The 562,500-nt window shown below is 43.6% G+C and overlaps 3 protein-coding genes, 1 long non-coding RNA gene and 5 pseudogenes across 22 annotated transcripts; 4 read left to right on the top strand and 5 right to left on the bottom strand.

The window, feature by feature from the left end:
* Positions 1–16,288: 16,288 nt before the first annotated feature.
* Positions 16,289–33,055, top strand: FAM98A (family with sequence similarity 98 member A). Its single transcript, XM_079791536.1, has 8 exons — positions 16,289–16,438; positions 19,288–19,436; positions 22,053–22,187; positions 26,074–26,258; positions 27,233–27,313; positions 27,915–28,031; positions 30,691–30,858; positions 30,947–33,055. Exons 1-8 carry the CDS (start codon positions 16,386–16,388, stop codon positions 31,619–31,621), a joined length of 1,563 nt encoding a protein of 520 aa, XP_079647662.1. The 5' UTR covers positions 16,289–16,385; the 3' UTR covers positions 31,622–33,055.
* Positions 33,056–42,713: 9,658 nt separating this feature from the next.
* On the bottom strand, positions 42,714–150,905 carry RASGRP3 (RAS guanyl releasing protein 3). 4 transcript variants are annotated; one of them, XM_079791918.1, is made up of 18 exons: positions 150,680–150,905; positions 86,955–87,081; positions 83,550–83,745; positions 82,455–82,557; positions 80,664–80,726; positions 80,014–80,145; positions 78,660–78,807; positions 77,028–77,201; positions 76,309–76,425; positions 73,994–74,269; positions 67,870–67,947; positions 64,381–64,497; positions 62,376–62,491; positions 59,974–60,121; positions 55,075–55,111; positions 52,302–52,427; positions 51,603–51,967; positions 42,714–46,715 (listed from the first exon to the last, which is right to left on the bottom strand). In XM_079791918.1, exons 3-18 carry the CDS (start codon positions 83,617–83,619, stop codon positions 46,707–46,709), a joined length of 2,079 nt encoding a protein of 692 aa, XP_079648044.1. In that variant the 5' UTR covers positions 83,620–83,745; positions 86,955–87,081; positions 150,680–150,905; the 3' UTR covers positions 42,714–46,706. The 4 variants fall into 4 exon arrangements, with proteins under 4 accessions (XP_079648044.1, XP_079648047.1, XP_079648046.1 ...); XM_079791921.1 differs by having other exon boundaries at positions 64,381–64,494; XM_079791920.1 differs by lacking the exon at positions 150,680–150,905 and adding an exon at positions 149,673–149,792.
* Positions 63,019–63,530, top strand: LOC307112064 (nascent polypeptide-associated complex subunit alpha-like; annotated as a pseudogene). The gene has a single exon. The product of its transcript is annotated as a nascent polypeptide-associated complex subunit alpha-like (transcript).
* Positions 123,289–124,341, top strand: LOC307111813. Its single transcript, XR_013814623.1, has 3 exons — positions 123,289–123,433; positions 123,663–123,734; positions 124,107–124,341. It is a non-coding gene; the product is annotated as an uncharacterized lncRNA (long non-coding RNA).
* Positions 150,906–165,818: 14,913 nt separating the features above from the next.
* On the bottom strand, positions 165,819–166,247 carry LOC307111596 (large ribosomal subunit protein eL20-like; annotated as a pseudogene). The gene has a single exon. The product of its transcript is annotated as a large ribosomal subunit protein eL20-like (transcript).
* Positions 166,248–169,699: 3,452 nt separating this feature from the next.
* On the bottom strand, positions 169,700–510,084 carry LTBP1 (latent transforming growth factor beta binding protein 1). Of its 11 annotated transcripts, none has more exons than XM_079791755.1 (34): positions 509,164–510,084; positions 508,109–508,179; positions 469,635–469,932; positions 394,233–394,402; positions 368,284–368,451; positions 331,115–331,339; positions 329,337–329,611; positions 307,629–307,731; positions 303,040–303,111; positions 288,811–288,933; positions 284,233–284,400; positions 281,143–281,370; positions 278,736–278,758; positions 274,824–274,923; positions 274,283–274,381; positions 264,533–264,658; positions 263,299–263,424; positions 262,317–262,439; positions 258,046–258,165; positions 247,701–247,823; positions 244,243–244,365; positions 242,513–242,635; positions 238,326–238,448; positions 232,800–232,925; positions 215,048–215,173; positions 211,446–211,589; positions 198,137–198,313; positions 197,264–197,350; positions 194,744–194,872; positions 193,949–194,089; positions 192,525–192,695; positions 176,675–176,797; positions 172,380–172,529; positions 169,700–170,733 (listed from the first exon to the last, which is right to left on the bottom strand). In XM_079791755.1, exons 1-34 carry the CDS (start codon positions 509,658–509,660, stop codon positions 170,552–170,554), a joined length of 5,163 nt encoding a protein of 1,720 aa, XP_079647881.1. In that variant the 5' UTR covers positions 509,661–510,084; the 3' UTR covers positions 169,700–170,551. The 11 variants fall into 11 exon arrangements, with proteins under 11 accessions (XP_079647881.1, XP_079647884.1, XP_079647886.1 ...); XM_079791758.1 differs by having other exon boundaries at positions 274,283–274,378; XM_079791760.1 differs by having other exon boundaries at positions 281,143–281,211.
* Positions 272,309–273,326, bottom strand: LOC307111562 (replication factor C subunit 3-like; annotated as a pseudogene). Its single transcript has one exon. The product of its transcript is annotated as a replication factor C subunit 3-like (transcript).
* Positions 510,085–525,349: 15,265 nt separating the features above from the next.
* On the bottom strand, positions 525,350–544,979 carry LOC307111595 (non-histone chromosomal protein HMG-14-like; annotated as a pseudogene). The gene is made up of 2 exons: positions 544,681–544,979; positions 525,350–525,579 (listed from the first exon to the last, which is right to left on the bottom strand). The product of its transcript is annotated as a non-histone chromosomal protein HMG-14-like (transcript).
* A 3,210-nt stretch (positions 544,980–548,189) lies between these two features.
* On the top strand, positions 548,190–554,017 carry LOC307111594 (serine/threonine-protein phosphatase 4 regulatory subunit 3B-like; annotated as a pseudogene). The gene is made up of 5 exons: positions 548,190–548,230; positions 548,304–548,831; positions 549,354–550,737; positions 553,021–553,167; positions 553,965–554,017. The product of its transcript is annotated as a serine/threonine-protein phosphatase 4 regulatory subunit 3B-like (transcript).
* The last annotated feature ends 8,483 nt before the right edge of the window (positions 554,018–562,500 follow it).

Raw genomic sequence — 562,500 nt, 5'->3', positions numbered from 1 at the left:
TTAAATATTAACATTTTATATCTGCTAATGAGGTTGTGAAAATACAAATTACTTAATTAAAAAATTATGTGTTCTTATAAAAATCACATAGGAAAGTATTACCTACAAGGAACTACACACCTTGACCCTATTATCCTCACAGTCAGGTCTCTGATTTCTTCTCCTTCTTTCCCTTCACATTTCACTCAGGAGCACAGAATAAACTAGCCCTGGGTAATAATAAAAGGAGACTAGTAGACAAAAGTAAAATTGCTTCATGATTTAACTCCAAATCAGTGCTTGTTCCATGTAAGCGATAGAGCTAAAGTCCAAGAAAGAGAAGGAGGGAGGAAAGGAAGGAAAAAAAAGAAGGGAAGAAGGAACAATAGAAGAAAAGAGAGAAAGAGGAAGAAAATTAGAAGGAGAGAAGAGTTGAAAACCACAGTAAAGGACGACTTCCAAAAAGTAGCATAAAAAGGAAAGTCAAATAGAAGGAGAAAAAAAGGATAAGAAAATTAGAAAATCAATCTAAAAATTCCAACATCCAACCAAATAGGACTTCAAAATTAAAAACAAGTGAGAGCCACATGTTTCAGCAACTCCACCGAAAGCAGGAACCGGGAGAGATATTTGTATATCCAGGTTCACAGCAGCGTTATTCACAATGGCCATAAGATGGAAGCAACCCAAGTGTCCACTGATGGATGGGGAAAAAACTTGAGATATATACATGCAATGAAATATTATTAAGCCTTAAAATAGAATATTATTAAGCCACTTTTGCCTAAGAATTATTTTGAGCTAAAAGTAGTTAAAAAGAAGTAGATACAATAAAAGTTCTCTGCCCTCCCTAAAAAAAGGACATAAATTTGTAAAAACAGGACAGAAATTTCTACCAAGGACAAAAGTTAATCATCAGAGACTATTGTAGACTACACTAGAGAAGTCTACATAACAAATCTTGCTAACATTTGCCTTTACCTTCCATTAATTTCCCCATAGAGTTGCCTTCCCACAATAATCTGCCAATCTAGAAACTCAAATTCCTTTTCCTTTGTCTTGTCACTTCCCTAAAAATCTATTATTCTTTTAAGATGTTGTATAAGACCAAGTTCTGCCCACCCCTTGGAGTTACTCCATCTCAGTGTTCCCATAGGAATGCACAATACATATGTGATGGGATTGGGTTATGGATTTGATCCCCCGTAGGAGAGTGTGTGAGAGGCAGCCGATCAATGTTTCTCTCTCACACATTGATGTCTCTCTCTCCCCCTTCCTCTCTCTAAAACAAATCAATTAAAAATAAAAATAAAGTTTATTTTTTAAAATTTATATTGCAGCCCCTGGCCGGGTAGCTCAGTTGCTGAGATCATCATCCTGATACACCAAAGTTGTAGGTTTGATCCCTGGTGAGGGCACATATAAGAATCAACCAATAAATGCATAAGTAAGTGGAACAACTATTGCAAAAAGTATGTCATGCAAAAAAGTATAGAGGAGCTACTCTAACAGTGGTCATCACGTAGGAAAGCATAACTGAGTGGAGCCAGTGTGGAACTATGGAAAGAACACAGACATGGGGAATTTGGTTTCAGCCTTGAGTCAGCACTTCACCATCTGAGTGATCTCAGGAATGTCACTTCCCTCTTCTGGGTTAATTTTCTTCCACTGAAGCAGAAAGGAGCTACACTAGACCAGCATTTGCCCATATGTTTGACTAAACATGAGCCTCAAAAAATGATAGGTTGGAAAAAAATTAATTCATGGTTCAATATCCTTAGGAAGCACAAAATAATTTATTTATCTCTTGGAGACTCCAATCCACATTAACATTTTCAAAGGAATGTGAAATCTTACAATAAAGAAAACTTTCTATTTTTTTTTTTTTTTTAGCCTGCTTCATAAATCTCTTGAACCATGTGTTCTCACTATGTTTTTTCTTTGAACCTATTGACAAGTTCTCTGAACTACTGTTCTATGGAAAACTTAGGAAAATGCCACCTGGCTTAGGTCAAGCTTCTGTAACCAAGTACCACAGACTGAGTGGCTTATAAACAAGAAAAATTTATTTCTCACTAGTGCACATTGAAAGGAAATTAATTAGAAGGTGGCTGGCGGGACAGGATTGGGTGAGACAGGCCGGACACGTCCAGGAGCCAACCTCCCATGGTCCCTCCCCAGCCGGCCGCACCTGGGGCAGCGCTGCAGCTCAAAGGGTGTCTGTGGAGTGAGAGGGGTCCCTCTGGCAAGTGGGCTCCCTCAGCTGGCCTGTGGGGATAGGGCCAAAACCAGCTCTCCGACATCCCCTGAGGGGTCCTGGATTGTGAGAGAGTGGTTCTCAGGTGACATACCCTGGAATTGGGCTCCCTCCTCTCTGGTTCCGGAGTGTGTCACCCAAGAACCGCCATTGCCAAGTCACCACAGCTCAGCAGCTTCTGCGTTGAGCATCTGCCCCCTGGTGGTCGGTGCACATCATATCGGCCAGTTGGACGGTCTGACAGCTTAGCCTTTTATATATATAGATGGTTTTGGAGCCGGAAGTCTGAAATCAGGGTGGCAGCATGGTCATGTTCTGGGGAGCTCCTTCAACTGGGTTGCAAACTGCTGTCCTCTTGCTAAGTCTTCATGTGGAAGGAAGAGGGCAAGAGACCTACCTCTCTGAGGTTTCCTTTCTAAGAGCACTAATCCCATTCATGAGAGTGCTACCCTCATGACCTAATTACCTACCAAAGGCTCCACCTCCCAATACCATCACATTGGGAATTGGGATTTCAACCCATAAATTTGGAGGGGGGAGGGGGAAGGGAACACAAATACTAAGTCTATAAAGCTATCCTAAGATAATTTCTAAGATGAATACTCTAAGAGTCCAGTAAGACTACACAGAAATCATACAGTGGCCCTTGGATCAGTGTTAGACTTAAAAAAATGCACAGACTCACATCATTGCTTTCTCTGATTTCTTTCTTCAGTGCTGTGAAATAACTTCATAAGAAGCCATTTAATATGAGGTTATGAATGTCATTTCTGAAATAAAATTCCCATAAAACTAATGATAGGTTCAAAGCACAGCTTGGATCTACGGAATTGTTTTATCTAGAACTTTTTTATAGAGCATAAGCCACAGAACAGATAATTGTTTTATACAAAAAATGAATGAATACACACGGAAGCACTGCTAAAGTGTCATTCAGTGTTCTAAAAAGAGACCAGAGCCAGTTCAGACTTTCTAGGCCAATTGCAAATCTCCCTCTTTTTGTAGAAACAAATCTGAGTAAGGAAAATGTTATAACTGTAAACTAATTTTCTAACGAATTTATGGACAAGCCGATGAGAGTTTCTACCTGTCAATGCCACAATGCAGAAAATACGTCTACTGAGAGGCAAAGGAGAGAGAACCTGATTAAAATGCAGTCGATAAGAAGCATCCATCATACATCACAGAGTGTCGAGAGGAGCTCCTGCTTTATGCCCTGCACACTGTGGGAGCAGATGCTGATACTGGCTCGGGAGAGTCATCAAGTAAACATAAATATAAAATCGCTGTTATACAAGAATGGTTAGAGGCCTCGTGGTAGCAAAGAGGGAAGGGTCTTCAAAGCATGTCTACCAAGATAAGGCACAAGAGAAAAGCCTGAACTATAATGGTCATCAGCTATAGGAGAAGCTGGAGACCTTGATATCGTTAGCAATAACTTCGAGTAGATCTTTCCCCTGTGGGACATATTTACTGGTCAACTTACAGTCATTATTCCCGATTCTTCCAGTTAGGATTACATGAAAAATCTAACCTGACAGTTAACATTCTATAGAGGCTTGTCTTCCAGAAATCATCACCATACCCGCCCCCATCCCCTAAAAAAAAAAAAAAAAAAAAGAATACCTGTTCTGTTCAGGACAACTTAAAAATAAATTACCATCTGCCACCAGCAGGAAAATCTCATTGGCCACAGAACCAAGAGACTATTTCAAAGCCATTGTTGAGTACCTACTGCAGCAAAACATAAAAACCAACTATCCCGACAGGCTCGGGGGCTCATAGTCATTAAAACAAAATAAAAATGTTTTCCACTTCATTAGCATTTAGTCAACTCATCTTTTGTCTTTTCTAGGTCCACAGGCATGCAATGAACTGGAAAATTATACTTTATCTCAATTTTATCTTTTAGATTAAAAAAAATATTGTACATCCAGTCCTCAGTAGAGACTAGGATAAAACAATCTGGTGAGCTATCAAGTGGATAAAAACTTATCAAGCAGAAAAGAATATTGTTACTTGTTAGTGACTACAAACTTAAAAACAAAGAATAGAAAAATTAAATGCAAGAAACTAGACTTTTATCATGTAAGTTAATTGCATTTTAATATCCTATACCAAAGTGCCACCTGGACCACCATCTCCCTTGTCCCCCCCTCCTATGCCACAAGGCACCATGGAATTGTCCAATGAGAAACACCAGTCAAGGTCCACTGAGGTAAGAATTTATTCCACTACTGCCTGAGGTTTCACACTAAAGCGAATTCTGATATCACAAAGCTCCTTTATTCAAGATCCATTGGGACCCTGGCTAGGTAGCTCAGTTGGTTAAAGTATCTTCCTGATACACCAAGGTTGCAGGTTTGATCTCCAGTCAAGACACATACAAGAAGCAACCAATAAAGGTATAAATAAGTGGAACAACAAATCTCTCTATCTCTTTCGCTCTCATCAATAAATACATTCTTTTTTTTAAGGAGCTGTCTCTTTTTAAAAAAGACCCATTGGAATGAACATATACTTGAGGTTAAAAACAATAGGGTGGGGAAGGCCTGGGGAGGGGATAGGAGTGGGGCAGTGGGAGTCAATGGGGGGGGGGGGGGAAGAGGACATCTGTAATACTTTTAGCAATAAAGATACATTTAAAAAAATCAATTAAGATTGACTTTCTAGGGAGATTAGGAGATATCTGGGTTAATTGAACTTTCTTGAAATCAACTATATTTTTCTTCAAAAGGAACAGGAAACTACCCTCTGTATATTTTTTAAGTTTATTATCTATATACACTGAGTGGCCAGATTATTATGATCTCTGAACACACATATATATATTTTTTAGAGGCCCAGTGCATGAATTCGTGCATGGGTGGAGTCCGGTCAGCCTGGCCAGAGGGAGGGGACAGGGTTGGCTGGCCTACCTGCTGGTCGAGGGGACAATTTGCATTATTAGCCTTTTATTATATAGGATATACACTGAGTGGCCAGATTATTATGCGTTCAGAGATCATAATAATCTGGCCACTCAGTGTATATAAAAGGCTAATACACAAAGTGTCCCCTTGGGAGTTCGACCAGGAGACCGAGAGTTTGATCGCTTGGTATGATATGTGCTGACCACCAGGGGGTGATGCGGAATGAAGGAAGACCCCAGCCGGCAGCCAGAAGGCCCTGATCGGCCCCAATCGCCGGCCAGGCCTAGGGACCCTACCCATGCACGAATTTCATGCACCAGGCCTCTAGAGGTATATAAGCCCCCAATTCTAACCACCCCTTTGAGTTTTTTATCACTAAGAACTCCCATGTGTATTCATGTTGCATTTGTGAGTAAACTGTTTTTTTTGTTTTGTTTTTCTCTTGCTAATGCATCTTTTGTCAGTTTAATTTGCAGGCCCTAAGACATTGAGCTTGAGAGGACAGAGGAAACATTTTTTTCCTCCCTACATTTTTCAGACAGAAGTCTAATTCATTTTGGGGTACACACAGGGATTTCTACCCAACACTATGAACATATGCAGATTTAAAAACTCACCTCCTTTTGGTATGCCCTGAAATCCTTATATTTGGCAGCACATGGCCTTGAATAAGTGTTTGGAGTTTAAAATGAGGAAAAGTTTTAAATTATGGCAGCTCCTTGAGGCACAACTCATCTAGGGAAAGATTGTCTTTTTTTTTTTTTTTAATAATTTACTTATTTATTTATTTAATCCTCAACTAAGGATATGCTTTACTGATTTGAGAGAAAGAGAGAGAGAGACAGAGACAGAGAGAGAAACATTATGTGAGAGAGGAACACCAATTGCTTGCCTCCATACTTGCAACCAGGAATCGACCCCGAAACCTAGGTCTATGCCCTGAAGAGGAATCGAACTTGCAATATTTTGGTGTAAGGATGACGCTCCAACCAACTGAGTCAGCTTGCCAGGGGTAGGGGCAGCCTGTCTAAACTGAGCTATCATTCGAATGGTCTATTTTTTAGTGTTGCAAGTAAAAGGCAGGCAAGCGGCCATGTCCTTGGGAAGAATGTAACTGAATCCTATAGGGCATGATAAAGGTCCCCACCTAAGACACCTTTGGATGCAATACTCGGGACAAGAGATTGAACACATTGCTTAAGGAGCCCAAGCCCCCTGGGAAGAAAGACATGTGAAGCCCCACGTGACCTGGGTAGATCAGTGTAGCTTAGACAATAGTCCACTAGCAGGAAAAGATGTCAAGATCCCTACAGTGGAATCACTATGGGGGAACATACACCAACACCAGGATACCAACAACAGCCTTTGGGAGGATCTATGCCAGGAAGGGCATCAGTGAAGGAAGGAATGGACAAGTGTTAATCTGCTGTCCAACAGAGCCAAATTACATCTTTCTCTTTGAAGGTTATTTTCGCAGGACATGGCACTATTTTCTGAGGTCTTTGGAATCTTATAATTTCCCTTTGTTTCAATTTTGCTTCCACGAGCAGATTTATATTAGCAGGAAACAAGTTAGCAACAATGATAAATAGTCACAAAAATCTCTTTATTGCACAGAAAAGCAAGCCTGAGAGTCTAAGGAAGGTTTCCAATGGTTTATCAAACTAAATTATTTGACCCTGTTGATGGCACAGAACGTTCTCTCTTCCCCAGAAGCTCCAGAGCAGAGAGGTCCTCTCCTTCTCCTCTTTTTCAGCCTCTTCATTAAAGAGAAAGACTTGCACCCACTAGAATTCTAAGCAAAAAGCAGGCTATAGATACCAATTTACTGGTAGAAATGGAGAGAGTCCTATTAACAGTGAAATAATGAGATTACAACATTACTTTTTTGTTGTTGTTGTTTTTGTTTTTACTAGGTTGGAAATTTTAAGATTACTTTGGGTGAAATACAAATCAGAAAACCCCTAATATGTATACATCACTTCTAAGCATTTTGAGACAGAGAGAGATCATAGGCAAAGTGAGATGGAGACCTCTCCTAGAATTTTATTTCATTGATACTACCCAAGTTTTTGTTTTGTTTTGTTTTGTTTTTGTGTTTGTTTGTTTCTTTTGTTTTTTACTTTCATATGAAGGGAGAAAGTATAAGAAGAGCAAGTTGCAAATACAATTTACCTTTATTAGCTCTACATGTTTGGATAGTGCTCTGAGCCGCTGCTTCATTCATAAAGATGAGAAAATGCCTGCACTCTTCAGGTTTTCTGAGTGGCTTTCTCACTTCTCTCTCCTACCTCGAGGAGCCCTGGCCATGTTATATCACAGCTTCCCTCCATGCATCCTTTTCACCACTGTCTCTGTGGCCACTGGCTCAGGCTTAGTGATGAAAAACTCAGCCGGCAGCCTTTGTGAATTCCAAATTCACAAAGGAGGAAATGCTTAGTCCAGCTCATCTGTTCCTGTGAGGCCATAGATGTGGGGGACATTATTCTAAAGTCACGTATTCTCATCTCACACAGTCAACTACAACTGATGAGGGAGGACACAAGGCCTTTTTCTTTTGTTGTCCGTTTGGCATCAGCAGAGAAATTTTCAATAGATGGGAAGGTGAGGAGGGCAGGCAATGATCAATAGTTGAGAGCTAACAATATTTTAAAAATTTGATCAAAATACCTTAGCACTTAGACATTTAGAAAAATGTTTCTAAGTTTTCTTTATCATTTTCCATACTAAATAAACTCTAAGGTATCTTTTTTTTTTTTGTAACAGTGAAATAAAAGAAATTAAACCCCATAAAATCAAATGCAAAAGGAAAAGTCAAGGAAATTCAAACAATTTTGAGAATTTTAGTCACTTCAGAATACTACCGTTTGAGGTCTCAAGGACAATATGATCATGGAACAAATAAACCACCAAGAGATTTGTTGGGATAAATTTTTAAAAATATGTTTATCTCAAGCCCCAAACACTACCCCGTAATTTATAAATAATAATTTGTCTCCTCCAGTAAACAGCTAGGGAGAGGGGCCTGGAGTAGCTCAGGCCCTGAATCTTCATTAAATATGACAACACAGAGTGTGTACTCAGTAAATATTTGTCAAACACATTAATGAATCAATGCCTTGGTTCTCTTTACTTTGGCAGAGTGAAGCAATCGGGCAGTTTTAACACTAAGATGGACCCTAATGTAGCGCTGTAAGAGAAAAACACACACACAACTATTAAAATGCAAACAGCAGAGGGGGCTTTAACTAGGAAAGGACTGGCCACGGTGGGAGAGGTAGCAGGCACATGGTGATCAAAGATGGGAGCTGTGCCTTTGTTTGGGTTCTTCCTGGTGTGAACGAAATTACTAAAGAATGTTACTTCTGAGGAGAAAGTAGATGCCCTGGTTCCTTAGTAAGGTGACTTCTAGAAACCTGGAGTCCAATCTCAAGGCATCTATACAGAGACACCGTAGGCTTTCTGGGGAGCTGGCATGAATCGGGCAGTAAGTACCCCATCTAACAAATAGCAGGGAGCTCCAAAACGTTGTGTCAAATAGAATGTTCCAAAATGTCTCCACATGTCCAAAACTCATCTCATGATCTTATTCTACAAATCTGGCCTTTCCCCCTGGTTCCCTGAAGCAAGTGGAAGGCATCACCCTCCATTCAATCACACAAAAGTCATCCCCCAATATTGCTCAATCATCCTATCCAAGCCATGTCAATGTTACCATGATGCTGTGCAATCTGTCAAGGGGAAAAAAAGTGACCCAAAAGAATACTTAGGTTCTAAAAGTAAAAAGAGATTAAACTCAAACTTTGTGATCTGCTAGTGTGTATATTTCATATGAAAGGAAAATTCATGTGTATGGCACTTAGCATTTTGCTTTCCCAAAGTTCTACTATACTGATAAGAGTGTCTTAAAATAAATTGCACCTCACAACCAAAGAAGTATTTTCACACACCATAATAGCCTTGGATTAAAAACAACAATGATTACCGCATAGGACCCTAGACCCCTAAGAACAGCAGGGCCATATGGGGTCTGATGGTATCCATCAGTCAAACCTCCTGATCATAACAGCCCAGGGAGGACCCGTGGTGGGGGCCAGGTCCTGTCCAGCAGGCCTTGGGGACCTTGTGCAGAGGGCAGATGCACAGCAGGGAATTGCACATTGCAGGCCACGTTACTTGGCATCCAGACACCCTGGGACATGTCCCGGGTCCGAGATTTATAGAGATAGACCTGGCTACCAGCAGCAATTTCTGGGGGACACACCACCATGCCAAAGTTCACTCATTCCAAACAAAATTACCTGTTTCCCTGAAGCCAGATCTCATGGGAACGCCTTAACCTTGCCATCAGGGCCACAGCTGGGAAGTCCCCCGAGGAGAGACACCTGGGATGCATATGTATTCCCTTCCCGGCACAGGGCCACAAGGGATCTGACTCCTAAAACCTCCCCTGCTTCGCCTCCGGAGTGCAGCGAGGGGTAACTGGTAGCTCCAAGAAGACGCTGAGCTGGGGCTGCCCCAGGTCACAGGCCTAGAGGTCCTGAGGTAGGTGCCCAGAAGGCTCACTGAGCATGCGCAGGCCCGCTGGCCTCAGCATCAGGCCCCTAGGTTGCTTCCAGGCTTGGCTCTGGAGGGGACAGTCACAGTCATAGGTGGGACTGCTAGGGGGGATAGGGGGTTGCCATGGCATAAAACAAACAAACAAACAAGTGAACAAACAAACAATTACAAACAACAACAAAAATCCATGTGCCCTAAGTTGAGAATCACAGGATATGGGTTCAGGTTTTACATCACCAGGATGCATCCCCTGGGGCAGGACGATTCACACAAACCAGGGCTCTCTTTCCTAAGGAAACAGATTGCCCAGGACACATCAGACTGGTGAACAATCACCGATTGCGAACCTCCCCCAAAATATCCTGTCTTCAGACAGTCCTCAGTGAAATTCAGGCAGTAATCTGCTCCATGTCAGCAAAGCTCCTGAGATCACTTCTAGTGTAGATGTTTTCATACAACTGACATTGTCATCCATAGTTGTCCCATTTCCAAGGTCACAATAATAAAGTAGGCAAATAAGGAAAGCCTCTCCTCTCCCCCATTTCGCGCCCCACCCCCCACGTCTTTAAGCCATTAAACAAGGCTTCTTGAGGTATAAATGTCTGTCATACCCTATCATGGTTTTTAAAAAATGCTTAGAGTTCACCTTATCTCTCTTTTCCTGTTCTAAGAATTAGGCCCAGTTTTCCTTTGAGCTAAGTCAGAAGTCCACTTAAATGTAATTGCCTTAGAATATACTCAGAACTATTCCTCCTGGACGAGCCCTCGTCAGTATCTCTGAAAGTTTGTACAGTCATGATCTCTGCTTATGGTGAATTCTTTATCCAGTCTAGTTGAGTGCCTGGAAGTTGATTTTTCACTGCTGAAGGATGCTGAAGGCAAGTCTTCAGCTTCAGGTATTTGCTCATTGGGTCACATATATGCCTCCCCATTAGCCTCCCCAGATATGTTTGAGTCCTTAATGGGTGGCCATCACCTAGGTTCTTGTGTTTGAAGCTTCCTGTACTTATCTGTAAAATGAGGATGGTTAAGCCGTAAGACGAAATGCTCAAGCTGAAACATACGAAAACTTTCTCGTTCACTGTTTTTCAGAATGCTGCTCACAATCTTAGTGACCCAGATCAACATAGTGGCTGCCAACCAGCATTAAAAAATAATAATCTATATACATAAAAGCCTAAGTGACCATTCAAGTGGTAGCTATGATGCGTACTGACCACTGGGGGGCAGACGGTAGGTTATTGATCAGGATTGGGCAAGACAGGCTGGACATGCCTTGGAGCCCTCCCGCCGTCTCTCCCCGGCCCTGATTGTGCACCCATGGGGTCCCTCGGTCTGGCCTGCACCCTCTCCCAATCTGGAACCCCTGGGCCAGGCTGAGGGACCCCACCAGTGCACGAATCTGTGCACCGGGCCTCTAGTAATAAAATTAATATATATATATTTATTAAATAAATACATACATACATATATATGTATATGTTTTTATTGATTGCAGAGAGAGGAAGGGCGAGGGAGCGAGAGATAGAAACATCAATGATGAGAGAGAATCATTGATCAGCTGGCTCCCCCACACCCCTTATTGGGGATCTAGCCCGAAAACCAGGCATGTGCCCTGACAGGAATTAAACCATGACACCAACTGGCGACAAACCAGCATTTTAAAAAAATAAATGATCTAGAGTTTAAAAACAAATGAACAGCCCAGCTGACATAGCTCAGTGGTTGAGCATCTACCTATGAACCAGGAGGTCACAGTTGGATTCCTGGTCAAGGCACATGCCTGGGTTGTGGGCTAGATCCCCAGTAGGGGGTGTTAACGTAAAAAAATGTTCAAATCTGTAAAGAATTTTTGTGAGTTTATTTGAGCCAAACTGTCGACAATTGCCGGGAAGCAACATCTCAACAGAATGGGATAGTGTTCGGGAGGATGGCGGGTTTTCCTCTATTTTTATACATTGCAATCAAAGGAGGGACATAGGTGGGTTACATGAAATCCATTGGTGATAGACTAGAGAGGAAGGAGAAAGCAAAACGGGGAAACCTCTGGGATTGGATACAAGTAAAATGATAGACACATACTTAGGTGGGTGCAGGAACAATTAACATAATAATGAAGGAATTTGTGGTATCTGTCCTGGCGCCCAGCACATTACATTGTGCCCCAAGGGGTTCAGAAAAAGGGAAGTTACAAGTTACCCAGACATTTCAAGGATATGTTATTATAGATGCAAAAAGACAGATAGGCTCAGTTAAGGTAAAGGTTGACCTTGTCAGTGAAGATAATGGCCTAGGACGTAACTGCCCACCATAACTGCTTTCAGTTAAAGTTTAATTTCAGACCATCCTTTGTGGTTACTTTAGGTCTCCAAGTTTGCGAGACCGCCATGCAGGCCTACCCTGAGCTTGTCAGGTTAGCATTGGCCCCTTTCGTCCACAGGGGCATGCGGAAGCAGCCGATCAATGATTCTCTCTCATCACTGCTGCTTCTATCTCTCCCTCTCCCTTCCTCTCTCTGAAATCAATAAAAAGATATATTTATTTTAAAACCAGCCTAATCATAATGGTCATATTGACAAGTTCTCCCTAGAAGAGTGATTTACAGCCTTTATTCTGCTCCAGCCCTGTTTTTCCCACAGCACACTCCCAATCAGTAGCATCTCTCATCACACAATGCTGTGATTCTCATGGGGACCTTTGGGAGGTGGAGAGCTTGAAAAGTCTCCCTGAGGGTTCTAACTCCCCACCATAAAGGATCACTGCACTAGAATAAAATACAAAGTTGCTAATAACAATCTAAGTCAGCAGAGAACATATCATCCTACCAAAATAGCCTTGTTTTAAATAGGCATTGACTAAGTTCCAGGATGATCCAAGAGCTCAGAGCATAGCTCATTGTTGTATAGTTATTCGTTCCCTGTAAAGAATCGCTTTATTCTTTCAGAACAAAGCAGGGTCTGGTTAGGAGAAAGGGAAAACTTTGTTGATCAACTAATCAACATTTTTTATGCCTATGGTGTATGCATCAATGTACTAAGCAACATGTAGAAAATGCATCGTTTTATAGCAACTGGATAGAAAAGATCGGAACATATTTTAAAAACAACATAAAATTATAACATTAATGATAAATTATGAAAGATTAATTATAAAACCATCGGAGGTGGTTTTAAGAAAATTGAACCGGCAGCCTTCTCAGCCCAAGGCAATCATTGCCTTGATGGGCAATAAGAGTTCAGTGCTACCAAGTCCACTGATTTATTTTTTTTAAGAAAACCCAATAATATCTACAAACTTTTAAATGAGGACTCAAAATTCTTTAAATTTATCACTTAGGCCAAATAAAACACAACTCTTGGCCTGACATGGATACCAGTTTATCACCTTTGGGATAGAGTCTAATAAACTCTTACTGCATCCAAATTAGACCAGTGTCTGCTTGGTTCACTATGTTAATTAAAACCAACTGCACCCAAGAAGTGAAAGCACTAAGAGGGAGCCAGGCTCCACCCAAAATACTTGTCACATGTGTTCATAGAAGGTCATGTGAAGAGTCCTTTAATGCAGATTGGTGCAGCCACTGTGCAAAGCAGTATGCAGTTACCTAAAAAAATTAAAAATGGAACTGCCTTATGACCCAGTGATTCCACTTCTGGGGATATATCCAAAGAAACCCGAAACACTAATTCGAAAGAATATATGTACTCCTATGTTCATTGCACTGTTATTTACAATAGCCAAGATTTGAAAGCAGCCCAAGTGTCCATCAGTAGCTGAATGGATAAAAAGGTGTGGTGCATTTACACAATGAAATACTACTTTGGCTGTTAAAAATAAGGAAATCTTACCCTTTGAGACAGCGTGGATTGACCTGGGAAGCATTTTGCTAATTGAAATAAGCCAGTCAGAGAAAGGTAAATACCGTATGATTTCACTCATATGTAGAATCTAATGAACAAAATAAATTAACAAACAAAATAGAAACAGACTCATAGGTAAATAACAGACTAACAGGTGTTGCGGGCAGGGTGACAAAGGAGAAGGGATTAAGGAAAAAAACCTCATAGACACAGAAAACAACAGTATGGTAATTATCAGAGGGAAAGGGAAGTCAGGGGAGGTAGAAGAAAGTCACCCCAATAAATTCAATTAAAAAATAAAATTAAAAAATTACCCTTCTATAGATTTTAGAAGTAACTTTTTTTTCTTTTATTAATTGAGAGAGAGAGAGAGAGAGAGAGAAACATATATAAAGAGAAAGATGTGAGAGACACATGTAGTGGTTGCCTCCCACATGCACCCCCACCAGGCCGGGGGATTGAACCTGCAACTCAGGTACATGTCCTTGACTGGGAATGGAAACCATGACCCTTCAGTGCACAGGCCAATGCTCTAACCACTGAACCATGCCAGCCAGGGCAGAAGTAACTTTCTTAAGAATCTCAGCTGCATAAATTTTTAACTACTACATAATTAAAAATTTCCCTTATAATATTTAAGGTTATACATAAAAAGATGTTCCTCTGAAAATTGATATCAGTTTTCATTTCAATTTTCCCCCGTATATTTTTCTCAGAAGTATAAAATATGATTTCTCTTTACTCTTTTCAAGAAGATCTGGAAAGGCTGGTCTTTAAACTAAGGTCATTCATAATTTCAAGTTGAACACCCTCTACACAGAAAATTCATCTCTTAAAGATACCTGATGGACTTGAGACAACTGTGATAGAAAATCCTTTCTTATAATGATCTGAATCAAAAACCAGGGCTCAATAATTCCCAAATCAGTGTTCTTTTCATTCTGTTAAATTTCAGTTTGAATGAGGTCTTTAGATATCCTGGTTACAATATAAATACAAACAAATGCAAAATAAAATGCAGAAGATTTCTAGTAGATCCTATAAAAATGATAGAAATATTTATTTTTTCCCTTTTTTATTGAGACAATATTTACTTTTAGAAGCATTGTTTTTATTGCAGCAAAATGTATTATAGAATTATTTTTAAATAATATATTTTAAAAATCCCTTTGTGTTGGTTACCTTCCATTTAATCTAACAATTTGTATTAGAAAAACAAATTTAGGGGACTCATCACTTGCTCAGTAATAGTATGTGTTACAATTTACGTGGAAAATTGAGTCAAGAATGAAACTTTTTTTCCCAAACTGATTTTGCATTAAGCATTACTTTTTATTTGGCACCTTCTACAACCCTGAGAATAAATTATTATTCCATTTGCATTATAAGGCAATCATGTACAACATATACAAGCTTACACAAATTCAAATAGCTCGATATTCCTATCTTTTCACATCTAGCCTATAAATCCTTATTTGAATAGTCAAATAGGAAGGAATATGAATTCAGATATGCCTCAAAGTCCATTTCTTATTGGTCTTACCATTTTAACTGATCATGAAGCTACTGAGCGAGCCTTAGTGCCATCTTATGATGACTGGGTAAATAACATGGATCAAGGAAGTAATACTATGTCAAGCACACACTAGCTGCATAATAAATGTTAATTCCTCACCCCCTCCTCCAGATGATGCAAATTTCAGGAACTTAAGGAACAGGGGATATTTATCCACTAGACACAAAAATGCTTGAAGATTACAAAAACACACACACCCTGGTGCCAACTAGAAAACTCTTTAATTAAATGCCTACACAATGCAATATTATACCAACTTATGCTTAAATATAATTTTCTAACTATGCCATCATCTTGAAAACTTTTACATTTCATTTTTCAGTCATTTCTAAGCATATACCTAACCAATAACTATCAAGAAATCATAACCCACTGCGAATTGAATGTTACACCCAGGCAAATAATATCAACGGCAATTGCATGACAGAAAAAGAAAAAAAAGTGTATTCGCTGTCTAAAGTGCATGGATTTAAACATATTCTTTTTGTGATGAAGTGAAGCCTTTCTCTGCCCCACCCTTTAAAATCAGACTCTTAGTGTCTGAAGTCAGAGCACGCAAAGCGGGGAGTGCAACAACTTCTGAATAGGACCACGACCAAGGGAAGTTTACTGCTCCCTAATCCTGAAAACACAGGAAATCAAAACGCATTTATTTGCCATTCTCGGCCCTTGTCCCGTGGATGCCTCCGAAGCTTAAGAACGTTCCCCTTCTCCGTGGCCCGCAGCTAAGGCTAGAACACGCTGGCAGGGTGCGGACAGCCACTCCCTGAGCTCCAAGACTGTTCCACTGACAACACCCACCCAAAGCTCGAGACCCCCCGACACCTCCCCCGCCCGCTTCGCCCCGAGATTCGCATTTGCGTAAAGGAAGTTAAGAGAGGCTGGAACGACGCCCTCTCCCCCTAATCCCCGGCTCCTCTCCTAATCCCCCCTCTCGCCCAGTTGCCTGGTCCCCACGCCCGGCTGCCACGCAGCCAGTCCTCCTGCCCTTCTTTGGGCTGCCGGCTTCACTACGCGGCAGTACGCATGTGCAAAACGCTGCCTCCTGGCCATCCCTCAGCCGGCAGGGGCGGGGCGATGGGCGGGACCACGTGTCTTGCGCACGCTCGGGACATGCGCAGTGCGGGGGCTGAGGCGCCAGACGTCGACTTGGAAGTTCCGGGGAGGCAGCGCATGCGCCAGTGTACGCGTTGCCGGCGAAGAGGGGAGCCTCCGGACTCGGAAATTTGAATACCACTAGCATGGAGTGCGACCTCATGGAGACTGACATCTTGGAGTCGCTGGAAGACCTAGGGTAAGAGTACCCGATAGCACGGGGTCTGCCGGTCCCCACACGGCCGGTCCCCCGGGCACACCTCTGGAGTCCCGGGCGGAGACACCTGGCTCTCCACGCCGCACCCCGCGGCGCCTGGCTGTCGCCTCCCCTCAGGCTCCGGGACCCCAATGCCACGTCTACGGTCTGCCCAACTCGGTCAGGGCCCTCCACATGCGACGCCCCTGGGCCTGCCCTGGGCCCCTTGCAGCCGAGTTACCCGCGGTGTTTGTCCGTCCAGCGTGTCATTGTCTGGGCACCGGTTCTCGCCTGCCCCCTCTCTGAGCGTCTCTCCCTGCTCCCCATCCTTCGGCTGGACCCCCCTCACTTTAGAGGTTGCCAAAGTTGGCTCCCGGGTTTCCTGCTTGTCCTCCAAACGCCCTGTAGTGAGCCCCTACGCCTACCCCACCCCGTTTGTCTCGGAAAATCTTTGCCCAGTCATCTCTGCAGGCGCCCAGGCTTCCCCGAAGCCACATGTCTTTGCGCCGCATCCGTCCCGCTGGCTCGCCCGCTCGCTGGGCACCTCACCTGCCACCGCCTCCGTGGGAACCACGGGCAGTGTCTCCGGCCTCGGACACTCCTTTGAGCCCTTACTAGCCCTTACTGACCCCTAGGGTCGTCTTCACTCGCCACCTCCCTGCCTGTTGGTGGTGTCTATTGTCTCCCCTCCTGACAGCTAACTCACCCTAAGTCGTCTTACCTAGAAGTTGGAAATAAGGCTGCTTATCTCACTGGGTTACCCAGATCAGAAGACTCTATATGAAAACTTGAAAACGCAGAACCTCTTGGGATAAATGTGGTTTCAGAAAAAAAAATCGTATGATTAAATATTTGGCTCTAGGTACAGTGTCAATTTTTTTTTTTTTTAAACAGATTTAGGTAGCTGTATTAATAAAGAAACAGTCCTTTATCCAAACCTTCCCCCTAGGCTTTTGGATCACGTGGAAACCATTTGAGGGAAACTGTGTTCTTCTTTAAGAAAGGACACTGTGAGGGTTCCCCAAGGCTGTCCCCTGAAGGAACTTGCTGACCTGGTAGAAATTTTTAGGAAAGGAAGTGGCAGTGCTTATCACCTTCCTTTGTCAAAGTGAATTACCATTGTTCTTTTTTTTTTTTTTAATGAATATTCCAAACTTTAGGGGGCTTATAGAGTATAAGTAAAAGCGGTTCAGCAAAATGGACTGTTTTGGTAGACATCTCAAAGGAAATTGCATGCTCACACATGAAGCCATTCATTCAGTGAACATTTGTTGAGAAACACTTGTTCTGTGGCAGTGCTGGGCTGAGCACGGATGGGTACAGAGAAGTTCACACTATCGGAATATGCTGTGAGGAAGGTCCCTTTACTGCCAAAGGAAATCAAGTTCTAGAAGCTTCTAAGAAGTGGCCCTTAAGAGTAGTGTTGAAAGCTGTCGGATGAGAGGACAAGGTAGACCTTACTTAAATGCAGTCATTCTGCATGGGAAGAGGTCACCTAACAATTGGTGATGGATGTTTCTTCCCATTATTGTTCTTTTACCTTCTTTTAACTGTTCTCATGGGGACTATAAAAGTAGTAATTGTAACCCAATATTTAGTTAGGATGGGTTGTAATGTAAACCGTGGGATTTTCTGAAAACTTTGCTATAAATTTTAACCATAACTATTTAGTTGGGTGGCATTCAATCATTAAAATTTAGTCTTAATTGATGGATGTGTACTTTTAAAGGATTCACTGAGAAATACGAGAATTAAATGACTATCTTTTATCTCTAATTTGGCACACAGTAGGAATTCAGTAACTACTTGTAAAATAAAAGAGCAAAATCTAAAAGTGAAACACAAGGAGAAGTTTCTAGGCCTAGTCTCTTGACTCCAGTGTCTAATATGTGCTTTTAAATCTAGATGCCAGAGATCTATAACCTCATTTTGTGTAACACTTTTTCCATTCCACTCAATGTATACACATATAATTGTATTTTAAAAGGACCAAGTACTGTAATTCCTCTAACATTTCTATACCACTAAACATCAAATGATCTCAAGCGTACTTAATATATTACCTTTAATAGCAAGGATTTTATTAATATTTTCTTTATAAGAAGATAAAATAATCTTCTGAAGAATATATATTTTAAAATTCCTTTGAGAATGACAAAATCTTTCATTATAGCTATGTCCTAGATTGGGGTTCGTTATTACTATTGCCTTTTATGAATGTTCGAACATTAAGTAATTTTTTAAAATTACATTTGAACCAGTTGCAAAGGATTAGGTTTCACTTGTACCAATTCACCCAAACATCAACTTGCCAGCAATTATTAAATTAAACTTGACATTTCTCTGGTACTAGCAGGTCTTACTGGTCTTAACCGTCATTAAATATAGAAAAAGGAAATAAATGATTAATTGGAAAGTTTTTGCTTTTAAAGAAAGTCATTAAAACCCTAACCTAATTGATTTCTGGAAAAATCTCAAGAAAAAATAACCTAAGTTATATTTCTAAACTAGTAAAATATAGTATAATTAGCTATCACTTATTAATCTGGTTTTAATACTCAGTTCAGTTAGAGTAAGAAAATAAATCTTTATACAGTAACAGCTTTCAGTAAGTGTGTAGAAGTAGACATAAATATTCACCTATATTTTGAAGGGATGAAAGGCAGTTACCATTTAGCTTATTTTTCTAATGATTTCGTATAGTTCAAGTTTTTATATTTGTAAGTTTAGAAACTGGTCATAACATCTTTTTTAAACTATCAATTATAGAAATAATACATAAATATATTGCATCTGTAATATATTAGGTGTGATTCTGTATTCTTCTGAAGTGTGATTTCTTGACTCGCCAGTTACAAGGGTCCATTGTTAGAAGATGGCGCTCTGTCTCAGGCGGTCTCTGCTGGAGCCAGTTCCCCTGAGTTTACCAAACTCTGTGCTTGGCTGGTGTCTGAATTAAGAGTGCTCTGTAAACTGGAAGAAAATGTGCAAGCAACTAACAGTAAGTAAAGATCAGTTCTAGGTGCAAAATGTAACAAATAAAATTTGGGTATTGTCAATTGAACATTATCAGTACTAAAGCTAAAATTTCAAGTTCTTTGTAAATATTAAAAAAAAATTGTAAAGCAACAGAATACTCTGCCTCCATTGTTTTTAGAGAAAAGTGATTCAGAAGTTGAAAAAACCAAAATATAGTCATGCAACTGTTATGGAAGGTGAAAAGACCCTATTACTAAGATACAAAAAAATGGAGAGAAATATAGCATATATGAACTTTCCATTCTTTGTAAAACTTGGCTTGTGAGATCTTAAATTGGTGGTAGCACTAGAAATTAGGATATTTTTCTTTTTGTACTACCAGATTCTAGAAGTACATATAGCATGTAAAGTAAATACTCTGTAATTAGTATATGTAGGGAGAAAGAGAACACTTTAAGTTGTCTGTATATCACTAGCTATACCAAAATCAAATCCAACACCATCAGATTTATGGCATTGAGAGCTGTTTTATATTTGCAAATTTTGTTACGGTTTTAGCAATAACAACTACTGTTTTGTTGATTCTGCAAAAGAGCTGTACAAAGGCTTAGAACCTGACACTCCACCATCTGGTTTCCCTCCTACCATAGGTAAACCTATAATATAATAGACAAAAGAAAAATGCCCACCTGTTAATCCACTCTTATAGAGAACTATATACAAAAGCCCATTTTCTTTTTCACAGAATTCCATTGTGAAGAGCTCACTCTTTTATGTTTAATATATTTAATGTGTACATATTAATTGCACTTAATTCTAATTAAAAATTTTTTTTCCCCTTCATTGATTTTGAGAGAAAAAGGGAGAAGGATAGAGATAGAAAGAGCGATGAGAGAGAAACATCATCAGTCCGCTGCCTCCTGCATGCCTCCCTTACTGGGAATCTAGCCCACAACCTGGGCATGTGCCCTGACTCGGAATCAAACCAGTGACCTCCTGGTTCATGGGTCAGCGTTCAACTGCTGAGCATACTGAGTGGGCCCAATTCTAATTTTTAAGGAGAGTGTAATACAATAGTAATGATAGCAGCAGCTTACATTTATTGAGTACTTATTATGTTCTGAGTACTTTACTTATATTAACTCATTTAAACCTCAGGGCAGTCCTAGGTTTTATTACTCTCTTATATATTAAACAAGGAAACACAATGAGGTTAAAGACATCACCTGAGGTCACACAACCAGTAAGGGATAAAGCCAGGATTCAATCCCAGCAGTCAAATTTGGGAGCCATTACTCTTAACATTGCCTCTTAACCTAACATTTCAGAGACTAAGAACTTCTGAACAAACACCTGTGCTATATGGAAACTATTTATAACCCGGATCCCCTTTGTTCATATGAAAACACTTTATAGAAGCCAACACATAAAACAGGTAAAGTGTAGCTGTTGTAGTTGAAGTTGAGAAGGGAGTACTTTTAGCACAACTCTCTTCTCATCGTCCCAGCTGCCTCTAAAGGAGGGCTGTACAACTCTGGACCTCACAGAACACAGTTTGCAAAACATTGATAATACAGTCTTCCCATTTTATAGATGAGAAAAAGGTCTCAGGTCAAGTGACTGTCAAAGTTTGTTAATTTTTGCCCCTCTCTGATACTGAATAGAGAGCCATCAAAATAGTAAAGAATAAAAGAGCATTGTTTTTCCTGGGTTCACCCAGTATACTCTATACTTTGCATGTTATAGGAATACAGAACTACAAGTCATGTTCACTACCTTCATACTTAGTCTAGAAACTAGAAATATCTGGCGCAATTGAAACAATTGTATATTAGTAGTAATTACATGCTTCACTTTGTGGTTCACAGTGGGAGGAAATCAGTGCCATAGTACTTGGGTAAGGTTTCATCAAGGGAAAGACCACTGGACTTTGATGGATAGGTGGGATTTGATAGAGGAGAGGAGGGTAGAAGGCATATCCATCATGGGGAATAACTGAAATGAAGGCACAGATGTGGAAATTAGACGGACCTATGGCATTGAGGAGACTAGCCTGGCACAAATAGAGGAAATATTTATGGAAGTAGCAGATAACTATTACAAGCATAATCGGGAAGGGTAAAGCAGAGGCTGTGAAAAATCTTTAAAGACAGAAAATTTTGCCCTAGTCGGTTTGGCTCAGTGGATAGAGCGTCAGCCAGTGGACAGAAGGGTCCCGGGTTCAATTCCTGCGAAGGGCACGTTACCTTGGTTGCAGGCTCCTCCCCACCCCGTGCCCTGGTTGGGCTCATGCAGGAGGCAATCATTCGATGTGTTTCTCTCACATAGATGTTTCTCTGTCTTTCCCGCTCTCTTCCACTCTGTCTAAAAAATCAGTGGAAAATATCCTCGGGTAAGGATTAAAAAGAAAGAAAAATTGATTAGATGAGGTAGAGATTAGCCATTAAAGATTCTCAAATAAGGGAATAACCTAATGAAAGTATTTAAGGAAGAAAATTGTCAGTGGTGTGAGAAAGGATGAATTAGAAGAAAAAGGAACTTTTGTTAGGAAAATGTTATTAAAATTTCAATTTATATATGTGTGTATGCTAATGGGAAAAACATTTTTATTAAATAAGACGATTTTAATTCTTAAAAGGCCCGAATGAAGCTGAAGAATTCCAACTTGAGGTGAGTGGGCTACTAGGGGAGATGAACTGTCCGTATCCTTCACTGACATCTGGGGATGTGACCAAGCGCCTTCTCGTTCAGAAGAACTGCCTCCTTTTGCTCAGTAAGTTCATGGCTACTAGAATGTAGCTTTTATTTTCTATTTATGTTTTCCAAGACAATAAACTAGTTGTTACTGTTTTGTCTTATTATGGATTTAATTCAGAATACTTATTTTAAAGAAAACTTGATTAAATTTCCAGCTTAGAAGCTCTTGGGTCTGAGCGCAGGCAGCAGAGTTGTTTTGTAATTGCTACTCATTTATCGTTGTGCTTCACCTACTGTGACCAAAGGTAGTGCTGGAGTGTTGTTCAATGTGTGATCATTAAACCTGAGCGTTCTAGACTGGGAGCACTTTTTAAAATAGACTGGGAAAACAGTGTGGGAATAATAAGTTTTTTGTTTTTTAAATTAAAATATTTTGTCTTGTTGATGTTTCGTTGTGGTTGGGTAATTGGTTAAGGGTGTTGGTTTTGTTTGCAAATGTAAAATTTTCTGCAATAATATTTGCTTTGTTCCTGTATTTACTCATCATTGTGGGAAATAAATTATTATAAAAAGTTATTTCCTTCCATGTTTTGTCTATACTAATTACTCTTTCTCTCTTCACCCTGAAAAACAGTAAGTAGACTCACAAATTTTGCTGTCTTAAATTCTCCAATAAATTCAGTGAATAGTCTTAACTCAGAATTGTTGTAGCATTCTGAAACACATTAGATTAAGCTTTGGTTAGCTGAGTAGTACAGTCCTTACTATGACAAACACAAATAAGAGTATTTTTTAAATATTTGTCTTTACAACCGTATTATGTTTTCTAGAAAATGCTACAACTCTAATTTTGAAGGTACAATTAAAAAAAAAAAGTATTCATAGCCATTATACTTAACACTAATTATTCCAGAATCATTTTTTTTAAATATGGAATGTTTCATGAATTTGCATGTCATCCTTGCACAGGAGCCATGCTAATCCCCATATTGTTCCAATTTTAGTATATGTGCTGCCGAAGTGAGCACCAGAATCACTTTCTTAACTTCCCCTTTGCCAAATGATTGTCACTGGGGGGATATGCCCTTAAGATTAGATACTGCTTTAGGTACTGATATTGCTGGAGTAGTTCTTGTGCATGCATGCAGTAACCTTCAGATCGTATAATTTCTGTAACTGGCTCAGCCACAGTGTGCTCAGTGATTCTTCTTTGGCAGCACTGCTTATCTACCAACACCTAGTATTTGGCACTTAGACTATGTTATCTTACATAGCAGGACAACAGCTGTGTGGAAAGGTTAGTAATAACCCTGAATAGCTAATTCTTCCAAAGAGCTCAGAGTTTGGCCTTTTTAGTGCTGATATTTATGAAAACCACTTTGAATATAAATCTTTATAAAATACCTTTAACTCTTTCCTCTTTCTTAAGCAGACTGCACAGAACATGATCATTTTGGGTCAATATTAATAGGCTGTTTTAATGTGCTATCACCTCAAAAGCTTTTCAAGAATATGCAGCTATTTGTTCAACTGAATGACTGAGTCAGCTAAAATTTACTCTGCTCTTTGTGTTCTTCACACATACACACTACTCACCTCCCTCCTTATCTTTGCTTTTGCTGTTTCCCCTTTTCTAAAATATTCCCCCAGTTTGTTTTCTCTTTCATGCTAATGTTTATGTACATGTACTCATTCTCTACTTGCTCCATATGAACATTTTGTGTCTTTCCCAAGTATCAGTTGTCACATCCTGATGCTATAATTTGACTTACTTCTTCCAGCACCCTTACCTTACTGATTTGAATCTTTTAATACATTGTGTTTTGAGGGGTAAAAAATAAACTAACCTCATTGGAATTGTTAGTAAAATAAAATAGTCTTCGAATGAGTGGCTGAAAAACTCTCCTGTGTCAGATTAAGAACTATTTTAGCCGTTCATTGGCCTTTCTGGTTGTCAGAACATTTCCCTTAGGTAAAATAAGTCATTTCTAAGTTTCTAATAGATGAAAAACTATTCATCTTTTTATGCATTTATTATTTATTCCGCACTAGATTGTCAGTAGAGGTAATCTTTTTTTGTTTGTTTTGCATTAAATATCCAGTCAGTGCCTTTCCTAGTACTTTGAACACACCAGCTACAGTTAATGCTTTTTGATGGTGATTGTATTGGGGAACTAATTTTGTTAATACCTGTGCTACGTTGTCCTAAATTTAGAGAACAAATTGATTAAATCATATAATATATGATTTTCTAGAACAAGGGTTGGCAAACTCTTTCTTAAAGGTCCAGGTAATATTTTCAGCTTTGAGGACCACAAGATCTCTGTCACAACTCTGAACTGTGCTGCTATATAGCGTGTAAGCAGCTGCAGGCGATACAGAAACAGATGAACGTGGCAGTGTTCCAGTAACACCTTATTTATAAAAATTGATTATTTTCATGACAGTGGGGAGTTTTACTGGTTTGATCTTTTAACTCATACAGTTTGCTGTATGGAACATGTTAAGATTTGATCAAACCCATTTAGAATTGCCTTTCCAGAAACTCAGGTGTATATATTGTTCTAGAATAGGAGTTGGCAGCTTTTCAGAAATGATCTGCCAAAATTATGACCCCTCTACTTCTAGCATTACACCTTGGGTATAGGACATAAGATATTCAGGCTGATCATTCTTCTGTCCTTCTAAACTTAAGAGCCCAGAAAATGGCCTTTTTCAAAACCAACTTTCTCATATTATCAAGAGGTTCTCATTTGGTCACATTCCTGAAATCCTGAAATCCACATGATTACTAATTGTTTTATAAAAATGTAAACGTCCTTAGGAAGGTTAAAGGAATAAGATTGAATATTTGTATCTTCACCTTAATTACCTGAAGCAGATTGCAGCCCTCATTATCCATGACTGAAATCAACACACACGGGTGATACTGATACAAAAGGACTCTGCCAAGAAAGGATTTGAAAGTTTTGTTGTTTTCATGGGAGGGGATGAGAATGAGGAAAGTAGGGGGAAGGGAATACTGAGAAGAATATAGATGGAAGAGAGGGGTTTATTTTGAACAGCCAGAGCGTGACATTAGCCTACTGGACACCATAAGAAAGGAACTTTTGGGAGTTTAGTGCCTTCCCCCTTCTCCTGTACCTTAAACTTGGACTACTTAAAAATGTTGTTTTATGCCAATTCCAAACAGACTTCCTAAGTATTGGATGGTTAGAGGAACATATAATTATACCCAGTGCATGACATTCGTACACTGGAGGAGAGGGGGGGCATCCCTCAGCCCGGCCTGCACCCTCTTGCAGTCCGGGACCCCTCGGCGGACATCCCCCAAGGGGTCCTTAGGGCTGCCACTGCTCTGCTTGCCAGGTGGCAGTGGCGGGAGCCTCTCTGGCCTCCGAGGCAGCACTAAGGAGCAGCAAGCCCAGCTTCTGGCTGAGAAGCGCTCCCCCTGTGGGAGCGCACTGACCACCAGAGGGCAGCTCCTGCATTGAACGTCTGCCCCGGTGGTCTGTGCATGTCATTAGTGACCAGTCATTCCACCATTCAGTCGATTTGCATATTAGCCTTTTATTATATAGGATCACTGGTGCATGTCAGTGGTGAGAAGTCCACCTTTTGCAAATTTGTCAACAGATGCCAACCCCTGTTCTGTAGGTTTCTTAATAGTAGAATGCAAGAATCCAGATTTTTAGATGTCAGCTACCTTGATCTTTTGGTTTCAAAGAAGAATCACTTATTTTTAAATTAGCCTTTAAATATATATTGATTAAATAACTGTGTTACAGAATCAGTTTATATGCTATGTCACTTGAGGTAAAAATGGTTTTCCTTTCTTGTTTTTCTCCATTCTTGCAGCTTTAAAAGTTACATATCATTAGGTCTATAGAGTTGTGACTCCAGACTTATGACTATTAACTGTAGCTGTATCTCATTTTGAAATCTTATTTTGTTTACTTCAGCATACCTCATCTCAGAACTAGAAGCTGCCAGAATGCTCTGTGTGAATACTCCTCCAAAAAAAGCTCAAGAAGGAGGCGGTAGTGAGGTCTTTCAAGAGTTGAAAGGCATATGTATTGCTCTAGGAATGTCCAAACCTCCAGCCAATATAACTATGTTCCAATTCTTCAGCGGGATTGAAAAAAAAGTAAGACCTTTAGTACCAGATTGTAGTGTATTAAAGGCATAGTCCTACATTTGTTTGAAATGAAGCAAGTTAATTTCTCTTAATGGGAACCTAATGTGCATATTATTAAGTAATTGTTACTAAATGAGTTTTGGGTTTTAAATCCTAGAAGCCTTAAAGAGAAATCAGTATTTTAGTGTGTTTTTTTTTAACATGTTAGCATGTTTCTTTTTCAAAAGGAAACTTGACACTTGGATTTATAAGCTGAAATAAGCTAGATATAATGTAAAAAGAATTAAGTCCTTTAAAAATTATTTTATAATTGAACTTTAATGCAATTAAGTTTTAAAGTCTTTATTATTCAATGTTACCACCCTCCCCATTGACTGGATAGAAAAGGATGTTAACGTTCTTGGTTTTTAATCCACTCACTTCGAGTTTTACAAAGTTTCAATTGGCAATTTAGATTTGACTGCTAACATAATCTAGTATGTGAAAATAATTTATGCCACACATTATCAACCATGAAGAGGTTTTAAAAAATTAATGAGTAAAAGAGAATGATATTTGTTATAGCAGAGTTACTCTCTGTATGCATATCTGTTGGACTCTAAGAATTGGTACATTAGCATTATGGGGCAGATGTACACCATGATGCACAAATCTGGCTGAACTCTACAGGGGAGCAGCAGTGTATCCATAGTCCCTATTTTTCTGTGTGTTCATTCATTCCTTCAGGAAATACCCATTCAGTGCCTCCTGTTGTCAGGCACTGGCGTAGGTGCAGTGAAGGAATCATGCTTCCATAGGCACATGAGGAGTGGGCCAGTGAGTGTCTTTATTGTGTGGGTCTTGTACATTTCAAAACATCCTCCACCTTTCCCTCTGTCAGGAATCTTCTTTTGATGGCAAGATATGATGGGACTTAGGAAGATGAGGAGGATATGTGTTACTTTTACATTTGTTTATTCATTCATTTATGTTTTTTGTGTCAGTTAAAGGAAACATTAGCAAAAGTTCCACCTAATCATGTGGGAAAGCCTTTATTGAAGAAGTCATTGGGACCGGCCCACTGGGTGAGTAGTGATCATCTATGGAGTGAATTTGCAAGGAATCATCCAGCTATCTTATGATATTTATGTTGACACCCACAGTGGGTGCTTTTTAAGTTATTTTTTCTAATATGTAGTTTCCTAGATGGACATCCTTAGAATCATTTATGAATCATAAAGATTTGTGCAGCAAGTAATTTTATTTGTTTAAGATTAGAAACACATCATAATTTGTAAATATTTCATGCAGCCAATTAAAATGAATAGAAGTTCAGTATGATGCATGTTTCTAATCGCCAAATGGGTTGCCTTCAAGTCAAAAACTTCATTGGGTTGAGCTTCACACAATGGATTATAGGAAAGCTAAATCATAATTTTGTACTGTACATATCTGTTATGTTTTGAGACATTATTTTGCATATCATTTCCTTAATTTATTATAACTTTTATTATATTTATTGAATAACTATTTTGTGCTAATTGCTGGGATTTAGGTATGAATGAAACAGACACAGTTTCTGCCCTTTTGGAACAAGGGTCAAGCAAATTAAAATTCTAACTTCTTTTTTTTTTTTGTAAGGAAAATTCTAACTTCTTAAAAATGTTTTGTGTTTTTTTTTTCCAGGAAAAGATAGAAGCAATTAACCAAGCCATAGCCAATGAATATGAAGTTCGGAGGAAGCTGCTAATAAAACGTTTGGATGTCACTGTCCAGTCTTTTGGTTGGTCTGACCGAGCTAAGGTACACATTAAATAATTTAAAAGAGCAGCGTATTTATAGACTTGATCCTTAAGCATTCCTAGTACAGTTTAGATACAGTGGAGACTACAAGAGAAATACATAGGAAACACACAGAGGAACCTTTTCAATATTATTCAGCAAACCCTGTATGTTATAGACCCTACTTGAAGTACTCATGTGAGAGAAATGGAGTGTCTGAAAATTACTAAAATAATAACTTTTAAAATTATTTTACTATACTTTGACAATTTAATTTCATTGGATTTAGAAAGACCAAATATTATGATCTATAGAATTGGAGAATAAGACTTATTTTAGCTTAAATGAGATAATCCAGTTAAAGGTCTTGGGCATTCAACAGTAGATATTTATTAAATACCTGTTATATGATCAGTAAGTGAGAATTAATGGACACGATTAATTTAACCTTAAAACCCTGAAATGGAACTAAATTGTGAATTTTTGTGGAGGTTGGTCCAAATGTTAGAATGAGATGTTCTCTTAATAGTACATTCAATTTTTTAAAATATATTTTTATTGATTTTAGAGAGGGAGAGCGAGAGAGAGAAAAAAAATCAATGATGAGAGAGAATCATTGATCGGCTGCCTCATGCACGCCCCCCACTGGGGATCAAACCCTCAACCCAGGCATGTGCCCTGACCAAGAATCAAACCATGACCTCCTAGTTCATAGATCAACGCTCAACCACTGAGCCATGCTAGCTGGGCAATGCATTCATTTTTAAAAATAGATTTTTCTCTGAATTTTAGTGAATTGACTCAGTGTTTTTATTTAGTTCTCCAATAATCTTGCTAATATGTTAGTTTCACAAAAATTTGAAAACTTAGCAAAATCCTTTTTGACTGAATTGTAGGGGTAGATATCTATTTGGTTATGGCATTTTAGTATTGGAAGGGGGTCTTAGAGATCAGTCTTAATTCCCTTCATTTTGCAACTAAAAAAGATGGCAACCTAGATAAACGGAAGACTTTGCCTAGTATTTCATAGCAAGTCAATAGTACCAGGAGTAAATTGTTCTCTTCTGTGATTGCTGTTTAAGAAATGCAAGTCCTTCCTTAAATTATCTTTGATAAAAATAATCATTTCACCCTCAGATAGTAGATATAATTTAAATAAATAAATAAATAATCTACAACTTTCAGCTAGAGAAACATATGATGATTGATGAAAGTACACTGACCGAGACATTGATACCGTGGTTCTAGTCTTGGCTAGCCATCAGTGGACTTGACAGTGGGCACCCTGATACTCTGAGCTTCCGTGTACTCTCCTCATTTTTTACATTTTTAAAGTGCTGGGTTTAATCTAGGTGATATTTAAGATTCTGTTGAACTATAATACAAAATATAGTGAGGATAAGGAAGGCCTATACAAATTATTTAACTTCCACAAATCTATTTTTTCATTTAATGGAATTTATGTACTGACACCTCATTTCGAAACTTCGTTTTAAATTACTTTGTAGAAATTATTTTAATATGCACAAAGTGAACTTTTATTTCATATGAGATAAAATTTATGCACTTACATCTCACTTTGAAATTGCATTTTAAATCAGTTTTATTTGAAACATAAAACCATTTTCTCAAAGGTATTTGTTTTCATACAGCAAACATTGATTGAGTACTTATTTAGGTACAATAGTGACTCTAAGAAAAATAAATATAAGATATTCAGGAAACATTCCCCAAACTATGGAATGACAATTTTTTAATCCTTTTCATTATTAAATCTTTAAAAATAAAAGTCACAGATCATCTTTGTCTTAACTACAATAGCTGTTTGCATTTTTAGTGTATTTCTTTGCTCATTACCTTTTTACATTCTATTTTGTTGCGTAATGTAATCCAAACATTTACCATCAATATTTGAGTACCTGCATATAACCAAAAGGCATACCAAATATTTTTGTTCTTGTGCTGACTTGCTGTGTATTGTAGTTGTAGCTATTGCTTCTATAATTTAATAGATAGGAATTGTTGCTGTCGCCCAAAATTTAGGTTACTCTAATTTGCATATATTGAAAAATGTTTTATATTTGTTTGAACTTAAATTCTCTTGTGTGAATTTTGTCTTTATATATTTTATTTATCTTTTGTGGTCTTGTGTTTGAAATAGATTGATTTGTCTCTCTCCTTAGATCTAACAACCTTAATCATTACTTACACTTCTACTAATGGTTAATATAGACCCTTTGTCCTTATTTGTTATTTATACCAGGGGAAAGTATTAAATAGGGGGGGTCACTTTTGTAAGAAATGTATCATGTTTTTGTGTTAGCATAATTAGTACAAATTAGTCACAGCTAACATTTTTTATCTCAAAATAAGCAAAGATGGGAATATTAAAAAGCAAATATCTGAGACCAATGGCAGGGGTGACCTTCACAGTCCAAAATTGCCCCTCTACCCCATGGGTACCTCTTCTTCTTTACCCCCAAAATATACACAATCATTTCTTGCTGTACTGTAATAGAGTTCTTGACTATGTAGAAGCAATGGTGAGCATATAACTTTTCCCCTTCCATCTAGAGCCTCAGAAATATTTACCATTTTGGAAATCTTTTAACTTATTGAATATGAGTGTTTATATTCATTTTGAAAACTGACATTTTCTTTGAACATTTTCTTTCAACAGAGTCACACAGAGAAATTAGCAAAGGTTTACCAGCCGAAACGTTCGATCTTATCTTCTAAAAGTACTATTTCTGTTGCTCACCTTTTGGCTGCAAGACAAGACTTGTCAAAGATTCTAAGGACAAGCAGTGGTTCTATAAGAGAAAAGTCTGCCTGTGCCATCAATAAGGTGATTAGAGAACCTTTATCTTTCTTTCCAATACAGGTATTTCTGTTTACAAAGTAAAATGGTTTAAAATGCCCTTCTTCTCCCGCAGGTGTTGATGGGCAGGGTGCCTGACAGAGGCGGTAGACCCAATGAAATTGAGCCTCCGCCCCCAGAGATGCCACCGTGGCAGAAAAGGCAGGATGGCCCCCAGCAGCAAGCAGGAGGCCGAGGCGGAGGGAGAGGTGGTTATGAACATTCCTCATACGGAGGACGAGGAGGTCATGAACAAGGAGGGAGAGGTGGACGTGGTGGCTACGACCGCGGTGGCTACGACCACGGTGGCCGAGGGGGAGGAAGAGGAAATAAACACCAAGGAGGCTGGACAGATGGAGGGAGTGGAGGAGGAGGTGGCTACCAAGATGGTGGTTATCGAGATTCGGGCTTCCAGCCAGGTGGCTACCATGGTGGCCACGGCGGTGGCTATCAAGGTGGTGGTTACAGTGGCTTCCAAACAACTACTTACACAGCAAGTGGATACCAGGGTGGTGGATACCAGCAGGACAATAGATACCAAGATGGTGGGCACCATGGTGATCGAGGCAGTGGGCGTGGAGGGAGAGGTGGGCGTGGAGGCCGAGGCGGACGCGGAGGCCAGGGAGGAGGTTGGGGAGGAAGGGGAAGCCAGAATTATCACCAAGGGGGGCAGTTTGAACAGCACTTCCAGCACGGAGGTTATCAGTATAATCACTCTGGATTTGGACAAGGAAGACATTACACTAGTTGAGGCTACAGAACCTACATTTTGCTAGAGCTCAAGTAATAGAAACTTAGTTTAAGAATCCTGAGTCCAGTGTGGATTTTGAATGGGAGACCACAGATGGCAGGCAGATTCCTGCCTGGCACAAGCATCTGTAGGTCTTCATTCAATTCTGTTGGTGTTTTTTTTTTTTTTTTTTTTTAATGGACTTACATAATGCTGTTTATTTGAGAAACACGTACAACATCGCTCCTTTGTATGAAGAATTTTTTTAAAGGTAATTCAAATTGCCTTTAATTGACCAGTAGACTAATTCCACAGTCAGAACATGCATACTTTTTTGAAGAAATTACTTGAATAAGTAGTTTTCAATATACAGTTTTGAAAATGAGGATTCTCCTGGATTTTTTTAGATTTACAACTAGGAAGCCTTCCTCATATTAACAACCCATTTATATGCGTTTTCCTTATACTATCCTAATGTCTATTTTTCAAGCACAGTTTCCACCCTGGTTGGCTTTTTATTTGGAGAGGTTATGCCACATTTGCTTCCTGATAGAACTTTTAGGTCAGTTCCTATTAACTGAGCTCTTCTGCAGATAGCACATTCGGTAGCCTTATCCTCTTGATGGAATATTATACCACAAGCGGAACTCAGAAAACCTTGAACGCGGCCAAAATCCGTCAAGATTATTAAAGCAAACTAAGTTGTGAGTCTATGGTACAGGTAGGCATTTAGTGAAGTATAGCAATTCAAACTGACCTGCATTCATTCAAAACAAGTTCCTCCTTCAACCCTATTTTTACTTGAAATCTGCTAGAAGAAACAGCAAACTGAAATTTGTTTTATGCACGAGTTAATACCACTGGCTCAGCAAATACAATTTAGTTTGCTTTGGGCAGGAGACTTTTTTTTGTAACGTAAGAAATGCACTACAGAGAAAGAGGACAGATTTTTGCTTAGTGCAGGAGGCCCTTTATTATTGCTGCAGAAAACAAAAGCCTGGCTGAGCTGATGTTTTACATTCTCCTTTACTGAAATCTACACGACGCTTCTTGCTGGGTTTTTGTATACTTAAACATTGTCAAGCTGTGAAAGAAAATGGCTGGAGGTGTGCTTTGTGTGAAAGGTGAGCAATAAAGTATCTACGTTCTCTGTGGTGTTTGAGTTTTGTTTTAGCTACTTTTTAAAAGGAATTATTCTGCATAATTGCTTAAAGCTTATGAACCTATGTCAGCCGCCCTTCTCCACTCCCCACCTCCCACCGCCACCCCCGGAGATTCCTGAGTGTTCTCTTAAAACATAATTTGTAGTGAAAGATAATTTATTTAAGGTTTATCCTAGAACCTTAAATAAATCGAAAAATTGCTGTTTCCAAACCGACCTTTTACTATGTTATAGCTAGAAAATGTCATTACTCATATGTGGCCACTGGGTGTAGCTGTTGCTACACAGTGTATTAGGAATAGGTAAATTATAGACACATCTTTTAGGGATTTTGTTTTATATTCTCCATTCTTCCTAAGAACGAGGGACATTTTTCTTAAAAGGAATGGATTAAAAATATAAATATATGTTTGTAAAAAAGAGAAATAGTATTTCCTGTTTCTACTAAATTGGTTTTTTTAGAGTAAGGAATCAACTTGTCTTGCCATTAAAATTATTCTATTTGCTGTTGAGATAAGCACATTACTTTGATAGCTAAAACCATTTTTGAAAGTCTCCCTTGATCTTTTGTTAACTTTACCTGTTCATTAGATTTTTTGGCTAGCTAAGTTCTGTCTTTAAAAGTTGTAAGTTTTGGTCTCTGTGCTGTTATAATACTTAGTATAATTAGGAGTTTCTTCTTTAAAAAGTATATTTACATTGATTTCAGAGAAGGGGAGAGAGAATCATTGATCAGCTGCCTCCTGCACGCCCCCTACTGGGGATCAAACCTGCAACCTGGGCATGTGCCCTTGACCGGAAATGAACCCAAGACCATTTAGTCTGCAGGCCAGTGCTCTGTCCACTAAGCCAGTGGTCGGCAAACTGCGGCTCACGAGCCACATGCGGCTCGAGCCGCGGTTTGCCGCTCTGTTGACTAGAATGAGTTTGCCGACCACGCGTAAGGCATTATCCTTACCCAGAAGTTTTGACTTAAGGTTAAAGACATTAGTACATTATTAAAATGTTTTGTGTTTTTCCCTAAGGCAATGGTCGGCAAACTCATTAGTCAACAGAGCGGCAAACTGCGGCTCATGAGCCCCAGTTTGCTGACCACTGCACTAAGCCAAACCGGCTAGGGCAGGAGTTTCTTATTAAAAATAAGATTGTCAAGGTTTCATATCTTAAAATATTACATTTAATATTTTCCTTAATCTGTTTTACCAAGCCTCAGAATATACCTAATGACTATGTTGCATTCTTTTGAAATATAATTTCATTTTTATGGTTAATAGATTGCTCTTCAAATATGAGCATATTAGAAAATAAATGATACATTTCTCCATGATGATTCTAAAATTTTCATTTTCTGCTTCAAACTAGAATTTTTTCACATGAAACCATAAAGAAATTGTCCTTTAGTTTCTCTGTAGATTTCATTCTCTAGAAATAGGATATTTCAAACCACCAGTTTTGTTATATTAAAATAATAAAGTTACTAGATTTCTTAATAGAGCAAGTATGTTGATCTTACATTCTTAACCTTAACTTGTAGTAAATAATGAATAGGGTATGTGGGAATTCTTTGGAGAAACAAAAATTAGGAGGAAATTTTTTACCTGAAATTTCAAAATATTGTCTCTCAGATTGAGACAAACAGTACCTTTTGTTAGTGCTTTGTTTCCTCCCTATACTAGGAACTAGAATGGGATGTCAACACTATGAAAATTGTCAAAGATATGGCACTGTCATGTTCATTTCTTGCTCTAGATCCAAAAATCGAGCTAGTGTCCATCTGTGGGCACAAAATAAATTCCTGCTGAGGGAAAGAAAGCATTTGAAGTAATTTCTCTATATATACTTAACTATTTTCCCACTGCCTAATTCACTTATACATAACTAGAGGCCCAGTGCATGAAATTTGTGCACTGGGGGACTAGGTGGGTGGGCGGCGGGGGGGGAGGGGGGGATGCCTCAGCCCGGCCTGCACCCTCTCGCAGTCCGGGAGCCCTCAGAGGATGTCTGACAGCAGTCCTTAGCACTGCCGCAGAGGGGGGAGAGGCTCCTGCCACCACCACTGCCTGCGCTGGCCAGCCGTTAGTCCGGCTTCTGGCTGAGCGGCACTCACCCTGTGGGAGCGCACTGACCACGAGGGGGCAGCTCCTGTGTTAAGCGTTCCACCGTTGGGTCGATTTGCATATTAGCCTTTTATTATATAGGATCTTATACTTAGATGTTTTTATTTTTTTAGGTTTTGCACATTCTACCTTTCTGGATACTTTGCCTTTTGAAAATTTAGGTTTAGCTAAATAGGAAAATAGCATTCATCACTAAATAAAGTTATATAAAACTTTCTGCTGCTTGTCTTTTTCTCTTGTTCTTCACTAATGTGATTCTAATCACTAGAAATGTTCACTTTGTTGTTCAGCACTGCATTTCCACATTTCAAGAATCACTGACTGAAGCATTGTTCAGCACTGCATTTCCACATTTCAAGAATCACTGACTGAGGTATGCACACCAGTGTTTGGACTCATTCACCGTTTAGTTGCCTGCAAAGTCATGTTGCTAAAAAGTGTTGCATACTGTTGGCATGAGAACTTCCACAGTACACCATTCACTGCCCACGACGTATCAATGAAAAAGTTAGGAATTGGAGGGAAATTTTCAAAGAAAATAAAGTATTACAATGACCAGTATGTGTTACATTATGTTACACTTTCTTCAAGAAGAAAAAGGCCTGCAGTTCAGTTCAATAAACACTTGGGTGCCTGCCATAGTCTGGCATTGTGGTGGGCATTTGAAGCACAAAGATAAGTTAGGCAGTCCCTGCCTTGGGAAATGTCCAGTGGCAGATGCAGAAACGGAAGCTTGTACTATACTATGGTTTTAAGAATGAAAGATCCCAGAGTATTAGAATGGCACAGTTTTCAGTATTGCTGACATGAGGTGAGGTGGAAATTGGCAGGAAAAGTTGGAAAGGGTGCAGGTGCCAGGTAATAGAGGGTTCTACATACCTTTCTAAATTTAGTGTTACTTGGACCTAGTTTATGGACCTTAGTATGCCAAGGCATGGACAGATCATGGATTCTGTATAAATCATTGGCTAAAGAGTAGAGAATGGACTTAAGGCAGGGGGCAAAGATTGGAATGAGAAACACAGCTTAAACTGTAGAATAGGGATGGGGAAGGGACAATTCAGGAAATAACATAAGAGTTAACCCTTTGTACTCGCTTTTTTCTCGATTCCTTTATTCTACTCGGGATTTAATTTTTTAAATACCCCAGATTTTACAAAGCGTGGCAGTAGAATAAAAAACGAGTTTCTTTTCATACAAACTTATTTATTTGGATTTTTTTATATTTCAAGTTATTGATACATTGAAAGAGTAATTTTAATCTCTATAATTTTTCATGGTGTGGTATTTTTTGAAACATTCACCCACATGAAGACCTGGTTTACATTCACATGTTTTGCAAATATAAATCATCTCTCTTCTTCCTCCTTTGATTTTTCTGTTAGAACAAGCAACACAATCTGTTTTTTGTTAGGGTGAGGTGTGATTATATGGAGCTTTCCATCTAAACATTGCTCTAAGTTAGTGGATAATAATCTACCCCTGGAAGTTAGTGTACCATCTCTGAATTCTCCAACACGATCATGTACTAGTTTCCTAATAAATTTCACATGCGTTATCAGTTTTTCATTTTTTCTTTTTTGGCATCAGTTGAGACGGCATTTACATTTTACTTGTCCTTTCATGCTAATGAAAACAAGAAAAGATACTGGAAAAATAGACAAAAATCCCCCTTCCCCTCCCCCCCGCCCCCCCCCCCCCCCCCCCCGCGGTGAAACTACGTGTCGAGTGTGGCTCGACATATGAGCTGCTACCGATGCTAACCGTGTCGAGTCACACTCGACATCCGAGTGCAAAAGGTTAAGACCACCACACTTATTCATTGGCATAAGAATAAGAAATTTAGTATGACTCTGAGTTTCTTCATTTTGTAATTGGGTGGCAATAACATTAATTGTAACAAAATTTAGGAGAAGGGGGAGAGGTGTGGAGGGACTGAATGATTACAACCTATCAAAAATTTATTTTTATCTAGCAATCAGTATCAATGCTATTTTTGAATGAGGCATTTACAAGATGATTGAGATCAGATTTTCTTGGGGAAAGGTATGAAAAGTACTATCAAGTCTTCTGAGCAGATACATTTACTCCCAGTTGTACATAGCTCCCAGCACTTAATCAAGGCCTTCGCTAACACCATCTCTGTCTTTGCTCCTAAGCCCTTAGGCGCTTCAGAATCCTTTATCTCAATAGAGACCAGTTCACATGGGATAGAAGACCAGTCATAAGTCAGCTACACTAAGGTGGAACTAAGAGAAATCTGTTTCATTCTAACTTATTCTCAATTATCAGAAACTAATGATAAGCAGAAAGTCAATCCCAACCTAAAAGATGAGTGAGGGCTATTTTAGTACATATACATTTTTTATATACTAGAGGCCCAGTGCATGAAATTCATGCTCAGGTGGGGTCCCTAGGCCTGGCCAGCAATCAGGGCCAATCAGGTTCCCCCCTCACCCTTTTCCCTTGCCGCCCACGTCCACCGCCACCGACCCCCAGTTCCCCATCCCAGCCTGGGGGCCCGGCCCTGATTGGGCGATCTGGGCCTGCTGGCCGGGGGGGAGGGACAGGGAGGTTGGCTGGCAGGCCCCATTGGCAATCGAGCCTGCGGGTTGGGGGCAGCTCCTGTGTTGAGCGTCTGCCCCCTGGTGGTCAGTGTGTGTCACAGTGACCGGTCGTTCCGGTCATTCTGTCATAATGGTCACTTAGGCTTTTATATAGAGAGATATTTTATTGATTTCAGAGATGAAGGGAGAGAGGGAGATAGAAATATCAATAATGAGAATCACCAAACATCATGCCCCACCCTTTAAGCCTGCAACCCAGGCATATGCTCTGACCAGGAATCAAATCGTGACCTCCTGGTTCAAAGGTCAACGCTCAACCACTGAGCCCATGCCAGCTGGGCTTAGTATCTGATTTACAATATGATGAAATATAACGGCTTTAAGTCTTGTGATACTGTTCTCTATCAATTAACTTTTTACCCAGATATTTTAGTGCTTACTACAGAAAACAAAGGAATAGTGTGTTTTCCTTAGAGGAACGTACTCTGTAACAAATACTAAGGATTCATTTATAATACCAGGACTCAGAACTTGGGTGCATGAGCTACGTGACCTTGAGCAAGTTATTTAGCCTAGCTCTGTGGTCGGCAAACTGCGGCTCGCGAGCCATGTGCGGCTCTTTGGCCCCTTGAGTGTGTCTCTTCCACAAAATACCACGGCCTGGGCGAGTCTATTTTGAAGAAGTGGCGTTAGAAGTTTAAGTTTAAAAAATGTGGCTCTCAAAAGAAATTTCAATCGTTGTACTGTTGATATTTGGCTCTGTTGACTAATGAGTTTGCCGACCACTGGCCTAGCTAAACCATAATCTTCCAATCTGTAAAATGAGGGTAGTAATTCCCACCTTCGAGAGTAGCTGTACAGAATAAGTGTGATGATCTATAAAATGCCTACTACAATGTATGATACATAATATGCACTCACTGATTAGTCACTGTCAATACAGAGGTAATTACTACTCAGGAATACCTTAAACAGAATCTTAGGGAGAGTATCTCTCTTCCCTTCCTGATTCAAGTTTGGAACAAATGTTGCAAAGTGCATAGCATTCAGTCCGTACAACTTCAAAACAGCCTAAAATATCCTGGTTGCCCACACAATACAGAAGCGACAATGGACAATGTTATGCACCCTTTTGCTTTTAAATTACAGGGTTTTTTTTCAAATATGAGAATCTTTTTCATTGCATTTAGTATGTATCTGATAATACCAGCTTTAAAACTAGGCCACCAACTTACACCAGACACCAGAATAAACTCAAAATGGATAAAAGACTTAAATGTAAGTCGTGAAAACGTAAACATCCTAAAAGAAAACATAGGCAGCAAAATTTCAGACATTTCTCATAGCAATATGTTTGCTAATACATCTCCGAGGGCAAGGGAAACAAAGGAGAAAATAAACAAATGGGACTATATCAAAATAAAAACTTCTGCACAGCAACAGAAACCATCAACAAAATGAAAAGGGAGCCCACTAAAAGGGAGAATACATTTGCCAATGATACATCTGGTAAAGGGTTACTACCCAAAATATAGAATGAACTCACACAACAACAAAAGGAAAACAATCCAATTTTAGAAAATGGGCAAAGGATCTAAATAGCCACTTCTCCAAAGTAGACACACAGATGGCCAAGAGACATGAAAAAAAATGCTCAAAGTCACTGATCATCTGAGAGGAGCAAATTAAAACGACAACGAGGTATCATCTTACACCTGTCAGAATGGCTACCATCAACAAATCAACAAATGACAAGTGCTGGCGAGAATGTGGAGAAAAGGGAACCCTAGTACACTGCTGGTGGGAACTGCCATTTGACCCAGTGATCTCACTTCTAGGAATATATCCTAAGAAACCAGAAACACCAATCAGAAAGAATGTATGCACCCCTATGTTTATAGAAGTGCAATTTACAATAGCTAAGATCTGGAAACAGCCTAGATGCCCATCAGCAGATGAGCAGATAAAAGAGCTGTGGTACATGGAATACTATGCCGCTATAAAAAAGCAGGATCTCTTACCCTTTGAGACAGCATGGAGGGACCTAGAGGAATAAGTCAGTCAGAGAAAGACAAGAATCACATGATCTCACTCATATGTGGAATCTAAAGAACAAAATAAACTGATGAACAAAATAGATCCAGAGACACAGAAACATGGAACAGACTAATGAATCTCAGAGGGAAGGAGGGGGTGGGTGAGTGGGTGGGAAGAGATTAACCAAAGAACTTATATACATACTAGTACATGCATAACCCATGGACACAAACAACAGTGTGGTGAAGGTCTGGGGTAGGAAGTGGGGCAGGCTAGAAGGGGTCAATGGGGGAAGAAAGGGGACATCTGTAATACTTTCAACAATAAACTTAAAAAATAGAAAACAAACAAAACAAAAAACACACACAAAGGAAAAAACACCGAAACAAAAACACCCACAAACAAATCTCAGATCTTCCTCATGTGAATTGCCCCAGAGTGTAACATCCTCAAGGTGCCAAACAGACAATACCAAATATTGCTTCAAGGAAGCCTCCTTTAACATTTAGTCAAAGCATTCTAGCCCTTTAAATCTCCTGAAGCTTATTTCCCTTAATGATCAAATTGGCCTTAGGATAGTCTGAGTTCAGAGCAACCAAAAACAGTATGTCTTAGCTATACGGTGTCTTTTATTTTTTATATTTTAAAAATATATTTAAAAAATTAATTTCCAAGAGGAAGGTAGAGGGAGAGAGAGAGAGAAACATCCATGATGAGAGAGAAGCATTAATCAGCCGCCTCCTGCACACACCCCACTGGGGATAGAGCCCGCAAAACCAAGCATGTGCCCTGACCAGGAATCCAACGGTGACCCCCTGGTTCATAGGTCAATGCTCAACCGCTAGCCATGCCGGCCAGGCTATACGACGTCTTTTAAATACAACTATTTTACAAAAAATTAAATCTCTTAAAGCACTTGCATTAAACTCACAGATCAAATGTTAAATGACTTCTTTCAGATTCAGGGGTCTTTATGCAATATACTCCAATCACAGTGGCTGCTCATTTCATTTTATGACAAATAATAAACTTTCTTACATTTATGATAAAATAGTTTGAATACAGTATAACCTCAATATAACGAACTAATTCAGTGGGGGGGGGGGGGGGGGGTTTCCGTTAAAGCTGAAAGTCTGTCATATAATGAAGTAGCTTTTTCCAATGCATATGTTAAAAAATTGACAAATTAGTTGACCTCTTTTTACTGCACGTTTGTGTAATGAAAATTAAGTATGTATGAAAAGTTCCATTTCACAGAAGTTTTCTATGTACATGACTATAATTTTAAATTTATGCAGGAAAGTCTAGTAAACGCGTGCACTCACCAGTCACCGCAGTCACCGCGAGTGAACAGAGGCCCAGGCCTGGGCGTGGCTTGCTGCACGTGGGGGCACCAGCTGGCACCTGTTAAAGCTGCCGCAGAAGGTAACGCCACGTGGCACAGAACCAGTGACCGCTGGGGATGTGGTGTGATCACGTGCTAATCATTAGCTGAACATTGTTTACAAGCGGCAACTCTTGGCTTTCAATATATAGGCTATAGGTGTAGATATGGAATATTTATTTACGTCGGCAAAATTATTACAGTGTTTTTTTTCAACATAGGTCCTATTCCCTAAAGTTTGTTAAAAAAAACAACAACAAAACCACACACAGTGAATTAATAACAACAACAACAACAAAATAACCTGTTAATTATAAGCAAATCTTCGTTAAAAGCATTTTAAAATGAACAGGGTGTTAATTTGCACATATGAATACACACCAGAAATTTTGTCTGTTAAATCCGAAGTCTGTTAAATCGAGGTCTGCAAAATTGAGGGTTTACTGTATAAATTTAAAAGTGTGTAGTGAACAGAAAGGCTTATAGACCACTACCTGGTAAATGTCTCATGTGTATCTGAGGGACCCACATTATGTACCCACTGTCGTAGACCAGAGCGATCTCTGCATACTGTACACCAGCCAACCCCTTCTTACCTCTGCTACCTTGTGAGTGTACAGAGCATCACCTTTGAAATCATCGTAGCTATAGGAAAAAATGAGAGCAATGGGGAAATTCCTGGAAAGAGGACTGTATTAGGAGTTTTTAAAAAATTGGTTATTGTCTCTGTTCTGCTAACAAATAGTTCTGTGATTTTTTTCTGTTTCATAGGTAATTATTATTTTAAAAAAAAAAAAAAAATATATATATATATATATATATATTATTGATTTCAGAGAGGAAGAGGGAAAGAGAGATAGAAACATCAATGATGAGAGAGAATCATTGATTGGCTGCCTACTGGGGATCGAGCCCACAGCACCAGGCATGTGCTCTTGACTGGACTCAAACCCGGAATCCTTCAGTCCACAGGCCAACGCTCTATCCACTGAGCCAAACCAGCTAGGCCATAGGTAATTATTAAAAGTGTGACTATGCATTTTTCTGCAGTCATTCCTTGGGAATTTGCTACAAGAAAGCATTTGTCACCCTTGTTCACCTTTCCTCAATTTGTTCCTCTGTGACACAGACCCTAAGAGGGTCCATACCATTTAGCCCAACTTTTAACTACAAACCTTCAGAAAAGTTTAAAAAATAGTACAGTACATATCCATGTGCCTCGATTCAACAACTGTTACCATCTTGCCACATTTGCTTTATCTCTTTATGCAAAACTTTTTTTTTTTGACTGAACAATTTGAAAGTAAACTTCAGATATTGATTCTTCATCCCTAACTACATCAACAGGCATCTTCTAAAAATAAAGACATTCTCCTGAAAACCCTAAATTCACTTATCAACTGAAGTGAATGAGCATTCAATACATCATTTAATATAAGGTCCATATTCCCCGGTTGCTCCCTGAAAACATCTGCTTTATTTATTTTTTGGATCCAGAGTCCAAACAAGGCTTACAACATTGCATTTGGTGGGTTGCGTTTCATTTGGTTCGTGTGTTTTATCGGATCCAAAACTGTTCCTCCCCCTCCTTTTTCAGGTTTTTATGACAATTTATTTTTGAAGGGCTTAGGCCAGCTGCTGTGGTCATGCTTCCCTTATGCTATTATATATAAACTGCAAGTCACTGAATGTGAATGCCAACGTGCTCGCCATTAACATTTTAAAGAGAAAATTAAGTAAATATTTTGGTTTGAGGTCCAAGTAGTCTCTAGACTTCAGCAGGCAGGATTTGGATGCAGCTGGAGAAAGCTATTTCCTGATGAGCCTTAAATTCCAAGTAGCTTCCTATCATCACCACTTTGAATGAATGGTTGTAAAATAAATGACGTACTTTTTATTTTATTTTTAAAATACATTTTTATTGATTTCAGAGAGGAAGGGAGCGGGAGAGAGAGAAACATCAACGATGAGACAATCATTAATTGGCTGCCTGTACACCCCACACTGGGGATCAAGCCCACAACCTCAGCATGTGCCCTGACTGGGAATCAAACTGTGACCTCCTGGTTCATAGGTCCATGGTCAACCACTGAACCACACCGGCCAGGCATACTTTTTAGTTTAAAAATTAGTTTTTGTTTCCTTCTTGTCTCCCTGTAGTTCTTTCGAGAGATAGCCTCTTAATCAGGTTTATATTTTGCCCTATTTTTCTCTAAACTCATTTACATTTTACCCATTTGGTTTCTTTATCTTGCCTACTTATTTTCAAACAGAGCAAGAATAACTGATCTTAGAAAACGGACAAAAACTAACTACACACAGTGCCAGGAATAAGAAAAACTTTGAATATTTTTCACTTATGCTTCTTTGCTTGGATAAGACTTATTTGACACAAAAGTTAGTTGTTGTTTTTTTAATATATATTTTATTGATTTCAGAGAGGGAGAGGAAGAAATATAGAAGCATCAATGATGAGAGAGAATCATCTATTGGCTGCCTTCTGCCCCCCACCGTGCCCGGCAAGTCCCCTGACCATGGAATCAAATCGTGACCTTCTGGCTCATAGGTTGAAGTTCAACCACTTAGCCATGCTGGTCTGGTGACACAAAATTTAGTTAAATTGTGTATTTAGAGCCTCCAAAGTACACAGCCCTGTATCACATAGAGTCTGAGATCTTGAAGACAATTTTAGAGTAGAACCTCCTTAGTTGAAAAATAGCATTCGCTAATTTAAAAGGTCTTTACAGTGTATTTTTACAAATATTATTTGACTTGATCTTTATAACAACTCTATGAGGTAGTTGAGGAAGGTGGTGAAAACTCTTTTTCAAATAATGAAATTGAGGCTCAAATAGGATCTCATGACTCTAAGGGAGAAAGATGGGATTTAAATCTGGTTGTGGATTGCATACCAAAGGTATATTGTAATCTCATTTGACTGAAATTACCTCCTCAGCCGTTTAGAGCAGTGGTCACCAACCTTTCAGACCTCACGGATCACTAGTGGTCCACAGACCACCGGTTGGCGAAAGCTGGTTTAGAGTCTTGTATATTTTGGCAAAATCAATGTGTTTATCTTAGGAATATTATGCTCTTACTATTAATAACAGTTCTCTTCTGTAGGAGCCCTGCATTATTAAATACCAAACCCCTCTGACTTTTGGAGAGTCTCTGTTACCAGAGAAATCTGGGGACATTATGGCTCTAAAAAGCAACCACTCAACCTAAATTGTTCTAATACCATTAGGGCCGCCCTCTGGTTTAGGCAGATATAAACATGCCTCAACCCAATTTGTATGTCCTTCCATGAAGACCCAGTTGCATCGTATAGCATATCCTCTCCTGGTACCTAATAATATTCACTGTTAAGAGTTTTGTTTTTGCTTTCCACCTAAAAGGTGACCACGATCATCAAAACCACAAAAGGAAGGTCTGGCGGAATATCCTTCTGCTCCACCATGGGTTCGCCTATTTTGTTTATTTTGCTGATTATGAGAAATGGGTAGATTGGAATCATCACAATCGCCATTGGTTGTGAGTAAATGAGTATAATCTTAATTATCAAGTTGCTCAGTATGGACTCAAATTTCTACAAATAGTATAGTGTATGTACATATTTATATACATATACACACATATAGTTTATACATATGTACACACATATGTTTGTTTTATTTTATTTTGTTTGTGTTTGCTTTTTACTCAAAAGTAGCCCATACTGAGTGGCAAGAATATAATTGCTCTGAAAAGAAAAAGAACAGTCTAACATTTATTAACAAGTTTCTTCCTGAATTTTCTTAAATTAAAACAACAACAACAACAACACAAGAAAGATTGCTTGTACTTAAACTGCCATTTTCTGTTTTTAATTTTGTTAGCATGTATTTCATTGCATTTAGGAATAAGAATAGATAGCATAGCCGAAACTGGTTTGGCTCAGTGGATAGAGCGTCGGCCTGCGGACTGAAAGGTCCTGGGTTTGATTCCGGTCGGGGGCATGTACCTTGGTTGCGGGCACATCCCCAGTGGGGGTTGTGCAGGAGGCAGCTGATTGATGTTTCTAACTCTCTATCCCTCTCTCTTTCTCTCTGTAAAAAATCAATAAAATATATTTAAAAAAAAAGAATAGATAGCATATATACATAAAACCAACACTTGGGGGTGGCTGTTTACCTTCTGAGGTGTTTCCATATGGTGAATTCTCATATTACTTGGCTTAGTCACGGCTCCTTCAACTAATAACTTGGTTTAATTTTCAGTATCTCTGCAAATCCATCTCCGAATCGCACAATTATGCCAGTTCTAGCAAATTTGGGACTGTATTTTAAGCAACCACCTTGCCTTAATGCCCACAGGCTCTCAGCTTCTGAGAGTAGAGACCAAGCATTGCTTGTCTTTGTGCATCTAGCATAGGAAATGCCTAGAGCAGGTAGGTGCTCAACAAATGTTTGCTGAGCAGAACTGTCCTCAATGACCTAATGGGAAAAGAGAAAAAAAGGCTATTTTTTACTGACGTGACTGCCCCAAATAGAAATGAATTCAGCCTTACATGGACTATTTATACACTTAAATTTCCAAATGTAGACCAGTGCACCTCTGTGGGTACAGTTCTAACTGGTCACTTGGTAGCAGGTCATTGCCCTCATCCCCAGGCTCAATCCCATCTCCACTTTTGAACATCTTAAACCAAGTGCTCTCTCCTCTCATCATGTAACAAACAGGCCCACGTAGAGTTATTTTGGGTCAAAAATATATATAAAAAGATATATAAAATATTGACACTAAAATTTTAAACGAAATCTTGTTCACCAAAGCTGGTTTGTGATTTGCTTCCTATGACGCTCTTTAATTACGGATGGCAATTTCTTAGGGCTCTTTTACAGCCCCAAATTCTCTCTTTTAACAAATAAAATACTTAGAACTATTTTGAGTTTTTAAAAATAGATGGTTGTTTTGTATTTCACTAAGTGGTGTGTGTTTCTTCTAAATTTTATCCCCAAAGATTTGAACTGATTTTTTGTGGTTCACATTTCTTAATAGCAGTTTTAATAGAAGTCTTGATAAAGATGACTAACCCTAGTCAGGTGGGACAAGAAGAGTTAATTTTCAAATGACAAAATTCATAATTTATGGCAATTGTAAATATTAGGAATTTTTTTTATTAGGAGAGTTTTCATGGCTGTGTCGGAGCTTCTTAGTGATGCAGAATTGGTAAGACTTATGTGATATATAAATGTGTGACTTATTACACATCCTAATAGCAACCATATGATAAAAAAAAAAAAACAATGTAAACAGCTTCTCCTTGCATCAGATGGTCATTTAGAAGAATCACTGCCTTCCAGGATCTGAATAGCATCCTTGTCCCTCAAGAAAATGTTAAGTCCTGGTCCCATCCAAAAAGCACACAAAAAACCCTCAAGATCAACTTCTCATTAACCCCTGCCCCCCAAAAAAAAAGTTTATAAAAATACTGAAATAATATTCTCACAAAAAAAAGCAAAGTCTGATAGAGAGTAAGTATCAAGTACATGCACAAAAGCTTCCATTTCACCCGTATATGAATGGCTCTAGAGAAAGATACATGAGAAAACCACCAACTACATAACACAGTCTTTGCGGCACCTAACCAGGGGCGGGGGCGGGGAGGAAATAAATAGTTCATAGGGCAAGTCCTCTGTCCCATAGTGCAATCAGGGAGATCCCCCGGTGTCACTAGGCAGTAAACGTCCACATATCTTTTCAGGTAACTTCCTGAGAGTTGGACTGTTCTTCCGAGTTTCTCATCTTGCTCCTTCCAAATGCCAACGAGATTGCGTTCGGTGTCTTCAGCCTGAAGTCAGCCATCCTGCAATACAAATCAGAACCTGTTGCATGGCTGCGTCTCATTGAACAAAATAAGAGTGCTCCTAGAGTGCTGTCTATTTGAAGGGCCATCTCAAGTGATCAGAATCTGTACTCTCAAGATTTAGAGAGAATTAAAAGATCATGTATCCACCCAGCACATGAAATCCTAAAGGCGTCCATACAGAGGCTCCCATCCAATAAGGATGCTTGCCAATAAGGACACTTCTCCCTACAGGGTACTCTACAAAGCATTGGTCCCTGAAATATCCCTTGTGGAGGTTTCCCTGTTATTTTATCTATCTATCTATCATCTATCTATCTATCTATCTATCTATCTATCTATCTATCTATCTATCGTTCTCACCCAGGGATATTTTTTCCATTGATTTTTTTTTTTTTTTTTTTTTTTAGAGAGTGGAAGGAAAGGAGGAAGGGGAGAGAGAAACATTGATATGAGAGAGACACATCAATTGGTCGTCGCATGTACACATCCCGACTGGGGCCGGGGATCGAGCCTGAAACCAAGGTATGTGGCCTTGACAGAATCAAACCCGTGACTCTTCAGTCTAGGGCTGACGCTCTAACCACTGAGAAAAACTGGCCAGGGCAAGGTTTCCCTTTTAGAAATTCATAATATATATTAGTATAAGGATACTGAGAAAATTTATAAGGGAAAAAGATCTATATCTATACTGATATTTATAGGTATACATAGATAAACATTTGTCTAGTCCACCATTTCCTAGCCTTTCTATGTTTAATTATTTTAAGTTAGCAGAAAATAAAAAACAAAGAAGCATTATAAAGAAAATATGCATATTCTTACTGCCAAGAGAGTAATCTTGACCTTTTCTTGCCATCCAAGGGCCCAATGATCATTGGTGGAATGGTATCCACCACCACAGAAAATGTCCACACCCTTATATTTCAAAATGAATGCAAGTCCTGGAACTCCACGGAAGGAAAAGCACAGATCATAAATCCAACTACTTTCTTTGTCTGTTTAACATTTTTACTTATCGGACTCATAAATATCATCTGAACCTAAATAATAAATGTGTAGATCATTCCTTCTAAAGCCATTCATTGGTCTTGCTCGATAGAAAAACTCTTAAATTTGAAAACTCCTACATATTTAACTCTTGGTGTAATTTTGTTACATTTTTTTCCTGCTTGCCTTTTCCCTAAACAAGGGTAAATATCTTATTTGTTGCTGATTTGGGTGAGGGTTAAGACTGTACACCAATACATTTTACATAAGAACATACTATCTTCTTCAATTAGCACAAATAAAATTAAGTTCTAGTGATCAGTGAACCATCTCTGTGATTTATGAGATCAGAAAATTGAAAGGGTAAGGGAACACATGAACATAAAGGTCCAATATTTAAAGAATCAAATGAAGATCTTTGTTTCTATTTCCTTATAGAGATTGAAGATCAGGAAATCTTACCCATGTATGATAAGTGGATGTTCTACACCTAACCCAGAGCAAGGTTTAAGCAACTAGAATGGTGCTAGCCAACGGAAGTGACCTCATGGCTAGTTAAACAAACACAGGTACGCATCTGAATTCAAAGATGGTCCATGGGCACCCTATTACTCTACCACAGAAGCTCTTTTCCTGAGATTTCAATAACAGCCACATTGCTCATGGCAATAGCCTCTGCGGGCTGAAGTGATACTTGGAGTAACTAGTACAATTTTAGGCACCATCCAAAAATTCTAACACTGACTCCTCGCTACTTTTTGGATTGCAGACCTTCTTAAGAAACTCTGCCCCGAAATGAGCATAGGTGCACGTATAATTTTACATAAAATATAATGCACTTTCATGAATTTCCTGAAGCCTTTTTTTAGACCCTAAGATCCCTTGCCCTACGATATCTTCTTCTATCACCAAATCATGAATTTTTTCCTACCCATCTTTATATTCCAAGCTTGAACTATGTTAGACCATTAAAAGAAATACTGGATAGGACTGAAATATTTGCCAAGATGATTAGTAGGGGGAACATTAAAAATAAAGTTGGGCTCTGGCTGGTGCGGCTCAGTTGCTTTTAGCATCGTCCCATACACTGAGAGGTTGCTGGTTCCATACCTGGTCACAGCAAATGCCCGGGTTTGGGGCTCTATCCCCAGCAGGGGGTGTGTAGGAGGCAGCCAATCAATGTTTCTCTCCCTCTCTCTCTCTCTTTCCCTTTTCCTTCCTCTCTCTCTAAAATCAATAAAAATGTATTAAAAAATAAAAATAAATAAAGTTGGTATTGCAAATATACAAAGACAGAAAGTAAATTAGTTGGTTACCTAAGGCTGGGCTAGGTAGGAAGATGAGAAATGAATAATGGGCACAGGGTTGTTTTTTTTGTTGTTTTTTTTTTAATGATATAAATGTTCTAAAATTAGAATGTAGTGATGGTTGTGCATCATTGTGAATATACTTAAAACCATTGAATTATACACTTTAAATAGGTAAATTTTATAGTATGTAAATTATATGTCAGTGAAGCTGTTTTTTAAAGTTGGTGTTATAAGAGCCCTGGCCAGTGTGGCTCAGTTGGTTGGGCATCATCCCATGCACTGAAAGGTTGCCTGTTCGATTCCTGGTCAGGACACATGCCTGGGTTTTAGGCTTGATCCCTGGTGGGGCGTGTGCAGGAGGCAGCTGACCAATCTCACATCAATGTTTCTCTCTCTTGCGTTTTCTCTCTCTAAAAACCAATAAAAGATATATATATTTTAAATTTCTTTATTGATTAAGGTGTCACATATTTGTCCTCATTCCCCATTCCCATCCCACACCCCTCCCCACGGATGCCCCCACCCCCCTGTTGTCCTTAACCATTGGTTAGGCTCTTATGCATGCACACAAGTCCTTTAGTTGATCTCTCCCCCCTACCCCCACCCTCCCTCTAAGGCCCGACAGTCCGATCGATGCCTCCTTGTTTCTGGGTCTGTTCTTGTTCATCAGTCTATGTTGTTCATCATTTCCCCTAGATGAGTGAGATCATGTGTTACTAGAAATATACTTATAAGAACCAAATGTGAGACGAGCAATAATAGTTATGCTGACAGGCAAATGAATCAGTCTGTAGTGAGTTTCTTTCTGGACCAACAGTTCTTTTGAGACCCAATTTCAATGTCCACCAGTTCCTTATGTGTACATGTCAGCACTGACTTTTCAGCTCTGGATGGTGGACAAATGGTGGTAATGCAGGTCCGACTCCCTCTGGTTTGGTCTCGCCCGGACCCAGGGGCGTGGCCTCACCCGGACCCAGGGGCGCGTGGCCTCACCCGGACCCGGGATCCAGCCTCACCAGGACCCAGGGGCACGCACCCTCACCTGGACCTGGGGGCATGCAGCCTCACCCAGGCCCGGGACCCAGCCTCATCCGGACCCAGGGGCGCGTGGCCTCTCCCAGACCCAGGGGTGCAGCCTCACCCAGACCCGGGACCCAGCCTCACCCGGACCCAGGGGCGCGTGGCCTCACCCGGACCTGGGATCCAGCTTCACCTGGACCCGGGGGCGCGCGGCCTCACCTGGTCCTAGGGGCTCGTGGCCTCACCCGGACCCAGGGGCGCGCGGCCTCACCCGGATCAGGGGGCGTGCGGCCTCACCCGGGCCCGGGACCAATAAAAGATATTAAAACAAAGTTGGTGTTATAAGAAAGGAAAAAAAATGGCTCAGCAGGAACTTACAATAAACTTCATCTGACTGAAGCTATGTGTGGCCTCCTTATTGTCTTCAGTGACGAAGGAACTAGAGGAATTTTAATTAAAGGTCATTGGAGTTTGTCTCATCCTGGGAAACTATGGAGACTATGTGTTTAGGTCTCCTGAGGAGTGTGGAATGTGGAGGACCACCCATAAGAATAAAGAGCACTGGCTTGATCCAATAGGATCTCTGCCTAACCCAATATTCGGTTTATGAGACGGATTCAATAGGCAGACAATGGCTGCCCTCCATGATATTGCTTTGAAGGTTAGGAATATGACACCAATTTCCCCAAATCCTTTTTCTTAATACACTATGAATTGTTGACTAATAAATTTATCTAAGTCCATCTTGAATCAATTTATATTTTCAGCTTGTTCTAACAAGTTCCATATGCTTCCCAATTTGCTTTGGATGATTTGAGTGTAATTTTTGTGTGGAGGCAGAGTCTAGCTTAGAGAACTGTGAGGTCCCCATGTCTCATTCTCACTACCCCCTTCTCCATGAGGCTGTCAAAGCCTCCTTTTATTTATTTTTTAAAAATATATTTATTGATTTCAGAGAGGAAGGGAGACGGAGAGAGAGATCAATGATGAGAGAGAATCATTGATCGGCTGTCTCCTCCATGCCCCCCACTTTGGAATCAAGCCCACAGCCCAAGCATCTATCCTTGACCGGAATCGAACCAGGGACCCTTCAGTCCACAGGCTGACACTCTATCCACTGAGCCAAATCAGCCAGGTCAAAGCCTCCTTTTAAAATAGGGGTAAGAGTTTCCAACTCTCCTTTATCTACCAGTCTTTCACTTCCACTACCTCCTGATTCTAACTGGGAAAACTAAGCTGATTAGTATAGCACACTGGTAAAATGAATACACACACCAGTCACAGGTCCCTGGGACATAATCTCAGTACACAGACATGGCCACCTTCACTAAGTTTTAGGACACAACCAGTTCAATTTTATATGTGACAAAACTGAGGTCCAAAGAGAAGAAACTATTTTGCCCAGGGTCACATAACCAGCCAGTGGGAAAATCAAAAAGTGACATGTCTTGATTCCCAACCATTCCGCTTTCAAAACTACCAGACTGCCTCCTGAACTCACTGTAACACTCATCTGAGCCCTGCCAGCTTCTCTTCTGATTTATTTGTGGTTTGACCCAGCACTGACCTCACCATCCTGTCTGGTTTCACCCATGTCTGCTTCATCCTGGTCAGGTTCAAACTCGGTGCCCCGGTCAACAACATCCACGCCAGCCTGTACCCTGGGCTTCTCATTTTCCCACTTGGCAAAGCCTTTGTCCTTTGCTGCTTTGTCATGGAACTTGGATTTCATCTTGGGGAAGGTGTGGGACCCTGAGTCTCCCCAGCCAGCCTCTGACCATACAGGCTCAGTCTGGGTGGCCTGGCTGGTGGTGGCCCGCTGCAGCCTCACGGAGATCTTGCGAGAAGAGCCTGTAACCAGCGTGATGGCTCTGCTGTCCAGGTCTTGGTGTCCAGCAGCGACGTCAGGGAACTCGAACACCTCATCCTGCACTGGAAGGGGGAAAATTATTGTGATTATTTGGCATCTGATTGCTTCATAGCAAACCATCGAGGTTGGTACAAACAATAGGAGTCTGACAGGTCAGGTCCCAGAGCAACAGGCAAGAGGCAGAATGAAATTGGCTTCAGGTGAATTGCATGTTAGACCTGAAAGCAGAGAGGAGTGAGGGGAATTCAAGGCTGTAGCCGCTGCTGCTCACCCTGAAGAATGCCTTGGTGTTTATAACGACTCTGACCAGGTTTAGATCCAGAACCCAACCGAGGTCCAGGTGTGGGAAGGGGAACAGAGAGAAATCGGGGTAGTAAAGAAAGTAGAGGACATTACCTGGGGGCAATGAGGGGCTTCCAGGCAGCGACCCATGACCACTGCCCAAGGAGGGGGCCCGGGCAAATCTCCTGCAGGCCAGAACCAGGAGGTCTTTGCACTGCTTGTGACAATTGGCTCCGCAGTCTGAAAAATCCCAAAGCATCACAGGTGGTTAGTGAGAACCAAGTGCCTCTGGTGCTGACTGGGCTTCCAGGGTTGCACTTGAGCAGTTCACCCTCCCTCCTCCATCCTGGATTCTGTGTTGAGGCTCAGAGCCCGACTCAGGCCCACGGGGCATGTCTAGGGGCTGGAAAAGGGCCAGTGGGACTCTTGCCAGCCTGGAATTCCTATAGTTCTCTTATATTTGTGCAGCTTCTTTTTCTACACAGATCATTGAGGTCCTGGGAGCCAACAAGCAGGGACTAGGTTGGGTGAGGAGTTTGCCTTTGCCCCAAACTAAATGCAAGTCACGTGAGTCTGAGGTTCTTTCCCAGGCCATGGATTCCCCACAGAGAGGAAGAATGGGGGCCAGAAGGAGAGTCTGTGAAATTTCCCATTAGAATGCTTTACTTAAGAAAATTAGAATATTAATTGCTACTTGGTGTAGAAATTTTTCATCTGATGCCATTCCTACATTTCCCTTAGATTCACTGAGCAGATAGGATAATTTTAAAGAGTATATTTCTCTCTTACCATCAGAGGACCTAATGATTTCCAATACCTATTTTCCCCCAAATGCTCTTATTTCAAATGGTCTTGTAATGAATGACATCACAGAAAGATCAAGTCATAATGACGTGTTCAGTCTATTTTAGTTTTTTCACTCTCTGTGCCTTTAAGAGAAAATGCCATATGTACAAAGATGATCCAAGAGTTTAACTGATATTCATCTTCATAAAATTGTGTGTGTGTGTGTGTGTGTGTGTGTGTGTGTGTGTGTTAGTGTGTCTGTCTTTTAGGGTACAAGGGACAGAAGCAGGATAAAACTAATGGGCAGTAAGATAATGGAGTTTCTTTGATGCTTAACAGTAAAAATCCAAGTTAGAAAAGTAAAAATCCAAATTAGACTAAGACACTGATACAAAGATCTAAAGGGAAGAATTTTGAGCACTAAAATGTGGCTCCCATTGAGATTCAGGAAAGCGTTCTGTTCATGCAAAATGAGGGCCAAGCACTGAAAGATGACTAGAGAAAAAAGGCATCACAAGGGATCAAGAGTAGTTTGAAGGCATCCTGTGATCAAGATGTCTCTTTCTGTTGTTTTGTGGTAGGCAGTTAGACAGACACGAGCAGAGCAAGGACAATGGGCCAGGTACAGAAGTCACCAGGGTGGAAAGCCCTGGGTGCCTAGCAAAGGGCAATTATAGGATGGGACCTCGTGCCCAAGGTGACCTTTCCTCCCCTAGCACATTGGTGGTCATGTGATTTGGATCCCCTGACCTTTCCTCCCTAGAGGTAACATCCTGGCCTCAGTTGTATTTCAGCTCAGTCCAGAAAAGCAGCAAAACCAGACCAGTGACCCCCAAGGCTGACCTCAGGACCAGCTGCATTGAAAAATGAACCCTTTGCCCTGGTGATAACCAATCCATCAAAGGAGAACCCGGTCCTGAAAGGACACACCTGGAAAGCTGCTGAATATTCTATGAGATCTTCCCCTGGGACCGCCCCTAAAATCTCCACCCTTAAAACCCTTAAGATGGAGGACCCAGCCCACTCTACCTTCTGGGGGCCCTGCGGAGCCTTTCCCTCCCTCCTCTTCTCCCTCCCCCTCCTCCCAGGAAAGTCAGTCACCTTTATCTTCCTCACTTCTAAGCTCCCACGGCCCTTCCTTGGTCTCTATAATTTGTTTCCTAAGCCCATTTTTTCTATGAATTACTTCTCCCACCTCTGTGATTTTCCAAATCAATGTTCTCTTATAGTTGAGGTCTTGGCTCTGAATTCTTTCCTAGCCTGAACTCAAGTACCGAGGTTGCTGAACCCAGGTCCGGTCCAACCCCACCAGTCTAGCACCTGGTGCCGTTCAGTTTTATTACATTTTTTATATTTTATTATATTTTTCAAGAGCCAACAGTTTTATTATATTTTTCAAGAGCATGATCAGATTCTTAAAAGAACCAGAACCAAGAGTCTGCATAAAAGATTCAGCAACTTCTTAAATCAAATATCAATCATGTAGAATACTCACAGGTTACGAGCAGCAAACACAGTCCTAAATGCCTAGTAATCTGCATGTGTATTACAGTCATCACATATGTATTTATTCAGTTTCTACATTTTAATTAAATGGGGGAGCTATATGAATTAATTCATTGAAAGGGACAAAAGTACATTTCAAGGTTTCTCTTCTCATCAACATCTGTGATTTAGTAGGGAAAGGAATAGCCGTGTGAGAGTGGAAAGCAATGCATATGTATTGGTTATGTGTGTGTTTTCCCCCTGAAGGATAAAGTTTTATAACACAGCATTTCGAGGCCTGTCCCACTTCAGAATTCCCACCTTATTTGATGCGTGCTGATAATTATGAGCATGATATTTTAGACATGGGGGCTAGATGTATGTGGGCTGATAGAAGTATGTGCTTCCTCTTCTAACAAGCTATGAAAACCCAGTCTGGGCTCCCCCAAACTCCAGGGAGTCCTTTCCTAGACACGTTAACTCCTCAGCTGCCAGTGGCCCCCAAGACCCAAGTTCTCCTTCATGCCAAGAGCTTTTGTGGTTTCATCAGACAAATTTGATTCTTGTCCCAAATGTCACCTGTAAAAAAGGTTAACACAGTAACATGTATATTTACCTTTGCATTTGTATCCTTGCTTGATAATGCCCCAGAGCTGTAACAAAAGACAAAGGGATGTCAGCGAATCTGAAGAAAAATCTGGAAAGAAAACAAGGCCCCCAAAGAAGGAAGTCCTGGGAAGCGTGATGACTAGTGGAGCACAAACAGGATGTAGCTGCCCCTGACACCCTTCCTGTCAGATAGAAGAACCCTCCCCCAGCCCGCTCCAGCTGGGGTGATAACAGGAATCCGGCTTCCCTTTTCTGTCTGGGAGCCAAATGGGAGCTGGGATGGGAAACTGACGTTGGTGCATTTATTGGACTTTAGCACCTGCGCTCTCAGCAAAATTCACGGGGGAGACCTTTTCTGTCTCCGGCTTTCATTTTCTTCATGCTGCTCTAGGCGCCCATTGGAGGGAATGACACGTTAAGCGCCCATCTTGTTTTGTCTTCCGAACAGAAAGTATAATGTCAGTCACTGGTGACTGACTGGGTGCTTAGCGTGTTAAGTGACCTGAGCAGTGCACATCCCACTGAAGCATTTATATTTTGCCAGGTTATCTTCTGAGTAACATTAGTACTTTGAGAGAACGCAGAAGAGGAAAGGATCTAGTATTTATTCGTGCATTCATTCTCTGCGTTTGCTCAGTGTTTGGCCTGAGCCAGAGCTGAGGGTGGGGGTGAGGGATGAAGGATGCAGAAAAGGCTCAGATTCTGCCAACCACGTAGGAAGTGAGATGTAGGAAGCGACGGAGCATTTTGTCCAGGCATTTCCGGGGCATCATCCTGGTGGTGTCACACTGGAAACTATGAAGAAGGGGCTTCCCCATGTTCTTTCCTGTGCCTGTCACAGCATTTGCATGTGGGTACCAGGGACACCAGGAACATACAGTGCGGATGGATGAAATGGGCTGAGCTTACGTGAAGAAGCTCACTCCGAACCTTTTCATGGTTAGGTTAGGTGACTGATACCTACTTAATAGAATAATTTTGAAAGCAGCCGGGCTGGTGGCCTACTGGGGCTGATGGAGATGTCACTCATAAGGCACTGCAGGGGAACAGTGCCCTGAGTGTAGGCACTATGGCCCTCTGCAGAGAATAAGTAGCCGCCAATGTGAAGTGATGCAGGGCATTATAAAGGCTGCTCCTTACCCTCCTCCTGACAAGAAAATCCCTCCAGTGGAGAGTGATTCCTTTGAGCCTTAAAAGTTATTTGGTTCTTCAGATTACATTATTAAGATGCAAATGACTCCTGGGGCAGGGCAACTTGTTACCTTGGGGACAAGAAGGATTATTAAGTCAACTGACTGGGCCCAGCTGGTGTGGCTCAGTGGTTGAACATGACCTATGAACCAGGAGGTCACAGCTCGATGTTCGATTCCCAGTCAGGGCACATGCTAGCGGTGCGGGCTCAATCCCCAGTGGGGAGGTGTGCAGGAGGCAGCTGATCAGAGATTCTCTCTCATCATTGATGTTTCTACCTCTCTCTTGCTCTCCCTTCCTCTCTGAAATCAATTAAAATATACATATACATATACATATACATATACATATACATATACATATGACAACTGACTGGAAGCAAGGCCTCAGGTGCCTAGAGTAACTGGACTAGGGTGGGAGGAGACAATACAGCAAAAGCAAGTGGGTGGTCAGGGCAGAGACATCATGTCAGAACCTTAAGGACCATCAAGATAATCTCATTTATTCCTTTTTTATAATAGATAAGTGTGACGATCCAGGAAATTAAATAAGTTGCAAGGTCCCATGTCTGGAAAACTTTGTAGTGATAAGAAATTGTTACCTCATTGAGTCCTTGGTAACAGCAATAACAATAATAATAATAATAGCTAAGGTGTATTGGAGAATAACAATAATAATCATAGCTAAGGTGTATTGGAGTCTTGCTATGGGAGAAGCACGGTTTTAAGCTCTTTATGTGCATTAACTCATTTGATGCTCACTCTCCCTGTGGTGTAGGAAATAATAATTTCCTCATTTTTACAGATGAGACTGAGCTGCAGAGCGGAGCATTCAGGTGGGAAGGCCTCATAGCTAGTAAGCAGGGAAAGAACAATGTGTCACTTGGAAGAAAGACAGGAAGCCACTGCTCCTGGGTGCCCTGTGTGGGGAGCAAAAGCCACTGATTTAGGACAAGAAAGGATACGTGTTAGGAAGCATCCTCCTATCCGGATATGACACATGATTAGCATAGCCGCAGGAACTGCTGAAAGAGAGACAGTCAAGCCCGAGTCCTCTCAGGAGGGGAAGTCAGGGTATTGCTTGTTGCCTCCTTACTTAGCAACTAGGAGACAACACTGGGCAGGAAGAGGCACTGGGTAGTGAGCCAGCCAAGGACAAGGAGAGGGTGGCCTCATGCAGATGAGTGTGTAGGAGTACTTCCCACGGTCCTTTGATTGAAGACCTCAGGCTGCTGTAACATTTGGGGGATTGATTGTGATGTAAGGAGCACTGGACCGGGAGTCAGGAGACCTGGAGATGAGTCACAGACCTGCTGCTAAGGTTCCATGTGACCTTAGGGAAGTCACTTAACTTCTCCAGACCCTGTAATAAGGGAATTAGCAAAACTCTTTCAGTTCTGGAATTCTAATTTTAAAATAAGTGTATTTTAAGCATTGTCTGTTTATATTTTTTACCCTTAAAATAGAATTTATTTCAAAAGCAGGTGGTCTAGTCACTGATAAATGGTTCTTTACATTCCTCTACAAAGCCTTTTAATTATATATCTAGAGAGTTTTATTTATTTTAAATATGTTTATATTGATTTGAGAGAGAGAGGAAGGGAGAGGGAGAAGCATCGATATGAAAGAGAAACATCAACTGGCTGCCTCCTGTACACTTCCTACTGGGAATCGAGCCCCAAACTCTGGCCTGTACCCTGACTGGGAATCAAACCAGCGACCTTTTGGAACACAGGCCAACGCTCATCCAACTGAGTCACACCAGCCAGGGCGAGAGTTATAGTTATAAATCCCTTTGGAACCAATGGGCTTTTAAAAATGTTTGTGAGTAAAGATCAAGTCAAATTGTAGCAACGATTAAATATATTTGGAAAAATAAAATAGGGATATTAAAATTTTAATGAGTTCATTTCATTAAGTTCCAAAAGTATCAAGGAACACTAAAATATATAAAATATATATTTACTCTGAGCTATGTGACAGGTAAGTATTAACCCCCTTTACAGACAGGAAAACAAAGAGATGGTCAATAACTTGGTCAAAAACAAAGAGTTAATATAAGGGACAGAGGTGAGATTCAAAGCCAGGATTCCTGACTCCATGTCTAGAGCTTTCTACCTCACCACAGCCGCATCAAGAACCTAGCGCCAGCAAATCTGCTCTGAGTTGGGGAGAGGAGAGTGGATGCACCCCGGAAACACTGCCGTGTTGTTTCTGTAGAACTGGTGACAGTCCTTTTCATGGAGAGACATCTGGAAGGACTGGAGAGCAGAGATAAGCTCCTGAGATTTGATAAGGGCCTCCAACTCTCACAACACACCAAAAGACAGACATCTCAACCTGACTTTCGGCTGAGCTGTGCCATGGCCTAACAGGTTTGCTGAGCTCCACTCTGCAATTGAGAGCTACACATGGCCTCATCCCACGTCAGTACCTTTCAGGTCTAGATACGTGCAAAAATTCCCACCAGAAGAGAGAAACACAAAAAGGAGACAGATTTCTTTTATGATCAAGTGGTCAGGTAATGCAATTCCAGTGGTGAAGCTCTCTTTCCCTGGGGGTGGGCCAAGAGAGCTTGTTAGGCTGGCCTTGCCCTTGACCACATCAGCCGCTGCGACCAGTTGGGGCCATCTTTGAGGTAACACTGCCTCTTATTTATCCATTGTCAGAGTGGTAGGTGCCTACACACAAAATCCTGTCTTTGGGGCCTCTCAAAGCTAGTTCTTCAAGAATGGGATGGGATGGGGGAAAATGTAATTTAGTAGTAGCATATACTATCAGCTGTGAATTCAATATGGGTCAACAGTGGGACTTGACGGCTGAATGAAGCTAACATAACTGAGCCAGGAGCAATAATCCTATTCTCTTGGCTGCTGGGCCACTCTTACGTAGAGAGCCACATTTTCCATCTTATTATAACTTGGGTATCAACTAGAAGATGAAGTCTTTGTTTAATACCAGGACCAAAGCTGACCTTAGTTGCCAAAGACTTATCAAATGTGGGGAAATGAAGTGTTTAATCTTCATTTGTTGCAGTGGTGTAGCTAGAGCACAGGATTCAGGTCAGAACACCTGCATTTGAGTCCCGGCTCTGGTCACCATTGGCTGTGCAATCCTGGGAAACTTGGGTTATCCTCTCTGGACCTCCTACCCTCACAAGCAAATAGGGAGAGTCAAATGCTCATGTCACAGCTAATAATGAGGATTAATTACACTAATGTCTACGGAAGTATTTCAAGTGCTGGGTAAATGTTATATCCATCCTCTCTCCAAAAACGTCTTTTTCCTTTTTGAGTTATAAATTACTGAGCCATGCCATGATGGATTTCTAGTGACTGACACCATATGAAATAAGAACTGGGAGGAACTGGCTAAGATGAATATCCTCCTTAATTGCACCACTTATGAGTATTAGTGATGAATGCCAGGGCTCATTGGGTGGAACGTTTGCCTGGCAGGGATTCAGTAGGAGAAATTGCTCACTAGAGTTAACAGGCTCACCAGTCTTCCCTATCTTGGCTAGCCCTGTATCCCTAGAAAGAACATAACTAAACCTGCAGATCTTGCTTTTGTTTTTTTAATTTAATTTTTAATTTCAGGGAGCCACCATGTTTAACTTCTGATCCAAGGCAGTCAACGGGTTCTGTTTAGTGAACCTTCTCACAATGCGGCACAAATAACCACAGACAAGAGGAACCAATGGGAGACAGACTTACAAATCCTGCACAGTGTTCACAGAAGGTTGGCTTGAGATAGGTCATCTCCTGAAAATTATGGATAAATCCTGGTCCCATTTTACAGTGTAGTTGGGACTTCGCTCTCAGGAAGTAAGCCATCATTTCATCTTTACTAATTAGGCCATCCCTGTGAAGAGAATCAAAGAAGGGAGGGATCTTTGAATACCATATTGCAAAGTGGTTGTCACACTTTAATCATTTACTCCCCCAAACCTTTTGTGGATGAAAGCAGGTGAGGAAGGTTCACTTCTCTGTTACATCTGAAGGAGGAGACGGCCTCTCATAGGCCAAAGGTTTGAAGTGCCAAAGGCTTTCTTAGTAAGCAGAAGATGTGTGTGTGTGTGTGTGTGTGTGTGTCCTGTGCACCATAGCACAGAAAGTCTCCTTTATTACTAAATAGGAACTTCCAGAAGGACATCTCCTTTCTACCCCTCGCCTTGCAACAGAGTTTGCAAGAATCAGACTGCAAGAGGAAGGCAGAAAACTGATCATTGGACCCACCATTCTCATATTTACTCAGTATGATGCCATCCAGGCCACTGCCATTGGTAACCCTCTCTTGGAGTCATCCTCTCTCAGCGGAAGTCTTGCTCCCATCCCCGCCTCTCCAGCCTCCTCGGGTTCTGCTCCCTCTCTCCACCCACTCCTCCTCTGTTTACAGATATGCTCAGGACTTCCTTCCTAAAAATGCCTTTCCTCAGTCCTGATGCCATCGCCTATACTTGTCTTTCCTCTCTTCTCTAATTCCAAAAGTTTTCAAAAAGAGTATTCATTAGATATTTTTTTCCATTCCTCCCATTACTCTTTATTCCACATGACCAGGTTTCTAACCTTACCATTCTGTTGAAACTGTCACAATGACATCCTCAAGTAGCTTTCTCTCATTCACTGAGCTTGTTCTCCTGCTGGCGGCATGTGAACAGGGATGCCTGTGTTTCCCTCCCTTTTCATGGCTCCTCTGCAGGACCCACTTCTTCCTTTTAGCTTCTACATGTGGGGAGAGGAGTCTCCGAAATCACATTCCTCAGGCCCCATCTTGGCTCTTACGCCTGGGAGTAAGACATCACACTGGGCAGAAGACATCACACTCTCCATCTCCAGCCCTGACTGTTCCCCTGAATCTTGGTGCTACATCTTCAGCAACCTGCTAGATAGAATCTCTTCCTGGATGGTCCATTTTCCTCTCAAAATCAACATATTTGACTGTCTGACCAAAGAAATCATGTAAGCTATCAATACTTCAAACCTTCATTTATTGGGGAACAAAAGTTGTATATCTGCTGGAAAGTCTCAGTTCCATCTAAAGTATCAGCAGAGAAAAAGAAATAAAGACTGGGAAATGATTTTAAGTGTATGTCCTATGTATGTGCTACTCATAGAAACAAACAAAGGAAAGAAGTGGGCAGCTTGTGGGTAACTTAACTTTTATTTTATAAAGGAAATTTTTGTTTTTAATAATTTAATTCATTTAAAATATTATTTGTTCTAGATATACAATAAAGATGAATTAAGTTTTTAAGACATTTATGATAAAGTACCAAGGCTTTCCTTGGTATGTTGAATTACATACAGCTTTAATTTTTAAAAATTTCTTACACCAACAAAAATATCAGAGGAATTTAACATGATATAATGTGGCCATATCACCAATATAAAATCCAGCATTTCATTATGGATGGTTTTTAAACTATGAATTAATCTCAGACAATTAAAAATTAACCAAATTATTAATGCCAGGCTTTCTTGGCAATTATTTTTTAATCATTTTTCCAATGAGCTGGGTTTGAGCCTCTATACTCATTTAATTTTTCAAGAATTATTTGAAGATAAAGAAAATTTTTGTTGTTGTTTATCAAGACAACCTTTGAGCTGGAAAGGAAAAAAAAATGGATGGGTGTATTCTTGGCTATCTGCAGCCATAACCTTCTCTCATGAAAACCACAAGTAATCAAAAAGTTAAAAAAAATAAAAAAAATAAAAAAATCTTACTTTCTTGGTGAGTTTGAAGATTGCCTGCAGGTTCACTGATGCTGAGAACTGTACCAGGCCAGCCCTAACACTAATTCTCCTCTACTTTTTTTTGATGGAGGTTTCGGGGTTGATGAACTAGCTAAACAGTAGAAATAATGTGGGAAATGGAGAGCTGGGCTAACTTGCAAGTGGGCGCTTGTACTCAGCACTGAAAATGTGAACTGTCCTGCGATTCCATCCAACCAGTCATGTTCATGGTCACCAGGAGAAAATTCAGTGAAAAGTTAGACTCAGCAACGCACTAGGATGGAAGCTGTCAAGATGTAAACGAACCATTTCCTTGTTCTCTTTTGATAATAATTTTCTGCTTCAGGAAAGTTGCATTAAAATATAACAAAATTAAGACTTACTGATCTTTGTCCAGCACACAGAAGGAATCCAAGAAGGGAAAATTGGCAGCTATACTTTCAAAGTCCTCTTGGGAGATGTACCCATCATGGTCATGGTCATAGTTTCTAAACACAGACTACAAAGGAAAGACAAATATTTATTGAATGACCACTTACAAGTCAGGCTCTGAACTTCTTATTGGGAAAGCAATGATAACTAGCATATTATTCTTTCCATCAAGGAGCTTAGAATCTCATGGGAGATATAAAAAACAACAACTCGAGAGCCTTTATGGTATAACAAGATAAGTACAATGCTATTGATAAAAACAGTGCGATGGGGTGGGAGAGGTGGCCTTAAAAAGGTTTCCCAGAGAAAACAGGTCTACACTGAGACCTCAGGGTTGCATAGGAGTTAAGCTTGGTGAATTCACAAATACCAATACCAAGACAATAGAAAATAAAGCTGTAAAATGTGAAACTTTTCAAAACTTAAAGTATGCTTTGAATGCAACTCCAATCAAAGTCCCAGTGGGAATCATTTTAAGTGAACAAACTAATTCTGAAGTTCAAACAGAAGTGAAGGCATTGAGAACAGCCTGAAATTGTTTAAGATGAGAAGTAATGAGGCTGCTGCTATCTTGGTTCTGTGGTCCCCACAAAGATGTTCAGTGAAGCCACAGAAACCTCCCTGTTACAGAGCAGGAGTTGCTACAGCCCAGGCTGAGACGGGGTCCGGAACAGAGGCTGGCAGTGATGAATCAGTACCAGAGCTGGGCGAACAAGATCCCACACAACAAGCCCAGCTGGCAGCAGCAGCTGAAATCCATGAAGAACCAGCCAGCAAAGCAAAACAGAGGCAAAGCGAAAAGAAGGCATGGAAGGCTATGTCCAAAGGGGGTCTTTGGCAGGTTACAGGGGCTCCTAGGGTCACTATCTGGAAATCTAAGAATATCCTCTTTGTCATCACATAACCAGATGTCTATAAGAGCCCAGCTTCAGAGACCTACACAGTTTTGGAGAAGCCAAGATCCAGGGTTTATCTCGGCAAACACAGATAGAAGCTGCTGAGAAATTCAGAGTTCCAGGTGAAGCTGTCTCAAACATTCAATGAAACAGACTCTAACTGTACAAGAGGAGAGCGAAGAGGAAGAGGTTGATGAAACAGGTGTGTAACTTGAGGGCATTGAATTGGTCATGTCACAAGCAAATGTTTCCATTTTCTCTACTCTGGCGCCGCTACTCCTCTTTCTTTCTTTTTTCTTTTTAAAAGATTGTTATTGATTTCAGAGAGGAAGGGAGAGGAGAGAGAGATAGAAACATCAATGATGAGAGAGAATCATTGATTTGCTGCCTCCTGCATGCCCCCTATTGGGGATCGAGCCCGCAACTCAGGCATGTGCCCTTGACCAGAATCAAACCCAGGACCCTTCAGTCCACAGGCTGACACTCTATCCACTGAGCCAAACCGGTTAGGGCTGCTACTCCTCTTTCTGTATGGATCCAGCTCTGACAGAGCCTTGCCCTTCATTAAGTGATGTTTCTTACCTAGATGGCATTGTGCTGCTGTGTCCCAGATGCCTACAGCAAGAGCAGCTATCCAACTCACACGATCTTTCCCTACTCTCAGGTAGCCAGTGTATGGGGCATGTTATTGTGACCCATGTGGGTTCTGAATGAGTAGATGATCCCAAACAGCCTCTCAAGTTGCAGGGACGATGAGAGAAGTGTCAAGTGCTGGAGAAAGAAAGGAACTGAAAGTAGCTGTGAGTATCTGGGCACGTGAGAACAGACTGACAAGGAGGAGAAAGGGGGCCTTTCTTGGAGACTCTGCCCCAAGAGGCTGATGTCAGGTTGAGCTAAGTGTCTGCTAAATTGATCCTACCTGCACCTGCCCGGGGTGGGGGTTGGGGTGTGTGTGTGCTGTTTTCATGGCCTTCAGTTGATTCCTGGGCAATCAAAGAATATGCTGAAAAGAGAAAGGGGCCTTCGAGTGCTCACTCTTAACACTCCTTCATCCACTTACCTCAACTAATTTCCTTATGTGCTTGTTGATGACTGTGGGGTCTGGCTTTGGCACCACTCCTGAGGCCCACTCCAGGGGCACCACGGGCTTGGTAGGCGTTGTAGGGGAGGTAGGCTGCTGACAGAAAACACACACATTTTTCAACTTTATCGGAGGCCTTGAACAATTAGGACCAGGGACACTGAGAAAGACATATACATTTTGTATATTAGTAATCCCAGTAAAAATTTACATGTGTGCAACACTTAAATATTTTGAAAACAAACATCTTTTATCAATGGAATCTAACCTGTAACGAAATACATGTTGGAATAGTGCATTCTGCTTAGCAGGAACCTAGATTCTATTATTTTAAATGGGAAAAAATAATTGCTCTCCCAGCCCATCCAAAAATCCTATCCAAGTTCCCCAAATATTACAAAAACATCCTTAACGCCCCCATATAACAATCCATACAGATTTCTATATGATACAAACTATATGAAACGCCAGTATCCTAATTCTTTAATACTTGGTGCTAGTGATAAATTAGAAGGTGTGTGCAGTAAGTGCCAGAGGTTGGCTACGTTTATGTCCTTATACTGGCATCTCTCTTAATACACTTAGATTGTTTGTCTAATTATTAGGTCCCTATAGCCCTCTTTTGTGAACTTTCTACACAGGTTTTTCCATATTCTTGCAAGACAGTTTCACTTAGTAATGTGGTGAAGATGTTGATGATAACGCGTAACATGTTTACACAACACAAGTGAAAAACACAATCCTATCGGGAGACAAGCTGTTCTGTTTACATCCTCTCCCTGGGACCCCACATAATGTAAATATTTTGGCTGCTGCACACATGCAAACTTGTACTAACAGGTGTTGTTGTTTTTTTATTTGATACTAAATTGGGGATAAACATTTTTGCAAGAGGAATTTAGGAGTAACTGTACTGATTTAAGGCCCTAAGAATGTTGTGAGGTGGGGGTTGGTGGCATCCTGCGGGCTACCAACAGGACCAAAAATTACCCGCCCTCTGGATACGGCCACTCCCACAGACAGTCACTCATCTGCCCACATTATGGCTCTTTCTAGCAAGCTTTTCATTTCATTGATCTGATGAAGGATGAGCTCACAGTTCCCAAACTGTACAGCAAGGTACCCTGCCCGCAGTACTGCAGAGAACTCAGAGGGGTACTAAAAGATATTTCAAACTTCCAAGGGAAATACAGTGACACCCAGTATTTGTCAGACACCACACAAACTACCGGCTTGAAGTAGTGCACCGGCCACCCATTAGACAATGCCACCTTGCTTTCCGGTCTCGAAGCAAAACGTCAACGTGGAACAAGAAATAAGGGTGGCAGTTTCCAATCTGATTCCAACACTTAAGAAATTGTGCAGAGCCCAAGAGGCACACACATAACCATTGTGGTTATTTAAGAATGAAGTAAAAAACATTTTTATTTCAATATATATGTATTACTTTTTTTTCAATTGGGTACTATGCTGTTAGAACATAGATATTTATTAAGTTGTTTGGACTTACTCTCTAAGTGGGACTGTTAAGTATTTTGTTTGATCTAGAGGTCGTATGAAAAACCAGAGAAACATAGTAAAACACAAAGACCTAGTGAGGCACGAAGGGTCCCACTAAGAACAACAGAAAAAGGTCCTTAGTGGGGCTGGCCGGTGAGTAGGTGAGGTTGGCCAGCACGGGCGGCGAGCACATCAAAGCTACAGGCTCTCAGGAACGCAGTCCTGCCTGCACCTCGCTCTCCTGTGATCAGCACATGTCACACACTAAGCACCCAAGAGGGCAGCATCCCATTAAGAGAGACAGAAAGGGACTGGGACATGTGGTTTATAGGCTCACAGGATTTTTAGCGCGTGGAAGGGGCTTTGAAAGTTTCTCCTTTTGCAAGAAGACCTTCCAATGTTTGAGGGACATGTCTCCCCAAATCGGCAACAACTTGAAATCCTGAAAATAAACTAAAGTGGATCTAAAGAGCACAAAGCAGGCAAGCGTGCTAAAATGGTTGACCCGCCCCTGTTCCCACAAAGGGTGGCGGGGAAATGACGGGCAGCATCCGCGGTAGAAAAAGCACAGACCAGCAGACAGACGGGCATGAGGCCAAATCCCAGATCTCTTTTTTACTAGAGACCTACGCTCACCAGACTTAGTTTCCTCTTGGAGCTAATGAGATAACATGCATATGATGCCCTGCCAGGCATCCAACAACCAACAGGTAGCAGTGCAGGTACCTGGTCATAGGTAAAGGAAGGTGTCGGAGGTGGAGATGCCGTGCGCACAGGTCAGTACAGCCGACCACACCACGGCCAGCTTCACCCCATGAGAGCGATGGAATGAGGAAGGGGCGAACCCTTTCCTCCTCCCTCCACATTAACTTTGCCTTTCTCTCTAGCTGTCTCTTAGTCGTGATAACTTGGGAGAGTCTGGGTCCTCACTCCTCCCCTTGTCTCTGCTGTATCTTCCCACATGACTCGGTTCAGCAGTGTCCCTAGGAGGTGGGCCTCTGGGACTGGCAGGGTGAAGAGCTGATGGCACCATCACCCTCACTAGTTTAAGAACAGATGCTACCAGGTCAGCTGACTCGGACTCATGTGCATGCCCTCCCAGAGCCAGGGAGCGGCGCTCACAGTCATTCTGCCTCTTCCAGCCTCCGGGTGCAGAATCACTGCAGGTATTAGTGGATGGGCAGACTTAGGGCTGGAGTTGCTGCCACAGAGTTCAACCAGGGAGAAGAGGCGCATGAAACCTTTATTAAAAAACTGATCTCAGGATATGGGTATAAGAAGCAAACAGAGTCGCTTTTTCCTTTAACATGCAAACCTCATCCTCATTGTGAATTTCAAATTCACCCAGTTTTTTTTTTGTTGTTTTTTTTTTACCAGTGTAAAACACACTTAAGAGATAGTCCACTTGCCAAAACTGATGAGAAGTGCTCATTCAGTAATGCATTTTCCTCAATCTCATTATGTAATGTTTCTTTACTAAGAGTCAGCCATCAATTAAGTAAGACATCATCAAATGTAATATTAAAATTCTGAGCTGAGTCAATCATTATTAGACTCAGCAAAAGTCGTGGATGATGATCAGGGTATTTAAAATGTATTAAATCTAATTTTATGTTGAATGGGATTTTTTATTAAAAGCCTGGAAGGATCTTAATGATCATTAACGTTAAGATGAGTTATGGTTCACTTTTTTTGGTCCTAAATGTAGGCGAGTTCTTAGATGGGACACAACCCATAGAAGATCAATAGTAACACAGTAATTGCAGATGATGTTCTTCTCTATTAGCCTATGTAAAGAAATACTTCTCAAACTGTCAGGGCTAAGCTGTGTGATTGCTGAAAAGGGAATAATATCGATGTTTAAATTCTTCAATCTTTAGATCACAGAGCACCACTGCAACAGCCAATTACTGTAAATGACAAGCCGCGGTGCTAGGCACTGATTCTCAGAGAGAAGGCAATACCTACCGATTTAGAATTTCTAGGTTCCAGCACCAGTGACAATTTATAAATATCATCTTCTGTGTGATAGAGGTCCAGTGAAAGCTACAAGAAATTAGAATGGATAAATAAATATGTTGGCTCATATTTATTTATTTACCTGAATTGCCCATATACTTTTCAAACGGAATGGTTAAGCCAATGTCTAATAATCTGAGTGAATGCAGAACAGTATGAAGATGGCACGCAGAGGTGGAAAAGGAAATTAAAAAGGAAAAATAAACCTTGTATGGTCATCAGCATCAATATTGCTTTATCTAGACTTGGTCACCTAAAGGTTTTTCCTAAACATAATAAAATGGACTTTACTATGAAATTGCCCCGGCATTATTTCAGATCATGAACAGCCTGCTCACAAAGAATGTGCACTTCATCCACCTTCCCCCGAACAACAGTCACTCTCATCCCCAGGGGCTCTGCCACTTCGCCCGCGAGGACCATCCCCACATCACAAACTAATGCCTTCGGGAACCAGCCACCACATAGAAGAGTGAAGTGGGATGTCTGAAAGGGATTTTTTTTCCAAGAGGATATAAAACTATTTATTGATTACACATGATAATGGATAATACACAAGCTTCATTCCCATCTGTAATTTTATCTGGTTTATATTATTTACCATAATTCAATTTATATTGCATAGGGTGTGCCAACAACCATTAATAACCAAATAAGCTCCATGATCCTACTTGGTGAGCCTGAAAGGAATATTTTGACAGCAATACTGGCATACCAACACCTTATTGGGAAAACAGGTCTTTGCCAGGGTAATTGACTTGGGTGTCTTTCTTGTTAGGTAGACAACAAGGAAAATTTGTGTTAATGAGTGGAATCTGACATTGGATCTCTGGGGCAGGGAAGCCATGGGGAATGGTGTGGTCTCTGACGAATGGGAGGCAGCCACTACTGAGCTAGGACAAACTGTTGTCAGCCTGACAATTGCCATGTCTTCTGGTTTATCAAAAGGAGCCAGAAATCTGGAGTTTTATATGGAATATCCCAATTTTTAAACCCTGGCAACTAATAACAAAAAAAAAATGTTATGATTCCATGTGTGAGCCAAATAAAACGTATCTGCCGTGGGCAGGTGCTTACCAGTTTGTAAAATCCACAATAGAAGACTCAGCTAGTCCCCAAGCCTCATGAAAGTGGCCATGCATCTAGCTTTTCCACCTCTGTAATACCTGTCCCAGCGTGTTGCCTTGCACTGTGAATGCTCCATACAAAGAAGGAAAGCAAATTGATGTCTTCCTTCTGAACTCCTTGTTATTAAGAGTTATATAGTCCACAATATTGCAATAACATGCATGGTGCCAGTTGGGTACTAGAAATATCAAGGGGAATGCTTTGTAAAGATATGATTGTCTAACCACTATGCTGTACACCTGAAACTAATACAAACTAATATCAAATGTAAACTGTAATTGAAAAAAAAAATAAACTAAGTTAACCATGAAATAAATAAAAAAAAAGAGTTGCCCTAGCTGGTTTGGCTCAGTGGATAGAGCGTCAGCCTGTGGACTGAAGCATCCTGGGTTTGATTCTGGTCAAAGGCACATGCCAGGGTTGCGGGCTCGATCCCCAATAGAGGGTGTGCAGAAGGCAGCCAATCAATGATTCTCTCTCATCATTGATGTTTCTCTCTCTCCCTCTCCCTTCCTCTCTGAAATCAATAAAACTATATTTAGAAAAAAAGAGTTAATGAGGACTTTGATGGGCATGCTCCTGTCCTCCTGTCTCTGCCTCTAAAGATTGGTGCTGGAAAGGAGATGACAGCAGGACCAGACATCCAACCAGAAATTCAAATAAGCCACACACCGCGTAGGGGAGATGCTCTCTTGAAAGACACAGAACATCCTTGGGTATTGTCATATATAAAATGGACAGGTATCTGCCCCTATGACGGAAGTGCTTTGTTCTTCTCCCAGTGTTTGCTCCCCACTTATTCATGGCAGTGTGAACCTAGGCAAATCACTAATCTTCTGGAATCTCAGTCTCCTGATCTATAAAATGGAATCATAAATCATAGCTTCCCCCCCACCCCCTGCCACCAGGGCTGTGGCGAAGGTTAAACGAGCTAATATGTGTCCAACAGGGCTTGTTTGGAGGGCCTCACAGATGGGGACGGCAGGGTTCAGTTTCCAGTCAGTGCAGCAGCCAAACGCCACTGTGCTCATCAGTGGCCATACGCTGCCCTCTGGGGACCCTGCCGACTCTCTGCGTTCCCAGCCGTGATCCTGTTCATCTTTTTGGATCTCCTAGGGCCGTGGTTGGCAAACTGCGGCTCGTGAGCCACATGCAGCTCTTTGGCCCCTTGAGTATGGCTCTTCCACAAAATATCACGGCCTGGGCGAGTCTATTTTGAAGAAGTGGCGTTAGAAGAAGTTTAAGTTTAAAAAATTTGTCTCTCAAAAGAAATTTCAATCGTACTGTTGATATTTGGCTCTGTTGACTAATGAGTTTGCCGACCACTGTCCTAGGGGCTTCACAAAGGCCCTGCACAAAAAGACCTGTTCTACTCCCTACCCCATGTTTATAATACAGGCAGCTTGTCAATGGGATTTCAAGAATATGTGCTTGTGTCGAGCTCTTTTAAGTTGGGTTGTTTCTGAAAAATGTTGAGTCACCGTTTCAGGTGGCTGCATTTACGCCAAGCCAATGGGCAAAGGTGGTTGTGGATTCAGTCTGGACGGGAGGACCTGCATGGCTGGGACTGGAGAGCTCTAACATAAGACACACTTGATCATCAAACTATCTCCACTCACCATTTTTGCAACTCTTCTTCTTTTTTTCTTATGAGACTGTAAAACTACAGGGGCTTTCCAGTCATTTGCATAGACTCTGGTAAAAGTATCTGACAGATCTAAAAATATTATGAAAAGCATCCGACTATTTTATGTGCCATGAAACGAGAAGCGTCAGCTTTTAAAGCTTCTCGCGTGTGAATTGGGACAACAATAAAAAATGTCTTCTCCAGACCTCCCCTGCGGAGAACAGTCCACACCCCAACAGTGGAGCAGTCCTCCTTCCTTCATGCGCCCAGGGCCATTTGGGGGCTAAAGTGACAGTGATAAAAAGTCCCCGCCCTCACAGATTCTGTTCTGCAATCTACTTTTTATAGGTCCGTGAAGAAAGAGAGAGATTACTTAATTTTGACAGATGCAAAATAAAATAAATGCCAACACATTACAGAGTAAATGCCTAGCAGGGTGGGGGGTGGAGAGAGAGAGAGAGAGAGAGAGAGAGAGAGAGAGAGAGAGAGAGAGAGAACGAACCCTGGGATTTAGAAGCTTGCCATTTGCCAGCCTTTTGTCCTTTATAAATCTGAGTTTCTTCATTTGTTACACTTGGGCGCTACATCACAGGGGGCTTGTGCTAAGAAAATGTATGTGCGAAGTGCTGTGAAAACTGTAATCGCTTATTAGAGGAAGTCCATGCATCGCCATGCAGCCTATTGCCCAGAGCAGGCAGTTAGTGATTATGGACTAACTTAAGACTTTTCACTTTCTATTTTCCAGGGCTCTCAGTCACAACTCGCTGCGAGCCAAGTTCAGAAGCAGTCACTTCAGGTAGAAATGTAATCTAGAGTCTTGGGGCAAAATGAATTGCCCTTTCAAGGATGCACTTTCAGACACCTCACATGCACTAGGGTAGCTGCGGTCAGTCCTACGGTTCTAGTCCCACCAGGGAGGCGCTTCATGACATGCTCACTGGGCTCTGGGGGACACACGCGGGAGTCTCCTCGATCCTCATTCTGAGATTAATCCTCCTGTGGCAGAAAGAATGCATGTGTATCCCAGTTCATTGAGCTTTCTCCTTGGTTGTGAAGAGAGACAAAGGATCTTGGCTTTAAATAGAAACTGGCTTGATGATGTGTGTTCACATGAGGGACTGTGCCATCTATCCCAATGAGTCTCTGGGCTGGAATCACTCAATCACATTGACACTTGGCTCCTTATTCTCAAGGCCCCACCATTCCTCACATCTAGAATTCTAGAAGTTTAGAGCTGGGAGACCTCACAAATGAACACAAAATCCTTTTGGAAAAATCCAACGTCAAGGCTCGTTAGCAAGGAGGCAGGGCTCAAAGGTAGATTTTCCTTCTAGGATCTTGCCGCTACACTCTACTGTGTAACACTGCCATTACTAAGTGTTATACGGTGCATGTTGGCATCCAAGTTTTCCTTCTATGAGAGAGAGAGAGAGAGAGAGAGAGAGAGAGAGAGAGAAGGGGGGCGGGGCATCTTTTTCTTTTTTCTTTTCTTCCTAGCAAAAGGAGTTATTTCTTAGCTTTTCTTTCTACAGGTCAGATTTTTGATTTGCATCCCAAAAGTTTTAAGTCACCAATCCTTCTATATTTCTCTAAAGGTGTGTCGTGTTGTTGTGATGTTGCTTGCTGCATTTATAACTCAAACGTAATGTCCCTACTCCATCATTGACTTTTGCCTGCATGAGAAACTGGCTTAAGTGTAGGCATCTGCTCTGTGACATTCTCCTCCACCCCATGGAGACAACCCAGGCTGGGACAGGTGAAACGTAGGCCAGTCTGCAGACATCACCTGTGTCTGTGGGTTTGTAGTCTGTTGGAAGGTGCCAGTCTGGGCACTTATTCATGGAAACAGATTTACAAGGCAAATGATGAATACTAGTAAACGCAGGTGCCTAGATTATTGTGAGGTTTCCCCCCTTCCTCCAATAGAGAACGTCTGTGTGTTTACTATTTGTCACACAAACTCAACCCCAAGAGATTTGTGTTTCTGTGTGTTGGCTACTTCTGCTTTATACTAAGGGTGCAGCTGGCATCATTTTGTACACTTAGGGTTTCTCCTCTTTGGTAAATAATTATGTGCTCTAGGAACAGTTGTGGAGAAGGTCTGGGTACCACACTCTATTCCAGTGTTGCAGTCGTAGGGGATTTAGGCTCTCAGAACTTCAGACAGGGTATTGTTTTTATTTTCCACGGCCAATTAAAGGAAAAGAGTCAATTCAATATTGCAGCCAAGTTTCAGATGCTACAGTGTTAAAAGCTTTTACAGAGAAGTTGCTTAGCAAGGGTGAGATCATTTAGATCAGCTTTGTCCCCCTGACCAAGAGGCAGCCAATGGGAAAAGTTCTCTTCTATACACCCGTTGTGTCTAAAGGTGCTAGGATCCAGACACCAGCTAAAGGTGTGTGTCACAAATGCCCTAAAATATGAATGGTAGGTGAACTTCTGTCTGACCTCCATCATTACTAAGTACAGCACTTTATTCACCTATTGAGCTCCTAAATATGCCAGGTTTTGTGAAAGGTGCTGGGGACATGTGATGTATAAGTCAGGTAAACAGGGGGGAAAAGTCTAATGCTGAGGGATACCTCCTATAGGTAAGAAGGCATAGAGTACAAGGGCAACACATGCGATGGATGCATTAGTGCTTTGGAGGGGAACAGAGAATGCACCAGAAAAATAGACACTTTTGGATTGGGGCTAATCACAGGGGTGGGTAGGGAAGGGGTTTTCCAAGAAAGTGCAAGGCCAGGAAGCAGAGGCAGCAGCTCATGGTGGAAAGTATAAGAAGTCCACTATCCCTCAAAGGCTGCTGTGATGCGGGGCTGCATGATAACAAACAAGGCTAGCCTGAGAGTTAGAACATGAGTCCTGAAGGGCTTCCGGTGTCAGGCTGGGAACTGCATCTAGGGTTTGGGGGAGACTGGTGGTGAGGGCAGATCACAAAGGAGGTCCTTGCATTGCTCCAGGCCTCGCCAACAGCCATGAGGATAAAGAAAAGCAGTGAGTGTAGGGCACAGAGAAGGAGGTGATTTATTACAGGAGTGTGATGAAGGAGAGGGAGGGGCTGAAGGCCGCCCAGGAGGGCCTCTCTAAGAATGCTAGAAACTGGAGCTGCAGGTGCAGAAACTGGGCCTTAAGTCATGTGGTTATGGCTATGGGATCCCCTCCCCTCATCTTTTGAGAGTTCTCCCTGTCTACTGACCGGGAGTTCAACCCTACCCTCTGCACCCCCAGTGAATTGCAGGCACAGTTTTTTCTGCATCCCCTGGGACGTAAGGGGCAGAAGAGTTATTAGCACACACCCCAGTCCCTTGGACTCACCGTGAGCAGGTTGATCAAATCCATGTTGGGCTCTAAGTGGTGGGAGGCATTCTGCAGGGAGACCAGTTCACTCAGGGTGACGGAGAGCTGGTGCATTTTCACAATGTTCACTTTGTTCTCCTCCGTCCAGTCTGGGAAAATGACATGGACTGCTATCAAGTCTTTCAAGTGCACACCAAGGATGGGGATTTTGAAGCCCTCGCAGTCGGCAAAGGCCTTGCGGTAATTGCAGTAATTGCCGTTGGAGGAGACCAGCTCTGTCATTTCATTCCAGTTCTGGGAACAGATGGAAAAGAAGAATTTTCAGACAGCCTTCCCATCTGCCCATCCCCAGGCCCGCAGTGTGTGGCTAGGAAATTCCTCGGCTACTGAGAGAAGTATCCATTGCACCAATGTTGATACAAGGAAATGTTAAACAGGAACAAGAAAAATGTCCTAGGAGTTGGACAGCCTGTTCCATTCTGCTACAACATGCAAATAGCCCACACCTCCGCCTACCTATTAGGGAAGCTGGGATGTTAAATATCATGTCTATATATGTATTTTATAATGAATGAAAATATTACGGTCTATAAATACATGCATGTATTATGTTATATTTAAGTATGTAAATATTAAAATTTCCTAGTTATTCCAAGAAAGTTGCATTTGAGATATATTACGTGAAGATTAATCTGGGACAGTATGGGGTAGGAAATGTCACACTGAGGTGTGAGACAGCTGTGGTTTTGAACTCTGCCACTCACAGGGTGACCCTGACCAAGTCACTTCACTTTTTAGGGCCTCAGTTCCCTTTTCTATAAGAAAGAGGAGTTCAAATAAGTAATTTTTAAGACACACTGGTGGTACCTAGCCTCTTTGAGCCTCTGTTGGATTCATATTCTTCACCAGGGGAATGTCTGCAATCATGCCAACATTAAAAACTTTTAATAAAAAAATATGTTTTGCTCTTTATTTGAAATTCAGTACAAAGCTAAAGGAAAATGAAACACATAATGAGCCCTATCATACTTGGAGTGAGTGCAGTGCCTGAGGTCAGACACCAGTGCTCTGTGGTCTACATCCTCCTGTTTATATGGACAAGTTATTGTTGGTTGCCTAACAGCAACCAGACTTTCCTAACAGACCCTAATTTTCATCAGTCTACTCTTTCCCAAAGCAGCCATGTGACTCAGAGGGAGCTGTTTCCATCCCTAGGTCCAAGGATGGGTTCTGATTTACCATTATCATGACTCCACCCCTCTGGTTTGTGATTGGTTCAGAAACACAGAGTGAAGCCAATCCGTACACTGTATTCCTCTGGCAACTGTTATTGGTCCAGAAGTAGACATATGACTTGAGATGGTCCAATCTGTCTAAAAAGAAGGTCTTTAATTCCACAGGGGCAGAGCTAACTAAAGAAATGTTCTCTGTCTCCACCTTTCATGAACAAGAGAGTTTAATTTTCTGCATTGATGAGTCAACAAAACAAAACAAAATAAAAACTGATACTCAGAGGAAGGCAGTACATCAGCCAAAGCTCTGATCAGACCATGCCTGAAGTCCAGTCAGCTTTGCCTCTGGACTTCCAGGTATGCGAGAAGATGATCTATTTCCTTATTGTTTAAGCCATTTCAAGAGTTTTAAAAAACTTAACAACTGAAAGTGTCCTTACTGATACAGCAAAGTATACTCTTACGAGGAAATCTCTTCAGAAGAAGGAAATGTTTCTTTTTGTTCAGTAAGGAAAAATATTATTATAGATACCTGGAAATAAATATGGCAGAAAGCTTGATTTGGGAAGTAATCATTTAAAAAAAATACACTTTTACTCCTGAAAAATCAGCAATAAATCTGAGGAGTTTCTAGACAAGGCCTATGTCTCTCGCTTCCATTGCATCTTCTGCTGAGTTGACACAGTGCCATGAGTAGAGCAGGTGTTCAATGACTTCCTTTGAGGAGGGGAGGATAGGGATGATTTCTGTCTTATTCGCCTTGTAGTCCCTGATTGTATCACAGTGCCTATCACATGGGAAGCACCAAATACATATTTGTTGAATATTTACAACTACAATATGTAATGGTAATCAAGGTACTCTTACCCCGACACTTGCCACCACCTCCAACCTGTTTTCTAGGTGGCATGTCTATTCCCTTCCTATTTCACCCCCCCCCTATTCCACCCCCCTATTTCACCCCCCATGGGTTACATGTGTAACCCACCATTGTCTAAGAAGAAAACACTCCCCTCCCAGTGACATTTGTTGAGAGTATCCTACCCCTAAACAGTTTACGAATGACTTTTTTACTTGGGATTAGCATCCAAGCCACTGTACCTTGGTAACTTCTGAAGAAAGATGAGAATGGGTCTCTTTGAGGCGTGAAATGGAGCTATGACTAAGGCCTCCCACCACTGCCATCAGGGTGTTAAAGTTTTTGAGCTGAAGGAGCTTCTGCAACATAAAATGTCAACATCAATACTTTCTAACAATTTTTGAATTCTTCTGTGCTTTCTGAATTACAGGTGAATGCATACACAATTTGATAACAAGGACATAGGACAAATAATTTATAATGAAGTGCAAATAAAATCCATTAGGAAAATATATCAATCATTGCACAGAAAAATAGTGCTTTCAGGTATTGGCAATTAAAAGCAATCTTCTTGCATGAGAGAAGTATGATTTGTTCATTAAACATGTATGAGTTGCCCTGACTGGTTTGGCTCAGTGGATAGAGCGTCGGCCTGCAGACTCAAGGGTTCCAGGTTTGATTCTGGTTAAGGGCATGTGCCTTGGTTGCGGGCACATCCCAGTAGGGGGTGTGCAGGAGGCAGCTGATCAATATTTCTCTCTCATCGATGTTTCTAACTCTCTATCCCTCTCCCTTCCTCTCTGTAAAAAATCAATAAAATATATTTTAAAGAAACATGTATGAGTAGTTTAATTGCCCTTTATATTATGAACCCCAAGTTTTCCCAACAACTTTTCTCAATAGAGTGCATGGACATCTAGAATGCTGTAAGAACTCCAGTCTCATAACCATATGTACATACCTTGGCAACATTGATAAACTTTGTGATGACTTCTGCTCTTTGCTGGGGGGTTGGTTTGCTCAGAACCATCAACTGGACCCACTTAGAGATTCCATTAAATAAAGCAATAGATCTCTCCAAGGTCGGGTTATTCTCCAGGCAGCCATGGATGACATAGCTTTGGTAATCAGTAAACTAGTAAAAGAGACTTTGAATTATAATGTAGTCTTTGCAAAATGGGAAATTAGAATGTTGCATGAAAGAGGTGATATATTGTTTTATTATAGCACAATGATTTCTTCCATTTCACATTTTAGTGGCATCTTATACGTTTAAACACACATGTAGCTTTAACATGTTATTTGGCTGTATTTCAATCCCCAACACAGACATACACGCATTACTAGTACACATGATGGTGTTGGTGGGGTGAGGAAGGGGTAAGACTCCAAGTCACATTCCAGTGAAACCTAAAATTGCTGGGTCATAATATTCACCTGGAGCATTTGCTAAAATAGGGGTTTCTGGGAACGCTCCAGACCTAAAGGGTCATTATCTTCGGAGAAAGAACCTCAGAATCTCCATTTTTCACCCACAACTGGTGATTCCAATGGTTAGGTAAGTTTGAGATAAAAAGGCATACATTAAAAAGGAGGAAATGCATATAAATATAATGATTTCAAACGTTATCAATGTTTTATTTTTCCAGGAAAAAAAATAGTAATTGAAGTAAGACAGCTCTTTAGTAAAACAGACACATTTTCAGAAAATCAGCATGGATGTTGTCAAATACATATGAGCCTTCTGTCATATAAACAGTGTAGGGGTTTCCTCTTATAGCCTGCCTGCCGGGGGTCAGTAAAAGGGCCTCTCCAAGTAGGATTGCTTAGTGAAAAGAATCGGTCTTTCAGAAATCCATATTTCTAACCTCATGTTCTTCTTTGCAAGGAATAATGTAATTCATTCCCTGGCATCTTGGGAAAGAAGGAGGAGGAGTGACCGCCGCCCCAGAGCTTGGTGAGAGAGACAAAGGCTGCTTGTAACCAACCAACCGTTGTGGAAATATTATCATAACAAGTGGGCAGTGAGTAGGTAGCTAGTAAGAGACCACAGTCCAAAGCGAGAAAAGGGTAGAGAAGGAAAGCTATCAAGACAGAGTAGGAAAGACATGCTTAATTCAGGATCTCCATCCCTGGAAAACAAATACTCCGATGCTGAGATTCTCCTCAAAGCCTACAATTCCTATTTTCAACCTACACCCATAATTAGGCATTTATACAAATCCCAACCTAAATAAATATTTCTCCCCCCAAACAGAGGGCCTAGCGAAATACGTTCACTGGGGAGAAGCCAACAGACCTAAATAAACCTTGAATGGTTATATCGGCACTGGGTATTCAGAAAGTCGTGCTTTCATCCCATGAAAGGGGACATTGAAAATACAGCAGCAGAAATATAGCTCCCGCACCATAAAATAAAGACAGGATAATATTTACTTTTGGTGGAAAGGGATTGTTCCTGTGAATTAAGGGCACTTTTCCAATAGAACACAGTGACAGAGGCTGCCAACACGTCAGAGTATGAAAACGCGGCTCTTAGGAAAGTTGGCATGGAGGTTGTTATCCTTGGAAGAATAAATGTCAAATTTCTTACTGAGATCCTTCGAAAAGATTTATGCTCCAGAAAAGTGAGGTGCTCAGCCAACTCAATGGGCTCCAGATGGTCAAACAGCAGACAGGCTTTTCCCTTCTTGGATACTTTTTTCCTCTGTGTGACTCTTCTCATCCAATCATAGGACGGTCTAGAAAAGAGGAGTGAGTCTGGTCAGCGTGCCGCAAGCCTGTTTCCTTCAATGGAGGTTATTAACCTATTGACTCTGTAACTCTTGGTCTGCCTCCAGGGGCTTGTGCAAAATACACGCCCGGTCCTGGGTATTGGAAGAGAAAACCACTGACCCATCGCCAGTAGAACATAAACTTTGAGTTGTTTTCCCAGACAGGGTGGATTTGCACTGATCCATCCAGAATCTCTCACTTGGTCTTTCTGGTGGCCAGTAAGGTTTGGATCATAAGGGAGAGGTCAGGACTAGGTCTATAAATTTGGGAGTTAATCAATATATAGGTAGTGACTTAAGGCACATGGGGATCACTAGAAACTGGTTCTCACACTTTGGCAAGATAGGGATCATCAGAAAAGTTTGTTATAAAGAGAGAGGTCTGACTTCATTGCCAGAGATTCTGATTTACTGGGAATGAACCTGAATAATTGTCTGGATTTTTAACAATATCCCGAATGATTCTCGGATCACTCTTGAAGAAGTATTGTAGGAAAATAGAGAACACATATTTGCAAGATGGAAACCCATACTTAGGGTCATAAAATAGTTTTATCTGTGCAAAGTGAACTGGTTGATATAAAACACCATCCTAATTAACACCACGTTCCTAATAACTGAGCTAACTAGTTCATGGTACAACTATGGTCAACATTTGTACAGCCTCAGGCTGACCTCAGAAGCACCATGGTACAGGGCTTCTCAAACTTGAATGAGCATATTAATCACTTGGGGATCTTAATCAAGTAGAGTTTCTAATTCGGCAGGTTTAGGGTGAGGCCTGAGAGTCGGCATTTCTATTGAGCTCCCACACGATGCCAATGCTGCCTATCCAGAGACCACACTATGAGTGGCAAGGGCGTAGGGGACATTCACTACGTTTAGAAAATACTGAGCATTTATATGTGCCAAATGCTTTTACCTACTACCTTATGTACTGACTGGATGCTCATAATAACTCTATGAGAAAGGTACGACTCCCATTTTACAAATAAAGAAATGGAAGCTGGGAGAGATGAATTAGGTGCAATGGTGCTCACTGCAGCAAAACTTTCTTGAAGAAGCACACCTTGATTCTGAAATGGCATGGACTGAGGTCTAGTGAGGTCGTCACCAGTCCCTCCCCCGAACAGAGGACTCATCATGTTTGAAAGAAGCTTGAGCCACTCTTACATGCTGGATATGTCAATGAGGCTGACATGTTTTTCATATCCTAGTTGACTAGCTACTTCTCGGAATTCTTCGGTCATGCGGATCAAACCAAGGTCCAAATTAAACTCTGCAGGAAATTTCAGAATCCAGTACCTGAAAGGCATCAAATATGTTTGACAACTAGAGGATTTAAAGCTGGACCTTTGTGTAAACTATAGTATCATTTTACAGATTACATTCAACAGAGAATTTAGGACCACACCCCAATTAGCAATCTCCTATCCCCCCCCATCACATTGAGTCTCACCCTTTCCCTTCAATCAAGGACCCAAATCCAGTCCCACACTGAGCCCCTCTTTCTGACTCTCTCCAGAAGGAAACCCTTCTAGACTCATGGCAAGTAGGTGGGAATGTGCATGGTGAAGGAGTAGAAAAAAAGAATTCACTCTCAGGGCTGTTTTCATCCCCTAATCACATTTGCCACTGCTTGAGCTCTAGTTCCAAAGAAAGATAAATTCGACCCCCAAGAACAGAGGAGAGCCAATTTTAGCAAAATCAACAAAGGGGAATCTGAGTCAGTTTCATTGTCAAACCAGGTCTGCCTCTTGGGGGAAAGGAGTGTCAACCAGAAGCAGACACTACAAGACAATTAAATTTGTAAGTATATTTACCTCATGAAGTAGCAGATCTTTAATCGAAATTCATCACAGCTTTCTCCACTGGCATTTCGATACGTACACCCGTTAAAGAAAAGCTCCTTGCAATATGTTTCCTTTGCAGACACCTGCAGCTTTGATCAATGTAGATGAATTCCTGATAAGAGGGCCACACTGGGGACCTTTGGCTTATGTGGGTGTTCAAATGGGGAGAGGAGTGTGTTCTGATGATGTCAGCACTGAATAGTTTATTGCTCTGGGATGTCCTTTTTTGGTCGGGAAGAGAAGTCACTTACAAAATTTTATCTTCCTGAGCCCTTACCAAGTGATGACTGTCAACTATAATTACACCTATGCTACCAACTAGATAGCATTTAAAATTGGTAGTACATAGAAGCACCATTTTGGCAAAAAAAAAAAGTCTTATAATTAGAATTAATGCCTTATATATGTACTTTAATTTCTTTAATATTTAAAAATGTCACTGGCAGTTATACTAATACACTGTCTTAACAAATATATACTGAACTCCTGCTATAGGCCAGGCACTGTGGGTATGTAGTAGCTAGTGATCTAAAGGGAGGACAATCTAAAGAAATGTCAGCTCATAGGCAGTTTCAACTGTTATGCAATCGGTACTTTCAGACATTAGGCTGTACTGTGTCTAAATATCCATTTTAATGTGTGTTTCATATTATCAGCGGGCATAATAATGATGAGAATGCTGTTTGGGGCACATTCTTTGGACAGTGTTTGGATCCTGAGGAGAGATGGGACCAGACTGAGACAATTCCATCCATCCTTCCCTGTGGGCTACCCTCAGTAGTGGGACTCTTAGAAATCTTGGGGCACCGGGAACCAGGATCCTGTTCACTTTCAGGGACCTCTGTTCAGGGTGAATGTCCCCTTGTCCTCTCTATCATCCCCTTCTGCCTGAAGGCTGTGGGAGGATGGAGGGGAGAAGTGGAAAGTGGAGGAAGCTGGAAGTAAGCAGGTAGAAGCCCCTCTTGGCCCGGATGACACTCCATGGGCCCGCTCCCTCTCGGGCTCCCCTGCCGTAGGGCTTCTCTCTTACCTGCAGAGCCCCTGGGCTTGAAGCAGGCAGAGACTATAGGAACCAATATTAGCAATTATATGATAACATTAGATATTGGGGGATGAAACGTCCTTATAAATGTGAGACCATTTTCAGTCATTTGGCTTTCAACCATCTTTTAAGTCTGCATTATGTACAACTGATGAACTGCTATAAACCCTTCTAGAATGGTATTTTCCTCTTAAGTCAGAAGGAAACCTGAAATTAACATCAGACAACAAATTACAATAAACCTGCTAGAATGTTCTTTGTATCTTGACAGTAAGGAAAGATGTAAAATCTTAGCTGGTGTTTGTGCCTGAGCCACATCATATTACTTTGGCTGGCATTTCTAAATGTCTAAATCATATTCTCTAGGTCCAACATTTTGCCATTCTAAAAGGGATGAATTAGATCCTGAATTAGTGCCAAATATTCTTTCATTGTACTTACAGCAGAAATGTTAAAGTAGGTTAGAGACATTCAGCCTAGAGCTCCTGTTTCATTTTATATCTAGCGCTTATGTTCAAGTAGAGCCAAAACATCCAGATGGATAGGCAACTATTTGCTCCACCATCCAGATGTTTTGTCTAGATGTCTAAATATATTCACAAAACAGCTGGATAACTGACTAAAGATTATTTATTCATCTTAATTTACTGGCTTTGGTTAGACACTATCTACATAAGTACATAACTTGATTTATGATTATACAGTAGTTGAAAAGATATATGCAGAGAAGTTTTTCTGCCAATTCAGTGGAAGATAAATACCATCGGTGCATCAGTAGAACTATTCTTGGCAAATAACTATTATCCAGCTCTCCATTGTCATCTGTTAAAAAATAAAATGAGATGAGGGGTGAGGAGGTAACAGTACTTCTCTTCTCTTTTCCTAATATCAGTAGAGAAACATTAGTGTCAAAAATTTCTCATAGACTCAATTATCATTTTCCTCCTACTTCTGCTGGTATTTTCTTGCAAGTTAAGTGGGTAGGTTTCACCCTTACTCTGGTTTAGGGCTGCCAGAATTTAGCAAATGAAAATCCAGGACCCTTAGTTAAATCTGAAATAAGGTAAAGCACAAATAATTTCCTAATATAAGTATATCCCATGCATCATTTAGGACATACTTATACTAAAACTGTGGTTTACCTGAAATTCAAATTTAACTGATCATCCTGTATTTTATCTGGCAATCCTACTCTGGTTTAGCTTTTTCGTATAAAATCAATTCAACAAATAACTCGAGTGTGACTCTATTGTGGTAAAGAGAAATCCAAAATGCTGAGGTAGATACATAAACATAAGCATATAGCTGTAAAGTCTATAACCTAGTAGGAGATATAAGACACATATGCAAATAGGGAATGCAGCAGATTGTGCTACCCTCACTTGTCTAAGCCAAAGACCAAGAAGTGATCACAGCAGCATATGCCATGCGTCGTATGAAAGTTACAAAGGACTGTGGGAGGGAACAATCCTGACAGGGGAGATTAGGAATGGTATTATGAACATTGGAGATGGTATCTGCGATGAACCCTGAAGCAGAATTTCAGTGAAAGGGGTATAATAAAGGCATTTAGGTAGAAAGATGCAGAGAATGTTCCAGAATCATTATCTAGACAGTATGGCTAGTGTATTAGCTGTGGGCAGTAAAGGGAAGGAAATGCAGAGAGCAGTGATACTGGGGAGACAGACTGGGTCAAATCAAAAGGCCTTAAGCACCAAGATATGAAGACTGAATTCTGCTCTACAGCAACACTTGCCTCTGACTAGGAGGAAGTGATAGTATCAAGATATACAAAGGGGAGAAAAGACTCATACCAAACATCTCAATGCAAGTGCTCAGCAGTTCGTCTAATGTTGCTGCTTTCCCAAGTCCACTGGACCCCATGGTTATTTAGCCGTTGTCAAAAAACTAGAGACATTTTCAGCATCACACAGACCATCTCCATAATCATGCAAGTTGGTGATGTTTGTGCCTCGTGGTGGTCTCTGTCCTTAGTTATACTTCAAGGCTCTAAAGAAAAAGAAAGTTATCAGACCAGAGTTCAGACCCCATTAAAGCATCACTTTCCTACCCAAAAAGCTAATTGCTTTCATCAACTGTATCTTTCTACAGGAGAAATATCAACGTCAATGATGGCAAAATGTTTGCTAAGCTATCCCTTATCATGTATGATGCTCTGAGACTACAGAGATGTTCTCTATTAAATACCATCCCATTTTGCAGCTGAAATTTCTGGGGAAACATTTTCTTCATGTTCTCAAGTGACAAAACATCCAAGTATTTTATAAACATTACTTAGTTTAATATTATGAGTATATAGAGGAAGATAAATTTTAAATTGCAAACATATTTATGAGCATTATCCTCAGTGATCATATAAAGGTTAAAAAATCTTATTTGCCTAATTTCTCCAATAGTAACACTATTATATTTTTCTTTTCTTAAAATTAAAAAATTTCAATTACAGTTGACATACAATATAATATTAGTTTCAGGTGTACAACATAGTGATTAGACATGTATATACCTTGTGAAGTGATCAACCAGGTAAGTCTGGTACCCATCTGACACCACACATAGTTACTACAATTGTATTGACTATATTCCCTTTGCTGTATTGACTACACTGTGATTGTTTTTACTGGCAACTTTTACATCTTAATCCCTTCCCCTTTTTCACTCATTTCCCCAATCTCCTTCACACCTGGCAACCATCAAAAATGTTCTCTGTATCTATGAGTTTGGTTATGTTTTGTTTGTTCATTTTATTTGTTTTTTAGACTCTACCTATAAGTGAAATCATATGGTATTTGTCTTTTTCTGTGTAACTTATTTCACTTAGCATAATAGTCTCTGGGTCCATCCATGCTGTCACAAAAGGCAAAATTTCATTAGGGCGGAGCAATATTCCATCAACACTACTATTAATAGTAGTAAAAATACAAACAATTTATTAAACACCCACATTATATACCAGGCATTATACCAAATTCTTTACATTTATTATACAACTTGAACTTCATAATATTATTGTGAGGCAGTAATTATTATTCTCAGTTTACAGATGAGGCCATGTGATTCACAGAGATTCAGCTACTTGTCCAAAACCATACAATTATTATTAAGGTCTAGAATCAGGACTCTTTGGGGTTCCTTTTTCTCTTTTTACTATTCACCCCAGTATAGTTATCATAAACTCTCATAATTTTGCCCCTAATATTATGTGAAAATATCACTCTTCCACGCCATCTCAGAAAAAGGCTATAAACTGATTCTCTGTTGCATAGATAAGAAGAAAAATATGGTGATGACAGCTGTCTCATTTTACAGCACTGTCATGGGGAACATGGGATTGGAAATAACCTTTCAGGACTGCTTATACGGAAAGGATCCCTGTTGGGGGCACTCCATCATTTTCTTTTACAGGGTGACTTCTTGATGCCAGGTCCACATAGGGCTTGGAAAAGTCCAGATGTCATCATGATACAAGATAGTTACCCACGTTGGACAGTTTAGTAGGTAAATGTGGCCCCTGGGGAGTCATCTTATGAGCTGCTTGAAGTCAATGTCTAATTTACTCCTGAAATTTATTTATGCAACTGGTAATCATTGAGTATTCGGCATGTTCAAGGCCTGGGCAAGGCACTGAGGCTGATAAGAGGGACAAATCATTGTCCTTTCCCTGCTTTCAGTGGGCTCATAGTCAATTTCAGTAAGCAAACACGTGAGTAAATAGGGAAAAAAAAACACCTCATGTCCATACGAACGGTTGTACTAAGTCAATGGGACCACCGAAGAGGGACATTTGAGAGAGTCTGTTCACTGTGTATTGTTTCTGTATAAGAACCATATTCTTGTGTGTTGAAGGTACCACTCGTAGAGCATAAAAAGTAGGGTTATTTCACATGTGCAATGAAATATAACAGGCACGCTGAATCAATATTCTCCCACTTCGGCCGCGTAAATGATTTGAGAAAGGGGAATATTAAAGTTGCCTGGAACCCACCCTCTTACATTTATTAGCCAAGTTACCTTACCGGGAGGCCTTCCTGACCACCCAGTTAAAACAACACCTCTTTCTCCATGCCCAGCTCCCACCTGGCATGCTCGACCTTACTTCCTGGATTTATTTTTCTTCTTAGCATGTATCTGCATATGGCCTATGATATGTTTTACTTGTTTATTTGGGTTTTTAAATTTTTTTCTCAAACACTATAAACATATTCCAGGAACTTGGGGATTTTTGTGTGTGTTTTTTTCCCCTAGTGTATTTCCCAACTCCTATGCTTTTGCCTCTGAGAAAAAGCATGTGCTAAATTAATGAATGAGTGAATGAATAGACGAAGAAATTAATAAAAATTATAAAAAGTTTGATTTTGAATATGTGTCTATTTGCTTGAATGTGTACTATAAATTTTAAGAGGTCATTTTTTTAGTTTGTTTTACTAACTTAAATAAGGTTTTAGCAAAGATCAGTAGGACTCAATAGGATCTGCCTATGTTTATAATATGCGCTTGGTAACCTCTCCCAGGACATTTGGGGGCAGCACTTCTCTGATTTCCCTAATCTCTGTCAGCCCCATTAAAAGTAAAGATCGGATAATTGACAAGTTTGGTTACCTTTGTGTATATACAGACATTTTTTAAATCTTATGAACTCCTGTTGCTGAATATTAGATTTATTACTTAGAACCAAACAGCCTAGATTAACTAAACTAGTTTCTCAGGTCAAATCCAAAATTATTCAGCCAAGCTGTATGGAGAAGTTGTTGACCTTCCACAAGGGGTTAGACATAACCTGGTACCAAAATCCTGTCACCATGTTTGGGGTTATATTTGTGATCTGCAAAGAAGCCAGCCCAGGAGAGCCAGGTGGGCTGGGCTATCCCGTTACAATCTGTTTCTATACTCAGCAGATGTGTCTGTGTCCCTGCTTAGATTCTGTAGCCTGCACATAGACCTGAGATATTCTGTCACATATGTGGATACTATTATCTACAACTGCCTTTTCAAAAGTACAGCTCCTTTATTGTAAAAACAATATACATGCATCATTTAAAATAGACAATAAGAAAGAAAAGGGAAAAAAGTTATCCATTATCTCACCATCCAAAGATAACTCCTGTTTAATATCATGACATGTTTCTGTTAGTTTTTCCAGGGATATTTGTTTTGAAGAGTTTCTTGCTTAATTTACAATAGTTTAAAGAAATACCTACCCATTGGCTTCACACAGATTTCCAGGTCTGAACAAATTTTAAGGGCAGTTATCATCATTGGAAATTGCATTGGGAACGTAGTCTGTAGTAGTGGCTTATCCAATAAGTAGTAAGTACTTTGGAGAACCTGATAAAAAAACAGAAAAAAAAAATCCTTAGACAGAGTTAAATAATAGAAACCCAAAGGAATTCACCTTGTGTTAAAAGCATTTCCCCAAACCTTAAAATATAGGTGTTTTTTGAGATTTCTTTTGTCTAAAATTCACCCATAAATTTAATTAAAAAAGAGAAAACATTCAAAATAGTTACTTTGTGACTTGATATTTTAAAAGTCAAGCAGTTTTTTTTAAAAAAATCCAGTCTATTAAAAACCTTAAAATGTTGCAAACCCAAAATTTATACACATAGTGTAAAATATTACTTTAGTCCAAGTGACTTCTATCAGTGGATTACTCATTAAGAATTCCCAAACACAGACTTTGGGATGTTAGTAAACCTCTAAAACAATTTGTTGTGCTTATCCTCAGACTCTGGCTCTAAATCACTCCTGGCTGTCTCAACGTGAATGTCAGTGTTATTTCAGTCCAGGTTGTTTAGTCTCCCAGTGGTTTAGGGGTTGCTTTAATGTTGATCGTGCTCTCCGGCTGCAATGGAAATGATTGCTCCCCAGCATAGACATTTTCTCACAGGTTTAGAAAGGACACAATAAGCCAGAATTTCCCCAAGGATTGCATCATCTATATATATAAAAGCCTAAGCAACCGTTAGGACCGAACGACCAGAACAACTGGTCGACCGGTCCCTATGATGCACACTGACCACCAGGGGGCAGATGCTCAATGCAGGAGCTGTCCCCTGCTGGTCAGTGTGCTCTCACAGCGGGAGTGCCGCTCAGCCAGAAACCAGGCTCACGGCTGGCGAGTGCAGCTGTGGCAACGGGAGACTCTCCTGCCTCCACAGCAACACTACAGAGCAGCCACAGTGGTGGCAGGTGCAGCAGGGCTGGGATGAGCAGAGCTGCGCCCTGCCCCAGCTGGGGCTCCTCCTTGGCTGCCTGCTTCTTTGGCACTGCTACATCCCCCGAGGGGTTCCAGATTGTGAGAGGGCACAGGCCAGGCTGAGGGACCCCACCCGTGCACAAATCCGTGCAATGGGCCTCTAGTTTCTAATTAAGAAGTTCTCACTTCAAAAGGGCAACAGAGTTCTGTTGGGTGTGATTTCCAAAAGCCATGACGTGTTTGTGCGGCAAAAAGAATTTCATTAACATGACTGGCGAAGCCTCTTTCTTCAAAAAATCCCTTGTGAGGTTGCCTAGGACAACAAGAAGTGTGCTCCTAATTTTAGAAATAGTGTAGAGGAGCCAATTCCATGCAACTATCTATCAACAGATATAAATTAGCACCTAGGTTCTTTTTAAATTTATTTTTTGTTAACCCTCACCCAAGGATATTTTCCCATTGATTTTTTAGAGAGCATGGCAGGGGTTAGCGGGGAGAGGACACAGAGAGAAACATGGATGTGAGAGAGCTGCATTGATTGGTTGCCTCCTGCATGTGCCCCATCTGGGGCTGGTGATGCAACAGAGGTACATGCCTTTGACTGGGAATCAAACCTGAGACCATTTGGTGTGTGGGCCAACGCTCTATCCACTGAGCACGCTGGCCAGGGTGAATTAGCACCTCAGGCTCTTTCCTCAGAATGTTTAGAGGTCTAAAAAATTGGATTTCAACATAAAGTTAACTAAATGGTGAAAGTTTTAATTACCTCTGAGTAAAATGTTATTAATGCTGCTTAGTGTATCAGATTGCTTACAGAGTTACTGAGGTACCATAAAATGTACCTACCATGTGGCCTGCAAAACACTGTGTGCTCAGGGAAGGTGTCTCCCTTTGCCTGCGCTACCTCTTCCTTTCCAATATTCAAAGGCTTTTAAGTTGAGGATTTAGTTACAGTAGAGGATTTATGTGTAGAAGTGACAGGAAGAGAGATGGTAGGATAGAGAAGGGAAAGGGAAATAGAATAAATATCGTGACACTAGAGAATCCAGTAGTGGGGCAGGTGGGCTCATCAGCAATGGCATCCCATTCCTGAAAGTTCTCCAGCCAAAGTAAGGTAATGATTGTCAGAGATGCTGTAGACTAAATTCCCAGACAGTGTCTAGGAAGCATGCCAAAATGACAGCAAAGGTTCCTCCTGGCTCTGTGCTTGCAGAATTTATAAGGTGAAATATTATATCTAATAAGCATTCAACAAATGGTTTTGAAGTGATGTCGGCCATATTAGAACTTCCAAAGATTGTTTTGTCTAAAGCATTATCTCTATTCCAAGAAAACAAACCCTTGAAAACTCTTTCCCCCCAATGGCAGATATACATAAATATATAACCAAATGGAATAGTATGAACTTGGGAAGTGAGCCAAATGGTTACAGTAAAATTAAAATGCTGTAAACAGGTTGAAATGATGACTCAGAGAATAAGCTATTATTTATGGATAGTGGAGCAATATCCCCAAAATTTAGTTAACAATTACAATATGTGGTAGCCCTGGATAATAATGTATTTCTTAACTCTAAAAGTAATTCTTTTTCATTTTGGTCCTTGGATGGGTTTATTAAATGAGGTTTTCCTGGGTTTTTACATTTTTTCCCCCTGCAAAAAGCTTTTACTAAATCAATGAGGCATTATAATCAATGTTTTTCTAGATTTTAGAAAATGAAGAAATAATAGTCTCTACATAGACATAATGTTAGAAAAATTACCTTTATTATGTTTAAATCTTATAACACCCAGAAAACTAATTATTACTCTGTTCATTTCATGGATGAGCAAACTGAGGTCTATAGAAGTTAAATTACTTGTTCATATCGTGTTACTCATTTGCAAAGCCAGGTCCTTCTGATTCTAAAATTTAACTTTTTCCACCATCCACACACATTTTATCATTAGTAAGGCTTATTAGATCAATTTCTAGGCATTGTCCAGAACAAATGTTTACTATTGCCTGTGCTTGGCTTTTAAGCATTCTATCACAGGCCCTATTGTCTGCAAATGAATAACCAGCATTATTACAGCAATCTTGGCAATTCAGGGACTCACTGGTACCAAAATGGAACAGAAGTCAATAACCAGCTCAGAGCTCATCTCACCACAGGCCTTCCTTGCATTTTTTGGTTAACCAATTAAGTAACAAAGTTAGGCTGCATTTTATTTATTTTTTCTTGGTTACTGGGATTTAACCTTGGCAACCAAACTAACATATTTACAGCGATTTGACATTAGTTTGAGAAGAGAAAGTCTTGAAGAGCTCTAGTAATAAAAACTATGGAATTCCAAAGTCCCACCAAGGAAGTATTTTCCTAGCATCTGGCTGGAGCTGGACATGGAAGAGATCCAAAGTATATACTTACTAGACATTTGCAATCAGGTGGTTTCCAGATGGACAAACTCAACCACATGGAAGAGTTATGGCATACTATGGCAACTTCAATGTTCAAATTGTAAATAACACCCCAAAATAAGGCCCCAAATTAAGATATGTTCAGCTCAGAAGTAGATAATGATGATAATGATGGAGGAGGAGGAGGAGGAGGCGAAGGAAGAGGAGGCACTCATATTTATGAATGCTCCTGTGCCAGTCACTGTACTGAGCACTTTACCCAAAGAACTCTGGGAGTCCAGGCTCTACCCCATAAATCCAGCAATAAATAAAATGCAGTTAAACCATGTTACTTAACTGTTACAAAAAAAAAAAATGCAAGGAAGCCTTATGAGATGAATTCTGAATTGGTTACTGACATCCGTTCAGTTCTTGGTACCAGCACAAACATGCTCATGCCTTATGTGCCCACCATGAACAAGAGATCATTTTCAGTAACTGTCATCCTATATAATAAAAGGCTAATATGCAAATAGACCAAATGGTGGAAAGACTGGTCGTTATGATGTGCACTGACTACGAGGGGGCAGATGCTCAACACAGAAGCTGTACCATGGTAGTCAGTGCACTCTGCTCCCTGGTAGTCAGTGCACTCCCATAGGGGGAGCACTGGTCAGACAGAAACGGGGTTCAAGGCTGGCGAGTGCAGCGGTGGTGGCGGGAGCCCAGACTGCAAGAGGGCACAGGCCGCGCTGAGGAACGCCCCCCTCCAAGTGCATGAATTTCGTGCACAGGGCCTCTAGTAAGTAAATAAAACTCTTAGGCATCCTCCCTCTGGGGCCAGATGACAATCTCAGAGGATAGAATCTACACCAAGAGGCTCCAAGGGAATGAGGACTGTACAGCGAAAGCCTCTAAGAAGCAAGAGAATGTGAACAGAAGGCACAGGCTGGAGTACAAAACTCTCTCTAATCTACCATCGCTGCATGCTGGGGGTGGAAGCTGCCTGTCTCCAAAAATACCAGGAAAGGATTTAAAATCCTGAGCTCTAAGTTGCTACATAGGAATGCTGCAAGCAGCAGTGACAATGAAAGATTGCTTTCAAAAGTATCTCCAAGCTCTCAGGGAAAAGCACTATTTGGTGAAAGGCCAGTGATTACTGGATATCTGTTAAATGTTAAGCACCGTGTACGGGCTGAGATGTAAAGAGCCCACATCGCCATATGGGCGACAGATTTCAAACTGGTTATTACAAAACAGTGAGTCTACTAAGTCCAGTGTCAGAGACACATGCCTGGGTGTCATGAGAGCACAGAAATGGGATGGAATTCAACCAAAGAGATTTCAGGAGGCTTCCTGAAAGAGAAGACACTTGAGAGTATTAAGTTTTATGGATCACAAACAAACGGAAATACCAGCTAAATTCGGTGATGTCAGCCAGAACAGTGGCCGGAAGCATTTGAGCATGACTCCAGAATTGAGCATGAAATAGATATTACCAATCTGCTATCAAGAAACTTATCATCACAAGAAAAAAAGAATAAGATCACACATAAGGTAATATTTAGGAGAAGTGATGATGAAATGAGCACTTCACTATTGATAGTGATAAGCTTTAAAAGCTGAATTTCTCTCTTTTTAAAAAAATATATTTTTATTGATTTCAGAGAGGAAGGGAAAGGGAGAGAAAGAAACATCAATTGGCTGTCTCCTGCATGCCCCCTACTGGGGATCAAGCCCACAACCCAGGCATGTGCCCTGACCCGGGAATCGAACCGTGACCTCCTGAGTTAATAGTTCAACACTCAACCACTGAGCAATACTGACCGGACAAAAGCTAAATATCTTAAAGTATTTTAAGCTATTTTTTGTACACAAAGCTACTTGAACATATAATATTAATTTCCCTTTTATGGTACCATCTAAGTGAAAACATTTTAAATGTTTTCAGGACTCTTATGGTGTGGTAAAGTTTCAGTTATAAATTACTTCTGAAGTGGGAATTTGAAGCTAGACTTTTTATTGGAACCTATCAAAACTAAAGTACAGGGCCCGGGCAGGTTTGGCTCAGTGGATAGAGTGTTGGCCTGTGGACTGAAAGGTCCCAGGTTCTATTCCGGTCAAGGGCAAGGACCTCAGTTGCAGGTTGCAGGCTCTTCACTGCCAGGCCGGGCCCTGGTCAGGTCACGTGCAGGAGGCAACCAATTGGTGTGTTTCTCTCACATAGATATTTCTCTCTGTCTTTCCTTATCTCTTCCACTCTCTAAAAAAATCAATGGAAAAATATCCTCCGGTGATGATTAAAAAAAAAAAAAGTAAAGTTTAGGAACAAAATAAATGTTTTAAAGATTATTTCTGTACTCTCACGTAGTATATTTACACAACTTGAAGCCCACGATTCGAAGGCTTCCCTTAGTGACCTGGTCATTCTCTTTTATTTCAGACTAGAAGCCCGGTGCACAAAATTCGTGCACGGCGGGAGGTTGTCCCTCAGCCCAGCCTGTACCCTCTCCAATCTGGGACTCCTGGAGGGATGTCCGACTGCCCGTTTAGGCCCGATCCCACAGGATCGGGCCTAAACGGGCAGTCGGACATCCCTCTCACAATCCAGGACTGCTGGCTCCCAACTGCTTGCCTGCCTGCCTTCCTGATTGCCCCTAACCGCTTCTGCCTGCCAGCCTGATCACCCCCTAACCACTCCGCTGCCAGCCTGGTTGATGCTTAACTGTTCCCCTGCCAGCCTGTTTGCCCCCAACTTCCCTCCTCTGCCAGCCTGGTCACCCCTAACTGCCCTCTCCTGCAGGCTTGATCACCTCCAACTGCCCTCCTCTGCCGGCCTGGTCACCCCTAACTGCCCTCTCCTGCAGGGTTGATCACCTCCAACTGCCCTCCCTTGCAAGGCCGGGTGCCTCCCTTGGTCCCTCTCAACTGCCCTCCCTTGCAGGCCGGGTGCCTCCCAACTGCCCTCTCCTGCTGGCCATCTTGTAGTGGCCATCTTGTGTCCACATGGGGGCAGGATCTTTGACCACATGGGGGCAGCTATATTGTGTGTTGCAGTGATGATCAATCTGTCTATTACTCTTTTATTAGATAAGATAGAGGCCTGGTGCACAGGTGGGGGCCAGCTGGTTTGCCCTGAAGGGTATCCCGGATCAGGGTGGGGTTCCCTTGGGGTGTGGGGCGGCCTGAGCGAGGGGCCTGTGGTGGTTTGCAGGCCGGCCATGCCCCCTGGCAACCCAAGCAGAGGCCCTGGTATCTGGAATTTATTTTCCTTCTACAATTGAAACTTTGTAGCCTGGAGTGGAGCCAAGCCTGCTGCTCCCTCCAGGGTGGCAGCCATTTCTGTGGCAGTTAATTCACCTTCTACAATTGAAACTTTGTAGCCTTAAGCGGGTGAGCCCGGCCAGGGTGTGCGGAAAGCTTTGCTTCCCCTGTTGCCGCCGGCAACCCTGGCCTGCTCTCTCAAGCTCCATTCTGCCGCCATTTGTTTGAATTTGTTTACCTTCTATAATTGAAACTTTGTAGCTTGAGTGGAGGCTTAGGCCTGCAACGGCTATGGAAAGCTTGGCTTCCTCTGTTACCTGGGAAACCTTGCTCTCTGTGGCTGTAGCCATCTTGGTGTGGGTTAATTTGCATACTCGCCCTGATTGGCTGATGGGCGTGGCTTGGATGATGGGCATGGCTTATGTAGCGGAGTGATGGTTAATTTGCATATTACCATTTTATTAGAGAGGATGTTTCCCCTACAGCAAATGCTTCTTTCTTTCTCAAAAAGGAAAACAAATCTCAAAAGGTGGTGGCATTTCTCTTCCTCCCATCTAAGACATTAATTTCACCTTAATCCTAAAAAGAATACGTCATACATACCAACAAAAGAGAAAACATAAGAGAGTAGAAAATCGCAGTAGTATCTTAGGCCCCATTTAACTTTTCTAAGGTTCACTTTCATCATTTCTAACTTGAGAGAAATAATATCACTCTGCCTTCCTCATTAGAACAAAAGAAAATCATTTGTAAAAGGATTTACAAGCATAAAGCACAATGAATAAAAGGAAGTCCTAAAATTAGGAAATGTTGCAAACTCTATTTGTAGAGTGGTTATTCAGAATTTAGAATACAGGGTAGGGCAAAAGTAGTTTTACAGTTGTTTGTATGGAAAATAATACAATAATTAATAAATAATAATAGAAGAACAAACTGTGTTTCACGTACTCACAACTGTAAGCCAACTTTTGCCACCCCCTGTATATTTCCCAATTAGAACAACATACTGTAAACAGATTAACAGTAGATTTGCATATAAAGGACAAGGAGCTCTGTGGGGCTCTCAAAAACGCTGAAAAGAACTTTGGGAATTCTCAAGAAGTTTAGATGTTGACAGTACTCATTCTTTACATGACAAATTAGCCTTCAGAAATTGTGTAACTGCTAGAAACATGAATCCAATGGGCATTTTTTACTCATTAGTAGATTGAGAGAGACAAAGGAGGAGAAAGGAAGATAGAGGGAGAAGAAGATAGCTTTTACAAAGAGTTAGAGGAAGAAAAGGACTGGGAATATGGCTTGTGTTGATAGTTATAAAAGAAGGGAGGAATTCACTAATTGGAACTAGATTGTTAGCAATTTAAGTAAACATGAGGTGTCTTTTCTGGCCAAACACAAAACACCAGCTCTCTGTTGGCCATCTCTCCTATCTCTCCATCCTTCACAGCCAATGAAGTTTGCTGGCTCATTCCATCCCTCTTCAGATCACCAGAATCAAGGTCTGTCCAATTCTCCCTTCACTCCCCACCCCACCCCACACTTCACCAAAACCACTCTGGCGGAAATCACGCCAATGCTCAGCAGCTACGTGTCGCTCTTGACCACACTCTTGGTAAAATGTTATCCTTGGATGGTTTTCCTGGCAACCTTTCTTCCCTGGCTTTCCTCCAATGCCTCTGGTTGCAGACTGTTTGCTGGGGGGTTCGCAGGTTCCCGTGCCTGGCTTTTCCCCTCTCACCTCAAACTCTCTATGGCACACTCATCCACAGCCACCACTTCAACTACCACCTCTATGTGGGTGATTCCAAACCAAACCGAGGCCCGCTGCATGGGGTACTATTGAGGACAGAGTGGAGTCTGGAGATAGGCAGACTTGGGATTATGTCCTGGCTCTGCTACTACTAATGTGTGACTTTGGGCAACTTTTGCTTAACTTCTGGGTAAGTTTTCATATCACACCATCATGATGCTAAAGGCAATGCAAAATGATACAACCACTTTGAAAAATGGCTTGGCAGTTCCTCAAAAACTTAAACGCAGCATTACCATAAAATCCAGCAAATTCACTCGTAGGTATATATCCAAGAAAATTGAAAACTTAAGTTCACACTAAAGCGTGTACACAAATATTCATAGCAGTATTATTCACAATAGCCCCAAAGCGGAGACAACCCAAATGTCCATGAAGTGATGAATGCATAAACAAGATGAGGTATCTATCTATCTACCTAAATCTATCTATCTATCTATCTATCTATCTATCTATCTATCTATCTAAAGAGGTAATATGCAAATTAGCTGGGACACTGTAACAGTCACGACCGGCTCAGGAGGAGGCTGCACGCGCAGATGGGCGGGAGGGTACTGCATGTGCGGTGAGGCAAGCCACAGATGGCGCAGGCCCGGAGCGAACACACACACAGGGATCCTGCCCCAGCTGCCATGGTGTGGCTGGAGCAGGCCCAGAGCGGACACACCACGGTGCGCCAGCAGTCCCGCCTCTGTGCGTGAGCTACAGAGGAAACCTTTTCTGACCGCCCATTGGCTAAGCTCCCAGTACACCACTCGCAGTGTTCTTGGTAACATGGGTAATAAGAATCCAAGAAGGTGATCTAGGGTTTTATCACCTCACTCCTGGGGGAAAAAATGAAGGTCCACTGCTGGAGGGGCTAAGAATTGTCATATCCTGCCCTAGCCGGTTTGGTTCAGTGGATAGAGCCTTGGCCTATGGACCGCAGGGTCCAGGTTCAATTCTGATCAAGGGCATGTACCTAGGTTGCACACTCCTCCCTGGCTGGGGCCCAGGTCAGGGCTCATACAGGAGGCAACCAATTGAAGTGTCCCTCTCACATTGATGTTTCTCTCTGTCTTTCCCTCTCTCTTCCATGCTCTCTAAAAATCAATGAAAAAATATACTTAGGTGAGGATAAAAAAGAAAGAAAGAAAGGAATGTCATATCCTATGAAAGAGACATCTTGAAAATGCCTGAAGAAAGTTGTCATTTTTTCGTGTTGAAGGGACTGGAGTCTGTGTTGATGAAAACACCTTGGCAGCTGTGGTGACCAGCAGTGGCAGCAGCAGCGGGGTGATGCAGGTGGCACCTTCCCCTGATCAGCCTGGTTGCCTCCTGCATCCCCTGAGGGCTCCCGGACTGTGAGAGGAGGCAGGTGGGGCTGTGGGACCCCCCACCCCAGTGAATGAATTTCGTGCACCGGGCTGCTAGTATATATATATATATATATAAAAGCCTAAGCGACCGACTGACTGGCCGACTGGCTGACTGGCTGATAGCTATGATGCACACTGACCACCAGGGGGCAGACACTCAACACAGGAGCGGAAACCACAGGAGCATGGAAACATGGAACAGGCTGATGAATCTCAGAGGGAAGGTGGGGGGAGGGCGAGAAGAGATTAATCAAAGATCTTATATGCATACTAGAGGCCCAGTGTATGAATTCATGCACCAGTGGGGTCCCTCGGCCTGGCCTGCAGGGATCAGGCCAAAACTGGCTCTCCAACATCCCCTGAGGGGTCCCGGATTGCGAGAGGGCGAATCTATGCACCGGGCCTCCGGTATCTATATAATGGAATATTGTTCAACCATAAAAAGAAAATCAAATATTGACACAGACTACAACATGGATAAACTCTGAAGCTATTATGCTCAGTGAAAGAAGCCAGACACAAAAGGCTATATCATATATTGCATGATTCTATTTATATAAAATGTTCATAGTAGGTAAATCTATAGAAACAGAAAGTAAATTAGTGGTTGCCAGGGGCCAAGGGAATTGGGGTATACGAGTGGCTGCAGAGTTCAGGGTTTCTTTTGGGGGTGATAAAAATGTTCTGGAATTTGAAGGTGATTGTACAACCTTGTGAATATACTAAAAATCCTGAACTGTACATTTTAAAAATGTATGGTATATGAATCATATCTGCTTAAAATTTTTTATGTTTAAAAATATGTCCATTTCACTTATCTGAACTGCCATACCTCCTATACTTGCTTCCTTAATTCCTCAACCTGCCCCCCAATATTCTATGCCAGAAACTTGGGACTCACCCTAGATTTCCTAGCACTTTCTTTCACCATCTTTCCATATCCAAGTCTGATCATCTATTTCCCAAATGCTCCTCCTATGCCTCTACTCCTCTTCCTCTCCACTGCCACTCTTGGGTTCACAACAGCTGTCATTACCTTTCCCTGGGTCCTCTGCAATGATCACGTATAAGGCTTCAGATGAACTCTTACCTCCTGTTAATCTCTACTCTCTATTGGTGCCAAATCAATCTTTCCAAATTACCAGATCAATCACATGATTCCCATTTTCAACCCTATTGACTCTTATCTAACTCTAAAGTCCTCAGATGGCAAACAAAGTCTTTCATGAATGGCCTTCACTGTCAGCGCCATTCATACCCTAACGCTTCTTTATTCACCTTTGCTTCACTCCACCACATGTTATTGTAAAATGAACTTTCTCATAGTGCCCATGTGGTACAGAGTGAATGTTTGTGTCCCCGCAAAACTCCTCTATTAAAATCCTAATCCCTACTGCTATGGTATTGAAGAAGGAGCCTTTGGGAGATAATTAAGGCATGATGGTGGTTTGTGGTTGAAAACTCCCAGTCTATGGTATGTTTGGTATAGCAGCCTGAACCAAGACATCATGCTTTGCACTTACTGCTTTTTTGCACAAGTTTTCCCCCTCCCCCCAGTATGTCTGCTTGGCAATCCCATACTCACATCCTCAGATACCCACTTGAATTCTCTTCCGCCCTCCCACCTCTTCCAGGCAGGACATACTGACACTCGACATACTGACTTCCTTTTGTATTTGTATGGTTTGTATTACAAAGTGGTTCTGCCTCCCCAGTGGTTTCTTGAGAACCAGACCATGCCTTTTGTCTTTCTAGCCCCCAATACAGATGTGTGTCTGATATCTTTACATGGGTATCTTTCCCTGCCACCTCATTCTTCCAACATGGTCTTCAAACTTCAAATTTGTTTCTTCTCCAATTTTCTTCTCTGATCTTATTCTTGAATTTTTTTTCATATGGTTGGTGAATAAATTTTTCTCTGTTTATATGAACATGCCCATAATGGAATTTCAAGACATGCTTCCAAAGTTTCAGTATTACAGATTTATGGTAAAGAAAATAAAAATGCACGGAATACTTTCCTCAGTCATTTTATCTTCTATTGAGTAAACGCCTTTTTCTTCTATGCCAGACACTGTGCTTACCACCATGGCCAGAAGTGCAGGTATATGCCAGACACAGAATTATGATCTCGGATGCCTTAGGACCGACAGAGGGGGCACGCATGAGCAGAATTAGGGTAAAGGGCATTATGAAAGAGTCGTGAGAGAAATAAAATCAACTTCCTACTCACAGAACTGAGATGCGTCTTGAAGCATGAGGGGGGCCGCACTGAGCCAAGAAAAGAAGAAGCACCCAGCATGCAGAGAAAATGACTCAGAAAAGGGCAGCGCGGTGTGGGAAAGCAGCAATGCTAGCAGAAGGATGAAATCTTAAAGGAATACAAGTACATATATGTCCTCCTTTTACTCACCGAACATTGAGAGAGGGAAGGAGGAGGAACTGCCATGTTCTAAGTATGACAACTAAAAGCTTCTGTGAAGGTCCAAGCGGCACAGTCCAATGTAGCCCTTTCTGTGGCTCGGTGGAGGCTTCACACGTGCCACTCATTTAATGGGTTCTCTTCTGAGTGCAGCTTAATGGTAAGCACTTGGACTCTAGAGGCAGACCACTAGGATCCAAGTAGACTCTTGCACTTTATAGCTGCGTGGCAAGTTATTTAATCTGTGTCTTGATATCTTTATCTCGATAGTAGCATAAAAGAATCTATGCTGTAGGGTTGTTATGAGAAGTAAATGAGTTAACGCAGGTAAAGTGCTCATTAGCTGGCACATAGTATATTCTCAAGAACTATTAGCTACTATTATTATATTTCTGGTAAGCGACCCAGCAGTGCCCTCTACCTAAGGGATGAAGTAATTTATGTTTATGTCATCTCTCTCAAACTCACAAGCCACATATATTTTATCTACATATATCCATGGTGCAAAAGAAAGGAAAGAAGGAAGGGAGGGAGGGATAGAGAGGGAGAGAGAGGGGGAGGGAGAGACAGAAAGGAAAAGGGGGGGAAACGAAGGCAAGCACAAGCTGAAAATTTGAGCTATAAAATGAGAACTAGCTTAAATCCCATTTCTACTAACTATGTGTTAGTTCCATGATTTCTTAAGTAAAAATTCTGTAGTCAGCTTCATACTTCATATTATTTTAGGAGCATAAAACTAGTTCTCTACACATACAACTCAACCTATTCCATTCTATTTTTATTGATCAGTGTCCATCTATTTATTTATTTATTTATTTTTATCACAAGTACTTAAGGGGATACAAAGACACATACTAGTACATGCCCCCAAAGAGAAGTCAGGAGATTTCAGTAGATACACATAGAAATGTAAGTGGTATCTCATGTGTACCAATGAGTCATGAGTGGTATCTCAGTCTTGACAATGGCATTCATTCTTCTGCAGAATGGAAATAAATGCATGTCAGGTGATTAACATCCCTGAAGACAATTCTTGAGAGTGGATAATACCGAAAAACATTACCAAGAAAAGTTTTGCTGCTGGATCTACCAGTCACAATAAGGATGTTGAAAGGTTGAAATAGTAAGTGAAACCAAGCTGGGCACTAAAATTAGAACAAGAGCCTCCTCGGCTTCTGTGGTAATTTGTGGGGATTTCACAAATCTGCATGTTCACACAGTTTTAAACCCTTGCCAATCTTTCTCTCACCACAACAGCTCATCTTCAGTGACTCCTTTCCAACACACTTCTAATTTCTAGTCAGGAAACAGAGCATGCCTTTATTTACTTCATTACCTTAGCATGCTTGAACTATTAATCGCAAAAAGCCTGAATGTATTCACCCCACATTTAGGTAAAAAGATACTTCCTCACTACTAAATGCAACACAGATTATTTATTGCATTTTTAAAACAAAAATGCAAATGAAAATGTTTAAACCTCTCACTAAGTGCTCCAAAGTAATAGAGTAGTAATTAATACTTGGTTTGAGAGATACAGGCAAAAAGACACCATAAAAACAGCAGTGACTGCAGAAAAGTACTCAACTATCCGAAGCAGTATCTAGACTAAAAATTAAGGAATGCTCAAGACCCAAAATGCATTGCTTTCATGCATCTAAAACAACGTGAAGGAATTCCAGGTTATGTCAGAGTGTTTTTGTTTTCCAGGTATTATAGTTTATTTTCCAAAATTTAATTTTGCTTTTATTTTTTGGAGAGGGAGAAGAAGGGAGAGGGAGAGAGAGAGAGAACGACAAACATCCATCTGTTGTTCCACTTATTTATGCATTCATTGGTTGATTCTTGCACATGCCCTGACCTGGGGATCGAACCCGCAACCTTGGTTGTATGGGGATGATGCTCTAACTAACTGAGCTACCTGGTCAGGCCTCTAACTTTGCTGTTAAATATGGGAGTTTTTACTTTGATAATGTGTTGTCTACAAAGTGCCAAACATCTATTTTATAAAAACTAGAAAACACCTTATGTCATCTAGATGTATCCAAAGCTCCCTATCTTTGCTATAATATGGAGCAATCTGAATCATTCCAGTACGTTTTTTTTTCACATTTTAAATTCTTTATTGTTTAAAGTATTACATGAATCTCCTTTTCCCCCTCCACTCACCTCTCCCCCATCTCCCCCTCCCCCAAGCACAAGCCCTCACCCTCCTATTGTCTGTGTCCATTGGTTTTGCTCATATGCATGCATATAAATCCTTTAGTTGATCTCTTACCGCCTTACCCCCAACTTCCCTCATAGGTTTTACAGTCTGTTCAATGCTTCTATGTCACTGGTTCTATTTTTGTTTATTAGTTTATGTTGTTCATTATATTACAAAAATGAGTGAGATCATGTGCATAATGCTCTCCAGTTCCGTCCATGCTGTTGCAAATGGTAAGAATTCCTTCTTTTTTACAGCAGCGTAGAATTCCATTGTGTAGATGTACCACAGTTTTCTAATCCACTCATCTGCTGATGGGCACTTAGGCTGTTTCCAAATCTTAGCTATGGTGAATTGTGCTGCGATGAAGATAGGGGTGCATATATCTTTTCTGATTGGTGTTTCTGTTTTCTTGGGATACATTCCTAGAAGTGGGATTACTGGGTCAAATGGAAGTTCCATTTTTAATTTTTTGAGGAAACTTCATACTGTTCTCCACAGTGGCTGCACCAGTCTGCATTCCCACCAGCAGTGCACCAGGATTCCTTTTCCTCCGCTTCCTCATTTGTTGATTTATTTTTGTGTATGCTGTAAGTTGGTGTTCTAGTTTCTTTCTTTCTTTCTTTCTTTTTTTTTTTTGCAAGTATCCATCCAATTTTCCCAACACCCTTTATTGAAGAGACTGTCTTGACTCCATTGTATGCTCTTGCCTCCTTTGTCAAATATTAATTGAGCATAATGGCTTGGGTTGATCTCTGGGTTCTCTGTTCTATTCCATTGGTCTATATGTCTGTTCTTGTTCCAGTGAGTTTTTTATTGAGGATCATGTTCACAGCAAGATGACTGTACAGTCAGCATATGCCTGACATCAGCAATATCTCACATAGATATGGATGTGAGTCCTAACACAAAATCATGCTTTCCACAATAACCCGAGAACTCTGGCTCTGATGCTACAGAATTTAAGTATAACAGGACAGTCAGTGGTTATTTAATCATTATAAGTATTGTTCTCAAGTGCCCTTTGCTTTTTACATTTTTCTCTCTGAGAAAGCCTATTTAAAGACGTACAAATAATAAACCACAAGTCTTCATTTTTTTTCTCCGAACTGAACATGGAGCAAGTTGACAAGTTCTTTCTTACTCAACATCCACAGGTTATAAAATGGTGACCTCTTGGACAAGGAACAAGCCTATGGGTGTAATTTTTTGTTAGGCTTGCACAGAATTGGCTCTCACAAAGTTTCAAAAATTTTAAAGTAGTTGCAAAAATACTTTGAATAAAGTATTCAAATCTAGTCTTTCACATGAAAAATCCAGTTTTCTAGATTCTTGCTGAAAAATCAGATCTGCATGTTCTAGAGCTGCATCCCAGCGAGGCAGCTGAAGTGTAGGAGCAACTACTTCCCCGTTCCCCAAAGTCCCCACTACCCGCTATCGTCCCCCAAACTGAGACCAAGTGTCATTGCCATTTATCAGCCCACTATGTGCCTTTTCTTTTTTAGTAGATTTCAGAGGAAAGTGAAATATTACTTGTCCCAGATAGAGAACTCTTTTTGTCCCTAATCCACTTCACTTGTTACGGTGTCTTGTTGGCCCTGCAGACATCTGCACCTGTGAACCCTGACCTCAGACTTATCAGGCTGCTTGCTCACATCACAGACGCTAAGCAAAAGCTAAGGAGGACTCTTCAATGTGCCAATCTTCAGAATGTTACTGTTGGCGGATTGGATAAGGAAGAATCCCAAGACAGCTACTATGCCTTCTGGCATATATTCACTGAAACAGTAGGTTTGAATTGCAACACAAACTTCAACTCTTGCCCAAACAAGAAAGTAAATTTGGGGATTTCTGTAGCATTTGTCAATCATTTGTTAGGCTAACACATTATTACTTATTTCCATTTATAATATGATTAAAATGTCTAGGTTACCTCCAAGTTTTTCAATTTCCCCTGATTTTTGTGTTTTTCTTTCTTTCTTTCTTTCTTTCTTTCTTTCTTTCTTTCTTTCTTTCTTTCTTTCTTTCTTTCTTTCTCTCTCTCTCTCTCTCTCTCTCTCTCTCTCTCTCTCTCTCTCTCTCTCTCTCTCTCTCTCTCCTTCTTTCCTTCTTTCCTTCTTTCTTTGTTAATCTTCACCCGAGGATATTTTTAAATTGATTTTTAGGGAGAGTGGAAGAGAGAGGGAAAGACAGAGAGAAATATCGATGTGAGAGAAACACATCGATTGGTTGCCTCCTGCATGTGCCCTGACTGGAGCCCAGGCTGGGGAGACACCTGCAATCAAGGTATATGCCCTTGACTGGAATTGAACCCAGGACCCTTTGATCCTCAGGCCAACGCTCTATCCACTGAGCCAAACCAACTAGGGCTGTGTTTTTCTTTTACATAAAAATTCTTGTAAAATAGGTGTTCACTAATGATTCCCAAAGAGCATAGGACATGGTGCCAATACCCTCACAAGACTTTACTTTGTACATTCTGGAAAGATTAAGGGAAAATAGAGTGTACACTGGGCAATCTATTAAAAAAAACATGTACCTACTCATGCTTGTAGGCAAATGCATTTTCAGTTTCTACACTACCGTATCTAGTTTCACTCTCTCCCACTTCCTCTCTCTGCTGCTTTGGATTTGTTGACTACAATCAGTAACAGCTTACTCCTCCACGTCACACTCAAGTAAATCACAGGTAGTCATCACTATGGACTTTCCAGGATAGTTTCCAGCATTTAGATAATGGACCACTGAGATAATTGGTGACTCTACAAGTTGAGCTGGTATTCTTCCTTTATTGTTGTTTATTATGCCAAAAGGAAAAACCAGACACCAGGGGAGGGTTTCTTACTGGGCAGGACATTTGCAAGGATTAGTCTCTAAACACCTGGCTTCATCAGCTCACTTATTCAAGTCTTCTGATAGTGTGTTGATTTTTGTCTCTGCAGAGAAACTCTGTAGTTCCACCAGATAAAGAGACTGTGGTACAGGGGAGAAGCCCCCTTTCCAAGGGCACATTTCATTTACCAGCTTACCTCATTTTATAAAGAGTACCATGGCCAAAAACACAACATAATTTGCCCAAGTTTAAATAGTGAGCTAATGGAAGAAAGGGAAGTATTCCATCACCGTGGGCTTCCAGACTCACACGGAGGTCCCTGGGCCATAAAGAGCCCATGTGTCAGAAGGCCGATTTCGAACTAAAGCATCTGCTTTAAAAAGTGTGAGTTTTCAGGATGGAACCAAGATGGCGGCATAGCTAAAGGCCTGTACTCGCCGCCTCCCACAACCACATCAACATTACAACTAAAATACAGAACAACCATCATCCAGAACCGCGGGAAAGCTGGCTGAATGGAAGTACTACAACTAGAAAGGTAAAGAAGAAAGCACACTGAGACTGGTAGGAGGTGCAGAGGCGTGGAATAGGCTGGTCTGGCACCCACGTGTGCCGCTTTTTCAAGCTTTTTTAACCGGGAGGGAGATCGCTTCTGCGGAGGCCGCCCGGAGGAGCAAGGGGTCCCAGCCCCACACCAGACACCCAGCCCAGGGTTCCAGAGCTGGGGAAAGAAGTCCCTAAAGGCAGTATGAACTACGGATCGTAAGAACTATGAGCTGTAAAAACCAGGGCAGACTGGGGCTGAGTGACACATAGGCTGCTGGAGACCCTGCTGTTCCTCTTAAAAGGCCAGCACCACAAACTGAACTTACAGGCTCACAACTGCTCTGAGCTCCAGGGCCAGGTGAGGCTAGGGGGAACCCAGACACATACGGGGAGAAAATGGACCGTCTGGCATCGGGACAGGAACTTGGGGGCAGCTTTCTCCTGAAGGAGGTGCTTGCAATGATCATTGTTCCTGTGCTGGGACCTCCCCGGTGCAGGGCTGAATGGCAGCCATTCCTGTTCGCTCAGCCCTGGTGATTCCCTGAGACCCTGCCCCACCCAATTTACAACCCCACCCAAGCTGTGAGCAGTGGCTTTTGCATATGAATGGACTGTCCTTACTCAGGCGAAAACTCTGTTAAGCAAGCTGCAGCTGGGTCAGGGAGCTGCAAACCTATCAATAAAAGGTCCAAAAAACCCGGCACCAGCACCAGCCTGCCTTGCTTCACAGCTGGGCCTTACATGGACACTTCCAAACCCCATACAAAGAGGAGGAATCTGCAGATCTTTGTAGCTCCTGCTGGGTGGCCCCAGGCAATGGCTGACTTTGCACCGCCCTGGAGACCCAAGAGCCAGTGTACCCAGTGGTCAGTGTGAGACCATACCAAATTACAACTCTATACATCCATAAGCGACACACTCAAGGGGCAGACTCAGTGAACACCAAAGCCCCACTGAGGCAAGTCCTGCTCCATAAGGGTGTCTCCTGCATAGCAGCTCTCCCATTGTAGTCGTAGCAGGTCCTCACAGCCAATTGGCCTGCAGGTCAATTCCTCACAGTGACACCAACAGTGATCAAGGCTCAACTACAAGACTCTGCACACAGCCCACAAAAGGGTGCACCAAGAGTGTCCACCTCAGGTGACTGGGGAGGCTGAGCCACTGATCCTATAGGACACCTACTACACAAGGCCACTCTATCAACTCAAGGAGATTTAGCAGCTACCCAATACATAGAAACAAACACAGGGAAGCAGCCAAAATGTGGAGACAAAGAAACAAGTTACAAATGAAAGAAATGGAAGAAAGCAAATTATTGGATATAGAGTTCAAAACCATAGTTATAAGGTTACTCAAGAATCTTCTAGAAACCTCCAAGGAACTTAGTGAGACCTTTAAGGATCTTAGTGAGAATGTGAAAAAAATGGAAAAGGACCAGTCATAAATTAAGCATACACTGACTGAAATAAAGAATAATATACAGGGATTCAACAGTAGACTAGAGGATCCCAAGAATCAAGTCAATGATTTGAAATATAAAGAAGCAAAAAATACCCAACCGGAAAACTAAAAAGAAAAAAGAATTCAAAAATATGAAAATAGTGTAAGGAGCCTCTGGGACAACTTCAAGGGTACCAACATCCGAATTATGGGGGAACCAGAAGAAGAGAGACAGCAAGATATTGAAAACCTATTTGAAGAAATAATGACAGAAAACTTCCCCTACCTGGTATAAGAAATAGACTTATAAGTCCCAGAAAAAGAGAGATCCCCAAACAAGAGGAATCCAAAGAGGACCACACCAAGACACATCATAATTAAAATGCCAAGGGCAAAAGACAAAGAGAGAATCTTAAAAGCATCAAGAGAAAAACAGTTACCTACAAGGGAGTGCCCATACAACTGTCAGCTGATTTCTCAACAAAAACTATGAAGGCCAGAAGGGAGTGGCAAGAAATATCCAAAGTGATGAATAGCAAGAACCTACAACCAAGATTACTCTACCCAGCAAAGCTATCATTTAGAATTAAAGGTCAGATAAAGAGCTTCACAAACAAGAAAAAGCTAAAGGAGTTCATCACCACCAAACAAGTATTATATGAAATGCTGAAGGGTATTTTTTAAGAAGAGGAAAAAGGTAAAGAAAAAATTATGAACAACAAAGTGACAACAAATACATATCTATCAACAAGTGAATCTAAAAATCAAATGAATAAAAAATCTGATGAACAGAATAAACTGGTGAATGGAATAGAATCAGGGGCATGGAAATGGAACAGACTGATGATTCTCAGAGGGAAGGGGGTGAGGGAATGTACGGGATTAGACAAAGATCTTATATGCATGTATGCCTTACCTATGGCCACAGCCAATAGGTTGGCGAGGTGGTGGGGTGGGAACCTGGTGGAGGGGAGCTATGGGGGGAAAAAGAGGGACATCTGTAATAATCTCAACAGTAAAGATTTTTTTAAAAAGTGTGAGTTTTCGTACAGGAAGCAGCTCTTCTGCCATTTAGATCTCCAGCGAGATTGCTGTCAGTCATGGAATTTCTGCTCTCTAGTCTGATTTCAAGAGAATTTGCTGCTTTGACTTTGCAAAAATGATTCCAACCTAATCATCTCCCTTTGTTAAAATAGCTCTTGTTTTTGACGGTCTAAAATGACATTGGAGGTTTCAGTAAGCAGCTAAAATTCCTGGTTGCTGGGCATCTGAAGCAGTTATGGTTACCTTGAGATGGGCAAAGGTGTGTGGTGAAGGTGAGCTCGAACAGGTGGAGCCTTGGAACTCACAATGGCTCTGGGCCCAAACAGCGGGCTCTCTGCCTCTGACATTTGAGGCCTGAACCCTGTCTGTTCATCTACGCCTGTCACACAGAACCCTACATATTTTGTTAGTTACCTCCAGTCACTCAAACTTTGGCTTTTCTTTTTAAATCTTCCAGAAAAGACTTCACATGCTCCCTTTCCCCAATCTAAACCCACTTTTTCAGCACTTGTAGGCTCTGAGCCTCTGCCCTGGTCTCCCAGGTTTGGGACTGAACAGGTTACGAATTAGAGCTCCCATTGTCTTTGTCTTCAAATTCCACCTACAACTGATAGCAAGCAACAGCTTTTTAAAAGAGGGATAAGGAGGGGGTAAGTAGGATTTTAAAGAGCAAATACTTCCCACATTCCCAGCGGTTTGCTTAGGGCTTGGTTAGCTCCAATCTGAACATCAGGGAGAGATTTCTCTACTTTACAAAATGGGATTATTGTCTTCAGGAGGATACCTCTTATTAAGCACTTGAGAGAAACTCAAGGAGCCCCCTGGGAGCAGATGGGCCATCTTCCCAGGGTCTCAAAAGGTCTGAAAACCACTACTCAAATGCACAAAGACTGGTTGCCCCAGAAAATTTCAAAAGAAGACAAAGGCAAATCAGTATTTCCTGAGATTCTACCATCATTTTTTTATACCTTAAAAAGTATGGACTTGCCCAGTGCAAAAGGTCAGAAAAAAACACCATCCCCTGTTTTCCACCATCAGCTTTTTTGAGTCACAAAAATTTGAGATACTAAAATATTTACTCCCTCCCAAGAGCCCATGAGCACCCCCAAACTGAACATTCAATTAAAAAACCTAAGAATTTCCCTTTTGCAGAGGCATCTATGACCTTGTCAAGACCTAAAGGTGCTACCCTTTACTCCTCCCCTTGAAGTTGCTTCCTTTGCCATTTCGTTCACCTATTATCCTTCAGTACCTTGGCCAGACACCATCATCCGGGACTATTTTTCTGTGTGGCACTTCCCATGAGGCGGGGTAGCAGAGAAGAGGGCTCTGGGGCTGCATAAACTATTATATAATTCTATCCACTTCACAAAAACACTGTCATATGGTGTTCTTCAAATAGGGCTTATAACATTGAAGATGACTGACATTTTGCTGGCTCACAAACCACAAGAGTTCAGACACTGGTGCAGTGCACTCCTCAGACTAAGGAACTTGATTGTACATGTAAGCTCTGCACCATCTTGAACAGGGCTTTGTATGTCTTGAATGTTTTTCTTCAAAGAAGATTAGAGGGCAACTGCCTAACTTCATCCTATTAAATGATTCTATAAAAGAGAGTTAATAGTATTATTTCTATGTTACCAATGAACAACTTGGAATGCTAAGAAATTTAGTATATTTTTCAATTGGTTAATCAACCAATAAGCATTTATTAAATATGATCTTTTTTTTTCTTGTGTTTTTCCAGGTGGTGTTTAAATGTTAACTTTTAAACTAATTAAAGTTATGATTCTAACAAAAGGACCCAATTCTGATCTTGGCTGGGGGGAAAAAGTGTCTTTTTTAGGCTCGGTATCAAAATAGTCCTTTATTGACTCAACAAATATTGACTGAGCACACACTTCTACTTTCCAAACATTTTGCCAGGGCCCGGGTATCCAGTGGTGAATGAAACAGACCTGGTCCCTGTCCAGGGGAGTATACAGCTTAGTGAAGAAAACCAGCATCAAATACGTAGACAGACAAATCAATGTGTAATTACAAATTATTACAAGAGCTATGAATGAAAACCCACACAGGATTCTAGGACAGAGAATGACAAGAGAGATTATTTTAGTTTAGTGGTAGGAAAGGTCTCTTTGAAGAGGTGATATTTAAGTCAAGAATTGAAACTTGGAGATTAATTTAGTGAAATAAGTAAGGGAATTAAAAGCTTGAAAAACTGGCTGGATCATAATGCCATATACTGAGTTAGAGAATATTAGCAGGATGGTGGGTTGGTTATACAAAAGAAATCTAGAATTGTGCTTAAGATCTGTGAAGGTTGAGATTCCTGTGAAACTCCTGTGTACAGGTCTCAAGATGTGGTTATTTATTCAAATATGGAGCTCCAAGAAAAGATCTGAGATATAATTTAAAATCGGGAGTTATCTCCATGTGAATAGCATTGAAAGCCATAGGAATGGTTCAGATAGCTTGAGAAAAAAGTAAAAAGCTAAAGGACAAGGGGACCCACCTTAAGCCTTGGAAATTCCAACATCTAGAGGTCAGAGAGAGGAGATGAAGCAGCAAAGCATCTTGAGTAGTTGTCAGAGATGCAGAAGGAAAACTTAAAGAATGTTGTGCCATGAGGCCAACAGCACATACTCATGGGAGATGAAACCATCAACTGCATTGAATGCTACAAAGAGGTCAAATAAGAGAAGGATGGAAACCTATCTGCTTTTAAACTTTTTGGTACAAGGAGATCACAGGTAATCTTGACAAGAGCAGTTCAATGGAGCAGCAGGCAGAAGCCAGGCTGGGGTGAGTTGAAGAGTAAATAGAACAAAATGGAGGCAAAGAAACAAAGACATCGTGAGTAGAATATAAGTTTAATGTGTTTGTGTAGGATTGAAGTAAAGAGCAGTTGGAAGAGGATGTGGGCATCAAGGGATATTTTTATAAGACGTGAGTTGCTGGAACATACCTGGACACTAATGGGAATTATCTCATAGAGAGGAAGAAGTTAAAGACTCAGGAGGAGGAGGACATAATAAAAATGAAAGGATGGGAACCAGATGTAACAAAAAATAAAGAAAGAAGATGAGAATGGTTGCAAATGCAGATAGAGACTATATAATTACAGTAGTAAGGGGAAGATGAAAGAGAATAACGTAAATAAGAGACACATAATCACCAGGTTGGCAGAGGAGTTTATCTAATCCATCTACTTCTGATACCTGCAGTTCTCCTTCTTCAGTTTTTGAAGAGAAAAGAAGGAAGAGAGAAATGAGCTCTCCAAGTCCCAGAGGGAGATGTCCCAGGATGAACCATTCCCTGACTAAGGAACTAATGATCCTTTTCCCAGCTCAGATAAACAATGTGGCCCTAATTCCTTTGAGTACTTTTCTGCTGGTTAAATATCTGTCTCCTGCCTGCCAACATTTGATGCTCTTGGGCACCCAAGAGTGCTGTCAATTTGTGTTGTGAATCACTCAGCTTAGCTTTTTGTGAACCTTATTCTGAACCTTATTCTAAAGGACTAGTCATTTTACATCTCTTTTGCCCTGGTGCTGATGCAGCAGTATTTCATTAAGTGTACTAGGTTATCACTACTTACTGTGCAACAGTGGTTTCAAGAAGAAATGGCACACGTAAATCATCTAAAGTGTTTTGAAAGCATATTAGAGTGAGATTTGTAATTGATTCACATGGGTCAGGGTTTCTCGACCTCAGTACTATTGATATTTCAGATGGATAATTCTTTGTTGTGGGGGAGTTCATCCATGCTATGCATTGTAGATGTTTAGCAGCATCCTTGGCCTCTACCCACTAGATGCCAGTAGCACTCCACCCCCACCCCCAGTAGTACAGCCAAAAATGTCTCCAGACATCGTCCTCTGGAGGGTGAAAGTGCCTTCAGTGGAGAACCACTGATAGAGACTGGCGTCATAACATCATACTGGAACTGAAAATGTCAATCAAACACCTAATTTTTTTTTTTTTAGCATCAGAATGTCTACTTTTTGTGTAGGCAAATGCCTGACAGATTGACTGAATATTTCAGTTTTCAAATGAATACAAGATATCTTCACCAACAACAAACATTTGAACAAATGCATCTTCCCAGACATCTTCTCAGCTTGATTTTAAATGCTTGAGCCAATTGGCAGTATTAACCATGGCAGAATATGATTTAATTTAAACATTTCAAAGCTTTCAAAGTCTACACTTATACCACGCTCTATTAACTGATATATTTTGACCTTGTTTTATTCCTTTGTCAATCACTTCCAGTTTTATTTTATTTTTGCTGTTTATCATAAACTGCTTGAATGGTTTTTGGAGGAAACCAGAGGATAAATATTTATGAATGCAGACCCCCCCCCTTTTTTTTTGCAATCTGTGAATAAAGAGTTCTCTTTTGTGAAAACATTTTACCTCCTTTCCTATTGACCAATTATTGGTTTCTCTTAATCTTGGGATGATTCTGTATGGAATGCATTGCCTCTATTACACTTTTTACTTTTAAATCATCGGCTACATTGCATTCTCACTCTGTGGAGTAGGTAGGTGGAGGCAAGGAGTGATGCTCAATGCAAAACTATTGGAAGTGCTTTGTTCTCATACCCGCTCTATCACTTACTGTCAGAAAGCTTACACTTTGGGGTGCCAATTTCTTCATACTGAAATTTTTAAAAAAATCTTTATTGAAAGTATTACTTAGGTCTCCTCCCGTCCCGCCCATTAACCCACTCCTGTCTTCACACTGAAATTTAATTAACGTTTACTGAGAGGTAAATACTGTCAAAGGCTGCTTTGTCAGTGGTATGGCTGCTCCATAGCAAAAACCTTTGAGAATCAAGGGACTCTCAAACAGCTTCTCATTTTTATAAATAACCCAATAAGAATCAGCCATGAATTATGTTAATCCTTCTTGAATTACAGACTTTCCTTTTGATAAAATAAATGTATAAGCTTAATTTCTCTTACATAAGATACAAATCCTGTGTAAATATTGAACTCTGATTAATGCTATGTCTGATGAAGTGTTTGGGAATGAAATGTACTGCTGAACTTATTTTGAAGAAAAGGAAAGATGAACCAATGAATGGATAGAGAAATGGATAAATGGATAGGTGTGTGAAAAAGCAAATAGAATAAACTGTTAATGGTAAAACTGAATATGGATATTCACTATACATTTAGAACATTTTCAACATATATTGTGAAAAAAATACTCCATTATTTTAAAATTACCTCTTTCAAATCTTCAGTGTTTGGGGATTTGGTGAACAAATAATATTCATTAGCCTTTATGATTTTATAACTATTGATTATATGTAATCTGAAGAGGTCTCAGTTATCAGTCTGTTCAAGCGGCTACTCTGTCTCCTTTAGCATTTTAGATGCTATTCTCTCCAACATGTCCTCCTCATTGCCTCCAGAGTTTTCTTCCCAGAATTCAAGTATATTCATATCACCCTTTTACTTGACAAGCTTTGATCACAGTTAGGAATTATTGTTAATTATGTTAAATGTATTAATGATATTGTGGATTTCTTTCAGTATTTTTTAAAATTGATTTTTAGAGAGAGAGAAAGGGAGAGGGAGAGAGAGGGAGAGAGGGAGAGGGAGAAAGGGAGAGGGAGAGAAGGAGAGAGAGAGCGAGAGAGCGAGAGAGAAACATCGATGTGAGAACATAATATCAATAGGCTGCCTCCTGCACATCCCCTGACAGGAATCCAGCCAACAACCTTCTGGTACATGGGACATGCCCAACCAACTAAGCCACACTGGCTAGGGCTGATATTGTAGATTTTTAAAAAGAAAACTTACGGTTTAGAAAACATAGTAAAATATTTATAGATGGAATGATGAAATGACAGATTTGCTTCAAAACTGTTATGGTAAGGAAAGAACATGGGTGGGGACATAAAGGAAACAAGATTGGCCATTGAAAATTGTTCAAGTTGGGTATTGAATACATGGGGGTTCATTATATTGTCAACTTCTGTATATATTGAAAATAGTCTATAATAAAAGGTGTGTTTTCTTAAACTTTAAATGGTTCTAAAAGATCTGAATGCTTTAGAAGGGCAAACACTATCCTTAACCCTGGAACCACCTAGTCTTTTGGGACTTTTCCCTGGTTTCCCCTCTAACATATCCCTGTGATTCACATCTACCAAGTTACATGCTATTCCTGGAATGGATTCTTTCAAAAGATAGTGTGGTTTTTTTCTTCTTGAACAATGACTACCAATCCTTTTATACCTAGCTCAAATGTCACCAACCCTAGCAAACTTTTCCTGACTCACCCTGATATAGTCATCTGCATAGATGACTTCCACAGAACTCTGTACAAACCTCTTTAATAGAAAAAATATATGTGTTGTACAATAATTGTAATAATTCTTAAAATAGTGATCTGCTTAACTAGGTGGCAATATCCTGTAGGACAAAGTCTGTGCCATTATTCATGTTTGCATAATGTGCAGTGCAAAGCATTTGTTTAAAAATACTTGACAAATGAATCAAATAAAAATATTTTGGATTATTTTTACCTTGTCACCTAAATATAAATTCTGGGTTGCACACAAGGGGAGGGGGGTTCCAAAAACTAGGTTGCATTTACTGAGGTTTTATTAATTTTGGGTGTAGAATTTCCAAATCTGAGGATTAAAACTCAAAACGATTTCTCAAACATATTAGCCTCTCTTCCACAAACTTGTGAAACAATATTCCAAATGGTTGCAGAATTTGATGTATGACACATTTTTCACTCATTCTTGTAGCTGAAAAAAGATAAAACCTCAATTCTTACATCACTGGCTTAAGTCAAACAAAGTTCCTGCAGCTTCCAAAGAGAGGATGAAAGCAGTAGTTCTTCTAAAACACAGAGAATTAAAATAGCAGGAGATATGTCCCCCTGGCCCTGCTTCAAGGTCTGCTCAGCCCTTTTATCTATTAGTAATCGGGGCCCCAAGAAAAAACTTATGAAGTAAGGATGACTGCTCCACTCGATGCCACTATTAAGTCACTTCTCATAAAAACTGAATATAACTTAAAGCAAACTGTCACTGCTGGTTAATCAGCCAGGTCCTACAGCCATGCTCTTTTTTTATGTGTCATCATGTGAGATAGAATGATGACCTTTGAGTGTGGCCAGAGGCTTCGCTTTGCAAGAACACCCTGCCCAAGGTGCAGAGCATCACCACTGACAGAACACCTTGGCAATGGGAACGGGTGAGTGTTTTCTGGGCCGGGGGCTGAAAGGCGACTGTAGGATGCAGTCATGACCCCCACGGAGTCCTGGGATGCTTCTTTGTCCTACAGCATCCTCCTGATGGAAATCGCCATGTACTGGGAATGCCATAATGTCCATGGCTTGACAGGGACAGCAGAATCCGGACTCCACAGAATGGCTGCCCTTTGCATAGTGAGCATCGGTTTGTAGCATAAACAGAGCGAGAGACAGTATGGTTGGAATAGAAAAGACGCGCACTCTATTTCCAGGCAAACGAGGACCAGAACCCTGGCTTCCCTACTCACTGGCTTGTGAATCAACCAGCTCAGAAATGTAGTTATCACTTCTGCAGCAGCGTCAACAATGTCCACCTCTGGGAGCTGGGAAAGTAAACATCAGTTTCTCTCCTCTCCCAGTAGCAGGCTCAGTTGAGATGCCTACCACGGAAGGAAAATAGAGACAGACTCGTCTTAGAATCAGAGTGGCTGGGAACAGAAAGGGATGAGAAATCTCGAGCACCACCCTTTAGCCTGAGCGCTGTCCTTGCCATAAAAAAGAAGGATCTCTAAAGCATCCTGTCAACTCATGTGATTTTGAATGGCAGGCATTCCATACATGGATGAAACACTTTCTACTTTTAAAAAGCAGAACTGAAGTAAGAGCTGAATCCAAAGTCAGTCAAATTGAACTTATGATATGAGTTTTCCAGAACCAAATATGGAAATTAGACTCAGTTCTTCTATTTTAAAACTGTTTTAAATTCTTAAGTGGTTTCTGAGCTCCAGAAATCTCCATTAACCTGAGATTTGAGAACACTCATCCTTGACAGTCACAGGGCATGCTGTTAGAACGGCTGGAAAAGGACATGTGTTCTTTCCAGCTCCCTGATTCCAGGTGTAAGGAGTTTGGAAAACCAGGTCGGTCGGTTTTACAGTGTGTAAATTCCAAAAAAAAAAAATCCCTACTGCTATCTCCTCAAAGTGAACTTATATAAAAGACCCAAAACAAAACAAAACAAAAAAAAAACCCCAACACCTCAGCTCTGCCATTTTGAATTGTTGAACGAAAGGAAAATTATTACTTTATCAAAACTTAATAGAGGCAAAACTCAATTCTTTATTTCTTTCCTTCTTTCTTTCTTTTTAATATGAAGTCTGATTCCATGGCAGCTTCATGGGCTCACTGCCTTCCTTTTGGCCAGTTCATCAATTGCTAAGGTTTCTACCTCAGTACAGATGCCTCAGAGGGGGAAAAAAGAAGCAATCACAATCACTTACACATTCAAATGCAGTTACTAGTTTGCAAATTTTTCTTCATGAATTTGCGTGCCATCCTTGCGTAGGGACCATGATAATCTCTATATGGTTCCAGTTTTAGTATATGTGCTGCCGAAGCAAGCACTTGTCTGCAATTTCTGAATTAAGCAGCAGCTAAGTAGTTACTAACATAAATTTCTGGAATACACTATGTGGATTAAACTGTTTCCATGTTATTTCCCCCTTTACTAGTTCTCTCTCAAAGTTTGTACGTAAAGTATAGTCAAAGATGACATGCTGAATACACTTATAATACTAAAGCAAATCAATGGCATAATGATCCATTTTGTGGGCTGGGGATAGGTCCATCTAAACAATAGTAAGTTAAGGATAAGGATAGGGCAACAGTTGACAAATAGGGAAGCCTTTCAAAAACAATCTGATCACTGAGAAACTTAAAAAGATGTTGTGACATCTGGTACATCAGTCATTCATATACTTAGCTCAATTCTCCACTTACAATAGAGGCATCAAAGCCTATATGACTTCAAATTCTACAGACTTTTATCTGGGAACCTTTAAGCCACCATTTCATTTTCTTTCTTTTTTGGAAATTTTCTTTTCCCTTTTGTTCTCTTGAAAGGTGCAGATTATTACAGCAGTCCCCAATGGAAAAGGCTCTTTGCGTCGGTTCATGGAAAAGGCTCTTTGAGTCGGTTCATGAAGTAAATGTCTTTCAGGATTTTTTACATTCAAAGAAGACTAGCTTTCACATTCATACTCCAAAAAAAGCTACTTTAGAAAGACATACTGTAATAGCCGCTATTATCATAAAGCTGTTCACTTGCTTCCACTTCCCCCTCCCCCACCCCGCCCCGCCTCTAAGCCCTGGCCATGACACCGTGCACTGTAAAATCACCTGCATCACACAGTCATTTTTACGACCTTGTCAACATACTGATAATGCTTTCCACAATGAACCGACTGCCACAACAGAAAGTTGACTAGTAGTGCAGATTCTCAAATATGTTAGCAAGCTAAGACCTCACAGTTGTGGGCAGATAACTTTGCAGAGGGAAGTGGTCACAGTGGCCATGGTTCCCGTGGGCATAAGGGCACTGTAACCAGGCAGAACTTCCAAGAATGCGGATGGTTTTGTTGGGTAAGAGGAGTGCTGGATGTCGGATTTCTTTCTTCTTCTTCTTCCTCTTTTTTTGTATTTAAGAAAACAACCAGATTTCTTCCAAAGCTGAATATTACATAATGCCATAGTTGGTATGATTCCAACTTAACCACATTGGGTCTGCAGGGGAAGAAAATGACCACTAAGTTCCTTTAAAAAATTACCCTAAGCAAATACTATTGCATCTGTAACTAAGTTGACCCTGTTTCTGAAGCCAAGTATCCATAGGCTTGGAAATACGATCATTGACATGTGTGAAATGGCATATCATGAAATCAGCCATTCACTTAGCTTTTGTCCAGTGTAAGATAATACAAATTATAGCACTTTTGATCACAAGGGACAATTTCATGGGTATCATTCAAAGTCGGGAGATGGGGGACTTAGCAGAGCTGTGCCAGTTATTGGTTCCATGACCATGGACAAGTCACTCACTTTCTCTCATTCTCAGGTTTCTCACTGTAAACAATAGTGATGTTGGCCTGTCTTTTTCATAGGATTGTAGCAATTGCAAAAATAATGCCTCACACCAGAAAATTCCCATATAAATGTAGGAGTTTGTCTGCCCAATACCATGGATGGGCTCAAGGAAGATCAGAGCACAGCGAACCTACACACCCAGATTCCAGAGATACTACTGTGATTGTCTAAAACAGCAAATAAAACCAGGCTTCCAAATCCATCCTATAAAATAAAGAGGTAAATGTGCAAATTGACCCTTACTCGGTCACGCCATCACAAGATGGCTGCGCCCACAGCGGAGGCAGGGTTCCCGTAACACAAGATGGTTGCGCCCACAGTGGAGGCGGGGTTCCTGTACCAAGCGATCATCAGGGACCTGAGGCTGTGTGGTGCTGGGCTGGGGCAGGAGATCTGAGGCTGCGCCCCCGGCCTGGTGGGGCTTGACAGGGGACCTCAGGCCGCACCCCCACCCTGGCACCAGGCCAGGGGACTTGAGGCTGCGTCCCCCACCCAGTGGGGCTTGACAGGGGACCTAAGGCCACACCCCCTGGGGCCAGGCCAGGGGACCTGAGGCTGCACCCCTTGCCCCTGCACCAGCCTGGGGAACCTTAGGCCGCACCCCCCACCCCGGCGCTGGGCCAAGAGACCTGAGGGTGCACCCCCCCACCCGGTGGGGCTTGATGGGGGATCTGAAGCTGCACCCCCCCGCCCAGAGGGGCTTGACGGGGGTGGGGCCAGCTAGGTCTGGATCTCGCCCAATGGGGGTGTGGCCGGCTGGATCTGGGTCTCGTGTGATTTCGAGGTACATATGGGTGGGCAGGGCCTTGACTCTGGATCCCTCGGCATGCCCCAGACTCTGACAGGAGGAAGATTTTCATATACATTTTACCAATTTTCTTTCATCTCTGACACTTCTATTATAGAGAAAGGACAAATAGCAATATTAAAATATTTTCTCTAATTAATTCCCTTTTAATGTGCACCAATTTTGTGCACCGGGCCACTAGTCTATATATATAAAAGCCTAATATGCAAAGTGTCCCCTCGGGAGTTCCTCCAACCAAGAGTTCAATCGCTCACTATGACGTGCGCTGACCACCAGGGGGCAGCGCGGAACAAAGGGAGGCCCCGGCCAGCAGCCGGCAGCTACTAGGGACCCTACCTGTGCATGAATTTCATGCACTGGGCCTCTAGTAGAACAATAGAAATGTGAAATGCAGCACCTAAACACCTCCAAGAACTGGATATGAGCAATTCATATAAAAGGAAAGAGGGACCCCAGGGAGTTAACTCTGGGAGCAGGTTCTTTGGAACGCACAATCTGGCCAAAACAAAGAAACAAAGCAAGCCCCACATCACGAGGCTTGTTTCCTTCTCCTAAAAGCTCCGAAGAAAATAATCACAATTTTGATTCAAACAAGCTCTGAAGTATGACTTGTGAACTCTTCTCTGGTTTTGAGTCCATCTTATGTGTCTCCATATAACACCCATTGGACTGTGCCAATTGCTACAGAAATAAGCAATACCCAGCAAGGATTGGAGGTAATTTCCAGTGGTTTTGGTTTAGCAGACTGTATTGCTGATCAGACGCTTGGGTTCTTAGTTTTAGAAACACCAGGCAGGTGCGAAGCGGGTTAAAAATTCCCCTTTCTTGCTATTAATACCCTGATCTTCAAAATGTGTCATCTTGTCATAACAGCCTTGAGAAAACCTTAGTAACTTTTTCACCGACATCCATGAATGGTCTGCTTACTTCATTCTTCTCCCGATTAACCAAAGGACCCTCTGCTACTTATGAATTACTAGGGCTCTTCTTCAGCGCCAGCCCTAATCTGGACATCTCACCACATGGAGGACTGTGGAGAGCCCGTTGTGAAGGGTTCAAGAAGTAGGTTTCTTTAAGGATTCTGGCTGACGACCCAGAAAAGCCTCAGGTTCGTGACTCACAAGTGAGAGGGCCTCTTTAGATATGCAGCAGGCAGAGGGGTGAAGCTTGCAATTGGCAAAGGCAGGTGCAGGCAGCATCCCAGGCGGCAGAGAGACACACACCTGTCCTCCCTCCCCTGCCACAGCCAGTCCCCTGGCCCGCGACCTCCCTCACAGCTCAGAACAAAGCCAAGGAGCAGACAGGGGGAAGGGTTGCATTACCTCTGGTCATAAACAACAACCCCCTCTGTGGACAACCAGCCTTCCAGGTTGAGTCACTAGAAACAGGTCTGATCATCGTTTTATCAGCACTAAGCAGGCTATTTGGGGTGGGGCCGGGGTGGAGTGGCAGCCCTCCAGAGGAAGGAGTGACAGGAAAAAAACGGAGGAAAGGGCCAGAGGGGCCGTGAGAGCAGTGTGCTCAGGGCAGTAACGCAGCTCTGCTGCTGCTCTTACCAACGGGAGGCTCTTTGCTGAACTGCTGTCAAAGAGAAAACACCGCCAGCCATTGACTACAGAGCTCCGGCGTGGACTGTCAGGAGGGGAAACCTCACCCTTCCTGCCATGGAGAGTTCAAAAGGGCCCTCGCACATGTGTGTGCCTAACTGTATTGCACTGAGCTAGTCGCATTTGCATTTCGTCGTGGGATTTTACATTTAAATATGTGCGATTAGCATATTCGTCCCACTTGTAGTTTTTAATGTGTACAGGTTCAAATACAGCCTCGTGGCTAAGGGGGTCTCGGAGCTTCCGTTTCTCCAACTCTAAAACTGGAATGATAATAGAGACCACACAGGCTTATTGGGAGGGTCATGTAAAAATGAACATGACTGCTTTAGCATATCATCTGGTATGGGAAGTGCACAATAAATGTAAGTTAAAGTTATTAGTGTTCATGTTCTGATGGAGAAGTAGCAGAAGCTGTGAGCTCTCTTCTCTGGCTCTGCTGCTAACTGGCACTGTGACCCAGATACATTTGCTACAATTTCCTCATCTTCATAAGAAGGCAGGGGAGGGTGGGTGAGTGGGTGGGAGTTAATCAACCAAGGACTTTGAATGTATATATGCATAACCTATGGACACAGACAATTAGGTGGTGAAAGCCTGTGTTGGGGGGGGGGGGGGGAGACAAGGGCAGGGGCCAAGGGTTAATGGGGGGAAAAAGGAGACATATGTAATACTTTCAATAATAAAGATTTTAAAAAAAAAGATAATAAATAAATAAATAAATAAAGGCATTAGATTGTACCTTCTAAGATTCCTATCCAGACCTAACTAAACATCTTGGACTCGATAGACTATCTCCATGTAAAATAATTATTTTTATTATTTTGTTACTAGAGGCCTGGTGCACGAATTCGTGCATGGGTGGGGTCCCTCGGGGTGGCCTGCGGGGATTGGGCCCCAGTTTGTGCCCCCAGGCTCAGAGCCCCAGCTTGCATCCCCAGCCTCGCAGCCCCGCAGCCCCACCTGGCACCCCACCGTGGCCTGGTGCTGGCCCCTCACCTGTGGGACAATCCATCAGGGCCGGGCCCCCTGCCCGGCTCCCTCAGTGCCTGGGAGCCGGGTGGCAGCCCCACCCCCCGCTGCTGCCATCTGCGGGGCAATCAGAGGGGCGATCTGGCCCCCGCTCACACCAACCTTGGCCTGGCACCGCCCGCTCACCTCCTTCACCATCCCGCCGCAGTCCGGCTCTCGTCGGGGCCCATCGGGGCTGGCAGCACCTCCACTGCCACCCGCCGCCAGCACCACATTGCCGATGCCCGTCATGTTCTATACCACCCCGTGGTGGTCAGCGCACATCATAGCGAGTGGTTGAACTCCCAAGGGGACAATTTGCATATTAGGCTTTTATTATATAGGAGGATTATTTTGAAAGTCAAGGGATCACTGCTTTATTTAAAAAAAAAATCTGCAGGCTTTCAAACATTGAGCACTTGAATAATTCAAAGGATACCACCCCATTTCATCTGTGGGTGGCTGTAATACTCCAGAGACACAATTTCACTGGACAGTTCTTTTCCGCTGTCTGCCTGTGGAAAAAGTGAAACTATCCCAGGACCCACTGAGCAGCCACGCCTGCAGTCAGACAGGGAAGCCACGGGCCACATGGGCACCGGCTGACCCAGCGACCTCACACACATGGCACAAAGAGGAACAAAGAAGTTGGGAACATTTGTTCTCATCAAACACACTAAGCTTTGTGGATTCTTCCACACGAGAAGGAAAAGAAGGGAGAGACTAGACAGAGGAGCCACTTTTTCAGACGGGGTACCTGAAACTGCTTCCTTCCCAGATCTCTGGCCGGTGTGGGATGCAAGACCAACTGTGTAGGGGTAAACGGTGTAGAAGCTGCACGCTGTGGGTCATTTGCAATTCATTCTCTACATACAACATGGGGTGGGGGACAGAAATTGCAAGAAAATCATCCAACCTGAGCATCCATGACAGGCCATCCGTCACCTGGGGAAACACAGCAGGGTGCCCCGGGCTTGCCACAAGTCAAATAACTGTTCGGTAACAATTCACTTGAAAACAACCACACTCTGGCCCCCTCCTCAACATCCAGTCATTCCAGAAAAAGGAACTTGCTGGGTTATCTCCCCACAACACTCTGATTCAGAGGCGGGTCACTTCCAGAAGTTCACGTCGATTCCAGGTTCTGCCCTCTCCCTTTTCCCTTTTCCTTTCTTCTTGAGGATTCTTTTGTAAAATTGATTTCGGAGAGAGGAAGGGAGAAGGCGAGAGAGATAGAAACATCAATGATGAGAGAGAATCATCCATCGGCTGCCTCCTGTACACCCCCTACTGTGGATCGAGCCTGCAACCCAAGCATGTGCTCTGACTGGGAATCGAACCGTGACCTCCTGGTTCATGGGTCGACACTCAGCCACTTAGCCACACTGGCTGGGCTTAAGCATTCTTTGGGTGTCCACTAGGAAAGGATAAAAGTCCCCAAACAGCAGCTCTGTTCCAGGAAGGGACTGCTTGGCGGCTCTCCCCAAAGTGAGCTCCAGTGTTGCCCAGGGAACCAGCGAAAGAGCCGGTCCCCCCAGAGTTGATCATCAGCTTCAGGCAACAGGGTTATAATCTGGGGCATAAACAAGGAAGCAAGACTCTGAGCATCATAAACACACGGATGCTCCCTTGTCTAAAATAAGGAAGATCAGAGGCAGCTACACATTTCAGCATTAAAGTCAGGAAGGTGAATTAGCTGGTGGAAGTAGAAAGCACGCCTGCAACCTAAATCTGACTTCTAATCTAACCCTACATGCCATGTCGTTCGTTTTCTGCGTTGCAGATTGCTATGCATAGCTAAATGAGACAGTCTTCAAAACTGACATACAACTGATCGTCTTCCAGTCCGACATACGATAAACAAACAAGCCATTTCTCAAAACACACTCTCTCTCAAGTTCCAAAGGTAACACTGATTAAGATCAAATCTCAACACACTTCAAAAGCTTCTCTCGTTCGTGACCTGACTCTTGGCTTTGAACCTAAACACCACAGACCATAAAAAATCCCGGACCCCAGAAAACACACGTTCTATTTTCTAGACAGGAGCTGAGCAAGGTGCCCCATTCATCCTTAGAATTAGAAAACAACGGGGCGGAAAATAACAGGCTCTTAAAAAATGTTTTAAAAATGAACATCCCTCTTCGTCACAGGTACAAATAAAATGCCTCCTTCCGTGCCAGAGGGAAACAAAAATCAAAATGAAGAACTGCATGTGGCTTCACACACACACACACACACACACACACACACGCACACACACACACAAGTTCTCCAGTTACTTACTGGGGCAGTTTGCGCGGTGTGCACCCTGCCTGTCCAGCTGCCAAGTGCCGGAGCGCGCCCCGCGAGCAGCTGTTTCCTTCAGGCTGGGGCTCTGTGTCTTACTCGGTCACATGAGCCTCCTGATAAACACTGCCGCGGTGCCAGGAGGTCAGAAACTGAACATCATTCTTCTCCTAATTCGCACACCCGCCCTGAAGCCCGCGCTGGCTCGGCCCGGCCCTTTCATTAGCATGCAGAGCAGCCCATTCCACGGTGTGTTTTCTTTCAGCCACAACCCCGCACCGCTGATCAGTCACGCTGGAGGGCAGGTCACGGCAAGTGGAAAGTTGATGTGTTTGTGTGTGTGTGAAGGGAAGGAGGGAGGGGGGGGGGGTGAGGGGCTGGCAGTCCCGATGCTATGGCATCTCACTCAAGTTTTCACCGGGGCTCTGAACCAGCAAGAAGGCAGCACAGCCTGGCACCGCAGGTGGGAGCTGCTCGCCCCTTCCAGGGGCCCCCGGGGGAACCTCAATCTGTCGCTCCATCTCCGTTTCCTTCACTCAGCATCCCGGGCTCCGGTCTGGTGGGGGAGGCCCAAGGCGGAGTGGACTGTTCTGAGGAAGGCAGACGAACAGGGTGAGATGGCTGAGGTTTGATTTCAACACGGCCGGGGCTGCTGTGCCTAGTGGGCCAATGTGTGAGGGGTTGATGCCAGTGCATCCACAGAGCTAATGGAAGTGGCTTCAGGTCCCTCAAAACAAACTTCCACCTAGATCTGTTGGGTTGCGTCAACATTTGGGGATACAGCAGAGCCGATGAGATGATTCCCCCCCCCCCCCCCCCCCCTCCGAGGAATGAGAGTGAAAAGAGAAGTTATCATGAAATTTACAAAGCACGGGACAGGTGTGCTAGGAAGCTGGGCCCACCACCCATCCATGGGAGGGGGGGGGGCTTTGTTGAATTCCTACTTCCCGCCTCCGCTCATTTTCCCACCCGCCCCCTCTCCAGGGAAAGCCCTTGGACTCTGACTTTGGATGGTACCTGACCTTGGACTTCTTGGTACAGTAAGAGTGACACTTCCCAAAATCAGCACCCGAGCAGGGTAGCGTGCAGATATGACGGTCAGCGCACTTGGCAACGTGAACATCTGAAAAGTTTGCAAAAGGCTAAAACGCCCCAGGGGATTTCTGAGCCCTAATGAGCCTGTTAAACTGTCACCCTTGATTTTTAATAAATGAGATCTTAATAAAGGCGCCTGTGTGGGCAATTTTTCATAGAATTATTTACAGCGTGAATCAAACCAGAAGTTTCCCTCCACACAAAGGATAGAGTGTTTTTTCCCAAAATAACAGAAAAAGACCCAAAGACCTCCAGTCTAGCCATTCTTTCAGGGGACTAATTTGTTGTCAACATGTGAGAGCCCAATGTGCAAATGGGAAATTTTTTTTTGCAAGTTTCATAACAGATCCCTTTTTAAGGCTTCAAAGTTAGTAATAGCAATAAACAATGAATATTAAAATACAGTGTGCTAAAATAAATATCGCCATCGTAAACATTTCTCCTTGTGCGCTGATGTGAGCAATCATTATTCAGAAACAGAAAACGAGGCCTATTGAAGATCTGAAATATTATTTTGATTTATACATACTTTGTATTTACACAACAGAAGCCTTTCCGACCGTATGGCATCCATCCATCACCTTATTTTCAACTGACTGTGTTAATTATTCTCACAATCCATTCCACACCACATGGCCAGAGACTTCTTGAAACCCTGGGATAACCAGACAAAACAATAGCCCAGGGAAACAGCAGCCTGGAGACTCTCTCGTTCTATTAGCAAGGAGGGAGGGAGGGATCCTGACCTCCCCCCCTTTGAGGCAAACTGTAACGCAGACTGGGACCCTGCCCCCTTCCATGGGTTCGACAATGACACCCTCTTCCAGCCTTGCACAATAACGGGGAGACCCCACTTCGCTGCCCAGTCTGCCTACAGGGACCAACCATTTGCTTCAACTCAAAAAGAGGGGCTCTCCTCCTGTCAGAGGCCATCCACCCCTGGGCTTGTCTCCCCACCCCCCTCCGTGGCTTGTCTCCCCCTGTGACTCCCACCTGCTCAGGACCCTTCCTCCAACAATGCCTTCTCCCCGTCCGCTCCCCCTCCTCATGATCTAAACATGCTCTGGTTGTTTTTATGTCCTAAAAGCTATTTTTTTTCTCCTTTGCCCCTATAATTACTGCCCTAACCCACTCATTCCCTTCACACCTGCGTTTCTAGAGAAACTTCTTGTCTCCACTGTCTCTCATCCCAGGTAAGATTCAACCCGCATACGCTCTAGCATCTTCTTCACACTTCACTGGAAATGCTTTCTCAAGGCCAACAAAGACCAAGGTTAACGGACTCTTTTTTTGGCCTTTATCTTCCTCGTCCTCTCGGCTGCATTTGGCCCACCTGACCAAGCACTCCTTAAAATGTTCTCTGTGGCTTCTTAAAATTTACTCCTACCTCCTTCGCTTCCTATGTGGACTTTTCTTCTTCCTGCCCTTTAAGTGTGAAAATCCCCTCTCTTCTTTCTGTTCTCTGACATCTCTCATATGTCTTATTACCGAATGACTAGGGTGGTTTCCTAATGGGTCTCCTTGCCTCCAAAAATCTACCTCTGCCTTCAACTTATCTGTTATTGTTTTTTAATGCACTTTCATACTGAAAGTCTCTGGGGGCCATGGTGGTATCTTAGCCAGCTTTGTATGCCCAGAACCTGTGACAGGCTCATGGAATGCCTCTTCTGTACATTCCATGGCTGTTGCATTTCTTACTCTATGTTATAATTAGGTCTTCATGTGTCTATGTTCCATCTAGACTTTGACAGTCTTAGAGAAAGCTTATGACTTTACTCATTTTGAAAGTGTACTCATTTTATAGCCTGCAAAGCCTAATACAGTGCCTGCCATGTAGGGAACAGACAGCTGAAACAATGCTGAATGAAAAAAGGAATAATTGAAGAGAAGGTTCTTTTGTCTATTCCTTTAAGAAAAGATACAATTTGCAAATACTGATTTCATATTAGGCCACTGAAAAATCTCCCCATAAAAGAAATTATGGCCTCATTCTATGACCACACTGTAACAAAACTAGAAAATAGCCCTGACCGGTTTGGTTCAGTGGATAGAGTGTCAGCCTACGGACTGAAGGGTCCCAGGTTCGATTCCGGTCAAGGGCATGTACCTTGGTTACGGGCACATCCCCGGTAGGGGATGTGCAGGAGGCAGCTGATCGATGTTTCTAACTCTCTATCCCTCTCCCTTCCTCTTTGTAAAAAATCAATAAAATATATATTTTTTAAAAAACTATAAAATAATTACAAAAGTATAAGTTGAAAAAGAGCCAAGCTCTTGGAAAATTTTTGTAAGTCTTCTTTTAAAAAATTCATTGATTGGAGAAGGAATAAAAAAGGAAATTACAGGATGCTTAGAAGTTTTTAATAATGAGAACACCACATACCAAATATTGTGGGCAGAGCCAAAGGAGTTAATTAGAGGCATACTGCCCCCAAGAAGATGCTGAAAAACAACAGATCAATAATCATGGAAAAATGTAAAAGTTATTGAGAAATTGTTTCCAAGAAATGTTCTTAGTCCAAATTACTTGCACAATCAAGTTCTCTCTGATTTTCAAGCCACAGATAATTTCCAAACTATATAAAATGTTCAAGTGGACCAAAGTAACAAAAGCTAACATAATACCTGTGACTTAAAAAAAACTGATAAAGCATAATAAAGGAAACCACAGACTAACCTCATGTATAAACATGGTTTACCTTACAGATGTAAAAAGAAAGTAGGCTTTTCTGTTTGTGTGTTAATAGACAATTCAGTCAAACAGACAGAACCCATGATGACCCTCAAAATGCACTACCAACATAAAATAAGCATTAAATTGCTTATTCCCATATTAATTTTTACAAGGGGCCAGGAGTGGGGAGGAAAGTACGAGTAAGGCTTTCCGTATTCTGGAAAGCTTGGCTTTAAGTCCATGAAAAACTGGGCATATAGACAAAAAGCTTTTTGTGAGCCTCAAATCCAAGCCACCATGTTTGAGTTGAATAATTAGGACACATTCATAAGAGCTAGCACTTTGCAATCATTATAAAATAATGTTTGAACTATACTAACATGGAAAAATATTCAGCATAGATTAAGTGAAAAACACAAAATACAAAACAGTTAATCAGTATGATCTCATTTGTCTAAGAAAATATGTCGACATTTGTAAAAGTCTAAAACATTATATATCAAATTTTAATAGTGGTTATCTTTGGGAATTGGGGATCACATACACGTTTTCCCTTGTTTATGCAGATCAGCTTTTTTCCTGTTTCTATGATAAATGTTTATCAATTGTCCCTTTTTAACTGAGATCTTTTTTATGTAAGAAAAGAGATACTAGACCTACAATCACACTTCAATACTTTAATCATCAACACAAAGAGGAATAAGACATTGGTAAGAAATGTAGTAAAGAAAAAAGGACTCAAAGCAGAAAGGCCTGGCCATCCATTAACTAGGCCAGACACTTCCTCTAGACTGTCTCAGTTTTCTAATTTATTGGTCCTGGAACCAATATTTGATAGCAAGTCACTGGAAGTGGTGGAAGCACCAGGTTCAAAGGATGCAGGAAGAGGGGGGAAGCATGGTCTTGATTGAGCACCTGGATTCAGTTTCTCAGAGACGTCCTGATGGACCTTTGTGCCTATTTGAGGTATTCCCTTCAGTAGAAATTCCCAAATAATATATATCCATCCCATGCACACATGGTCAGGCAGCATGAACCTCCCTTGCCGGCTGAGGCCTCCTGAAGCTGCCCATCCATGCATCCACCTGGTTCCAAACGCCAACCATGCTGCTCCAAGTTGGCGACACGCCACCTGCTGGTCAATTTCAGGTACTAACTGCCATATCACATTGCCACCCCACCTTCCTTTTCTAGGGGGACCTTTCACACAACATTACTCTCTTAAATAAATACCAGTCACAACCAGTTATCATAAGAGCTGTGCTAGCGACAAGCCTGTAACAAATAGAAAGAAAAAATGGTGAAATAACCAGAGAATAGAGTTTTTAATCCCTAAAGACCTTGAACAAAGCAAATCATTGTCAACACATGAAAAAGTAGTGTCTATGCTTGATGTACTTTGCATTTGGGGATTTGCCAAAGTAGGTGACAAAAATCTCTGCTCTCAAAGTTTATAATCTCTCCGGGAGAAAAGCCATATGTAAGGAATAATTATTACCTATCATAACAATTAGTACTTATCAATATTATAATGTACTATATTAATGTTATTAATATTATATAGCAAGCTAACATCTGTGCACAATGCTCATTTAATTCTCACAGCAATGCTCTAAGGAAATACTATTATTACCCCCAGATGACCTTCGTGAGATGAACTAGCCTGCTCAAAACCAGTAAGCAGCAGAGAAAGAGAGGAATATGAATGTAAACCTAGGTCCGCCTGACCCCAAATCTTGCACATTTGTCCCCCAAGTGATTTAGTAGCCACAGAAGCTTTCATAGACTGGCTCACTCTTTTTTAATTGAACCTGCTTACCCTCAAGCACAACAGCCAAGTCAATGGGTTGCACTTTAGGGTCTAAACCACTGGTAGGACAATAGTTGTTTCCTGTCACTACCCATTGCAAACATGTGGTATTTCAGCCAGTGACACCTGTGAAGTGGAGGTGTCACAGTCTGGTAAACTGAGGGGCATTTACAACATTGTTTCTGTGGATAATGCCTTCTATGGGTTAAACACATGTTGAGTTCCAAATAACTGATATACAAACAAGCGAACCTTTGCAACATAAGCCATTTATTACCTGGAGATGGGCTGTCCTATCTCATAAAAGAGTAATATGCAAATTGACCATGCCTCTGCTACACCCACAAGCCACAGCCAATAGGGAGCGAGTAAGCAAATTAACCCAACCAAGATGGCTGCGGCCACGGAGCTGCAGCAAGCAGGAGGCTTGGGTTTTCCCGGCAATGGAGGAAGCCAAGCTTCCCTGCCGCCCTGGCCAGCCCAGGCCTACACTCAAGGCTACAAAGTTTCAATTATAGAAGATAAATAAACCCCAGATACCAGGGCCTCCACTTGGGTCGCCGGGGGGTGTGGCTGGCCTGCAAACCACCACAGGCCCCTCGCCCAGGCCATCCCACACCCCAGGGGAACCCCCACCCTGATCTGGGACACCCTTCAGGGCAAACCAGCTGGTCCCCACCCGTGCACCAGGCCTCTATCCTATGTAATAAAAGAGTAATATGCAAATTGACCATCACTCCAACACACAAGATGGCTGCCCCCATGTGGTCAAAGATGGCTGCCCCCATGTGGACACAAGATGGCTACAACAAGATGGCCAGCAGGGGAGGGCAGTTAGGGGTGACCAGGCCGGTAGAGGAGGGAAGTTGGGGGCGACTGGGCCTGCAGGGAAGGGCAGTTGGGGGGGGACCCAGGCCTGCAGGGGAAAGCAGTTAAGGGTGATCACGCCTGCAGGGGAGGGCAGTTAGGGGCAATCAGGCTGGCAGGGGAGCAGTTAGGCATCAATCAGAATGGCAGGGGAGTGGTTAGGGGGTGATCAGGCTGGCAGGCAGAAGCGGTTAGGGGCAATCAGGAAGGCAAGCAGGCAAGCAGTTGGGAGCCAGCAGTCCTGGATTGTGAGAGGTATGTCCGACTGCCCATTTAGGCCTGATCCTACCTGGATTGGGCCTACATGGGCAGTCAGACATCCCTCGAGGGGTCCCAGATTGGAGAGGGTGCAGGCTGGGCTGAGGGATACCGCCCCCCATGCACGAATTTCATGCACCGAGCCTCTAGTATAAAAATAAAAAGGAGAATGAATAAGAAAGACGGCCTCTACCAGAGGCGGCCTTCACAGTTGCCTCCTCACCCCAGGACCCTGCTCCTTTTCTCAGTGTCCCTGGAGAAACTCCCAAATTTCTGGACAAACCTGTCCTGATTAAAGACAGACTTCCACTTTAAGTCTCTTTTTCCTGTTTTCTATCTCTTTTCTTTCTTCCTTTTTGTAAAATTTCATTTACTTTTTAAAAACACATTACAGCCCTAGCCGGTTTTGGCTCAGTGGATAGAGCGTCAGCCTGTGGACTGATGGGTCCTGGGTTCCATTCTGGGCAAGGGCATGTACCTCGCTCAGTTGCAGGCTCTATCCCCAGTAGGGGCCATGCGGGAGACAGCCAATCAATGATATTCCTCTCTCATCGATGTTTCTATCTCTCTATCCCTCTCCCTTCCTTTCTCTCTAAAAATAAATACAAACATTAAAAAAATAATAATAAAAATAAAAACACATTACATATTAGTATAGTTGCATTTACTTAATCTAATTCATTTCAAGTCACCTTTATGGCTGCATTTTTCCTGTTCCGATCACCTTCTTAGATTAGGCTAGATTTCTAGCGAAAGCTTCACTCGGTAAAACATGAGAAGGAACATTTAGTATTCATGGTACAAAGCACCTTTAACATAATTACTTACATAATAACTTTTTCCCCTAATAGTTTTATTTCAAAACCTTGATTTGACAGCAATTTTTATGACTCTGGGAGGATCTCACCCCTACGAACCACAGGCGAGTGGTAAAGTTAATCTGAATCTAAATCTTCTAAAATGCTACCGCTGTCCCAGAAGTCTTAGTTCTTGAAAAGACTTGCTTGGGGGAAAAAAGTCCCCAAGGCTGCCCCTGTGCCTTTTACTGAGAATCATTTAGTTAATCAGAAGATAACAGAAGAGCAGTTTTCAGGTTAAGATTTCCTTTCTACTCAAGTTTCAGCATCATCACCCTTTCAAAGCTGAAAAGGCAAAGCTGATTCAGGGATAAGTGAGGCAAAGAAAATATTTAAATTTATTTTTTTCTCGAAAAGTGTGATCGCTAAATGTATGAGGCGGGGTACAGTTGGGTCTTCATAGGAATCACAGGAAAAGAAAGTTAGACACTCTAAATCCTCTTTTTCTCCTAGGCAAACTATAGGCCTCGCCCTTCTCCCACCCTACCCTCCGCCCCCCTGCTGCTTCAAGCTCACTCAGCACTGGCCTTGGAGTCTCCTAAGCTGTCCGGGTTCACACACAGCCCCCGGGCCTTGGCTGGGAGGTGATGCTCCTTGTATACTTTTTGAATAAATGAATGAATGAATGAATGCATTTTTACACTGTATTAGAAAATATTCATATTACTTTGAGACCAAATCCATCTGCTCAAAATTGTGCATAATTCTCTATGAGAACCTAACCATCCTGCTCTTCACTTTACCATATTATCCCAACCCAGCAAGCTGACTACCAGTCCTATTTTCCACTCTTTACTGCCAACTGCTTCCTCCAGTTTTAATCCAACCACTACCGTCTCTAGGTCATGAATCTGGGAGGCCTGAGTTTCTGAGCTCATTGCATTTCCTTTCCTGAGGCATCACTGCCTTTATCACAGATATCATTAAATATCGCCAGGATTCACTGACACTGTATTTGCTCAGCCTTTTGGCCAGTCTTGGGATTACGTATTCCCTTCATGTATACAAAGCCTTTAGATAAGGTTTCCTTTTGATGACTTCCTGAGAACACAGAGGCAACCACCAGCAGAGTGGGACTTTGCCTGAGGAAGGAGGGTCTCGCATTCTTGCGGCAGGATTTATCTGATTTGCACAGCAGAGGGAGGGAGGTTAAACAAACAATGACAACAACAAAACACTTCTGGAAGCACATTTTAAAAAATGGTAGGGGAATTTCCAATATTTTTTCCATGTTTTAATTAAACAAGGAGTGTTTATTCTCAGGGCTCGTCTTTGTGATTGCCATTCTTATGAGTAAAAGGCTGTAGAGATCCAGTTAAGCTCCAACTCTCAAATGGAAGGCCCAGTGGAGGGGAGGGGTCAGAACTGAGAGCTGGGTGCTGTTCCCTTAATATAAACATAGGAGGTCAGAAGCTCAACTAGGCTTCTTAGCAGGTGGAGCTAAAAACATGCAGTAAGAAATCAATCCGGGGAACATGGGCTCCAACAGCTGAAAAATGCCAACCTAAATGGTGAGGCTTCGATAGGTATTTATATGCCGATACATTATTTTTAAACATAGACCCTACTGGTCAGAATAACTACATTATTTCATTGAAGAATGGTTTTGTTTCCTAGTCCAAAATAAGAAAAGCAGGACACCTGTGTGTTTTCTTTTTACTTTATAAGATATTTACACTTAAAAAGCAATAATGCACATTCTAGCAAGTCAAACAATACAGAGAGATACATAAAGAAAAAAAATATAAGCCCTCTTTCCCATGCATTCCCATCTTGCTGAGATAATACACACCTATGAGAAATGTATCTCATTATATTTTCCCATTTTAAAAAGTAATCTCTAATTAGATTTCCCCCCCTTAACAATGTATCATGGCGACACATACTGGTTCCAAGGTCAGTGATATAGATGTAATTTATTCTTTGTAATAGTTGTAGTAATTACATTCAAGATGCTCCCAGGGTTTTGCCTCTATAAATAGAGTTGCACTAAACATCCTTACACTTGTACCTTTAGTTTCTAGCGCTCTCATATCCATAGTATAGACCTCCAAACCTGGGATTATTAGAACTGCAAAGTGATTCATTTTACTACACATTCTCAGTTATTTTCCCCAAACGAGACTGAGGGCAATACAGGGGTGGTGGCCTTAAAAAGACTGATAAATGTCCATTTAGAGGATCAAGGTTATGAGAGGCACTAAAAATTCATTTCAGAATCATATCCCACGAGGTATATTAACTAAATTGTGTTAAATCTTGCTTGCTTTTTATATGAAATAATATTTTTTTCAAAATCAAGGCATCTTAAGTCAAACTGATTAAAATTTGTCCAAGTTAAAAGTGGAACTATCTCCCCCCAGCTAATCCTTATGATCTGCATACACCAAAAATTCCACACACTCTAACGGCCGTTCCAGTTGTAGATTCCATTGTTAATTCATTAAAAAACAACAACGCATGAGCCCATGTGAACCGTTCTGTTATGAGAACAAAATGGTAATGTTGCACTAAAAATATTTTATTGCACCTTCAAAGCCCGTAATGGTGCTAGTGCAAAGAAGAGTCGGTCCCAGCCTCGCTTGTTTTTAACCTGTTTCTGGACTTCGTAACCAAAGAGCCCTCTCTTCCACATGCCATCTCAGTGAAGCAAGAATGGGGGCCACAGTCCAAGCCCAGGGAGAAAGAGCACCCCGTGTCTACAGCCACACTCCTCCTGGCGTGGAGTGTTTCTCTAAAATCACCTCTTCTAAATTATGTTCTCACCATGTCCTTTGGTTTGAAACTTTAGAGTGAGAGACTGGACTATATGTGTCCATACTTTTCACATATATATTCCACATTAGCTAATAGGGCTGAACCGGCCAACACACTCCAAGACACAAATGACAGAGCGCAGGGTTCCCTGCCTGAAGAAAAAAAAAATAATAAAGTTATGCCCACCAGACATTCAAGGAAATGTGTTCACATTATCAAAGCCTTCTTTGTTTTATAAAGCCACCCACTGGCGGATTGCGAGAAATGTGTGCACCCCCGAGTGCATTAGAAGTGGCAGTCAACCAACCAAAATTCCACTCGGATTATTCAAGGACACATTTGTTAAGTAAAATAAACAGTCCAATGTTGGACCCAACTTACGGGCCCAGGTGGTCTGTGTCTTTTCCTTCGGAACAAGAAAGCGGGCAAGCAATTCCTAGCTGCCTGGGATAGTGACCGTGGGTTTCACAACCTCCCAGGGCGCTTAGACGCAACTGCTAAAAATAGCCCCAGCTCTCATGTCAACGTCCTCAGCGTCCTCAGCGTAAGGGGCAGGTGAAAACATAAACTGCCTGAAGTAGGACCCCTGCATTCTAATTCCATAGGACTACTCTTAGCTGAAAATCCCCACTCATGCTCCTGACAGTTCCAACATGGATCACCTTTTTCTTTTCTAACCGTTTCCCAAACTAGTAGGAGAGGCAGTGTGGTGAGCGGTATGGATGCTGGCACGTTGGAGAACCGGGAAATCAGGATTCTCATTCCATAATCAGTCACTCACGAGTTAAGTCCCTGAAGCCTGCAAGTATAAATCCCCTCATTGCAAAAGGGAGAGATAATACCAACTCAAAGGGTGGCTGTGTGGGTTGGAAATAATTGCACTGCATTTCAGGGTTTTATCCTATGAAAATATTCAATGAGTGCAAAAAGATGTATGCAGGACAGGTTCAATGTGTCACTCGTAGCAACAACAAAAAGGGAAACACCCTAAAAATAAGGGGAGATTGATAAAAATAATTGCAATGCATTAATTCAATGCTACATGCATCACACAGTCATGAAAAAGAGGAAACGGGAAGATGACTTGGATGGAATTAGAAAGCAAGCTGCAAAAACCCTGCATAAATAATTATTGTTTTAAGCAAAACAAACAATCAAAAAAACAACAAAAACCCTACTATGCATTTATCTCCATTTTTATTACAATCATGTATGTTTTCAAATGCATAGAAAATATCTGCCATCTGTTCAGGGCAGTAACCAACACGCTATAGACATATACCCACTCTGAAGAAAAAGGGTGGCAAGGGTTCCAAGCCTTCTCTTTTTTACCTACCCATTACGGTACTGAGTACATTCACTCACAATAAGCCTGTCTTGTGTGTTTTTTTTTTTAATATATTTTATTGATTTTTTTTACAGAGAGGAAGAGAGAGGGATAGAGAGTTAGAAACACGGATGAGAGAGAAACATCCATCAGCTGCCTCCTGCACGCCCCCTACTGGGGATGTGCCCGCAACCAAGGTACATGCCCTTGACCGGGAATCGAACCCGGGACCCTTGAGTCCGCAGGCCGACGCTCTATCCACTGAGCCACACCGGCCAGGGCAGCCTGTCTTGTTTTTATAGTTAAAAATTAAGGACAATAAAGAAAGCAATGAGAAATAATTAGCACTGATCAGTGGGCTTCGATGAAGGGTTATCATAGTTACTTCTGTCCAGAAGCTAGAGAACTTAAGTAAAACAAGTTTGCAGAAAACTAGCCAACGTTTGTAACATGCAACCATTTATGTGCCTCTGTGAACTGGATCGGTCTTTTTTTAAGTGATTATTTTATTATCTTGATTGTGGTGATGGCTTCATAGGTGCATACGTATGTCAAGACATCAAACTGTATGTATACATTTTTAAAATATATTTTATTGATTTCAGAGAGGAAGGGAGAGGGAGAGAGAGATAGAAACATCAATGATAAGAGAGCATCATTGATCGGCTACCTCCTGCACGCCCCCCACTGGGGATCAAGTCTGAAAACCTGGCATGTGTCCTGACCGGGAATTGAACCGTGACCTCCTGGTTCATAGGTCAACGCTCAACCACTGAGCCACGCTGGCTGGACCAAATTGTATACTTTTAATATGTGCCATTTACTATGTGTCAATTGTATCTCAAGAAAACTGTTAAAAAAAAAAAGTGGAGCTAAATATTTCAACAGTAATAGCATGAAAGATGGGAGAATGAGATCAGAATTAAAGGTTTCTAAGGTGGTTATATTATTCAGATGTCAATACAAAGATATTAATAATAGCCGAAACCGGTTTGGCTCAGTGGATAGAGCATCGGCCTGCGGATTGAAGGGTCCCAGGTTCGATTCCGGTCAAGGGCATGTACCTTGGTTGCGGGCGTGTCCCCAGTGGGGGGTGTGCAGGAGGCAGCTGATCGATGTTTCTCTCTCATCGATGTTTCTAACTCTCTATCCCTCTCTCTTCCTCTTTGTAAAAAATCAATAAAATATATTTTTTAAAAAAAGATATTAATAATAGGTGTTGTTAAATCAAATACATATTTGAAGTGTAGCTGCTAAGAGAAAAAAATAGATTACATAACTTCCAAAACACTAGAGGGGAGAAAGTGGAATAAGGAAAACTTGAAAAACTGAACAGAAGGCAGGAGAGAAGAGAAAAAGAATGACAACAGGAAATAGAATTGACATTGTTAATACCTCAATAACAATAACCCGTGTAGACTGAACTCACCATGAAAATGCAAAGACTATCATTAAATTGTGGGAGTAAAAGGGGCCACATACTAACCCTGACGAGTTCAGGGGAGACCTGCATGGTGGCCTCACAAACGCAGAGACCAAAAGTAACCACACAGAGTGATCTGCCACGGGAGTCCCTAACTACCAGCGGGTCGTGGTGGGAGTCAGTCCTAGCCCCTTGACAAGGTCAATCTTTGCCATGTGCGAGCCTGTCTGTTGTCTGTTTGCATCTAAGGTAACATACCTTTGACATGTCAGAGGGATCTTTTTATCCAGACCCCTCGGGGTCAACCTCCTGGCACCAGCGTGTGGCCACGGAGCCCCTCCGTGTTATCCTGGCGCCCCATTCCTCTCCCCTTCTCACCCGCTAAAAGAAGTTTGTCTCTCCATTTCGCTTAGTATCCAATCTCAGAGATCCCCCTGCTCTGCTTCTCCCCACCCCCTTCATCGGCCACCAATGGATGTCAGGTGACCTCCTTACCTCTCTTCCTTTTGCTCTAATGTATAAAATAGGCTGCGAAACTGCCCTTCTCCATTCTCCGGAGCATTTTCTCGCTCCATTGAGATTTTGCTTCCTGACAATTGTCATCAGTTCGGCTCAAATGTCCACAGGTTTGGACATTTCTTATTTTGACAAAATAACAAGTACATGGATCCATGTTCACTCAGTTCAGCTCCACGGGTGTAGGGTGTGTGTGTGTGTGTGTGTGTACACGCACGCACGCGCGGGTGCACAGATAAAAAAATCAGACACCTTTCCCCAAATCAACCTCTTTTAACTGCTTTTCTGAAGCCTTGAAGTTAACTGAAAGTTCTTTATACCAAAAATAACAAAGGAAACAGACTTGGTGGGGAGGGGGGAGAGGGAGGGAAGTGGAAGGGAGACGAAGAGAACAGGCAAAGAGAAATAATTCTTCCCCATCATCACCTCAGCAACGTGGCAAATGGAACGCGTGTGGAGTTGTCCAACAGATGCCCCGTTGGCCCACAGAAGAGATGAAGCCCTTCCTACCCACAGGGAGGCCCTCAGGGCAGGTGGGCTCCGGTCTGTCCGGACAGCCCAGCTCCTCCCCCCAGGAGAGGTCTGAGGGTGGAGAGGCCTGCCCTGCAGGTGGGGCTGGAGCCTCTGACAAATGGGAGCGCACCCTGCCCGGGCCACACTGGACAACTCACCCAACGGGATCTGCAGATCTGCATGGATGGTTCTCATCAAGCTTACCTGGAAAACAGATGGAAACTTCTTCCCAGAAGTTCATTCTTCAGTCATTTTCCGAAAGGAGGCCACGTGGCTCATCCGGGCCGCGTGCGTCTGGCAGCGCTCTCCCGGCCTCTGCTGACTGTGCACGGATCGGGGTCCGTGTGCAGGGAATTTGTACGCAAGACCCGGGAAGACTGAACCGTCACGCTGTGCACTGCCTGTAAACAGCGTCTCCACAGGCCCCGCCCAGCCCGTTATCTCGGAGCCTGTGATCCCGGCCAGATCACTGGGGTGCTAAAGTAGAAACTGCCTCAGAGGAAGGATGAAAAGGCCAGCTCTGCCTCCATCTAGCCAAGGAATAGTGAGCCCATCACATTACCCCTCTGAGTCCCCCTTAATAACCAACAATAACGTGGGAATGGCAATATTTGTCTCCTGCGGAAAAGTACTTTAGAAACCCATAACGTATTGTAGAAATGTAAAGGATGCTCACTTCTTATATTTATCTGTGGATGGACAATTGGGAACACTGAAGCACTCCAAAGGGTTTTTTGTTTTTTTTTTAATCCTCACCCAAGAATATATTTTGTCCAATGATTTTTAGAGACAATGGAAGAGAAGGAGGGAGGGAGGGAGAGAGAAACATCGATGTGAGAGAGATACATAGATTGGTTGCTTTCCACTTGCACCATAATCAGAACCAGGGATCGAACCTGTGACCTTTGGTGCCCAGGCAAACACTCCATCTACTGAGCTACACTGGCCAGGGCCAAAGAGATTTTTTTTAAAGCACAAAATATGGCTCAAGGAATTAAGTTGCTGAGAGAAGAAACTCCTGGAAAATTAACTATAGAGGCAATAATAGCTGAATGGATGAAAGAAATTTCACCAAACATCATGTGATTAAATATATTAGAGGGGGCAGCTGTATAGATAGGTAGATGGGGTTGTAATTTTTCATGGCAAAGAAGAAACAGGGATGTTTGGAAAAAAAAAAAAAAAAGCCCTAAAAGCTAAAGACATCGAAAGAGAATACTGAAGAAGGGAGGGTTAACTGGAGGGATGGGAGTGGTTTCAGATACAGGTCCCAGCCAGGAGAAATTCCAGGAAGATGATTCGGAGGAGAAAAGTCAGAGGAATACATTATTCTCTTGGCCTAGACTCTTGTTCCTCGAGCTACATTCATTATCTCAACTCACCTGTCTCTGAATTCCCTTGCTGATTAGTGAAACTAACCATTGCCCTACTCAACCCGAATTTCTTAACCTTGCCCAAAGGCCAGTTAGTGCCTGACCTCACCGCCCCCTCCTCCTTTACTAGTGATTAGAAAAAGCAATGGCAGCAAATGCAGGGTCCAATAGGGAATGGCACTCATGAAGCTGTAAATACTGGCTTGGAAAGCACACTCTATGCAAAGGCCAGCTGCACACACCTCCCTCCCCTTCCCCCCACCCCCTCCAACCTCCCCAGGCTCCAGGGGAAAATCTGAGCCGGGGTTTCCAACCCTTTTCATCCTTATGGCACCCATAAACCAATTACTAAAATTCTGTGGCACACCAAAAAATATATTTTTTGCCAATCTGACAAAAAAAAAAAAAAATAGGGATGATTTTGATTCATTCACACCAGACAGCTATTGTTGTGCTGTTATCGTTTTTCTATTTGACAATCTAAAGGAAAAGAAGCGTCAGGTACTGCATGTTTTACACATCCTTGTGGCTCACAGGTTGAAAATCGCTGATGTGGAGCATGACCCAGAGCTGGGTGCCCCAGAGCCCTGCCCTTCTTTTTCCCTCAGGAGAGCCGAGCAGCTGTGCCCAACTTCCTGTCTCAGGAGCAGACACAGCCTCCTGCATTAGAACCTTTCTCTCCGCCTTCCCCTCTTCTGCCCATCTGCCAAGTGTCCAAATGCTACTTAGGGAAATCTCACCCTATTTGGCAACCAAAAAATCTCCTAATTATGGCTACAGACTGCGCAAGTACTGGAGGTATATCATCCTTAAGGAAAAGGCAAGTCCAAAGTTTAGAAGTAAAATGATGCAGAAATGAAAAGTTCTTCTCCTCCTAAGAATCACATAGATAAGGTAGTCGCCTTAGAAAAGAATTCATCTGCTTCCTCATTCTCTTCTAGTAACTTTGCGTTCCTACCAACATGAATGGACAAAATAAATCTAATTTATCTTGTATGCTTGTCCTGGCACCTGGTACAGCCCCTGGCACCTCCTACATCCTCCATCAGAGCTCATTGCTTTGGACACAAGGAGACTGTAGGATGATTCAATATATACTTTTTCTGTTTTGCTTAATTGTCAATATATTATTAATATAACAATTATTAACATAATATTAATGTATGGTATATTAATATAGAAACAATAGGTTAATAATATTTCACTGTAATCCTACCTAATAATAGACAAATATGCAAATTGACCACACCTTCACTACGCCCAAGCCACGCCCACCAGCCAAGCCACGCCCACCAACCAATCAGTATGAGTATGCAAATTACCCCAACAAAGATGGCGGCTAATTTGCATATCAAGACAGCTTAGAAAGAAGCCAAGAGATGCTGAAGGGAGCAAAGCTGCGGAGAAGCAAGCAAGCCGGGGGGAAGAGAAGGGAGGAGCGGAGGCGGGGCCGGGGGAGAAGGAAGGAGAGCGGGGAGGGCTGGCGGAGAAGGCAGGCCGGGGGACAAGGGAGGAGCGGAGGCGGGGCGGGGTAGAGTGCAGCAGGAAACCCTATTGCAGGATTTTTCCTGCAACAGGAATGCTAGTTTAATAATATAGATTTATAATGAACTAGAGGCCCAGTGCACAAAATTCATGCAGTGGCGGGGGGGGGGGGCAGCGCCCACAGCCCAGCCTGCACCCTTTCGCAATCCAGGACCTCGGGAGATGTACGACTGCCGGTTTAGGCCCGATCACCGGCAGTCGGACATCCCCCTCACAATCTGGTTCTGCTGGCTCCTAACAGCTCGCCTGCCTGCTTGCCTCATCACCCCTAACCATTCTGCCTGCCTGCCTAATCACCCTTAACTGCTCGCCTGCCTGCCTGATTGCCCCTAACCACCTCTGCCTCGGCCCTTGTCGCTGCGGCTTTGTCTGGAAGGACGTCCAGAAGAACGTCTAGAAGGTCATTCAGCTGTCCAGTCTAATTAGCATATTATGCTTTTATTATTATAGATTGTGATTTCATAAAGAATCATTTAACATAATACACTGTGAATACGTTATAACAATTTTATTGTTAAGCATATGGTATTTTAGGTATACATTCCAGTCACTATTTATGACTTAGTTTCTATGGAAAAAATGAAAAGTGAATTCAGAGGGCTAAGAACATTCTTAAAAACAAGTTTTTGGAGCATGACCAATTTGTAAGTCATGCAATGCATGGTCATTATTTATATTTTAAATGTCTTTAACTTTTATTTTGATTTTATAATTTTCTGACTAACTTCATAACCAAACCCTGATGGAATAAGAAATGAACCCAAATATGATCGTTTCAGTGGGCTGCGACTCACTGCCGGCACCTCAGGGGTCCTTGGTCCAGGTCTCTGCCATGGGCGGGGCCATAAGAACCTTCCACGTCCTTTAGTTGTATCCACTCCCACCAGTTCTATTTCTGTAGCTCCACATTTAGCACACAGAGCTATCTTTATCCTCCAGCTGACTGCCATGAGAGTCCCCAGGGCAGAGTAGTTACACAAGATTATTGAGGCATACTTCCGACCCTTCAAACAAGACAATGCAGAATGCAGAAAAGACATCAGCAAGCGGTCACATTGTTAGAAATGTGTGTGTGAGAGAATTGCTGAAGATTTCTTTCTTGTAATAGTTTTTGTGTATTGGTAAGAGCACAATGTCTATATTGCTTCCTGGAAGTTAATTTTAGTCTGTGTAATGTAATCTATTTCTATGCCTACGTTCACTTGAAAATGTCATAAAGTTTCTTACAATCATGTAGTCCTGATCTCAAAATTGGGAATCTTTAAAAACTTCTATTATTCTTATAAAAATCCATAGTTAAGCACCTAAATGAGCAGCTGGGTTGTTCTAACAGGCTGAGACTCAAAAACTGCCAATCCTTTGCTTGCTTTTCAATTATTCAGCTTAGCTTGGTGCCCGTGAGAGTGGCCAGCTGAAAGTATCATAACGGAGAGGACTATGAGTCCTGAACAGATAGGAGAATCTCACAGCCTGATCTTCAAATGCTGTTTATGTAACAGGCAGCACCATAGCTCTTCTGTTTAGATTTGAACCGTCCAACATAATATCCACTGAGCATCTGAAGCTACTGAGCGCATGAAATGAGGCTTGTGCGAACTGAGATATGTAGTCATCGTAAAACACACACTGGATTTCAGGGACTTGCTGCAGGAGAAATAACGCAAAATATCTCAATTCTCTTTTACATTGATTACATGTTAAAATGACAATGCTTCAGATATGTTTGGCTAAATAAACTCTATTCTTAAAATTAATGTTACCTCTTCTCTTTTATTTTTTAATGTGGCCGCTGGAAAATGTAAAATGACATAGGGTGACTCACATATGTGGCTCTCCTTATATTTCTATTGGCCAGCACTGGTCTGGAGGCTTCCACGATACAGAGCATGACCAGTGAGTGGTCCTTAGGATCAGAAGTCAAAGCTGCTGCAGAATTTTACTCCAAGTCAGGCTCATGAGGGGAGAATAGGACTTAGAATAAAGGTCGAAGTAGCCCCTGTATGGCTAGTTCTCCCACCCAGAGAGGTTTAGTGGCCCCCGACAGGACAGTCCAATGTCTTGGACACACGTCAGAGGGAAATGTTACCTAGTGTATGTTAACACTGGCCTTACTTAGTGCTTTCCTAGTTGATAACACAGCCCTCATCTCCAGCTCCGCCCTTATTAACCGTGCTCATGTCACAGCATGGACACTGAGCGGATCACGGATTCACTTCTTTTGAGTTTTTGTTGTTTGTTCCCTACTCCGTTGCTGCTAAAATGAAAACTAGGAATCATTTTGCAGGGAATAGAAATGGGAATTGCTTTTAAGTTTAAGGAAAAAAATCAAACTTTGAAGACTCTATGTATGGCCAAAATGTGGCTAGTGATTACTAGAGGAGCATTATTACTGGGCATAAGCACAGGGGGGTTTGAACCCTGAATATTAACGTACATCAAAAATTCAGTACCAAATCCCTGAGGTGGGCTTACCAGATTACTGAATTAAAAACATATTGGGGGGGGGGGGGGGTTGCTGCCAGCAAAGAATTGTGTGACTGCTGGTGAAAACACCCGTGATTGCAGGAGTAGGCCGAGAACAAACAATGCCATCTTTGTCAGGCTCTGGGACTGCAGCGGGAGGCTGGCTCCCCTGCTTTTTCCAGGCTGGTATTTGCTGACCATCCTTTCTACCCATAATTGTTTTCTGCCATTCATTTCCTCCAATTGTCAATTATTACTAAGACAATTATGAAAAAGAAAAAAGAGTGTGTGCCTTTGTTTCCTGTCGCCGATGAATACAGTGAAGTCATAGGCCAGGCGAGCGCATCATCATTTTTTCCATTACAATGAATTATGCTGTCACAAACAGGATACAGCTCTCTGCCAGGGCGAAGAGGCCGTCGTGAGGGGGGCTGACCCAGCAGAATAACGTGACTGGCAGCCATGACAGCAAGACGTTAGAGCACTGGGACTTAGCTCTCCGCTTTTAAAAAACAAACTGGTTTTTGTTCCTGACAATAAAAGTAGGACATGCTTATCCTGGAGACAAAGTGAAAAAGACATTACCCCACTGACCAGCGGTTCCTATTGTTAACATTTCATTGTGTGAATTTTTAGTTAACTCTTTTTCATATGTATATATATATATACATATAATTTTTTTAAATATATTTTATTGATTTTTTACAGAGAGGAAGGGGGAGGAATAGAAAGCTAGAAACATCGATGAGAGAGAAACATCGACCAGCTGCCTCCTGCACACCCCCTACCGGGGATGTGCCCGCAACCAAGGTACATGCCCTTGACCGGAATCGAACCTGGGACCTTTCAGTCCGCAGGCCGACGCTCTATCCACTGAGCCAAACCGGTTTTGGCAGTATATATATATAATTTTTAAGACAACGAGGTCACACCATGTATATAATGTTTTGCCTTTTCTTTTTCACTTAACATTTATCATGAATAGTTTCCAATGCCATTAACTATTTTAATATAATTTAATGGCCATATAAAATTCCATATCATGAAATATTATTTAACAATTTCCCTATTTTGTATATTTGTCTGTTACAAATAGAGAAACAGTCTTTTGCATGCATTTTTGTCTCAATCTATGAATATTTCCTTAGGATACATTCTTAAATGATATCCATTTATTACAAAAACACATGTGATGTATTTTTAAGTATTTAGAATAAAAGGTCTAGGACATTTTCCTAAGAATAAAGACGCATGTGTGCATTAAAAGTTTAAAAACAAAACTTGATATATGTACCTTCCTAACAAGATAAACAAGTGAAATACTTTTCCTAGAAAATGTTCCATGGGCACTTGAAAAGAATGTATATTCTACTGTTTTGGGGTGAAATGCTCTAAAAATATCAGTTAAATCCATCTGGTCTCATATGTCATTTGAGGCTACTGTTTCCTTGTTGATTTTCTGTATGGAAGATCTATCCATTGATGTCAATGAGGTGTTAAAATCCCCTACTGTGACCATAGTACTGGTAATCTCTCCCTTTATGTCCAGCAAGATTTGCTTTATATATGTAGGAGCTGCTAGGTTGGGTGCATAAATGCCTACAAGGGTTAGATCCTCTTGCTGGATTGCTCCCTTTATCATTATTCAGTGTCCTTCTTTGTCTCTTACTATAGGCTTTGTCCTAAAGTACATTTTGTGAGAAATAAGTATTGCTATCCCAGCTTTTTAAATTTTTCATTTGCATGAAATATCTTTTTCCATCCCTTACAGTCTGTGTGTGCCTTTTGTACTGAGGTAGGTCTCTTGTAGACAGCATATATATGGGTCTTGTTTTCTCATCCATTCAGCTACCCTGGATGTCTTTTAATTGGAGCATTTAAGCCATTTACATTGAAAGTGGTTATTGATAGGTACATATTTATTGCCATTTTATTCTTTTTATCACCCAAGCAAGGTGCTCCAGGAATGTCCCTTGCATGGGTTATGTGAGCCTTCCTGTTATAGTTGAGTCTGGATTGCTGTTGGCCCCCCTGTAAATGGGGTCAACTTTAGGAATGGCCCCAACCATCATGTACCAGCTACTGTGTGGATGCTGACCACACAAAGCAAATTTTGCCTTCGCAGGGGCAATGTGTGGCTTCTGGAGCTCAGTGGGTCCTGCTCTGATGTGGTCTGCAGCCCGCCACTGGGTATGTAGATTCTGCAGCCTCTTGGGAGGGACTCCAGTGCAGGTCAATGCCAGATGCTGCTGTGACCGGCCCTGGACAACCTATTTGGAGCTAGAAAGCAATCCACCATTTGTGGCTGCCTCGGCCAGATCCGGGTGTGCATGCGAAGGGCAAAGCTGCATACCAAGGCCTGCTTTTACCAGCACCGAGTCCAGGGCAGGTCAGCAAAAGGCCCAAGGCACCCTGAGACCTGCCTCCGCCTGTTAGGCTCAGTCACCAAAAGAGCCTCTGGCAGTACTTGAGTTGCGTGAGGTCGGTTCTCAGTGAGTCAGGAGGTAGGGGCGAGTGGTGTTCACCAGATTGATAGGGATTCACACTCAGTGCCAGTGCTGAGTCTGAGGTCACCCAGCCAAAGTCTCGGGGTACACCAAGGTAGCTTCCACCCATGGGGTGCCTGCCACCTCTGCGGTGGGATGGGGTCTCAAGGAGTTGTCCGGGTGAGGCCAGCCCTTTTCACACATCCACCCTTCCTACTAGTCTCCAGGTGGCTTTTTCGGTAAATCCTTGCTTATAAGACTTCTCTTCAGTTGGTTATTCAGGTTGATCGTTCTATACTTTAGCTGTAATTCAAGTTTGTTCCTGGGAGGAGGTGAGTGTACCTTCCACCTACTCCATGGCCATCTTGGATCTCAACAAGTAAAATACTTTTAGTGACTACAAAGTTCAAGATAAACCCAAAACTGACTCTTGCAAAATGTCCTTTGGGTGAGCCACCTGTTAAGGGTGTGTGTAATTCCACGAAGTCTTTTCCCAGAATCTCCCAGCACAACTAGGCTCCAAACCATGTAAGAGCCCACAGATGATTCTGCAGTGATTCTGTGAATTCTTGCCTTCCTAAGGGACTTGCCTCTAGTGGCTGGCTGTGCAGTCCCTGGGCTGGGGTGAGCATCGTTACCTCATACTGCCACTAGAGGGCAGCCAGGGACAGAAAGAGGAGTTGAACACTTCTTGGTCATGTTTTCTCTTCAGCATGATCTTTACTTCACCAGATAAACGAGGAGAAATTGAAAATGAGGCGCTGAAGGGGAAAACAATCTAGGTAATAAATAAATAAGAAAATCTCTGTATTTAAATTATGCCCTTTTCCCCAGAGAGAATCACCAAAAGGTGCAGAATTCTGAGGGCTGCCACAGTTAGGCACTGAAGACCAGTCATCTTGTTAACTGGGTGACAGCATGAGCAATTGGCGTGCTTAGATCTTTGCAGGAGAACGTGAATCCAGAGCTGATCCTCGACGTTCCCTGTGGGAGTTAGCAGGAGCAGGAGCTTTGACCTCATACATACCTGGGCTCCATTTTCTGTCTGTCTCTCCCTCGCTAGGTAATCTTAGACAAGTCACGGAACCTCTCTGAGCCTCTGTTTTCTCATCTATACAATGTGGCTAGCAAGGGAACCTGCTCATAGGTGGCAGTGAGCATCACATAACAGAATGGCTACCAAAGGCTTGGCACAGAGTAACCGTTCAGTCGATGTTGGCCACTGTCATTATTTCTGGTCCTCAACTCCCTCCTAAGCTGTTTCTCATTTCCATCTGTCCACTTATTATTTCTACCTAATTATCCCATCATCGCCTCAAACTTAACATGTCTGGAACCTCATCTGCCTCACTAACTCCCTGGCCTGCTGCTGTCTCTTTGATTGGCTATTTCTTCTAATGGACATAAAACATATCATCCTCTCTAGCACTTCCTCTCCTTCGATAACCATATTCAATTAGTTTACAAAACAAGTCGATGTGCTCTCTAACGTGTCTCCATCTGGTTTCTGTCTCTCTGCTGTCACCAGTACCCAGGCCTTGGAGGCCTGCTCTCTTTACCCCCAGGTTCTGCCTCAAATGGGCAGATCTTATTGATGTCATTTCCCTTTTCACAGAGGCTCCCCAGTGTCTTTGAATTAGATTCTAAACTGCTTGGTCTGGCACTACCATCCCATCACAGTCTGACCCCAACCGCCTCCAGATGCTTCTCTCTTCCTCCACATGCTCATTGCCTCTGCTCCTGTTGAGCTGGTTGACGCACCGTTCCCTGGAATGGTTGCCAGGCTCAGGAAATAAAAAACAGACACCCAATTAAATGTGAACCAGATAAACAACAAATAATATTTTGTGTAAGTATGTCCCATGCAATGGGCTTCATACACACCTGTGCAATAGGACAGACTTTTACTAAAAAATAAAAGTACTTGTTTATCTGAAAAAAAAAAATCACATCTAAATGGGAATACTGTATTTCACCTGGCAACCCAAGTACATTCCTCTCTCTGCCCATGCACACAGCTCCATTCTTGTCTTGGATGCTCTTATGTCTTGTTGTACCCATCAGATCTCCTTCTGCCCTTCCAGGCCCAACTCAACCTAGGACCTCCATGAAACCTGTCTGGATCAAGCCTTTCTTATCTGGTACTCCTTCTCTACCTCATTCATTTGGTTCCATATATAGGATGCCTTGTGTCCTCTATAATTCTCTTTCTCCAAGTAAACGTTAAGTTTATCACAGGCAGAGATTGTATTATAAGGAGGAGGATTTAATAAACATGGTATGGTTGTATGGTGCTGCTTCTGACCTGTAATATAGAATGTGAAGGGCTGAGAGCATAGGAGAAAAACCTCCAGAGGCCACTAATCTGGATTTAAGCTGCTTCTAGGCATGAAAATCAGTATGTGACTCCCTCTCCCCACACAGGTATGGCTGCCTGACCTAGGCATGTTTCTCCTTACACCCCACTCCAACATACCAGACAAATTGTGGATTCATTTGCTAACATCTAAATTTCTCACCACTTCACACTATCCTCTCACACTTATATTTAAATGTGAGGGCCAGGGTGGCTATACTGTTTAACCTGTAAACACATAGTGATCATAGCAGTAATGCTGGAAACCAGGAAATACATTTCTATTTAATTGATAGAGAAGCTAAAAAACATTGGCAGTTTTCCCCCAAATGACCAAACTCTAATAACATAAAATATTCTTAGGAGTTTCAAATTACATCAAGAAACCTGTGAAACCATTAAGTAATTCCCAAGATATCTATTTAAATAATTGGCATTTCATGAATCCTATCTAATAAAAGAGTAATATGCAAATTGACTATACCTCCGCTACACCCACAAGCCACGCCCGCCAACCACGCCCACCAGCCAATCAGGAGCGAATATGCAAATAAACACAACCAAGATGGCTACAGCCACAGAGAGAGCAGGAGGGAGGCTTGGGTTTCTCCGGCAATGGAGGAAGCCAAGCTTTCAGCCTGCCTTGACCTGCCTTGGCCTCCGCTTAAGGCTACAAAGTTATAGAAGATAAATAAATCCTAACAAAAATGGCTGCTGCCACAGAGCGAGCAGGAGGCTTGGCTCCACTCAAGGCTACCAAGTTTCAATTATAGAAGATAAATAAATCCCAGATCCCAGGGCCTCTGCTTGGGTCGCCAGGGGGCGTGGCCAGCCTGCAAACCACCACAGGCTCCTCGCCCAGGCCACCCCACACCCCAAGGGAACCCCCACCCTGATCCAGGACACCCTTCAGGGCAAACCAGCTGGCCCCCACCCATGCACCAGGCCTCTATCCTATCTAATCCTATCTAATAAAAGAATAATATGCAAATTGATCATCACTCCAACACACAAGATGGCTTCCCCAATGTGGTCAAAGATGACTGCCCCCATGTGGACACAAGATGGCCACCACAAGATGGCCAACAGGGAAGGGCAGTTAGGAGGGATCAGGCCTGCAAGGGAGGGCAGTTGTGGGTGATCAGGCCAGCAGGGGAGGGCATTTGGGAGGGACCAGGCCTGCAAGGGAGGGCAGTTGGGGGCAATCAAGCCTGGAGGGGAGGGCAGTTAGGAGTGACCAGGCCGGCAGGGGAACAGTTAGGCATCAATCAGAATGGCAGGGGAGTGGTTAGGGGGTGATCAGGCTGGCAGGCAGAAGCAGTTAGGGGCAATCAGGAAAACAGGCAGGCGAGCAGTTGAGAGCCAGCAGTCCTGGATTGTGAGAGGGATGTCCGACTGCCCGTTTAGGCCCGATTCCAGTAGGATTGGGCCTAAACAGGCAGTCGGTCATCCCTCGAGGGGTCCCAGATTAGAGAGGGTGCAGGCTGGGCTGAGGGACACCCCCTGCCCCCCGTGCACGAATTTTGTGCACCGGGCCTCTAGTATATTTATAAGTAGCTATGGACATCCAGAAAGCAATCACCAACAACATTTCTAAAAGTGAAAAAATATACTCTTAGAATAAAATGTATATCATAATTTTATCTACTTACATCTTCAATAGTGTTTAAAACATTTTTATTCTCATAATGTAAACACACAAATGTGCCCAGCGAGAAAGTTGCTGTGAAACAGTAAGTGGAGGGACTTTAATGTTAACAGGGTCACTGTAGGCAAGGACTCTATCACTAGACCCACACGGAGTGGCAATTAATTAGGTTCCCTTGGATTTCACTTTGCGGAAATAATAAAATGAATTCAGAATTGACTTTGCAGCACCAGAGTGTCCTGGAAATAAATGCCAAGACTTTGTTCTATTTGGTTCTTCAGATTCATCGTATTTGTCCAGATTAATTTTATTTCCCTCTATTTTTAACAACCTAAGTTCAACTCAGAAATATTGCCCTTTCTATTCAAGAATATTATACTTTGCCACAGTTTCCATGGGATGAATTATCATTTTCTACAGAAAAAAATAACCCTTAAGTTCTCCCAGGAAAGAGAAAGCCAATGAAATCCACACGAAGACAGACGAAACCTTGGCCTCCTGCGCCCGTTGCAATCTGGCTGGCTCAGCTTTCCTGGCTTCCAGCTTTGCTATCTCCTTGCGACAGATTCTAAACATACCAACCTCAAACTGGGAAAAGCCAAACAACAGCAACCTACTTCCTTCTGTTCTTCCTTTCCAATCGACCACCAGAACCTTATCCCGTTGTTCAACACTGAGGTAAGATTAATCCAGTTCTCCCGGGCACACACAGGGATACTATCAGCAGTGGATGCAAATACGGTGCATCATTTAAACAAACGCACTTGTTTGATGTCAAGGAATGTTGAAAGAATGTGGAATGTCCCTAGGAGCTTTTCAAGTTTTTGCAGGCGATGTCAACTGTTCTTGGATTTCATCCATTCCCTTGTGACCTTCCCACTTCCAGACCCAGTGGCGTTTCTCAGGTCCCTCAGAAAACACATGCCGAATGAATGTTTTGAAATAATAACTTAAATGGCAATAACTATTGTGAGCAAATTCTATCTCTGGACCTGTTCAGTGCTGTGTTTTGTGCTTCTAGAAGGTTCACCTTTGTCTGAACATGATGTCCAGGAGAAAGAAGCTTTGTATTTAAAAACAGACAAACTTCGTTTTCACTTAATTTTACACAAAATTAAATTTTAGGTAAAATGACTTTTCTAACATTGACCATTTATGCCTGACGGCCCAGTACATACATATATTCTAAACCAGTATTGATCAAAGAAATGATGCATGGATTATTAATCAGTACTTCAATAAAGATAGAAAAACAGGCAAATATCCAGAAATTATTTTTCAAAAGTGACCTTTAATGAAATTACTTATACTATTCATTATCACTCTGGTGATAATGAAATGAAGGAAACCTTAGTGCAGATAAAGTTGTCTTAAGGAAACAACCACTTTAAAAAACATGTATTATTATTAACAATGGCAGATTCCATAACTGAGGCTGATTTCTACCTTGTTTCAGAGATACAAGCAAAGCTCGGTGAAAAGTTGCATCCGGATCTGCCCTCAGGTCATATACACAGTCCGTAGCCACTATCCCAGTTCATGATACACATGTAGACATATCCATGGGCAGCCTTAGAAACGACACTTACCTTACCTCCCCGATGCGGGATCATTTCAAGTTCATCTCTATTGAATCGCCTCTTGCTCTTCACTTCACCAACCCTAGCAATTCTCTCCCATGTGTCTAAACTCCTAGATTCCTGCTCTCTCTTCTAAAATGCTGTCATTATCTCCACTGCCCAAATTCAGTTCAAAAATAGGGAGAGGGGAAAAAAAACCCCAATTTGCAAGCTGTTTACGCCTAACAACGACAGAAGCTGCTCAGCTTTGAGCTCAATGAATTAAAGGTTGTTTGGCTAAATGGCAGGCACACTTCCTCCTATTCTTTCCGAACTTCGATTTCCTGCCTCCAGAGGAGCTTGTTCCTTTCCTGGGCTATAAATAGACTGGTCGCAAGAGTAAAGAGGAAAGAAGAAGGCAGGAAACGCATCTGATTTCAAAAAGCAGTGCTAGGTGCATGTGTGTGTGTGTGTGTGTTTCTTTCAAGAGAATACCCATAAGCAAGCTAAGGAAAATTCAGCTTTGGCATGTGCGCCATTCTCAAAATTTTCTTTAATTGCTTCGAGCCTTGGTATCCCTATGAATTGTCATTTACCATAAGCAAAGCTTAGGTTTGGAGAGGTATGATTTTCCATGGGAAATACCATGAACAAGCCTATATCTGCTCCTTCTTCCCCACAGCAATGCCATATAAATTGAATTTCCTCGGGGGAAATTGGACAACTGGCGATACCCTATTTGTTTCTTTTCCTCCAAGAGGAGGTAAAGTACTTTTTGAAGCAAAGTCCAACAAAAGGAAGAAGTCATCAGGTGAACAAGAAAACCAGACCTTTTGCTTAAAATAAATCATGAGCTTGAATTTATAAACCGGCCATTCATCTGCACTAAACTAAAAGATTGTCCACAGTCTTGCTACTCAACGTTGTTTAACTTCTCATAATCGCAACACACGGAAATAAAAATTAGATGTCATTCCTCACCTTTCAGATTGGCAGATTAACATTTTGGATATTGCCTGATACCGTTGAAGTGAAGAGAAACAAACATTTATATAGTAGAGGATGGAAGTGTAAACTGGTATTAGCTATTTGGAGGTCAATTCTTCTCTCAAAACGTTAAGTGCACATACTCTAACAAGAGGCTTTAACGTGGTTGATTCTGCGAAGGGGCGGGGGTGTAGATCTGGGATGGAGGCGTAGTTTAGGCTGTGATACGCAGACTTTGTGCTCTTTTAATTTTTACACTGTGTGTGCTTTAAAACATTAATGTTCACGACAGAATTTTTAAAAAATGTTATTACTGCATATGGTTTTTTTAGAGATCTATTTATTACATGTCTACGGATCATCCTACACTGAGTGCTTATCAACAAGCTGCTCTTTGCCCTAACTGGTTTGGCTCAGTAGATAGAGCGTCGGCCTGCGGACTCAAGGGTCCCAGGTTCGATTCCAGTCAAGGGCATGTACCTTGGTTGCGGGCACATCCCCAGTGGGGGGTGTGCAGGAGGCAGCTCATCGATGTTTCTCTCTCATTGATGTTTCTACTCTCTATCCCTCTCCCTTCCTCTCTATAAAAAATCAATAAAATATATTTAAAAAAACACACAAACAAGCTGCTTTTTACATTGAGGTAATATTTTGGGAAGCAATAGCTAGAGATTTTCTTGGAAGGAGGGGCTACTCTAAATGGCGTTCACCCACCAGCAGCATCTCTAGCACTTTGATCAGAATCTCTGGTGAGGGGCCCAGCAATGTGGATTTTAGCTCCAGGTGATTCGGTTGCTCACTAAGTTATAAGAAGCACTGGTCTATGGAATTGTTTTGTGTTTTTTTTTATTCTGTATTTATATTCCACCTTCCAAAAAGGATTTAAGACCACTGATTTTTTTTTAAATGTAAGAATAAGGAAAAGTTTTGAGTGCTTTTTAGGCTGGTGAGTCCTACTTAGAAGGCCAGGAGAGTTTTTACACATACGGTGAAGAAGACGCACTCATTTCACAATGACTTTGGAGAAGCAACCCGAGACAAGGCAAAGCAGTGGAAAGAACAAAGGGAGGAGATTTTTACAAGCCTCACCAACGGACACAGACAGCAGGGGGGTGAAGGCATGAGAGGGGGGGGGGAAATGCGGGGATAAGGACACATATGTAATACCTTAATCAAGAAAGAAAAAAAAGTAAAAAAAAACCACACAAACAAACAAACCACAAACGGCGGAGATTTAAGGGCGAGACAAAGGAGCGCTCACTTTGGGGTAGTCGTGATATAAATGGATAAATTCAAAGCCAACGTTACCAATATATGTATATTTGAAAATTACAAGGTGCCTGAAATAAGGCTAACCCAAGGAAAACATGAAGAAATTAAATTAAAAGTCTCTAAAGGAAAACAAAATGTCCCACTCCCTATTCTTGCTTAGTAATTTGTTGTTTTCTGATCCAGCCATTTCTTGCCCATCTGCAACCGTCATGCAAAGCCCTGCGTTTTAGAAACAATAGGCTCACAATGAGCTCAGCCAGAGCTGGGGAGGGACAAGCAAGACTCTCTACATCCCAGGCACCGGTGGGGGGAAAATCATTTCTGAGAGAGAGAGACAGAGAGACACAGGGAGAGAAGTGAGTGACCTCCTTGTAACAGCAGAAAGGAAGAGGGAAGTCTGTGATCATCAGGATATAACAGCTGCAGATACTGAGTGGCTAAAAGGTACATGAGTTGACATTGGCTGGCAATGGGGTAATATTTCTCTGGGAGCAATCCATGCTCTCGTGTGAGAAGAATGAACACGTCTAAGAAACTCCAAAAGCATTGACCAGGCTTTCATTGTTCTCTGGAAACATTCCTTCTCCTTTGTGGGGAAATATTTCACTCCTCAAGAAGGACGACTGCATAAGCTCCCTCGATAGCCCATGGGTAGAACTGAAGCACTAAAACATCTATAAAAACAGAAAGGCTCTGCATTCTTAATCTAAAACTACTGACAGACTCTCCCAAAAGGCATTAAGGGAAAAGGTCAAAGGCTTTGTGAGGAAAGGTACTATGCGGCTTTCTTTAACTATTTTGGTTCTGTAACTGGAGGAAAATAGATTTTTTTAAATTGCAGTCACCTACAAAGAATTGCAATGTACATATACAATATAGAGGAAACACAAGCAAAAGTCCTCAAAACACACATGCACACAAGTCTGTATGTTAATGCTCAAACGAGCTGAATGCATTGTAGGTATCTGAACCTGTATGCCTTGTAGGTATTTTTAATGATACTTCATCTTTGTTCACAAAGTGCGGAAGGTCTAGGTCAGTGGTCGGCTCTTTGGCCCCTTGAGTGTGGCTCTTCCACAAAATACCACGGCCTGGGCGAGTCTATTTTGAAGAAGTGGCGTTAGAAGAAGTTTAAGTTTAAAAAATGTGGCTCTCAAAAGAAATTTCAATCGTTGTACTGTTGATGTTTGGCTCTGTTGATTAATGAGTTTGCCGACCACTGGTCTAGGTAATAATCTAGACCTTGGTAAAGTTTAGTGGGAAACTCTAGCCAGACTGCCTTCAATGTGTTTGACTTTGGTCTGTATTGACATTCTGTCACTTTGCCATGCACCTAAAATAAAACAGCACAAGTTTCCATGCAATGGCGGGGAAGAGAGTCTTGAGACTCTCCCATAATAAATGCCCAGAGCTTTTTCAATTTTGTCAAGGCTTAAATCTGGCGTCACAGTAATGAAAGGAAATTTTAATTGGTGCTGTGGTAAAAGTTTTGTCTACTGATTTTGAAGCATGAGCACTCTCATTTTGCTGTCCCTGCCAGTTGTGTGTTCCTTTGGGAAAGCCCTTGGACTCCACCATAAGGTGGGCTGTGAGGCTAATCACTGTTGGAGGCAGGAGGAAGTAAATCCATCACTGGGAGGAAAAACTGCAGAAGAGAAAACAGATCATTGCAGGGATGACAGTGCGTGGCACGCTTCTGAAGCAGACAGAGGTTACCAGGGGCTCCAAGAGTACGGTGCCAACATTACCTTATTTTTGCACAACATGTAGACAGGAGGAGGGAAGGCAGCATGGGAAGGAGCGTGGCACTGAAACTGATTTACCCATCACAGAGTAAAATTTATTGCTTTGGCAGCCACTCTGGTCTAATAAAGGCCAAGTGGTAGGTTGGTTGCTGATTTAATAGTCCATACAGTTTCCTTGCTTAAAAAAAAAACAAGAGATTAGTCTGAATTCACATAATCCCCTGAACCATATAATTATGCAATTAATGAAAACAGTTTAAACTGGGTTTACATTGATATTGTCAAGGTGAACACAATCACAAGCTTTAGAACTCTCACATAAATTATTGGGTGCAATTCACCTCAATTAAATGCAACAAGTTAAAATGATTGAGTCTTCTGGTCATATTCACTATGACCAGGAGACTCTTTCTTTCCCTTGCTGGCAAGCTGCCATGTTATGAGCTGCCACTGGAGAGGGCCACGTGGCAAGGAGCCGAGGGTAGCCTCCTTCCAACAGACACCAAGAAACTAAGGCCCGCAATCCCACAGCATGCAAGGATCTGGATGCTGCCAACAACCACATGAGCTTGCAAGCAGCTCCTTCCCCAGTCGAGCTTCAGATGAAATAAAAGCCCCAGCAGATACCTAGAATCTTCCCAACCCAGATGCTAGAAGCTTTCAAGATGATCCCAGCCTCAACCAACACCTGGCAACAGTCTCATCAAGGACCCCAACCCAGAATGCCCAGCCAAGCAGCTTCCTACTTCCTGATCCACTGAAACCATGAGAAACAACCAATGCTTGTGGCTAGTTTAAGCTGCTAAATTTCAAGGTGACTCATTAAGCAACATTCAGTAACCAGCTCAGAGCCTGGGAATAATTGAAACTGCTTAAGAGAAGTCCAAGAGATTCTTGTAATCACCTCCAAATTTCTCTGAAGAAAGGAGTAGTGGTGAGTAAAAGATTCTGCAGCAACAGAAGCTAGTGTCATTCTGCTCCTAAGACTGCTAGCCCATCCTCACCATGCTTAAATGAGCCTGGCGGACTCCTGCATGAAGAGTACTACAGACATTCTTCGGTATTGCAGGTTTGGCTCCGGACCACCGCAGTAAAGTGAGTCATAAGCTTTTTGGTGGTAGAAGGTCCTGTCTTCAATTTGTAAAAAATGCCACATCTGTGAAGCATCATAAAGCGAAGCACAATAAAATGAGGCCTGCCTGCCTGTTACTGTTACACGGTGGGATGGTATCTGGAAGGGTAAGTGATAATAACAATTTGCTCCCATTTGCCAGGGCAAGAGCAGAGCCGCTGAGAACTAAAGTCTGGAAGTGGCCTGCACCACTTTCACTCACAGCCAACGGTCAGGCTCATTATGTGGCCTTCACTGTTACTGGGAGCCTAGAAAGTGTAGGAAAGCACCTGGATAGCCAGTGAGCAGCAAATGTCAACACTCCAGAGGCAACCCCGGATCCTTCTGACTGTAAAATGGGTATTCTGTCCATGAGACCCCAATTTCTTTTGGGTCTAGCCAGCCTTGTTGTCTAGCCAGCTACTTTTAATTTCATTGTTTTGAAACACCAGTTGTTGCCCTAGCTGGTTTGGCTCAATGGATAGAGCGTCAGCCTGCAGACTGAAGGGTCCCAGGTTCGATTCCGGTCATGTTCAAGGGCACATGCCTGGGTTGCGGGCTCAATCCCCAGTAGGGGGCATGCAGGAGGCAGCCAATCAATGACTCATTCTCATCATTGATGTTTCTATCTCTCCCTCTCCTTTCCTCTCTAAAATCAATAAAATATATTTAAAAAATAAATAAATAAAACACCAGTTGTTAAAGATTTCCCTTCAGAAGATGAAGAAAACAACCCATTGGTGACAGTGGTTTAGTGATTCAGAGCACTGGCCTCTAAGAACACAGACTTCCTGAGTTCATATCCTGGCTCTTTTTGCTTTCTGTGTGCTCTTGGGTGAGTTATTCAGCTTCTCTGTGTCTCAGTATTGTCCATATGTTAAAGGGAATAACAATGATATTAATAATAGAATCTGCATAACAGAGTTGACAAGATTGAGTTCATGGCAATAAAGCATGAGGACAATGCTTACCATGGTAAATGCTCACTAAATCTTATAATTATTGCCCAACCACGTAGCTTTCAACTGAGAACACTCTTTCTCAGCTGCAAAGTGTAACTTCAGCCAGAAATTTTGGAAGCATGTGCATTGGGTCACAAGGCAACCACTTGACAGGGAATGACATCGTAAACCTCAAACCAACTTGGAAAAACAACTCAAAGGTCATGCTCAGTTGAAAGTGGTCGAGCAGCGTGGTCTTTATGGGCAAAAGCCTGTACGTGTGCACGTATTTGTGTGCAAAATCCAAAATGTAAAGCAGCAAGGTGTTTGATAAGCCACACGTGAAATTCAATTTTGAGAGTCCTTATTCATGTAACCTGTGCATAATCTATGTAGACACGGTCTTGTATATTCATGAATCAAGGAGTAAAACCTAGAAATAGCTCAATAAGCAGCTAGGGGCTGGCCAGTATCGCAACACCTGGGAAACAGTGGCCTGACTGTAGGTGATAACAATAAGGAGGGAAAATACAATAATCTCCAAAATGGAAAGAGCCTAATCCATTTTTAACCCAGTATTTATTGATTTATGTTACCCTTACTGTATCAGTGCACAGCAAAGCTTTGTAAGGAAACGCACCCAAGTGTCAGCGGTGGTAAATTAGAGGTGGATCAACGCTGGTGTCATCCTTCTTACCCACCCTGCAGCGGGTGACCAGCGGCCCCCACCCACCTACAGCGGGTGACCAGCGGCCCCCACCCACCTACAGCGGGTGACCAGCGGCCCCCACCCACCTACAGCGGGTGACCAGCGGCCCGCCACCCCACCTACAGCGGGTGACCAGCGGCCACCACCCACTGCCCTCTCTCTGCGGAGTGATCCCATCAGTAAAAGAGGGAATTGCCAACTACTTTTGGGAGCTGGTGCCTCAGTCCTGGGCTGCCCCCCCCCCCCCCCCCCCCCCGCCCCGGGCTGGCCGGCTCTAAGGAACCCACATTGGACATTACCTGTGGGACCATTTGTCCTTTTCCGAGGATGCAAAGGGCTGGGAGCGGCTCATTCCCTCTTGGCGTCCCCGCTGCGCCTCGCATCCCCGCAGCTGACCGCCCATACGGCACCTTCCTGTCTGCCCGATGGAGCTGGGACTGTCAGGGGTTCCAGCCCCTGGGCTCCCGCAGCCACATTTCATTTCAGGAGGCTCCCGCCCCTTCCGGGGAGAAAGGGCGATGATTGGCAGTGAAGCAGCCCCTCTGAGGGAAGAAACTGGGCACACCTGAGCGTGTGGTGGACGGCCGGGCCTTCTCCTTCTCAATCTCCATCTCCATCTCCATCTCCATCTCCATCTCCAGCCGCTGCGCAGCTCGGGCCCAGGACTTGAGGCAGGCTGGCAACTGGTGGGTAGGGCGCCCGCCTGGCTGGTGTGGGACCTGTGGCTGCCCCGGGCTTCCTAAACTGTGACAGCCTGGGACCTGGGCAGCCTTCTCCAGGCACCGCCTTCCCAGCCAGAGGACAGGGCTGGACCTGGTCCTCAGTCACCTCCCTGATGGCATGTGTGTGTGGAGGATACTCACGCACAAGCAAGCACACACACACTTGCACACGCTCACGTACATGCAAGCCCACCCCTGAGCAGACCTGCCCGGAGGTGGTCCGCCCCAGCTGCCTGGCAGTGCCCGGCCACTGCACACACTGGTGGAAACCCGCCCCCCATGTCCTGGAACTCCCCCAGGGCTGAAAGGGCCTCACAGTCACGCTGCCTTTTCTACCCTGGACATCGTCTTCCCCACGGAAAGCAGGCAGGAAGCACTAGCTTCCCTCAGCGCAGCCACTGGGCCCAGAAATCTGGTGTCACCCCAAAACCTTCTCTTCCTTCTGCTGGCTTCACCATCTGGGGCAACTCAGATGAAGTTATGTGTGTGTGTGTGTGTGTGTGTGTGTGTGTGTGGCAGGGAGGGGGAAGTGGGGGAGAAAAATCAGTAAAAGGTAACTCTGCAAAATACTTTTTAAAATTTTTATTCAAGTGTCTCTCCTAGAAGTGGGTCGGGAGCAATTGAGAAATCCGGGAGCTGGAGATTAGGAACGTGGGGAAGGAATTCTAAACACCGGTGCTGATCTGAGGGAGGAGTTTGAGAACAAAGACCCCAAGAGCTGTTGACTCATGTTGCTGGATTCCGAAACACACAAGTCCCCTGGCAGGAAAGCCTGCGGGGACTACAGACTAAACCTCCTGCCACTTCAGTCCCATGAGGGGCTGAGCAATAACTGGAGCAAAGGGAAGTTGTTTTATTGTATTGTCTTAAAGAGAAAAGTTTCTTAATATTTATACTAACATCTTAAATAAAGATGTAGGGGGATGCAAACTTGAATGAGGTAGCAACCACATTGGATGACAGAATCAGACTCTCAGAAGATCTTGACAGGCTGAAGTTAAGGGACAAATGATGGGAGGTAAAATTAATCCGAGCAAAGGCAAAATTCTGCACTGAGGCCCAAAACACCCCTTGCACCAGTTCAGACTGGGGAGGCACGGCTTAGTAGGAGCCCATACTCTTTAACCTTGTTATCCGTTTTGTATCAGTTGGAGCTTGCTAATTGCTCAGTGTTTTTATGGTATCCCACGGAGAAAGAAGTGCAGAGGGGATGACGATGCTGCCTCAGTCATTCGATTGCTTCTAGCAAGACTTCAGACATTTCTATTAATGTGTACCCAGTAAGCAGATTTAGATAACATCTCATCTTAATTAGGTTGGCACTCATACTGAAAAAAAAAAAGGCTTTAAAAGATGTCTGAACAAAAGAAGCAAGTAAAAGAAAGATAATAGCAAAATAAACCTAAAGAAAATGGCAGATAAACTTTTCTACTCTGACCACACTCTTCATCAGCCTCATTATGAGCTGATGATATCAGTATACCCACAAGCAATAGTCCCTCCAGACCGACAATTATCAAGAAGACCATTTGAAACATGGATTTACATCTGCTGCCAGTAGTGATAAAATTCACCTAGTTGGCTAGCATATTGTGTCTTGAGATATTAAGTAGTAATAAACAAAGTCCCATAGTTAGCAAGGCATTTAAAAGCTAAGTATCAGAACAGGAAGACAAACTCCAATGGTTTCTCAGAGATACTTAGAGCTATGTGGAATAAACCCAGTTCTTAACCAATCTCACAAAAACTACTGACAACTACTTAGGACCTTCTTTTGAGGTTTCTCCTTTTACCATTAAGGACAAAAGCCACAGGTCTCTGGTTCTTTCTGCAATAGTAAAAAAAATATATATATATATATAAAATGGTTGGAATAATTGTAACACAAAGACTAACAAACTAAGAGGCATTCCTTTTGAAATGTTTTTGGGAAGTCACATAGAAAACATTGCTGAAGATGTGAAGAAACAAATATTAGGAAAGATTACTCAGTATTGGTCACGCATTTGGGTGAAAGTACAAATTTTGTAATAAGTCTCAGCTTACAATACTGAGTAATACAGTAATACAGGAATAGTTACATTCCTGAAGAACTGCTGTTTTTTTTTTTTTTTTTGTGAGTCATTAAAAAATCCTACCGAAAAATCCTAAAATACTAAAGAGTATCCCAAAGATAAATGCTTTCATAAATAGAAAACAATATGTTTATGGGAACACTGTTTTTGAAGTATAACCACTGAATTCAAAAGAATAAAAGGTATTTTTGCAGAGAAATAAAAGGAAAGATTTCAGGAAACCTTGACAGGATATTCATCTCTGTGGTGTTGATCCAATATTTCATAAATGCAGCAAAGAAACGGATGCTGGAAGTGCACACTGTACTACTTGATGTCACTGATGTGGATAGTTTTTCTTAAAAAATCTTTAAACAGAACTTTATAAGATTGTAATGGGATGGAGGGTCTGTTGAACTTGCATCATAACTAATTTTCTTCTACCCAATATGGCTTCCTTCCCTTCCATAGACATTGTTCTAAAGAACTCTCCCTAATTTAATACCCGTGTGCTGACCTCCATCTCAGAATTGGCTTCCCGGGAAACCCAATTTGCAACAATGGCTAGAGTGGACCAAGAAAATAGATGCTCATATGGGGTTCTGAAGCTGCCACCCACCCACCAGCTAGCAGTGAGGACGCTGATTATCAGAACGAGGAGATCTGCTGCTTCATGGGACAGAGAAGAATGTGGTGACCTCCTGGTGATCCCCTGGGTTCCCTCTTGACATTCCCTTGCTCATCTTAATGCTACATGAACAAACACAACAGTCATGCTTAAGAAGGGCATGGAGACCAAGAGCTCAGAGACCTCAGGAATGAAGATCTGGGTCATGCCAATAGGTAAGCCATTTACTCAGTAGATCGTGAATATCAATTGTAGCTGAAGTGCTTACAGCTGTTGTTGTAATTTATCCTACTAACCTTTTCCCTTTCTGCCGGGAAAAGAGGTACCACAGGACCTTGGAAGAACTCTTCCCAGAATTTACATGGAGAAGTGGGTCTGAGTAATAGAAATGGTGGACCACAGTGGAAGCTGTGATGTGCCACTCTGACCCCTTTAAGACTGAAGGACTTATTCCTCCAGTTATTGCGGGAGTTATTGGAGGACATTCCTCAGAAATTACCGTTGGCTGGAAAGTTCTACCTTGCACAAAGTCATGACTCCTTCCCCAGGGCAGCTCAGATCTAATAACTGTTCAGTGTATAATATAACCCTCATTTTATCTCAAGATAGTATTAAAAGGCCATCGCAGCTTCAAGGACCACCAAGGGTTGGCCTAGTCTTTGTCGAGACAACACCACAGCCCCATTTCTTCCTCTGTCCAGTACTGGCTGCTTCCTTATCTTCCCTTCCACTGTGTTGATCCTGATACAGCTCCCTGTAAAAGTTCCTGCACACCAACCCCCAGCCCAGAGACTACTTCCTGAAAACCCATACTTTTACATGAACATTACTGGGACACCTGATAAAATTTGAATACAAACTCTCGATTAGATACTAGGATTATATCAGTGTTACTTTTCCTGATTTTTCACCACATATTGTGTTAATATAAGAAAGTATACTTGTTTTTAGGAAACACACACTGAAGTGAATAGGAATAAAGGCACACTTAATCTGGTATGATTTAGAAAACAATGTACATGGACAGGTGGAGGATCAGAGAGAGAAAGAAGAAAATAGGGCAAAATGTAAACAATTGGTAAATATGGGTAAAAGGTATGGGAGAATTATTTATATTTTTCTTGAAACTTGTAAGTTTGAATCAAAATAAGAAATTACAAAAATAAAACTACCAGACTTCATCCCATTTTCAGTGATTCTGATTCAATTACTAGGGTACCAGCATCAGTATTTTTCTTTTCAACTCCCCAGATTTGACAACCATTCATATTATGGGAAAGGTCAAGATTAAACAAGTAATTTCAACATAGTGTGATGAGTGTTATGAGAGAGGAAATACCAAGTACTAAGAGAAAGCACACAAAGAGGGCCCGCCCTAGTTAACTGGGTCAAAGAAGGTATCCTTGGGAAAGTGACAGTTCAGTTGACATCTGAAGGAGCACTTAGACCCAGGAGTATTGATGGGAGGAACAAGGGGAGTATTCCAAGCAAAAAGACATTGTGGGGAAGTCCCAAAGGAAGCAAGCGTGAGTTACAGTCATGGAATTAAAAGAAGTTTATTGTCACTGGGTGACTGGTGACTTGAGTGCAGATAGCAAGGGGAAACATGGCATGAGACAAGTCTGAGGAGGTAAGCAGGGAACATATTGAAATTTATCTGCAAGACAATGGAAAGCCACTGAATGCTTTTATACAGGGGAGTGACTTGACCAGGTTTATACTTTGGAAACATCACTCTGGCTACTCAGTGGAGAGTGGGTTGGAGGGAGGCAAGAATAGGAACAGGAAGACCAGTTAGAAAAGGTTGTAGCAATAGGAAGATGACTTGGACCAGAGAAGTCAAAATGAGAAAGATGAGATGTGGAGGGAATCCATAAATATTTAGGATGTAGGATCAATAATATTTGCTATTGATTGGCTGTGGGAGATGCTGAGGAGGAAGGAAGGGTGACCTTCAGATTCTGGGTTGGATAACTAGATGAGGCAGGGAACATCTAAGCTCCATGGAAGCAGGAAACTTGTCTGAACTGGATACTCTTATATTCCCAATGCTTAGCCCTAATCTGTAGGTGTTCAATAAATATTTGTTGAATAAATGAGCGAGTAACCTTGAAGTTAAGATAATGAGTTCACTTTTGAATATGGAGAATTTTGAGTGCCTTTGAGTCTTCTTTTGAGAGTCCACACTGGAAAAGTGTAACCTTTGATTCAATTAGGAAAGTAACCAATGAAAAGTGTCCTAATTTTGAGACCATTATTCTCCCTAGTATTTAAAAGTCTAAAGTCCCTCTGAGACCTTGTGTAATCAATATCTCCTCACTTTGGACCTAATTTGATTTTAAAATGACATAGTGACTGAGTATTGACCTTAACTAATGGGGAAATTGCCTAGCTTTTGTGGTCATCCAAATTTCTTTATCCTAGCAATTATATGACTATAATACACATAATTGTCTTTCTTTTTTTTTTTCTCATCATTTTTTGAACTTGAGTTTAACATGTCATATGTATGTCACATTAAGGTATTCTGGTAAAAGTTAACTCCAAAAGCATGGCATTTTAAAGTGGACAAGGACTAATAAGCAGGTGGGGGGGGGGAGGGGCGAGAAGAGGGAAATTCAAGGATTTTTACTGCCATCCAGTGGTGGTGCTCTCAGACAAACATGGTACAAAGCCCATAGTTAATCTCTGTTTTCCACAGCAAAGTCCCAAATTCAAGTTTAGGGATTAACCTGCAATGCTAGCTTGCCATGAAAATTGTATTATGTTTTCCCAATTTTAAGAGAGTAATGGGCCCTTTTGTGGTCCTGAAGAAGATCATAGACTTCCCTAACAACCAGTTTACTTTAAGAATGAATGTACTCAATGGGGTAAGAATCTGGCTCAGTAAAGCCCTGGTCTTGATGACCCAAAAAACTCCTGCCCTGGTCTCCCTACCCCACCCCATATACACACCTTCATGGAGAATGATCTCCACTGATTGACCTTTTGGTACCTACTAGACATTTCCAAGTTATGTTTTATCTGTGCTCTTATAAATGTGAGCTCCTACATTGACTATTTAGAGCCCATGGGCATAAAAAAGGGAATCGGCCAAACCCCAATTCATTTAATTTAATTAAGCAAGAGCGTTTGCCAACCCACTGGAGAAGAGAACGAGAGAGAGAGGAGAGAGAGGGAGGAAGGGGGGGGGAGAGAGAGAGAGAGAGAGAGAGAGAGAGAGAGAGAGAGAGAGAGAGATTGTTATCACAAGATTTAGAAAAAAAGAAAAAATTGGCCAAACATAGCATATAAGTTTTATATAAAGTACTTTTTGGACTTGAACACCATCCAGTTTACATGAAACTCATAAAAGTGTTAATATTTCCTACTTTAAAAACATGCATATAATGTTCTCTGTGCACTAATAATGTGGCCTGTTAACCAAGGTTTGACCTTTCTGTGCTGTAAATTCAAGCCCACCCACCAGCTTGTCCAAAGTCGTAATCTCTGGCAGTGATGTCATCCCTTGACACTAAAAATAAACACTACCCAGATCTCTGTGTCCGTTCTCCTGCAGGTTTGTAGTCCACTGCAGAGGTGCTGATGGATGGGGTTCAGGAGACCACAGGGTTTTGCTCATGCCCACTGGCTTGAGCTCCTGGCTTCCAGGGTCTGGCCCCGACCAAAAAAAACACTTCCCGAGAATGCTGTGCAAGCTCCACTTATATAATTCATAAGGGTGTGAAGGCCAAAATATGCAGTTGGCATCCAATAAAAGATATATATTGTATTTACTGGCAGATAAGACATGCCAGTTTTACAAGGAAATCTGGGAATCTGGGGGAGGAGGGAAAAGTGAAGGAAAAAATTGAAATAGTTTTCATCTTGCTTGCTTTAAAGAGATTTTTTAAAGTAGTTCTGTAGATGCAGTATACTATATACAGGAGTCCAGATGAAAAATCATTGGTTATGGCTATGAGACAATATTCTACTAACTTTTAATGATATAAAATAATATAGTTAAAAGGGAGTATATTAGTATTAGGTACTGAGTAAGTTACAGAACAAAAATTTACTGGTAAATGAAATCCCATACCCATGGAACACTATATTAATAGCTTTCAATATGATCTCCCATCAAATCCTGGAAACCAAAAGTGAATCATAACATGAAAAAATTTCAATAAATTTGTATAAAAACTAATACAAATAACTAGCAAAACAGAATAAGGAGTCAGTACAAACTTGGCACAAAACATACAGCAAGAAAATAAATATGAAAGAATACTTATTTCACACTCCTACATAGAGTAAAAGTAAATATTTCGCTGAATATTAGTGTACAGTATAAAAACCTGTATACTAATAAATGCATTCTTACATAAAGAACTTGACCTTAAGATTATAGCGATGTCTCCATGGGCTCAGAGAGAGACAACTTTCACCGTGCTTGAATGTTTGGTGTTGCTGTGCGCTGCCACTAGGGAATCTCATTACTGCTATTGCCTTCTTGTTTTCTACTCCTCCGTCCCTTACCCCCTCTCCACATCGTCAGGCCTTCCACCTTTAATATGGGTACAGTGGGGCTGGGGTAGGGAAGATGCATGCTGCCAGAGCAAATAATACAGCTCTGTGCTTCCTAGATGCTTGGGCACTGCCTTCGTCTGTCCTATGCCTCTGAACGGAATGTTTCCTAGACCAACCCCTCAGGAAATACAATATACTCATGGTTTTAATTCTGCACCAAGGTATGCCGTTGGAGTTAGAGGCTGTTTAAGAGAAGCCAAGTTACAATAACCAGTAATGGCCAACTTAGTTGCCTGCTTGAAGGGGAACATAATAAAACGTTTTAATATCTTAATCAATGGAAATTTTATATACTCTTAGATGACCTTTGGGTATTCCTCCCACACAGAGGCCAGTTTGGGCATATTTCAGACATAGAGGTTTATTCTTTTTTTCTTTTCATTTTCCAAAGGAATTTATTTGGGCAGACCAGGGGACAGGGAGTCCTGCAGCTAAAAGAAGGTTCCAGGCCTCGTGGTGGTGAAGTGTGGCTGGTGCTGGCGACAAGGTGTGGTGGGGCAGCTGGAACTTGATCTTGGAGTCGTGGAACTGCTTGACCGCCAGTGGTTGGCACTTGCTAGCCACGATCTCCGCCACCTTCAGGATCTGGATTGAGTGGGCGTGGGCGGGGTGCCGGGCCCCCACGTCTCCACAGCACCGGGTGGTCAGGTCCCGGTACTCCCGGTACATGTTGCGGGTGCCACTGTGGGAGCCGTAGCGCAGCCAGATGCCAAAGTTCTTCAGCCCAAGGGGACGTTGCTCCAACACCTGCCCACAGTAGACGATTTCCCCTGAAGATTTCTTCATCTTCTTTAGTTGTGAGACACGAAGTACCAGAAGCGGGACGTGGCAACAGCATGGTTAGGTGTCAAGGTGCGCATATGGCAGAGGGGCAGCTGAGGCCCTCGGAGGTGGGCAGGCAGCGCCCAAGGCCAGTCCTAAAAGCTAGAGGTTTACTCTTGTAAACAACGAAACCAAAACACATTTCCCTTTGGCTGCAACGTAATTAGATCAATTCAACATTTATATTCAGACTAAGCCTCCTTAGCAAATTAGTGAATAGGAAGAAGCATTCTTCACCAGGTAAAAGGCACACATAAAAACTTAAGTGTGCATCCTACCAAACAGGGCAACAATAAAAGGAATTTTCTTCAAGATCAAGATGCCTGCGATCACCGCGCTACAATTCATTATTGCACTGGAGGTCTTAATAGTTCAATAGACAAGAAAGGTAAAGCTATGAAGACTGAAAGGAAGAAACAAAACTGTCATTATCGGAAGATACAATAAAACCCCAGGGTAATCTAAGGATAAATTGTTCACATTCAGAAGACAGTTTAGCATGGCTCTGATCAATCTATAAAAGTCACATTGGAAACAAACTATTCAATGTAAACTTTTCACTGCAATGGACTCATGACAACAGAAATTGTGAATATTTTAGACATTTATCTGTTTGGCAAGGAGCAACGATTTCGATGGATCATTGCCAAACCAAACAAATTTTGGCACTAAGATATCCAAGCTCTAGAACTACCGTGATTTCACAATGGAGCAGGTCTCAGCCCTTCCATGCAAATGACCTTACGTTGAGATTACAACGTAAGTGCTGTAGAGACACGTGTACAGTACCCACTTGTTCACTTGTTCTTGAGACATTCCCTATGGATTTAATATTTCCAGGAGACAAGGCAGAGAAAGTTCCTACTTCTTCTCTCCACCCTCTGCGCTTCTGTGCTTTCCTCTTTAGGCACCCTACTTTGGCTGTTGGGTGTACTTTGCCTTGGTAGCAAGGCTGATGTGATGGATATCCAACCCTACAAAATGGCACTGTTTGTTCAACGGGAAAACCGTCTGTGGCAGGTCTATGGGACTGCTCTCAGCAACACCTATGAGGGATTGAGGGTGGCAGGATCTGTGTATGGAAAACTTTCTTTCTCTCTCTACTCGCCCCCCGCCCCCCTTCATCTTGCTAAAGTCAATTTTAAAAAATCAGGCTGGGAAAGAGAAGACAATTTGAGAAAGGGGAAATCAAATAATTAGACAATTTTTGACATAGTAGGGACCTTAGAGTTCACTTTACTGCTGACAAAACAGTGACTAGAGATAATAGACTTTTTTTGAGGTCTTACAGTAAAGCACGCCATGGAAGAGCCAGAAGCTAGGACCCAGGTGGCGGTTCTGAGATGCCAAGTCCAGTGCTCTTTATGTAGGACCAGCTGCACATTCTGTGACAAAAAGGAAGGGACAGGTGAAGTGGCTGTGTTGCTTTCTTTTTTTCCTAGCAAAATTTAAGACCCATACAATTCTAATGATTTAATCTGTTCCCTGGGGCTTCTACCCTACCCCCAACTCCCACCCCACTCCCCAGCCAGGACCGACTAGTTCCTCCTTATTTCCACAACACTGAGTTCTAACTTCCCCTGGACTACTTACCACATTGCAGTGTGATCAGTTGGGCTCACACTGGTCTTCTGAGCTAGGTGTGGGTCAAACGCCAGAAGTTCTTCATCTCCATGGTCCCAGCATCAAGCACCATGCCTGGTACAAGTAAGTTCACACTGGACAGCTCACATATAGCACCTCTCCATCATCGCAGGAAGTTCTATTGAACGAGCACTGGTCTAGAGCAGTCATGAAGAGAAGGCTGAGAAGGCTCGGGAAGCAGTGATTTCTCCCAGGAGGTGGGTTCTGCCCCACCAGTGACGGCCATCCTACTCTCTCAAAGACAGGGCGAAGCTGGTTAGAGGCATCTCACATTCCCGTGGTGACTACCAATGTTTTATCCTAAATTAGGGAGCTTTTTTCCCTGAGCAGTGTCTCCTGTTTTTTCAGACTGTGATTTACTTTTCCTTATTCCATTTTTGCTCATAGTTGTGATTGGCTATCACTTTGATATTGAGCTGTGACAGCCATCTTTATTTTCTTCTTCTTACCAAAGATTTGAGCAGTAAATCATAGGTGCTTTAGTCTATACTTAAATCATTCTCATTTGAATGTTGAAGAGAGTATTAGAATCATAGTATTTAATATATATATATATATATATATATTTTAATTGATTTCAGAGAGGAAGGGTGAGAGATAGAGAGATACAAACATCATTGATGAGAATCATTGATTGGCTGTCTCCTACATGTCCCTTACTGGGGAGGATTGAGCCCGTAACCCGGGCATATGCCCTTGGCCGGAATTGAACCTGGGACCCTTTAGTTCGCAGGCCGATGCTCTATCCACTGAGCAAAACTGGCCAGGGCATAGAATCATAGTCTTTTTATTGCTGCAAGTTACTAGAATAATTCCTAAATTCATAGTTATGGTTTGTCCTCACAAGCAGGGACATATAGGATTGGCATGCTTGGTAACTGTTTTCTTGAACTGTTGACCCAAATAAAATGTTCATAAACCTCATTTCTTAAGCATAACAGATGTGTAATTTCTGCCAATATTGGGTCATTAAGATTTACCAGGAGAATTCAAGTACATTTTAGAGTAAGTCAGTCCTTTGTGTGTGAGAATACTACAGCTAAATTATAGTATTCTTTTGAACCTATAAACATTTTTTAGAGAAATATGAATGATGGAATTGTGCAAACCTTTGATATATTTAATTAGGGTTTGGTTTGTTGGCTAGTGCTCCTCTCAGCTAACATGGCAGATATTAACCTATAACTTCAAATTGCATAGGCTTACAGCAGCTCGCCAGTGTTTTTAGAGCGCTGTTTGATGATTATGATGAAAGAATAGAATGTTATTGGTTATTGGTACTTTAAAGTACAGAGACCTGTTCTGTGGAGGGATGGAGAAAGAGACCTGACTCTCACTCAAGGAGCTGGGAAATACATGGATTAGCATAATGGGTTATGCATAATGAGTATAATGAATGACTGGAATGTGCTGTACTATGTGTCTGTCTCTTCATGCCACAGAACCCCAAACCCATGGAGGACAACAGGCTTTAAAAGTAACTCCTAAAAGCAACTAAAAGAATCCTGTGTGTGTTCTTATGATCTTTCCTCAGTGTGTGTGATCTTTACACTGTTCCTGTAAAGAGACCAGTCACACTGTGTTAGGGCCCACCCCAATGACCGCCTTTAACCATATTCACCTCTTTAAAGACCCTCTCTCCAAATACAGTCACATACAAATACTGTATGATTAGGACATCAACACATGCATTTTGAGGGGACATAATCCAGCCCTTTAAGTATCTAACACATTTAATAGTTAGCCTGCCAACAACTCTACATTAATAGGAAACCACTGTTAAAAATAAAGGTGGGGGGATACAACTTGTACACATATACTCATTGACAATTACTCTCAGGTAGAATTTTTTTCTAAAAAAATGGTGATTTATTTTGCTTTAACATACAATGGTAAATATGCTGGGATCATCATGTTTTCAAAAAATTTCGCTGGGCATACTTCACACATTACAATTCTATGTGAGTTCATTGGTTCTTCCATTTCAATGTACAAGAGGGATCCACCTGACACCTACTAGCAGCTTGGCTAAGAATGGACATTAGAATCAGACAATACATTGTAAATAGAAAGTACTTTTCTCCAAATGTGTATAAAAGTGTGGAAACAAAATCACTGCCTGCTCCACAGGACAGACAAGCTGAATTTAAAAATGCTCCCAACTAGGAATCACATGACCCTGTGTCACAATACTTACACAACAGTTTCACAATATCTCACCAACAACTTGTGCACTTGAGATTTAAAAAAAAAAAAATCTGAAGGAAAAGAAAAACAGTAGCCAAGGAACTGCACAACCAAAAAAATGAAAATTATATAAAATATTTCCACCGCTATTTAAATGCCAAATTTAATCAAGCAATAGTAAAAAAAAACAAAAACAAAAAAACACAAGACAACATAATAATACAACCTTCTGTTTAAAATAACAGCACTGCTCCGCCTCTTTTTTCCCCACTGAATTTTACATATGAACAGACTATATATACTGGGTTTTCAGAGAAATGTCCATTTGGTCTGTCGCACCGGTCAGGCTCACACCGAATCCTTTCGTTGTCTTCTGAGGGTACACGCTACCACGTTGCTCCCGTGTGTTTCCAACACTCTGGGTGAGGTGCAATGTCTCAAGTATAATACATTTCTCTCTTTTCCTTTACACAGTGCAGAGTATAGGGGCTTAGGTTATGTAGATTTCCTTTTACTCCAGGTCACTGTCCTTTTCTAAATTCAAGGCGGTGTTCAACGGGGTGCAGTAGTTGGGCTTGTCAGAAGGCACGTAGCCGGGCAGACACAAGCATTTGTAGGAGCCTTCCGTGTTGATGCACTTGGCGTTCTTGCAGAGAGACATCCGGTTGTTCAACTCGTCGCACTCGTTCACGTCTGCAATAAGCCAAACCACACAGGTGAAGCAGCTCTGATGTGCTCTGCGAGGACACGGAACCCACAGCCTACCCGAGGCATCGAGGCGACGGGCCTGCACACAGCCTGGCTGTTCTCTTTCCCTTCCCCCACCCTGAGGCGTTCCCATTCATGACTGTTTCCATCCCGTGAACGGTCAGTCAGACTTTCTAGATCTTACACAGGTAGATTATCGCGGGAATTCTAGAATTCCTTCCCCTGTTATTTAACACAACAGGACCAATTTGTTAGCCTGACATTTTATAGTCAACCCTCAAGAAAGCTGGAAATACTATCCCACGTGTGAATTCTTTTCCACAGGTAGAGAACAGATGGATGTGTCAAGAGGAACACAGTTAAGAGCAAATCAATGAGCCGACAGCCTTCTGAGCAGCCCCTCCTAAGGCTGAAGTTACCTTCTCAGGTTTCTTCCCACAGGAAAGAAAGGCTCTTATACACTTGCAGCATCTGTACTAACCCAGGCTCCCCACTTTCCAGACCCACCACAGATGGAGACCGACCAACAGGGAAAGGGACACTACAGGAGGGAGAAGAACTACAAAAAACAGAAGAAAACTTTAAGTCCAGGGCCTTTTATTTATTTATTTTTTAAATATATTTTATTGATGTTTTTACAGAGAGGGAGGGAGAGGGATAGAGAGTTAGAAACATCAATGAGAGAAAAACATCTATCAGCTGCCTCCTGCACACTCCCCACTGGGGATGTGCCCGCAACCAAGGTACATGCCCTTGACCGGAATCGAACCTGGGACCCTTTAGTCTGCAGGCCAATGGTCTATCCACTGAGCCAAACCGGTTAGGGCAAGTCCAGGGCCTTTTAGAATAGAGGTCAAAGGGCCCTGGAACACAGTCTGGGAGTTCATTCGAGGTCACACGGAACAGAACAAGTGTGAGTTTACTGCTCTTTTAAAAATAAGAGGAGAGGCAACAAGAGCATTTTAGGAGGAACTTTTCCCAAATGATTACCATGGAAGTTGTATTTTTTTTCAGACATCTACATTCCCTTATGCTTGGGTCAAGTATTCAGGGAAAACATTACTGGCTGCACAGTCAAAAGCTACATTTAAGAGTCAAAGTAAAGGAATGGCTCTATGTGAGGAATTCCACAGGAATTCTTACATGAGATATCAACTCTATTTTTAAAAATATATATTTTCATTGATTTCAGAGAGGAAGGGAGAGGGAGACAGAAACTCAATGAGAGAGAAACATCCATCGGCTGCCTCCTGCATGCCCCACGCTGGGGATCTAGCTCGCAACCCCAGGCATGTGTCCTGACCGGAAATCGAACTCTGACCTCCTGGTTCATAGGCTGACGATGATCAACCACAGAGCATACAAGCCGGGCTCACCTCTATTTTTTAAAAATTGTGGTAGAATATACAGAACAGAAATATGGCCATTTTAACCATTTTTAAGTGGCTAGTCCAGTGGCACCAAGTACATTCGCGTTGTTGTGCAACCATCACCACCTTTCATCTTGAAAACGTTTCTCATTTTCCTAAACTGAAACTCTGCAAATCTGTCTTCAATGTACCTGAGGGTATGCGATCTGACCACAGGAGATCTCAGGAAAAGAATTATTTCCCACAAGACACCATTCTTACCGACACAGGTCATCTTGGCCATGTCCAAGTGATAGCCATCAAAGCAGTCACAGGTGTACCCTTCCTGCACCCTCACACAGCGGCCGTTTTCACAGCCATTGAGGATGCCGCACTCCTCAGCCTGCAGCTCCTCAAAGCTATTTAAAAAACCTGGAAACGACAGGGCAGACGCCGAGTTAGAAATGTTCACCCTCTTAAACTGTTTCTAAAAACCAGATGGTCCTGCGTACGGTTCATCAGATAGACATATTTCAGACACTTTAAAGTTAGCATTACAATGTAAGCGAATACTGCATATAACCGCAACACAATAGGAAGCATAAAACATTAAAAATTTTGGATATTTTGTACAGATCAGCCCCACATCTTGGATTCTGATGCGCCAGCAAGTATGCTTTTTGGTTTTGCCCGTAATTATTTAAAGTTTTTACCTAAAATTCCCAATTCCCTGAGTTCTCACTAGCAAATGTCAGGGCATCTTTCAGCGTGGAGCCAATAGTGAATTTATCAGAGCTCAGGAGACATTGGCTTAGAAAACCCTGGAGATTTGGAGGGGTGCTTCTTCTGCTTAGAGTTCCCCGGAGAGGGAGGGCCAGGCCCCTGGCCCTGTCGCGTCTGTTTGTTTGCTCTGGCTTTGGAATGAGCCCCACAAAAGGGCTCTTGGGGATCAAAGGACAAAGGCAGTAAAAGGGACTCAAAACATCCTGATAAATGAGAAAAGAACATCGTGCCTGTGTCTAGTAAACCCAAAGTCCTTTTGTGCTGAAACAAAGACGCTCTTGTTGAGTTCAGATAGCTTTAAAGGGACTCGGGGCTGCAGTGTAATGATACAGAAACAATCTACCCTGGCAGGAAGAGTGCTTCGCTTTCTTTCTAGAGAAGAAAGCTGTAGATATAAAAGACTCTAGCACACTTCCCCTTTGTCACAAAACCCATCCCCTCCCCACCTTCCAGACCTCACCAAGTATTAGCTTTAAGAAACATCAAAATGAGGAGAAGGGTGTTGCGGGGCTGGGTTTTGTGACAAAGGGGAAGGGATTAAGCAGCACCAATGGGTAGTTACAGAGATGTAGATGACAGCATAGGGAATACAGGCAATAATATCGTGATAATTAGGTATGGGGCCAGAGGGGTACTTGAAGCAGCAGGGGGGACCGCTCTGTAAAGCACATGATTTTCGAACCACTTTGCTGTACATCTGAAACTAATACAGAATAGTATTGTAAACTGTAGTTGAAAAAAAATTAAGTAAGAAAAAAACATCAAAATGTGGCCAAAACTCTTAGGCCTTTGAAGTATGTAATTCTCCAGTGGAACTGCAGGGGGCAGCAAAATATCATTGCTTATACAGGGCTCTAGGTCTAACTTGGTGACTTAAAAAATTTAGTAATATATCCAGGACAGGTCCTTTTTACAAAATTTTAAAGGAAAAAAAATATTACAGGTCATCAGGAATACGTCAGCAGATTCCCCCTAGCCAGTTTGAGAAATACTGACTTTAGAAAATAAAGTCAAATTCCAGGTATTGCAGCAAAATCATTTTGACTTTAAAACTAGTAAAATCATTTTTTATTCTAGAAATTAAAACATGAAATTAAATTTGAAGCTCCTACACAGACATCAAGTGGACTCCCCAAAATACTTCCATAGGACTCTAAGACGGGGTCAGCACAGTGCTGTCCCTGCTGCCTATTTTAGAAATAAAGTTTTACTGGAACACAGCCACTCCCTCTCCTGATGTACATCGGGCTGCTTTCATGAGAACACAGCAGAGTTGAGTAGCTGCAATGGAGAGGTTGTGGCTGCAAAGCCTAAACCAGTGATGGCGAACCTATGACACGCATGACAGCACTGACACGCGTAGCCATTTCTGATGACACACGGCCGCTGAGGCGGCCGCATGCCGAGGATGAAACATTTGCTGCTCCTGAGGATGAAACATTTGCGAAATAATGTTTTTTTCCTCAAAGTGACACTCTACCCGAGTTATGCTCAGTTTTTTGGCGAAGTTTGACACACCAAGCTCAAAAGGTTGCCCATCACTGGCCTAAACATTTCACTATCCGGTCCTTATAAGAAAAAGTTGATTTCCGCTCTAGGAGATTCCAGCTTTATAGCTATTGCTCTAACTAAAGGCACCACCGCCATCAGTAATATTTAAAAATAACTAGAAAGCAGGAGATGGCGAATTGTAAAGGTGATAAGAATCCTTAGCCTCCCCTCTATGTTGCCATCTACCCAATACCATCATTTCTCCAGCAGGGCCAGTGAGCCCTTGCTCCTGGTCTGAGACGGAGGAGCTATTTCTTGTAACTGGTTTGAAATTTAAAGGCCATTTTGTAGTCAAAGCTGGAGGTCCTGGAACTACATCTCAACTACCTATGTTGCTAAATAGGAAATGGATGTGATACCAACTTGTTTCCCTTTTAAGGTTTGTACTGAATGAAAAAAGAGTTTTAAGGCAATGTGAGCATTAAAAAAGAAGGTACATTAGCCAGAACATTTCAACATTGAACTTCCTGAAATCTGAACTATGTTGTGATCGAGGCTACACACATAAGCTATGGGGCTGTGTCAGAGTTGATCTGGTATTTTGGATTTATGGGGCAGGTAAGCTGGCTTTCTTTCAACCTTAATATTTCTTCCCCCTTTCTTTTCCTTTCTGTCTCTTTTTAAGGTAAATGTTTATGGACCTATAATGTAAACACAGAGAAATGTAGAAATCGTAAGTGCACAGTCTGATAGCTGCTAGTGCATCTACGCACATTTCATGAGGTCGTGCATGCCTGTGTGTTGTTGATTACAAGAAATCTCAGGTGTTCGAAGTCAGGACAGTGGTTGCCCTTGCAGGGAGTGGGCTAGGAAAGGGCACCAGGGCCTCTGGATACTGGAATGTTCTAGACCTGGATGGGAGTTACACAGATGTGTCAATGTTGTGTTCATGTAAATTCTTTATTGAGTGATTGATTTTAAAGAGAGGGAGGGAGGGAGGGGGACAGAGAAAAAGAGAGACAGACATCAAGTTGTTGTTCCACTTATTTATGCATTCATTGGTTGATTCTTGTATGTGCCCTGACCAGGGATGGAACCTGCACCCTTGGCGTATGGGGTCGATGCTTTAATACACTCAGTACCCGGCCTGGGCTGTTCGTGTAAATTTTAAAGCACCCTAATTCTACTGGATGAACAATATACTACATCCTTCAAAAAACAAAAAGAAGGGAGGAAAGAAAGGAGAAAGGGAGGGAGAGAGAGAGAGGGGAAAGAGAAGAGAGAAGGAAAAGGGAAGGGAGAAAAAAACTCTTCAACTCAGAATTGAAGCAGATCCAAGTGCAATCACAAAGCGTGCGCTGCCCCTCAGGGACTAGGTCATGGCTAGTTTGATGCGCAGGTGTCAGGGCCCAAAGAAAGGAAAAGCTTCATTGTATTTTGTGAGTCAGCAGCCTCTCCAAGTCCCAACCTCCCCCACCCCCCATCCTGAAAATCTGGTGCAGAGTGCTTCCCTGCAAGGAGGGCCCCTCGGTGGGAAGGGGCCCAGGGAGCTGGGATCAGCGTTTCCCTACTCCCATTCTTGAAGTGACGCAACCTATTATCTACTAATATTTCATTTTGGACCGTCCGGTTTCTCAGACTTCGGATACTTAGTCTACACGTGAAAGCTCTGGTTTCCCCATGGAAACATTCAGTTCGTGCGGCTTCCTCATCCAGGCCGCTGGGCTGCCCATGGTAAAGCAGTTACTTTCTAAATGAGAAGAGTAGGGTATTCACACCCCACCGCCCACAAGAAAACCCCACTCACAAATGCAGGAAAAGACGGCACACATATCTTACTTCACACATCCCCTCACGAGTGGATTCTAAAAATTAATTTCTGACCAGGAGAGCAATGTTTTTGACCTCCCACTCTAAGATACTTCTAAGAGCAGTTCACCTTTGTCATTTCCTTGTGTGACAAAAGCTGCAATTCTAACTGGGTGTTCAAGGAAACCTTCACGCTAGACCACCACTTAATCGGTACAAAATGATTGTTATGGAAATGTAATAAGGTAATTTGCTTCACAGACAGTGAACATGGCAGCATCCCCACCAGCGAGACCAAGATCTGATCCAACAGCTCTCACATTTGGATGCAGAAGGGTTAGCCCAGGGGCCATGGCACCCCAGTTTCTGATTCAGAGGTCTAGCGCAGCCTGAGGATCTGCATTTCTAACGAGTTCCCAGGACTACATTTTGAAAACCCTTGGCTAATCTTGAACCACAATTTAGTGTCAAGGTAACCGGAAACGTCTGCTTACGGTCCTGAATGAAGTAGGGATCAGCTTCCGGAGCATACTGTTCACTGAAGTCCACCAAGGCGTCCCGGCCGTACGGCTGCCGGCGTCCTGTGACGGGGATGTTACACAGCTGGGCATAGTCATCTAAGAAAGAAACAACAAGGGATGCCTTCAATGTTTGCTCGCACCTGGATGCATCTACTGCCAGCTTAGAGGCCTGGGAATCTGCCAGGGCACTGGCCATCACAGGCCCATGTCCCATCCACACCGCTGGGCCAGGAAGTGTCTCAGTGTTCTTCATGAGAGCCCTGTCCATCCACATACACTGAGTGTCCATCCACATACACTGAGTGTCATCCACATACAATGAGTGTCCATCCTCATACATTGATTGTCATCCACATACAATGAGTACCATCCACATACAATGAGTATCATCCACATACAACAAGTATCCATCCACATACAATGAGTATCCATCCACATACAATGAGTATCCATCCACATACATTGAGTGTCCATCCACATACAATGAGTGTCCATCTACATACGAGTGTCTGTCCATATACATGGTCAGTCCACATACGTTGAGTATCCATCCACATACAATGAGTATCCATCCACATACAATGAGTATCCATCCACATACAATGAGTATCCATCCACATACATTGAGTGTCCATCCACATACAATGAGTGTCCATCTACATACGAGTGTCTGTCCATATACATTGTCAGTCCACATACGTTGAGTATCCATCCACATACAATGAGTGTCTATTCACATACAATGAGTGCCCATACACATAAAATGACTGTCCATCCACATACAATGAGTGCCGCAGAATGTAATTATGATCCTAACTTGAACTCTAAATAAAAAATAATAGCTGAGCAGTTGGTAGAATGTATCCCAAGAGACTAAGGAACTGAGAAAAAGGGCCATCTGAGAGCGATGCAGGCCTGTCGGGAGAATGGCTTGATCTGAGCCCATCAGGTAACCACTTGATAGGTATAAAGTGGTCATTCTTACAGACAGGTATTTTTTCACTCACGAGAGAGAGAACATTTATCTCTGGTGATCCAGAAATTAGACTAGCAAGGAAGGATACTATGAGGTACCATTTAAATTTAGTAGCTATTATTATAACTCTACACTCAAGACATGATCCTTACGGATAGTATTACATTAATGATGTCATCATCGTCGTCGTCACCATAGTGTAGTAAAGGTAGCAGTAGTAATAATAGCTAACAGATGGATAATGCTTGCTCTGTGCCAGGTACTGTTCTTAATACATATTAATTCACTAAACTCTAATTCATTAATTCACTCACACCACCCTATGAAGAGGTACCATCATCATCCCCATTTCACAGATGAGGAAACAGAAGCACAGAATGGTTAAGTGACAGCTAATATGTGGCGGCGCCAGACTGGAACTCAGTAATGAAGCTCCGGCTGCACACTTATTCTGCCTCTCCCACAACGACCTCAGCTCATCTGTAACTCTTGCCTTTACTCCTTCTGCACCCCAGATACACTCCTCTATGGTCAGCCCTATGGCCGTCTGACTTCTAAACTCTCCTTTAGTCCTCCTCACAGGACCCACCCAGCGCACAAGATCTGGGATACCCATTGGCTGGGGTGACTGAGCTTTCAATGCATTTCATGCTCCTGCCTGCATTTAGGAGCAGAGTCGTGCAGGAGGTGTAGCAATGAAGGCTTCAGAGGGGATGTCTTCGTGTTCTGAACGCATGTTTTACAGAAACAGGCTACCCGAGGATTCACCTAGCAGACGGTGAAAATTCTGGAGCTCCCCAGACTCCGACAGCACTGCCAGAGCTGTGAGATGCTGGCCAGCAGGCTCCAGGGCTGGATGGGCACTCTTAGGGCAGTCGCAACAAGGCAACAGCCACTTGCCTGAACCACAGGTGGGGAGAGCTGTCCTCTATTTTTTTGCCTCTGTAACAAAACTAAACAAATACACTAAGGCAATAGCGTGAACGCTCAAGACTGTCTTTCATCCCTCAACTTAAAGGAATCAAACGTGTGTGTGTGTGGTATGCGAGCATAAGTACACACACACACACACACACACACACACACACATGCACACACAATCGTCTTCTATAATTGCACCAAGGAAGCATAAGGCCAGAAAAGACCCCACACCACTGGGTAGGGAAGGATTTTGGTTGCCCCTTCCTAAAATTCTCCTCCTGCAGAGCATTTCAGGAACAACATACAGACCCCAGACCGCCCAATATTTTTGCATGAAAGCATTTCATGAGAAATATTAACTTGATTAAGGAAAGAGCTGATCCTGGAAGAAGATTCTTGACTCAACAAAACCCAACTTCAAACAAGGAGAACACAGATGGCCGTCAGTTCTGCTTTGAGTCTGAGAAAGAAGAATGAAGGATCTCCCTGCGAGAGCAAGATTGCTGAGATGTTTACAAGTTTCAAGAGCTGAGGTCATCGTCTCTCAAGACTTTCTCTATACATTTGTTGGACATCTGAAAGGGAGACTTGTTCCATATTTTATATCAAAGCAACAGTTGTGATCAAGAATAGATATTACAAGTAAATTAATCCATGTTCTTATTTTGTAAAACGAAATCCAGACACAGCTGAGCAAGCTCTTCTGACATGTGGCTCTCAGGGGAGCCCCGCTGAGACTCAAGGTCCTGGGGCTGTGGGCCGACAGAGCCAGGGCCGTCCCAGAGCTGTCTGGCCTTCTTGCCATGGCCTTGGCCAAGACCATGCCTCCTCCTCTAAGACATGAGCTGGTGGCCACCCTCCAGGCTGTCACCGTCTAGCAAAAGGAAGGGACCTAATGTGAGAGGAGTGACGAGAAGGAACAGATTTCTGTTCTGGTGAAGTGCTGATGGGCAGCTTCCTGGAAATGCTGGTACTTGACTTGAAACTAAATAAAATTTGCTTTACAGGAGAAGATATTTTGGATTGATTTTAAAAAGAGCTTACCCAAAAGCATCAAGAAAGGGAACTGTAAGCTGGGTTTGGGGACCCACAAGTGGCTCCTAGGAAGACTTCTAGCCCAACGGGGGCTGGTGAAGGGGGGCAGAGGAGAGATGGGGATGGGACCTCTGGGACTTGAGGCATCTTCTTCGCCCTCCCCTCTTCCCAGCCATGCATTTATCTTTCAAGATTCTAGAACTTACTGTCCTTTGCTGCTTTACTTTGTCTAACATATTAACATTCCAAACTTCAAGACAGTTTTGGTCAGTTATCAAAACATGATTTCTGCATTAAATGTTCTCTCTGTTGTCTCTGAAGACGTGCTTGTTTGAGGGGACTGAGCTCTCAGTGCATTTCCAGGACATGCATGTTGAGTAATTTTTTTTCTGGGAGCATGGATGAGTCCACACTAACCCACCCATGTCACCTCTCCAGGCACACACTTCTGTTCTCATCTTGGCCAGGGTCAAGGGTGAAGTGAGGACAGGGTAATGGAAAGAATGTGGGCTTTAGAGGCAGAAGCTTGAGCTCAAGTCCTGATTATACCATTTATCATTCAGCTCAGCAATTTTGGGCAAGCCTCAGTTTCCCCATCTGTCACATGGAGATAGTAATTCCTGCTTTTCTACCTCTGTGTTATTGACATATAAACATGAGGTAACATTATGGAACGGTTTATAAATTTTGGAGCACCAAGAAATTGGAGGGTGCAATTTTTTTCTCATAGGTAAAATCACTAAGTGTCTACTAAACAACAGGAAGTGAGGATTTTCAAAGACAGCATCCGAATGATTGATGAAAACTGCAGTGTCAGTAAAACTAAATGGTAGTTGTCATTGGGCAAAGGATTGTGCAGTAAATTAAGGGCAATGAAAGCACAGTTTCTGGATGTCTTTAGATATTGTTGTAAGGCTATTTGGAGTTTCCTAATAGATGGAGGAAATTTTTAATTCAGTAAATAGAGAATAAAGCCTTCATCTCAGACATAAGGCTTACTTGTCGATAGCCTAGCAAATATTATCACTTCATCGAACAGTGATAAAGTATGAACAATGGCATGCTTTCACACTAGATATACGGAACTCAAAGTACAGGGGGAAAACTGGTGTTCAACAATTCTTTGTGTATTCCTGAATCGATCAGAAATGTGTGGAGGTGAGAATAGGTTTCTCAACCATCTTCCAGGGGAACCACTATCACAGGACTTTCTAATGAGTCTCGGGCATGGCACCAGCTTCAGGATCTGGGCACATGCATATTTCAAGCACGTCTGAGCCTCCGAGCAAACCCCCAGCCACAACCAGAACCCATCCTAGCTTGGAGATGTTTGGTCTGGTTATCTCTAGGGCTGGTCAGGGCTGCAGGCCAGCTTGGGGACACAGAGAATTGTGGTTGGTTGAGGGGATGGAGCCCAGGATAGCGGATACCTGAACTATTTGCACAACTTCCCATGACAGCTCATGCAAACCTCATGGCTGTCACTTCACCCAGCTTAACGTGTGCACACAAACACATATATTCCATGCCTGGAGTCTTTTTTTTTTTCCTCCAAAAATTCTTCCCTTTACTTAACGCCATCAACAATGAAGCACCTCGTCACCCAGGGCTTGGTATAAACAAACACCTTTGCTTAGCAGGTGGGGCTTGTACTCTGTGGGAGGCAAACACTACTTATGATACACCATACAGTGTGTCCATCCGGGATCCGGCCAAATGAGAGTGTAAAACAAACAGGAAATGGAAATATTCACACCTCCAAGCCCCCACCCCACTGCCGTCCCCACCCCACCCCCTAAGCACAAATGCTAAGCTCTTGATCAAAGCTATGAAAGACACACATGGGATGGTGTGGGACACGTCACTAAGTGGTCTAAACAAGACCCAGGCCATTGATCACACTCATTTCCCCGGCCTGGCAGATTCATAGAACAGATGGTGCTTTGATTTTAATTTTTAATTGAAAAAAAAAATAAAAGTTTAAAAATTACCCCCTGGAGCCAGTGGGTCTGGGGCCCCTGCCGCCGGCGGCAATGGGAAGCACATTACTGGATCCTGGCAGGGACCCGCCACGGCTGATGACAGACACATCTGCAGGGCTGGGCTCACAGTCACATGTCACCGTGCCACTCTGGCATGTGGGGAAACTGGGAGGTGAAGCCTGAGGCTGATTGAATTCAGCTGCTCGCAGAAATAATGCAGAGGCTGCATTTCGCTCCCCACACAGCAGGGCTGGACCTCGAATGCTGGAATTGCATCATTTTCCAACACAGGAGAAACAAGGACCGGTTCTTATGCTTTGGAGAAATGGGTCTTATTTGGGTCAAATTCCTAGACCAAGCGTTTTTCTTACAGGTCCCCATATGTATTATTAATTGATGATGGTGTTTGGAAAATGCACACACACACAACCAGGAAATGGAGGAAGGAGACAGGGAGAATAAAATGAGTATTTACCCCAATGCATGCTGAGCCAGCAGTATTCACAGGCATATATATATATATATATATATATATATATATATATATATATATATATATGGACTGAAATAAGCAAAACCTACAAAATTAGAAAAATGTTGAGCATTTACAGAACATTCCATCCAGGACATCTGTTTGGGTGTCTGTCCACTTAGGCTCCTTCTCAGAGGACACATTCTTACCCACAGTCACTGGTGAACATGCAAGAATCCAGTTGCCCTGATACTAAACTTACTGAGTTGTGAGAGAAAATTGGGCACATTAGAAAGAGAAAGGACCCAGAGTAAAAGTCTTGGGTTCTAGTCCTGTTTCTCCACGTCCTAGTTCCTTGGGTTGGACACAGTTTTTGGTCTGTTGAACTGGATTATCGTCTTTTGCCTTAGTGACATTCAGTGATGGACCGACTCCCTCACTTGTGGAAACCGAGGCTGAGAATACTATGGGCAGTGTGGGGTTTGGGAGAGAGAAGGGCTGTAAGGACAGGTCACTGTGACATGGGCAATAGCTTATCGGTAAAAACTAAGTCAGCCAAGAAGAGCTGGGAAGGTTCCATCCACCGTGGGAGTGACCTTATAGCAAGCATGTCAAACTCAGGGTGTGGCCCGCCGGCCATGAGTTTGACATGCTTGGTCTACAGGAAGGAGGCCAACTAAGTGAAGAGGAGGAAGGATGGTCACTCAGAGAGTCACAGGTATAGACAGTAGCCCTCCCATATCTGGGGCCTGACTTTCCGTGGTTTCAGTTGCCCGCGGTCAACCACGGTCAGAAAATGTGAAAAGGAAAATTCTAGAAAGAAACAGTTCATAAGTTTTAAATCGCACATGGTTCTGAGTAGTGTGATGAAATCTCGTGCCATCCCGCCCTGTCCCGCCTGGGGCGTGAATCATCTCTTGGTCCAGTGTATCCACATTTCACGTGCTACCTGCCCCTTAGTTCCTTAGTAGTAGCAGCAGTCTTGGTTATCAGATTGACTATCAGGTATTGCAGTATTTGTATTCAAGTCACCCTTATTTTAATAATGGCCCCCAACACACAAGAGCAGTGATCCTGGCAATTTTGATGTGTTTAGAAGGAGCCATAAAGTGCTCCCTTTAAGTGAAAAGGTGAGTACACCACAATAAGATATTTTAAGAGAGAGACCAGAGTAACTTTCATTGCACTGTGTATTGTTAATAACTGTTCTCTTTTATTAGTTATTGTTAATTTCTTACTGTGCCTAACTGACAAATTAAACCTCATTATAGGTTTGTATGTAGAGGAAAAAACATTAGGGTTCGGTACTATCTGTGGTTTCAGGCATCCACTGGGAGTCCAGGAATGTATCTCCCATGAATAAGGGGGGACTACTGAACAACAAATAAGAAAGCATTAGGGGAACAAAGGTACCACGCAGACGCTGGCTAAAGAACAGTCGAAACAAGGGAGGTTAGCTAACCTGTCCTCTGAAGCTTCTTTGTGAGAGGTGCTGTGCACTTTTACACACACCTTGTCATTTAAATCTCAGAACAGCCCCGTGAGATAACTGTAATTAGCTCCTTTGTTTCCAATAAGAAAATTAGGTTTTTAGTGTAAAGTCCTAGTTTAGGTGAGGGATTTTAAAAAATATATATTTTTACTGATTTCAGAGAGGAAGGGAGAGGAAGGAAGAGATAGAAACATCAATGATGAGAGAGAATCAATGACCAGCTGCCTCCTGCACGCCCCCCACTGGGGATGGAGCCCGAAACCTGAGCAGGTGCCCTGACCAGGAATCGAACCTGTGACCTCCTGGTTCATAGATTGATGCTCAACCATTGAGCCATGCTGACAGGGCTAGGTGAGGAATTTGAACCTAAATTGGTCTATGTGCAAAACTATGTTCTTTCTACTCCCCAGCTGCCCTTCTGAAACCCTAAGAAAATTATTAAATACACTCCCCAGACCTTAAGCATCAGGTAAGTAGTTTGTTCAGCAATAAGCATCTGTGACTACAATTCCAGGGAGAGGAATAACCATGAATGCGGATGAGCTCAGCCCCACCAGGGGCAGCTCTATCATTAGGATTTATGTTTATTGAATTTGCTGGATTTATTAGGTGAAAGAGATCAAATTGCTTAATGTTCAATTAAATTGTACTTGTTGAGAACAGGGAAGTAATGAAGTCTACAGTCTTGGCAAGGTTTACCTTCTGCGGGGCTCCTGTAAATGTGGAGGTTCTAAGGAAATTCATGGGTCTCACACCAACCAAGTCCCCCCACCCAACCTTCTTCACCCAACGCTGACCCCTCCAAGTTCAGTCACTCCCAGAGTTTCCCACCAGGTTGCTATGTATTTAGCCAGACTCTAACCGAAGAGACAGATCGTTGGGTCTGAATGCCACAACGTGAAGGCTCACTTTGCTTTCTAAAATCTGCGTTCAAAATCTGCACACTTGTACTAGTATTAAGTTATGCCACACATGAAAACCTTAAAAATGATTGATAACTTATAAATTTTCTCATTAAAATTACATAAAAGGGTTTCTCCATTTCTAAATATCTCGGTCTTTGGAAATACTCAGTAAGTCTTATATTCAAGCAATCTCAGAGGAAACCAGGAATGAGGTAACCTCTAATAATTGATAAGAGACAAGACGGAACAATATTAAGCAGAGTGGTAAATGATAAAAATAAATAAGCATGTATTATATGTAAGAAATACATTTTGTCTTCTCTCTTAATATATATACATACATACATATATTTGCATTAACCAGGTAAGCATTTTTTAAAAATAGGAGCTAAATATGTGCTTAAGAATATAGGGGAACTTGTACAATATAGGGGGTGTATTATATGCCACTGAACTGTTCACTTAAAAATGCTTCATTTTATGTTATAAATTTCACCTCAATAAAAAAAAGTCAAGAGAAACAAAACATACATGGGAAAACCTTTAAAATATATATATATATATATATATATATATATATATATATATATATATATATTTTAAAATCTGGAGTTCATCTAACTTTTCTATTTTTAATTGGTAAGATGAGGAAGCTAGACTAGTTGATCTCTAAGGTCCTTTCTAATTTGCGTATTTTATGATTCTAAACAGAAAATTTTTACTATTAGGCTGCAAAATCTTGGGAAGATAATTTGTCATGGAAACTTAAGGCTGTAATATGAGGTAATCACCACTCCGGGGGTGCTTACCTGAATGCTTCAGGTTGACTTGACAATCATGAACTTCATACACTGTAAGCATGGGCAGTCTACCTTGTAAGGGCAGTCTAACTATCATTCACTTTTCTGCTGAGGAAACTGAAAAATGTAATGATATTCCAAAGGTCCAGTTAGGATAAATTCTCAAAATATAACACTTCCTTTTACTAAAAACAGTAAATTATTTTCAAACCTCAGAGGGAAGGTCGGGGAGGGTGGGGGTAAGTGAGAGAGATCAACCAAAGGACTTGTATGCATGCATATAAGCCTAACCAATGGACTCAGACACCAGGGGGTGAGGGCATGAGTGGGGGAGGAAAGGAGGGTAGGGACACATATATAATACCTTAATCAATGAAAAAAATGAGGGTAAAGATGTGTTGTAAGTATATTATTCTTTTTAAGTCTGGAAGAGAGAAAGCTATATTAATATTTGTTCAAAACTTCTCATTAATATTCAGAGGTATAGCTCTCAATGTCCTGAGATAAAGATATACTGCTGAATCCATTGCCATTATTTGAGGAGTAAGTTCTAGATAACGAATATAATATTAAAGTAAACATAGTTGATATGATTATTCATAAATATGCCTTCCACTCGATTGTAAGAAGTAAGACAACACCGTGAAGCAAAACTGAACTACTTTAAGATCCCTAGCTCTGTTTTATGATTTTTCTCCTATATTGCTCTTGACCTTAATCTAAAATGACTTTCTTGTGACCTTCCCCTCTGGATCTACTCAGAATCAGGGACAGTCCCCTATGCGCTCCTCCTTCTGGCAGTGACTTCTTTGGCTATCTGCATAGGTAGGTGCTTATGCATGAACGTGTGAATGGCATCTCCTAGGGCTGAGCAGCGCACGACCAACACAACTGCTCACAGTCGCCCCGCTTGCACTGGAAAGGAAGCATGAGTGAGCTCATCTTTTGTTATTTGCTTCTTTTTTAAAAAAAAAAAAAAAATATATATATATATATATATATATATATATATATATATATATACATATATATTTTATTGATTTTTTTTATAGAGAGGAAGGGAGAGGGATGGAGAGTTAGAAACATCGATGAGAGAGAAACACCCATCAGCTGTCTCCTGCACACCTCCTACTGGGGATGTGCCCGCAACCAAGGAACATGCCCTTGACCGGAATCGAACCTGGGACCTTTTAGGCCACAGGCCAATGCTCTGTCCACTGAGCCAAACCAGTTAGGGCTGCTTCTTTCTTAAGATACTAGTTACTGATGCTGAACAAAACAATGACATCCCCCTCTACCCCCCCACCCCCTCCCCCGCCCCAGCTTCTGCTTCTTGCAGATTGTGTCAACACAAAGGTAGCTTTGTGAAAATCGATGATTTTCAACCGGTGTGTGGCAAGAATTTTTAAAACTTGCAGTACCTGACTATTTAGTCAGGGGCACTGACCTCTTTTCCCTTAGATTGTCAAATTAAAAAACAACAACAGCCAACACAATAGCCATCCGATGTGAATGAATCAAAATTATACCTATTTTTTTTGTCAGATTGCCAAAAAATATTTTTTTTTTGTTGTGCTGCAAAATTGTAGTAATTAGTTTATGTGTGCCATGAGATGGAAAGGATTGAAAATCGCTGTTCTAGATGCTTTTCTCCCAATGACAAGAGGCACAATCTGCCTGCTGCATGAAGGGGAAGTAGATAAACTTTCCCTCACCCCTCTGCAGACTTGCCTGGTCTGGCCTGAGGTCTGCGTTTAAAAGGCAAGGGCAGCCAGCGGCTTTGTTCTAGCCGTTGTTGTCTTATAAGATTAATTAAGAGAAGGTCCAAACAAATACAACAGTCTTTGAATTCAAAACCGCAGACAGAATAGGGCTGTGAAACAATTACGTACAGTGATTTTCTCATAGTCCCACTAATCATAGAACATTCAACTATTCCTATCATTGAAGAGATAAAAAAATTGTAACAACAAAATTTGAAATATGTGAAAGCAAATTCCCACTAACGAGCAATTCACCTTCTGAAAGATCACACCGAAAAGGCATTTCTAGGAAACTAAGTGCCTATTCACAGTCTCTGATTTCAAGGGAGAAAAAGTAAATGGCTAAAAACTTTATATTGGAGAATAATTTGATCACTTGTTAATTAAAAATAATAGTGTTGCTTTTGGGATCAGATTATTCATTTTACATGCATGTCTCAATTTCTCTATATTTGGCTCTTAATTAGAAGATTCTAATAGGACATCAATGTGATTATAATCATAATAACATTTATTCTCTTTTCAGAATATTTTATACAAAAGAGAGTGCCCACCAAATACCTCCTAAGCATGTCAACGTGGTATAGCTTTTAGGAAAATAAGCCCTGAATGAAACTGACACCCCGAAGTCCAAGCTGTACACGGTCTACAACTTCAGAAATGCTTGCTCATAGATGCCCCACATTTAACTGTTCTCTAATCATTGCTGAGACCACTGAGACAGTAGCTTCAACAAGTTCTCAAAGCAGAGAGTTCATGCTCCGGTTCGCGGTCAGCGAGGTCCGCTGGTCCGCCCAGCCAGGGTGGGGTTCCCCATGCTTATTGGCTCCAGCCTACTCCAGGGGTTGGGGTGAGGAACTGCAACTTTTCCAGCAGCTTAGCAGCAAATGGCGTAAGTGTTTCCCCCATCAGTGTTTGTTTTCTTCCTTTTTGACGTTATTTACTCGTAGGCAAACCATGTTTCCTTGTCTTCTATGTTTTGAATCATTGACCATCATAGGGTCCTACCCTAAACGTGACTTCCTTGCCCATTGCTTTCTCCTCCTCTAACACACCTGCCGAAGGTAAGGTGGTTGTAAAAACCCCCTTGGGTGCTCCATTTCTAGTATTTTTCCTCTGATGCCCTGTCCTCCTCTGTCGTTCATTCCTGCTCACTCATCGGCTTTCACAAGTCCGTATTTCCTTCCCACTTTTGGTCTAGAGGTCCCGACCTGCCACTCAGCCCTGCCCAATGCTGAGTATCTCCCCTCGTCCCTGTCCTTCTTCCTCCGGCCAGTTTACAAATGAAGGAACGAAGGTAATGCTGACCTAAAATGACAAAGCTCTATGTGCAAAATTCCTTATGAATTTCAGTTTTCAATAACCCTTTTCTAGTAAGAAAAGTATTTTCACCCCTTTTGGAGGGGGGAGTACGGGGAAGCTTTCTAAATAAATAGACATCTTTTCAATAAGGAACGATATAAATTGCTTAGTTGCCATCCCATACGGTATCCAATTTGATCGAGTGCCACGGATACCAAGAACCCAGTCCCTAAGGAAATGGACCACTAACCACTGAGATAGACTGTGTACAGAGTACACATTCTGTGTGCAGGCAGGGTCGCCACTCAACGCAGGAGGCCTTTCATATCTGTCCAGTTTGATTTTTTTTTATTCTCCACTATAGTTTATGAACAGCTACACTTTCTTTAATCATATTATTCAGGATCCAGGATCCAAAGGACAAATGCTTTCATGCTCAGAGAGTATTCACTGCCATAACCTCACAGGAGAGTTCCCAGCTTTGGCTGCGGACAACCGAAGTGACTTGTCCAGGGCAATCGACAGAAGCAGAGCCAAGGCAGACGAGAGCCCGGGACGGCCTAGACCGAAGGCGGCCACCACGCACTGTGCCTCGCGTGCACGCTGTTCCAAAGTTATTATTAACATTTTTTGGAAACATATTTCTTGGAAAAGCCTTTAAACCGTGACTGCTGAAAGGCCTGTTGCAGCCACTGCCCAGTTACAATATTTGTTCAAGTTTAGTCCAAGAGTCAAATCCCTGTCTTCCTTCACACCTCCTCACACCTCCGAGGGTTCTTACGCTGAGATCTTTGGGACATGGAAGCGCCATGGGGCCACGCATGGACGTGGAAGAAATCACAAGCTCAATCGCTCAGACTCCAAGTTCTGTCACTTTTATGGGACCTCATGAAAACATTGGGGGGAGATTAGCTGTTAGGAAGTGCCCCAACATTTTGTGTCATTGCTAATGATACATAACTAAAGGCATCACTTCCATATTTCAATGTGACAATAGTCAGGAATAAACTATTCTAATTTAGAAATACAACATGATTGAATGGCATGTGATTTCACAGAATTAAATTGTAAATTTCATGTAAGTAAATTTGTTTCAAAATGTGTTGCCTAGTACATATCAGTAAATAATGAAATGAAGGAAGAAATATGTAATTAATTTAAAACTGAAAACAGGTAAATTATAAATAATTTAGATTGCATTTCAGTCATGGTTCTTACTCTTAGCTGCACCTTGCATATAATGGTTTAATAAACATGTTATTCTTTGCCTTGTTTAAAAACTAGAATTAGACATAATTCTGTATTATAGTCTATAGATTTGTCTCATTTAAAAAATGGCTATATTTCCACTATATGGATACACCAAAAATTATCAACAATTCCCTATATAATTTCAAATTTTTCTTATGCTGTAATGGTTATTTTTTTATCCCTAGCAGTCAAGTACAAGACCAATCTGTATTCCCAGAACTAGAAGTTCTTTTTAGTCAAATGTACCTATACTAGTAGATCTTCAAACTGCTCTGTTGGCAAAAGAAAGGACCCACACCTCTGCATCCTGATTAATACTGAATACTGGTGTTTTACAAGTTTTCAAACATGTGCAATTTCTTTTGTGGCACTTCAGTTTCCTTGGAGATTTTTTTTTAAACCATTCTCACCTTTCTATGCCTGACTTGCATCAAGAATACTTAAGGTGCCAAAACCGGTTTGGCTCAGTGGATAGAGCGTCAGCCTGCGGACTGAAGGGTCCCGGGTTCGATTCGGGTCAAGGGCATGTACCTTGGTTGCGGGCACATCCCCTGTAGGGGTGTGTAAGAGGCAGCTGATCGATGTTTCTCTCTCATCGATGTTTCTAACTCTCTATCCCTCTCCCTTCCTCTCTGTAAAAATCAATAAAATATATTAAAAAAAAAAAGAATACTTAAGGTTAAAACACCTGTGATGCAGTACATTAAACTACCAATAGGTGGCACTCTGCCAGCTTCCTAAGTGTCCCATAAAGAAAATTCAAAGTTTTAGATCAAGACTTTCTCAGGTGATTATGTTCCATTTACTTACACTAAATCTAATTATTTTAATAATTTACTTAAAAGACGTGTAATTATTTTAATAAGAACCACAGACACTGGGATCCCTGGGTACTTTAGATTCCAGTGTTTAAATGTGTCAAATTCTCTTTCACTTACAGGTCAATAGGGTTTTATTTCCATGAGATAATGGCATCCTACATATCTTGTAGGAAATTTTAATTTTATACTTTCAAGAGTATCAATAAAAACTTTTAAAAACTCATTTTACATAATTATTGACTTGCCCTGGTCGGGTGGCTTGGTTGGAGCGTTGCCCAATACACCAAAAGGTTGCAGGTTCAATTCCCAGTCAGAGCACATACCCAAGCTGCAGGTTCGATCCCTGGTTGGGGCGTGTATGAGGGGCAACTGATCAATGTTTCTCTCACATCGATGTTTCTCTCAATCTCTCTCTCACTTCCTCTCTCTTTAAAAATCAATAAAAACATTTCTTTGGGTGAGGATTAAAAAAATAATTATTGACTTGCTTTAATCTATTAATCCATCAAGTATATATTATCTATTAAGCCCACGAGTGTGCTAAACTCTAATGCAGAGTTGATGAGGTACCACCTCTAATTTTGCCTAGCTCCAGAGATGTAGTTTTTCTCTTCTCTAAGCATACAATGCATGAGAAAAAACTTAAATCTCAGCTTTAATTTTCCACTTGGCTACTTCTAGATTCTAAGGGTTACCATTTATCTAAGAGGTGCTTTGAGACTCCGGGGTGAAAGGCCGGAGCAGCACCGAAGTGGAGAAGATGCGTGGATGTTGGGCCCGGCTGCCTGGATTGGAATCTGCCATTTGCTGGTGTGGACCATGTGCCTCAGTTCCTCTTCTAGAGAAGGGAGGCAATCATGCCCCTGCCTCAGAGGACGGCTTGGAAAATTAAACATCTTACTACATGGAAAGCATCTTGAACAGCACCTGGCACTGTGCTACATACATGCCAGCCATCATCATTTTTTATTACGGTGGAGACCCAGAAAAACCACCCGACAGAAAACCCAATAAACTCCACCAAAGACTTCCAAGTTCTGACATTCCTATGATTTTCTTCTAGCACGTCACTGAAAATTCCCAGAAGGACCAAGCAATAACCAGCCCCTCTCGTGTTTGATATGGATGCAAGGGTTTGTTCTTCCTCACTTATTTTCCCACCAAACAGCGCTTTCTCCCAGAGGCTGTGGGTATGAGATCATGATAAAGGGCTCAAATGTGAGGGGCCTCCCACAGCAGTTCAGCCCCTCCCCCCAGACGTCACAGATGCCCTGCCGTCAGTTCACGACCACTTCAACCAACTGTCCACTGTTGCACCTGCAATGCTACCCACCCTCAGTGGTCTGGAACCTCCTCCTAATGCCAGGTCTGGCCTCCAAGACGTTAGCTGAGGACTGAAATAAAATCCTAAGCAGCCCAGAAATGTACTGACTGATACATGCAATTCTCACGTCAAGCTATCCTGACACAATCCATCCCCCTGCACTCACTTCCCCTGCGGGTGGTCCCAATCCGCAAGAGGCCATCTACCTTCAGAGGACACTAAGTATTTTGGGAGGCACTCCATCGCCTCCAACTCCCAGCATTCTCAGATGTAGCTGCTGCCTTAGCAAGAATTAGTGCCCGTGACCTATTGGACCAGAAGTGTGCAAGCCTGCTCCAGAGCCAAAGCGTCACTTTACGCTGCACTTGATGCTCAAAGCCGATGACAAGGGCTGCGATTTACCCCTCCATTCCTCCAGCACCGTCCCCATCAGTAACAGATTGTTCTGGCTCCTAAGGAAAGTGGAAGGTCCGGTGCCCGACAGGCTGGGATTCAGCCAGGGCTCACAGTAACACACAGACCCTATAGCCCTTTCTCAACAATCAGGACATGCGGGAGCAGCATATGTAAGAGGCTCAGTGATAGAAATTATGAGCAAAGCAGTTTTAAAGCACACGTTCTTTGCTCCCTCTTTCTGAAAAAGTAGTAACGGCACTCTCACTGCTTTTAATAAAATCAAGTTGGATGCTGTTAGATGTCTCTAGAACCTTGCGAGTGTGGGCTGAGGCCCAGCAGCAGCCGCCTCCCCTGGCAGAAGGAACACTGAGGTAAGGGCTCACCTGAGTCCTTCATGGGGCACAGGGCGCACTGCATGCCCCAGGCCTCGCCATACAAGCAGCAGCACTCCGTGTAAGTCGTCTGCTTGCCAACAAGGGGCCGGCTGCACACATAGTCGTCGCTCAGATGCTCCCAGCACAGGTCTTGGTAGACATCGGTTTCTTCAATTTGTTCTGAAAGGGAAGGCGTGGATCTGTGACAATCGCACCACGGCTCCTGTTTCACAAACACGGTGGTGGAAGCCGGCGCGGCTCAAAGTTCCCATGCCCATTGCTAAGAGTGACTTCCAAATAAAACTCGGAAGCCAGCCTGGTCTCTCCATGAATCAAACCTGTCATCTCCACCTGGGTGTCATCCCATCAGCTGAATTCAACCTGCCCCCTCCTGTTCCAATGACGTCCTTCCCAGTATAGCGTCCATCGTTACATAAAACTCTCCACTATCTTGCCCTAGCTGGTTTGGCTTGGTGGATAGAGCGTCGGCCTGTAGACTGAAGGGTCCCAGGTTCGATTCTGGTCAAGGGCATGTACCTTGGCTGCGGCACATCCCCAGTAGGGGGTGTGCAGGAGGCAGCTGATAGATGTTTCTCTCTCATCGATGTTTCTAACTCTCTCTCTCTCTCCCTTCCTCTCTGTAAAAAATCAATAAAATATATTTAAATAAAAAAAACAACTCTCCACTATCTTGCCTGTACTTCCTATTCCCGATGGTCTTCTCCTTCCTTCAATCTTTGCTTTGTCATGTTTACTTCTCTGTCCAATCCTACCATTTCCCTCTACATAATATTTTTTAGATTCAGGCTTTCTCACCCATTTCATCTGCCAAAGCCTTGGACGAGTGACACTTCATCCCAGTGTCCTCCATCCTAACCTTTTGACCTTTCAATTGATTTCATCCAGAGTAGTCCCCTGTTGTGATGATGGACTGACACATCACACCTGATGTGGGGATGGACGGGTCAATCACACCAGTAGTCAGTGGCACATGAGCTCCTCAGGGAGGAACAGGGATCCTATCCATGGACATCTGGGCTCTCCGCCTCCTTTTTGAACTCACCCTCTGTTCTGCCCAGCTTCCCCTATGTCCTCCAGTGCAACCTGGGAAACAAACGTATCTCCCCCTGAACTTACCAATACATCTTCCTCAGCCCCCTTTGAAGGTTCAGTGTGATCAACCCCCAGGCATGAACAGCTCTGCGTCTGTTCCGCCACTCCAATACCATTGTCTGTTGTATGAGTATGTTCAGGGTATTAAGTCTCCTACGTACTGATGATATGCATTTTACGATTTCTCTTAGCATTTCATTTGAATTATTTCAAAAATACCCACGGAATCAATTTTTCTCTTTTCCAATAGCTTACATTTTAGTCAGAAAACCATATGACATTTGTTCGGACACAGACCTGCATCCCCCATCCAAACTTACCATGTGATTCAGATGGTCGGACACATCTCTTTTCTGAAGCATCCAGGACCATTGGATGGGTACAGAAGCAGTTGTAAGAGCCTTCTGTGTTAATGCACTGGCCATCAATGCAGCTGTTGGGGTCTTGACATTCATCCATATCTGAAAGGGAAAAAAGTGTGAAAGAAAACCAGTCATCAGTTGTGTCTCATACACTTACCCACTCTGCATCCAGATTCCAGGGGCTGCCACAATTTCACTCACTACGCATCGTTATCCAAAACAGTCTGACTATAAAACCGTGACGTTGTGTTGACCGGGGAAATAATGTTGCCCTGCTGATGATGACATTCCATAAGGAAAGAAAACATTTAGGAACAGAAAATGCGTAGACATTTAAGATAAAATGCCTCTTTAGGACAGTGTACAGTTATTTCCGTTTGCTGTGTTTTCTGGCCCAGTGTACATGGTTTTCTGCTTAAGCATTAAAGTCAGGGGTCAGCATCTTAAAACGGGATGAGTGATGAAGCAGGAGGTTCCCCGGACCAAAAAGAACACTCCACTCAAACCAGTGACCTGAATTATAATTCCACATCGAATATTAACTCTTCGTTTGAAATCTAGTCCGACAGTAGTATATAGGAGCTTTTTATTTTCTTAAACCTTGCTCACGAAAAAGATCCATAAAACATTTACACATCTTCGCAACACATGGTTTAGATGCAAAGAAATTGGTTTTGTACTCCCCAGCATGACTGACTTATTTTTTTTCCATCTGTGTATTTTCACAGCACCCTCTACTCTCTTAAAACTCACCAAAGCACTGCAATTTGACAGGATCGTAGTATGTCCCTTGCTTACAGTAGCATTCATACCCAGGCTGAGTGTTCAAGCAGAAGCCATTTTTGCAGATTTCTTGTCCAAAGAGCAGGCATTCATCCGCATCTATGGGGGTGGGGGTGTGCAGGGGTGAAAAATGGAGCAACAAAGAGAGGAGTTAGCGCTGGTCATTCAGTCAAGAAGAAGCGTCTAACCAGTCCTGAGCTTCACACTAGATCGTTTTACATTTATGTGCCAAAGATTCCTAAAGACAAAGCAACACAAAATTCTTGAAGTTGGGACTAATTCACGGAGGTGGAAACATAATCAGGGTTGTCTGTGCTGTTTAAGGAACAAAGTCTGAAACATCAATAGGGAAGGTATATCTGTAAGATGGTTTCTGGGCTGCTCCCTTGTATTTGATGGAACAGTCTATGAAATTCTACAGTGGCACCAACAATATTCTCTACAGGACATGCCTTTGAAGAAATGTGCCTTCCTATAAATACATATTTCGGCCCCTTAAGTAGCTGAGACGATGAAAACTCCTGAAAAGAGTTTGATGGAATTGTATAAAAGTCTTCTTTCTTGGGGATGATAAGCTAAAAAAGGCACAAGTTGTTAAGGGTGTTGGCAGACCCATATTCCCCCAGAATTTAGAGTGCTCAGGATACTCAGTGGTAAACTGGAGATAATAGGAACATCTATTTGATAGGATTGGAAGGATTTAGTGATAAGAGAATCCATGTGAAGAATTCAGTATACTCTCAAAAAGTGTTACTTATTACTTTTATTGCTATTATTATTACCATCAGTTCTCACATTTTAGAGCTCATATCATCTAGTCCTCATTTTAAAAACTGGAGATTCCAACCCTGGCTAGTGTGGCTGAGTGGTAGAGCCTTGGCCCATACATCAAGCGGTCTCAGGTTCGATTCTCGGTCAAGGGCATGCACCTGGGTTGCAGGTTCTATCCCCGGCCTGGCCCGGTCCGGTCAGCGCAAGTGTTGGAGGCAACCAGTGGCTGTGCCTCTCTCACATCCATGTTTCTCTCTCTCTTTTTGTTCTTTCCCTCTCCATCCCTCCCTTTCCTCCACTCTCTCTGGAAAAAACACAAACAACCCCTCCCCCCCCAAAAAAAAAACAACATTCAAAAACTGGAGATTCCATAGATGAATTGCTCCAAGTTATACAGCTGGAAAATGGCAAGACCAAGTCCAAAATATATGGCTGTTTAGATCTGAACCTAATATTCTTTCAACCATTTCCAGTGCTGCTAAAGATAGGGAGAGGAGGAATTTATTTTTCTATAAAAGAGGGGATGACTTTGTGGTGAAATCAGGGCTTCATCTCACAATATAAAGTGAGATTTAACTACATCCGGGCAAAAACATATGTAATATTTGTGAACTTGAAAAACCATTGAACACATATCACCAACCAAGTCTTGTTATTTAATGGGACTAAATCATAGATGTATTTAAAAAACACAGATGGAATTTCTTACCCAGCTACTGAATTATACCAAATTATTAAAACACGATTTTTCCAAAAAGATGAACAATAAAAAATGTTTTCCATTCACTTAGCAGTTTTCAATATTAAATTTTACAGAAAAAAAGTCACTTTGTCTATAAAAGGACTTAATATCTCTATCATGGAAATGTCAAAAGAGAATGGTTAGTGAGGAAATACTCATACATGTGGTTTAAATTTCACCCAAATAAAAAGGCTGCATATTTATTTTAGAATTATAGGCTAATAGCACTGAATATATAAAACACATCTACTTTTGCTTTCTTCTTTTCCATTCCTTATTACGAATCTGTGGCCATAAGTAAAAGGTCCTAACAATAGTAGGATGAGTTCTAAAAAAGCAAGAATGCTAGCTTTATTGATGATCATTAAAGACCAACATGATGACAAATTTATAGTCTTAACATAAGGTTTCTAATATGCTTCTGGAATAAAAGAATACATTTATTAAGTACAGAATTCCATGTTAGGTACTTTGACATATATTATCTCATTTAGTCCTCCTGATACTTTTTTTAAAATATATTTTTTTAATTGATTTCAGAGAGGAAGCGAGAGGGAGAAAGATATAGAAGCATCAATGATGAGAGAGAATCACTGATTGGCTGCCTCCTGCATGCCCCCAACCGGAGACCGAGCCTGAAACCCAGGCATGTGCTCTGACCAGGAATCAATCCATGACCTCCTGGTTCAGAGGTTGACACTCAACCACTGAGACACATCAGTCGGGCAACAACTTTTGAGACATCATTCCTGTCCCAGAGCTGGAAACTCAGAACGTTAAGTGCCTTAAGTTCTAACTCCCAGGCCACGCACGGCCCTGCCCAGCGTCCACAGGGGTTCCTTCCTGGGGCCGAATAAAGGCTTTGTAATCAGTTTCCCTGGCTCAAACGAACTCTAATGCTGTCTACCTCAGCCATGCTTTTATTTGAGTGTCTGATATGCACACACGTTGTAAGTTCATTTCTGCTCAATTCTGACCTTTATAGTCCTTGTCACCAGCTTCATACGAGGATTCTCCAGCGGGGACAAAACCTTTCCCTCTAGGACACATTTCAGTGAATTCGGCTGATTTCAGGAGAGACAGAGAAAAAAAGTTGAAAGAGAAAAACATCAACAACTTCCATTAATGTGTGCTTTATCTTATTAGGATTTTTTTTTTATTGTTGACAGTATTACAGCTGTCCCCCATTTCCCCCCTTTAGCCTCCTCCCCTCAACCCCCATCCCACCCCAGGACTCAGTAACTTTAAGACAAATTTTGGCATCCTCTTCAGGCAAATAAATTCAGTACAATCTCAAAAATTATGCATTAGGTGCAAATAAAACCAATGACTTCAGAGGTGTACCTATAATTATTTTTATAAAACCTTCCTAGTTCGCCCATATTTTACCTACCCATGTTGTACTGGGGGTTATGACTTACTTCTCCATTACTGTGGTCTCTAGTATTTTAAAGTTTTAACAGGAATCCATCAAGCGAAATCTTAGCTTAAACATGCAATCGCTCGTTATGGGTCATGCTGTGTCGTTGTTATATATATATTAAAAAAAAGATTCGTTTCCATTTTAAAAAATGGGGTAACATGGAATTCCCTTTCTGCCAAATATAATACTGAACCTCCCTGTAACCGTAAACTCGGTGACGGAAAGAACTTTAGGAATGCATACTGAGGTGATTTTTCCAGCTCTGAATGAAACGCACTCTAAGGTAGCCTCCCTTGAATTCCAGTCGGGCAGCTACCAGTGAATGCCAGCGTTTCAGAGCTCCAGTTCTCATTCAACCCAGAATGGGAACATTCGGCCACCACATGACCACACGCCAGTGCGACACCGCCTCCCAGTGGATGCTTACCCGTCCCCACGACCGGGCAGGGGAAGATCTCACAGTTGTCGCCCCACCCAGCCCCGGAGGTGCAGCAGCACTCTTGCTTGGTGACATTGGCGGCCAGCACGTTGTCGCAGAGGCTGGCGTCGTTGAGATTGTAGTAGCATTCTTTCTTCTCTTCTCTGCTTGGCTCCACTTCCACGTCTACACAGAGGGCGCAAGGGAAAAGGAGACTTGACTGGACACATCGGATCCATCGCTCTCTCAACAGAGCAGAAGCCACGGTGACAACCAAGACCAGGTGGGATGATAATGGTGTTTCATGGGCAGAAAGCCGCTTCCCACTTTTGGGTCGGATTCTCCCACGGCAAGATACACATGCACTTGAATCCCAAATTTCGGTGGATTTCTAACCCTCCCCAAGAGTGCAAATCTGTCAAAACCATTTCCTTTTACGTTAACCAATGACTTTATTCTTGTGCATTTGGCTGCGAGTGAAGTTTCCATACTTGCTTTCTTGCCAAACATAAGCCCATTCTTTACTGAGCTATAACACCTACTGAAATCCGTGAAAATTTTCCCCAACACTTGACGGGAGATGTAGGGCCACACATAATATTTAACCCTCAGATGGTTGTTTGAATCAACCACGCCCCCGATCTTTTCTGAATAGAACAAAGCAGAAGATGGTAACTAGAAAAAACAACAACAACAAAAAACAAACTACTGCAGAAACTCAGAATCTATAAAATAACCTTTCATGACTGAAAATCTACTGAAATTGCTGCAAATACAAGGCTTTGAATGAAATAGTGAGTGTCCGATAAGCCTCAAGGTAAATTTCAGGGCTGGGTCTAGTCCCTCCCTGCTCTAGTGTGTCCTAGAGGAAAATGCGTTCTAACAGACTCAGCTTAACCCTCTGTGATAAAGACAAAGTGATGTGATAGGACACACGTGATGAGAACGTAACCCGCCTGTTTTTAGATAATACCAGACCTGATTTCATCCCATCGGATTTGAAGTCTATGAACAAGTGTGTGCTCTTAAGAAATGATCAATATTTTGTGACTGGACTTGGCAAGTAATCTAATCTCTTCCCTGCCATATGCCATGAAGTTCAAATTGCTGTCTATGGTCCAATTAAAATTTGTTCCAATTTTATTTTATAATATATCAGATAAGAAACTGACTACCACCATCACAACTACTTAGATTAATTCCAATGATTTTTTTTTTTTCACAAGAATGCTGCCGTTTTCATATTCTTGGACCCAAACAAACTGTAGGGACAAAGGGAAAACATTTGCCAGTGAGGATAAGACTTTTTTAAATATAAATGTATTTTTTTATTGATTTCAGAGAGGAAGGGAGAGGGAGAGAGAGATAGAAACATCAATGATGAGAGAGAATCACTGATCGGCTGCCTCCTGCACTTCCCCTAATGGAGGTCGAGCCTGCAACCCAGGCATGTGCCCTGACCAGGAATTGAACCATGACCTCCTGGTTCATAGGCAGATGCTCAACCACTGATCCACACCAGCTGGGCAAGGAGGATAAGATTTTAATGTCAACATTTACCCTTTTTTTTTGAAGTTATTAGATAATTATATTAGAAAAATGTAAGAAATTATTTTCACAATAGCTTCCTGTATATTTCTTTTGGCAGCATCAGATAGACCTGGAACTTGATTAATATACCAAATAGCAAAGGTGTTTTTAAAACGTAAGTTAATAAAATTCTCAGAAAAGATACTGCCCTTTTCTTTCCTCTTCTGGCATTAAAAACAAGCAAGGCAGCAAACAAGCCTTGACCATACCCATTGCTCTCCCACACAACACAGAGCATCCACGGGGATGGAAAAGATCCCTCGCACGCTTGAGTCTGGCTCGTTCTCTGATTGTTCTGTCTTTGACAGATTTCAGCTTGGACTCTAAGTTAGTGTTAATAGCTGATGACAAATTCAAACGTAGACTAAGAGTCCAGGAAAAAAACTGAAATGCTGATTCCTCAGAAGCAGCTTGTGAAGTGGTTTTGAATCATTTCCTCCTGTGTGAAGTTGGAATAAACCTGCCACATCCCTCATCTCATCTAGCTTTCCACGTGCGCAGAGGGCAGCAATGAGCTTGGCCCATGCCAATGCACGGGCCACCGCCAGTTCATTCTCCTCGGGAGGGGCCCCGAGCTCTCACACACGGAGTCACTGGGGAAAACTAAGGGTAGGTATGTTAAATGATTATTAAATCAATCCTGAACTCTGTGGAACATTTCATAAGCTTTCCCCCAACCCCTGTGAATAAACTGACACCCTATTACTATTAACGACTCAGCTCAATCATTTTATACAGTTGGCCTAAAAATGCAGCTAACTATTAATGAATGTATTTAGAAATATCAATCAAGTCAGCAACACAAGTAGTTTTGCCAGTCAAGTTTACAGTTTGTACTAAAAGAGGGCTCAAGGACTGTTTTTTCCCACTTGTGTACAAAGTTGTAGGTATGTCATGTGTTTATTACAAAACTAGAGGCCCGGTGCATGAATTTGTGCGTGGGTGGGGTCCCTTGGCATGGCCGGTGATCGGGCCGATCGGGGCCGTCTCGCCCAGTCCATGGGGAGGGACTGTGGGAGGTTGGCCGGCCACAGGAGGTTGGCTGTGGGAGCGCACTGACCACCAGGGGGAAGTTCCTGTGTTGAGTGTCTGCCCCCTGGTGGTCAGTGTGCATCACAGCAACTGGTGGACTGGTCGTTCGGTCGACCGGTCATAAAAGTTGCTTAGGCTTTTATATATATAGAAGGAATACTAAGCAGTTGTCAATGGAGACTTCTAGATTCAGAGGTGATCAGAAACCATAGGCTTCTGAGTCAAAGCATGTCAAAAATTACATCTATAGTAAACACTGCTTTCTACAATGTTCACTAGACCCACAGCATAGGAATGAAGAAATCAAATTATCTTTGCTCTTCTTCCTTGCTCGATGAAAGGAAATTCACAGGTTAGTGAATGGGGAAACAATCAATAAAATCACTGTATTATTCTGGCTTTACACTGGTTGTTTCAAGTTTTGCTCTGATTTTTCTTTCCAAGCAGTCTGGAAGCTCGATGTTTATACAGCTGAACTCGAGGGCTGGTCAGGCCCTCATCTGTGTTTGGGAAGCGAAGCAAATTCTTTTTCAGACACTGGTCCACAAAGGTCGTTCTGTGAAAAACTACAATTCCCCTATCTTCCTAACCTTTATGGTACATAATGACTTTCCTAGAGCATTTTTCCACTGGGGGAACACTGATCAGTAAATAAATAGAGTTTAGAAATGCTTCTACTGGAAAATGATTTTAAAAGATCAATGGTTATAGGAAGTGCCAAGCATTAAAAAGAATTTTTTTCTTAAATACACTATGAATAAAATTAGCCATATTACATATCTTATGCCATGAACTTCTACAAAATATATTACTTCTCCAGTCTTTTCAGACTTGATTTCTCAATCTGTATCTAGAAGTTGGCTTCACATCTGTGTATAAACAATCATTTGTGTATTTTAATCCTGGGGGTATGACTGGTGATAAGAAACTGAGCTTTTGGACCTTTTCCATGCGTGTTTTTTGGGAAGAAGCTTTTATAGAGTAACTCCATGGGACAGATGGTGCAGGGTGGAGCATCCTCAACTTTCGGAAGAAAAACTGAGCGTGGGTCCAATGTCCTAAGGCTTCATGCTTCCCTAGACTTCTGAGAAGCCCAGCTTCTTAGCTTCTCAACTGGTATGAGTTCGTTTTTCTTTTTCTTTTTTCTTTTTTTCTCTCTGAGACAAAGTGGGTGGGGGCAGCAGACAATTCGTGCAGGTGTGGAGTTCAGCAGCAATGCCACAGGGCATGGGTGGGTACCCTTGCTCTGAGTGGGAAGGGGTGGATTGCAGCTGTAGGTGCTGCTTCTGGAGTTCCTGGAAGCTTCTGGAAGCTCCTCTCAGTTCATCAGACAGAAGAGGGTGTGGTCATTCACTTACAGGATTGTTTCCTTCTTCAGTCTTCCCCCCAGTGTATCTAATTTTAGCTTTGCTGTTGGGGTGAGGAAATTGGGAACATTTTTTTTTGGTGAAAGTGGATTCGAGCATCTAAATGGACCCATCTTTGCTTTCACGTTCCATTTGTAATGTGCTCAGAAGGCCTCCCTGAGCTGGTCCTCTCAGAGCCGCTGGGGCAGCAGGATCACAACAGTGACCAAAGAGCAATGTCACAAATGTGTGAGCACACAGTGTCCCCAGATGAGAGCACCTGCCTGCAGTCCTGAAAAAGACATCAGTTCACACAGCTCTGCGATGGGGTAATCGTGTTCTGTAAGCTACTTTCAACGGACTTAGGAAGCTTTATTCTTTTTTATTTTTTAAATCACCACAGGCATTGATGTTTTCTACCAACTCGTGTTTTTACAAGGAAAGGAATTCTAGTGTAATATTCCAAGGAGGAGTAACAGAGAACTTGGCAATGCATGCCTTTCTTTATTCCCCCCTAGTTTTCTTATTCAAGGACTTGGAAAATGAAAGTGTGTGCGCGCGTGTGTGCGCACACACGCGCGCACAGAGAAGCCATGGGTGCGTTTCAGACAACAAGCACAGCCAATGGAATGGACTGGATATGAAGGGATGCAAATAAAAGGAAGTCTGTAGAAAGGTGCTAAGAGATATGAAAGAAGTCAAAATAAAGGTTAGAGAGCAAAACACAAGAGAAAAAATACTTTGAGAAAATATTTCTCTACACAGTTCCCATATTTAAAGAGGTCAATCGGGTAGGGGGTCAGCCCATGACAGCGTTGGAAGAATAAGACCTGGGCACCTAAGCTAGATGGAGTGGAGGATGTTTTGTTTTTGTTTTTCTGGTGAAGGGGTCAGAAGAGGAAGGGAGAAGTAAGCCTAAAATAGGAATGCACTGGGGAGAAGAGAAAGTCTGTGATTTATGGAGATGCTACTAAAAACTGGAAATGTGAGGGTAAGACAAGTTGGCAGATGTGGGTGAAAGAGACTCCTGAAAGCTGACTAAAGCACCGTGGAGAAAGAAAATGGGGGAGACCCACCGTCCTGGGTGGGAACAGGAAGCACCTGTGGAGATGGAGAAATGAGCAGACGTCACAGCAACACAAGTCCTGTGCGCATCACAAGGGCCGGGACAGAGGATCGCGAGCATAAAGCCACGCTGGAAGAGACATGTGAAATGCTTGGAAACATTTAGAAATGTACAAACCAGCCCGGCTAGTATGGCTCAGTGGTTGAGTGTCGACCTATGAACCAGGAGATCACAGTTGAATTCCCGGTCAGGGCACATGCCAGGGTTGTAAGGCTCAATCCCCTTGTGGGGTGTGCAGGAGGCAGCCGGGCGATGACACTCTCTCATCATGAATGTTTCTATCTCTCTCTCCCTCTCCCTTCCTCTCTGAAATCAATAAAAAAACAGACATATTTTTATTTTTTATTATTGTTTTTAAAGTATATTTTTATTGATTTTCTCACTATCCTCTTTGAATGTGAGAAGAAACCTGACCCAACTTAAAAAAAAACACAACACAAAAAAACAAATGATCACATTTTCTTCAGCCTTACCTACATTTATGGTATAGATCCACTACAAATACACATTAAGACCTCTGGAGTTTCATGGCATTTTACAGTGTTTGCATTCCAAACAATGTGGTCTCACTGTCTTTAATTTTTTTTCCTACCAAAGGTTTTTTTTTCCAATCAGACATTATTTTGAAAAAACTCTCTTAACGTTAATTGATTTCACAGGTTAACTAAACGCATTAGAAAAATAATCCTACTCTGCCAAATATAACAGTTGCATGATATTATGTGGTTTCCTGCCTTAAAAAGATATGTACATACACAGAACCTGCAGTGGACCTCGATAGGAAGAGAGAAACCAGAATGCTGTTTGGGTTCAGCTGTCAGAACCACGAGGACTGACTTGCTCGCGTCCCCTGACAGCAGGGAAATAAATGCTCCTTTTTCTTTTGTGCCACCTGCAATGTAACCAAAGCACCTGGAGGAATGTCCGCCCTATTAAAGAAGTGTGAATAGATAATTCCTCATTGAAATGTGGCCCCTTTATAACTTTGATAAAAGGAAGAGTTATTTTATGCAACTAGCAGGGAATGAGATGGTGGGGTACACAAGGATCACATTCTCCAATGTGAAGAGGCAATTTTATTCAAGAGTTGCTGAGTGTCGCCACAGGTCAGGCACTGAGCTAAGCAGTGAGCTGGGTTACAGGGGATGCAAAGAGAAATAAGACAGAGGGAAAATGGCCATGTTGCCTGCTAACAGATTTGGACCTCACGCTGTAAGCATCAGGAAGCAGTTGAAAGTGTAAAGAAGGGTTGAAAACCAGGTGTATGTTCCGAAAATGTAAAGTGTTAGCGGTGTGGGGGTTGGGAGAGGCAAGATGGAGACTTCAGCAGGCACCTGCTGTGGTCCAGGGAAGAGAGACTGAAGGACTGGCTGGGAACAGAGGAGCAGGGAGAGATCTGAAGGATACTACAGAGGTAGAAGCGGCAGCATGTTAGGATGGCTTGGATGGAAGGGGAGAAAAATCAAATCTGACTTCAGGATTTCCAGTATTTTTGTTGTTTGTTTTTATGTTAATCCATTGATATTTTCAAAGCGAGTGGAAGAGTGAAAGGGAGGGGGAGAGACAGAGAGAAACTTTGATGTGAAAGAGACACATCAATTGGTTGCCTCCCACACATGCCCCAACTGGGGGGGGGGGGGGGGGCCAGGGATCGAGCCTACAAGCGAGGTGCGTGCCTTTGACCAGAATTGAACCTGTGACCCTTCAGTTCGAGGACCTACACTCTAACCACTGAACCAAACAGGCTAGGGCAGGATTTCCAGTTTTGATGTTTAGCAATTAATGAGTGAACAGAGAGAGAGAAACAGGCAAGAGAAGAACAGTAATGAATTTGGTTTTGGATAATTTCAGGCAGAGATGCTTACAAGACACACCCAGGAGAAAGGTCCCATGACTGGCAGCTGGAAATAGAGGTGGAGGCAGAAGCTGTTTGCTTGGCAGTCCACATCGGAGAGGAGGATAAAATCTCCCAGAAGAAGAACTAGAGTAAAAGAGAGGGCTGAACATGCAACTCCCCGGGCCACTACTATTTAAGGAATGGGCAACAGAAAAGGAATCTGAGAATGAGACAGAAAAAGAACAGTCCAAGGGGTGGGAGAATACAGGGAGGAGTAATGTCCTGAAATCAGTCAAGGGGAAAAGCAGGGGAGGGAAATGGGAATCCATTGTCATCATTTCCGAAGATGGAGCCTGCGATGAGATGGATGGCTCACTGATGACCGAGAGAAAGGAGTATCAATCAGGCAGGTGGAGCATCTGAGGTTCTGATCTCAGCATGTGGGGGATCGAGTGGAGGAGAGTTCTGCTGAGGTAGGTGGAACATGGATGTCGCTTCAAAAACTGGAGGTAGGCATGGGGACAGGTTATCCCTGGATGATGGCTCTGGGTGGGGGTGGGGGGATTTCCTTTTTTGGTATATTTTTTGCATTTGCCAGTTTTCTAGGAAGAATGTGCATTGTTTTAATAATCAGAACAAAGCAAAGAAATGAAGTGAAAAGGAAGCCAGTTTTTAGGAGAATGTGGTGGCAGGTGTGTCCTCGATCTTGAGAAATAGATGGAGGAGGAAAGAGGCCCGAGGCGGGGTCCTCTGCCGATTCTGCCCACACTGGCTAGGTGACCCTGAGAGTGACTTTCAGAACTCCCCTCTGGGCCTTGGCTCCTGACCTGTAAATAAAGGAGCTGGGCTGGAGACCACGAAGGTGGGCCTAGAGGTAGAAATCTGGGGTCTGGCTTGCGATGTGAGAATAAGCTCTCAAGTGAGTAGAGAAAACGGATATTTAAGGAAACCCTGCAATGCATGTTGTGAAGAACAATTATTTCAATAATGCAAATATTCATTCCAGTTTCTGTTTTATAATTTCTGATCTTGTTTGTTTGCATTTCTGTTTTTAAAATATGTTTTTACTGATTTCTAGAGAGAGGAAGGGAAAGGGGGAAGAGAGAAATATCCATGGGCTGCCTCCTGCACATCACCTACTAGGGATTGAGCCCACAACCCTGCATGTGGCCCAACCAGGAATCGAACCTGTGACCCCTCCTTGCATGGGATGATGCTCAACCAATTGAACCACACCGGCCAAGGCTATTCGCATTTCTTAACAGTGAGGAAGAATAATTGTTTTATAAATGCAAAGAATCACTCCAATTTATATGTTTTATACTTTCTGATCTTGCTTATGTGCTTTTTTAAAAGTAAACACCTACATCGATTATAATACGTATCTTTTTTGCATTCTTCTCATTATACCTTCTGTTTTAAAAATAAAATCCAGTCCCTACCACAGCATCTCCCCTATGCACTAATCAAGGCAGAGAACAGCATTTTGTGGGTGAGGCTTGAAGGCCGCAGTTGCCAAGACTAAATGTTTACTGCTTCCTTGAGAGTGCCCGAGGACGTGAAGTTTTTATGGAGCAATTATCGCAGGCACCGAGGAAATAAAAGCACCGGGCTATATTTCATACCCATACCCTCTTCCATGTGATGAGAGGTCTGGTCTGGACATTTCTTCGTTGTTTCTGTTTCAGGTGCTTTTAGGCAACGCACGGCCATGCAAATTAGTGGCCAAAGGCCCAGGCAGTGAAAAACATTAGACCAGACCTAACAAAAAGGGTAGGTAAAAGCCAAGAAGTAGTTTAGGAATAAAAATCCTAGGACATTCAAGTTCAAAAGCACCTTGAAGGTCCACCTGGGACAAAGCCCTGCTGGAAGTGGGTGCCTTTCTGCCAGTGGGTGTCCCACCTGTCCTAGGGCAACGATTTCCAACCTCTTCCATCTCATGGCACATCTAATTAATTACTAAAATTCTGAGGCACATGGAAAAATAAATTATATGTTTTGCTGATCTTACAAAAAAAACAAAGGTATAATTTTGCTTCATTTATACTAGACGGCTATTGTTGCGTGGGCTGTTGTCATTTTTTTATTTGACAATCTAAGGGAAAAGAGGCCAGTGCCCCTAAGTCAGGTACTGCGTGTTTTAACAATTCTTATGGCACACCAGTTGAAAAATCACTGCTCTAGGGCAACACCCACAATTTCATGAGACAGGTATTTGACAGCTATCTAATTACTGGAAAGTTCTTCTGCATCCTGTCCTGAAATCTGCCTTCCTGACACTCATCCGTTAGGCCCCAGTTCTGCCCTCGGTGTGAAACCACTTGAGATTATTATGCTACTGCTCATCCTTGAAATGTTATAGCCTAAATGGCAACTTTATCTTCCTTTTCTTAAACACTTTCACGAAGGATGAGGTCTGTTACCCTATCATGTATATAATAAAGTTCATCTGAATCCTTGTTTAAAAACTTAGACCTGGCACAAGATGTTTTGTTTTATGTAACAGCAGACTCTCTGGCTGCAATGGAATACAGCTCTTAAGTGGCCTCCATTTAACCCACTTGTTGGATTAGCCGATGTTCCCTGGTGCTCTGGGAAACATCCTGGCTAATGCTCACAGCGGGTAGAATGCTCACGGCCAGTCGGCTGTTCTTGGGCAGGTCTACATACCTTCTGATCTTACATGTTGACCAGTATGTCGACCAAGTCTCAGCTACATTTATTCTCAAACATTTTGTGCCAGTGTGTTGATTACTGTAGTTCCATAATCAAATACTATATAAACCAATAAAATACAAATGTGAGTAGAAGAGTTGTTTCTAGAACACGTTCAAATTTTAGAAAGACTACAGTTTGTTCAGTTAAAAGAATGCTATGAAATGGGTATGGAAAAAACAACTGCAAAAAAAAATTTGAGAAAAACCGCAACAATTTAGAGGAATGTTCCACTCATTTACTTCTGCAAAGGCCTTTACGTTCTCACTCCCTTTAATGTTGGCAGTGGAGATAATGCATCATAGGTATGGCTCATGCAAGACAAGCCAGGCAGAACTCTTTTAACGGTGAACTTCTACTCAAAGCAAGACCTTGGCCCTTCCTCAAAGATTATGAATGAATGTACATTTACATGCTTTATGTTGAATTTTAAATATTTAAAATATGTCTTAATCATTTTTATGATTTCCAGCTTTAATCCCCCTTTTCAAACAACTGACCAACTATTGGCTCTGAAGCCAGGAAGAAGGTTCCCGCTAGAGTTTATAGCTGACCTGTCTCTCGGGACACTTAAAAAGTCCATATAATCAAGTTTTCCAAGACCTATACAAATTGAGGTCTGGTAGAAGTCAGAGATGCCAGGAACTATAGGAATTAATAAGACTCACCAGTTACTGTTTAGTTAGATTATCTATAACTAGAGGCCTGATGCAAAAAGATTTGTGCAAGAATGGGCCTTCCTTTCCCTGGCTGCCGGCACTGCCTTCGCTCTGGCTCGGCACTGCCTTCGCTCTGGCTGGAGCCGCCTTTCTGCCTTCCCACGCTGCCCAGAGGCCCGGTGCGGAGGTGTGGAACGCCTGTGTCATCACCATGGCGACGATGCAAGCATCCAGCCCCATCCCTGGCTGCTCAGTGCTTGCGTATGCAAACTAACCAACATCTTTGTTGGGTTAATTTGCATACTCACTCCTGATTGGCTGGTGGGCATCACGAAGGTACGGTCAATTTGCATCTTACTCTTTTTATTAGTGTAGATAATAATAAGGTAATATGCTAATTAGACCGACGTCTGGAAGGATGTCATTCCAGATGTCCTTACTGATGAAGCCGGGCTGGAGGGAAGTGGGCCGGAGGGAAGCAGCCCGGGTCCCGGGTGCCTGCTGGTGGCTGGAGGAGGGAAGCCCGGGTCCCGGGTTCAGAGGGAAGCCGGTGCTGGCAGCCAGGGGGAAGGAAGGCCTACTCTTGCATGAATTATCGTGCATCGGGCCTCTAGTACTGATATAAACCAATGAAACAACTGGGTATGTAGAGGATTTAGCAGAAACTAGAGAACTATGCAGAAAATATACAAGAAACCCATAAATAAAAGGGTTAGATATAATGTTAAGGTAAAAGTATGTATTCATTGGCAGACAAGCTTTATGAAGCTGCGTATTCAAAATAATGTTCTTTGAAAAAGCAGGAGAAGAACTTTCCAGAAAGGGAGTTAGTCAACGAGAAAGAAAGGAGACTCAGGAGGGAAAACGCAAAGGGACTTGGTAACAGAAAAACAAAAAACAGCAGGTGAGGAACAAGGCTTACAAAAAGAGTCATGTAAAGTTTTAAGAAGTAGTTGTCAGTGAACTAGTCCGGTTCACCAAAAATGGTCTGATGAACAATGACCTCATTGTTACAACTCTAAAAAAACACGAGCAAGCTTTAGGATCCCAGACATATCTAACTGAAGCTATGTGAACTGAATGAACCATTTCTTGACATTACTAAAACATTCTAGCAAGAAAAAATATTTGGAGTTAAAAGGTGCACCATTTCAGAAGAACTCATCAAAGGATGAGAAATAGACATCCCTTAAGGGTTTGCATTATAGCTTACTATTTGACTACTTTACTTCATATAGTACTTTGCCATTGATGAAGGGCTTCTACATATATACTTAAAAAAATTACCAAATCCCTATGAGGTAAATATAACCTTCCTATTTCATAGGTGAGAAATCAGAACTCACAGACGTTGTATGACAAACCTGAGCTCACACAGCTGGAAAGTTGGTAGCAGACCAGAGCCCTGGTCATTCCAATTTACAGTCTTACAAAGAGTTTGGAAAATAAATGGAAAAAGTAATCGTTTCATTAATTCCAACAATCATTTCATGTATTCTCCCCTTCCCTCCCTCCGTAGACTGTGATCACTGGAATGTCTTATTTTTTCACTTCGCATTGTATCACATGCATTTATCATGACTACCTGATCTTCATATAATTCATTTAACGACTACACAAATATTATGACACGCGAATCACTTCAGTCAAAAATACAATGGGTGGCCCTGACCGGTTTGGCTCAGTGGATAGAGCGTCGGCCTGCGGACTCAAGGGTCCCAGGTTCGATTCCAGTCAAGGGGCATGTACCTTGGTTGCGGGCACATCCCCAGTAGGGGGTGTGCAGGAGGCAGCTGATCGATGTTTCTCTCTTCTCTCTCATCGATGTTTCTAACTCTCTATCCCTCTCCCTTCCTCTCTGTAAAAAAATCAATAAAATATATTTTTTTTAAAATACAATGGGTGAGGTGTTACTCCATAAAACCAAAGATCAATAAGAAGAAGACAGTTACTGAATACATCCCGTTATTGGCCAACCAGGTTTTCGATGCTTAGTTTGTGTTTGTCTTTGCTGTGAGGATGAAAAGTTCTTTCTCTACAGCTCATGTGTTGCAGTCCCTGAATGGAGAGCAGACCCTCCCTCCAGAAACACTCTGTTCCCCTTCACAACGCCCGTGTATCACTGTCTGCTCATTTACACCTGCACTCCCCACTTCCTATAGTTAATCCCTGAGAAGTAACATGTGTGTGGATGAAAACCTGTACTTTGATATTTCCCTCTTCATTACTTGCAAAGACAATTATTTTACCCAGTACACGTGCACCCTATGACGGAACAGGGAAAGCTTTCTTAGAAACGTGGATAAAATCAACTGAGATTGAGCAAGAAAGCAAAAGGGTCTGTGTGTCATTTTAGCTGGCTCTCAAGAGACCACTCAGTCTTTTGCTTTTCTTAAAACACAACCACGCTATGGCGACATGGCACAAACTACAAGGGCGATCTGGAAGTTGATGAATTTATCTGGAAAAGCATCATTTCTCCTTTGCAATGCGTGCCATCGACGACAGCCCAGATGAAATTCTAAATGAATGCAAACACAGCCGCTCTGCAGGCTAAATTCTGGGAAAGCACCTCAAGAATTCCAAGTGGGAATCTTTGTAGATCCTGATAGGCTTAGATGTTGCTCCTAATTTAGAGAAATGTCAAGATACACGTCTCCGAGGACCAGGAGAGAAGGGTTATGCAACACAATGAGATGATGGATGTGAGACCCCAAGCGATGGCTCTCTGAGTTTTAAGCAATTCCCAGTAAATGCTCTCATCACTTGGGATCCGCGCCCTAACTCATGGCACCTCTGGCTTGGGAAGCACAGGAGGGACCACCTAGTCCTCACCCCCCTCCTAAACCCACTGATAAGGCGGCTGGGAAAGAGCACAGAAGCTTCCAGGGACAGCGTGTGCCAGAACATGTGGTTACTACTTACCTCACTGCAGAGTGTTTGGCCCAAACCTATGCACGTACCGATCCCGGAGATGAGCCCTGCACCCCTCCGCAGGGGCCCTGTGACTTACCGCCGGGGGCCCGGGAGCGGCACTGCCCAGTCATGGGGCTGTACTCCTGGTTTTCGTCCGCGCACACACACAGGAAGGAGCCTTCCACGTTTTCACAGAAGGCTTCGCCACACACGCCACTGAGCAGCTCACATTCGTTCACATCTGGAAAAGGGAGCACAGACCAAGTCAGATGGGGGCCTCACCCCTTTGCCTGACCAGCTGTGCAAGGCGGGTGGCACTGGCTGAAAACCAGGACCCCCAGCGAGCAGCCGAGCCCTGCCGCCCCTCAAGGTAGGGCTGTGCCATTTGGTTTGTATGAACGAGCCATGAAAATGCACAGCGAAGTTTCCAAATTCCAACTCTGGCTTTCAGGAACATCCCAGAACTGTACTGCAAGCATCCGATGCACCTTGGATGCTGGAGTTTTCTCCTCCCTAACTTATTGACTTAAGGAGGTCTTATATAACTCACACTCTTCCTCTCAGTCCCTAATTCAAGGAAAATCACCATCCCTGGCACTTTGAAAACCATACACTCCTTTAAATTCATTTTTTAGCCGAAACCGGTTTGGCTCAGTGGATAGAGCGTCGGCCTGCGGACTGAAGGGTCCCGGGTTCGATTCCAGTCAAGGGCATGTACCTTGGTTGCGGGCACATCCCCAGTAGGGGGTGTGCAGGAGGCAGCTGATTGATGTTTATCTCTCATCAATGTTTCTAGCTCTCTATCCTTCTCCCTTCCTCTCTGTAAAAAATCAATAAAATATATTTTTAAAAAATAAATAAATAAATTCATTTTTTAAAAATGGTTTTAAATCCACTCACATGTCTGAAAATCATTTCCTAGCAGCCAAGACATCCTTCATTTAACAACCAGCAGTCAGGCTGTGTGAAGACCCCGTAAGTATTCACTGGGTCCCATGAATCACTCACATACAACACACTGGTTTGATCACTCCTCACTGGTTTCACCCTGCCTTGGAAAAACCTGTTGGTGTCCATCGCCAAGGAATCTACCGGTGAGTATGTTTGATTCAACATTATGCAAGTGCACAGGCCAAAAGAAAGCCTGATGAGGTGTTGGACCTGGCCCAGTCCTACCTCTCACCTTTACTCCTCCTAAGAAATGTGGTGAATGAAGGCCCCACTCGGCAGAGCCCCTGGCTGACCCCGGAAATGCTCATGCGCTGTGCGCCTCCCACCTGTGCAACGTCGGCTTTCAGGAGGCCGTGCACACAAAGTTACACATTTGAGCAATTAGCCAAATCCCTCAGAAAACAGATCCTGTTTTCACCTTCTACGCTCAGTTGATTGAACACAAAGTTTATGTATCTTGACTTATTTGAATAATTACTCAGTTTTCCATTTCACTGCGTCTATAAACAGGTAAAAACCCAACGAGCTGGGTTTCGCTTGTTAAAAGATATTGCAACATAAAGTAAAGCAACGAGTTGGCATATTTAATCAACCTAGACAGTCATAATTTAGACCAGAAAAACTGACTTTAGAAATCTGCCAGCTCACATCGATCCGTTTTAGGTAAATGTCCAGTGGAACTTCGGACTTTCCAACTGGTGTTGTTTACAGGGCTACTGAAATCTCCCCCATTAGGTTGCATTCATTCAACCCCAAAATATTTCCTCGTTGACTTCTAGGGGCCCAGGCACTGGGGGGAAAAACATCATGAGTCAGGCGACCCAACTCCTGACTTCATGAAGCTTATGGTCAAGTCAGGGAGGTTAATCAGATAAGCATGGAGGCCGTGGTAAGTGCCAAGCACAAACAGTACAGAGCGCTATGAAAGCACAAGACAGCGGGCCTTCGGTGCAGGGGTGGGTCAGGGAAATGGTTGGAAGGGAGTCTATCTGAAGGATGAGAGGTGATGATAAGAAGGGGTGGAGGTGGGGGGAGGCAGCCAGGGTCCTCGTGGAAGAAACAGCATGGCCAAAGGTTGGTATCAAGGCTGATTCATCCCTTAAGTCCTACAGAACACCAGCGTGGTGAGCTGCACAGAATAGGTGCTCCGTTAATATTTCTGAAGGAGTGCATAAACAGACAAAAGGACACCTGTTGAGTTCCCGAAAATGACAAAAACGATTTCTTTACGAAGAGTGGCATTCTGTGTGCCACAATGAACCATCGGCACGGGCTCAGTGAATTCATCTGGCTGCCTGGAAATGGACACTCACCTGGGGTTTGAGAGCTGGGTGAAATCAGTGGCTTGAGATCCCACTAAGGGACAGTCAAACAACATTGACTGAGCACCCATGACAGGCCAAACCTTAGGTCCAGTCGGGGGAGAGAGAAAGTTCTCAATCACTCGCTCACTGCCTTGGAGAAGGCGGCTGCAGGCAGCACACATGTGATTAAATTATTCCCCCCAAAAGGGTGTCAGTTCTGCAACTGGATTTGCTCAAGGTATTCTGGAAGCAGGAGGAGGGTCACAGCTCAGTTTGAGAGTGAGAGGTGGGACAGGGGTGGGGTCTGGGAGAAGAAGGCATCTCACCTCCAGCTCCTGCAAGGAGTGGAGTGAGTGCAGGCTCTCGGAAGGGGAGGTTGGGAAGACATTCTCAACAGAGTGAGCAAATAGCAGCCAAGGAACGGCGCAAGCGCAGCAGTTTTACGTGGCTGGAGCGTAAAAGGTGAGGGGAGACGAGGTGAGGCTGGGAAGGTAAGTGCGGGTCAGGTCACATGACCTGTTTAGTCACAATATTTAGTGAGTGTCAGATGACTTTCATCGCTTGTATTTCAGTGCAATGGAGACTACAGCAGCAACTGGAAGCAGCGATGATGACAGTGTTACCTCAAAAGTGGTCATTAGTCAAGTGATTTTTTCATTAAATTTCCAGATGCCTAAGTTTTGTCTTCCCAGTTAGATCTGGATGGGACCTGAATGAATGCTTTCATTGCAAATTTGCCACAGAATGAACAGAGCTCTTTTTCTTCATTAAGAAGAATCAAGAAAAAGCCTGGCTATCTGGGAAGTTTTTAATGGAAGAACCTTTCTTCTCTTTCCCATTGAATTGCTCTGTTATAAATGTGCTTCATAATGAATTTGGTTTAAAGAAATCACAGCTGGTCAGAAAATGAAATGCAACACCCCCTCTTCTCATGGGCATGTGCTGGCCATATCCTAGGACATCTGATGACATTCAAGATCCCTTCACCACGTTCATCAGAGGAGCGAAGAAATGTAGTTGCACCATCCAATGCATCGCTCCTGGGTGTCCTTCCCGGAAACTGAAACTCCTGTCAACACCTCTCCTTACAGGCACAGCCTGAGGAGGTGCCCAGGGAAGACAGACAAGCGCTGCCCCACACCAGACTCTGTTTCCCATGCAGGGGGGGCTTGAGAGCTCTGCATGCTCAACTAAGAGCTTAAACAGAGGTTCTCCCTGCTGTACGTCTAAACTCGAAGGTATGCGTCTATACTTCTTCATGTCCCTAACCATTTCAGAAGCCAGAGGGCCTTCTCGTACATCCCCGCATTGTGTGACAACATCAAATCGCGATGAAACTGTCTGATTACCTTGCTGATAGTCTCTCCTGTTGTTGATGGCTTTGGTTTCTTTTCCGTGCAGAGGTAGGAAACGTGTTGGGGGGGAAAATAATCTAAAAACTCACCCACACACCCTTGCCCATCCTGCGGGGCCTGAAAGCCCTGATAACAGAGGCAGCGGAAGGAGCCGGCCGTATTGTCACAAAACCCGTGCCTGTCACAGACAGTGTTGTTTACACACTCATCAATATCTGCAAAAAAGACACAAAACACAGACTGACAGACACCAGGTAGGAATGGGGACACAGGTGCTTCCACACGCCCCGGTTAGTATGAGATGATCGTGGTTACACAGAATGAACTTTAAAAACATTTTACACAGCAATAAAATGTTTTGATGGAAATGTCTTACTAGACAAAACACTGGGTTCTGGGAGAAAACATTTGCTTTTTCTCAGGAAATGTTTTCCAACGGAAACAATGGCCGCGATGGTCTCGCTCAGTTATTTTCTCAATGCCTTTTTAATTCTTTATTTTGAAGAACACACTCTCTCCCTACAGGGGACATATGGGAAGGTACTGCCACCTGTTTTGATTGTGGTAAACACTAAACCATTCTATTTGCAGAGCTGGGGGCTGAAAGAAGCAGTGGCCTGCCTGGGCAATGGTTACTCAACTCCATGGATGACCTTGATCAAGTCTAACCAGTATTCCCAAGAAGGGGGAGAGAAGAAGGAGGGGGAGGGGAGGAGAGGGAGAAAGCAGAGGAGGAGAGGAGAGAGAGGGGAAGTGAGGAGGAAGAGGGAAGAAGAGCAGGGAAGAGGGAGTGGGAAGGGACAGAGAATCTGATGAGTTCTGGGGTGTAGCCAGCCAGACCCAGTTATTCACAAGGAGAGCTTTCCTGTCACCAAGTCATAGCCACTCAAGGTCCTCAATGTCAATGCTGCTCCACCTGGCCAGCCAGAGGCCAGACCTGTAAATCCATTTTGTTCTGTATAAACTTTATGACGGACAGTGGTCCTGGGCCTCTCCCCGCCCCCCCATTAATAAAAATGTTCTCATAATAGCATGTCTCGATGACAAAGCCACAAAAGGACTTTCAGATATAGTTCTTTATCTTCTTCTTAAGTTTCCCTGCCATTTTTTCATTTCTGTCCTCCTGTTTACTGTGCACTTCCTTCTGTCCTGTCCACCTCTGGACCTCACAGTCCCAAAATAAAGCTTTTGGGAGAAATAATTAAGAAAGTGCAATGGCTGCATCCAAATCTGGTAGAAAGTGCTTTTATGTTCAAATAATGAAACAAGGAAACAAATGACAAAGAAAATGATGTTTGGTTAAATTGCACTTGACAGAATTTGGTTTTCGAGAGTTAATGTTAATAAAATTGAGCTTTTCTTGTTTTAATTTTTTTAAGCCGAGTCCAAGAAATTTTCTAAGGAAAAATTCCGCGCTTTTCGGCAGCTGTCTCACTTCCCTTCCTGATGGTCCGACACTGACACCATCAAGTTCAGAGACTCTCACTTTTTGAATTGCAAAATATGAGTGACTGCATCAGAGTTTTCTTAATTTTCCCAACTCAAAGAAGACATCCAAGGCTAGGGCCTTCCTCCCAGCCCCACCCTTTTCCCAGGAGCCCAACCTGCTCAGCATCTTCCACTATACACCCTCTGCCCCCATCCCCTTCCCTCACTGCCTTGGAAAAGCTTGACCATGATGTCACCCACTGTGCTTTTCCATTCTTTCCACCACTGTACTATGCCTACAAAAATAAACCCCAAAAAACTGTCTACAATCATTGCCTTTATTTCCTAATATAGCTTATCAGTAAATAAAATAATAGCAATGATACTAATACTAATAACAATAATATGAGTGTGTTTCTAGAATCGCTGTGATGATTAAACACAGTAACACACATAAAATGTTACTTTCAGAACATTGCCTGGCATGTAGCATAGGAAGCATCCAATACGTGTCAGCTATTATTATTATTATTACTATTCCTCCTAGTCCTTAATGACCCAACTTCCTGACTCTCTCTCTCTCAAAACCATGAGAAAAACCACTGACAGACCCATCATTAAATCCCACGATCATGTGCCAATCAGTCACCATCACCCTTGACCTCCATGTCTGGTCAACACCCCCTCCTTCACTCTCTCTTTTCATAACCGGACAGACCATTTTTCTCATTCTACCTATAACCATTATGGCTGGCCCTCACTTGGCACAGCCTGAATGAAGGTGGCGCCTGCCAGGGCTCAGGGCTCAGTCCTCCCCTCTCTGCCTTTTCCACACCCTCCCAACTGCACAGACCAAGGTCCTCAGAATGAATCCCAACTCCTTTTCTCCAGCCAGGATCCTTCATATTCAAAGTCATCCATTTGCCCATTTGATCTTCTGTTGTAACGTCAAACATATCAAGTCTGAAACCTACTAAACTACACTGTCTTCCTCCTAAACTGTACTTCCTGACCTTAGTGAGAAATCTTTTATCTCTTAGCCTCCCCCCCACACACACTTTTTTGCCTCTATCAAACACCAAGAAGACACTCCATAAATTTGTTCTGATAGATTTTCAATGTCAGCATGGGGCTGGGATTACAACTATTTACTGATCACAAACATGAGAGAAGTAACTGCAGGTGTCATCAAATCACTTAACACAGGCCACTGCTAATTTTAGACTTCCTGAGATGGACATCTGTCAGGAGATCACACTACTCGTCGAACTATAGGACATAAGGGCTGGAAAGAATCTCAGAAATGCTTCCATTGCCACTTTTATACTGATTTCCCAGCCTTCCTCCAGGGACAACCTCCATCCGTTAGAGACATTTATCTAATAACTATTGGACATGTCCATAATAAATGAACTTATTGCCACTCCCACCTCACACCTCCTCCATTTCTCCTATATTCCCTTCAACAGAGAATCCAACCAGTCACCCAAGCCAGAAACCTTAGTCACCCTTCTCTTGCTCCTCCTCCTCCATCCTTCCCGTCACACCCTTTCATCTAACTTTCCTGATGCTCATACTAATTGTTTTTTTTTAATCTCCAGTCTTGCCTCCCTCCCTCTAATCCGTTCTCTACCAAACTGCAACCCTGTCAGTGACATTCTCTCGCTCAGAATGTTCAGTATCTCCTCTTGGCCGGGGGATACCAAGCATGCTCCTTCGCAGAGCACAGAGCGCCCTTCATCACCCGGCTCCTGGCTGCCAGCCCGGCCACCGTTCTCAGCCAGCCTCCTTCCCAATAAACGCCCCATCCCCACCAGCACACTAGAGTTCTTTGAAGACCCCATGGTCTTCAATTTCTCGCTGACTTGGTGGGTGCACACTCCTTCCTCCACTAGAAACTCTCCCCGCTACCTGCTTTGCTCAAAGCTCCTCCTGGCTTTTCAGGAGTCGATCCAAAGGCCACTTCTTATGTGACACCTTCCATAGCTCCTCCGATTGCAGATCTCAGGGTCCCTCCTCTCTGCTCCCAGAGCATGTCGTGCCATCGCTGTGCTTATCAGGGCTACTTTTCGGGGTGGGGAACCTCACCAGCACCTTATTCCCCTCCAAAAACGAGGTGGTGGATGGCAAAGAAGAAGCAGTGCTAGAAACCTGGTGGCTTTTTAGACAGATTCTTGAAGTCAAACCTCTTGCTTTCCTTTTTATTAATTCCATGCCGTTATAGCAGACGGTGCTTTCTTGTTGCTGATCGCCAGCTCAGGAACTGAATGACCGACCTTAAGGTGAAGAAGTCCTGAGACAGTTATGAATTACTGGGCGTCTTGCAGTCTCAGACTTACTGTAACAGTGATTAACGAAGTTTAGATGAGCAATATTTTGGATTTGAGTGAATAGGAAAAAATAACGTGGAATGCCTGCTGGAGACTCACTCTTCAACAACTAATATTTTATAAAAATGATAGACTGTCACTCTCAGCAGTTTCATGTTTTCAACAATGAGGTGAGGTAATAGCTTTAATAAGACGACATTTGTTTCACTTCTCTGACTAATGATCTGTATTAAAAACACACACGATTTCATTAAATTTTTCTTTGATGTGAGCTCTCTCAGATATTTTTCCATTGTTAGTTCTGTCTATAAAGAGACTTAGAAGAACAGCTACAGTTAAGATGAACTCTATAAACATAAAGCTAAATGTTAAGATTTATGATTATATAAAAATTAAAGCCCTATCAAGATGCAGGTTTCAGAAATGGACCAGTGAAAGCCATCTGTTTTGGCTGAAGTTGAATTCTGAATATGAAACTCAATTTTGAAAGATCCAGCTATCACAGCTTGTCTTTTCACTTAATGAAGAGTGAGTCTATGACATTACCAATTTTGCTGAGGCATCTGTAAGAACCCTGCGTGGTATTATCACCAGTCATACTGCCCACATGAGTGATGAAGAAGTGATTATCCAGCTATCTCTCGGCTGGCAACCCAAATGAATTAGGTAAGAATTGCTGATTCCTCATGCAAGATTTTGCTATTAATACCTGACTGAACAAAGCAGATATAAATATTACTGCGTCAATGGAAATGAATTCAATAAAGAATTCCACAGACCAAGGATAGTGGATCATTGATGTGAACTCTCCAATAACTACATTACATAAATGCCAGAAAGGAAAATAAAGCAGAGTCCTTCCTGGGCATCTGGCACTAGCAGGAGCTCATTTTTAAAGTAGCAGTGTTGTCAGTGACCTACAGGCCCACCCTTTGAGGCACTGACCTAAATGGTAGATCCATTTTTCCTCATCCATATGCTCTTTATTTAGTATTTTTTCTCAGTGGATGAAAAGTTTTTCAAAACCTATTATATTATTTTTAAATATATATTTTTAATTAATTTTGAAAAGAAAGGAGAGGGATAGAGAGATAAAAACACCTCCTGCACACCCCCTACTGGGGATAGAGCCTGCAACTTGGGCACGTGCCCTCATCAATAACTGAAACATGACCTCCAGGTCCATGGGTTGATGCTCAACCACTGAGCCACACCGACCAGGCCAAAACCTGCTGACTGTTATCAGGGATTCTCCACAGAAAGCAGAACTCTAACCATTTTCCCTCAATTCTCAAATAAAGACTTAGGGCTAGACACTTGGTATCACCCTCTTGCTTAAGTAAGGTGAACTATGAAAAAGGGTAAAAGTACGCAAAGGAGGCATGGTTTTCTAAAAGGGACTGGGGTCAGGTAAAGCTTACTCATCAAAAAATTACAACTATATTCAAAGGCTGCAACAATGAAATCCACAACAAAACCTCAATAATTCCATTAGATTCTCGGAATTATGTACTGAGAAGAATGTATATGGGGAGAAAGGAGTATTTGTGTATCCTTTTTTTTTTTTTTCAGTTAAATGATTTGGTTTTCCTTCTCTCAGTTGCATTCCTCAGTTTGTTGTTTTGTGGGTGTTTTTTTTTTGTGTGTGTTTTTTTTTTTAAGAAAAAGGTGCTTCTCTTTTGTACTTTCCTAGCATGTCCATCTTTCTTTTTCTTACTCTGAGCAAGACATATCTACCTGTTGGAGGAAGCAGCTCCCTGCTGAGTCTCCTGTCTGCTTCCAGGGAACTCTAGAGAGGAGGATGATGGAACAGAGCCCCATTGTTAGTAAGTGGATCATTCACAGAAAAATCGCCACAGTTCTTGCCCGGCTCGGAAGAAAAAGCCTTCCTGTCATCCAAACATTTTCAGATGAATGATAGGGTTCATCTCAACTGGAGGGGACTTGCAGATTACTGGGTTTGAAACCCTTCATTTTCAGAACCAGCACACTGAGGCCTAGAGAGGGGAAGTGACTTCCCTCAAGATCATGCAACCAGTTCATGGCAGAGCTGGCAACGCCACAGCGCCCAGTGTAGGAAGAATCTCCGGCATCCGAGTTTGTAGCTCCATCCATCACGTCTTGCCTCCCACCGTGGCGATGGCTATACAAGGTCAGTCCGAGAGGGTAAACGGAACTAGCCAAACAGTGAGCCCAACAAGTGCACTGGAGTTTGTTCACGACAGAGATGGGAGTCAGAGAGCACACTCCTTGATTTATCGCTTATTGACTTGTAGTTTAAATCAAGTACCCCCATCTCATCTTGAAACAAGGCCTCGTCATCAAGTATCATCATACCTGAAATTGAAATATCCGAGGTATGGTTGTGCTGAGGATGAGATTTTCCTAGGAGACCCATGGAAGAAAGGCCCATAGGGCAATAAGGGTGTAGAAGCCGCAGGAGGTCCCGGGACCAAGTTAGCACTGATGTTCTCTGGATCTCTTCACGAAAAGGAAATGATCCATCACTTTAGCCCAGGGCCCTCTTGACCAACTGGAACTGGTTACACATTTAGTGCCAGAACCTTAGGGATATAGAGCCAAAGAAAAGGGGCTTACATTGGAAGGGAGTAGGGTTCTTGCTTCAGGAAAAATGCCGCCCTCATGCTCCTTACTGAAAGGAACGGAAGCAGACGGGAGACAGTAAGTCCCAGCCAAGAAGCGGGACTGAACAATGTTAGACCAGCTGAATCGCTGCCCAGAGGAATTTTTAAATGGCATGGCTGCTGGCCCAAGAGAGATTAAGGCCTCTCTCTCAGCAGAGGAGGAGAAGCCAGGATTAAATGGAAGATGAGCGCGAGGCCTAAAGAAGAAAATAAAATTTAGCCAATAGGAAATTAAAAACTGGATTTGGAGATGGTCCAGACAATACAATAGGATATGGAAAGAGCCTTTAAAAAACAGTCCACTGAGGTCTGGCAACACTGGGCAGGCTGAAGAATATGGGCCTTATGTGTTATGGAAAATAACTCCATTCTGGGAATGGGGACGAGCCAGGAGGCAGAAAAAGCCGATGTCTCTGTGCAGAGTTTGACTGCCATGCTGTTGCCTGACAGAGAAGGTGGGAAACCCTGGGGACCTCAATGGTCACAAGTATGTTTTGAAAGCTAGCAACCTAAGATAAGCAACAGAAATGACAGAGGTAAGTAAGAAAGTTATTTCAAGTCCAACTTTCTAGCACATAAATTCTAGAAATCAAGGCTGCCCAATGAGTAATCCTTTTTTTTTTTTTTTTTTTAAATTCAGCCTTGAAATTCACTACTTTTAAAAGATTTACTTAAATTACCCTGTAACAACCACCAGGAGCAGCCTCCCATTTGGTTTCTGGAAACAGCTAGAGGTTCTAAAGAAACTAAACCAAAACTTTGCTTTGATTTAATTAACATCATGTGGACAATGTATATTCGCCATTCATAAAATCCTAATGAAAACCACCCTAAAATCACAAGCATCATCCTAGTCATCGTATCCAAAAACATGAGCCATCCTCAATGACCTCCTTGCACCCCATCATCATGCTCCTCTAATTTTATCTCTTGGTTCTATCTCCAATCTCTCCCCTCCCCACCATCCTTATTCAGGGCCTCACCATCTCTCACCAGAATTCCTACAATGGCCTTTCATCTGGGAATAGTGCTTCCAGCCACTCATTGCCACTCCAATGCCATTCTCCATAATGAGAGAATGATTTACCATGGAAACAGTCCAACCAAATAATTCCCCCGTAGATTTCTGCAGGTTTTCTCCATGGATAATAGTATAAAACCCTTGCCACATGCCTTATGGAGCTCATCCACACATAGCTTCTCAAGGAACTTGCTTTTCTAGGGGCACCCTCTGTCCCTGGGATCCAAGGGGCTATGTGCTCCTGGGTTTCCTCTTAATCCTTAATCTCTTTTACTTGACCTCTAGATTTTGAAGTTTCATGGTGTCTAGTCCTAGGCCCTCTTTTCTTCTCATTATATGATGTCTCTTAGTGGCCTCATTCATTCTAATAACTCCCACTGCCGCCTACAGCTGACCACTCCCAGTTGTATCTCCAACCTAAACTTCTCGTCCAAGCACTAAATCTAACTTGATCCAATTGTCTACCTGATGTACCCACATGAATATTTCATAGACAACTGTACTGAAATATGTTCGAATCATACTCTTGATCTTTGAAAAAGTTTACTTTGCTTGAAAGGGTAAAACTTAAATAAGAGAAATGCTGCTAATTATTAGTAATAGCATACACATATTTTAAGTTTGAAAACCATAGCAATTCTCAACATTTGCAACTGCAGTTGAAACCAAGCAACCAACAAAATTAAAAATCCCAAGACAAAAAAACTTAAATTCTTTTTAATCTAGCCAAGGATTTTTTTATTTTTGCATACAAAGCTATATTTGTTTAGTTTCAAAAACTCTGGACACACAGCCCAAAAGTACAATCTTCTGAACATTAAATTAAAAGATTCTGTTGAATAAAAAATAAACACACTTTGGACCAAATCCTTCCCTCAATACAAATGGTAAATTTCCAGTTATAAATGTTTTCTATCTGAAGATTGACTTTTCTACTGTATACAGATAAGTACTTTATAGATTTTCACTTTTTATTATGTGAAAGTAGATCTTGGGCCAATGTGTTTCAGGTCCCAAACTTAGCTTTTGGTGCATTTTATTTCCCTTTCATACTCTGTTCTCTCTTTCTTCTTCCCATTGGTAAGAGGTATATATATTAGACTAAAATAGTAAGGGACTCTGAGTAGCAATCCTGACCGTTATTCCCTATCGATCCATTGTAAGCCATGCAAATACTATGAAAGAATTTCCTCTGAGTGAAGAATAAAATCAAGCTATTTTCTGTTTTGTGGGTATTTTTTTTTAAATAAAAATAGCAATACAGGTGAAAATAAGAGAGCATGTGTAACTTAATACATCTTTCCTTAAAATTTAATTACATTTCTGTATAACCCACTGCAAGCCAAAGGTATTATTTTGAATACTCTGTCCCAAACATGCTATTTTTTGTTTTGTAAAAGGTGATGGAGAGATATTAAGAAATAAAATTTTTAATAATTTTCTTGAAATCATAACAGCACTGCCATGTATACAAACAGACTGAAATCTAATGTTCTAGGATGTGATAGGGTTTAGGAATTGTGACTATTTAAACAGATAATGGAGAAGGGAAAATGTTGAATATTTGAAGGGAGGTCATATTTGTTGTTAAGCATTAATGATGAGACACAAGGTCTGGATTGATGCAACTCCCCAGGTCCCCGCTGGCTCCCTCCCTGGAGTCCCCTGAACCCCCAACAGTGGGTTCCCAGTACCTTCCTCATTCACATGCCTTTCCTACGTTTAACAGTAAACACGGCTGGTAAATGCTCCTTTATGTGAGGATAAAATCTAAAATTGAGTTTTTAAATTTTGTAATTTTTTGAACACCCCAAAGAGTCCTAAGAATTTTTCAAGTATTTAAATCAAGTCTTCAGTTCTCATTTCCAATAGGCGTTTGAAGACAAGGAAAGGAGTAAGTGTACAGACAAAGATCCCCTCTCATCCGAAATAAGGCCAAGGACGAAAGTCCCGAGGAACAAAATCATTTTAGATGAACTGCTTTCAGAAAATTCCAAGAAGGGTATTTTGGCTTTTACATTTTCAACTGCCTTAGCAAGCTCAGGCAGTGAAAGACCAAGAAAATGGGGCAAGTGCTGGCTCAGTTTCGCTCAGGGAGGGAGCTCGGAACGCTCAGGTCCTGGCGCTGGGGAGGGCATCTGTGTCCTTCGGCAGGTGAGCCCTGGGCTGGAGGGACACTGCCCACTGGGAGAACAAGGACAGCGGGCAGAGCCTGGAGGGTGTGTGAGGAGGACACTGCCTGTGGCAGATGTTTGTTCAATTACAATAAAACCTTGACATTATAGGGTAAAATCGGAATCTGAATATCTGTGACACCTAAAGGAAAAATTCCAAATTAAGTTGAAACGTAGTATATTTTTAACGAGAAGCAAGATACCTTTTCTTTTCACAAAAACCAAACCTGTAAACACATGAAGCCATCTATGCTTCTTTTGAGAAAAAGAGAACCCAAGTGGATTTCTGAATTTAAAAAAGCCATTTTCTTCTTATTTCTTCCCCGGTGGGGATTGACAGAATATTACATGAAAACGGAAAACGTATATGAAAGGATTTGAATTTGCTACAGAAAAGAAACATTTCTAAAAAATCTAAAGAAACGAGAAGAAAACTTTAAAAAAAAAGAATTTCTACTCTTGAAAGTTAAAAAAAAAATCTTAATGTACTATATAATGGACTATCACAAAAAGAAGACTCTTTGAATAAATTATCCAGTATAAATAAATTCTATGCCATTCAGAAAAGGTTCTTTAGATATTCATGGAAAATATCCTGAACTTCACTGCATATTTCTCCTACCATAATTACTACTGGCAAAAAAACAGTATGAGTGAAATATACATGTGTGTGTTTACACTGTAGAAGTTTTTTAAATGCACTGCTATTTGTCTGATATTTATTTACAGCCACTTGGATCATCTTTGCATTAATTTAGTAGTTTTATATTTTTACACCCACGATTTGCTTAAAAACAAACACCTTTGTCTCACTTCAGAGCCAGGCGGCACGCTTTCTCTTTTCGTATAGTCTTTCTTACACCGGGAGGTGCTGCCAATGAGACTGGGAGAAAGCCGTAGGCACGGGCCAAACATATCAAACCCCAGATTCATCTTTTTGACACTCCGGCCCCAGAGGCAATATCAAATCAGCCAAAATATTCCCTTTTTTTTTCGCTATCCTAATTTTTCTTTTTCCGTATTCAAATAAGAGTCCAAGAAAGATCAGTTTGGAAACCACAGGAAACAGTGTACCTCTAGAAATAACCCCAATGCTTAAATGCAAACAAACACAGGCCTTAGCCATCAGTTTATTGGCAACGGACACATAAAACATTTTAAAACTTGAAATACTGAGGGGGTGAATGGGGACAGTAAGTCATATGAAACTTTGGGGGCAAACAAAGGGTAAGAATTAAAGCCAATTATGTATAAATGAGTCACTGTATTATATTCTGATGGACTTTGGATACAGTTTGAGTTTAAGAGTGGCTAGTATACTGCAGGTGGGAATGCAGACTGGTACAACCTCTATGGCAAACAGTGTGGCGTTTCCTCAAAAAATTAAATACAGAACTGCCATTTGACCCAGTGATCCCACCTCTAGGAATCCCACTTGTATCCTAAGAAACCCAAAACACCAATCAGGAAGAATGTATGCACCCCTATGTTTATAGCAGCACAATTTACAATAGCTAAGATCTGGAAACAGCCCGAGTGCCCATCAGTAGATGAGTGGATAAAAAAGCTGTGGTACATCTACACAACGGAATACTATGAAGCTATAAAAAAGAAGGCTCTCTTAACCTTTGAGACAGCATGGAGGGACCTGGAGAGTATTATGCCAAGTGAAATAAGCCAGTCAGAGAAAGACAAATATCACATGATCTCATTTATATGTGGAATGAACAAGAGACTGACAAACAAAATAGATCTAGAGACATGGAAGCATGCAACAGACTGACAATTCTCAGAGGGAAGCGGGGGGGGGGGGGGGAGATTAACCAAAGAATTTATGTGCATGTATGCATAATCCATGGACACATCTGCGGTGAAGGCCTGGGTAGGGGACAGGAATAAGGAGGATTCAGATGATGAGGTGAAACATTTTAAAATATATTTTTATTGATTTCAGAGAGGAACAGAGATGGAGAGAAGAAACATCAATGATGAGAGAGAATCAATGATCAGCTGCCTCATGCATGACCTGTACTGGGGACCAAGCCCACAACCCTGGCATGTGCCCTGACCAGAGCTGAACTGTGACCTCCTATTTAATTGGTTGACACTCAACCACTGAGCAATACTGGCTGGGCAAGAACTCTATTATTATTATTATTGCTATAGCCTTTAATAAATAATGAAATCAGATATATATGCAGTATCTGCAGTCCACTTACACTGGGAATCCAAGAAAACCACATCATCTATCAGTCAGATGCTTAGCAAGTAACTAATTTAGGAATCAATATATTAAGCATTATATATAAAACCACTACTGACAACCTTCCATGACCTATCAAGTATTCAGGTTGTTGATAACATCAAAAGACTCACCCTAACAGATGCCAGGAGCCGGGTTCCCGGACTTGAGCTGGGTGGCAGAGGGAAGTGGGAGGGTGGCTTGCCTAGTCGGCAGACTTCACTTTCTGGAAGTCTCATGTCTGTGTTTTGGCTGCAAGAAAGTGTTTACTTCTCCTTCTATGAAGAGCTGATTTTTTTATAGCTCGGGGGTTCTAGAAGGTCAGCAGTGATAAAAGGCTTAGGAAGAGCTCTTGAATTTCTTTGCTACAATTATGCACTTTTTTTTTAATACAAATGTTGCTATATGGAAGACAATCATGCAATGCATGGAAAATATGTATTCCAGGTCCAAAAGCAGCTTATTCCAGCAAAATTTCCTCAGCTCTCTCCCTAATGATTTAAACATCCATTTTCACTCACTTCTGCAGAAGGAATGAATATGAAGAACAGTAGCCTTTCTAGGGGGAAGCCACTTCCCTCCCTTACCTGGAATGTTGTACGACCCTTATTCTTGTTACACATGGGAGAGAAAGAATCCGATTGTGAACCCAAATTCCCTTTCTTTAGGAACGTCAGAAACACTCAGGCCGTATTCTCTTACTAGAGTCTTCAGTTTCCAACCCCCAAACTACTAAAAAACGTAAAAATCCTGGGGCCAAGCAGCCAGATGTAATATAGTATTGTGTCAGGTACTTCGATGTCCTACTTGGCTAAACCGTTTTCAAAAATGTTTTCTCTTTGGTGATAGATCTAGAGTTCCATCTCCGTGCCCCAGAGCCGCCAACTGCCTTGGAGCGCGGCCAGCAAGGGTTTTATACTTTCTCCACTGTTTGTAGAAAATGTACCCACCTAAAAGTCTGAAGTCAAAACCACGCTTGCTCCCAGTTTGTTTTCGTTTCTTGGATTTGGCAAAAGTTGCCTCGACTGCGTTTTCTGGTTTCCGATGAACACAAAAGTGGCCTGAGAGTTTGAACCCAACTTCTTTCAGTCTTTCCGTTATCACTGTTCTCAGGAAGCACCACCAAGCCAGCCACCCTGGCCACCTGCGTTCGGTGTGCCTTCCCTCTCAAGTGAACGAGTGAACAAGTGGTGAATAGCAGGTACCTAGGAAGGTGGGGGATTCGAGTCTCCATCGCTGTTTAACAACAGGACCTGAACCTTGGCGTACTTTGGGGTTCCGAGTTCGGGCTGGGCATTATGTGTAAGTCCCCTCCCAATCCTGGAGTGCTCTGTTTGTGAATCAAGGTTCGAATGGTTTAGAACCGTGGTCGGCAAACTGCGGCTCGCGAGCCACATGCGGCTCTTTGGCCCCTTGAGTGTGGCTCTTCCACAAAATACCACGGCCTGGGCGAGTCTATGTTGAAGAAGTGGCGTTAGAAGAAGTTTAAGTTTAAAAAATTTGGCTCTCAAAAGAAATTTCGATCGTTGTACTGTTGATATTTGGCTCTGTTGACTAATGAGTTTGCCGACCACTGGTTTAGAGAGTGGGAGCAGAAGCTTCTGATCACACGGTCTGTCGGGGGTATTCATTTTGAAAAGTGAGAAGTAAACAACCACAGCAGGGGAGGAAAATATAGTAATAGAAAACAGAATTAAAATGAAAGGTGATGACTTTTCTTTTCTGATGAAAAATAGGTAATTCCAGGAATGCCTGACTTTTAAAAACAGACTATTTTTAAGAGCAGTTTTAGGTTCACTGTAAAATTTCACAGAACGTTCCCATACTCCCCCAGATCCCCCAACCGCACCCCTCCCCCAGCCTTCCCCACTATCAACACTGGGGAAGCAGAGCGGTACATTTGTTACAACTGACGAACCACCAGTGACACATCACTGTCACCCAGAGTCCATAGCTGACACTAGGGTTTGCGCTTGCTGTTCTGCTCTTTTTTATTCCCCGTTCGGACGACAGAATTCCTGTTGGCAACAGGAAAACGCCCGGAGCAGAGAACCGCAGGCCCTCCTGTCCGTTAAGGCTCCTGTCACTTAGCCAGCGGACAAGTGGTTTGACAGAGAAAGGCTTCCTTCGGCACTCAGACACGAAATGTCAACTTTGCTTTTAGAAACCCACCGAGCACAGTGACTGGCACGCAGCATACACTGAAGAAATATTTGCCAAATGAATGAGGGACTGAGGATGCTCTCTAAAAGGCGGGGCTTTAGGGGGTGATGTTGGTCTTTGTTTGTAGGCCTAGTTAGCCAAGACTACCAGGTTCTGAAAGCCACTCTTGCTCCCTTTGCGTTGTTAGGCCTCTTCGAGGTCCTTGCTGGACCATGTGGCCACGCTGTCGTGTGACCAGGCTGGAAACATGCTGAGGTCTAGAGGTGTCTGGTGTCCCCAACTCCAGCTCTCACTCAGCCTGGACACCCCACTGAGAGAGCAGCGGGCAAAGAGGCAGGTGAGGGGAGTGATGCAAAGTCAGCCTCCAGGAGGCATCTCTCCAGGGCGTCAGGGGACAGACGAGGTGACACTTAGGAAGCCGACTGTCCGTTTCCGTATTGCCTCCCACTCACACAATTCTGCTGACGATGAAGAAACCAAACCCCGAGTCACCTTATAAATGGGAGGACAGATACTTTGCATACGCATTAAAATTCCACAGTAAAAAAAAAAAGAGAAATAGCAAGAGGGCAAAAGAATTATGACGTTTTAAACAAGTGGGCGTGATGCGCTGGGATATAAAATAGTGGGCCGAGGGAAAGAGGTCAACATTTCCTTTGCTTTTCTACACCAGATCACAGCCCTGGCTGAGGACACGAAGGAGTGGAGGAGCACGTGAGCCGCGCTTATGAGAAGAAGGGAAAGCACCCAGGGAGGAGGCAGCAATCAAAGGGTCCTGGTCCCTGTGCTTTGGTGACGTCCACGGGTGGGACTTGAGGAAAAAAAATCTTGGCATTAATATCCACAGAGTAGAACTATGCTGTGTTACTTAACTACAAAACCACAATTTTCTCCAGGTACTACCTGCTTATTTATCCCCGATCCCCCGCCTGGAATGTGGGCTCCATGTGGGCAAGAACTGTGTGTGTTTTGCCCTCAGAACAGTAACAGTGAGGGGCACAGGATGGCACTCTGTACATATTCATGGAGTGAATGAAGACATGAATGAAATAGCTGTTCGTTCACCACTTACTTCCACTCCACCCCGGCTGACTGCAAATAACACTGTCGTTCTCTGTCGTAGGCAGGGGCTCCCAGAGCCACCAACAGCAAGGGAGGGAGGCAGCCAGCGGCGCTGTTTTTATTTCTATGGAACCTGCTACTTGACACTGAAGAGGGTTCATGCTGACAGAGGCAGCTTCCTCACTGTGTTCCGTAACTGTGAGCAGATGCAGCCACATCTCTCAGCCACGGGAAACGAGGGAAGGGCCCGCCTTCCCTAGCAGGGTGGGGTCCACTCAGCCCTGCCTAGAGCAGGGTGTGCCAGGCCTAGCATCCATGCGGCTTCAGCGGCTTTGCCAGAAGTTCAGAGGCTGGGGAAGCGGCACGAGTAAGAGTGCCAAACGCGTTCTCAGTGTGAATTCAAGCACAATCTAGATCTTCACTTAACATCGCCAACGTGTTCCACAACTCGCAGCGAAACAACGAAACCAATTTTACTATAGGCTGGTTGACATAACAAACAAGAGTTAAGCTCCTATCGTATCTCGTCAAGGTCATAGCAAAACGACGTTGAACAGAATGACGTCATTCAAGGACCAAAGCTGCACAGGTCATTCCTGATCACATGGCCTGGCTTCCTCCTAGGCCACGGCCAGGGGCAGAGTCAGGACACACTGCTACGGCCACGAGTTTCAGTCCAACAGAAGGAAATTTGGACCAGTTTAATATATTGGATTAAGCCCAAACTAAATGAAAGCCTTGGAGAGCTTATTCTAGAAAGAGAATAACACGTCTAATAATTAGAAGAGTTCTAGTAATATTGCCCTATAGCAGCACAATATTGTGAATGACCCTGTTTTATTACTTATAAAATTTTCCAGGTTCCAGAGTTGAAGAAAAGAATGAACCAAGTGTCAGAGAGAGTATACTAAGGTACAGTAATTTACATAACACTAGACATTTTCTAAAAATTTTGAAGTTCAAGTCTTTGCCAAACAAATGCATAACAAAAATTAGAACTGCAGCCCGGCTGGTGTGGCTCAGTTGTTGAGCACTGACCTATGAACCAGGAGGTCAGGGCATATGCCTGGGTTGGGGATTGATCCCCAAGTGCAGAGTATGCAGAAGGCAGCCGATCAATGATTCTCTCTCATTAATGTTTCTATCTCTTTCTTCCTCTCTGAAACCAATAAAAATATATTTTAAAAAATTAGAACTGCAATTAAATTAAAGTGAATATAAAACTCAGGAGTTGCAAAAATCAGTATTAAAAAAGATGGAGACTTAAAGGAAAATGACTAGGTCCAAGAGAAAAAATAAATGGGAATATATTTACATTGGTATATTCTTCTGGAACAACAGTGTTGACAAGTGAGCACTTGAGCGTCTTACTTTTATTTTTGAATATAGTTTTTTTCATGGCACAACTATTGGCAGGTCTGACTTGCACTCTTTTCCAGTGAAGGGAGCCCTGTCCAGCCAGGACTTAAGAGCACCCTGAGGAGGCCAACCTGCATCTTTCTGGAATGCAGGGAAAGGTGCATTCCGCCATCCGGTTTCACCAGTGGTTCGGATGCCGCCATCCCTCCAGAAGACGGACGCGTTCCTGCGGCATGTTTCCGAAGTCTCAGAGCTCTCGGTATAAAATTAACCTAAACCTCGAACCACGAAAACATGGCGTCCTCATAAATCTCTCATGGCCACCTTTTTATGATGTTTTCGCTCCACTTCCCAACTTTTGATCACTTCCAAAGCCCTCAAAATCTGCTTGCTCAAACCGCACCCTGCACTATCTCTTTTTTTACTTGAGGCCAAATCTGGCATCAATGTTTTGTCTGCTCAGCAGGAGAGCAATTTCAACAATCTCCTGCTTTTTATAAGATCAGTGTATTCCTCCCAACATAGTAATTAGTTTCAGATGAACCTGGTCGCTGTTCCTCGGACCATTCCACTGTGGTGTGAACAAGGAGAGCAGAGTCTTCCCGCTGCACTATTTTTTCGAGCAAAGAATGTGGGTTCTCTCATAGCCCCAGGACAGAGCCTTCCCATTTTACTTCCTTACAACATAGCTGGGTTTTCCTAACCGACATTCTCAAAGAGGTAGATTGAAATGATGATTATGGGAATCTTCTCATTTTTCTTTTGAAAAGGTTCCGATGAATTATTCCCCCATTTATCAAACTATAATGTCATCAAGGACATAAATCTTATGACTATAACCAGGGCTGTATCCCTGCAAACACACAGAGGTTGCAAACAGGAAGCCAACAGTGTTATCTTAACTGAATTAGCTTGCAGGGGATAATAAATACTGACAGGTAAAAAAAATATACTGGCCTAGAGCTAAGGCTATTTAGAGGAATAACTCTGGAAAGTCTCTGCTGGCAGTGGTGCAGAGAAATCAAGCAAGACATTATTTTTATAAACAGAATGATGGAGATGATCTATATGGAGCATAATCAAAACAGGCACCGTGTCAAGTTACACCCCGGAGTTGCCAGTTTTCCTCTAGGTCTCCCACGTGCACCTAAATCATCACCTCCTGTGCATTTTGACTCATTAATTCAGGACCAGCAGTGAAGTCATCCATGAGTATTTTCCCCGTCGCAACCTTAGGTTATCCCTTGTAAATCCCAGCAGCCCTGAGGGATGATTTCTGGGAGGAGTCACCCTGATGCTTGGAGGTCTTCCGTTGGGACTCTCTCTTCGTGTCTCAGAGTCTGCCTGTTTCATAGGAAGCGGCGTCCTCGCTGCTTTATCACGCAGTTAACAACAGCATTTCCCATGTTCATCTTACCTTCACACGTCCGGCCATCCGCAGATATGGTGAAGCCCTGTTCGCAGACGCAGTGAAAAGAGCCATCCGTGTTCAGACACTCTCCACGGGGGCCACAGAGTCCAGGCTGTTCGCACTCATTAATGTCTGGGATTGAAAAGAGAGTTCCAAACACTTGAAAAAAATCTGCGTGGTTTTTTGTTTTTTTTTTTCTTTCTAGAATACCATATGTACAGTAGAGAAATCTACTACCAAATGGTTGGACACTTATTTTGTGGCACAATCACACCATTTGTACAAATACCAGACCACAAGACAAAGTGGAAAGGTCATGAAACTATTTAAGTTGAGTCATATGAAATAGCCAATGTTCCATCATTTCCGACCTACCAAAAAAAAAAAAAAAGCAATTTTGTAGGTTCAACCCAAAGCCAGCCTCATTTTAGACTTGAGGAACAGTCTCTTAGAATCAACAGCTCCTCTGTGAAATAGTCTTCGGCGGTGAGAACACTGTGTGCCCCTCTGCCCACTCCCACTGCCGCGCATACAACTCTGTGGTAGCCTGGTAACATCCATGCATACCAATTCCTAGGATGTGAACTTCTTAAGGGCAAGGCTGATTTATTGCATTTGGTTCCTAAACGGAGCTTCACAAATGTCTGCTGACAATATACATAAAATAGGCTCCAATCTTTATTTCCTTGAAAATGGACAAAAGAAAGAAAATATAAGAAAAAGAAGGCGGTTTAGACAAGGAAGTTCCTATTATTTGCAGAGCTTTGTGGTGATGAAATGGGTGAATGAGGGTCCACTCCTTAGTGCAGTGCCTAACACACAACTAAAGGTCAAAGAGTGGTAGCTGCTCTAGTGACGACGTGTGAGCAAATCATGCTGTAGTTAAACTTGTGTTGACCACCTTACACTCTGCCTGTGCCCAATGAAAAGTGCTATTGCTCCCTGTAGCCAGAGCCACGATGCTCTCTTGAACCGTGATAAAGCATGAAGAGTTTGGCGTAAGTATGATGTTCTTTCAAGCCAGTTCTAATTGCACTGGTTAAGTTGACAACATAAGGAATCCTGGAGAATGGTTCATTTGTTCACATTGGTATTGACACAGAAAACTGCCTATTTGCACTGTGTGTGTTTTTTTAATTTATCTTTATTGTTGAAAGTATTACAGACGTTCCCCTTTTCCCCCCCCTATTGACCCCCTCTACTCTGCACCCACCCCTCCCAGGCATTCACCACACTACTGTCTGTGTCCATGGGCTATGCATATATGCATATAATAAGTTCCCTGGTTTAAGGTTAATCTCTCCCCACACTCCCTCACCCCCTCACCTACCCATGTCCCTCACTACATTGATTGCTCCTTAATGAAACTACGTATTTTAACTGAGTCCCCAGCTTCTAATACAGCACATTAACAGTGTATTATGAATGTCTGTCCACTACAACATTTCGGTCATGTTCATACTCTACCACCTGAACAGCAACTGGCTAGTTCACTTAATTAAGGAGCGGGGATCATAAAAACGATCACAGGTCCTCCCTAACTGGTTTGGCTCAGTGGATAGAGCGTCAGCCTGCGGACTGAAAGGTCCCAGGTTTGATTCAGGTCAAGGGCATGTACCGTGGTTGCGGGCACATCCCCAGTAGGAGGTGTGCAGGAGGCAGCTGATAGATGTTTCTCTCTCATCGATGTTTCTAACTCTCTATCCCTTTCTCTTCCTCTCTATAAAAAAGCAATAAAATATATATTTTATAAAATAAAAACACAAAAAAAACCCAACAAAAAAACTATCACAGGTCCTTGGCACCATCCAGGCAAGGAGTCCTCCTAAGGTCATTCTCCTGCCTTCCTAAAGTGTCCTAGGCCATCCTTTCTCTCTTACTAGTGAGGTCCTCGACACTTCCTCGTAGGAGGCCATCTTTAGTTCAATGAAAAACATTTACTGAATGCTGCCTATGAGAAGGGTAAATAGGATGGAACCGTTGACATTATGAAGCTCACCATATAACAGGGGAGGCAAGATCACACATAGATAACTGCAAAGCACGAGACCTTCCTAGTGACCTCTAGGACATGCTTAGCCACCAACCCTGCGGTTCCCGTTCTCAAGAAAGCCATCCCGCCCCCTGTATCCAGGATCCTGAACAATGTATCCTACCATCTGCCATATGATTCAGACTAGTTGGCCTACCCATTGCTAAATAAAAGTAAAAAACCAAGCAGCAATTACTCACTTTCTTAATAATCCTTCCATCCTTGTTACTGTCACTGATTTTAAGACATTTGAAGGGAGAGGAATGAATCATTTTCTACTTAACTATTTCTCAATTTTTCACACTGAAAAAAATTTTTCACTTCTATTATAAAAGTCTCTAACTACTGATAGTATCTCAGATTGGCAATCTTTTTTGAACTCTGATTTCTCTTTGCCTTAAGCTCCATTCTTTCTTTCCAACCTGCTGCCTAGAGTTATCTCTACCTGGGCAAAAAGTTCCACTGGTCTAGAGATCAAGCCCAAGGTCATGCCCTCGCAGTTGAGACCACCTCCTTATTTCATCCAGTTCTTCAATGTGGCCTTTTAAAAGTTAGCCTGCTTTGCAGCTTCTCAGAGGGAATAATGTGCATCAAGTTCGTGCTTCAAGAGAAGTCAATGATTAACAAATAATTGTATAAAAAGTTTGATGACAGGAACTGAAAATGGATTCCCAGACTTTTTTTTCCAGGAAACCACTAAGAAAGAACAACACGACTATCTGGAACTAGAGAAACATATGCATTCAATTTGGGTTGTACTTATTGAGCCATTTCTAAGCTATGCTGCTAGTAACTCAGCTGAAAGCCAGGCTATATTTGTGTTTCTTTCACGGGTCTGAGATTCCACAGAAATTCGCAATTTGGCGTGTGTAAGTCAAAACGTGAAACTGAAGTGTGTTCTGAATCTCAAATGTATGCTGCCACATTCCTAAAGAGTCGATTAACATGGAATTTCCATGCTGCCTGTAAACCATCATTAATTTCGCTGGGAGAAGAGAATCTTAAAAACACTTCCACTTGAAAGTGACTTGTTGATACAGAACTTTCTTCGCATTATTAGGTAAGGTTTAATTGTTATTACATTTTCAGCATTAAAACAAATTGAAATCTACGCCAATCTACAGAATGGTGACATGACCATGGGGTTAGATAGAAACAGGCTACTAACTTCAAGCAGAGTGAAAGACCACAAAGTTGCCTCTAAAAACATAGCAAAAAAAGATAATTCAAAACAAAGTGAGTGTACACGCCTCTGATCATAAACAGCCTCTGCTAGGAGACAGTGGGTGACAGAGCAGATTCATAAACGATATTACTTAAAAGATATTAAAACCGGCTTCAGGAATACTTTTCATTCATTTGGATTTCAGTTTTTTTAAGCAGACATGTTAATTCATTCTGGAGAACAGGAATCAGCAAGGTGACAGAGAATGAAGTCAACTTAATAATGATAGTCAATGTTTGAAGCAGTCAGATGTTTGAGAGTTGATATCAAATGACAAACAAATTTGATAGTAGTGTAATTAATAAATTACTAAATTAGTTCTTCATGATTTAACTCTAGATGTGTAATAATAAAATTTGCAATATCAAATCATGGTCCATTTATGCTAAGACTTGGTTTTGCCTCTATTTGGTATAAAAAAATTGTGATGAAAGATATCAGAAAAGAAAATATTACTTTCAGCCGAAAAAAATAACCTGTATTTAAAACAGGTTTCAGATTGTTTTTGTTTGTTTGTTTGTTTGTTTCCAGGCATCTCTTGGCATTTTTATGCAAATCAAGATTCATTTCGTTAAGATGTAAAAGTCCCAAAGTGGATAATCTCATACAAATTTGTTATTCAAATGTTCCTTCTCTACTGCATTAAATCCAAGTACATTTAAATTCTGCTTTGTAAATACTGAAAAACTTCAATTCATTTTATTAAATCATGATGGCAAGTGTCTGATATTAAGTGAGGTAAATAGCAGTGTATTTAAGTCTTGGGATTAAGTAAGGGAATTAATTGTAAAAGATCTTGAGAGAAAGGCCCATGTCTTTGGTATCTCAGTGACATACAGCTGGGTGTGTGATACGGACATAGTGTATAATATTGTTCCAGTACCACATCTTAAAGATTAGACCATCTTCCCTTTCAAGAATACTATAATTTGCCCTGGCCCATGTGGCTCAGAGGTTAGAGCGTCAGCCTGTGCAATGCAGGGTGGCGGGTTCGAATCCCGGTCAAGGGCACGTGCCTCAGTTGTAAGCTTGATCCCTAGCCCTGGAGGGGACATGTACAGGAGGCAACCAATCAATGTGTCTCTCTTACATCGATGTTTCTTTCTTTCTTTCTCTCTCTCTCTCTCCCTCTCTCTTACTCTCTAAGGATCAATGGAAAACTTGTAGGGCAGCCAGGTATAGCTAAAGATGTTGGGACACAGGATCTAAACGATCTAATTTTTCATCTCAGCATCAATCATGCCCCAATGCGTTACATGGGGAAAAACAACTGAATCTCACATCTTTCTTTCTGCTATAAATGCAATAATAACTGATATGGCAGAAGAGATATTGGGTTCAAAGCTCTACCACTTATTCGGGAGGAGCACGCTAAATCAATTCTCTGAGCATCAGTTATTTATGCACAAAATTAATATAAGAAAACCTACCTCAGATTTTGTAAGAATTAGATGAGGTACCTACAGTACTCAGCATATAGTAGATACTAAATTAAAGCTATTGTTGTAATTAGTGCTGTGTTCTTATTAGTCCACTGTACTGTTGTTTAGAAGATTACATATGATAGCACTTTGAAAAGTAATATAAAATCCTGTCCTTCATAATTTTGATCAAATTATATTTTAAAGACATATTTTTATTGATTTCAGAGGAAGGGAAAGGGAGAGAGAGACAGAAACATCAACGATGAGAGAAAATCATTGACTGGCTGCCTTCTGCATGCCCCCTACTGAGGATCGAGCTCGCAACTTGGGCATGAGCCCTGACAAGGATTCGAACCAGGGACCTCTTGGTTCATGGATCTATGCTCAACCACTGAGCCATACCAGCCGGACTTGATCAAATTATTAAAGAGATTTTTTTAGGAAGAGAAAACGCTGGATACTGGATAAAAACAGAGATGAGGAAAAAGATAATTATTAGCTATGTGACAAAGTGAAATATGCCCATGAAGGATATAGGAAAACTAGAAAGGTAATTTAGAATCAAGTTCCAAGATTGACCCAGGAATAAAACAACAGATTGCAGGTGATCTCAGTTGCTAACAGCATGCAAAGCGAGGACACAGTTCTAAAACATAGGAGTTTCAGTTAATAACAAGGTGCCATGCAAAAGAGGACTTCCTACTCGATGCCAACCCAAGAAAGATATTTTAACAATACAAAGTGGCAAAGCCCATTTACATATAAAGCAAGTGGTACAACCCCAGATCACCGGCAGGAAGCAGATAATGGAAGGACTGTGCAAATGATGAGAAAGAGGAAGAGAGAAGTACCTTGGCATCCTTTATTGTCATTTAGCTGGAAGCCATCTGGACAAGTGCAATCGTAGGACCCTTTGGTGTTAATGCAGTCTCCTCCCTGGCAAACGCTATTGTCTTCCAAGCATTCGTTGATATCTACAAATCAATTTAAGAATTTTAAAGATTAAATAAATTATAGCTTAAGCAAGTAGGTATTTCCCCTTACATTTACACACAAAAATCACATACATGTATATTTTTTTACATCACTCATAACACATGATTTGAAATCAGTGACAAGCTTTTTAACTTTAAGTTTTTTTAAAAACGAAACATTCTGAAAGAATTTTAACTTTGAATAATATATAATCTGAAGTTTTAACATCAAATGAAATTAATTGGAAGAGGAAAAGTCAAAATTCTGTAACGAAGAGTAATTTACTTGGCTATATTCTTGGTGATGACAGAGAATAAAAAACATTCTTTAAATACATACTATTAAGAATATCTTGAGCATCTATTTTTACATGATGCTGTATTATGCATTATAGGAAAAATTTACAAGTGTCTGGCATGGTCCCTGCCCCTAATGAGAAATGACTGTTCAAAAAAATTTGTAGTAATAAGCACATGAAACATTAAATTGTCTTACAAGTCCAAAGATTGTCAAAAATATAATTATTCATCAAAAGAATAGTAACAACTTCAGGTGTCACGTGAATTTAGAGAAGAGATGTAAAGGTCAAAAGAGGGCTCGCTGTAACAAAAGGAATGTCCGTGGAGTCTTGTCAGCAAGCTGGGCAGGAGGAGGGGAAGCAGAGGGGCTTTGGGCAGAAAGGGACTCAGTGAGATCAAAGCTGAAGTCACTGACTCAGCAGTTGTCACAAACAGGTTGGAGGCTGCCTGGATTTTTGAATATGTGTGTGTGTGTGTGTGTGTGTGTGTATTTATAGCATATGTGTAGCTAAAAATGGTTTACATACCCAATAATGAGTTTTTGACTGTAAGCATGTGAGACAATTAAGGACCCCCCTCATAGCATGATCGCTGGGCAGGACTTTCCAGAGGGCTGTTTAGTACCACACTCACTCCCAGTCTGAACTCATTATCCCTAACACATGCCATGCGTCCCTCTTCTCTTGTCTAGTATAGAGGATTTAAATGATTAGCAGTGGAGAAAGCTAAGGCACCAAACCGTCTTTGTTTTCTCAGAATTTGGCATATTATGGCATTTCTTGCAAATAACTGTGGTTGCTGCTGAAATATATGAGAAGCTCCAAGAGGAAGTGAATATGGAGACTGTTGGAGCCTAGTTCTCACTGTCTGGTTCAAAACATGGAGGCGCCAAATTAAGTTTTCTTCACAGAACCCAATCAACCAATTAACTGGCTTCTGTACCAGTCATCGGGGAAATAAAAGAGAAATAAGCACCTTATAATTTCATTCTATCAAAGTACAAACAAGTTATATTATGAGGTTCACCCAGATTTAGAGTGTTTCTGAATACTGATCCTAAAGTATAAAACACAGCTGATGTGACTTTTTCACCAATTAAGTGGGTTGTCACTTTTTCTTTAGTGTGTTTTTCCAACTTCACTGAAGTATAATACAATAGATACACCTAATTTTAAGAGTTTTGACAAATCTAGACACATTCTTCTGGCCACTCTCATAACCAAGGTGTAGGCATTTCACCTACACATCATTTACTGTTATCTCCCTCAATAGATGTAAACTCCATGAGGGCAGGAATTTTTGTCTTTTTGGTTCATTGCTCTATGTTCTGTGCTTACAATGAATATTTGTTGAACAAATGTATAAAATAAATGATTCTGACAAGGAAAGAAATCACTTCTTCCCACCATTTTTTGATTTGGTCCATAAAGACCAAGCATTCGTTTGGTCAAACTAGAGATAACGTCTAGGGCTCAGTTGTGTTTCAGCTCCAGGACCAGAAGAGCAGCAAGGCCAGGAGACACCATGGCTGCCATCAGGGCCAGCTGTGATGACTAATGACCCTCTGCCCTGCCGCTGACCAATCAGTGAAGACCACAATGCTGAGAGGACACCCAGTGCTGATGAATATTTTGTAACCGAGGGGCCATAGGAAGACAGAGTGAATCAGGAATCGTTGTCTCAGGCTTTGTAAGGGATTAGCAGGAGCAACCCCAGTGAGGGCTGGGGAAGGTGCTAAGACAGGCATGGAATCAGACACTGTGCCTGGAAGGGGAGCAAGTCGGAGGCAGAGCCTTTAAAGGTTGAGATGCCTGGACCTCCAATAACCAGGACCACTGAGCTAACCCCATCATGTTAGACGTAAGTGGCTGCTGAGTGTGGTCAACAGCACACAGAAATGTACACAACGCTTGGGCTTCCAACTCTACGAGAAGGCCAGCAGGACTGCAGGACAACCCTGTAGGAAAACCACGTCTTTGCCAGAATTATTAGAGAAAAACTACACATGTAAATATAAAAGCCAACAAGAAGGATGGCTCTTCTTCCCACAGCTGTGAGCGGCATGCAAACCATCACAGCTCAGTTAATTACAGCTAAATACACTGGGAGAGTTGGAAGCAGTGCCGGATGGGAATTATCAGGTGGGAGCGCTAATAGAGTTTCAGAGGGAGCTCTGACTTCGCTGGATGGACTCCAGTCCTATTTATAATGTAGAACAGTAGGAAAACGAGCCCTGACTTGATGAAAAAAAAGAATCGATAATATATTCCAAAAGAAGCTTTCTCATGGAACAGAATATGATCATATATATTAATAATGATGAGGAAGTTGGCTAAACAGTTTTCGTTTGGCTTTTCACACAATGGATGTTTTTGGAATACATATCCTGAACTTCTGAAAAGTGGTTACACGTTATAACAGCCCAAAGAAAGGAACATGCCCTTGGATGAGACCCATTACCCAAAACTTAATCAATGGCTTGGTCAACCTGTTGGCCAGGCCAGGATCAGGGCAGGGGGGTTTCAGGCCCCAGCATGTGCCATGCCACTAACTTACTTCACAACAGGTTCCCATGGCTGGCTCCCCGCACCCCCGCAACAAGGCTGCCTCTCCCACTCTGAAACACCACTAGGTTGGATCATTAACCTTTACCCATATGGTATAGAGTTCCCCAAACACACTCTTTCACACAAAGTTTATTAAATTGATTTATCACTTGTTTGACCCTTTGCCTAGTTTTCAGTAGTTGATTACAACTTTTGACGGGTGTCGTCAGACCTTTGAAGAACATTAGAACATTACCACCTTCGGGTAAAATCCTAGGAGGTGATTCACCAACAGTGGACAGTGAGGCCCTGGACACTGCCCACATCGCCCCCCAGATGGGCTGCAACTGCTGTGCCAAGCTCCTGGGCAGAAAAGCAGGAGGCTATGAAGTAACAGTGGATCTTTCCCAACCAACTGGGACAGAAGTTAAAAAGTATCTGGGGCCATTGAAACATGGGCCATAAAAGCATTCACTAGAAAGTACACCTACTTCTCTCCCAGGTGGGGTTCAGGCTCCCACTCAGACTTGCACACTCTACGTGGGGCGCCGACCTGCCACACTCACACTTCTCGTGTCACAACTGACAGTCAAAATGTAGTCAATCAGCAGGCTAGTCAGGAAAAAACTGCTACTTGGATGGATACCAAAAGCAGACAGAAGTGACATGTGCCAGACGGGTGGCAGGCTGGTTCGGCAGCCCTGACGGCCTCAGGAGGTTCTGGGCCACGGCAGGTAGGGGGTGGTTAATGACTGCACAGTGCTGTCCATGTGGGGTACCTTTTGGAAATATCCTCTGAAAAAAGCTCAAAATCGCATTAATGTTTGCCTCTTTAAAAACGTTCCCGTTATCTGCAAAATTAACTTGGATTTACTTATGTGGATCATTTGCATGCTGGTCCTGCATAAATAAGGTGTCACCATTCAAAACTACACCCAGGACCACACTCCATCCACAGCTGAGGAAAGTTAAACTGGTCCTTTCCTCCTTTCACTGGCACGGGTCTTCTAACAAACAGCTCCAAGCACTGCAAAGAAAACCTGGGTTCCACTCCTTCTCTGCATTACTTGTGTGGCCTTGGGGAAAACACTTTGCAGGGACCTAATGTCCTCAACTGTGAAGCCAAAAGGTTGGGCTCGAGGACCCAGGCTGGGAAAACACACTGATTTCTGTCTGATTCTGGCATCTTCTGGTTCCGAAATCAGGAGCAGTTCTCACCTTCACAGTGGTCCCCCAGGGCGGATGCTCTGTAGCCCTGGTCACACACGCAGCGGAAGGAGCCCTCCGTGTTCCTGCACTGCCCATTGGTGCAGAGATGCCGGTGCTGGCATTCGTCAATATCTGTGAGCAGGGGAGGGAAAAGAACCTGCAGAAGGGATGCTTTAAAAATACTTTTATCCTGGCTCGTGTGGCTCAGTGGTTGAGCATCGACCTATGAACCAGCAGATGACCCTTCAATTCCCAGTCAGGGCACACGCCCAGGCTGCCGGCCTGATCCCCAGTAGGGGGCAGCCAATTGATTATCTCTTTTATCATTGATGTTTCTATCTCTCCCTCTCCCTTCCTCTCTGGAATCAATTAAAAAATATATTACAAAATACTTGCAATCATTCATGCAAAGGAAGTACTAGTCTATAAATTAGGTGGCTAATAATTAACTTTGATTTGACTTTTCCTTATGTGAATGAAACACTCCTCTAGTAAAAAGCTATCAATCCCCCAATAGGGAGAAATCCAGATAAATTTACAATTTTAATCAACGTGTTAAGAGCCTGTACATATGAATCCCACTGTTCACTGTGCCTGGTAAATATGTTACTGGAGCCTATAAGCCGTCACTAAACTTCTTAGCTTTCTTTTACAGATTCAACTATGACACTCTGTCATAGTCTAGCGCAGTGGTTCTCAACCTTTCTAATGCCGCGACCCTGTAATACAGTTCCTCATGTCGTGGTGAACCCCAACCATAAAATTATTTTCGTTGCTACTTCATAACTGTAATTTTGCTACTGTTATGAATCATAATGTAAATATCTGTGTTTTCTGACGGTCTTAGGCGACCCTGCTAGCGGTTCTCAACCTGTGGGTCGTTCAGAACCGCTGCTGTAGAGTCTAAGACCATCGGAAAACACAGATATTTACATTGCGATTCATTAACAGTAGCAAAATTACAGTTATGAAGTAGCAACGAAAATAGTTTTATGGTTGGGGGTCACCACAACATGAGGAACTGTATTAAAGGGTCGCGGCATTAGGAAGGTTGAGAACCACTGGTCTAGAGAGTTGCACACTGCAGCCCACTGCCTATTACTGTAAATGAGGTATTATTGGAAAAGAGTACCACAGATTCATTTACTACCCAAAAGTGATTTTTTTGTATTGAGTTCTATTAAATTTCTTTTAAGTCTAAGGTCAAACCTAGTGAGGTCCAAACTCCTTACTATCACCTGTAGGAACAGGACATGTTTCACAAACTCTATCCCTGAGTAGAAGGGGGACACTATTGCAGTCTTGTTGAAAAGTCTTATTTAGTGATTTTTTTTTAAAGGAAAAATTTTATAAAGCTGAGTACACATAAAAGTTAAGGTCATTAACATTCCATAGCACATACCAGACTGATATAACGACCTTCTAATTGCAGGAATCCTAGTGTGCACAACTTTCAAATGAATTCAACCGAATTGATTCTATGTAGTAAGGAATACAGAGTACAGTATTTTTTCTTACTAATATGAATGCCCAACCACTTGATCACTAATTACCTATTTTTCTCAAATTTAAATATTTTTCATCCTGTTTCATTGACTTTCCTGACGTGAGTGTAAGTCCCTTGCTTCCTGGCACTAGAAAGCCATCATCAATGTATTGCCTCACTTTCCTGAGGGCACCTTTCCCAGGCCAGAGGTCTTAGGCTAAAACCACAGGAGCTCACGTTGCCACACACCTACCTTCACACTGGTCTTTCGCTGCTGACAGCTGGTAGCCCTGCCCGCAGGTACACCGGAAGGAGCCCTCGGTGTTTTTGCACTGCCCGTTTATGCAGAGATTCCCTTGCTGACATTCATCAATATCTGTAAACACAAATAATGACCATTGTTTGAAATTAGGCATATCTAGAAGACCCCTCTCGCTCAACTCTGAGACTAAACTAAGTCACTGCCCACAAGGCATTCCATTTCCAGGCTCGCCCTTCAGGGCGATCACAAAAGTTTTCTATAATAAAGAAAAAGGGGAATGTAATGTTCTCTACAGTACATTCTGGGGTTAATATTACAAAAATAGTAATACTTCCTATATGAGACCCTCTAAATTTTAGTCTGATTCAGCTCACTAATTTTCCTCATATCAACCTCAGCAGCTGAACTGTGGAATGGAAAAAGTTACAAATGGACAATAAAGTTATGAGCAAGTTAAAGCTACTTTTAATATAACATGAAGCCCTTTGCCATCTCTCCCATACTTTGGCTATAGCAGAAATACAAGATGAAATATCTGAGAGTTGAAAACAGAACCTCAAGCACAAAACAGTGACAACTAGCAGCATGTAGAAATTTCAGGAAGAAGGTTGAATTAAGACTCTACCAAGAATTGTAAAAACAAAACCATATTGAAGGCAGTAATGGAGAGAAATAAACATTTCTCCTCTATTTAGAAGAAGCTGAAAAAGCAAAAGATCAAACAATTGTGTTAAAAGATACTGAACTTATTTATTTATTTGGGGGAAGGGAAGAAGAGAGGGGGGAGAGGTAGAGAGAGAGAGAGAGAGAGAGGGAAGCATTGATATGAGAGAGAAGGGTGACATGTTGATTGATTGCCGGGGATCAACCTGCAACCCAGGAATGTGTCCTTGACCCAGAATGAAACCTGACACCCTTTGGTGCAGGGGGCCAACACTCTAACCACAGAAATTAATTTTAAAGAAACAAGAAAAGCCAAGCGAAATGATGGTATTATATTGATGGCTGCTGGATTATCAAAAGAGAAAGTGGTGAGAATTTTTTAAATGCCTTGATTAAATGACTTGATTTCTTTTAAGGAAACCAAGTCCTAGCAATCAAAGTCTGACTATTGCTTTCTTCCAAAAATATCCTAGTTACAACGCCTCTAAAATATTTTCCCAAGAGAACAGTCCTTCCCCCTAAGTATTATGGACAATTACCTGTCTCCTGAGCAAAGATGCATTTCTTAACCTGTAGGGAGGCATTAATCTTTTGATTTTATCCTGATAAAAGCAAGGTCTCGAGTTATCAGAAGTTTCCTTAAAAAAAGCTCACATAAACTATGAATCTAACTGTAGTTCAGGAATTTGTGTTTTTTTTCCCCATTTAATTTTATGTAGAAATGAGTGTACTATAAACTTTTGTTTCACTTGTTGTGTTATTGATCCCTTTTATTTATACATAAGTCCTGCCTGCCAGCTGTTGACTACCAAAAGAGAAATTAAATAAGTGAGCTGAATTTCATTTGAAGAATTATTTTATACCTTTCCAACACTCTTAAGTCTATTAGTTTTAGGAGTGGCTGACAGCAAAGAACAGCCTCCACCGTATTTTCTTTCAGCACGGTCTATAAAATACTTGAGGTCTCTCAGTATTGAGAGACCAACAACCGCTCCTGTCTCGTGTTGGATCTCATGTAATGCCTGACAACATTTTTAGTGCCTTGGACTCTTTTTGATTTTTCTCAAAGAAGATGACAAATTAAGTATTCTCATGTGCCGATGTCTGCCACAAGAACAGACCCTCCATTCCAAGTACCGGCAGGGTAAGCCAGACATCTTACATAAGTTCCTCATTTGTATTGGGAAGACTGTCAGAAGTAATCCATTATAAGTAATGACATACACATTTGGAATAACTTGAGGCAACCCAGTTATCTTGGATCAGGTGACCACTGGGTCTTTAAAATAACCAAGGGGAATAGAGGCTGTTTCATTCTACAGATCAAAAGGCATTTTCCGTTTCGGAGGAGGGACAAAACTCCTATGATAAAAGAAAGCTTTCTAAAGAACAGGCATGCAGGACAAATGTCATCTCTCTTTTGTGCCAAGAGATGAAAATAAAATATTATTCTCTGTGAAAGAAAATTAAGATAATTAATAATTTTGCACATATTCCTATGACAACTCCAGCTCAGAGTTCAAATAGAGACTACTTCTAGGTATTTATAAATTTAGGTCATAGAGTGCTAAACTGTACAGATGCAAAGAGATACAAAGAATAAAGCAGAAATAAATGAACACATTAGGTAATGTATTTATAACCCGATAAAGGCTGTCAGTATATTTAGTGAGGTGAAGACAAAGACAATATTTAGGACCATCCACAAGGTAAGATTAGCAGCTCTGCTGCAATGTTGGAAAAGGGAGAGATTTATGATCTGGGAAGAATTTGACATCTGTGAACTGATGTGGTTTGGAAACGATTATGAAATAATTAAAGAAAAAGGATGTTATGTAATTTATTATTATAACAAGGAAAGGTTTTGATTGATGAGAAAGGAAAACAGTGCATATATAGGTTTCCAAAGGAGAAGATAGGGACTTTTTAAAAAAATCCGCACCCGAGAATACGTTTTTATTGATTTGAGAGAGAGAGAGAAAGGGGGAGAGAAAGCAGGAGAGGGAGAGGGAAACACAGAGAGAGAGAAACATTGATGTGGGAGAAAAACATCAATCGGTTACCTCCTATACATGCCCCAACTGGGGATCAAACCCACATCTTGGGTATATTGTTTTTTTAGTTGCAATTTCAATGAGATATAATTCACATACCATGCAATTCACCTATTTAAAGTATACAATTCAATGTTTTTGTATATTCACAGTTATGCAACTATACATATTATTTATAGAAACAGAAAAACTTAAATAAACAGATCTATGGTTTACAGATGCTCTGTAAAAATACACTGTCTTCCTTTGCGTACGTAGCTATGGTCTGCGTACCTGAATAGCTCAGTGAAAATAAACCATAGGTAATGTGCGTCCCTTTCTAAGGCTAGTTACTCTAATACACCGAGTGGCCAGATTATTATGATCTCTGAACGCATAATAATCTGGCCACTCAGTGTATAGCCTATATAATAAAAGGCTAATATGCAAATTGTCCCCTTGACCAGGAGTTCGACCAGCAGGCAGGCCAGCCAACCACCCATGTCCCCTCCCCCTGGCCAGGCTGGCCAGACCCCACCCATGCACAAATTCATGCACCGGGCCTCTAATATATATATATATATATATATATATATATATATATATATATATATATATATATTACACACACACACACACACACACACTGAGTGGCCAGATTATTATGCGTTCAGAGATCATAATAATCTGGCCACTCAGTATATATTCTTAAGGGAAGTTCAAGCAAAACTGAGAGGTGATGACAGCACTTACCTTTGCAGTGCTTGTGGTCTGGGGTCGGGGTGTAGCCCTTGTGACACGAACACATGTAGGAGCCTTCCAGGTTGGAGCAAGTCCCATTTGTGCAGACCTTCGGTTCCAGGCACTCATCCACATCTTGAAGAATGGTGCACATTGGGAAGGGAAATTATAAAACAAACAAAAGCAGATCGGAGAAAAAAAGAAATAAAACATGAAGAATGTTGAATTTAGTTAGAAAAAAAAAATAATGGCTCTTCAAAAGATCTTTAAGATAAACTTTCAAATTAACCCTCACAAGGAAAAAATGCTCTGGTGTGAGCTGCTTATATGATGGTTCCATGCCTTAATTTACTTTCTACAAAGTAACTGACAAAAGGAAGCAAACATGCCGTATGAACGAGTTCAACGGAAGACAGGGGAGCAGAAGAGAGAGTGGTTTGGAGCAACATCCCCTACAAAAGAACATATTCCAAGGAATCAAAGAGGCATCAAGCTCTACTTGGAGAATTGAGTTCAGTAAGGGGTGAGGATTCACAGGAGCAAAACATATGACTGGGGTCACAGAGAAACCTCAAGAAAAAGTATAATAGGTGAAAAAACCTCTAATAAAACCAGCATTATAAAAACAGTCTGGGGACAAATGTAAGGCTATTGGGGCAGTCAGAAGGTATGCTATAGGCTAAAGAGGCAGATAATAGCTAATCTTTATCCAGCACTTACTGGATGCAGGCACTAAAGGCTTTACCTGTATTATCTCACTTAATCCTAACAAAACCCAGCTAACCACTTTCCAGAGAGGAAGGAACCGTGACTTAGAGACATCCAATAGGCTGCCCAGGCCACGCAGTTAGAAAGTGGTGGCTCTGAGATTGAAATCCAGTCAGTGTTTACCCCAAAGCACAACCTTCTAACCTGGCGGTAAGTTTCTGTCGTAGGAAAGTTAAGTCCCGTGATGGGAACAGAGAGAGATGTTTATGTTTATGTTTGTTTTTATTATTTGCAAAAATACTCCTCTAAGTGTTCATTGATTTCATTCAATGAAATAAAGCACTCATTAAGCTCCTATGAGAACATTATTAATTAAAAAAGAAAAATTGGAGTTCTGATCTCCATTTGAATGCTCCTGGGTAAGTCCACTGTATGTTGTAGTGGGAAGATATAATGTAGCATAAATAACCAAAACCTGAGAGGAAAAACAAAGCCCAAAGTGCTAACAGCACACACACACACACACACAGCATCGCAGTTCAGGCTTATTTGTAAAGCAGTCCGTCCCTTAATCAGTGCATCTTAACGATAAGGCAGACAGACAATAAGGAGGAAAAGGCTCCTGATTTCATCCACTTCCCTTGACAATGCTCACTGCAAAGGCAAAACCGCTTTCTACCCTCTTAAAGTTCTTAACGTTAACAGACAGAGAGTCACGAACACATCAACAACAGAGATCTCATTTCCGGCCAGCAATCCAGAATTCAGAGTGCATTCATTTGCCCCGCATTTCATTCAAGCTGTAATCTTTCTTTCTTACAGTAGAACTGAGAAATAAAGTGTTAGCAAAATACGGCAAAGGAAGGGGAGTCTGTGTGCGCAGGTGGGTTCCACATGCATCCAGAGAACAGCCACGCAATTGGCACTGCTCAGGCGGCTCAACCCGCTCTCACACAACCACTGACCATGGTGAACCGACTCTCCCCCATCACAGCAAGAATCACACTTCCAGGCTGACACACGCTCCGTCCGTCCTGCCTGTGTGGGAATCCACCTTCGTACACGTGGAAGGCAAATGACTTGGAAGAAGCCAAACACCGAAGCCAAAGTAAACAATGGAACAGAATGAGCCTTGACACTAAGCACGGCCCTTCCTGACAGCAGCGAGAAAGTGTCAAGTTTAGCATCTGGTTTGCTTGAAAAAATGGTAACAAGTTGAAAAATGTATGGCTCGCTCACTCTAATTATTCATGCACCAGGGAATGTGACTTACAGGGCTGGAGAACGTAATAGCAAAATCAGTTCAAGACCATATTTCTCTGAAGTAAGTGAATAGGCATTACCGATTACTATTCATGAGATATTTATAAACGTTCTACTTTGTCAGGCGACTACCATGATTAACTATGAAGCAGAATGCCTTGAAATACCTAGGGTATTCTGATGTGTTTATTCTTCACCTATTACAGACATAATTGCATGGAGCTAGAATCCTTGCAAGTCAATCATTCACATGGAGACAGAACAGTTTGAATTCAATGGGCATTTGGACTTAATGGAGCTCATGCCCTTGGGGAAATAACTATATAGTAAAATATTATAAAAGTACCTTTACAAGGGGTCAAAAGGTACAAACTTCCAGCTATAAAATAAGTAAGTCAGCCCTAGCTAGTTTGGCTCGGTGGATAGAGCGTTGGCCTGTGGACTGAAGCGTCCGTGGTTCAATTCTGGTTAAGGGCACATGCCTGGGTTGCGGGCTCGATCCCCAGTAGAGGGTGTGCAGGAGGCAGCCAATCAATGATTCTCTCTCATCAATGATGTTTCTATCTTTCCTTCTCCCTTCCTCTCTGAAATCCATAAAAATATATTTTTAAAAAATAAATAAAATAATTAAGTCCTGGGAATGTCATGCACAGTATGGTGACTAGAGTTAAAAGTACTGTCTTGCATATTTGAAAACTGTTAAGAGAGTAGATCTTACTAGTAAAAGTAACTTATCACAAGGAAAAAAGAAGAATTTGTAACTATGTACAGTGACACACGTTAACTAGACTTACTGTGGTGAGCATTTTGCCATGTAAACAAATATTGAGTCACGATGTCGTACAGATGAAACTAATATAACATTATATGTCAATTATACCTCAATTAAAAAAGAATCTCTATATAGAAGACATGTATCTAGATGGGGCCTCACTTGGTGGATGTAAAATAAACTCAGTGCTGTATCTTTAGCCCAGACCTGTTCCGGAACTGCAGATCCCTACATCTAGCAGGTCAGTCTATGAGACATCTCCACCCGATGTCCCACAGACACCTCTGAATCTTCGCGGCCACAACTGACCTTCCCGCTGCCTCCTCTTTATGTTGTCTCCCATGTCAGTACATGGTGCCACTACCCACTCAAGCACCCAACTCAGAAACATGGGCATCATCCTTTCTAGATTTCTTACACTTATTACCAAGTCCTATCAATCCTACCTTTCCAAATATCTTCATTTTCTTTTCATTCCTATTCTACCATTCTCTCTCACATGTATCACTACCATGGACTTTTATTTCTCCATTTCCAGTCTTGCCCTCTTCTAACATTACCCAACCTACAGCCGGAGTAACCTTTCTACAACACAGATCCAATCAATGGTTGTTCCTCTACTTTAAAAATCCTCAGTGGTGCCCTGGCCGGTTTGGCTCAGTGGATAGAGCGTCGGCCTGCAGACTCAAGGGTCCCAGGTTCGATTCCGGTCAAGGGCATGTACCTTGGTTGCGGGCACATCCCCAGTAGGGAGTGTGCAGGAAGCAGCTGATCGATGTTTCTCTCTTGTTGATGTTTCTAGCTCTCTATCCCTCTCCCTTCCTCTCTGTAAAAAATCAATAAAATATATTTTTTAAAAAAATCCTCAGTGGTTCCCAGTGTTCTTCAGTTTGGTCAAGGACACAAACTTGTGGGGTCTCGAGTGGTATGGACAGAAGGGCTGGTCCCCACAATCCTTCCTTCCAACCCTAGGGAGGATCAATGCCGTGGGAAACAAGGCGGTCCCTGCCCACCTCAGCACCCATCACTCACAGTCCCTGACCCCCGCCGCAGAGGGAGTATGCAGGAGGCGGTAACATCTACTATATTGGAGATCAAAACTCACCTTACTCTAAGAGTACAGTCTTATAAGAGAGCCACATTACCCAAATTCTTACACTTGCATATACATTATGAGTTCAAAAGGGAAGTTTATCATGAAAAACACTGTGTCCACCGAAAAAGTGGCTTCCAGACTCCAGAAAGAATTACCAGTGGGCTTTCAGGACAAAATTTGGCATCTGCCATTCAATGAATGAATTAAAACCTCCCGCAGTAAGGAAGTTGCCGGCATTTATGAGACCAGCACTTAGTAGATATGATAGTTCAAAAGTTTATGAATTCTTCTCACTATTCTATGGCCCAACCCCAGTGGATCCTTCTCATCTATAATCCCCTGACAGCCTGTGACAAATGGCGTGTTGAAACCAGAAATGCCACGCCTGGAGCAGCTCCTGACCTACTCCTCTAATCACTCTCCCGGGAGCAGCACTCAAGACAGTCTGGCATGGTTTGCCCTGACTGAACCCTGGCTGGTTCTTATGATCATCCCTCTCATTTAAAAGTGCTTCACCTCATCACCTGAATCCTGGAGTCTAGAGTTCTTTGTCAAGATCAATTTGAAGTTCATGGGTCATTAGCTCCTGACTCCACCTTCTTTCCTCTTTAGGGGGAAATGAGGACATTAATCTCTCTCCAGCTCTCTGGCAACTTTCCATCCTCAACCATTTCACAAAGATGACTCCCAGCTGGCCAGCAATCCCACCTGCAATTCTCTCACTGCCTTGGGATGTATTTCATCTGAGTGAGGCACGCTTTGGAGATTTCCCTTGCTAATATCCTGGGAACACACCAGACTACCTGGTGGGCCTGACTTCTAAGTCACAAAGGGTTTTCAGTGGCTGATTTTACACCAGTCAGCCCAAGGCTGCGCGGCACCCCCCGCCCTGCCACTTCACTTAGCTCCTTGGGGGTGGGTCAGGATTGGTTCCAGCGACCATTGGCCTGCGTTACTTCCTGTACTTTCAAGGAGGTGAACTTGTCCACACTGTGAACCAGGCATTTTTCAGAATCCATTCAGCCTCATTTAATTCCTTAGTGACCAATGTGGACACATTTGATATGGGGGGGGGGGGGGAAGGAGAGTGGAAACATCTTACTCTATCACTACAGCTACATAAAAGTCTATTTCTCCTTGCCCCAAACATGCTATTACTTCAATGATCCCTTAACTATTCGTCACACACAGCCTTTTATACTAAAGATGATAAGAGAACATACTGGACAGAAACACATACTTGACAAATGAGAGACAGACGCTGGGTAGGCCAGTGTGATCCAACAACCTCAGGTGCACTTAAGGTACAGTAAATCCTCAGGGACTCAGGCCTGCTGTCAGTTCTGACCAAGTTATGCAGTAGCAGAGCTGTCTACAAAAATACATGGTCCTCGAAGACGCATCACTGCTTTTCAGAACTGGAAACCAGCCAAGGCTATGCACATCCCAGGTAAAGAGCCAAGGGCAGCCTGAGAAGATCAATTCCACTAATCCCACCAAACCACCGGCTTCTTGCGTTACCTTTCCGAAAGCACGTGTGTCTTACAGCAAAACTCAACTGGGCTATCTATGGGGCAGGTCTGACATCTCCGACGCTAGCATCCCCCAGCCATTACTATGACATCGTGCAAGGGACAACTCCAGCGCACACAGATTTCTCTTTCTATGAACTTTCCTTTCCTTATTATGTTAATTATGTTGTTTCGTTCTGGAGTTTTCTTGAGTGCACTTGAGAGAGACAGGAGATACTGTGTAGAACAAAACGAAAAGATTGTTTTGGAGAAAGAGGGCCTGGGATCCGGTCCTAGCCCTGCCACTTCTTACCTCTGACCTTGAGCAAGCCTATTCACCTATCTGGGAATCAGTTTCCCTATCTGTACTACAGGGATGATTGCCAGGGGGATCAAATGAAACCACAAAGTCAAAGCCCTTTGTAAACTACATAAAGTGAGGGTTTTTTGTTGTTGTTATTCTCACACAGGCATGTTTCCTTCCCAAAAGTATGTTTTGTGTGTTTTTTATTGAGTTGTAATTGACATACGACATCGTGTAAGTTTAAGTGATGCGTTGATACCTTACATGTTGCGAAACAGTAGCCTTAGCTATCACCTCTATCACAATTAAGATCTAGTCTCTCTGAAGTTTATAATCCAGTGCTGCTGTCTCCACTCACCATGCTGTGCATTAGGTCTCCGGAACGTACTTACCAAGAGTTTCAAGTTTGCACCCTTAAACATCTCCCCGATCCCCTCCCCCAGCCCCGGGTAACCACATTCTACTCTGTTTTATTTTGCTTTTTTACAATTTCAAGTCTTCTCTGGCATCTGGCAGACAAATAGTTAGGTGCTCAATAACAACGTGCTGACTGATTAGGGATTCCTTTAGCATATAATGATTTAGGGGTAAGTCGGATGTTGACATCTTATAATATCCACAACAGGTAGATGGTAAACTCAGCTGCCATCCTGTATGTATTTCAGGACAAGGAAGATAAAAGGGAGGGTACTAGGGTTGGAAAAAGAATTCTAACATTGATCGAGTCCTTCTTTATGTCAAACACCTTACTAAGCACTTTATATGGCTCACTTAATTCTGACAATAAACCCTATGAAGAAAGTATTCCAATTCCTATTTTACAGATATTAAAATTAAGCTTCAGAGTGGTCACATGGTCCCAAATCTGCCTAAATTCAGGGAAATGTGATCTTTGTGTCAGAGGTACTGGAAAGTACCTTTAAACAATGAAATATTAGACAATTTCCTTTGGGGAATAATCTAGTTGGGTTGGAATCAGGCTAGTTCTCCGGGAGTCAAGAGAAACCTATACATTGAGGACCTGTCAGGCTGGCTCTCCTCAAGAAAAGCCCTGGTTGGAGCAGCCAGTTGGAAGTAGACAGAACTCAAGGTGTTGAAATAGTCATTAGAGGCGGGGATCGAATGGGCAACAACTCCAGGCTGAATGTGAGGTCCAAGGAATACAGTGTTGAATGATGAAAGTGGCTCTCAAGGGAGGACCAAAATCCACAACTTGAAAGAAGATGCTACATTAACAGAGGTGCCAACAAGAGTTGCCAGAAAATATTGAGGGATAGATATTTTGAGAGTAGACAATAAACTATTGAGAATGAAGGACTATGTGCCCTGGGCTAAACACTAGGAAAGAGTGTGTTCCCTGTGACAGCACCTGCTGACATTTTACCTGTTTCTGCCCCAAATAATTTCTGTCCTAATTCATCAGTCAAGGAGAAGCATCCATCAGTAAGACCCACTGTACATGGCATGAAGACAAACAGACCATCAATGGTTTCAGCAGGTCTACTGTTTAGTTAGTGAAAGAATCAGAACGTGTAACTGGCATCAAATCCCTGCAGAATACAAGGGTCAAAAAAGCAATTCTTAATTCCCAATTAAACCATTTCAAATAAAAATGAGCCACATCAGAATGAAGATGGACAGAGTACCAAAAAAAAAAAAAAAGCAAACACCAAGCATAATGCCAAATAAAAGTACTATTCTGTACAACACTGCACAAGTTTAATCACATAATTTTAAAATATGAGCGAGTGAGTGAGAGGAGGATAATAGAAGGAGGCTACGAGACATATAGCACAGAACAGTCCTGTGATGTAGCAATTATTTCTATAGGTGATCACCAGCAAATGCCAAGTGTAGGGCTTTTCTTCAACCAGTGAGATCTGGGAACTTTTTACTGTTCTCATACATTAAGAGTTGGACAATAAAAGTCTCATCAATGTATCCTAAATTATCTGAACTAACAGGATATAAAATGCCACTACGCACAAATAACTGTTAGAGACAAAAGCAAATGGTTAACAAGGAACACCTTGTAAATGACTGATCTCTGGCCACCACAGAAACTGTAACACTCCCTCTTCTCTCTTACGCTGCTTTCCTTCCCTTCATGGCACTCATCATACCTGACACACCATATACTTCTCATTGCTGGCTTACTTATCTGTAAGCACAGTAGCTCTAGAGTAGAAGTGCAATGCGAGGAGGGAATTTATGTTGTTCCCTCTCCATCCCCAAAGTCTACAAAAATGCCTGGCTCATGGTAGGCACTCATTTGTTAAATGAATGAATACATATAGATCAAGTTGTGTTACCCATGAGCTCAACGCAAAGGTAAGATTAAGTAAGGACTACACCTTCTGGAAAGTATTTTGGAGTCCCACAGGTACAAAGGTGAGAAGTGAACTCCATAAAGGAACAGAGACAAAGAGGAGTGGCTGGGTATTCATGAGCACTGTCAGAGTTGAGCAGAAAAATCCAGTCCATTCATTGGCTCAATATGAACAGAAAGGTTTATTGCAATATCTTTCTGCTTTCTGTCACACTCAACTTTTCAACAATTGAAAGTTCTACTGCCATAAAAAAAATGATGATGGAAAAATCCATTTTGATATCATCTGCAAAAGCCCTCATGAGGAATTTAGAAGGAGCACAAGTCCAACTGAGCAATGGATGGAACTGCAATTATACCACAGAGAAGCTTGATCGATAGATGACAAAGAGCCCAACATTTGACCCAGAACAGAAGGAAAAAGTACGCTGCCTACTTTTAATAGGAGATGCATGACCTTCAGAATGCAAAAACGAAAGCTACTGCTTAGAACAAGTGGCTAAGTGTGTGACTTTGGCTGAGTAGCACAGTGACTTAACGTGTCTGCGTATGATTCTACTAATCTGGCTGGCAAAGTGAAATTACTCTTAAATGAGGTGCTGTGTTTCTGTCACTACAACTGGAGCAAAGTGGTCACAATTAGATTGATTGTATACATCTAGGTATGGGAAGTCATTTATTATTATTACCACCCAATCTAGATAAATGCATTTATATTGAAGAGCAATCACTTGCCAATTTGGTAAGTCGCATTCCATTAGCAAATTCATGAATCAGGGCTGTGTTTATATCACCACTTAGCTATGTAAGGTAAAGTTCAGGATCTGCTCTTGGGTTATAATATCCATCAGTATGTGGAAATGAGAGCATGAATGGAACCTTCATAGACAACTATAAAATGTATGCCAGATGGGAAAATTAAAACCAAATGCACTTTCTGACCAACACAGACTACAAAATATTATCAAATAAGCAATTAATGAAAAAATCTTCTCTTCTCCCCAAAGATCAACATCTCACTGTTCCACTGATAGACACTCTTGGGATGGGCATGAGGCTCAGGGTTTGGGGCCACCTGCACCAGGTGCAGCTCATGCTGCCTGGTGCTGAGTCCAAAGCTTTGAAATGGAGAGTGTTTTTGCCAGGCCTACCTATACCACACTTTCTAAAGTACCTAAGTGTCTTCCCAGAATTGCAAGAATAGGCCAACATTTTTAACAGACCCAGAAGGTCTGGCGTGTTCTACTCCTCATCTTGCAGCAAATCTTTCCTGGATCTCTGTCCTTCAGCCACACTGTCCTTTCAGCTGCTGGAACATGACCGCCTCTTTCTACAAGCCCTCTGCATATGCTGCTTCCTTTATCCAAAATGTTCTCCCTCCCATCGCCTTCCCCAATTAAAAATTAACTCAAGAATTTTCCTGGAGGCAACTCATTGTAGCACAGACTCTTAGAGCCTCGCAGAACCATCCCTTTCTAGCACTTGTATCAGCTGTGCATTTGCACTGATTTATGAGACATCTGGGTGGGTGCCCATCTCCCCATCTCCCCCACTGGATAGGAAGTTTCATGAAAAAGGCACTTTTTTTTTGGACCCTTGATGTACCCTGGCACTCAGTACAACTCTGAGCATATATAGTAAGTTGTCCAGCATTTGTGAAAGAAAGGATAGAAAGAATGAATGAAAGAAAAATTCAGAGTTTGGCATGGAGTGCAAAAGAGTTCAACTTTTAAGGAAAAGATCATATGGAAGACAGAAACACCACGGAAAGCAACGAAAGGAGACAGTTAGTGAGAGCACGCGTAATTAGAACTGAAGCAAGTGTATCAGATCCCCCTCGGTGCCTGATGCAGGCACTATTTATTAAATACTTAAATGAATAAATGTATTATAAAAGGGACATGAGCGATAATCAATCAAGATTTCCCTTTCTGCGTCTGCTATTTCTGCTGCAAGTTTGTGTTTGTATGTTTCCTAATTCTATGTGGTCTCTGACAGCTTCTTCTTATGCCTTTTCTCACTTTTTAAGTATTTTGCTTTCTACCATTCTCCCTGTGGTGATTATTTTATTTAGTTTTGGTTATTTAACACATCAGGTAACAATGTGTTTCCACCAGAATTATTTGTTGCATGTAAAAATCCCACATTCCTCATGCCAACTCACTTCCTTACTTTCTCCATGGTTAAAACTTACTTAGAACTTTTCTTTGAAGTTGTCTTAGCATAATATTTTGTTACATTTCACATGTATGTGTGTGTGTATTTATTTATATTTTATTTTGAAAGAGGGCTCATTTGGCATTACACTACTCTGCCAGAAAATGGGCCAGACAGATGAGATAAAACTATATGATAAGAACTCTGTGGTACCTACCGAGACACTGCCCACTCCAGCCTCGGAACCCTTCAGTGCAGGGAACACACTGGTAAGATCCAGGAGAATTCACGCACTGCTCATCTGGACAAGTACTTGGACTCAAACACTCATCAATATCTGAAAAATCAAAAAGCTAGGTCACAGACATTTTATGAGGATACTTCAGCAAACACTTTTGTGACAAAGCGGGGAAATGCATGTCCTATTTGGTGGGGAAAACAACCAGCTAAGTGACACAAGGTCTATCAACACACAGCGATAATGCATGGCCAAGTACACCTTGAACGAAATATTTAAAGGAAGTCGTTGGACCCAATTCTCCAACTGGCAGGGCCTGAACTCCCTAGTGTAGGAGCTTGCAACTTCTCTGGGGCAACTTTCTGGACACCAAACCTTTTAAGCAAGTGTGCAGTTTGCCAGAAGAAAAAGACAGAGAATAGGGATGAGCAGGAGGAAGCCATACAGGGTGGGGCAAAAGTAGGTTTACAGTTTTCCATGTGGAAAATGATACCATAATGCACACAAGAATAAACTCTGTGTTTCAAATACTCCCAACTGTACACCTACTTTTGCCCCACCCTGTATATCCACCCACCTACAAGTCGGCTCTACAGACACTTGACGCTCTGGGGAAATCCTCACTTTGGCCTCATGGGCCCAAAAACATCCTAGGTTGAATAATTTAAAACCTTTCATATGCTAGGAATTCCTTGCAAGTAGAAAAAAAACACTAGACGAGAATGAACTCATCACATACTTTCAAGATTTCCCATCAAACATGGTGATAAGATCATATGGTAGTATTTTCTGGTAAAAATACACCTTCCTTTTCACATTCGCAGCTAACTGAAGTTACTGATCATTGTTCTCTTCCATGTGAGGAGAACACCTTAAATACGGTTGGGACTGTGGCAGAGACAATGACTCCAACAGCTTGAGGCATTTTTAAGAATAGTTAAAATGGGGGAAGAAAGTAGGATATATTTAAAGTAAGTGTTTTTTCTGGAGTTGGATTTTTGAATTTCAGTGAGTGGATTTAATGTCTAAGTGTCTCAGCGTAAACTGTACGTAAGACCTCTAATCTTACTTCAACTATAGACATATCTCAGGACATGAGCTGAAAAGTGAAAGAAATACGTGATGGATACACAGAACAGGCATGGGCATTTGACGTCTTCATTCTGGTAAATTCTTTAAAATGATCTCCCATTGCATACCCCTGGATGTGTGTAAAAAAAAAAATGCTTAAAGTAAAAGAGTTGAAGACGATAGTAACAGAATCAACACCAGGCCAGCACTGTAATTATTTTTCCTATCGGTAAAAAATTCTTGCCAATAGACAATGACACACAGTGGTTTTGTGTGTGTGTGTGTGTGTGTGTGTGTGTGTGTGTGTGTCTTGTTTTTTTTTTTTTAGGTCAGATGTTCTGGAACTTCTTGTTCTACAAAAAGATGATGCCTGCCAGTTTCACTTTCCAAACAGCATGACATTATTCTCTGGATGGGATGTTTTTTTAAACCAAACTACAAATGCTAAGTCAGAGAAGGTCACTGAGGTAGGCTGGTCCGATAAATAAGGTGCAACGCTGAGCAACACCAGATAACATCCCTGAGTTTCCCGCTGCCCTCACCTGCTCTCTTGTCCCCTCATCTCTGAATTAGGGACCACCTGACGGGGAATATCTTAGCGGAATAAAGTAAGGATGCATGAGATAATGTCTGTAAACTACAATAGGCTCCTTGGAGACTGGCGCTGTTTGAAAGCAGCCTTGTCAGGGACAGCTGAGAAAACCTTCCGTGAGCCAGGAGCCCGGGGACCTTTGGTTCGGGTCCATGACAAAATTAGAAAACAGCCATGTTCTCTGGCTCCTTCTTCTTCTCAAGCCTTTTCATAGGGAGAGAATTATATGTGTTTTTTTTACACAGGGAACTCTGGTAATATTTCTGTTAAACAATCTGCATACATTGACTATTACTGAAAAGTCTCCTGTTTCCCGTGGACTTACAACATTTCTTTCTACTCCTTTCCACTTTCCATCCTGATGCTACAGTTATTATTTCAATGTCTTATCTTCTCATTCTGAGACTGTACGTAGAACATAAAGATCCATATTTGACCTCCTTGGGGAGTGCTGCTTTGCACATAAGTGCTTAACCAAATACCTACACACACACACACACACACACACACACACACACACACACCCTTTTTTTAAGTACTCCCACAACTAGAAATGTACTGAGAAGATCTACACAAAAAGAAAAGGCATCAGGGAAGGGCAAAGTTTAAGAACAAATGCTTCCTCAGAACTAGTAAGGTGACCGGCACCATAGAAGATATTACAACACCATTTCTATGCTCAGCAACCCTGAAGAAAGTCAACTTCTCAGCTGCCATGTTACAGATGAAGAAGGAACTTTCAAAGGGGCCAAGTTACTAGCTCCCAAGCAGACAGTCATGACCTGTGGGGGTCGTGGATTGATGCCACGGCTCCTCTCTCTCTGGTGTCCACCCCGCCTCTCCGAGCGGAGAGAGAGTTCCCGGGAAGAGGAGAGTGGGGACACGTCACACCTGCACTCCACCATGTCCCTCAGCCCTCGGGGGACAGTTCACGGCTCTGTTCTCATTCGAGTTGACCAGAGATCCGGTAACATACACTGTTCCCACTTGTCTCTTGATTAGAACCGAAGGGGCCAAGGCAAGAGGCCAGCAGGAGGCAGGCGCAGGCTGCCAAAAACTGTCTCATTAGCTCTCCCTCCAGGCCTGGGCCGCTGGAACTGTGAAGAAAACCAACCTGCAGACGCCAAGGGACAGCTGAGAGCAGCCCACCCCGACCAGCCTACCTCCTCTCCTCCCTCCGGACGCCCAGCCATATTAGAAAAGAGGCTGATCTTCGGGCAGCCGGGCAGGGAACCCCAGGGCCCCAGCAGCACTCCCACATCTGGGCTCCTCAAACACTAGCTCAGAGACCCCTGCACCTTCACCCTCATGTTTCCATGGCAGGATCTAAGCCGAAGTTCAATGCAATTTTCTTTTTTCTTTTTTTTAACTACTTTGTCTGTTTTGGGGATCAGGGTAATGCTGTTTTCTTCATGAAAATAATTAAAGGGAAAAGTAGCATCATGGTTTTAAAAAGAACCTGTGTGCAATTTGGACCCAAACATGAGAATGTGAAATTGTTCATCATTTTGACCATGCTACAAAAACTTTTCAGCCCTGACCGGTTTGGCTCAGTGGATAGAGCATCGGCCTGCGGACTCAAGGGTCCCAGGTTCGATTCCGATCAAGGGCATGTACCTTGGTTGTGGGCACATCCCCAGTAGGGAGTATGCAGGAGGCAGCTGATCGATGCTTCTCTCTCATGGATGTTTCTAACTCTCTTTCCCTCTCCCTTCTTCTCTGTAAAAAAAACAATAAAATATATTTTTAAAAAAACACACAAAACTTTTCAGCCCCATCTGATTTGGCTCAGTGGATAGAGTATTGGCCTGTGGACTGAAGGGTCCCAGGTTTGATTCCAGTCAAGGGCACATGCCTGGGTTGTGGGCTCAATCTCCAGTGGGGGCATACAGGAGGCAGCCGATCAATGATTCTCTCTTATCATTGATGTTTCTATCTCTCTCTCTTCCTATCTGAAATAAATAAAAATATTAAAATAAATAAAATAAATCATGTCCCTCTTTAGAAAAAATAAATAAAAACTTTTCAAAACATTTTTGTAAGGAGAGCCAATTTCTGGCTGGGGTCCTTAATAAAGGCATTTTTATTTGGCACTGTTGGAATCTGACCTGCAGTGGGTCAGACAGAGCTTCTGTGGGGAGTCTGCAAGCAAGTCCCAAAATCTACGTGAAAGAAACAAGTTGGAGACAAAGGAACGTATCCAGGTGAAAAGGTCGAGAACAAAAAAATCAAAGGTGGTTACACCTGCACCATGTCCTCACATGAAGGACCCAGACACTGTAATTAAGTCTGGGTTTGTACTAACTCTGCAGTAATTGTTCTAACGTGATCTCACTTGAAACACCAGCGAAGGAAGATACTGAAGTGGGTAAGAAAGAGCATAAAGATAGAAAATAATACAGACAGAGCCACGGAAGTGAGGCAAAGAGGCTGTGAATCCAGAAGGCGGGAGGCGCTGAGACGAGCTGGTGGCATGCACAGACTGGCAGAGGGAAATACCACTGGCCTCCGCCCAGCCCTGCGCTGCACAGTCAGGCTGACTCAGCACTCAGCAGTGGCGCAGCCGCCCGCCTCGCAGCACACTCACCCTCGCAGTGTCCTCCGGGGGTCATGCGGTACCCGCTGTCACAGTACTTGCACCGGAAGGCCCCCACGGTATTGATGCAGTGGCCTTCCCCACACACATCCGGCCGCAGGCACTCATCAACATCTATGGAAAGCAGGAAACAGTGTGAGGTTTATTTCCCAAAATATAACTTCAAACCTCTCCCTGTTTAGTGTGAGGTTAAGAATGAAATAACTGACTCCTGCTATCACCTGAGTGGTTTTGATTTGTGTGGGATCCAAGAGAAACATTTAACCCCTCTGGTCTGTGTACACACTTGACACTCTTTGTTGAAAGGGGTCAGAGAAATAATCCTATATAATAACAGCCTAATATGCTAAGTGTCCGACCATTCACTCGACCAGTTGCTATGATGCGCACTGACCACCAGGGGGCAGACTCTCAGACCGGTAGGTTAGCTTGCTGCTGGGGTCCGGCAGATCAGGACTGCGCGAGACAGGGGCAGACATGCCCTGGAGCCCTCCTGTGGTCCCGATTGTGCACCGGTGGGGTCCCTCGGCCTGGCCTGCACCCTCTCACAATCCGGGACCCCCTCGGGGGATTGTCAGAGAGCCAGTTTCTGCCCGATCCCCGCAGGCCAGGCCGAGGGACCCCACTGGTGCATGAATCCATGCACCGGGCCTCTAGTATTCTAGTAACTATGTATGGTGCTGGCTAGGTACTCGAATTATAGGGGAAATCATTTCGAAAGTTACACAAGTGTCTCTTAATGCCTAGGCTATACACCTAAAACTAACAACGAATGTCAACTGTCATTTTTTTAAAAAAATTTAAATGCAAAAAAAAGTATTGGAGGAAAAGAATTCAATTTTAATATCTTTCAGCATCTAGCAGATTGCTATGTCACAGCAGGTGTTGTCTGATGAAGCAGTGAACGGATGAGATCTTAGGGGAGGCATAAAGGCAGACTTGGGAATCGAGGCACAAGAAGCACTGCCATTACCTATGCAGCTAGTACCCTCCTCACTGGCCATAAATCCTGCTGGGCAAATACACAAGAAACTTCCCTCAGTGTTCTCACAGCGTCCCTGGGAGCAGAGGTGTTGGGCCTGCGTGCACTCGTCAACATCTGTTAAGAGAATGACGGATCAAAGGATTAGTCAACTGGAGCATGGCATTCTCCGTCTCCTTGTTCGTGAAACGCCAGCCGACTCCCTGTGTCCCACAAGCCTTCATCGCTGAGGACCAGGAGACATGACTGTTCTCCTTAAACACTTGAAAGGCTGTGACTGGGAAGAGGGAATACGCACTGTGCACATTGCTTCAAAAGCTAAAACTACAACTGTGACACTGGTGTTCCAAAGAGACAGGTTTCAGGTCAACATAGAAGGACCTGCCGGATACCTGGACTCATCTAAGCTCTGCAATTCGCTGAGCTACTCCCAGGCCGGGACGGCAGGGACAGGCCCAGTGGCGTGAAAGGGACTCTCCCACGCTACACACAGGTGGAGCATGATGGCCCTTTCAGCTTCATACTTTATGGCTCTAGTAACACACACAGTGTATGCAGATGAAAGGGAATAACCATAGTGTGAACAGGCGGATGTCCTCTTATCCCCTCATACTTATACAAAACCAAATAGCAAAAGTCACAAATCTTGTCTGACAGCATTTAGCATATTAAAGTAGTATTAATTAGCTTTGTGCCTCTGTTGCTTTTATTCACTGTATAACCCTTAGTTTCTAAAAACTATAGTGTTAACAACCTACCACCATCCCAGCTCTTTCTGAGACACATTTCTCCAGAAAGGCATACTCAATAACTTTGTGTCAGCATTTGCTGATTTTCAATTTTGAAATCCCTGTTAGAAACCAGATTTTATGCAATTAGAGAATATAATTCTTCATTGCAGTGTATGTTAATATTAACTTGATTTTGCTAAATAGATGTTTATAGCTCGCTGTTTCTAGAACTCTTTATTTTATATATTTTACCTGAAAAACTTTTGGAAATCACTTCACCTTTATGTAATTGTATTATGCTTGGCAAAGTAGGCAGAGTTGAACCAAGAGGTAACAGCTCCCCAAGAAAACCTCCTTTTGAGCATCCTTAGCTCAGGGATAAGAACTTTATGATGTTAAACACAGTAACATTTTCCTTTGATAATTACAGAAAAATGCTCTTACTGTGCAAATATTTGCTGCTGAATAATTTCGCCTATGAAAGTGTCTCTTACCAATGCATTTCCTCTGCTGCTCACTGAACTTATAGCCTTCGTAGCAGATGCAGGTGTACCTCACCGGCAGGTTAATGCAGTGTCCTGCTCCACAGATGTCGGGGTTCACAGAACATTCATTGATTTCTTTAAAAATAAGTAAAATATTGGGAGGAGAAACAGAAATAAAGATTTCATTGCTACGGGTAAACCATCACTTTGTGTTTCCTGATGAGCTTATTGCCAGGTATGCACTTAAAAGACAAAAGGTGACCACTTCTAAAATCAAGTATAAATTCATTTGACTACTTTATTAATTGTTCTATTAGGCCCACACAAGGTCATCAATAATTCCTAGTGAAGTAATTTCTAGATGAACTGGAGTGCGTGGACACTCAGAAAGAGCCATGTTGGAAGATGTGAAATAATAAATTCTTCCTAACTTCTAAGATGGCCTATCAGTGACTTTCCATCCACCCAAATTCATTTCTGAATCATCACGTGATCTGTCCTGATAAGAAATATATGGTAACGTTGCATTTGTTAGGTGGCCAAATTTAAGTTCCAACTATGTCCAACCTCCTCCAAAATTACTCATTAATTCTCAAGAAAGATGTACCCCTTCTAATCAAAGCAAAACTTCTGGGTGTAACTTTACTCTTAATTTGTCAATTCCAACATGAGCATATTTTATTTAAATAGATAAAGTAGAATCTTCTTCCAAATCTTCTCTACTAATTTCCTCCCTTACTCTTCCTCTGATTCCTGCTTGAGACTTGCTTCTTCTATAAAGCACGAGCAGATTAACCCTGAGTTCTCACTCCACTCACAGACAAATGCTGTGCTAGACACAGGGTCATAGGAGTCCATGGTAGGGGAAGATCAGAAAAAGGAGCTTAATTACCAAAAGGACCTAAGGACTCAAAGGTGGCCTTCTGAGATGACATACCTCCCTAAAAATAGTCTGCTTTCAATGACCTTTGTAAGGAGGTAGAAGGGTTCAGTGGGAGTGGGGCAGTGGTCAGAAGTCCAGTCTTGGAGACAGTCTGGGTACAGATCTTGCTGTCCTTTCTTAGCTCTGTCACAGGGGGGCAAGCTACTCAAAAATTCTATGCCTCACTTTTCTACACATGTAACATGGGAATAATCAGAGCGCCAACTTCCGGCTCTCAGGTTCAAAGGAGATAACGTCAACAATGCATGGAGACGAATGCCTGGCACATTTTCTATGATCGGTAAAAGATAGCCATTATCATCATTATCACTGTTGCTCCTGCGGAAGTCACGTAAGAATATACAACAAAGAAACAGCACATTTAAAACAACAGCTGTTTGTTCACTGTCATCGCACAGTAAGCAATGCTTGGAACACAGGCTGCCGTGGAAGAGCCGGAGGGGCCCAGAGTAAGATGGGCGCCTCGAGCATGGCTGCCTAATGCCCCGCCCTGTTAGAGGGTCTGTAATTTGAACGAGAAGAAAAAGAGGTCACCAATAATGCACCATGCACTCTGCAGAAGAAGGATGTGAAAACCAGTGCCTTAACCATTTGTACGCCATAAACATCTATGTAAGTCTATAGATGCAAGCAGACCTTTTTTCATTAAATTCAAAATATCGTGGCAGTTAACTGGTTAACAAAGGTTCACCATGGAAATGACCTACATGAGGTTGAGGTTGCTCTCCAAAACCCCACTACAGTCTTCCTATTTCATCAAGTGCTATTCGCTGTGCTGTGACTTTAAGACACCAGACGCAAGTCCCTTGAAAAGTTGGTAGACTTTAAAAGAAAGCATATGAATACAGAGCTGCAGTGTTTTACCCAAAAGCACTTGGAGGTAAGGGGCAACCACACACTTACAAATTACTGATATCTTCAGGGAGCCTGCTTATGCTAACCCACTTTCAGAAGAATAGTTTTTACACTCAGTATAATATAAAATTATATAAAACAGAAAATAATTTGAAAGGCTAAAAACATGGATGCTTAACATGATTCCTTAAACTTAAGTGATGGGCAATTATGCCAAAAAATAAATTAAGATACATATACAGCATAGATTATTATATAGTCAGTAAATGATAGGAAAATGTTTACTTGTTACAAAATATAGTTGGGAGCAAATTTTAATATAGATATCACCTAAATTACAAAATACACAGAAAAGATTTTAAGGAAATAAATCCAGTGTCAGGATTATGGGGATTGGTGATTTTTTCTTTATATTTTTCTGTATTTTTCAAAACTTCTACATTGAGTTTATATAATTTTATATTCAGAAATGTCTTCAATTTAAAAGTTATTTCTATGTTCATTTCTATGTGTGATAAAAATCTGAAGGTGAAAGGCAGTGTTCTCCAGGTTATACTCCTAGACCCTCAGGTAAGAATTCTCTTCTCTGTTGATAGGAATTCTTTAGTAGAATAGTGTCAAAAGCACGTCTCTGACCATCTAATCCATGTTGAAGTTAGATGCCTTCTTTGAAAATTATTGCTATTTATACTTCTTCGTTTTCTTTGTAATTACTGATCTTTATACTCTTTGCTCCCATTTTCTTAAGACAGAAAAGACATATTTATCACATTTGCAAAAAGAAAAAAATAGAAGACAAGTTGATAATGAGGGACAAAAATTCAAAACAAAACCAAGACTATAAATACCTAGATTTTCAAGACTATAAATACTCTCCATCACACACACACACACACACACACTAATTTGTTGATTACCAAATATTTGCCACTTTTCAAGCATATCAGAATGGAATTTTTACATGTGTGAAAACAAGTCTTTAAAAATATGTGATGCTTAATTCACACCAGATACATTCCTATACCAGTTTGCCAACATACTAAGCTTCTTCTTAAGTCAGCTCTAAGAAATGAGAAATTCTTAAGAATTATAACTCCTTAATCTTAGGAAATGAAATGAATAACAGCCTTTCCTTCCAATCTAGTATTTTGAATAGAAGCTGTACGGTTGAAGTTATATTCATGAGGCATGTTTGAGGAACTTTAGCTGATTACGCCGTAGATTAGTAAGTATATCAAGCTGAAGCTTGAAAATGCTGGTCCCCTTGGGAGGGCCCTAACTTAGGTAAGAAAATGTTCCTCTGACACCACTAGAGGAAACTAAGAGACACATCACAGGAGCGAAGGGACATTTACGAAAACACACGTGATTTCTACACTGTTTGTCCCACTTATCAACAAGTTATTAGTTCATTAGGCAGAACTCCACCCTTCTCGTAGAAAGAAGAGTCGTAACACCTCCCAAACACTTCTGTCTGCTTTCTCTTCACTAGTCATCAAAAGTTAATCAGCACCATTTTTTAAGGGAAAAGTAAATTACTAGTACTCCTATCTTAAAACTTAAGCAAAACATGTCTCCTCTCAACGCCTCCTACACGTTCCCTCCTTTTTTATTAACTTCTCATTCTCTGGCACATATGCTACACAGCAAGGTGAGTCCTGAGGGTACTGTCTTGAAGGATAAGGAAAGCTTCCTGCTTTTTCCATGTTTTTTTAGGGAAAAGACATTGAGCTTATTTTTTGAAGAGGTCACTCACACATAGGTATGTGAACCTCTTCCCAGAGAATGGATCAGTTTATGTCAAAACATATATTCCTGCCCAGTCAGCGTGGCTCAGTGGTTGAACATCGACCTATAATAGGAGGTCACCGTTCAATTCCTGGTCAGGGCCTGTGCCAGTTGCAGCTCTAGCCCCAATAGGGAGCGTGCAGGAAGTAGCCAATCAATGATTCTCTCTCATCATTGATGTTTCTATCTCTCTCCCTCTCCCTTCCTCTCTAAAATCAATAAAAATATATTTAAGTTTAAACACACACACACACACACACACACACACACACACACACACACACACATTTCGTGGATTAGACTGTGTCGACATAACCCTGGAGATATAGCCAAGCCTCACACAGGAAGCACTGGTCTCAGGGGAACTCTCGAAAGTGGGGATGTCTTGTCTCCCTCAGCATGTTCCACTTCCCAGAGAGACCATCAAGAGACCGCTCCCCCTGGACCCTTCCGTGTGTCCTTCGTATCCCATCCCATCCCCTGGTGTTCTCAGGACCACCCTGCCCTTCCCTAATCTACCTGCCCCTGAAACAACTCCACCTTCACTGGATCAAGGACCCTTATTCTGTTTATGTTTTCGCTAGAGTCCACTGAGAATTTGGTAAAAGAGCCACAACAAGACGCCAGTGGAAAACCAAACACTCATCTATCCCAGCAACAAGGCCAACGGTGGATTTAAGAGTTTGGTATCTCTGTTATATTTTCTAGAATCAAACGAAAAAGACAGCTTTTGGAAAAAATCTGAAATTGAGTACGCTGATTTTAGACTTTTTCCCACCTCATCATGTGATTACTCAAAGTAAATAAATAAATAGAGCCTGGAAATATCAAACCACGATGATTTTACATGAAAAAGAGAGTTCCTTTTCCATCAGTACGCATGGTTTACGGAGGCTGTAATGACGCTGGTGATACGCGTCAGGGACAAACGGTCTCTTTAAAGGGGTCGGTTATGAGATCTGGAAAAGGTCTGATGAGCAAACAGTTTTTAGAATGTTTGGGCTATGAGAATTACAAAGGTTTCCGCAAAGGCAGTCATGATGTCAAAGAACAGTTCCTGGCTGGTCCGCCAGGGCTATGGAGAAAGTTTGGGATGAGCAGGAGGGAGCATCAAATGTTAACTCTTGGAAAGGTTTACAAAATGCCCTGGCCTCCTAACTGCCACACAATGAGCATTAATTGTCCCACAACAATTGAAACAGATGTTTCCACTTTGCAAATATTTGCCAGAGAAATAAAGGTTTCATTTCCCAACCTATCCTTGGGCTGTTAAGACACTACCCTAAATCAAGACTTTATATGCTGAAATGTATAATTTATTTGGACACAGCGTGCCAATAATGTTGCAAGCCACCAACTCAGCTATTAAGAGTGGAAAATACCACCCTTATTTCCTGCAAATACGTGGCTCACTTTATAATCATTGCATGTCAAGGGGTGTCTGACAAAATCTGAAATGTCTACTTCCAACCTCACCATCATAAAGATATCATCACTAGGCAATGTGGAACTCATTTTTACTTAGTTTAGACTCATTATTATTCTATCCCTTTCTTCAACTTATGAGAGCAACTAATGGTGACAAATAACACCAACCTCTCCTGTGTTTTAGGGAGAAAAATCATTGCATAATATTTCCTAAGAGAACAGATCAATCACATCACTCCCTCAATTTATATGTTTGGCTCTCATATCAAACCAATGCAAACAACTATATTTTGATTTAAATTAAATTTGATACAAAACAGTCTTCCGGTTCTACTGTAGATTACTGATTATAGTGTAGCTTCAAAGTTGCAAACCATTTAATTTAAAGACTGTTTGTAATGCCCTCATGGATTGTTTTAGATAATTTTACTATAGGAAGGGGGAGTACCTACAAATGTCGCATGAAAATGAAATTCGATGTTAACTTATTTCCTGGAAGGAAATATTTGGCTTCCAACATGTGATAGCAGATGTTAACCCTGTGTTCCTGCCAAACTCAAATTAATCTCTGTTAACATCGTCATATAGCACATTGTTTTCAATGGGCTCTGTAGTTCCGTTGAAGCTAAGTGACTTCAATGTTATTCCTCACACAGCTGCACTGAAATGACAACACTGCATTTATCCAGCCAAACTGACCCTCTACAAAGCTAGTTGCAAGAGGTCTGTCCACTGACCTCTGTTAAAAAGACACAAATTGAAGTCTATAGAAATACATCATATTTTAAAAAAAACTCGTGAATTACATTGTCACACTGCAATTTTTCTTTCCAGCACCGAGGTTAACAATGAGAAGATGCTTGCTGACCAAGACAGTGTATGACAAGTTTGTATGCGTTGAGAGGCATAGCAGTGAGAATAACTTTGAGATGGGTTTAATGAAATGGGCAGACACATAAATGACCTCAGAATGGACAGCCACTATTTTTTATTTGGACAGTCACTGTTTTCCCCATGGTCACTTAAAAACATCACTATCGTTTCATGGTATCACTCTAGAAATACTTACAAAAGCTAACATCTGTGTACCACTTTACTTAGTATTAAGAGCAACTGCCATGAGTAACTGAGGGGAAGGCCGTGGCTCTAGCGCAGGAGGGCCTCTAGGGTCCCAACAGAGATGAACATGAGCTACGAAGTCCATGACATGACTGCACTCGTTACCTGTCGACAGGTGCTTCTAGAAAATTCTGTCTAGCCTGCTTGCTTGATTCAAATAGCTAAGAGAAATTACATCCACATTTTTGAGAAAATGGCTGAAAGTTTTTGGTTATTTTAAACACATAAAAATTGTATATATTTTATATAACTGGATAATGATATACAACTGCACATATGTACACAACTGTATACTTGTTTTTAACATGAAGTTATATATATATTTAAGGTGTACAATTTGCTGTTTTGATATTTGTATACATTGTGAAATAATCACCACAATCCAGCTAATTAACATATCTATCAAGCATATTTCTATCTGAAAAATGATGCAGCTAATGTTTCTGAGGAAAGAAATATTTTAAAGGAGGCTGCAAACTCCTCTATTACACACTGTCACACACTGCCAGTCTCATCCTTAATTGACACTGACATAAGGCATCTGGATGGCTCTACAGCACCCCAAACCTCTCAGATCCTACCACAAAAATAATCACTGCTAATATCTGGTGCATTTTCCCAGCATTTTCTCAACTATTATGTCTTTTTAATGTAACTGGTATAATACTCTATATCTTTCATTTTTTATATACTTCATGTTATATTTAACAATTTATTGTGACCATTTTCTGCTAAATCTTAATAAATGTCTTTAAAAAATACTATATTTGATGGTAGCATTATGTTCCAATGTATAGATACAACATCTATTTCCCTAAAGTTAAATGTTTAAGTTATTTCTATTTTTTCTCTATTATACATGGTGCTTTAGTAAGTACCCATTTATATAGACCACTAGAGATCTGGACCCCTCAGGGGATGTCTGACTTCCGGGGGGAATTAGGCCTAAGCCGGCAGGCAGACACCCCTCTCGTAGTCCAGGGCTCTCACAGTCCGGGACCCCTCGCTCCTTACCGCCTGACTGCAGCAGAGGTGGGAGAGGCTCCCACCACAACTGCTATGGTTGCCAGCCATGAGCCTGGCTTCTGGCTGAGCAGCGCTCCCCCTGTGGAAGTGCACTGACCACCAGGGGACAGCTCTGGCTTTGAGCGTCTGCCCCCTGGTGTTCAGTGTGCATCATAGCAACCGGTTGGTCAGCCATTCGGTCCATTTGCATATTAGCCTTTTATTATATAGGATTATCAGTGTTGGAGGGGACATGATTTCCTTACACTAGATATCTTACTATTGGATTACTGAGTCAAAAGTTCTGAATATTTTTAAAGTTCTTGTTTGTGCTTTTCTGAAAAGCTGAACCAGTTTACATTCCTTCCAGCAATGTGAGAGCCTCAATTTCACTCTAGAAGAATTAAGTCCTAATGTGATAAGAATAAAGAATTATTTTAATTTGCATTTCTTTGATTACTAGTAAAGTTGACATTTCCTAGCATATGTTTCTTAGTATTGTTTTTCTCTATGAATTATTCTATGATTTCCTCCTTTTTCTTTTTTTTTATTAAGTAAAGTTAGTTTATTTTACTTACAGCTCTTTCAATATAAACTGAATATAAATGCTGATACTGAGAAACATGAGGACGAGTTACTAAAAGACGTCAGAGCATCATGCCTTCTAATCCATCCTCCATGAACTTCTTATGTAGTGCCATGAATTTGGCCACAAAACGTTCCAAGTGATAAATGGCTTTACTACCCAGCTGTAGATGGTGTTCATAGTAAGCTGCCATCTGGGGCCCTTCTCCCTCCAGCTGTCCATCACAGTTATGCAAAAGTTCCGAGAGAGGCCCTGCTTTATTATTTCAGGAGGAATACAAGGAGCTAAAAGCTCACAGAGTCTTCCATGAACTTCAAGGAGCCTTTGTGGAGTCTGCTGACTGACAACAGCACTAGCAGTCTCCCTCAGATACATCTCCCCATCGGTTTCTGAGACTTCGTGACCTGGAGCAAAAGGATATTACTGCACTCTGCAGCCTGACACATACATAGGGCTTTTCTGAGCCTTCTGCAGGACTTTTCTGCAAGTCTGTGAGCCAGCGGTGCAGGAAGATCCAGACCTTCCTCCCTGCGCACGGTAGACAGCACGTGGCAAAGGCAGGGAGCAGGCACGCAAACAGCCAGATACCTACTATGTGCAGGTGCTATGACTTCAGATGTAGAATTGCAACACGAGGTCAATCTGCAGGTGGACATATTCTTGCCCATGGTTCTACGCAAGGCATGTGTGTCAACCCCTGCCAATCAAACCACTTAAAGTCTCCTTGAGAGTTTGTTTCAAGTTGCTGTGATTGTGCCACTGTTTTCAACAGCCGAATTGCTACCCTGCCACTCTTTCCAGCATCCCTGGGATTAACTACAAGGTGGTAGTTGCTTGCAATAGTGCTAATTTCAATTTTCTTTTTAGATGGAGCTGTGATGGTATGATGTGCAATTCTCCATTTTTCTACTCCAACACCACAAAGTTCACATACAACACACATAATTGTTGTCTGTATATCAGCACCTCATGGTCCATACACAGACAGATGAGGGAAGTCACCACGTTGCTCCAGGTTGTGCAGCTAGGCCATCTTCTCCTTGGGATAGTCCAGCCGTCCCAGTGAGGGCAAGTTTGTCCACCCAGGGGCTCACGTCAGCTGGAGTTCGCGGCCACGTGCTTCAGGTCCCACGTGCCCTGCACTGCCTCAGTTTTCTATTGTTTGTTTTTATTGTTCTCCAACGTTAAGGATATTAGCTTTTAAGCTGATGATTTGTTTCATATTATGATACATTCTTATAATTTGTCACTAATGATTAAAATAATGTTTATTATAAAGACTTCTAAAAATATGTAAGAATCTATTGAAGGACGTGAGAATTATCCATAATCTTTCTAACTGGTGATAGTTGAACACTTCCATGTGCTTTCTGCCTCTTTTTCTATTTGTAATCATTTAAAAAATAAAATTGGGCCTGGCCAGCATGGCTTAGTGGTTGGGCGTCGACCTATGAACCAGGAGGTCGTTGTTCAATTCCCAGTCAGGGCACATGCCCGGGTTGCAGGCTTGATCCCCAGTGGGGGGCATGCAGGAGGCAACTGATCAATGATTCTCTCTCATCATTGATGTTTCTATCTCTCTCTCCCTCTCCCTTCCTCTCTGAAATAAATAAAAAATATATTAAGATAAATAAATAAATAAATAAATTGGAATCATTATATTGTGTTCTGTATTTCTTAATATCTTGCCATAACTACCTCCTTATGACATTAAGCATTCTTTTAAGACATTACTTCCATAGCTGTGTGACATTCCACTGCCTATGTGCCATCATTTAAACATATGCCTCCTTCTAAATAATATTCAGTTTATTTTCTGATCTTGCTACTATGACTAACCTACCATAAGCAATCTCACATATTTGACACAGGTTTTTTTTATTATTTATTTTTATTTTTCTCTCTTTATTGAGTAAGGTATTACATATGTGTCCTTATCCCCCCAGTGACACAGTTTTGATGCTCTATTTAAAATGAAGCTCAACCCCATGGCTCCCCCCCCCGGGCTGCGTCACACAGCAGACACTGCGCCTACCTGTTACTTGAGTAGGTGCGATCACTTGGCTGGCACTTGAGGTAGAAGCTTCAGGGGCCACTTCCACGGGCACAGGAGGTGATGTTTTTTCAATCACTACTGCACCAGGACGGAGGGGATAGAAAGCACATTAGAGCCCGTGAGATGCACTGACATGCCATTTCAAAATGCAAGCAGAGTTTAGTCTAATGACATGCCACGGTAGCTCTTAGATCGTAAGAACTGTCATAGGTTCCTAAAGCTCAAGGTATGAACCTATAGGTTTCAACATTTAGCAAGAATATCTGGGGATAATTCAGAAGCCAAGAAAAACGACCTGTCATCAAATGATGACCCTCGATAATATCCTAATAATACTTTTATTTGACCTTTATAATACTTGTAATACCATTGTAATACTAACATTATATAAGTGTATTGATATACTTAAGTGTATAATTCTAATGATTTATTAAACTCTAAAATCAAAGACACAGAACATTCTTATCTTACTCTAATATTGAGAGTGCTGTTACAAACAGCACAGGTAAACAAAAGCTACCTGGGAACTGTGGGTTCAGATGAATAGTGGAAATGCCTGGAGAGAGCTGGGGCTGACCAGGCTCAAGTTTGGTTTTCTCTTGATCCAATGAAGGTATTTCCTGCATGGTTGAATTAGAAAGACAAAAAGAGAACTGAAAGTAGGAATTATTTTTCATTTGCACTTATACCTATTTTTATTTAATTAATTCTACTCTTACAAAGGCACCAAAGGTTATAGGACATTAGACAAAAACCTGTGCAATTGTGTGATATTTTTTTTTAAATGAACCATCACTGTGCCACTATATGGCAAGCTGCTGAGTGTCTCCTGCAGTGCTACCCCATGCACACGCTCTCACCCGTCTTCGAGGGCCCAGAGCAAAGGGTCCCTTCAGACGTTGGAAACCAATGCCTTGGCTCAGGGGCCCACACTTGGCCTGGAACAGAACAAACCCTGAAGGAGAACTAAACCATCGCCTCATTCACATGTGGCTCTGCCCCAGATTAGATAATGGCTAAAGCAGATGTGTCATAACAAAACACACAATATTAAAATGTGTTATGCTGGTCAGTCATTATGGCCGCCCTTAACCTCACATCTACTAGTAATAACCTGGCACCTCCAGCTCTCCCAGGAAGGGCAGTCCAGCAGAGAAACAGAAAGGCAGAGCCTGGGAGGAGCGCCCCAGGCTTCCTGTGTCCGGTTGCCCACTCCTCTCCCCTGGACCACAAGCAAAGAAAGAAAGAGACTCATGATCAGTTCTAGCTCCAGCTCCTTAGGACTCTTGCAGACCGAACCTGGGGCTTGTTAAGCATCTGTGACCTCGTCCATACATGTGGGGCCAGGGCACTCCTATCATGGCTTCATTAAAAGTATTCATCAGGTTACTCGGTCACTGTTAGCCTACATAGTCCCTCCTTCCCTTTATTATTTTATAATTACACTAGAGGCCCGGTGCATGAAATTTGTACACTGCGGGGGGTGGTGGTGGGGGGAAGATCCCTCAGCCCGACCTGCACCCTCTTGCAGTCTGGGACCCCTTGGGGGATGTCTGACTGCTGGCTTAGGCCCGATCCATCCCTCTTGCAATCCGGGATCCCTCACTCCTTACCCGCCTGCTCGCTCCTTACCACTGGCTCACTGCTCCTTAGCGGCAGGCTCCTTACCGCTCGGCTGGCTGCTCCTTAGCACTGCCAGGAAGGCGGGAGAGGCTCCCGCCCCTGCTGCTGTGCTCGCCAGCCATGGCGGAGCCAGAAGCTCGCTCAGCCATGAGCCCAGCTTCTGGGTCCCTCTGTGGGAGCACCATGACCACCAGGGGGCGGCTCCTGTGTTGAGCGTCTGTCCTTGGTGGTCAGTGCACATCATAGTGACCAGTTGCTCCAGTTGTTCTACTGTAAGGGTCACTTAGGCTTTTATTATATAGATACTCATTTTATTTACTGTTCACCTTACTCACAACTTTCATTTTACACTAACTTGGAGGTATTTTTTTTAAAAATAGAGAGACCTAAATCTTCTCTTGAAATTATCTTTCCTTTTGCTTTTATAACGTCACTCCTAATTCTCCTTCTACTTTGCCACTTTGTTCTCATCCTCTTTCAATACAGTTGATATTCAGTATTATTTTATACCGTTTCAGGGGTACTGCATAGTGGTGAGACATTATTACATTCTCCCTCCCTTGCTTTAATTTGTCATCCTCTAGAAAGCTTACTCCCCAGGCCTCCATGTCCCTTTCAGTCTGTCTCCTACTTTGAATTACCCCTTTCCTACTTTTTATAAAATAGACATCTTGCCTGAGTATCCCATCAAAGATCCAATTGTGTAGGCACGATTCTTTATAGGGTAACTCCATTTAGGTATTCCACAAATCCCTTGAGTCCACCCCTTTCAAAACCATCCATATGTCATCTCAACTTCATTTCTGTCAATGCCACAATCATTAATCTACCAGGTTTAAAGTCACTTTTTAGTCCTCCCTCTTTCATTTCTCATCCCAACCTCTGCCCATTTGCACTATTCCTTCTATTGTCCATCCTTTTCCAGATCCATGGCCCTCACTACCCCAAGTCTGGATTCACTCTCTGATTCTCAGTTTATTCTAATATTTACTCCGGCTTCCTCTTTCTCCCTATCTCAGTCAATCCTGCTGTGATTTATCTTCTAAAAATACTGAGCACTTATTACTTTTCCCCACTTCTTAAGAACACAGACTAGCTTTCTATTACCTATTTAATCTGACCTCAGTCAGTCTCAATTGCACCCCAATCCCTGCAGGCCATGGTCAATGCCAGCAAGAAGACCATCAATACACTCCCGCAGCTAACAAACAGAATTCCCCTATTGGCCTGGGCAGCAGCATTCCTCATCAATGCCACCTCACCAATGGATAGATGGGGTCCAGCTGAGGAGCAGAGTACTTCCCCACTGATGACAACTGCAGGCTGGTATCCCAAGCCTCCCCAAGTTTCTCTTTCTAACCCGTCTCTCCTGCTCCCCTCACTGACCTCTTGCTGTCCCAGCCACACCTTTGCACATACAACTTCCCACCCCGGACCACCCTGCTTTCTCTTCATCAATCTTCATGAGGCCTCTGCCAGGAGTTAAGACCACAAGGACTCTGGCTGCATTTTTCCCACTGTCGCTTCTCCAAATTAATTGCAGTAAGAGTAGACAAGAAAATGTTCAGGCCCTCTTTCAGATTCCTAATGAAAGGTGTAGCATGAACTCCACCATAAACAGAGAAGAACAAGCCCGAGATAAGACGAGGCTGTGAGGGAGCTGGCCGGTCCACTCCCACCCTGAAGGATTCCTCCCTCACATCAACCAGAACCAAATTCAAAATCAACAGAACTGCAAACTAGGAGATGCTAACCAACAGCTGCAAATGTTCGTGCAAAATATGCATATTTGTTGTGCTTCTTCTGGGGGTTAATATAACATGACATTCTTCCTTGTTGGGTGCTATCACTCAAAAATCACTTTTTTCCCCCCTGGATTCTTTCAGCACATATGCTACTCTATCCCATGTTCATAAGGTAAAGATTTTTAAAACTATAATAATTGATATATGTATTTGCCTAATCTAAATTTGAATACTTACTGCAGTCTTATCAACTAAATAACTATAAATGTATAAACATTTAATAATTACCTCATTGTGATGTTATTATAGAGAATCAAAACAAGATTTAGACATGGAACAATATGCCTTAAGTAGGACTTCGTTCCAGAAAATTTATATATTTCCTACTAATAAATTTCACAATTTATAGCCCCATTTTACGCCCAAAACGAATAGGTTTATAAAAATTTATCTCAAATTTCTAATCAATATTCTAGGAATGGTTGTAACTTTCAAGGGTAAGATCTGTTCTTACTCTAACAAATTCAAACATGCATGTTAAATTTTTTTTTTTTTTGCTTTTAAAATGGAGTGGTTTTTTTAATTTTTAAAAATTTATTGATTAAGGTGTTACATATGTGTCCTTATTCCCCCATTACGTGTTAAATTTTAATCAAATTAAAAAGTGCATCACTCAGTACATATGCGCCATAAGAATATACAATTACATAAACCCGCCAGAAGCTTTCGTTCCGTAGATGGTCCAGGCCATAAGTTGACTCTGAATTCTGTGTTTAGCCCTGGTTCCTATTAGTCCCGTCATTTTCTCCCCCTGGAATTTAAGTTCCATGAAGAAAATAAGTTTTGTCTGGTTTTTCACTCAATTGTTTTCCTAGCATTCAGAATACTGTTAGCCATATAGTAGGTGCTCACTTCTTGAATGAAAGAATGCCATTTCCTCCAACCAAATGATAAATATACATGTTACTGTATTGAAGCTTTAAAAACCCATACATATTCCAAAAGGAAATCATTGTGAAGTTAAAGAAACAAAAAGAGAGACTTGTAAACAATGAATAAATTACCTTCTCAGGGGGTGCAGTTGCCACTAAAACCAGAAAAGAAAGGAGGACATTAGTAAAAGTTAAAACAATCTACTACATAGTATTTTAAGTTTTAAAGTGCAATGGAAGTTCAGTATGTCTCCAAAAGGATAAGAATCAAACTAAGTCAAATGCAGAATTATGGTCGCTACTATTGTGGATATTACACACGCTGACAGGGGAAATTCCTCAATTACAGGAGGTCAGGTCACAGATTCGATGAAGTTCTTTCCATGTCTCTCATTAACTAAAAATGTTAAAGGAGGTAACACTTTCTAGTACATCATTTTATGCCTAATCTCAATTTTGTAGAACATTCCATATTTTAGAAAACAAACATTTCCTTTAATTGGTCATACTTATCATTAATATTATATAATGTTTGAAATGCTTTCTGAGGTCAGAGTTAAGAAAAGAATGGCACTATTTCAATGAGACAAGAATAGGTGCTGCATTCTTGGTGCGTACTAATTCTTAATGAAGCTCTGTGAACATTTCCAGGAAGATATGCTAATGAAATTTCGGGGAAAAATCACAAGCCAGTAAGATCCAATGACAGATTAGCATCAATATGGTGAACAAATTACATATTACACAATCATAAACATCATCATAGGGTGAGTGGTTATACCTTAGTATTTTGAAAGGCTTGCTTTTCATTAATCATTCCTTACGCCTTAGGTCAGTGGTCAGCAAACTCATTAGTCTACAGAGCCAAATATCAACAGTACAACGATTGAAATTTCTTTTGAGAGTCAAATTTTTTAAACTTAAACTTCTTCTAATGCCACTTCTTCAAAATAGACTCGCCCAGGCCATGGTATTTTGTGGAAGAGCCACACTCAAGGGGCCAAAGAGCCGCATGTGGCACGCGAGTCGCGAGCCGTGGTTTGCCGACCACGGCCTTAGGTGAACATTCACCAACATTTTTCTCATGAGTCAATGCCTCAGTGACATTAATATACAAGTTTGGTAGATGCATTAACTCCTAAAAGCAATCAGATACCAGACTGCTACCACTGCTGCAATATTCTTGTGATTGGAGAAACTCAGAACTAACATTCTGTCCTGCCTGATCCACCATTAAGGAAGTCTTGAGGCAGAGCCTGGACCAGAGCCCATTTTCTCCTGCTTACGCAGAGGATGAGAAGTGGCAAACACCTGGCCCTGACACCCCAAATGTATAGGAGCAAACTGGTCAACACTGTCAACTCCAGGGGAGGTCCCACTGCTCTGCCTAACCAAGAAAGAAGTGCAGCAAGACAAGGAGCGGAATGAAAGAGGCTAGAACACATGAAGGGCCAGAGACCTGCACAAAAGACACCTCGACCAGGAAGGAGGCCTTGCCAAGCCCCCACGTCTTCACTAACCTATGGCACCTTCTCTCCTTACAAAATCCATAAGTGATCACCCTGAATTCTGACCTAAGACTCAAGTTAGAAAAGCGAAAACCAGCTTTATTAGAGCCAATATATATTCATACACACCTAAGATTTGTTTTCCTTCTATGGGGGGTGAGAATTTTTGTAGTAACAGAGATATTCAAAGTATTAGCTATGCTGGTTTATATTGAAGGACAGAGATAGAGATGATCCTCTTTGTGAAAGCCAGGGAGATAGTCAGAGTCAGCTGTCTCTAGACTCCCTCTGGAGTATAAGGCCTAAACCACTTCCCTGAATAAATTCGCTCCCTGGCACCATCACCTACTCTGTGCATGACAACTGGCAAGTCGGGTCCCCTCTCTAGGTTTCAGGTTTCCCAAAATGTAAATCAAAGGACTGCTGCAAGTAGTCTCCAAGATCCTTTCAATTGACCCTGTCCTTCCTCCCCTTAACTCGTTGGACTTTATTTCATGGAAGCTCCTTTGATGCTTTAACTTTAAGCCTGTGGATTCCACTTTTTAAAGTAAGTAAATATTTATTAAACGGCCCTCTAGACACAGAAACGAATTTGGGCTATTCCTTGAAGGATCTAAAGCACTCTCCAGGACTAAACACCAAGAGAAAGGGGCCCCAAACACAAGACCATGTCCTGAGATTACCTTGGAATATTGTTACCTGCTAGGTCCATATGACTCTAGAGCAGTGGTTCTCAATCAGGGGTCATGTTTCTCCCCACCCCCACTCCAGGGACATCTGGAAATGTTTGGACACCTTTTTGGCTGCAAGAACTAGAAGGGAGGTGCTACTAGCATCTCGAGGTCAGAGGCCAGGGCTGTTGCTACACATCCTACAATGCACAGAGCAGCCCCCACATCAAAGAATTATCCACCCGCAATGTCAATAGTGCCAAGGCAGGAAACCCCTACTCTGGAAGGGTACAGACAGGGAAACCGAAGCAAAGACACCCGAGACAGATGGCTAGGTCCGTGATCCATTCCCACTCTCACCTTCGTGCTCCGCCACTCCTGGCCCGTGATCCCGGGAGAAAGTCAGGGCCTCCACTGGCTCTTCCTTGGCTGGGAGAGGTGGAGGATGAGTACTTTTAGCAACAGGTTGAGTGTTCTTTGGCTTGACAAATACAGGTCCTTTACCTACATGGTGATGGATTGGCCTGCGTCTATGAACGCCAGAAACCGTATAACCCATTCCACCAGGACAGATTTCCTTAAAAGCAGCTAGATTTGGGATGGGAAAATATTCCTTTTAAAAATCTAAAAGTGCAAACTGATACAGAGGAAAATATCATGATGAGTATCTCTTAATAAATCATCGCTAATATCGTTACATTTAAAATCTTCAAAAACAGATGCAAAATGCTTGAATTTCTGTTAAACTTGCATATTTACAGAAAAAAAAAAACCCAACCCTTCTTTTACTAAACATTTCTCCATCTATTAATTTCTTATCCTACACAATCAGGTTATATATATATATATAGCACATAAGAGCATATATTTTATATATCATTTATATGTATCAGCAATAAACTAAGTGTTATATAATACTTTACACATCACATATATTACACATATTAAGTATATGTAATATATTAGATTTATATCTATAAAAGACACTATATAAGATATATTTTATTGGAGATGTGTGTGTAATATGAGCAAAAATTGGGCTTTTTTCCTTCTGCTATGGGTTAATTTCATTGATTATTAACAAGAAACTCAGTAACATCTCTCTAAATTAGATGGGCAAAAAGAAAAAAATCACTATTCAGGGAAATGAGGGGTTGACATCATCATAATTTGTTTCCAGTTGAGGAACCCAAAGGACTCAGCCAGAATGGAGTGTATGAGCTGACATGGAGAGGTCGGTTAAGAAGGATTGAAGAGGGGAAGCGTACTTGAAGAGAGAGTCTCAGGACAGTGGGGAGGAACCCAGTGCATTAAGACATGCTAAAGAGATGATGGGTAGGAATCAAGTTTAAAAAGGACATGCCACAGCCCGGCTGATGTGGCTCAGTGATTGAGCATTGACCAATGAGCCTGGAGGTCACGGTTCAATTCCCAGTCAGGGCACATGCCTGGGTTGCAGGCTCGATCCCTAGTGGGCATTGAGGCAGCCGATCAATGATTCTCTCTAATCATTGATGTTTCTGTCTCTCCCTCTCCCTTTCTTTCTGAAATCAATATATTTTTTTTTAAAAAAAGGATATGCCACATTAGCATATACTTATATTCATGCGAAGGGATGATACATGGGCAAAAGCCTGACCATGAGCAGATAGCTAAATTATCCAGAAGACAGGGGATATTCTGTGCCTAGAATCACTATCCTCCCCAGCAAAGTGGTTTCGTAGAGTTAAAAAAAAAAAAAGGTAGACTGGGCACGTGTGAGTTGCTGACCTCCATTGCATAATCCCAAGGAACACGTAAAGAACAAAGGCTCAGGAGACAAGACAGTGTGGGGCCCAAGGAAGAAAATTCCAGCTAATCCCTTTGGTGTTGATATTGGAGGCAAGTTACCAAATGCGGACACCAAGGAACTTACGGCCAACATTTTTCTTTCTACTTGTAAAATTAAAAGTAAAATCAGTCATTTAGTACTTGCACTGAACAAAAGATTTCCTACTGAATGAAATGGACCTAAAATTAGTTCCCAATGAAAAGGAAACTCTAAAGCATGCTAAAACATTATTTTAATAAGGATCACACATTGAATGGTGGAACCTCATTCTTGTGTTTAATTATGAAATAGTTCTTACTCGAAAGAATAGATGTTTCCGGAAGGAAACATGGTATTCTATCAAACAGCTAAAGTACTGATGACTAAATATTATTTTTTATGAAAATCACCACATAACCAAATTGGCTAAGTGTAAAAATTTTATCTTTAATATTATTTTCAAGTTTAGCTGTTGTATTTTAGGGAGAAGTCTCCCAGCATGATACTCACCATCATGACTTACGTTTCATGTAAAGGTTACAAAGCTACCAAAATTGAACTTAAAAGATAAATGTATCTATGAATTATAAAGGTAATTTATTTTTATTATTACTTTTTAATAACGAGTGGATCAGATCCTATATGAGAAAAATAAGACCTTTTGGAGATGTCTAAAATTATCCGGTCTACCAAAATACCATCAACATTACACTACCCTGTGCCTTACCAGTTCTTTCTGATCCTACCCATGACCAAAAGTGGATCATAATATTTAAATTTTAATTTAACCCCGTCTGCTACAGTGTAAGTTATGGCTTTAAGATTGCAATGGCCCTGTGAAAATTTATGCATCTTCTCAAATATGCAATTGGGCAAACTTTTTATGTCCATCCCACACCAGTGACATGGAGGCCACTCCTTTGATAATATCATGGTGCCCAGTATTTGCAGGGCATGTTTCTTTCTATTTCATTTAACTCTGCTTGACCCTGAATGAGAAATTGGTGACTTCTTGGTAAAATTAAGGCACTTATACAGATTTACTCTTTCGGGGCATCAGGTAATTATGTACCAAATTGAAAGTTAAAGACTAATCAACTTCTTAATATTCAGCTCCCACCTAGAAGTTCATGGGGACTTTGGCAGGGTCTACCCTTGAGTTACTGAAATTACCTCCATTTCTAATTGGAGAAATCAAACACAATGTTCACAACAGAACCTGACAAGCACACCATCAATAAATGAATGAATGAGGCAACCTACACAAGGTCTAATTATTGTGCAAGTGGTGAGCGGCCAATCATTTAGGAAAATGCATGGCCCAGCAGGGACTTCTGATCTCACTACACTTTTAAACAGCAGCCTTAGAGTCCCAGAAGTGATGATCAACTGTAATGGCTCTTCTTGACATTCAAAAGGAAGCCTAATGTTACACAGAGTTGGAAATCTCTTTGCATGTAATTTTTTTTACAGTTCACCCTTCTATGTTCATGGTTTCCACAGAAGTGACAAAAACACACTGTGTTATTAAAAACTAACTTTAGAATCAGAGACAAAAAAAATAACTCTAGCTGCCGAAGTTGTCCCGTGTACTTGTGTGGCCAGGAATGAACGTGAGTGTGCAGCTGAGCATGTCTTACCTGTGCCTGGAAGGGGACATTTCTCACAGTGGGGGCCCCAGGCCTTGCCCACGCTACAACAGCAGAGCTGCTTGGTGAGGTGAACAGACAGAGGGTGCATGCACTGCCTTCCGGAACTGACAAGTCGGTAACAGGGCCCCTTCTCTTCCGAGATCACAGGGGTATCCGCTGAAGCAGAGAGACAAGGCCCCACGTCACCCAAGAAACAACAAAAACCAGATGGACTTTTCACGTAACAGTAAAAACAACCGTAGAGTCTGGGTCAGAAGCCACACTTCCGAATACGTCTATCTAGATTTAGGACAGAGCCTTTCTTCATTTAGAGTCAGTTTACCAAATGAGTTTTCCAGTTCAGTCCCTCCTTCCATTTTAGAAAAAGCATTAAATCAGGCATGTGGGCCTAAAAGTGAAAAACAATTTCACCCAAAATCTACCTGCCCAAACAGACCTCAGCACCTAATAGCAAAATCACTACACGGTGGTCTTTTTCTTGTAGATAGGCCGTAACAGAGGTCGTTCTAGGGAAGAATTTGGTGAGCAACCAGGCACTATGGAAGCTCACAAACTGAACACAGCTGATGCTGCAAGCCAGCTGTGGTTGCTCTCTTTGCTTGGAGGACAGTGAGAGCCCGCAGGGCCCCATCGGATTTCACCCTGGGACAGTGAGCAGGGAAAGGGCAGCAGCAAACCCTCTGACCTGCAGTGCCCCCAGCCGGACAGCAGATCAGAGAAGGAGCAGAAGGATGGGCTCAACCCTGAAGAAAAACATTGCAAAAGCACACCAGCCTACATTCCTCCAATACCTAAATCCTATTCCTGATGGTCCTTCTACTAAGGTTAGTAGGTAAGACTTCTTGAATCTAATGGTTACATCCTCTGCTGGGGAGAAAGGGCACATATGTGACGGCTCAGTAGATGCTACAAGAAACACCCCAATTAAATCGAGATGCTATGTAGCTGAGTGAAAAGGTCTACCGCCTGCCAGCAATATACCTTAAGGGAAGTCACTATGACTGGTTATGATGGTTAAGTTTATGGTCATTTTAACTGGGCTAGGTCACAGCACCCAAATATTTGGTCAAACACAGGTCTGGATGCTGCTATAAAGCTTTTTATTTTTATTTTTTGGTACATGAGATTAGCATTTAAAGTAGCAGGCTTTGAGTAAAGCAGATTACTCTCCAGAATGTGGGTGGGCCTCATCCATATGAAAAGAAAAGATCTGATCTCCCCCAAAAGAAACTGATCTCCACCCAAAAGAGAGAATTTTGCCAGCAGATGGCTGGGCCATCAAATTCAATGCCCACCATGTGCTGGGCAACACTACAGACTCTTCCAATGTTGCCACGGTAACATTATAGGGTCGCACAATAAATTCTGACTATACTTTCAAAGACATGCTGCTCTAATATCAATTCAAATGTGAAGGATAATTATCATGAACTTGATCTAGGACCCTAAATTTGGAGGCACAGAACCCAGTTTTCAATCTCCAATGTCAGTTACTAGCTGTATGACCTTGAGAAGTTACTTAAACTCTCCTAACTTCAGTCCCCCAAAGTGTACAATGAGAACAACACCTATCTCATAAAGGTGCTAGGAAAATTAAAACGAAATGATGTGCATAAACATGACTGGCTTTGAAGGGATTTGTCCTTCATCTCCTGGCTTCCAGGGCTCTGGCAGAAGTTCCTGAGCACATCTTCTCTATAACCCTTTGTTTCTGTCAATTAGCACCAAGCCCATGGCTCGGGAAGATGATGAAGCAGCAAAGCCCAGGCTCAGAATTCTTTTTTTCTGAACCTATAGACACACCCCCTGCAGCGCTCATCCTGAAGCTCTTGAATTCTTAAAGAAAATTAGTTGCCGCGCAGGTCAGAAAGTTTTCCCACTCTAAATGCAAAAGGTTATTATACTTTTTCTTGGATTTGCTCTGACATGTCCTAAAATTTCACCTTTCCCCAGACGTAGGTAGGGGCAGGCCTGGAGAACGCTGCTGCTGCATCCTGAGCTACACAGACAGAGAGGTGAGAGGCAGCAAATGCCAGAACCCTCCCACTTCCCTTCTCTGAGCTTGGCTAAGTCAAGGACAGAGGGCGGGCAAGGAGAGAGAGAAATGGTTGCAACCTTTGGCTGGAGTCAAGGAATTCGGAGGGTGCATTCGGGAACAGGGAGAGCTTCCCATTGCTCCTCGGCTGTTGCCAAGAGCATTTCTTTGAGTTCACAGAGTCAGCCGCACCTTTTATGGCCTGGGTACGGCCTAAATTCATGCTGTCTGAACAAATGTAGTCAATTTCCCTCAGTTGGCTTGCAGGGAAAGCCAACTTATCTTATCCATGGCTGTTTCTATACTCCTCAAGAAGGTATATTCCAAATGTTAACAGCAGCTACTGTGTGTGTGTGTGTGTGTGTGTGTGTGTGTGTGTGTGTGACCCCACTCTCTGCTACATCCCCATACCCACTGAGGGTACCATCTTGCCAATTTTTTTCCCTTACTCTGTAAGTATCACCTTCTTCCCTGATTCTTCTCATCTGTCTTTGGATTTTCCCCATCAATTTCGTCAAAATCTAGTTCACCAGCAAGTCCAACTGTATTAAACCAAGTCGCAAACCCTGAAGGACTCTACAAATCTCTACGATGTTACACGTGGTAAATTCCGAGGCAAGAGAAATAAATCTGCCCACTCAATACTGGTACGGAGCCCAGGTTATAACTTCAAACTCTAAACTGGAATATTTAACTAGCAACAAACATCTCCCAATACTTATCATTTCAGCTGTTGTAGCTGAACCATAAAATTGAGTTATTTTTCAAATAAGAATGGATGGTGGTTTAATAAGTTCAGTATTATTTGGGCAATGACAGGGGAAAATAAATGCTAAGGAAATGTGTGTTTCAAAAATCGCATTGGCAAATTTCAACAATCTCACTAAAACCTGGATGTCTGCCCTTAACACTAGACATCCAATCTAGTCAAAGTTTAATAAAACACTTTGCGACCAGTTCTCCAAGTTTACTAATCTTTAGCCTTAAATGTAGTGATTTCAACAAGACAAGTCAAATTATTTAAGGAAATAAAAACATTCACAACAAATTTTATATCCAAACTCTGAAAAATCTTTTACACTTAAATTATAAAGCTATTTAAAATATTGACTCATGTAATTCACATCAACCAGAAATTATCTCTAAATTTTCTGGATATTGTCAACAATGTGATTTTTGGCCTGAAATTTCCAAACTCTTGCGTCCATTTTTAAACGTACCTCGTATGCAAACATCATTTTACAGTCTTAACTTTACCACTAGCTAAAACGATCTATTAACTGTCTGTCTGTTTGTAATCAGAATTATGTGAAAGAACATGGAAAATAAGAACTTACGTGCAAAATTTCCTAATCTGCATTCGGCAGTTTTTAAAGGAAAATAGTAGTAATTAGTAACAATGTTCCCAAAGACTCAACAAACTCACCTAAAAGTAATGAATGAGCCTGTCATTTTTATTTTATGACACCTGTTTTTCATGTCTGTGGTCTCAGCTTAGGGCACAGAGTTAGAGGCAAATGCACAGTTGAAAACAAATGATGGTACCATCATGAAGAGCATGTCTTGACCAAATGGCAAGTTTAAAACTGGGGCCCAGAGGGGTGCAGTTTAACATATATCAAAGCCACATTAAAAACAGATAAATAAGAATCAAACTTTGTAGGACAGAAATTAATACAGAATTGTTCTTAAAATTATCCTAAACTTCAGTTGTATATGGCTTTGAAAAATCTGCATTGCTTACCTACATTGTAATAATGGGCACGAGGACATTAAAAAAAAGATAACCTTTAAAAATCTGCATTTGAGAATTCTGTATCTAAAATGCCTGCATCTCTAATTGTCAGGTGATGCAGTGATTACACTGGATCCTATTTCATGGTGAGAGAGTTTTCGGAGAAACTATATTTTCTGTCCAACATTAGCGTATGTGGTTTGATGGAGGATTTTTACCCACACCCGATACAAGAGAAAATCTTAGGGACAATATTTATTAGGCAAAAGAGTATAACTTCAGGGATGCATTTTGGTGGCTTTTGAGGACAACGGAATAGAATATCCAAAACTATTTCCCAGACTCTCCAACTAAGAAAGTACAGTGAAACCTCATTAAATCAAACACTAGTGACTCAGAATTTGGACTAATTAAAAACAGAAGCTGGGAGAAAGTTGAACTCGGCCTAAATAATGCTTAAAATACTCAGGAAGGAAAAAACGTTTCATCTCTCAGGTATGCTCACTGTAATGAACTCTCTTCTCTTCATCAAAACCATTTCCTCAGCGTGCTTGTTCTCTACCTTGACTTTAGGCTATTATATTTTTCTGAATGCAATAAAAATGCATTTTGGTTCTGTAACATAGGTTTATTGTAATATGTCAGCCCCGCTTCCTCCCTCTGGTCATTTTAATGAGGTTTTTCCTGCATATGTACAATATTCAGTTGACCACTGAGTATTTATTTACCTTATTTTGGATAACCTCCCACCCCAACCCCTGATTCAAAATGAGAATAAAAAGTGATCATTACTTACGAACACAAGTTGTAAAAGTAGGATCCGGCCCAAATCCCATTTTGCAGGTACATCTATAGCTGCCCATGGTATTCAAACACTCACCATTAGGGCACACACCCTGTAGCTGGCATTCATTAATATCTGCAGGAAAACACAACTCTTTTAGAAGGAGCATTCACCCCCTGCTGGACAGATTCTGGCTATAAATTGCATTCACTTTCTTTTTCATCATAATCTCTTGGTTATCTATATATATATATAAAAGCCTAATATGCAAAGTGTCCCCTCGGGACTTCGACCAACTGGGAGTTTGATCGCTCACTATGACGTGTGCTGACCACCAGGGGTGCGCGGAACTAAGGAAGGCCCCGGCTGGCAGCCAGCAGCCGGGGAAGGGAGGCCCCAGCCAGCAGCTGGCAGCCAGGAAAGGGAGGCCCCGGTTGGCAGCCGGCAGCCGCTAGGGACCCTACCCATGCACGAATTTCATGCACTGGGCCTCTAGTAATAAATAAGAGATACTAGCATCTTTTAAATAATATTTTTTACTAATTTCAGAGAGGAAGGGAGAGGGATAGAGAGATAGAAACATCAATAATGAGAGAGAATCATTGATCAGCTGCCTCCTGTACCCCCACACTGGGGATCAAGGCTGCAACCTGGGGCATGTGCCCTGACCAGGAATCAAACCATGACCTTTTGGTTCATAGGTTGATGCTCAACCACTGAGCCATGCTGGCCAGGCAATGCAGGAAGCCACCCATTGTCTTCACTAGCAGAGAGGTGTGGACAAGGAACCCGGAAGGCTGGTGACCCTTGAGCTCTGGCAAAGGTCAGGGCTGTACACCCACTGTTTAGTCCAGACAATGGTAGCTGAAGCAACTTCCCTGCCAGACAGTCATGTAAATCCTTACTGATAAGATAGTCTGCCTCTTACTGGAAATTGCCTGCTAAGGGCTATAGGTGGATCCCAAACTGAATAAAAAGATGGCAAGGCCGGAGCCCAAGCGGAGTCCTTCCTCTTGAGCTGGGCTCCTGCCTGGTCCCCCAATATTTCCAAATTATTTCTTGTCTTGTCTCTTTCATTTGTGTGTGGCCCCTCTTCCGGAGCCCGAATCCTGAACCACGCGGGACATGGGTCATTCACAAGGCAAGATGCTAGCACCTTTTAATGCAGGTGTGAATGAATTAAAATGAAATCACAAGCTATCGAACATCTACAATTTATATGACAAATACTTATTAGGCACCTACTATGTATCCAGTGCTGTTCTAGATACTAGGGGTTTACCAGTGCACAAAACTGACAAAAGATTCCGGCCTTCACAGAGCTTACCTTTTACTGTGAGTGTATGTTAGGTACGCTAGAGCACACAGGGAAGCAAACGGTTCGCCCTGGAGACATTGACAATCTAGTCGGACATACATCTATGCAAAAAATTCACGAAGTGATAACGAGTTCAAGTTATCACAATCAGAGGAAAGGTCATAAACTTGAAGGTAAAGTGTGCAATGGCCTGTATACACAGGAAGAGCTAGGAGAGGAAGCTGGAGGTAGAGGAGGCAGCAGCATTGAAAAGCAGGTAAGACTTCGCGTGCTGAAGTTGGGCAGAAGTTGGGCAGAAGTGGAGGGAGGGGTGAGTGGTCTCTGTGGGTGGATGCAGGAGCATAAACACAGGCACCGGAGAAGGGAAGGGGCATCAGGAAATCGTGAGTCAAACCGTTGGCTACAAAAGAAGTTTCGGGAAAGTATGTATCTGGAAAGAGAGCTGGTTAAAGCCAGGCTAGGTCTGGGTTCCATTTTATTGAGAATAGGGACTACACTAAAGGTTTCTAAGCAGGAGGGAAGACATCATCAAAGGCAGGCTCTGGGGAAATTCATCTGGTCAGCACATGGCTTGGTGAGAAAAGATTAAAAGTTGGATCACTGAGGGAGCAATGCAAGTATGAGAATGGTGAGAAGCCAGGTTGGTGACCTCGAGAATAATCAATAAGGAAAGGAATAAAGATTAAGCACGTGCGCGCGCGCGCACACACACACACACACACACAATTGACAGTGCCTGGTGTTTGACTGGCCTACAAAGAGAAAGGAGTTGAAGGCGCCTGGGAAGCTTCTAATCCAAGAAGAGAGGAAGACATTGTTGGTTTTGTGGAAAGCTCTGAGGAGGAGGGAGGTAGATGAAGAGATCAGTGCTACATTCGAAGGTCACACTGGGATACCCAAGAATAAATATCCAGCAGCAGGGGAGGAAAATTCAGGAAGCGAAAGGAAACCAGAGCTGGAAATGGAGACTTAAGGTCATCTGCCTGGTGTCTGCTCTGGTTCAAATGTTTGACATTCACTCAGACCAAATTCATATGTTGAAATCCAGCACCAACAGGTGATGGTATCAGTAGGCGGGGCCTTTGGGAGGTGCTCAAGTCTAGATGGTGGAACCCTCAAGAATGGGAATAGCGCTTGCAAACAGGCTCCAGAGGATTCCCAGTCCCTTCCTCCATGGAAGGACACAAGGGAGAAGCCTGCAACCGGAAAAGGGCCCTCGGCAAAAGGAGACCATGCTGGTGCCTTGATCTTGGACTTTCCAGCCTCTAGGACTGCGAACACTAAATATCTGTTGTTTATAAGCTACCCAGTCGGTGGTGTTTTGTTACAGCAGCCCAAACGGACTAAGACAGTGATCCAAAGGAAAACCAAAGTTAACTGGAAAAGGAGAGATAAAAAAAAAAAAGTGCTGACCCTGGCACAGCATAAGGCCCAGCACCTGACCGTCTTATTCCTTATCACTGTAATACACATTCATGCACAGCATAGAATTAACAATATTGCCCTGTAACTCATTCCCCTTAGGAAAGCCCGGTTGGGGCTTACATGGTATGAGCAAAGGCCCTGTTGTATGTCCCAAATTAAACCTCAAGTTTGGGTAACGAGCCAAGCTGTGGTCAAGAAGGCCGGACACAATCTCCTCTCTTCCGTTTCTGCTCATGTCCCCACTGAGGTGCAATGACCGGCCTTCCTCTTTCTCTGAGTGGCCCCTCCTCCTATTCACTGGCTGCACCACCACACATTCCTGGTTCGCCTCCAGGGACCCAGAATCTCCCCTTGCTTCTTTATCATCCGTCCCAGCCTCCCTGTGGGCTGGAGGCTACGGTGAAGGCGTTTTGTCCCGACATATAAATACCTGGTGCAGTGGTCGGCAAACTCATTAGTCAACAGAGCCAAATATCAACAGTACAACGATTGAAATTTCTTTTGAGAGCCAAATTTTTTAAACTTAAACTTCTTCTAACGCCACTTCTTCAAAATAGACTCGCCCAGGCCGTGGTATTTTGTGGAAGAGCCACACTCAAGGGGCCAAAGAGCCCCATGTGGCTCGGGAGCCGCAGTTTGCCGACCACTGACCTGGTGCATGACCACTGCCTGTGCCCTCTTTGACTCTCCTCAACATTGCCCACTGCCTCAACCATGATGCCATGGGAATGGAGGACAGGAATTAAGACTTAAAAAAAAAAAAGTACAACTATGGCTATAGAGAGGAAGGAACGGAAAAATGCATGGGGAAGGGGAATCGTGTAAAGCCCTCCCTTTTCCTGCTATCACTAACCAGCTAGTGCCACTAGCACCGGCCACACCTACTCCCCTAATTTTGGCCTCAGTAACCCAGAAGCATGACCCTTTCTTCATGGCACACTTTCACACCTTCCGGAAAAACTCCCATTTCCCTCAGCTGCCTCAATTTATTTTTATCATATTTTCTAAAGTACCATAATTAGAAATTAAAATTCTGACTTTTTAAAAATGTATGTACAGAAAAGTATATCAAACTAGATGAATTTTACATATACATATTGTGAAGGTATATGCATGCATAAATGTGTACACGTTTGTGTGTGTGTGCACTATGTAACCACCACCCAGAACATGTTTATTGCCAGTGAAGGCTCCTTCGTGCCTCTTCCCAGTCAACATCTCTGCCCCCGCAGGTCACTGCTATGCTGACTTTTATCACCATAGATTAGACCTGCCTGTTTGTGAACTTCACATAAAGGCAATCATATTGTATATGATCTTTGGTGTGACTTTTACATTCATTATTACACCTGTGAGATTCATCAATGTTGCTACTGCTGTATTATGTTTTATTGTGTGAAGCTATCAAAATTAATTTATTCATGCCAGTTTGGGGCTATCCTTAACAACGCTCCTGTGAACACTGGCATATGTGTCTTTCGGTAAGCCTGGGTCCTCATTACTCTCGTATCTGTATCTAGAGGTCGGATTTCTGTGTCGCTAGAGAAGGCCCAGGTTTACTTTAATAAGTACTATCAAATACTTATCCAAAGTGGCTATGCCAATTTCTATTCCTGGTACCAACTGCTCCACATCCTTGTCAAACACTGTCAGTCTCTTTCATTTTAGTCATTCTTGAAGAAGGGTGGTGTGATCTCATTAAGGTTTCAACTTAGGCTTCCTTCTCATTAGCCATTTGGATTGGAAAAAAGTTATCTTCTCAAAGGTAAATATCGATAGGAAAGTTGCGGGTTGATGAGACGGCTTCCCTTTTAGCTCAGGGAGGATCACTTGGTGATTCTCAAATGGGAGGGGGTGTGACCGCCTAGGGGACAGGTTGGGTTGTCACAAGGACTGGGGAAACACGGGGGTGGACACTGGGAAGCAGAACTTTCTAAAAGTGTGGTGAAGTCTCCCTTGACAAAGAATTGTCCTGCCAAAATGGCAAGGTCCTCACTGAGAAACTCCCACGGAGGAGATGGAAATAAGTGTCTGTACGTGCAAAAGGTACCACTGTCTGAGGAAGATGATGGGGGGGAGTGGGTGCTGGTTACATGTGAGGACTTGACTCAATGTCTGTATCTTCTACATCTGGACAGTCGCTTGCTGTCTCTGAGACAGTGCTTTGGCCATAGCGTAGGTGGGAGGCTGAGCTAAAAGCAAAACTGAGACTGGGTCCCCCAAATCCCTGAGTCTGGGGTTGAGTAGTTAGGAAAAATGCATAACAAGAGACTCATTAAATAACCTAATATAACACAGCCTTCCTATGGCAGTACTAGGGAAAGGAATAACAATCTAGTGAGTCAACAGCCCTCACTGTCACCCTTTATATTTGTATGGCACACCCTGCTTCAAGGAACTTCATAGCAATTCTGGATGGTGAGCTACACAATAATTATGTCTGCCTGATAGAGATAATTTTGTTCAAGATCATATTTTTTATAATTAAGGGGGAGTGGGTAAATTTAATGGGAAAACTATCCCACTACAATCCAGTTTTGGTTTAGGCAAGATGCTAAATTGTTAGCTCAAACAAGTCGCTTAATTTCTGTCGATCTAGGGTTTCTCTGTTGTAACACAAAGGGGCTGAAGCAGATAATCCCCATGATTACTTCTCCCTTAAATACTCTGACTTCAAAATAATCTGCCAGTTGCCAAGGTGGAAAAAAAATGTGACATTTATGGATAATATATTGTAAATCATGTAAGTGCCCTTATGGGAAATAAACACACTTTTATGTATCCTGTGTGTTTAATAATTTACTGCCTTTTTAGTGACGCCAGTTCATACAGGAAATGAGACATGTCCCGTAATCAACAGGAATTAGGCCCAAGGTGAGAACAGCACATGAAGATCTTTGTGCTGTGTGAAAATATGAAGCTATCTGGTGATGCCACTGTGAGCATATTCAGTGTTTGCTGAAGGACAGACATTCCATCATCAAACAATTTAGCAATGCAACTTCTCCTTAAAAGCAGAAAGATATATCTCTGGAGGTAAATTCTTTCCCTAGCCAGACAAACCTTTTGGCTCTTGAATAGGGATCACTTACTTTAGCTAAAGGAGGAATTCATTCTCTAAAAGGAGAATGAATTATGTATTTCTTAAACTTCCACAGAAGCAGCTGCACATTGGATACACATACCCTTGAAGTCACGTAACAATATTCCACATGGTACATACCTGCTTGGATACTATTAAAGGAGTCAAATTTTAGATCTTGGGTCTTTCTATTTTCCTTTTCTAAGTGATTTGCCTAAGAACACATCTGCCCATCTTCCTCTCCTGTCTCGACCTTGACTCTGTGCCTTCTTCTTCCTTACGAAGTCAAGTCATCTCTTGCCCATTCGTAATTTCTTTCTAGGTTTTCTAGGTGCATTGCCCTACAGTGTAAAATTCCCAAAGGCACCAAACAAATGAACAGTTGACAAATATATCCCTCTAGAGCAGTGGTTCTCAACCTTTCTAATCCCTACTGACCAGTAATTGTCCCATCATTATAAAATGATAGATTCGATCATAAGAGGAAGTGAGCCATTGTGGGAGCAACTCTGTTCCTTCTAATTCTTCTCTCTTCAGGGTAACATGATAAAAGAATGATCAGAACCCAGAGAACAGCTGTATTTATTTCTTGATACACATATACTACACATGGAAGATGCCAATGGCACACACATCTCTGTTGGTCTTGGATTTCTGACTCTAGTCTACAAATACTGCATTAATTTCTCCTTGAAACATTCACAGTAACATGAATCCATCATGGCTTCTCCCATTGATTTCACAGCCCCCAGAGATGAAGGTCAAAGAGCTATTGGAAAATATAATGTGCTAATGACTCACTTCACCACTATCCTTCCTGAAGAAAAGCGAATAAAATAAACAGACATTTCCTTTTTGAATCCCATTCCAGTGATTTGAGCTGAGTAAGAGGACACATCAGAAAGTGATTCTAAAATAAAGAGAAATGGGTCCCAAATTGATTTTTAAATGTTGAAATATGATACACAGGTCCAGATCAGAATTGTTTAAATTCTAACTGAAAGGAATGTGCCTACTTAAACTAGAAATGGCAGCAGGAGTTGCGAGAAGATGCCTTGAACAGTAAGATAGCCCCTTCAAACAGGAGAAAAGCCTATTAATTCCCTCTTAGCCACTGACCATTGTAAAACATGATCCGACCTCACATTAAGTATCCCACAGTTTCTGGGATTAAATGATTAAATACAGCAGAGCAGTGTTTGAATCTCGATCCAGTAGGCTAAATAAAAAGAACTTTAAACATCTTTAAGTGTCTTGAAGAAATAAATGATCAAGCCTGGTTGACTCCGGTCTTAGTTTATACCTGTTGATGTTCTACTATTATTTCCCAAATATATAGCAAGAACAATGGATTCTAAGTTTCGTCTTTACATCTACATTACTCTCATAAACATATTCCCTATTTTATATTCCATATTCCTGAGAAAGAAACGAACATCACAGCAATCGATTCCCCATTGATAATGGAACTGAAGGGAACTTTAGAGACAGCACTGTGAAGGGATTCAGAACAGGCCTCCCCAGGAATGTGCCACTTTTGCAAGTGAACTAGTTTAAGATGAAGCCATATTTAATATAAAATAACTGGGGAAAGCCTAAATAGAAATGTCTAAGGCAGGAGTGGGGAACCATTTTTTTCTGCCAAGGGCCATTTGGATATTTATAATATCATTCACAGGCCACACAAAATTATCAACTTAAAAATTATGTTGCTATGAAAAAAGCTCCTAGATTTATTGAATTTTGAGTCCTGCCTGCGGTTGCCTTGGCAGGGCCAGACCAAATGATACAGCAGGCCAGACGTTCCCCACCCCTGGTCTAGGGCCTTGGAGAAGGAAAACATACTATTTAACTGTCCCTTGTGTGTTTTCCAATTTGTAAAGAGAAGGAAATCAGGAAGGAGGGGAGGGACATGGTCAGTGGACACTCTACTGAGAGTGGGAAGGGAAATGGTACATCCTCTTCTAAAGGAAATTGGCACAGGATGAAGTGAAGCTTGGAAAACAGCACAGTCATAGGGTCCCATAAAGGTACTGAGCATAGTCATAGGGTCACATAAAGGTTCATGGTCATGCTCTGACAGCATTCTCTATAATAGGGAAAAATAGAAACCAGTCTGAAATCCAACGTTAGGGGAATGGGTAAATGCATTAAACATTAACTGGGATCCCATGGCAGCATTACAGTAATTTTGAAGATCATTTAATAACATCAGAAGGTGTAATATATAAAGTAAAAAATAGTTTGCACAGCTGTCCATGAAATTTCAAGTGTGTGTGTGTGTGTGATTGACAGGAAATCTAGCAAAATGTATCAATTTTTGTAGGAGATGATGGAAATTTTCATGTTTCCCCTTTCTATGTTTCTCTCATTTCTAAATTTTAAGCAACAGGTAAGAATTTTATAAATAGAAAAGACAGTGTGATTTTTAAAGGAATGTGTTTTTTAAATAGCATCTGTGATTTTTCTAACTAAATGGGAACTTCCCTCTGAAATTGTATAGTATTTAATTCAGTTCATAAAGTGCTTATGACATGCCACCTTGGTTTTCTAACTGTGTGAGAACAGCGATCTTCACAAGGGTAAGAATTCAATTACACTATATTGCTCAGAGTGTCCCTACTTAAGGCATCATTAAATGTCTGTAACACGAATGAGTAAGTGTATGAATGGCAGGTGGTCAATAAATTTATGTTGATAGATTGTTTACTTACAACAGATAAAGAAACTACCTGTAGATAACAGATGGTATAATTTTAAGCTTTTTCCTGAAAAGCTTTTAGATATATTCAAAAAAGAGTTTACAATATATACACATTAGCTTAACACCATATTCCAAATTTTTCAAATTTGAGGAAAAACATGATTCTTCAGACTGACAATTACTGTCTACTGTGTAAAATCCAGATAAATCCATGTGGAGACACATCATGATAAAACTAGAGAAGATGGAAAATTAAGAGACCATCTCAAAAGAGAGAAAAGACAGATTATCTACAAAGAAAGTATAAAAGGTAGAAGAGTCAGATGACATTGGTATAACAATCAAAATTATTGTTGAAAAAACTGTTAACCTAGAATTGTATACCTGACAAGTCTCATAAAATGATCTCAAAATAAAGAGCTTTCAGACATATAAAGGAGTTTTCAGACATATAAAATTCACACTTCTCAGCTAGTCTCATTGAAAGAAATGTTAAAGAATCTAACCTAAAAAATATACAGTTAGCAAATAAAAATACAGGACACCGAGTTAAATTTGAATTTCAGATACACAATGAATGCATTTTAGTGTAAGTATGCTCCCAAATTATCTGCTGTTTACCTGAAATTCAAATTTAACTTGCTTTCCTGTATTTTATCTTGCAAACCTACCTCAAAAGAAAACAAGAACCCAGAAAGAAAACATAGGATGTAAGAAACCATGCTGAGTGCAGAAATTGATAAAATGTCAGTAAGTTCATATACCTAACAACTGTATGGGGGAAAAAACCCTTTCTATATTTACATTATACCTTCAAAACTAATTATGAAATGATGACTCTTATCTAAGGCACAAATTCACTTTCTTTTAAATATATGAGTTGTCATAAATGGTCCTTGGACATTTCCATGTTAAAAGAAGTGCCACTGTTTTCCCAACATGCATCACAAAGCCTGTTCTATCGGTTGTACATGGTGCATGCAATCAATCATAGGAGCCTTGCCTTAAAGTTACAAAGCACTTCATCTTACCATGCCTGTCCGTGTTAACCCAGAACATGCCATAGGCCACCTTCTCTTCTCCAGCCAAGTAGGTTTTCTTGAGGGACTCACCTGCACTTTCTAGTCTTCTCAAGACACTCAAAGACCGGCCTTCATGTGCTCACCCTACTGCAGTCACAATCAACTTTTCAGGGAATCATTAAGAAGTCTGAAATGCAAGCTAAAACACAGGCAAGCTCTTCATAACCAAAATGTCCCAGGAATGGCTTACTTATATGGAATGTTAATCAAGACCAGCGAGTCTCATTTCATGACCCAGAAATATGCCCTTGAAAACAACGTGCATTATCTTTCCTATGGGCCCAATAAAATTCAATTTCAGATGCACTTTGAGGAGCTATCTAAAAGGAGCCCTACAGTGAAAGTTGTGATAATGAGCATTATTGTGCCTACTGTATCTGTTTTGTACATGTGTTATATTGAAGCATAATAACCAGTGTAATAAAGTGATGCCAAAAGAAAGCTATAAGGACAGCTCTCTCATAGTTGCTTTCATGGGCTCCCCGGGAGCCAGCTAAAACCCAGCTAGCTGGGACAGTGAATAAAGTAAATTACATGCTGCTGATTCAAAGTGATTTAATTATACTAAATCCAAGGGCAGGAACGATGTCTTATTCATCATTCATTACATATCCTTGGTCTGCAGCTCAGAAGCCCCGTGCCAATTAATGTTGGTGTAGTTTTGAGTATTTTTAAAAGTTCTCAGGATTATCTATGAAAATGGAATATACATACACTGGATTATAAAAGTGTAGACGCCATCCAGTTGTTTATTTTGGCATTGCCCACAGCACCTGGACACATGCAAAAATGTAGAAAATAATGCTAAGCTGATTTTATACCTAAACACTCCTGCATCACGTAAGTGATTTTAGTAAATCAAAAAAGAGATACTTGCTTTTAATAAAAGATTTTACTAAATAGATCAAGCCCCAAGTACTTTCAGAAATAAATTCTGCTTTTAAAACTTAGGTTTACACCTAATTTAATAACTCATCTCACACCAAAGTTACAGATAAGAGAAAGTATTCAAAATTCGGGGTGAAACTTAGCTTTCAAGTAAAGCAGTATGAGCGTATGAGGTTCCTATTGTCATCATCGCCGTGATATATTATTTCATTTAATTCTCATTCAATATCAGACCTGTAGCATAGTCACGGAATGACAAATGACGCTCTCGATCCACAAGGAAATAGAACTGCATTGTTTGTTATGAGAAACAAAGCAAATGATAACAACTCCAAAATGTTGAGGGCAAGTTTGAGAGCTCCATGTGTGTATATGTAATAAATCATTCCTCTGAAAAGATAATTGCAGTACCACTAGAGAGAAGAAAAAAAAAACAAAAACAACCGACTTTGAGGGCAATTATTTGAAAGCTCCTCAAATTAACTCGGGCACAGTTGGTTCTTTGTTACTGAGCACATATTAGTGCAAGTTGTATCATTGGGGGAAATAATGTCATTCTAGGTATTAATCACTTTCATTTTAAATGTGCTTGGTAAGCCGAGAAGACGTGAGACTGTAGGAACAGTGTGGAATGCAGAAGTAATTAGATGCTGAATGCTCCTTTTGAAAACTGCAGGGTAACAGAACCAAAAAGCTTCAAGGCTCTAGGAAAACGGAGGGTTTGTATGTAACGTGAGAAAGTTCTGTTTCATTTCACTGACCAATCATATCACAGAGGGAGTGAAACTAAGCCCTTCTTTCAGAAACAATTTTAACAGATTATGTGGAATGAAATCATAATATTTTAGGAGTCAATCTTCTAGTGTAATTTAGCGGTGGCTTCTTGAGGCACCGTGCAATAGAGTTTTCTGTGATACTTAAGTCTACAATCTGTGCCAAAAAGTAGAACACTGTTTTTGCAAATATCCTCCTGAGACAAACATAAGCCAGGATTTGGTGTTACTGACCATCAGTGCAAATGACCGTTTGATATGCTCAGTGTGAACAAAACTTGCTAAGGGCCACTTCATACCAGGAGAGGGGGAAGAGCCCTCAAGCAAGTACTGTGGAAAAGATTCTCCGTTCTAACGTGTGAAATGAGATAGCAAGGGGCTACCTGCAAATTTTCACTTCCACTTCGACAGTATTTTGATAACTACGAACTCTTAGAACCTTGAACCAGCCAGTTAGAAGGAATATCAGATGATCATCCTCTGTTATTAAATAAAACCTTACAAATGTTAACTGCTTTGACTTCTATTAAGTTCAGCACACATGGCATATCTTCTGTTCCAATTAGTGAGTATCCACATCAGTAATGCTTTACAGGTATATGTGTATACATGGCAAAGGGGCCACATTGCACATAGAAACAACTGGAAGTTTGATCCTGGCTGGGCCTCTTTTCATATGTGTGACCTTAAGAAAGTTACTCTCTCTATGATTCAGTTTCTAATTGGGATTAATAATGTCTAAATCCTATCCCACCCCCCAAATCATTCCTATTCTTCCTCATTTAACACTCAGAGAAGCTAGAAGCATCTGTCACTCTTGAGCCTTTCTAATAATTAGCCATTAGAAGGCAGGCCTGATCACAGAGGAGACTTCAGGAAACAACATGTCCAGGGGCTAAAACTTGTGTGACACACCAAGATGTCGCTTCTTTCTTCTCATGCACAGCCTCCACCCCAGGAGACAGAGTAATGAGAGCATCAGAGAACTGGGGTGCACCCAAGGGTCATCTAACCTCGGGTGCTGCACAGGATAGAAATTCCCTAAAGCATCCTGGCCAATAGTTAAGGATCTGTTGGGTCACGTCTATGCGCAGGAAGCTCAGTACTTCCAAAGGCATTTCAGTACAATGCTGGGGAATGCTATTCCATAGCAGAGATTACTTGTCGTTCTAAATATGCCTCCTTGTCGCTCCATTCTATTGACTTTGGCTTTTGAAGCAACTCATGAAAGTCTTGTTTGTAAGACAGTTAATCAAACATTTAAAGGCGCATTTACAAACATGTAAGGCATGTTTATAAATCAGCCGTTATATTTGTCTTTGGTCTGCACTTCTCCACGTTAAACACTCTCAGGTTTTGAGGCCCTTCACAAGCTTGGTTGACCTTATTAGCCAAAAGATAATGAACACAAATACACGAATACCCAAACCCCAAATTCGGTCTGACTGACAGAGTGCAAGGTCATTACTTCTAATGCCCTGCTCATTCTGCTTCTACTAATGCATCCTAAAATAGAGTTGGGCTTTTTATAGAGATTTTTATCCAAATCTGTGAAATTATAATTTGGTTTACACTGTAGTATATACATTTAGCCATCTATTCATTTATTTAACCTACTCATTCTTCCTTCCATTTAATTCCATCTTTCATCCATTTAATACAATCTTTCAATGATATTTTAAATTCTGCTGACACACACATAATGTTGATTAATCCACTATTCCTGTGTCACTGAGGTTTGCAGACATTCTTCAAAAAGTGCCTTGGACATCCTCTCCTTGATCAGTAATTCTAACTTTCCCAAAATTCCTCATATATGACCAGGGCTTATAATATTTTAAGGTGAAATTTTTAAAAAACATGGTATGTGCATTTCAAAAAAATTATTTAAGTCAGTGAAAGCTCTACAAATCAGAAAAGCTATACAGATGCAGTATGGAATAATTTACTCGAGAAAATTCCCAGATAATTAAGATATTTCTTTGACATGAACCATTTCTATAATTTATAACATTACCTTCATCTACTGTCTTATAAACAGAGCCCCCAACCACAAGTCGGAGACATATGCTACGTTTTTGACATGGATTTTGGTTCAGTCTCTTGGAAGCTGTTCCTGTTTATTTCAATGTACACATAGTCCAGTAACTAATAGCAACATTTTCATCCTGGACACGTAAGGGGACATTAGGAGCATTAAGTGCACATCCCACAAAATAACAAACAGAATGTGTTATCCTAAATGGGTACTAAACTCGGTATTGGGACACCTGAGTTACAACCTCAGCTCTATGTACTTAGCCACAGGAAAGCCGCTTAACCAGCCTGAGCTTCAATGTCCTTTGTTTGCAAAGTGTTGACACTGGGCTAAAAGACCTCCGAGGCTCTCCCTGCTTGTACAACTCTGCTGTGGGTTCAAAATAAATTGAGCAAAAGCACTCAGGACCTGTCACATTTAGCTACCTAGTTTTACCTACTACCTGGCTAATGTGTGTTCACTCTGATGTTTAACACCTAGACACTTCAAGGTGGCCAGCAACACTCTGAGAGCAAAAAGGGAACCCTGCTGCCCAATCATGTGTCAGCAAAGAAGTAGTACTGCTAGGTACATGCATGTGCTCATGTGTACACATGCATGTGCTCATGTGTACACACACATGCGCCCATGCATGGATGGAAGGTGACTAGCATGGAGACCACTAAGCGATCCATAATGTAATCCAATCTCCTGTGGATTTCATTGCAAATTAATAGAAGGAAAGAAAGTTCCATAAAGTTTACATGGTAGTGAAGGCATTCTAGCAATTGTACACTATACCCCTGTATTTCCGCATAGCTAAATGGAGTAAGAGGTGGGTCACCGTATGACCTCACCTGCTGGGCTAATGAGCAAAGCGTGGCCAAACAACTCAGGTTTCTAAAAGCCAAAACAACTGTGAGTCCATTCCAATGAATTCTGTTAACCTTACCTTGACAAAAGGTGTTGTTAACCCTCTTATAGCCTTGTAGACATTCCATCATTTGGTTATATCCATGATAAGCTGTAAGGGAAGAAATAATTCTTTGTTATGTGCTTAGTTTTAATTCTTACAATCCTAAACTATTATATGTGATAATCAGAGCCAGTTTAGGCATTAGTGGTCTTACTCATTTCTAAGAGACCAATTCAATACTAATTTATTTCACATTATCCTCGTAAGTCTTTTATATTTTACTCCAGTTATTCCTTATTTATATTACAAAGGATCGCTTCCTCCCCAACGATTGCTACAGGCGCTTGAATTTTCTTATTGTGGGTTTGGGTGACTACAAGCTAGTCTTCCTGGGACACTCCTGAGTTATGCCTGATGTTCCAGCAAAGTTCATGAATACTCCATTTCACTCTCAAAAGTGTCCCAGTGCAATGCATCGTCTGCTCGCCTTAATTGCAGGATCGCGTATTCTAGTTATGAGCTGATTCTTACTAATACAAATTCTGGAAAGAACAGGAGATGAGGAGAAGGAGCTGGGATCAGTTGTATGGACTTAATCACTCGGAAAACTCATCAGCGGTATGAATGCTGCAGTCACCAATTTACCAAAACCCTACTCGCTGAAATATGACACTCTAAAGTGAAACCAGAGTTGAAATAGCGTAATTTCTGGAACCACGGAGACCTAGGTTCTGCCCAGCAATACTCTGCGACCTTGGGAAACAATGCTTCCTGGGCTTCAAATGGCAATTCAGTGCAATGCGAGTATCACCTCTACCGACCATGGCAGGGTTGCTGTGGAGTTTAGAGATAATGTACGTAAATGCCTGCAACAGGGCCTGATAAGACACATGTCAATGACACATGTCACTGTTATTTCCCTGAAATAAAGTATTCTTTATTAAAAAGATAATGAACAATACAAAATGGGCCATAATCAAAATAGGTTAGACTACTAAAAAGACCTGCAGAAGTAAGTGAAATAAGCCAGTCAGAGAAAGATAAATATCACATGATCTCACTCATTTATGGAATATAATGAACAACATAAACTGATGAACAAAAACAGATCCAGAGACAGAGAAACATCAATCAGACCATAAAAACCTCAGAGGGAAGGTAGGGGAGGGGGGCGGGAAGGGGGAGAGATCAACCAAAGGACTTGTATGCATGCATATAAGCCTAACCAATGGACACAGACACCAGGGGAGTGAGGGCATGAGTGGGGGGGGGGGGGATAAGAAGGGTAATGGGGCAATAAGGACACATATGTAACATCTTAATCAATAAAGAAATTAAATATATATATATATATATATATATAGAGAGAGAGAGAGAGAGAGAGAGAGAGAGAGAGAGAGAGAGAGGAGCTGCAGAAGGAGTAAAAAAGGAAAGCTGAAGTAAAAAAATAAATCTTATGGAAAATAAAATTATTTTGCATTCTCCACACTAATGGAACAGGGAATGTACTAGTGTTGTTTCTCTCCTCCTTCATTTCCTTTCTTTGCTATATTTCCCCTATCTTCAGATCCTTCAAATGCTAGAAAATGGATAGAGTGAGGAATCTGAGATTAGTGAGTTAAAAGGAGAGGTCTGTATGGGGGGAGTTTCCCGTTCACCTCCTTGACTGAACGTCTAGTCTTCTCCCATACAGCAAAGCCTTCTGGAGCAGACTGCCGACAGAGATCCTGGGCGCTCTGTCTGTGAACTGTTCAAAGGCAAAAGAGAGGCAAAGGCAGGGGGCGGAACAAAGGATCTCCTGAAGTCTTCCTAAGCTTAGGATTCAATGTTCATTTTCTTCTAAACTCTCTTAAGGGACAAGTGACTTGCTCATGCTAAGTCCATTTTTTAATTGATTACAGACTATTGAATGAAATCATCTGCAGATTTAAAATTTCACAGTAAAAACTGATCCACAGTGAAAGGTATTTCTGTATGTGGCTAAACAAAAACTTCAAACATTAAATAAAAGCCATTTGAAAACTGAGGTCTGGACTATTTTGAGTGAAAAAATAAAAAGACATGGAACACAAAACCATAGCATGTAAAGCCAAGGAAAGTCTGTTCTCTTCCAAAAGGAGTATGATTTAGAGGGCAGTACCAACCAAGGAAAGGAAAGTTTATACATGACACAGGAAGAATGTGACCCCCAGTGTGTTTCTTGGGAGTGAGTCACTTAGGCACAAACGAAGTAAATGTCAAGTTTACTTCATTCATAATCCACACTGTCCATCCCCAAGTGAACCAATCTCTTTAATTTTATACAATTGAATGGGTCAACATATGAATTTATTTCATCAGCCTTTAGTTAACAGTGTTAGCAACTTTGTACTTTCACATGCTATCTAAATTATTACCAACATTAAAATATAGAGCTATCAAAACCATATAAAGTAGATGAATTTATACCCAGGTGGCACAATTCTAGGTAAGAAAGATAAAAGGTCAGGAGTGGAAGTTAGGGATTAAAGAGCAAAAAAACAAAAACAAAAACTATGATTCCCATTACCCCTGTCTTGCAACTTTGGGTTGTGGAAAAAAGAGAGAAAAGAGAAGAAATTAAGCAAAAGATATATATATAGAGAGAGAGAAAGGAAGAAATGAGAATAAGTATAAGATGAAAGAAAAGTATTGGAGAAGAAAAACTTGGCCACAAAACAAAGTTGTAAGAACTGGGTTTGTCTTTCTTTAGTCCTTAAACCTAGCAGCAGGAAATATACCACCCTCCACAATATTCCTACAAACATACACAATGAAGGGTAGGCAGTTAAAACAAAAAGCAATATTTTTTTCAACATTTTAGATACAGACTCTCATTTTCCTGACCTATGGACTCAATAGCAACTGAGAATTGGGAGCCTAACCCAGGTTCTACCTAACTTCAAACTCCAGGCTCTTTAAAACCATATCAACTGTCTCCTAGATGCCCCTTCCATCAGGGTCCCAACATAATTCCAGGTAAATGGATCTTCCAGTGAAGAGGGACCATCACATTCAACCCACTTGCTGGAAATCCACATTGTCCATCATTTTCGAATCAGCCCAGAAAGTCCACTGGGGACATCCTTGCAGTACTCAATGTTCTTATTTGTGTGACGTTTTCCCTAAATAAAGGTTATTAGAAACTTTAGTGGCTATTTCCACCAATTGGTCCTCTAAAAGAAGGCAGTAATATCAACAAAACAGTGATACTAAGTGAAATTAACTTCAGGAGATTTAGAAAACACACAAGTTTGAGAGATAAGGAAGTCTAAATGAGAGACAATTATTCAAAACAAGTTACTATGATGGGAGAATAGTTTATAAGACAGACATAAGGAGCCACAGTGATTTCAAGGTGGCAGATTCTAGACTTAACAGAGAGGTTTCGAAAGCATTTGAGAATATCAACCAAATCAAATAAAAATCACTCAATTGAAGCAAATGAGAAATTCCTTGCAGTGTAAAACATTTTTTTAAAAAAAACCTATAAAAGTCTTCAGTTAAGCAAAGCAAAAAAAGATGACTTAGAAAAGTATCACTCCCTTCCTTGGCAAAAACGTGATGAAAAAGTGGAAAAACACTCCACTTAAAACAAGTTACCTTTGTTTTTCTAAAAAGAAAGTATTAGAAATCAGTTTTCCGGAATTAATGCTACATACAGAAACTGAAAATAAAAACTATCTTTGAAAAAAAGGTAACAGAAAGATGTGGTTCTGGACTTATTTCCATCAATAGGTTCTGGAGAACAGATTTTATAGAATAATCAAAGCATGTGAGGGTCAATAGCCATGTGACCAAGAACTGTGATAGTATAGAAGCATGAGTAAGAAGAAAAGGGGAGAGTACTGGGGCCCAGTTTCTATACATTTCTTTTTTACAAATCAGCAACAATCATTTCTTCATTTGAGCTTTTTTTTTTTTTTAAGTGAATTTTGAAAAGTTATAGTATAACAAAAACTACAACAGAAGTTGTGGCTGTTAATAAAAATTTCACTTAAGAAATTTAACCTAAGAAATCACAACTGCGCTGACTTTTTATAGGATTTGAAACATGTAATTATCATCTTAAAAGCTATCCTGTTTTCCCTTCACCTGAGAAAATAGAGCCTGTTTTATTTTAGCATATCACCTCTTAAAAGACTTTTTAAAAAAATATGTAATCTGACTGACGAAGGCAACTCATAACTGTACTTATTAAAAAACAGAATGGGCCAGAAAGTTGTGGCTCAGATGGCTGAACATCGACCTGTGAACCAGGAGGTTGTGGTTTAATTCCTGGTCAGAGCACATGCCTGGATTGTGGCTTAATCCCCAGTAGGGGGCGTGCAGGAGGTGATCAATGATTCTCTCTCATGATTGATGTTCCTATCTATTGCTCCCTCTCCCTTCCTCTCTGAAATCAATCAAAATATATATATTTTTAAACAGAATGGGTATAAAACTTTTCTCAGACCTGTAAGGTTTCTGGAAGTGCAGATTTTTGCACAATGTTCTACAATTCAATAAGCATTCTTTGAAAGTCGAAGTCCCACCATTAAAACAGTGATCGTAAGGAAACAGATGTGCTACATTAACCTGCAAAGGAAAGATGACATGTCACTTACATGGCTTCTTGGGGCATTTCTGGCATTTGTGAAAGCCCCAGGAGGTGCCCACGGTTCCACAGCAGTCCTCCTGCTTGGAGAGGCCAGGGAGCGCTTTGCCACACTGCAATGATGGGGTGTGAAATACGCAGGTTAATTGAGTGCAGGACGCCCCGCTCCAGAGCACGGCTGAGCTTCAGCCACATTATAAAACGGAATTAGAGAGGGGAAAAACACCTCTAAAACTTCAAAACAGCACACCACGACGGGATCAAGACCACACTGAAATGAACAGGCATGCTTTCTAGAGCTTCCTGGCATTGCTAGTCTTACGAGAATCTGTCACTGTTCAGAGCGCTTTATAAAACTTACGTTTCTGAGCCCCTTTTTCTCTTAATAGAACCTGAAAATGTAAAAGATTAATATAAACCTTTAAAGTTTTAGTTTCAACTATCAGTGGATCATCAGGAAACAGCTCTCTAAGGGCAGGGCAGGTGTGTAAACCTTGAGAATGTGGCACAGATCCCATCTACAAGGGGCTGTGGGTCTCCCCGTGACCCCATGGCCCGGGCAGGGAAAGAACAGAGAGGACAAGACACGAAATGCTCACTGGCTGAGCCGGATCAGCTCGCACAGCTCCGGCATGGCGAAGGCACCAGGCAGCCCAGGGGACTGACCTAGGAGGTCGGCCAAGCTAGGCAGACACTGGCAGGTTTGGGACAGGAGGCAGAAGAACAGGGCTCGGAGGCCACTGACCAACTGGAGCTGCCCAATGTCAAGACCCATCTCATGACCTTGGTCAACCGCAGGAGGTCAGGAGAGGCTGAGCGGCAGGGGTCTGAAGAGAGACCAACCCCATGAGGCTGGGAAGGGTCTAGGGGAGCTGACCCGGCTCCGTGTGCCCATCCTGAGGGCAGCTGTGCAGGGAGGGCCACTCCACCCCTCCTGTGCAGGCTAAGCCCACACCCCACATCTCAGGGGTCGGTCCGTGGCCTTCATCTGCCTCAACCTCCACAAAATCCTCTAGCGGTTTCAAGAGTCATCTTTCCAAAGACAAATCTGACCACATTCCTCCACGGATGAAACACCGTCAGTGACTCCCACTGTCTGAAGGCTGCAAACGCCCTGGCATGACACAGAAGGTCCTTCCTATGCCTGCCGAAGACAGCTTTCCTGACTTCCTCTCCGCCCCCTTCATCTCCCTACACCCATCCTCAGGCATCCCAAAAGACTACAGTTCTCTAAACTGTCTTTCCGAAAGCTGTTCCTTCTCTCTGATGGCCCTCCCTTTTTCCTCTTTCCGGAGAAACTTTCTTATCCCATGAGCCCCAACTCGGAGGAACCCTCACGGGAAGCCTCGTGTCTCCTCAGTTTTAGCAAGCTCCTCCCTCCTCTTTCCTCCGGCACGTTTCTCACAGTTCCACAGCCTCTGCAATGCATTTTACTTGCATGTAGACGTATCTTATTTACCTTTATATTCCAGTGCACAGTGCACATCACAAATGCTCAATAAATGCTCGATGGAGGGAGGAAGGGAGGAAGGGAGGGAGGGAGGGAGGGAGGGAGGGAGGGAGGGAGGGAGGGAGGGAGGGACCAGTTGCCACCCACCCAGGCGAGCAGTGGCTCTGTGAAAAGCAATGGAAATCAGCCAGTGCACAGAGGCCAGTGAGAGGGACACTGGCAGAAAGTCGGGCAGGTGGTGCACCTTCCAAGAGCAGCAGGGCGGAGACACGGTCACCTGGCAGCCTCCAGGGACAGCCTTCTTTCCCACGGGTCCGGGCATGCAGCATTCTGACTGAGGCGCCAAGTGACCACATTGAAAAACGAAGCCAGAGGTGGCCCTGCAACCGTTCGTGAATTTTTAGTTACATCATAGCTTTGAAGTCATTAGGTTGTGTGTGTTTTTTTTATGGTTTTTAATGATTCTGGCAGGATGTTGTGTGCTCTCCAAAGCTGGAACACGGTGAGAGAGAGAGAGAGGGGGGGACGGACACATGAACAAATGGAGAACCTGAGAGAAGAAAAGCACAGACTGGCTGATTCCAGTCGTACCCAGACTCCTTCAGTTTCCTCTCAGAGGCTGCAATGTGAAATGCAAGGCAAGGAAGAAGAAAGAGGCAGTGGTGCTCCAGGCACAAGACTAGCAACACAATGGTCATGTTAAGGAAAGGTGAAGGGATCGAGAAGTACAAGCTGGTAGTTATAGAATAGTCACAGGGGTTTAGCTAGAGCATAGGGAATATAGTCAATAGACTGTAATAACTATGTATGGTGCTGGGTGGGTACTGGGCATCTCGGGGGAACACTGTGAAGTATATGACTAACCATCAAGCAGTGCACCTGAGACTAATGCAACAGAATATTGAATATAAACTGTAATTGAAAAAATATTTTAAAGAAGGACACAGCGGTCTCCACTGTTGCGATCTGCTGTCGTTCCAGTTTTATCCACCAGACTTCTGTGAGACACCAGGCCACATCCCATGTTGATCATTCTTGTATCAGGCTCTTCGGATTCTTCTCTTCATCAAGCAAAACTCTCAACGCTTGCTGATTTTATATGCTCGAACGTTTAGTAGCAGTTAAAATCCCATTTTCACCTGGGATTCCTAGAATGTTTGATTGGGTACGGCGAAAATAAATCATTTCTCTCTACCGGGCCTCACAAAAGGTACCAGGTTTTCGTTACAGGACTCGGGCCGCTTTATCCCATGGCTTTGTTTTTGCAGGTCCACAGCCAAGAGCAGCACAAGCCTTCCAAAGCGATGAAATAAACGGCCGTGTAGGTGGTACCAGACACTGTGTGTTCTTCCCAAAACTGGGTCTGCACCGCATGAGAACAGGCTGCCAGGGATGAAGGCAGGCTTACAGCAGGGCACTAAGTTCTAGGTACATACCCCTGTAGTGTCTGGGCTCTGAAGAGCTTTCAACGTGTGGCCAGAAACTCTACCCGAGAGATCTTTGTGGCCGTACTCAGGGCGCTCGCATGAGACTACCCAATACCGCTAGGTCCTCCCTGGATGTGGGAAATATTTAGAGGAAAAGAAGGCAGAGGAAGGATCTTCTCTCCCCCATGCCGAAAGGCCACATGGGAGAGACCACATAGAAGAGGATGCTGGAATTCAGAATGTCCTCTCAGATGGGAGGGTCCTGCTTCTCCATGAGACATAATTACATGGACACAGACTGCTTCTGCCTAACGACATTTTTATGCCCAGATTGAGGTGAGTTTTACAAGTGAAAAACACAAGTGGAATTTCTCCTATGTGAATCATTCACCACATTTTCAAAGAAAGCCAGTCTCTCATTTCACGGCATACCTTGCGCATAAGCAATCCAGGAGAAGCGTGCTACACTTACAACCCAATGTTCAGCTATTTCAAGTCAGAAAGAAAATTCTATCCTGTCAAATGAGCTATGTGCTATAGCTTCCGCCCCCGCCCAATTCACACGACTCCGCGCTGCAGACTGGGGGACACTATGAATCCACACGCCCATGCTAGGATTCTGCAAATGCATGACCCACGTAGAGCAGTGCAAAGGGAACCATGAAGGTTCTGGCAAACATGCCCTGTGGGTATCAATTAAAGGAAGTAGAAATAACAAACACTACCTGTAGCCATGATGGCAGAGTTCAGATATGTTAAAACGTGTTGCTTAAAGCTAGTTACATGGTGAAGGTATTAGTAGGACTCGCGGCTGCAAGTCACAGGAAGAGAGGATCCAACTCATTAAGCAGGAAACCATTTCAACATTTAACGCCCCTCAACAATGGAAGATACTGACATCTTCACTCGGAGCACAGCCTGGGCGAACACCTCTCAGGGATGCCCAGAATATAAAGCAGATGACTCTATGGTGTCTGTCAGGTCTAGGGTTCTACGTTCAATATATACTGATATATATATATATATATATATATATATATATATATATATATACACACACATACATATATATATATATATATATATATATATATATATGATTTAGGAAATATATAAATTAGTAGACACTAGAGCCAATCTCAAGTACCTCTGCTGCTCTCACGTCTATAACAGGACCATGTCAGATGCACTCCTAACCACCTCTTTTGTCTTACTTCCTCGCTCATCAACAGCTCCAGCAATGCTCACTCCAGTCTGAGCCTCCTCCTATAGGATTACGCAAACTATATGGAAAAGAAAAAAAAACAACAACACACAAATAAAGATACTCCTGACCCTGATTAACCAGTACAGTGACCATGATTCTTAGAAAACTGGGTGCATGAAAATGACTCTTTGCCCCTTCCTATTGTTATATCTGCTTTAGCACCATGCCTCAGAAGGTGAAGCTATTCAAGAATCGTTGGAATTACTTCACGAACATCCATGCTATAACACAAAATTATTCCATTATGGTGTGAAAACCTTCCATTTTGAAAAGTTGCAAATTAACAGATTGCAAGATAATGTACTTTTCTAAATCTTGACCTGATTGAGAACACTTATCAGTAGACTTCATCCTCAATTTTGGGATAGTGCCATAGTACTTTCCTGGTCAACCTGTGATTACAAATGTTTTTAGAGCTCCCTCTAAATACATAAGCTGGAATGATAGCTCGAAACTTATTTGGCAACCAAGGCTTACAATTTTTGTTAATTAAAAACTCACCACTGGAGTTGCTTCAAAGATGAACAATAACTTGAAGAGGTTGTGATAAATACTGGAGATTTAATTTTCATACCATAAAATTACTGGTACCTACAAATCCTCACTCCAGGAATGTTTGCTGCACAGGGCCACGTTCTGGGGGAGGAAGATCCGACCATGGGAAAGAGAAAGAAGAACTGAACTGACTCATTAGACCTGGAAGTAAATCCCAGTTCTCTCTGATGAGCAGTGAGATGTTCAACAGATAGTCCAGCCTCTCTGTGCTAGTAATGGGACAATAATCCCAACATCAAAGGATTGTAGTAATATTGATTCATATCAAGCAGGGCTGCCTTTACCCCTCTGTGGAAACTAGAAAAAGGTGACCCTTTGGGATGTGTTCTGCACTAGGACATAGTCTTTGGAAAGCAGCATGTAGGCTGACTCTCCATTCGTCCCCTCAGCTCTTGTGCTGTGTGAGTATCCTATCAAATAAAGAGGGAATATGCAAATTGACCATCACGCTGTAACAAATATGGCTGTGCCCACAGCGGAGGCAGGGATTCCATAACACAAGATGGCTGCGCCCACAGCAGAGGCCGAGTTCCCATAACGAGCCTTAACGAGCAATCAGCAGGGACCTGAGGCTGCGCCTCCCACCTGGTGGGGCTTGATAGGGGACTTCAGGAAGTGCCCCCTGCCATTCAGGGCTTGACAGGGGACCTCAGGTCATGCCTCCCGCCATTCAGGGCTTGACAGGGGACCTCAGGTCATGCCTCCCACCATTCAGGGTTTGACAAAGGACCTGAGGCCTGGTGGGGCTTGACGGGGGACCTCAGGCTGTGCCCTCTGCCCCGGGCCAGGGGACCTCAAGGCGCGCCCCCCAGCCCGGGCCAGGTGACCTGAGGCCACGCCCCCCTCCCAGGGCTTGATGGGGGTGGGGCCGGCCAGGTCTGGATCTAGACCATTGGGGGTGGGGCCAGCCGGGTCTGGGTCTCACTCGATTTCGTGGCACACGTGGGTGGGTGGGGACTTGACTCTGGTTCCTGTGGTGTGCCCCAGACTCTGACAAGAGGAAGATTTTCATATACATTTTACTAATTTTCTTTCATCTCTGACACTTCTATTATAGAGAAAGGGCAAAAAGCAATATTAAAATATTTCCTCTAATTAATTCCCTTTTAATGCGCATGAATTTCGTGCACCAGGTCACTAGTAATCTATAAAGTGTTAAAGTGCTGGCGATTTGCATAATAAAATACTCTTGTGAATTACCTCTCTCAGATATATATATAAAACTCCTTTTATTTTATTCTCATTATACAATGAAGGATAAAATATTTTTAGTTTGAATAAAGATTGTTTTCTCAAAAAGAATATGGCACTGAACCATGGAATAAATAAAACTTAAAATGTTAAAGTATACAGCTTCTTTAAATGTCTCTAAAGATTACACTGAAGTCATACATGAAAGAAGGGGATGCTGATTCATTGCAACCCTTGCAAGAGTACACAGGACCATGTTTAGGCAGGAGCTGAAACAAGACAGTGACTCAACTGCTGTATTGGGGAGAAAGAGATTCCAAAGAGATGGAACAACTCTAGCTACACCCAGGGCCCACCACCAACAGGGAGAGGAGAGGGTAGGAGGTGAGTGGGTAGGAGGAGAAGGAAAGACAGAGGCAGGCCCAATACAAAGAACAGAGAATGAGGTGATTCGATTTATAGTTGGGGATTAAAGGAAACAGGGAAAAGGAAACATCCAGGTTTTTTTCCCCAAAGCAAAAAGGTTTGGATTGCTTCCAATTAAATATTTGGCATCTTCAAAGTAATGGCAGGCTCAGAAAGATTGATAAAGAAGAAAAGAAAGAGGAGGAGAAGATTGTTTTTATAAAAGTATAATTTTTATATCTGGTGATTCCCCTCAAAAGTAAAAAAAAAAAAAAAAAGAATTATTGGGATAGAGTATATCATTTATGGGGGGGAGAAATTATATGTAAGGTAAACATGATCAGTAATCATCAGAGGACAAAAAAATGAAATTGAGTAATTATCAAAGGGTCATTGGTTATTCTTCTCAAACAAACAGCAGAAGGGACTTAAGTTCAGTACAAATTAGCTCCTTTTTTTAACAAGGCATGTTCTAACACAAAGCAAACACCCGGGCATCTCCATGTTCAGTAGAGTTAGTGCTTTATGAATGAGAACTTGACCTTTCCACACAATCATGTTCCCTGTGGGCCCCATAAAAGGAGGTGTAGAGATAACAGTAGCTGAGAAAATGACAAGACATAGCTTTTGAAGTTGGACCAACATGGGTCCAATTACCAGCTACATGACCTTGGGCAAAAATCTCAACCCTTACCTATTTCCTCCTTGATAAAATGGAACTAAAAATGTCCATTTTCACAGAGCTCTCAAGAGGACTGAGATAAAATACACAAGAGACAGATTCTACATAAAACAGCCATACACTGAGTGGCCAGATTATTATGATCTCTGAACGCATAATAATCTGGCCACTCAGAGAGAGAGAGAGAGAGAGAGAGAGAGAGAGAGAGAGAGAGAGAGAGAGTATGAGGGCTGGTGCATGAATTCGTGCATGGGTGGGGTCCGGCCAGCCTGGCCAGGGGGAGGGGACATGGGTGGTTGGCCGGCCTGCCTGCTGGTCGAACTCCTGCTCGAGGGGACAATTTTCATATTAGCCTTTTATTATATAGGATATACACTGAGTGGCCAGATTATTATGTGTTCAGAGATCATAATAATCTGGCCACTCAGTGTATATGGCCAGCATGCATGAAGCTCACTCGCAGTAGTAGACTCCTTCCTCCAGGGCCCTCATTTAAAAACAAAGGACCGAGGAATCTAACAGTTACTCAGTATACAATGTCCCAGAGTCAACTTACAAAGAAGAGATACGCAAATAAATAGTTCCGATAGACATAGAAATAAGAAAAATAAGGTATTCTTAAGATTTTCCTTAAAATGTTCAGGTCTTCACAAAAGTGTTCTGGCTAATAAAGAAATGCTCAGAGAATAAATGCTGTGAAGGATTTGTGATTATGAGAATTTCATCTTAATTCTACTCAAGAAGCACGACCTGGTGTCTCTGAATTACAATAATTCAACCAGTAAAATCAATGTTCAAAAACGGCAGACAATTTTACTTCAGGAACATCAAGATCTTTCTGGTCATGTACCATGTCTTGGTGCCAGAAGACCAAGATTATGAAGCCAAAATAGTGGAGCCCACTCTGCATCTCCTCCCTGTAAACATCCATGGCCCAATCATAAGACAGTGGAGAACATAGAACTCCCTATGAATATATAACACAGATCCCAGAGAATATATCTGTCCTTTCATGTTTGGCTAGTGTTATAGACTGAATGTTTGTGTGCCCCTCCCCCCCAATTCATATGTCAAAGTCCTGGCCCCAAGTGTATTAGGAGGTGGGGCCTTCAGGAGGCGATTAGGTTTAGATGGGATCATGAGGGTGGGGGACTTGTGATGGAATTAGTGTCCTTATAAGGAGAGGAAGAGACCAGAGCTCTTTCCCCCTTTGCCATGGTGAGGGTGCAGCAAGAAGGTGAGTGTCTGAGAACCAAGAAGAGAAACCTACCAGGAAATGAGTCTGTCAGCACCTTGATCTTAAGACCGCCAGTCTCCAGAACTAGGAGAAAATACATTTCGGTTGTTTAAGCCACTCAATCTACAGTATATTGTTATGGCAGCCCAAAACAACTTACACAGATAGCCATGGTTTCTTGTGAATCCTCCTTCCCCAGAAGAGATGGACTAAGAGCCAGGATGACATAGCAGAAAGAACAATGGAGTAAAAACCAAAAAGCCTAAGTTTTAGTCCTCACCAACCACAAACTCAATACAAGTCGTGAAGCAAATTAACTTACTTCTCTGGACTTTAACACTCTCACTGTTAAAATTTTAAGGATAGACTAATTGCTAATACTCACTGATGTGCCTAAAATCTATGATTTTATGAAGGTACCCTGGGAGCTATGGTGGAACGGTGTCCTGTGTCATGGCAAGCCAGTGAAGGTCAGTGTTCCTTAAATGTGACCTGCCTGCCAGATTGATACACTAGATTCCATAATGTCACCTGTTATCTAGTCCTAACATGATGCTCTGACCTGGACCAACTTGACAAGTGATGTCCAGAATGGGCCTCCTCTTCTCTACCCTACCTCTTGCCTACCCATTTCCTACCAGTCTACACTCACAAAAAAAAAAAAGGCAGCTCTATCTTCCTGAAAGTCATCATGGCTCTTCAATGGCTCCTTTCTAGATTATATTATAATAACTAATTATAATGAACTAGAGGTCCTGTGCACAAGATTCGTGCACTCAGGGGAGCGGGGGGGGGGGGGTCCCCTCAGCCCGGCCTGCGCCCTCTTACAGTCCAGGAGCCCTTAGGGGATGTCTGACTGATGGCTTAGGCCCGCTCCCCGTGCCGTTAGTCGGACATCCTTTGTGCTGCCGAGGAGGCGGGAGAGGCTGGCTGCACTCACCAGCTGTGAGCCCGGCTCAGGGCTTCTGGCTGAGCAGTGATCCCCCTGTGAGAGCCCACCGACCACCAGGGGGCAGCTCCTGCATTGAGCTGTCAATGCGCGTCATAGCAACCGGTCGTTCCACCATTCGATCAATTTGCATATTAGCCTTTTATTATATAGGATGATACACTATCAATAGGCAAAATATCAAAAATTATTCGAGACAGTTACAGAGATGCAGATGTTGTCTGCCTTGACCATTATCAAGTGACATTAGAGTCGATCAACCCATACTGCACAGAGTCCCATAAATCATTCCATCTGTGCAGTTGCCATGCTCGCTTCCACCCACACCCAGAAGTACCTTATTCCAATGTTCTGCCATAAAACTCTGAGGGATTCTGGCAGACAGAAGTTACAACCTCAGTACAATGAATCTGGTTGAGGGATATGAATGCCATTTTTTGAAATCTTGGACTTCTTTTAATAAAAACAATGAGGTTCCTTATGGGGAAAGTTCTCACTGTATGTAATGGGTTGGATTAATCCAAACCTCTGTCACAGCCCTTCTTTGTTCCTATCATCAATCTTTTTGCTATGATATAAACACATCTCCCCTCTGGCAAAGTAACTTTTGCCCATCTTCCGAGGAAATGGCGTTCTTCTAGCCTCTGGACAAACTATAGCTCCAAATTAAACTGAAAACCCCCCTGAGAGCTCTTCAATGTCCATGTACAAGAACATTAAGTATGTTTATATCCGTGTGCCAATAAGAAAGAGAGTCCAAATCTCTGAACCCTATCACTAATGCAGCTACGGCAACATTATTTGATCAACTTGTTCTAAAGGCCCGTTGTCATGAAGGAGAATAGTGTATGATGGAGCACTGGCAGGCTAACAAGCATTGTCTCATAAGAAGAAGAGGAAAACGCTTAAATACTTCCAGATTTTCTAAAAGAACTTGTAAAAAATTTGCTTTGGCTTGAGCAGAACATTCTTCATAAGCAAGGTTGGTTGTTGTTTTTTTAATCCACCCAGCTTTCTTTTGTTAGAGTAATTAAAACAACATTAGGTATTTTGAGGTATCTGATACAACCCTAATCCTCTGATATTTCAGGCTATTGATTTTATAAAGTATGGACTGTGACGGGGGCATTAACTGCTGGAAATGTATCCACACCGATTTCTGAGAGTGTATTTGTTTAAAGCCTGCTGAAGCCAAACCATGGGCTTCAAGGAATTCCAGACAACTACTTTAGTTTATGAAACGGTATTTTAAAAGTTACACCAAGACAAAAACGGTTTTAAAGTAACATACAAAGGGAAATAACTCTTAAGCGTGAAACTTCTGATTTGACATCTTTTCTAAAGAAATGATCAAATGTGGGCTGCCTGTTTTATCCACCTCTACAATGATTTGAGCATGTCAATAGTCAAGTCTACCAGGTTGTGATACATGTGTGTCTTGCTATTCTTAAATTGCAAAAAGAGTAACTAAGTATTGTCATGACTATATTTCTGACGTGCTAATATCCTATTAGCCTTTCCTTGCAGCAAAACAACATGAATCACATCATACATCCCAGTACTAAATGGTAAAAATATTTTTTAAAAATTTAAGTTCCATTACCAAGGATGTGTCTAAAAGGATATACTCGTGTTGAGGGAGGAAATAAAGGTGGGCATCTAGGCATCGTTACTATTACTATGGCAACCAGATCACTCCCAAATGATGAGCATAAAGGCCTCTTTTCCCCAAAGCTTATTTCTACAACTGGATTGAGAGAAATTTTCTATATTAAACTTCAATGTCTGTCAGTTTCCTTTTTGTCTACGTCGAGATACTGGAAGGAACAAAAACCATGTGGGGCCTCATAGCACTATGTAAATTGTAACACGTGCCTCATTGGGTTAAGCTTTCCATTTTTTTGTGTCGTATCCAAGTACACAGAACTCAAAACTAATAATTACTTGTGGTTTGGTTGCAAGTAGCATAGAAAAATAGAATGCCACAAATCACATTAATAGCTTTTTTTAGTTCTCTGCAAGCAGGGAATCAAGGCTGTCTCGACCACTGCTCTGCCACTTGGCAGGAACATTTACAGCTCACCTAAGAACCACTTGCTTCCCGCCATGTCCCAGCTCCCTAACTGTGTTAGTCAGCTCGGGCTGCCATACAAAATACCACAGATTGAGGCCGGGGAGCGGCTTAAACACAGACAGTCCTTTCATCACAGTTCTGGAGGGTCAAGTCCAACCTCAAGATGCCATCAGGGACCGTCTGGATGAGGATTCCCGTCCTAGCTTACAGGAGGCCACCGTCTTGTTGTGTCCTCAACATGGCAAAGAGAGCAAGCTCGCTGGTACCTCTTAAGAACACTAATCCCGCCGGCCAGTGTGGCTCAGTGGTTGAGCGTTGACCTATGAACCAGGAGGTAACGGTTCGATTCCCTGTCAGGGCACATGCCCAGGTTCTGGGCTTGATCCCCAGTAGGGGGCATGCAGGAGGCAGCCGATCGATCGGCGATTATCTCTCATCACTGATGTTTCTCTCTCTCTCTCTCTCTCTGAAATCAATAAAAACATGCATTTTTTTAAAAAAAGAATACTAATCCTATTGTTTTCGGGGCCCCACCCTTATTAATTCATTTAATCTTAGTTACCTCCTTACAGACTATCTCCAAATACAGCTGCAACGGGGTTAATGCTTCAAGTTATATATTTGGAGGTGGAACACAATTCAGCCATAACATTGCCATAAAACTAACAGTGAAAGAGGGCCATGTGACTCAGTCTGTGTAATGGGCTATGGGAGAAGTCCTGTGTGTCCCCTGCAGTAAGTACCTCTCTCCCTCTGCTGCAGGAATTAAGGAGGCTGTGTATTCTAGACAGCACATCAGGAACATGGTGAAACCACCATCAGCCTCATCCCCTGACAGGTGAGTAGTACAGGGCCCCCTGCTCGCCTGTCAGACATCAAGTGCGTACAAAATAGAAGTTTATTTCTACAGCACAACTGAGCCTAACCTGATGATGCTCATCTATTTACTAACTACTCAACTGTGCCCAGCACTGAGCTCAGCTCATAAGAGCCCTGCCCTCATGAAAAAGACAAGCTCTGAGAGGTGTTGACCCCTGAGAGAAGTCTCTCAAGTCAGGATGGATTTGAGAGATCATTCTAGGTGTTGTATCTGACATTTGTACAGCTTGCTCTGTCCACGGAACCGGTGCCATTTGTTAGTATCAGTGGGGTCTAAGACTGGGGAAAAGAAAGATGTCAAAATCATCATAGTCAGAGGACTGTCGAGCTAAAAGAGTTCTTGGTAGTGCTCTCAGCCAAACCAGTTATTTGTAAAATAAAGATACTGAGGGCCAGAGAATGGTGAGTTTGCCAAAATGGAAAAAAGAGCTATCGACTTGGAAATAACAACACCAGTCTGTCCCTACCTCTGTGAGCTTTAAGTTTCACTTAAATAACTGGGATACAAGACTACCTACTTTTCCTTGTTTTGAAGTTGTTCTGAAGGTCAACCAAGGCCATAACTGTGAATGTTCTCTATCAGCTATCAATTTTATAAAAATACACTGTCTTACTAAGATGCCTGCCCCAAAGCCACAGGATGTTAAGACCATTTTCTTAACAACTCCATTAAAGCTTGCACAATCTAAACCAGTCCTCCTCAAGGTGGTCACCTTGAAGGCACTTCGGTCTTTGTTCAGAATATTTAGGACTCCTCTGTCTGGATTTCAGAGTTCTCTTCAGGCTAAGGACACGTTCTTTTAAATACCCTCAGTGGTGGCAAATCCCTGCTCCCTGGAGGCTGAATTGACCATCGGAAGTTTCCAGTTCATTGAGAATACAGTAAATGAGGGAGCTGCGGGAGATTAAAGAAAGACTGACTTTTCTGTGCCGCTCATAAACTGGCTCAGAAACAATTCTTTTGAAACAGAAATTTCGAAATGCAGCCGCAGTATTACTAGAGTAAATGCACAGTCTCAGAGAGAGATCTTGTTGAAAGAGAATCTCCAGTTTTACATATAAATCTCTTACACACAAAAGGAGGGCAAGAGGAGAAAGAAAAACATGGAAGGATGGCAGAGAAAACGAAAACAGGACTATCTGGGTGGCGGGGGAAGGTACAGGGTGGAGGAGGGCAACCACTCTGTTGTCGCTCAACATAGGGCCATGTTGCCTTTTTCACTGTCACTTTATGGGTCAGATTTCAGAGGGCTGGGTTTTTTTGGTTTGGGGGTGGTTTGTTTGTTTGTTTGTTTGTTTGTTTATTTTTAGTAAACCAGATGATTCCACTTCATCTGAACAAATTTCAATTCCAAAGTAACATGCAGACAACGCCAAGAAACAGCATCAGACCCTTGAAATACCAGCTGTGACTCTTTAAACATTTTTGTAATTCACAGAGCCTAAATCAACCATCAATTTAAGCCATGGTCTCTTAAAACTACTTCCAACATGCTCAAAACGATCATCTTCCAATGTAACGACCGCAAGATCTTACCACTCTGCCAATATCAGAAGTGATGTAACTTCCGCTCTGTAACACACTGTCCCGTAATTATTTTCAATGCCTATTCTTCTGCAAAAAGCAAGAGTCTAAGTATGAATCGGTGTGTTATTTTAGTGAGCCCTAGAGGCATAAAATACAGAAACTGGATATCCCGTGTCATGATGAAGGCATTTTCATTGCCAATAAAATGCAAACCATCTGAGAGGATGGGCGTGGGAAGGACCAAAGAAGCATGGACTTGCTCAGCTCTGAAACAAGTCAGGCCACATGAACACTGGGCTCTCTGGTGTCCAAAGATATTGGTCTGGGTAAAGCCTGGATATTGGGCAGGGGGAAAGGTAATGTCTGGGTCAGCACCCATTCCCTGAAGTCCTCGACTTCCGTTCTAAGAATCTGTATTTTGATTATCCTCACAGTTCAGTCCCACATTCTCCATCCAAATCAAGCTAGACGTCCTCCCTGCCACTTGGCATGAGCCCAGGGACACGCAGGCATGTTCCCTTTCAACAGGCAGCAGCTCCCCTCTCTGGATCCAATCCCCACCTTCACCGTCTTTTCACCTCCAGGGAAGAAGCGCCCCGCATGAAGCTGGCAGGGCTTGGAGGAGCAGGATCAGCAACACTGCGGCTCCGGGCACCTGTCACGGAGGTGTGCGTCCTACCTTCAGCGATACCTCTGCTGTGGACACAGGTAAGGCTTGGCAAGGACGGCCCCTGCAGTGCCACGGGAGACAACCAGACTCACTCACACTCAATTAAGCGTCTCTTGGATGGTGCCAAAGCAGTGTTTGAGTGGGACACTGAAGGAAAACATAGGAAGGGCCTGGTGTTAATGACGCATTCCACCTGCAGGAGGCCAAACGTCAGTAAATGCAATCGGCGCACCCCAATGAGGCTCTCTGCTCATGGAGAAGGCAGACTTCTGATGGCTCCCGCCCTGCCTTCCTTAAGCCCTGCCAACAGCACCTTGGCAAGGTGAAGTTCACCTGGGAGGGCTTGCCCTCAGGGCACGTGAGCTGTGGAAATGGGGAACATACATACCTGTTGACCCAGTTCTCCCTCCCACATAAAGAATAGCACATATAACACATACATGACAGGCTGAGTCTCTGGTAAGTGTTTGATCGTTACGCTTTCATTAGACTTCTCATCTACGTTTGTCGTCGTTTTTGGTCTCAATATAGGGAAAGAACCAATGTGAAATGATGCTGGCATTTTCCCTGTCAGAAGAAAACTATTACTTCACCAGTGCTTTAGGCCTCCCCTCAGTCATACTCCTCCAGTCAGAGCAGAGGGAATCCTCTGGAAATTAAATAATAGGTCTCCAAGCAGAACGGATTCTCCCAACTCCCTTGGTAGGGTACTAAATGCTCTTTCCATCCTGAGCAGGGAATTTGAATGTCTTCAGCCCATCTCTGGATCTATGTCTGTACCTACTAATCTGTGTGTATTCTCCCTGCCGCAGGGAATTGACAGGCACGGCATCTGCTCCCCTCCTTCCTCATGGCTTCTGTGTGGGGAAAACCAAGAAATATTTTTCTTCAAAGTCTTGTGACAGAAGTATGGAGATTTTTTTTGTCAAGTAGTTTCAGCCATATAATTAGGATACTTTCCACTTCAATGAGCTCACACTTTCCTGTTAATTTCTCCACGATGCTTATTAAAGAAAATATTTTCTTAAACAAAAGCTAAGTGCATCTGTTTGGCCCTTCAGAAGTGTGTGTCTGTGTGCGTGTGTGCGTGTGTGTGTGTGTGTGTGTGTGTGTGTGTGTGTGTGTTCCAGTGCTAAGGTTTAGAGCTTGATGATGTTATTGAATTTATCTGCCAAGAGACCTATCTCCAATTAAATAATCTTTTTCTCCAATGGCCCATTCTGTTTCCATTTTTCCTGTCCAAAAAGAGCTGTTGGAACAACTTCTGAAAGTTCTAAGGGGTTCCCAAACAATTCTCTTGCCACTTTAACTCAGTTTTGCCCCAGGTCTTATTATTTATATGACCAATAATTAAAGGGGGAAAAAAGGCTTTCCCAAAAATTTTACATCAAGTACTGATCCTCTCTTCCTACTCCATAAAGATTATTGTCTTCTATAGAATACATCTTAAAGAATTTAATCTTAGTTTGTTTCTTGTGGGTGTATTTTTGTTTGTTTGTTTTGTTTTGGAGTGGGGTTTTTTTTACTGTTAAGGGGGTTCTATGGTTGTAAACTATAAGAGTTGGTTTGGATATTATTTGATCATCTTTATCTGTGAAATGACACTGTACTAAAAATATCTTTTATTCCATTTATCTTTACTCCAGGTTTTCCAGCATTTTTGTTCCTCTTAGTTAACTCGGGTGTGACTATGTGGACTTTTCTGCTCTTTTGGCATTGGCAATAAGATCTGGAAGAGTTTTTTTCTCATCCTACAATGCCTGTGTCTAATGAAGGAGCACATCCCCCCCTTTAACAAAGAGCGTAGTATTGCACACCCAGGCAACGGCAGACCCCCAGCGTGGAAGCTGAACCTTGAACCCTACATCATGATTCTGAACTCTCCTCAGACAAGACAAGGTCTTTTCATACCATCTGGCATCATTAAGTAACTAAATATTTATTTCCAGCAATTAGGCAATAAATAAAACATGTTGGAAACAACCAAAAACGCAGACGCCAAGTCAGTTTCAAATTGAAAGCAAAGGTCACAACGTAATGCACAGGACGCCCTGGCACAATGGGAAAGGTACATACATTCAATGTCCTTGTGGAGCAAAAGTAGATCACAGGGGTATTTTCTGAAATTTGGCCTCTTCTTATAGATGAACACTAGCATAGAAATGTTCACGTTTTAAGCACATGCAAACATGAGATTATCTTGAAAGTAGCTGGTAATTGTAATCACTGGAGATGTAATTCTAACTTGATCTATACAGTGAGCAAACTCTCCAAAATGTTTTCAAATATCCTTGGTGTACCCTGTCTACTGCAGGAGGGCAGGCACCTAACTCTGTCAAAGCTATGACTTGTCAAGTACTTGAAACTTGATTTACATTCAAGAATCCAATTCCTCCTCCAAGCCACCCCATATACTTAATTGGATTAATTTCTATTCTTTTAATACTTGAAAGGAAATTAAATGATGTCTGTACCTAGCCCGATTCACATAAAAATCAATATTTTATATGATGTTAAGACCCAGAAATTATTATTAGGACACTGAGAGATCGAACATCACTTTCCACAATAGGAAGGATCCCTTCCACCCCATATCTTAACACTGTCAAGGTGGGAAACATTATAGCTTTTTCTGATTCCACTATTCCTGCTCGTTTCTCTTTATATACCTGCCAAAGAAATGTCCTCTGTTCTCATGAATCTATCACCACTAGATCTATTCACTGACCACTGCATTTTCTCCATTAATCCTCTCTCACTCCATCTCTAACACAGCTTTGGATTTCCCAATTGATATCCAAGAATACACCCTTCTTAATGTCAATCAAGAATAAGACTGCTTAAAACAAGATGTAGCTGCTCATCTTCATTTCACAATCCTCCCCCAGGGCCAGTTAGTTAATCAATCATAGCGAGCATTTATCTGATTTCTGAAGCGAGGGAATTCAGAATAGTCCAACTCATCACCATCTTTTTCTTCACAGCAGCCCATAATCAAATCCTGATGCTTGATTCTTTGCAAAAGCCCTTATTGTCTTCTCTTTATTTTCAACTTTTCTCCTAGAATAGACCCTGATCATTTCACAACTGGACCAAGGCCAACTTCTCTTCCCTGGCCTCCTCATGTCTACCCCACATCCACCTACCCAGCCCATTCATTCAGAAGTTGAAACAGTTTAAATTATTTTCTAAAAATTCATTAGCTGTTTAATGTTACAAATTTTACAATCAGCTTAAAATTATATTATTCCACAGGCATATTTCAGAGACATTGCAGGTTCAGTTCCAGACCTACACAATGAAGCAAATATTGCAATAAAGTGAGTCACATGAATTTTTTGGTTTTCCAGTACACATAAAACTGTATTTACACAATAGTGTTGTCTATCAAGTGTGCAACAGCATTAAGTCTAAAAATGTATGTACCTTAATTTAAAATACTGTATTGCTAAAAAAAAAAATGCTAACCATCATCAGAGTCTGTTGGAAAAACAGTGCCAATAGACTTGCTCAATGCTGGGTTGCCACAAACTTTCAACTTATAAAAAATTCAGTATCTGGGAAGCACAATATAAGGAAGTACATTTAGAAAATTTTAATGTTTCCCCCTTTTTATCCTCATAAGAAAATTTCAAATATGCTGAGATATCTGATACTACAACGATCTTATATATCCACTTCTCAGAGTAAACAATTGTTACAATTTTGCAATATTTGTGTGTAAATGCATTTGAAGATAAATTATAGACATAATGGCATTTTACCTTAAATTTTTCATTTATCTTTCAAAAATAAAAACACTGTCCTACAAACCCTAATACCATTATCACACCTAAAAACTAATAATTCCAAAGTATCATCTAGTATCTAGTCTACATTAAATTTCCCCAATTATTCCCCAAATATCTTCTAGAAGTGGGTTGGCTTTGATTGTTGTGACTCTTTAGTTTCTTTCTAGAAAAGCCATTCTACTTTTTTCCCATTGTATGATTTTTCTTAAGAAACCAGGCAATAATGCCCTATATTATGAATCTGCCTGATGGGGATGAATAGGGGTTATATTTTTAGCTTGTTTCTTTACCCTCAGTACACCCTATAAGCTGGGGTTAGGTGTAAAGGCTTGGTTAGGCTCAGGTTAAACACTTTTGGCACCGTTAGTTTTAGGGTGATATGCAAACTTCATACTGGATCACATCAGGAGGCACATGAGGTCGGTTGTCCCACTTGTAATGATTCTGAGTTTGATCACTTGATCAAGGGGGCTTCCCGCTATTCTGCCTTGACACCACGTCATTTAGATGGCCCTGTGCCTCTGGTTTAAGAGGCTTCATGCTGTGCAAACATCTGCCAGGAATCCTGAGCCAGTTCGCATCTCCAGTCTCTCTGATACTTCTTCCTCACCCATTTCTTGCCAAGTTCTCTTTCCTCTGTTTAGTTATCCTCCCCCTTTTCTCTGTGACTTTGGCTTCCTAACCAACTGCCCATTTTCCTCCACCACCCAAGCAATTTGTGAAACTCTATTCTACGAAGCTTCCCAGAACTTAAATACATTGATCACAGTTCATGCGGGGTTCTCAACCCCAAGCCTACTGCCTAATTATTAGGATGTGCCACAGAAACAAAGGGCTATTTCTGCCAAATTTGTTTTGTATATGCCCTCTTATTATAGCACATAAACACAGATGCTTACTGATAACTCCGTGGCATTAAAAGTCTCAATAGTCGAAATCTGCAGCTAATAAGACTATTCCCATGAGCAAAGCACTAGTGAGCATTTTTGCAGCTGTTTTTACCATTCAATTTAGAACATCCTTTTTTAATATGTATTTTTAATTTGTTTCAGAAAGTAAGGGAGAGGGAAAGAGAGATAGAAATACCAATGATGAAAGAGAATCATTGATCAGCTGCCTCCTGCACACCCCCTTCAAGGGACTGAGCCTGAAACCCGGGCATGTGTCCTGACCGGGAATCAAACCTTGATCTCCTGGTTCATAGGTTGATGCTCAACCATTGAGCCACGCGGGCCTGGCTTTACCATTCATATAAAATCTACCTATACCTTCCCCTGTAGCTGGGTATGCAAACCAACCATAGCAAGAAAGCACAAATATTTTCAAACATCTTTGTAGGATACATCTTATATACTAGTAACTATTCGCCAGTAAAGTATTTTTTTTTTCAAGAATGCCCATTGTTATTTTCTATAATTTGGATCATCCTAATTGCACTAATTAATCTGGCGATCATGGACATCCAGCAGGAGACAAATATATGCTAAGAATGTTTTCTAAAACCAGGTCTTATTTTGAAGCTTCATATTGGTGACTACACCTGCAAAAAGAATTAAGACTCGAGATCACTGTCTGGATCATTCAGACGGAATGCCAGAGAGGCATGCAGATAAAGCAAAAGTATTCTACTGAGTTTGAATTATTTGGGTAACTCGACCAATTAGCCAATTCATTTTAATTATATGGTTCAGCTTAGGCTGAAAAGTAAATAATGTTTTAATCTTTTTTAGTTAGCACATTTCGGCCTAATATTACACAAGAATAACAAGTTTGTGAATACTTCATTTTCTTGCTTTTTTATCATCTGTGTTCCAACTTGGAAAGAGGAGAAAGGCACTGGGCACAGAATTTTAAAAGGATCTGTTTTTTCCTTCCTCATAACCAACCTAAGGTGAAATGACTAAACAATGCAAATGGCACCAAATTCACCCTCTCTCTCCAAAGCTGGTCCAGGGCAAAATTTGTGAAGTGCATGAGGTATATCTTCAGCCCCACTGCCCCTATAAAAAGCTGCTCTTAGCACAAGAATCCAGACTTTACTTCAAAGCTGAACTTAACCCTTTGCACTCGCTTGCTTTTTTCTCGATTCCTTTATTCTAATGCTAACCGTTGTCGAGTCAGACTCGACATCTGAGTGCAAAAGGTTAAATCAATGCTGTTCCTTCTCCCAAAAAGTATTTGCTTAAACGTGGTCTCCAAAAGCTGTGGCAGGTTTAGGAGGCATTTCCAAGTATCTGCGGGCTGCACCTCTTAACCGGCAACTAACTACTACACGATGAAGATTGTGTTTGGGGAGATAAGCCTTCCCTGCCTTACTGAAGCGACATGACATAAGCAATCACTGACTATTATTAAGTTTGAGACTATGGATAGGTGAGTATCTTCTAAGCTAGCATTTGCATAGTTCTATAACATCTGCAAAACGGTGCTCAGGTTACCTTGTCTAATCTTAACAAAGCCCAATATTCTTGTCTCCACCTTCCAGATAACAAGGCTGGTTCCCTGCTACCAAGGTCTGGGCCCATGGCTACAGCCCCGATCGTATAACTCCACACGGGTGCTCTTTCCATTCGGGTCCACAAACCAGTTTTGCCTTCTTCCCCTGGGAGAAAGGTGATAACTCTACCATGGACTTGCCCCAAACCTGAAAGTATTTTCCAGGTTTCGAAAGCAACAACAATTGATTCTTATTACCTCCCAAATATTTCACACACACACACACACACACACACACACAATATTCTTTCAATATTCAGGTAAGAAAAGAGACACAATAAATTCACCTCACTTACTCTTCTCATGTGGGGCTGAAACCATGATCAAATGACAGGAGGAGAACCACAGGACAAAGCTATGTCATAACCACACAATCCCAAAGCAGTCAGCACCAAGCGGTTTGGGTAAAAGAGCCAACGTTTTTGTTGCCTTCATTAAGCACTTTCAATGATGAGTTTTAAAGGAAAATCAGCCTCCCTTCTACTTTACGATATAGATATAGGCCTAAAGTTCTATGTAAATCCAGTGATGTTTAAAATGCACGTCAAACTTCTCCGTCATTGCCCATCTAGTTATGAGTTTTTATAAAGAAAATTAAAGATCACAAATTATTATTGTGTGATGGGTTCAAACCCAACTACACCTATTAACCTGCAACTACTACAAAAAGGCGTAAGTATTTTCAAAGCCTTTGCAGAACGTATCTCAAGCCTGACACATGTTTTACACACAGATTAACTTAACTGGAAAACAGCAACGGCAGTCAGGGACGTCCAGGAGCATTTCTGGAAGGTCACTACTTAAACATTATCTTACCGAGCAGAGGACGGAAAGCTTTTTCTGTAAAGGGCCTTGCCGACCATATTTTAGGCTTTGCAGATCATACGATCTCATTGAAACCGAGCCATTCTACCATCAAAAGCATGAAAGCAGGGCAGGCAACATGTAAACGAATGGATGTGGCTGCGTTCCAATAAAACTTTATTTACAAAAACGAGCCCATGGGTCAGTAGGCCAAGCCCTTCTATAGAAAGTCATTTTACCACATCTGGTTTTCCTGGGAAAACGAGACTTTTCTAGAAAGCACTGCTGAAACAGGCTGGGCAGTGTTGCTTACCTGGGACCCGACGGTTTCCTGGAAGCAGCGGCCAAGCTGGGTCTTCGCAGCCACAGGATAGATGTGAGGAATGACTTGCTGGTGGGAGTATGTGGAGTGGACGGTCTGGGTCTTCTGGACGGGAAGCCCTTGGTAAGAGATCTGGGACTGGCCTGGTTGGGCTTCTTTTACCTTCTGGCCAGTTGGGCCATCGATTCTTGAAACCTGATGTATCTGGACTGAGGCCTCCGGGGGGTGCTTCACGTGGATATTGACTATGTTGGGAGGAAATTTCACTGAAATAGATTGGGAGTAAAGACTTGTTAATCATTAATCATGACGAATTAGCATGCGAGTCGGCGTGAAAGTCAATTTTACACACATATGTACTTATACGCATATGTATTATACATAGGATAAATTATACAAATGTAACGTATACATACACTGAGTGGCCAGATTATTATGATCTCTGAACACATAATAATCTGGCCACTCAGTATATATATTAGAGGCCCGGTGCATGAATTCGTGCATGAGTGGGGTCCGGCCAGCCTGGCCAGTGGGAGGGGACATGGGCGGTTAGCCGGCCTGCCTGCTGGTCGAACTCCTGGTCGAGGGGACAATTTGCATATTAGCCTTTTATTACATAGGATATACACTGAGTGGCCAGATTATTATGCGTTCAGAGATCATAATAATCTGGCCACTCAGTGTATATTTGCCACACAGCCATCATAATAAGTGAGAATAAAAGGATATATTAAAAATAAAAATTAAATCTGAATTTATGTTTTAAAAAATCAACTAATTACAAAGAGAAATTAAAACCTCTCACAGTAACATATTCAGTAAGATCATTTTTTTTCAGGTGAGTCATAAAAATATGAAATTCATGCAGCTTATGGGGAGGTACATTTTATCAAATGATAGTAATAAAGACTCAGAAGTTGGATTACTTTTGAATTTCTCATTAAGTTCTTATTGCAAAGTTGTGGGATATACTTTTCTACACTAAAAGAGGAAACATAATTTCACAGAGCAGAATTCTCTTGCCCTTAAATAACATATTGTGGATATACTTTGGTGCTTATTGGGACCCACACACGAAATACCAAAGTGTGCTATTTTATATCTGTACCAAGACTCACTTTCTGCCACTTTCAAACACAATTTCATCTTCTGATGCTAACATTCAGGTTTTAAAGAATAACAGCCAGTAACACTCTCTGACCCCTTTTTAAAAACTGTGCATGTCTAAGAGATGCCAGGTTTGAAAGAATGAATGAGTCATAGAATTCCTGAGTTCCAAGTGACCTAGTTTACCTTCCTCTACAGAAGACTATACTGAAGCCCAGTGAGGTTAAGTGATCATTTAGAACTAAAACCAGGCACTCTTCAACTATTAAATAGACTTGTGCTCATCAGCAGGACCAGTGTGATCACTAGCTCATTCACGCTGTAAGGGCCCGAAATCTCCAACTCGTCTTTCCATGCCCCAGGCCCGGCCAGAACAGGGCCAGCACATTCATCAGCCCTGGGTGCTATGAGTCATGAGAGAAGGATAGACTCCTTTTTGTTTTCTATTTCTTAGATACCAAATTTCTATGGCCTAGAAAGCACTTCAGCCACATACTTGGGCCCACAGTCTGTCCCTACTGTCATTTCTCAAGCCACAGATCACATACCCCTTTCTGTTTCAATACCAGCCCTGGCCATCTGCAGGTACCTGGCTTCTGTGGGTTTGGCAGGCTAGCAGAGGTCTGACGAATGGAAAAAATCAAAAATCTTAAGCTTACCTTTGACTCCTTGCTGACTGGTCATTGTCAGAGGCAAGGTATGTGTAGAGTGGACGACATGCGTTCCCAGCGCCTTGCCCGACTGCTGGGAATGCTGATAAAGTTTAGGAACGCTGGCACCATGGACTGGAATCTGGCAAAGCTTCCCTGTGAAGTTTGGAGGGCACTGGCATTTGTCCCTTGAGCTGCACTGGCCACCATTCATACATGGAAGATGGCAAATCACTGAAAGGGAAAAGAGAAATTGTGGAGAACTGGTTAGTTTCTCAAATGCTAAATCATAGTCAACCAACAAAACTTCCAGAAACACAGCACCATTACAGCCATCATATTTCTACTGACTTTGAAACAGTAAACAAAGAAGCAACTACGTTGGCAAAAAAGGTCTCTGTTATTCACGATCTTTGTTTTTCCATCCTAAGTCATTTAATTCTCCAGTTCCTTGCGGTGCTCTCCCCCAACAATGGAGAGAATTCATGGGGAAAGAATATGTAAAGGAGCCAGTGAGGATTATTGTCTCACAGTGCCCTTTTAAGTATCTCTTGCATCCTGTAATTACTTTTTCCTATTCAATTCCTAGTATATTAGCTGTCTCTCTAAATTATAAACTCTTGAGAAAAAGGATATGTCTGGCTTAGTAACCTTTACATTCTCAGCACCTAGAATCATGCCTGGTACACAGTGGACATTAAACATTTCCTCAAAGAATAAACAAATGAGAACAGTAAAAATAATACCTGCTGAGACTATAATCTGAATAAGGGAGTGGAAGAGTTTGAATCTTGCTTTCCCAGAATTTGCCATCTCACTGGGATAACAAGACCACAGTGAAACCTAAAGACACAGACTAATTAGTAGTTTGGAATTTAATTTATTTAGAATACCAAAAGATAAAAGGGCACACTGGGTAAGGAATTTTCAGAGGTGTTTTAAATTCTGATGAAATTCAGCTTATGGCCAACCTCTTTATCACTAACGAATTCTTCCTATCAGCCTTTAAACATGAGCAGATTTCCACCAGCTTAAAAAATAAAAACCCCTCAACTCCATTTCCTTCCATGATCAGACTTTCCAAAAGAATTGTCTGTTCACTTCTCCACACTCTCCCTCCCCCCCCCCCTTCCATGGAAACTACTCTTACTGAGGTCACCAAAATCAAACGGACGACTTCAGTCTTCCCTTGGTTTCCACGACATCTCACTCATCTATTTTGATCCTTCCTCTTTGCCCATTCCATCTTAACATTCTTTACAGAATCCACTCTTTACTTGCCCTTTAAACACTCATATGCTTTAATATTTGGCCTTAAAATCCCTCTTTTTTACTATCTCTACACACTCTTCCTCCATGATTTCAACCTGTCAGATGTGACAATTCCCAAATTTCTATTTCCTAGCAAGAGATTTCTGCTGTGCTCCAAGTGACTGCTACACATTTTCATACAGATATTCCACAGACATCTCAAACGCAACATGTCCAAAACGTAACTCGTCGTCTTCTCTCTAACGTCTCCATTCACCGGGTGAGTGGTCCTTAGCAGAAACCTGAGGGCAGCTCTGTCACTTGGCCCATCCACACTCCCAGCCCTGGAAGCCCTGCCTTCTCAACATCCAGCAAATACGTGCACTTCTTTCCCGTCACAGGGCCCCTGTTCCCTCTGAAACCTCATCACTTACGAGTCTCACCTCATTCCCTACGATCCAGCTGCATGGGGCTTTATTCAGTTCCTCATTGTGTAAGGCCCTCTTGCCCCCCTAAAGCTTTATCCTTGCTGTGTCCTTGGCCTGGAGCACTGGTTCCATTCAGCCCCCTCACCCATCGAACTCCTACTTATCTTTCCGACTCGGCTTAAACCTCACACCCTCTAGAAGCATTTGCTATTGCCCCTCATTTAGGTTTGATGCCTATGTAAGCCTCCAGGGACTCTCGTTCACTGTCCATCCTGCCACTTAGCTTAGTGCCTGATGGCTTGCCTGTATGCCTCATTCAACTAGAGCTCGGTGAGGTCAGAGACTTCATCTTTTGTTTACCCCCAACATGCAACTCAGCTTCTAGAAGAAATGCTGCAGCTCAAAAAAGTACTGGATGAAAAATGTATGCCTACCACTCAGTCAAACACAAGTGTAGGTGCTACAGAAGATTCGGTCCCTGCCCTCAAGACCGTAAGCACTAACCGGGGAGATGAGATAATACATGCTAACTAAAAACACAGACCACCGAATATGTGACAGTTGGAAAATATAAACTAGAAATCGTGTGGAACTTCAGAGAAGGGGGAGTCATTTCTGGGACATCAAAGGAGACTTAATAGGAGGGATCATTTGGGGTAAGTCTTTGAAACCGGGCCGGATTCAGAAAAACAACGGATTGCATCCTAGGAGGACAGTCTGTGGAAGGGACAGGAGGCAGGCATATTTGGGAGATAATGAGAACATTTTCTGTTGAAACCTCAGGTTCCTGAGGGGGAGGGGCCAAGTGATAAACTAGAAGGTAGAGGCTTGGGTCAGCCAATGGGTCAAGCCCCAATAAAACGTTTGGATTTTATTTTGTAATTACTAAGTTATTTTGGAAACTCCAAGGAGAGAACTAAACAAGGCTGAGAGAGTGTTCCAGGAAGATGACTCGTGATGGATTAGTTGCGACGGAGAGTGACTAGGTGGAGAAGCCAGTTAGGAGACCATTAAAATACAAGCTGAAAAACACATGGATGAGGACGATGGCAACAAGGGCTGAAAGAAACACGAAGCGCTACAATGACAGAGGGAGAATCGGTGCAACATGAAGACGGGACACAGCAGGCCAAGGGAGAGCTGAGACAGTGGAGGAGGAAGGGGAGCCAAAAAATGACCAAGGGCAAAAAACTGTGTCCAGCGTCTATGTGGCGGTTCCAGCCAAAACTGCCCTTGCTGACCCGGGTCTGAAGTAAGCTTTCTCCATGCCAATGTCCTCTGAGGTGCCGGGTAAGAGAAGCGACTCAAAGTGGACTCCAAGGTTGAGTCAAAGACTTCATAACTCTCACGTCAACTCTGAACCGAATTTCTAAATCACAGCTTGGCTACCCGGGATGGATTCAATGTGTCATGGGCAAGGGGAGCCAGGCCAAGATTGAAATGTACTACAAATAATTTATAACCGGAATACAGGCACCACTCACTCTGCATGGTTCCAATATGCATGAATTTCAGTTTCCGCAGTTCAGTTAAATAACACCAGTCCCCCAACAGTATGGTTCAAACGTCAGTTGCCACAGTGTATTAACTGTGAGTAATCGCATGAAGTACAAACTTCACCGCTAGCTCTTTGGTCCACAAACACTGCGTGGATAACAGATGTGTACGGTGATCAGTAACCAATCAGGTCACTTCCTTCAGAGTCTGCTGGTGACTGATCCCTGCACATCTGTTCTCAGTTCACGCACAGACAGGAAAGCATGTCCTGGTGTTGCCTCCTCATCGCGCGGTGATAAAATCAATAACATTTCACAGAAGTGGATAATTAGAAGGGTCAACGACAAAAAGTGCCGCAAAAAAATGGCAGGCGGTTAACATTGGAAGTGAAATTGGAAAGCGGTTGTGGTGAAAAGGATGATGATGTGCCAGAGGAAGCGACATTAAAGGAGCCCCTGGACAGCTCTGAAATCACAAAGGGTAAGATGTTGGCAGCTGATCCAGACATGGAGAGCAGTATGACAACCAACTAAGGCAAAGAAAAAATACTCCCTATCATGTTATACAGTGAGAAGAAAGCAAACATGTTCTAACTACTCTTGGTAAGTTCTACTCAAAGACATAAAACACTTTAATTCCCAGTGTTTCTAACATTTTCAATTACAGGGCACTAATTAAATATTAGCTTTACTATTTTTTTTTCCATTTCCCTCTACATTTATCACCTACAGTAAAAGAGTTTTAATAAAAACGTTTTCAAGGTCATGGAACTTAATAATTCATTGATTAATAAGATCATTTTGCACATGCCATTTTGCATTGGCTTGCATGATCATTTTCATGGTCCTGTACTACCATGCAAAGATGACTATATAATCTATACTGAAATAACGTCATATATGCAACCATCTTTTTTATAAACAAAAAACAACTGACTTTTACTAGATATTTCTAGTATCAATAGATTTTGAAATCGAACTCAAATTTAATCAGTTTTGTTGAAATCTACCTTTAAACTCAAGATAGCTTCAACCCAAATGTTTCAAGGACTGCCCTAAGTGGACACCACCATAAACCCAGAAGGGAACTCCACTACCCGTGTCTCTCTGCTCAGACAGGAAACAGTGTCTGCTTGACTTATTCCAATCAATAAAAGGCCACTATTGATAATCATTTATTAATGAGAAAGTAAATATGTATTCTACTGTTCCAGCATTTTAAAAAAAATCTATATTACAATATAAAGTTCTTTGCCTCGGCTCAATAAATGCACATGGAATCCTTTGTGGCAGGTGATCTTTTTATAGCTAAATAGTCTTTTACATCAAAGAAAACAAATTGAAAATCAACCTACAAACTTAAGGGTTGAACAATGAATGGTTTCTTTCTGTTTCAAAAGTTCATGCTTTGACCTTTTGCCTAGTGATCTACAGTCTGCATTGCCAGTGTTCTAGCAAGCCTTCTCAACACATACAGAGAAAGAGGAATAAGTTCCCTTTAAGACCGACTTGGGAAGTTTGTGGTATGCTGGCTGCAAATCTAGCTATGGCACATATATTTTAGAACATGTAACTAGAGTTGTCACACAGAATGCTGGCTGAGAAAGCCCATAACTTCACCAGCTTGATATTTAGCGGGTCATCCCCATAACTCACTACATTGCATGCTAGGTCACCTGGGACCTACTGAAAATAACAAGAGGTCTATGGGCCTCCAGCCTGTTATTCCAGCAAGTATCATTTCATCCCAGCCACTCAACGCATCTCACGGTACTGCTATAAAAGGTCAACATGAGCGGAAGGATCCACGCTGGAGGTTTTAAATATGTCAAGTGCTTCTGTGCGTCCCACCATTCGCTCTGGTTTATAAAACAGCTTGCAGCATTCCAGAAGCTGGGCTGACAGAATCACGTTCACATTCTACATGGCAAACTGGAACTTAAATGAATAGATATTAGTGACTTGTACACGAATATGGGCAAACTGAATTTGAATTTTCTAAAGATTGGTACTATAGAAAAGCCATACCTTCTCTGCCTTCCCCGTTATCTCAGCTATAAAAATACCTCAGCTCTAAGAACATACCTGAGTTTCCTGCGGCAGCATCCCGGCTCCTCCACCACCCTCCTGCTTTCTGTGCCAGCAGACAATTTTGTGGCTGAGGCAGAACAGGAAAAACAAACCTCCACTCGAAGAAACCCTGCACCTGCCATCTCACAGAACACACACACACACACACACACACACACACACACACACACACACAGACACACGACTTTGATTTGCATAGCTGCTTCAACTTTGCCACTTGTCTCGGATTAGAAGAATAGCTTTCCCTTAAAAGTTTTCCTCATTTTTGTTGATAGCCCTTGGAGTGTGAAAGAAAAAAGCAGTACTATTTTTTTAGAAAGTAAAAGTTACTACTTTATTCATTCCCCTAAACATACCTATACTGTCCTCTTTTAAAGGGTACCCTTCAACTCTATTCAGCCAGATAGTAGGTTCCCACTATACCTGTTTAAAGCTTTCCGATAACAAATATATTAGACAATTAAATGCTGCAAACTATAGCTCATGTCAAGAACCTTAAAAATAACAAAACAAAACAAAACTGGGTCCCAGTTAAGTAGCTCAGTTGGTTTAGAGCGTCATCCCAATACACCAAGGTTGTGGGTACAATCTCTGATCAATACTAGTAAGAAGCAACCAATGAATTCATTAATAAGTGGAATAATCTCTCTCTCCCTCTCCCTCCCTCCCCTTCTCTCTCTTCCTCAAATTAATCAATAAAAACAAAGCACTATATGCTTGCCTTGTGATCCAGGATGCATCCCCTCAAAACACACAAAAACCTGGAACTGAAAGTGAAGATGGAGGTCCCGTTCTTCTGAAGGTAGAACAGAGGCACGGAGGAGGCCTAATGCCACACATGAGCCCAGGAAGGAAGTACAGAGATTAGTAGGCATTTATTACAACCTAGGTTTGGGGGGGGGGGTGTACAACTGTGCTCTAAAATTGCCTTCAGCCAATTCTTGATTATCTGTCTGCCAACGTATACTGACTCATGGACACTACCAAGAAAACGTGAGATACAGTGGTCCAGAACAACCTGTCCAAGGAGGTGACATTTAAGCTAAACCTGAAAGAAGAATCCAGTGACTTAAAAAGTTGGCAAAAAGAGTGTTTGCAGAAGAAGTAATAGTGGGAGGTAGGATCTTGAGGTGAGACATGGTTTAGGAGGCTGGGGCAGCAGGAGCGTAGGAGACAGGGAGAAGGTGAGAAAAGCTGGGTTGGACAGACAGATAAGGGCCAGACTCCCGTTTCTTTCTACAGTCATATAGGGCAGCCTATAAAATCAGATACAATGAAACAGAAAGTTTTATATATAAATAAAAGCTTAAAACTTAGGACCAGGAGAGATAAGAATCTCAGGAGTCCCATAGACACAGAGATCGGACTGGTGATTGCCAGAGGGGAGGGTGGTTGGAGGACGAGGAAAAAGAGGTGAAGGGATTAAGAAGCACAAATTGGTAGTTACAGAATAGTTGCTGGGAGCATCGGAAATATACTGGTAGTAGTTAATGATATTGTAACAGTGTCCGGTGCCAGGTGGGTATTGGAAATATCAGGGGGAACACTTTGTAAACTACATGATTGTCTTAATCACTATGCTATACACCTGAAACTCACACAAAATAATACTGAAAATAAACTGTAATTGAGAAATAGATTGAGAAGTAAAAACAATCGTAGGCATCAGAATCAGAGAAAAAGAAAGGTCAAGCCTAAGTCAGTAGATCAGTAGAATCCTCTACTGTACGCACATGAAATGCGCGCTGTGAGTGTGCTCTGTGTTCCTGGCCCTCCTTATACAGTTTTAGTAACTAGTTAGCCAGATTCAAACCAAATCCCAGAAGATTTCACTTAAAACTCCTACATTCACCCTATTGGTAAAATGACTTTTTTATTGTATGAGAGACGCGGTTAGTATTCTCAATCTTACATGCAAAAGGGGAAAGGGGAATCCAAAGAAATCTGGGGGCAAAGGGAAGATGCTTTCATAAGAGTTAAAAACAGCCCCACCGTGCTCTCCCTGGCAGAATCTTTGTCTTCATGCTTTAGAAATGAGGGAGACCATCTCCATCCCACCCCCACCTATCACACACTGCCGTGTCCTGGGCTGCCGATCTCAACAAATGCAAAATATCAGCCTTAACACAGACAAGAATTCCAGGAACGGTGCTGGTTTTTAAAGCTGGTGCCCATGAAGAAATGCTTCGATACCACATTCTGTTTATAATCCGGGCGATAGAAGGCCCTACTACACACACACACACACGCATACCGGGGCTTCTACTTCGGAATGAGGCCATTCATCATCTCAGCTTTGTTTATGGCTTTCCTCTCCTTTATCAGGAGCCTCACCCCGGCTGTGGGCTATCTAATTTGATCTCGTTTTATACTCTGCATCACCTAAGGAGCGCCACATATCGAGCACATCACAAAATTCCACTCGCACCCTTCACCCACAGACGCTGCTGGCGGTGCCCTCTCTCAGAAATTCCCCAACACCAAGGCTCTTTCTCCACAGGAAAGACACAGCAGCATCTGCAGGCGGCAGGAGAAACACAGGAATCCCAGGCTCTTCGGGACTGGGGTGTCCTTTTAGTAACAACCTTCACGCTAGCTTTTTAGGTTATTTCATCTCTTTCTCGCCTAATTATTGAACTTGTGCAATTCGGAGATGAACTGGTACGTAGGTATGGCTTACAATTAATTTTGCTTCAAATGGCAACCTACGAATCTTAATATCAGTTACTGAATCAAACTTGCTTTCTCATATTTTTAAGACAAGCAGTTATTTTGAGTAGAAGGTTTCCAAAGGGGTTAGACAAAAGGTGTGTGTGTTGGGGGGGGGGGGGTGGCTGGCGGGGGAAGAATCTGGCCATTTAGGATAGCGTTAGGGTGGAAGAAGAGGGGAAGAATGTAGGATAAGAAAGGACTACTACAAAAGCAGGGCAACGTTCCCCAGGAGACGTGAAAAAGGAAACACACTGGGCAATAAAACGAAATGGGGTCTGTAAAACTCAGTCGGATGCCAGGAGCGATAAATTCTGGGTAGACAATGTTTGGGAACCACACTATAAACAAAAACCTGCCCGTCTACAGCTTCCTTTTATTTCCACCCTCCACGGATCATTACCTTCCCTGGCTCCCACCTACCTGCGCCCCCACCAGCGAGGCCCCTCTCCCAGGCCTGGTCCTGTTATTTCTTTTAAAGGGCAGGGAGCCCTTTCGGAGTCCCCTTCCTAAGTGCTAAGCAGTCACAGATGAGCATAAAGGTCGGTGACGGGGATGCAGTGCAGAGAGTCAACATCACCATGATCAGGGAAGTATCCACTCCCAAGGATACGGAATATAACGTGTAGCTGCTGCAGGGACAGGCGTGTGAGCTCAGCTCAGATCTTTCTAGATGTTTGAACTGGAAAACCCTCAGGCAGGACCACCAGCTCCCCATGCCTCTATACAGGTTGCTTGTGGCCTTAAAACCTCCATGTAACACAAAAGTACCCAGGGAAAACCAGCGTAGAGGCCTCTCCAGACTGGTGGGTAAGCTATCCCAAACATTTCCAGGTCCAGAAGTCTACACGCACATCACAGCCTATGGACCGAGTATAGACAGAGGTTGCCTACGCTCACAAAAGGGGCTGAATAACCACGTGACAACTGCTGTCATGACTGGATATCAGTTTCTCCCTCGGTTACTGAGAACTTTGTCTTTCAGACTTAGACACCTTCGTGGAAGGACTGGAGTTAGAGGTTTAAAAAAAAAGGCTTTTGGCAAATATTAAATAATAAAATTTGTAAGAGTGCATCACAAGTTCCAATTTTACAACCCTGTCAGATTTAAAAATTTTTAACCCAGATTTCTTCTCTTACACGGCATGCACAGAGGGATGAGAATGTTTAGCGGGAACTAGGGGTGATTTTTGGACATTACCATAAACTTGAATGATGGTTAAGAGGTTCCCAAGTGGTTTCTACCAGACCACAGCCTCTGATATGCAGACTCGCTTGAGCTGAAAAGCTGAACACCCCAGTTTCCTGCTTATCCATTTCAGAGATTCGATCACCAGTGGAAGACACTCAAACCCAATCATGGTAGAAGGGCTCCTCTGGGTCTCGTTTTTGCTGCCTGTCCAGCCCAATTCCCCACCGTCACTGTTATGTTCTCTTCAGGTCCAGACATACCCAACCCTGGTCTGTTCTGAGCACACCATGCTTCCTCATACACGTGTGGTTCTATACGGGCTCTTTCCTCCCTTCTTCCCAGCTCACCACCCCAAACCTCATCACTAAGGCCTTTCCTGACGATGCCAGAGAAAAGCAGCTAGTTCCTTCTCCCTGCCACATACTCAGGGCAATGAGTGCATGTGCACACCCCGCCCAGAAGGCACCAAACTGTAATTGTCTGGGTGCGCATCTGACTTCCTCAAAAGGTCATGAGCTCCTGGAGGGAAGGAACCTTGTCTTTGGGACGCTGACCTTTTCAGGGGCACATCCCAAGAGCTTAGCAAAATGCTAGTCACACAGTAGGAACCCAAGAAATGTTTTTTGAATGAATACCTAAATGAGCAAATGGGAGCTTTCTATAAAACATATTTTTTAATGTAAAGTCAGCTAAATGCCAAATTCTGTACGTTTATAGTTTGCTTTCCAATTTCTTAATGTCATCTTACCCCTAAATTGACAATCAGTCTTATATTAGTCATTTGCTTTTATTGTCTTTCCAAGACATTTTATTGTCTTTTAATCTTCATGAAACAACTCTTTTTGCACTCATTTCTAATCAGTTCACATAATATTTAATTAAATGATGTAATTTATGGTCAGAAACAAAAGAACTGACCCTTTGTAGTTATTCAACTCAGACTTAGGACGTGTAGTGTATGGGGTGAACTATTGGCAAAGAATATTCAACAGGTCATGGGCATCGGTTGGTGTATTTTAAAAGGGGTGGAGGGCGTTGGTTAATTTGGAAAGTCAGTTACGTAGAGGTAATTTTAGACAGCTTCTACTGCAGACTGCTTAAGATCACACTGAACTTTCAAGAGTCAAATGCTAAAGCCATTCAAAGCCACGAGACTCATTACTGATGAGATGAGCCAAGATGTCTCCTTCCATTTAACTTAAATAACTTGGTATGTCAAGTTCAAGTTATTAAAATCTGCCTATACATTCCTCGGGGCTCCATATATGCTTCCTGAATCTGGAACATTCCATTAAATCAAGACAATATGTATCACAACTGACTTCCTGAAGATAATTCCTTCTAATCCCCAGTATTGGCCCATGGTTGTGTTTCTAATTAACTCTCTTGAGATGTAGCTCAGACTTAGGCTGAATGGATTTTTGAAACATCCTAGTGTATATCTAATCCCCAGTTACCACTATAAAACATTTGGAGGTCTAGATTTTATACAGGATAAGAATCATAGAATCAGAGACATGGAAGAAAAGTAAATTAAAACCACCATCATTAATCAGGACTAGAAAATTTTCCAAATCCTTCTGGCAACATTCCTAAGTAAACCAAATATCATCAGGGAAACTACGTGGGTATACGAAGAAGAATTTCAGAAACTTTTCCCTAGTATTCCTCCTGTTTTTCTTTCTCTTTTCCTTTTATGGCCAGTCAGACACTGAAGTTAAGAAAACTATATAAGGATGTTTTAATTCGGAATTAAAATGCACCATACAGTGATTTTTACTAATATAAAATGAAATAGTTTCACAAACTACAATCATGTCTCTATAATTTTTGCAAACGTAAAAAATCTGCCAGATTGAGGTCATAATGAAGTTTTATAATTTATAACATATCAGATCCAAATAAGAAGGAAAAGCCCATACGTTCCTCTTAGAGAGATATGTACCTACTTTGAGAGTTACAGCTTTTCTGGAAGAGGCAATTTCCACAACTTGAGAAAGCTAATGAGGAAAGAAGGAAGCACTTTACAACTTTTCTACTTACTAATAGATTCAATACCATCAAAGCCTGAAACCGAGCAGCTTTCAAATACATTTCACAAGCCATTTGGAGCAAAGCCTTGTCACAGTTCCCTTCTAAAGTTCTATTAATTCTCTTCATGGAACTGATGTATTTAAGCAACTTTATCATGTGAGTTAAGCACTTGGCCACATGATTCAAATTTTCTAGTCCATTACTTTTTATCAGGAAAGAGATCCAGCTAGTAGTAACAGCAGTGATGATGATGATGATGATGATGATGATGATAAATACTTCCTCCTGAATGAAATAAAATCACCCTTATGTAGAGATTTTTATGTACAAGTTTAAATTCTAGTGAGTCAGAAGATCCCTGTACTGAGAGCCGAGAGATCGGAGTTCCAGTCCTATGTCAGCATCACACAGCTAAACAACCTTCAGTAATTCAGTTGAGCTCGCTGGAACTCGGTTCTCTGATAAAACAATAGATCTAACTGATCTATACATTTCCTTCTCAGTGCCAAACTTTTATGATCCTATAATGCATTAATTTAAAAAAAATATTGATTATCAGCCATAAATATTAAGCCTGGTTTTTTCTCAGACCCATAACCCCCACATCAACGGAGACCAAGTTCTACTGGTTCTTGTCTTCAGTATCTTTCGGTTTGTTTCTTCCTCTCCATTCCTCCAGACCTTTGTCCAGGTTCAGACTAGTCCATCTTGCATAGACTATGGCAAAGTCTTCTTGAGAGCCTCACTACCTCCTTTCTTACCTCTCTCCAATATTTTCTCTCCATACCATGTCCAGAATGTACTTTCTGACATGAGTACTCAATCAACAAGCTCATTCCTACCCAGGATTTTTCTGTGGCTCTCTATCACCTAAAAGAAAAAAAATCCTGCCTTCTCAGTGGAATCCTGATAAAAACCCTATCGAGTTATTGGAGTAACTGCCTCATGGGTTTTGTGGTGAGAATTAAAGGCTCTACTCATGGTAATTAAGTGCACTAAGTAGCCAGCGCTGCCAGACTTATCTCCACTGTGTCCTGCTTTGGGCACTGCAGACCACAAAACTGATGTAGTTTTGATTCCCAGAACACACCACTCTCTGTGTAAATCCATGTCAATGCTCATGGCTAGATTCTAGAATAATTCCTCTCCCCACTCTTCCTCCTTCAGTTCTTGCCCCCCCCCCGCCCCCCGCCCCCCCACCACCACTCCATATCCTCTCCTCCTGGGAGGCCTCCTTTGACTGCTCCCTGCAGGCCTAGGTGCTCCTGCATCTCTGAATCTAGAAACCCTAAGTAGGTGCCCAATACATGCCAATGATTTTCATGAACCTCAGCAGAGCCAACCCTCCAGCTCTCTGACAAAAGGCAGAGGACCCAAAGTTAAACTCTCTGAGTGTTTATACAAGGACCAATCGATTAAGAATATTTTTCCCAGGAGAGCTTTACGTGTTTCTTTTTATTCCACATGACACTAAAATACGTGGAATGATAATGCTTAAAGTGAAGCGATGATTTTCAGCTAGTATCCCCATGATATATCAGACTGCTTCTGATGCTTTTCCAATATACGGCTAGCAGCAATCCTGGAAAGATTTAACAGTTTTGCAACCTTAGTCACAAGCCTCAAGTTGCCTTAAAAACTTTAAATCTTATATCCAGAATATTTTTAAAATCATATTTTGTATTTTTCCATCATTTTTAACATAATGGAATATTTCCAATAGTAAGTGATGATTTAAAGTCTCCTAAAGCTTCTTATTCCTTATATCTAAGAGGAATACTGTTTCTCTTCACCAAAGCCCTTTGCCCTTGCTTCTAACACAGATTTGGGCCACTTCTGTTAGCCATGGGTCCAATGACAACTGTCCTTGTCTATATCTGAAAGATCTCTTCTGAACTCTCCCTACAAAGTTTAACTAATTGCTCTGCTTAGATGAAACTTCTATTATCATTGAAGGAGAAAGACTATACATGTAGATAAACTTACAGCTTATTCGTAATCTTCCTGAGAGATTTATGATTAGCTCTTCCAGCTGCTAGCAAGCCGATCAACAGCCCAGCAGAGGAAACAGTGAATCTTACTTGTCAGCTACATGTGTCATCAATATGGTCCAGATTAGGAAAGCTTAAACTGGATTTCAGGACAAGAACAAAATTTCTGCTTTCGCCATTAGCATAAAACTGTCCAGGATTCTTACAATTAAAATGGAGAATTCTGGTTTTCATTGCCCAATACCCCATGAAAAAAAGAAAAACAGAGAAATGATAGAAAGTCCCAAGTAATTATTAGAAATATGATAACATCCAGTCAGAATTCCTAAAGCAAACAAGAAAAATAGTCATTAAATGTTCATTTTGATTTTTAAGATATTGCTTGACCACTATCTTCATATGCTCACTTATTTTTACTCCATTGACACACATATGAACAAATACAAATCCATCAAATAAACATTCAGAATTGATCAACTTCACCCTTTATTCTGGTACCTTCAGTTCAATACGTTAGGCACGAAAAGTAAATAGGAACAATATCTTTGTCTCCCTCCAAATTTGCTCTTTTGAGCCTGAGGAAACACAAAAATTATTTACCCATGGCTGTCAATCTCCTCTACAAGTGATGAGCATCAATTAAGTTCCTCAACATGTGTTTCTCAGGCTCCTGTGAAGCTATCAAGGAATGATAGCAAGTATGCTCCATGGAGGATACAGAACAAATTTAAGGAAACTGTCTAGAAGTACAGAAGAGATTATTTAGAAACTAACCAAATGATCAAAATTTCCAAGATTGATCAGAAGAAGCTATCATGAATGTTTAATCTAAGATGCAAGTTCTTTACACCCAACATAAACCTGTTGGAAGGTTTCCAGTCACTTTGTTAATAAATCAAAAGACATTAATACTAATACTATACTAGGCCTCAGCTATCTAATACATAAAAGTGATGGGAATGATAACATATCTGTCTTAAAGTGCCTTAATGCCAATATTGACATCACTTACTCATCCATATAAAAATATTTTATTTGTCCACAGAAGGCAAGGACAATAAAGTTTCAATAAGGAAATGTTTATTTAGCCTCTGTGTAAGGGAAAGGTACTAACAATTGTTGGCTTCTCTTCTATAGGGTACTGACTTCATTATCTCATTTACTCCTTACAGCTATCTTGCGAATGACATAGTTTTATACCAAAAGATATAGATAACTGAGATTCTGAGACATTTAGTATTCTTCCCAAAACACACCATTAGTAAATGGCAGTCAATACTCAAAGGCTACCACGCTATCTCCAAAGTGTGCACACGATCCCAATAGGTTCTGAAGAGGTCAGGAGGCCATATCACCATTGTCTTCCTCTATCTTTAACAAAAAAAAATAATAATAATCTATCATGGCTCTTACAGCACTTTGCAACACTTCACAGGTCAGCCACAAGCAGAGTTGACAGGTAAAATTTACTTTCCATCCTTCAGTACTGCAATGATCTATAATTATGAGGCAGAAATGGTAGATGCTACCAACCACGGCGGCCCAGTAAAAGCCTATAATATGTACTTAGTTTTCTCAGTAGAACTGAAAAGGCCTATTGCTATAGTAGGCCAACCCGCTGTATTGAATGCCCATTCTTGTCCATTTATTATACCAATCATTGTTAAAGGAACAAAACAAAGATGTGGTGCCTCATCTGTAAAAGCTTAGGAGCTAGTTAGAGGAAACCGAACTTACACAGTCATTCAAGCTCTCGGGAAGGCCACCCAGGGACGCTGACACAGTCAATCAAAACATTCCCTTGGAAGCAGCATTGCCCTAACCACATGAATGACCCGCTCAAATAATCCCCAAGCACTTGGATTCCATTGAATTCGAGTTCTGCTATTCATCTGCCGACAATTAAAAGGGGCAAGTCTCTTCAAGACCCTAATAAATTTTCTCTACATGACCAAAGAAATGGAAATTGTCCACAATAGTTATTTTTACAGCTGGACTGAATGTTAACAATTCTCTGGATTGAGTACTTAAGAAGCTTTCCAGGCCTCACCTATCTAATCAATAAATGGGAATAATATACCTATAGTTCTCAGGATGAAAAGACAAAGTATGAAAATGCCTAAAACTATGCTGGGTACGCAGAAGGGACGCAATAAACATTAGTTTTCCTTTCCTTCCAGCTCTGAACCGAATCTTTTCCTAGAGTTTCATTCAGGGTATTTTTCTTCTTTAATAAGCCATTGAAATATCACACAGGAAGCTAAAGAAGCCCAAATTAGACATGCCCATAGATCCCAGAGGCAGAGGTAGTACCTTCAACAGGGGCCTTCGAATAGAAGCGCAATCCCTGGAGTTCCTGTCTTTCTATCATTTAGAAGTATTATTGAGAGAGTTGAATGCCTGGGCACTGAGACTATGAAATAGAAGAGATGAAGAGCAGAAATTCTTTCTCTGGCAATCAAACCAGCGATATTACTTTTAAAAGGTGCTAGACAGGAAGTGCTAACGGTGACAGCTTTTTGATAACTCAAACTCAACAGCTTGGTTAAGTGGCAGCTGAACTGGCTGAACCCTGGCTTTACAGCAAGCACACAAGGTTTGGCGAGACTGTTATTATTACTTTACTGCAGCCTGGTGAGACCCATATTTTTCATTATTTGTGATAGGAAGCACAGCCACAGCAGGCTGCCTCACTCTGTGAAGACTAGCAGGGCTCCGTCAAGGCCAAGGGGAGAGGAGCCAAGCTAAGTGCCGCTGTTGCTACTCCTGCCTCAGCTCACTAGGCTGCAGCTTTGCTCCCTCCCTCACAGAGGCACACTCAGCCTGGGATTAAGCAAGACCCGAAGCCCCCGACATTCCCATCTCCTTTCATTCTGTCTGGCCATGAGACAAAGAAGTGCAACACACATGTTCATCTCACCTTAACTGAGCTCTCCAAAGAAATGTGTTTCCTGCCTCATTCTATGATGTGCTAGACTCAGAATGTGTCATCAGTTCTGTAGGGGAAAAAAAAGGTACACTCTGTGTTTCTGCCATTTTGAAGACCATTGGTTTTGTCTTCACAGCTACCCAGCATTGAGGTACATACACTACAATCAATTTGAAGGATCACGGTTACAGGGGGAGGGGAAGAAAGGAGAGCAGTAGAGAGGGGAGAGAAGGAGAGAGGAGGGGAAGACTCATTGATTTCCAGTGTTTCAACATTATTACCAAGGGACTTGAGTTTGTATCTTAAATTCCAGAAAGTCAAAGTGTTCTGGGTAATGCATGCGAAACACTGGAAAGAAATCTTCCACTTTCTGGCCAGAAGGTGACTCCTTTGATAACCAGTCAAAGAATCATAGATTCTTTATTACTCAACTTCCCCTCATTGAGCTAAGGACCCTCCTCCAGGAATTAGTCAGGGAAAAGTGAGTCTCCCAGAATTGAGCTCATGTGGGATGCCCTCTCTTAATTTCTCCTCTGGGTTCATTCCAGGAAATGGCATAGAACTGTGCCATCCAGTCTTTGTCATGCCCCTGCTGTGGGTAGAAAGTAGCCTTCTGTGGCTGGGACCAGAGGGTCTGTCTGCTGATGCCCCGGGATAGTCCTTCTGCATGTCAACCTGCATTTTTTAAAATATATATTTTCATTTATTTCAGAGAGGAAGGGAGAGGAAGAGAGAGAGAGAAACATCAATGATGAGAGAGAATCATTGACCGGCTGCCTCCTACATGCCCCCTTTTGGGGATGGAGCCTACAACCCAAGCATATGCCCTGACTGGGAATGGAATCATGACCTTCTGGTTTAAAGGTTGACGCTCAACCACTAAGCCACACTGTCCAGGCAACTACCTGCATTTTTAATCCTCAGTCCCTAGATATCTGGGTTTGGTATTCCACACATCAACCTCTATCCAAAGTTTACACAGCATAATCTACTTACTCTTTTGTTGGGCAAAGGTTTACATAATAATTGGGGAATATTCCGTGCCACATATATGTTCTTCTTCAGTATGGTCACCCTAGCTTCTCCCAATTACTCAGTGACTCTCACCCTCACCTTATTTGGGTGGGAATGGGGTTAGTGAGAAAGGGCTGGAGCAAAAGCCATTTGAGACTCCTCTCTTGCATGGGCAAAACGCATCCAAATCATCCCGCAGTGGCACCATCCAACAGAAGGCCACTTTAAGAAATATCCAGACATAAAAGTGTTAAACCTAAAAAATCTCATTTGGCAACGCAAGCAGAATCATAAGCCTGGGTCTGAACCAGAGCTTTGCCACTAGCTGTGACCTTAAGGGAGTCACCTTCCCTCACTGGGCCTCAATTTTCTGGTGTATAAAACAAAAAGGGTAGCCCTAGCCGGTTTGGCTCAGTGGACAGAGTGCCGTCCCACAGACTGAAGGGTCCCAGGTTTGATTCCGGTCAAGGGCACGTACCTCCATTGCAGGCTCCATCCGTGCAGGAGGCAACCAATTGATGTATCTCTCTCACATTGATGTTTCTCTCTGTGTGTCTCTCCCCCTTCCTGCCACTCTCCCTCAAAAAAAAAAAAAAATCAATGGAAAATATCCTGGGGTGAGGAGTAACAACAAAGCAAAACAAAAACAAGAAGGGTAAACCAGATGCTCTACAAGCCACTCTCAGCTCTAAGGGTCTCCCATTCGTTTCACAAAACAATTCCCCACAGGTTTTCACAAAACAACTCTTGCACGAGGGGTTATTTGGTACAATCATTAGGTTTCGCCTTTTCACAAACACATGGGTAACAGCCAATAAGTCACCTCTGAAATGCCATGTCCCTTTCTCCACTGCTCACTGCCCTCACAGCTCTTCATTCCCACACGTGCCACATTTTAATTCTATTTGCACTAACAACTTCTTAAATAATCCCAGACAATAACATGTCTCTGGAATCCAAACACCTTTGATGTTTGACTTATAAATTTTATAGCATCTATAATTTCCAGGCTAAATTATATATTAAATTTCAAAGGCCAAGTGCTTCAGAGGGGGAAATTATGTGTGCTTTCCACGCACACCCTGAGTCCAAATAAAAGCTGCTCTTTAGTCACCAAGGAGTGACTATCAACTGGCAAAAATTTGTCATTTGCAAAACTATGCAATGTTTAAATTCTTTATGAAAATACCGAATAGTAAATTAAATTTATTCAAAATTCTCTCTAAACTTTATTAAAACTATGAACAGAAGATAATGTCTTTGTACCAGACTTGAATCTACAGGTAAAAATATTAAAGTACTAGGCAATGCTATCAATTGATGGTATTTTTTAAGTTTCATGAACATAAGAAATTAAATATGCCAATCTCTTATCTTACAATGTGTTAAAATATGTTCAGGGTTGGAACTTAATGAATTGCATTTTGATGTCATTGAATGTATGGCAATCAAGCAATTAATCATAGCTAACAATCACACCTGTGTGGACACTGCTCTGATCATCAAGATCCCCAATGGCCCTGCAGGAGGGAGCTGGGAATACATATCCCAAACTCCTAAAGAAAAGGGGCCCCTGATGCCTCCTGGACATGGAGCAGGGCAGATTTCTAGCACAAGCACTATTGAACACCATTTTTTTTTAATCCTCACCTGAGGATATTTTTCCCATTGATTAGAAGGGAGGGAGGAAAAGGAGAGAGAGAGAGAGAGAGAGAGAGAGAGAGAGAGAGAGAGAGAGAGAGCGCGCAACATCGTCATGAGAGAGAGACACATTGATTGGTTGGGGAACCTGCAACCGAGGTCTGAGGGACATGCCCTTGACCAGGAATTGAACCATGGGCCACAGGCCAGTGCTCTAACCACTGAACAATTGGCCAGGGCCATTTTTTGACTGAAGAAAGCTCAGGCATCTGGCCTTATCCTTCCACAAGAAGAAACAATTCCAGGAGCTGTTAATCCAAGTAAGTTAAGAAATCTTGAGGAATTAGCAAAAGATAAATAAGCTCAAACCTGTATCAGATGGAAAAACTACCTCTTCAGTTACTATAAACACCATGTTCTTTATAGTTAGAATTTGCTCTTGACTTTTTCCCCCCAGTAAGGTGATTTAAATCCTTACAAATCAGATTTTCAATCCTAAAACATTTCTTTGTTATAGTTTGTAGAAGGGCTCCAGCACATTCTAGGGCATGCAAGCCCTCATTTCAATTTCCTTTAAAAAATTTTTTACCTAAAACCTTAGCCCTGTAAAACCTGACTGGCCCGATGCAACTCTAACCTTTCCTCCCTTCCACTCCACACAAGCTGTGCTTCCTTCAGGCCACCTTCCCTTTCTGGCCAAACTCTTCTGAGCACTTTGGTTTCAAAAACTAAGCAAGAAAAAAATCCAGAGTCATTTGTAAGCTTGTCAAATGTTTCAGGCCTCTAGCTTTCTGATCAAACTTGTCGGGCCAATGACACGTCACCACACAATATATCACTGGATTTGTGTAAAATCGTCCTTTGATTTAAAGTGGAAAGTGGAGCCAAAATAAAAAGTAAAAAAGAGAACACACTGTACATACTTGAAAATCACAATAAATATTTTCAGAATAAAACACACTAAAAAGAGCCTCATCCCATTTACACTCTATCATTCTCTTCAGAGACAGGCTTTATCTTAGACAGGATAATAGCATTTTAGAGTTGCAAGGGATCTTGAACATCTACTCCCTAAACTCATCCTTTTACAGATGGAAAAAAAAGACTTAAAATGAGTTTTGTCTAAGTGGCAGGACCAGGATTAGAACTCAGGTCTCCCAAAGATTCACAATCAGTATCAGCTACAGATAGTAATTAATTCACAATCAGTATCAGCTAACATTGTAATTAAGCACTTACCTTAGTAAGTAGAAATCCCAGTTTGTTTGTTTTTAAATCCACTACAACAAACCAATTCAAAATTGGGCAAAGAACTAGAATACATTATTTCTCCAAAGAAGATTTACAAATGGACAAGAAGCCCATGAAAACAGGTTTAATACCATTAGTAATAAAGGAAATGCAAATCAAAACCACAATGAGATACCACTTCACACCCGTTAGGATGGCTATTTCTCAAAGAAAAAAAAAGAAAGGTAACTAGTGTTGGTGAGGATGTAGAGAAATTAGAACTCTCATACACTGCTGGTGGGAATATAAAATAGCATAGCTGCTATGGAAAACAGTTTGTCAATTCCTCAAAAAGTTAAACAGAATTACCAGTAATTCCACTTGTAGGTATAGACCCAAAATAAATGAAAGCAGGGACTCCAACAGATACTTGTACACCAATGTTCACTGCAGCATTATTTACAGTAGATGGAAAAAACCTAAGTGTCCATCAATAGAAGAGTCAATAAACAAAAGGTAGCATATGTGTACAATGGACTATAATTCAGTCTTAAAAAGGAAGAAAATTCTGCCAGGCTGGTGTGGCTCAGTGGTGGAGTGTCCATCTATGAACCAGGAGGTCATGGTTCAATTCCCAGTCAAGGCAAATGCCCAGGTTGCAGGCTCATTCACAAGTAGGGAACATGAAGGAGGCAGCCAATCAAATGATTCTCTCTCATCATTGATGTTTCTATCTCTCTCTCCCTCTCCCTTCCTCTCTGAAATCAATAAAAATGTTTTTAAGGGAAGAAAATTCTGACACATGTTGCAACATGGATGAATCATGAAAACATTATTCTAAGTGAAAAAGGCCAGACACAAAAAAGACAAATACTCTGTAACTCCACTTTTCTGAAGTACGCAGAATAGGCAAATTCATAGAGATGGAAGGGAGAACAGAGGCTGCCAGGGGCTGGAGGGAGAGAGGAATGGGGAATTACTGTTTAATAGGTGTGGGCTTTCTGAGAGCTTGTTTGGAGGTTCTAGCAGGGGAGCGCAGCTACTCGTATACCCTTGACCGAAGACCGGTCCTCTCTGGGGGGAAGGTCGTCCTCTTCGACCGAGCGCGCAGCTTCGGGAGAGACGCACATGGATCGGTGAGGGAGGAGGGGGACACCCGCCTAGCCAGCCAGATCAGCCGAATCAACCCTGGCGATCAATGGGGTGACAGATGTCGCAGCCAGATCGCCCTCACATCCAGGTGTGGGCTTTCTGCTTGGGGTGATGACGAGTCCTGGAAATGGACAGTGCTGATGGATGTACATCACTGTGAGTGTACTCAATGCTATGGAGTACACACTGAAAGATGGTTAGAATGGGAAAAGTTTTATTTTACCACATCTAATGAAAGGACACAATAGAAAAAAAAATCAGCCATATGAATTATGGGCGTGGAGGGTCTCATGAAGATAGGCAATAAAATACATCACCCCTATAATAATGAATTAAGAACATTTCTGCCCAGCCAGTGTGGCCCAGTGGTTGAGCATCAACTCATGAACCAGGTGGTCATGGTTCAATTCCCAGTCAGGGCATATGCCTGGGTTGTGGGCTCCATCCCCAGCAGGGGACGTGCAGGAGGCAGCCAATCAATGATTCTCATCATTGATGTTCCTATCTCTTTATCCATCTCCCTTCCTCTCTCTCTGAAATCAATAAAAACCTTTAATTTTCTTTTAAAAAAGGAACATTTCATTTCATTCAAGTAAAAAAAAAAAAAGCAAAAGACAAAACCATGAAAATTCCAAGTTTCCTGGGCCAGATGACCAAAACATGAGCGGGCCCTAACCAGTTTGGCTCAGTGGATAGAGCGTCAGCCTGTGACTGAAAGGTCCCAGGTTCGATTCCGGTCAAGGGCATGTACCTTGGTTGCAGGCACATCCCCAATAGGAGGTGTGCAGGAGGCAGCTGATCAATGTTTCTCTCTCATCAATGTTTCTAACCCTCTATCCCTCTCTCTTCCTCTCTGTAAAAAATCAATAAAATATATTAGAAAAAACAACACATGAGGGGGAACTGCTACAGCAAGATTCTACACACACAAAGGCAATGGCTTTTGCTAGTACTTGCTCTCTAGGGCTCTCTCTCAGTCCAAAAGCAAATGCTTGAAAACATGACACACATCACTGTCCAGCTAACCTCAAGTGCTGTAGCCACAAAGAGGTTTTTCCTTTTTCAACAAATTAAATAATGTGTCAGACTTTTAATGCCTGGATAGTGTGTGTGTTTTTTTTTTCTTCCAGACTTGGCAACATAATCCTTCGAAAGACATGTGTACAGACATTCGGGTTAGAAATAACAAACCTGTCCCCTCCCAAGGTGCGATGTTTATTTGAACGTGTGATGATGCTATGGTTCAAATAAACACACTCAGCTGTCTCTCCTCTTCCAGTGGCCGGAGCTTTAGACGCTTTGCAAACAAGTGTCCACAGGAGCAACGGGGAGTGTTGAAAAGTGGTTTGTATTCTACAATCACTTCCGAGATGTGCAGAAACCGCCTCCCGCCCTGCGCGTTTTCCCATTCGTTACTTCTTAACTTCACTTTCCAAAACATCCCCATGATTAAGGCCAATCCTGCTCCCTCGGTGAGTCATCCTGAGACATCCCAAACCACCTCAATCCGGCGCCCTCCGCAATCCTGCGAGGTGATCGCATACAACTTGCCCCATGCAGAGCAAGCCTCCCGGAGTCAGGGTCCGGGTTCCGAGGCAGCACGGGCACAAGGAGGGCTGGAGGGGCTAGCGGTGTGAGCCTCGGCACCGTCCCCGAAGGCGTGCACTGGTGACAAAATGCTGGCCGTTCCACCTAGAGAACAATCTTGATATTTAAGAGGGAGGGTTCTCTAGGGACCTGGGCAAAATGTCAGAGAGAGGATCCAAGATGTTGTCCAACAGGACACAAAGCAATGCTCAGCGCTGGATTCTCAGCTTTGGCGCTGTGATATTTGGGGCCAAATAATGCTTTGTTGTGGGGCTGTCCTGTGCACTGTAGGCTATTTGGTTGCATTCCTGGCCTTTGCCCATCCCATGCCAGGAGCACTCCCCAGGATGGACAACCAAAAATGTGCCTCCTGCGGGGCCAAACTTCCTCTGGTTGGGGACCATTAGACAAACTCAGCTTTGCGCCTTCCCATCGGCATTAAGGGTGTGAGCCAGATATTTCAGAGTAGGAGAGGGCCGTGGTCGGCAAACTGCGGCTCGAGAGCCACATGCGGCTCTTTGGCCCCTTGAGTGTGGCTCTTCCACAAGATACCACGGCCATGGGCGAGTCTATTTTGAAGAAGTGGCGTTAGAAGAAGTTTACGTTTAAAAAATTTGGCTCTCAAAAGAAATTTCCATCGTTGTACTGTTGATATTTGGCTCTGTTGACTAATGGGTTTGCCGACCACTGGGATAGGGAACTAAGCGAGCACCAGCAAAGGATGCATAAGTGAAATCAGAGGGAATCAGAGACAGGGACTAAGACACAGGGCCCGGTGTCCGTCGGCCACCGTGGAAAGAGGAAGAACCCAGAGGCTGGTGTAAGGAACTCCGGGGGGGTTGATAGCACAAGGAAGGGGGATTTCAGCTTTGCTCTGCCAGCTAATGAGTACATGTTCACTCTCCCTTGCCACTAACTCAGCTTTTCTGTGCGGAAAGTGCTCTCAAGTATCATGTTCATAAGCCAGAACCTAAGCCCTGTTGGTAAGGAAGTTCAGGATAGAGACTGTGTTACCAGAAAGTTAGGATGATGGCTGCATGACAGGACAGGACAACTTGGTTTCGTTCAAGTGCATCTTCCCTTAAAGACTGTCCTAGAATACTTTCCACATGATTAACAGCAATCACAAGCAGGGCTTCAATAGGATAATCCTATTGCGGGTGGGTCCACGCAAATAGATCTCCCCTCCCATTTCTCCTGGGAAAACAACTCTATGCCCTGTTACTAGTAGGCCCAGAGTGTCACCCTTGCATACAGCTGTGCAGGCTATGGAATGGAACTTGAGATTTGAGCCATGTCCCAAAGCTGAGGACAAAAGTCAGTGATGGTCGCCCACTTCCTGGGATGCTGGCTGGGCTGCAGAACCCAGCTTGCTGCACTGGAGCGGAGGAGGTGAAAATTCTTTGGGGAGCCTGGCACCTATCCCTTGATGAGCAAAGAGACCTTCTGACTGTCCTCTGGAAAATCTGTAAGGCAGGAGGCAGCCTAGAGCAGGTTGAAATGGTAGGATAAGGAAATGAGGCAGCCTGCACCCAGTGTTTCATGTGGCAAGGACGGTATCCTGGGGGCACCCTGCCCAAGAGGCTGCCTGGCAGGGTGAGGAAACCTCAGCTTTAAGAGTGATGGGAACCGAGGTAGGGGAACTGCAAAGGATGAATGTCTTGATTACACGGTCGATTCTCTTCTGGCATTTAGACATCACTTCCTAATACAGTATCAGCCTCATATAGAAACTCAATAAATCAGTATAATTAATTCATGATAATATATCTTTCTGAAGCCACCATTTATTATAAGTTAATAGTACAAAGGGTGAAGCATGGGCCAAACAGCACTCCAATCCCCGGGAACCTGTTAAAAATCTCAGGCCCCACCCCAGACCTACTGATGGGAATCTGCACTTTGCCAATATTCACAGCAATTCCAACGACCAGTAAAAGGTGATGAGCACTGGCTTAGACCAGAGGATCTCCATCAGAGCTATACCTATTTAACCATCGTCTGCATCGTTTGTTTTCAACGCCCACCCAGGAATTGTGACTTAGAAGCCTGGGACATGGGCCGGGCATCATCTGTACTCTTAAGTAATCCCTGGGATATCTGTTGTATAACCAGGATGAACAACCACTGATTTAGGGGTTGGCAAAGGCAAGCATTTAAAGTCAGGTGTCAGCAACAGCTCCTACCTACTGTCCTACCTCCCCACCATAAACATTTCTACACATGAATCAACTTCTCCTTCCTGAAGTCACTGTCAACCTCCAGCAAAACACCCAATTTTGTCTTCCTGATCGATGAGAAGTCCCATTCAAAATGATCAAGACAGACAACCATCACACCCAGTGGGGACACACAAAGCTACGCAGGTTGAGAAGACACCGGAGGCCTCCAACTGGACCCCTGTCCACAGCCGCCTGGGGCATGCTAGTTGGACTCAGCACGGACTTCTCACAAAGGCTTGTTATTTGTGAATGAAGATGAAAGGAACCATTCACCAGCCACCAACCAATGGTTGGGTTTTCTTGTCTAGATTTGGTCTTGGAGGAAGAAAGAGCGGGACCTGATTTAAATCAGACCCTGACTCAGCCGCTGTTATTGCCACATACCCAAATATTCGAACTCAGCCATCACTGGAACAGATCACATTTCAAATAACCAGCTCAAACAGAGCCCAAACTCTTGAATCCCAACCCGATTTCTAGGACAGACTATTAGGCAAATGGGCACTATTAGTCGCCGGTGCAGTATGTTTCTGAGAGTTAATTTCCTTACAGGAGATCCTTCAGAATTCTGAAGTTTTCAAGTAAGTGCCAGGTAAAAAAGAAGAAATACTTCCTCTGGCAGAAAATGGACTCTAATATGATGAGGCCTGACAGAAGGGAAATGATAATTACTGTAGGAACAGCCCGGTCAGAAGTCTTTTACCAAATAAGGTTATGGTTTCTGCAGTGAGTGAGTGCATTTCAATAAGAGGGCATTTCCAGTCTGACGAGCTTAGCTTCTTTTTTTAAAAAAAAAAAAAGGGAAAACACAGAAGAAATTCTGTGGAATACTAACTTATCTATTTACCAAGTACACAACTTTGGCATGCATGTTATTATTTTTTTTTCTTTTCCATAAACGTCATGGATTTCTGGGCACATTATGGGGCTCTCAGATGTTTCTAATTACCCTCTGTGTACACCCAATAAAACAGCTGGCTTGAGATGTTATTAATACAAGGAGATCCAGGGGGCTCATAAATCACCCTTTCTTCAGAAAGGGACAATGCGGTGGCAAGCAGTGACCTTGCTAAAGAAGACTTTCGTTAAGAATGTTCCAGGGCACTTCCCAATTTGCCGGGAAAAGGGCAGTGGTCTGCTTTTCTCACTGCAGAAGAATTCCAGGTCAAGCTTCCCTTTTACCTCTTCTAGGGAAAATCTGATGAAAGTCGGGCTGAGTTTTCACACCAGGGAAGCTCAGAAAGTCCCCATAATCCAGAACAAAATTTTATTGATTCTGATGGGCACCTGAACTTTGGTCTCCGAGTGAAGAAATCTCTCATTACTGCATAAAGTTACTTCTTTTTTTCCACCAAATCTTACCCAAAAGGCCAACCCTGCAGCCGTGCCAGCTTTTTTTCAGTTATTATTGCAGGAGTCCAAATTCAAGGTAACAGAGAGGAGCAGGAGGCCGTTCCTTAAGCCCATACCCTTCCACTAAACAGAGAAAAAAAAATCAAGTTTTAATAAGTGCATCCATGACAGCACTCTATTAAATTGGCAGTGGAAGGGTATCTGTTTCTTCTCATTTTCTGTGTGAGAGAACTTTGCGGAATGAATCTCCAACTTCCTCACTAACGTTATCCTGCCCCATTTGGTAGTTATTTGATTTTCCTGGACTGCGGAGCATGAAGATGACTGTGTGGCTGCCCTCAAAAACATTTTCACATCATCTGTGATATTAGTTCCAGGAGGTTTTTCCAACAGTACACAGATGCATTATTCCTTCTCCACTTGGAAAATTATATATATATATATATATATATATATATATATATATATATATATATATAATTTATATCAGCTTTTAATCTCGATATATATATTATATATATGTGTGTGTGTGTGTATATATATATATATATACATATATATATATATATATATATCTCGAGATTAAAAGCTGATACAAATGTTTTACTTTTATACTAAGATGCCAAAGCCCAACTCATATGCCAATAAACGCTGCAGGGATATACTGTATCCCATAAATGTGATTTCAGTATCTACTGTAAGTCCCGCTTCCTTCAATGCACTCTAGCCGAGGAGCCCAGAGGTAAATTACGCCAAGGATAGCAAAGCAAAGCAAAGCACGAAGCAGGAGCCTAAGTTACAATCAAACAGCGCTGGAGATCCCCCCATCTATTCAAGATGATGACTCGTCCTGCCCACAGCTTCTGGTTCCAAAAAGCGCTCCCCGGTTTCAGGGCTCCCACCATTGCCAGCAAGGCTAGCAACCTGCACGAGCTCCTAGGTAAGCAAGTGAAGCCCCCCCCCCAAGGGGTGCTCAAGCTCCTAGGTAAGCAAGTGAAGCCCCCACAAGGGGTGCTCAAGCTCCTAGGTAAGCAAGTGAAACCCCGCCAGGGGGTGCTCGATCCAAGGCAGAGGGACGGGGTGCTGCTACGTGTGTCTGCCCTGTGATAACTTAGTATCTGACATTAGCTTGTACGCAGTCTAGTCTGGCCAGAGCAAGTCTCGCTGAGCAAATAAAGATCCTTCTGTGCACTCGTAGCAGAGGAGCAACGAGAGTGCATAATGGAAATGTCCTGCTCGGTCTCTCTTGCAGCTATTGTGCCGCCAGGATCCGTTCATGAGGGGAACCCGGTCTCCATGGTGCACCAGGAGCATGCCCCTCCCAAACTCCAGGAGACGAAAGCTCTCTCCCCCCATCCCGGGCCACAGGGAATGCAAATTAACAGGATGTTCTCTTCAGAAGACAAAGACCTTCTTCAGATCAATCCAAGGCGCCCCAGGACACCCTCAGCCTGCTGCTCCCCAGCTGCCACGGAGCAGCCCTGCAAGTTCATTTCACCCGGTGGAATCAGCGAGGCTGGGCCACCAGACCCGGCTGCCAGGACCGGCCAGGCGTCCACCTGAGCCAGACCCCCACGTGTCACTGACATGGTAATGACTGGAGGTCAACGAGGAAGAGAACACCAGCACAGGCAGCAATGTTCGAAACGGGCCCTGAGGCCGAGATTCAGGCAGATTGCCGAATGGGGAGCAGCAATGCCACGCGGCGGGAGCAGCCGAAGGGATGAAAACGCGACTGCACTTCGCCGAGCATGGGAAGTCCTCTGCAGTCAGTGTTCAAAGTGTCAAGTTCAGCTCCGGACAAAGTGCTACAGAGGTGGCCTGTATGTTCTTTCCTGTGACCCTCCCACACTCTCAGATGGTATTTTTTTACACCTGTGGTTTTAGGTGTCTGAGAATTCTGGGTGGAGCCAGATCAGGAAAACTGTGTGTGCGCCTCCATCACACGGCCCCCTGCATAGACAATGTGCTCTGTCAACAAAAATGCATTCAGCATCTCCAAGGCCAGGCCCCGTGCTGGCACTGGAGATGCCAGCAGGAAGGAGGCAGGTCCCTGTCCCCAAGCGAGTGGAGTGGAAGAAACCAGTGTGAAAACACAGGGGAGAGAGGCTTTCTAGTGTGAGTGGCGCTCGCTGACTCTTGAAGCAGCAGTGGGTCACCGCCCAGGCTGGGTGGGTTCAGTGCGCCCCCAGGCAGGGCAGCAGTGGGAACACCGGGGCCCTGGGGCAGTCAGCGCCCGTTGGTCTCCCTCCGTTTGGCAGAAACAGAGAGGAAGGGGCACAGCCATGGTGAAGGCCGGGGAGCCAAGGAGCAGCTAATCCTGAGGGCCCCGCAGGCCATGCTAAGCAGTTTGGAGTTTTCCAAAGACCGGTCCATGTGCCCGAGCTGACAGAGGAGGGAAGAATGTACACTTTGTGACAACGTGTTACAGACTCCAAGGGATTTTGAAAGGTCATTTATTCTAAGCTAGCCCAGGACAGCCCGTTTGTGGAGTCCTGTCCACCCCCGAGACACAGGCCAGGGATGGCTTAAGAGGTTCAATCAATCACACACGCCTTCCTCGCTGGGCAAGCAGACTGCTGAACTCTCTTTTACCAAAGGTTAGTTTCTTCCAAACTGTCCTGACTGCAGACTTAGCCTCAGACGGCCGCGGTGATGCCCTTACTTGCTCATCTTCAGGAATCTTCCTCTTCACCCAAACAGGACCTCATTTTCTCCTGATTTTGGCTCTTAGTGTCCAACTATTGCCCTTTTTGGTCCAATTAACCCCTGGAACCACCTTCCTATACAGCCCTCCTTCACTGGGCACTCTCCCCTACACACACACACACACACACATGCACGCACGCACGCACACACACACACACGCACACACACACACACACACACACACACACACACACATACCTGCCCTCAGAAGCAGAAACCAATTTTATTTCCTTTCCTTAAAAGAAAGTTCTGTACCCAGATAGGTCTTATAGGAAACTAGAGGTCCAGTGCATGAAATTCGTGCACTTTAGGGGGGTGTCCCTCAGCCCAGCCTACACCCGCTCCCAGTCCAAGAGCCCTCAGGGGATGTCCAACTGCTGGCTTAGGCCCCCTCCCTGTGCGGGCCTAAGCCGGCAGTTGGACATTCTTAGCGCTGCTGCAGAGGTGGGAGAGGCTCCCGCCACTGCTGCTGCACTCACCAGCCATGACCCCACTGATGCATGATTGGGGCCGAGGAGGGATTGAGGCTGGGGAGGGATGTGGGAGGTTGGCCAGCCAGGGAGGGACTGCGGAGAGCTCCAGGGCATGTCCGGCCCACCTCACTCAGTCCTGATCGGCCAGACTCCAGCAGCAAGCTAACCTACTGGTTGGAGTGTCTGCCCCCTGGTGGTCAGTGCGCATCATAGGGAGCAATTGAGCAGCCTTAGCATATCATTAACATATTATGCTTTGATTGGTTGAATGGCCAACTGGACGACCAGACACTTAGCATATTAGGCTTTTATTATATAGGATAATGTTGGGGAAAGAGGTGACCCAACATTTTTAGTCATTCATTTCTTTACTGACATCCCTACACTTTTTATTATCCATAACCTAGATTCCTTCTGCAATCATTCTAGCACCTTTTTTTTTTTTTTTTTTTTTTTTTTACCCAATGACTTCCTTGCCTCTATTTTCTGTGTATGAGGTTCTTTATCAACAGATGTTAAACACGGGATACCCTGATACAATACAATATCAATACACAAATAAAACCTAACCCAACAGGACATATCAGAAAAGTTTACATAAATTCTTCTAACACCAGCCTTTGGAAGATACGCCACAGCTTAGATAAAATAACCAGCACAGTCACAGAGCTCGGTTATAAAGTCTGTAATGTTCCCTCACAGAGCTCGCTATTCACACCATTCAGGTCTCTGATCCGGGATCATCTCACCGGAGAGCCCTTCCTGGCCATCTAGAAGAGCAGTCCTCACCTTCCCACACCCCACTCTCTATCCCTCTCCCAGTGCTACTTCTGCATAGTATTTAACACTCCCTGACATTATATCATAGGGAATGTTCCTTACAGTGTATTTCTAGTAGCAATTATTAATTACTAGAGGCCCGGTGCACGGATTCATGCACCGGTGGGGTCCCTCAGCCTGGCCTGCACCTTCTCGCAATCCGGGACCTCTTGGGGGATGTTGGACTGCCCGTTTTGGCCTGATTCCCCGGCAGTCCGACATCCTCCAAGGGATGTAGTAGTGCATGAAGTGGCAGGCAGCCAGGGAGGAGCCTGGGCCACTCCCGCTCAGCCCGGCCCCGCTGCACCTGCTGCCACCACCGCTCGGTGGCACTGCCTTGGAGGTGGGAGAGGCTCGCGCCGCTGCAGTTGCACTTGCCAGTCGTGAGCCCGGCAGCATCTGACACCCTTTGGACAGCCAAGCAGCGCTCCCACTGTGGAAGCGCACTGACCACCAGGGAGCAGCTCCTGTGTTGAGTGTCTGCCCCCCTGGTGGTCAGTGAGCATCATAGCAACCAGCCAGTCATCCGGTTGTCCAGTCATCCGGTCATTTAGGCTTTTATATATATAGATGGTCAAATACAGGTAACATAAAATTGACTATCATAAGCAGTTCCAAGTATCTATAGTGTTAAGCACATTCGGACTGTTGTGCATTCAATCTCCACAACTTTCTCATCTTGCAAAACTGAAACTCTGTGCCCATTAAAATGATTCTCTATCTCCACCTTTTCACCAAGCCCTGACAACCACCACTTTCTCCCTCTATGAATGTGACTGCTCCAGGGAACTCATACCAGTGAAATCATACAGTATTTGTTTTATGTGGCTGACTCATTTCACTTAGCATAAGATTCATACATGATGATTCATACAAGATTCATATATGTTCTATAGCCGCATGGTATTTTTTAATGTTGCATGTTCAAGGACTTTCTCTATTTTGTTCATTGCTATATTTCTAATGCCTAAACCAATCCTGGGCACAGAGCAGGTGCTCAATTAAAATATGGTAAATGAATCCGTGTCCCTAATACCAGCCTTTGTTGGGTGCTCCACAGCTTAAATAAAATAAAAAAGGAAATGCCTTACATTATGACATTTATTCAGTATTAGAAAGTGAAATCATTTGAAACGATCATATGTGGGAGTAGTCTAACAACTTCTTACGCATTCTCAACGGCCCAAATGAAAGGCAACCGCTTTCTTTTAGTATTGCATTGGATCATCTTTAAACAACATAAAACCTGTAGCCATGCATTACAGGGGAAATATATGCCCCAGTTCATCAAAAAGTGACATGTTGGTATTGGATTGGTTTCCGTGCTGGATAGACATCAAGGGATCCAAACAATGACAACTGGCAGACGACGAAAGATTCAGTGTCTGAACGAGGTTGCCAGAAAAAAAATCTCAATGCCTCCCCCTCCTTGGGCAGTGCTGATTTATTTAATGCCTCGTGGTGAGAGAACTTTCTTCCCTCCTTAGGAGGAGAGCCTACATAATGAGTGGGGCGACATGGCCCGCCTCCATTCTCCATCAAAGGCCGGAGGATTAGGCTGCTGCTGTTAGACATACGGGGAGGTCCCGAGCAGAGCAGCACGCCAACCTCAGGGCAGTTCAAAGCGCCTACAGGTTGTCACCGTTACGTAACACGGGCTGTTCAGAAGCTACGACTATCAAAACACTAGTTTCCTACCTTAAACTCACAACTTCCCTTTTTTTTTTTTTGAAATGATAAATGTCAATGTCCCCTTTCCAGAGGACGTTACTAAAGTCCACAAGAGCAAAGCCCTAATTCCTAAGCTTGACATCAATTGAAGCCCTTCAGAGTCCCACCCCAGTCTACTTTCCTGGACTTGTCTTCTGTCACTCCCTTTCATTCTTTCTATTTTTTTAATTTCTCTATTGATTAAGGTATCACATATTTGTCCTCATCCCCCCATTCCCATCCCAAACCCCTCCCCACGTAAGCCCCCACCCCCCTGTTGTCCGTGACCACTGATTAGGCTCATGTGCATGCACACAAGTCCTTTGGTTGGTCTCTCCCCCTTATCCCCACCCTCCCCTACCTCCCTCTGAGGTCCGACAGTCTGATCTATGCTTCCTTGTCTCCGGGTCTGTTCTTGTTCATCAGTCTATGTTGTTCATCATTTCCCCTAGATGAGTGAGATCATGTGCTGCTAGAAATACACTTTCATTCTTTCTATATTTAAGGGAATCTACTGCCAATTCCCAGAAACCACCTGTGCCTTCTCGTCTCCACGCCTAATTCTGATGGGTAAATCCTTCCCACATCAACTTTACCTCTCCCTTCCCTCTACTTCCCGTCCACCTTTATATGGGAACCTACCAATGTTTCAAGTTGAATGCCCCCGCCCTTCCATCTCCAACCAGCAACATGCATTCACCTAGACCCCACCATGAGCCGATCTGTTTAGCAGCCGGGGGTGGCCTGGTGAACTACACTGAACAACTGCATGCCATCCCTTTTCTCTCAGAGCATCCCGCCTCAGCGCGAAGGAACAGCTCCTCCTGCGGGGAGGGAGGTTTCTACCTTGAATTAAGGTTATTTACGTCCACTCCTCATCTCCTCCTTCAAGTATACGCTCTGAGAGGGCAGCTGTAGGATCTGCTTCTCTTGGAAAATCAAAGACAGTGTTTTATATATAATCACTCAATATATGGTCCCAGGAGGCACCATGGGAGGGCGGAGGTATTTGGACTCCTGGATAGGAAAACTGATTTAAAGTCACCTTGAAGCAAACCACGAAAGCCGTGGTCTGCATACCTGCAAAATGTGATACCACCATTTACTTTTTTTCGGAGGGAATAAGCATCAAATAAAGTAACATATGGGAACTTACTTTTTAAATTAGCGAATTAATTATGCAGTTGGTGCTAATGGAATGCAAGTCCCTGGTAACCCCTCAGAGAAAGCATCCTACAAACCAAATGTGTTATTTTAGCAATCCCGATGGCTTTTCAATGCCTCTACAAATAACTTCTGCCAAGGGACAGTATTATTTTATTTGAAATACTCTAGTTGTGACAACATGAATTCCTATGCTCTTCTTATTAGAGGAACTTACGATTCTATAAACAACTTAAAAATACCAGAAGGTCATCTTCACTCTATCCCTATGGAATGGAAAGAATCCACTAAAGCAACAACAGTTAACCTGCTGGCCCACCCAACTGGGGACATGTTTCCATTTTTTTAAAAAGGCGAAGGCAGGGAGAGCAAGAAGGCAACGCTCAGAATGCCACACACACACACACTCACACACACACACACACACACACAGAGTTATTATAATTAAAAATCTGCTTCTATTATAGGAAATACCACTTAGTGTAAATATTCTGTTACATCATACTAATCCTGAGTTTATCCTAAAATCTCTGAGTACTTCCCTTGGATGTCATCCTCACTCGGGCCTGACTTTTAAAGTCACGTTAAGAGTACTTAAGATTTCCCCAACTGAATACTCAAAAACAGAGCGCGTGTGCTTAAGAGTAATGAAAAACTGCACCTGCCTCTCCCATCTCAACAGCCCAGGCTCACCATCATCAGGGGCCAGAAACACCACCACAGAAAACGCGGGACAGAAGGAAGAGACTAACACCCCCCTGTGCCTGCTACAGAACCACCCTCTGCAGACCTGTGACCCCTGCACCGTGCAGCTGAGCGACATGGGCCCAAGAAGACAGAAACCCAGAGCGTGCCCAAGGGCTTGATGAAGCCAGATCTGAACCCAGGGCTGTTGGCCTCTCAGTTGTTTATTTTCTATTATACCACTGAGCCTTCCCACACACTCAACCCTCCACGAGGCCTTTCACCTCGTCCCCCCTACACATCATGGTCAGACCTCAGGGAGTTAAGTAAACAGGGGACATAAGATCTAAGATCTATGCCTCGCTGACTTAACCTATACTAAGGCAAACTCACATAAGCCACTGTGCCTAAGTTTCCTTATCAAAAAAAGCAGTGACAATAATCTCTCTTCCATTTCTTTAAAACACACACACACACACACACACACACACACCCCTGGAAAATCACCATGTAAATTCAAAGGTAGTTCTGCTGTTCAGATGATCAAAATGGATTATTTAATTAAGGTGCCTTGACTATGAAGTCCATATGGTTTTCCCCAAATTATTTTGACTTCTTGGAGCAGGGGCCAGCAAACTATGGCCTTCAAACCAAATGTGGCAAACTGACTGTGTTTGCAAAAGCCACACGCATTCTCGAAGATACTGTCTATGGCTGCTTTCACGACCAGGACAGGGTTGAGTGGTTGGGACACAAACTGTATCGCCTGAGAGGTCTAAAATAGTTACCATCTGGCCCTTTACAGGAAGATTTTGCCAGCCCCCATCTTTTATAACCAAAGACAGTAGCTAGCAAATTATGGGAGGCCAAGGATAATAGCTAACAAGTTACAGTAAATTTTGGATTTTCCTCATAATGTACTATATTCCTTATACACATATCTTACGTGTCAAAAGATTTAATATACGATAAACAAATATAGAGAAAAGCAATAAATTTGAAAAACCACTTTTTCTATGTAACTAGTAAAGTCCACAAAGTTATATTAAACCAGTAAAGTCCACAAAGATATCGAGTATGTCTGAAAAATGGATTTGTAAAATTTTCTGTTTGTCTGAAGAATCATAATCTCTAAATTTTACAAAATTGCCATTCTTAAGAAAAATAAAACGTGTCCCTCAAATTATTCAGTATTTGAATTAAAATGTAAAGAGACAAGAGATATAGCTCAGGATGCAAATGAAATAGTTCCCATGATTTCCGATGTGCAACTGTTCCTTACTACCCCCCCACCCTCTTTTATTTTATTTTCCTTTTATTAAACAACTCTGCCAATCCTTCTGTGGCAGAGTTGAGTGCTGGTTTTGAAATATTTCTGTAAATAATTTCTCTGCATTTTAAATTTTGAACAGGTTACGTGTATTCTGTTCCTAAACATTTGCTCAAATGCCAGAGGAGGGAAGTGTGTGGCGTGTTTTAACAAGCAGACTTCCTCTGTTTCTCAAAGTCTTTAAATATTTAGTTTCAAAATGAATACACCGTGAGCCAAAAAATTACCACCCATCCGATTACTTTGTCATTCCTACTGTAAGGATTTATGAAAAATGCAAGGAGGTGGGGGAGCAGGCGTTGTTGGCGATCGAGGAGGGAAAGCAACGAGAGGAAGGAAGACAATCAAGAAAAGCAAAAGTGAGAAAAGCCATTCAGCCCACGATAACCTGCTTGGAATTGTCTTTTTCCCTTGCCTCCTTGTCTGTAACCCTCCCTCTGGAAAAGCCTGAAAATAATATTACGTAGTCCTCTTTCAAAGGCATAAGATTTTAGAGGTGCACTGAATTTCAGAGGTCACTACACCTCAGCCATTTATTTTCTGGATGAGAAACACTGAGGTTCAGAAACCTGAACTGTCACGTCCTGTGCATTAGCTGGTCATTAGTGGCAGGACAAGGACCAGAATCCGGTTTCCTGATCATCAGGTCAGCACACTTCCCATTACACTTGGCTCTCTGCCCTGCTGAGCGTAATGTGCCATTTGGCACCTGACAGCTAAATTCTTTTAAAAATATGCCTAAAGCACCCCTATCGTAGCCAGGAAATTCCCAATACTTTCTTAAATAGTATCTATGGCGCATGCTTTTCCCAAGTACAGACGAACCACAACCCGAGTTAGACCCTCAGAAGGATTAGGCGTCGCCATAAAGCAGAATAATCCAAGAGCAAGGAAGGACCTCAAGCTGCTCCCCTGTGTTCCGTCTTGATGGAAATCAGTTTGAAATAGACACCCCCCCCCTTCTCTTACCCCTTGAGACATACACTCCCAAGACTAAACAGCAATATTCCATAAAAAGACCAGATCTAGCCAGTGTTATTATCTGTCTGACATTTGGGTTATTCTTGTGAGTAACTCATAAAGTAACGTGGGTGTCTGTGATTATTTGAGTACACATGGCAAACCATAATTGGTCAAAAAAATAATAAAAGACATTTTTCCATGACAAAAATACTGTATTGAATGACAACCTGGCAGTGTGACAGCACTCGGTGGACCGCAATACTTTCTCCACTTACCAAAAAGTAAAAAAGAAACAAAAATTTTTTTAAAAAAAAGTTAAAAGCCTTTTTTTTTTTTTGCAGTCAGTCATGATATGTTTCATATTTAAATTACTTATGAAATACTAAAAGGTTTCCAGTGCTGACAGTAATCCACTAGCATATATCCCCCCAAATCTGTGTCCCATGTCAATTTGTAATTCAGGCTTTTGATAGAGAGCAGAAACGTGGGCAAAGATGCAAGTCTGTGTCCCTTCCCTACAAGCTAAAGCACAGGGCTCCGACAATTTTTAAAACTTCCTTAGAACATATTCGTGGAGTACAAATTGAAATGTCATCACCACCTTCCAAACGTTACAACAGGAGTCACAGCTAACAGAAACCCTGTGGATCGGTGAGAAGAGAAGATGTGAAGTCAACCAGCGCAAGCTGTGGTCTTCCTCTCAAACTATTTCCTTCCGTCCAGCTGATACGTCCCCAGCACCACACGGCTGCCTCAGTGATAAGCCATAAGGGGCGATCGATACCCTAGTTGCCATTTCTCTAAGAAACCAATAACCAGTCTAAAAATTCTTCCAAAAGTAATTTAAAAGGACTCTTGGAAGGGGGGGGGGGAGAGCATATTTAGACTCATAGAAACCCATTCAAACAGAGAGCCGTGTGTGTATGGCCGGGCGGGGGGGCGTCTAAATGCTACGATCTCATAAAACTACTCGGTAAGGACAGGCAGGGAGCGTGGAGGAACTCACCCACTCGGAAGTTCGTGGCCGTCAGGGTGTCGGCAGCATGGCCATTCTCACTAATGAGAGTGGTGGTGTTCCCCTTCTCACAGCTGTTCTGACAGCTGCCCTTGGTGCAGGTCACTTTACAGATGCTCGGAGTAAAGACCACCTTGATGCGGCCAGTGTGGTTACTCACTAGGAGCGGAGGCAGGGAGAAAAAGAACAACAAACACATCAGCTTAGTATCCATGAACTTGCCTCAGAAGGTTTCAAAAAAAATAAAAATTTTTTTAAAACGGTGAAAAAAAAAAAAAAAGAAGAAAGGAAAGGGGCGCGAGGGGGAAAGAGAGAGCCCACAGCCCGACAGGTTTCAGGAAAGAGGGAAGCCTTCCGTGCTCGCTGCTCTGTATCCAGTGGTGTCTCTGAAACAGGAGTAGGAAGCTTAGCAAACAGAACTCTGGGATGCACTCCAAAACCACATTTGAAGTCGAGTCACTGGAGTGGGATTACTAACCACAACGCTGCACTTTATTCACGGGCAGACAAAGAGCAGCACGGAGGGCACGGCAGATGAAAGAGCCAACCCTGACAGGCAGATGTAATGCAAAGGGGTTGGCCATGCACCTAGCGGTGAATAAACGCTTGTGTCCTCGCCTCGCATACTTTCCCTGTTTCTCCACTTATGAAGTCACCGCTGCAGCCCGACCCCTGGAAATGTTTTAGGCATGCGGCATGTCTGAAAACATCTGTCTCAAATCTCCTGGCACCGCCGGCTGCCGTGATCGAATCCCGTGACGCAGCTGCGGGAGCCCAGCTTTTTCACAACTCCGGGGCGTCCTCCCTCCGCCTAAACGGGGGCAGCGTCTATTTTGTTTGACGGTGAACAGGGTCCGTCTCGGGAAAGGGGAGGCCAGCTCGCTGGGCTGCGCGGCTGCCTCGTCTCCAATACCACCCGGGAGCTCTCGCGGCTGCACTCACACGGCCCTCTGTGAAACCAGCGCTGGGACTCGGCTGCACGAATGCATAAAAGGGGCACGAATCTGAATGTCAGGTTCTAGGTGGTAGCCCCGGCTCAGCCTGGTGTGACTTCGGACCTGTCCTTTCACCTTTTCTCTAAGACAGGAGAGAACTGGAACCGATGCTTTCTAGCCAGTTGTAGCTTTCAATGTCCGTCTCAGGGGTCAGCAAGCCATGGCCCCCGGATCCAATCCGGCCCGCTGCCTGCTTTTGTAAATAAAGTTTTCCTGGAGCATGCCCACACTCATTCATGTATGCATTGTCCACGGCCGCTCTGGGCCTAGAACAGCGGAGCTGCCCAGAGGATGTATGGCCTCCCCCAGAGCTGCTGTTCACAGCCAAGTCCCACTATGAACTCTCCGGCAAAGTGTGATACCGAAACCCTATTCCGACTTATTTCTCCATCTGTGGCAGCCAGTCTTTCCTCTCTCCGGGAGCCCAGGCAGAACGCAAAGATGGTGGCAGCGGCTGAAGACAGTTGGTTCCTTTTTTGAGGCTTCAGGGCCAGTAGGAAACAGTGCCCCTGGGTCACTCCTCTGCCCTCCCCTGCCCACCAGAAGCAGGTCTCCCCCTTATCCTGCTTTTATTTGACCAAGATTATACTTTCAGAAACTCATCGAAGCGGCCTCTATAGGCAGGCCCTCAACGAAATAAACGGTGGTCAACATCTGAGTTTGGAAACAGCCTTAACCAAATGAGCCACTAGAATTTCCAGGCTGGAATGGGGCCCCCAAGGTCCTCGGACACAACCTTGATGGAAACAAGTCTATTGACAGGGAGCTCACTCTCCACTAAGTTGGCACATTTAGTGACGACGGGTAGTTCCTAGCAAGCGCTCTTCCTTCTGGAGCTGAGTGTATCCTCACCGTCGGCTGCACCCACTAGTCCTAATTCAGCTGCCCAGGGCTCACCGTCGAATGCCCCCTCCACAGAGTAGCCCTTTCAAGTTCCCAAAGATAACTGCCGCGGAAACAGAGAAGGCTGGAGTTAGGGGGAGGTGAAGACCCCAGGCTGGCTGGGTCCTCTCACTTTATAATAGAAAACAATTCCTCCGGAGGGTAGATACCATCCGTTCTTTTCAGATGTTTTTTTTCCGAGGCCATTTCTTCTGCATTCACCGGTGCTGCTAACAAACACAGGAGCAGGTCAGGACCCACGATCTGAGGTGGGGAGATACCCTGGTGGCCGACCAGGTCTTCCAACACCTTACAATATGGTGTGTAGAAACCTCCCTCTCAAGGGCCAAATAGTAACTATGTCAGGGTTCCGGGCCTAAAGGACTCTGTTGCAACTATTCAAAGCTGCAGTGGTCACAGGAAAGCAGCCTGACAGGAACAATATGTAAATGAGTGGGGGTAGCTGCGTTCCAATAAAACTTTATTGAAAGAAACACTTTGCCGACCCCTGCTTTAAATGCTTAGATGACATTCAAAACCTTTCTACGACTGTATCTCAGAGATGTCACAAATGACAACAGAATTCAGATCTGACGATCAGACAGTTTTATTTCTTTACAGTAGCACCAAAAATAAAAAATAAAAAAAATCAGCCTACACTCTAAGCTGTCAAACGATGCTTAACAAATATCTTGAGAATACTTTGTGTGTGTGAAGCCCAAGGAAAAAAAGAGACAACATAGTCCCACTTCAAAAGAATATAAACATATTTTTTCTGGCTCTGGGTTCAATAACGAAATGAGAAGGGGTGTGCCAACTATTTTGTCTTCTCTGGCATCCACTCGTGGCACCTGCCCTGCAGATGCTCACATCGGCACCTAAATTATGCTCCCTCCGGCGGCCGAAGACAGCCAACAAAAGCCAGCGCTGGTCGTCCTTCCCAATTCACCCCCCAGCTCCAGTAGTCCCTCACAGGCACTTGAGATTCTGAGCCTATTGTTTTTAAAAACTGATTCTATTTCTTTGCCAAAAAAAAAATTGGCTTAGAATCATCTGGATTTTCAAAAAGGCAGAGACAGTTTCATATGACTTAATTCTGATATTTTACAATGTTCACATCTTCTTGGAAGCAGAAGACACGTTTTATGTCATATTTCCCCTTGTGTTTTACAAGAATTCTGGTATAAAGGAATCTAATTCTAAAACAGACACTTGTATTCTCAGCGGGTGCTCCTGTGTCTTCAGGCATTTATTTATTCCTTATAAATAACTTTCGTCAACCTCAAAATCAGTGTTGAAACACTCGCAACTGTTGGACACTCAACTGTCCTGCCTAGCTTTAAGAGGGTCTCCATAAACATGAAATGGATTAGGAAATACACTTTCCTATCCACACTCCTTTCAAATCATTTCCATATAGCTAGGGTATCGTGTAAAGAGAGTTCAAGATATATGTGTGGGTTTGTTGTTGTGTGTTTTTAGGTGCCTTTAAAATGCCTTTTTTTGGTAACTCTCAAAACTAAGTGAACACGCCTCAGAGTTTCAAATGCCTCGCATGTGACAAGCTGAAGACAATGCGACTCACCTCTCACGAGTTCTGTGAGGACTGAGTGACAGTGGCTTTTCCTACCGAGGCCGCTTGGTCCCTACGAGGCCTCTTCCTCAAATGCCTTGACTACATGAGTACTTGAGGACCCCTGGGGCCTTGCATGGAGGAAGTACCAAATAAACATGAAATAAACGAAGTGATCCAGAGGATGATCCACAGAGAGGGGAGCCTCACGGATGTGGGGGTCATTCTGGTAGAAGGCTCTGAAGCCCACAGTCACCTGGATGGCAGAAGACCATCCCCAAGTGGCCCCCACGGGCTGGCTGAGGATCGCACACCTGAGAAGCAAGAGTCAGGCCAGTCCGGAGTTAACAGGGGGACTGTTGGCACAGCTTTCACGTGCATGGTTCCTCTGACCAAGAAAAAAAAAATGTAATTTTCAGATCCCCGTCGGTCCACCGGCCCCAGAAACGTGAAGCAAGCACTTTCAGACCTTGGGTTTAGAGGCTTGGCGAGGAGCGCAGATCGCCTGGAGCCACGGAGCGCCTCCACGGGGCCTCCGAGTCAGTCAGTCCGTCAAGACACTCGAGAGTCAACATCCTGTCTGCAGCTTCTGCCAGGCCCTGGGTGAGTTTATACCTCCGAGAAGAGGCGCTGGCACCCGGGGGAAGGCAAACCACAGATATTCCGAGTGAATGGCGGCGACGGGGATGGAAGGGAAGCCGATACCCCGTCCCCTATAAAAAAAAAAAAAAAAAAGCTTTCACTGCCGCTTCCCCATCATTAACGACGGGGAGGAATTCAAAAATGCGAGTCCTGTTCCTGACAAATGGACTTCAGGCTCGGAAAGAGCACAGCTGCCCTCTTTCAGTCGTGAGACTAGGATGTGACCCAAAGCCACGGCAGCCAAAGGAATAAATAGCACAAGTTCAAGACGCACATCAGATGTCGGGAACGAATACCATCTCCCCTGCATTCGGCCAGAATGCTGCGGCCCACAGCACCGGACACGCATCCAACGCACACAGCGGGGACCCACCCGCACAGGCGATGTCCTGTGTGTGTGGGGGGGGGGGGGGAAGAGCCCCCACCCGGCCCATGACCGGAGCCAGTTCAAGGAGACCTCGGAGCTGATGCAGTCAGTGCCCAGGTCACATGTGACAGAAACAAGGCTAATAGCTAGTTCTTCCACTTGCAGCTCGCTGCTTGCCCGGAGGCCAAGAATTCTTTGAAGGACAAATCATAAACGTATTAAATAATGCTTAGAATAACAGGGCTTGATTGTTCGGCTCCCCGGGCTTACGTAACTCCTCCTGGACGGATAAAAGAATGCCCACAGAATACTCTGTGTTCCTCCAGAAAGGTGCTATGGAAAGAGAAATTTATATCAAGTCTGTGACTTCATCAGATTGCCCCCTGTCCCGGGAAACCCTCCAGGAGGGAACGCAGAGGGGATGTCTAGTTCTGATGTGGGCGCTTCTTCCGATAAGCATCTAGAATTACAATCCAACACCATCTCTTGAGTTTGTCCAAGGAGAAGTAACTAAACAAAGAGGTACACAGATAAATAGTTGCTACATTGGCGATATAAATGAAAACATCTGAGCTTCCTCCTCCTCTCAATTCTCCCTCAATATTCACTGAAGGAAACTAACTGTATGTCAGGTACTCATCTCTCTCTTTCCCATACACACGTGATTTCCTTCCATTTTTATACTGTAAGAAGACAGACCTATAGAGAGGCCAAGAAGGAGAGCCTGTTAAATCATTTCATTTAAGAATAAATTTTTAGATCCCTTCTGAGTTTCTGAAAGAACTGCTTACTGCTCATCCAAAGCAGGGATTAAATGTATGCCATGTTTGAAAAGGTAAATACAGTCCCAAAAATACCCACTTGGGCAGAAATGCAGACACTACCTAGTCACGCACAGTCACGTATGGGCTTGCTTATTGTTTCAGAGAAAATAGAAATTATAAAGACCCAGACCTCCCCACCTGACCTGCATCTGCTGCTGCCCCTCCTCCCTCCTGGTGAAGGAGGTGGTCCTATCTAAGGCCAATGCCTCCACTGAAGCAACAGAGCCCCTTCCTCTCATGCTTACTCAAAGACTTCCTTCTCTGAGTGCGCAAACATGCTGTAATGCCCTGGTTCCCACTTTCCAAGAATACCCCACCTCCCATTGTCCCCATTCCACTCCATTGCTGATAATGCTCTATGTCTGTTCCCTTTACAGCAAAGCTCCTCAAAAGAGCTGCTCTACTAGCTCTCTCCACGACCTCCCCTCGCATTCTCACTTGAACCTGCTGCAATCAAGCTTTCCCTGTCAACCCTTCCCCAAAGCCACCCATCTGAAGGTCGTCAGTGGTCTTCGTATTGCCAAAGCCAATGGCAAATTCTCTGGCTCTTTCTTACTCAAACTTTCAGCCTCTCTGACAGTAGAACACTGCTTCACAGAATACTCTTTCTCCACTTTGCTTCCAGGTTACCCTCTTGGCTCATGCTTCTCTCTCCTACCTTGAGGACCACTGCTCCTCATGATGCTACCCAGGGAGGGCCCCAGAGCTCAGTCTTTATGGATTTGGCAATACCATCTATAGACTTCTGTACAGAAAATGTTTAAGTATGGCCTGGACCACCTCTCCCTTGTGTGTATGCATGTGTGCACGTGGGTACTGAAGGGGTGTGTGTGTGTGTGTGTGTGTGTGTGTGTGTGTCCAAGAACCCAACTAGTCAACTGCTTATGGAACTTTGCTACGTAGATGGCTAATGTCTCGTGTACCCAAATCCACACCTGTTCTTTTGCAAGTCTTCCCCATCTCAGAAAATGGCAAGTCAATTCTTGACCTTTTGTCACTGGAGACTCAACATAGCAGCAAATCCTATTTAGCTCTATTTCCAGAAGTTGGTAATTTCTCAGCACCTCCATGACAACCCTGGTGGAGTCCACCATCATCTTTTGTCTGGATTATTTCGATGGTCTCCTAGGCGGACTTCCTGCTTCTTTGCCCTCCTATAGTTTATTCTCCACTCAGCACTCAGTGCATCCTTTTTAAATGTATGTCAGTTAGATCATGACATCCTCCCTTCAGTGGTTCCCGCTCTAAATAAGAATACAAGCCGACGACCTAGGAGGGCCTCCACAGCTGTGACCTCCCTGACCTCATCTGCTACACCTCTCCCCAACCCTCTCACTCTGGCTTCCTTGCTATTCTTCAAATATTGGGCACACCCCTGTCTTGGGCCTTTGCCCTTACTGTCCCCTCTGCCTAGAATACTCTTCCCCAGATATACACAGCTCCTTCCATCAACTCCTTAAAGACTTCGCCAGAATGTCATCTTATCAAGAGGCCTTTCCTAACTACCTGGCGTGAAACTGCAACACCCCCACACTTCTATCCCTCAAACCCTGCTTTACATTTCCTATCCTATATAATAAAACCCTAATATGCAAATCGACCAAATGGTGGAATGACAGGTCTCTATGACGTGCACTGGCTACCAGGGGGCAGATACTCAACGCAGGAGCTGCCCCCTGGTGGTCAGTGAGCTCCAGCTGGGCTTATGGCAGATGAGCGCAGCGGCGGTGGGCAGGAGCCTCTCCCGCCTCCACTGCAGGCGGGCAGGAAGGAGCGAGGGGTTCCAGACTGCTAGAGCCCCGGACTGCGAGAGGGATGTCTCGGGGGGGGATCGGGCCTAAGCCGGCAGGTGGACATCCCCCGAGGGGTCCCGGACTGCAAGAGGGCGCAGGCCGGTCCGAGGGATCCCTCCCCCCATTGCACGAATGTCGTGCAATGGGCCTCTAGTCCTATATAATAAAAGGCTAGTATGCAAATCGACCAAACCACAGAATGACTGGTTGCTATGATGCGCAATGACCACCAGGGTGCAGACACTCAATGCAGGAGCTGGCCCCTGGTGGTCAGTGCACTCCCACAGGGGGAGCGCCACTCAGCCAGAAGCTGGGCTCATGACTGGCGAGCACAGTGGCGGTGGCAGGAGCCTCTCCCACCTCTGCAGCAGCACTAAGGACCCCTTGGGGGATATCTGACTGCCGGTGAGAGGGCGCAGGCCAGGCTGAGGGACACCCTCCCCCCAGTGCACGAATGTCATGCACCGGGCCTCTAGTTTAGTATAAAAATACTTTATATATGTAGTGTTTGATTACTGTCACCAGAATACCAACTCCAGAAGTGTCCTGGTCACTACTATATACCCAACATGTGTCATAAGTAAGTGCTCAAGGAATAATTGAATGAATGAACAAACGTCACTGACAGGACGCTAAATAACAATATTTGTCTATGGGGTAATTGTTAGCAGTGTCAAAAGAATACTCCTATGACACCTTTAGCCTCCAAATACTCCTGTTACATGCTATATTTGTCAGACAGAACTGCTTTAGTCATAGAAGTTTTGGGTCAAGGGAAAGCACAGTTGTTGTTAGTCAGGAAACCCTGCAATTATTACAAAACACATTTTCCCCAAATCATTAAAACATTACCCCAAAATGGCCAATGATATAAAAAGTAAACATTTTCAATTAAACATGCCAAATGAGAGCATAACTGAGTCAACAACAGGAACAGAAATTTCTCAAACACTTTTCAATAGCAAAATAGGCAATTATTTGCTCCCAAAATTTCACAACATATTATGCAAAAAATCAAATTGACAAATGATGGAAATTTCCTCTAATTCCATAAATAAAATTCATGATGTGTCGAGAGTTGATTTTATAATAAACATATTTGTGATTTACTAAGTATTCACTCCCTTTGTTAGACAAAAAGCAACTAAGAAATTAAAAACACTACTACCCAGACTCTGTGATCTGATGTAAATTGTCACCAGGCCATAAAAACCACCAAAGAAGAGAAATACACTTTGATTCTCAGGTTGGGGAGATTGGCTGAAGGACTAAGCACAGATCCAGCAATGAAGACAGTAGATTTCATCTCCAATTTCCACTTACTTCAGGAGTTTGGTCTCATCTCCTGTTTCTCATTTAATCTTTGTTTTGCCTTGACTCGAGATTTTAGAACTAAGATTTCCACCTAGAATCACATTTTCTCACCTTCAGTCTTGCCCTACATCCGACTTTAAAAAGCACACCTTATGACTACAGGATTTTATCTTTCCTTTTTTTTTCCCTTGGAGTTTTCGCTCTTTAAATACCAATCATTGTACGTTCTCTTCTCTAAAAATATTTTTTAAAGGTCCTATTTTTATCCCGGGAACAAAATCAAATATGTTTGAAGGTATAATATATTTTACAGTCAAAAGACTAATCGTAGTTTACTTACCCAGCAGAATCTGACCCAGTGTTTGGAGAAAGAAAATACAGTTGGTAATAAAAGTGAAGAACTAGAAAAACAAACCAACGGCTTCAGGGCATTTTCGTTTTCTGACCTCTTTCCTAAGATATTTTTCTTTTAACATCCTAGACGCTGACGGGGTTCAACTATCTAGGCCTACTTCAGTTTGTGGACGAGGAACCGCCAGGAACGAGCTGTGGACTGCAGTCCGAGGAAAGAGGTGACAGCCCTGCTGAAGGCACCACAACTAGAGGCAGCAACGGGGCCAGGAGGGGGCCTGCAACTGTATGTACCAGGCTGTCCCACAGTGAAGTCTCTCACGTGACTTTAAAACCTCCCCCGTCTAGAACAACATATCTGGAACTCTCTCCTCTGCTCCTAATTCTGAAACCCGGAGAACCTACTGTTGCCCTCCCATCCTGAGTGAACCATGGTGTTTGAAATGTTGTGATAAAGAGTTGAAGAGTGCAGCCGGTGTGGCTCAGTTGGTTGAGCGGCATCCCATGCACCTAGAGAGGTTGCTGGTTCAATTGCCGGTCAGGGCGCATGCCGGGTTTCGGGCTCAATCCCCAATAGGGGGGTGTGCAGGACGTGGCCCATCCATGTTTCCCTTTCACTGATGACTGATGTTTCTCTCTCTCTCCTTCTCCCTGCCTCTCTCTCTCGAACATCAATAAAAACTTAAAAAAAAAAAAAAAAAGAGTTGAAGAAACACATTCCCGGGATGACAGGACTTAAATCGGGTCATAACTTAAAAGGTAGCAAAGAAGCCCTAACCAGTTTGGCTTAGCGCAGCGGTTCTCAACTTGTGGGTCGCGACCCACAGGTTGAGAACCGCTAGTAGGGTTGCCTAAGACCATTGGAAAACACAGATATTTACATTACAATTCATAACAGTAGCAAAATTACAGTTATGAAGTAGCAACAAAAATAATTTTATGGTTGGGGGTCACCATAACATGAGGAACTGTATTAAAGGGTCACGGCATTAGAAAGGTTGAGAACCACTGGCTTAGTGGATAGAGCGTCGGCCTGTGGACTGAAAGGTCCCAGGTATGATTCCAGTCAAGGGCATGTACCTTGGTTGCGGGCACATCCCCAGTAGGGGGTGTCCAGGAGGCAGATGATCGATGTTTCTCCTTTCTGTAAAAATCAATTTAAAAAATATATATATATATATAAAAGGTAGCAAAGAAGAAAGTCAGGGGAGGGAGAGGGAGCTCCCTGTACCTGTCTTCTCAGTTCTGAGTTGACAATGCAATCTTCGGCCTTGATCCAGAAGGCTACCAATCATGGGAACCACACTTGGAGAGGGTTAAATGAGTTTGCTAAGGGGTGGGGGTTTTTTTTAGCCCTCAACATTCAAGATGTTACTCTTTGTTAGTGCCTCCCAAGGGAGCATTACTATTTAAAAGATGCACTTTTTCATGTGAAAATCTCTACCTCCCTTAAGAACCTACACCATTTCTTGCAGCAACATAGCTTTGGATGCTACCCCGTGGCCATGGGGGGAGAGGCTTAAGTACAACCCATGAGGGGAGGACATCAATGTTGTCCCTGCGTGAACAAGTTACAGTGACAGAGCAGTAACCACATACCTGTCCTTCCATCTCTAATACTCATTCAACCTGGCTAGTTTGCCTGGGCTCCTTACCGAGCAAGTGCGTTAGATATGCTTCACATGACTCACACTGTCTGTCCCTTCATTTGGAACTGAATCAGGATTTATTTATCCCCACATTTGTTGTTTTCCCAAAGACAAGTGACGGAGGCATTTGCTATCGGTCTATCACTCACCATTTCCATAAATAACATCTGTTTATTTGTATGTGGAGAAGCAAGTCTGACTAAAAGGATAGATATCGACTGAGCTATGTGTTTACCAAGGAACAAATTTCATGACTTATGCACAAGCTTGATGAAGTGGGGGCCATTTCTCATGGGGGTCCCAGAGTATCTCTACCCTCGACTAAGAATTAGGATGCCACAGAGCCTATATAGTTTCTCTGACAAATATTTTGCACAAAATCAAACTCCTTCAAAAAAAATCAGGACCCTTCTCCATCTAGACCCAAGCAAGCCTCACCTCCTACAGCATCCCACATGGAAAGCCAGGGCATTCGCCAGGCAGGACGGGCCAACAGTCCTCACTCATGCACCCACTTCCTTCACATACAGTTTCTGCTCCTAGGAAACCTTTCCTCCTTTTCTCTCCACCTTGCATCCTTTTGACCCAACTAAACTCCCCCTTCCCTCCATGATTCTCAGCGCACAGGCATGCCCAAACACTACAACCCCCCCACCCCACATCTTCACCTGGCTCTGCACATACTTCTTGAACATATGCCTACTCCTCCAACCTTCCCTTGGCCTCACGCAAACCAAGGAAAACGGTTTACATTTTTTTTATCCTCCTTTTCTATTCATAACAAACATGCCAGCTGGGGAGTCTCCTTCTTTGAGAAGGGGAAAGAACATGTGGCGAGAGGCGGGGGACACAGGAAAGAATGAGGGGGCGGAAATGAAGGTAAGTGACCCAAGGAAGGAGGAGCTCAGGCTGGGAAGCCAGGACAGTCCCATTGTCTGAGGGAAGGGCAGAGAAGTGACTCTTCCTCAAACAGCCAATACCTGGAAGGGACAAAACTTTAACAAAGGTGAGTGCCGTCAAGGGTTCCATTATCTTCATAAGGGAACCTGGGAATTTCTCTCTTACACTAAAGGCAGACAGACAGAAGGAAGAAAATGACCTTTCACAGCTTACAAAATTTAAATTCTCCTCGAAAGGGAAAAAAAGTCAAGAGATAGGGCAGAGAGGGAAGTTAAACCTGCTCCCTGGACCAGCATTCTGAGCCACTGTGGCTGCAGGTCAGAAGTAGACACCTCGATGTGCCTCTGAGGGAGTCCAGTTCTTCCTCATAAGCAATAAAAATCCAGAGCAAACCAAAGTATCATTACACATATTATTTTAAGTGGCACTAAGGAAGTTGAAGATGTGAACATTTCGCAACTTCCAAAACAACTCTCCAATTTGATCTGGTGAAGCAATTAATTACATGGAAGAAAACTGGCATTTTGAAATCTGTGAAGTAACTCAGAATGATAGAATCGGGGATATCCAAGCTTGCAGAACACAGATTCTGTCTTTCTTTTTTCCTCCCAGTACAAACGTCTCTCTGGCTCAGTTTTTAAATGACTCCATCAAGTGGCCCCCACGTCTCTCCCCAAAGGATTACTGCCTAATTCAATAGATCTCATCATTAGGAAAGATTTCCATCTAAAAAAAATCCGTTTTTCAAAATCGTCCTTTTATACCTAGCTGTGCTCCAATATCATGTGATAAATAAAATTAAAAAGATTAGTTGGCCAATACGAAATGAATCACTGATGAGCAATTGCGCATTGTAAATCTTCCAGCTGTCAGTTCATTCTTTTTAGGTTACTCATTTTCAACTTCCTCTTTTGCTTTTGACTCTCATCAAAATAGTGCCTCTCCAGTTGAACACTTGACAGTTTTAAAGTTCATCCACAAAATTTTTAATACTTCTTTCTTCAGGAGGTGATGTGTACTTGCCTGCCCTTGAGCATGGGCTGGTCTTAGTGACTCTTGTCTACAGGGATAGATTGAAGCAGAAGTGATGGTTTATGACCTCAGAGAGCAGATCTTAAAAGGCCCTGCAGCTTCTGTCTTGTTCTCTCTCTCTCTCTCTCTCTCTCTCTCTCTCTCTCTCTCTCTCTCTCTCTCTCTCTCTTGAATCACTCACTCTGGGGAAGGATAGCACCCAGGCTGTGAGAGCCTGTGAAGAGGCCAATAAACCGGAAGTCTCCTGCCAATGGCCATGTGAGTGAGCCATCTTGAAAGCAGATCGCCCAGCCCCAGTCAAACCTTCAGATGACGGCAGCCCCTGCTGCTACCCTGATGGCAACTGAGCCAGAAAAGAACCGAGCCAGAAGCAATCACCTTAGGAACTTCTGAATTCCTGAACCATAGAAACTGTCAGACATTTGTTGCTTTAAGCCACTAAGGTTTGGAGTAATTTGTTACACAGCAGTAGATAAACTAACATAAACACATGCACACTCCTCTTCTCTGCTTTTCTTTTTGGCCTAGATTCTAGAAAACCTACAAGCAGAATTTATGGATATTTCTAAATGCACAGAGCACTGCCTGTATGATGTATGGACTCATGAAATGGGTACTGAGTGCCTGCTAAGCCACAGAGCTCAAAATACACACCACAACCACATACATTACACTCATGCACACTTCACAGACAGGGACACTACAGAGACTTTCATCAGAAACTTGACCAAGGTCATTTTGTTAGGAAACGGTAGAGCTGGGGTTTCGATACAAGCCATTGTCCTTTTCGCATACCCCAGTGCCTCTCCTACACTTTCAATGAGCATTACTATGAAAACTATATGACACAAAGTACTTGGCAAGGCTGGAATGAAGGAGAAAAGCAAACACAGACTGATCCCATACTGTGTGTCTGGCTATTAGGTATCATATCCTTCATCTCACTTCATTCTTACGACAGCCCTGTGGATAAGTGTTAAGATATGTATTTGAAAAACTAATATTCAGAGGTTTAACGAGACAGGACATAGTAAAACCACTCATTGGCTCCACCTTCCAGGACACTGCAATCTAGAGTGAAGAAAAAGACATGCAGTATAATGCCACCCACCCCGTCTAACTCACAAGATTGTGGCAGGGACCGTGTGAAATAATTTGCAAAGATATAATTCAGAAGCTGCTAAACACGATGCAAATACGAGTCTGTTGTTTGTGGAACAACTCAGAAAAACTCAAACTGAAGTGACATTTACCTCCCGATTCTTATAGAGCAAAACCACCAAGAGCTGCTAAATATGGGAAAATTTCTCCTCAAGATGCTTGCTTTCATGATGATATATACTATGAAAGGCTCTAGAATAAAGTAAATTTCTACTGTGGACTTGAGTTTCTACATAATTTCCAGATCAGGCCTGATAGCTTGACTTTGTTTGAAAGGTACCAAAACGAATTTCAACCAACAGAAGAAACCCACTTATTAGAAAGGCTAATTGTGCATTTGAATAATTTTTAAGTTAACCAATTCTTGCCAGAAGCTCTGTATTTAGATAATTTTAAAAGTATGTTATTGTCATAAAAGTCCTACATATAATAAAGTTGACAAGTTTTTTAAAGAGAGTCAAATTTTGACTTTGTACTCACCTAACAACTTCTACAGAGCTAACACAGCACTCTTTTCAATAAATAAGATCTGTCTTGACAATTTTTAACTCATATTTTTGGTTTCTAACAAACGTATATGAATAACATGCAGGGTATGTCTTATATAGTCAAATAATGTGCTAATATTATAATATATCGATGAATGAATGCATATCAATCATGGTAAGTGCTAAATAGATAAAAAGGAAGAGGAGGATGGGATTTACATAGTATCTCTGATGAAGACCAATGAGCCTATGTCCAAATTTCCTAATTACCCGATCTTCTGAGATAAGATAATTGCCAATACCCTTCAAGTTTTAAAGAATATATATTAAGGTGTGGTTTGGAAACTGGATTTCTGACAAGAAACATTACAACCCATATTCTCCACTGAGTCTTTTAAAAATTCCTTTAAAAACAGGCGTCTCATTTTGCTCTGTTTCCATGTTTGCGACATGGTAGAGCATGTCTGATATGTATTTGCACACAGACCCCCATTGCAGTTGCCTAAAACCCCATCCCAGAAAGGATGATGAATGAATAGGAGGCCTAATGGGATGTCGGGAGCCTTCTTGAAAAGGTTCCTATCCACGCTACTGAACTGAAATGGAACCTTCCGTGTGAGCAAGAACCCCTGAGACCTGAGAATGCTCTATGAAAAATCCAAATTGGTACGCAAACATAAATAAATAGCACATGAGGCCTACTGAGCCCCAGTCCGGGCAGAACAACTCTCTAAGTGTCTCGGAGATCTTAGGAACTGATGGAACGGACCCACCCACCCTCTGTCCATCTGCCAACCCAGCCCAAGCTTTCTTAGAAGTGAGGGGGTGTGGACAGGGGGAAGAGCTAAAAGGGGAGTGTAGAAACGCACTAAAGCAGCTGGGTCTTCCCTCTAAGAGGCAATCCTTGGTGCTCTGAGCTATCAGGACACGCAGCTGTTAGAGGGAAGGGCACAAATAGAACATGTATTAGCTGGGGTCTCAGGCTACCACACACTGTGAGGGATGCACATTGCCTCAAGGGATGGGGTGGTGCAGTAGCGCTGTGTGCAGCAATAAGGGAGCTAGAAGTCTCCGGAAAACCGAGGAACAGCCAGCCGTATAAGCCAGACCTCATGAAGGATATATTTCCATTAACTGGGGAGACACTAAGAATCCAAAGTACTTTTAGCAATACATTGTAGGATGCCCTATCCCCAGCCCTTTTCAGAAAATGCTGACGAACTTCCTTCTTGTACCTGACATTAACATGATACAAAGCTTCTCTCTGGCCAGTTTTACTTGGTTTTCCATTTCTGTTTTAGCTGCTTAATGTTCAACTCTAATTTACAAATTCTTTGCGAGAGTCTGATTAATCTAATTTCATCATTATCATCTCTAGTGGCATTGCTCTTCTACCAGGCCTCCTTAGAGGCACCTGGCCAGCTCAGATAGGTTTTTCTTGAGTCAAGTATCTACCCCCCACACACACTTTTTGGGGGGTCCCTTGTGGCAAGAATAGCATTTTTTTCTACCTGTAGGTATCCTGTCTGATTAAAACAGTGTCGTCTACTCGACTGAAACTAACAACTGACTTGTCCAGATTGTCTTAAAAAAGTAAATTTTCTGCCCGGCTGATAAGGTAATCTAAGAAAAGCTGCCAATGTCAAAGGAGTTAGCATGGCAGCAGACTGGATCCAGGCCTTTTTCGTGGAAGGAGGAAGAATGCAACCACACAAGGCCCTTTAAAGCTCAGAGCTGGCACACTGTCCCTCCACCCACACTCCAGGGGTCAAAGCAAGTCACATGGCCAAGGTCAAAGTCAATGGGGGTGGGAAAGTCCACTACACCCCCAGGGAGGCCATGGCAAGAGGGATGAGGGAAGAAACTTATGCATAAGTCAGTTCTGAGTGTGTGGGAGCAAGAGCTCTGGTTTCTGCTGGATCTGAGGCAGGCGGTGCCATTACCAGATGCACCTGTAGCCATTAAGTGGCCTTCATGAAAACAACAGCTGCCAGGGCGCGTGGTTCCAGACATCAATCCCACACAAGAAGCCCAGAGGCCAGCAACCAAGGGAGTGGGAACCTCCACCCTCTCACCTGCTCTACGGATGCTTTTCTTTCTCTCACCAAAGCTTTCTAAATCTGTTTCTAGGAGACAGGGATTTTCAAATAACGATGCGGTTTTTCCCAAAATCAACCACTGCCTATTAAAATGTTTTCATTTAGTTAAAAAAAAAAAAAAGCTGGATCCTTGAAAGTACAAACTTGTGAAATGCAGTTAGAACTACAAGTATTTTTCTCATGGATACTTGATATGTGGTTAAAAAAAGAAGTTCCCAAAAGTGACTGTTTAAATAATACTCATAGTTATATATGATCGAATGCATGTGCATGTGTGTGCATCTATACTAATAAAAGAGTAATATGCTAATTAGACCAGGAGACTTTCCGGGAGACCTTCCGGACGTCCTTCTGGACAAAGCCATGGTGGCAGGGCTGAGGCAGAGGTAGTTAGGGGCGATCAGGCCAGCGGGGGGCGGGCAGTTGGGGGCGAGCAGGCCGGCAGGAGGGGCAGTTGGGGGCGAGCAGGCCAGCAGGAGGGGCAGTTGTGGGCAAGCAGGCCTGCGGGGGGGCAGGTGGGGGCAAGCAAGCCAGCGGGGGGGGGGGGGCAGTTGGGGACGAGCAGGCTGGCAGGGGGGCAGTTGAGGGCGAGCAGGCCAGTTGCGGGGGCAGTTGGGGGTGAGCAGGCCAGTGGGGGGAGGCAGTTGGGGGCAATCAGTCTGGCAGGGGTGGGCAGTTAGGGGTGATCAGGTTGGAAGGGGGGGCAGTTGGGGTTGATCAGGCCAGCAGGCAGAGTGGTTAGGGGCGATCAGGCAGGCAGGCAGGTGAGCGGTTAGGAGCCAGCAGTCCCGGATTGCGAGAGGGATGTCCAACTGCCGGCAGTCGGACATCCCCCAAGGGGTCCCAGATTGGAGAGGGTGCAGGCCGGGCTGAGGGACACCCCCCATGCACGAATTTTATACACTGGGCCACTAGTATATACATATTCAGACATCAGCCATACAAACATGTATCTCTCTCAAGGTTTAATGTTTGCCTGTCAGAGAATTACTCAACTATAATGCTATTGTAAGCACCTCTTAGGAGAAAGGTTTTCCTCCCACTCAGACATGTATGAATGTCTGCTTCCTTCATGTGGGGATAAAGGAGAATGAGGGTGGCTGGGTTTCAGTTTAATTACATTTCAGTTTCACGAGGGGCTAATACAAGGTGAATATTGAACAATATGCAGAATTAACATCACAAACAATTATAACAAATAATCTTTCATTTTTCAATCCTCACCCAAGGACATTTTTATTGATTTTGAGAGAGAGAGAGATAGTGGGGGGAGGAAGGGAGAGAGAAACATCAGTTGGTTGCCTCCAGCACGGCCCCTGACCAGGGCCAGGGATCAAACTCAAACACAATCCAGGTATGTGCCCTTACTGGGAATTGAACCCAGGACTTCTCGGTGCACAGGATGATGCTCCTACCAACTGGGTCACAACGGCCAGGACCAAACAGTCTTTTTATAGAATTGTTATATAAAAATATGAGAAAGGTACTGAGGTCTTTACCTCAAAGAGGGGGAGAGACAAGCTCACCACAAGGCAGTCATTTTCAATGCTAAGAGGACACTTCCGTAAGGAGACTAACACACAAGAAGACAAAGCATCCTACTTTCTCTTCAGAGCGTCTCATGAGCAGTGTTTTGTGCAACTTGTTTATTTTGAATCAAAACTATCATTTCAACTCCAATAGAGATTAATTCCCTAGAAACTATTTTCGCACTCAGAAGCAAAATCAAGTAAAGCCCTCACTTCCTGGCAAAAAAAAAAAAAAAAGCCTGAGTAAGCACCATCTCTTTTCTTTTTCAAATGCAGATTTTCTCCTCCCAAAATGTTGCTTTGTAGTACCCCACCCCACCAGGCAACTTCATGTGTGTTATTTTTCCCTAGAAATAGCACATTTTGATCACAGAATATTCTGGAGCCATACGGTGTTTATTTCTCAATATCTTGAACTCAGCCTCAACCCCCAGAAACATCCTTGGATTGGTTTATTTATTATGAAATCGTGGGCCCTTGGGATTAAAGCCTCTTTCTCTTGCACGAAAGGCTGCCCATTGGGGAATTTAGATTACATCATCCTTCACTCTAGGTTTCCCTCCACGGTTCTTTTCATATTGCTGGATAAGCTTCCTGGAAGTGTTTATAATCAATCCCCGTCCACCGTCCCCAGCTCTCTTAAACTGTGTGTGAGCGGGCCGGGAGGCAGAGAGAGCGTCCATGTTCCCGTACCTTCCCAGACTGGGACAGTATCAAACAGCTCCTGGAGGAAACATACCACCCACCCCCGCCTCCCAACTGAGCACAGCGGCCATGAGAAGACCCCACACGGAACTTCCTCTGTGATAGGTAATACCCTGACTTCAATGGAATCCGGATTCCTGAAGACGTCACTTCAGCAAAACCCTGATGTTAACCTTTCCTGAATGCTTTCTTTTATTTTTTTAATATATTTTTATTGATTTCAGAGAGGAAGGGAGAGGGAAAGAGAGAAACATCAATGATGAGAGAGAATCATTGATCAGCTGCCTCCTGCACGCCCCACACTGGAGATCAAGCCCAAAACCCGGGCATGTGCCCTGACTGGGAATCGAACTGTGACTTCTTGGTTCATAGGTTGACCACTGAGCCACACTGGCCTGGCTTCCTGGATGCTTTTTTAATTGTTATCCTGTCACTTTGCTATCTAGATGTGTGTAAGCCCACAGCGACTTTGCCAGGCATTACTGAAGCCTGGGTGATTTTCTGCTGGCCATCTCTCCTGCTAACAGCCACTCTGCCAAGAAACTGGGAAACCAGCTCCAGGTTCCTGACTCCCACACAACAGTGTGTGGGTGACCCAGCAGCTTTAGGAACTTGTTGCTTTGGCAAAGGCAAAAGCACGGAGCTTTACCATCCTTCCTTCTCTAAGGCTGTGTTTTCTCACACTTGGTGTTCCTCTTAGATGCTAAGTCACTTCCTTGTTAGTTGTCATCAGCTTCTTGTAAGATCGTTGTTGGCTGGTACAACTTCCACTGCCACTCAGGACTCGGGTTGGCTGGGGCCAATCCCGAAGACACATTCGTTCGCACCCCAGATGCTGAAGGTAGTGTCCATGCAGGGAGGGCTTCCAGAGCTGCAGGAGGTATGTCCTCGGCACTCTCTTCTCCACTTTGTCCATCTGCAAAGCTCTGCCCCAACGGGGCTCCCAACCAATCAGAAATGATCAGAGTCCGGCCAGTGTGGCTCAATGGCTGTTCCAATGACGGTTCCATTCCCGGTCAGGGCACATGCCTGGGTTTTGGGCTCGATCCCCAGTAGGGGGCATGCAGGAGGCAGTCAATCAATGATTGTCTCTCATTGTTGATGTTTCTATCTCTCCCTCTCCCTTCCTCTCTGAAATCAGTAAAAATTTGGTTTTTTTTAAAAAATAAATTATCAGAGAGGGCAACTCACAGGACTGGAGTCGCCAGCACACTTTCTCTTTCTTCACATGATCTGTCCTATCACTCAGAGCCCAACTTCCAACATCCCAATGAGGCGAGGTGGTTCTTGGAACCAGACTCTCCCTCACCACCGTTTTCAAACCATTTTCCTCTCTGAAGAGCTCCCTATTGCAATCCATCCTTCACATGAGAATCCGGCCCCAGTTGTTCTCATCTTTACTGATTATATCTCCGTTTGCCTTTATCCAGTTGCCACTCCAAGGTTTTGCAAAGGGTCAGTTAGAGGATGAATTTGGTCTTCCACACTCTGCGGCAACGTCTATCCCACGGTGGGTGGTCAGCATGCACCACAGACACCTTCCCTGTAACTGGCATGGAGAACCCAGAGCCTTTCATCAATGTCTGTCCACCCCTGGAAGTGGCAGGCATGAGCAGAACTGTCCAGACCAAATGCTGCCTGTATCTCCTAACCTTCAGGAGTGTTTTGCCAACGCAAACATCTTAGATGTCTCCTCTAACCCTGTGCAGAACCACTCACTTCCCTCAGCAGGGCATCCAGGAAGACAGACAGTTGTACCGGTAACTCTTTGCTGTACCAATCTGTAACCATAGAAAACCTTTACACCAGACACATGGACTTCCTTTTTTTCAAAGGGAAATACACCATGTGTCACATGAAACCCTGAGACGCTTTCATGTCTTATGCTTCCTGATGTCTGTGTGAACACAGCCTGAAGGCTGAAACTAGCACATTCAACCACAGCATCATTCAAAATGTGAAGAGTGGGGAGGGGGGTCTAGTGCCTAAAGGGTCCAGACCTGGGACCATGGACTGTGGCCAGGCCAGAAATGGATGCCGGGACTTGGGCAGCAAGCCTCTCTCTCAGACCTGAGACCAGCTGTTCTATCTTCAAATGGAGGAGCCCCATTTGAAGACAGAACAGCTGGTCACTGGGTGGAAGTGGAGCTGACTGGCCTACAGCAAGGACTGGGAGGGGTCAGCACAGACCATCGCCTCCGGGGCTAAGATGTCACCTGTGGTCCCAGTGCGGGCAGGACAAGGTTTTCTGCTGTCAGAAGTGGCCTAATGGGGTCTTGGACGTGATTCCTGCACCACCATGGCTGCTTAGTGAGACAGAAAGATTCGTTTAACACTTTACGTACAAATAAAAAGTGGCTGGTGCCTACTCCTTTTTATAATTTCACAGGACCATATGTTTGCAACGCCAGCCCTCAATCTCTTCATATCTCATCATCTCTCAGCACAGCAGGAGGCAAACTGGCATAGTCTTTTAAGAGGCTGACTTATATCTGTTTTAAAAACTTTAGGAAGGTAGTGTATAGAAGAGGACATCTGCTTTTTCTGAAATTTAAAATTCCAGCTTTGTTGAATTGAAAGAACTTAACATTTTGGACAATGACTTCAAAATATAGATAACCTGTTTAAAAGCCAAGTCCATCTTGACAGGAAAACAACTGGAATTAGCAATGAGAAATCCCATTTAGAAAAGTGTAAATTTCTAGATTTTTACAAATGTGAAAGTGATCAGATAAAAAGAGATGAAGCAGGTGAGGATTTAAATGAGAGAGTCCTCAATCTTTTAGCTCTAGGACTCGGCCTCACCAGCAACCCAGCTGTCTGGGGAACCATGTTAGTTACATGGATGTTTCTGCTCATCCTAAGGATCTCCTTTATAAGTAACTCTACACTCAACCTTAGTAAGTTCTCCAGTACTTACAACACTCATGATAAAAATGTCCTCCCACCGCAGTCTATAACAGAAATATAGTTTTCTGGTTTTAACATTATCAAGCATTCCGCGGTATTTTTACTACGACAGTAGATAGTCTGATGTGGATACTTATTACCCTCAAGGTCTTTTTCTAGAGGGTTGTGCCAAACTAATCTCTTTACGTGTGAGTTATTTGGGTTTGCTCCTGAGCATATGGTATTCTAATAATCTCAATGGACTGTTTTTATAAGAGTTGCCTTTCAAATGTTATCATGTCATTTCAACCTCTCTTCTTCCTCTGTTAAAAATACTAAACCAAGCACAACAGAATTTGGCTTACGTCCTCAGTTCTTTCCTACAAGTCATCAAGGAAGATACTGGACAAAGGAGACCCCTCTACCCCACGCGATCCTTAGGACTTCTTTTCTGCATGGACATTGCATATAATTTGCCTCTGGATCTGGATTCTTTTGTGTCTAGATTCTCTAAGCTTCCAAGGTTCATTCGCATTGTGGCATGTATCAGCACTTCATTCCTTTTTATGGCCGAAGAGCCAATTATACAATATGCCACATTTTGTTCATCCATTATCAGTTGATGGGCATTGGGGCTGTTCTTGCTTTTTGATGATTATAAATAACGCCGCTATACACTTTTGTGGCGGCCTTCAAACTAAGTGGAGACATATCCGAGACTTTTCAGAGTGAGGAGGGCGGGCTGCTGTGACAACAAAGAACAGTTGTTATGGCTCAATTGTCATGTTCCAGGCACCACTCAGGTCCAAAACCTAGATATTTTCAGTAGACTGAGAGACTGTAAATCTCTAAGTCAGCAGTTGGCAAACTACAACCCATGAGCCAAGTCCAGCCAGCTGCCTGGTTTTTTTAAAAACCTGCCAGCTAAGAATCATTTTTACAGTCTTAAACGGCTACATTTTAAATAGTTATATAAGGACCTATATAAAACATCTTCAAGTTGTGTCTTCGCTCATGAAGCCTGAAGTATTTACTACCAGGTCCTTTAAGAAAAAGTCTGTGGACCCCTGCTCTAGATGATACTCAAGCCCATTAAATTCTGTGAAGACCAATGAATAAAGCACAGCACTGTTACCATCACTAGAGATATCCAGCAGTCAGAGAACACCCAACCCAGGATGCCAAGTTACCCAGGAAGTGCCGCAGAAGGCTGGTGAATACACAGGATCGAAATAGGAAAAGCACACGGGGGACAGGGACGGTGAGTTATGTCAGCCAAACTCTGGGAAACTCCAATGACATTTACTCCTCACAACAGAGGAACATGTCACCAGCAACTTGATAGTTTGTGTCTCCCTATCCAGTTTGTTTTATCTGCAGAGTGTTCGAGTTAGCACTTTACTTAACACATTTTGCTTTACTGAAACCCATCATCCCCCATCCTCATCCTTTTCCTGCTTCTTCTGACCAATTCTCCTTTCGCCTACGTTGTCAACAGCCAATCCTTATTCACTTGGGCTTGGAGTGCTGCTGCCTCCTCCTATTATGAGCTGGTTAAGTCACACAATGCTTACAGCCCGAGGAATACATCATTATTGCTGCTTGCAAGGTAATATTATACCAATATTATACTGACCAACAGGTAATTACTGTAGACCATGTTTTTTATCCCACTTAAATGGGGAACACACGCTTGTGTCTTTGCCAATCAAAATGTTTTCTCTAGTCCCCAGAGCTTCTCTAAGTAATGACAGTAGACTTGGAGGACACCCCGAACCCTCAGTTCCATCCCAAGATTCATCATGCCCACCGGATCATAATACTCCCATTTTTCTAAAGAGTCAGAATTATCGACTCCTATTGTTGGACCTTCATATCCTTCAGTAAAAGGTGCTCGTCTGTTTGCATTTGATCTGTTCTATGAAGATGAGAAAGAAGACAAAGTTTCTGCACTTCCTCAGACTGCTCTCAATCTTCCCTTCTGTTACACGGACATTTTCCTTGGGGGTTCCTTTTTATCTCATGCAAAGGTAGATGTGGAGTTAGATGTGGGGGCACAATACTTTTCGATCTTTACTGTCACTCATAACTTCTTTCTAGTATTAATCTTTCTATTGTTGTTCTTACTCAATTTTTCTACTTTATTTTTTATTTACAGAGAAAGGGAGAGGGAGAGAGAGAGATAGAAACGTCAATGATGAGAGAAAATCATTGATCGGCTGCCTCCTCCATGCCCCACACTGGAAATGGAGTCCGCAACCTGGGCATGTGCCCTGACCGGGAATCGAACGGTGACCTCCTGGTTCATAGGTCAACACTCAACCACTGAGCCACGCCGACCGGGCTCAGATTTGCTATTTTAGTATCCTAATAGTCCTGCCAAACTACCTCTTTTTAAAACTTTCCCATTAGCCCTCCAGTTCTCAGTAGAGTTCTGGTCTCAGCAAAAAATAGCCCCGTTTCCTTTCCTGGCCTTCCTATACGGCTATTTGCAAGTTCCTGGGCCTTTTTATCGAACGACCGCCAACTATGAGGGGTGCGGAGGGGTTGAACAGAGAACTCCATCTTTGTGATCACGTGTTAGTCTAAATTACTTTACCAGCTCCCAACTATAGAGAAACTACATTGAAACAGGATGGGTGGGAAATTTATGGGGCCACACAGATAAGAAACTTATCTACACATCCTTCTAAAATATAACTTCATCTTTCAGAAGACAGTTGAACAAAACTTTGAGAGTTTAAAATATATACATGCACACACAGTGGGGAATTTTTCTCCCAACAGCAAATCATAAGTAACAAACCAAAACCACAGTCTAGCCAGTGATTCTCAGACCACCTTTCCCCATACCTTCATGTAGTTATAAACTCTCTCCTTTATCAGTATGATCATTAGCTTTCAAAAGCTCTCCCCATCACATTCTAATTTTGGAGAGCTTCTAAAAAATATGTGATCTATAGAAGACCACAAGAAATAAGAAGTGCCTCCTTTTTGTTTTTAAATTAAGATTAGAAAAACACCATGCACACAGAACAGAGATATTAACAAAGCACTTAAGTCAAAGGGTCTTTAGAAACAAGATGGACACATCTATTGTTTTGCACATGCCTCGGAAGTTGTCTTGGCTGAAGGGCAAGGAGATGAGCTACATGATTTCTCCATTCCTCCCTCTCTAAAATCCCCAGGGCTTCCGTCCAGAGTGGTTCAGTTGGCTGAGTGTCATCCTGTGCATCGAAAGGTTGCCAGTTCTATTCCCAGTAAGGGCACATCGAGCATTGTGGGTCCAATCCCTGGCCAGGGCATGTACAGAGGGCAACCAATAAATGTTTCTCTCTCACATTGATATTCTTTCTCTTTCTCTCTCTCTCTACCCTCCTTCCTCTCTCTAAGTATGTCCTCAAGTGAGGATTAAAAAATAATATTAAAGCCGGCCAGTGTGACTCAGTTGGTTGAGCATCCTCCCATGTACCAGGAGTTCACCCGTATGATTCCCAGGTTGCAAGCTTTGATCTCCAGTAGAGGGTGTGCAGAAGGCAGCCAACTGATGTTTCTCTCTCATGGACGTTTCTATCTTTCTCTCCCTATCCCTTCCTCTTTCTGAAATCAATAAAAACATACTACTAATAATAATAATAATTAATTAATTAATTAATTAATTAATATAAAATCCCCAGGGCTTTCTTTCTTCATCATCCCAATAAACCTCATCAAACGACTGATCTGGGGGAGTGCAGGGTGGGGTCCCAGCCTCAGATCACTGAGCAGAATTTCCTCACATGATGCAAAGTAGGATGTACAAACCTTCTATTAGATACTCTTTTTGTTAAGTGGCCAATTCTGAGGGAAGAATCCATCATTTTATGAGTGACCAGTTCGGGGAGGTGGGATGGGCTCAGGGAATCAAATCCACACAGATACAGACCTCTAACGTGCCAAACAGTAGTACAAATTCTGTCTCAGCTATTCGCGGGACTCTGGGCGGTGAAAAGCAGTCCTTTCCCACCTCACGACCGGCATTCTCTTTCACCACGGATGGCGCAGGCCGTCCGTCAACGGCAGACCGAGCAGGACGCTGCTGGAATGAGTGTGCACGTCCAGCCCCGGCCTTTGAATGGTCTGCCCCTCACTCCGGAACGTTTTCTCCAGATGCTGCCAGGAGACACTCTGTAATACCTACACCGCAAATCATCACATTCCCCACCCTCGCAGCCAGGGCTTGTCCTTGAGCGCCCCACAGGGTGCGAGAGTCACCACGCTGGCCCCTGATACAATGGCTCCTTACAAACCCAGAGGGAAACCTGCCACGCCATCTGCGTGATACCCTACAACGTGGGCCTCAAAATAGGACAATGCCCACTGTAGGTGTGCTCAGAGAATGATGCGGGGCATGTCCCACATCTCACGAGGAACGCATCCTGGCCGGCGTCCTCCATTTTTTATCAATGGAAACACGGCAGGCATATAACTGCATCTAAAATTAGAACACATGCGTCTCAGACATGGGACCATCTTGCAGGAACGGAATTACAGGCCACTTCAGATTCTTTTCCGACAGCCAAGAAAACTGCCTTTCCTCTGAATAAGAAAACAGTGCTGCTGTCTGGTTGTTTTAGGAACCAATGTGGGTTTATTTAAGTGATTTTAAAATTTTATCTACTGTGACACATTCAAGCCATCGAAACCAAAGTGTTTTCAGACTCGGCTACTATAAACTTAGAGAGATGATTGGCTGGACGATACTCACACTGAAAAGGTGCAGCTACTTGATCCGGCCCGTATCTTAAAGGGAACGAGCCTTCAGTGGACTGCTCTCCCGAGATCACCTTCTGGGCTGCAAAGTACTTGGGCTTGAGCACATATTCCTGGGTCTGGCCGTGATGAATCACCACGTTCTGGGAGGACAGGGGTGCCACTCTGGGGAGAAACCAAGTGAGGACAGGAAATAAATAACGGATATTTTAAAAGGCGAGTAAGAATAAGAGGTTAGTTAAACTTCAGACAGGAATATAAATTCCATCCCAGGCTCAATTTTTCCTTCGCATACTGTAGCTGGACATTTACAGCATCCAAGGAATTAACAGCTTACCCTTGGAAACCTCCCACATAACAGGGACTCTGCCTGGCCAGCCGAGAAGATTAAGGCCAAACGGGCCACCACCGGTGGGTTCTAAGGGAGGATTCAGAGCACAGCTACCAGAAGCCTCCATGCAAAACACATGGCATTTGTACCTAATAAAAAGGCATGCACGGTCAGGCACATATACAAAAAGGCGTCTTTTATGGTACACCGATAAATAAGTAGGCGGTGTTGAAAAGGGGAAGAGAATAAAGGCGGAATAAAATACAGAAAAGGGGCTAGGTAAGAAATCCCAAGAGGGAGCAGTTCGGTAAACTCAACAATGAGAATCTGTACCACACACAGTGGGGCCCTTCCTGGCGCTAGAAGGGAGGTGGGGCAACCACGGTGAGCCTCACTCTCCTGATCTGAACCACAGACTCTGCCACACAGGCTCAGGGGAAAAAGGCTTGTAACCATCGGAACACACAAAACTGAAAAAAATAAAAAGTGTCAATGATCTTTTGAAATATCAGTGATGATGATGACAGGAAAAACAGACACTCATTCTAGTTACCATTTAAATATTGTATGCTGCTTCTCATGATGAAAACTGCACTTATTCAGATTCGATGTTTTATGATTACCGGTTTCTAAGAATAATAAGAATGACTAATCATAATCGCATTATTTCTTCAATATGAGTCAAGGTCTCCGGGGACGCCTGAACACAATTCCTGTGTTTTCACCCTCCTGGCCCGACCCTTTATTTTCTATGACAGTTCTCTTCTGCTGCATGTAACGTATACTTTAAAATAATAAGCTTCACCCAGCTTTAGTCATTCCCTGAGAGACAGAACTGAAATCATTAGCTAAGTAAGACTAATAAATAATGAAGACTATGTAGAAGATATACCAACTGATTCCAGAAAAGGGCTGAATCGCTACTAAAAATTGTACGGGCAGAGCATTTTAGCAGCAGACGGGGCCTTTGGAAGGAAACCTGCCTGCTCTCTGGTGTAATCTTAAATTTTATTGACTGTGGCACATTAAAGTCAACTAAACTGAACAAAACTTTTCCACACTATGATACTCTAATTGAGGAAAATGGTTCACTGAGCTATTCTCACACTGATAAGTTACCACGAAACTCTAAAGATTGCCCCCAACGAGGGGCTCTGAGCCAGAGGAAGAAAAGACACCAAGGCAGGTCAGTATGAAAGGTGAATTGCCCATCCACCAAAAACACCACCACACAGGGTCTCATCAAAAGCAGTAACTGAGTCCAAAATAAACTCGGTCTATTTGAGTTATTCCAGTTGGGGCTGATACATGAGCTATTCAGGGGGACAGACTACCCATGAGAAATAGAGGAACAAAAAGAAGCTGGGGCCCTCAGCTGGTTGGAGCATCATCCCGATATGCTAAGGTTGCTGGTTCTATCCCCTGTCAAGGTACATCCATGGATAAACCAATGAATACATAAATAAATGGAACAACAAATCAATATGTCTCTCTCTCTCTTCTTCTTCTCTCTTTCCAAAATTAATCAAACAATTTTTAAAAAAAGAAGCTGGGGTTGAGGGTGCTTCTGTATTAACTAGTGATCTAGATCTATCACTTTTTTTTTTAGGAATTTCTTTATTCTTCAACAGTCTGCAGAGGGACTTTAAATATAAAATAACATCCTTGGCAATCTGTTCAGCTCATAAACAAACTTTGGGAGCATTTTCATAAATAAAAAATCATAAATGCTAAACACCTATAGCCATTCAAATTGCTTTCAGGAAGTCTCCTCTATGATCTGGTTTGGAATTAAGAAACAGTACTGCCCTGGCCGGTGTGGCTCTGTTGGTGGGGCATCGTCCCATACACCAAAAGGCTGCCGGTTTGATTCCTGGTTATGGCACATGCTGGGGTAGAAGGTCCCTTACACCAGTGGTCGGCAAACTCATTAGTCAACAGAGCCAAATATCAACAGTACAACGATTGAAATTTCTTTTGAGAGCCAAATTTTTTAAATTTAAACTTCTTCTAACGCCACTTCTTCCAAATAGATTCGCCCAGACCGTGGTATTTTGTGGAAGAGCCACACTCAAGGGGCCAAAGAGCCGCATGTGGCTCGCAAGCCGCAATTTGCCCACTACTGCCTTACACTATCATCATTTTTAAAATTCCTTTTTATTTTTTCTGCTCTGGGTGTTTTATTCTACCTTGTCTTCCAAATCACTGGTTCAATCCTCTGCTTCATCCAAGCTACTGTTTATTCCTTCTATTGTATTTTTCATTTCAGATACCGTATTCTTTTTCTGGTGTCCTTTTTTATGCTTGCTCTTTGTTGAAGTTCTCACTGAAGTTCCTTGAACATCCTTATAACCATTTTTTTTTTAACTCTCTATCTGGTAAGTGACTTGCCTCCATTTCATTTACCTATTTTTCTGGAGATTTCTCCTGTTTCTTCATTTGGGAGATGTTTCTTTGTCTCCCTCTTTGGGTTGCCTCTTTGTCTTTGTTTCTGCTCTGACTTCTAGTCTTGGTAGAGTGGCCTTATATAGCAGGTGTTGTGTGGGACCCAGTGGCATAGTCTCCTTAATCACCTAAGATGGGTGCTCCAGGAATGTCCCTTCTGTGGGTTAATGTGGGCCCTCCTGAGTCCAGAGGATGGAGCTCTTTTATTTCTCCAAGCCCATGCCCTATGGAGGGGAGTGCTCACAGTGGCTGTCCCCTCAGCTTTCTCCCCAGAGCCACAAACTCCAGTCTCTCTTCTAACAATTCTAGTCCACTCCACCCTCCCTCTGCTGGAGCCCAGGAGAAGAGACTGTGGATGAGATTTTCTGTGTTGGCCCTCTTTGAGGGTGCCTGTGTCTCTAGCAGACTCCGTCTCTCCCTGGTAGACAGAATCCCCACTGATTTTCACAGCCAGATGTTATGTGGGCACCACTTCCTGGCTCTGGGCTTGCAGTCGAGATCCCACGATTCTCAGGGGGAACCCCCACAGCTGAGATATCTCTCTGTAATCCCTGCCATGGGAGCAGAGCCAGCCCTTTTTGCATCTCTGCCCCTCCTACCAGTCTCAATGTGGCTTCTTCTGCAATTCCTTGGTTGTAAGACTTATCCTCAGCTAGTCTTCAGTTGGCAGTTCAGTTTGATTGCTCTATATTTTAGTTGTAATTCCAGTTTGGACATGAGAGGAGGTGAGTGTAACATCTACCTCCTCCACTGCCATCTTGATCGCTAGATCTGTCACTTTCAATCCTTTAGTCTTAGGAAAAACCATCCTGGGCCTGGATTTTCCCAGACTCAATGCCACAAAGAGCACTCCCCGCCCTTTGTCACTAGATTAATGACTTAAATTACTAAAAGCCTTCACATTGTAAACACTTTTGTTTCAATGATGTAAGTGTTGTTTTGAACTTTAAGTGTGTTTGGTTGGGATGGAGTAGAAAGTGAAACAGCTGGATACATCTGGTGGCGTTGATAAGAACCACAAGTCTATTCTGTTAACCTCGGGACAATGGGAAGCCCTCCGCCTCACCTCAGGGTCAACTGGCACCCCAGCGATGCTGTCACCCTGTCCCTGTGCTGCTGGCACCTGCTGAGAGAAGGACAGGCTCACTCCTGTTCAGAAGAGGACCGTCCAACATCCCAGGAGACCTTGGGGCTGCTACAACCACTTCCTGCTCCCGCCACAAACCAGGTAGGTGAGACTGCAGGGTCTTCCTTCTAGCTGAGGTCCGCCCCTGCTTTCCCCTCTGAATCAAGGAAGTGAGAGGCAGCAAGAAGTGAGCTGAAAGCATATGTTCATACGAATTCCTCTCCCCTACACATAACAGAAAGGAAATGAACAAACCGAGAAGATCGAGCTGTACTGGGTCTAGAACTTAATAACCCTCGACCATCACTAACTTAAGGACATGAGCAATAAGAAATTACCGGTGTAATGGCACTTAAGTCTTCCTACAGAAAACTACTCTGCAGGTTACAGCACATTATAAATACGGAGCTCCACAGAACTGCGCTTCCCTTCCTCCATCTCATCTTCCCTTTGCCCCCAACGCAAGGGTGTAAACACACAGGCTCATAAAGACACACAGACACAGAGACTAAAGCCACTCTGCCTGACAGCCCACGGAGAAAGAAGCCAGGCCATGCACAGTGGGCTGGCAGAGGGCAAGTAGAGGAAACTGCCCAACCACTCAGTCCACAAAGGCCTATACTAACTGTAATCACCACCCGACCCTCTCCCTCACGTCCTCCTTTCACAGTTGGTGTCCACCTTTTCCTCTAATTTCATCATTCACTGTTATTTCCATTAGACCAGAAAAAAATAAAAAAATAAAAAAAGCTTACCTATCACTAGTGAAGATCAGATCAGATTTGTCATAGCATTTCTCACAAATTCTTTTAAAGGATAAACTAAAATATTTGAGAGAAAAATTAGATTAAAAATGAAAGCTGTAGGCCCAGCTGGTGTGGCTCAGCGATTGAGCATCGACCCAGGAACCAAGAGGTCACCGGTTCAATTCCGGGTCAAAGCACATGCCCAGGTTGCGGCTGGATCCCCAGTGTGGGGTGTGTAGAAGGCAGCCGATCAATGATGTTCCTCTCTCATTGATGTTTCTATATCCCTATCATTCTCCTTTCCTCTCTCTCGAAATAACAATTTTTAAAAACTTTTTTAAATGAAAGCTGTAGGACCTCTGGTTCCTATGGCTTTTGGGGGGCACCTATATATCTCCCATTCCTCCTAAGATGCCCGTAAAATTCTAAGTAAGGAATAAAAAAGATATAAAGCCAGAGTTGGATATTTGGTTGTTATATAGCAGTACAGTCACACTAGTCATTAAAATATTGAAATACTCTGTTCTGACAAAAAGCTACTGACCCAAGCCCCTTAGTGCCCCTCCCTAACCCCTCCACGGGGTCCCCCAAGACATCCCCCCTCCACCCGTAAATAAGGAGTTGACATTTGGCAGAGCTAGCGATCTCTGTGTCTCTGCAACAGCATTCCTGCTGACCAGTCAATGCCTGTGCCACACAGGATACTAAATATGGTTCGTATTACCTGCAAATAAACACACAAGAGAGATTTCAACAAATCTGTAAGGGAGTCCATGAGGGTTGAGAAACCTGACTACCGTAGCAGCAGGAGGAAGCCACACTTTACATGGAGTTTCAGTACACTCCTATGTGTGTCTGTGCTTTGATATGACTAAAACAAGTCTTACAAAACAGCATCTACCCTTACTATGTGCAGGACACTAGTGTGTTCTCCTCTGATCTATTTTTCCCTATGACAGCCTGGGACCACTGCATTGATTGCATGACCTCATGACTCCCTAAGGAGTTGCAGCCAGTGGTTTCGGGGCACTTGGTCAAGAATCACTGGGCCAGGCACAGCCACAGAGGAAGCAGTCTTGCTAAGGAGCCACAGAGTTGTTCTGGATGCTGAAACAAGTAAAGCAAAGAGTGATAGGAAAAAGCAGGGCTGAACGCTGGTGTCTTAACTAAAAAGTCTGTCCAGGCATACCCCTGAGACGTTGCAGACCGCTGCCATACAGCAAGTGTCGCAATCAAGTGAGTTGTACAAATGTTTTGGTTTCCCAGTTCATATAAAAGTTATGTTTATCCTAGACCAGTGATGGCGAACCTATGACACGCGTGTCAGCACTGACACACGTAGCCATTTCTGATGACACGCGGCCGCATGCCAAGGATGAAACATTTGCTGCTCCTGAGGATGAAACATTTGCGACTAGAGTCTTGGAGTTAGTTTTTTCCTCAAAGTGACACACTACCCGAGTTATGCTCAGTTTTTTGGCGAAGTTTGACACACCAAGCTCAAAAGGTTGCCCATCACTGTCCTATACTGTAGTCCAGGGGTCCTCAAACTTTTTAAACAGGGGGCCAGTTCACTGTCCCTCAGACCGTTGGAGGGCCGGACTATAGTTTAAAAAAAACTATGAACAAATTCCTATGCACACTGCACATATCTTATTTTGAAGTAATAAAACAAAACGGCAAAAATACCCGCATGTGGCCCGCGGGCCATAGTTTGAGGACGCCTGCTGTAGTCTATTAAGTGTGCAATAGCATTATGTCTAAAACAACAATGTACACACCTTAATTAAAAATACATTATTGCTAAAAAATGCTAACCATCCTCTGAGCCTTCAGGGAGTTGTGATCTTTTTGCTGGTGGAGGGTCTTGCCTCCATATTGATGAAAACAGTGTCTGCGAAGTGCCATTAAGAAAGCGCAATAAAACAAAGCGTGCCTGGATGTGAAGGCCTTGTTGTCCCCACTCCAGCAAACAAAACATCCAGAAGTCCAGCTCCCACTTCCCTGGGGGACAGGAATGAGTATTCTCTCAAAGAATGGAACCACGTGGTTTGAACCACAAAACTGACTTCCCGAGAGGAAGGCCCTCTCCTTCCGGCATTTTGGGTTCCCCTCACATAAAGACTGGCTTCTCACATTTCCCCTAAAAGGAAGCTGCTTGCCAGGCAACCAGGAAGACTGGGAGCTCCAAGAGAATAATCCCAGAGGAGGCAAAAGAGAGGCATGAGAATGGAAAACATAATTGAAATTTTAGAGACGCTTGATTATATGGTGATGAATGCAATTGGTTGAGTGGATTTAGGAAAAATCCATTCAGATGTGATGCTAGGAACACCTCCTTTAAGAAGCACAGAGCCCTGGCCAGGTAGCTCAGTTAGTTAGAGCATCTGTCCTGATACACCAAGGTTGCAGGTTCAATCTCTGGTCAGTGTACATACAAGAATCAACCAATGGATGCATAAATAAGTGGACCAACAAATCAATGTTTCTCTCTCTCCCTTCCTCTCTCTAAAATCAATCAATAATAGAAGAAGAAGAAGAAGAAGAAGAAGAAGAAGAAGAAGAAGAACAACAACAACAACAACAACAACAACAACAACAACAACAGAGATGTCAGCAATGGACACATACGAAGGTAGAAACCCAAGTACCCGATATTTGGCCTTGCATTAAGTGGTACGTCCACAGACACAATGTCGCAAATGTCAGAAATACCCATGTTTCCAACTTTGGTGATATAAACGTGCAGAATGAGCTGGAGGAGGATGGAAAATTCTGCAAGAGGAAGAGGAGAAGTAGAGGGAAGCTTGAGAGGCCACTGGCCTCATCTTACAAAATGAAAGGTCACCAGATAACATTCATGACCTTGATGGATGAAGCTGATAGACGAAGTCGGTTTCAATGTGCTGTTGGGAGTTTGCACGGACAGAAACTCTGAATATGAAATAAAGATTTTTGAGAGGAAGGGTGGGGAGGAAGAGGTAAAGTAAATAAGGCAAATCCCATCTCCTGTGGCAAGAAGTTTTAGGCGACATCTAAAGGGAATAAATCAAGAAATGCCCGGATGGAGGTAACTACCGGAAGGACTAATAGAACTTGTGGTTAAGCGAGGAGGGAGGGGCAGGGACCAAGGAAAAGTATGCAGCATAATGGCAGTCGGAAGAAAGGGCCGGTCTGTGACCAAGATCGTTATGTTCCTTTTAGAGACAGAAATTCGGGGTGGATCTTAGGAAAAGCCTCCAGAGTTTAGGAAAAGTGATGTTCCAGGTGGGGCTGACTTCTCCAAAGGCAAAAACGTTTCAGAAAAAAATATGGAACCACGCGGTTTTGGAGGATATTTATTTCATGGCGGGATCATAAAGAGAAAACAAAGGTGGGGCGGTCAGAGCAGGGGAAGGACAAGAATGACGTCGGTCCAGAAATGACAAATGGAGGAAAGTTTCTGGGAGTCCAGGAGAAAGGACCACCTGTTCACTGCTGGGGCGAAACCAAAACAGAGAAATAAAACGTTAGAAAAGGTCACTGGTTGGGTGGTAGGTCGCTGGTCCCATCACACGGCTGCTTCAGTCCTGACAAGGGAAGTGTGGCCACACAGGGCGAAGCACTGGGCAGGCGGCGTGCTGGTGGCCCGCGGCAAAGGACAGGCAGGGAAAGCAGGGGGGTGCGGGCGGCTGGCCACCTGGGGACTGGGTCTGTGCGAACCTCTGCATCTTTGTAGGCAGAGGGGAAACAACTGCATGAAACGTCTTTCCTTCAAAGAAAGGATTAGTCACCCTCTGTTTACACGGCGGCCTTCAGAGTGGCGATTCCTGGCACAGGAATGAACTAAATTTTTCCATATTTCTACTAAATCCATTATTTGACCTGTGGAGCGGGTGGAAGGACCTGGCAAAACACAAGCCCTTTTCCACTGAAGAAAAGGGCGCTGGACCTCACAGAAGGCCATACAGTGTTTCCCACAGGAGGCCCGTCGGACACAGCGGAACCCTCTTCCCCAGGATTAGGAGACCCGGGTTCTAATCGGGCCTGAGAAAGGAAGCTGCAGGAAAGTCACCTCAAGCTTCTGGGGCCGGTTTCTGCCTATAAAACTCCCCTGCCAGACGTGCTGTGCCCGGGTTGTGCTCCACGTTGCTCAGAAGCACCGGTGACTACTGCTCGAGGAGAAGGAAGTGCACCTATTAAAGAAATGCAAGCTACGGTGCGATGGAGAAAACCTCTTTCCCCTTAAGTTCTCAAGGACAACACGCACACAGGGAAGGACAAAGAAATCAACCTCTAGGAAGATGAAGCCCTGGCCGGGGTGGCTCAGGTGGTTGGGCGTTGGCCCCTGCATGGAGGGGTTGCTGGTCCCCAGTCAAGGCACATGTTCCACCTGCAGGTTCCGTTCCTGGTGGGGTTTATGCAGGAGGCAGCTGCTCAGTGTTCTGCTCTCACGTTGATGTTTCTCCCTTGCTCTCCCTCTCCCTTCCTCTCTCTCTTAAAAAAATCAATAAAAAACAAAAACCTCTAGGAATATGTCACAAAGCAGCATAAGGCATGTGCATGTACACAGGTAAGGGGTAACAAGTATTTACCGCCTGTAACCCCCTTCATACAGAATTACCAGATCAAAAAACAATTAGGAGGTAAAAGGCTGCCGATGAGGGGACTAAAGGTCAGCTCTACAGCACGTACAGACCGCCAGTGATCGAGACAGGTTGGCACGGGCCAGAATTAACACAGCCAAAGCAAAATGAAACAAGCAAACACAAAGTCATGAGAACAGGCAGGAAGAAAAGATCACACTGAAAATATAAATGTAGGAGAGAAACCAGCAAAAATGCTCAGATTTTGAATGAGATGAAAAAAGCAAAAGGGAATGAGAAAATAAAATTAAGAAGGTAGGTGGGGCAGGGAGGGGGGAATTAAGGCAACTTTGGTGGTCATCATCAACACACACACTAAACACAACCAAGGAGTTTTGGAACCAATTGTCTCCGACCAGTGGTTCTTAATGGGGATGGGGGGGGGGTGGTGATTTTGCCCCCAGGGAACATTTGGTGCTCATGTCTGTTGGGAAGAAGCTAGGGATGCTAATAAATACCCATGATGCACAGGACAGTGCTCCACAGAGAAGAATTACCTGACAGTAAATGTCAGCAGTTTCAGGTTTGAGAAGCTCTGCTGTAAACATGCCCTACTATCACCAAACAACTATAATAGACGTACGAGTTCAGAGCCAAGTGCCTCTGGGAGTTGCAATGAAGAAGTCTCTTAAAGTGACGGGGCCAGGCACACCGAATTTAGACCGTAGACTAGAGAAAGAGATAAAAACTGTACCACCTTCTCCTGTGTCTTTGGAAGTCCCATTAAGACAGGAAGGTGGCCCTATACTCCAGTTGCCTGACTGGCAACCTGCAAGGGAAACCAAGAATATCGCTGAAAATGTACTGGGACAGCAAAAAGAATCGTAAGCATTTTTACTAGACCTATACTTTATTTACAGGGAATTGTGGGGCAGAGTACATGTTAATATCAGAAGGGTGCAGTCAACAAAACCTACAGTTGCTAGAAGAACTCACAGAGTAAAAGAGACTTAAGAGACATATAAACCTGTTATAAAGAATGAAGTTTTTTAAAGTTCTGATTTGAACATATAAGCTATTAAAAAACTTATGAAACAATTAGGGAAGTTTAAATACCGTACCTGGATTTTAAATGAAATTAAGTAATTATTTACCTTAGGTGGGATAACCGTCTTGAGGCTAGTTGTTAAGAGCCCTTGTCTTTTACAGATGCATGATGAAAGAGTTACAGATTGGCTTCAAAATAATCATGGGGAAGGAGGGAAGTGGGTTGGAGAGTAAATGAACACAGTGGGTTCTGATTTAATAATTATGAAAGCTGGGACATGGATACTTTGGGGTTTCTTTATACTATCTTCTCTAGTTTTTATACATTTAAACTATTCTGTAAGAGTTTACGTAATACAAATATACGAAGTTCTCCTTTGAACATTTTAAACATGTATCAAATGAGATCATGTATTTATTTACCAGTACTTTGAAAAGCAGAAAACATTACATAACAATATTACTTCTCATTCACTAAAAGGAAAAAAGGAGACAAACAGCAAGGGGGGGGGGAGAATAAAAGAAAAGACAAATTCCAGCCACTTCCTCTCATTTCTTCTATTTTCAATTACAAAAGCTACCTGCTCCTGGAGCAGATACCCTATCTGCCAAGGATGAGCTAACCATTCAAAAGCTCGGAAAAGGCACCAAAGACTAAAATCATCAAAACCTGGGCATGACGAAGTTATAAGGCAAATAATCGCGTAATGAAATACTAACTGAAGTCCTTAGCTTTGTCAAAAATGAGCAGCTACACTTAGTGACTTGGGGCAGCGCCCCTGAAGGCAAATGAAAAAGGAATTGCAGCCATCTCCTATTTAGCTAAACTAAGAGAGGCTGGAAAATGTCTAAATACAATCCAAGAAAATTCCAAATTATAAACAATAATGAAGGCTTCTACCCTATTGGGGAAGTGCCAATTTCAAGGCTTTTTAATCTAATTCTCAGAACCAGACCCTAGCGCTACCACTGATGGGAAGGGAGGGAAGAACAGGCTCGATTTCCTCACTGCAATGTAAGGGTGATGATATCCACCGCACAAAGTCAACGTGAAGACAAGCACGAAATGTGATTTTTTGTAATGTGTGACAATATTTAGCATGACACCTGATGCACACACAGGGTGGCAGGCCCCTCTGCTCCTGCAGCATCGGGGGACCACACAAACACAGAATCTCACCCTTCTCATGACATTAGAGTTCATGTCCAGAGACCGCCCAAATGTGTAGTTAAGAGGAGAGCAAAACTTGTTTGAAACCTTAGTTTTTAAAAAAATCTGAAGTTACTTATAAGCAATGAGCTCCAAATGTACAGTTGCATTCAGCAAGTGCGGGGTCAGCTGTTCATGCTCTCACACCCACAGAGGGAAGCCCTCCAGGAGGCTGCACACCCCAACACGACAGAGTATAGTTGGCAGTTCCTCAGAAGAGAATCACCGTGTGATCCAGCAAGTCTACGCCCAGGTATAGACCGAAAAGGCTTGAAAACAGAGGCTCAAACAGATACTTGTCCACCAGTGTGCACTGCAGCATCATTCACAACAGCCAGAGGTAGAACAGATGAATGGATAAACAAAGTGTGGTATCTGCACTGAGGAGCCAGATTATTATGACCACCTGACGTTTGTAGGCAAATTAGCCGTACAATGCATTGTATGGGATATGGAAGCCAAAGGCCTGTTCGAACACCTTTGCTGTCTGCAGTTACCAAGATAAAACGTCTCCAATTCGCACAGGAACACAAGGATTGGACAGTCGAGCACTGGAAAAAAGTCATGTGGTCCGATGAATCACGTTTCCAGTTGCATCATGCAGATGGCAGAGTGAGAATTTCACGGAATCAGCATGAAAGCATGTAAAGTACGACCCTTCAAGCTGGTGGGGGCAGTGTTATGGTTTGGGGCATGGTTTCCTGGCATGTTTTGGGCCCTTTAATTCGTGTGGAACAACGTCTGAATAGCACAACATACCTAAGTATCGTTGCTGATCAAGTTCATCCTATCATGTTGATGGTGTATCCCAATGGAGATGGCTTCTCCCAACAAGACAATGCGCCATGCCACGGTGCTCGTGTTGTGCAGGAGTGGTTTCAAGAACATGAGGGAGAATTTACCTTGCTTAGGTGGCCCCCACAATCACCAGATCTCAATCCAATTGAGCATTTGTGGGATGAAGTTAAAAGAGCCATCAGGCAGCTGGTTCCACAACCATCAAATCTCACAGAACTGGACAGTGCTATTCATCAGGCATGGTGTCAGATTCCTCACATCACCTTTCAACATCTCGTGGAGTCAATGCCAAGAAGAATCGCCGCAGTACTGAAGGCAAAAGGTGGCCCAACGAAGTACTGATGGGGTGGTCATAATAATCTGGCCACTCAGTGTATATGTATGATAGAAAATTATTCAACCATAAACAGGAATGAAGTTCTGACACGTGCGCCAGCATGGAGGAACCTTGAAAACATGATGCAAAGTGAATAAGCCAGATAACAAAAAGGCCACATTTATATGACTCCACTTCTAGGAGGTACCGAGAACAGGCAAATTTAGAGAGAAAGTACAGTAGAGGTTAGCAGAGAATGGGGGGGGGGGGGGGGGAATGTGGGGTCATAGTTCAATGGGGACAGAGTTTCTGTTTGGGGTGATGAAAAGGTTTTTAGATACAGATAGTGGTGATGGTTGCACAACAGGGTTTAATGTAAATAATGCCAAGGTATTGTACACTTAAAATGACAAAGTTTGTTATATACTATATTTTACCATAATTTTTAAAACCTACATGAAAAAGACCCCAGATTCCTTGGGGAAAAAAGGAAAAAAAAAAACAAAAAACCACCAGCACTAAAGTGTCAGAGGGAGGAAAAAGGCAGTTTTCTTACTCCCACCCCACCCCGGCCATTCAGTAGTTTTGGATGATACAGTATAAGGTTTGTTCATCTCAGCCAATTCCAAATGTTTTGGTCCCCTTTTAGACCACCGTTTAAGAAGCCAATTCTACAGTAATAACCAGGTATATGGCTCTATCCCCCATATTACCATTTCAATCATTTTCCCCTCTCGCTTTCTAACACTCATGTTGGCCGCCGCTCCTTGAACCACATCGTAGACTTCAGCCTCGGCAGCCACAGCACGTTATGTTCTCCAATGACCCTGCGAGGAATCACCGTGGGGTTTGCCAGCTGTGGGAAATCACCTCCATCCACTCGCCTGGGAAGCCTTTCATACCTAACTCGGCTCATTCTCCAAATTCTTCATTGTCGCAGCAATTGTATTTACACGCCTCTTTTAGTCTACTCTCCATCACGGACCCTTCACGGCAGCAGGACCAGACATTCGTGGTTTGGGTTTTGGAGGCTACCGTGATGCACGCCCTCTCGTTACCTGCAAACCTGGAAGGATGGAAAAGCTAGTGGGAACATGTCAGACCACGTGCTCTTCTACACTTTCCCCTCATCCTCGCCAGCATCTTCCCTACACTGAGCTCTGGGGAGGCATCTAGGGAGAGTCAAGGATGCCGGCGACAGGTCCAGGATCCAAGAGCTCGCTTCTCCCGGATGGGGCATCCGCGGGGCTCATGGTGGCGGAAGGACAAACAGCACTGAGTCAGCTTAGGGAAATTCAAATCGTACTTCTGCCTGAGCCACTGAACCTCTGCCAGCCATGGATCCAACATCCAAGGCTCAGTGTTTTCGTGTATAAAGTGCAGGGCTGGAGGGCTCTATGCAATGGCCTCCAAAGTCCCCAGGTTCTGAAATTCAGTTCTAAGAACAGTGTTCCCCAAAGTGTTCTCTACTCACATCAAAAAACATCTCATGTAAGGAAGTGTTTTTTAAATACAGTACCCATGCAGATATTGGCTCAAAGGAGGAAGAGAATCTCACAGGGTTTAATTTTCCCACATCCAAGCGAAATAAAATTAATAAGAAGGGGAAATTCTTCAAATCTTTACAAAGTCTTACAATTGAATGCAAAAACCTCTGTCTTTCCAAAATGGTCTTTTTTTTTTTCTTCCCTATTACAATTGCTACTAAACTAGGTCACCTAAGTAATAAATATTGAAAGCATTTAACCAAATTCAAACATCTGTTCCAATCCTCTTTTAGGGCTGAATCCAGCAGAAACCAAATACCTACTGCCCTCCAGGCCCTGAAGGAGCCGCACTGCCGGGAATGTGGGCGTTTTTCTAAAGCCAATGTACCTGGTGGGAAAACTATGGCTCATTTCAGTATGTCTGAAGGACAATGAGAAATATAAAAAAAAAAAAAAAAAAAAAAAAAAAAAAAAACCTCTAAAAACTGCAAAGCACCATAAAATTGTCATTAATGACCCTCTTATCCTTCTTGTAATAATATAGTCTCATGGATCTTGATATGTCTGCAGCACTTGTAAAACCCATACATTTCTTTACGTATAGTGTAGCTACATATGTTATAAAGCCACACCATATAGTTCTGAGTTCCCATGGGTGTCAATTCCCAGAAGCCTGCAGAACTTCTTTCACAATTTCTTATTGTACAGAACTTCCATGTTCATTGTTATTGAAATATTTTACTTCACCTTCTGTCTTTTTGTTGTTGTTGTTAATCCTCCCCCGAGGATATTTTCCCATTGATTTTTAGAGAGAATGGAAGGGAGGGAGAGAGACAGAGAGAGAAAAACATCGTGAGAGAGACACATGGATTGGTTGCCTCCCGCACGTACCCGGACCAGGGCCAGAAGGGAGGTACATGCCCTTGACCAGAATCAAGGTACCTGCCCTTGACCGAAATCAAACCCAGGACCCTTCAGTCCGCAGGCCAATGCTCCATCTGCTGAACCAAACCAGGTAGGGCTCACCTTCATTACTGAAGAATTTCTCTTTGGAACTAAAATTCCAAGGTGGTTTCTTTAGCTATTTTTTACAAAAGTTTATAAACCAGTTTCTTTCCAGTTTAGAAATGTCCCACCATTTTATAACCTCCTTTGTTCCCCAAGAGAAGTCAACCATCATTTACATCATTGTTCCAGTGTATGTGATGTAACTTTTTACTCTGGCTGCTTTCAAGGTCTTCTCTTTAGCTTCGATTTTCAGCTGCTTTACTATGAAGTGCTGAGGTGTGGTCTTCCTTGTACTCACGTTACTTGATGTTTGCTGAGCGTCTTACATGAGTGAGTTTGCTCTTCACCTGGGAAACTGTCCGCCATTATTTCTTCAAAACCTTTTCCTGCCACATTCTCTTCTTGCCCTCTAAGACACAATTCCAGGTATATTAAATTATTTTATACTAGAGACCCGGTGCACGAATTCGTGCACAGGTGGGGTGCGGCCAGCCTGCCCTGATCTGGCCGATTGGGGCCGGGTCAGCCAGGGGGAGGGGCTGTGGAAGGTTGGCTGGCCCCGCCTCTGATCAGGCCTATTGGCCAGCAGCAGTGTGCGTCATAGTGATCGGCGGTTCCGCTGGTTCCGGTCACTTGGCTTTTATATATTTAGATTAATTTCTGGATAAAAGCACCAAGACTTTGTCCACTTTTAACCATTTCTCTCTTAGTTCTTGATAGAGGATAATTTCTATTGATCTAGCTGATCCTGTTTTACTTCTACTTTCTTTGTTTTCTACTTTTCTATTAAAATCCCCCATCTGTGGTTTCTTTATGACTGTTTTCTTGCAAGTCAAGCATATCTATAATAGCTCCTTCTAAAGTCCTTATGCAGTAATTCTAGCATCTCGCTCCTCTCAGAGTTGTTTGTTGTCTGTTGACTGCTTCTTCTCTTGACGATGAGTCATAGTTCCTTCCCTTCCCAGGATGTTTGTGTGGGAAGAATATTATGAAAACTGTTTTGTAGAGGTTCTGTATCTTTTCCTGAAGGATGTTTCGTTCCACCAGACAGCTAGTTGGCCAGATTCAAACTCCAGTTCTGTTTGCCTTATGGTGCGTGGTGGCTGGATCTGCTCAGTTCCTTTAGCTTTCCAGCTGCTGCTTTTCAGGAGAACTTCAGAGTCTCCCCAGGGGTCAGCCAAGATGAGGGCAGAGTTTATATTCAGATGGAGGGGCTCCCTCTTCTCCAGTCACAAGTTCCATTCATCTCCTAACTCCTCAAGCCAGTAACTGCCCCTTTCTGCTCTAGGTCCAGCCACCCCAAGTGGCATAGACTGGGGAATGCCATCAAGCAAAAACAGAGTCTATAAACGTTGACTTTACCCAGTGCAATTCGTTTCTTCCAAGAAGCAACTCCCCTCCAACTTCTGTTCGTTTTCAGTTGTTATCTGGAGCCTTCAAATAGTTGATTTTATATTTCGTCCAGAGTTTATAATTGTTTTCTGCAGGAATGTTAGTCTAACAAAAGTTTGCAACTATTGGCATTGTCAGAATAAAAACCTTCCCCATCTATACTTAAAAAACAGGTTTCTTTAATTCAAGATCACTATTATTTTACATTGATATTTACATATCATTGTTTTTTAAAAGCACAGAATAGGAAAACAATTCCTTGTCATTTTTTAAATAATCAGACTACCTAAGGAATAGTGAGGACCTTAGTTTTCAGTTCCATACCAACCATTTGTTTACACTAATAAAATAAGCTTAGGGTATAAACTTGGAAATGGCCACAAATGCATATTTACATTTGGTGATACAATTCTTTTTAAAATAGGAAAAAATATGACCTCTTTAGAGAAACAGGATTTTTTCTCATTTGGAAGATAGCATGACCTCGAATGCAGTTCAGGAAACCATGGTGTTGCCATCATGTACAGTGCAACTCATGAAAGCAGTCTGTTTGCCACGGCCAGCAGGATTCATCACATTTCTGGCAGCGGGGGACTCTGTAAGCACTAACTCATTGAACAATCAAATAGCATCATTATGTGGTACTCCCTGAGCACTGCAAGCCAACTGGAATAAATGGCTTTATGTAATTCCCCAGAGTTAGTCTGCAATTCATGTGATAATGGTCTGGGGTATTCTATATCCAGCAAGGAAGACAGTTCTAACTTCGTTGATGAAAATCAATGTTTACACAGCTAAAGACTTGAATACCAATCAGTCCATTCACCTCATTCTACAGATGGGGAAACTGAGGGCCAGAGGAATTAAGTAGTGTATCCAAAGATGACAAAATTAAGTAACTGTCAACAATATCTTACACTATTCCTCCTAGATTCAGGGAGGAAAGTTAATTATGAAAGCTATATCAGAGATAGGAGCATTAAGAAAAGAAGGAAACAAAACTCCTTAAATTTTTACTCGCTCGCTGCTTGGCAAAAAATGGGCATTTAACCTCCTTGTGTCTTTAAAAAATAGAGACAGCAAAATAAACGTTTCCCAAAAGAATTATCTTGCAGAACGATTAATAAAAAGAATTGCAAATAGTTCACAAATATGAACTACAAAAGCTCCATTGAAAGTTGTATATCATTAACTTGCATTACTAACCTGCTACCTTTTCTTGCCAGAATCCATTTATCCTGCTAAAATCTCTTTTCACATCTTTCAGTTCCACATTAAACTACCCATGTGGGACCCAGGAGATGCTAAGTTCTAAGCCCTAATTTGTTGAAATGTTGAAAAGAAAAGAAAAAGGACTGGTGATTTCCTCATTTCTATGAGATTTTCCAAGAAGGCCAAGGCAAGTCCTAAGAGATCATCATCATGATTATTACTTTATATTACTGTAATAGCTCTCTTCCATGGAGTTCAATTAGTTGGCTTCTGATAAGTGTAGTTTCACAATCATTATTTCTCTTCAACAGAAAAAAACTGCATGTTTAAAACCGAAAGAATAAAAATAATCTTGGGGTGTGTGTGAGTGTGTGTATGTAGACATATAGACACACACATATGTGTTGTAACAGTTGTCTGGGTTCTTAAGAGTGAAACCAAGAGAACAATTTAGAAACATTTACACTGGCAAACACAGAACCCACAAAGGTAGAACATTTAAAAATATATATTTTGAGCTGGCCTATCTTAGCTGCCAATAAAACCTGCCAAGAAACTGTTTCAAAATGCTTGGATTGTTCTAACCGCCTCCCCCCGAACCTCCCCCCCCCCAACTGTTTCCACCAGGCAGTAAATAAAATCCCATCAATCTCATTGAGTGGGAGGGAGGGCAGAGCAGAAGACCATGGAGGGAAAGACGGGCAGGCCAAACCCGCTTGCATTTAACCATCTTAACTGCTGGAAACCAAATATTTGATTTTGCTCACTTATTTCCCTTTGAAAATACACGCAAGTGAAACAAAGATTGGATTCAAATATACGAGGGACTGGTTAGAACGTTATGAATAAAGTGCTAGTTCGTTGAAAGCTATGTTCCCCTCTAGAGAATGTCTGCGTGAGTGAGTGTGGGTACCACATGGTCTTGATGCATTGGATGCCCTGTGGGGTGGTCTCTTTCTCTTACCCCTTAGACTTCTTGCCTCCCACCTATGACAGTAATGAAAGAAAGTACATGAAATTAGAAAGGGCTGAACTCCTCTCTGTACGAGGAAGGAACTCCGTCTCTGAGGCAGCTCAGTAAGGATGGGTGGGATTTATACAACAAAGAGCAGCATGTACTGGCAGTAAACAGGTCCAACAAGGGATGTGGAGTGAGAACCGTTTCAGAGAGTTCAGGACCCTGGAAATGAGGACTCTTTGGGGGGTAGCTGCTGTTTGTAGAAATCAAAAACAATGGGGGGAGGGGTTTCCAGTTTTCTGTGGGACCCAGGAACTCCTCAAATATTTCACTCATTAAGTATTTCAATCAAAGCTGAAACTAATTACTAATGTTTCCTCTAAGGCTAGAACTCTGCCTATGAAACATCTCTCCACTACTTATTCGTCCAAGGAAAACACACTGATCCCACTGTTTGTACACAATAGAGATGATGAGAACATGGGGTAAAAAGTCAGAAGGAATAGTCCAAAAGTCTCATGCTCTGCAGTTGTCAGCACCTCGTTGATAGGGGCTTGCACCATTGTCCTCCATCTACTTTCTTTGCTTCAAAGCCCAGGTTGAAAGGTTTGTGAATTTTACAAGTTCTAATACAAGACTATCTTTACATATTTTTTCTAATTTAAAAAAAAAAATGCTATCGTGGCATGCCACACACCTTTAGAATTGGAGATAACCCAATAAAGAAGAGCTCTTTTACAAGGGATAATGTGTGAGCAGAGTCTCCTAGTACCACAGAACTGTGCATCAAATTGAGTGTGTGAGTGTGCATGTGTGTGTGTGTGTGTGCACACACGCGTGTGTGGTGTTTGTGTTTTTAGCAGATTCTTAAAGAGGTCAGTAATTATTTTTAAAACTGTAAAGAACTATGGAAATAGATTACCTACCACGTCAAGTCCCTCACATCACAGATGAGACACTTAAGATGCAAGCAAGGCTGACCTCTCTGCAGTCACACAGCCAGAGGTACCCACGCCTGGCCAGTGGGGTTCCAGGGAGCTGGGGGCAGGGAGGAGGCGGAGGGGAGGACTTCAGGGGAGACAGAACCAGAGAGTGTCAGAGAGACTCTGAGAGGGCTCCGGAAGCAGACTCGGAGGCTGGACCGAGACCAGGAGCACAGGGCTTCCTTCTGATGGCCGCTCAGGCTCCAACACCTGAGGCTCTTACCATTATTCTTATAAATTGCAACTCTGCATTATATTCAGGTAAAAGTGATGCTTAGCTTCCACCTAGAAGTGCGTGCAGGCATCATTCACTTGTTTGAGGAACATTTCTGCGCTGCTCTGTCAGGTATGCAACCGGTGCCCTTGAGGAGACCATACCTTCCCCATCACTGCCGACAGGAGTCACTCACACACACTACCATGTGCCAGAGATGCAAAGGCACAAAATGAGAAAAAGATGAAAAGGGGGTGACGAGGGCACAGATGTGGACATCAGAGAGTCACATGTAGGAATCCCAGCTCCTCCACTCACCGGCTGGTGACTTCAGGCAGACGCTGACCTGCTAAATAAACGAGGCATGCGGCCCACCGGCCGTGAGTTTGACATGCTTGTGTTAAAGCTCAATTCCTCACCCGTACCCAAACAGCCTGTTACTACTAATATTAACACAGCATCTGTCCCAAAGGAGCTCACAGACCACAGAGAACTGGGAAGAATTAACTAGTTCTAGTCCCACAGGACCCAAGTTCTGTCAGGTATGCACCAGGTGCCCTTGAGGAGACCATACCTTCCCCATCATTGCCCACAGGAGTCACACACTCACACACACACACACACACACACACACACACACACACACGGTACAGTACAAAACTCAATTCATACAGTCCAGGACAAGGATGCTCCATAAAAGTGCTTTTACCCAGACACGCAGTTATCCTGGACAGCTGTTAGGCACAACGGGGGCACCGTGTGGCAGGCCGAGGTCTGGCAGGACTGAAGAAGCCACGCCCGCCTCAAGCAGCATCTCCTAAGGTCACGTGTGTGGCATCAAGCCTATACCTCCCATTCTGCCTGGTGCTGGCAACGAGGGGGGCAGGGAACTGACTTCCTGAGGTCAATCTTAAACCTCACTTCTAGTAAGCACCTCTCTGTCACTGAAGAGCTACTGGCCACGGTGGTGAGTTACACGTCCCTGGTGTTTTATTATTGTTGGAATCTGGAGTTAAGGTCAGATATCTTGTGTCTTAGCCCACTCAAAGGACCAACACGCCGCCGCCACACTTCCTGTGAAGACAGCAACCATCAGCAGCAGGGTAACTTGACCTACTCTGGCCCCACTCTACTCACACAACCATGGACGAGTCTCTCTCAGTCTCTGCATCTCTAACATGGGAATCATAAGAGCAGCTGCCTCCTGGCACGGTGGTGCGGCTAAAAGGGGAACTTCACGAAGAGCAGTTAGCACCACACCTGACACAAAGTAAGCACTCAGTGCCGGCAAACTCGAGACAGCACCCAGGAGCTGAGGACTGAGTCGCAAGCATGAAAACACACCCCGCACACAGCAGAACCCCTCTGGGGAAGCATCAGACCACCAAAGGCAACATCTGTTACCCTGCCCCGCCAGTAGCTGATGCATCACGAAATACCCAGGAAAAAGGGTCAACTTTCAAGCCAATAATAATAAATACAAAGAATGCCTTCAAAGTCTTTCCCACACCATACAATTTATTCAAACACAATGCATTGTGCAATGGCTAAATGAGAAAGCCAATGAAACTATGAAATGACCCAAATTTTCCAACTTTCTTCTCCTGCCTCAAAAATCCGCAATATTCTTTCTCAGGAAATACAACTCTTACTTTAATGTAAAACATATTATCAAGTTTAGAATGCAGGTTGATAAGTGCACAGGAAGCGGACAGTGTCATCAAGTGTCATGTCCATCAAAACTGACAAGTTGATCAAATGTGTTTTGATTGAACTACCAACAAGTTAATAATTCCATTCTTCGGTGGTGGTTGCAATCATATTATATAACTAGCGTTCCCATTGCAGGAAAAATCCTGCAATAGGGTTTCCTGCTGCACTCTACCCTGCCCTGCCTGCTCTCCTCCCTTCTCCCCCGGCCCCGCCTCCGCTCCTCCCTTCTCCTCCCCCCCGGCTGGCTTGCTTGCTTCTCCGCAGCTTTGCTCCCTTCTGCAGCTCTTGGCTTCTTTCTACATTGTCTTGATATGCAAATTAGCCGCCATCTTTGTTGGTGTAATTTGCATACTCGTCCTGATTGGTTGGTGGGCGTGGCTTGGCTGGTGGGCATGGCTTGGGCGTAGCGAAGGTGCGGTCAATTTGCATATTTGTCTATTATTAGGTAGGATGGTGTTTGCTGAGCTCCGCCATGATTCATTAGGTATATGCTTATTCTAGTGTTTGAAAAGCAAAAAATTGCTAGGCTATACACTGAGTGGCCAGATTGATTATGATCTCTGAACACATTATAATCTGGCCACTTAGTGTATATCCTACATAATAAAAGGCTAATATGCAAATTGTCCCCTCGACCAGGAGTTCGACCAGCAGGCAGGCCAGCCAACTGCCCATGTCCCCTCCCCCTGGCCAGGCTGGCCGGACCCCACCCATGGACAAATTCATGCACCGGGCCTCTAATACACACACACACACACACACACACACACACACACACACTCACTGAATGGCCAGATTATTATGCGTCCAGAGATCATAATAATCTGGCCACTCAGTGTATAAATATGTTGATGAAATGAATCCCTGATGTTGACAGAAACTGAGAAACTAACTTGGGCTGGGAGGCAAAAATTGAAAAATTTAATTCGCTACATATGAAGAGACTTTATCCATAAGTAATATCTTGTCCAACTTAAGATACATATAGTGCCACACACTCTGTATTTTCCTCACTACTTTGATGCTGTACTTCCATGTCTGACTCGGAGAGGGTTACTCCTCCTCAGCACCCTTGATGCTTTGGGCTAGCTCAGTGGTTCTCAACCTTTCTAATGCCGCGACCCTTTAATACAGTTCCTCATGTTGTGGTGACCCCCAACCATAAAATTACTTTCGTTGCTACTTCATAACTGTAATTTTGCTACTGTTATGAATCGTAATGTGAATATCTGTGTTTTCCGATGGATGGTCTTAGGCTCTACAGCAGCGGTTCTCAACCTGTGGGTCGTGACCCACAGGTTGAGAACCGCTAGCAGGGTCGCCTAAGACCATTGGAAAACACAGCTATTTACATTACGATTCATAACAGTAGCAAAATTACAGTTATGAAGTAGCAACGAAAATAATTTTATGGTTGGGGTCACCACAACATGAGGGAACTGTGTTAAAGGGTCGCGGCATTAGAAAGGTTGAGAACCACTGGGCTAGATCATTCTTTGCTGTGCGGCTTATCTTGTGCTTCGTAGGATGTTTAGCGCCATCCCTGGCCAATGGCCACAGATGCCAGGAGCACCTTGGCGTATTACTTTTTACGTTGCTAAGAGTCCCTTGGGAACAAAGTCGCCTGGTTGAGAACCCCGGCTTACAGCATGACTGCTTCCTTCTCCGTGTTATCTGAAAAGTACCAATGAGAACAGGAAGCAATTGCTCTGTGCTGCTGTTAGTGAGATTGTTTGGGTGTTCTACATACATAATCTCCGGTCTCACAACCGTATCTTGTCCCCATTAAAGAAACCTCCAGCCAGAGCAGTCTTCCCAGCTCTGATGCCCAAGCTTTGCCCATCTGGTCATACACGTACAGTGCATTTTTAAATGATGTATTATTTTCAATGACATATTCATGGGACCAAGATCATGATCAAGAAGCATACAAGCCCCCTCTTCTTTAGTGTTGCATTTAATTTGTCACTAATAAAGACCTACCTTCATTCCTTGCCACTTTTATATACCCATTCATTGACTCACTCAACAGATGCATATTAAGTTCCTACTCTGCACTGTTCTGGGTCAAGGGATTCAGCGGTGAACAAAATGGACAGGGTCCTTGCCCTTATAGAGCTCACATTGTTGTGTGTGTTTTTTAATTTTTCAATTATAGTTGACATTCTGTATTATATTAGTTTTAGATGTTAGTGGTTAGACATTTATATACCTTACAAAGTGATTCCCCTAACAAGTCTATACCCACCCACCACCATACATAGTTACTACAATATTATTGACTACATTCCTTATGCTGTGCTTTACATCACCATGACTATGTTGTATCTACCAATTTGTAGTTCTTAATCCCTTCATCTTTTCCACCCATCCCCTAAACCACCTACCAGCTGGCAACCATCAATTTGTTCTCTGTACCTATGAGTTTGTTTCTGTTTTTTTAACTTTTTGTTTGTTTGTTTGTTTGTTTTAGATCCCACATATAAACCTCGGGTCTACATACTGAGGTTAGAATTAGAGATTTCTAACCTCAGGTCTATATACTGATTAGTGAGCTTTTTCCAAACACAATGCAACACACGAAGGCATCAGCACGGGCCAATGAAGAACCTGCCTTAGTATTTTCTGCTTCAAAACCCACCTCCAGAAATGCACTTCCTATATTTAACTAAAGACTTCTATTATAATATTCTGTACAATGAAGATAACCACTTCAAGTGCCCTATTTGTAAAAACTTTTATACCCTATGTGCCTTGTACTATCCAGGAGTTTTACCAAAGTGAAGGCCTAAAAACTGAAGTTTACTGTTTTAACACAAAAATTTTTAATTCATTTTAACTGTATTTAGCATTTTCTGTGCACCAGGCAAATCTGCACTCCTACACCCTACATTCTACCCACAAGTCAGATTCAATTTGTGTCATTCTCTTTGTCTTAAGTTAGTAATCAGAACATTTTGGGAATGCTTATAAAATAAACTCATTTCAATTTCTGCCAATCAGGAAAATGTACTTAAATAATTAAGGCAAAGCAAATTCTGTTTGGATCAACTCTATTGGCATTTTATAAACAAAATGACTTCTTATTAATAGCCAACTTTCTGAAAGACAGTTTGAGATACAGCCATCATTTACATTCTGCTTTCTCCCAGGCTTCAAGTTGGGGGCACGGCAGGGGGTGAGGGTGGTAAATGATCCACAGGAAAGAGAATTAGAGTTTTCTAACCTCAGGTCTATATACTGATTTACTATACAGCACCTCAGTACCCTTATCTTAAAATGGAAGATGTGCCTGGCCTGTGTGGCTCAGTGGTTGAGCATCAAGCTATGAACCAGGAGGTCATGGTTTGATTCCTAGTCAGGGCACATGCCTGGGTTGGAGGCTTGATCCCCAGTGCGGGGCATGCAGGAGGCAGCCAATAAATGATTCTCTCTCATCATTGATGTTTCTATCTCCTTCTCCCTTCCTCTATGAAATCAATCTATAATAAAATTTAAAAAAGCATAATATGCTAATTAGAGCAGACAGCCAAATGACCTTCCAGACGTCCTTCCGGATGAAGCCGGGGCTGCGAGGGCCGAGGCAGCCGCCACGGCTGCAAGAGCCGAGCCCCTTGCACAAATTTCATGCATCAGGCCTCTGGAAAAATATATTTAAAAAAAAAAAAAACAGAAGATGTAGCTAGCCTATTCTTTAAGACTATCTGGAGGAGCAAATGAAACTGATGGGGAAAATGAGACATTTTTTTTGGGGGGGGGCCTAGCAATCTGAATCTGTGCCAGTAACCTAATGCACATTTTTGTTAGCCTATAGCAGTGATCGGCAAACCACGGCTCGCGAGCCACATGCGGCTCTTTGGCCCCTTGAGTGTGGCTCTTCCACAAAATACCACGGCCTGGGCGAGTCTATTTTGAAGAAGTGGCGTTAGAAGAAGTTTAAGTTTAAAAAATTTGTCTCTCAAAAGAAATTTCAATCGTTGTACTGTTGATATTTGGCTCTGTTGACTAATGAGTTTGCCGACCACTGGCCTATAGTCTAGGCACTGACCCTTCTTTAATTATCTGGTCCTGAAAGACCCTGTTCACCTAAGTACTACTCCCATTTTAGAGAGGCCATAAACCACGAACAATACACAACCCCCAGACGGAGTTATCAGCACTGGCGCCAGGCCTTTAGATGTGGTCTCACGGCCCCCACCCCAACACACGGGGCTTTTTGCAAAGCCCGCGAAAGGTCCAGAAGTCCCATCCCATATTTGGGGGACAAAGAAACAAAAGGGGTACAAAGGGAAAGCTTCTTCCATATGGGCTTGCTCAGGATTTGGAGAGAAACAGCCTCCCCTGAGTCCTGTACTAGTACATGAGCAACATCTGAAAATAAATGGCTTTTTCCTGTGCCTCCGGTACTCCTGCGTATATTTCGGTCGCCTGGTAAATTCTGTAACAAAACCATCATTTTAGGAGGGCTTGGAACATGTTCAAAGTGGAGCGCCAGGGTAAAGGTAAATAGATATAGCGTAAGTGAGATTGTCCAGTACCCTACGTGTCCAGTCTCCAATATGACAACCCAATTGGAGACAGCGAAGTATGCCTATGACAATGTGCCCCAATCAGTGAGTTCCTCTGTATGCCTACAGAAGCTAAGACACAACACAAATAGCCACAAGATGGGGACATTCTCCCACAAAAAAAATTAAAAATTAAAAATGCGGGAGAAAAGAAATGTGTTACTCCATTTCCTCGGCCAAAAGTTAACAAAAGATGGAACAGGGCCCAACGAGACAAGGAAGTAAAAATGATCCTGGTTGCTGAATCAACAAACTGTCCTCAACGCTTCCCATGAATTAAAAGACACCAACAGCCGCGGTACAGATCATCTCACTGCAGATAAAAATGAATCAAATGGTTACATCATGAAGCTTACAGAAAGCTTGCTGTGTTGTGCTGCCCAGAACTTTCCCAGCCGAACCCTCTGTTCCCCGGGTAGAGGGAAGAGATAAGTGAGAACAGCACACAGTGATATCAAGGGCATCCTGGAGAACGTTTCAGGCCTCAAGCACGTCCCTGGAACCACCAGGTCAGAACCCTGGGGTTTCGACATCATCTGCGGGGCCGCACTCCCCCCAAGGGCTCCGGGCGAGAATCCTTCCTTGCTTCCTCCCGCTGCAGGGGCTCCAGGCAGCACTCCAATGTCTGCCGATGGCCTTCTCTTCCTCTCCCTGTGTCCTGTCCTCTTCTGTCTCCCCGCCCTCCCCCCCCCCCCCCCCCCCCGCCCCCAGAGGCCATGGAGCAAGGGCTACTGGAGCACGGCCACACACATTCCTGGGTGTTCACACCACAACAGCAGAGTAGCGTAGCTGTCACAGAGCCACAGAGCCTGCAAAACCGAAAATATTTACTGTCTGGCCCTTTACAGAGAACGTCTGCCAGCCCGTTTTAAGGCATCGATTTTATTCATAGATTCAGTGCAAACACTAAGTTAGTTAAAGCGTCTTTATATTAACTCAAGCACAGTCTGGTAGAAATCTGAATGGTGCACTGGTATCGAAGAGTGACATCTACTTTTCAGATAAAACAGATTTCAAAGGAGCCCTGGACTTCGGGCGTGCCTCCTGAGGGTCCCCCTGCGGACCCCTCCGGGCATACTTCACTTTGTTTTTGTTGTTGTTGTTGCTGTTTTGTTTAATATATTTTTTATTGATTTCAGAGAGGAAGGGAGAGGGAGAGAGAGATAGAAACATCAATGATGACCGAGAATCACTGATGGGCTGCCTCCTGCTCGCCCCACTGGGGATTGAGCCCGCAACCCAGGCATGTGCCCTGACCGGGAATTGAACCGTGACCTCCTGGTTCATAGGTTGACACTCAACCACTGAGCCACGCCGGCTGGGCCACACTTGCACTTGGGAGGAAAAGTTGGAACTGCCCTGCCCTGCCCTCTCTTCTTCCACCACATCCTGCTGGGTGAGGAAGGGGAGCCAGAAGACGGAGCTCAGGCTGCTGGGAGAGAGAACAGGCGGCGTCCAGAGAGAACATCCAAAAAGAACAGGACGAGAGTCAGGAGGACACAGCAGAGGAGGTGCAGGGCGTGGGTTTAAGGACCAGGAGGCACAACCGCCCGTGACCTGGGAAGGGGCCGGCGAGACAGTCCTGATCAGTCCGCTCTTCTGTCTGATAAGGACACCTGAGGCTAGATTTGGGGTCCACACGGTTAATCTAGGATGATCTCATCCTAAATTCCTTAAATGAATGACATCTGCAAAGACTTTCCAAATAAGGTCACATTCACAGGTGCCAGGGATGAGGATGGAGGGCCACCATTCAACCCACTGGACGCTGGAAACCAGGGACCTCTGAGGTTTGACCAACAGATGGAGGGACACGGGCGGCTGTGGGAGGGGCTGAGCGGGACTGACCTCGGGGGGAAGGCACCTGAGGGCATCACTGGCCAAGGAGAGCCCTGTGTGTCGGGTGGCACCATTTGGACAGGAAAAAGGAAAACGCACGTGTCTTTTAAAAACATGTGTTGCCCGTGTGGGCAGAGACGTTCCACAGGAATAAACTGAAGCTCTCATCCACAGAGGCTTCTAGAGAGTGGGATGCGGTAAGGAAAGAGGCGTCCAGCAATGGAGAGAGACCCTTACTCTTACGTTATGCCCTTCTAAACAACGCTGGGTTTTACCTGCTTGCCGGCAGGCTATCCAACCGAGCTCCCAAAAGCCAGATTACTACTACTATTACCCAGATTCACAAGCGGCCGTGCACGACTGCAACAGCAACGATGAGGATCCAGACAGAACCTCCGACACCTGCCGGCAGCCCTTCCCAGCTCTGAGGCTTCCTCAGCTTCAAAGCCAGTTTCCCCCCTGCCTTCCCCTGCCCAGGCCTATCTGAACGACTTCAGGCAGCTGAACTCGGCTGCCAATTCAGATGCATAATTACCTATCTGGGCACACAGAGAAAAAATCTGATACACGTATGTGTCTCAAGTATAGGATCATCAAGTTTCACCAAGAAAATGTCCTTGTTGGTTTATCCTCTGAAAGCCGTCTTTGTTCTCTGAAGAGTCACAGAGAGAGCCTGGGAGATGTGCAGCCCGCCCTTTGAGTGGAATGAGACAGCATTTCCAGACCCCAGCTTCTCCCACCTGTAATGCACATTTAATTAACACTCAGCAAAGTCTACTCAAGTTAATTACTGTGACCCATCAGGAGCGCCTTCCTCTGGAAGGGGATCCAATATCCTTTCAGGTTAAGAACCCATTAGGCATGCCAGCTTCCTCCAATTTACAGTGCATCAGGAGGTCATTGGAAAAAAAAAAGAGAGACCATTTCCTTCAGAAATGACCTTCTGGAACTTCCTTTTCCAGTGACTGATTGTTTCTTCATTCTAAAGTTTCCTGTTGAAATGCTTCTGCGACATGACCGGCCCTGCCTTAAGGTCACAGAATGGTAAGTTAGTTAATACAACTCTTTTGAGTGTTCCTAGAACTACACCCTTGGGTGAGGACCACAGCACGCCAGCTGAGTTTCATGTTAGGGCAACTCCACTGGGACACAGGAAATCACCAACCACCCTGCACACCAGCAGAGACCACGCGAGCCTCCTGAATCTGAAGCAGTCTCCCCGAATCCAGACCCTCCCCTCTCCTGTAAGCTTCCCACTGCTCTCAGGTGAACCATCCCTAAGCTCAACCTGATCCTGTGTCATTCCAGGCTTCCCACCACCTCCTCATGTTGCCATCTAAGACTGTCCTCAACTAAGACCCACTGGACTGGGGAAGGAGGAAGTGTGAAGGGGGCATAATATTTTGAAACATGAACCAAAATTTTTTTTCTCCTGGTTTATCCCCCTTCTTTCCTCCCAATTCAAGATAGGTCCTTATGTTCCTTGTCTTATCCAACTAGCCTGTAAGTGTTGCTGGCTTTTATGTTGCAAAGCCTGAACCCACAGATGGGCTTTGATATTATACACCTTGAGATGCCCTGCCCTAGTGCATTTGAGCATGGTATGCCTTCCACATCGAATGCTCTTCCCACATTTTTATCCACTTACTCTGACCCAACCCTCCCATTCCTAGCTCAGTATCGCTGTACATGTATGTGTGTACACAGCGTGTGAAGTATGTGTGTGTGTCTACCCATATGCAAGTTTTATCCTGGGACAAAATCTTTATGCACAGAGCATATCTTTCTCGGTGGAGATATTAGTACTCAGAGAGAGTGCCTCAATAACTATTCACTGTAGCCGTGGACAGTTTTAACTTCACAAGCATCATTTACTCATGTACTTCTAATATACACTGAGTGGCCAGATTATTATGATCTCTGAACGCATAATAATCTGGCCACTCAGTGTGTGTGTGTGTGTGTGTGTGTGTGTGTGTGTGTGAATGTGTGTGTATGTTAGAGGCCCGGTGCATGAATTCGTGCATGGGTGGGGTCCAACCAGCCTGGCCAGGGGGAGGGGACATGGGCGGTTGGCCGGCCGGCCTGCCTGCTGGTTGAACTCCTGGTCGAGGGGACAATTTGCATAATAGCCTTTTATTATATAGGATATACACTGAATGCCCAGATTATTATGTGTTCAGAGATCATAATAATCTGGCCACTCAGTGTATTTATTGCTGCAATGGAAAGTCTACATTTATATTTTCAATAAAAATTCCTCAGATAATTTCAAAAAAATAACTATTCACTGAAGAAAATAAGAAGAAATGAATAAATTAATAAAAAGAACTGATTGCTTTCAAGGATTAAGTCCTATGTCAGTTATTTGATATAAAAACACTTTTTCATAGAAAGTAGATATATATAACAATATGTGATAGTGTAAATACATACTTTTAAAGGATTTTATATGAAAACAATAGAAGTGAATTCGAGCCTTTATCTTGAACACAGAAGTTATAAAAACGAGTGCTTAGGTTTAAGTAAATGATGGACAAAGATAAAGACATGGAGAATTGAAATAGACCTCTGCGATTTTTCAAGGGCTTAAAAAAATGGGGACATTGGTTCTACTTCAAAACATGGTCTGCCTTCTCAACATAGCAAAACAGATGTGTTACTGTTATTATTGCTAGTCGTGATTAAGGGCTTTTTTTGGGGGGGGGGCTATATTTGCAACACGGAGAGAAAGGGCAGTATATCAGGAAAAGAACAGTAGTATATGGTCTAAGAAGAACCATCTGGAGGGGAAAGGCAGTCTACTGGGGAATTAACTGCATTGCAAGTAATTGAAAGAAGAGCAGGCACGTTTCCTAAGGAGCAAGAAAACAAGGGACAGGGAAGAGGCTGCAGATGCCATGGTCCCTGTGGCAGGCTCAGGGCTTGACACTGGGCTAGCATAGCCTGACTGGCTTTTAGAGGAAGCTGCGACAAGAACTGGGATGGAAATGCTGGCCAGAATGCAGAGTGCCGTTGGTTATTTCAAAAAATGGCTCCTCCATCTGTCAGTCAGATGTTCAAACGATGACATAGTTCTAGTCCTATCACAAATTTCACTGTAAAGGTTCAGATTTTAGCACCTGGCGAACAACGGAAATGCTTCTGGATAGCCACTCCACTAATCTCACACACATCCTTTCTATTAACATGGTCCTCCCTGATAGTAAGAATTCTGCATTAATTCTTCATTTCAAGACATACGGTCAGGGTGATTAAGTGAATTACCATATGCCCGCCTGTGGGCTTTGTGGTTTGGGTGCAATACAACTGAAAACATGCAGAAAGCTGCCTTCTCCCCGTCTGTGCTCTTCCACTGACTAGGATCCTCACCATCACAGCACACACCGGACTGGCCTGCGATTCTGGCTTATTCCTCTGATTTCTCCACTAGGATGTTTCATCCTTGAGAACACAGACCCTCACTTACTCATCTATATATCCCCTGTGCCTCATGCAAAGCAGGCACTCAATTAATGTTGTTGATAGTGTTCATAACACTAGTCAGAATATACAAAATAGAAGACAAAATTGACAGGTGAAATGGAAACATAATTATCCTATCTCAACACCACAGGAGGGCAAAAACATTCACCTTACTGAATTGACTATATTACATAGAGTCCAGTTTAGTAATCGACTACTCTTATGCTTCTTTGAAAAATAGATATGTATTAAAAATTTTAGTTAAAATTAAGTAAAGCTCACCTTTGGTTAAATTGTGACTATAAAATCAGATTAGATTATAAATAACACTATTGTGTTGTTTTGCTTTGAATTTAAAATAATCATCCACGTAAAGAGTGTTTATTGCTCCCCAATTTTGCTTCAAATAATTATTCCCACAATTATGTGTCTCCCAGCAAAGATACATGTAATCAACATGAGCTTGGCTTTAATTCTGTATTCTGTCACATGACTAGCATGCCTTACCCTCTCTCTAACAGCCTGGTTAATTGTAGGCCAGGTCTAATTGCTTCACAATTTAGGTCTGCAGGCGTGTGGCTCAGTGGAGGGCTGCTTCACTCAAATCTGCCAACTCTGCCCTGCACAACACTGTGAGGTTGGCAATTCAGCCTCTCCATTGCCTTGAGAGAAAACACTGTGTTCCCACAATTCCTATCACTTAATAATAGTATTAAAGTGATTAACACCACGTCTATGGTGTTACAATAGTGGTTATCACATTTCATTATGAAGGAGCAGCCTCAATTCACCTCAAGTATTCAATCACCTATAAATGTCTCCAAATTATACACATCTAGACGTGCCCTCCTCCCGGGCTCCATATATTTACAACTGCATACTGGGCATCTCCACTGGAATGAACATCCTGCAGGCACTCTACCTCAAAACGGACAACAATGAATTCATCAGCTTCCCCTCCTGCCAGGTTCCCTTTGTCCATAAACTGGTACCCAACCGCCTCACTGCCCACATCCACCGAAAAGTAATGAAAGTTTGAAAAAGAACGCGAGTTATCTGTATTATCTATATACAGTTTCAATAGGATTTTTTAAAAATATTTTTTTTCTTTCAGAGTTTCTATTTTTAAATAAGAATAATGCTTTCCCAAAAGCCAATAAGCAAATGGAAGAGGCTTTGAATCACCCCTTAGTTCTACTATTTGGCTTACAAGTAAGTAAAGCTGAGCTCTAGTAAAGACGTTGAGCAATGCAACAGCTTTCCAAGTGGGAAGAAGAGCTGTGGCCTGGCCATCCATCCCCCTTCGCCATGTCATGTCATCTTCTTGATCTAGTCACGGCTGATTGTGTCCTCCTCTGAAATTCACAGCTTGCCTTCCCCATGTCACAGGGAGCAGCTAGCACCTCCTTGGTCCTATCAGTGTATCTCCGCTGGGAGAGGACTAGAGACCCAAATCTCTTCCAACAACTCAGAATCAAAATATACACAACCCCAGCACATCCCTGATACTCCTTTTTTTAACTGGTGACACGCTGGCATAGAGAACCACTATTCACAGTCTCTTCAACAACTCAAAGAGGTTTAATTTATTACCAAGAAATCAGAAAGCCATGGTCGTCTACCTACGCTTGCCCATAACTCAAAAGCTGAACAGCATATAGAATGACCTGAAGAAAAGGCCCAATGTTAGAAAAATAATCCTGTTCATATTAACTAGAAAAGAAACAAAAACGATTCTTAGAAAGATTTGCTTGCTAAAGCATTTCATTTTAAAGCACCTGGAAATGACTTTTATCAGAATACCATCATACTCAAAGAAGTATGGATTATATCACTTGCTTAGAGTATTAAATTTAATAACCCCCATTGAAAAACACACAACACCTAGTAAAATAGGTAAATGGTAACAGGCAGCTGGGTAACTTCAAAGTCAGATGTTGGTTCAAACACACATAAGGCCATTTTAATGGTACATTTTTACAGTCCATCATTCTTGCGTCTTGCCAAGAAGGTGGGAAGGAATGTTTCATAAACATACATCCCACATAACTCTCCTAGCGTAATAATATCCATTTCCTTGATAGGACCAACAAATGAGTGGTTTTTGAAGATATCTCAGGACAGTTCTTTTAAATCAGATGAGTAGTAACTTGACTACATTTCAAATTTCGAAGTTTACAAATCACGATGCCGAGTTAATTCGTGAGAAATCAAAATGTACACCTCACACATGTGTTTACTTTTTGGAACGACTTAGTCCCCAAATATTTTTTTCATCTTTCCCATTGACCACATCTCAATTAGCCACTGGTCACTGCAAACCTGCAATGTGCGGATAATCCACCACATCTGAGCCAAAGCGAATGTTTCCTTGACACCCTGGGCCACTCTGCGAGGTCAGCCCCCCGAGGAGATGGAATTGCAGGTGTTCGGGAGATTTCAGGGTTGCTCAAAAGTCCGCTCTCTCCAGCCCCACCTGTTACTTGAAATCCTACAACCACAGCATCATTCCTTTTTATTTGAGTCGGAAGTGCTGGCTCTTACTGTATCTCCACCTAGAGCAGGGCTTAGGGAAGTAACTGAAGCTGCTGGAGGAAGACATGCCATGAAAAGAAATGGAAGACTCATGAGAAGAACGTGGTGGCAAAACAAAACAAAATCCTTTTTGCACTTGAGCAAAGCGGACCTGGTTTGCAGCCCCGTCTATGCTCGAGCAATTCCTATATGTTAATGAAGTGCCAGTTTATTTAAATATTTAGTGAAGGACAACATATATGATGTTCAATCTACTTTTCAAACTTACGCAAACTCAAATATAATCCATGTCTCAATTACCCGTTTCAGGTCACCTGTGTCTTGACTTTAGCCCATTTAGTAGCTCCCAATGGGAATAAAACGTGCCCTGCGTTACGTCTTGGCCACCAAAAATGAGTGGAAAAAGTGGCAACAACAGCATAGCTGTATATCACTTTACAATTTACCAAGCACTTTCCCATATCCTGCCTGAAATTCTGAACTCAGCAAAAAATGGAAAACTGATGTTTCAGGGCAAATTTGGAGACTGAATCAGATTTAATTCTTTCCAAACTTCCAAAAACAGTTAATAAAAAGGCAACATAAAAAAAAAAACAAGTATAAAGTAAGTTTCTTCAAAAAGCCTGGCAGTTCTCATAATAGCCTGACTTCGTTTGGCACAACAGGAAACCTACTTAAAAAAAAAAAAAAAAAGGATTTCTTGTTTAAAGTCAGTGCGAAACAGGCACAAGAAATTAAGTCCACTCCTGGTGGTCGGGTCTGGGATCATCCTCAAGCACACGCAGAGCAGTGCTTCACGGTTAAGGACAAAGCTGTGGACAAGTATCTGATCCACAACGAGAAGAAATCCACCATGGCAGCAGTCAATGATTAAATGAAAAACAATGGGGAAAGACTGGTGATCAGAGCTTCTTTCTGCCTGCTAAGCAATGTCTACAATTTCTCCTCCTAGCTCTCCCCACCTTCTCATCTCCTATTCATTCCGCAACCCACTGCAATCAGGATATACCTTCTCTCTCCACAGACACTGCGATGGCCAAGACTAACAATGACCACATCATTGCCAATCCCAGCACTATGCTGAGTAGTCACGTTGCGCACTGTGTGGAGGGTGATGCCACTAACTCTTCCCTCTGGGGTTCTCATCGGTGCTGATCACCAAATGGCTCTGAGTCTCCATTCTCTGAATACATAATAGGATTGCGATCCTCTGAGGGGAGGCGGGCCACAGGACATTATCGGGGCAATGAAATGTGAAAGGAAATAACATGAGCTGAAGTTTTGAGAGTTAATGCATGGTTCTCCACCAGCCTTGCCCTCTGCCGTGGCAATGAGCAATGTTTCAGACGGTGAAAATCGCACAAACTCTGTCAGCTCAGGACCCACAGTAAAAATGGCATGAAGAATCCCTAAATGACCTTGATGGACATGACTTTGGAGTGAGTATGTGGCACAAAGCCCAAAGCAACCTGCAATGAATATCTGCATGAGCAAGAAACAAATCTAGATTATGTCAAACCCCTCGGATTATGAGTTTGTTACCACATCATAACCTAGCCTACATCTGAATTCTTCTCTCCTTCCATTAGCTTGTGGGACCACACCTTCTGACTCTTCACAAAACCCATTCAGCAGCCCAACTCTTAGATGCTGAGCTAGGCAACCTCTAAGATGGCCCCCAATCATCCCCACCTCCTGGTGGTTCCGGACCTTGTGTAATCCCTCCCACTTGAGTATGAGGAAACAGCCCTGCCTTCAAGGAACTACTTGCACAGATCTACAAATGAGAAGAGAAGGAGCCCGTTAGAACATGCCTCTTCCGTGAGCTGTACGAATAAACAGAAGAATGGAATAAAGGCTCCGCTTCTTGTAAATCAAGTGTGGTCCTCAGGCAAGTTCCCAGTGTATGCTGGGAAGTTCCCAACGTGGGCTAGCAAGTTAAGGCATTCTCTTGGCACAAAACCAGTGAACACTAAAGAGCCATCCATGTGGGTGAGTAACTAGGCGGGCATCCCTTAGAGCAGTGGTCGGCAAACTCATTAGTCAACAGAGCCAAATATCAACAGTACAACGATTGAAATTTCTTTTGAGAGCCAAATTTTTTAAACTTAAACTATATAGGTAGGTACATTGTTATTAATTTAATTAGGGTACTCCTAAGCTGGCCTTTGCTAAAAACTCAAGGGGCCAAAGAGCCGCATGTGGCCCTCGAGCCGCAGTTTGCCGACCACTGCCTTAGAGGACTTCTTTATGCAAATCCCAGGCACACGGAGTGAGAGCCCATGGCCACCCGCCATGGCTAGCCACCCACCACCTAGCACCAGCTACGAGACTGCACCTCCCCAGATGGGCACGCCGCCCCAGTTTATCTCACCCCTCTCCCAGGTCCATAGTCACCTTGCCACGGCCTTAAGTAAACTATCCTCAGCAGGACAACAACAAACAACTCCAGGCAGAGAAATGACAAACTATTCCAACACACTTTTCAAAGAAAAAAACCAAGACAGGTATTTCTGAGTTTGTTTTCTGTGGGCAGCTGGGGGAAAAATTAAATCTACCCAATTCTAACACCTCTCCAAAAGGTTTCTTGCCAGGACCATGACGAGTGCTGTTAAGAATGCAGGTTTCCGGCAGAGAGAATGTGACACATCGCTGAGTCACCGGCAGGCACAGCCCTGGCTGAAAATCTTTGTCAGAACCGGGTGATGCTTTCACTGTCAGAAGTTTAAAATAAGAGCGATGGTGAAGTCACATCTGTGAGTCATCTTCCCACATGCTATGCTCACTTCTCAACACGATCAGTAGACCAAGTTCTCAAAGATTCTCCTCGGGGTTGGGAGCGGTTTCCGTCCAGCGTTCAGGAGAGCAGTGTCTGACATACTAAGTCAGAAGCTATCGATCCCCCACAAATAACCCAGAGAAATTAAGATTCTACAAAAATATTAACAACAGTAGTCTTTGTGGACAAGAAAGGGGGAAAGAGAGGCAAACATGGGAACTGCACGGTATGATTCTTCTTCTCTATAACTGTTTTACGAGCTGAACACTGGTCTCCGAGCAGTTGTCTGCACTATGGGCACCTACATCTATGAGCTTGAGAGTAACCCTGACTCGGCACTTGCACTGTGTTCATGTACCTACTATGCGCGCGCGCGCGCGCGCACACACACACACACACACACTCATACACATTCTTCTTCCGTGGGTTTCAAGAGCAGCAGGGTTACTATCACCTGTGCTCTCTTCCCTCTTCTTCCCAGGGAAGCCTCAGGAAACAGCAGGACTTCTGGGGCAAGCAGCTCTGACCTGCCTCTGCCTTCCTGGGCGATCACCTATCCTCCAAACCTAAAGAGACTGTCCAGAGGGAATGGCAAGAATGGGTGCTTATCTGTAGCAGCTGAGACCTCAGGGATTAACGATGCTGCCAGGAACAGGAGGAGGGAGAGGGGCAGGCAGAGGCGGGGCTGGAGGGAGGGATCAGTGCACAGAACCAGCAGCCTCCTCCGCCTCCTCGGTCCAAGCGCTCAGAAAGCAGGCCTTGAGTAGGGCCATCCTCGCAGGGCCGCCTTACGGGCACCTGACAAGTACAGGGAGAGGGATCAACGGTCTTGTTTTGTGCCCTGCCCTCTTCTAGACAGCTTAACGCAATTTCAGGACAACAGTAAACTTGAGGTGAGCATAACTTCTAGAGCAAATTAACCTCAGCCTTAAACAATTTCCTCACCACTAAATGTTTTTGAAGTAGACCTTTAGCAGGACACAAAAGCTTACATTCTCTGAATATGAACATTTACAATACATGATGAGCACTGATATAAATCAGAGGTTAGCAAACACTTTCGATTAAGGACCACATACTAAGTATTTTAGGCCAAGCAGTCATATCAAGGATATTTATATACTAGTAGGTACTTAAATAACAGATGAAAACTTCCCACAAGTATAACAAAATTTTAAATATAATAATGGTACAATTATATGTAACACAAGCCTTCCAATGTAAAAAATGGCATTCTGTTGGGGCAGGGGGGTGACAATTTTCTTAACTGGGGTTCAAAAGTTAGTGTTCCTTATCATCAATTGCAAGTATTAATCTGCTGATGCTGATCTGTAATGCAATTTCGCATTAGTTCTTCTATGAAATGTCTTTTCACACAAATAGGTAATACCAAATACTGACTTCCATGAGCATAATTTTAATGAAGCATATTCATCACTTGGATCGCATTTAAGGAATTCTGTTTGATGCTTCTCTTGGCAGTTTTCTTTTAGAATATCACCATATCACATTTCACTTCCAATTGAAATTAGGTAGAGGCTCCTCATTTGCAGTTATGAATTTTGAAACATGGAAATTTGTACTTGCATTGAGGTCTGAGAAGCACTACTGGTACTTAGCTTACGCTAAGAAAATATATCTGTTAAAAATTGGCTTAGGAACAGAGATCTCGTTTCTCATTTTAACTTTTGATAGCATGGGAAGTATACAAAGCAGCTTGACATCACTAGTGACTCCAACAATATTAGTTGTCATTTGAAATTACTACGTCAGTATTAAATTTCACATATAAGCACTGTTTTGCCTTGTAGTTTGTTTAACTCATTATCAAGTCTATAGCAAAAGTCCAACACCATTCAGTGTTCAGTAACAGTAGTCAGAGGCAAGTTCATCTTGACCCTGACTTTAAAAAAAAAAAAAAGTTTTGCAAAAACAAACCATTTTGTACCACAGCTGGGCCATCAAACTGCTATGCAGTGAGGCAAATCAGGATATTCACCTCCGTGTCTGACAAAAGTTCAAAGAACTAACTAATATACGTCCAAGAGAACAAATCAAGTTCACCACTGGCATCACTTGTTCAACTGCACAAGACAAATTCAAATATCTGCAAAGTGCCTGGTGACAAAAACAATAGTTACAGGCTTTAAACACCTTACATTTTCACAAGCTTTATAAATTTACCCAACTAAGCCTTTTTCTGCTCTACATGTATTTTATCATCATCCATCACAGCAAATTCCACTTCAGATTGTACCGACCCCATGTCTTCTCTTCTTTTAAAATATTCTCACCGGTAGCTGTTCTATCCAAACTATTCATAGAGGTTAACTTTCCTGTCACTTTCAAACTCTACACTGACCCTCAAAAAGGCAACTGAGCAGTACTATCAATGTTTGTCAACTCATCAAGAGTCCAGGAAAACCACTCAAAACCATGTGCCTTGTTAATTAACTAGTGACAACATTGAGTCCTCAACTCCTCCGGTAACTCTTCTCTCCTAAAGGCTAACAGTTCAAACAATTTTGTTTTCTCTGAACACATTTCTACAGCTGCTGCCATCAACCATGACCTTATTAACTCACCAACAATTAATGGCTTTCTGGCTTAGCTATTAAACAAGCCACTTGAAAACTTACATTGGTTACACCTCCTTTCCATTTTTTTATTTTTGGGAAGAAACTCTGTTATAATGAGATATTTGGTTTTAAGTTTTCTCATTCTTAACTTGCTTTCCTGGGAGTTGAGCGTGTTAAACAAGTGCCTACTCCTCGGATGGCGATGGACAGTTTATCCTTTGAGCACAGTCACAGAGTCGCGGAATAAACACAATGCGTTGTCGTCTCATCAATAACGAAATAGCCCACACTCCACTGTGCCTCTAAAGCACAATATTCAGAGCTGACTTTTCTCTTCTTTCCTTGTTTTGACATCCAGGATATGCACTGGCAAAATAAATAAATAAAATGTCGCTGCCAGAGATAACACAGCACTCACTCTACCTGCGTCACTGTGATTTACGGAGCATCAAGCAGCTGTGAGAAGTGACAAGGGAGCCCCATACAGCCTCTGTCACCACTTGGCTGTCGCAGTGAGAAGGCAGCTATAGACTATACGCAAACAAATGACCAACAGCATGGCTGCATTCCAACAAACCTGACTTCTGGCAGAGTTGATAAAATATGAACTTTATCAATTTTCACATTATACATCACAAAATAGTCTTCTTTTGGTTTGTTTCCGCCGCTTTAAAAGGTAAAAAACATTCACTCCTGGGCTATTCAAAATCACTGTTTGCCAACCCCTGATCTACATGAGATTTGGATCCATCAGCATGGCTATGTCATGATCAGGCTCTCACCCTTTCCGTCTGAGGAAGGTGGACAGAAAGCTGAACGCCCCAGGGTCCCGTGAAGGAGGAGAGGCCATGGCCACAGAGAATGAAGAGAGGGATTAGAAATGCCAGATAAGCCTTGCCCATTCCATTGTTTTGCCTCGGTCTAGCCCAGTGGTCGGCAAACTGTGGCTCACGAGCCACAGGCGGCTCTTTGGCCCCTTGAGTGTGGCTCTTCCACAAAATACCACGGCCTGGGCGAGTCTATTTTGAAGGAAGTGGCGTTAGAAGAAGTTTACGTTTAAAAAATGTGGCTCTCCAAAGAAATTTCAACCGTTGTCCTGTTGACATTTGGCTCTGTTGACTAATGAGTTTGCCGACCACTGGCCTAGCCCATCTGTCTTTGGAGAAGTTTCAGATAACTAATGCCCTGACACATGCGTGAGGGTTATTATGGTAACCGCCACCATCTATGGACTGACTACTAATGTTCCAGGCAATGACCTTGAAGCTTTATATTTCATCTTCTCTACAGCATTATGACATAGGTGGTATTTTTCACTGATAGGAAAACTGAAGTTCAGACAGGTTACATGATTTCCCATCAGTCCTAGTAATAGTAGACGGCAGAGCAGGAATTTGAACTCAGGTCTGTCTGATCCTTAACCTCTGCTCTAGAAGGACCAGGGTAAGGCACCTGACATGTTCACTCTCCCAACAACCAGTATTCTTTCTCTTTTCTAAATGCTTGACAAACATAAATTAACAAAGTCATTAAATGCTAATATAAATTGTTACAAAAATTAATTCCTCAAACAATAAAATTTATTGAAAACATTTGCACTGTTTTACATTTCTGAAAATATTTTTAATGTTTAGCATAAAAGAAGGCAGCTGGATTTTCCTACCTAGTTCCACATCTAATTGATTATACTATCACACATTATGTAGCCTCTGGAAAACTCTACTGTCCACTCCCTGAGAGAATGAGAGTGTGAAATCGAATAAGCCTTAGTATGATTATGGAAACAGTTTTGACCTGGTGAACCCCAGGATTTCCAGATTAAGGCAATTCAAGTCATAATTCCACAAGCTTTTTTAAAAAAAGGAGAGAAAACACAGTAAGTGGATTCTATGACTTATCTAGACAAAGGACCTACAAATAACAAAAAGCAGTTATGAAAAATGAACAAAAGGGGAAGACTTACACAACGTGAAGACTTACTTTGGGTTTTTCGGGGGGGGGGTTGTTGTTGTTATTATTCATCCTCACTCGAGGATATTTTTCCATTGATTTTTAGGGAGAGTGGAAGAGAGAGAGAGAGAGAGAGAGACAGAGAGAAACATTGATGTGAGAGAAACACATCCATTGGTTGCCTTCTGCACAAGCCCCGACCAGGGCCCAGGCCAGGGAGGAGCCTGCAATCAAGTTATGTGCTCTTGACCGGAATTGAACCCAGGACCCTTTGGTCCCCAGGCCAACGCTCTATCCACTGAGTCAAAGCAGTTAGGGCTAAAGACTTACTTTGGAAACTACAGTATTCAAGACAGTGTGGTTCTAGCATAAGAATCAACAAGTAGATCAATAGAATAGGCTAGAAACTACCAAACAGACTCACACAAATATAACTGACTGCTCTTTGACAAAAGGTGCCAAATCACCCCAAGGGGAGCGGGGGGGACTTTTCAAAACATGATGCTGGAACAACTGGATAGCAGGCTGGAAAAAGAAAAAATGAGCCTGAATCCTTATCTCATGCTACACACAACTAACTCGAAGCTAATCACAAACTTAAATGCAAAAGTTAAAACTATGAAATGGGCAAAAGTTACAGTTGTAAAGCATCTAGAAGACATCACAGGAAAACATCTTTATAATGTGGGGATAGGGAAAGATTTTTTTTTTTAAACAGACACAGAAATCAACCAGATATAAAAGGAGAAATTAGACTTCATCAAAATTGAGAACTCCTGCTCATTAAAAGTCATGGTTAAGAAAATTAACAGACTAGCCACAGACTGGAAGAAAAAAGGCAGTGTGTGCACATGTGACAAAAGATTGATGTTCAGGATGTATAAAGAATTCTAACTCAATAAGGGGGAAAAATTAATAAATGGGCAAAAGACTGAATAGACATTTCACAAAGGAAAATATACAGATGGCCCATATGTACATTAAAGCCATTCACCATCATTAGTCATCAAGGAAATGAAAATTAAAAACACAGTGGGATACCACTACACACTCAGAGGAAGATTAGTATTAGGAAGACTAACCATACCATATACTGGGGCAGATATGGAGCAACCAGAACTCTCATCCACTCTTAGGACAGTAAAACCACTTTGGAAAAGGTCTGACAGTGTCTTATAAAACGGACCATATGCCCACCTTAGGACGCAGAAATACCACTCCTAGGTATTTACTCAACAGAAATGATGGCATACGTCCACATAAAGACTTATACAAGATGCTCATAATAGCTTTATTCATAACAGCCCAACAGAAACAACCCGTGTATAAACACTAGGTTAATGGGAAAACAAACTGTGATATGTTCATAGGAAGGAATACCACTCAACAATGAAAAGGAACAAACTACTTGTTCAGATGACAATATGAATGCATCTAAAAAAGAAATATGGCGAATAAAAGAAGAATTACACAAAAAAGTACACACTGTATGATTCCATTTATATAAAATCCTAGAATAGGGAAAACTCATCCATGATGAAAAGATGAGAATGTTAGTTTCTACGGGACAGAGGGTAGGACTGAGTGAGGAAAGGCATGAAAGATCTCTTATGTAACCTATGTTTACATTTCTCAAAATTCAAAGGGTGCAGTTAAGAAGTGTGCATTTCACTGCATGTAAATTTTACACACACGAAGACTAAAAACAGATATTGGGCTCTAGGCAATGCTATTCATGTTGAAGTGTTTACAGGTAAAATGCACTGGTCATATTTGCACCCTGGTCTGCAAAGCATCAATAAACCAGAATGGACTGGTGGAAGAACATTGTATTTAAAAGGTAAGACAAAAAATTAAAAATTAAACTATGATATAGTTAGGAAAATGACACATTTCATAAATAAAGACTAAGTTATATTCCATGACCACCTCGATCACCTTTTCCCTAATTATGCCCCGAAGGGAAAGGCGTATGCCCACCAACGCTAGTCCCTCGGCCTCAGAACCAGGCAAAACCCTTGTTACTGTCCTATGATGTGATGTGACACAATCAAGCACATGGCTACAATTAGGTTTCCGTTTTCATTTCCTCAACTGTCTACAAGATCTACTTCAGAAAAGATTTTATGAAAAGCAATTTTTAATTTTCAAAACTCTGCCACATAAGGAAATTCCAACAGCTATAAAACGTGAGATTTTTAAAAGTGTACACATTGCACTTTTTAAAATATGAAAGCCAGAAGGCTTTCTGACCTCCTATTGCCTTTGACTATAAGAATAATCTCTCCCTGATTTCTTTGCTATTAAAGACCACATATATTTTAATGTTGGCCATCAGAAATGCATTTACTTCCACACCCAAGAAAATCTGAAGTTCCCTCCTCATACCCTCCTATATGCACCACACATACACATACATAAACACACACATACGCCCTCAAGATGACTTAGCACAGCCCAAATTAACATATAAGACAAGTATCCCATGATCGCACAAGGCAAGTATCACATGATCATTATATGTGGAATCTAATGAACCAAATAAACTGACAAACAAAATACATGGAAGCATGGAACAGGCTGACGAATCGCAGAGGAAAAGGAGGAGGGGGCTGGGAAGAGATTAACCAAAGAACTTATATGCATATATGCATAACCCATGGACACAGATAATAGGGTGGTGAAGGCCTGGGGGGGGAGGGGTCAATGGGGAGAAAAAGGAGCATTTGTAATACTTTCAACAATAAAGATAAATTAAGTACACACACACACACACACACACACACACACACACACACCTTAATGGCAAAATGTCTGTGCCATTATACTTTGGGCTTAAATTATTCCCAATAATAATCAAAAGCAACACATTACTCAACTCCAAAGAAATCTACCTTGAATGCAAATATACCTTCAGATATTAGAATTAGGCATCTTGTGTGTTCTAGGGTTCCAATAAGTTTTAAAAGGGGGAAATTAAAAGGAAAAAAAAATCCATGTTACTATGCTCACTTAGCCATTTCTCTCCTCTCCACCCACTCCTAAGGCGGCAATTTCGGAATCACAGACTCTCATCCCATCCCCACCAGCAGCATGTACACTCGCTGAAAGAACCCCGGGTTTAATGCTGGGACAGAAGGAGAAGCATGTGGAAGCAAAAGGGAGTCTGCAGTTTAAAAATAGGCCTGTGTGCACAGTCCAGCGTCCGCTCGCCAGCGGGGAGCGGTGGCGAGTTTCGGACATGGCCTGAACCAGCAACATCCAGAAGAACTTTGATCTCTCGTTCCAACCTTCTCCGGCCTATTTTCCTTCTTCCTTTGAGAACCGAGTGAAGTGGCCAGTCGGCCTGCCAGAAGTCTAGGAATAGCCCGTCTCTGTGTTTGCCTTAGACCTACCTGCCGTCTAGAAGGCAATTCTCCATTTCTTAGGGATACGTCTGACTTACTCTCAGACATTCACACCATTTCCCTCTGTCTTGGTGAAACGGTTTTGATGCTCAAAGCTTATGGCCCCGGAGTTCGTACCAGAAATCCAGGATAATTAGAGGCTGAACGGGAAACATTCTGTCTCTCGCACAATCACGGTATGATTTTCTCGGGTAACATGTTTGCTACATGAACATGTGCAGAGCCCTCACTGAATAGACCCTGTACGTTTCCATCTCTCCGGGCCCAGACTTCCTAACCACGAGCCTCTCAAATCTGAAGGCTCTCAAATCTGAAGGCTAACAGGGGCGCGTCTGGCTCAGCTGCTTTCGTCCTACAGAGAAGCTCTCTGTTTGAGATCTAGGTTTTCCAGTTCGGCCATTACCGTGATCCTAGCGAGTCTGAACCAAAAAAGGAGTCCCTTGAAGGTGTTTGAAATTAGATCCCAAGGCTCACTTGAAGTTTCCATGTTCATTCTTTTGATTTATAGGTCTCATTACAGGGGAAAGCTGAAATAGCTCTCTCCTTTCTCTCTTCAAAGCACTTGGGTACTCAAGTATATTAAAGCTAATTTAAATCACCATTGTAAGCACCAGTGTGCTCAACAAACCAGAGAAGACCCTGCAATTCAAAATATATGGTCACCTTTTATACTTAACTAGAGGCCCGGCGCATGAATATCATGCACTGGGGGGGAGGGTCCCTCAGCCTGGCCTGCATCCTCTTGCAGGCCGGGACCCCTGAGGGGATGTCTGCCCGTTGGCTTAGGCCCAATACCCCCTGCAGTCGAGGCAGGAGAGGCTCCTGCCACCGCCACTGAGGGACCCTCCCTCCTCCCACCCCCACCCCCAGTGCACGATTTTCGTGCACCGGGCCTCTAGTTAAGTATAAAAGGTGACCATATATTTTGGATTGCAGGACCATATATTTTGGATCAGCCGGACCCCAGCAGCAAGCTAACCTACTGGTTGGAGCGTCTGCCCCCTGGTGGTCAGTGCACATCATAGCAAGCGGCTGAGCGGCCTTAGCATATCATTAGCATATTATGCTTTGATTGGTTGAATGGCCAACCGGACGACCAGACACTTAGCATATTAGGCTTTTTTTATATAGGATAGGACACAAAGTAGCAAATCCATCAACATAATGTATAACTTTTTTTCTAATTTAATTTATTTTATTTTTAGTTATCTTTATTGTTGAAAGTATTACAGATCTCCTTTTTTATTCCCCCCATTGGACCCCTCCACCCCACACTCCATCCCCGACCCCCCCCCAACCCAGGCCTTCACCACACTACTATCTGTGCCCATGGGTTATGCAAAAATGCATACAAGCTCTTTTTAGGAGCACAGGAAAAACACTTCTTAAATGTTATACTATCTAATGCTGCCTTTGAAAGATGAATTTCGCATGCCCTTCTGCCCCTGGAAGACACACTAAATTTTGTGGTAATCACTGGTAAGGATAACTCCAAGTGGCAGTGAATGTGTGTGGCTTAGAAAATAAGATAAACACCTACGTTTGTACAAAATACGGGGAAAAATGAACAAACTGGCACACACATCTGTTGTCCTTGTTGCACTGCCATTTCTGTCATTTCAGTGCATGCAGGCCATGTCACCTTGAGCTTGAACAGAAATGCTTCTTCTCCTGCTACATTTATACCAAGCTGACATGCTCAGAATAAAGTGAAAACGGGAGCAATTAAATTAGTACCCATTAAACAGAAATTCTGGAATCAAAAGTATAACCAAAACACTTCAGACACTGTTTTTCTGTGCTGAAAGCCATATCAAAATATGAAGTGGAATTAAAATGGATTCCTAAAATGCTACCAATACAAACTATCAACTTGAAATGCAAACGTAAGAAAATACGCAACACTGATCTTTTTGCCTATTTACCCTTCATAGCAACGATGATTCCATATCTGGGAAATATCCCACAATATTCATTTTTGAAAATGAAAGACAAAGAGGGGGGAAAAGTACAAAGAAAAACAGGAAGACCAACCACCTGATTCAATGGAAAGAGCGAGGCTCAGAGGTCATGAGAGCTGAGTTCCAGTCCTGGCCTTACACAGGCAAATCACTTAAACTTAGGAAGTTTCATTTCTCATCTGGAAAAGAAAGGAGGTGGAGTAGTTGACTTCTAATTTCCTCTAAGCCCCTGAGAATCTATAATCAATAATCTTTTGCAGGAATCAGTCTCTTTGAAATAGCTTTTAATGCTAACTAGAATTCCACTACTAAATGCTTAGTACTTTCATAAATACTGGCAAATTTCCATACATGTCTCTATAGTTATTTTTGGGCTACAAGAACTTTAGAAAGACCATAAAATGCTTTTCACTTAACAGGTACCACTTTGAGAAGTCCCAATTTATCCAGTAATTGGAAACGAAAGATAGAAACATTCTTGGGTATCTTACTATTTACCCAGGAGTCAACTTGAAAGAGTTCCCAATGGCCACAGGTGGGATCATTTGAACAAAAGAATGGTCATATAACCCAAGGAATGAAATAAATGAGGCTAATGAAATGTAAACAAGTGATGGAATAAATGAGTGAGGAGAAGGGACACATCCTTACAGAAGAATTCCCAATAATGGCTGAGGATGTGCCCCCTCCCTCTCCAGAGGTAGAGCTTCGTGCCCCGCCCCTTAAGTGGGGATGGTATTTGGTGACTTGCTTCAAAGAATGGAGTCAGGAATGGGAAAACAGTAATATTACAGTGAAGTCTGGCAGACACCACCTCGACCAAGCAGTCAAGATAAATGTCATCGGTGGTAAGTCACGTTCCTATCACATACCCTCCCACATGGTGTGATGAGAAGGGCACCTCACCTTTGCAGCATTCTCCCAAACCACAATCCCCGTTCAATCATCAGCATCCGTACACCCAGCCTGAGACATCATCCTACAAATATTTTCAAAAGTGTCCAGGGAAGACTGAAAAACTGTCAAATTACAGGAGATTCAGGGAACATCAGTTGGGCATAAAGTGATATGCTGGGGGGAATGGGGGGGGGGGGGAATCAATGGAAAACCTGGCGAAATCAGAATAAAATCTATTGGTTTATACCCCTCTCCTTCTCTCCGCCGCCTGATTGGTTTTCCAAGGTGTCATTTCACTGTGCCGCAGTCTCCAGCTCAGTTGCATCTACTTCCCTAACAGGAATACTCCGTGGAAAGCATGCTGAGACCAATTTCTCCTTCTACTTCCTCCCTGAGCAACTGCTTACAGATTTCCTCCCCAATAAAATGCCCTTCCTCCCCTTTCAGCCCATCAGCCCCTTCCCATCCACCCACAGGGCAAACCTGCCATCCGGCCTGAATGCTCTCTCCTTGACAGACCTCAGGCTCTTGTCTTCTCAAAAAGATCACGTTACACTATTTGGTCTTCTCCGATGTATGCAATGTTACATCGCGTATGAAGCCCACCCTATCCATTGGGTTGGTTTTCTTCAGACACATCATCAAGCACACACATTATCTGAGTACTTCTCTTAAAAGTTTTTTAAAAAAAAAAAGAAAAAGCTTTTTTTCGGCCAGTTGTTCATGATGTCAGGAACAGAATCAAAGCTGCCTATCCAGAGCTGCGGCTCTGGGCCCAATCCCACCGCTTGAACGTACCCCTAATTTCACCTGACGCGGAGCTTCCTGCCGTAATGTTTTCAAGCTGAGACGCGGAACGTTTGCTGTGCCATCGCTACGGTCAATGTGCCCATCACACCCTCCAGGGCAGAGGTTCCGGGCCCTTTGGGGGGATGACAGGCCCCCTTGAGGCTGACGAGAGCTGTGTAGCCACATTCCCCGTAAAAACACTCAGGTCCACAAAAGTGCGTGGACGAGGCCAGGGGGCGGGTCGGAAGCCCGGAGGCCTCGAACCCCAGGACAAGAAGCCTGGTTGGTTTTCCCAATGTCACAGGGCCGACAAGACAGGAGGCAGCGAGGGAGTACTATATAGAGCCTTACAGAGTCTCCTTCCCACAAGTTTTCACATAAGAAGCCAAATGTTTGTTTGTTTTTAATAAACACTAATTCATTAATATGCCAACGGAGATGTTGAACATACGGACATACTGCCAATATCTGGGTGTGGGTTAAGGCACCCTTGCCCTTCCTAGAAGTATTAGAGCCCTAACCGGTTTGGCTCAGTGGATAGAGCATCGGCCCACGGAATGAAGGGTCCCAGGTTCGATTCTGGTCAAGGGCATGTACCTTGGTTGTGGGCTCCATCCCCAGTAGGGGGCGGGCAGGAGGCAGCTGATCCATGCTTCTCTCTCATCGATGTTTCTAATTCTCTATCCTTCTCCCTTCCTCTTCATAAAATCCATAAAAAATCTATTTAAACAATAAGAAGTATTCGATATCTGCTTAGATTACTCCAGGGTTACAGGATAATCTGACCTCACTGCCCAGTGGCAGGAACCACCGCTGGTCTTGCCTCGTGCAACCCCGAGCTGAAAAGGACAGACGTCCGACAGCTTTCAAGTTGCGGTGCAATTGCTTTTCCCATCAGAGTAAACCGTCCCTTTGCCCTTTCCAACACTTCCAGCTTCCACTGGCAACCAAGCAAACCCCTCTTTTCTTTTTCCGACTGAAGATCAGAGTTCCTCCTGTGCTCTCTGGCTCTTCTCTCTCTCTCTCCTTTTCTCTGTCCTCCCATCTCAAAACCACACCGAGGAAAAGCCCACCCCCACCACTCCTGCCCCGGTCCGAATCAAAGCCCATCTTCGTTTCCCTTGGCAACCACTCCTAGAGCATCTTCTTCAAAGCACTTTATAAACTGTGTATGTCAAGTGCACTGAAAACCTTAACCAATCCCTGAAAAGGAAGTTCTGTTAAAAATCAGTCATATCCACAAGAAAGCAAAAGGCCCAATTAAACCCAGGGGCAAAAGACCCAAACAGACACTTCAAAGACAATATGGGGATGGCAAGGAAGCCCATGAGAAAATGCTCGATATTTCTGATATTTGGTGAATATCATTAAAACCACAAGGAGCTACTTGCTATGATACACCTATTAGAAAAGCATACGGCAAAACCGACACTACCAAGTGCTGGCGAGGCCGTGGAGTCCCAGAACTCTCACATGCCGCTGGTTAAAACACAAAACTGAAGGGGTTAAGAAGTACAAATTGCCAGTTAGAAAAGCAGTCTTGGGGATGTAAAACACAGCATAGGAAATGTAGTCTATAATACTGTAACAACTACGTATGGTGCCTGGTAGGTACTAGAATTCCCAAGGTGATCACTTCATACGTTGTATAAACGTCTAAGTCCTAGGTTATACACCTGAAACTAAACAATACTGTATGTCAACTGTAATTGAAAAATAATTGTGTTTAAAAAGGAAGGGAATTCTGACCCTTGCTACAACATGGGTAAACCTTGAGGACATGATACTCTGAGAGATGAGACAAATAGTATATGATTCCACTTATATGAGGTACCTAGAGCAGTCAAACCCCTAGAGACCAAGGGGAATGGTGGCTGCCAGGAGCTGGGAGGAGGGGAAGAAATGGAGAGTTATTTAAAGGATGTAATTTCTGTTTTGCAAAATGTAAAGAGTTCTGCAATCAGATGGTGATGCAATGCCATACACGGACCATGTATCACAGAAATGTATACTTGAAATCCATAGGACCCTATTAACCAATGTCACCCCAAAAAATGTAATAAATTTTTTAAAAAATTAGATGATGATGATTGCACAATAATGTAAATGTTCTTAATACCACCGAATGTTGTTCTTTTTAAAAAATGATTAAGATGTTAAATTTTATATTATATATACACTGAGTGGCCAGATTATTATGATCTCTGAACGCATAATAATCTGGCCACTCAGTGTATATTCTATATAATAAAAGGCTAATATGCAAATTGTCCCCTCAACCAAGAGTTCGACCAGCAGGCAGGCTGGCCAACTGCCCATGTCCCCTCCCCCTGGCCAGGCTGGCCAGACCCCACCATGCACGAATTCATGCACCGGGCCTCTAATATATACATACACACACACACACACACACACACACACACTGAGTGGCCAGATTATTATGCATTCAGAGATCATAATAATCTGGCCACTCAGTGTATTTTGCCACAATAAAAATAAAATTTTAAAGAATACAAACTGGCATAATCATGTGAAAAACAGTTTGGAAGCTGCTTACACAGCTAAGGGTATACTTCGCAAATGACCCTCAGCAGGCAGACCTACTCAAGTAGGCACCAATAGGTACACCTCATACAAATTCCTGTCATGATATTTAACCACATTACACTATGATTGCGTGTGTGTGCGTCTTCCAATAAACAGTGAGTGTTTAAGGGTAACTCTGTCTTACTTATCTGTTTATGCCCCTACTTATCCCTCAAAACAAAGCTTGGCATGTAGTGAGTGTTCAAGTGTTTGCAGAATACATAAAAGAATATTTAACCGTGTGCTGCATTCCGGACTAGGCACTGGGAATGTAGGAAATGGAGAAGATGTGGTCTCTCTGTCTTCAGAGAACCATCTGGCTGGGGAAACAGGCTTGACCCAGAGGAAATGGTGAACACGAGGATGAGTAACTCTCGCTGTGTGAAGTGGTGTGGTGGTCAAAAGCTCCTCTTCATTCTTTGGAGTCAGACAGGCTTGCGTTCAAGGTCGGACTCTTGCTTCCTGGCTGTCCCCTTGGCAGGTTACTCGACAGCGCTGAAACTAATTTTCCTGATCTATAAAGAGAGGGTATTCATGATGGAGTGGTTGGAAGGCAGCCTGACAGTCAGCCGGTAGGTACCAGTATGATGCTACCCATTGTAAAAGTGTTGAAATTCTTACCCAGCAGTTGGGTACTGGGAAAAAATCAGAGGGAACAGTTTGTAAAGTAGACTCTCACTAACAACTGATGATCACGTCCCATAGTCAGTACTCGTGATGGCAAACCCAAAGCTTAGTCTTCAAGTAACAATTGCCTATTTCCTTCTTTGCCAAGAGAGGAAACCTCGAGGGGCCTCTTTCCCTGCACCCTGCACACTGCCCCAGGCTCCACCTGGCCCCTGCCAACCACTCCCAGGTGCCCACACCTGTCCCCTCAGATCTCTCATCTCATCTCAAATACCACAGGAATCTATAGTTTCCTTCCCCTTCTTGTTTTCAGTTCCAACGTGAATCGTACACAAAACCAAACTCTCATATTGAAAAATTCCACTCTTTTAAAAAATTTATTGATTGATGTTAGAGGAAGGGAGAGAAAGAGAAACATCAATTTGTTGTTCCACTGGCTGATGCATTCCTTGATGGCTTCTTATATGTGTCCTGACCGGGGATTGAACTCTCAACCCTTGGCGTATCGGGAGGATGCTCTAACCAACTGAGCTACTTGGCCAGGGTGAAAACCTCCACGGTTAGCAACCAGGATCACCCCAGGTTTGAAACTGAAATACTAAACTGATAGCTATCAAATTCCAACTCAGATTCTTGAAAAGGAAACTACATGGGGCCAAAAAAAATAGGCAACTTCCTTCACCCCCTCAATTTAAATTTAATTGCCTACGATTATATGGTTATAGCCACCCCACCCCCCCAACATAACATGTAATTTCTCAATGATTTAGACAAGTGTGTGATTAGAACTGGTCAGCCCAAAATACACTTTATTTCCATTTTGGTTAGAAAAGATGTGTACTCGGTGTCCTGATATATTTGGCAACCTACGGGCTGCCAAGTTACAGGTGGTCATGGCAAGAGATGAGTCTAAAACAGCATTAAAAAGTGTAAATTTAGCCCTAGCTGGTTTGGCTCAGTGGATAGAGCGTCGGCCTGCGAATTCAAGGGTTTGATTCCGGTCAAGGGCATGTACCTTGGTTGCAGGCACATCCCCAGTAAGGAGGTGTGCAGGAGTCAGCTGATCAATGTTTCTCTCTCATTGATGTTTCTAACTCTCTATCCCTCTCCCTTCCTCTCTGTAAAAAAATCAATAAAATATATTTAAAAATAATAATAACTTGTTGCACTCTGTGGACAAATTTTTTTTTTAAAGTGTACATTTAGAGCCCAAAAGAGGCACAGTCAAAATAGACACAATATTGCTACTATTTATAGCTGTAACAACTATACTACTTCAGTAGTACTCTTGGATTTAAAAGTATGTTTCAACGGGGTCCCAGCTCTCCCCTGTGACGGCAGCTCTGGTTTTTCCTATCAGATACGATTGGAACAGGAGCAACAACGTGTCTGCCCTTCTCCTGCCCCCAAATCACTATCCCTCTCCTCCTCCCTGTGTAAGGATGAACAGAACTCTGATTTTCTCTCAAATCCTCAAAGAGAAGAGTGGGATTATAACACACAAAGGCTAGTTTAACCTCTGAAAACACTAATCGGTACTCTAAACGTACACGTTTGAGGGCTAAAGAATGCCCAAACGAAACCTGAGGAAAATGAAGCCGCGGGAGACAAGGTTTAACTACCAGGCTGGGGACAAAGAGACAAAGGACAGGAAATGAGGCCCAGCCAAGAGCACAGGTGTCCCGGTCCGGGTGCCAAGGAGCGGACGTGAGGACAGGCTGCAGAGTGTCCTACAGACCCCCCGCCCCCGGCCCTGGCCACTGGCTGGAGGGGCCCCCAACACGGGGGTGTCCGTCAGACTCCTCAGGCCGTGAGTGATGGAGAAAGGAATGCCTGGGCCTCCCCAAGGACCCCGCGGGCAGTTACTCAACTGTGATGCGAGCTCCCGCAGAACCAGGATCTTTATGGTTTAGACTCCAAATATTAGGTTTCCAATACCTCAGAACAAAAACCCTTTCGCATATAAACTAACTAGGATGGCGACTCCCGGCGAAGTAGGGGGTGAGTTGTCCAGAGAACATTTGCTAGGATCAGACAACTGACAACACTAGACAGAATATCAAACTACGGTTGAGCTGGCAGGAGAGGGAGAGACACCCTCAGAGCCAGAGACACCCAGAGAGCGTGCATCGCAGGGAAATAAGTTGGCACCAGAAGAGGGACTTGCCCTGGAGGGGCATCTGCCATTCCTGGGCGCCTGGGTTACAGGTTTTTTTGTTTTGTTTTGTTTTGTTTTGTTTTACGGTCTATTTGCATATTTCTCTTCTATTAGTGTAGATTGGGTTACAGGTTTTAATACACTGCCCGGGGCACAGGGATGAAGCCTGATAACTGTACAAGATAAGAGATCCCACGTAAGACCAAACAGCAAGGCGCTTAGTGGGTGAACCAAAGGAAGACAGCCCGCCCACGGGCGAGTGAGCATGAGGCTGTACGCCTGTCCCGGCTGAGGATTTGGTGAGCGTGAGAAGTTACAGTGACGACGACAAAATCCATCTCAGGTAACAATTCCTATCATTAGTCCTCCTCTGTGCAGATTTGGCCATCAAATAAAAAATACCTTCGCAACCAAAACAGTAACAACTCCAAAATTGAGGTACAAGTGGGCCTGGATGGGTAGTACCGCCAAGAGCTTGCTAAAAGCAAACATAATGCCCTCTGTAAGAGCACCCCTAACACTGGATCTTAAGGAATTCTAGAGATAAAATGCCAGTGAACAGTTACGGACAACCAGAAGCCACCAAATACGCAAGGAAATACACCAGAATTAGACAAAAATCCAACGGCAGTAGCAGCCCAGTAACAACTGCAAGTTAGACTGGGATTGTAAGCTACAGAATATATTTACTACATATAAAGATGTTGAAAGTATGACTGAGCGATAAAAGATTATTAATATAGACTAGATCTGAAAAAGAACATTTAGAGATCAAATAAATAACATGAAAGATGGGTAACTAAAGGACGGCAGAAGGTATAGCAGAGCTCGGTGGATAAATGAACCTAAAGAAACATACCTGTATGCAGCACAGACACAAGAAAAACTACAGGAGAGAGTTGAAAGATATAGAGAATGGGATGGAAAGGTGTACTAGTTGTCTAATTACACTTTTAAGATAAGAGAACTGGGGAGAGGTAATAGTCAAAGAGGAAAGAAAATGACTAAGAATTTTCCAAAAGTGAAAAACATGAATTCTCACATCATAATCCCAATAAATCCCAAACAAGATCAATAAAATCCAAACAGAAAAAAAAAAAAGATGACCCATAAGGGAATAAGAATCAAACTGATCACCTGCTGATTTGATCATCGGCTGATTACATAATTAACAAGGAAAGCCAGAAGGCCATGGAAAAATGGCTTCAAAATGCTTAGAAAAAATAACCACCAAGCTACACCGCACACCCAGGAAACCCCAGGAAATAAAAAGACCCTCACCACAGAATTTCCCAAAGAAGCACTTAAAGAAAAACTGTCCCAGAGAGAATGTCTAAAATGCAAATAGGAATAGTGAACAAAGAAAATAATAAATGTGTGAAAGAACGAAATGAGCATTAACAATATAAAGCAGTGACATAAAATATAATTTGTAGGATTAAAATCTTTTCATTGAGCTGTTGCAAAGTAACAGCATTCACCTCTGGAGGAAATGATCGACGTTGAAATGTCTAAGGCCCTATGGCACTGATAGAAAGGTAATAATACTGAATATCTTTTGCCTTTGTGAACTTAAATATACATTTTTTAGGTAAACATCTGGAACAATCACTAAGAGAACGGAGATAGAGTACCTATGCAGGCAGTCCTCGGGTTACGTCGGACTTGACATACGTCGTTTCGTGGTTATGTTGCCATCTCCCATTTATTTACTTTTTTTTAATATATTTTATTGATTTTTTACAGAGAGGAAGAGAGAGGAATAGAGAGTTAGAAACATCGATGAGAGAGAAACATTGATCAGCTGCCTCCTGCACACCCCCTACTGGGGATGTGCCCGCAACCAAGGTACATGCCCTTGACCGGAATTGAACCCGGGACCCTTGAGTCCGCAGGCCGACACTCTATCCACTGAGCCAAACCGGTTTCGGCACCCATTTATTTATAAAAAAAAAGTTCCATCATTTCGACGTATGAACATATGTGCTTTCTGTTTTTTATTATTTATTTACCACAAGTAAAGGTCAGGAATTGTTATCTTTCTTTTAAACTGTCTTACTGTTTCACTTCATTGCTGCTGTGTGTGTGTCCATGTGAGTGACGTAGGTGCTTATGTAGGTGGGTCCGACTTCCGGCGGAAATCGCATTACGTCGTTTGTAGGAACGGATCTCCGACGTAACCCAAGGACCTGCTGTGATCCAAAGTAGTTTGTGTGGAGGGAGGAACAATAAGGAGAGGAAAAAAGAAAACTATTTACCCAAAGGGGAACAAAATTAAAGAAAAAAAAATTTTAATATATTTTATTGATTTTTTACAGAGAGGAAAGGAGAGGGATAGAGAGTTAGAAACATCAATGAGAGAGAAATATCGATCAGCTGCCTCCTGCACACTCCCTACTGGGGATGTGCCCGCAACCAAGGTACATGCCCTTGACCGGAATCGAACCTGGGACGCTTGAGTCCGCAGGCCGATGCTCTATCCACTGAGCCAAACCGGTTAGGGCAAGAAAAATTTTAAGGACAAATAAAAAGCGCAAGGGACAGTAAAAATTAGATCACCCTCATGGGAAAATACCCAAATAGTTTTATAAGCAAGTTCTACGAAACATGCAATCTTATACAAAATTTTCTCAAAAAAGTATGGAGAAGGAATACTCCCCAGCCCATTCTATTAGGCTAACATCACCTTAATACCAAAACCATATCAAAACAGTATGAGAAAGCAAAATTATACGCCAGCTCACTCATGAGTACAGATGTAAACTGAAAGCGCTGAAAGATTTAAGAAAGACACAATAGCCAAGTGAAGTTTATTATATGAATGCAAAGTTGTTCCAACGTTAGCAAACCTTTCAATATAATTCCCCACATTATAGATAAAAGGCAACCATATGACCGAACCAACAGATCAAATGATCAAATTCAACATCTGTTGATACTCTCGGCAATCTAGCAATGCAGGGGCTCCCCTTCACTTGATAACGGTTATCTACAAACATCCTACAGCAAACGTGGCCCTCCGTGGTGAAAGGGGAACCGGACCCTTTTTAAAATAAGGAGCCATGCCCACAATCACTCCTTCTGTTTCACAATGACCTGGAGGCCCCGGCCAATGTGATGCGGCAAATTACCACTATAAAGATTGGGGGGGGCGGGGGGGGGACTCTCTCACCGTTATGATGTAATTCTCTACAGGAATCCCAAAAGAATCAGACAATGTACCAGAATGAATGAATTTAGCAAAGTTTCAGTGTACAAAAAAAAAAAAACACACACACAACCTCAATTCTATACGAAAGCATGTTTGGAAATGAAATTTTCAAAACAATTTCATTGCAATAGTAACCAGGAATATCGTATCAATAGATCTGTCCAATGACGTGCAAGGTGTACATAAAGAAAACTCTCAAACTGTATTAAACGACATTAAAGATCTAAATAAGTAGAGGGACATATTTATACATAACAAGAGTCAATGTCAAAGATATGCCCCGGCTGGTGTGACTTGGTTGAGCTTCATCCCATATACCAAAAGGTCATGGTGGGCTCCTGGCCAGGGCACATACCCAGGTTTCAGGTTCAATTCTTGGTCGGGAGGCAATGGATCGATGTGTGTCTCTCACATTGATGTTTCTCTCTCTCTCCCCCGCCCTATCTCTTTCTCTAAAAGCAATAAAAACATATTCTCTCAAGTGAGGATTTTTTTAAATGCATATTCATCTCAAATTATATACTGATTCAATGCAATAATCAAAATTCCAGCCAGGTTTTTTTAAAAAAAGTGACAAGCTGATTCTATAATTACATGGAAATGCAGCTGACTCAAGGATAGACCAATGTAACAGGACAGAGAATTCAGAAACAGACTTACACATATTTAGAAACCTGAATATGACAAATCTAGTACCACAGGAGGGAGAATTAGTCAATACACAGTACAGTACTAAGACAATAAGTTAGCCATATGGAAAAGAAAATCACACTATACTCAAAACCAGTTCCAGGTGCATTAAACAAATGTGAAAGAAAATGCTTAAAAATATAGAAAAAGATCTTAGAGCAATGGGTTAAGGCCATGGTCGGCAAACTGCGGCTCGCGAGCCACATGCGGCTCTTTGGCCCCTTGAGTGTGGCTCTTCCACAAAATCCCACGGCCTGGGCGAGTCTATTTTGAAGAAGTGGCGTTAGAAGAAGTTTAAGTTTAAAAAATTTGGCTCTCAAAAGAAATTTCAATCGTTGTACTGTTGATATTTGGCTCTGTGGACTAATGAGTTTGCCGACCGCTGGGTTAAGGGGAGGATTTCTTAAACAAGTGAACACCGTTTATAAAGGAAAACAGTGATCACGCTAACTATCCTAGAGGAGCGGCTTCAAACGTGGGCACGAGCTCACTGTAACAGGCATTCCACAGAGCAGGGTGTGTGTTTCTCAAACACGAGTCTCACAATATAGAATGTACCCTTAACACAAGTGAAACACTTTTTTTTTTATTCCATTCTATAAAAGCTCTTAATATGTAACAGAAGACCAAAATGCTCAACACAATACGGCCGGAACAGCACCACACCGGAAGCAACCCCAACGCCCATCACCGGGAGGCGGGACGTGGGACCTGTGGTCTATTCGTACAATGGGATGCTGCCCGGAGGAAACATACATGGACCCCACCTATCAAGCACCAGGATAACCGATAGTTCTCAAAGCTGCTCCTGAGACCAGCACATTTAGCATCACCTGCAAGTTTTTAATGATGCAAGCTCTTCTCCCCAAACCCACCGAGTTAGAAACTGGGGTGGGGGGGCCCAGCACATGGAGCTTCAGACATGACAGGGTGAATCTCACAGACTCAGGTTTGAGAGCCACTGTTATGGATGAATGTCAACACCTGGGCAAGAAAAGCTAGACTCCGACGAACACAAAAATGTGGATTAGACTTATTTAAACGTCAAAAACTGGCTAGCCAAAATAACAGCTCAAAAGTACCAAAAAGTACAGTAAAGCTCTAAAGAAAAATAGGGAGTGGTTCATACAAATGACTGTGAGGGAGAGAGGGGGGCAGGTGTGGGCAGGGGCCCCCGGGAGCCTGCTAAGGCAACGGGAGTGTTTTATTTCTTCAGTGCGTACGGGAATTTTGGCTTTCATGATTAGCCTTTAAGCTGTGTGGGTTGTAAATTCTATGTCTTTTCGTAAATGATATATTTTTCTAACAATAAAAAATAAAAATGTAGAGCTGGAATTTAAAAAGTTAAGGACGTATAAAACACTGTCAACACAAAAGAGGACAGCCCATATGAACTCGTTTCTAACAAAAGCCCTAGGAAAAATGATGGAGTAAGCAGCAGGTATGGGATATTTGTAGATTGTTAAGTGTTTACAGGGAAGCATACGCTTCCTCATTCTCCTCTGTTCCCCCAAGTTTTCCACAATGCTTAAAATAACTACCCTAAAAGAACCTTTTTATAGAGGACGTGTGAGCAAAGAGTGTATAAAACAATCTGGTGCCCACCTCCCCATCACTCCCATCTTTACGCTTAGTCTCTTTTCCCGACTTAAAGTCCCAACCTTGACAAAGCACGCATTATTGCCGAAGGGAAGATAATAGCTTTCCATTTTGGGGTCTCAACATGGATTTTTCTTCTCTAATTTTCCAGAAATACTTTCGTGGCACTCTATTCCGCTTTAATTGCGGCATACCTCGGAGATGCTGTGGGCTCAGCTCCAGACCACAATCATAAAGCGAGGATCGCAAGAACGCAAATCGTAATCGTCTTGCTGGTGGAGGGTCTTGCTTTCAATTTGTAAAAAAACACAATACCTGTGAAGCACAATAAGCTAAGCCCCGTAGACTAAGCTATGCCTATACTTCTCACACCACGGTACCAAGGTATCTAAGCCAGTGAGAAGTGATTTTTTTAAAGTGGAAACAAAAAAAAAAAACAAAAAAAAAAATTATATGTATATGTAGTTAGTAATAAGACTGAACAACAAAACCTCTTCCAAAACCATACAAGGGCTGCCTTAGAAACTCATTTGTTTCTCCTTTATTTTCCCCATTAGCAATGTGTTGCTAAAAATCCCAAGAGAATAAAGCATTGCTCATATGAAGTAAGTCCTCTCCATCTGCAACCCGGGGATCCGAAAGGTTATGGCTTCAGCATCCAAAGAGAGGCAATTATGCACAATGAGCAGAGGAGGTGGCTCGAGGTTGCCCTGCCAAGAAATGACATATTCCAGTGGATTCAAACCACCCTCCTCGGAGTTTGGCATTCCGCAGCATAAAAATAAAACCGAAGTTCACTGCAAAGCAAAGCTTGCCACCTGCTGCCCGATGGCATAATCGTAAAAGTTCAAATTGGGTCCACGTTTTGTACATAAACCCTTTTCTGAACTGATTGGTATGGATGTTTGCATTTTCTGTATTTTTTTTTTTTGCATTCGTACTCACTAATGTTTTTTTAAGAGAGAACGTCAGCCCCCAAGTTTTTTAACTGATTCTGTTTCCAACCCTTTACATAATCAGCTATAACAAATGTGCCTAAAACAAAACAAAAAAACAACCCAAAAAACCCCTGCACACTATTATACATGTTGTGTATATAATAAATGGACTGATGTGCACTTGTGTTTATTACAGTATCCAGACCGGGGAAGAATTCCTTTGAAAATGTGCCAGCATTGTCCGAGGCTCCAAGGCCTGTCATCGTTCTAGATGATACTGAATACTAAACCCATTTCCTGACCCACGCAGACTTCAAAATGCAAACAGCGTTGAACGTTAGTATATATACATTTGTATTACAAAACGTGAAGTAGCAGCCCAGCTAACCAAAAAGAAAAGAAAAAAAAGCTCACCTCCAGGATTTCAACATGGCTTTATCAGCTCTAAATATTTAGACTTTTAAATATCTTAATTATGTTAAATTAGCAAGCGTTTTCGTCCGTTAAATAAAGTATTTTCTAGTATTCTTTTCCATTTGAATTCATTCTAAGAAAATCTGAGAAATAAAAGCATTTTCGCCTTTTTTTCCCCCCTTAAAGAAACCACACACCTCAAGTTTGGCCTGATTCTTGTGATTCTGTAGATTTGTGTATCCATGCTATCATCCCCTCAAAAAGAAATACAAAACACTCCTAGGGAGAAAGTGAAACTATGAGTTTAGGAGGGAAAATATTGAGGGAGAAGAGACAGAGAAGGAAGAGGGGAGAAGGGGAGAAGGGGAGAGGGAAGAAGGGGAGAGGGGGGAAGGGAAGAAGGGGAGAGGGGAGAGGGAAGAGGGGAAAGGGGAGAGGGGAGAGGGGAGAGGGGAGGGAATCAGTCCCTGTTCCTGGACTGATTATTTCAAAAGTAAATCATCAAACACTCCCTAGCAAACTTTGGCTCCCTAGCTAAATTAAACTACAAATATAAGCAAAGTCGGGGGGGGGGGGGAGGAATCGCATATTTTATTATTTAACATCACCCAATAAATAATGCCATTTTTCTTACAGACTTTAATTATGGGTAATTATTTTTATTAGATTATGATAAATAATAATAACTAATGAGAATCAATCCAAATAGAAACTAGATAATGCAATCCAACTAGAAAGATAGTTAGAGCCCGTGAACATAGAGTTGATGATACTCTAGTCAAGACTCATTTCTAGGTCATCATAAAGACATCCTGAAAAATGTGGGCTTTCTATCACCTAAGGAAGAGGAATAGGAGTGAGCTGAGCACTCTGAGTCTAGCATGAAAACCAAAGAGAGAAAGCAGAGATCTGTATTCAAGGAGCGGCAATCACAGGAAATGGTTATGGCAAAAGCTATACAGCCAACAAAGGTAATGATAGAAAACCGGAGTCAGATGAACATTTGAAGAAGAAACCAAGATCTTGATTTCTCTGCAGGGCATAATGAACTGCCACAAAAGATGGGAGTGTTCATCTGACCAACACAGAAGAATCTTGTTCTGATTATGGGTTGGTGAATTTGAAAACAGGGGTAGAGTGGAATAAGGAAAGGGAGGCATTCAAAGACTATTTCCACTGTCCCCCGCTCCCGAGGCGAAGATTATGTATTATCTGATTTGAAGAGAGAGAGAGAGAGAGAGAGAGAGAGAGAGAGAGAGAGAGAGAGAGAGAGAGAGAGAGGAGAGAGAGAATGAGAATGAGAATGAGAATGAATCATTAGACTACACGTAACTCTCAGCTGGGATCTAAAGGAACCATCTCCTTGACTGGTAGATAGTCTGCATTCCTCTGTTTTAAAGAAAATTAGCTTTCCTCTGAAGACTACACAACCAGCTCCTTTTGGCATCCCTTTCTCTAACCTGCCCATCAACCACCCAACGCTAGCTTCCCACAGGAAAGTCTTACACTTCTTTAGTGGCTGTGAGAGGCATCTCTCCATTCCTCACAGCCCCACTCAAAGATCCTCTCTCTGATGGTCAAGGCCTTCCACAATCTGGTCCTACCCACCCAACCTCATCTCCTACTGCTCTCTTCTTCCTAAATAGACCAATCTCCCGCCAGTCCTGTGGAAATAGGAGACTCATTCCAACATATCTTCCACCCTGTTATTTCCTGCACTTAAAGGTCAGCCTCTCCTTCACTTGCCCAAATCCTCCAGACTCGGGTAAGTGTTCTTTACTCCAGTACTCACTTCCTAATTCTCCACTATAAATTATAATAGGTAGTAGTCAATTAAGTACTTATCCTATATTATTAACTATTTTTTAGGCATGTTAGCTTGATCCTTTTAATTGGAGTGCCAATAACATGACCTGGCATGTGGTTGACACTCAATAAGTATTTGTTGACAGACTGAATGAATCAACTACAGTAAACCTAAAGTGTGTGTTGTGCAGGTGAGGAGAACTGTGATTCTATCTTCATGATGGTTATAGGTGGTTCAGTGGCACATAAAAAATTTTTGTCTGTGTCAATCAACAGCCTCTCATAGGACAGAAGAATTCTGAAATATATTACTCTGTGAATAATAGGTTATATTCTTGTCCTCATAGACAAGTGGAATTTCCCCCCCCCCCAAAAAAAAAATCCAATTTAAGAAGTTTTTCCCCAAATTTTGGAATTAAAAAATAAAATAAGTACTAATAACATTCTTTGCAGACAGGTACCCCCTCCTTTGAGAGTTCTCGAAATGTTTGACAAATGGGAAGTTTTATATGAAAGGAGTTCTTACAAATAAAAAATTTTTATAAGACCATGTAATAGAAAATGGGATAGAGAATGTTGGTAGATTATTCACATAACTAGAGGCCCGATGCATGAAGATTCGTGCAAAAATGGGCCTTCCTTCCCCTGGCTGCCGGCACCGCCTTTCCGCCTTTGCTCCGGCCGGAGCCGCCTTTCTGCCTTCCCATGCTGCCCAGAGGCCTGGAGCGGCTGGGGCAGTGAAGAACGCCTGCATCCCGCCCCCGGCCACTCAGCGCCTGTATATGCAAATTAACCCACCATCTTTGTTGGGCTAATTTGCATACTCACTTCTGATTGGGTGTCACGAAGGTATGGTCAATTTGCATCTTTCTCTTTTATTAGTGTAGATAGTATGTGAATAAACATGTAAAAAATGTTCGCCCTCACAAAAAAAAATCTAAGAAAACCAAACTGAAATAAATCTGTAAGCAATGTGATAAAATCATACATCACAGGAATATTTAAAACCACTAAGACTTTACAAACTATAACTTATTTGATTTACCAAAGTCTTATTTGAAAGTGACCACACTTACTGTCCCAGGTAGTATCTAATATCCACATGTGGCTAACATTTACTTTGACTTAAAAAATCACTACATCAAATTAATACGAAGCAACGTGGCAACAAAGAAATTAATCAAGGAGACTGGGAAGCATTTCAGCCTTATGTGAAGTATTTCTAATACGCACACTAAATTTTCCAACGATTTAGGTTCGTGGGTCACCTTTCAAGTCATTAAGGCAAGTAAGTTGTGAAATGCTTGCCTCACACATGGAAGTGGAATTTTTAGAAACTTCCTTTACTCCTTCAAAAGAGCTTCGTTAAGTCCAGAGCTAAACAGGAGCTACAGGAATGGAAGAGGAACAGAGAGAATTTCACCAAGGGGGGGGGGGGGGGTGGGGAGGAGGAAGATGGTTATTTGTTCCCAGGGAGTGAGAAATGGGAAAGGGCGACCGCTTCCTTTCAAATTTCTTTTCTCAGAGTAAAGTGCACCCTAATCTTCTCAAAATGCCCATGTCATCTTCCTGTTTGAGTTAAGAACATCCTTCCCAGCAATATAATTAGGAAGGATTAGCTGCTGCATAAAGAGGCTTTGAACAAATTAAGAAAGAATGAAGTCTCACTTTAGAGTCTGTCCATCAAGTCTCTAAATACCAGCGCTGGCAAAGCACCAACACCAGGCAGAGGCTAAAAAGGCGGCACTTTGAAAGCCATCAGAGTGATGTGTATGTCAAGACGGCCCTAAAATGAGAAAGCTTTAAAAGTAAATTCCGTACGTGTGACACACGGTCCAGCTAATCTTCAAATATTTGGCAACAGCTTCTACCTTGGTGACTTACTATAATGAAGTAATCGTCACATTTTCTTCATGAGATAGAATATGTTTTGACTAAGTGAACCTTGACTGTTTTGAAAATAAAGCATTTTTTTGTCTAACAACATCGATTCACTTAACATTTATGAAATGAAAATGTCTCACTTCTCGGTCCTTTTTATTTATAAAAAAAATACTTCAAAATATTGTGCAAAATGTTTTCACGATTTTGATTTAAAAAAAAAAAAAAGCCAGACTATGGCATATGAAAGATAGCAAACAGAACATGGAATAAGAGGTCAGGTTCAGCCCTAGCCAGTGTGGCTCAGTGGATAGAGCGTCGGCCCAAGGACTGAAGGGTCCTGGATTCAATTCCAGCACGTACCTTGGTTGCAGACTCGATCCCCAGGCCTGGTAGGACATGTGTGGGAGGAGATGTGTCTCTCTCACATCCCTGTTTCTCCCTCTCTGTCTTTCCCCCTCCCTTCCACACTAAAAACCAATGGGAAATTATCCTTGGGTGAAGATTAACAAAACCAAAAAGAGGTCAAGTTCAGGTCACAGCTCTGTGTCTACCTTCCTGTGTGACCCTGGGAAGGCATTCACCCCTGTAAGTTATGAAACTTTATGGTCCGCGCTGGTTGAAGATTTTGGAAGATCAAAAAAAAAAAAAAAAAAACCCAAACACCCTAATACACGTGTTCCATTTCCATGATGCTCAGATAACTTCCCAACAGGACAGGAATCCACACTGACTCCGTTCAAAGACACGGATGTTGATAAAATCCTCCTGTGCTTCGGTCACAGCGCGCTCCGTGAGTCACACCCATCACGCCGGAATCACAGCAACGCTGAGTGACAGATGACGTCTGCCTGCTGTCCCCGGTTCCTTCCTCAGAGAGCTGAGCCAATTTTGCATCAAAGTTCAAATTATTAGTATTTAATTAAATACTGACGAGGCCTAAAAAGTTCAAGCGCAGACACTGGGTTTACAGTGTCCGTGTCTGGAATTTTCCCACGAGACTGGCATCCAGGGCTCTGCCATCGCCACTGTGGTTTTTTTTTGTTTGATTGTTTTTTGGGTTTTTTTATATTTTATTGATTTTTTACAGAGAGGAAGGGAGAGGGAGAGAGAGTTAGAAACATCAATGAGAGAAACATCAATCAGCTGCCTCCTGCACACCCCCTACTGGGGATGTGCCCGCAACCAAGGTACATGCCCTTGACCGGAATCGAACCTGGGACCCTTCAGTCTGCAGGCCGACGCTCTATCCACTGAGCCAAACCGGTTGGGCCATCGCCACTGTTTGTGACTGTGCCTCATGCCCATCGCAGGCTTCCCAGGAAGCGCAAGGAGCAAGAAGACCTAGCGCTGCAAGGTCCGAGCACCAAGTGGAGTCTGATGGATGAGAACTCCTGGCAACACGGACAGGGATAGGCAGGCGGGGCCCACCACCACACCGAGGGAGGGAGGCGTGGGGGGAGGGGACGCCCAGCGCGAGCTGCTGTCCTGCCCTGATGAGTGGGGTGGCTGAGTCAACGTGTGCCTGCTCCCATCGGCGACCCTTTCAACCGGTCTCTTCTCATTACTTTGGGGAAACTGAGGCAGCCTAGAAGATGTGTTATCTGCACCGCATTCCTGCCGGGTCAGACGTTTCCACTGAGAGCAGTCCCCAGCGATCCCCCTCATTTACTCATTCCCCAAGTAAGGGCAGGGCCAGGTGGGGTGAAGCACAGAACCCGCAGTGAATGCTGTGAAGGGAGGGGGGCTAAGAAAGTCTCCCCAGGAAGTAACAGGGTAGCAGAGAATGCTTCCCAGAGGGAACGGAGATCAGGAGAAGGAGCAGGTGCTGATGAGAGAAGAGGAGAGTACGCCCGGGGCACGGGGCATGGGGCGGGGGGAGGGGGGAGCGACAGAGAAAATGTGCCAGGAAGGAGCTGGCAGGGTATGGGGACAGCCAGGGGGAAGGGGACACATGGGACCAGGCAGCCTGATCCCCGGGAGGGGCGAACCGGTCTTTACCCTCAGAGCACGGAGAAGCCAGGGCAGGGCCACGGGAGACTTGTCTTTGGAAAAGATCCCTCTAGTTGTGGACACAGGTTCGGGCTTGATTCTCTCATGCTTTATAAAGCCCCAAGCGCTTGGGACAGAGGGGACAGTCAAACCTCCCCCCCCCGTCCCCCCACTCACAGGGGAGTCCACCTAACTCCAACGGGAATGGGAACATTGTCCAAGCCACTGTTTCGTTCCCCTCGTTCCCCCCACAGCCCCCCCCCCACCCGACCCCGCTGGCCTTTCTGGTCCCTCCCTCTCTCCTGCATGACACTGAAAACCTCTCGTCTGAAAATAGCCGTCCTGGCGAACGGCAGACACTTTCTCCTGGATCAGCAAATCTCGGGGTTCTCTTTTCCGTGCGCGTAAGTAGACATTCTTTCCACTGAGAAGCTCTTGCCTCCGGGACCGCGAGGCCAGCCGTTTCTGCTGGGTCCTCTCGGACACATCCGAGGCGCACACAGAGGTGAACATAAACTCGGCGTCCAGAGCCTCGGGAAAAGCACACCTACCGTGTAGGCTGTGGAACGTTGCTTTTTATTTCCTACGTGGGCATGTTTTATGTAATCTGAGGTGCTCTTGTCCCCTCCCTCACACACAACTCACATCTTATTGGCTCTTTATTCTGATCCCGAAGAGCTGCCATAAAAATGTGGTCTTAAAATGTAGTCTACCCTCTGCTCAAACGAAAACAAGCGCTTAGGCCAAGGCAAACAAGGAAAGAGGATTGAGCGCGACCCCAGGCGCAGTATCTCTGGAATGCCGGACGCAGCCAAATGCGATTTTTACTGTAATCGGCGCAACACCCCAAGTCGGGCTCTAAAAACCGTTCTTGGATTGGACAGCAGCCTTGCGGGCCTGGCCCACAGCGCCCGGGTCCCACGGGTCAGCCAAGCTGCGCTCTGTCCCAACCGCTTCTCCGCAGATTCGCGGGGGTTTCAACCCCGGTTCCATTGGCGGTTTGCAGGCAGTCCTCTGACAACAAATCAACTCCGTTTCCGTGCACAGATTTATGTCCACGTACAAGAATAATCCCTCGGGAAACACTTGATCAGGCCTAAAGGCCCTGGTGTCATTGTCGTAGAGAGGGACATCCCCAGCTCTCTCCCACTCCTGTCCACGTCTGCCCGTCCCTTCCCAACTCCTCCTACGCAGGGCCCGCAGGCCACTCTGTGTAGTGGGTGGGGCCCCTGTACGTCAAAGGCCACTTATTCCTGAGTGGTGTGGACGTTTCGATCCCTCGACCCATGAGCCGGGCCCTCCTGGTGTCTGGTCCTCTCTAGGCCCTGATTTCTTGGTTCCCCCACTTGCACCCACGCGTGCTTGAGGGTGCTGGCCCCAAGATTCCAGAGAACAGTGGTGGCCACCGTGAGGCCTTAAATCTATGTGATGGATCTAAATCTAAATCTCTTTGATGAGAGACACAGGGCTGGCTCTGCAATTCACTGAAGGGTCTAGCGATAATTATTTACTATCCTGTGACTGCAGCGCACGCCTGAGTAGCAGGGAAGATTGGCAGGACAAGACGGGGTCCCTAGTAACATACTGCACAGTGTTTGCCCCTCCCCGCCAAAAGATGTCCATGTACCACTTCCCGGAACCCGGGAGTGGGAAAGGAAAATTACAAGTTGCAGATGGAATTAAGGCTGACCGTCAGCTGACCTTGAGATGAGGAAATGACCCTGGAGTGTTCTGGGGGGGCCCAACATAATCACAGGTGACCTTAAAAGTGGAAGGGGGAGGCAGAGAACGGCAGAGAGGAGGACGCAGCCCAATGCTGGTGGCTTTGAAGGTGGAAAAGGGGCCACAAGACGCAGAATTAAAGCGCCTCTGGAAGCTGGGGAAGGAAAGAAACATTCTCCCCTGGAGCCTCCGGATGAACGCAGCCCTGCCAACATCTTCATCTTGGCCCAGAGACACCCATTCCAGACATCTGACCTCAGCATTCGGAGACAGCACGTTTGTGTTCAGTCCCTAGATTTGTGACCATTGGTTACAGTAGTGACAGGAAAGGCATACAAATGCCATCAAAGAAAGAAGCAATGCAGACCACTGCTTACAGACGGCCTCAGTATGCATCCTGGCTCCACACCCGCGGGCTACGCGAACTTAGGCAAACTGCCTACTCCTTCTGCACCTGAAGCGCCTCGCCGTGCAAAATGGGGATAATAATAGTATCTATCTCACATTCTTGTGAGAGGATGGAACGAGATAATATGTAGAAAGGATAAACACTCAGTAAATATGAGTTGTTACTGTCTATACTAGAGTGCACCGGTGGGGTCCCTCGGCCTGGCCTGCGGGCATCGGCATCGGGCGGAAACCAGCAGTCCGACATCGCCCGAGGGGTCCCGGAGTGCGAGAAGGCACTCTGCGAAGTTGCTGTTGCTCAGCAGCTCCGGCGTTGAGTGTCTGCCCCCTGGTGGTCAGTGTGCATCATAGCTACCAGCTGGTCGGCCAGTCACTTAGGCTTTTATATATATATATAGGTTGTTATCATGATGATGATGATGATGATTATTACATAGCAACAAAACACCATCCTGATTTCTAGCAATTAAATTGGGGAGCAAACTATCCTAGAACTTGCCCTTTTCAATTGCAGACTTGGAGTTTCCATACAATTCTTTGACCAGAATTTAAACCCGGTCAGTTACTGGTTGTATCTCAAAACTAATTTTGGCCAAGCCTTCCTCCTGGGACCCAACAGGCTGAAGATAACTTGACCTCCTTACCCTTCGCCTACCTCTCCCACCCCCACCCCACAGTTCATTCCTCCTGCCAATTCTCACTCAGGAGGAAACAGTTCCTGGCTTCCAGCTCCTCAAACACTACATCACCCCACCATTCCCCCCAGGTGCCTGGTTTCCTCAAACAACAAACCAGTGCTGACCCACAGATACCAGTATGATCAAACTTCACACGATGGATTGCGAAGTCCTTCTCAAACCTTGACATCGCTGTACCCAGTTGGACTTGGTTTTCTGATGAGTTCACAAAGGTCTTCTGGAATTCCCACATATACCTGCCTACACAGCATCATTCATAAAAGCCAAAAACTGGGAAAATTCCAGACTTCCATCAAGAGAAGAACAAGTAATAAGTTGTAGTATATTCATATAACGGGCCAATGTTTGGCAATGTAAATGAAAACTACAGCCACATAAAATGACATAGATGAATCTCATTGTATGATCCATTTATACGTAGTTCAAAAACAGACAGAACTAATCTCTGGTTAGAAGTCAAGATAGTGGCTCAAGATAGTGGCTCAAGATAGTGGCTCAAGATAGAGCAGGAAGAGGGAAGACCTAGAAACAAGCAGCTTTGAGGGCCTGGCAATGCTCTCCTCTTCCATGCGGGTGGTACACACACGAGTGTGGCATCACGGTGGGAAATCGCCAGGCTGTGTACACTTCTGATTGTGTACTCCTCTCTATGCAATTTCCATTTAACTTCAATTTTTAAAAGGGTTATAATAAATGCATGTAAAAGGTTGAAATGAGCCATTGGTTCAATTTTTAGTTCTCATCCTATGCCTAAAATGTCCTGAAATGAACATTCTACCCCTTTGCTTCTTTTCCACATCATAAAGTAGAGATCAAAACCTCCATCTTGCTCTGGCCGGTGTGGCTCAATTGGTTGGGCATCAACCCGTGCACCAAAGGTGGCCAGTCCGATTCCCTCCCACATCAGTGTTTCTCTCTCTCTCTTCCTCTCTCTCTTAAAAAAATAAAATAAAAATTATTTTTTTTAAAAAAAACACAAACTCCATCTCACAGACTGGTTGGGCAGATCCAATATAACAAGGAATGCAAAGTACTTTGCAAAATGTTCAGGGTTTTACAGAGGCAAACAGTATTATTCCAAGACAAAAAGGAAACTTCCGCAATGTAAGTATACATGGGACAATCCTTGCACAGGGATTTAGACGTTTACATTGTTTTCTCCAGGGAAACATCTACTGTAACCCCTCTGTATGCCCATGCAGCTGGAGATGAAAAACTGTGTAGCTATGATCGTGGTAAGTACGGGGCAGCACAGAAGGGAAGCCTGGGGGAGTGTGGGCAGAGTGGAGGTTGGGGGTAGGGATCCACACTGAGCAAAGTCCCCCCGTAGTCGCAGACCATTTGGGGAAACTGTCTATTTGAGAACTGGCCATTTCTTTGGCTTCTTTCAAATGTTCAAATGTCCCAGTCTCAACTACGCGTGCTCCAAAACGCTCGAACCTTCTCCCTGCAGTTTTCACAGCTGGTGTAGTTTCACTGCTGGAGGGTTTTGGGGGTTTTTCTTTAGGGCTATGAGAGAGTCCAAATAGAGGGAACAACTTTACATCTTGCCGTTGTTGTTGTTGGTAATTAGGAGGGCAGAATACGTCCAGGAGCATTCCACAAAGTCTCCCACCCTTGTCGGTGTCACAGCATACAGTGTTCTTTAAGACCTAACCACAGTGAGAGGAGGCCGAGAACTTCTCCGCGGCACTGGCGGCACTGACGTCACCCGAGGCTGCCTCCGATCCACTGTGAAGGTGGAACCCATCAACCCCATGTGGATTTTAAAGGACCTTCTCTGTATCACTTGATAAATGCTCGATGCGTTTGAATTACTCCTGTCTTCTAAAAGGACGTTTTCTAATGTGCTATTCTCTTCCCCACATCCCTGGGAAGAAGATGACGGACGGAGGGACAGTCAATGACATTAGATAAATGCAGTCCCCTCAACTGGTTTGAGACAGGAAAAAACTAATTTTTCCCGAGAAACTAGCCACAACCCTTTGGAACATCGGGGTAGCATAGATGATGAAAATAGCCAGCCCCAGGCAAGAAAAAAGACTGGGCCCATGTGAGCTTTGTAGATAGACTTGACATCATATCCTGAGTAAAACCAGGCTTCCTTCTCCAGCCGAAGAGAGGGGACCGGGTACCTTGTCTCCTGCAAAAGTGCTTCCTCCTGACACTGGGCAGATAACAGCTCCCCATGTGGCAAAGCCCCGTGGGCAATTTCACACCAGTCACAGCAGCTCCATGGAGCAGCCGGAGGGCCCAAAACAAACTTTTATGGGAAACCTCAATGTATTCATGTGAATAATGACACTGGCAGGGGAGGAATAAGCTCTGGAAAGCTAAAGGGTTTTGGATGTTGTTCCCTGGTGGAGTCTCCCAGCCCCAACTTACAAGAATTAACACCTTTTTAAACAAGTAACGCAAGACAAGACCTGTGCCGGAACAGTGGCAATTATCCAAATACACTGACGGCAGCAACATGGGAATAACATCTATGGGATGCAATTGTGAGAGGAGCCTGAAGGGTTAATAGGGACTTTCTAAAGACCCCAGCGTTAGAAAGTGGGGTAGGTACACGTTCAGAGCATCAGAAAAGGGGCTGCCAGTGTGTATGCAGCAACATGGAGCGGCTTTTGTTCCTTTCGTCAGCTCATGGAGTAGCCATTACTTTTTCTTTTTTTTCAATTTTGCTTCAGTGTGTCTTTTTGGAATTGTCTGGTTGACATCTTAGTCTTTAAAATGGTTTTCAAGCCATCTTTAGAACTTTTTTATGACCACTTGTCTTCCTCTACGTCAAGTTCCAATCCATTCATGTCCTCGATGTGGTCATTTTCAAATATGTCCACACATGCTTTGCTATTTCTCCCTTCAAGAAATGCAGCTAAGCCCTAACCGGTTTGGCTCAGTGGATAGAGCGTCGGCCTGAGGACTGAAAGGTCCCAAGTTCGATTCCGGTCAAGGGCATGTACCTGGGTTGCGAGCACATCCCCAGTAGGAGGTGTGCAGGAGGCAGCTGATTGATGTTTCTAACTCTCTATCCCTCTCCCTTCCTCTCTGTAAAAAAACCAATAAAATATATTTTTTTTAAAAAAAGAGAGAGAAAGAAAAAAGAAATGCAGCTAAATTCCTCTCCCTTGGAGGGTGGTCTGACTTGGCGACTCACTTGTGATGAGCAGAATAAGGGAGAAGGGAGGGGACGCCGCTTCCAAGACTGAGGACTGAAAAGGCACCGTGGCTGTGTCCCGGCTCTCTCCAGCGTGGGCTCACTCGCACTGGGAGGCCAGCGTCATGTCGTGAGGACACTCAAGCACCTCAAAATGAGATAACTTGAGAACGGTTACATTTCTCAAAAGCGGCAAAAGGGTCCTATCATCTGAGCTTCCTCGGCAGTTTGAGTAAATGTGAGTTCAGGTGATCGTGTCATTCCCTACACTCATCGGTGGGCCAACTGCCCTCTTCCTGAGCATCCCTCTCAGGTGAGAGCCACTTATTTCAACATCTCCTCAAGAGCAGAACTGGATCTTATACATCTCAATACTCCCTGCAGTCACAGGGCAACCTATGAAAGCTTTGAAAGAAAATATCAGGCCTGGTTAGTATCTCAGGCCATCTCTTCTCCTTACCCCAAAGCACCCAGTAGACATGCAGTCTCTGAAACAAGTAATCTAGAGGCAAACCTGGAAATAGGGCAGGCCAGGTTCCCCGAATGGTGTCATGCAATGCCGTGGCTCACACAAACTTGCTGGGTTCCGGGTGCACATAAAAGTTATACTTGCAATAGACCGTAGCCTATTAAGTACGCAATAAATAGCACCATGTCTCAAAAATGTACATGCCTTACTTTAAAAATTCTTTATTGCTAAAAAATACTCACCACCATTGAGCCTGTTGGGAAAATGGCACCAATAAACTCACTCAACACTGGGTCGCCACAAACTTTCAATCGAAAAAAACAAACGAACAAAAACGCAACATCTGAGGGGCGCAATAAACCAAGGTGCAATAAGAGGGAGCGCAATCAAACAAGGTATGCCCACAAGGACTTCTATTTTCCCAAAGCCGTGAGAGCTGAAACCTCAGCCTCCTCTTGGACTCACAATATTCTTGTCCAAATTATACCGCTGCTACCAAAAAAAAAAAAAGAAGAAGAAGAAGAAAAAGTTTGCTCCTTTGACATCTGACATATGGTTCTCACCAACAACCCACACATACACATCACAGAGGGTCACCGTCCAACAGTGGATGGTGCTATTCGAGATGAATGATGTCGCTTGTAAATGACTTCACAGTTTATGTAAGTAACGATGCTAGAAAAAAATTATTGCAGTGCACAGGAATCTGACTCTTGCGTGCCAAGGCATAGTTCGACACAGCACCGTTTTTGAGGTCCAGAACAATGCTGGGAGAGAGCTGCCTCAGTATGATATAACCGAAGCTTTACATCACTTCAAGGACACAGTCACATGCGTGTTCTGGCACCAAAAAGCACGACTCACTATCCTTTAGAGAAGGGGTCAGCAAACCACAGCTCATGGGCCGAAAAGCTGGCCCACGGCCTACAAGCTAAGAATGGTTTTTGCATTTTTAAAGGGCTGAGGGGGGAAAAAAATCAAAAGAAGAATGATATTGGGTGGCATGTGAAATTTATATGACATTCAAATTTCCATAGCCGTAAATAAAGTTTTACTGGAGCGGTCACACGTTCATTCCGGCATCATCTGTGGCTGATTCTGCGTTATGAGGACAGAACTGAGGAGCTGCGACAGAAACCCTATGTCCCCCAGCGCCGAAAATATCCGAGCCTTCACAGAAAAAGCTGGCCACCCTCCACTTCAGGGCGTGGATGCTGGATCCTGCTGCCTCCACTCACAGCCCTAGTCTGCCTGCATTTTAACCCAAACACTTATTATTATTAATTATTATTATTATGGCCTTCAGCAAATTACTTCACCACACTGCACCTCATTGTCCTCCTCTGTAAGTGGGGTTAATAACAGTGCCTACCACACGGGGTCATTGTAAGTTATACGTTAATAATATATACAAAGCATCTGAAACAGTACCTGGCTAAGTTACTAAGTATTAGTTAGAAAACACTGTTACTAAGTATGAGTTATAACTACTATTCCTTCTTGCTGAGAGTTGCAGGATATAAATATTTTCCAAATAAAATCCGTGGTCGGATTTCAAACTAGCCCCTCCCCAATCTACTTGTCACGGCAGAAGGGAAGTGCGAGACAATAAGAAATGAGAGAAAAACGAAGAAAAACAGAAAGAAGAGGACTGAGGAGGGAATAAAAGGAGAAAGAACAAGTTAGAAAGACCCCACTCCGCGGGGAAGGTAGGTGGCCTATTCAAACGGGAAGTATAAATTAGGGTAATTTTCATCCAGAGGAGCGGATGAAATAACGCCTGTGGCCGGACTGGATCCTAATCACCACGTGGACCCTGTTCCTAGCGGGGAGAACACACTGGAAATTCCAAGCTTACAAACGAACTGCTGGGTCAAGCCCGCTCTTCCCTTGAGGACTTCCTGTATTTTACATTCCTAGGCAAATGACAAGTGATAGCTGCGGTCAATTCTGCGTCTTGTTATCCACGCGGAGCAGCTAATTACAAGGCACCCATCTGCGCCAGGGTCCCGGGCAGCCGAGAGGCCGCTCCTCGTGCGGCGCAGAGGGGCACCGGCGGGGGGGGGGGGGGGGGGGGGGGGGGCGGCCGGCCTTGATCCAGGTTCTCGTCTGGTTCAGAACAGCACTTCCCAATGCTCAGAAAAGACCCCGCGCCCATAAATAGAACACAAGCTCATTCCCCAAAGACGCTCCTGCATGGCAGCTGGGGGGTGCACTCCACCTGCTCCCGGGGCTGGGACATTCTCTTCCCGAGGCCCCGCTTCCATGGGAATGCCTTCTCTGTGCAAAGTGGAGTCCCTGCCTTCTCCAGGTAGCTTTAAAAATCACACTATGTGTATCTCTTTGCAAATTATTATTTCAAAACTTGAGAGCACTCTCCCCCACCTCGCTCCGCCAAAAAAAAGATTTTTAAACTCACAGCTCCACCAAAATCAAACAATTATCCCTCCTATTCCCTTCCACCCCCGCTCCCTGTAATCTCCACTCCTGCTCTGGCCTGTGCTTAAAGTCTCCCTGCAGAGGCTAAATGCACGCATCGAGGATTTCTCAGAGACGCGATGTGTGAGCATAACATGTAAAACCTTAAGGAAAGCAAAGGCAGACATTATTATGCAAGTGATTGCTGCACACTGTGGAGGGAAAGGAGGGTGGTTTAAAGCGACTCGTCTACGAGAGTAATTAAGATGCCCCCCGGGCTGGAGGCAAGTTCAAAACACTCACTGAGAATGTATCTGCTGGGAGAGTCCCACGGACGGCTTGGGCTTGAGGGTCAAGGTCATCTGGGCCACGGGGCTGACCCTTGGGAGGCTGTCTGCCTTCTTCGATGACGTGCGCTTCACGGCTTGCTCAGGAGGGACCCAGGAGGCCGCGGCCCCGGGACCCTGCCCCGCAAACACTGGCGACGAGGTGTCCTGGGTGGCTGTCATCTCACAGGCTTTGCCCTTGGTCCCCGGTTTGCACACACACAGTTGAGGCCGGAGACACATCCCTCCATTCTGGCACGGTGGCACACAGCTGGCTGCAGAGAGAGAACAGGAAACACACATTGGAAGGAAAGCATTACAGACCTAATTCTTCCGAAGGCTTAGCAGCAGCATCCATCAACAGTCACCAATCAAGTGAAACCCTACTTAAAGACGTCAAGACGATGATGGTAGTGATGGCAGCTCATGTTTATTAACATCTTTCTATGTGTCGGGCACTGTTCTACTACATATCAACGAATCTGCCCAGCCAGCGTAGCTCAGTGGTTGAGCGTCGACCTATGAACCAAGAGGTCACGGTTCGATTCCCCATCAGGGCATGTGCCTGGATTTTGGGCTCCATCCCCAGTGTGGGGCGTGCCGGAGACAGCTGATCAATGACTCTCTCTCGTCATTGATGTTTCTCTCTCTCTCTCCCTATCCCTTCCTAAAATCAGTAAAAAAAAAAAAAAAAAAAAAAAAAAGTGTTTTTTTTTTTATTTTAATCCCCCAGCAACCGTTTTAGTCGATATTTTATTCTGCCCATTGTACTGATGGAGGGGTTGTATAGCTGCCAAAGGTCACACAATTATTAGTATAGGGAGGAGCTGGGGTTTTTATCCAAGCGAACTAGCTGCCAAGCCATCGTTCTCATCATTTCACTCTAGCTGCCTCTCAGAAATGCATCAGAAACTCAGGGGAAAACTTCAGAAAACGCTCTGCCCTTCTCTGTAAACGGTGCCCTGTGGCGTACGTTTAGACTTTAGGTATCCAGATCAGACTTGGCAAAGTAACCGAAGCCCAAGCCCAACCACAGCCCCCTCAAAGAGTGCTCCAGACTTCATCGTGCACGACCCACCAGCGCTCAGAGACAATCTTTCAGAAATGGGGTCCAGCCCACTTTCTTTTCCTTGAGAGAAATTCAAGATGTAAAAAGCTGAGAGTCGCCCAATATACATGGTGATGCACTTGCTGGTGCACTGTACACCCTCCCTAACTTTATAATGAAAGACAACCCAGAAGACACAGCCTCTTCCTCTCCTACTTGCTAGGATGTGTGTGCTCTGCATCATGAGGCGTGTGGCCAAGCCGAGTTTTAAAGTTAGGAGGGCTCTTTGTCTCGGGTAAGGTAAGTGCATTTTATCGGCCCCAGGGGAGTTCACATGTTACTGACATGTGTTTTATTAGGTTAATGCCATTGGCCTACAAACATGACTTCTTCAGTCCCTCCTGTATTTGTCCAAGTACAGGTATGCATGCCAAGCTTTCGCTGTCAGCGCACCTTTGACTGAAACTCTGGGTCCTGAGGGAGACAAGACTAAATCGCCCATAACGTTCAATGCGAGATTCAGTCCACAGACAATTGTGAAGGAGGTGAGGGCTATGAACCAGGGGAGGCTCAGTATGGAAGACGAAGAAGGCCTGAGACCTACTGATTTTCTTTGAAAGAGAGACGACACTCTTCCCATCGTTCTACAATACGAGTCCTATTAGTTATAGCAAATAATGACAAGAAGTGAGTGTCAAGTGTCAGAATACTGAGCTGACAAATTTTCCAAAAGTTGAGAAGGCTTCTTAAAAAAGAAAGAGAGAAAGAAAAAGAGGAGAGGGAGAGGAGGGAAGGGAGAGAGGGGAAGAGGAGGAGAGGGGGAGAGGGAAAGAGGGGGAGAGGGAGAGAGAGAGAGAGAAGAAGACAGATGCAGCCAACTCCCTAGGTGACCTTGGGGCAAGTTACTTAACCTTGACCTCTGCACCTGTACATGTTTGGGGGCAGAGGGAGGGCAGTAGCTGCTTGTTCTAAAATGGTCCCCACGGGTCTTCCCAAATGAGGCTTCTAGAATTCAGTGTCCAACGCGATGCACTTCTGGAGTCCAGGATTCTAATTGATCAGCGTTTTCCTGGCGGATAATCATCGGGTCCCTTCTGGGCCGTGGGTATTTATGGAATGTCCCTGAATGGAAACAGGCTCCACCCGGAGAGAACAGAAGGGGCCGTGAGCGAAGACCGGACTGGCTCTCTCTGCCAGAGAGCCCCCCGGCACTTTCATGTGCGCATTCCCCTCATGCTTTCCATTAGAGCCGTGTTTCGGTCTAACATCTGAGAGTGATTTCCGCTCCTCCTCCCTCCCAAGGTGTCGTCTGCTAACCCCCCAGGGAGGCGGCCCTGCAGAGCAGCCTGCAGAAGCTGGTGCCTCACCGAGGTCCAGGCCGGGGGTCTCCCCGAGTGCCACTGAGACCAGAACCGTCCTTAGGGGTACATGGGGGGATTACAAGGTAAAAGGGCAGAGATTGCTTTTCACGCTCCAAATGTTGTATGTGGTAGGGGGACAGGAAAAGAATAATAAGAGAAAGAATTTAAACCACAAAAATGTTCTGCTGGAAGGAAAAGAACACGGGCTATACTCGTGTGACTGTGCGAGGCCTCCCTTTTGCAGTGAATTGTGAAAGGACAATGAGGAGGAGGATTCGACCATTTCCTCCTCCTCCCACCCCCCTAGGTTCTGGAAGAAGCCCCTTGGAGCGTGCAGACAGCAGGGGCTGGCTTAAACTGGGGGGTTAGGGGGCGCAGATTCCCTAACTGCCAAGACAAGCCCCTCACCTGACATGAGAAGCAAAGCTCATGCCCTGCAACCAGACTTCATCAAGCCCTCTCTCCTACCATGCCTGGGCCTCGGGGAGCAGTGCTCGCTCAGCAGCTGCAGCAGCATCGCCTGCGAACACTGCCGAAAGGCGCTCTCTCGGCTGCTGCGTCCAAAACTGGAGCCCCGCCGTCTGACCGCCCTCCAGGTGGGTCCGACGCGCACGCGAGTTTGCAAACCGCTGACAGACCGCATTGGGAAAGGCAGTCTTCCACCAGCCGACGTTTCTGAGGATTTCTATTTTTGTCACTGCGAGTTTAGTGTTTTCACACTACCCGTGCCTTCCCTGCACGGCATTCTCGCTGTGATTAAAAAGTGTTTGTTTTATGTGGCCCTTTTATGTTTCATGCAAAAAAAGAGAATAAAAAATGTTCCATGTGACCAAATTCTCAAGATAAATACGGGCCCCTTCCAAGAGTGTAGACATATGGTCACCATCTACTTCGTGGCCGGCGTAAACGTGTGCAGGCATTTATGAGAAAACTGTTATTCGGAGGTGTGGGACTATGTGGAATATGATACATACATATCACAGAAGTACTTTGAAAGTGTTGTTTCCACCATTGGATTCTGCATTTTCCCGGCCAGCTGTGGGTCAGCACAATGAGTCAACGTTACATGAAGGTCTTATCAGAGGGCTGGGACGTGGTTCTCAGGCTTGGGATGCACCTCAGGATCAGCTGGGGAGCTGTGAAACCTCTCAGAAACTCAGGCCTGAGATGGGAGAGGGGGGAGGGGAGGGGCGAGCAGGGGGAAGGGATGGAGATGTACAAATTGCCCGTTATGAAGACAGTCACAGGCATGTAAAGCACAGCACGGGGAATATCGTCAAGTGATACTGTAATAACCATGTACGGTGTCAGATGGGCACTAGATTTATCGAGGTGATCACTTTGTAAACTATATGAATGTCTAATCACCAGGCTGTACACCTGCAACTAATTATTACATGCCAAGTGTCATTGAAAAATTTTTTACATTAAAAATAAAAAACAAAGCCCAGGCCTAATGCCAGCAAACGGAATCAGAGACTCGGGGGGATGGAGCTCAGGCATCAGTATTTTTACTTTGTGTGCAATCTCCAAGTGACGGCACCGTGCAGCCAAGGCTGAGAACCAATGGGTCAGGGAACAAAACCCTCGTCCATGCCGAAACCGGTTTGGCTCAGTGGATAGAGCGTCAGTCTGCGGACTGGAGGGTCCCAGGTTCGATTCTGGTCAAGGGCATGTACATTGGTTGCGGGCACAACCCCCGGTGGGGGGTGTGCAGGAGGCAGCTGGTCGATGTCTCTCTCTCATCAATGTTTCTAGCTCTCTATCCCTCTCCCTTCCTCTCTGTGAAAAATCAATAAAATATATTTTAAAAAAAAACAACAAAAAAAAACCCTCGTCCAGACTGCGGACAGACTACTAGTCTTCCTAAACCGTAGCTCTCCAGAATTTTTCCTCCTTCACTCAACAACTTTCAGCACATTGTAGCTGCCCCTGAAATACATCGAGACCCTCTACATCTAGCCCCACCCTCCCACTCTCACTGGCCCCCCCGCCCATCACTGCAGAAGCTCCCCACTCACCTGCACACAGGTGACCCATCCTGAAGCAGGGCCCTGGGAGTTCTGCTCTTCTGAAACCTCCCCCCTTCCTATGAGGTCTTTCCCAAACGCCCCCCACACCCACCCACCGTGATCTTTATAGCACCTGAACTTCGGTCCCATTTCATCATTCACTTCCCATTTCAGATGTGCTTTCACTTATTATTAAGCATCTTTTCACGAGGTTCTCTTACTGCCCAAGTGGATTCTAAACTGTGCAGTCAGACCACTGGCTTCTGCAGAACGTATACACCCAAGGACAGGAGCCTGAACTTCACCTTGGCTGAGTGACTGAAAAGAATGGAGAGACACTCCTTTGCTAAGGATGCTGGGCTGTCAGGACATCTGTAAAGGGAAGGTAACCAATCAATGGGCTCTTAATGCATTCCGTAATAACACCCGCACCTCCAGACTTCGTTTGCCTGTTGTTGGATCAAAGAGGCTCCGATCCCTCCCCAAGATGTTTTAAAATCACAATTATGTTAAAATATACTCTGCTCGTGTATAAGGAAGGTCTGTAGTGGCATTTAACAGTATGCTTGTTAAAGAAAGTTTCAGAAGCTCAGCCCCTGTGGGTTCTAGAACTCCGAAGGGAGTTCATTCTGAAACAACTGGTCAAGGACTAACAGAAGAGAATATAGCAACGGGCTGGGGGAGCTGTGACAAGCTACTAAACTTCCAGCACAAACACACATTAAGGGAATTCGCCTAAGAAGCCCAAGTGCAGTAGAAACAAGAAGAGCTTCTGATAGATACCCCATGTGTGAAAGGACGTGTGGAGGGGGGTCACAATTCATAAAGCAGGTAATCCAATGAAGGGGTGCAAGAGACACTGAGTTCCCCTCTAACTACCCCCCCATCCCAAACGCAACCATGACTCCGGAAGGTGTTTGTTTTTAGGTTAAAAAGATAGGTTTCCCCGGTTGGCCAGGCTGGAATAACTGTTACCAGCAAGGCTTTTTTCCCTAAACTAAAAGCATGGATGAGAGATATCAAACAGCTGCTGTCATGCCGAAGACAACTAGCAAGTGAGGACCGTGAGCCCTGGTAGAAGGAAACCAAAGGAGCCCACGAGCACCCCGACCGCCTGCAGCAAGCGCTTTGCAGACCGAGGCACAAGGAGGCCCCAAACGGAGCACGGTGGACTCCTGAGCTGGGACCTCAGGAGGCTGAGCGGCGGGAGCCTGCAGGGCGGGGGCTGCAGAGCACAGACCGGCACACGGACAGCCTTGGATCCCCCTGGAGCCTCCGCGCACACTAAACGCACAGGGCACAGGGCAAGCACCAGGAGACCAAACTCCCCGGGACCTGTGAGGTGCAAATTCCCACTCCTGACCCTCCAGGGTGAGGACATTCGATACGGAGCCCAGAATAAGCAAAACCTCCCTTTCAAAATCGGGCCAGAATAATACGCGAAAGAACACTGACACACAAATCACAGTTAAGAACAGAGATGCCAAATTATTATAAAATATTGGCAAATCAAATTCAGCAGTATTTCAAAAACAAAAGGGCACGCAGAATAATTCCAGAAATCTGAGGCTGGCTTTACCATCAGCAAATCTTATCCGTGGAATTCCCATGTTACAAAATCAGACGAGACTGCATCTCGATGAATGCAGAAAATCTTCCAATAAAATGCATCACTTACTCATGATTTAAAAAATAAAACCAACAAACTGTTAGCCGACCGGAAATACAAGGGGATTTCCTGTTCTGGTAAATAGTACCTACAGCTTAATCCCACAAGGAGCACGTCGAAACCTATGATAAATACTACGAGGTAGCTGTAGAAGAGCGACCGAGGCATTCATATCAAAGTTGGAAGTCTGATGCCCACAATAACCTCTGATAGTGGATCTTGTAAGTCCCAGTGAACGTGGCCAAACATGAAAAAGGAATAAAAGGTCTAAGAACAGAAAGGGAGGGAACAAATGCATCATTATCTCAGCTCACCAGGTGTCTATGTAGGTAATCCAAAAGATTCTACAAGCTACTGCAACTGAGAGGACAATGTGGTGCTGGTTCACAGATTAAAAAAAAAAAACAGGTCAGTGAAATGTACTGGGAAGCTTAGAAACAGACTCAAATATAAACAGAGCCTTGGAAGACAATGGAGGACAGAGAACCAATCTGAGAAATAATGGACTACCGAAAAAATGGTGCTGGAAAGGAAACAGCCCTCTATATAGGAGAATTAAAATTAGATCTCTACCCAAAGATCTCTTCCAGATCTTTGAAACGTTTAAAAAAAATTGAGAGACTATTTCATGATTCAGGGTAAGGAGGAATTTCTCAAATGTGAAACAGTAAGTAAAAAATCAAAAAACTTGACTAGATCAAAATTTAAGTGACTCTATACACAAAATTGGGAGACAAATGACAAAGAGAAGACACTTGCAATATATTTAGGAAAGGATTAGTAGCCAAATATATCAAGAATTCCTACAAGTCAATAGAAAAAAAAAACAAAGAGTATGAATTGGCTATTCAAAGGTGATGAAATGTGAGTAGCAAATACACATGAAAAGATACTCACCTTCTCCAATACCAGACAACTGCAAATCAAAACAATACTGAGATACAATCCCACACTTACGGGACTGGCAATACATCTGCCTAAAGTGTTAGCAGTGACTTAGGGAAACAGGAACTCATGTACTGCTCACGGGAATATATTTTATATCACCTCCACAAAAGGCAATCTGGCAATACCTAGGAAGTTTCTGATGTGAAATCCCAGCAACTTCACTTATAGGCTTGGGGAGATACGTGCAGGAATCTTCACTACACACCAATTATGTGGGGAAATACTGGCATTGATAAATAAATGCATAAGCTATGCTATATTCATTCATGCAATGGAATACCATACAGCAGTTAAAACCATGAGCTGGATCTATACCTATCAAAATAGATGGGCCCACCCTAGCCAGTCTGGCTCAGTGGATAGATTGTTGGCCTGCGGACTGAAGGGTCCCAGGTTCAATTCCGGTCCAGGGCACATGCCCTGATTGTGGTCTCGATCCCCAGTAGGGGGCGTGCAGGAGGCAGCCAATCAATGATTCTCATCATTGATGTTTTTATCTCTCTCTCCCTCTCCATTCCTCTCTAAAATTAATTAATACACACACACACACACACACACACACACACACACACACACACATATATATATAAAATGGATGGACCCTGAAAATAACAATAACATTGCCTAAAATAAAGCAATTTATGAAAGCAATTTAAAGAAAACTCTACCCAGCCAGAGTAACAATATATGACGTTATTTTATCACTAGAGGCCCGGTGCACGAAATTCATACACGGATAGGGTCCCTAGGCCTGGCCCGTGATCAGGGTCAATCAGGACCTTCCTTCCCCCAGGTGCTAGCTGCTGGCTGCCGGCTGGGGCCTTCCTTCATTCTGCGCCGCCCCCTGGTGGTCAACACACATCATAATGAGCAGTCGAACTCCCAGTTGGTTGAAATCCCGAGGGGGCAATTTGCATATTAGCCTTTTATTATATAGGATACTGTTACTTATGTGATCGTATTATAACTGTCTGTGTCAATAAATTACATAAAACAATACTATTTGTTTTTATGGATACACAGGAAATCAGTGAAAGCGTAAAATATGACTGGGTTCACACTAAGTTCGTGACAGCGATCACCTCAGGGAACAAAGGGGAACAACAGTAAAGAAGGAAAGAGATCACTTTATGGGAATACTTTTTCTTTAAAAGAAAGAAAGATGGGTAGCAAATATGACAACAAGTAGACCTATATTAACTATGGGTAGCAGACACATAGGGGTTTACTGTTGTGTCCCTTGTACTTCTCTGTATATTTTTCATTTTTTTTAAATCAAAATAATTTTTTAAAAATCCAACAAAGGCAACTGAGAATTGAAGGTGGTTAAACTTGTTCCTGAAGCACAGGGTGAGGGGGCGAAGATAAGGATGAGGTCCGTTGATGTGGCAGAAACTGCCACCCTGACAACGATGAACTTGATCTGCAAACACTGGGCTCGAAGCAAGCGGAGACCCCACCTCCAGACCTGGGTGAGCAGGACAGGCAACAACCTCGGACCCCATCCAGACGCCACGCTGGTCTTCTGAAGTCACTCCTTCACCATTTGAAACAGTCAGATTCTCAGCTTTCGGCCCCACCAGTCGGATTTTTCCACATGTGAATCCGACTCCAGTTTGACAAGCTGTTCCTCATGTTATTGAAACGCTCGGTGACTGTATTTTTAGGAAGTAATCCATGCCCTGCAGCCCAGGCTCTGTTGCTTTTACTTCTAAAAAAGCAGCTCCTAGTTCTATTTAAAACCATCCCCGCGCACGCAGGGCAAACAGTGTGACTCTGCCCCTGGCCCTTCTCTCTGAGCAAGCGGCAGCACGCCCCCGCCTGTGTCCCGGGAGAAAGAGGAGTCCGCCGGAGTCTCCCGTGATCACAGGCAGCAGGTGACAAGTCGCTTTGCTCTGTGTGTCTTCACGGCAATTCCCAGCTGCCTTTGAAGCCGTGCAGTCACACTAAGTGACATCAGATCACAAGAAGCCCAGCATGAGGTCACACCGGTGGGTCTGCTCTTACTCCGTCCGCTCCATGTACCAAACCCAAATAAATGCCGTACTTTCCATGTAAAAGTCTCTGCGTCAGCTTCCTCCGAAATCTCTAAAGAGCAAGGACTATTAGCCTAACATCGCCATGCCTTTTCCCTCCAGCCTCGTGGGATAATGAAGAAGTCCACATCAGCGCGTTCTAGGGAGGCGAACCAATCACCAATGCACGTACCGACCCTTAGGGGATCTGATTGCTATGAAAAGTCATGTGAGACGCTTAGGGGTGGGGGGGGGGGTGTGTGCTTGGATTGCTCTCTCCCCTCCAGGTCCAGCTGTCAGACACCATTGACGTCCTACCCATTCCTTCCCTAACCTACTCTCAAGTGGCAAGTTAACCAGCAGCCAGCCAGGGGGTCGGACACAGCACACAGTCTCCGGGATGCAAGGCGCCAGGTGTGTGCAGACTCTCAGACTCTGTGCAGGAGCGACTGCCTCGGTGTCCTGAGCCCCGTAGGCCTAGTTCCCCGGGAGCTGCGATCGGGAAGGCGGAGGGTCTCCGAGCCTGAGCTCAGCGGGCGTGGCTTGTTACCCTGCGACTCGATTTAAAATAGGGGGCTCCCGGGGGCCAAACACACGCCGCCCGATGCCATCACTAACTGTGACGTCACTCACGAAACAGAACATAATTAAAAGCCGTATCAGGCGTCCTCAAACTACGGCCACATGCGGGTGTTTGTGCCGTTTTGTTTTTTTACTTCAAAATAAGGTATGTGCAGTGTGCATAGGAATTTGTTCATAGTTTTTTTTTAAACTATAGTCCGGCCCTCCAACGGTGTGAGGGACAGTGAACTGGCCCCCTGTTTAAAAAGTCTGAGGACCCCTGCGGGCGTAAGTCATGTGAATGGAAAACCCACCGCAGTTCTTCAGGGTTCGGTTTCTGGTCTTATTACTGCCGTTTTATGAAGTTGTTTTTTTAAGTCAGTGGGGGGAAAAGGGAAAGAACACAAAGCTAAAGATCTACAGTTTAGACTATATAAACATGTCATTAAAAATAGCAAAAGCGCCCAGGCCAGTGTTGCTCAGTGGTTAGAGCATCTGCCCACTCACCCGAAGGGTCATGGATTCGATTCCCAGTCAAGGGCACATACCTGAGTTTTGGGTTCCCTCCCTGCCTCTGGTCAGGGCACATGCGGGAGGCAACCAGTCCATGTGTCTCTTTCACATCGATGTTTCTCTCTCTCCTCCTCCTCCCTCCCTCCCACTTTCTTTGTAAAGCGATGGAAAAAATATCCTCTGGTGAGGATTTTAAAAAATAATAAATAATAAATAGCAAAAGTAAGAAGAGAGAAAAAAATAGAAAACATTTTCAGAAAATGCTGTTATTTAGAAGTACTAATAAAAGTTGTCTTTAACAAATTAAAACCAAAATTGAAAAAAAAATAAAAAGGACAGAAATAGACAATTAAGACAAAAGAAAATGCAATTGGTAAATAAACTGTGGGGTCATGTCCAAGTGAATTAAGTCATCCAAGGAAATGCAAACTCAAACATGAAGAAACAATAGTATGGCTACTTAATTTTTTAAAAGACGTAAGATTATTAATACACTAGTAGCCCTGCGCACGAATCCGCACGCCAGTAGCTCGCCAGTAGCTTGCTGTCGCCCTCCAGTAGCTCTCCGCCCGCTGCCCATCCTCCTTTAGCTTCCCCTGCCCCCCCTCCCCCATAGCTTGCTGCCCTGCCCCCTCCTGTAGCTCTCTACCGCCCGCTTGTAGCTCGCTGCCCCACCCTCCTGCTGATCCGTGATCCGGTCATTACACGGTCAGTTGTTATGCTTCATGGTGGAACAACCATTTGCATATTACATCTTTATTATATAGGATGCTGCTGCAAAGATGGTAACACCACGGCAACACCTGTTCTGGGTGTGCGAACAGTCGATGCAGTACTATATGGAAGAGAGAGGCGTGCAGTGCTCATGGGTGCGACTCTGTAAAGCCGCTGGCCTTACTTTAGGAGTAAGCCAAGCATGTCAAAACGGCCCTCCGGCCACGAGTTTGACACGCCTGGAGTAAGCTCTAGAAACACTCAGGCCTATTGGTGTTTTATCGTTCCTAATCTAGGAGACTTTATATTCAAATACGAGCACCGCAGTGTGACAATTACTATAGTGTAAAAACAGAAATATCCCACCCAGGAACAACAAGCAGCAGATGACAATGGTGGAATGTGGTACAGTCGTTGGAGACAATGTTTGAAAGACATTCTTAATGACACGGAATCATGCTCATGATGTAATGCCACGCTGGAGACAGCCCCCACTCTCTCTGGAACTCATTCCCATCAGCCCGTGACTACAGCTGGCCAGGGAACCGACCATGTGGGAGTCACCGGTGACCTCTAGGCTGCCCACCCAGCGGGCCTTCTCCCTCCTTGAACACGAGTGGCGTGGATCCATCGGTCAGCCGTTCCCTCCTCCCCACTTCCTGCCTTTGGCTGAGAGGTCACACCTGGCCTCACCACAGACCCTTTCTCAGTCTCCCTCTGGCTCTCCCTTCTCTTCCTCATCTCTAGATGCTGACATTTCCCAGGGCTGGCCTGGTCCTTGGGCCCGTGTCCTGGTGATCTCATTCAGTCCCGTGCTTTGATGTCCACCGAGGCTGCGCCCACATGTAGGTCTCAGGCCTGGACCTCCTTTCTGGACTCCGGATTTCCATGTCCAACTGCCTCCCCGTAGAGATCTAACAGGCTCTCCAAGTCAGCTCCTGTGGACTCCCCTCCCCGACCCCAACCTCCACAGCCTGCTCCTCCTCACATCCACCCCCTCGCAGCGCCCCGCGTTCGCCCAGGTGCTCACCCAGGGTGTGAGGCTGCTAGGGCTGCTGTGACCAATCACACGTCCGGTGGCCTCAACAGCAGAAAGTCTTGTCTCCCAGTCCTGGAGGCTACAGAGGTCTAACATGGAGGTGCCGGAGGGGCTGGTTCCTTCCGAGGCCCTGGGAGAGAACCTGGCCATCCCCCTCTCCCCGCTTCCCACAGCCGCAGGCATTCCCTGGCTTCTGAAGCTGCTGTCCCCGTGTCATCACACGCGCTCCTGTATGTGGGTCTGTGACCAGACACCCTGTTCCTATACAGACACCAGTCAGGTTGGATTAGCACCCCTTCCCTCCAGTATGACTTCCTCTTAACCAATTCCACTGGCAATTACCCTAATTCTAAAGAAGGTTCTATTCTGAGGCACTAGGGACTGAGACGCCAACATGTGAACTGAATTGTGGGCAGTCATATTTCAACCCATAACACCACCAAGTTATCACCATATTTGACTTTTTTTCTCTTATACCTCACGCCCACTTCATCCTCTTGGCTCTACCTTTAAAAATATCCTGACTCTAACCATGTCTTACCACCTCCCCTCAAACCTTCCTCCCGGCCACTTTGTCCCCCGGGGTCAGTCCATTCTCACCAGCAGCCAGAGGGGGCCTTTAGAACAAAGTCAGGTCACATCACTCCTCCACTCTAAACCTTAAAGGTGCCCCTCTCGCTCAGTGGAATGCCAAGCCCTTTTTTCCACAGCCTGCAGGTCTCTGCCACCCCTCCCCTGTCACATCCTAGCCCCTCTCAAACACCATCCCCCATCACACGGCCTTCCTTGCTAGTCCCTGGGCACAGCACACCTGTCGGGCCCTTACCTAGCTGTTTGCTCCCTCATATTCCCAGGGGAACACTGCCTTCCACATCACTCAGCCTCCCCCGAGACGTTAGCTCCAGCAATCTATGAGCCTCGATTCCCTTACTCTACCTTACTTTTCTCCAAAGCACTTATTCCTACCTAACATTATATTATATATTGATCTTCTCATTGTCTGTTTCTCCCACTAAAATAGCAGTTCCACGGGAGAGAGACGATGTGGGCCACTGCTTTTTCCCTGGGGCCTAGAATAATGTCTAGCTCACAGAAGATAATCAATAAATGAGTGTTGAATGAACACATGACTGAAGGCTAGAAGAAAAATACACTTAAATGCTAATGTGAGTTATTCACCTGTGAGTGGTGAAATTACACAAGTTATTAAATTTTTTTGGTTTATGCCATATTATACTTCCCATGTTTTTCTAAAATGGCCTGTTATTACTTTGACAGTATGGCAAAAATCAACACTTTTTTTTAAAAAGATAGGTTAATTCACTTAAAGTCTAGTTTAAACATACTTAAATTTTTAAGGGCTGTAATTCCTACAATGTAAACAAAATGTGAGGCAGAGTACCAAGCATGAGATTTTATGATAACTGTACTATACGGGAACTTACATTATCTTTACTTTGAAACTTATTCTTAACGCACTGTGATTGGGTAATGCGTCTAGCACTTTTATTAACATGTTCAGTGTGTTTGAGAAGCTGGATTCTTTCATTTGCATCAACCAAAAACGTTCAACAAGAGAAGCTCTTTCAAAAATCACAGCCATGAAAATGAACTTTATAAGGCCGAAACAACTGCCAAATTGAGAACCGAGTCTCTGACACTTGGATTACAACAAAGGGAAAGAGAAGACGACAACTTTGCTTTTTAAACTTTATGTTGATTAGGGAGTGTCACCTAGTGGTGACGAACGCACTTAAGCCAGGCAGCCCAAACCAAGCCCCAGCTCAGACACTGACCAGCTGTTTGCCCTTGGATACATTTCTATGACCTTTTTTTGCATCTCAGTTTTCCCATCTGTAAAATGGGACCCACTTTTTTAAAAAAAACACAGAGAGCTTCTGTCTGGATTAAATGAACATATATATGCAAAGCACTTAGGACAGTGCCTGGTTCAGAATAGCCCTACACAGGTGTCAGCTATTATTATTACCCCGTGCCCCACATTCATCCCACACTCATCCCACACATGCCTTAAAGTGGCATTTAAGGAAGCTTTTGAGAAGCAGGTCCCAACTATATCTGGGATAGAATTTTATTTCCACCATTGGAATTTCACATGTGCCCAAAATTGAACCAAACATCCTAAGCTGCCTTTTTTCGTTCTTTCTTTCCCACACTTCCTCACCCAGAGGAAAGCCGGGGGGGGGGGGGGGGGGGGTGGCAACCAAGTGACAGGGGGCCTCATTAAATCAAAACAAAATATTGTGTGAAACTGTTCTCACGCTCCAGACTCCTGTTTCCAAACTAATGTTCTTAACTGGATGAAGAAGAATAGCCACATGAGTGAGACAGGGCCTTTAAAAATTACCCTTGGGTTTATGTTGACAGCATTCCTTAAGGTAAACGCAGAGCATTGTGTGGCCAGGGATGGGAATACCCTGGAAGACATGCGCTCGAAGCCGTGCCAAACCCTTTCCTTGCAAAAATAAAAATGCTCGCGAATGTCCCTGAAGACTGAGCCTCCCTCGCTGTGGGGCACAAACCTCTGACCGGCTATGGGCAAGGTCACAGCTCCAGAGACCAGAATAATGAGGCTTTCACCCCCAAAAGGAGCAACAGTTTGAAATGCAAGGTCATTCTCCTCAGTGGAAGGAAGCTGCCCGGCAGATGATGCTGCTGGCGAACAATGAGCCGTCCAGCCAGCAGCGCTCTGATTGCGGCGGGATATGACCGTTTTCAGAACCGAAGCTGAAACAGAACCGTGGACGTCCAGGGCTCCTCAGAAAGTGCTGAAAGGAACAAGCAAAGCTCTGTTTTCAAAACACTGATAGATGAAATTAAAACTGGTGAAACGGCTTTTCTCATTTCTGACAGCCTTCCGAATGGAGAAATTATTCTAGTGATATTGTGGCTGTAGAACGCTCCTTCTGTCCCTAGACTGGGCCTAGCGTCCCGTCTGCATTTAAATTTTTCACTTCATTGATCTCTGAGATCCCTTCCACACTGTCTGATCATCTCAAAAGTAAAAACTGTATATTCAGTAAACAAAGAACGTTAAATAATCAGAAATTAACAAGAATTATTTTACTGCTAAAAAGTGTCAGCTTTAAAAATAAATTAACTATTTCTGTCTTCAACACTATGCCAAACTTGTTAAATAATGGATGATGGTAACAGTGTTATTATTCCCAAATTCTTAATGTGTTTATGTTTTCCAAGAAAACAAATGGCTGTAAAAGTTTTTACAGATTTAATCCAAATAATTCTTTTTATTGTTCAAAATATGCCATGAATAACTGACTTATTTTAATAGTGATTGTATTTGTCTCTGTTTTCTGAAAAAGCAGGCCTGCTACATTTTCTGCTAATCAATTCTGGAAAAACATTAATTAAGAGAAATAAGAAATAATAAGAAAATGTTACACCATGATTCTGAACGTAGATTATTATTTTAATAAAGCTGAGGGGAAAAAAAACACACCATAATCACGAATCTCTCATAGCTGCCTGTTGAACAGATTGTGCAGTAATTTACTCTCAAGCCACAACCCCCTGAAGGCCATATATTCCTGGTACCCATTTCTGTATTTTTCTTAGATTTCTTCCCATTATTTGTCATCATCAGCTCATACCATGATTCAGGGCAGGCTTCTGTGGATTGCGAATGAGGAACAAAACAAAAAAAATGACTATTGTGGTTCTTGTTATGTCTAAAGATGTCCTCCAACAATCCCCGCCCGCCCCCCATCAGTACATGCTCTCCTGCCATCAGAAGGTGGAACACATGGTCCGTTCCCGCCACCCTGAATCTAAGCTGGGTCCGTGGCCCTTAGCCAAGGAAATATCGTGCCATGCTGAGACCGCTGAGCCCAGGCGTTCAAAAGACCAGGAAGCAACAGTTCTTCCCTCTTGGAACCCAGCCACCAGGTTATGGGGGAGCCCACGCAACCACGTGGAGAGGCCCACGTGGGAGACAGCAGAGGCACCCATCCCACAGCCCTCCCTGAGCTCCCAACCTGCAAAAGCCAACATTGTCGTGCCAGGCAGGTGAGTGTAAAGCCGCCCAGGCTGATGCCACGTGGTAGAGAGGCCAGCCATCCCCGCCGAGCCCCGCCAAACTGCAAAATAAATGATGATGTCTGTCTGAAGCTGCTAAGCGCGGGGGTCTTTGTCTTGCAGCAAGAGAGAGCTGAGACTGGCTTCCAGAAGAAGAGTCACCACATCTCACTCCCCGGCTTCTGCTGATCCTGCCGGGCTTCATCACCTCGCATCGACACGTAAAAGTGTGCGTGGGTGAGCAAGGCTTCAAACTAAAAATCCGCGCAGACGCGATTCACAGTCTCCTAAATCCTACGAAGCACAGGCCTCCATATCCATGCATTTTCTAGCACTGAATGGGATCAAAGACAAGGCTAGCTTTCCAAAGATTTCCTGGCCAAGTCACCAAGCACAGAAAAATGCTCACCTCTGATAATACGAGCCACAAGTGAGCATTATTTTCAAATTTTATGTTACCGTATTTTCCTGTGTATAAGACGAATGGGCGTCTAAGACGACCCCCAACTTTTCCAGTTAAAATACCGAGTTTGGGATATACCCACCCTATAAGATGATACCCGGCGTGTAAGACGACCCCCGACTTTTGAGAAGATTTTCCTGGGTTAAAAAGTCGTCTTATACGCCAGAAAATACGGTATATATCTTTTACCACAATTTTCTTAAGTAATGCAATACACCAAGGAAAACAATGAATTGCACACTTTAAATGGGTGATGGGTACAGCATATTACTTACATGTCAATAAAGCAGACAAAATCACTGTGCCCACGTTAGGCTATTCCATCAGACAGCCTATCATAAAGCTCAGGAAAATCCATGACAATAGATACAAATAAGGTGGCCCAGCTGTGGCCAAAGCTGAAGCCACAGACTCTCAGAAAAAGCAGGACCTCCTCCGAGGATTAAAATTCCCCACCATCTCTCTGCCCAGTCCAGCACCTCCAATAAAGATCTCCACCCACAAACAGCCCAGGCCACCTTAGAACAGCTCTGGCTTAGAAAGACGTTTCCTTATTGTGGGTGAACATCTGCCTTAGCTTCCATTCATTGACTCCCCTTTCCACAGTTTTTGAGGAAAGTTCCTCATCGCTGGCTTGCCCAGCCCTGAGTATATTCCAGTTTGGCCCAGTACGAGCTTGGGAGTGAGAAATGCTTAGGACTAAATCCGAGTTCGATCGCTTACCCGCTGCATGAGCTTTGCCTAGTCATTTAGCCCTTTTGTGAGCTTCAATTGTAACATCTGTGCAACGGGGATGGTGGAAAGTCCTCTCATCTTTTGGGGAGGGAGGGAGTTAAGTTAGTACCTAAGATGAAAGGCACCTACAGTCGAAATTACTCTGACAAAACCTACCGACGATGGCCAACATACTGTCTCTCAAACTGTCTTTCTGCCTCTGCACAGGTCACCGTTTCTTAGGGTAAGCACCATCTCCCTCCCTCGGCCGAGCACATGGAGTCCTAACTCCTGGCGTGCATGAAGGACGCCACTCCACTCCAACACAACCCACCTCGAGGGGAAGCAACTAGCAGAGGGCTTGGAGCGGGGGAAACCCACCCGCATCATTCGCTTCTATTACTCCACCTGCTGTGATCCCGGGAGGGAGGCACAAGATCCATCTGAGCTGAAGTTTCAAAGCCGTCAGCCCAGTGTGGAATGGGGCGGACCTCCGAGTGGGACAGAAATCCGAGTGGGATGGTCTTTTTATTTCCTCCTGTCTTCTACCTCCTTCAGGGCAGGATAACAAGGCTGGAAAATCCACCCGTGACAGCACCGAGGAGCAGAGGCCCTGGCCCCACCCCTGCGAGGCACCCACTCCCAAACCCTGCCTGTCAGCGCTGTGCTCAGCTCACCTGGAAGCACTCACCCTCGCTCTCAGAGGACTCCGGGCCCCTCCTCAGCCGCGGGAAAGGGGGAAGTGGTTTTGCCTGAGCCCACCCCAGTGAACAATAAACACACCCATTTTCTTTTCAGCAGCCCCCAGACACCGGCCCCACCACCTGTGCGATGTAATGACCGTATTAGCTGAACGTCTGCACTTGTTCAAGAGTAGTTAGTGGTGTCACCCAGGTGTACTGTCCAAAACTGACATTAAATATTTCCCACCGCAGATGAGCCGCTGCAGAAGAAGCTCAAGGGCTATTTTTGTTTTAATGGAACAATCATCATCGTCATGGGCCTGGTCTAACGGCTCAACACCTGAGGGGGGTTTCCCACCAGTGCCTGGTGATACCCTCCGACCCAGACGGCAGGGACCCTGAGCCTGTCTGGTCCGCTTGGCCACTGGGAGGACACATCTCACGCCCAGCTCCGGGCAAGATTATGGGACTCTAAGGAGGGAAGTCCTTCAAAAGATTATTTAATACAGGCACTTCCATTCTTTTATTACTTGTTGCAGGGGAGAGAAAATATTTATCTTTCTGATAACCAGTGCTCCTCGACGGTTGGCCATACCCGCACCTGGCCAAGCCCTGGGCAATGCGAAGCTCTTGCCAATCCTTGCCACTGCCACACCCTTTGGGGCAGGGTCTCTGTGACCAGTGCCAAGGGAATCCTGTGCAGCCACTTCCCTGCGGAAAGCTCGTTGCTGTAAACGGTCGTCAGCTTGGTGGTGAGTCGAGCAAAACCTAATGAGTGTCAATGGAACTGGGCCATAGCCCACATTTACACCGAGTTCTTCACGCCACTTACTGGTGACTCTTTAAGCAGGCCAATTCCTCTCCTCGTGTGCCTTTAACAACCAAGGAAAAGCTAGCCAATGAGAAAACTCATCCGGCAGGAGAGCTGAGCCCTAGGTGTATCCACGTTCGTGAATCATAAGGCAGCGTGGTCCCCGGACAGCAGCAGCAGCAGCAGCGGGGGTCTCCCTAGAAATGCACGTTCCCATGCCCCGGCTCAGACACGCAGCGCCCAGCAGCCTGTGCTTTATCAAGCACGAAAAACTGTGGGAGCCACAGTCATATTCTAGAGTCACTAGGATCTGTGCCAAGGGCACTTCCAGGGTGACAAACTTTCCATTCGCTGCAAAGTAGTTTGGCGCCTGGGGAGAAAGGCAGAGTCAGGCCATCCCGTAATACACCGTCGTCAGGGCCACTCAGGATGGTAAGCATCACGGGCCAGGTACACGGGCCAGGTACACGGGCCAGGTACGTGAGGCAGCTCGGGGATCGAAGGTCAGAGCGACAGGAAGGATGGGTGGTCCGAAGACAGAGAAGCTGACCTGAGCTGTGGCTTGGGAGGTGAGAACAGCACCTTCCAAGAGGTTGTGCATCAAGGGACACCCGTGACTCATGTTCCCAATGTTACAGTGAGATCCTCTCTTCAAACGCAGTTTTACAGTGAAGCGTACTGACTACATGAAACAGGTAGAGCTGTGTGTGTTTGACCCCCCACCGCCCCACACATACCTTGCTTCTTCTCTTACCTCTCTCCCTTGAAAGCCCCTGATGGACGTGGGTGGTGTCCTGAGGATGTCTGAGAGCACAATGTGAAACGCACACATCTGAGCAGGTAGGTGGACACTGAACATCTACTTCACGACTTCAGGGACAAGCTCGCGCCTCCTGTTCTAGCACTTTCCTCTGGGGGACACTTGGTAGAACGTTCTAACCATTATGAGGGCACTGCAATAATCAGTAGGGTTGCCTGGCCAGCGTGGCTCGGTGGTTGTACGTCGACTATGAACCAGGAGGTCACGCACGGTTCAATTCCCAGTTAGGGCACATGCCTGGGTTGTGGGCTCAATCTCCGGTGCAGGGCAGGCAAAAGGCAGCCGATCAATGATTCTCTCTCATCACTGATGTTTCTCTCTCTCTCTCCCTCTCCCTTCCTCTCTGAAATCAATTAGATATAGATATAGATAGATATAGATATAGATATAGATATAGATATAGATATAGATATAGATATAGATATAGATATAGATATAGATATAGGTAGAGATAGAGATAGAGATAGAGATAGAGATAGAGATAGAGATAGAGATAGAGATATATAGATATATATAGATTAAAGTAGGGTTGGTCCACAGCTCTTTCTCACAATCCAGCCCTCAAACACTGTAGTTGAATGGTCCCTGCATAACCCCTTACACACACACACACACACACACACACACAAACACACACACACACACACACACACACACTCTTAGCTGAAGACCCCGTTCGTCCACTGAGGAATGTAGCCCAGAGGGCCTGGCCTGGGATGAACAGGTTACTTCAAGCAGCAGAAACCCCTGACATCAAGCTAGCAGGCTCTGCCTCCAGTGAGCTGGGTGGCCCTGGACCAGTCCCAGTGCTCTGGGCCTCAATTTCCTCATCCATCACACAGAGTCAGCGGTGGTCCCGGGGGTCCCTTCCAGCTCCGCCCCCCTGGGGCCTCTGGGGTCACAAAGGACTGAGTCATGTTTACACCTCAGGGTCTTCAATAGAACAAAGCAGGCTCCCTTCTCCCCGCTGCCTGCTCAGGGCGGGGACGTGTGATTTACATTTCTATGGTCCCTCAGTGACTAGCCAGTAAACGAAGCCTTAACAATAGGCTTTCTCCCAAAGTCTTCTAAATATAGACACATTCTCTGGGAGCCAGAGGATTTCCTGAAGGGTTTTTCTGAAGAAACTAACAGGCCTAAATAATAGATGAACTTGTATATGCGAATGCCAGTGTGTGTGTGTGTGTGTGTGTGTGTGTGTGTGTGTGTGTGTGTACCAACAATGTAATGATTGTGTTGGTTTCCCCCCCTGAGAACGCTAAGACACTGGGCATCATTTGTCAGGCTGTCTCCGCCAATTTTCCTTTCACTGTCTCTTGAATTCATTCCTTTCTTTGCTTTTAAATGAGCCCCCCCCCCGCCCCCCGCCACCCCCTTTGGGTTCTGGCTCCTCTCGCCCACCTCCAAGGCTGGACTGCGGGCTCCCTGCTATGGGGCCTCGCGTGCCTGCCCCCACCTGCACCCCCAGCACACTCCCTTGGAGCACCGACCTTCCCCTGGCTGAGTTCCCACCTCCCCAGCCCCCAGCCCGTCCCCAAGCCCAGCCTCTCCCTCCACCTGAAGGACCTCCACCTCAAGGTGCCCCTCCCCAGACTCACCCCCCCCCCCCCCCCCCCCCGCCTGCCTGCCTTCCTTCCTCCACAGAAGCCTGAGGGCTATCTCTCTTCCTCCCGCTCAAAACATCAGATCTGATCCTACCTCCCAGGTAAACATCCCTGTCCCCTTCCCCATCCCCACTGCCGCCCCGGCATTTCATCTTCTGTCTGCCCTGAGCAAGGCTTCCTCTGCAAAGTGCCCTGTAGCCCACACAGGGTCTGCTGGGGGGCACCCCGCTCCCCTGAGCCTAGCCAGCGCAGGGACCCTGCCACTCCCCACGCCTCCGCTGGGCTCACAGACAGTCCTGCAGTCCTCCCCGCGCGCACGGATCATGTCTGGCCTGAGATGCGGAGGCTCCGTGACCATACCTGGGTTCCAATCCAGGTCTCAGCTCTCGCAGTGGCATGGTGATGGTGCTGGGCACGTAACTGAGGCAGGGAACCAGGCCTCTCCCAGCTCTTGGCTCCGCCTGCCTCCGTCCCCTCCTCTACAAGCATCCTGGAGGCTGAGCAAATCAGACCCCAGCCTTGAGGATACGACTCAATGCTTCCCACCCTGAGGCTTTTGTCCATCCATCTGTCTGCCCCAAATGCCCTTCTCCCAGACTCACCCTGCAAAACATCCCACCTGCCTCAGCTCCCTCGGGCCCTGCCCCCCGCTTGCCTAATGCAGCCGAGTCTGGTATCAAGCTCTCTCTTTGGCGCGCCGGCAGCACTCGGTTTCCCTCTTGTATCAATCTGGGCGCTTTTCCGATCCACTTCCCACCGCAGCACATGCCTGCGTGGCAGGAGCCAACAGATCTCTGTGTCCCCACGCCTTCCACCCAGCACTGAGGAGAGTGCCTTGCACAGGCCTGAGATGCAACAAACACTTGGTGAACGAGGCGATGTGGTGAGAGGCTATCAAGGAGGAGCTCGCCGAGAAAACACAAGAGTCAGAAAGTATACGTCATCATCCCACCTCTACCAATATTCTAAGAAATGCCTGTGTGCACGAGGGCTCTCTTTGTCATCTTCACGTAGAAACTAACAACACTAGCAAATGAATGGGTGTTACAAGGGAGCACGTTTACGCTCAACAACGATTTTATTTTTCACATTTACCGTTGTGTATGGAAGAACGGGGCTGGTCATGAAGGAGTGAGCTCCCTGTCTCTACAAGGATTCAAGTACAGTCTAAGTGGCCAGTGGCAGAGGTGCCTGGAGGATTCCTGGGCTGGAATGAGGGCGGGGTGGCTAGATTAAATGACTGAATTCCCGGATCCTTTGCAATTAGGGTTCTAAGCCGTCAGCTTCCCATTGTCAGGACACCCACTGAGGATGACAGGCATGTTCTGTCATGTTACAACGCCTACAATCAGTTCCCTGAAACCTCACCCCATGTCACGCAGACAGGCATTAACGTATCATGTAACCCTGAACTTGGGCAACAATAAAAAATCAAAGAAGCAGCCTGGTTGAGCATTGACCTACGAACCAGGAGGTCAGGGTTCCATTCCCAGTTAGGGCACATGATCCCCAGTAGGGGGCGTGCAAGAGGCAGCCTATCAATGATGCCCTCTCATCTCTCTTTCCCTCTCCCTTCCTCTCTCTGAAGTCAATAAAAATGTATTTTTTTTAAATTATGTTGGCTTACATCCTCTGTAGTTGCAGGTATTTATGTGGGAAAATACTAAAAAAGAAGAGATAAGCTAAGCTGAGATCATATTTTGTTTGGTAACTTTTAGCAAGAAGTTCTGTGATACGAGATAAAAAGCAAAATGAGTAACATTCAAGCAAAAGAAAGTCAGCACTGTCTTCTTTTCAAGCCACGACTTTGTCATCACACTTTCAAAAACCAGCTCCTCCTCTGAGACAGAGGTGGTCGCCATGAGAATCTGAGAAAGTACACCTTTGTGGCTGTGAGAGATGAGCAAAGGCCGGTGCTCTCCGAGAGGGAAGGGGGCATTCGACAGCCTCGACGCAGTTCACGTGGTGAAAAATTCTTCCCAGAAAACTCTTAGGTGCACCTTTTAGTATGTGTCACCCAAAAGCTTATCCGTCTGTCTCCCACCAAGATGAAAAGGCTGCACAGACAGGCAGCATCATGATACCACACTGAGTCATAAAAATGACTAATGAAACCTCGAACTTTCTCCACACGCAGCTCTGCCTTGCGGTGCTGTGAATCAGTCAAGGTCACCTGCGGATCACTCCCCGACACGTATTCCTTCAACAGTCTCTAGAACACCCATCCGAAAGGGTACCTAAGAAGCCTGTATGAAAAGCACCCCAATTCGAGAACATGTGGTCGATGACCCAGATCAGTCTTCATGTAAACAATATAAGCAAAAAACAGTAAAGAATAACAGGGCTCCAACCCAACAGGGTTAAGCTTTGGGAAACGCACTCCGTGTGTTTCTAAGTGAAATTTTTTAAGTGGAACTTCATGAGAACTTTATAGAAAAGTTACTGAAATCACACTAAAAAGTAACCCTATACTTTGTCTCCATATAAATATTCATCACGGGGTTGAAACCTGAGCATGAAATGTATGTTCTAGAAGAGCTCCCGTCCCGAAGAATGCCCAGCGCTCACGACAGTACACAGCAGACACGAGAGACCGTGAGCTAATTGGCTGGACCACCTGTCAGCTGCACGTGCACAGGCTATCGGTGGGCGCAATGAGCATCGGGTCAATAAAGCAGCTCCCAAATGGTAAGACGCAGGACGTACACTTGGTGGTCATTATTCATCCTTGGAAATTCACAGTAGCTCACCCTTAACCTACTGCTAGATTAACGTTTCTTAACAAAGGCTCCCACAGTTTCGTTTTGCACTGAGCCTTGCCCATTATGCAGCCAATGTGGTGCTGACATGACCATTCGACCCCCTAGGTCCAGCGAGGCCTGAAGCCAGCATAAACCTGAGGCCTCCCAGACATCTGGCAATAAACAGCCTCTTTTTCTTTAGCCAGTCTGTGTCTCCTTCACTTACCACCAAAGCATCCTGCCTAACACAGACTCGGGGTCCACCCCTCTCCCACCACACCGCATGGACACCCGCTCCACCCGGCCCTGGCTGCCTCTGCGTTATCCTCAGTCAATCTATCTCCTCTCCAACATCATCTTAAGAGCCGCAGCTGATCCTCTGCCGGCTGCCGAGTCTGAATTTCCCTCATAAATATATACTAGTAGACGATTCAACGTCAACCTTCTGTTTCCAAGACTCAACTTATTGACCCAACAAGGTCAGAAAGACAGGAAAGATTCATTCATTCATTGATTCAAAAAATACTTATTGAGAGGTTGTACCATGTAGTAGGCACAGGAGAAATAAAAGGAACCTTTTTGCACCTGACCGGCGTGGCTTAGTGGTTGAGCGTTGACCTATGAACCAGGAGGTCACAGTTCGATTCCTAGTCAGGAGACATACCAGGGTTGCAGGCTCGATCCACAGTGTGGGACATGCAGGAGGCAGAGGATCAATGATTCTCTCTCATCATTGATGTTTCTATCTCTCCCTCTCCCTTCCTCTCTGAAATCAGTAAATTTTTTAAAGAACCTTTTGCACCTGCAATTGCTAGCAGAAACCACCTCAGAAAGCCTCCGATGAGCTATGTCCTTCCTTCAGAAACAGGGGGGCTGTCAGCTCCACAGAGCGGCGCCTTAATCGTCTTCTTGGCCCACAGCAAGGTGCCTTCTACAGAGCCGGCACCTCATCAAAAGTTAGGGAATTGAGATGACACACACATAGATAACCCAGCTATAAAAACGGTAGCATTTTCCTAAGTGTTTGCCCACACTGCCTGAATGAGTGAGAACTAAAGTTCTGTAAAGCATTTCCTCACATTTGAGCACCACTGTCTAAGACTGTAGCCTTGTCTACGTGGTATTTAAACATCTGGAGGCTTCCTCAAAGTAAAATGCAGCCCTGGCCGGCTGGCTCGGTTTGTTAAAGTGTTGTCTCATGCACCAAAAGGTTGTGGGTTCAATTCCAGGTCAGGGCACATACCTAGGTTGTGGGTTCAATTCTCAGTTGGGGAGTATACAGGAGGCAACCAATCAATGTCTCTCTCTCTCTCTTCCTCTCTCTAAAACTCAATAAAAACAATCCTCAGGTGAGGATTAAAAAAATTATAACATGCAGCCATTTGGAAATTGCTGTTTACTTACATTGGGGAAAAATAAACAATATTTACTTTTACCAAGGTATACGTAGTAACACAATAACTGGTTATTTAAATAAGCTCCCCCCCAAAAAAAAAAAATTCTTTCTAATTGGAGAGGAATAGGCATTTTTTAAAGACCTAATACTTCTTCAGTACTCAGGTAAAAAAAAGATACATAATGGGGAAAATAGTCTATTTCACAGAATAAGCAAACAAACTCCTTCAGCTCTTTCTACCAAGCCTCCTCGTCTTAGCACGAGCCATTCTTTGCCTCAGTACGCAGCTAATGAAAGTGTGTGTCATTGCCGAAATTCTTCGCTGGGCCACTTCCAAACACTGGATGCATTCCTCCCGCGACGCCCAGGACTGAGTCAGCAGGACCCCAAGCACGGCGAGCAGCGCTGCCTCGTCCCCGGGTCTGAACTTCCTCATCTCCGCATGAGAAAGCCCCGCTCCTGCCTACGCGGAGGGCATGTTCTGGACCAGGGCTTGCTCTTCATCTCACTTTGGAAGTGTTTTGGAAACGAGCAATGGCACCTGCCTCTACCACAACATGTCACACTCGCTCCCGTTGCTTTTATTAACTTTGTAAGACCTTTCCCATCCTTCCTCGCCTTTGGCATCTCTGATTCTGGTAACCCAGTTTAACCCCGGGGCCCGCAGCTTCAGGGTGGATGGGTCAGCTGGCTGCTTGTGAAAACGAGGGTCGTGGGGCACCCCTGGGGTTCCAGTCCGGTAGGTCTGGGTGGGGCCCCACAGCCTGCATTTGTTACCCATCCCCCAGCGGGGCTCTTGACGCGCAGGAGGTCTGAGCACCACACCTGGACACCTGCAGCTTTCATGAATCTGAAGAAGTGTGATCTGAGCATCTTCCAGGTGAAAGGACAGAAGAGGACGAGGAAGGCCCAAAGATACAAGACTCACCTTCACTGGGCGGCAGAATGGCTTCTCGGGTCCCCTCGGTGAGCGTGCCAAATGCGAAGGGCGGTGACAGGCACGCTGCACCTGCTCAGAATACGAGGTTCCCATCGGAGACTGCAGAACCGCCCCGTCCCATCGGGAAGGGGGAGAAAGCTTAGCTTCTAGCCCCCAAGGCTTGGAGCCCAAAGGAACCCATTTCCCTGCACCCTGCTTCCCTCTACACAGGAACAAGGGGCGGGGGGTGAAAAGAGAGGAGATGGACTGGGCCAGAGCAGCACTTCTCAAACTCCAGCTGCCCCTAGAGGGCTTGTTACAACAGAGTGCTGGGCCCGGGCCCAGTTTCTGACTCGGGAGGTCTAAGCTCGGGCCCAGGAATGTGCATTTCTAACGAGCCCCTGGCCCAAGGACCACACCTGGAGAACCGCGAGGTCTGTGAAATGCCGTTAAAGCAGTCTGCGTTATAGGACAAAATGGGCCATTTTAACAGTCAAAGCTGAGCGTTAAAAGCTGTTCCACGGGAGGGTTTGCTAATATTCATTCTCTCATAACAAAGGGAACTGGTTAACGACATGATCTCGGTCCGCTGATTCAAATGAATTTCAGCTGGTCTCTCCCTCAGACACAGCAGTGGCTTGTAATGCTTATGAACCAAGAAAACCTACTGAGGGTCTATTGTATGCCCAGAACTGCTGTGCAGGCCAACTTTCTGGTGGACAAAATGGAAAACAAAAGCAGGGTCCCTGCCTTTAATTTACTAATAATCTGTATTATTTCACCTCCGGTTACTAAAATACTCTGGTCTCACTTAACCGTTTCACACCCGCTATAAGAAACAGATCTCTCTAGAAAAACAGTTTCTCGTCTTTGCCTGCACTCTACTTTTAGGAGAATGATACAAATCGCAGTGGAGGCATGGGGGGGGGGGGGGGGGGCCTAAAGGGAGATTTAGGTGTTTTTGCTTATTTTCAAACCCACTTCCAGAAGGTGCCCCAAGAAACCATAACCCATCGGTGAACAGGACAGTCAGTAAAGACCTGAGACACGAGATCTGTAATCCTCGCCATCCCACGGACACACGCGAAGGGGTCTATGGTTCAAGACCAAACAGCCAACACGTAAGAGAAAATTTTCACAAACTGAAAAACGCTCACGAAACAGACAGAAATACTGCACCAGTAACATCACCCTGTGCTTATATGGCACTTTGGGGGGAGCTTTCTCATGAACCACATTTTATTTAATATTTACTACAACATGGGAGGTTAGCCAATGGGGACCCCGTCACACACACAGAACAGAATCGCCCGGAGATGGCGAGTGGCTGCCAAGGAGCCCAGCCCTCGGGCTCACCCACCATCTGTAAATGAGACTGTGGGGTGCGGGGGATGGGGGGGTGCGGGGGTGTTACAGCATTCAAATGTATCCCACAACTTCTGCACTCTCACTTTAACACGTTCTAACGGCTCTCTGTGAATTTTCTGTGGTGACCAGAGTGGGACTGTCCTCTTCGGGTTTTAAAGGGTTAAATATTGCATTGTGCATTTAGTGCCATGTGAGGATCCCCCACAATCTGCCTTTTTAACACAGCTGTGACCAGAGACTTTTCTTTTCTTCACCCTCAAGTTTTCACCCTGAGTCTGGTCTGGGACCCTGGTGAGAGTGTCCCCTCTCTGCCAGAGCTCCACAGGGGCTTGGGGGTTTGGGGGTGTGGGTGGGGGAAGGGGGTCCAATCAGCAAAGGGCTAGGCTGGCAGTCAGGGCACAACCCAGGTGGTCAGACTAGGACAATAATTTGTTGTGGTCCTGAGCTCTTTACTGTTCTATATGGAGTTTTTCTCATCCATAAAAAATAGCAATAAAAGTGATTGAATGAATTTTCTATTTAAAACATTCTTTTTTCCAGGCCTCCAAAGAAGTGCTGAAAAATACCAATTCCTTCATCATAAATCCACTTGCATTTCCAAGTCCCCTTTATTGTCTTATTTATGGCCTTATAGCACCTACAACAGTGGTCGGCAAACTCATTAGTCAAAAGAGCCAAATATCAACAGTACAATGATTAAAATTTCTTTTGAGAGCCAAGTTTTTTAAACTTAAACGTCTTCTAACGCCACTTCTTCAAAATAGACTCGCCCAGGCCGTGGTATTTTGTGGAAGAGCCACACTCAAGGGGCCAAAGAGCCACATGTGGCTCGCGAGCCGCAGTTTGCCGACCACGGACCTACAAGACTGACTAGGGGCCCTGCCCTGTCTCCCTTCTAATACTCCAGTCCTACCTGCAAACCAGTAATACTCACTCCTGGCCCCTGCACGGGACCCGTTTCCACCCCGGGCCTTTGTGCTAGCTTTCCTCCTGGCCTAAAAGACTCTTCCTCCAGACCCCTTCGTATCACACAGGTCTCATGTCCCTTCCCTACAGAGACCGTCCCTGGCCATGCCCTCCTCCAGCCCCAGTCCTCTCTAACCTATCACCTGCTTTATTTTCTTCAGTGCTTAACACCTCCGTGTGCCTGTACCTGGTACACAGGTGCTCAGTGAAAATGCAGCAAATAAACCCATCCATCCATCCATTCATTCCATCAAGTCTATGTGCACTTGCCAGATACTGAGGGTAAAAGATGGCTGAGTGTACACCCCACTCGCACAGAGCTCACATGCAAGCTGGGACACCAAACACACACACACACACACACACACACACACACACACACACACACACAGACTGTGACACGATGTGAAAGTGTTAGGAGAGAAGAAGACGTGCATGCCTGATAGCCACAAGAATTACTTGAATGAGGCTGAGTAATGAATGGTGCTCGCCCGTCCATTTTATTTAGGTTTTGAAATGTCTCAGAAGAATTCATTAGTTGAGCTGCTTGAAACTTCCCAGTTAATGGCAAAGGCAGAAAAGTGCCCCACTCTTGAATCAATGTAGCCAATAATTCATTAAGGTGAGGTGGTATGTCTTAGCTGGTTTAAACAGCTTTTACCACGAAATTTACTTTGAAGATTTTCATTACTAACTTGCCATTTGATGTGGTGTCAAAATAAAATACATATGGGTGAAAGGCTGGAGACTCTACTTTTTTTAAAATATATTTTATTGATTCTTTACAGAGAGGAAGGGTGAGGGAGAGTTAGAAACATCGATGAGAGAGAAACATCAATCAGCTGCCTCCTGCACACCCCCTACTGGGGATGTGCCCACAACCAAGGTACATGCCCTTGACAGGAATCGAACCTGGGACCCTTGAGTCCGCAGGCCAACGCTCTATCCACTGAGCCAAACTGGTTAGGGCTACTTTTAATTTATAGTAACGATGATAAAATTAAGTTCCTGAAAAACTGCAAGTGAGATTGGAATTGTTTGGTAACCCTACAAGAAATACAGACATTTTTAAGTGTATAAAGACAAAAGAGCCTTATTATTGTATTTTCCTTATTTTACTTCCTTATTTTCCTCCAGTGGCTTTTTACTAGTTACATTTTCTCTCCTCCCTCCCTTCATTTATTCCCAAAACACCTCTGAAGGTTCCCCTCCAGCCACTGTGTCCTCTCTTCTGAATAACTGATTTCACCCGTTCAGAAAAGCTGACCACATCAACTGTGGATAGCAACGCCTCCCTTCAATTGGTCTTCGCATCCATCCACCAAATCCATCTTGCCCGGGGCCCAGCAGGACCGAAGGCACGTATTCAAAAACCAGCCCATCCATCTCCTCAATTTACAAAACACAACATTTCGCAAACTGTTTACTTACATCCCTGCCAACAATATTACTCAAATGTGGTGGAGTGGAAAAGCCACAGGGAATGGTGTAGTTGGCCAAGAGCAGTATTTGGGGATCTAAAATTACAGGGGGGGGAATCATACCACATTCATTTTACTTCGTCCCAAATCTCTATCAGATGATGTTGAGCAGAGAGATTCTAAAATTGGCAGGAAGAAAGGAAAAGTTGTCTCAAAGCGTGGGCCATGCCAGGGCAGCCTTCAGAGAAGGAGCAGGAGGAAAGAGAATAAGGTGCTGCGCCCTTGAGAAGCTGTCAGAACCGCAGTGTCTGCTGGGCAGGGATAGCCACCCAGAGAAAAGGGGGGAAAGAAAACCGCGTGGAAATGACTGCCAAAAGGTGAGGTCAACGAAGGAAGGAGAATTCTTCACGTAGGATTTAGGGGACAGTGTTTACAACACAACAGAATCAGACGTGCTCGTTCAATTCGATTTTAGTCCATTCAGTTCCCATTGGACCGTGGCAAGGAGCCCGGATACTTAAAATGACACAAAGAAAATGCTGCTCCCCAGGAGGCCCACACTGATGGGGAGTCAGGTGCCTCTCCCACCTGGTCCAGCCCTTCACAGAGCCAAGTCAGAGTGAAATCAGTGCCCCGGCGGGGGGGCGGGCGGGGGGGAGGAGGGGGGGAGAGAGAGACAAGGAGAGAGCACCATGCTTTTCCCCAGGGGATCTGAGAAACTCAAAGAGGGGTGTGTGGAAGGCTGGGGCACCCAGGAGGGGGCGAGCCTAAGCAGAATGGGAGCCCCTGAGAGTTCAAATATCGCTGGGAACCTCTCCTATATTACTTCATGCGGGACCCCAACAAGCCTCTGAATCACAGTACAGGCCATGTTGTTCCCGTGCTGTGAATGGGGTCACCTGGCCTTGCCCCAGGTCTCACAGTCCCATGGGCTGTGCCTACCAGAAATGTTCAATCCTGCATAATAAGGAAGGCAAATGACTAGGTGCGCATGGGCATAAACAGATAAATACAGCTGTGATGTCTTTTTCCATAAGTACCAAAACAACCAATTTGTGCCACACCAACCAATTATGGACTATTTTCTCTCCACTAACAAGACAGGAAACTTCATTAGTAAAACACGCATTTAGAGCAAGATAAGCCCATGGTCTCTCCCTTATCTATAAATCATTGTGCTTAATTACCTCTTCTGGGAGCTTTCAAAAACACGACCCTGTTGGATCTATTATTTTCTGTTTTGTGGACTTAAAATATCTTGTAATTAAAAATAGAATGTTTAGCGGAAAAAAACCACTCAGTGTGTTCCAAAGCATTTCAACCTTTTTTAAAAGCCATTTTATGTAAGCTCATACCTATCACTAACAATTTTGAAATTTTCCAACTCTTGTAAAAACATATTTATCATACACTCAGCTAACTAAAGAAAAACTGGAGGAAATAACCTGATACGCTGCAATCTTCGTGTCTACTATTCCAAAGTGAGCTGAACTGATATTCAGAGGACCCCGGCCTTGAGAAGTTTCTGAGGCGTTAAGTGTTGGGCTTGGCCCTTAAATTCCCAAACGAAGGGTCCTAAATATTGCCCAGCAGAGGGTTCCTACTGAATCAGCTTCTCAAAATGGGGGCCACCCTCGTCAGCGTCACCTGGGTGCTTGTGGAGAGCCCCCGAGACTCTGATTCCATACAGCACTTGAACCAACGCCTGCAACGACCAGCGCCTCATTCACGGTGAAGGTCCACCCCTCTAGAACCTCCTAAAACAGACCAAGTCACATGGCCAGAGTCATAACCAAAATCAAGGTGGCCAGGTCCCCGCCAGCGCAGCCAGAGCCCCTGTGTTGGGGAAGAAGCCGAGCGAGTCCACAGCCGCAGCCTGTGTGGGAGGGGCCCCCCGAGCCTGCGCACCCCCGTCCGTGGGCTGCTGCTGGGGAATTGCCAAGCGCCCCAGCGATGACCTACCTCCAAGTACCCCACCTCTCAAGTCCATGTGCACAGCATCTAGGGGCTTATGTTAGGAGTTGAATTGTGCCCTCAAAAAAGAAAGGTATGTTGGAGTCCTGACGCCCGGTACCTCAGTAAGTGACCTTAGTTGAGCCTTATTTGGACACAGGATCTTTACAGAGGTGATCCGGTTAAAATGAGGTCATTAGAAGGAACCCTAATTCAATATGACTGGTGTCTTTATAGAAAAGGGGAAATGTGGACACAGAGATAAACACACAGAGGGAGGATGATGTAAAGAGACACAGGAAGAAAACAGTCTCCTACAAGAAGAGAGGCCTGGAGCAGATCCCTCCCTCACAGCCTCAGGAGGAACCCACCCTGTTGACACCTTGATTTTGGACTTCTAGCCTCCAGAACTCAGAGACAGTTGAATGTCTGCTGTTCTAAGCACCAGGCCGTGGCACTCTGCTATGGTAGGCCTCTAAGTCACACAGCTTGGGAGATCACAAAGGAAACTGAGGCAGTGAAAGCCAATCCAAGCCAGGGCTGTCCAGATGGAGAGCTAAGAAGACCAAGACCCAGCCCTAACTGGTTTGGCTCAGTGGATAGAGCATCGGCCTGTGGACTAAAGGGTCCCAGGTTCGATTCCGGTCAAGGGCATGTACCTTGGTTGCGGGCATATCCCCCAGTGGGGGGTGTGCAGGAGGCAGCTGATCGATGTTTCTCTCTCATCGATGTTTCTAACTCTCTATCCCTCTCCCTTCCTCTCTGTAAAAAATCAATAAAATATATTTAACAAAAAAAGAAGACCAAGACCTCAAGGGAGAATATGGCAGCACTAGACGTCCAGGCAGGCGAGGGCGGTGGAAAGAACCAGGAACCAAGAGCCACAAGGCCTGGGGTGGGGTGTGAGCTCTGCCTCCTCTTTGGAAAGGGGGTGATAAGTCATGCCTGCCTCACCGACCCCCATGGCGTGTGCAGAGGAAGAAAATGCTCTCAGTGCTCCGGAAAGCAAGGCACAAGCCACCCTCACCCCATCAGGGCCCCCTCCGTCTATGCTCTCGCCCCGGCTGGTGGATGCTGACAGCGCGGAGACATGGCCCTAGCACTCCGGGTCACCCAGTCCACTGCTAGGAAGGCCTTGGAAGCGAACTCCGCATTTTTAGGAAAATTTCATTCGGGCTCCCAAACATGTCTGAGTATGTTTGGAATATCCAAGACAACAAATGACAGGGTCCAAAACAGCAAGCTCCTGTGGTTGCCCAAGTCAGGCTTCCTAAGGGCCCGGGGCTCACTGGGCAGAGAAACGTTGACTAGCAGGCCAGGCCGGGCGAGCGGCGGTGTGTCCAGGCGGCCCCGGGGCCGGGGGAGGGCTTCCCTACGAAGGTTTAAGCACTATCACAACACAGAATTTACGGCTCCTAAATGTTTGTTTTAACTAGCGTGGAGAACACATATTTGACCCAGGGTGAACTTGACCTCTGGGTCCCTCTCCCTTCGCCAGGCTGTCTGTGCAGCGGGACCAGACTCTGCAGCCGGGCCTCCCACCCGGCTCCCAGCACTGGGGCCGGGGCAGCCCTCCCAGCAGTTGCCATGGCAAACCTCACTGCAGATCGACGGGCAACGCGGGGCCGTCGATGGCCGTAGCAGGCGCACGAAAAATGTGTAATCGCTCTGGGCCTGGCTCCCGAGCTCAGCTAGCACAAGCCTGAGCCAAAAGGGCCAGGAGACAGCCTGCAAGTCCCCTCGGTCACCGGGAACCCGGCCGCATCGCACCCTCCCGGCCGATGCCATCGGCTGCAGCATCGCTGAGCACCGAGCGGACACGTACCTCTGTCCCCTCTGCATATAAAGAAGGAGCGCGTCTAGGTGTGGGTTTCCTTTTTCCAAAGCAGCGTGGGCCGAATGCCAATGGAAAAGCAATGGAATATCGATCTTTCTATTTCTCGCTGAGGAGAGAACAAGTCAGTTGCTGTGCACGAGTTAAGTGAGTAAAAACAGACCCTGTCCTCCCCACAGCTGGCTGCGTTTCTCCTCTATTCATAGAATGTGGCACATGGTAAAAAGCGAAACAGATCTCCGTTAAGTAAATGAAAGAACCATCCATGCCTTTGCCGAGGGGCCTGCCATGTGCCGGGCCCTCCGCCACCTTCCCCCTTCCGCCCCCCTCATCCTGCCAGCCCGGCCTCACCCTCGTCTCCCCTTTATTCTTTGTGGTGTCCAGTCCCACGTCCAGTCTTCTCTTTAAAGCCAAGCCCACTGGCAATGTCTCTCTCTCTGGCCCACATTTACCCTGAAAGGGGGACAAACAAATGGAAAGAACCCTTATAGGCGGTGGGTTCCGTTTGGACAGAGGGGGAAAAAATGAAAAAAAAGGGAAGAGGCAAAAACATGAATGCCCCACTCAAAAGACAGAGTTTCTAAGCTACAAAGCCCTCCTCGAAATGGTAACGCTCTGGAAAGAGGAAAAATCTGGCACTATCTCTTTTACCCAAAACTGATACCATTATCAGCAGTCACTTCCTATTAATAACTAGAACGCCGTGTCTGGTGCAGCGATTTCAACTTCCGGAGCTCCACACACAAAGGGCGTCGGGGACGCCACCATTAACATGCAGTCGGGCGTCCCTACGGAGAGGCTGGGCAGCTGTAACCCCCGGGACCACCTCTGTGGGTGCGCACACCCATTCCCTGCCCCTGTGGGCCTGCGCCTGCTTGGGTCACATCTCTCTCTCTGATCGGAGACTGAAGGGTCACTAAGTCTTCAGTCTTTAGAAGCAGTTGCCTGTGGTCCATTTAAATTCAGTTTCAATCAACTAAAAACGACCCAGGCTGCCCGGAAGGGGCACCTTATTCTCTTCACTGGATGAAGCAAAGGAAACAACATAAACACATCCAATCTCTGAGGCAGAAATACTTTTTGCATCCATTGGATCTGACCTGGAATTCTTTAACTGAGGCCTTTCCATTATCCTCAAAATACAGTGACAAGGAGGAGGCATCCTGGGTGATACCAATGAATGAGCATGCGCGTTTTATGATTGCTCTATTAAGGAGGAACTTCATGTAGGCATGCCATTGGGATTTTTGGTGTGTGTGTGTGTGTGTGTGTGTGTGTGTGTGTGTGTGTGTGTGTTGTATTTTAAGTGTAATAAATCATACCCAAGTGAACCTGTTCAATCTCAGCATAATAAATGAGAGAGGAAGGAGACCACAAGTCAATTTCTGTTGCAATCTCAATGCCACTAGTATTCACTGAAGTGGTTAGAGTCACAAAAACTGGTGTCAGGATTTTTTCCATTCAGTTTATGAATACCTCAGGGGAGTGTTTTCCTCTCGGCAAGCTTGTGCACAGGAGACCTAGACACACATATAATCTCTTTTAGAGTTCTTTCAAAATAAATCGTTCTGGGGGGCAGAACAACCCAAAGTGCTTTCTTTCTTTTTTCTTGCTAATCAAAGCCAGAAAAGAACGGGAATGACTGGCTTTTTCTTTTGTTCTTTTTCCTTTTCTTTTTCTTCATCTTTTTTGAGGTATAATTGACTAATAAAAAATGTATATATTTAAGGTGTATGCCATTGTTTTGGTATGTTGTGAAATAATCACTACAATTAAGCTAATTAACATACCCATCACCTCACATACTTAGCATGTCTGTTTTGTGGTGAGGACTCTTTAAGACGTACCCTCTGAACAAATTCCAGGTCTACTCCACAGTATTGTCAACTATTGTCACATTGCTGGGCATTGGATCTCCAGAACTTGATACTCATGGTCCCAATTTACTCATCCCCCCAACCCTAAATCACTTTAAAAAGAAAACCATGACAAGGGCGAGTGCTGGGAAACTCACACAGGGAATGAAGAGAGAGAACCAAGTCAGAGAGACATGAGACAGGATTGACTTGGCTGATCCAATAAGAAACTCAGAGAATCCTTCTGGTCTCATCAAGGTTTTCACATCCATCCTCTTTCACCTTCATACCTGCAATAATCCTACAAAGCAGGCACGTTTGGGGCAGTCATTTCAGGCTGGGAAACTGGGTTAGAGAGGTCAAATGAGTTCCCCAAGGCCACACAGCTAGTGAAGGCTTGAGGTTCTGAACTCAGTCTTCTTCAAAACCAAGGGTTTTTCCTAGCGTCACACTGCTCAGCCGTGGACACAAGTTTCCAGCATCAGTGGTCACCCCCGCTGTCCCATCTGAAAGCAAAAGGCTCCTTCATCTTGCCGGCTATGCGACACACACACAAGGCAAGTCCCCGGGTGAAACAGATCCATCTAGTACAGTGGTCGGCAAACTCATTAGTCAACAGAGCCAAATATCAATAGTACAACGACTGAAATTTCTTTTGAGAGCCAAATTTTTTAAACTTAAACTTCTTCTAACACCACTTCTTCAAAATAGACTCGCCCAGGCCGTGGTATTTTGTGGAAGAGCCACACTCAAGGGGCCAAAGAGCCGCATGTGGCTCGCGAGCCGCAGTTTGCAGACCACGGATCTAGTAGATACATCACTTTGGATTGAGCACTGACCTACCCCAAGATCATTTTTAAAGACAATTATTGCTGAGAGGACTTGTGGTTTAGGTTCCTAGCAGTTGGGCCTGAGTTAATTTGTCAGGTTGGGCGGGAAGGATCATCTTTTGAGGGAAAGTGATGTTGCATTGCTGAGATCCCAGCGCTACCCAAGGGCTCCATTCCAGGATCCGGAAGGATAACGTGGGCCGGCAGCCAGAAGCATTTGCTGTTGGTTTTGGGGTACCACATTAGTGGAGTGACTTCCTCTGGAACCCTGCAGGAACTGTTCAACCCTAGCTTCTCAGAGACACACCCCGCTAAACCTAGGCACTCACATGCCCTTTCCTCTCTCACCTGGGGAAGCAGAAAGCCGTGTGGCGATTCCTCAAGATCTGGATGTTCTCCTTCTAGAGCATCTTTGGGTCTTCTAGAATGTCTTTAGGTCCCCGAATCCTCAGACAACCTGAGAACGGGGGACTACTTCTTTTCAGAGAGGGCACTTAATTGCAACATTTGCCAAGCAAATGTCTCAAAGCCTTGATGTATTCTCTCCAACCGGCAGCAAGCGGCACCCACCCATCGTCTCTAAAATCCTGCTCTGTATTTTTCATCTTTACACACTAATATCCCACCACCATGGTGCTCTCATGGATGGGTTGTCTCCGTTTTTTAGGCAACCACGTCACATCAGGTTTTGAGCAGGAGTTACTGAAGGGAGTAAAGGGTGTGTAATTTGACCTGAGCAACTGTAAATTCAGGAAAATACTGGTGCACTATTGTTAAGTGCAATCTAAGAAGTGACAAGTTATGACCTAATCTCAAATGCCTACAACCCTGAGCATTTCTGATCTAGTGGTTTAAGGTCAATAAGTGAGTTCACATCTGCCACTGCTCCTTGATCACAGCCAAACCCTAACCCACCTGAACACTCCCTTTTACAAAATTAAAGCCACCGTGCCCAAGTCCTCTTGTTACTTTCAAGGACTGAAGGCATTTTTCAACAAACAAGTTCACCAGGATGACTGTACTAGGATGTTTAAAATCTCATCCACCAGTGTTTTAAAATCCAAACCATACACAAGACAAACTGCTAAATCTGACTTGTTACGCTGAATACTAATAAGCAGCTGAAACTTTGGACGATTCCAGTCCACATGGTTATGGCTCAAGCGCTCTGTAGAGAATACCCAAGAACGCTTAACTTTTTCTGAGTGGAAGTAAAATTTCTCTATTTCCAATGAACACGAGACAGACGCAACTGGTCAAGAGGAGCCTCAAAACATGCTTCACCTTAATCCTTAACTTTATGATGCATAGGGGAAATATTTCCAGATCTAAATGCATCCTTAATCTATTCATCTACAGAACTGCTAAGCATGAGTATTAACTGCAGGAAACCCCGCCCGTCAAACAGCCAGGCCTCAAGGATTCTGGTTGCTGTTTTCAGAAAGCTTTAAAAAGCACTGATGCTTTGCCCAGCTGGTGTGGCTCAGTGGTTGAGCGTTGGCCTATGAACCAGAAGGTCATGGTTCGATTCCTGGTCAGGGCACATGCCCAGGTTGTGGGCTCAATCCCCAGTGTGGGGGGTGCAGGAGGCAGCTGATCAACAATTCTCTCTCATCACTGATGTTTCTCTCTCTCTCTCCCTCTCCCTTCCTCTCTGAAATCAATAAAAAAAAAATGTTGTTTTTTTTAAACTACTATTGTTTTATTCTAAAATGGGGCCCTCTACTTCCCATTCCCCTCCTGCCATCATGTTAAGGAATGTTTTTCACTTGTTGACATCCATGTCTCAATTAATTGTATTGCACCTGCCACATGGCACATCCTCCACCAGGAATTTTTTGCTTAACTCCTGAATCACAGGTGTGACCGAGTGATTAACACCCGAGCTGGGTGCAGAGGAGTCTTGGCTGCGTGGTTCTGGACAACAGTCTGCTGCAGGCATTGATACCAACGTTACCAGGGCCCAGGCCTTCCCAGGTGGTAACAAAGGCTGCAGATGATGGGGTGGATTGTACTCCAGACACCAACGTATCCAGGACAGCACCGGCCCCTTCCACGTGGCCCCCGTCGGATCGCCCAGTGAGAACAGCCCCACTCCGCCTACCGGGCAGGGCCGCTGTGAGCATGGAGACTTACGTTTGGTGCACCTCTGGGAGCCAGGGGCCTTACTCCAGCCGTGGCAGCACTGCCCTCCACAGACATTGACCCTGAAACAAAGCAAGACTCCTGAGTCGGGCGGTTTCAGCACTCTCTTCCAGAGAACCCAACCTTCTAGGGGGTTCCCACAAGCCCAGCATCCTGCTTCCATATTCCTCTGGCTTCCAGAGAGTCCTCACGGGTGTCCAGGATGCCTGACCCAAAGATGCCCAGTTAGAAGGGTAAGGACCTAGTATCAGGAAAGGGTGGGAGAACCAGGAAGCCAGCATGCCCTAGGGCTAGACAGGAGACAAGGAGGTCCAAATACGCGGTTTCCTCAACCCCCAAAGTAGAGCCAAAGGTATTTTGCATGTTATCTGCACCCACATTTTAAACTGCACCCGAGCTTTAGAGAAAAGTGTCCAAACCAGGAGGGGTGAGATCACAACGCTTGGAACCACCCTTGAAGAAAAAACGCCAAATAATCGAAACCAGTTTCCCCCACCCACCCCAATCTGTGATGAATGGCGAGGGGAGCTGGGAGAAGGTTTAAGAGGCCCCCCAATCACAGAAACTTTGCAACAGAACCTTCTGTCGGTGCTAAGACACAGGTGCAGAAAGATCCAAGCCCAGAATTTCTAGGATGCTGATCACTTCTAGACTACAGAACAGGAACCAAAACTTTTTTCTTTTTTTCATTAGCGAGAGAAAAATATTAAAACTGTGTTGCAAGAAGTTGAACTGATGCTGAGGGATCAAGTTGTAGTGACTTCATGTTGACGCCCAACCTCTAGGAGTAGCTGGGTTCTCGCACACGAGGTTACGCCCCGGGCAGATATGCCTTTTGTGTTTATCGGCAGCTCGGTAACAATGCACTGGGGTTGATCTGGGTCCGGGTCCCTGGTTCCCCGCCCTCCACTCACTCTCCCCGCCGCGCTCCCGCTCCTGGGCAGAAAGCGGACCCACCGTGCACGCCGCCCCGAGTGGCCCTGACCCCGGTCCGGTCCGGCGGGGGCGGCGCGCGCGGAGGGAGGCCGGGCGGGGTGTGGGCTTACCCCTGCAGCTGCTGCTTCTGCTGAACCTTGAGCCTCGAGCCCCCGCCGCTCTGCGTCTCCTGCGACACTTTGGCTCGCACGGCTGGCCTGCCTTGTTTGGCGAACGGGACTGCCGCCGGGTGCCCGCCGGGCTTGGGGTGGAGCTGCCCGCCGGAGCCCCCGGGACGCGCCGGCTCCGGCGGCGGCGGTGGTGGCGGCGGCTGGAGCCCCTGCAGGGCCGCGCCGCCGGGCTGGCTCGTGCGCCGAGTCCGCTCGGAGGGGACCCCCGGGGAGGCGCGGCTGGGGGCTCCTGCGCCCGCGGAGCTGCGGCTGTACCTGGCGTTGAGCGCGACGTTGAAGGTCCGCGGGAGCGGGGGCCCGCCCAGGGGCAAGGCGCCCGCAGCCAGGCCGGGGCCCGGGCGCACCACGTACGTGATCCTCCGTACCCGGCCGTGTGCGGACGTCGCGAGCAGCCCTGCCCAGAGCAGCAGCCCCCACCTGAGCCAGGCCCCCGCCATCGCGGCCCCAGCCGGCACCCCGACCCCCGCCCCCAGCCGCGCGGCTCGCCCGGTGCGGCCGCCTGCACACGCTCAGCTCCCCCGAGAGCTGCGGAGAGCCCGGGCCGGGCGGGAGGAGGCACCACTCGGGTACGGGAGAGGAAGTTCTGCGGGCGCCTGAGCAGCCCCAGACCCCAGCGGAGAGCGGCGGAGAGGAGGGGTGGGCGTGGGGGTGGGGAGCGGGGAGCCCGGGCGGGGAGGGGCGAGGGCGGCGGGCTGCGCAAGGTGAGGGTCCCCGGCCGAGCCGCGGTGCGGGGAGTCGGCGAGGGTGGGCGAGGGCGGGCGTGAGCGCGGGACGCTCGGCGGCAGCCCCGCTGCAAAGTGTTTAAAAAGTTCCTCCGGCCGTGGAGCCCGTGTCAGACCTGAGCAGCCAATCTCCGGCAGACGTGACGTCAGGCAGCAAGCCCTAATTGGGGAACGCGTGCGAGGAGCCCCAGAACGCCGCACCCTCCACATCCACGCCGGTCGCTCCGGTGCGTTGGCCCGGCCGGGGTCCCCCTCCCGGGTCCTGGGGAAGGACAAAGGACTCCTCAAAGTCCCTGGACGGTCTGGCCTTCGGGGCGCCCCACTGGGGTGCTTTGATATGGTTTGGAAGGCATTCCCAGGCATTTTTCTTAGGGGTGTTGGCTCGGATACTTGCTGCGGGGATTGGACTGAAATGCCAGATAGGGCCCCGGAAAGGACTGCTCGGGGTGCGCCTATCTGCCGATCCGAGAGCGTCTCCCTGGCTGTGGGACAGCGAGCTCCGCGCGCCGGGCTCTGGGTCCGCAGCTTCTGGTACCCGGCTCCGCACTTGGCCCTGCAAGAGCACGGCAAGAGCAGCAGGGGGCGCCCGCGGAGGCAGGGAAGCCCGCAACGCAAACTCCCCCCAAGGCAGCCCTGCACTCTGTGGAAAGGCCTTTTAGGATGGAAATACTAAGTTTAGGATTCATGACAGCCCCAAGCCATTATTAATACTTTTTAAAGTCAGATCACTTCCCTGGGGCTCTATCGGAAAGGAAAGAATCGCTCACTAGCAGTGCCCCACAATCACATTAGGGGAGATGCAGAATGTTCCAGAGTACAGAGTCAACAGGGGTCATAGTGCTCTCTAGGGAAAACCATGACATAATGGCATATTTACTTCTGGCATTTGAATTGAAAACGATGTCTCCAGCAGGACTACTCAGTTTATTACATGAATGCAATAGAAAACCCGAGGTTATAGCAGTCTTTTTAAAAAAGCCATCTAACTAAGAACAATAGTTTCTAAAGCTTTGGTTATTCTTGTTCATATTTATCTGTGGCTTAATGTTGTGTTGTCTGCCTGCTAGTAGACAATTGGTAGCAGGTGACAGTGGCTCAAAAAGAATTAATGGAAATAATTTTTAAATTGAAGAAACTTAATCCACTAATCTATTTTTTCCATGCATTGAAGGAAGACCTCCAGTATTTGATTTGGCGGGAAAGGGCCTCCGTCCATCTGCTTAAACACCAGTTTCATGTGAGAACACTCCCTGAGAGCCACTGTCCCAGAATAGCAGCCTTGTGCTGGAGGGAGAGACCTGCGTGCAGTGCTCACGCTGCAGTGAATTAGCTGTAAGACCACAGGGCAGCTCACTTCTCTGAACTTCAACTTCCTCCTCCTTAACACAAAGAAGCCGGATTCAAAGTTCCCTCCAGCCCTAACAGGATCGGTGAGGTCACTCCAGGTCAGCCTCTGAGCAAAAGGCAACCAGCTGAGAAGATTGGGAAGAGATCACCCAATGAACTCCTGTGCTTATGTGCATAATCCATGGACACAGGTGGTAGGGTGGTGAGGGCTTGGCGGGGGAGGAGGATTGGAGAGGGCAATGGGGGGGAAGGTTCATATGTAATACTTTCAACAATAAAGATTTATTTAAAAAAGGGGGGAGGGTCAAAAAGCTGTACTGTAGGAAGGACACACAGCCAAGCCAGTGACCATCCAAGCACCTACTGTGCTGGCGAGCACAGAGGCTGACCCTGATACAACATCTCACAAGGCACAGCCCCTTTGCCCTATCTGGCAAGATGTAAAGAAATGAGAGCTTTATAAAAATATAAACAACTGAATAAAGCAAAACTTCGCGTTAACAATGTTTAGTTCACAAGGCAGGACCTGATTTGTACAATACCAATGTCCAGTACAGCCTTTGTCATCTGGTCGAAGATTCACAACATCTAGGGAAAACATTTCCTACCGGCAACTCCAGTCAATCTACAGAGATTTGACCTCGCAGGTAGAATTATATAACAGCCATTGAAATGGATGTGGTAAGGGAGAGTCTATGCACTAACTCCATTCTGAAGAGTCGGAACAGGAGAGCAGAGGTGTCACAGGTGAAAGCTCAGAAAATAGTTAAGGACAGCATCACCAAAGGACCAGCCTTTAGTGCGATGGTGGGCGGGCCGTTCTTGTGGGGCACTCAGAGGGCCTAGATGGACCACATCCATCAAAGCCTCTTTCAGTCAATGAGAGGTAGCTGCCTGCAGAGACCGAATGCGGGCCGGGAGCCGTCAGCCTGGGCCCTAGCGCTCTGCTTCACTTCCCGTGGGAACTTGGGCCTTGATCAAGTCGTCTCACCTCTCTGAGTCTCAGTTTCCAGAGAGCCTGGGGGTCAACCCGAGGTCCTTGCCTTGGGGAGACCAATGACCTGGATTTGCCATGCTGTGTGGCTCCGCAGAAAAATGTTTTCTACTGTTCAAGCTTCCTTCCTCTGGACCCACAGCAACACAGAGGTGGGCATTCCGCCCCAATCTTCAACCTGCTTACAACCTGCCTCATGATTTGGCTATATCACAGTCAAATCATCTGTGACACTAAACCACAGGAAGACTCTCTAGTGAGAATGTTCATCTCATCCCCGAAGGGCCCATAACCACTTTGTATACATGTGCGTATACACAACCATGAATGTGGCAATGTCCACATAAGTAGGCAGCCCCCCTCTAGTGCGGAAACTCTAGCAAAGTCATAGTTTTGCACATAAATCTCGTTGTTTATATACCTAGCAAGATAATCCTTGGAAAATATGTCATGCACCCTCTGTACTATCTTAGGAGATGGTTACTCATCTAAAACACTGAACTCACTATTATTCTAAGAGTGAATGCCTGGTTTCTGTCCAGCATGAGTACCAGCCTTTGCCAAGTCCAGACCCAGTTTAATGCCCTGGGTTCTGGACGCACACACCCCTGCGTTTCAAGTCTATTTATATTGGCAATACACAACTTCCTGGTTCACAAAACAAGTCTTTAAAGATCTCATAGAACTCCTTGGATTTCAGATGGTTTTCACAAAACAATACGCAGATGAGCTAAGTGTAAATGAATCAGAAAAGAGGATTACATTTCCCATAAAAAAACTCATGAGCTTGAGGATTAGGGGAAGAAAGGACGGCTGGCAAATGCCAAATGTTTTAAAGCACTTTGAAACCATTAGTCAAACCGAAAATGCAGCCAGGTTCCCTCATCCTTGTACTTTATGAGTCTTGTAATTGAAAATCTTTTCCTACATTTCAGATCAGCTACAAATCAAATTGAGTGTCTGCCTGTGATGAGAACTGCTTCCACTCGTTTTCTTCCAGCCTGGGATTTCATGGGATACCTTTCAGTTCCCTTCTAGTTGCATCAAGAAATTCTTAGAAAGAGAAAGAGAGGAGAGAAGGGAAAGAGAGAAACAGGAAGTCAATCACGTTGTAGGCAAAAGGAAGAGAAACAAGGAGAGTGGGAGCAATGGAGAGATCGAGGAATAAGAAAGAAAGGGAGAGAGGCCTCGAGGTGGCTCCTGGCGACCATGGCCTTTGCCCTGTACTGGCTGCTGTAGGTCATTCTGTGTGGAGGCCATGGCCATGGGGCGTGAGGAGCATCCCTTGAGAACACTCGCTGGGAAACAGACGAGGGAATTGGAGGGTGCGGAGAAGAGCCAGGGATTCGATCTTAGCCAATGAACCTTGTTGGATCTGTAGGAACTGTGACGAGAATTCCGTTGATAATAATAAACTCAATTGCAAGTGTATTCCTTTTACTATTGGGGTAAAGATCAATGAGGGAACTAAAGGCTCAGAAAGAGACACCAGCAGAAGTTATTACTTCCGTCTTTATTGGAATATACATACCTTAGCTGGTTGTCCTTGGACTTGACAAAAATGGAAACCTGGCCATAAAACCAGAGTCCCTATTTACCTGATTTTTGTTTTCAATGTTACACGGACAGTTTCTTTACAAAAAGATCAGCTTATTAGAGGCCGTAACTCTACAGGACTGGAATCCACTTGATCGCTGTTAGCAAAAGGTCAGGCCATGGTAACACTGTGAAAAGGGGACAGGACCAACACTTGGTGTTTTTAGAGCTTTTTCTCTCTCACTTGTCAACTTTTTTTTTTTTCAAAGTTTTGAAATTTGTTGTGACTTAGCTATGCTGTGAGAGTGATCACCCTCCTAGATAAAAGTTGAAGGATTTTTACAAAGTAATCACTGCACATAAAATGATAAATAGGTAGTATGGATAATTTTATTTTGAACTCTTTGGTCAAATGTCTATATGTTGTCTTGGCTATGAAAAATTCACATTTATAGTAAATTGAGGGGCAATACTCTGATTTCAGGAAGAATTCTAATTTTGTAAGTTGGATAGTCACATGATGATTCTGTTTTTTGTTTTAAGTTTTTTTCATGCACTTCTTATTTTATTAGTTAGCCTGAATGATGAGATCAGATCTTATTGATAGAAAAATCTGTGTAGAAAAGTCTATGCCTTTTCTCCAACGATGCCTTATTTTTAAAAATCAGCATAAATATCAGCCTGCAAGACCAATGCTGAACAATCACAATCAAACCGTACTATATAAGAAGACTTGTCTATGTAAGAAGACTTCATTGCGAACCATTTACCTCTGCCCAAATTATCACGTTTCATTTTCTTGGAATAGCACATGGAGGGATATGATTCTTAATGCTTCATTCTGTCAATAACACATTCATACTAGGTAAGTTGCCTTCTGTTTTGTTTTTATGCCGTAGACCACTGCTCATCCCATAATACAGTTTTACGCAGAAAGAATTAAACTGTGTAAATGGTTTATCTGGAAATCATCAAGTTAGATTTTAACCTTTTGCACTCGGATTTCGAAATTAAAATTACTCTTTGAATGTATCAGTAATTTGAAATATAAAAAAATCCAAATAAATAAGTTTGTATGAAAAGAAACTCCAGTTTTTTATTCTACTGCTGCACTTTGTAAAATCTGGGGTATTTAAAAAATTAAATCCCGAGTAGAATAAAGGAATCGAGAAAAAAGCAAGCGAGTGTAAAGGGTTAAAAGGGGTAGGATGGCATCTTTGTCTATAGGAGAACAAACATTTGTAAGTAAAGTTAAATTTCCAAATCAAGAAAAAGGTAAGGAGAGAGAGAGTGTGAAGACAAAAAGAGAGGAGGAAGGCAGTGGAAGGAGGGCCAAGAAGAGGTGGACAGAGGTAAGGAAGGAAGAGGAGTGCACAGGAGAAGGGGAAGTGAAGGAGGGCTCCATGAAGGAGAAAGGTAGAAAACAGAGGTAGGAAGAGAAGAAAGGAAAGAATGAAAAATGAAATGTAGGGAGAGCAGAATTATAACCAAAACCTGTGAGCTAATGTTCTGAGGCTGCTCACTAAGATTCTGGCAGGCTTTTCTGAACATGGGCTGGTTCTGACCTGAATATCAGCTTGCCCCGGTTTGGTCTAGAATGAAACCTGTGCCTTAGAAGTTGCCAGCGCAGTTGGCTGGCTGGCTGCCCCACCTGATGCAAAGTGGGAGAGACAGGAAGTTGCTCCCCCACAGCAGGTGGCCAGAGATGCAGCCTCAGCCCAGACTCCCACAGGCCCGCACCTCAGTGACTCTCATGGTCTTCTCCCCTGTTCTCTAGACCATTTCATCAAAAAAGCGGGGTGACGGAGATTAGAAGTGTGTGACCTCCTCCACATTTAACTCAGCTCCCATGAAAATTCGCATGAAGCTTTACAAATGAAGAATTAAAGCTGAGACTACTGAGATGAAGGTGTCAGTGTGTCTGCCAAGCTGTGTGAGCAAGACAGAGATGTGGCTGATTGGCAGAGAAAGATGAGGTGCCCCCTGGAATTGAGCAACAAGTGGAACTGAGGTTCCCCCAGGGTTTCCTTTCCTTCCTTTACAGCTTCAGGTTTGGCATTTAAGCATTTTTTTAAAATATATTTTTATTGATTTCAGAGAGGAAGGGAGAGGGAGAGAGAAATAGAAACATCAAAGATGAGAGAGAATCATCGATCTGCTGCCTCCTGCATGCCCCACAATGGGGATCAAGCCTGCAACCCAGGCATATGCCCCGACCGGGAATCAAACCGTGCCCTCCTGGTTCATAGGTCTACACTCAACCACTGAGCCACGCCAGCCGGGCCATTTAAGCATTTTTAGTTGTCAACCCTAGGGCCCTCAGCTAGCCTATGTAGAACATTAAAGCAAAATCAAAACAGAATTCCATTGTGCGTGAAGAAGTTAAAGTAATACCTGGTTGACTTGCAGCCCAAAGTTGCCCCTGGGCCAGTGAGTGCCATGCAACATAGACCCTGGCCAGGGGAGCATGCAGTCTCCTGGGATAAACATACTCCGGACAAATAATCACATGAATGGTGAGTATTGAAAAAGGACTGTGGGAAATGACACCTTTAAGAAGAAAAAGGGTCGGGGGCATGGGCTGCCTTCCTACAAATTTAGAGAAGTAAATCAACAAAAGCAAACTCTGAAAATAAAGTTCTGTGTGCACTACATTTTCCTTTCTGATTATTCTGGTCAACCTCTCACTTGCCTACATATAATCAAGGATGAGAATTCCACAATGGCGGCTGATTAAGACGATGACATGCCTCTGTCTACAGCTAACCAAAATTTGTTCGTTAATTTAGCCTTCACGGAGATGTTTTCATACCCATTGATTCAGAACTTTTGAACATGAAACTATGTAATAATTTAATAGCTATCAATACAATTTGATTTACGCTTGTCATTCACAACCTCCGAACCTCATTGGGCCATTGGCTAGTCCACCTCAAGAGGGCATAAAGGAATCACGTTCTTGCTCTCGTGGAGTCTGCATCTTAGAAAACCCTAGCATGTTCACTGAACTGAGAGGCGCTTCAACAGAGCAATCCATGAAGACCTGCCTTTTGATCACAAAAACGGGTCCCAATGACTTGCATTTCACTGTCGTATCTCAGTCATAAACACTTCTTTGACCTTCCTCTCAGTCAATGGAAGTTTCCCTGGTTTTCCAGCTTAAATGTACGTTCAAAGATGCCCAGACACCTGCAAGGTTGGTTGAGTGCCAGGTGGGCAAGCAAAGTAGCCTTCTTTCCATTCAGATTTGGCTACTTATGAATTGTGATCCAATTTTCACAGGAACCTCCTGCTTTGCTTCAGCTTCAGTGCGTCCCAGGTTGCTCAGTAGCGGGGATTGCTTCTTTCTTTAACTTGCAGGACTTTAGTGATTGTCATTTCTCTTGTCTACATTAATTTTCTCCCAGGGGCAGTAGAACATGATGTTGCCTGGGTTTAACATGATCATAATCTACCCCCACCCCACCCCCAATATCCTCTGTTGCCCTGAAATTGATGAAGATATCATAGAGTGAATAAAGCAGCCTACAAAATGCCCAAAGTTGCTTTTACCCTCTACATACCAATTACTGGCCAGCCTGCCTGGCTTTCTAAGTTCCAAGGCCCTTCATAGATTGTCTCCTCACTTTTTCAACCTCACCCTGGGCTACTCCCCCAAATGCACTTTCTGTTGCAACATTTATCTACCTGTTTTTCTTCTCTTTAAAAGGGGAAAAAAGGAGCTGGTCAGCCGCTAGCCTACAGAAACAGGACTCTCACAGTCCACCTCTAGCCTCCCCTCACATCAGTCTCCTGAAATACCCTCAACTCCTCAGCTAAGCCCTCCTCCTCCTGCAAAATAGAACTTGAGATCCTTTACTTCCAGGAAGCTCTTTGGACCATCCTTAACCTGTTTACCCTCTGCTCCCAGCATTTACCCTCCATCCCAGGCATTAAGCACATCATCCATGCTTTGTAATAGATACAGAACACTTCCTGCGAGTGAATCCTTTTTTTCTTCTTGGTCCTGGTAAGATAAACCAGAATTAAGGCAAGTCATGGTTGATAATGGCTGAGGTTTGGTTACTTGTCTTTAGCTGTCTGTGGGCAGGGTTCTACTAAGGAATGGGGTTTGCCCAAGTTTTCCCCCAACCTAAGTTCACTTGAATGAAACAGTGGCCCTCTTTAAGGAAAAAGAAAAAAGTTTTCTACCTCTGAATTAATGGTTTGGAAAGTTCTGTAGAAAGAATTTTGTCATATTTGTGTCTGAAAATGGTTAGTTACATTGCCAGAGTTATATCATTAAAACAGTCAATGCTTTTATAACATCTCTTTTTTGTGACCCTCTCAATTTACCCTAAGATTGGAGGCCGGACATACTCTGAGAATGCCACTAGTAAAAACCCCCATAACATGGATGAACTGAGCAATATACAGAAGTAACTCACACCACCAAGGAAACCCCAGCTATGCACGGAGAGGCCTGGCTTTCTAAACAGTGAGGGGAGACCAGTAAAACCAGCCCAGTGTCTGATTCCTCCAGGTTTCCTAGTTTTAAAGCCCAAACTACTGCTGAGAGGGATCAGGTTACATGTGCCAGCTGCCAACAACTTTACACTTAACCCTTTCCAGCCCACGCCCTGGACGTGAACGCTGCCATTTCACTTCCTAGAACGAATCTTCAGTCTACCTTTTCCCATTTTCTTACCTGCACACAAGTAATTGGCCACAGCCCCTGGTGACGGTGACGCAGCCTCCACCTCATCCCTGGAGGCCTGTGTTGAGGACTGAGACCTCGCCTGTCAGACCCCCCTCCCCCCCCCCCCCCCCCCGCCCCCGCCGCCATGCCTATCACAATGTGCAAGTCACAGGAAATGCTTGTAAAATGTTTGCTGAGAATGACTGTCCCTTTGGATGCCTTATTGCAGTGTGTGGTCCACAATAAGAAACCTTCTATCTTTTCATTCCAGCACAGACCTCGCCCACGATGAGTTGCCAAGAATCCTGAGATGGACTCATCATTCAGTCATCCACTGACTCCTTCCTTCATTCACGGGACGTTTTTTGTGGGCCAATGGTTTCTTAATTAACAAAAATGGGGAGAGGATTTTAGGAGTTTTTGCTTAGGGATCTAATTAATATTCCTGACTAGATCCAGGATTCTCTCTGAAAGTAGGGGCATTCTCTCTGGGAGGCATGTGAGGAAGAGATGGGTGGGGGAATCCCCTCCTGCAATCTTCTTGCAGCTAATCCACTGGAAAATCCTGGGCAGAACATCTCCACGAGCACATACAACGGCATCTGTAGAAGGTAAATCCATAATCCTGGCGCTCTACATCCCAGGAAGGAGTAGAACGGATGGTGAAGAGCACACACTTTGGTGTCAAACAACCTGGGCTCACTTCTCAGTCCTGATAAGCACGGCCATGAACTTGGGGCATCGGTCACGTTCTGGATGAATCTAGGAGGCGGCTGTCTGGGCAGGAAGGAGCTAACCTCTGACGCTCCCTGAACAATCACTTTTACGAGGGAATGTCTTCATGTTCCTCAGTGCTGGCCCGGGAGCCACTCGGCTGGAGGCATTTGGAAATAGATCATTTCAGCCTGAGAGGCTAAGGCCGCCGAGGCTGCCGTTCTATTTTATCACTTTACGGTTCAGCACAGAGAGTGATTTCTTAGTGAGCATGAAGCTTCCTAGCAGCCAGCTCAGCCTCTACACGTTGACTGCCCTAACTCTTTCCAGTGGGAGAAAGCCGTTGCTGGGGATTTAGAGTCAAAGACACCCAAAACTCTTGAGTCTCCTGCATTTTTCACTCGGTGGAGAAAGGTCGCAGGTGACTGTTTCGGGGGCTCTTGCTGAGGAGGGCAGGATCAGGCTGGGAGGGAAGTACAGGATGGAAGAGGGGACCTCAGTCTTGCAAGGCGGGGTGGTGGGAGGAAGAGCATCATGCCTATTCCTTCACTAAGCACCTACAAAGACCCCAAAATGGTGTGAGAGGGTTCTGCACCTGCCGTCAAAGGGGCCTTTCCATAGATGTTTGCCTTTGTAACCGAAACACGGCATCCTGTGATAGAGTAAACCACGTTCTTCTCTAAGGCTCTATGTTCTTATCTGGAAAATGGGAACGATGCCTAACACAGGGCTCAGCTAGCTTTTTCTCAAAGGGACCTGATGGTAAATATCTTCCACTTTGCGGGCCATATGGTCTCTGTCACAACTCCTCAGTGTTGCCACCGTGGCATGAAAGTCACCAGAGACAATACATAGAGGGATGGGCACGGGCAGACGTGGTCTGCAGACCACAGTTGGCCGCCCCCTGGTCTACATAGGTGTTGTGAGAATTAAGTGAACTGATCCGAGTTTTGTTTATTTTCCCAATTACAGTTTACATGCAATATTATTTTGTATTCTATCAGGTGTACAGTATAGTGTTTAGACAATCATCCTATATAATAAAAGGGTAATATGCAAATTGACCCTAATGACGGAACGGCCAGTGGCTATGACGTGCACTGACCACCAGGGGGAAGACGCTCAATGCAGGAGCTGCCCCTCGGTGGTCAGTGCACTCCCACAGGGGGAGCACCGCTCAGCCAGAAGCCCTCAGTTAGAATCCCCCAAAGGGTCCCAGACTGCGTGAAGGTGCAGGCTGGGCTGAGGGACCCCTCCCACCCCCCAGTGCACGAATTTTCATGTACCAGGCCTCTAGTATACTTTATAAAGTTCCCCCTGATATCTCCAGTACCCACCCGGCACCATACATAGCTGTTACAACATTATTGACTACATTCCCTATGCTATATTTTATATCCCCAGGACTATTTTGTAACTATCAATCCTTCATTCCTTCACCTTTTTCACCCAGGCTCCCAACCCTTCCTCCCCTCTGGCAACCATCAATCTGCTCTCTGTGTCTATGCATCTATTTCTGTTTTGTTTGTTTGTGTATATTGTCCAAGTAACATGTCTTAGTGCAGCATACCACAGGTCAGTGCTCAATAAATGTTAGCTGTTATCATTGCTCTGACTTTAGATTCTCCCATTGTACGTGCTATCTTGACTCACTTCAGTGAGTGACGTAGTCCTCAGAGCTCCTGGGAGATATTTCCTCCCCTCACCCTCTTGGGCATATGGAGGGTGTCATGGGTTGGGTTCTTGGCAAGGAGCCCTGAGGTGGGGTTTAGTGTACAGGATGTTTGTTATGGAGTGTCTTGGGAGCAACCCCGTGGAAAGGAAGGGAAGAAAGCAGGATTGAGCAAAAGGAGAAGTTGAGTCACCCAACAACAGCTCGAGCCAAGTCCACAGGGATCCCTAACATGGCCCTCGGAGTTGTCCCACGTTGGGTCAGAATGGCCGGGCCTCAGTATCCCCCACCTGGAGCAGTCTCTGGGTGTGGGCTGCCCTGAAAAAGGTATGTCCTTGGGTGAGGCAGCTCTGCATGCAGCTCAGGTGCTCCTGGAGGGACCCGCAGGCGAGCCTCTCTGCTGACAGCACACCCCACAACTGGGCCGACAAAAGGGAGAAAAGATATGACTGGTTCTGACCATGAATTGTGCACCGAAGTGACACCTGTCACTTGTAGCCCGCGCATTTAATTGCTGCTTGCAAGACTCTGCAGAGACCTGTTCTTCTATTGTGACTAGTAATGTCAGGGGGTGGCTGCTCCATCATCCGGGGTTCCAGAGGGATGCCAGGGAGCAGAGTCCCCTGTCAACCGGTGATGGAAACATAATGTGAGCAGGACTTAAGCCTGTGTCCTTTAAAGCCACTGAGATTTTGGGGTTGCTTGTTGCTGCAGTATTGTTAGCTTTCTATATGATCCCTAGCAGCAGCGGAGGAGTCAGCACAGGAGGGATTTGAATGTTTTAAACTGAAGACACCTTTATCATCTTAAAAAAAAATCAGGGAACCGCTTTGAAACCATCATCGTCATTACCAGCATCATCATCACAGACAACACTAGCATTTCATGAATTCACTAATTGAAGGCTCACACAACCTTTACACAGAGATACTATCTTCACTTTAGAGATGGTGCTTATAGAGGTTCATTAACTTGCCCAAGGCCAGGGGTGTGCAGGCTACAACCCACAGGCCAAATCCAGCTCATGACTCGTTTTTGTAAATAAAGTTTTATTAGAACACAACCATGCCCATTCATTACGTAGTATGTAATTTGGGCTGCTTTCATGATGCTGTGGCAGAGCTGAATAGTTGCATATGGCCTGCAAAGCTGAAAATACTTACCATCTGGCCCATTACAGGAAAAATTTGCCCACTCCCTCTCCTCCCCCCCACCCCCCCTCTACACACGGCCTGATTCCAAACCCAGGTTGTCTCCCTCCAGAGACAACACTCATAATTCAGATATAAGTAAACACCAGGTAGGCTTGGAGCCTGGAGGGTATTGTAAAACTTTTCCATGTCCATTGTCCTAACTGTACACTTTTTTAATTTAAAATGTTCATGACATTTATTTCTAGCAATATGGCAGACTTCATAGCCTGAAAAAGCCTCCCCTAACAACACCTATAAAATGCTGGATACAAGGAAGAGCTGACTTGGCAAGAAATTAAGGTAAATCTTCAGAGGCCAAAAGTGGAGTCGAGGCCAGAATCCAGAGTGAGCGTGGTAAATGCCCGCTTCAGCGGGCACTGGAGCCCTCGGGCGTTTGCCAAAGGAGGGAGGCAGGCACCATGGTAGTAACATGTCAGCACAGAGACTTTGGAATGAGTCCCTAAAGACCCCCATTTCCAGGGAAAGAGTGGACTGGAAAGCATTTGCCCTGTACAGGAAGACAGCAAAGAAAATTTTGTATCTTAGCTTTGATTTTGGTTGCGGGGGGGGGAAGTCCCTACCCCATGCCCAGAAGTAATTAACCACAAACCAGGCCTCAAGACCTATGGTTCAAATTCACTTTCTTGCCTATGTTGGTACTATTTTAAGCTAAAGAAATTTAAAATGGTCCTAGGTTAGTGGCTCCCCAGGCACTTGGCATCAATAAACACAAACAGAAGGAATAATCTCTCATGTCTCCTAACACTCTCACAGATAATGCCCCCAACAAAATGAGCTCACAATAAAAAATCAAAAGACCTCTCACAGAGCAAGATAGCATGAGATGAGAGTTAGCAGAAATGTCAAGCAGCAGAATCAGACACACAAGGTCTTTAGGTGGTAGTATTATCACATAGAGCAAACTTTTTCTCCAAAGGGCCAGGTAGTATACATTTTGGGCTTTGCAAGCCATTCAATCTCTACCCAAAAGACTCAAATTTGACATTCTAGTGAGAAAGCAGACACAGGCAGTATGTAAATTGATGGGCTTGGCTGTGTTCCAATAAACCTTTATTTACAAAAACAGGGAGTGTGCCAGATTTAGCCAGCAGGCTAAATTTATAGTTTATAAAATAAGTATGTTTTCAATATTTAAAGAATTTAAAACATGAGTAAGGAATAAAATATTATCATAAATATCCAAGCAGATCCTTATCTTCTGGCAGAAAACATATAGTTGAAATTTTAATGCGTTAACTAGCAGATAGAACTGAACAACTAGTACTTTGAAAGTTGGATACAACAAACAAAATTACTTAGAATATAGTACAAAGAAACAAAGAGGAGGAAATTATAAAAGGGAGCTTAACAAATATGGAAATTTTGAGTGAGAAGTTCTAACATGTATCTATTCTGATTTCCAACGGAGTGAGCAGAAAGAATGGAAGAGAGACAATATTCAAGAAGTTTCACAGATCCTTATATTTAGGAAGTACAAAAAAATTTCAAAAAGTATTTATACCCTGACACATCCTGGGGAAATTACAGAACATTAAAGACTAGTTAAATAGCTTAAAAACAGCCTGGAAGATAGCTTACCTTGATATGTGGCTTCTTATGAGCAGTAATAGACACCAAGACTGCCAGATACGCCTTCAAAGTGCTGAAAGAAAATAATTGTCAATCTATAATCACATACCCAACAAAATTTCTAATTCAAGAATGAGAATGAAATAGATATCACTCTAACATTTATGAGGCATTACTTATTTAAATATAAGGCGTCTCAGGAAAATACATTAATAAATTTGAAGTGTGAATGGATTTGACTATTTTGAAGTTTCAGGGATGAAAAATTATGTATAAAGGTGGATAATTGCCACATTAAAACAGAGAAAGATTAGAAAGAACCTAAATGAATAACATAGAAATGGTTGAAGCATGACGCATGTGTATAATAAGATGTTCTCAAAGTTATTTTATAGTTATAGGGAAATACTTATGGCTTAGTTAGTAAGCTAAATAATACACAAAACTGTAATAACAAAATGACCATAAATCCGCTAACTGTAGTCAATTGTGCCTAGAAACAGGATTGGGGAAAAAACAACAACAGAATAGTAGGAGTAATTGGGACATGAGTAATTTATATTCTATTTTCCAAGTTTTTGCAATGAGCATTTTCATAATCTGGGCCTCCATTGGGAGGGCGCCGTTGATCTCCCACCACCCCCTTGGTGCCCAGGACCTGCCATGGTAGGTGCCCACTAAATATCTGTTGACCAAGTGAGTGAACGAGGGGAATGAATAGAGGCACCTCCTCCGTCTCCTCCGTGGGCTCTTCATCTGCTCACCCCTGAATCCGGACATTCTCCAAGAGTCCACACTCAATTGCTTTTCCTTTTCATTCTGAGCTTCCCCCCTCAAGCCTGTGGCCAGGAGTTTGACAGGCTTGCATCCCTCTTCCTTTTGCTTTAGCCAACATTCATATGCAAATGAGCCCAACTTTTCAACTCTGCCTTGTCCTTTCCCCTCATCTGCATTTCGCACTGCTTGAGGGGGGACCCACAGACATTCCATAGTCTCATCTATAACTCATCATTTTCTTCCCAATCATTCTTCCTCTAAGACAGTGATGGGCAAACCTTTTGAGCTTGGTGTGTCAAACTTCGCCAAAAAACTGAGCATAACTCGGGTAGTGTGTCACTTTGAGGAAAAAACTAACTCCAAGACTCTAGTCGCAAATGTTTCATCCTCAGGAGCAGCAAATGTTTCATCCTCGGCATGCGGCCGCGTGCCATCAGAAATGGCTACGCGTGTCAGTGCTGACATGCGTGTCATAGGTTCGCCATCACTGCGCTCCAACTTGGTTAACATCACCACCATCCCTCCAACACTGCGAATCCTGATTCCATTCCCACTGCCCTGCTCCACTTCTCACCAAGGTCATCACCAAACCCTGAGGAGTTTCCTTACTTTGAACCTGCACTTTCCCTGCCTTTAGAATGAAGTCTGGTTCCTCCAGGCTCCTTCCAACCTGGCTCAGTCTCTTTGCTGCTTCATCTCCCATCACCTGTTTGCACAGCCACCACCTCTGCCACACATTCTTTTTCTTTCTCTCTCTCGGTCTCTCTCTCCCTCCTTTCTCCTTTCCTCCCTCCCTCCCTCCATCCCTCTCTCTGCCTCATTAGGTTTCTAGCTGGTCAGCTACCTCTGTGACTGCTCACATTTCTCCCAGGCCTGGATGCCCGTCTCCCACTTCTCTGCCTCTCAAATTGCTCTTCCTCCTCTAAAGTCCATATCAAATGTCACCTCCTCTGAGAAGCCCTTTCCCAGACCTTCAGTCAGGATTAAGGTTGACTCCCCTCTGGGGTCAAATTGCACCTCCACCATGCCCTCATTAGCACAAAGCTCCAGGTTGTCAGCTGCAAGTGGGTGGACAGGGGGAGACAGGGCGGTGCCCTTGAGAACCTGAGCACTGGGGATGTAAGGTTTCCCCCCTAGAATAAACCCATAAAAACAGTAAGTAATGGAAAAGAACAAAAGTCCTGCTAGGTTCACTAGCGACAGCTGTAGCCTAGTTTAGCCAGTGATACTAATGAAGCTGTGAGAAAAGGCGGTCTGGGAAGCAGGGGTTGCGGGGGAGGAGGGATCCATAGAGCACATTCTGGCATTTTCCCAACCTTTTCCAGAGAGGACAGTGCTGGGGCGGGGAGCGGGGAGGGCATTAGATTCCAGGCACTGTTGTCTGGAAAGGGCCAGGGCCAGGGCCAGGTTCCTCTTCTGGGCTCACCTTGACCTGAACTCACTATCCCGGATGCTCCCTGGGTGCAGTCATGCCCATGGGGAAACCTGGTGAGCATTAGCCAAACTTGGGTGAACACCCCAGTATGCAGACAGGGCAGCCCCTAGAAATCATTGCAGCCCCTGAAAGGGCTATCCCACACTATGTTATTAGCCTACACGACGGGCTTTGATTTGGGCATCTTTCAGTCCATCACAAGCGCAGTTGTCATGTCCAAGTGAACTTACAAAGTTCAGTTTCCGGGCCTGCAAGGTTGAGGGCTGGAACACCAATCATGGTGACGCCCGGGAGTCAGCCAGCCAGCGCCCCCCTCACCACCAGCGGCACCCACAGCCGGGAATTAGAGTTAACCATGAATGGCCGCGTGTCTCCCACCAGCCCAGGGGTTGACAAACCATACAGTGGAGGGTTCTACAGTCAATATTTTGGGTTTGGTGGGCCATAAGGTCTCTGTCGCAACCCTCAACTTTGTTCTTACAGTGGGTGCTACAGCAGCCACGGACAATATGGAAATGCACAGGTGTGCCTGGGTTCAAATAAAACACTATTTACCAAAAACAAACAAACACACACATAAAAGGTAGTAAGTCAGATTCAGCCCGTAGGCGTTAGTGCGCCAAGCCCCGAAGCAGCCTGTGAGTTCTGAGGGTTTCTGTATTGCAATGGAAGTGACATATAGCATTATGTTCGTTTCAGGTGTATAACCTAATGATTCCACATTTGCATAGATTGTGAAATGATCATCACGATAAGTCCAGTTAGCCTCTATCACAACACATAACTGCAAAACTTTTTTCGTGGGATGAGACCTTCTAAGATGCACTCTCTCAGCAGCTTGCAACTATGCAACACAGTGTTATTAACCACAGTCACCACGCAGCGCATCCGATGCCATGACTTTTTATAACTGGAACTTCGCACCCCTTGACCCCCTTCGCCCATTCACCCACCCACACTGCGAGTTCACGCCATCAGCTGTATCCTGTATCATGTAGGCATCTCTGTATCCTGGTTACCTGCTGCCTCCAACTGTGTCTGGGCTTCACAGAGCCTCCAGTGATACCCGAACAGGGGCTCACCCGATTTCAGAAAGTCTTTTTTTAAAATATATTTTTATTGATTTCAGAGAGGAAGGGGGGGGGAGAGAGAGAGCTAGAAATATTAATGATGAGGGAGAATCATTGATCAGCTGTCTCCTGCATGCCCCGCATTGAGGGTTGAGCCCACAACCCGGGTTGACCAGAAATCGAACCATGACCTCCTAGTTAATAAGTCAATGCTCAACCACTGAGCGACACTGGCCAGACATGAGAAAGTCTTACCCATAATACAAATCTCTCACTCTTCTGAGAGCTTTAACATTGGCAAAGTGCATTCACATGGCCTTTCTTAATTCACACCGAAACCCTATGAGGTACAGGAATCTCAAGTGTCCCCAAGCCTCACCCACTTGTGAGGTCCCATTGAAGTGAAGTCCATCTGTAGGACTAGAACTCTCAACAGTTACCCAATCCTCCCCCCCCCCCCCCCGCCCGCCCCGCATCACATCAAATCTCCCCTGACTTCTGGGCTTCCTCGAGCTGTCTCCATTAGCTCATGCCCAAGCCGGCAGCAGCCTCTGCTCCTCCTTCCTCCCAGTCTCACCCCCTGGCCCACAAGCCCTGGGGCAGCAGCGTCTGGATGCCAATGCTGGTGCTTGCATCCCGTGGGCCTTGGGGTGGAATCGGAAACAGTGGTTCAGTTCCAAACCACTGTTTCCGATTCCATCTTCGGGGTTCAGTTCCATCTTCGGGGAGGACTTTGTCACCTGGGCTCCATGGCTCGGCTCCACTCCAAACCCCACTCCATTAGGCCGGGAATGGGGGTCAGGAACAGGGATACTTATACCCAGGATGCAGGCTGAGGGCACGAGACACAGATGCCATACTGACTCTCATGGTCCTCAGTCAGCCCTCGGCCTCCTACGTCCAAGAACACCCAGAAACTCCCTCCTCCTCCAGCCAACGAAGGGGAACCCTCTTACACATGATCACATTCAGCCTCAGCCAGCCCTGCTATCAAGGCACTATCTTCCCACTTATGGCCAAGACAATGAAGGTCTGAACCTCATGTAAATGAGTGAACAGGAGAAACGCAGTTTGAAGGCAAGTCTTTGACTTCAAAACCACCCTTCCTTTCCCTTCATCACAACTAAGCAATTTATGCTCTGCCCCATCTTCTTGTTACACAAGATCGGGCCATTTGCTACCTATAGCATATCAGTTAAACTCGATTTCTCCTCTCTCTTCCCACGTCCGGGTGCTTGGCAGTGCTGAGAAGTGGAAGAGAGGTTCCTTGGCCTTAAGAAAACGTCGGTGTCGTAGGCGGCTAAAGCAACAGAACATTTTCTTTGCAAAAGAAATTTTGGCAGAACCTGGTGGTTTCTACAGACGCTGCAAGCAACCAACGTGAGGGTCGTGACTGTGATTCCCAGCAAGTGCAGGCTGCCCCTTAGGAAGTGGGGAATTTCCAACACAAGTAATTCTTCTCCTCTTTCTCCTCTCTTCTCAACGTAGCCCTGATCTCTGGAGCCTCCGCCCAGAGCTGGAACGTAACGACGAAGTAGGAAAAAGAAACGTAAACCATAGGAAACAGGGTTCGCGTCATGCGAAGCCTTACATTCAAGCCATTGTCTCCAATGTTTTGGATAACTCCAGTTTTTCGTTTAGGAAAGAAAATCTGAAACAGAACAATTACATCACAAATGGAACGTTTATATAGTTCCTGGGGCAGAAAAAAAAAGGTTCAGCAAAGGGGAAGGCTGCATGATCTCAATGAGATCCAGGTGGAATAGCCCTTTCAGCAAATGTCTACACACCAGCCCATAAAAATGATGGAAAAGGCACAAGACGAGAATAAAAGCAACCAAGTGCCAGGTGCTCATCCCGACTGAGCCCACATCCTCTCCGAGTCTGTCCCTTCCAACAGCTCCTACTGCCCGCTCTCCCTCCCTTCCAAGGGCTTGGACCTCTCTCCTGCCTTTTGGGGTCTCCTGCTCATGGTCCCCCCTCTCCCCCGCACTAGGCAGCCAGGGCTGGGGAGAGCAGCAGTGATCATAAGGACGATAGGAACAGCATCTGAAGCCCTTGCTGAGCCCTGAGGGCTGGCTTGGATGCTTTGCCTGGATTATCTCAATCGTGACAACCCTGTACAATAGGTTCCACAACTGTTCCCATTTCACAATTGGGGGAAATGAAAGGTTAAGTATCTTGCCCAACATCACACAGCTAGTTAGTGGCCGAACTAGCTTTCAAACGTAATTGAACCAATCACCCTAACCAGTAGCCTACTTATCTCCGGAAAATAGCTACTAACTACAGGGTATTCACCTATCTTCCCGCAAAACAAATGCACAAAATTGCAATGCATTTTATAGATGAGAAAACATGGACACATCCGTTGAGCATATACTACCTGCCAGGAGGTACACATGTGCACGCTTGCATCTAGTTTCAACTGCAGACCCCAACTACCTTCAAACAGGCCTTTTAATAAGCTTCAAATTGCAGCCCATAAACACATGCCCCCTGCCAGGTCTGCATCATCATCAGGTCCATTCTATGAAGCCCGGTGGGAAAAGCATGGATGCAGACACCTCATGGGGGGATGCAAAGGAGATGGGGGAGGGTGTGGGAATGGGAGGGCAGGGGTAACCACAGGCCTGGCTAACCAGGAGAGGAAGCAGCCTGCCTCCCCGAGGCCCTGGGGGGGGAGTCACCAGGGAAGTCAGTGCAGGAAATGCGACGTGTGCAGGGGGGACCCCATCCTGGCAGGAAGAGGGCAGGGCGTGTTGGAGCAAACCCAAGAAACATGAGAGACCGAAAAGGGGTTCCATGCGAGGTTCAGTTCACCCTGGCAGCCAGAGGACCGTCTGGTTTATCTGCTGGAAAGGAGGCAAGGGAGGCCAAACCCTGCAGGCTTCTCCCTTTCCCAAAGCCACATCCCTCCTCCAAACCCCCCTTCCTCGAGCCCCCTCCTCAACTAGGCAGAGCCCCTCCCTGTACTCCAGGGACAAAGAGAAAGCGGCTTTTTTGTACCCCAAAGAGGGCCACAGTGCAATCTGCAGGGGGCTGTTTCTGCAAGCTGTGCTCCTGCATCTGTCCTTCTCACGTGGTTCTCCATCGAAATCACCCTCTCCGGGAAATTAGGCCGAGCGGCATGTCCTCTGCCCGTGCCCGCTGTGGCCCGCTGCGCTCCACATTGGTTCCTGCACTGACCACCCATCGCTTCGGTGTGACCAGAGGAACAAGCAAAGTCCTAGAGCAGCACCTTTCCACGCACAAGATTATTCGAGAACATTTTTTAAAAAGGGCGGAGCACTAGGGAGTCAGAAGGAAAGTCTTGGCAAGGGATAGAGGAGAATGCTGATCAAGGGTGAGAAGAAGGAGACAGTCTGTAGAAATGGCTGGACCACGGTAGCTGGTACCTCAGACCTAATTCTCAGTTGAAAGTGAGAGAAACTTATCAGGAAAAACCCTTATGCATTCCAATGTCTCTGACTTTGGTTCACAGAGGATGGAAGGCAAAACACGAGAACGTGGGATGTGAACATAAGCGTGGCCATTCTCGCACAGGTGAGAGGACTCGCCTGCCTGAAATGCAGCGGTAGAAGGAAGCGGCCTTACATATGACAGAGGGATGCAGAAAGACGGCAGGGTCCTGTACAGAAAGCCACTCACTGAGGGTGGAAGCAGGACAGAATTACAGGAGACGTACAAACCCGAGTCCTGCTAGGGTGAGGGGTCACCACGGGTGCCCAGGCAAGGAGGGGGCTTTCTGAAGGCAGACCATGTCACCACAAGCAAGCAATCACAGGGCTGGGGACTTGAACTCTCTTTATGTCTGCTGGAGGTCACACTGGGCTAAAATAGCAGCACTTATAAAAATGTTTAACATTCCTAGCTAACAATTTCAGCCCTCAGAGAGGAGAAACTGCCCTTCTAGATATAACTTTAACAAACAAGAAAGCACTGGTTTCTATACAGAAATTATAGGGACTTGGGGAGAAAGTGACCATGTCTTTTGGGAGTCCATAATAGCAAGGCAGGAGAGCGTTACGCAAATTCTGAGGCGATGCAATAATGACGAACGCTGGTGCACAGGGAAAGGGTAAGCAAACTCCTAAGCCAGTGTGGCCACACAAAACTTTCTCATGAACTCGTGCTCTTAAAAGGGCATTGTTCACAAGAGATAATGAGGGACACATACCAAGAGCAATACGAAAAATGAAGGTTTTCAGCAAAGCTAAAGCCTCAGCTAATGGGAAATCCAAGAAACACGAGAGATTAAAAAGGGGTTCCATGAAAGGTTCAGTTCAGAGAGAGAAGAGAATGAGGTGGGAGAGAAGATGGAAGGGAGGGAGGGAGGGAGGGAGGGAAGCAGGAAAGAAAGATAAAAGAAGGGAAGGAGGAAGAGAAGGAAGAAGAGAAGAATAGGAAGTGATAGATCCAAGAAGATGATATAATGTTAACAGGCAACTAAAAGTCCAAATTAACAAAAATTCAAATTCCATCTTATGGAGTAAGAATAGATTTTGAATTCTAAATGTGCAAAGAAGCAAAAAAGACCATGAAAGGAGGAAAATGGAGCCCACTATAAGTTAGGGAATTAAAAAAAAAAAATCTTGGCATAAGGAATGATTTCAAACCTCTAGGCCCAGACAAATTATAGTCCAGAGTGTGAAAAAAAATTGCAGATATAATCTCAGAGCCACTGGCAGTGAGTTTGAGAAATCATGGAAAATGGGAAAGATGCCAGAAACCTTGGGGAATGTTTTATTTTGCAATATGTTGAGGTTGGGGGAAAGCCCAACAGATCCTGAAAATAAAGACCTATGAGCTAGATATGATCCCCATCGAGGAGAACGAGTCCAACTGGACTCGGTGGTGATCAGGAAACATCTGCTTTTCTCATGATGGATGTTGTCAGAGTAGAGTCTTCCAACAGAAAATGAGCAGTGTGATGAGGAAGTCGGAAGCCATGCCATCCAAGGGAGGTGGAGAGGTCTATACAGCACAGAAATGACATGACTAAGAAGGGCACCCAAGATCTGATACGTGGGCATGCATAAGGAGCTGCCTTAGGACACAGAAGTAGGACCAATGTTGACATTTCAGTAGGTGGATTTTCCCATAACATTTAAAAAGTATTTTCTGGTCATTCATTCAACAAGTGTTTATTGAGCACTTACCGTGTGCCAGAAACTGTGCTAAGTGCTGAGGATACATGAAAAAACTAGAGGCCCGTTGCACAAAGATTCGTGCAATAGGCCTTGCTTCCCCTGGCTGCCAGCACTGGTTTTCCTCCAGCACCCAGGACCTGGGCCACAGCAAAGCCTTCAGTCTTCAGTCTTCGCTCAGGTGAAGCCTTCAGTCTTCGCTCCGTGCCTGCGTATGCAAATTAACCCACCATTTTGTTGGGTTAGTTTGCATACCCGCTCCTGATTGGCTGGCGGGTGTCGCGGAGGTATGGTCAATTTGCATCTTTCTCTTTTATCAGTTTGGATGACAAATATTAAAATATTTTCAAAATATTATATTATCCTGTTCAAATATATATATATATATATATATATATATATATATATATATATACACACACACACACACACACACACACACACACACACACATACATGGTTCCTACCTGTAGAGAGCGCCTGGGAAGGCACATGGGCATTCTTTAATTATTGCCAGCTGAACCCAGTGGTGTTGGCAAAGCCATGCCCTGGGAACACACTTTGCCAAAAAGGCAGACATGTTCTCAGCATTGACTCTTATCTTTGCCCAGGTGTTGGGGAGTGGGTTTTGATATGTAAATCCAGTCAAGCACCAGGAATGAATAGGACTCGGGCCTACTCAAGAATGCAAATAATCTCCTTTGTCTTGACTTTTGGTGAAACTTCCTGGTATTTGGGGGTATAAAATAAACACGCTGCGTTGGCTCTGGGTCACTGTCTCTCCATCAGAAGAGGGCAGCGGTCCACCCAGTCCCAGCTTTTTCCTTCTATCTCTGTGTTTTGTCTCTTTCTTTTATTTCTGAATCCCCAGCCCCTCTACTCGAAGAACCGGGTCATCTCTCTTTCTGTGCTGGATGCAGAAAAGAGAGACCCCGTCATACCTACCTTCATTGGACTTAGAGTCTTATGGAGGAAAACAATAAACTAAGAAACATAATCACAGATAGCAGCGAATGACAAGAAGGAGAGGATAGAGAATAGGGAGTAACAGAGAGAATCTACTTTATAGATGGTTTTGGGAAAACTTCTCTGAGGAGGTGTTGTTTGTGCTGAGACCCACATAACAACAAGGGCAGAATTCTGTGAACAGTTTGGGGCAGAGGGAACACTAGGTGCAAAGGCCCAGAGACAGGAAAGAGCTTAATTTGTTCCCAGAATGTAAAGGAGCTAGGATGGCCAACTTGGTGAGCAAGAACAAGCAGAATGTGAGACTGTGAGATAAGATTGAAGAGGTAGACAGGAGGCAGGGGAGTGAGGGGATGAGGTGTGGCCATCAAGAGGAATTTAAAATGTCTCCTGAACCATATAGGAAGCCATTGAAAGTTTTAGCAAGAAAGTCATGTGGTCTGGCTGAGGTGTGCGTTTGTTTTGTTTTGTTTTTTGTTTTTAAATACATTTTATTGATTTTTACAGAGAGGAAGGGAGAGGGATAGAGAGTTAGAAACATCGATGAGCGAGAAACATCCATTAGCTGCCTCCTGCACACCTCCCACCTGGGACTGAGCCTACAACCTGGGCATGCGCCCTGACTGGGAATCGAACCGGCGACCCTGCAGTGCACGGGACGACGCCCAACCAACTGAGCCACACCAGCCAGGGCCACAATTCTTAAACTGTAGCTGGTTATAAACTTTATCACACGCACCAATAAATCATTTCTACGGAAACTTCCAGTGTTCCCAGTGCAAATAAGAATACAAGATTGTAAGTATACTTTGCTATATGTATGTTGTATACACATGTATATGTTACATATACTTATAGCTTATAACTTAAAACATAAAAAGTATCCATGCTTTCAATGCACACGATACACATTAAGGCCCACCAGACACAAATACCACAGATTTTCCTAAAGAGAGCACAGCATTCTCGTCCTGTTACATCATCGGGAGAAGCCATCTCCTGAGAAGAGAGGTTTTTCAAATGCAATAAAACCTTAAGACTTTTCCATGACAGAATGGATCCCCCAAATCAATCCTCTCATCCCTGTTTCACTCCCAATCATCTCACCTTCCAGCCATGGAGAAATTCCTGCCTTCAAGAATCATAAATATCGGGCGAGCGGCAGAGCACATGAGAATTTAATTGTGGCGAGGATTCTTCTTGAGTGCATATCAATCTTTCCGAGGTAGCCAGGCCCCAGCCACAGATCACTGCTGAGACGAGATCTGCTGTGCTGTGAGCCCTTGATGCTACATCTGTCTGGCAACAATTAAACCTCGGGGTTTAAACTCCAAATCACAGACAGCTTGCCCTCAGCCCCACCATGCAAGCTGTGAATAGTTAGGCCACCTAAAATATCTCGGAGTTAAGTGTATGTGGGAACCTCACCCTGGGTCCTTTCTCAATATTACATTCATTTGACATTTAACTTTGTTAAAAAAAAAAAATAAGAGAGAGAGAGAGAGAGAAAGGAGGAAAACTGAAGCCTCGATGTTGGCCAGCAGGTGGGATTTTGCACGTTTCTTATTCGGAGGCCCAGACTGTGGTTTCCACTGCAGTGGGGTGTTTTGTCTAACTGTCTGGGCTGTAACGTGTGTTGTCCCACAAACAATTTGTCACACCGTGAGAGCTGCGTATCCGGGGACAGAGCTCGCTCAGACCATATGGCACAATGTGCCGCCCCTGTCAGTTACGGTCCTCGGTGGCAGGTCATTTCTTAGGCGGGACGTCGTGAGCGTGTCAGGATCCTGTGTCTGCTGAGTGCCGGGTGATAACCTCTTCCAGGCACCGTCAGCCGGGAAGACACGCCTGTTAAAAGCCACAAAGCACACATGGCTGGAGGGCTTTCCCACAGCAGCCACGTTCGGATGGGTGATTTCGGAAAAGGATGCTTGAAGAAGAAAGAGTTTACCGCCAGACGCAGGTTTGGGCATAGATCATCCTAATGATGTCACGAGAGGCCCTAAAAATGTCAACTTTTGACTCCCCCCCCCCCCCCCCATTCAACGTTTGTTCTATCCGCGGTGCGGATGACACGCATCCCCAGAAAAGCGCACGATGTCAAACACAATGGAACCGGCCATTGGAGCAAAACGTTGCGAAACAATCCATTAGGGATGCCCTCGTGAGGAGGACTCGGCTCCATCGGCAGTGGGTGTGTGGGAGCTCCGCCCTTTGAAGCCATCCCGCGGCATTCTGCTCATCGTTATCCCGAGAGAAAGAGCATGGCAAGCTTTCGAGCAAATGCGAGAGAGAAGCCCAGGGGCAAACCGGGGCCTGCCAAGGTGGACAATCAACGGAGGGCACGGAGGAGACAGGGCGGGAGGGGGGGGTGGGGGCAGAAAGACATGGCTGGAAGGTCGAGGGGCAAGTTGAGAGACTTTTAAAAAGAATCAGAAAGGAATTCGGAGGCCGTTCAAAGGGAAAGAGGGAAGAAAGCAGCTTGCGCCCCCCGGAGAGCTCTTCACTGCATCATCAAACCCCCTGGTTTGCCCTCGTCTGGCATCACGCCCACAAGTGCTAGAAACAGTGGGGTCTTACTTTCCGTTTTTGAAAAGACAAAGCAACCACACCAACCATTTTAGGGCAGTTTGGGGACAGAGGAAAGAAAATGTTCTTCGCACCAAATGAATGAGGATACTGGGGAAATGGACCAAGGCTAAGGGGGAGGAGAACCAGCGCTGACCGTGACCGCTGACCAGGGCCGGCGTTGGGTCACGGCCGCCTGGCCGCGGGCTTTCGTCCCCCCTGGAGCGGTGAAGAACGCGCTGGCGTGAGGGCTGCCTCGGTCGGTCGGACGGAGCTGTTGGAACACTTATGGCGCCTTCCTGCAGATTCCGAGAGCTGCGCGTTCCCAAGGCAGCGCCGACCCTTTGATCTTCTGGGGGCTCTGACATCTGTTCTTATTGTCTGCACATTCATCCGCTGGAATCAAAGCTCGTGGCGAGACCACGGAACAGCAGTCTGAGGCCCCAGAACCTGTCCAAAGCTAATAGAGCCGAGATTTACACTTTTGAGATAATAGCATCCCCCTAACGCAAGCCAAGAGGCAACCAGCCCGTTGGGATTATGAAATATCCTACGTGCCGCAGAGCAGGGAACGCTGTTTTAGAAATGCATCTGAAGTGTCCCAGGCCTGCTGGCCCTCGCAGGCAGTCTCACAGCCCAAGTCATGATGCCTCTCTGCTTCTACGTGGGATGCTAGGCGCCCTCTCCGCAAAGGTGCTCCCCAGTTAACAAAGAGGTGCTCAGGAGCCAGCCTCCCTCACTCACTAGCTCTAGTCCCGGGCCTCTGTGAGGCTCTGGTGCCCACCCCAAGAGCCCGCCCCGCACGGCCCGGCTGTCCTCTGCAGGGGCATCTCTGAGCCCTCAGGATGAGGGAGCTGGTCCATGGGTCAGGGAGGCCAGCACGGCCCACAGGCCAGATCGGTAGCCTGGGCTCAGAAGCCACGTGCTGGACGCGAGGTTCCAAGGTCTTTCAGGAACACAGCTCCTTCATCGGGGGGTGTTTCCCGCCCGCCCGCCGGCCCGCCCAATTCACTCCTGCCCAGTACCATCTTGCTCGCATTGGCTTTCTGTTTGTGAGCTCTGCATGAAGCCAGGGGACTGGCTGCTGGTGGAACTGCAAGGACCAGAGCAAGTTATGGAGAGGGGCATGGTTTGGGGACGGTAGGGAGGCCTGCTGCCCTCTCAGAGCCCTCTCCGGGAGAAGTGGTCCTCTCCGTGGGCGCACTCCCCTCCCAGACTCCTGCACAGCTGAGGGCTCACTCTGGGGGAGACTCATGGGGTGAAAGCATTCAGGACGCACATCCAGATGGAAGGGAGGTGAAAGGGTTTCTTCTGCTTAACTGCCTAGTCTGGATGGACCGCATTGTTTATTCATCATTAGTTCATGGACGTTTGGGTTGTTTCTACTTTGGATCTATTATTAATAATGAGGCTATGACCATTCACGTACGAGTTCGTGTCTAAACACACGTCTTCGGTTGAGTGGAAGCTTTGGGTCATATGGCAAGTTTATTTTTTACTTTTTAAGGAACTGCCAAACTGTTTTCCACAGTGGCTGCACCACTTTATATTCTCAGCAATACGTGAGGATTCGTCTCCATACCCAATGCTAACTTTTTGATTATAGCATTTTAATGGGTGTGAAGTGTATCTCGTATGATTTGATTTGCATTTCTTTGGTAGCTTATGATATAGAGCATCTTATCATGTGCTAGTTGGCCACTTGCAGATTGGAGCAGTATTTATTCACGTCCTTTGCTCATTTTAAAAATTGGGTTATTTTTCTCTTTATTGTTGAATTGAAAGAATCCTGTATATATTCTAAATATTAGATCCTAATCAGATATGGGACATGCAAATATTTTCTCTCAGTCTGTGGGCTGTCTTTTCACTTCCTTGATACTGTTTTTAGACACAAAAGTTCTTTTGATAAAGTCTAATTTATCTTTTTTTTCTGCTGGTTATATGGTGCTTTTGGTATCATATCCAAGAAACTATTGTCAAATCCAAGATCACAAAGAGTTACATCTATGTTTTCTTCTAAAAGTTTTATAATTTTAAGCCTTATATTTATATCTTTGATCCATTTTGTTAATCTTCACCCAAGGAATTTTTTTTTCCATTTATTTTTTCGAGAGAATGGAAGGGAGGGAGAGAGGCAGAGAGATTGATGCGAGAAAGACATATCAACTGGTTGCCTCCTGCACGTGCCCAACCAGGGATTGGGCCTGCAACTGCCCTTGACCAGAATCAAACCTGAGACCTTTTAGTCAGTAGACAATGCTCTAACCACTGAGAAAAACCAGCTAGGGCTTAGATCGATTTTGAATTCATTTTCATGGGTGGTGTGAGGTAGGGTTCCAGATTCACTTGTGAATAAGCCGTTGTCCCAGGACCATTTGATGAGAAAACTATTCTTTTCCCATTGAATGGTCTTGACGTTCTGGTTAAAAATCAATTGACCATAGATAAATGGGCTCCCAACTATTCTATTCCATTGGTCCATATGCCCATCCTGTGCCAGTACTACACTGTCTTAATTACAGTAGCTTTGTAGCAGGTTTTGAAAATGGGCAGTACAAGTCTCCACCTTTGTTCTTTTTCAAGAGTGGTTTGGCTATTCGGGGTTTAAAACTTTTAATACATCTTCCATCCATATTGTGAAACTGGGTTCTCTCTCTGAGATGCCCCCAAAAAAGAAGTGGCTCTACTACTTGATCTTAAAATACAAAAGAACCTTTTTCTTTCTCTACATTACAGTCCATGATCCCCAGGGGCCTGCACAACATTTCTCTATTTGTAAAACCCAGAATCCATGTCCATGTAAACGTGGTAAAAGGCACCTATATTCCCTCTTCGCCAATGTCATGCTTCCTGGGCAAATTCCGTGATGGTTCTCAAAGGCCGGGATCCCCCAGAGTCTTGTATTTCTCATAAAGAACCAGTCAGGCCCTTGCCCAATTATTTCCATTCGGGGTCAATGTCTCTAAGAAGTTTAACTCCTTTTGGAGAATGAAAACAAATAGCACACAGCAGCCACAGAGCAAAAGCAAGAAGGAAATCGGGCACTTTCTATTTTCAGAGTCAGAGGCAATGTACATTGGGGGCTGGGGATGGCTGAAGAACTTTAAAAAATAAAATTCTTAAGCTATCTAGCTTTCAAAGATAAAATGGCCATATGGTCATAGACCTGGAGACAATTGCATGTTTGACGTCAGTGCCTCACAGAACAGGAACGCAGGGAAACATGCGTTTCTCTCTGTGAACAGATCTTGTAGCCTCTACTCCTGCCCTTGGTTTCTAATAAATACAATGAGAGCTTTCGAGAACATTACAGAAAGGCATTCAGCAGCATGAACGCTCTGGTACAGGGCACAGGATGCACGGGGCTGCTCTCCGAACACTGTATGTTTAACAGCTACATTGGGGGCAATAGAGGGTTCGAGGGGCCTTTCTGCTTTCATTGGCTTTCTCGGAACATGCTGGAAGGCGCTCATACAGCAGCCACACAAGAGCAAAGCACAAGGCCAGCCCGGGCAGTGTAGCTCAATGGTTGAGCATTGACTGATGAACCAGGAGGTCACAGTTCAATTCCCAGTCAGGGCACATGCCTGATCCCCAGTGGGAGGCCTGCAGGAGGCAGCCAATCAATGATTCTCTCTCATCATTGACGTTTTCTATCTCTCTCTCCCTCTGTGAAATCAATAAAATAAAATTAATTTTTTTTAAAGCACAAGCCCAGGCAAACATGCTGCCCTCAACCCTCCTCTCTCGCTGCAGACTCCTCCATAAAAGGAAGAGGCCGAGCCTGGAGGCAAGGGCTGTACTTAAAGAGACACTGAGCCGACTTTGGGCAGCTGTGTAACCTCCGTCCCTTTTATCCCTCACAACAGAAGCAGCTCTGGAGAAATTCTCAGAGATGAAAATAGCTTCAGTGGAGGACCTTCCATTGGGAGGGACCGGACTGTTCCGTGTAAGACAGAAAACGGCAGCCCACGAATGCACGCGATCGCTGCTCGGGGTAAAAAGTAGCGCGGCTCTAATTTAGAAATGCATTCTCCAGCCACCGAGCCAAGCGCAAACAGACCGAGACCAGCATGAGATGGGGAGCTTGATATCATCACCTCCGCTTGCGGCCCCAGTTGTAAGGTTAGGATTGATTTAGAGGAGAAAAGGGGCGTATTTTTAGATTCCGTTCCACAGGATATCCAATAATGTGGCAAACACTGAGATCAGAGGCGATGACAAACAACGCTGCTGTGCGAGGCAGCAGGCGGTGTGATGCTAAAGCTGTGCGGGGTGTGTCTAAGGACCAAAATACCCCGGAACAGCCCCGAGAGGCCAGTAGAGGTGCTGACCACGTCCTATTTCAGAGTAACTGTGTAGACCCTGCGTTTGCTGCTCTGTGTCCATTCAACTTTTCTGCCTGAATGCTGTTTTTTTCTACAGATGCTCTTTGCTCCTCTCTGCTTTGACCACACCACAGCGCTTCCTCCAAATGTGGGGGTGAATCTCCCTCAGATGGAGCCCCCCACCCTCCCTCCCTCTTCCCTACGCAGCTTCAGCCTGACTTCCACCCGTGACGTTTTTCCTCGGGGGGTTGCCTGTCTTCATCCTTTTGAAAGTCACACTCCTGGAGACAAGGTCAGAGTCACTTGACCCCTCCGCCCGCCTGAAAACCACTTGGGAATGGCCTTCAACTGTGTGTGGCGATCACTGCGGGGGCCCAAGATCGCAGATTAGGCTCTTCCTCGCCACAGGGAACACCAGCATGACGTGGGCAGACGCCACAGGAAGAGCATCCTAACAACGACCACAGCTCTGCTCCAACGTGGCACAAGAAGGCTCTAGAACTTCTCGCCAAACCCCTGGCTTGTAGTGATGGGGCGGACACAGGTCGGTTCAAACACGTGAAGGTCTAGAGCTGTGTGTCCAATACGGTGGCCACTCCACATGGGGCCAGTGTGCCTGAGGCACTGAGTGTACATTTTATTTACCGTATTTTCCAGCGTATAAGACGACTTTTTAACCCAGGAAAATCTATATGCCCAGTCGTCTTATACGCCGGAAAATACGGTAGCTTCAGTTTGTTTAAATTTTAAAGTGGAAGCAGTGTAAAATGCTTTTCTGTTACACAGAAATTGGTTTTGGTGGGATGACACTTGGTTTCAACTTATATATCCTGTAAGATATTCACGAGGCAGGGCTCATATCAGCACATATGTTAGTTCTAGTACTTATCAATACTTTAAAAATATTGTTTGCATGTTGAAAAGATACTATTTTTGATATGTTGGATAAAACAAAATAGATTGTTAAAATTAAATTTACCTCTTTCTTTTTACTGTCTCAATGCGGGCTACTAGAACGTTCTACATTACTGCCCTGGCCAATGTTGCTCAGTGGTTGGGGTGTCGGCCTGTACACCAAATGGTCACGGGTTTGATTCCGCATCAAGGGCACATAGCTGGGTTTGGGGGCTCACTCCCGGTCTTGGCGAGTTTGGGATGCAAGCAGTTGATGTGTCTCTCTCACATCAATGTTTCTCTCTCCCCCTCCCTTACCTTCCACTCGCTCCGAAAAGCAATGGAAAAAAATATCCTCAGGTGAGGATTAACAACAACAATAAAAAAGAAAACGTTACATTACACACGTGGCTTGCATTATACAGGGTGGGGCACAAGTAGGTTTACAGTTGTATGTGAAACCGAGTTTATTCTTGTATTATTATTTACTAACTATTTCATTATTTTCCATACAAACAACTGTAAACCGACTCTTACCCCACCCTGTATCCTTTTTTTAAAATCTGTTTTTACTGATTTTAGAGAGAGAGGAAGGAAGAGAAAGATAGAAACATTGATGCCTCTTGCACGTCCCCTACTAGGGATCAAGCCCGCAACCTGGGCATGTGCCCTGATCAGGAATGGAACCTGTGACCTCTTGGTACATGGGCCTGCACGCAACCACTGAGCCACACCGGCCGCTCCGCCTTGAACGGTGCTAGTCCATAGGACAACTGAAGATCTTCCGATGCAGGAAGAGCAGAGCTGCGGCAGGTCTGGGCAGGACAAGGAGCGGTTGGGAGGGGGGCTCACATGCCGTTATGCCTCTGGTTTCCATCCAAGGGCTTAATTTTTTCCAAACAACTGGGAAGAATGAAAATGTTTAAAGCCTGAATTTTTTATTCTGTAATAATATTTAAAATGTTCATCTATTGCCAACTGGCCTTCTGCCCCTAAAATAAGTTCTTCAGCTAGGGAATAGAGCGACCTTTGTGTACAACGATCCAGAGCAGGACTGTCTCCCCTGCAGCCCCAGACTCCTGGGACAGCTTGGAGCTCCTGCAAAGGGTCCCCACATCCAGGCAGGCCAAGCCCTGTCATTAGACGGAATAAGTATCCTCCGGCACCACAATTTTTCAATAGGATGGGTGTTGCTTGATTAATGAAATGTAAGTTCATCTTCATGTGTTGCTGAATTCAGAGTAGTTACGGGATCAGGACACATTTTTCAATCAAAAGAATTTTAAATTCAGTTACTCACGCCTGGGCTCTGTGGAGTGTTGGGTCTTTGCTAGCTCACTTGTACAAATTAGAGCAAGGTATGCCAGGGGTTCAAGTCCCGACTCTTCCCAGGGGTATGGCCTGCACCAGCCGCCTGCTGCAGCCTGCTACAGTTTACTATTCAAAAAGTTCTTCACACTTGAAAAGGCTTAAGTATCCTGAGAAATACCCAACAACCATCAAATAAGAAACAGATGCTCCACCTCCAAGGAGCCCTGACCTTGGCATTGTCTGGGGTCAGAGTTCATGCTTTTGACCTGGGGGCTGGTGAGGTGTGCTCCTAGGTCTGGGCCAGGTCTCGGGGCTCGGGCGGGCCCTCCATGGGCTCTCACACCATCTGTCCCCATGGGGAACACAAACAGGAGCCGATGCCTCATTGCCAAAAGGTTCTGGAAGGAGCCAAGTGAAGTTGGAAGGAAATTGGAATCAGGATTCTTTGACCTTTAATTAAGGAATTCGCAGCGGATTGAAAAATAGGCTATGTTTCCTAAAAGTGTTGGCATTTATTTAAATTTAGAACAGGGTTTTTCAACCTCGGCCCCGTGAACATTTTGTTAACTCTTGTTTGCGGGGCTGTCCAGTGCAGTACCAGATGTTGAGCAGAAACCCTGGCCTCTAACCCACCAGACGCCAGTAGCACCCCCTCCCAGTTGCGACAACCAAAAGTGTCTCCAAACGTTGCCAAATGTCCCCCGGAGGGTAAAACTGCCCCAGATGAGAACCACCGGCTTAGAACATCCAAACATGGCTTGTGGCATTAGCTGGTCGCCATCATTTCCATATCACAGCTGCAGGTACAGGGACTTGGGAATCTGGCGCATGTGAATTTCAATCTGGCCCACGCATCACCAGCTGGGGGACCGGGGGCAAGTTCCTTAACTCTCTGCACCTCAATTTCCTCCCCTGTAAGATGGGGCAATAATTGTGCTGTCCTCAGAGGGATGTGAGGGTTGAGAAGCAAAAGCTCCTAATAGGGGGTCAGTGAATAGCAGCTCGCGCGCTCCCTGCGCACTGGCCGGTGCAGGCGTCCCTGGGTTTCCTCATTCCGGGGCCTCTGTAGTGTGACAGCCAAGGACCTGGGCTCTGAGCTCAGAGTTCACACTCCAGATGCTACATGGAACAAGCTGCTTAACTCTGAAGCCTGAGAGAGCGAGAGAGCGAGGGAGCGAGGGAGCGAGGGAGAGGGAAAGAGAGGGGGAGAGAGGGGGAGAGAGAGAGAGAGAGAGAGAGAGAGAGAGAGAGAGAGAGAGAGAGAGAGAGAGAAAGAAAGGATGCGGGGATGAAATGAGCATGCAGGCCCGAGCCTCCCCACCGTGATCAGGTGCTGTGAGCCTGTGTGTGAATGCAGGCCGGGGTGGGGGGGGGGGTGGGGTGGGGGGAGGGTTGGGCAAGGTTTTCTAAAACTGCGACAAAATCATGGTCTTCCTTAACCTTCCTCCCCTACTGCTGCCCCACCCCTAGGGAATGTGCTGGAACCCCAAAGCCCTCGCACCTCATTTTGGGGCCGCCTAAGGATCCCATCTGTTCCTCCCACCTACCTCTGGCTTCTGGAAGCTCCCCTGGTCCCCTGGGGCCGAGCTGTTCCCAGGCAGTCACCCCGGTGTCCCTGGGAGAATGAAGCCGGACTTCCTTCCCTGAAGCCCAGCAATGCCCTCCCTCGCCAGCGGCGCGGGCCTCGTTCGGCCGCAGATTCCCGCGAGCCTCACTATCCTCAGCTGTGAAACGGGCGGTCAGGCAAGCCGCCCTGTCTCCCCGACCTGGCCGGACCGGACGCAGGTGCTGCTCATCCACGCCACACGGGTGCTTCTCTCTCCCTGCCACTCCACCCACTCTAAAACACACCTGCTTGTCTTTCTCAACCACGCTCCCCCGAGTCAAGGACCATCTCCTGTTCATACTCACTCCCCCCACACACACACACTAATTCACAATTTAATATCCTCCATACTACATAATCAAATTTTCCACCTTTCCCAGCACATTAGCAAAGTTCCTAGGAGTGCTGGACTACCAACCAAAGATGCTACAGGAGCACAACCTTCCGGCAGGGCGACAGCCAAGACCCAGGAGTGGTTTTCTTTAGGAAGCAACCCGACCAAAAACACGTGAATAGAAGGAATTCAAAATGTTCAAGACATAGCAAACGCACGACTGACTCCAAATCGCCATTTAGTGTGCTTTGTATTCTAGGATATAAAAGGGGAATGTTAGGCTGACAGCTAAGACAGTCAACGCCTCCATACTCCATACCCCGCTATTTCTGGTTGTGCCAAAAAATAAACAACCAGCAAATCGTATTTATTTCATCTCTTTAAATAAATAAAAGAGCATTTACACTGTAAAAAAAAAAATGGGATGAGGTGGAATTCCCTCCTTCTTAAAAATGTGTCTAGAGCTACTAAAAAAGTTGCGTTTGCCAAACGGTTGACAAAACTGTTCCTCTGGGTTGTGCAAGCGGGGAGACAGGGGCCCCTGGTGAGACCTGGCCTCTGCCATTCACCAGACTTGGCTTCTTTCCCTCCTGCCTCTCCGGAGGCTGGCCTCCCCTCGTCCTTCGTTTCTCCGTTTCCGCAGGCAGATCTTCCGTAGGCTCCTGGGCAGCCACTGCGCCTGCTTTCCCCTTTCCTTTGCGTTTGCACCTTTTTGTCTGCTGAGTTATCCTCCCCTGCCGCCTTTTTTGGCTTCGTGTCCACTTTTGCAGGAGCAGGTTTGGCTGACAACCTGGCCCACCTCCTCTTGGGCTGCTCCCGGGCCGCCCCCTCGGCAGAGCTGACCTTCCTCTTGGGCATCGTGGAGGCGGCCAGGCCCAGGGTCCGGAGAACAGGGGCTGCCACGCTGCCGGGACCCGTGATGGGGGCAGTGGGAGAACCAGGTGAAACGGCCCTATTCATACTCATATCCCATCACATAGCTCCTGCCACAAGGCAAGTCCTCAGTCAATGGTTGTTGAATGAATGAATGAATGAAGGAATGAATGGGGAGGAGGGATTGGGGCGTGTGACCACTTTAAATTCTCCCAGTGGGACAGGGTGGGGGTTTCTTTCCTTCTCACCCTCCTCTGGCCCCACCCCACCTTGCCCTTTGCTGGGAAAATATACTTTATAAGGTGAAGCAAAGACTGTAAGGCAGTGGTTCTCAACCTTCCTAATGCCGCGGCCCTTTAATACAGTCCCTCATGTTGTGGTGACCCCCAACCATAAAATTATTTTCGTTGCTACTTCATAACTGTAATTTTGCTACTGTTAATGAATCGTAATGTAAATATGGTCAACCTGTGGGTTGAGAACCGCTAGCAGGGTCGCCTAAGACCATCGGAAAACACAGATATTTACATTACGATTCATTAACAGTAGCAAAATTACAGTTATGAAGTAGCAACGAAAATAATTTTATGGTTGGGGGTCACCACAACATGAGGAACTGTATTAAAGGGTCGCGGCTTTAGAAAGGTTGACAACCACTGCTGTAAGGTGAAGCAAGAGCAAGTCCAACACCTGAGACATGACCCACGTGACTTTCAGCAACACTTTTCCAGGCTGCACTCGACACGCCCCGGCGTAAATAGATACATGAAGACTGTTCCAGAAGGGAGCCCAAGGGAACAAAGAAAGACCCTTTGGGGAAGTGCAGCCGCTGGTTTCAAAATAGCCGGAGGCCCAGGGAAGATGGGATAGAACAGCGAGTCTCCTCTTCTCCACAGCTGGGCACTCACCAGGCCTCAACAGCCCACCCACAGTCCTTGGGACTAACCCAGGGCTTCCGTGAAGTGAGAAGTGGGGAGACTCACCGCCTCCCACCACAAGTCCCTGTCACAGCCCAGACACAGGCTTCTCGCCATGCCCCAGGGGTCCAAAGTTGACTCAGGGCTTGAACATGTTGCTCAAGAACATTTGTTCCCTGAAGCCCTCTCTGAGTTTTCCTCTGCTTGGCTTTAACTTTTAATTTTGCTCTAGTCTCCAAAGCCCTAAGCCAGGCTTCCTGTGGAGTGTGCTCAGGACCATTTACGGATGAAAGTCCCACACATCCCTTGCTGTCTGTCAGCTAAGCTATTAGCAGGGAATCAAGCGGAGTACTGATATGGTCCTTTGCAGCCCTCCTTCAGTTATTTCAGGAAACACCCCTTTGTTCTAAAGTAGTGTATCAGCTGGGGCCCAGCCTTCCACAGGCATGCCCTGTGAGTCTATGTCATTCTCTTCCTCATTCTCATTTCTATAGCCTATTCCGTGGTACTTACCTCTAGAAGAGTGGCTAGAAAACTGGTAAGGGTTGCACGTAGGCACCAACACCCCAGACTTTCAATGCAGATGGGAAGAAAGACCTTCCATTTTTGCTGTATTCGTTTCCGATGGATAAAATTACCACACACTTGACTGAATGGTCAGATCTAAAATTGGTTCACCAGGCCAAAATCAAGGTGTCTGTAGGGCCACACTCCCTCTGGAGGCTCTAGGGGAGAATCCTTTTCCTTACCTCTTCCAGCTTTAATTCTTTAAAGCCAGTGAACAGTGAAGAGCTATGGACACAAAGAAGGGCAAATGAACTAAATTTCTGAGAACACTGGGCACAGAAAAACAAAACAAAACAAAACACTGGAGAATTTGAAAACAAGTCAATATAACTGATCTAAACAGAAGCACAAAGGAGAAAAAAAGATTAAAAACAAAATACTAGGAACTCAGAGGGCAATATCAAAAAATCTAACATACATGGAATGAAAGAAAGAAAACAAACTGGGCAAAGAAAGAAAAAAAAACTGGACAAAATAATTATTAGAAGATGTAATAGTCAGAAAATTCCTAAATTAACAAAAGACATTAAACCACAGATTCAATAAACTCAGCAAATCCCAAGCTTTGTATGAATACAAAGATCGCTCCTAGGCACATCATGGTCACTGAAAAATCAAAGACAGGAGGAAAGCTTGTAAATAAAGAACATTATAACCTGATGAACAAAAAGATAGATACAGAGGAAGTAAAGCACCGAACAGACTGTCAAATTACAGCGGGAAGGATGGGGAGTGCTGGGGAGGAGGGGATAGAGATCAACCAAAGGACTTGTATGCATGCATATAAGCACACCAATGGACACAAGACACTGGGGGAGGGGGGATGAGGGCATGCGACAGGGGGTAGGGGAGGCTGGGGGAAGGTCAATGGGTGGGAGGGGGAGGAGATATATGTACGACTATATGTAATACTTCAAACAATAAAAAAAAAAGATTTTTTTTAAAAAAGGAAAGAAACCAGAGGGGAAGAGAGATACTTTGTATTTGGGGGGAGAGATATAGATGGCAATTGACTTCTAATCAGAAATAAGGAAACCTAGAAGGTAACAGGATAACATCATTAAAATGATGAAAGACAAATAATAAATGTCAACTTAGACGCTTATAGCCAGTGAAAACATACTTCAAAATGAGGGAGAGAAAGGAAAAAAAAAGATATTTTCAAACAAAGTCTGAGAGAATGTGATACCAACAAACCCAAAGCTCAAGAAATCAGCCATTCTGTTTACATCACTACAATCTCGACAGGTTTTTTAAGCTAAAGGGACATTATCCCATGTGGAAAATGGAATCTACAGGAAGGAAGGAAAAGCACGGGAAAAAGCAAGTATGTGGGTAAATATAAAAGATTATTTTTAATCTTTAAAAGATGTCTGAGTGTTCAAATAAAAATAATAGCAAGTATTATAACACATGTAGAAGTAAAACTCATGACAAAAATACCACTAAAGAATGGAGGGATAAGATGCAATTGTAGTGTTTTAAGGTTCTTGCTTTGTCCATGAAGTGCTGTAATATTTATTCAATGTTGACAATGATATATTAAGGTTGCATATTGAAATAAAACAAAGAGGCACAGCTAAGAATCAAAAGAGGAGATAAAAGGAATATGAAATAATAATCTATGAGAGGACAGGAAAGAAGGAACCAAGAACACATGGGACAAATATGAAACAAAGCAAGATGATTCATAAACCCACCCTATCAGAAATTATATCAAGATGGCTCGTGTGTACGAGTTGCGGCGGCGGTGGGAGCGAAGGTCTGTGCCCTGAAGGAAGGCCGGTCAGGTGACGACCAAAGCAAGGGTCGTCTGTGCCACTTCTGTGGGGGAGCTCACGGGGTGTCGCTGCCGGCTGGGGAGAGTCCCCGGGATCACCACTCTTGGAATCAAACATAAACCCAAACACTGCGTATCAGAAACAACAAGGTGCATTAACTGTTTGGTCAGAAGCTGAACACTGTGATCTGGCTCTACATTTTCAGGGAAAAGCTGGTTGTGATGAGATCTGGGGAAACCTGGTCACGTTCAAGGTTCTGCTCCATCCGTGGAAGTCACACAGGGCCTCACTGACGAATCAGAAGAAGAACGATGTGAAGCTACGCCTGAAACCAGTCACCTGACTGACCTGCCCACATGTGGACTCAATAAACGTGAGGAGATTGCTGACTCAGTGGCCTCAGCTCTCTCCTCGCCCATCCGGAGGGAGAAGCTGGCTCTGGACTTGCAAACGGAAGGTTAGAGTAGAAAACTACTGCAGCTCTTCCAAGCTTGTGAGAGCCTAGAAAGCACCAAAGGCTGACACCATTGGCATGAAATTATTAAAGCAATCCTACTCCTAAATAAGGCAATTCTGATTGAGGTAATGTTTTCTGATGCATGTACCATCGATGTCGTGGGATGCCTTGAATATGACCCTGCTTTGGCTCAGCCAAAAAGGCATAGAGAATTCCTGACCAAAACTGCAAAGTTTAAGGAAGTTATGCCAATAACAGACTCTGAACGAAGGTAGAAAGTACATCAGACTTACAGGATACTGAACATTCAGGACATGGTTTTGCCTACACCTTCCGTTTTTTGTTTGTTTGTTTTTTAAATATATTTTTATTTATTTCAGAGAGGAAGAGAGAGATAGAAACATCAATGATGAGAGAGAATCATTGATTGGCTGCCACCTGGACACCCCCTACTGGGGATCAAGCCGGCCATGCAGGCATGTGCCCTTGGCTGGAATCGAACCTGGGACCCTTCAGACCACAGGCCGACGCTCTAGCCACTGAGCCAAACCTGTCAGGGCTATGCCATCCGTTTTGAAGAGAATTTTCTTTCTACTCTTACATCTTTTATTTAATTCAACAAAGTTGAGATGGTCAGCATGTTGCAGGAAGATGAGAAGTTTTTGTCTGAAGTTTTTGCACAATTAACAGATGATGATAAACTGTGTGAGTTGACATTACAATCTCAAAACAGAGATGCATTTTTCCAAAACTCTGGCAAAGTTCAGGATTCTTCCTGCTCTTGACATTGTAATGGGCATGGATGATTTGCAGGTCAGATCAACTGCTACAGATAAATTTTCTTACCTAATAGAGTTTAGTCCATCGATGGCCCGAGAATTTGTCATTCAAAAAGCCCACAGAGTGACCATGAAATCCTTCTCATTAATGTAGTAACTGAACAAATGATCTGTGGTCCTGATCTAGGAGGTGCTGTTCAGTTCATGGGACTTCTTTGTACTCGAATTGATCCTGAGAACATGCTGGCTACAACTAATAAAACGGGAAAAAGGTCAATTTCTACATTTCTTCTCCAACCATCGTATGCAGTTCCTCACAGCACCATGTTTGACCAAAACTTCAGAAGACAAAAGGGAAAAGGATAATATAGTTGGATCTAACAAAAACAGCACCATTTGTCCCGATAATTATCAAACAGCAGAGCTGCTTGCCTTGATTTTAGAGCTACTCTCATCTTGTGTGGAACATCATACATGTCACATAAAAATTATATTATGAACAACTTGCTAAGAAGAGTCTTGGCCTTGATGAATTCCAAGCACACTTTCCTGGCCTTGTGTGCTCTTTGTTTTATGAGGCAGATAATTGGCCTTCAAGATGAATTTTACAATCGTTACATCACCAAGAGCAATCTTTTTGAGCCCGTTGTAAATGCTCTTCTGGATAATGGAACTTAGTACAATCTGTTAAAGTCAGCTGTAATTGAGTTCTTTGCATTTGTAAGAATGGAAGATAAAAGTCTTCTACTGCACGTACAGTTGAAGACTTTTACAAATCACTTGACTTGATTGAATATGTTCAGACATTCAAAGGATTAAAGACCAAATATGAGCAAGAAAAAGACAGACAAAATCAGAAACTGACCAGTGTACCATCTGTCCTGCGCAGTAACAGATTTTAAGAAGAAGGAGAAGCAGTTGTGGCACCAGTGGAAAAATCCAAGCCAGAAGATGACTTCCCAGGTAGTTATGAGAAGTGTGTGAAGACTAAAAAGCCAAAGAAAGTGAAGACAAGGCAAACCGTCCCAGAACGACAGCTTCCGGTGGCTTCCAATTTCCTTCCTCCCACTCGGCCAGTGCTGACGGAGAAGCAGCGCAAAGAGCAGGCCTGGAGTGGCCCCAACACCACCAGCAAGTGCCCATGGAGCCTCTTCCAAAACTACACCCTTGGCTACATCAGTAAGAGCCCCCAAGGGAAGTTTGGTTGGTTCAGTGGATTATCCAGAGGAGGAGGAGGAAGAAGAGGAGGAGGGTGGAGGAGGAGGAGGAGGAGGAGGGAGGAAGAGGAGGAGGAGGAGGAGGAGGAGGAGGAGGAGGAGGAGGGAGGAAGAGGAGGAGGAGAAGGAGGAGGAGGAGGAGGAGGAGGGAGGAAGAGGAGGAGGAGGAGGAGGGAGGAAGAGGAGGAGGAGGAGGGAGGAAGAGGAGGAGGAGGAGGAGGAGGAGGAGGAAGAAGAAGGAGAAGGAGGAGGAGGAGGAGGAGGAGGAGGAGGAGGAGGAGGAGGAGGAGGAGGAGGAGGAGGAGAGGAAACACCTTCCAGGAAAAGACCTCATCTTAGCTCATAAAATATTGACGGGGGACCCTCAGCATGTGGTTTCAACTAAAATGCTGCAACTGTTCAATGAACTGAAACTGAATCAGAAAGCCTTCTCACGTGAACTTGTAATTAGACAGGGGGTAGCAGAAATGCTCGGTATAGCAGCTAGGAGACGTGAGTTCTGGGAAGACACAGGCTTCCCAGGAAGTTGACCGCTTGCTAATAATGAAGCCGTTTGCAAGCTAACAGAAAAAAAATTTTAGTGACTGAACCTACGAGACAGCTACTCAGTAGCAAGGAAACTCGCAGGCTTGGGGACACTATTAGGTTGAAAAAATAATATGAATGCAGAGTTGCTTGGGGGGGGGGGGGGAAGGTGGAGGGGGGTATTGATCTAGAAACAATTACAAAACTTCAGAAAACCCAATAACATTACTTGTATCATGGTGTGGGCCGTGTTGTTCTTTTAATCAGCTGCCTCTTTCTAAAAGAAGCTTTATGGAAAACATAGTTTTTAACTATCATAAAAGAACAATGAAGTTAAGCTGTTGGGACCAGTTCTTTGAAGATTTAACAGAAATTCGGCCTTTCTCTGTAGTTGGAGGGGAGTGCACCCCGTATTACGGCACATGTTGAGTTTTCTGCACCAGGAATTTTCATATGTATTTTGATGGAAACAAACAAGCTGGGTTCAAAATAGTTTTGTTCATGTGACTTTAAAATCAGCACTTTTAGAGAGACAGGTGCCAGGAGCCAGTACAGCAGCGCCCAGATGATTTTCTCTAGGAGAAAATCTAGAAGGTTAACAGAGTGTTTTCAACTGCCTCCTGGCCCAGGCCTCTGTGGAAGACACTTTGAAGTTACTTTCTGCTTTGTTAGTGAATTGTCTCTCTCCCCAGAGCTGCAGGCCATTTGAAAGTGTCATCCCTGCAGACTACTATGCAGAGACCAGTGCTGAATCAAGTGGAATTTAATATCCAGAGGCCATTTCGATCCAAGAAGTTACTTCACTGTCAGACCCAGAATGCAGCCCATGAAGCTTTTCCATAAACAAACAGGGTGTAATGGGAACGCTGCCGTTCTTACCGAGCGAAAGCGCATTCCATGTCTGTAAATGAATTTAAAATAATAATTTGAGGCAAACAGTTGAGAGGCTTTATTTTTAGAACAAGCAAGCTAACTGTAAATATTTTTAAATGTTCGTTTGCTCATCTGTGATCTGAGATCATGCGGAGGAAAACATCCCTCAAGTTAATGCATTGGGGTTGGGGTGGGAGAGAAAAGCTAAAAATAGTGATCCAGCTACAATCTTCAGATCGCCCTTGTGATGTGTTGCGAGTCCATTTTTCTTGGAATAGCTGACACTGAAGCAGTTTTCCCTGTTTGGGAGATTTTGTAGTCAATTTTCATTTTGACTGTTTGGAAAAGATGTGCTGTCTATGCTAGTCAATGGTCTAGGCCAGTGGTCGGCAAACCGCGGCTCGCGAGCCACATGCGGCTCTTTGGCCCCTTGAGTGTGGCTCTTCCACAAAATACCACGGCCTGGGCGAGTCTATTTTAAAGAAGTGGCGTTAGAAGAAGTTTAAGTTTAAAAAATTTGGCTCTCAAAAGAGATTTCAACCGTTGTACTGTTGATATTTGGCTCTGTTGACTGATGAGTTTGCCAATCACTGGTCTAGGCACTGCTGGCCCAGCAGCGAAGAAGACAAAAATGCAGGCTTTCATGATGCTTCTATGCCAGAAATATAAGGCAATGTTACTGTGTTAACACGGAAAACGCTGTCTCTACCGAGAGCGGCCTCTTCCACGTAAGACCACGTTTGAGGAGAGACTGTGTCCTCAAGGCATCATGCCAAGTAGAAACCCATGGCGCACAGTATTGTTTTCACTTGGTTTGCTGGTTGCTTTCTCTCAGAAATCAGAAACAATGACTGAGGTGGCTGTGTCCGCCTCAAGACCTGGAATTGATCTATTGCCTTACACGTTCCTCTTACTTTTAGAGCCTCTCTCGGCCTTTGCAGCCTCAGCGGTCCTCCGGGGCAGCTGGTTCCAGCAGCTCCTCGTGGTACTGAGTCCGTTCCTGGGATTCTCTGAAGAATGTGCACTTTCCCAGCCAAGGCTGGGGCTGGAGACCACCAGACCCTGTTGTGAGTGGATGTGACCCTCCGAGCTGCGGCGGGACGAAGCCAACCCAGAGAAGAGAACAAATCCAGAAGTCCGCAGAGCAGGGCAGCCATGCCCTGGGGAGCCTTGGGCTTTGTCATGCAAGATCGTAAATCCCCTCGGGGGTTAAGCCATCCTGAGTTGGGCCTGTGGTTACTTGCAGCTATAAGCATCCTCACTAATGCAGCATCCCCAAAGCCCCTTTGTTTTTAAGAATGGGTATGCTCTAAAGCACCCCATTTCCCAGAGCTACTAGCCAAGGAATTCTCCCACCAACCAATGAAATTCTCAGTCTTTGTGGTCAAATGCTCTCTGTCTGCCCTTTTCTTTTTCTTACCTTTATCCCCTTGGACAGCTACGCAGACACTCGGGACATTGAAATTGCTCTAGCATTATTACCAAAAGCTCCGTGAAGACACTTGAAGAGAAATAACGCTTTGAACTAAAAGCGCGTCTCCTAGTGTTACTGAATAACACAAAAACAGGACTTAGCCCTAGACCCCCACTGCGTTATTCAGGGTCCGGCTGCTTTGGTGAGTGCCAACGTGCCTTTGGGGCCTCCTGGGCGCTTCTTTCCTTTCCTTGATTGCATTCAAAGGGACTAAAAATAAACAAGGCATGTTCATTACTAAGGGGTATTCATTACTTTGTCCAAAGTCTCCGAGCTCAGAAAGAATCAGGACAATCCATTTTCTGAATTCACTCACCATAGTTTCCCAAGCAGCCACCATGGGCACAATCCTTAGGACTTGTTGAAAATGTTCTTTCATGTAAACTGTAGTGTCCCTGGAGCAAAGCGATGAGATCGTCCTGGGGGCTGGAGGCAACAATTAAGCCTTTTTCAAAAGATGTGCAGATAAGACTGCTTGGGAGTTTTGAAGCCACTTTATTCTAGGGAGCCCGGCCACTTCTAAATTAACACGGGGCTGACATTTCCTTGGCCTACCCCAGGGGGAGGGTGTCCCCTGCTTTGTTCATTCCTGTAAGTTGCACTTATTTATTTTTGTCATAGTGGATCCAGAAAAAGTACAGAGAATAATAAAACCAACCCCCATATAGTAGTTATAATGATTGAACAAATGCTAGCATACTGCCATCTTTCTGTTAAATATAATCATAATGATGGATATCTCTATTTGATGCATGAAATAAGTTGTTTAAGCTAAACTCATAGTCCCACTTCCATTTTTCCAATTAAACCTATCAATTATGAGCTTTTTGCAACCATGATTTCAAAACAGAAGAGATATGTTCAGAAATAGACCATAAATACTCCAGGCAGGACTTCAACAGGGCTTCCCTGCTGCCTCCACAGGGGCTGTGGCAGGTGCGGGAGCCTGCGTGGGACATGAGCATGGGCGATTAGAAGAGATAAATGCTCTGTAAGCATCAAAGGGACTAGACCTGAAGATCACAGGTCTCCGGAGACTGCAGGTCTCAAGTTACTCGGGTCTATGTTGTGTGAATTTCCTTTAATGCATGCGTATTCCGAGACTTTATTTTACAAGCATCTTCGTTTTAAATCACACCCATGCACAACTTGAATTGCAGAAGTTTGGAAACTGAACTCGCCTCGTCCCCCGACTTAATGAACCCGCAGTCCTATCTCACCTTGGCGGGGCGGGGCTACCTTTCCCTGCTTCCGTGCATGACATCATCAGGTTCTCCTCAGCTCCCAGGCCAGCCAGGCGGTCCAGCTGACATTTCTTTTCAGAGCACTTACAGGTTTTTGTAGCCTTCCCCTGTTTTACAGCCGTCCTAAGATAAAAGCGGAGTTCAGAAAAGGGTTAAGCACAGTCTGTTGACAGATGCAAACATCCCTAAGGAGAGCTGTCTCCGTAATTGTCTTCATTCCCAGGCAGGAACAAAGCAAACAAGCAATTGCTTATTCATCTCGCTTTAAAGCAAAACCACACGTTTTCTCTTTCTGCTCAAGTGTTGCATCTCCAAGAAGCTTAGAAAAATAGAACTCAAGTTCTGGAAATAGCCAGCGGTGATGGTTACACCACATTGTGAGTGTGCTGAATGCCACTGAACTGTGCATTTGAAAATGATTAAAATGGTCAATTTTATGTTACGTATGTTTTACTACCAATTTTTTTTTTTAAAAAGGAGGTTTCAGAAAACAAGAAATGGTTGCATTGTGGGAAAATGAGCCTTTTATCCTGCCTTTTGGGCCAACAGCAAGCAGAGCTGACACGATGCAGGCCCCGGCGGCACTCGCGAGGACCGTGTGCGTTCCAGTTCTCAAACCCTCTGTGGATGGAGGTCCACGCATGTCCTGCTCCCTGCGCCAGGAGGAGAGCAGGGCATCTGGTGATAAAAACCCTAAGCAATTCCAAATTTACAATATGGCTTTGCTCTGCTCTGGGCAGGCCACATCCGTCGTTTCCTCCTGTTTTGGACACCCCCCGTCACGGTCACCTGCTCATCCGAGTCCGCATGGCATGGTTTTATATTTTAAGAAACCAGCTTTCACTGTGGTGGGTCCTACCGTTTCCTTTGCTAAGCTTTCTCTACCAGCACGTGGTGGAGATCGGGTTGCGGGGGGAAAAGCCCTCACAAAGCTGCAGTCGAGGTTTGTGAAACTTGTAGCATGTGTTGCCCCCGATCCACGAGTAAAGGACTCCAGGAAGGAAAGAGGGTGATCCGGTTCGTTTTATGATGATGACCTGTTCCCGGGACGAGGGAGCCGCGTGTGCCCCAGAAATAGCTGACGACTGCGGCCCCGTAGAAAAATAAGCCGTTCGCCTTTCTCCCCGACGTGGCCTGCGTTTACAACCAGCCGGTATATGATGAAAGTTTATGCTGCTTTTCCACATAAGTTATTTTTCCAACTGAAAATTGCTCCCAGCTGTTCTGACCCACATGTGTTGGCAGCCTGTGCGGGGAGGGCCACTTTACAGGTGATGAAGCCTCAGACAATGAGGTTTACGCAACTTGGATAAGCTGGTCAAAACCCACTACACCTTTGCACATCGAAGGCTGTCTCCTCCCGACACAAACAAAAGAAGTGGTCTCCCCAGAACTTCCCTTGGGGCACAGTTAAAGGGTTTCCGTGCTGCGGGCCCACACTTACGGGAGGCCCGGAGTAAGATTAATTACCCAGTGTTTCCTTTCCCCTTGAGAACTCGGCTTGCAGTTCAGTGCGCATCGCTCCAGGCAGCGAGGAGGGACCAGATGGTCCCTGGGCTCCGGCCTCCAGGAGAGCTGCCTGGGATGCACACCTGAGCCCGCTGAGCTGCCATTCATCTCTCGGCTGCATGTTGTCCCAGGTACCGACTTGACTCGTTCCTTCACATCGAAATGATAGGTCGTTTTTATTATGTAGAAGTTGTTCTAAAATTAGTACAATATTCTATTTCATCAGGAAGTCATAGATAACCAAAGCAATGACTGATAAGTGTGGCTATACTCCAGGTTTTTCCAGAACAGTCTTGGGTCGTTTAACACATACCAGATGCTCGATTTAAGGAAGGAAGGAAGGAAGGAAGGAAGGAAGGAAGGAAGGAAGGGAGGGAGGGAGGGAGGGAGGGAGGGAGGGAGGGAGGAAGGAAGGAAGAGGAGGGAGGGAGGGAGGGAGGGAGGGAGGGAGGGAGGAGAAGGAAGGAAGGAAGAGAGGGAGGGAGGGAGGGAGGAAGAAAGGAAGGAAGGAAGGAAGGGAGGGAGGGAGGAAGGAAGGAAGGAAGAGAGGGAGGGGAGGAGGGAGGGAGGGGAGGGAGGGAGGGAGGAGGAGAAGGAAGAAGAGAGGGAGGGAGGGAGGGAGGGAGGGAGGGAGGGTGGGAGGGAGGGAGGGAGAAGAAAGGAAGGAAGGAAGAGAGGGGAGGGAGGAAGGAAGGAAGGGAAGGAAGGAAGGAAGGAAGGAAGGGAGGAAGGAAGGGAGGAAGAGAGGGAGGGAGGGAGGGAGGGAGGGAGGGAGGGAGGGAGGGAGGGGAAGGAAGGAAGGAAGGAAGGAAGGAAGGAAGGAAGGAAGGAAGGAAGGAAGGAAAGAAAACAGCCCTAGTGGGGTGGCTCAGTCAGCTGGAGAATCGTCCCTTATACCAAAAGGTTTTGGGTTCCGTTCCCAGTCAGGGCACATACCAGTTGGGGGGAGGCATTAGCGAGGCAACTGATTGATGTTTCTCTCTCACATCAATGTTTCTCTCTCTCCCCTTTCTCTCTCTCTGAAATCAATACAAAACATATCCTCAGTGAGGCTTAAAAAACCAACAGGTAGAAAAGTTACTTGCAGAGTATTAAAAACGAAACAGAACACTAGTCATCATAGTGGCGTTTACACACACTGGGATGGGATTAGCAGGCCTCCACCTGGCATTCCCAGCCCCTCCAGTCTTGAACAGAAGGGATGAGACAAGTGCATAAACTGAGTTCACAGTTTTTCCTCCTGGTAAAATCCAAAGGATGCCCAGCAATGCCCTTCTTCCTTTCCCCAGCTGTTCCCCGATGAGGCACAACTAACTCCCTATTTGATGGGCAGCAGGAAAAATATCGAGTGCCCAGCCGCCAGTTCCTCGGGACTCAGTGGTCGTGAGAGAGCTCGCTGCCCGCCACCTCTCCCTCGTCCCTGCTGAGGCTGGGGGGTCGTGGCCACACGGCAGCAGCATCAGTGGGAAGTGTGAGAAAGGCAGGTGCAGGTGAAATGTGTGCAGGCAATGGAAGCTGAGCAGCCGGTCAGAGAGGGTGCAGATGGCAGTTTGAACATTCTTGCTCACAGTGGTTTGTCACTTTCTATTCAGTGTTATCTACAACAACTATTTATTGTGTTGTTGGGTAACATTTTTCTCTTGCAATAAACCTTTTAGCAGCAATCATCTTGAAAGATCAAAACACATTTTTAGGAAAAAATTAAAATACGAATGTTGCAGTTGAATGTGTCACGTGCATAAAATGTTTGCTGACGCCTAGCATCCATGAAAACCAGGAAACACACATTTGCTAAGAAGCATCAGAAATTACTTCAAAAGTTAGTTGTTACTGGAAGTAAACCACACTCAAAATTGATGAATGAACACAAGCAGCTGCACTAGGTATGTTTTCGTGTCACTCTGCGAGGCTGCATTTTTCATTTAGATGCAATGACCGTTCTTCTAAACCAACTTGCTCATGTTCAAGTTTCCTTGGGCACGCCCCCAAAATGCTCTGAGTGCCATCGGCAGGAGTGGGCCTGTGGAAACAATGACCCCAGCTTTATAGCAGGGCCATCAGATGCTTCCAGTGAGAAATGTGGTAACTCTAATAATGGTGGATTTTTAAAAAAACCAAATTTGTGGAATACAATGAAAACTTTGGAAAGTCTCTTCTGTCAAAGGTGAAACATCTGGCGTTATTCTGATCGCTCTCATATATCCAGTTTAAAAGTTCATCATTGAGGAAGAACTTTGGTTTTGAGGTGATAAATATTCATGACCAGCATCCTGGTAGAAGCAATATTGTTATCCAATGAAGAACCTGTGGAGCAGAAATGTACTTGGACTGGGTAGTAAGCCATAGCTAATGAGTACTTTTGTCCAAACAAGCTCTGGTGGTCTCCCAACAGGAATGGAAATTGAACTGTGGCGCGCGCACGCAAACACACACACACACACACACACACACACACACACACACACGGAGTAAGTGGATCACAAAATTCTCCTTCCTCTCTTACCAGTTGACTTAGCATGTCTGAGTCTTTATGATGACCTACTTTGTTAATATCAACCTAAGTGTCCTACAATGCTCTGAATTTTAGCTGCATTTTGTACCACATCATTTGGAAGTCTTCAATGCACTGAGTAAATGAATTTTTAAAAAGTCAGCTTTTGAGCTTGAAGCTTTTAGAAAATGACAATCTCTGAAAACCAAGCAGACAAACAGGCAGGACCAGCTTCCTAATTTGTGGGGCTCAGTGAGACATGAAAACACAATCCCTTGTTTAAAACTGAAGAATTTCAAGATGGCAGCAGCAGGGCACTAAGCCACGTGGGGAGGCTCAGAGCGATGGCACAAGCCCGTGGAGCTGACTCTGCGAACAGGAGCCACTGAAATGTATCCTGCAAAGGGGCATGGTGGGAAGGGGCTCAATGAGTGCTTTAATGAGCACAGGATTTAATTCTGAAATTCTATAATTGCGCCCGGGATGACCTCAACCTCTGAGAAGAATATTTTGATGGAGTTCCTATTTTTATTTAGATAAATTTAGATTCTGTCCCAGAATAGGATGTAACTGAGAAGACCTACAATGTTGAATCATCTAAATTTGGGGAACCATTCAAAAGAATCATAAATAGAGACAACTTATTTGACAAGTTATCATAAAAATATTTGTCCAAGAAAGGTAGTCTGAATGAAGGCCAGAATTTCCTGGGAACGACTTAGACTGAATTATTTACACATTTCAATGTTTTTAAAAATTAGAATTGAGAATAGTCTTAATTTAACAGAATTGCGCTCAGCTTACCAAATACTTTAATACCTGTAGAGAGAATTTTCTCAATTAAATATAGTGTGGTCTATAGAGAAGTCAATGAAAATACCAGCAATTTCAAATTTATGAAGCCTGAAATGCAGACGATTTTGTGGAAAAACGTAAAAATAATAAAACTATTGAGAAATACATTCTACATAAATATACCATGACTGATGGGCTAAGAAACTTGATTCCATTACAATAAATACAGGATGGGGCAAAAGTAGGTGTATGGTTGTAAGTATGCAAAACACAGTTTATTCTTATATTATTAGTTATTAGTTATTGTGTTATTTTCCATATGAACAGCTATAAACCTACTTTTGCCCCACCCTGTATGTATCAAAAATTACATTCTTCTTAAATTTTTTTAACATTCAGATCATCAACACAATGAATATTACCAAATTTGCTTTAATGTGCACAGTATATGTTCTTCTATATCTTCAAAAGAATAGTTTTTTATTTGAAAATAGTTCCTGAATAGAACCATTTTATAGGTCCACCAATATAAGAAACCAACTTGTTGGTCAATAAATAAATCTTTCAGAAAAAATATCATTCTAATGGTTTGTAAGCCTCCTGTTCCCTGCCCAAGTACCTTGACTTGGATGACATGATGTGGTTACCTTGGTAATGATCATCACAGCCACCATTTACTAAACACCTGGGGTGAGCTCGACACTGCTCAGCCATTAGCTCATCTGACCTATGAAACAAGCCCTGTGAGAGGTAATGTTGGGATCAACCACCTTAACTGTTGCGGAAACTGTGCCTAAGGTGGTTTGGACACCTCTCTGAGGTCACGTCGCTGGGGAAGCATCTGAGTCCAGGCCTCCTGACTCCCAGACCCCGGAGCGTTCCGCGCCCGTTAGATGAGTTCACCAGAGAGTCTGATTTAAAAAGGACAATTGCCCAGTGAAATTTCCAGGAACGAACCCAGATCTCTGATGTAACCATCCAAATCCTGCTGCCTCTAACAGGGCTAATTTGTGGTGCTCATCGCTGCTGATTAGCTCATATCTTCCCTTTCTGGCACCGTTCATAAAGGTCCATTCAGTCTCCAACCTTTATTCATCACCAGCTCTATCTGTGCAAGGCCCTCTGGGGACACAAAGGGAAAGCAGGCCTGGCTCGCCCGCAGACCTTTCCCCGGAGCGAGCAGACGAGGGGTGACGTGTGCCATTTACGTCCCCTGAGGGACTTGGAGGCCGAGCCAAAGAAATTTGCTCCAAAGAGACTAAACAAATCAGGAAAACGTATTGCAGTTTTCACCCCAACTCATGATGCTGCACCGAACGTCTGGGCTTTACCTTAACTAAAGGAGCTTTCCCTTAAAGCGGCCGGGCTACCGTGAGGCCTGCAGACTAATCAAGGTGCGATAGGAACCATCAGATCGTAATCCTCATCCACCGAGTCCTCGGGACCCCAAGGTGCTACTCAGGTGGGGGCTTCCGAAAGGCTATCGTTTATTCCATCCCACGGAGACAGAAGGCGCAGAACAGAATCTTTCCCGCTGCAGACTCAGTCTCTTCTTGGGAGCCCCTGTGGGCCTTAGCTCAGCCTCAGGCTCCCCGAGGCCTCCGGCCACCCCTAACCAAACGCAGTCACTGTACACTACCAGATACCAACTCGTCCGTGGCGGGCCAAGCAGGGACTTCTGGAAAAGTCGTTAGACGTCTGCCTGTAAACCTCACTTCGAGGCAAGCCTTACGTAGGGCAGGCCGGACAAGACGCGGGTCTTCGCAGGGCTGGCCGGGAGGGTTTTAGGGGAGTCCCTTCTGCACTTTAAGGAAGAGAGGGCCCGTTGCTTTTTTCTCTCTCCCAAATGAGCTCTTCCAAACGATGTCAGCAGAAAGGAAACAGCTTTTTCCTGGAGTTACCAAGCCACTCACGTGCCTGGGCTTAATGTGGTGAACATGTGGGGAGGCGGGCAAACCTGCGACTGTCTCCCCTTCTGATGTCCCCCGTCCTCGGAGCCATAATAACGGACAGTGGCTACAGTAGAGGCCGTGATGCGCTGCCTACACCCCCCATGCAAGGCACCCGTCCCCCGGCTGCGGGGAGGGTTGCTACTGAAGGCTCCCAGCTGAGTCGGTCCTCAGGCCTTGCCCCTGGCTAACGGGAGCCACCCTACCCAAGGTTACACCCTGAGCCCAACAGCAGCGCCCAGAGAGTGGTTGGTACAGAGATACCAAGGCCTGACAACTCTAAATTAGCTCCCTGCAGGATCGTCCGAGGCCATGTGTTGCAAAGGCATTGTATTTCAGCTCCTGCCTCTGTCCAATCTTGAGTCTCTTAGTTCCCAGGTGTTGATCCTGTGAGCACTCCCCATCTCAGAGACTGGTTCCTGGGTGAGCAGGTCAGACGCTGACCCTGGACAGAGCGCCTGTGACAGGGCAGGCACTCGTGTGCTCTGTGTGTAACCCGTGCAGCATCTCTACCAGCGGGTATTATTGGTTTCATTTTATAGGGGACAAAATCGAGACACAGAGAGGTTGTGTTCCTTGCCGAAAATCACATGGCGAGTGAGCCACAAGTCAGCTTTAGAGCCAGGCCTTTAGCCGTAAATTCCACACAACTTATTACATGCATGGCCCTGTGCTAGGCTCCGGTGATTCTAATCATAGATACTTTTATGTGGGGAACGGGCTGTAAGCTGACACGGTCCTTGCACCTGTAGGGGCTAGCAAGGCTGGCACCCTACCCGCACAGATTTCCCAGGCCTGTTTGGGTGGCAACTGATCAGTATAACGAGAGCAACCCCTGCCTACAGAGCTTTCCCAGGGTTTGTTTATATGACTGCTATCAGTAGGATAAGAGCTACTTTCATGGCTTACCAAGAAATATGTATCCAACTAGTGAGATT

This window comes from Cnephaeus nilssonii, assembly GCF_951640355.1.
Source record: "Cnephaeus nilssonii genome assembly, chromosome: 15".
Lineage (NCBI taxonomy): Eukaryota > Metazoa > Chordata > Mammalia > Chiroptera > Vespertilionidae > Cnephaeus > Cnephaeus nilssonii.
Note: the sequence above shows the minus strand (reverse complement) of the source record. Positions and strands in the feature narration are given on the sequence as shown.

Excerpts from the sequence above, each read along its gene's own strand:
- FAM98A (XM_079791536.1), top strand. The coding sequence starts at position 16,386 with ATGGAGTGCGACCTCATGGAGACTGACATCTTGGAGTCGCTGGAAGAC. Across the intron at positions 19,437-22,052 it reads AAATGTGCAAGCAACTAACA|GCCCGAATGAAGCTGAAGAA; the intron begins GTAAGTAAAGAT and ends AATTCTTAAAAG. Across the intron at positions 22,188-26,073 it reads GAACTGCCTCCTTTTGCTCA|CATACCTCATCTCAGAACTA; the intron begins GTAAGTTCATGG and ends TGTTTACTTCAG.
- RASGRP3 (XM_079791918.1), bottom strand. The coding sequence starts at position 83,619 with ATGGGGTCCAGTGGACTTGGGAAAGCAGCAACATTAGACGAACTGCTG. Across the intron at positions 80,727-82,454 it reads GCAGAAAAACTTCTCTGCAT|GTATCGAAATGCCAGTGGAG; the intron begins ATATCTTTTCAA and ends TAACGGGTGTAC. Across the intron at positions 51,968-52,301 it reads AAGCCCCTCATTGCCCCCAG|TGCAGGATGAGGTGTTCGAG; the intron begins GTAATGTCCTCT and ends TCCCCCTTCCAG.
- LTBP1 (XM_079791755.1), bottom strand. The coding sequence starts at position 509,660 with ATGGCGGGGGCCTGGCTCAGGTGGGGGCTGCTGCTCTGGGCAGGGCTG. Across the intron at positions 263,425-264,532 it reads GCAGCAGAGGAAATGCATTG|ATGTTGACGAGTGCACGCAG; the intron begins GTAAGAGACACT and ends TTCTCTTAACAG. Across the intron at positions 194,873-197,263 it reads TGGTGACAAGGACTATAAAG|ATGCGGATGAATGCCTGCTC; the intron begins GTCAGAATTGAG and ends CCACCCCCATAG.